At 37.7% G+C, this 576,716-nt stretch overlaps 1 long non-coding RNA gene across 2 annotated transcripts; it reads left to right on the forward strand.

Annotated features, from left to right (window-relative positions):
* Positions 1-129,128: 129,128 nt before the first annotated feature.
* On the forward strand, positions 129,129-438,651 carry LOC142599785 (uncharacterized). 2 transcript variants are annotated; one of them, XR_012833254.1, is made up of 3 exons: positions 129,129-129,244; positions 137,038-137,146; positions 438,594-438,651. It is a non-coding gene; the product is annotated as an uncharacterized LOC142599785 (long non-coding RNA). The 2 variants fall into 2 exon arrangements; XR_012833253.1 differs by lacking the exon at positions 438,594-438,651 and adding an exon at positions 139,629-139,732.
* Positions 438,652-576,716: the final 138,065 nt, after the last annotated feature.

Genomic DNA, 576,716 nt, shown 5'->3' on the forward strand with positions numbered 1-576,716 from the left:
TACACTGACATTACCTTTTTTCTAGCAGGGATGCAAGTTACATTGTTTGTTTTGTAGAACCCATTTCTGCGACAAAATTAACAGTTTAATTGCAGTCTGTACTTATGTATCACTGAAGTCCATAGAGTTTTATCAAGTATCAAAGGTTTCATTGGATAAGAATCTGCTCACTCACTTTATTAACAAGTTTTTCTCAAAATGTGGTACTATTTCATCATCTATTTTATACCAGCATGGTTTGGTTGACAAGTCTGAAATACTTTGAAAGTAAAGAGAGTTAAATCATTATTGATAATAAATATGGTAAATATATACAACTTTCTCAGCACAATCAGTGATATGCTGCCATGTCATAGTAGGATTAAGAATTATCCAGTCTTAATCCTACAATGTTTAATGTCTATCATCAAATGGTCCACTTAACGCTACAATTTGAAGCATTGAGTAAGAATACATTCAGAATATTCAGCAAAAGCTTAGGATTTTATTTGTACTTAATCCATTAAAATTGTCATAGAAATCTTTTATTTTTAAGTATCTCTGAAGAAAATGAGGGATTAGTTCTATTAGTTTATAATAAGTTACCACCATCAGCATTCTGTCTCTTTCCCCGTAACACAAGACCTATGGGAGCACTTAAATCCCATTAATATTTGAGCTTTCATGGTGGATAGGAATGGTACTCTTTATTTTGCCCCAAGGATAGTGTTTTATTATATATTACATCAGTTACTTTCGTAATTAAGCAACTTTCAGTTGTGTTAACACATGGAAGTTAACAACATAGAAATATGTATGATTAAATAATGGCATATTTCTTCTCTCAGGTGACTTGCTTTGATCTGAATTCCTTAAATACAAATAAATGTGGAAATTTACTGTCCAGGTCTCTTTATTCTCATTTTTATATCCTCTTTTTAAAAGAAAAACTCCTTAATAATTCCTACATATATGTGTATATATGCATATAAAGTAGAACGCATTTAGCATATACAAAGGCATTTCATTTCATGCTTCTTTCTGGATTGTGAGAGACAGTGCACTGATGATAAAGGCACATATAAAACTATGAGCTTTTAGTGGCACGGTCCACTGAAATTAATGCAAAGGCATCAGTGGCCACAACAAGCATCAGTCTAATAAACAGAAAAAAAAAAACAGAGACAAATTGAAAGTCCTTTAACCTTTAATTTATAAATTATTTGTCCCTTCAAACATCATAACTTGTAATTCAGATGCTTAGAATGTATCTATCAAGTAAAAGAATGAAGATGTGAGCTTGAGTTTAAGAAATTTGAAGGATTGCAATGACTTGATAAACACAATAGATTACAAATTTGAGACTCACCACTACTGGAGAGTTTGATATTTTTATATGGAATGGAGTAATAAATGCATAATATACTAAAATGAGTAATAAATAAATGCAAATTGATTGACTGTTCAGTCCTGTATTTTAAGCTCCTTAAAATCTTATATTCCCTGCATTTTAAATTCTTAACATCTTAAATTCATTGTATTTGTGTAGTCTTAAAATTTTGCGGGTTGTTCTCATTCCAAAAATGGATGTTGAATACAAAAGTAGATTTCTGTGTTCACGGATACTGATATAAATACAAAAATATTCTCCAAGGTAAATCCATTTACTAGAGTTTCATATGTCTCTGTTACTGCATTCCTTCCTGGCCACAAAAATGGGCCAGAAATTAATCTCATTGAAAAATTCTAGGGCAGAACAAATCTTTCATTTTATACAAGAGAAATATCACTGTCTCAGATGTAGACATTTACATTTACAGCATGTAAAGATAAGATGGATCCTTCAAAAGTATCTTCACTTTTTCCCCAGAAGTACTCTGGTCACTGAAGTTGACTCAGTTCTATAGGGGAAATACCCACAGTACAGATTCACAGCAATTATTCAATCCTAACATCATAATTCCTTCTTGTAAGTACTGCGAATAACCTGGTGCTTACCAGGTACATTCTATTTCGGTCCACTTTCCAAAACCAGTAAGTTACTCTGTGTTTTATAGATGACCATGGTTAAATTGAAGTTTCAAATAGCAATTATTTTTTCTCTTGTTTATCAGGGTTATTTCTCCATTTGAGGTATGTATTGTGATATTGTATAAGAATTCAGAGGTTATTACTAATACCCAGTGTAAGAATTAAAAAGCTCCTTTCATATCTGAACTTCTTAAAGAGCTCTTTTGGCATTCCCACATCCGAGTACAAAAGACACAGCAGAATCTGTTCAATATCCAGTTTCCAAAGGCTGATTATTCTTCATTTCACAAGGCATTTAAAAAAAATCTGTAAAGTCTCACAACATAGCAGTGTTTACTGAGGATGCATCATTAAAGTTAAACAACTTGAGAACTGGCGCCATGCTTCACTAAAATATTAGAGGTTTTTTGTTCTGTTTTTCAAGTAAACAGGGTAGTTCACGTATAGTTTAACAAATTCAGAGCCATCCTCTACTCCTACCGGCAAAATGTTAATTGATGCCATTAACTGCAGCCAGGACCATAATAATTCTTTCTTTATTCCATTGACTCAGTATCTTTTGTAAATGCAGATTTAGGAGCAGAGATTAGAAGTGTCATGAATTTGTGCTAAGTGAAACTGAAGGACAGTACATTGAATTCATTAGTGGCTTGTGTGGCCCACTCAGACATGGCTTCAAAAAATTACCTTCCTCATGGTGCAGAACAATGTTTTGTCAGTGTTATAAAATAAGAGTTTATTTGTGAAATTAAATAATTCCAAAGGAAAAAAAAAGAATTATGAAAAAATAGACACCTAAACACCCGTAGTCAAGAAGACAGATCTGTGAACTGTAAAACACTGGATTCTTTCTAGAGACCCACTGCCAGCAGATTGTTAACTTACCCTCTTTGGAAGCCAGAGCTGGAGCCATGGCTGAGACGCAGGGAAACCACAGGCTGGGTAAAAAGTCCTATTGCTCAACACACTCCACAGTCTTTGGGAATCCGGTAAGTCACCAAGCACAAAGTAAATCTCTTTAGTTGGAGTCCTACCTTAGACATAGTTTTTAGAAAAGTATATGAGATCCTGTGCTCCCCATCTACAACAGGGGTGTTCCCATCATGTTCTGAAGAAACTTGAACGTGACACTAATGACTCTAGGTGAAGCCTCAGTAATGACATAGAAATCTATGTATAAACTAACTAACTAACGTACCTCCCCTCCCCCATTAATGAGAAAAATAGGTGTCTCTCCCATATGATTTCAGATTAGATATCTATCTGAAACAAGTAAAAGACATGAAACCCCCAAAAGCCCATCTCTGAATTGACTAGAATGGTTGCTAAAATAGTTAAGTATTCTGCCTTAAAGGTATCTAAATTAGGTAAGACTTATCTTACCTGTTTGAAAGAACTTGATATCAGAAAAGTGTAATGAATATAGAGGAAGTTATTTTTATGCTTTCATGTCACTAATTATTCAGGCAATTCTAATCAAACCTAATACATAAATTATGCTCTTTGGGGTAACACAAATACAGTGGTATTGAGAACTACAAGCTGGACATGAAAATTAACAATCTTTTGAATTCTTCATTACGTTACAAATTGCATTTTATCTAGAAGTCTGCTTTGAATCTACAGTGGTTACAATGCAAAAAAAAAAAAAAACCAACAAAAAAACAGCAAAAGCAAAAAAATCCCCAACCAAACATAAAGGAGAGGTTTCACTAATACATCAATTACACATCATAGCTCTGAATCGTTGGAGCATGGGAACTGATAAAAAGTTCCCCTCTTCCTTTTGCCCCTCTACTGTGTTAGTATTTTTCCATGTTGCAAACAATACTTTTCCTGAAGTCTGGTGAGAAATAGTTGTTTATCAAGATAATTTCTAAACATATAAAAATGAAAGTCCTGTTTTGCAGATGTTCTTAGAAAGGTTAAACAAATTTTAATTGGTGACATTGCAAATGCTTTTTGTGAGCCTGATCATGACACTTATGTTGTGCAAAACCTAACTGTAAAAAATTTCAATGAAAATCACTATGGAAATCAGCACATAACATAAATCAGATTTTTTTTTTTTCAAATTTCATGATAACAAGAAAATCAGAAGAGAAATTCTCATGTACCTCTAAAACCCAGTATTTTTTGCTATTGAAAACAAGTGCATCTCCCATATGTTCTCTGCTGTTGAAGGTAACAGCTTTAAATAAATTTTAAATTTTCTAAAATAGCCTAATTTGTCAAGTAAAGTGGTTTATACTTATGAGTGATTGCAAAATAAAATCACAAAGGCATGAATCATAAATCATACAGAAAATCAGAAAAATTTATTTTCAAGAGATTGATTCAAATCTGCTAAGGTTACAGATGAAAGCAATTTGTTATTTTAATGTGGACACCAGTGGAAACAGCATACCATGGAAAAATCCTCAGGTTTTTAAGGACATTAGTCTGAAAACAGCAGTATTGAAGTACTGCAGTAGTGAGTAGCAATGGCAAGAGTCAGAAAGTAGTAGGAGCAGAAGGTAATTTATAGAAGGGTTCAGTTTGCTAAGCCCTTAGGGAAGGGCTCAGTAAGCCTTTCCACTTAGTCATTCACATTTTTTCCACTTCTTTTCTGTTAGTTAATGCAGTTTAGTACCAAAAAAAAAAAAAAAAAAAAAAAAAAAAATAGAAACAATAAGCTGGTCTCTGATACCATTATATCATCTACAATTCCACTATATATCATTTGAATGAAATGGGATTACTCATCAGGAAAAATATTCTTTAGCTTGAAGGGTGACGAAGTCCGACCCTAATTGAAACACTTTAAAAAGGCAAGAAAAAAAAATATGAAATAAGGAGAACAGACATGTCTACAAGGCTGAACGCAGACAGCATGTTAATGATCTAAGAGTGGCACAGAGCTTTTATCTTCAATATGTGAAGAACCAATTACAGAACTGTTTCTTTTTTTGTTTAAAAAATTCCCCACTCCAAACACTTTGTCCCTCCCTGGCTAGAATTCTCAAACATTTTAAAGAATTATAGAATTTTTTTTGTGGGTATTGAGACAAGCAGTCTATGTAAATGTTCTCCTCAAGATGGAATGAAGCATTCAAACACATAATATAAAAGTTTCGTGCCAATGTTTAGCCCAGACATTATTTTTTAGTATGAAAAGCGACCACTTGGACTGGTAGCAAAATGACACATACAACTGAGACATTAAATATATTTATTTTTATATATATTTTTAAATGTTATACATACTAGGAATTTAATTAGATAAGACCTTCTTTTAAAATAAATATTTACATTTCTCTGCAGAAGCTCTCTGCTGACTCCACAGTAGCAAACTTTTTCAGGAATTTGGCTAATTGAACATAAAAGCAAGTTTTTCAGAATCCCTTGTATAAGAACTAACATCCCAAATATCTTGGGAAGAAGCCAATTGAGAAATACTGAAGTTCAAAACAGCATGAAAATTAAATGTCCACTACAACCTATACTCAATGTACTGCAACTCTATTACAGCCAATAAAAGGTCAACACTATCATAGATGATTTTTCCAAATATCAACCTTTTAATTATACCAAGATAGAGATACTATCTACTCTTATTTTTACACCCACTCAGTTGATGAAGTATATAACAACACAAGTGCCCTGGCATGCAGCAATTTGTAATATTTACACCTACAGAGTCCCATATTTGCCTCCTTTGTGAAAAGAATCACAGTTTAACATGTAACATGAGAAAAATCTGTCTAATACAGCGAAGAGTGAACAACCGTAATGCTACTTAAATAATACCATACTGCATAACTGTACTGGAATAGCAAAGATTAGACATATTCTGACCTTTGAAAACAGAAGGGTGAGTGCTGGAATTTCATTTAACAGTGGCCTAGACGATTGGAAGTAGCTGCAGTGTCTCTCATTTTCAATAATAAATTTCTATTTGGAAAAAAAAAAAATAAAATTTCAGTGTTACAAGTGACAAATATTGTCACATTTTCCAGAGATGAGCAGTAGACTTTGACATCTCTGTTTTGGAATTGTATTATGCAATCATTTTCTACTTTGCCACTGGCAATCAGTTGCCACTTGGAAAATGCACACCGTGGCATTAGCCTAGACAGTTACACTTAAAGTTGACTTTAATGGGAACAGCAAGTTCTGTTCCCAAAGAATGCAGGAAATCCCAAATCTACCAAAATGAGAATCTGAGAATTTTCTACATTACACACTGCATGCAATCACAGAATTTTATTTCAGGTTGGTGTATACAGTATGCCTTAAAGTACTCAAAGATTTCTCCCAGTTCTCACTAGCAGCTCTGCCCCTTTCTCCCTTGCACTCATGTAATCCAGCTAATCACATAACGATGTTGCTATCAGGAGAGCGGAACTCTCCCTGTTTGTCTTTTCCACACTTCACTGCCAAGGGAATGCCTAATACATTGCATGTATCTATGGCATACTCTTTTCAGAGCTGAAAAATACAAAACACTTCAGATCGCAAAAAAACTTCTTTCTTTTTTTAATCCACAAATACTAATCACTTATCACTTAGACTTGTGAAACAGACCTTTCTGTTTCACAGACAAGGGTTTTCCCTCATTTAAAAAAAAAAAAAAAAAACATAAAATAACCTAAGAATCATTCTTGTAAATCAATTTGTACTTAATCTGAAGTTGGTCACTTCTATTTCTCATTGAAAGAAAAACTTGAGAGACTGAAATCTTGCCCATTTTTGTTCCTCTTCAGCCAATAAAGATATGTTCTCTTTATGAAGTTACCTTCACTTATAGAAATAGATAAAGTCTGCAGACAAGTTGAAACAGATTTCTAAGACTCAGACCCTCCTCTCAGTTTTTGTGAGTGTTTATGGTAAGAATACAGAAAAAAACCCAAATGCTCACAGATATAAAAATCAGTAATTGGTGTTAAGAATGGCTTCATAATTATACCTGCTCAGAGAAAACAAAGAAAGAAATGGATTTTCAGAAACAATTCAGAAATGTGAAGAAGATATTTTTGGAAAATGTGTAATAACTTATCTAAATAACCATCATTTTATCCTAATTTGTTCTTTATCATTTAAGCTTAGTTTGCCATCTCTGTAAGAAATGCCATTAGCAAACACACTAAGAGCAAGATGAAGATGCATTTCTTCTCTCTTTAGTTAGTAGACGCCTCTGTAAAAATAGATCAGAGAGAGAGAGACTCCTTACAATAAAGATGCCTACATCTCTACTAGATGACCTGAGCTCTCCTTGGCTATCCCTACTTTAGCAAGTAATCTGGCCCAAAAGGAGAGGATTTGTACAATGAAAATTCCCGCTGAAGATATGGAATTCCAATTTTCATCATCTGAAGGATTTTACTGTAGACTTCCTTTGATCTAGTATAGTGATCAGAATGCTTATGAGGAGTGCATTAGGTATATTGCTGGAGATTATCTTCTGGTTTAATTTCTTGCTAAAGGAATTAATGACATCACTCTGCAAATAATAACCAAAGATGGCAGAAGGAGATTTTTTATAAAATTATATAGACAAGAGAGTTTCTGACATTTATTAATTTTTCCATGTTTTACCAGCTGAACATGTAATAAAAAACCAACAAATCCTCTTGGTTTTATATCAATGTACTATGATTTCCTTGTTCTATTTTCAGAATCTCAGTAGAGATGTCAGAAGAATGACATGACCTCCTTACATCATTTCTATGCAGTATTAATTTCTAAGTCTAGTTTTGCTCATTGGCTTCAAAATCATAATATACAACATCTGTCATCACTAAGATCTATTTAGAAGACATTTCCACTGAGATTACTAGTTCACAATCTAATAACTTTTTAAGGCTTTTTTCATTTTTAATTTAAAAATCATTTATATTTCACATTTTTGCTAGCAAAGGAGTTTGTAAGTGGCTCAGGTATATGAGCATTTAAATAAGGCCAATTTTTAAAATTCCTCTTGTTCTCTGGAGGATTTTTTTCACTCGTGGACATAGGTGAAGCTGTAGTTAATCTAGAGAGATCCTGCATGGAAATCCAAAATTGTAAGTCTGCAAAAAATAAGAAATGATCTCACATGAATGATATTATGACTCGAGGAATGAAAGTGGTTCTTTATATTTGTTTTTCCCAAACAGATTTACTAATCATGATCTGACATATCTTCAGTTTGAGGATGTACTAAGAGAACCTATGCATCTATTAAACTCCAGTCAATCTAGACCATCATTACAGGAAAAGAAATAAAAAAATATTCAACTAGCATATAACTCTATAAGATATTTTTCTCGCTGGAATTCAAGAAACATAGCATATAGTAGGGATGACAATATATCCAGAACATCAGTATGTGTCCTCCTCTGTTGCTAACTGAATGTTTCTCTAAATGGTGCATAAACATGGTGAAACTGCAGCTTAGGGCAGAAGCACAGGAGTGGCTGTGCACCACTTGTAGCATCAATGCTTGGGGAGACAGCGTATGATATTTTTTTGTTGTTGTTAATTCTACTACCTTTGTCTTCTGTGCATTTTGCAGCCTGATCTCCTAGGTGAGATGATATAGCTAAATTTAAGATGCATCTGAGATGCATATTGATCAATATAGTTTAATCTTTGACATGGGAGATGAGATAATTTTACATTAAATCTCTTCTAATGCTTAAGGCTAACATTAAAGTTACACAGAATTTTTTACAGATTATTGCACCATCCTCCAAGTTCCTTTCTATAATTTTGTCACTACCTGGGCTATTGGTGGGATTATTTACAAAACCTTTTCAACAGGTGTCCACACTGGTAGCAAGTTTCATCAGAACCTTAGCAGATAAAATATAATGTCCAACATAGAAGGATAGCTCACATCATTTCAGTAAGGTAGTAATAAAACATCTGACTTTTAACAGAGGTTCCAGCAAGTGTTCAATGCATTATGCAACTATAATCCAACGTAAGAAAAGAAATGAGGGTATTTTGTGTGTGTGCAGCAAAAGAGGTTGGTTATGGAAGTAAGACTTTTCAATAGTGAATTCACTAGTGACAGAGTGACAATAGTAACTATTCCAGTAGTGACAATTTCAGCAGTGACAGAGGGTGACAGATGTAAATTTTTATTTAGCCTAAAATACTTACAGATTCCTCTGGTTTTGTGGAAAATCATGAGCTTTCTTTCACTGGGAGGAAAAACATCTGAAATGAAGACTCAAATTGTTGTGGGGTTTTTGTGTTGTTTTTTGTTTGTTTGTTTGTTTTTAATTTCAATCTTAAAACGCAAACTATCTGCATTCTGAATAAAGATAGGAATCTAAAGAGGAATTACCAAAATAGGTAAAAATATCAAACATGCTAGCTTAGATACTAAATAAGTTGTGAAGCCTCTATTAAAAAAAAGAAAGGCAAAAGTCTGCAGGAAACAACTACACAGGAAGTTGTTGCTACTACAAGTACTTGCTTGCAGAATTTCACAAATACTGAATATAGGAATGCTGTTCAGTCTGTGGGGTGCAGGGTAATCATCACTGGAGAAATCCTCAGGCCAGGAAAAAGAACATAAAAGCATAAACAATGACTAGCTGGGTGAAATACTATGTTTTCTCTTTCCTCTTCCCCTCCTTTTCCTCTTGCTTTCTGAATGTTCTTGAGGATAAATGCAGGTCTGCTACAGGATTATGCCTTTGACATAGTTATTGATCTTTTTTCTTTTAAAGGATTTCTCCTTACCAACTACATGTGCTTTTTTCATGTCACAATGGGAAGAAACTTTTGTCTAAAAAAATCCCATCAGCTGGAGAGCATGATGATGCCTGGAAAGATACAGATAATACAGACAATATCATCTCTGAACTGAAATATCCGACAAATATTTTCTATTGTGCAAGACATTGATTTGTTGGGGCTGTTTTTTAGTTGGTTTCACTTGGGTTGGGTTTTTTTTTTCTGGTTCAGACAACAGTCTTTTTTTCTGCTTTAAAAATTACCTTCTGCAGTCAAAGAGGTATACATAAACCTAGTAAATTATAATCAGGAGACTTTTTAATCTATCACAAGACATGACATGACTTAATAAAAGACAAAAGAACTTCCAAGCATATCCAAATTTTTACAAGAGAAACATGATCTTTTTTCCTGCAGTCAGTAAGCTTTCAGATTACGTGGCCGAAGGTAATTAAATAATACACACAGACACACACATCACAAGAAACTAAGCTATGGCAAATCTGTGACACAAGGCACGTATCATAGTCTGAGCCTTCCACTTGCTAACAGAATCCAGGCATTGAAACTATCTGATTCAGATGGAGTGTTTCCCCAACTCTTTCACTGACTTTCCTTGTTTTCAGTGGAATTTGAGAAACTGCCTGTGTTTGTTTCACAAACTTCATTTATATCAGTAAAGAGTTCCCCACACCACCGATGAAATAACATCATCTCAACACCAAGAAAAGTAGACAATTATCACACGCATCACCCCTTGTCCCTTCACCACATTACAATAACAAAAATTCCCCACAATTATTTGGCCATGGATATTTGAGAGACAGTAATTCCATAGGTTATTAAATCCCTCTCACCAGCCCTACAGCTCAATGAGCTGAGATAATCATTAAAGAAGAAGGGTTTCCCACCTTTATTGATTCAGATATTGTTTTACCAAGTATGTGGTTTCTCTGTGACTATGCTGAGGGAAGTATTGAAAAAGCTATCTATTGAGTCATTAATATAATGACGAGTTTTATGCACAAACAAGACAATTTTAATTTGGCCTTTCCTACAGTTTCAGTGCTTAAAAAGACAAATGGAATAACATTGCTCTAAAATTATTATTTAAAAAAAAAAAAAAAAAGATGATGTTTTCAGGATATGAAATCATTCTGTCTAATGCTTTAATGTTCTGTCCCTGAACAGTTTACTGAATAGTTCAGTGAATTTATCTGTAGGTGCCTTTGTTAATGAAGACTTAAGGTGAGAGAGGAATTCATGCTTTTCAGGAAAGTTCCTTAATTCAGTTCAGCAAGGATGAACCTAATTGCTGTACCTTTTGCGATTTATACAAGAGTATTTAATCCTTAAAAGTACTGTATCTCTTCTGCTTTAATAAAAATGAAGCTAATGTGACTTAGAACTAATTTCCATTAAAGGCTTTTATGTCTACAACGATAACTGGAAACCTCAGCTCATGATCTCAAATTACTCCCTTACTATTCCATTTAACGTAACTATAGATACAGAGGAATTTTTCATTTATGAAATCTAGTCAATGAAATATTATCTACAGTTATGCTGAAGGATATTTTTTTCCCCTCTTCTTTTTGAGCTAAATGAGAAGGCTAACTCTATAAATGAACTTGACCAGAAATTCAAAGAGAGCTCAAAATTACTGGGAAGTTTTCTTTTTTGTAAAGCAAGCGATGATAATTGCTTAATATCCAGTCTTTACAACAAGCTTTTCTTTAATATCATGCTCAACCCTGTTTTTGCCCCTTGATAATACACTCATTCTTTCCTGTGGCCATACCATGTTATTTATGTGTAGCACCAAAAAAGCTGTTACTTTCTAAGGTACTGGCATACAACAGTGTAACTGTGGCAATTTAAAATGTTATAGCAATTCGTAACGGTCATAAATTCAAATTCTGCAATTACATTATTAGTATTTGTTGTTTCAATATGCCAGGAAAAATATACTGTCATATCAATGCCTTTGAAAATCTGAGTAACTGTCTTTGCAATAATGGATTTTCAATCTCAAGCTAATTGATAAAAAATCTGTCGCAATCTGGAATGATGAGTTTTTAACAATTAATAGGAACATGCTTCTAGATATTGGTTGTCCTCTGTAATCTTGATGGTTGAAGTGTGAAACCAAGCTCCACTCACCACTCACAGTCTTTCTGCCAGTGGAAAGTCTGGCCACGCTGTTGATGATCGCAAGTTGTTATGATAACCTATTATTTGTAAAAGTACCTGGAGTACTGCCCTAAAAACAAGGTTCTACGTAATAGTCATCTGTCATGAGAAAGCTTTAAATATACAAACAAAGCAGTCAGCAAACCCAGAAACATTTCATTTTCTCCCTGTATGTCTGCATGGTCCTTCTATCTGCTTCTCACTGAAGGCTACCTGGGTCTGCTACAGTTGCAAAATTGTCGCCAGGACCTCTGTAGCTCCTGATTCTATAAAAAATTTTGAGGTTTTTTTCATACACAGTAATTAGGGAGAGATGAATGCAAACCATTGGCTGAATGTTATATGTAAAATATGTAAAAAAATTTGTACTGGGTATGGTAGCAGGGAGGCTACAAGGATGGCTTCTGTGAGAAGCTGCTAGAAACTTCCTCCGTGTCTGACAGAGCAAATGCCATCTGGCTCCAAAATGGACCCGCCGCTGGCCGAGGCCGAGCCCATCAGCAATGGTGGTAGTGCCTCTGGCATAACGTAGTTAAGAAGGGGGGGGTTGTGGGGGGGAAACCTGTGCAACACCAAGAGAAATTGTAGCTAGAGAGAGGAGTGAGAAGATGTGAGAGGAACAACCCTGCAGACACCAAGGTCAGTGCAGAAGGAGGGGCAGGAGGTGCTCCAGGCGCCAGAGCAGAGATCCCCCTGCAGCCTGTGGAGAAGACCATGGTGAGGCAGGCTGATCTCCTGCAGCCCACGGAGAATGATGGTGGAGCAGATATCCACCTGCAGCCTGTGGAGGACCCCACGCCGGAGCAGGTGGATGTACCTGAAGGAGGCTGTGACCCTGTGGGAAGCCCACGCTGGAGCAAGCTCCTGGCAGCACCTGTGGACCCGTGGAGAGAGGAGCCCACGCCAGAGCAGGTTTGCTGGCAGGACTTGTGACCCTGTGGGGGCCCCACGCTGGGGCAGTCTGTTCCTGAAGGACTACATCCTGTGGAAGGGACCCACGCTGGAGCAGTTCGTGAAGAACTGCAGCCTGTGGGAAGGACTCACGTTGGAGAAGTTAGTGGAGGACTGTCTCCTGTGGGAGCAACCCCACACTGGAGCAGGGGCAGAGTGTGAGGAGTCTGTCCTCTGAGGAGGAAGGAGCGGCACAGACAACGTGTGATGAACTGACCACAACCCCCACTTCCCCATCCCCCTGGGGGACGCTGCAGGGGAGGAGGTACAGAAATAGGAAGTGAAGTTGAGACTGGGAAGAAGGGAGGGGTGAGAGGAAGGTGGTTTAAGTTTTAAATTTTATTTCTCATTATCCTACTCTGATTTTGATTGGTAATAATTTAAATTATTTTTTTCCAAGTCAAGTCAATTACCTATCATCACGGTAATTGGTGAGTCATCTCTCCCTGTCCTTATTTTGACCCACGAGCTTTCCATTACATTTTTTCATTGTATTTTCTCTCCCCCATCCAGCTGAGGAGGGGAGGGACAGGGTGGCTTTGGTAGGCACCTGAGATCCATCTTGGGTCAACTCACCACAACATTACATGTGCCTCTCTCAAGAAATTAATATTTCAGTTCAAGACCCAATCTCAAGAACACACAGATAAATTGTTCACAACCAAACTAGAAATGCAATCTCATGGTAATACAGCCAGAAGGAGGATGCAACCGGAAGGGTATTAGTGCTTCTTATGGGCCAGCAAGCCCATACTTTATAACATTAAAATCTCAAGAATGACAGGGGGTTGCACATTGGCAAAACAGTCTAAATAATATATACTATGTATATGCAAGTAGTCTGTGTACACTGTTGATAATTACTAATTCTTGGTCAAAGACCACACTTTAGGAATGACTTGGTAATGGAAAAGCTTCAAAAGAAGACCAGGAAATTTTAAAGTCTGATCTGTAATAACTTTAATGAGCTTTATTTCTAACAAAAAATATTAGATCTGCTTATTGTGTTAAACAAGGGGCTTAGTACCTGACAATCCACTTTTTTGTATGCATGAAAATATCTGAATTCAGATCCAAATCCCTTGCAAACCATATCTTATGATCCACTTTGATTATAAGCACATGAAGAAGCTTTGAAAAGGAATATGGAGTGAAAGATGAGGAAGCATTAAGCCCTTAAAACATTTATTTTATTGGAGAGAATGAACTTAAAAATAGCAAGTGACAGCTCTAAGAACAGGAAATAGGTGAAATACGTTTGCAGAACTTGATAATGCATCTTCAGAAACCCAGGTAGGGGGAAATAAGGTGGTCCAAAGCTATGCTTCAACTGAATGTTAGATCAGAATATGGAAATCCCACAAAAAAATTGAGAAACTCAGAATAAATTTCCATCCAGCAGGATATTCATAGTTGTCATGAAGCCTTGAGTAGCAATACATTGGTATTCCTATACCATAAGAGGAAAATGAGTATTCAAAAAAAAAAAAATCACAGATAAGCAATGTAAAACACGTGTCTAGACTGAACCTTTCAATAGTGCATTGTAAAGCCATTTACAGCCATTACTGGAAAGCATAATTAAAGCCAGATTTTAGTGACTACCAAATATTGTCTGTCTGGCTGTAGCAATCACAGGTTTAGGCTCTCCAGAAATTTCTGTCTGCCCCATGCGTAGAAAGCCAGACAAAGTTTTCTGTTTCTCATGATCTGATCTTATTCTGGATAAATTTGATTAAAGTGCATTACATTTCTTTTTGTAGTAAAACATGCCTAGCGTTTCCCCTGAATTACCGTTTTGAGCTTTTATTTCCCTAGGTTTCTATAGAAAAATCTCGGACTGATCGTTTGATTTTCTTTAAAATGAACACAAATGTGTTAGTTATGATTTTTGTTCCTTTTGTCTGCCAGTGGGTAGGCATTTATGTGTGTTTCAGAGAACAAAAAAAGATACCTGCTGTGTCGCTCACAGTGGAAATGGTGAAGAAAATCTAAGAACTGTTATAGCAAGAAAAGTTGCTATTGCACCTGCAGACTTTGAAGTCAATTGTTCAATGATTATTTCTAGTAGGATTTTAAAAGTTAATGTCTGCTAACAGGAGGGAGCCTCCAAACAAATTGCATTTTTAGATATCTCACAATACCTCTTTTCTCTGCTATTCCCTAGTGCAAAATGCTGCATCTATAGCATAGGAAGTATCAGTTCAGGTGCTGGAATAAAGGGGGAGATCCACATATTTAGTCATGCTGCATGTCGTGATCTGTCATGTCATAATGCTGCATGTCATAACCCATAGCAGTTGTAGTATGGTTCTGAAAGTGGTAAACAGATTCAGGGGAAAAAAAAAAATAATAATTAATAATAATAATAATAATAAAAGCTACTCAATGAGAAATAAAAAAACCCCATCCAGTTAAGGAAAGCTCTGAGGAATTGGATAGTTCAATCTGTTCTTCTGTATCTAGTAACATCTGCTACTGGACACTGATAGAGGCAAGGTATCACATAGAACATTTTTACCAAAATAGTATGCTCAAAAATACCTGCTTAACTCTGCTCACATTGTCACTGCACTTGGGGGAAAAAAAAAAAAAAAAAAGTCTGCTATGACTTTTGTTTTATAACATATACTGAATGTACCAGTTAAAGATCAGAAGTATCAAAATTATACTCGCAGATAGAACCAGGAAAATTCCACTGAAGAAAAGGGCTATTTTCTCATCAGAAACAAACAAAAGATGAAAGATGAGGTAGGAAGGCTTCTCTGCATGGTGATAACGTGCACAGAAATCAGTAAATTTCTTCTAATAAGAAAGGGCTTAATGTGCTTAAAAAACAGGAAGGAAAACCAAAAGACATCAGCGTTGTTAGGAGAGCGTGTATTTTAAAAGTCTGTTAATTTGCTTCCTGTGGTGTTTGGAAAGGATTGGAAATGCTTTAGAATATTCACATATTAGTCAAAGACTCATTTTTTTTCTGTATTTATAGGAAAAATGTTTATGGGATTTTCTAGCAGAATCCTTGTGACAGATACACCTTAACTCTAATTCCATACATGAAAACCAGCTTATCTTTGATTTGAATTTTTAACAGGCAGTCTTTTCATAGAAGAAAGACTTTTTTTTTATTCTTGGACATTTCACTTTTGAAAGTATTTGGTAACATGTGAACTCTCAAAATGCTAGTTAGGACCCTGTGTATCTGTGACAAAAATAAACAAATTAGACACTTAAGAAAGGGGACCTAGCAGTCATGTCTGCCATACCTACGTATGCAAGAAACCTTCTGAACAAGGCAAAACTCGGTACCAAGATACTGAGTCACTGAAACACTAATTCAGCTAATCTTTCAATAAACTGATCTTTAACATATGTACACCTCACTAAAACTGCATACAAGATAAGCTTTAAGGGTAAACAAGAACTACAGTGCAACTTCACAATAAATACAACAATGTAAAATGTCATCTGATGTGCTTAGCTGACACATACACAGTTGAATACCTTTCTCTCCTCTCTTCAAATACCTTTCCCTTCCCTTCTGCAAAACTTTTCACAGTACAAATTAATATAAATATGCTACACTGGGCAGGACAATGGTTTTATACCTCAAACAAGTCTGAAAGTATATAGGTGAATCCATGTAAGAATTCCTCAGGCTAATTCCATTTTCTTGAGTCCTAGTTAAATTTTAAATTTAATTGAATTTATCAATATTAATAACTCTTCAGGATGTTCTCCCCATCTTGTATGCGATTGTGAAAATAAGTTAAAATATCTTAAGGTAAAATATGCAAAAAAACCCCCCACCAATTTGTCCCATTCTCTAGATTCAAATGACCTTTATTATTCAAAGTCTTAATTCCTTTTTGCATTTTTATGTAACTCATTTTTCACAGAAAATTAATCTGCATATTCCTGGGCATTGTTGCTTGTTCTCGACATACAGGGTGTGGTTAGGACAAGGTCAGATCTCACTCTTTGCAGTTGCACCAGTTGTTACCTGAAATTACAGTTAAAGAAAGAAAGAAGGAAAGAAGGAAAATTAAATGTACACATCATCCATACTGGCCTTTCTGTTTCCTCCCTCAAAATACTTTCTGGGTACTGATATTCCTGTTCTCTACATTAAAATTACATTTTCATGAGTATTTAACTGAATCAGGAGATTCCGGGGCTAGTTCTGAATTTTACTGACTGCAGAAAGTGTCAGCAATTTGCAGAAAGAATAGATGGTTCTTTAGTTTTCTGTTCAGTCTTGCTTAATTCTTTATCCTCTCTGACAGAAGTTGGAACCAAACTCAAGCAATTTGTATGTACACAGTGACAGAAAACACTTCAGTCTCAGATTTTTAAATCATTTATTCTTGCATTTTTCTAACTGATAACATAAGATGTGCTTCCAAGGTTAAGAAGTCAAACAGGCTGAAAATAGGAACTCCAGGTAAACTGACACTTTTAACTCTTATAAAAAAGGGATTTTTAGAGGTGTTTCTTTTGAAGTTAAAAAAAAATAAAATAACAAAAGCATGTAAAATAAAACATCACCCTGAAATGGAATGAGAAACTAAAAATGCATTGAGTTTTTTCCTCTTTGTAGATATATTATGTATTTTTGGGAGAGGGACATGTGTAGTCCACCAGAAGACACACCACCACTGACTAGAGGACTTGCAGGCTCGCTGCAAAAGCCTGTCAAGGCCTCTCCAGCAGCTGGATTTTGATGAAATTCCATTTCCTGAAGGAAAATAATTGAGGGAAGGTTTTTACTTGCTCTAACTAGAGTTGAAATCTGAGTGGACAATCAAGAAGGAATCAGGAAGAGGGGGATTGCTCTGAACCAGGAGCAAGTGCTGAGGCGGTGCCCTGATCAGAAGGACTGGCGGAAGAGCTGGTTTGAAAGGCAAGCCCAGGCTTGCCACATTGGTGAAGCATGGAGGTGCAATGCTGCAGATGGGACTCTGCCTGAGGAATGTGAGTTGGAGAACTTCCTCTCTTACTACACTCTTCTAGGAGCACAGAACTTAAATTGGTCCCTCTGGCATGAGGGTAATGCTTGTCAGAGCAACGCTTCTTCACAAAAAAAAAAAAAAAAAAAAAGCTGTTCCTTTCACACAGTGACCTAAGCTTGTGAACAGTGCTCTTATATAAACTAAATGCTACAACCTTCCCCTTTAAGTACACAGCACGTTTCTAAAGGCTTTGTAGCCTGCGATATAACTTCAAAGCAGTGTGAGTATTAAACACTCATGAACAAAGAAACTCCAAACAAGTATGAACAAAGACTTATACCAAAACAAAGAACTCTGCTCACCTGCTTCTCCTTCACTGCCAAGTATGAAAAGGTATCATGTGTGGCAGATGCCAATCACATTTCTGGGACGTACTTACATACTTCAGTGATAAGCATGTTGAAAGAATATGTATTAAAACTACAGCATCCAGCTGTCTACACTAAACAATGCGGCATAGAAAATGAGAGCCATCAGCTGTCTTTTCCCCATCTTCTTCATTTAATCTAGGATAGTCTGTTATAAGAAAATGTAATTATGAATAAATAAGCATTTCCTGCCTTTCACAGGGCTTCAGTGCTATACACGAGATGCAAGCAGTACCATTATTGTCACTGAAATTCGGGAATAAAAGAAAACTCCTTAAGACCAATTTAGCATTAAGAAGCAGGCATTTCCTTTTAGTGCAGCGCTGGGTGTCAGGAGGATAGTTCCTCTAATCAGGCACACCTAACGCTGGTTCTCTTGTCATATTTATACACAAATGTTACAAAGATTACAAAGTGGTACACTCCCCATTACAATAATTGGTTCATATTTCTTCCCCTAGTATGCAAACTAGAACGCATGCTCAGTTCCTTTCTCCGCCTCTATCTTTTGAGTAGGTGGTGTAATTTGGGTAGGGGCTTATGGGTCGGTGGTCGTGGGGACCCTGGCCCAAATTACCTTTCCCCTAGTTTCTCAATACTTTGGTGTTGGTGATTGTTTGCTATATGCTTCAGGAAGATAAGGATGCTCCTGGAGGCAATTAGTGTCCTCCCTTTCTGCAAAGTACGTACATAAGGACCTTGAAGTGTCTTGTAGCTCCTCCTTTTTATCATGATGTGTAGCAGGTGCTCATTCTAAGAATCATTAGACTTCTACCTAACGTAATAATGAATAGTTTCTTAACACATATAAGTAGGCCTTTGTTACAGGCCTATCTTTTTTGCTACATTATCATAGCAAGGCATGAATGACAGGAATGAAGTGAAGGATGGGGAAGGAGGGAGGAAGGGAGGGAGAGCCCTTGCTGCTGAGAGTCTCGTGACAGCATTGGTTATAGTGCACAAGCTGGAATCTCAGCATTGCTCTGGGGAACATATACCACCTCTGTATATAACCACAGGGTAAAGTCGTCCATACTGGATCTGCATTTACCACCAGAAGGAGAATACTTAAAAATGCAGAAAGGTTTTTTTATTCATATGATGAAAAAGGATATGTGGATTCATAACTACCAGACTACTTCCCTATTCACAGACCTATTGAAAGTCAATTTTGCTCTAGATAAAAAATGTATGAACAAGGGAGAAAATATATATATTAGGGCAAGATGGGTTTCAAAAGACTATATTCTGAGTATCTATATAGTTCTTTCATCTGTGAACCTAACAAATTAAAGCATATAATACAACAAAACAGTGCTGCTGACTGGGCTTTTCATTATATACTTCATCTAAGAACCCTGCTCACAGAAATACAAAGTACTGTGTCAAGACTTCTTTGCATAGATTTTTCATGTGCAAGGAAGTGATACCACCTAAAAAGTTTTTCACAGAAATCTTTGCCTGAGATTTCCAACATTACTTAGAAAAGTTGAAAGCCCTGAATCTATTAAGAAGTAGGCTTTCAAAAATATCTTAAGGCAATAGTATCTTAACCTTTCACATTTGAAAAGCAATAAACAATAGTTGTCCTTGCCCATAAGGACTATTTCCACAATTCAATGTTATATAAACCCAAAGCAGAAGTAGCGTACTCATAGATTTACACTCCAGTTGAAACTGTTGTGTACAAAGATGATGGGTTGCCTCAGTATCATCAACACTGAAATTTCAGTATACCAGCATTTGGTATCTATTAAGTGTGAGTCTGAAGACATCTGAGTACCAAAACCTGCAAGCATGTCCTTGCTATGCAGGGGTATTTCCTTTATGTGAAGAAAAATTTTCATCAAAATAATAACTTATTTATAGGAAACATTTTTATTTGTGTGTGTGCAAAAATGCAATAAATTTACTCTTAGTAATTACTTTTATTTTCATTGAAATTGCTTTTTAAGCAAGTTTTAGCAAGAACTGAAACATACTATTGTATTGTTAAATTGAACAAAAAAGATTTTTTTTTAAATTCATACCTATAAAGTTTGGATTTTTCCTCTGTAGTGGAAAGAAGTACTTTTTCTGGTGTATATATATGTGTCCTGCAAATTTAATATAAGTCACAATACACATTTTAGAAACCTTCTGAGAACTTTTTACCTAGTTATCTTCAGTGTCTTTGACTATAGAGTTAAATGTCATTAAGAATGAATAATTTATGGGATTGCATTGAAGCACAATACTTCAAATGTAATGAAATATAGTTTTGGTAGATCAACATCTTTATTCAGATTTGTCGGCCTGTAGCCACTGTGTTATAATTGTGTAAATCGGAAAGCAGATTACAGAAATGGATAAGCATATACACTGAACTATTTTTCCTAATACAAAGTGCAAGTCTTTTGTCTTTGTACATGCATAATTCTCTGATTTATTAATTCCTGGATCTATTATTCCAAATCTTCATTCTCCCATGCTATTTTGGCCTAATCATTTTAACCATTAGCTAATTAAAATGCTCAGATGTTTGGAAATGTTTATAGAGAATGATACCATCTCATTTCAACTACATAATTGACATACAGTAATTCAAAATGACCTACACTACTCTTAGAGCTTAATAACAATGAATATTTTTTGTTCTTTTTCTTCTTTAATTGCTTCTTGCATGTGAAAAGTGTATTAATTCTACTTAAGCATCAGCTAATCGGAAAACAACTGGCCATTCCTATACAGAATTGTGGGTGGGAATACAGGATTGGTTTCTGTTTCTGTGTAAAATCAGATCCAGGGAATGAACCCTTTCTTCTTACCACACCGTGTAAGAGTCTGATACCTTATCTTTTCTTTTCTTTTTTTTTTTTTCCCCAATAATGCATCACACTAATATTATCAGTGGGAATTCATCTCCCTTCATTTGCACATAAATGGGGTTATATCAGTTTAGAATCTCTGGGAGCTCTGGGCCTATTTTGGTGTGCAGATAGTTTTCAGACAGGTACTGCCTATTAATTCAACACTGCCTCAAAGCACAGTGATTTATCCCTTGATACAGAGCTATGACATGAGAACACAGTGGGTGATTTATCCCGTGCGATTTAGTTCAGTGAACATGTACTGTCAAATAGTAAAATGAAGTGTGTATATTGTATAATGGGGGAATTGAAACAGAATTTATAAACTGTCAGCTTATTGTAAAATCTTGTGCGATTTCAACTAAACTCTTCAAAAAAGCCCTATTGCAAGTTGTTTCAGCAGCAGCTGCAGCTGTTTAAGACATGCTGGGAAGAAGTGATAATGGCAGTGCTTAGCACTTCATTACATATCATTAATTCATGTCACCATTATGCTCCTCTATTTACACTGTGCTGGCACATAACTTATCTGCTTACTTTCCTATAAAATCTGTCCAAGGATTATTTCCATTAACTTTTAGTGCCAGATTTTTCTCAAGTGAGATTGGAAGCCCTGTTAGCCTCCTGTTTGGGGCATTTTAAGGCCTTTCTTTTCTGCTTCTGGGAATCCTGCAGCTATCCTTAGGAAGCTAATCAATGGTGAGTTAGCTTAAGGCATCTTCATTCAGGAGAAACCAGCATGCCCTTTGCAGCCCAGCCAGATTCCTTTCAAGATTTCTGATCTCCTATCAGGAACATAAGGTGGTACGAAATGGTATCTCATATGTCAGGCTGTTGTTGAGTTCATGCCATCATACTGATGTTAGGCATAAAAAGAGCCACATCTTCTTCACCTGGGAGGAGAAATAGAACTGCTTCATCTCTCTTGAGGCCAATGCTAATGCTGCTCCTTCACTAAATTGCTCAAGAATGATGCAAACTGCAAGAGACTGAAGAGGTCACCTTGCAATGCCTCCTGTTTATGTTAGCCCAGTGAGCAGTAAACCTGAGGCTAAGTACAGAGAAAATTCATGTTCCTAACAAACCGGCAAGTAACCCTATTGAAGAATCCACCAGGCAACTTTCTTAATTTTGTCATCTAAACATAATGTTATGACTGTTGTCATTATTGCTTGTGATTAATGCAGGTACATTTTTTTCTACTTGTTTCATACATTGTTACTACTTCAAAACAGTTGTGCTCTCTAATTTTAACCTGGTAAATCTCCAGCTATTTCATTGGGTAGGTATATATATTATAGGTTTTTTAAACTTTTAAGAATATTTCTATGAGCATTTTGAAGCAAGGAAAGGAGGCTAACATTACCATGTTGAATGTTTATCTTGTGACTTGAGATATTTGCCTCAAGCATAGGTACATCTCCAGTAGATTTCATTTGAATATGTAAATGTTCTGTTCAGCTTTAAATGACTCCCCAGTGACTCACATTGGAATAGGACTATGAGGAATCTACAGCAGCAGGGTAGGGCAGAATTGTCAAAATAAGTTCCATTTCAAGAACTGTGCTGAGACACTATGGCAGACACAGGCATAAAATAAGGTGTGGCTGATTTTATTTTTTTTTAATATATATAGATGTATATATAATTTATTTATTAAGAAAGTTAATTTTAAAAACATTTGCATATCTAGAGATATTTGCTCCTAAATCAAATGTTAAAACATTTGTGATGTTGGAAAGTTTGCTTTTTTTTTTTTTTTTCTTCCTAAGAATTTTAAAATAAACCATTTATTTTCCTGGAAGAAAACTCAGAGAAACTTAAATACATGACCCTTGGAATTTCCACTTTTTTATATCAAGAAGTCTGGGAATGAAGGGAAAAAAGAAGGAAAAAACCCCAGACTCCTGCATAAAACTCTGAAGCGTTGAGCTGAAAAATACTGGGGGCATATATGCAGAATTATGCTGGCATATGAACATTCCTCAGGGACCAAGCATGGTTTACAGAATCAAAATGTGTAAGGCTCTAGTACCAAGCATATAAAAATGTAATTTTGCAGAACATTTTCTTTGGAAGATGACCTCAGATGTTTTACTTCAAGGAAAAGAACAGCAACATGGAAAACCCTCTGTATTTGTACTGGTTTTATTTCTTTGTTTAAAAAGCAACCAAATCAAACCAAAATCCAAAAAAACCCCAACTTGCATTCTTGTAATAGATTGCAATCTTGCATTTTAAACATAGAAAAATAATTGACCCAAGGCAGACAATGGTATTGCTGTCATTAAGGAGAGAGACCATTTTAGGATTCCAAGTTTTCAGCCCGAGTTAACACTGAATTCAGCTGAGTGGATCGGTGGTGTGGTTTAACCCCAGCCAGCAGCTCAGCCCCACACAGCCGCTCACTTGCTCCCCCACAGTGGGATGAGGGAGAGAACAGAAAGTGTAAAAGTGAGAAAACGCGTGGGTTGAGATAAAGACAGTTTAATAAGTAAAGCAAAAGCAGTGCAAGCAAGCAAATTCAAATTCATTCATTCACCACTTCCCGTGGGCAGGCAGGTGTTCAGCCATCTCCAGGAAAGCAGGGCTCCACCACGTGTAATGGTGACTTGGGAAGACAAATGCCATCACTCCCAACATCCCTTCCTTCTTCTTCCCCCAGCTTTACATGCTGAACATGATGTCATACGGTATGGAATATCCCTTTGGTCAGTTGGGGTCAGCTGTCCCGGCTGTGTCCCCTCCCAACTCCCTGTGCACCCCCAGCCTACTGGCTGGTGGGGTGGGGTGAGAAGCAGAAAAGGCCTTGGCTCTGTGTAAGCACTGCTCAGCAATAGTGAAAACATGTCTACATTGTCGACACTGTTTTCAGCAGAAATCCAAAACATAGCCTCATACTAGCTACTATGGAGAAAATTAACTCCATCCGAGCCAAAACCAGAACATTTGGGCAGAAAATGTGTTCCACGTACATATCCCTTCTCTCAGTGATGCACAGAATGTACTATGGCGCTCTCATTATCAAGTTGCTATGTGTCTATGTTGACGCAATATCATCCTACCACCCCTGTCTATTGTGAAGAATTCCATCTGCTCTGCGAGATCTCATTTTGCCTCGCAATGCAGAAAAGGCATTGAGAGTTGGAGGCCAGAATTCTACCTAATTTTATGCATGTTTTATTCTTAGACAGTGTTATTTATTGGCTGTGTGGACTGTTATATAAATAATGATGAAGCAGTCAAGCTCATCCTAGTCCAGACACACCAGCTCCCACTTAGGCTAAAGTATTCTCATTAACTGACTGCTGTATAGAGCTTGTGATACATGGTTATGATCCTTGCACAAAGCTTTTAAGACTATAGTTACTGGCTCCTGTTCAAGGGAAAGAACGGACTGGCATAGAACCATTCTTTCTCTTCTAGAAAAATATATTCATCTCTACAGCCAAGCTGCTCCTGGAGGGAAGAACAGCCTGTTCTCTGCTAGTATGAGCACTTAATGTTTTAATCTACATTCTTTGCTGCACAGCTGGTGGGAGCAGCAACAGGCCTAGAACTGAAGGACAGAGGGAGGCTTTCAAGTGCTGTGTCAGGAGTCTAATCAGAGTATCTGAAAATACAGTATCTGAGTGCAAGAGAAGATGAAGAAACTCAATCCTGCTTGAGTAGGCAAACTGTTATTTCACATCAGTGGACTCTTTTAACAAAATAAATAATTTATTTTTTTTTCCTTTTCTCCAGTGTGTTATTTAGAATGATGTTAACAATTTCTTAGTACTGCATTTCATAGAATCTTTTCTCTTTCTGTTAACTGTAGACTGACCAAACCTCAGTTCTTGCTGAGTTTTCACAAATGTACGCATATTGCCATATTGGAGGTCCAGGTATATGTTTCTAAAGTCCAAGAAATGTCAAATTTCAGTTTAATGGTATGATTGTGCTATCAAAGACCGAGTCTCATATTCTCCAGGGAAGGAATTGAGATAAATTCTTGATCTTGTATTTAGAGTGCAATTCACGCAGCCTAACTTTTTGTATCTACAATCTAAACACCTAGAAGTGCAGTAATCTCTTTAGACTCCTGTTTTACTTAGCTCAGGAATATTTTTGGCTTCTACCTTTAAATGAATGAATCACACCATAGGAATCTCTTTGTTTCTCCACTGTAAAGGAAGTCTTGTTAATTAAATCCGAATTCCATTCTCCAGATTCACGAAAGAAAAATACTTGCGTTGAGTAAAGCACCGAAGCCAGGATCAGCAAAAGTTATGTTTGCTAGTGAAGACTAGTTAACAAATTCAGCGTATACATTCTGACCAGACTAATGAAAATGAAAGAAGAGGGAAAAAAATTGTCAGGGGAAGGATCACAGCCCAGAAAAAGACTATTTCAAGATTTATGATATAAACCAGTTCTTTTGAAAGTATGTGAAGGGTCTGCCTCCAGCGAGGGACACACCTTCAATAGACTCTCTAAGCGTTTCAAATGCCTGTAACATTGCTGTCTTAGAATGATGCATGAAAGTTTCCACCTAGTCAGATCTACAGATGTTAGGTATTAAAATCCATTTGCTTTTGCCCGGATAGTACCTCATATATGGAAATATAAAACACTGGAAATTCATATAAAAGCTGACTTGTGAGTTTAGGGAGGGTATTTCATTTCTATATGATACTTATGATAGTGGCTGTACTAAATTAATTGCATCTTTCAATTGCATGTATTTCAAAAGGATTTTGAAAGTTTATGTATAATAGCACTGAAGAAATTTCTGTAAACAACTGGAAAATACTTCAGAAGATACGTATTCATTTTTAGCAACTAAAATTTAACAAAAATTGCATCAGTATATGGTGGGGGGCTGACCAGCAAGTTTACCATGAGCCAACGATGTGCCCTTGTGGCAAAGAAGGTTCATGGTACCTGAGCTGCATTAGGAGGAATCTCACCAGCACATGAGGGAGGTGATCCTTCCCTGGAGTCCTGTCTCTCATTTTGGGCTGCTCCCTTTGAACATCAGGAAATCACTTTTTTACTGTGAGGGTGACTGAGCACTGCAACAAGTTGCCCAAGGAGGCTGTGGAGTCTCCATCCTTGGAGATATTCAAAAGCTATGGACAACTGGCTGTAGATGGCTCTGCTTTTGGACCAGATGACATCCAGAGGTCCCTTCCAACCTCAACCATTCTGTGATTCTGTGAATCAAAATCCAGTGGTCTCACATTCGTTCATACTACTGCACTCCTTCTGAAATCCTGATTTTTTTTATTAATCTATTTTACATATTGTCATGTCACATAATTCTGTACTGTTATATTTTCCTGAAGTAAAAGCTACTACTTAAAGAGGAATACAAAAATGTACATCTAGATAAAGTATATTTGGAAACTCTTGAGTTTTCTACCAAGAACTAAATGAGCACTTTTGGAAAGGACGTTAGCTGAAATAAGGTAAAGCTAGTGGAACAATGTCACCACTCCATCTGACCCAGCTTGTCATGCAGGGTATTACTGTGGCTAAACAGAGCAGCTGACAGGAGGAAATCTCAGGGACACAAAGGGAGGATGAATCATCACTCTGTATGTTTATCGTAGCAGCATGCTGGGAATGTGTTTGCAAATGCTAATAAATGTGCAGGGGTATAGGAATGTGTCATACCTGTAACAAAGCCTGTCCTTCCTGATGAAGAGCATGAAAAGGTCTAAAAGCTCCTTCATCTCCACTGTATTTAAGGAAATGTTAGAATCTGAATTCTGACTGACTGACTCTTATATGGTTGTTCTCCAGACACTAAAGTATGTACCTGTCACTGGTTGGCTCCAGTCAAAAACTCTGTATTTAAAATGTACATATCATGTAAGTATTAAGGAACCCACACAATTTCTGAGGCAAGATTACTTTTACATGGCAATTAACTTAGATGTCTTGGTCACATGTTGATGTCTTGGTCACATGTTGATGTAATTATAAATGAGTCAAATAAGTCTTCCTAGGTTACCTTGAGCAAATGTGCAGCCTCTGGCCTAGCAAGGCATCCTGGAAGATCCCGTCTCTCCACTGTTCACTGCGCGAGGCTTCTGACAGGTAGCTTGCTGCCGGCTATGCTGCAAATCACCCAAATTATGTATATATATATATGTAGCTATTTAGGCACATCTGCCACTGGCTGGAAAATGAGTCATTGTAGTATATGACTAAAAGGAATGTGGGAAAGAAACTTTATGTTATCATATAACTAAAGACAAAGATAATTAAGGGTATAATGCAACCTAATTAAGGTTACACAAGTTACTGTAAATCTGGAGTCCCCTAGCTTTTCATGGTTTCAGACTACTATTGGATAACTTTATTTTATGGAAATAAAAACAAAACATTGATATAAGCAATAAAGAGAAGAAAAAAAAATTAAATAGTATCTTACAAAGCTAAACCTCATTATACTCACAGGTGGCAAAGAAAAAGTACTTCTTTGCCCCAGGGGATACAAAGATTTAGAGGCTTGCCGTAAACACAACAGATGCTGCCTCTATCCCTCCCTCCTGCAAAAGCAAGCATACACACTTGCAAAAACCACCCCTAAAATAAAGACATAACATAAAAATAACAACCCTACTGGGTTAGAAGGAAAGTCCATCTAAACTATTATTCTACTGCTTATAGTGGCCAAGATAGATATCAAGGAAAGAATTTAATGAGTAAAAAATATAGCAGTACTTTGAATACTCTCTTGCCTTTCAACAATTTGCAGTTCACAGAGGTTGTGACTTCGTAACAAATACTCTTTCATGGATTTTCTTCTAATAAACTTCTCCCTTAAGCTTCTGTGTCTATGGTATTTGCTACTAAGTAACTTTAATGATGAAAAATATTAGGAAAGCCTAATTATAAGCATTGTTTTTACACTTCTGTTGACAGATAATTGTTATTAGTCAGAACATCATTAAAAAATAAGTATAATGCCAGAGAAATTATGCTTTCTCAGTGCAGACACAGCACAAAAAACATGTATGGAGGTAGGGGGAGTGACCTGTAGTTTAGGAATGACACCAACACAGATGCTTTTTACCTTGATAGTAAGTGTAAAAACTACTGAACTACTGATTAAGCAGCCTATTACCTTCATTGTCTAATTCTCATTTCACTTATTCCTATGCAATGTTATTTAAATGGCACTGACTATTTGCAAAATTCAACCTTTCTTCGCAAGTACTCCAAGCATTATAGAAATGAAACAGAACAAGCATAGCAAATTTTAATATATTCAAACAAGATTTAGTCATTTCCTTGTATCATAACACCATGATTTTTCATGCATGTCTAACAGAAAAGCTCAATATTACATGTCACAAAAGCATTTGCAAAAAATAGGAGAGTCAGAGTCACACAGGACAGCAAACTGCTCATTTTTCCTGTTCCCTGTGAGATACAGACTAACTATGCGACCAATATGTCTTGTCATAGCAGTAGAGCCCTTTCTCAGAGTTTTCTCTTCTTTTTCACTTTAAGGGAGATTTGAGGTCATATGGCGTGGCTTATTACGTCTCCTCCTTCTCTCCAAGCCTTAGCAAGAGACAGAAAGCTCTGCTCCCCATAGCTCTTTCTCCCAGCCTAGCCTTTACTGTAGCATCACGCTGTGTTCTTCCCCTTCCTCGCTGCGTGGCTGCAGAGGAGACTGTGCTGGGGCTACGGCAGAGGAAGCAGATGTAGTCGTTGAAGGCAGCTTATAGGCAAATGGGGCAAAATGAGCTCACGGGGAAATGAGATAGGAATTATGAGGGAAAGGGCTGTCTGTGACACAGATAGGGATCATCTGCCAAACAAGGAGGCATAATAGGAGAAAGAAGATAGTATCTGTGCCTCGTACCCCCACAAAGTAAGAAAGAATGTGAGACAGTAGAAAGAAGTGAAGACGACTAACGAAGGGGAATAAGAGAGATTTCTGCCATTAAGCTACAGCTCTCTGGAAGCCATGTTAATTTTCTCTAGCTCTCTAGTTTCACCTTCACTCCCTGGTAACTCTTCTAACCTTTTCAGACTCCCTTTGTCATTCATGACCTGCTAAAAAACAGTTCTAGACCTTGGCAAATCTCTTCCTGCTGTCATCAACCTTCCAAAATACTATCAGACCACAGTTTCTCCTTAAATTCATTTTGCTGTCACCTCAAAAGCAAATTTTGCCTGCACTACTAAGAAGCTTCGAGCTGTTTCTCCGTGTACCCTAGAGCAAATCAGTTGGACAGCCAAGCAAGCAATCAGATTTCCTTTCCTCACCAACAGCCTGCAATGAAAAGATGCAAAGGAGGCAAATCAGTTATACCCTTCCTGTCTAAACAGTTTCTGACAGCTCATTATAATTATTGAATGTCAATGTGAGTTCAGCCATATGCAAACATATGGACAGAAATGGTTCCTGCACAAGATTCAACTGGTTCAGAGACATCAGGAAGCCTCAATAAGATGGACATAGATTAAGCAATTTATACAAATACATATGCATGTGCAAACATACAAGACCATGGTCACTACTTTAAAATTTCAAAAAAAGTAAACCTCAGCAGTGGCTCTTTTGTATGACACACTACATTCTATCCCTTCTAAATACAGGTACAAAGTAGTATTATCACACATGTTGAAGTACAGCATCAGTTCGTCTATGACAATATATAAATGCTTCAGGAGCTTTGTCATTGTCAACAGTTCTCCAAACAACTGAGAAGATAGATATAGTAAAGAAAGGATGTTTAACACAGAAGTACCTGATGCAAAATAGAACAGCTTTCTTGCCTTATATATGTATATTCAGATCTGCCATAATGCAAGTCAAATTCTACACAATGAGAGTAATGGTTTAATTATGTACTTACACAGTAATCCATATTTTCCTGATACATGATGCTTTCCCCCAAATTTGCCAGTTTTATTTGGAACACATACAGCTACATCAGTGTTTACAATGGTATAAAATTCTTTTTTTGGGAAGAAATTGCAGTTCTTTTCTAGTTATTAGTCTAAGGTGCTTTGTACATTTTCAGTCCCCTTTACCCTCATTATTCAAGTAGTCTCTGTATCTATGCATAAAAATAGATGGTCTAAGCATTTCCTGAAAACTTCAGCTTCAACTGTGTTTCCTCACACAAAGAATGAATTGAGTGAGGTACCTAGAAATCTAAAAGGCCTAAGAGGGCTGCATATCTACCTGAAACTCTGTGCATATTCCAGACTTCAACCACATCCTTGAAACTGGGACTGAAAGTCTGAAACGTCTCCCAGGTTGACATAAACAGGTATTTCTCTTTTTACTCAGGACCAGTCCTTTTTTCACAAATTAACTATCTATTGTAGAGAAACAGTACTACAAAACAGACCACCTCCCTGCCCTTCAGTGTTCTGAATGTTCCCCTTAATACTGAATATGGGCTGTAAAAAATTTCCTTTGTTCCTCACTTTTTGGGACTGTTATTTTTTCATTGACATCTTGACAGTGATGTGGCTTCAGCAATGGGATGGGAGGCTGGCTTCACCATCTCTGTCCTGGTGGTGCTATGGTGATTAGGGAAGTCTGAGAGAATAGCATCAGAAGCATGATACTAAAGAAAAAGGCATTTACGTTTCTCATTTACTGGACAAATTTTCTTTTGCTAATAAGTCTTTTGCACTACTAGGCTTGTCAGGAAGTTTAAGTGCACAGATGCCTTTTTGTTGGCTTCTTTGTGCTTTTTGTAGTCGAAAGAGTAAAGAAGCCGTGTTTGACACAAGGAGTTATACACTTTTAGGCCCTTGGAGGGGATTTTTGCCTGTAATTTTAAACAGATGGGGCTTCTGATATGCTAAATAGATTAGACACACTCTCATAAATGAAGGCTGCTAAACTCTAGTTAAATGACAGTTCACAGCTTGGTTGGATTCACCTATAGGGCATGTACAAGACATGGACATGACATAAGAAATGTGTAGCAGTATCTTTTACGGCATTCATATTTTTTAACTCTATTCCTATACTATAATCACAAGGATCTCCTCCTAGTTAACTACAAGGAGAGGAAGGTTGCCACAGAACTTTTATGTCCCTTTCTTACAACAAGTGTAGGTAACCATACTGCTGCATTGTTGTTGCAACTATCCGTGTGATGTGGTACCTGAGCAGTTCTTGATAGTCCATGGTAGAACACAACTCAGTTTTATGTCAGTGAAACTTTTTGAGTTTTAAAGGTTCAAGCTATTTTTAGCTGTTCCGTTTAGTAAACAAACTCACAAATATATTTCATGATCAGGCAATTAGAGTTATCTGTTGTCATTTCTTTTCATGTAAGAACCTGATCTCATGGGAGACTGTGAAGACACAGGGTCAAGAAAGAGAGAGCAGTAATTGGAGATGGCAGATTTGATTCATTAAGGGTTTATTTATTCCCTATATGCTGGTGTTCAACAGCATCTTCACTATATGTGTTCCCTCTCTAATTTAATGTCCACTCCCATCAGTGCTTTTTCTATCCCTGCTGAAAGATAAATAGACTGACGGGGTGTGATGGTAATAGAGTTGATCCTGTAATTTAAAATAAATAGAAGGCAGTGAACATTTCTGTGGCTATTTTTAAATGTAGACTTCAGAAAAAATTATCTTTGCAAAAAGTTCATTCATTTTTTTTTCCTCCTGCCCTTATAATAATGGAAACTATGATTATATGGCATACATACTGTATTTTGGAATCAAACTATTCTTTTCTATTACTTTTGACTGAAGCTGACTAATTGCATCAAATTAAGACATAGAAACAAAGGGTCAGTCTACAGAACACATGTAAGAGAAATAATACCCCAAAATTATATACTAATACATTTTGGGCAACCTGGTCTAGTGGAGGGTGTCCCTGCTCATGGCAGGGGGGCTGGAACTAGATGATCTTTAAGGTCCCTTCCAACCCAAACCATTCTATGATTCTGTGATTCTATGATTCTATGGTTCTATGATTCTATGATATATAGGTAATCAGTTTGAACTTTAAGTGTTATTTCTTAGCCAAATGATGTTAAATACAATACAGATACTCTTAAACATCCATACATTTACATATTTAAGCTTATCACTAACCCATCTGATTTCACTGGCACCATTTCTACTACCTGCTGACATGTGAATATTAGCCTCTACATGTCTTGCTTGTCTAAATGAAAAGCTGTCTAGACAGATTCCATGTTCTTTTGAAAAAAAGTTCAAGGGAAAGTTGTGCAGTTGTTTAAAAGAATTCTAATGTATTTTAAATTCAACCAAATAACTTCATAGATAAAATGAACAACAATTATCTCACAATTAAAAATTAGTGCAAAGTTCTAAAATAAAGGGATATTAAATAAACAGTTTCTTAAAAAGATATGTAGTTGGAGTTGCATTTTGACTAATTATAGCTTAGCTATTGCTGCTACCATGAGCCATATGGAGTGAGGTCTTTCTGAATAAGTAGACAAAAATTTCTAGTACAAATACTGAGAAATGTGCTCATTGAGAATCGTTGTTCCTCTAAACAAAGTAACCGAAATATTAATGAAAGGAGAACAAAGATAAATTAATTGAAACTTAGGCCAAATATTTGTAGAATTTTCTCTCTAATTATTTCCTCTATTTTATCTAACTTTGCAAACATTACTGAAGACATAGGATGCTACAAATTTAAATACAGAGAAATTGCTAGGACTGAAACTTCAGTGTAGACAACTGTAAAAATAACTACTATTATTATTTTTACAGGACCTTGATAGTAAAGAACTATGCGTAAGTAAAGCCCTGTGTTGGAAGTCTTATACACAAAGTACACTTTTTGAGTCTCATCATTTTAGGTAGATTAAATATATACATAGCAAATTTCTAGTTCTATTCCCTTTGAAGGAGGAAATTTGAAGTGAAACAAAAAAAGATTTTTTTAAAAAAATATATATTTTAAGAGAAAGCTAATGTGTAATTCATCTTTAGACCCCATCTTGAAGTACCTTTTTGTTCAATTAAAAGCATTACTTCCTATGAAGATCTTGAGAAAATACTTGTTTTCCTCTAGTCACAGGCTCTCTCTTTACTTCCCTATAAATGTCAAATAAAAACTGGTGGAGAAGGTTTCTCATTTGTCCTGGGCCTTGATGCTATTAGCCTCTAAAGTTAATTTTGGCAGACTATAAAATTCTCTAACGGGCCTCAGAAATCCGGCACACAGATGTTTGTCTGCAACATTTGCTTTATTTGGATTAATTGCTTTTGAAGATGCAATGCACTCCAACTGTGAGCCACATCAAATTTCTCCTTCCCTTTAGAGAAATTTAGTCATTTCTTTCAGCTTTTGGCTGAGGTTTCTCAGGATTCTTTCCTTCTTGCTCGTTTTCTTCTTCTTCAGCTTAACATTACATGAACAGTTCTATACTCATTACTGTCTCAGAAGTACATGTCTTTAGATCGATTTACTTCTGTCCAAAATGAAATCTCAGCCTTTCTTTTAAGTTAAAAACCTAGTAGATTTGCATGGTGGGTTCACCTTGGCTGAACACCAGCTGCCCACCAAGGCGCTCTATCACTCCCTCTTCTCAACAAGACAGGGAGAGAAAATACAGTGGAAATGCTCCTGGGTTGAGGTAAAGGGCAGAGAGATCACTCACCAGTTACCATCGTGGGAAAAACAAACTCAGCTTGGGGAAATTAATTTAATTTATTGCCAATTAATAACAGATTAGGAGAGGAAGAAATAAAACCAAAACTAAAACCACTTTCATCCCACCTCCCTCTTCTTCACAGGCTCAACTTCATTCTGAGCTCTTCTATCTCTTCCCTCTCCTCGAAGCAGTGCAGTAGAATGGGGAAAGGGGGTTGTGGTCAGTTCATAACTCTCTGTCTCTGCCGCTCCTTCGTCCTCATACTCATCCCCAGCTCTAGCATGGAGTCCCTCCCATAGGATAGAGTCCTGCATGAACTGCTCCAATGTGGGTCCTTCCTACAGGATTTTGCTTGAAGAACTGCACCAGCAGAGGTCCTCTCAATGGACTCTAGTCCTTCAGGAGCAGACTGCGCCAACATGGGTCCCCCATAGGGTTCAGTTCCTGCCAGTAGCCTGCCCCAGCACGGGTTCTCCATGGACTACTGTTCCCTTAGGGCATATCCACTTGCTCCAGTGTGGGATCCTTCTTGGGCAGCAGGGTGCTCCACTGTGGTCCCTCATAGGCAGCATTGGGACAACCTGATTCACCATGGTCTTCTCTACAGGCTGCAAGGGAATCTCTGCTCCAGCACCTGAAGCACCTCCTCCTCCTTCACTAGCCTCAGTGTCTGCAGGGCTGTTTCTCACATTTTTCTCTCCTCTCTCTCACAGTTTGTACACAGCACTTTTTTTCCCTTTCTTAATCATGTTATTACAGAGGTGCCATCAACATCACTGGCTGGGTCAGCTTTGGTCAGCGGCAGGTCCATCTTGGAGCCAGCTGAAACTGGCTCTACCCAACATGAAGGCAGCTTCTGGTGTCTTCTCACAGAAGCCACCCCTGAAGCCCCCCTGCTACCAAACCCTTGCCATGTAAACCCAATACAGTTTGAAATAACCTTTACCCTTGATAAATTCATGAGCAGTATACTGCCTGTAACTCAGGTTAAACCCCTGCCAAGTTCAGCTTAGAAATTGTATAGTTTCACATATGGTACGGCATATTTCTTATGTCATGTTCATGTCTTGTACATGACACATAAGTGAGTCTGAGTGAGCTGTGAATTGCCACTTTCATGGAAGGTAGAAGCTGTGCATGAGAAGCCCTACCCACTGCAGGGGTTTGTTCAACCTGGAGGAGATAAGGCTCAGGGGGACCTTAGCAATACCTGACAGGAGGGTGTAGAGAAGACAGAGACAGGCAGTTCTCAGAGGTGTCCAGTAACAGGACAAGAGGCTATGGGTGCAAACTGAATTACAGGGAATTCTGTTTAAACATGTTCTCTTCCCTTAGAGACATAAAACTCAAATTGTAAAACTCAGATTGTAAAACTCAGATTTCTCTCAAAAACTACAAATAGATGGACCTGAAAATGCCTACACAAAAGGTCACTGCTGGTGAAACTGAACAGTGCAATTTCCCTATAATTGCCCTTTTTCTATCTTTATACAACCATTGTCTGCTGTGATGTATTTAGAAACAAAGCCTTTGGAGCAAGGGTGACCTCTTTCTTTTGACTTCATGCAACACTGGATACTAAGGACACCCATTTCCCAATGGTACATTTTCTGCAAAGCTTCAGAGGAACCATTGCTATTTAAAATATTTTATTTTACTGGATTTTTGAACAGCAGAGAAAGTAAGAATATAAACCCAGAAGTGGGTCAGAACTGAACACATATTAGAACAAACAGTGAGGAGGAGGAAAAAAAAAGACTGCACAGAGATTTTAATTAAAATTAAAGTTAATTTTGCATATATTTTAGATATGTAAAACATGTATATAGCAAATATAATTACAAACACTACTTGTCACTTTGAAAGAAGAAGTACTAATGTTTGAATCAAAAAAAAATTAATAATAAGGTAAAAGAAAGACGTAATTTACCCATGAGGGGCAATTTACCTGCCTGTGGAAGTTCCCATGTTATTTTCAGGTTGTTCTGTGCACAATTTGGAAGAAATAGTAAAAGTATGTTTTTCATATCTAATAAGTTAACCATATATTCATAGAAACATAAGATAATTTAGGTGGGAAGGACCTCAGGAAGGCTTTAGTCCAACTTCCTGCTCAAAACAGGGCCAAATCTGAGGCAGGACAAAGATGGCCAAGACTCTGTCCAGCTGAATCTTGAAAACCTCTGAGGACCAAACCAGCACATCCTACCTGGGCAATCTATCCCATTATTTGACTGCCCATACAGGTAAAAAGGTTCTTCTGTCTGATTTTCCTTTGTTTAGTTCATGTGTCTCTCCTCTTGTCCTCCAGCTACATACTGCCATGAAGATCCTGGCTCTGTATCCTTGCTGACCTCCCATAGCTATGGGGACTGCTGTTAGGACCCCCACAGTGACCTCTTCTCCAGGCTGAACAAGCTCTGGAACCTCAGTATCTCCTCAAAGCGCAAGTGCTCTAGCCCTGGACCACCCTGGTGGCTCTCCCCTGGATTCGCTCCAGTGTAACAATGTCTTAAACATCTGAAGTCCGTAATAAAAAGGTTAACGAGTTCTTCATATCAGTCAAAATAAAATACGCTATGCACTAAAAAACATTCTATAATATGAAAGCAAAGTTAAAGCTCAATTTTAGAACAGAATAAAAAAACCTGAAAACCAAGATTTCCTGAGTTATCCTTGTATAATTAAGATAATAAGTTGTGCCACATATTGTAGATCAAATATTTTAGATACTAGAATTAGTATTAGTGTTCTAAATTACATTAGTATATTGTACAATATTACTATATTGTTCATATTAATGGAATATCACTTAAGACAGTGCAACACAGCAGGAGAAGGGTGACTCTTGACACAAGAGATGTTTTTTGGTGGGCAAGCTTAAAAACACTGATTTTCCTTAGACTTCTGAAGATGAACCTACAATATTTTCCTGCTGATATTGGACAAAACAATGGCTAAAAAAGACGTGGCCATAGGAAAGTAGTACACAGGAAAATGATCACTGTGCTTCAGAACAGTTCTTCATTCTTAGCTCTGCTTGTTCCTTTTCTGTTTCTAGCCTGTTTCTAAGGAGTCAGGTATTTTTAGAACAGCAGTCCCTGTGCTATAAAGGTCCAGTTAAAATACCTGAAATATGATCACATATCTATACTGAATGGCTGTGAAAAGTCCTGGTTTCTGAAAGTTCAAACTATAAAGGAAGTCTAAATGAAAAACTTAGAGTGTGTATCGACTTTATGAACTATTTGGTGTCAATGCAAGTTCACAGCACCTGCCTCTGTCCCTTTGTGTGTCCTACACTCATTTGAATCCCTGAGTAGTTCATGAATTGGTTCAGCAAACTGTTTTGGTTGGAAACAAAAAATTCCTTTTTTTCCTTCTTTTTTCTTTTTTTTTTTTTTGTTGTTTTTTATTTTTTTTTTTTTTTGTTTTTTATTTTTTTGCCTTGCCGCCCCCCCCCCCCCCCCCCCCCATTTATCAGTTTAATTCACAACACAGCTAAATGTAGTTAAAAATCAAGTGAAAAAAGTGATTGGTGTTAAGGTGGAAACAATGACAAGAAACATAAATTTGTATTTCCAGTTGATATTTACATGTTGCAGTACCAAACAGAAACAACGGAAGATAACTTTTAGACTAAGTTTAGATAAGCAGAATCTAACCCCCGTTTGGGAAAAGGAATTAAAAAAAAAAAAAAAAGAAAAAAGAAAAAAGAAAAATGAACCATAAATATGTCAGAGAAAAAATTACTGAAATTATCTATTTTTAATTCCAATTGGTAAGAATTATATTACAGCTTTTCTTCCCTTTTCTTTGAGGAGTGAGAAGAAAGAATTTTAATATAACATTTTAGAACATTTCATACAATCTTGAATGTATATTTCAATGTGTTTGAAGTAGCTGGTTTCATTACTAGTATCATATTTTTATTTAATTTCCTTTTTTTTTTTTTTTAAAATAATAATCTGGAATTCCTGAGTTTATTATTTCTAGATCCCTCCAAAAAGTAGGGGGAAAATGTGTTTTATTGCTATTGTTCTGGTATTTTAAATCTAAAATTAGAAGGGACTTACCAAAAGTTACTTGCCACTGGCTTTATACTTCCTTTATTATTGTTTCTATTCCTCCAGGCAGAGAATAGCTTACTGTATACAATGCCTTTATTAGACTTTGTTATTACTTTTGCCACAAATGAAACAAAAGTTGAAACAAATATGCAAAATTTATTTTGTAGAATAGTTTAGATCATGGATTTATATCTCAGTAAACTCAGTGGTTCATTTCAAAGAAGTAAAGTTGCAGATTAGAAATGGTCAAGCATTTACAATAAACTTTATGACAAGCTCCAGATAAGGTCTTAGAGGCGTAGGTGGAATGGAAATATCTATGACATTGTTACCCAAAACCCTGATTCAGCTCCTGCCCATTCCCACAAGTTTTATTAATACAACACTTTCAGGCATTCCTATTACTCAGAAGTGATATTCTGAGTCTTGATGGAGCTAAGTGTATTGTCATTGGCATCTTGGAATAAACCTAAATGTGCTCTGCAATCTTTTTGTCCCATCTGAGAAATTCATTATGGCTGTAACAGTTGTCAAAGCATTCCTGATATTTGCCTCAACAATTGGGTTCCACCAAAATACGGTGTGGTTGGTTTCTTTCATACACAACTGCGCTTAGTCTCCCTTTTTATTACTGCTTAATGGATGAAATATTTGTCAGGCAAATTGTTGCTTTTCATGACCAAGGGGATTAAAATCTTCTAAGCTCTAATTTCAAAAAAAGTGCTTTGGTAACTAAATCAGAGTTAAACTTGAGAATCAGTGTAATGAAGGGGGGCTGCCTACTCTTCTGAAGTTGTGCAGTGAAAAGTTCTTTACTGTGCAGTAAAGAGTTCAAGGTTTTAGAGTAATGTGGTGGGTTGACCCTGGCTGAGGGCCAGGTGCCCACCAGAGCCGCTCTATCACTCCCCTCTTTCATTAGACAGGGGAGAAAAGGTACAATGAAAAAAAAACTTACGGGTCGAGATAAGGACAGGGAGAGATCATTCTCTAATTATCATCATGAGCAAAACAGACCGAACTTAGAGAGGGAATTCATCTTATTTATTACTAAGCAAAACAGAGTAGAGGAATGAGAAATAAAACCAAATCTTAAAAACACCTCCCCCCACCCCTCCCATCTTCCCGGGCTCAACTTCACTCCCGGCTTCAACCTCCGCCCCCCCCAGCGGCACAGGGGGACGGGGAGTGGGGGTTACGGTCAGTTCATCATGCGGTGTTTCTGCCGCTTCGTCTTCCTCAGGGGGAGGACTCCTCTCATCGTTCCCCCGCTCCAGCATGGAGTCCCTCTCACGGGAGACAGTCCTTCACGGCCTTCTCCAACGTGAGTCTCCTCCACGGGGTGCAGACCTTCAGGAGCAAACTGCTCCAGCGTGGGTCCCCCACGGGGTCACAAGTCCTGTCAGCAAACCTGCTCTGGCGTGGGCTCCTCTCTCCACGGGTCCACAGGTCCTGCCAGGAGCTTGCTCCAGCGTGGGCTTCCCACGGGGCCACAGCCTCCTTCAGGTGTCTCCACCTGCTCCGGCGTGGGGTCCTCCACGGGCTGCAGGTGGAATCTCTACACCCCCTCATCCTCCCTCCATGGGCTGCAGGGGAACAGCCTGCTTCACCATGGTCTTCACCACGGGCTGCAGGGGGATCTTGCTCCGGCGCCTGGAGCACCTCCTCCCCCTCCTTCTTCACTGACCTTGGTGTCTGCAGATGTTCTTACATCTTCTCACTCCTCTCTCTGGCTGCAAAAGCTCTCTCTAACTGTTTTTGTCTTTCTTAAATATGTTATCACAGAGGCGCTGATTGGCTTGGCCTTGGCCAGCGGCGGGTCCGTCTTGGAGCCGGCTGGCATTGGCTCTGTCAGACACAGGGGAAGCTTCTAGCAGCTTCTCACAGAAGCCACCCCTGTAGCCCCCCCCGCTACCAAAACCTTGCCACGCAAAACCAACACAAGTAATAAAAGCTATGTAAGAGGAACACAGTTCCAGTGACAACTAAACTATCTGGGAAAGACAATCTTTGGTTTTCAAGTATACCCACACCAGACTGGGGCAGGGGGAGGATGAGATTGTCCGGTTTTTTGCTTTCTAATTCTCTATTTTACCCCCCAAAATATTAAATTAATGCTAAATCAAAGACTGAGATTTCTCAAGCCCAGAAGTTAGTAATATTCTTCCTTGTTCTCTGTCTGAACTGGGGGACCTGAAACAATTTGCTAGATAGCATAAAAACTCCCAGAGAGGAACAACAAATAACTTTTCCTCTGCCTTGCATCCAGAATAGCCTCTCAGTTAAGATGGTGTCCTGAAAGAGAGAATTAAGTTTCTGTCCCCTTATGTTTTCATTGGGAGTTCAACTTCGGTCTCTAATTTGCTGGGTTGAGAGGAGCGATGCAAAACATTGACCTGTTGTACACAGGTAAGTAGGGAATGTTTTTTCCACAGTATTTTAACACTATTGTTGCTAAGGTTACAGGCAGATGCCTAAGCCCTGCCCTGAGTTGTACCTAACATAACAGATGATGAGAAATTGCTTGGTGTGACATGAGAAAAGACTGAACATGGCAAATAACAGTGCAAGAAGCTGGTAGAAGTTACAAACAGTGCCATGAGACATTGGCGGATCACAGATGGTTCAGGAGGAAGCAAGCAAGAGATGGCTGACCTTCAAGGGGAGCACTGGGGCCTTTTGGGGGAAGGAATCTCACAAGACCAGCAATGCCTTGGTAACACAATTGGTGATGTAAAGTTGAGATATCCTGGGAAACAGTAATGGTTTTCCCAAGACTAATGGGGAAAAAATAGAGGTGTTTGTTTGGCAAGGAATAAGGCCAGAGAAAGGAAGGGATCAAAATGGATCAAGGAAAAATAAGCATTGGAAAATGAAGAGAAGAGGTCCAGTTTGAATGTAAATTAGTTGCATGTAAGTGTTTGTACTCTGTGTCCATGTGTCTATCGGGAATAGGCACTCAGCTGTGCTACTGGCTGTACCTGGGGACAAAGAAAAGCAGTAGCATTGCTTCTAAGGAGCCAAGAGGGAAAAATCAGCTGGGTCTTTCACTCTACCAGATTCAGTCATCCTTAACAGTCTCCAGTGAGATTTGTACATTCCTTAGGTGAGTGAGCAAAACCAAGCTTTTCTGCTATGTTTTTCCAGTAGACATTCAGCAGTCATCAATCCTGGTATCTTATGTCAGCATCAAAGCATCAAAAGCATTCTGAACTGAAGGCCCCTTAATTCTAAGCTTTTTTGTTAAAAACTTATTTGACAGAGCCTAAATTTCTTTACAAATTCTATAATCAACCCAGAAGCCTAATTTAGAGATCTTTAGGGAATATGGGATTAAAAATATGTCTTTGTATCCTTTAGGTTTTCTGAGTTTGAACATAATCTCACACACCTGCATATTGAATTCCCAATGTGAGAAATATTCCTATGTGGTTTGTAGTGCTATGTTTTTCATAAATTGAGCAACAAATAGCTAACAGGTATTCTACTTTGTTAAATATGGATCAATATTTTTTAGTGGTTTTGTTAGTTGGGCTTTTTAATGCATCTCATACTCTTTTACTCTATTTTGCTTACAGTTGCAACATTTTTTCCTGAATGTTTTTGTCTTTCTCTTCTTTTTATTTTAGGTTTAGAATTTTTTGTCAGCTTTTTTTTACTGTTTATGAAAGTAAAAAAATAAACACTTGAGAAAAAACATCTGGTTTGTACTAGATAATTTAATTTTCTTGCCTGAAAACCTCAACAGTATGGCTTAGAAATGTTACATTGGCACATTCTTCACTCAGCTTGGACACAGTAGATCAAAGACAGAGAATAACTGCAAATTACAACTTCCTAATCTTCAAGTATTTCACCCCAGTGCAAAATAAGGACACTAGATGCAAGCTTTAAGTCATTCCTTTGGAGAAATTAAACACTGCAATTTTCTATTCCTCCTTCCTTCATGCTTTCCATTAAGATGATCATGTCTCATATGTAATGTTTCTCTGAAATTCACCCAACTGTCCTGTATTCCTTCACCATATGGGGCATGTTATGCAGGAGATGAGGGAGTGGATTCTGCCCATGTTTTTTTGTAAATATATTTCAGTAAATGCTTCCCATCAGGAAAAAAGGCTCTATTAGTAAATCACAGAAATTATTTTAAGTACATTTGATTTTGTCAGTGTGTATGACAGTTGTATGTAAGTCTAAACAGAGAAATACCAGATTGTAATTTTTTTTTAGAAAAAAATATATTTTTTTTTTCTGAGTTAAGATGGTCTGGCAGAAGAAATTATGACAAAAAAAATTAAAAAAATTGAAAGGCAGTATTTGATTTGAAACCAGATGACTAAATAAATAAGGTTGGTAAGAAAAGTAATTAATGCCACACAGGAGATCTGTTTTGTGCTCCTTTAAATTCTCTGTCATAAAAGAATTATTGTGTAAATTTAAAAACTTTTAGAGATAAAAGGAAAATAATGGCTATGAAGTGAAGTTAACCTATTGATAATATAACACAGGATATTACTTAACCAAATGGCTCTACATACTCTTTAAAAAAAAAAACAAAACAAAAAAATTGGGGTTGATATCAAGCAAGAAAGAAGGCTGCAGTTACATGAATTAAGACACAATGAAAGAAACATTATCCCACAACATGTCATTGACTAGTTAGGAATATGAAGGTGTTTTCACAGAGGCCAGTAGTAGAAAGAGAATACTAGACTAATGGATGTTTGTGTTACAGAGTGAAGGTATTCCAGAAATACCTGAGTGGTATGTCTGGATAGTCAATAAGGTATAACAATGTAGTGTAGTTAAAACATTTTGTAATTTCCAGGCATTTTCATAAGGCTAATCTTTACTATAATGCATATGTGTCTCTCTATAAACACAATGAAGAGGATTGGAGACAAAAAAGAAACCTACCCGACTCTTTCCCCTCATCCTTTTTCCCTGCCTTGAATATTCCTTAGTTACTTCAAATTTTTTAAATAGTTATATCTTTTTGTTAAGTCTCTGCATAATGGATGAGTTTTCTTTGTTGTCTTAGAAACAATCACCTCCTCCTCCTGCTTCAATGGGCTTTTAGAAGGGTTTTTAGTTGCCCTAGGCTTCTGTGGATTGAACCCAGATGTCTTTTCTCTTTGCAGTTGTTGAACATTTTGAACTAAATGCGTCCCTTGTGCAATAACTGAGTGGAAGAAAATGTTTTACTTCTATGTTGATACCTTTCAGGGCTCTTTACATGCTTGTTGCAAAGGCAGCTTTATTTAGGTACAAAAATGTTTTTCCATATTAAAAAGAAAAAGAAAAACAAAACAAAAAAAGACAAAATCAGAACCCTCCAAGCTATAAAAATATCAAGATAAGAACTTAAAATATTGTGTGGTTTGGGGCATTTCAATCTCAGAAGACCAAAACAGGCTTAACTTAAAAGAGGCTCTTCAATGCTGCCACACATGCTGCCAAATAACTAAAGCCTGGAAACAGCCACCTGGCTACACTCCGCTGTCCGGGATACAGGGGATTGCACTGCAAGACTGAATAACACTGTGCACTGTTACCTAATTATGAGGCAAATATATTTGTTGCTTTTGACAGGATGATGCCACCACATCTAGTCAACAACTTTTGTGTATTCTGCCCCCTCCTCCTGCCTACAGAACACTCGCATCCTTCAGACTGGCGTTTTTGCTCTCCCAACCTTGTTTTTGGCCATCGGCATAGGTGTCACCCTGTGGAAAGAACCCGATATGGAATTGGCTTAGGCTCTTGCATCCTGTCCCTAACCATAGTGGCAGACTTCCCAAGTCCATTTATCTGTCCCTGAAAAGGAAATTAATGCTTGGAAATTAATTCACAATCTCAGAAGGACCTTAAGTGCCAAAACTTTCATGCACTCACTTATTACTCATTCCATTTTAAAGTTCGCCTAACTTTTGCTGTCAGCAGTTCTTATTAATGCAGAGAAAGATAAAAAAATCCCTTACTTGAATTTGCAAATTCTTAATAATTCTTATATGAATTATTAGGCCCATTTCTATGATGCAGTCTAACAGATAAAACCTTTTTTTTATCGTGTGAGTTAACATCTTGATTTTTCCTTGCTTCCCTGTTACTCATTCCATTGTTTTAAAGAGAGGGTTATACTTCCGTATTTCAGTTAATTCTCCTCTTCAGGAAAAACAAAACAAAACAAAACAAACAGAGCAAAAAGCAATAGAGTCAGAACTATCAAAGGACCTCATTTTGCAGATGATTTTCTGGTAAGAAGCGGTGGCCATAATTACACACATAATGCATTTATATTAGCTCTGATTTCAGCTAACAGAATCTGACAACCTTTTGCATAGTCTCTTGTTCTTAATTGTGCTACAGCTATGACTCTACTTTTATTATATTAGACATGATACTGATACATTTTAAACGGCCTAGTAATTACAGTAATGTCCTTAGGCTACTGCTAATTTCAACTTCAGCTTTCATTTAACTTCATGCATGTGTGTGTGTGCTTGTGAAAAGGAAAACAAATGGACTCTTCAACAGTTTGTCAATTTAAAACTATTTCAAAATAATAATTCATAAAATAATCCCTAGAGTAATCTATTATGTCCAAGCTGCCAACAATCAAACACTATTTAATCATTACTGTTTGTTAATAGATAAGTCAAAACTATCATCTTGGCTACTCAATGTGCTCATATGCTTGCTTTTATTCAGGGCAAGAATAATAAATTATCAGCAGGGTAGAAACAATATAATAACTTAATTTTCTGGATAGCAAACTGGACTCTGGTAATGTACAAGCTACTTCTCCTGCTTGACAGCACATATGCTATAGGAAAAATAAAAAAAAAAAAAAAAATTGAATTTTTTATCTCAGTTTAAAAAACCTTAAGAGATTTTTTTTGAAGAGGAAAATATAAAAAAGGAAAAACAATTCCAAGTCAAGAACCCAAAATGAATTACTTGGGCCATGATAAATATATGAAGACAAAATCAACTTTTTCTTTTCCTCTCCTTAATATATTAAAGTATACAATAATTGTTTGTTAAAGCAATTACAAGTTTCCAAAGTCATCTTTATCTTTAGAACTTTATAAAAATAAAAACTTGAAAATCAGTTACAGTGTACTAATTTTTTATACTCAGCTGGTGTTTGCAAAATGCAGTGAGTAATCATCACAATGTGTATTTGTGCCAGTGGTGTTTGCTTTGTTTTCTGAAAAATAACTTGAAAGCTTTTTATGCTCATTGTCCTTTTCACTGTCATGTGAAATTATTCACAACAAAGTAACAGAGATGTGACGCAATAAGGGGAATGTACATGCAATTTCTTTGTTTTCCCTGTCTTTTTAAACTTATGGTGTGGTTTTAATTTGGGAGTCTGTCCTCCAACATTATTTTTTTCAGAATCGGGCTGTCAGAACTGTTTGTGGTTTCCCATACATATGACTTAGGTATGGGTCTCTTTGCTGACTTACAAAGTAAAGTACAGACTCCCTCCGACATTATTGGATCACTCCTGTCTCCATATGTGCGAAAAGTGTTACATCTTTATATATGTGTAACTAGATATGTAATGAGCATCTGGTAGAAAACATATATTTTTTAAAGCTCTGAACTTGCTGTATCCTGGAACATTTTAGTGTCTTTTATAGTAGCCTTACAATCATCAATGACCAGAGAATTAGTCTGAAGAAACCTAGGAGAGGAAAAAAAGGGCAGAAAGGAGAAAAAAGCAACACGTGTAACCTGTGGTGAGTTTGGGAAATATTTAGGCTTATTTTTCTGCGGCGTAGGCTCAACTTTGGCAACTTACTTAGGGACTTATTCCGTACTAGGAGGGGCATACTCATTTACTTTAACAGAGACTAGTAAGTCACTAACATAACTTCCTTCAGGTGGTAATTTAATAAAAGTAGAAGTTGGGAACCAAGAAACAGACATTATGCCTACCGGTTTTCTGCTCACATAAGCAGCTGACAATATTTGTACTGAGGTATAAATATTACAACTTAAGTACAGGCAGACCTCTTTAAAATCTTATCTGTTGTGTCACTGAAATAAAAAGAGACATTGTTACAAAGCTAATGCTAAAGGAAGTCAAATAGTATGGGTCTGCTATGATTTGTGGAGATGCAAAGGTAAACAGGTTATCATGTACTTATTGTGAACCTTAAAGAAAAAAAGAATCCTTCCCTCTTTGTCAAAGGTTAAATTAGGCCACAGTTTAAAAACTTGGTATGCCTTACATACAATTTTAGTTCTTTCTGTCACAGAAATGCTGCAGGTAGTGCGGACTCCTGTTCATGCCATCCCTGGTCTGTTACGTTGAACTGTGCTGCCGAACATGAATAATATATGTGTGTGCATGTACACACACCCAGAACTTCCTAAAGGTCATTCAAGGGAAAAATGTATTCTTAAACACATGACTTGATTTGCAGTTAGGAACATTACAGATGACACCAAGTTGTTCAGGAGTGTTGATCGGCTGGAGGGTAGGAAGGCTCTGCAGAGGGATCTGGACAGGCTGGATAGATGGGCCAAGGCCGACTGTGTGAGGTTCAACAAGGCTCAATGCCGGGTCCTGCACTTGGGTCACAACAACCCAATGCAACACTGCTACGGGGTTGGGGAAGAGTGGCTGGAAAGCTGCCCAGTGGAAAAGGACCTGGGGGTGTTGGTCGACAGCTGTCTGATTATGAACCAGCAGTGTGCCCAGGTGGCCAAGAAGGCCAACAGCATCCTGGCTTGTATCAGCAATAGTGTGGCCAGCAGGGCTAGAGAAGTGATTGTCCCCCTGTACTCGGCACTGGTGAGGCCACACCTCAAGTCCCATGTTCTGTTTTGGGCCCCTCACTGCAAGAAAGACATTGAGGTGCTGGAGCATGTCCAGAGAAGGGCAACAAAGCTAACCAAGGGACTGGAACACAAGTCTTATGAGAAGCGGGTGAGGGACCTGGGGCTGTTTAGCCTGGAGAAAAGGAGGCTGAGGGGAGACCTTATTGCTCTCTACAGCTACGTGAAAGGAGGATGTAGCCAGGTGGGTGTTGGTCTCTTCTCCCAAGTAACAAGTCATAGAACAAGAGGAAATGGCCTCAAGTTGTGCCAGGGGAGGTTTAGAGTCGATATCAGGAAAAATTTCTTCACAAAAAGTGTTATCAATCATTGGAATAACCTGCCCAGGGAAGTGGTTGAGTCACCATCCCTGGAGATATTTAAAATGCATGTAGATGTGGCACTTAGGGACATGATTTAGTGGTGGACTTTGCATTGCTAGGTTAATGGTTGGACTTGATGATTTTACAGGTCTTTTTCAGTATAAAAAAAGTCTGTGATTATATGATTCTATATTAGATGACTATTAACTAACATAAGCTTACAGAAAGATTATTTAGGATGTTAATTACCTTAAAACATGGTGCTGATTGACAAGTCTGTGCCATTTAAATAACCATTAAGAAAACATTGGTGGAAATGCAAAAGGTGACAAAGCATGTGATTTTATGATACTGCTTTTCAGATGCCATTTGAGGATCTCTATATCACATGTTTTTATGATTTTGCACCTTCATAACAACCGAAGTTATTTTGTTCACAAGTTATACTATTTCTGTTAGCAAAAAAAAAAAATCTCTCTAATTCACAGACAGAGGATATTAATGATCCACACTATTTTCCACTTAAAAAGAAAAAAAAAGTGCATAAATGCCAGATATGCACTTTTCTCCATAGGGAAAAAAAATATCTTTATAATTCCTCACATAATTCAGTTGTTTTGATATCCCTACTTTGTTCCATATGTACCTGATTGCAGATCAGCATTTAAAGCTAGGCCAGGCTGATCCTAAAAGACAGTTAAAATTTCCATCCCATTCAAGAAAATGACAACTATGTTTCTTTTAGATTTGGATAAGCAGAATTTCACAGGTATATTTTTGTTCTGCTATGAATTATAGAAATAAGCTAAATATTTAACATTCTTAAGTGGTACTTTTTTGCTGTGGATGAGCTGATATGACACTTGTGGGCCACCCCAAAGACAGAGATAAATAAAATTGATATTTGGAATTATCTGCTCCTTTCCTTATTTATGGAAATCCTCATGCAATTTGGAGTATTTTGCTTCAGTTTTTATTTTGGCAAAAATCCCAATTTTAAAATTTTCACCATGCTTGTAAATTTCTTACAATCAAGTGATAAGGATAAAATGTTTTCTGTGGGACAACTGAAGCAATAAATATAAATCATAAGCAATAATATGTGCATCAATGCAATTTATACGTATCTAGAGTCACCTGTAAGATGACTTTTTTTATAACACTTGTAAGATGATTTTTAGTGTACCTTCCTGTGTTTTGTTTATTATGATCTGTTATTTTCCAACACTAAGAAAAAGGATCTTGTTCCATCTTTATCCATTCAAAAGGATGCTGAATGCATCTTTTGTCATTATTTTTCTTCATCTAGGTAGTTGGACTAGGTGAAGGCAGTTGGACTAGATGATCGCTGTAGGTCACTTCTGACTGAACTATTCTGTTCTGTTCTGTTCTTTCTGTTCCGTTCTATTTTTCCAGGCTTATCACTTCAATCAAATTATTGCTGTATTAGCATCTTTCCATTGTACCCAGAATAAGATACTCACCCAGATGCCCATCATAGTCTATTTTGGCCTTAATTGTTATATCTCAGATGTTAACAATGTGTGAACACTGCAATTCTCATCTGTCTTCTTCGCAATCCATATAGGTAGCATTTCAAAGACTACCTTAGGGCTTTCTGTCATGATGTACTTCATGTATGGAATAAAATCTGAAACAGTAACATAGACAGCTTATTGGTCTTTCTAAAATATTATTTAACCAGACTACCTGGGGTACAGAAATGGCAATGACTATAAAACTAGAGATCTGTTATCTACAAGTTTTTAAAGAGTACATTTCCCTTTTCAAAATTTTAGTCCCCTTTTCACTCCTGGATTCTGATTCATTGACTGCCTCTATTGCACAAACGTGGCCTTCTCTAACTGTCTCTCTCTTTGATTGCAACATCTGGCCTCTTCTAAAACAAACCCTGTTTGAAGTTTAAGAGTGTGGAGATCACTCTGCGAAAGACAATGTAGACAAGACTGCACTAGCCTTGGCTTGTTCTTCTCTACAGTGTTTCAACAAGACTCGTCCCTCAGAGACCCCACCTGCCATGACAGCATCCAGAGCAAGCAATGTATTATTTTGCTTTTTCTCTATAAAAGCATTACTCTAGCAGGCTGTAATTCAGCTCTATGATTATAGCACACATGACATCATAAAGAGAGCACAGCAGTTCTCTCAGAGAGTGACAGAAGTCCCAATCTGGATACAAATGCTGTGCAAAGTGGAAATAGCTGATCTGTTTCAAGTTCACTGTCACGAATGTGGACATAAAACAATCTGCATCCATTGGCCTAAATGCCAGGGATAGGCTTTGTCGTGTATTTAACAACGATGCTGTAGCTTTTCTTCCCTCTTCCTTTGCCTTCTAGTGGATCCACCTGCCTAAAAAACCACAAGGACCTGAAAGTAGAGTCCTTAGCATCTGTGGTGGAAGAGCAGGAGGGACAGGAACAGATCGGTGCAAATGCTTTCTCTAGAAACAGGGAAAGGAAGTGAAGTTTGTGGATCTCCTAGAAACAAGATAAATAGCTCAGACTGTTTTCCACCTGTGAATTCACAGTTTAAACTCCTCATAATTAGGATTTCTAAGATAATACGTTAATACCTCCCCTCAATCCCATCTCAAAATCAAATTTAATGAAAGAAAACCCAGCTTGTTAAAAACTGGACTGTCACAAGCTTGATTCCTCTCTAGAATCAGGAGTTGGGGTTTTTTTGTTTGATTAACTTGGTTTATTTTAAAATCATGTTGGAATGCATCCATACAATTTCTATCAATTTGCAGTGGGATTTAGAGCTCTCTGTCCCCTAATAATTTTTAAAATCTTTCCCAAAGTCACTTGAAACCTTCCCCCCCCTCCCCCCCGATTGTTTGGATGAATGTTTAACTACATATAGGAAAAAAATGACTGTAATAATAAACAAAGAAGAGACATAAATCACAAGAACTGAAGGCAACAATTTGTTTTTACCATTAAACAAAAAAATTCCTCACCTTTCTCTGAGTATTACAAATGCAACCTTTGACTAATTTTTTTTTTTTTTTGTACTCTACATAGAGGAAGTTCAAATGTAGCTCGGGGCAGTGGAAACAAATGAGCTACAGGGAAAAGATGTTGTGGACTGCATCCCATGCATACATGTGGTTAAACTTATACAGCAGCTGGTTTTATGACATTTCCCTGAAAGGAACAGGGCAAAGTGAATTATTCAGACAGAAACCCAGCTGACCCAGTCAAAGCTTTCAGTCTTTGTTTTTGACAAAAACTTGTTAGATATTTTTGACCTGACTTAAAACATATCGCAGTGTGAGTACCACTGCACTGTCACCTAGACATCAGAAATGAGCCTCCACTGGGTAGCAAAATTACTTGATTCTGTCACTTTGTGCTGAAGAAGAGAACATTTCTTACCTGTTCACACCAACCTAAGTTATTCATAATAAAACTTTGTTACGAAGCATATGACTTGCTTTTTTTTAAAGTTTAGGCATCAGTAAAAGTCTGCTACTTAGAGTTGCACTTACGGTCATGCAGAAAAACTCAGTCTTTAAAAGTGCGAATGTTCAACCAGAATAAATCCAGTATGAAACCCTCTTTTCCAAAAAGACTTCCAACATGAGCCCTGTCGGTAAAGGTCTAATAAAAGGATATATACACTGAGCAGTGCTTATGCAGTAGGTACAATTCTTTGGGGGGCACATCCATTTTCTTAAACGTGTAGAGCTCATGCATGATGCATATGCACAGGGATGTCTGGTCACGTGGCAGGTGTAGGCTTAGAGGTGCGTGGTCTTTGCGCAAATGCACAGGCTGTTATCTAGGCCACTAAGAAAGAAGTTTGGATGCTGCTGTTGTATGGAGTTAATAATTTTCCCCCTGGTTAATCCACAATATAATATCTCAAAACTTTTCCAAGGCATATGATTTTTTTTATTATTATTTTTGTTTGTTATCCCCCATAATATTTTTTTCAAACCTTGATCCACCTGGAAATGTATAGTCCAAGCTTCATGGCATCTGAATCTAATTAAAAATCATCATTATTTATTGCCTAAATGTTAATGCTACTGGACAGATTTATCAAGGTAATACTTCAATTTCTCAGTTATCCATCACATTTATTGATACCAGGACAAAAATGTTGAAGAGCACAACTATATTCCACTTTTATTCATTGCCTCAGCTGAGATGAGACTGCACGAACAGAGGGAATGTTTGTGCTAGTATTAATATTAGGAGACATCAACCTTACACTAATATTCGTATTTCACACTAAGAATCAGTAACAGTAATGTCATTTCCAGATGTCTCTGCATTTTTCTGTGGCAGAGCCCCTTTTCTCTGCTGGAATAATTATATTCAGAAAGTCCGTAAATCATTGAAAGGAAAATTGGTGTCTAGAGTAATAGTTCATCAGAAGCAAACTGAAGGGTGAATTGAGGCACTTCAGTATATATATACTGATATACTTATTATACTTATATATATATATACTTATTATACTTATATATATATACTTCAGTATATAGACTTTAATTTATTTGAAAACAGACACTTTTGTCTGCTTGAGGGTCTGTGAATTAGGGAGTGTGTGCATTATGAGCACACAAGGCACCATTTTGCCTGTGTTACACAGCTATATGGTAGGAAAACATACAATTTCCTCCTTTCTTACCATATTTTGAAGATCGGTACATGTAGAAGTTGAAACATGGTGATTGTTAGATCCAAAGAAGTTTTATTTCGGTGGAAATTTTGACTGTGCCATGAGTGGATTTATTGCGTTTGCGTGGCAAGATTTTGGTAGCGGGGTGGCTACAGGGGTGGCTTCTGTGAGAAGCTGCTAGAAGCTTCCCCTGTGTCTGACAGAGCCAATGCCAGCTGGCTCCAAGACGGACCCGCTGCTGGCCAAGGCCAAGCCAATCAGCACCTCTGTGATAACATATTTAAGAAGGAAAAAAAACAACTTTGGGGAGCTTTTGCAGCCAGAGAGAGGAGTGAGAAGATGTAAGAAACTCTGCAGACACCCAGGTCAGTGCAGGAGGGGCAGGAGGTGCTCCAGGCACTGGAGCAGAGATCCCCCTGCAGCCTGTGGTGAAGACGATGGTGAGGCAGGCTGTCCCCCTGCAGCCCAGGGAGGATGATGGTGGAGCAGATATCCATCTGCAGCCCATGGAGGACCCCATGCTGGAGCAGGTGGAGGCACCTGAAGGAGGCTGTGACCCTGTGGAGATCCTGTGCTGGAGCAAGCTCCTGGCAGGACTTGTGGACCCATGGGAGAGACCCACTCTGAAGCAGTTCATGAAGAATTGCAGCCCATGAGCAGGACCCACGGTGGAGAAGTTGGTGGAGGACTGTGTCCCTGAGAGAGACCCCATGATGGAGTAAGGGAAGAGTGTGAGGAGTCCTCCCTCTGCGGAGGAAGGAGCAGCAGAGACAACGTGTGATGAACTGACCACAACCCCCATTTCCCCGTCCCCCTGTGCCGCTGTGGGGGAGGAGGTGGAGAAAATTAGGAGTAAAGCCAGGAGAGAAGGGAGGGGTGAGGGGAAAGTGGTTTAAGATTTAAATTTTGTTTCTCATTTTTCTGCTCTGATTTTGACTGGTAATAATTTAAATTAATTTTTCCCAAGTCAAGTCTGTTTTGCCCATGACATGGATCTCTCCTTGTCCTTATTTCGACCCACAAGATTTCCATTATATTTTTTCATTATATTTTCTCTCCCCTGTCCATCGGAGGAGGGGGAGTGATAGAGCAGCTTGGGTGAGCACTTGGCATCCAGCCTGGTTTAACACACCACTGTGGAGAAGTTGGCTAGCAATTTTATAATATTCTTCGACTTAGAAATCACTTGTTTAAAGAAAAATTTCTGCATCTCAGGATACTGTAATTTTTAGATTTATGGGAGTTTTTATGTTTTGGGTTTTGTTTTTTCCCCAGAAGTCTCAGCAAAACAGTTTATTGTGAAGTTTCAAACTTCCATATGAGTTTAAATGAATAGTGGATACACTGGCTGGATCCATCCCAACTGGAAGATCATTAGCAAGGCAGCAAATGCTACTGTTAACAAGAAATAACTTTAACAAGTCAGAGTTATGAATTTCAGCATATCAAACCTTCAAAGCCTTTCCTCTATTTTTATTTTTTCATGCTACAGCTACAGTTCTTGATCTGGAGTCAAAAGCAAGTGTGATACAATTTCCCTGGCCTCAAGCATAAAAACTTACTAATAGCATTGTGTCCCAATCATGGAATGCAGTATGTGCGTGTGTCTGTCTATGGATGTAAGCTGACCCAGAAAAAAAGAGATCAAACAAGAAAAGTGGTACTGCAGATGTATTTTTCCTATGGCTAAGAGTATCTGTCAAAATATGATCTTCTAGAGCTTTTAATTAAATATTAATATAAAGGGGAAGAAAAGTATCCCACTTACTTACTTGCTTTCCTCAAGCACCAAGTACACAGCATGAATGTGTATGCACAAATTATATTATTTTCAACAAATAGGGCTCCATAATATGAATATTTTTTTAAGTGTTCATCTTACATGTGAGCAAATAGGGACAGATGTAGTGGCAATTCTTCTACATCTCATTAGTCTGCATAGTGCCTTGAAGGTTACAGACAAAGTTAATTTCAGGCATCCAGTACTCTTATCCTCCTCAACACGCACATTCATTTAAAATCCCTTCCTTTCCAAGAGCAGCTTTCACAAAAAAACCAAAATGGATTCAACATGTTATCCTATGGGTGCCTCAATCAGAGCTGTAAGTGCTAAAACACATATGACATGCACTGGTGTTGCCATATGTAAGTCTGCCTCAGTGCCTTTCCAGCTCAGAGACGGTCTGCTAAGTACACATGAATTGCTGAAACTTTTAATTCATGGAAAGAAAACAGTTAAGCTGTAATTTTTATTTTAGCTTTGGCATAGAATTCTTAAAGCGTACATAAGTTAAATATTTAGGCATATTCAAAAATATAAACAAAAAAAGACAACAAAAATAAATTTTCAATATTGTGTGTCTTTGGTTAAATAAGTTGGTAAAATAAGAGCCTTACTGACACTTTTCAAAACAATCAGCTACAAACACTACCTCATGCCAAATATGAAGATGGAAAAAATATGCACAGATTGATTCCTATGTTACATAAATTTAGAATCAACCTTGACAAGCTTCCAGCTGAGCCTCACCGGCTGCAGAACTGTCTCAATGCTGCAAAATGTTATGTATACAAGATGTCTCACTGAAATCAGCAGGAGTCCTCATGTGAGTGCATGCTCTCATTTGCATCAAATATTTGTAGAAGGCAGTTCCTTGTTCAGATGTTACATGTGATAAAAACATGTTGGCCTGTCCTGGTTTTGTCTGGAATAGAGTTAATTTTTCTTCCTAATAGCGTGTATAGTGCTGTGGTTTGGATTTACGATGAGAATAATGTTGATAACACACTGATGTTTTGTTTGTTGCTAGGCAATCTTTACACTAAGTCAAGGACTTTGCTGCTGCTTATGCTGCCCTGCCAGCAAGGAGGCTAGGGGTGCACAAGAAGCTGGGAGGGGACACAGCCAGAACAGCCAAACTAGCCAAAGGGATATTCCATACTGTATGATGTCATGCTCAGTATATAACTTGGGGGAAGCTGGCCAGGGGTTTAGACTGCAGCTGAGCATCAGTGGTTTGCAATTGTGCTGTGCATTTCTTGTTTTGTGTATTCTATTATTTTGTATATTCTATTATTATTGTTATTATTAATAATAATAATTATTAATTATTATTATTGCCATCGTCATCATCTTTCTTTTCTGCCTTATTAAACTGTCTTTATCTCAACTCATGAGTTTTACTTTTTTTTTTTCCCCGATTCTCTCCCCCATGCCACTGGCTGGGGCAGTGTGAGTGAACAGCTGTGTGCTTGTTTTAGCTGCCTGCTAGGTTAAACCACAACATGGCCCCATCTAGAAAATCCATTCATATGGTGGCGCCTCCACAGGTTTGTTATGGTCTGTATAGTGTTTGACAAGCAGCTGAGTGACCTAGCAATATTTACCTCACGCTTGAAGCATTCCAAAATTTCAGTGAACTTCTGGGAAAATAAAAAAAAAATTATAAATAAATAAATAATCAAAAAAAAAGATCGGGGGGGAGAGGGGAGAGAGGTGGTATCCAGTAGCACAGGATCCAGGAGACCTAGATTTCAATTCTCACTTTCTCTCACCCCCTGTACTGGGAAAGCTGTTGAGGCAGCTGTTCAGTGTTGCCTGCCGTTTGGTTGCCGTTCAACAATGACCTCTACAGAAATCGGTGGTGGGGATGATGAGAACAAACTGCAAATCCCCTCTCAGTCCTCCACAGTGATAAGGATGGAAGGAGGCTCCCCGGCAGTCTGAGATGCTAGAAATTCTATCTCAAAGTCCAAACATTGTGTTTATGTCAGTACCACTAACAACTACTATTTAATTGTGAATCTTGGCCTGTGCATTTCCTCTGACATCACTATATTGGAATGATATGGTTACTTTTTAGCCTCAACTTTCAGTTACAAAGCTCTCCTTTGGTTGTACAGAAAAGGTAAAAGCAGATTCAAACCTGTGAAAATGTAACATCTTTAATGTCTCAACTTTTTTTACCTAATTTGTGTGAAAATAGCTACAGAAACAAGCAACTTTCCCCACTTGTTATTCAAAGCCGTCCCTTGCCCTTAAAATATGTACTTAAATATAATTTCTAATCTGATAATGAATTTGACAAAAATATTATTCTACTGTTGTCATTTTATGTAGAGAGCAAAAACAGAAATTCATGTCTTCCTGTCATTCCTTCTTTGTCTGCATTTCTTCATTTCAGGAGTAAAAGCTTCTTTTAAATGTAGAAATAGCTCCAAGTATTTTTATAGCTTGTGTCATTTTATGTTGCTCTGTGTAAGAGAGAGTCTCTTTATCAGTATTTCTCAGGAAGCGGGTTAATCACTCATCAAAAATATTAATCTCAAATTAGGTTCCAATAATCCAGTGTGAGTTCGCAGGCATTTAAAAATTTTTAAACAAGTTGTGATATCATGTTGGTTGCCAAGGGACATTACATTTGAAGACATTTTTCCTTTTTTTTTTTTTTTTTTGAGCAGTGCTTTAACAGTCCAATAAGATGTTATACCTCTCCTGATGTGCAGTGCTGTGGCAGTACCTATGCAAAATTTATGAACATGACCTGTTTTATTTGATTATATAGAACTACACAGAAGAAAAGCTTTCTTTTTGTGGCAATTGGATTAGCTGCAAGTGCTTGGAAGAATGGTAGAATATTGATTGAAAAAAAAATTCCTAAATTTTGAATAAAAGCAATTTGTAATGAAAAGTCCTTGCAATAAATCAAATAACTTCCTTTTTGGTTGGAGAAAGGAGGAGACCTTTTTGTTTGAGCTTCCTTCAAAAATAGGTACACTTCATTGTACTGTAAATTTGAGATAGTCAGAAAATAAAAAAAAAAAATCTAAAAGATTAGTTTTCTAAACCAACCACCTTTTGAGAGAGATAATGAGATTAGTTATGTTTAAAACATTTGGAAATAAGTACCATAAATAGAGTGTTGATCATTGATATTTATTAATGATTAATGTCTGCTGAGAATATATGCTGAATAAAAGGGTTGTGCACCTTACAGTCCTCTAATAGTTATAACAATATGTAATGTGCACAAACTAAAGTAGGAGTTCAAATAAAATAAAAAGGAAAGCCCTTGTGGTTTTCTCAAACTTTTTAACCTATCTTTAAATAATAATTCTGTTCTAAAAGGAACAATATAAGCAAAGATATTGCTATGTAGAATCATTCTGGTAAGTGTTCTATTAATGTATACACTGCTTTACTGAAATAACTCAGTAAAATTTCTAGAGGAAGTATTGAAAGGGAATAAGATGTTAATGCTGATCATTTATTTATACTCCAATTAAGTTTGTATTTGCTAGTAAGAATCACAAATGTACAAGGCAAAGTGCAGACAGGAAGACACATTCACAGAGACTTTCCAATCCCTGGAATTAAGGAGCTGTGCCTTTCTATTAAAGTAGTGATAACAGATTTTCCCTTGGTCCATTTTCTATAAAAACTGACTCAAAAAATAATGAAAAAAAATATAATATAATCCCTGAGGATTCTTATTATTATAGAGTTTCTGTACTATAAATAATCTCTTTTCCAAGTTGAAAATATAATAGCACAGTATATGAAACATTCTTGCTTTAATTTCCAAATTAAAATGGTTTAATAAATGTAAGTAAAATTATTTACTGCACTGTTCAGAATTCCTGAGCTGATATCTAAACCCAAAGGTTTCAGCTTCCAAAATTCTCCCTAAATGTTCCTCTTCGAAAATGCAGACATAAGCATCCTTGAAAAAAAAGTCAAAACCAAAAGCCAACAAAGCTGAACACAATTTGCATGCTTAAAATATAAACATATTTTATTTAAAAATAGTTGTTTATCTATGAGTTGAACTTCTGACAAATGCATGTCCTTGTATTCCAAAGACATCAACAAACACATGTTGTTACACTCATTCATCTCGTTTGCTAAATCTCTGTAATTCCTGCTGAAATGCACCTGTTGCATCCTAGGGTCCTTCTTCCCCTAATCATTCAGACACACAGAAGCAGTCCATGGCTTCCTGCCAGCCCAGATGGAGCGTATTTTTTTTTCCAACAGAAATTAGAGCTCAAGAGGAACTGCTGCATGCTTAAATCTCGCTCTGGTTGAAAGTCATTGAGCCATAGTGAATCTTGAGGCTAAGCTGGAGACTGCTTCAGGCTCCTCTGGTCTAGGCATGATCATTAACAAGGGGGAAAAGTGCATGCTTAAGGTGTTGCTTTTGCAAGGTATTTGCAGACAAGGATCGTTCTAGACATGCATCCTTAGAAATATGCAACATAAGTATTTTGAACTGAGGTCTTAATCTTTCATCAGTGCCAGGTGAAGAAATTACTGTCCCCTGCTTGGCTGTCACACCTGTGAAGAAAGCATGAGACAAGCTGACAGACAGAGGACTGCACCCAAAGCCTTCTCTACTTGAAAGACGAGCTCAAGCACTGAGCCATAGCCCTTGCTCCTGTTTCCACTGTCAGAGAAGAAGTAATAGACCTGTTTCTTACACAGCAGTTAAGAGAAAAAAATGATGACATTAATCTTAACGACAACTCTTCCAGTGATTTGAACAGGACCAGAATTTCACCAACCATGTGCTGAAGTTAAAATAAGAGACTGTTTAGTGTTAGTGAGATATAGTCTATGTTTACTTCCACATGTTGAATTAGAAATTTCTAAGGAGTGAGGTATTAATTATGACAGAAAAAAAAGCTGAGAGAAGTTAACGTTAATGTAACAAAGATAGTAATTTTTCATAAAATATATCTTCAAAATGAGAAATGTTACTGCAAATCCACTTAAATAGTGAGCAAAAATATTTTAAAATCATGGTATAAAGGTAATATGCCTCTCTCCTTGGTAATCAAACTTAGAACACACAATTACAGCAATGGAATTTCTTGCAAAATGTTCAATATATACCCCTGTCTCAAGTATATCTTAGTGTATAGAAATAAAACAATGTGCTTATACTAGTGAAAGTAGGAGATGTATTTGTTGACCTGAAGACTACACTTAGTTTGATGATTCCTTAAATCCCCTCAACTCATTTTGTTTTCATATTTTCCTTTCCATTTAAGAAACACATTTGAAGACTTTATGAAAATAAAGTTCTTATGTATACAAATGTTTGATTTTATTCCTGTTGTAGATATTTCAAATGAGACAATAAAATGACTTCTTGAACATTTCTGTGTGCACATGAGTAGGTACAGAATTAAAAGAAATATTCTTAAGTTTAGATAAAAGAACTTTTCTGACAATTAAGCAAACCATGTAGGTAGTTTACATGTTTGAAAGCCCTAAGAGGTAGCCAGTACATTAATGATTTATAAAATTACAGAAGAAGCTCAAAATGATGGGTTTTAGCTCAAGCAATCAACTTGGACTAACTGGGTTAAATTAGAACATAAATATATTAATGATGGAACTTTTGCACAGAAATCTACCGGTTAGGCTACTGCACAAGAAATGTTGAAAATTGCCTACAGAAGATGCTTGGCCCAATGAATGGGACAGAGTCTGATTCAGCTGTGCTCTCCTGCAGCCGGCTGGAAAGCCGCAATCCTTCTCTTAATTAATTTCGTAACAACTGTTCACTGAAAACAAATTTAAATGAGGGGAACAGGCATTCCAGTCTTTTGTTCCTGGCTGAGTGATTTCACCACTGGGCCATGATTAGGCTTTCAATATCCTCACATCAATCTAATAAAGGAGCAACATCCTGTTGTCTTACATTGCTGGCATGAAATGGAGTGGAATGGAGATAAAGCAACTTGCTTAATATCACAGAAGACATCTGTGGCAAAACCAAGTGCTTGAATCTGGCTCTCCTAAGTCACGTCATATTAACAGCACCATCCTTCCTCTTCCTAGGGTATCTGAAAATTCATAAAAGAGTGTTCATTACAACTGGAGACTTAGCTGGTAACATGCTTTAGAAACTAATGGTGGCCTTTTAAAAATAAAAGTGCCACTGTTTTCCAGAGTTCCACCTTTTCAGGGAAGACCCTCGAGCAGGTCATCATTTAACATCTGTACTAATGAGGATTCATGTGCTGAATTTCAAACCCGGTTTATTTCAAAAATCAAGAGATAATTTATCCAATTAACATTTATGATTCTGGAAGACATTATAAGAATATCAAATTTGATCCCTCTAGGAATTCAAAGATTATGTTCTCTGGGCAATGGTTATTAATGTGATGTTGTTATTCTGTTGGGGTGGTTACAAAGGAAGAACAAAGGATGTCAACACCTCTGCTTCTACTTTCAAAACAAGAGAAACATTAAAACAAGCAACATATTTCAAAACTGGTGACTGAAAAAGTAGTATTGTGAAGAGAAGTCAAGTCTGAGCATCTAAGGTGTTTTTAGCACCAAAGTAAAGCCTTTATTTAAGAAAAAGATGTTAAGGTTGACACTGTCCCTCTAAGCAAGAAGTGTCCTTAATCTAAAACATCTAATATCACCCATCAAAACATAGTATTTCAAAAAGTCTGTGTAGAGGAATTATTTGTCATTTTCTTCCAGACTGTCAGCCTGATGAAAGGATTTTGTTGTTTTTCAAACAATACTCAGACAGCATTGCCCAAGTTGTTCAAGATGCAAGTAGTGTTTGAAGCTTAACACACCGTGAAAAATAACTATTAAAAATAATTCTATCTCAATACATTCATCTTCTTTTGGCTATGGGCTTTCAGAAGTGGGAGAAAAAGCAGGCAAATATATGATCTTAAAGTAATCTTCAGTTCCTAAAGTAAGTTCTTTATTACTGGCTTTTTCAGTTCCCTTCTGAAGCTCAAATTAAGCCTATGCAGAATGTCAGGTCTTCAATTTATTTCCTAATGTTCTGTCAGTGAATATCACCATGGAGAACAATAATTACTTTCATGTATCTGCTTTTGCTTTTAAATAATTTTAGATATTTTGTTTATATGTTAATCACAGGAGAAAGAGAAAAAAAAGGAGGGGGAAAAAAGTAGATCTATGATGTGATTCATGATATCCTTCCAAGTAAAAACAGAAGAGTTACATTGCAATGATTTCTCCTGTTGGCTACAGCTTTTCACGATGATCTATAGGTCAAACCCAAAATCTAGTACTCTGTTCTGAAAAAGAAATTAAACTACATTGTTCTAGAAGAGATATGCTAGGGAATAGCTACACTCGACATTTTGTAATGTAATATAACATAACTCCAGAAACAAAAATAACAGATCCAATTTAAGAAATTAAGTTCTATTTTCTTTTTTTTTTTTTTTAATGCACTTCAATAAATACAAATACTGTTAGAATACATTAGATATTAGTCCATTTAATAATGTCATGGAATGTCTGTATAACATTTATCCTTTCTTGGAGCTCATCTGTGCTTTAATCCAAACAATTATTTATGTATGTGAATGAAGATGCCAGATCCCTTATCAGCACCATTTTCAACCTGAATGAGAATGGAAAACTTTGTCAAATGGTTGCGTGATGAAAGTAGGTCATTAATTCCTTAAAGTACAGTTTTTAACAGTTCTTACAGAGACAGGGAGAGCAAGATAGAAAGCAAGGGGGAGAGAAAGACACTTTGTTTTTTACAATACTTCAGCAGGCTTCTCAAGTTTATTTTCATCCCCAGTGTAATATGCTGCTGTTTTATATTATTATATTGAGGAACAGGTCACAGCACTGAGATGAAACTGCACCTCTACCTTGACTTTTTTTAAAGACAAGGCACTGGTAGGTAGCAGATCCCCTAGCAACAACACAACTTTTTGATCTCAGCCATGGTCATGCTGAAAATGCTGCTAATCATCTTATTATACGGGAGATATTAGAGAAACCAGAGAGATGAACTGCAAATTTAGCTATATGATAGCCTAAATCACAGAATCTCAGAATCACAGGTTGGAAGGGACCTCAGGAGGTCAGCTGGTTCAACTCCCCCACTCAAGCAGGGCAATCTACATCCAGTTGTCCACTGTGTCCAGATGGATTTGTAAAATCTTTAAGGAAGGAGACTCCACAACCAATCTGGGCAACCTGTGTGAGTGCTCAATCACCCTCACAGTAAAAAAGTGTTTCCTGATGCTTAGACAGAACCTTCTGTGTTTCTGTTTGTGCCCATTGCCTCTGATCCTGTCACGGGGCACCACTGACAAAAGCCTGGCTCCTTGTTCTTTACACCTTTCCTTCAGGTATTTATATACATTGATGAGATTCCCCCGAGCCTTCTCTTCTCCAGGCTAAACAGTCCCAGCTCTCTCAGCCTCTCCTCGTATGACAGGTGCTCCAGTACCTTAATCATCTTAATGGCCCTTTGTTGGTCTCTCTCCAGTATGTCCATCTCTCTCTTGTACTGAGGATCCCAGAACTGGACACAGGACTCCGGGTCTGGTCTTACGTGTGCTGAACAGAGAGGAAGGATCACCTCCCTTGATCTTCTATCAATACTTTGTCTATTGCAGCCCAGGATACCATTAGCCTTCTTTCCAACCAGGGCCCATTCCTGGTGTGCATCAGGACCCCCAAGTTCTTTTCTGCCAAGCTGCTTTCCAGCTGGACAGCCCCCAGCATATGTTAGTGCATGGGGGTGTTTCTTCCAAGGTGCAGACATTACATGTCTCCTTATTGAACCTCCTGAGGTTCCTGTCAGTCCATTTCTCCAGCCTATCAAGGTCCCTCTAGATGGCAGAATGACCCTCTGGCGTATCAGCCTCTCCCCCCAGTTTGGTGTCATCTGCAAAGTTTTTGAGGGTACACTCTGCCTCATCATACAGTTTTGTTAATGAAGATGATAAACAGCACTGAACCCAGTGCTGACCCTTGGGGTACACCACTAGTTACTGGCCTCCAACTAGACTTTTAGCCACTGATCACTCTGGTCTAGTTTTCAACCCACATTACTGTCTGCTCATCCATCCCATACATCAACAGCCTGAGTATTGCCTCCTCTAAGTTCAAGAGAAGTCCACCCTGTCCATTGGGACTGATCCCAATGAAGATCTCAAGGGAGATGGTGTCAAAGGCCTTACTGAAGTCCAGATACACAATACCCAGTGTTATCCTCTCATCTACCAGACCAGTCATTTCATCATAGAAGTTTCATCAAGTTGGTCAAGTACGACTTTCCCTTGGTGAAGCCATGCTGACTGCTCCTGATGATTTTCTTGTCATTCATGAGCCTGGAAGTAGTTTCCAGGATTAGCTGCTCTATCACCTTCCCAGGGATTGAGGTGAGACTGACCAGCCTGTGGTTCCCTTGGACCTCCTACTTGCTCTTCTTGAAGACAGGAGTGACATTTACCTTTCTATATGCTTTGAGCAGTTCTCCCAGTCTCCATGACTGATCAAAGATCATTGATAGTGGCCTTGCAATGACATCTTCCAGCTCCATAAACACTTGTGGGTGCATCTCATCAGGGTCCATGAACTTATGTATATCCAAATTGCTTAAGTATTCCCTGACTTGATCCTCTTCCACCAAGGGTAGATGTTCCTTTCTCCAACCTTTCTTCCTGATCTCTAGGACCTGGAATTCCTGAAGATCCATTTTGATAGGAAAAAATGAGCCAAAAAAGGCCTTTTCCATGTGCTGTGTAACCAGGTCCCCCGTCTCATTGAGCAATGGGCCCACGTATTCCCAAGTCTTCCTTTTGTCACCTATGTACTTGTTGAAGTCCTTCTCGTTGTCTTTGACATGCCTGGCCATTTGGACTTTGGCTTTCCTAACTTTATGCCTAGATTCTTAGGCAATGTTTCTGTATTTCTCCCAGGTTACCCATCCTTGCTTCCACCCTTTTTGTGTCTGAGTTTGGCCAGGAGCTCTTGTTCATCCGTACAGGCCTCCTGGAAGTTTTGTATAACTTCATATTTGTTGGGGTGCACCCCTCTAGAGACTTTATCCCCCCAGTGCAACAGTCCAGTCATGGCACCCATCCCACCAGTTTTCTGTGATCCCAAGAAGCTCATAGCCCTGCAACTGCAAAGAGACAGAAGTCAACCGAATGATTTTGCCTTATCTCAGTGAGATCAAAACATGATTAAAGTTTGTAGATGTCACTACAATGGAGACAAAATGTTAAATTATAAAATAAAACATGTTCCTACAAATTAGCGGTTGTAATCTGGTGCTATAGCTAACAAGACATTTTGGACAACAGCAATGTAAATCCTGAAAATAAATTTTATTCAACTTAAGGATGGATGTAAAACCTTCTTCTTCCTACCTCTGCATTTCTATATTCATTTCATAGTATCATTACTTTACATTATTACCTGCTGCCATTACATCCTGCCAAAACTGGAAGAGAGCTAGTATCTTTTATTATTCCCATTGATACACTTGGGAAAAAATGAAGCAGGCATGTTTTTTTTCAAATGTTCTCCAGGGCTGAAAAGGAAGAACTAAACTTGATACTATATAAACGCTAGGAACAGTTGCCATGAAATTCAGTTCATTATGTTAACTGATCAGTTTGACAGAAAAGGGTAGTTAGCATTTGGAGTCGACTGACAGGTTAGCAAGAAGAGAAGTAAAAGATAAAGCCAGTGGGTGAAAGATGTAATTTCATGACGCCGTTTTTTCAGGAAAGACAGTTCCCCATCTTGTCTCTGTTTGTGCCCCTCCACAGATGTAGCAAAGTGAAATTGCAGGGGTCAAAATGGTGTCTTATTCCCAGCGCAGGTAATTTCAGTGAGCCAGTTTACAGCTGCTGCTCAAGCTTTTGTGCAGGTGAGCTATGATCAAAGGGAGCAAATGGCATGGCTACTCCAAGCCGGCTTTGAAAGAAAAGCCATTGTCTTATGAAACTACACACTGCGGGGAAGAGAGAAAGAGAGAGACACGTAACTGATTCTTGGGGAATAATGAGGGTTAGCAGAAGGTGAGGGTGAAAAATTTGCAATGGATCATAAAACGATACTGCTTAGAAGTCCACTAACTGAGGAAGTCAGATTTTAAAGTGTTTTTTTCCCCCACAGAAGCTATCCCAATATTTTTCTTCCTAAGTGATTGCAGCTACAAGAGCACAATTGCCAAATGGTGGCACCTTACTTCCATATATTTTCTTCATTTGCTTTTATTAAAATGCAAATTTAAAAGGAAAGGAAATTAAAAAATAAAGGAAATGGAAAAAATGAAATGTTTTAAACTTTTTTTTCCTGAATAAGTATTACTCTGAATATGTAAAGAATGACATATGCAAATTTATCCATTTGAAAATTTGTTTAAAAATTTTGCAAGCTTATTCAAACCTTCCAGAAATTTATTGCACTACTTCAGTTACATTGTAGCAACTTTTTTGTTCTCTTTTGACAGGCATCTATCTTGGATTTTATAACACAAAAAAATGATATGAGGATAATCTTACACTGTAACTGAAAAATGGCATAATTCATCATTATCACTTACTTTTTTAGAGTTCTTTTCTCTCCAATATCTGTGTCTCTCAGGACCTGGCGTCAACCATTTGGGGGGGGGAAGTTTTCTTTTGGTGCAAGTTTCAGTTCAACTTATTAATAAATAGTCATCTAAATCAGTAAAAGTAATAAAAACATTAAATGTGAAGCTACATGTATGTCTGCTTTTAATAAAAGCATGCTGTTCATTAAGGAGAATGATTCTTCTGTTAATTCTGTTAACTTAGAGTTAGTATGCTTTGTGACCCAAGGGATGCTGGTGATATCAATGTGTTTGCAAAATGACAACTTGTGGTAGTATCGGCCTGGAAAAAGGACTGGGGTAATCATCAGCGTAGCCTATATGCATGTAAGGAACTGTTCAAACAATTTAACATAACATAAAATCCCATTCCAGTGCCCAAAAATGTTCCAAAGCACTATTTAGTATACAAGTATACATGTAGCCTCAGGGTCTTTGCCCAGTTTTGTGAATAAATGAGACTTCAGTTTGTATTCTGGGTGCAAAAAATACCCAGTTTTAACACATTCTTATGAGAAATGTTTGATGTTTTCACATTTTCCTTACTGTAGATTTTGAAAGAAATTAAATTAGTCATTATTCATACTGTTAGCCTGGACTGCTTGCCGCCATTACAATTATACAAATGGTTGCTTTTGTTTCATTATGGTACCTGTATTCTTTGATGAACTGACCTTTTTCGGTCTGAAAACTAAACAGTCTGCATGTAATGAAAAGACCATATGCAATGAATAAATATTTATTCATGGAGAATGTAATGTTTAAATTAGAATGAAAAGGTCTCCTAGAACTAAACATTATTCAATTATAAAAGGGCAAAATAAATATCCAAATTAGTCTCAGACTTAGCAGGCTTTCCATGTCAAACTGGAAGATTTCAACTTAAAACAGAGCAACAGTCAAGGGAGGCTAAAATGTTTTGTTTCTTGTTTGTTCCTGCAAGATTAGATTCTCCTTATGCTTTCCTCAGTTTACATCAGTTAGTGGGTTTATATCATTAATAGTAGAACAATTGTTTGTTTCCCACACCAATAACATCCTGTTGAAGGAATTTTCCAAACAGAGGACTGGTGCCTGGAAATGAAGGTCCCTTTCTGTCTCTCTCCTGCAGAGTTAGTTTGAAAGTAAGGGTACATGATAGAGAACAGTTGTACTGTCACATATTAAGACATCTACTGCAAAGCTGTAATTGACAGAAATTTTGAGTCAGCCTCAATTATAAAAGAAGTATATTTACCTAAGATATCCACATCAAGCAGCAGACTAAGCATGAACAATAAGATGTCAAGGCACAAAAACTTATTCTTTCTTAGCTGTATGCTAGTACCTCCATAAGTTCTGTCTTGCTGGGAAGGAAAGTAATGTTTGTCAACAGTAGCTGTTTGAACATGACTTTGGTTATGCAATTTTTATAATCAAACCAAAACAACGGGGTAATATTTTTGACATCAGGACCATCTATCTTTTCAGCTTTCTGTGTCAGATTTGCCCAGACTGGAAGTCCATAAAGTATTCCACTTTGCAGAGCTTCTGATCTAACCTGGCACAGAAGTGTAAAGCTAAATGATGATTTTTTTTTATTTTTTTTTAATTCTTATAAACTAATATTAGAAAAAATGGGGAAGTAAAATATCTGTAAGATATAAGCAAAGATATGCTTCCTGACCATGCGGGATTTCTTCATTTTACTTTACCAGCTGAACAGTCATTTTGTCAGACTAGACCATACGTTCATTCACCACAGAGGTCAGCTGTTGGTATTCTATGGCATTGTTCCCAGACAACGGAGGATACTAGCTTATTCAAACATGACACTTTAATTTGAGGGATGTATGTGTTCTTTTCCTCTGAACAAAATCATATGGCAAACATATTTTCATAAACCAATTCACAATCAAAGAGAATTCTATTCTGCCTGTTTCATCTGGAGTCTTATCACTTTACTCTGTAAACACAGAATTTCAAGCTTATCAGATAAGCCCAAATTCTAATTTGTTTTGAGGTTTTTTGGTTTTTGTTTTTAATTGCTGTTTTAGCATTGTTATCTGCCTACCAGCTCTATAGCAACTGAGAAAATTAGCCTTGTCTTCCCAGGATTATTTCTAAAAAACCAGACTTCCTCCAAATCAAGAAAACTACAGCCACAAAAGGAAAGATAAAGAGGAAATGAAGATACATAAATCCTTTTTCATCTCCAGTAGTATCTCATAGATTTAAAACACACAGCACTCTCTTACGGAAGAAAAGGAGCACTCCTTACAGTGCTATTACCTACTCCTTCCTTTCCTCCCCCAAAGGGCAAGATGGCATGCATATTTTGTATGAACTCCAAAATCCTGTTTAGATTGTGATATTTGCTGTAGGGTTTTTAATGCGGGATGCATTCTCTACAGCTGTTTCTAAGGAGCATGTTTTCAATCAGCCAGCAACCATTGTCCTTCCTAGTCTTCAAATCTGGCAGTATCAAAGGGCTGACCAGAGAATAAAAAATGTTGATTATTTCTCCATGAGCTAAAGCTTGACTTTGCCACATTCCCCTGTGAAAAACATACACTGTCATGCATAACATTACAAATTTGCTAATTAGTTACAAAATGCATTTGTGCATTTTATATATACACAGCAGTTGTTTTTATGCATGTCATACATTCTTGCCATGTTTGGAGATACTCTAGCTTTCTGTGGCCTTTCGATGTAGGTGTAATATGTATGGACGTCAGGCACACACTGGCTGAAAGTCCAGCTTGGTCCAGTTCAGTTGCAGGCCTTCAGTCCCAATTATGTCCATCAGCACTGCCCAAAATTATTCAACACAGTACAGAATTCCTGCCAGACACATCAGCAGTAATTTCTGATTTAACTGATCTATTAGACACCTAGTACCTTCCAAAAGGTAAACTTATAATGCATTTGAAAGAACCCAACAGAGAGAGGCAGCAGACTTAGAAGCACAGAAAGTTGTGGTGGTTTTATGATTTCAATTCTCCTACTCAGAAGGGACCATTGTTTACTTGTGGATGACAAGCCACAGCTATTGGCTTGCTAGTTTTGAAGTAATAGATATTGCATTTCCTAGCATTAATTATATGTGTATAAAACTATCGAACATTAATTGTTATTCCTCCAGCTTACACACAAATGCCATGCAAAAGTTTTAGCAACATGTCGTACTTTCTGTAAACATGTATTTGCCTTTGCACATACCATAATCTTTTGGAATTACACAGATTTGCATTTGGCTTTTTTTTTCTTTTTTTCTTTTTTTTTTTTTTTTCTTTTAACTAGGCAGCTGGACATTATGCAAACTTCATTTAGGAGAACAAACTAGAAAACAAGTAATTTCCTTCTCTGTCAGTAAACAAAGTAATATCCAGACTTTGTATAAACAGAGAACACAGAGAAACTGAAAAGATACTGAAAAAAGTGTCAACATGCAATGCTTTTTTATTTAAAATAACTGCATAGAGAAACAGCCCCGGATTCAGGGAAGGGTGAAATGCATATAATGTTGTAAATGTATGATCCTTCCCTTTAAAATCAGTAGAAGTTTCAATGAGTTAATTTTATATATAGGAATAATCCTAACTCATATTGTGCTGAATGCTATTTTAATGCGGCTTTTTTGGGGAAACTTCCAATTTTTTCAAATTCTATTCCAAATATTTCTGTGTATATATTAAATTAAGTACGAGTACAAAGCTTTCCTTTCACATCCAAAGTTTATTTCCAGTGGCTCTATTTCGTATTTTAACTTCTGGTTTTAAGGTTGTGTGTGGTTTTGTTGTTGTTGTTGTTTTGGGGGATTTTTTTAGATTTTGTTGAATTTCCTTAATTTTAGGGCTTTTTTTTTTTTTTAAATCAGATCAGCTGTTGAGTGATTGCTTATTTAATTAATTATTAATTATATTTGGCTTACAGGCAGCAAAGCACATGTTGGCACAATGCTAACCAATATATAGGACCTTATTTGACAACCTTAACTAAGGCTGAACAGTACTTACACATCAGGCTGACCATAAAATAACAGCCAACATAAGTAAAGATTGTAAAATAGAATCCCTAATATTGATTTACATGGAATAGTACTTGTTTCTGTGTAGTATTAACTTCTCTTCATTGCTTTGTTTTGATCAGCGGACATGAAGCCATCAAGGCAATTATAGGTTATCTTTACTGATCTAATTGCTTTTACACTGTCTCCAGAGAGTTTGTGCACTTGTGTAAACATGTAAGACATATCCAAAAAAGGAGTGAATGAGCGTTTGGAAAAAAATCTCATGAAAACACCGCAGGGGAAAATAAAGGTGAAGAAGAAGGAAACAGTCTATTTTTTAAATTTATCTCCCTTCTTCTCAAAATCATGTCAAGCTTCCTAAAGACTTGGACAATCCAATGTTTGAGATGATGGTTAAAAGAGGCTCTTAAAGTTTGGTCATAAATAGCATAACTCTTTCAGCTTCAGAAGTCTGGGGAATAGGATTTTTCTTTGTGGAGAGTTCTGGCTGCATTACTGGGCAAGTGTTAATCTGCCATAACTTCACTACTTCTAATGAGAAGTGAATGTCTTACATATCAGAAAATACTGAGGTCTTGAAATGAACTATTACTATTGTTATTTAGGCCACTAAAACCAGAAGAATATCCTTACTGAAACAGCTGGGGTCAGGGGTCCCTACTAAAGGGATTATTTTGCCATTTTGATTTAACATTCATTAAATTACATGTGTCACAGAACTGGAAAAAGGAATGTACAGAACAGTGCCCTCATTACTAATCAGAATCGGGCCCTGTACTGTTTTGTTTTGTTTTTTTTTTCCCTTCTGAATGCACTAGTTTAACACTACAAAGCATACAGTTAGTAGTTCTGAAGTCCCGTCTTCAGCTTTTCCATCGCAGATGTGGGTTCAAGTAAGCAGGCACAGAGCTGAGTCCTTCCGAGAGAGCTCTGCAGCCACACGGTCCACACTTCCCAACTCATTACACCCCATGTTCCCAATCTTTAAGCTTTAAATCAGTGTTTAAGGCTGACTATTTCCAGAAAATTCCACATAAACTTTCTAGCCCTGGAGGCAGGGACTTCTTTACAGCCAAGAGATAGATGCAGTAGTGACAGATGAAGGGAGAGAAAGCTCTATCTCCTGTCTCCAGGTGTGAAGATAGTGTCTCTAAGGAGATCTGATATGACAACTATCAACAGCAGAGCCCAAAGTTCACTGCCCTTTCTCCTTGTCAAATTGCTTCTGATGGAAGGGCACAATTAATATCATCCAGATTCTTTGACTGAGACATTTCAAATTAATATAGTCCTGGCTGAAGGTTGCACAATGCACCCAAAGCTGTTCCATTTATTTCTAATTCCTGGCCAAACAACCACTAGAGACTTGTGTGCAGATGATGAGCTGCTTCATAACAATGATTGCACAGAAAAAAGCTTTAACATGTTTCCCATGGTGTTCCACACTTGCATGCACATTTTTGGTCAATTCAGGTACAGCAGCAGCAGTTTAAATAGAAAACACTCTTAACAAAGTTTATTATTACAATCTTAAAATTTACAGAGTTAAAGTTGTAACTTTCAGCAGGTGAAAATAAGTTTACTTTCTTATATGCTCACCCTATTTTGATTAGAATTGGGCTTCTCTAGATCTTTGACACTGGATATATCTTTTTCATTAAAGCAACATATTTTTATTAGAGCAAATATTATGTGTAAGATTCCAAATGTCTAAATACGGAACTGAATTGAATATGAAAAACCCTGTCCCTTTACGTTGTCTCTATATTGTGATAAATGGGTGAGTATGCCTTACTCATTTCCAGGCATTCTGCTCTCTCAAGCATCTGTTAGAAGTTGGTGATTAAAGATGATCTCAAAGGTGGTGTAAAGCAGCAGCCACAACTGATCCAAGCCCTATGTTGTAAGTCAAGACAGCAGCAGAAGCAGCTCTGTTCAGGCCTGTGGTTTAGAGGTCATATTATGCGTAACAGTTTGGGAACCCTTGTCTTGTATGATTCATGTTTTGCTCAGAGTCATAGTACTTAACAACTATTATAATATTGAAAAAAAAATCAAAAGAAGTATTAAAGTACAATGTCCTTTTAGTCATTTTGTTCCAATAATTACTGTCCATCATTGAAAAGGTGTATGATTTGTAGTCTGAATCAGATTGGCTTCTTTTTTTAGTTGCTGATTCTTGGGATGATATGAGAATAAGATTCTCTATCTTTTGAAACATTCATTTCAAGATTACTTTTCCTTTCTGGAAGGCTTGCAGTAGTCAAACAAGTCCCTGAGTTCAAGAGTTATGAATGAAACACGGTGCACGTGGTCACATCAGATTAAGATTGTCTGACCTTTAAATATACAGGTACTCCACTCTTAAATACAAGGATTATAGTTATGCTCTGCTGCAGAAAAGAGGAAGAAAAAAATTATGAAAGGATTTGTTCTCTTATTTTCTTTGAGTACAATAAAACCTATCTACATCTGGGTTGATCCTTTTGACTCCCTTTACATTTCGTGGAGAGAAATGAAAACTCTTTATTCCACTGATGACAAAGGGAGGTTGGGGAATTGTCTCAGAGGCAGAGTCCATTTGGTCACACAAATGCCACCTTTTGCACCTGGCAACTTCTTTGTTCAGTCATTACTTATACAATTATAAAACACAAAAATGATTATTGAAATATCATGCAAGTGAGATATGCAGAGGTTGAATATCTAGAATCATAGAATCATAGAATGGTTAGGGTTGGAAGGCACCTTAAAGATCATCTAGTTCCAACACCCCTGCCATGGGCAGGGACACCCTCCACTAGACCACGTTGCCCAAAGCCTCATCCAACCTGGTCTTAAACACTTCCAGGGATGGGGCCTCCACAACCTCTCTGGGAAACCTGTTCCAGTGCCTCACCACCCTCACAGTAAAGAATTTCTTTCTAACATCTAATCTAAATCGACCCCCCTTCAGCTTAAACCCATTACCCCTTGTCCTGTCACTACACTCCCTGATAAAGAGTCCCTCACCATCTTTCCTGTAGGCCCCTTCAGGTACTGGTAATCCACAATTAGACCTCCCCAGAGCTGCCTTTTCTCCAGGCTGAACAATCCCAACTCCCAACCCATAGGAGAGGTGCTCCATCCCTCTGATCACCTCCATGTCCCTCCTCTGGACTCTCTCCAACAGCTCGATGTCTCTCCTGTACTGGGGCCCCCAGAGCTGGACACAGCACTCCAGGTGAGGTCTCATAAGAGCGGAGTAGAGGGGCAGGATCACCTCCCTCGACCTGCTGGTCACATCTGTTTTAAGCCTAGCTGTCATATATAAATTTACCAGCATGGATTCAATAGCCATGGCCATCACAGATCAGCTAGGAACTGTGCTTCTTACTGAGGAAACTCAGAGATCCTCCACAGTGACTGAAGAGTTTCCATTTGACTTGACTACAGAGAAGATCTTAATTTAGGAGCCTGTCACATTTAGCACTTCTATTATTATGCAGATAAATGCTGCAGATCAGGCCTTATGGGAGTTTCATAAATTCAGATTTTCTGAGAACAGAAATATAATATACCATGTACCCTTTTGAAGATAGGGATGGAGGTGATTTGCACCTTAAAATGCCATTCTTAAAAAAAAAAAAAATTGACAGAAGATCATTGAATTAGCATATTTTTGCTATTTTTCTTCAAAATACGCATATTTTTTACTTTTTCTTGAAAAATTTTACAACACAGAGATGTTTTCGGAAACTCAGAAATCTTATCTGTCTTCCAAGTCACATTGGAAGTGATTTTATTCCTGTCTAAAAAGGTGTAGATGGTTTAAAAGAATATGTGACATACTCCGTCATGAGATGTAAGTCACATTTCTTTTACATCTTTTCCCCTAACATTGTTACGTTTGAATCATAGAAATAAATATGTTCATTCTGAAGAGCAGTGCTTCATAGAAGTCTTATCAGAAAGACAGTAATAGAGTATCAAACTTTTAAGTTACTAATAAAATAATTTCTTTTAGCAACCAATATCAGTAGTTAAAGTGATAATTGTAATAGATGTTGCTAAATATAAGAATTGCTCAACATTGCCACAGGGGCTCCATATATTGCGTAGCCTTCCTTTTCTCCCAGGAATCTACTATGAGCCATAGAGGAGGAATCTGGATGTGTGAGGCAAACCTCAGTAAGCAGACCTGTGGTTTTAATTTAGTAAATCAGAGAAGTGTTAGCTCTTCTGGTAGATTTAGGTACAGAAACTACCTCTGCTGCCCTTGCTTGTTTGTTTGATGATATTGTAAATGACCAGGCAAAGGGTCAAATGTGTCCAATGGCTGTAATATGAGGACCATGTGTACGTTTTGTCCTCATTCAAGTAGGAAAAGCCAAAAAGCTTTTCTCTGATTTCCTGTAATTAACCTTGCCAGATGGACCATGAAGAAGAGTAAATAGGCAATCTATAGCCCAGTATGCAGTTACCCTTCTATAGGGTCATATGTTAAAATTATGAAAAGAACAATTACTTACTCCTCAGTAACTCTTGTTCAAGATTTTATAATCAGGAGGAAGACAGAAAAAGAAATACATATAATCAATGCATGCAGGCTTTGATTAAAGTGTCAGGAGTATGTATATGCTCTAATGTTTTTCGCATATTCCCAGGTGAGCATATGAAAAATAGATCTCTTAGCAGTATCCTTCAGTTGTATTCCCATCCAGAGACTATAAACTCTCAAAAGCAAGAAGGAAATTTAGGGGAAACATCATCATCTCAGGTGTTATATTAAAATGCATCTCAGGCCTTACTTAAAAGGGCAGTGGACATATACATTGGTTTAGAAGTCATCAACAACAATCTGCTTCGTGCACAAGAGGTGGGGACAGGCATATGCAGGGAAGCTATGTTGTACATATGAGCAACAGGATACTTCATGGCTATGTCTACATCAATGTATTTTGAGGACTAAAACAAATTGATCTGTAGCAAAGAATTGATGCTGAAAACTTTAGTTGTCATAATGTAAAAATTTCAAGTCTCACACTTCTTTTCCTTTTTTTTAAAAAAAACCCCATCACACAATTTAGTCTGATGCTGTAGACTGAATGTCCACTTGGAACTGGTGTTTATTAAACACACTCTTGGGAAAACCTTCCACCACTCTTTCACCCAAATGAAGTTCTGTTCTTGTGTTCCGAGACCCCTTCACATTATGCTCTGATCTGAACAAAAACTGTAATATGGAGGTGCACCATGATACCTGTGTGGACCTAAACTCTTACAGGCCCATAATCTAAAATCATGGTACAGCTTAATAACTGAAATAGGAGAGAGTTGCATGCCAACTCTGTTTCATCTGGCCTTAATTCCATCCGTAGTCTGGTGTTTAATGCTACATAGCATCTAGGTAAGACTATTTCTGGCAGCAATTATGATAGGAATCAGAGGAATGTAGGCTGGATGGGACCTTCAACTTTGCATTATGAGTCACGTTTTAATCCCCTAGACCAGTGTGGCAGCAGTAGTCATGGTGCAAAACACTTTATATGTGTGTTCAGTGCCTTATAGAACAAATAGCTTTAGGCATCCGGTTCTGATAAAAGAGGTTCTTCAAATTAGTCTTTAAGTAGAAGGAGAAGAATCAAGTTAAGCTTGAATTCCTTTTCACTGCCTTAGGTAGCAAGATGATACAGAGGGAGAACTGTTCCCACTCAAGCTCTTGTACCCTTTTATGGTGTTTAAGGATATAGACAGGGTCAGCTTAATTACAATATACTATGTACATGTAATTTAATTCTCATTTGATTATTCCAGGCTTACTTTATAATCAGAGCAGAAAATCAGAAATTCTTAAGATGTCATTCATTTAATCTGAAAACAGCCATGACAAAAAGTTCAGTCAAATTTTGGCATCCAAGGAAGTGACTAGTGGGACACAAGCAACTCTCCGCTTAGTTTTATTGAGAGTACTTGTCTGAAGTAGAGAACACAACTGTGCAAAAGTCAGCGGAAAACACTCAGCCACGCAGATACCCAGTAAAACTTATATTCCTCCTGGATGCTTGGCTGACCTAGAGAAAATATCCTTGGTAGAGCTTGCGCTCCTGATTCATGTGGCCCCTTGCAGCTTCAATTCGGTGTGTGCAGCAAAGCAAACCCCCCAGCAGTGCCTGGCCCCTGTTCTTCTCCAGCTGGCAGGCTGCCTGGATGAATCCCTAGGGTTGCTGGCTGAACCTCCAGCAGGCAGCTGCACCCGCACACCCCAGTCAAGCCCAGACAGACCATTTTGGTGCATTCAAGCCCCTCTTCTCTTCAGCCAACTCAATCCAACACTGATCAGAGCTCTCTCATACCTCCTAGTTCACACAGGCAGCCTCAGCCCACGTGGAAAACTTCTGATACGACCTGCAGTGTGTGATTTCCTCCTCATCACTGGGGAGGAGATAGCAGAGGTTGGTAATCCTTGTTCCAGCATCATCATACTTCCTAGCAAGCATGCATGCAGGGAGAGTAGCCCTTGCCTCATAAGGGACCATTTTTTCTGTTCATGTGGTGTTTGCTCTCACATGCTTACTAGACTGTAATTGCTATGTTCACCAAAGACTGCTTCTAGATCGATCAATTTATCCTGTAGCAACTCTGATGTGTCTGCCTGCTGCATATGCATTAATACAGAGGAACTGCTCAACAACAGAGAACAGAAGGAGAGCAAAAAATCACCATGCATTTAGAACTAAAGAAATCAAGGCACAAGAGCAAGCAAGGAAGAAAAGAAAAAAATTAGTTGCTTATACAGCACCATCCTTAGGTTTATGAAAATAAATACCCTAGCAGTATTATTCAAATTGTGTAGAAAGAATAATGTCACTCAAATATTAATGAAAAAAGATTATAAACTATTAGGAAGATGAAGTGAGCAAAGGAAAATTATAATATATGTGAAAAATACATTACCTTTTTCAGAGTCACTGATAACTGAAAAATGGTCTTGATTGTTTATGGATTAACAGCCAAAGAAAAAGTATGAAGTGTACATCACAGACATAAAATCATGCAGGAAAACAATAAGACTAGACCTTTTAATCCTTCATAATATGTAATAAAATTTTAATTTTGGAGAACTTCTACTCTTGTGCTACTAACACTTACAGAGATATGAAAGAATAGATACAGATGCAAAACAATGTTTTAAATTAAAAGAGCACATTCAGCACCAGAAAAATCTATATCTTGAGGACCATCTTGAGAAAAGAAGTATTGATCAAAGATGATAGGATAAACATGATAAAATACTCACAATTAAAAAGATGATGGGGGAGTGCCTCTGTTTAAGCACATCTTAGTGACCACCACAAACACTTTGAGGAACTAATAGGTAGGCTACTATTCCATTTATGACAACATTAAGTGTGCATATATAAAAATATGAATACATACACATGTTTAAAAAGGCACATATACACGTGCATGCACATACATGTACACTTACAAATGCACATAGTAAATTGAAAAACAGAAATTGATCATTTTGATTCACTGCTAGAAATAATTTTGGAAAATTAATAATGGAAGCGAAAATGTAGGGAAACAGCACAAAAAAGAACAACTGAGGTGTAACAAAAAGATTGGTAAAAATGTTGGTATGTACATTTAAATTTAAATATATACACTATATTTATATATCCACATATATATCCACATTATATATCCATATATATATAAAATATGAATATCCTATTAACTGCTTAGGGGGAAAAAGCCAGATGACCTTCATATCATGTGATAAAAATTTTCCCACTTCATCATAATTAAGAGGCCAATAAATGGCATCTATTAATGTTAGAATCTTAATGTTATCATATCTAGATAATGTGCTTTAGACAATTTTAAAAGAGCTAGCTGCTGGAAGCCTTGGAAGATAAAGGTCAATTTTCACTAAGTGTCTGGAACTGATGAAATTACAGTTGCCTGAGAGAAAACCAGTATGGTGCCAATATCTAAAAATCATGAATGGGGTGAGTTAGGTTGTTAAAAACTCATAAATGAGGTTAGTTAGGCCATTACAGTTCTGACACTGATTCCAAAATAATGGCAAAGCTGATACAAGAGTTAGTTTTCTCTGTCTTCAGTATTTCTTTTTACTGAGGCTTAACTTTGTTTGGTAGAAGCAATTGAATGATATATTTATTCAAATATTTAAAAGTAGAAGTTTAGATATAAGAGAATGATTTAGATTAGTGATTTGATACTAGATGTATGTTTATCACAGCACACATTATGCGGGATGCATTATGCATCAGCCTTTATTTAGATATAAATTGTTAACATACTATCTTCTTTCAGTAAGTGATGTCACACAATCTCCCATTCTTAGTCTGCCTCTGAAGTTTGACCTTTTTATCATTGATTCATAACAAAAACAATCACTGGTGAAATTTGCAGGTGACTGTTGTGAAAGTTGTGTTAAAGAAACAGGTTAGTCAGATTTAAAAGGCTGCTTTTAACAGCAAAATACGCACCAGCAGGAAAGATTAATTTTACTGTGGCCTAAGTCAAGTCATGCATCTCAGAGGGAAGAATGCTGATAATACAGGAAGGAAAAAACATATCTCAGAAAGTAATTTTAATGAAGATATAAAATATCAAATAACTTATGACACAAGGAATGTTATCTATCCTCTAGACTTAGACATGGAAAAAAATGTATAATTTTAAATTGATAAATGAATACACTAGTAAAAAATATGATTACAGTCACTTTCTCTTTTTTCTTATGAAAGAGAGAGCTATAGATTTGCTTTTGTCTTGAGTAACTAAGAAAACAACTGAAACTAGAAAACTAAGAAAGGACCATTGTTATCTGATACTCAGACAAGTCAGATAAGGCTTCCTTGCCACATATTTGATACAGTAACTTTCAAGACTGTGAAACAAGTAAAACTAAAAAAATGTGACAAGTGTAGACTCACATTCAGATTTATTTTAAGAATTAACTCAGAACAGATGTTGACAAGGGAGCTAATCCAGGTGACAAAAATTAAAGAGCTTGAATCATTATTGACTATGTTGAGTCTGCCACGGGCACATTGCCCAGACAGTAAGCCAGAGACAGAGAATAACATGGAGTGGTTAAGTATACGATGTGCTTCAAACATCTCTGGACTGGATTTAGATTTGGAAATACTGTTGAAAAGAAGCTGAAATGTTTCTGAAGAGGGAGTTTATAGTAAAGAAGCAGTGTGTAATTTTGGTTTATTGTACTGGACCAAAATTTTCAGCTGGGGGGGGGGGGGGGGGAAGTGTCAGAAAAGAAGAGTAGACATTATTTAAACCATAGGCTATGATATATTTTTTTCAAAATTTTGTTCCATATATTACCCAGATTCTTCAAATGCTTTTACCACACAGATGCAAAAACCAGGACAATTTAACTTTCAGCTACTGTTACATTTCTGCTGTGCTTGAAAAGACAGCTCAGTACCATTTGGGGTAATATTTTGGTTGCTCCAGGTTGTAGCTACTTTAATTATATTTTCAGGCAACTTATCAGAAGGGCAGTACATTGTCTTCCTGCAGCTTCACTTACAAATGTAGATTGCTCCTTATTCCATATTGTACCTCTCTTAATGGTATTAGGTCATATTATAGGTCAGAATCTTTCATACACCATTGAGGTGCTAATGTTTTCATTAAAATAGCATTCGTTTTCTGATTTACCGTTCAGTACCAGGGCTCTCAGCCAGCAGCTAAAACTTGGTTTTAAGAGTGTGCGAATAGAATACAATCAATAACTGGAGAAGCCTCTGACTTTGTGAAGTCAACCTTAATCAAGAATCAGTTATCTCAGATTTTTTGACATAACTCAAATAGATTCTGCTAAAGCAAAAAGTGGTACCTGAGAATTTATGACAAGGTCATAACCCAAAAGTGTCAGGGACTTTCCAGCCCTGCCTCGGGCACCGGCAGAACACTGACCTTTAAAGCTTCTCTCTGTTTAAACTCCTTACTGCCTGTGCTGTGAGAGGAAGCAGAGAAGGAAGAAAACGGAAGTGCGGGGCAAAGGCCATGGCTCTGGCGATCTCTAGTATATGGTTTTGTTATGCCAATTTGTAGGAGAAAGCAATGAAGTGGATAGAGCAGAAGTAGTCAAAGTGCATTGTAAAAGAGAAAAGAAGTTGCATATGTATGTTATATTGACCAAAAAGCTATAACGTAGCTAACTCAAGTACAAACACTACCTTATACAAATAATATATTTCTCAGGACCCATACTATTTCCAATGTAAACTATAAAACAGTTGTACCACTTTGAAATATTACTGAAAATAATAAGTAAAAAAAAAAAAATAAAAAAAATAATCTACTAAGTATGTTCCCTCTTACTTGTTTTCCCATTCAACTCTTCATTTGTTAAGTAGAGTGACAGAACGGTCTATGCAGCTAATTGAAGCATTTCTGGCTGTGATTACAGTGCTATTTCTTTCCTGCAGCCATGTTCTTTCATTAATAGACCCTCCTTAGAATGTCTTTTACAATGAAAGAGACATAAAATTTTAGTAGTATTTTTACAACAGGAAAACACAAAGAGTTTTTGGATTGTATCCACAACAGAAGTTTATTTTAATGCAGGAAAGATATAGCCTTCATTACAAATCTCTAGTATGATCACATTTGGAGTATTAAATTTTGTTACCTGATAATCAGAAAATTGTAACATCTGGATCTTAATTATAAAAAGATTTGGGAAGAGCTGGCAAAATATGGAGATGGAGAAACTGGTGAAAAATTATAGGGAAAGTTAAAATAAGTCAGATATATGTATAATTTAGCTAAAGGACCATGACAATAATGAAAGTGCAAGAATATATAACAACTCAGAAGTACTGTGAGATATTAAAACTTATGAGCAAAGATTATTTAGAGTACCTGAGGCACAGCCAAGTAGAACAAAGTTAGCTGAATAAGCATGAACTGATAAGGCACCTTGGCACCAATCCCTGTTAAACTGATAATTCATCTCCCATAGGAAGTGTCTTTAATAGACTTGTGGTAATACTTACAATTAAGAAATAATTGATCTTTGACAAAAGGATTCTCCTTCTCTGTTCTGTCCAGTCATTGAAAAGATCTATGGGCCTAAGCAGCTCTGACGATTTACACCATCTGAGAATCTAGTCTTACTACCTGCGTCGTGTAGCATAAGAAACAGATAGAGAAGCATAATACAGAGGATGGAAGACATTTGTGTGGTGCAAAGATCAGTTTTAACGTTCAAAGTCAGACAGGAGGAGATAAACAGTATTGCCACTCTAAAGAACTACTGTTCCATTTCATTTCTCTACATTATTTTAGAAAAGATCTTTGTTTTAATCTAGGTGTTAGGCCTTCTGTAAGTTCAGTTAGTATTTTTGCTATCATATCATGAGTCCCCTCCTTGCTCATAATGCAAATTTAAATCACATTTTTAGTCTGCTTGTCTAATTCACAAGCTGTATTAAGCTTTACTCTAGTTTAACAGTTACTTTATAGCTTCCAAACATAGAACATTAGTCTGGATAAGAGTTCCTGTTCTTAAATTGGAACAAACACCATCAGAAATTTCACATACAAATCTTTTTTGGTTTGCTATAAACAGATGATGTCCAGAACCTTGCCTGACATTAAAAGGCTACTACCTGAAAATCCCCATTAAAGATAATTAGGAGATTTATGAGTCTGTAGAATAATTATTTTTCTGTTTTACATGACTCTGCAACATTTTTTAAGCTGATGAGTGAGCATTTGCTATCCAGACTTCATACAGAGCATAGTTCGCTTCACAGAGAAATGCTGACAGCAGTTTTGATTGCAACATGCAGACATAACATTTTATTCAGTTATGGTCTTTTGAGACTGCAAAAAAAGATAATATTACTTAAACAAAGCAAATATACACAAATAAATAAATGAATACATAAACCCCAAACAATTCCATGTCTAGGAAAAGCATATTGAAAGAGAAGGAGAAACTGTGTATTCTGACAATTTTATGTCACTTCTGCATGGAAGAAATCAGTAACAAGTGATGTTAAAAATAAAACATGAGATCTCACAGAGCCATTCACATCCTTACCACTGTTGCATGACCATATTTTCAAAGAGAGGGCTGTAGTTAGTAATCCGTATGCAAGCAGGCACTCATTTGGGGAGAACGGCTTCCAGGAAAATCCAAAGTAAAAGGGGATCTTTCCCTTTTCAAATCTTCTTGGAGTAAAAACCAGAGATATTTTAATAAAAAAGACAAAAGATCACAATACTGTGCCTCTGCAAACTCCCTCCCTCTCCTCCCACAGTTCTTCCCTGGGTTTTGGCTCTCCCTCTTTGAGTTCTTTAATAATTTGTCAGTCAACTTCATGTCCTTACTGATATCAGTCACTGCCCTATAAACCCATACTACTATTTGCAAGCTGAGAATCCCTCCACTTCACACAACATGCCTGAAGTGACCATTGGAAGGTAAGTAGGATGATAAAGAGTACAGTAACACTTAATGTTAGCTTAAAAAAAACCCAACATTGTCTATACCTGCTGAGGACACAATAACAGCATTAGACCATGGCTCAGCACTCAGCAGGACTTGTCAGAGGCAGTGACAGGTGACAAGATGGAATCGATGAAGAGAGCAAGTAAGTGGCAACATGAAATTGCTGAGCAACATAAGCCTCTATATTTACTAGCACTTTTTTTCCCCTCATTTTTTAAGATTTTGACTGCTCTAATAGCAATTCTTATGCGCAAAATCTTCTCCCTCTGGCAAAATACACAGTTCAGTCTGACACAGAAACACCCTCTTTAACACTGGAACAGTAGACATACTCAGTTACTCTGCTACTGTGAAAAATCATTCTCACATATGAATTGCCTCTCTGAAACTAGCATCAGCAAATTTTTTATTGCTTGTTTTTCACTTTCAGTCTTTTGTTTGCTTTCATTGTAGAGCAGTACCAGAGCATGCAGGTACCAACTGTCAGCGTTTCCTTTTCTACGAGACCCATCATCAGCCCCCTCAGACCTTTCCAGCAAGTAACTAGAAGCGCAGCCTCCAAACACTCAGTGATATTCCACAAGCGTGACATAATGGCTCCCAATAACCAGTCACACATGCTAAACACACGAGTATGTAGCTTTAACTTTTTTAGCTAATATCAGGTTATCTATGAGTTCTTCACATAAATCTGCTTCTGAACAGAAATCCTGTGGTTCAACACCAACTGCCTCTGATATACACCTCTTCTAAATTGTACTAAACCAAATGGAGTGTTGTGCGGTAGAGGAGCAGGAAATGGATTAAGATTTGTTTTCTCTTGTGGTCTAAGGCAAGAATTGAGTTAAGCCACTGTATCTAACACACTAGAGGTTAGACTCAGAGAAAAGTTTTAGGCATCATAATGCAAAATATTGAGGTTAGTCTTAGAGAAAGCCTTTAGGCATTTTAACTGAAATCATCAGAATATCGGAAATCTAAGCCTCTAGTTTTAGGAATGAACACCAGCAGGCTTCAAAAATGAGGCAACTAAGAGGGATTTTAGAAGAGTTTCTTTATCACGCAAGGGGTGGCTGGGCCACTAGGAGACACGCTGTCTGAAATCTGTCTTGATTTGGGCTTTAGCATCAACTTCAAGCCCCGTGATAGAGAGTTGCAGTCTGAATGGCCCTAGTGATTAGAGCACTTATGGAGCTGGAGACTTTATGTAAGGTTTTCCTGACCCTCGGGGTATTACATCTTTCTGTTCCCACTTCCCAGAGCTTGCCCTCATTAACACGCTATAGAATGGGCTAGACTGGAGAAAAGAAGAGGGAGAAGAAACACACATTCATTATTCCCCTTGCTGAAACTGGACTGCCCTGCAAAGAATGCAAGACTGACAGCATCAGAGAGAATAAACAAGAGGGAGTCTGATGCTGCAGGCCAACAGGGACGCTGCCTGTTCTTCCCCAGTGTGGATAAAGGCAAAGGAGCCTCCACCAGATGCAGCAAACTGTCTGAGAAGGCACAGAAAAACTGACAAAGATTATATAGGCAGAAGATCAGCATCACTGACTCTTGTGTAAAAGGAATATCAACATTTAAGAGAGCCCTATCTATTTGGTAGAGGAAAATGTGCTACCTCATACTGAGAAAACACTCCACAAGAAACTGACCTTTCTGGGGACATTAGGTCTGCTGCCAGTAGGACAATTCTCTGCTTCTGCATGGTGAAAACAGGAGTGACATCATTTCAGCCTGTCAGTTTGTAACTGTGTCTTCCTTGCTCTGCAGATACATTGAGCAATATCAGCTCTCACAGAGGCTAGAAATAGTTCTTCAAAGGATCTAACTAAAGAGTTTCTTTCTAGAAGTGACTAATTATTTGCCCTCAATGGAGAACAGCTTGAAATAGTTTCAGCCAAGATCAATGCACTACCTAAGAATGACAGACAGGAAGAATAACTTGGATAGCTTGCAGGAAAGTGAGGTAAAGACAAAATAATTAAAGACTGTTCTGTAAAATGAAGCTTCATCAGAAAGCAGAATAGCTTTAAAGAATCAAATTATCATCAGTGAGAGTGCAGAGAGAGCTACTTACAAAGACTATGAAAACACCTGTAACTATGGCAGGTTGCTTTATTTAAACAAAAACAAACAAACACAAAACTGAAGGCTGTTAAGAATGAAGATTACATTTTCAGAGAAACTAGGTTTCAATTGTTATATTCTTGAAAAGTGGATAAACATGATCTTTTATCATTAAGTACCAGCCTTGCAAACTCACCATGGTATCTAGGAATCAAAGTCAGCTTTTTCAGTTTTGTGTATCATTACCAGTTTTGCAGCAACAATTTAGCTGGGAATTCTGTTTAAATCTAACCCAGAACTGACAATTATGTTCAGTCTCAGGTACATAATATTGGCCCAGTGAAAGCAACAAGGTTTGTGAGAAAAATGTATACAAAAGATCAAGGTCAGCTAAATGTCAGTCAGAGTTCTTTTTGGTTTTTTTTTTTCTTTTCTTTTTTCCCCCCCTACCTTTTTGGTCACAATTGAATTTAAGTATTTGAAGGTTAAAAGTATTTTTACCTGTAGTACATTAGATAAACAGACTTAGATATATACTACACATCTGGCGCATATCTGCAACTACAAACCAACAAGCAGGAATTAAAAAATAATATAAAGCAGATTTTTGCTGAATCTTCTCCTATTGCCAGAAGAATATATTGATAAATTGCCAAGAATTTCAGAACTGCATGGTTGTCACAAAATTCAAAGCTAAACATAATTCACGTTAACCAAGTTGCTGACTTAACACATGGTGTTAACTACTAGCAAAAAACCATATATATCTATATATCTATATATATTTGCTAAATTCCTCAGAGGTTAGAATAGGTTATTCATTTATATTTTACATATTATAAATTGAGAGACAGGAATAAGGGACTGAGAATCAAAATATTACATAGATGAGCAAGAATGAAAGTGATGAAAAATAAACACTAAACTGCTTGGACAACCGAGAGGACACCTGCTTTCTCTAGGATATATATTTTCAAGTCTGCAGTTTTGCTGTGCCATATGTCCAGAGGTACAGGCACCTTAGAAGGCAAATAAACATCTTATCTAAGTTCTGTTGTGGATTAGGATTCATTAGTGGTGTGTTCTTGCAGCTATGAAATGTAATGCCACGGCCTGTGAAATGATATTTAATATAAAGTCTTCTTAATATAAAGAAATTAATATAATGGAGGAATTCAGCACAAAACCCAAGCAGCACCTTACCCTTTTACCAGGCTGAAAAGCTGATGTGTCTCCTACCCTTGGCTGCTCCATGGATTCTCTGAGGTCTCTGCAGAGACGTTGCTTGATGTGGTTCAGACCGCAATAGTCTAATGATCAGAGAAGTTGGCAGAGAAAAAGGTGTTTGGGGGTTCTGGTTCTTCCACCTTAGACTGTATATAATCTTCTGCCAGACATGCAAAAAAACAAACAAAAATACTTCGGGAGGTAGAGAACAAACTCCCTATCTTGCTACATCCTGCTTAACAGATCTGTTCAGAACTCCCTTAATCATAACAATACTGGCTGTTAAGCATAAACATTAGTTTACATTTCATGAACTAAGGGTATTGCTAATATTTCTTATTTTTAAAAAAAAGTCCGTAAGACACTCCCTGCAGCACACTGTCAGTGAATACTGAACACGTAAGACTAGTACTACATAACAGCAAGTGAAGGCAGAGGTTATTCCCTTTTCTGACAGTAACTTGCTGGGTTTAAAATTCAACAACACTGGGGGCATGTCCTGCCTCACTTTTGGACAGTCTGTACCTCCTCAAGAACCAGTTTAATCAGGAAACTATTAAATAGAACAGGAAGGAGGATGGAAAGTTTTTAAACGTGCCTTGATAGTGCTGCTTTGTCAATGGAGTGGTAGACTTGACAATGTAGTCCAGTGGTCTGTGGAAAGAGAGGTCCTACTCAAATTAACATAGCCAAAGGAGGTGATACCAGGACTATTTTCCTCTTTGGTAGAAGATTGCCTGAATGGGAAAAAAAAGTGAAGTTCACTAACATTTGATCATTGAAACACACTTTCTTTTCCACTTGTCAAACTTCCACATCTCCTTGGTCGGCATGCTCATTCTTTCAATCCACTGTATCTGTCTATACCCAATTTTCTATCTAATTCAAGTCTGTGAATTATGTTAGTTTAAAGGATACTTAAAAGTTAGAGGTAGCAATGTTATGACATGTAGAGTCCATGTAGGACCTCACCCTACTTCTCTTTAAACTCTCTTAAATTTTTAATTTAATGTTTTAGTTGTGTGTTTATTTAGCTTTACTTTTTATATGGGGATAGTTTAGAAAAAAATAGCACCATAAAGTTTAGATCAAAACATAGATACACTTTTCACTGCCAGTTTACTCAAGAAACTGAACTGACCATGAATTAAAAATTGCAGTTGCTAAGGGGGACATTACAGTACCTACAAACTAGGACCAATGTTTAAATACAGATCTTTGATGCATGTAAGTATACGGAAAACTCCTTATGTAATCAACAGAAACTATATGTTGTTCATAAAGTTAGTAGTAGTAGCGGTAGGATATATGCCTGCAAAGATTTGAACATGAAATTCTGAGGTCACCTTTCCACACATTCACTCAAAACATTCTTAACATTAATTTAAAACTAATACAGTTACATGAGTTGTTTGTCATTTGCTTTTTCACACTTGGATTAATTTAGGAAATCTTATCTTTGACATCTAAGGAGGATCACACACTGCAATCCCAATTGCTTTTACCTAGTAATGTGAAAGCGTATCAGCATATAAGAAAGTTAGCTATACAACAGTTTAATGACTGTTAATGACTGTTTGCATTATTTCCAAATGTCCTCAGCAAAACCTACCCAGCCAGTGCATAAAATTTGATCTGAATAACTGTAATAGATTCTAAGATGAGGGCTATACACAGTCTAACAAATTTACACACAGAACTGAACAGGAAGACCAGAATAGGAAGTATTCTGTCCACAAAATGCTAAAGACTAGAATAATAAATGCAGAACTGTATTTGAAGGCACATAAACTGTAGGCCTACTACAAATTACTGTAGTCCTCCTGTGTGCGTGCAAAAAGTAGCATACCCCAAGATAAAATCAGGCTAGGGATGAATTTACACTCTGAAAATGGTCAGCTGAACTCTTATTGCTTGTGAATAGGAAACTGCTACTCCTCTCTACAATTAGTTTGACTAGCTATTAGGGTTTGGTTTTGGTTTTTGTTTTTTTTTTTGTTTTGGGTTTTTTGTTTTGTTTTGTTTTGTTTTGTTTTGTTTTGTTTTTTCTGAGCAAAACTAGCAATGCAGCAGAGCTTTCAGGTAGTTCTGGGACAACCTCTTTTATACTTCCTGCCCCACACACCTTTTCTAACCCTTACTGTGCACTTACTTTTTGTTTAAATCTGCATTACAGAAGTGCCAAAAGCTGAAACTCACCATGGGAGGCTGATTTTGCAGAAAGCAGCTAAAAGAGATACTTTGTCACACTGAAAAATATTTACATGTGGTTACATAGAAAATAAAGTCTACATGTGTGTTGGGTTTGCATGGGGAGGTTTTGGTAGCAGTGGGGGCTACAGGGGTGGCTTCTGTGAGAAGCTGCTAGAAGCTTCCCCTGTGTCTGATAGAGCCAATGCCAGCCGGCTCCAAGACGGACCCGCTGCTGGCCAAGGCCAAGTCAATCAGCGCCTCTGTGATAACATATTTAAGAAAGAGAAAAAAACAGTTAGAGAGAGCTTTTGCAGCCAGAGAGAGGAGTGAGAAGATGTAAGAACATCTGCAGACACCAAGGTCAGTGCAGAAGGAGGGGCAGGAGGTGCTCCAGGCACCGGAGCAGAGATCCCCCTGCAGCCCGTGGTGAAGACCATGGTGAAGCAGGCTGTCCCCCTGCAGCCCATGGAGGGAGGATGACGGGGTGTAGAGATTCCACCTGCAGCCCGTGGAGGACCCCACGCCGGAGCAGGTGGAGGCACCTGAAGGAGACTGTGACCCCGTGGGAAGCCCACGCTGGAGCAAGCTCCTGGCAGGACCTGTGGATCCATGGAGAGAGGAGCCCACGCCAGAGCAGGTTTGCTGGCAGGACTTGTGACCCCGTGGGGGACCCACGCTGGAGCAGTTTGCTCCTGAAGGTCTGCACCCCATGGAAGAGACTCACGCTGGAGCAGTTGGTGAAGAACTGTAGCCTGTGGGAGAGACTCACGTTGGAGAAGGTCGTGATGGACTGTCTCCCGTGAGAGGGACCCCACGCTGGAGCGGGGGAACAATGAGTCCTCCCCCTGAGGATGAAGAAGCGGCAGAAACACCGCATGATGAACTGACCGTAACCCCCACTCCCCGTCCCCCTGTGCCGCTGAGGGGGGCGGAGGTTGAAGCCGGGAGTGAAGTTGAGCCCGGGAAGATGGGAGGGGTGGGGGGAGGTGTTTTAAGATTTGATTTTATTTCTCATTCCTCTACTCTGTTTTGCTTGGTAATAAATTAGATGAATTCCCTCTCTAAGTTCAGTCTGGTTTGCTTGTGACGATAATTAGTGAGTGATCTCTCCCTGTCCTTATCTCGACCCACAAGCTTTTCGTTGTACTTTTTCTCCCCTGTCTAGAGAAGGAGGGGAGTGATAGAGCGGCTCTGGTGGGCACCTGGCCCTCAGCCACGGTCAACCCACCACAACATGTTAAGACATCTTTTCATGTAGAAAAACTGACATTAATTTCACTTGGGTTTGGGTAACTTATTGTTTGCATTCCAATATTCAGGTCCAATCAAAATCAGAATTCAGCAAAGTTAGATATTTCCCTTGTCCTACTGTGTTAATATCAGGGCTTGACAAAATTTATTTATTTCTCATCACCTCATCACCAGTCATAATCCCCTGTCTGACAGAAAAGAAGTTAAAACACAGAAAGACTGGATGTAACAAGGAACTTAACCTTATTTATACGCATCTTCTGCAGAGAAATATGAAATACTGAAAGAATTGTTTAGGCTCTTTCTATAGTATGTAGGAAGAGCATGTGGTTTTAAGTAACAACTACCATATTACAAACATTTAAACAGGGTATTGTTTAAATATAATTAGGTCTATGAAAAAGCCACTAATCATGAGAATTGGCCTGAAATTTGATTGTTTTGTAGGTTGCTTATTGCCTACAGCACTGACTTTGATGCCTTTGTCTGTCTGGAGTTTGGAGAATGCAAAATTCCTTAATAGCTTTGCTGTTCAGTTTGCTTTTGTTCATTATATAAGTATAAGGATAGAGAAATCCCCAAATCTTTCATGATATAGAAAATTAACAGTAAGGATTATTCTGCATTCCGATGTGAAGGCTTAAAGAAGGGGTTTGGAAGCTTTATTGCTGTGACCTCGGTGTTGCTTCATTAAAGTTCCATATTATTAGGCAAAAAATAAGTTATTTTATTCTGATTAAAGGTTTGGTCAAGTCATAACAAGAGACATGTGAATACTTTTTCCCTGTAATTAATCAGGCTCCATGGTGGCCTATGTATTTGTAATTCTGTGAAGAATACTTTGTGAGGAAAAAAAAATCCCTGGAGAGTTAGAAGAAACAGACCTATATTATTTTACAGTTTGAAGATAAAAAGAGAATTCCATATTTCTTTAAATCTTATAGTACAATAAACTTGTTTTAAAGAAGAGTTCAGTTTGGTAGGCACCTTTATCATTAATCTTTGTGCACTTGTAAAAAATCTGCCAAATGTTCTAATAAGCTTATGGAAAGGTTTGGCTTCGTGTAGTATCAATTTCCACTTGTAAAGAGGATGATTAATTTGTGGGGGAAGTAGTGTAGAAAATGTTCAGGATAGTTATTTGCTCCAAAGCAGAAGTAATGCCTTTTGTGACTGGTTGGATTCCTTTCTAGTGAAACATTGCATGTCCCCAGGGCAGGGTGCAGACATCGTCTTCTCTGAGGACACCTTAACAACCAACTAGCTCAGAAAGATCTGGGAGAAAACTCCCTAATTCTGTCTAATGGCCAAGGATTTCATAGAGCGGTTCATTCTGCTAATGTAAATGTGGGAGAAAAATTGTTTCTTAAACAAACAAGCAAACTAGCGTTAAACTGTCATAGCCCAATAACACAGAGAAGAGCATCCTCGTATTCTTAGGAATTCAGTTAAAAACACTGAGAAAGAATGTTTGGGAAAAACTGCTTACTTAAGAAAAAAAAAAAAATCTGAAACTACAAAAGGAAGTGATTTTCCTAATGGTTAACCTTATTGCAAGTCAGTCAACTGGACCACATAACAGAGCAATGCATTCATTCACAGTGTTGGGCACAGACGTTATAAGAATGTGTGAGTGTATCTTATAGAATTTTGTGTTGAGTTTGGTTGTTGGTTTTGTTTGTTTTTTTTTTTTTTTAAATATATCTGTTCTTCTAAATCTATTAATATGCAGCAATTTTGAAAAGAAACAGATTGTTTAATTAAGGATAAAATAGTGAAGTCCTGTATTTGCAACTGCAAAGGAAACTCAAAACATGTTGTAAGATAGAAATAGTAAACTCAACCAGGGAGGAAACATGCTTGGAATTTTTACTATTAAAACCTCACACTTCATTTGTTGAGATGAATATTTTAATGGGATTGTATGCAAGGCTGTTGCAAAAAATAAGATAATGAATGGATCATAAATTGAGTCATTTTGCATTGTTTATTAATTTATGTAAATGTCAGACTGGTGTAACCACTGTATTTTATTATAGAAGCTATATAACTGATATATCTAATAGTGCCCTCAGTTTTGTACTTGATAAAATAGATTCAGAATACAGGAATATGAAATACTTATTCAAAACCAGATTATGCTTGACATGCTCTGAGTTTATACCTACTTAATTTAATTTGACTATCAAATTATAAAAAAAATGGAAAAGATAAACTACCCACAGTGATACCTAAGTCATAAAAAAAAAGAGAAAAAACAAAGACTTATACATTTCTTTCCGTTCTTATATTGTTGTCATGCTAATGGATATTTCAGAATTTCATCCAGCTTTCATTTTTATAGTGAAACCAAATATCAAAAAGTAACACAAATGTAAAACCTGATGGCACAGTGTCCTCTGAAGGCAAAATGTGCATAGATTCATATTTTAAAAGTGTTGATGTGTGATGAAACATATAGTGCAATCAGTTTTGACTACTTTTCAAATGAATTTAAGTACATTCATGTTAAATTTAATTCTAATGATCTTTGGAACTGAAGGCACTGTTTGACAGATAACTCTTGAAGGTGAAGGTGTTGCTGAATTATTATTGCTTTCTTCCAAAATGGAATATTTCAAATCTTTTCAGTTAAATACTCACTGAATAAGACATAAACTCTTCTTCATAACAAGCTTTGTAGATGATCTTTTTGTCTTTCTAAATTTAGTAAGCATCTGTTTTATAACAGTTGATGATTAAAAATACAGTTATTCCAATACTACCATTCTTACATAGATATTTAGCTTTATTGTTCAATGATTTCCTTGTATTTGCGCAGAAAATGTTTTATTATTCAACTGAAAAGTAGCAGCAGAGGGTTATCACATGAAGATAGAAATATTTGCAAATTTTTTTAACGGGAATTCTCAGAACATTTGTAAAGTGTTACTTTTTTTCATCCATTTTGTATATTAAAATATTCCTTCAGCTTCACAAACGAGTAGAAATAAATGCCTAGGTATATATAAAATAATTTAGGATTTTCCCTATATAGGGAGACACAGGAGCACACATAACAAATATTTCCCAGCTACACATATTCTCCCTGAAGTTAATCCAGTTAAGACTTTAAAGAGCTTTACAAAAGGCATAGCTTTTACTTAACATACTGTAATATCATTTTATGGAGAATTAAATTAAGTGTTCATTTTCTGGGGAAGAGGTTGTCCTTGTTTCCAGATCTTCAGTGGGTTGCATTGCTTTTAAGAAATGTCTTTCTCTACACTGAGACTAAAGGAATTTCATTTCTTAAGTAAGTGAGGCAAGATGAATCTGGCCACATTGCTATACAGGTTTATGACATATTGTGGATGTATTTCTGCTGAATATTTCTGCTATGAGAAGCCCCCAATTTGGAGTGAGGTGGGACAACAGGGTGACTAGCAGCAAAGCCTCACACAGGACATCCTGGAGCCTACTGAGTATCAAAAAAGACAGACCCTACTACTACACACCAGATGTATGGCTTGGCTTGACAAAGCAAAATGTATAAGTAGCTCACTTACAAGAAACTGTAGAATTTTTCAAGTATGACCATGTTTGCCCAACAAAGAACTGTGAGAATGTTCTAAAGACAAGCTTAATTTAAGCCAAGTTACCAACCATGTATTCCAAGCCCTTCACAGCACTGGGCAACCAAAATTTAACAAAGTACGGATTTCTATGAAAATAAATCTCATTGGAAAAGATTCAGTTTAAAGAATTATGTAGAAGTACTCACTTTAACAAAGTTGTGCTCTCAAATGTTCAGCATAAATATTAAGTATATATAAGACACTGTAATCATCACCACAACCAATACTACTCTGTTATCCTGGCCAATGAGAAATTCATGGTGTGGATCATTCAAAAAATCTGAGTGAGACCATTTATTTAAAGAATAACTAGATTGATTGAAAGTGCATTTTATTCTGATATTAACCTCTCTCTGTTTTATACCTGAAGGTAGAACACGCATGCTAGAATGTTCGCTCTCTTTTCTTTGCAGGCAGAAGTTGTAACATTGCCAGATCTCATTACAAGTAGGTTTTTTTCTTAATGCCTCCTTACCCAAATCCATATAATTAATAAGGATTTCCCCCTTGAATAAAATTAAATTTCTAGCTTTTACTGTAGCAGAGAAAAGCTTGAGAGCATGTTTCACTGCATTTTCAATTTTTTTTTTTAAAATGTGTTTCCCACAGCTACAGTTATCTTTAAGCTGTTTCTTCATTCTGACAGGTCTACCATCATTTTCAAATAAGAAAAAATAGTATTACTTAGATGGAATGTGGTTTCACAAGGGTGATGATAGATTTTTCTGATTGCTGTGAGGATAGATTTAACTTTCTAGTTATATATACATACACACACAGACACACAAGCATGTAAGAGGGCATATGGTTTGTGTGTGCATAAATATATTTATTTTCTGGAGGGTTAGAGGAATTAATTACATACTACTACGTAGCACATTTTAAACACATGGAGAAATTTATGTAAATTCATATAACTTCATTTAACTCCATGCAGACCTATTCATTAAAATCAACAGAATCTGGCTCAGGAAAAGCATTTCAAACTATCATATTAATGAAGACCGGAAAAAAGCTAGTGAGACCCTGATTGATATCATAGAATACAATGAAAATTGGTCACGTTCCCTACTTTTTCATCTTACATAATATGATAGAATCATAGAATCATAGAATGATTTGGGTTGGAAGAGACCTCAAAGATCATCTAGCTCCAACCCCCCTGCCATGGGCAGGGACACCCTCCACTAGACCACGTTGCCCAAAGCCCCATCCAACCTGGTCTTGAACACTTCCAGGGAGGGGGCATCCACAACCTCTCTGGGCAACCTGTTCCAGAGTCTCACCATCCTCACAGTAAAGAACTTCTTTCTAACATCTCATCTAAACCTACCCTCTTTCAGTTTAAACCCATTACCCCTTGTCCTGTCATTACACTCCCTGATAAACAGTCCCTCTCCATCTTTCCTGTAGGTCCCTTCAGGTACTGGAAGGCTCATGGACAAGACGACTGGTTGAAACTCATTAGACTTTATTTACTATCAGAAATAGAGCATACAAGAACTGTCTGTGGGGTAGACAAGCATAGAAGTTCAGCAACATGCCAAATACTGTTAAATTAAAACAAATAAACAAAAAGACATCACCCTGCTGACCACTACCTATGAAATCCCAGGTAATAAAGCCTAGAAGGTATTATGCTTCAGCAAGTTTATCACTCTAGCTAGCCATGAAGGATTTCAATCCTACCCCTAGTAAGCTACATGTTATTGAATAAATAATATTTCACTTTTCTGTGAAAAAAAGGATAGCTGCATCTTATGCTCATCTGCTATTATAGTTATGGTAACTTTTAATATGCATCACAATGTGCTTCAGGGTCCTAGGTCCTTCATTATTAGTATTAACATCTGCACAGAGAGCCGTATGGATCCCAAGCACAGCACAAACACAAGGTTTGTTTTTGTGAGACCAGCAGGAGTGAGCAGGTAGTCCACATCAGTCACATCTGGGAAGACAGGAAAGGACCTCTAGGTCCCCTCACAGAGCGCCTTTGGGGCCACCACTAAACAGGGATAAGACTGAAGGAGCATGCACCGCTGTGCAGTTACAAGTCTTATGGAATCTGCTGGTCAAATCCTCATACACTTGAGCTGTTTTACCATGGACATATCAGATTCCAGTGGGTTGTTTGCCCTTGTCTAGACTACAGAATCCACACATGCTATATCTGTATGGAGATAGCAAAGAGAAGAAGTAACAAGCTATTCTGCAGCTGGCAGATGGTCAGAAGAAAAACTGTCCTATGATTTTCCATCATGAAAAAATTGTCTAAAACATATAAAATTATCTGTAACAAAGATTCCTGAGACCTATTGTTACAGAAACAGGGGCTCACCATAACAGTTCAGAATTCTGTGCCACCTAGTGAGATATTCTGATCCTGAGAGTGACCGCAGTCAGGTGCTTCAAGCAATGAGACAAAAAAGCTTTGTAGCAATTGAAACAGAAGCAAACACTGATTTCTTACAAAACACAGATACTTCAGACATAAATCTGTAACCTTGCATTGCTTTGCAAGAGTACCATTAAGATCACAGCCTGGTACATGAGTAGTGGTGAATACTAAGGTGAATAGATAGAAAATATAATTTTTAAATTTTTTTTGTTTGTTTTCTAGACACGCTGTTAGAAAATGGTCTTGGTTCAGTCCTTTAAAAACAATTACTTGAGTATTTAAATAATGACATTGCAAACTTTATACTTTTGCTGTATCCAAAATATATGGAAAAGTGCTCATCTTTTCACTTTGAAAATATCTATTGTTCTTCCACTTTGCACACAACCTTTTTCCAATAATACCAAAGTAAACAAAATTCCAGCATATGATTTTTTCTTTCTTCAATTTTTTTTTTCTTTCTTTCTTTAACAGCCCGTTATCTCTAAGTTACCTTATAGTTTTGGTGGATAATGAAACCAGTAATATTCTGTATTCCAAAAGACAAGCATTTGCATAACTGATTTCTTGAAACATGCTGAAACAATTGGCATTGTAAAATATTATGAGTGCTAAAAGTGCTTTTTTCATTAATCATTGTAAATGGTTCTGACATTTTTTAAGGGCCAATTTTATGTGGAAATTATCCAAACCCTTCGGGTAAAATGATTTGCTATTTAAAACCTCTTACCATGGCATGGTGATACTACCTCAATTTGTTTCAAGACGGAGTTATATAGCCTTTTGAGGCAGAACAATAACCATATCTAAAGAAAACATTTATTGAATTCAGACATTTTTAGTTATATTTGTTATCAGTAATTAAAATTATGGTTGTGATTTTCCTTGTAAAAGTACAATTTTTATGATAAAAATGAGCAAAGGATCAACCTTGCATTTCAAATATTTATTTTAACAACTTATTCATACATAATGGATTTTAACAACCCTGAGATGTTATATGGTTTTGTGAAAGGAAGATAGAGAAATTTTACTCACCTCCTTTACTATCACAACAATTCACTTTGAAAATTTCAGACTCAAACATTCAATTTTTTTCTGTACCTTAACTTTCTTCCCAGAAAAAAACCCTATACCTTTCAATGTTGTTAATTTACAAAAAAAAAAAAAAAAAAAAAAAAAAAAAAAAAATTTCATTAAAAAATTATTTAATATTAATTAAATTTCCTGTGGGAATTATGTTTTGCTTTCTTCATTAAGTAGATTTTTTCAGTTCTTTCAGAAAGGTAAGGGTAACTACACGTCATATCTGCAAAATGTCCTGAATATTCTTTCAATCGTTTCAACCCAGACAACTTCATGAATTTGTGCACTGAAAAAGTCTAAAATGTGCCTTCACTGTGATATTTCCCTCAGAGGCAGGTAAGCAGTAAAGGTCTGATCTTGTCTGATCATCCAGAAGCACCAACATAGGTGGCCTCATAGGACTAATAAGTACAGTATTTGAAAGGATTCGAGAGCATAAAGATAATAGTTTGTCTTCATCATGCTGTTTTCCTTACAGCACCGAGCAGTAAGCATTACCTGTGTACTGCATTTCTCACTTCTGAGTGGCTTTTCTCCCTCAGGCTTCTGAAGTGAGGGGCTGGGGGTAAAAAGTATATAACTTGAAGCAAGTGACAAAAAACCAGAAAACAGAGAGAGAACTTATCAGAATAAGTTCTTGATCCACCTTCTTACTGAAGGAGCAGTGATCCTTTCCTTGACAGTCTGACCTTTGTTTACTTTCTCAGTTTTCTGCCTACTCTTCAGACTCAGTTTTAGAAGACATTGAAGACCACACTAACTTGCTTCTGCAAGGCCCTATTCTCCTCTTCCTGCAGTCCTTGCTGTGATAGAATTCATTGTTTTGTTGCAGCCACGTGACTCCAGGCTATCTCTGTGTAAGTACAGTAAGTGAAAAAGGCAGACAATGTGAATTAATTATTTTGCATTAAAAAATACCTTTGGTAACAATTGATCAAGATTAGGCTTTCATGAAAACTGACAGTTGAGAAAACCTTTTTTTGTTTGTAAATTATTGGATGGTTTTCTTCTATTGTAGCTATTCTCTTGCACAGTTCAAGATTATTCATATTTCAGACTATTTCTGAGTATGTTGCTGTGCTTTTATTCATAGTAGCTAGTATGGGGCTATGTTTTGGATTTGTGCTGAAAACAATGTTGATAACACAGGAATGTTTTCGTTACTGCTGAGCAGTGCTCACACAGAGCCAAGACTTTTTCTGCTTCTCACACCACCCCACCAGCGAGTTGGCTGGGGGTGCACAAAAAGCTGGGAGGGGACACAGCTGGGACAGCTGACCCCAACTGTCCAAAGGGATATTCCATACCATACGACATCATGCTCAGCATATAAAGCTGGGAAGAGGGGCACGTTTGGATTCATTGCATTTGTCTTCCCAAGTAACTGTTAGACGTGATGGAGCCCTGCTTTCCTGGATATGGCTGAACACCTGCCTGCCCTTGAATTCCTTGCTTTGCTTTGCTTGCGTGAGTGGCTTTTGCTTTATCTTTTGAAATGTCTTTATCTCAACCTATGAATTTTCTCATTTCTACTCTTCCGATTCTCTCCCCTGTCCCACTGCAGGGGAGTGAGTGTCTTAAACCAGGACTGTTGCTTTCTCTGAAGACTTCTCTTTAGTACAAGAATAAGCTGAGGATGATTGCACTTCATTATTTGTCTGAATAGTAAAATTCTACGCTTCCCTATCTATTTAAGATTATTATATTTTAGATGAATGTGATGACTGTTTAGCTATATTTAGTAGCTTAGGCTGGAATCAAAAAAATCTGATTGTTTCTGAGGACACAATCACATAGTTATGAATACTCAGTAACACCAGGTTTACCGTAAAATCTCAAAAAAACCCATGGAGAGTGAATAATGCTGATAGCTCCTTCCAAGGTCTGCCTCTCTTGCTGGCTACTGCCTTCAGCTGACACACCAGCTGTTAATTTCAATAATCACCTACTCTCCAGCTGTTTGACTCAACCGTTTCTGATAGCTCAGGATGGAACATGTCACCAGCCACCATGGGCTGCGCCAGAATATCTCCAGAAGCCAGACTTCCCCAGACTTGCCTAGCAGGACACTTTTCCATGGATGTTTCTTTACTCATGGTAGTATGATAAATAGCAAGTGTATCATTCTGTACCAGTATCATGGTGGGTTAAACTGTTCAGGAACTTGAAGCCAGAGAATTCAGCTATGTCTAAAATTTATGCATATTTCAAACAACTCTTATTCAATTATGTTATGTATTCTATATGGTTACTATCTTTAATATGATTCTATTAGACGCTTTTGATTTCTAATTTGTACTTTGTCCTTAAAAGAAGTACGTAGAAAATTTTCAGTCACTGTTTCGTGTTTAGTTCATGCTACAGGCCTTTAAAAGACATACATAGACATTTAGGGGCCTTTAAAACCTCCTCTTCAAAACACCACTTGTCTTTCAATAAGCATACAGTTTTACTAGTACTTTGCTGAACATCAGAAATCTTACTTCAGTATCTACTTATCTGTCATATGATAAAGCTAATCTCATTTCAGCACAATTATAATATTTAGATTTCATGTTTTTGTGCTTACATATAAGTTACAATGGTGGAATATATGAATTCTGAACATCACTTTTTAGTCTTATTTCTTTTAGCCTAAGGAAATGAAGTTTATGTGATTTTACTGTTCCTGGCTGGATTCACAAAACACTCTGTCTGCCTTGCTTCATCTCAGTATCTTTTGAACTCTCTGGTCAATCTCAATCAGAATTGCTTGAAAAATCCAGACATCGTACAAATCAAGATGATCAAGATGTCACAGAGATCATAGACATCAAGGTGTGCTTCAAGCTTCTGAAAACAGCCAGCCAAATGAGAAGAAAATCTTACATACTGCCCTCATACACTAAGACTTCAGTGAATGTTTAAACCTAATTAGACTGTGGAGAAACAAGTTTTTAACTGGATTTGTACCAGATACCAATGAATCCACCCACATGACAAAAAACTATAGAAAAACAGACTTTGTCAGTTCCAGTGTGTTTGAAAGTTGCTTCTACAGAAATCCACCTGTAAGATGGTACCTTCAACATTCACCTACAGTTGGGATGGGCACTGCTGCAATAACATAACTAGTTTGTTTTGTCAGCTTTGCTGCATTACTTTGCCCAAAACTTTATCTCTAGAATCCTCAGCTCTAGTATTCTTTTTTGTGTGTGTCCTGCTATATGCTTGTATTTGTGAAAAACTACATACATACAAGGATTTGATCCAATAAACAGTTAAGACTTCAGATTCATGAATGCTAAAGGTTTTTTAAGTGAGGGTCCAGGATAACTTTGAAAGACCTTTGTAACCCTGGCAGAATATCAGATAAAAAAAAGCCCAAATCTGAAACTCTGTATTGGCTGTGACTTGCTGGAGACAGCTGAGTTAGTTAGTTAGAGAACGAAAGTGGCTGTCTTCAGTCAAAGCAAGTTCTTCTGAACATGCAAGTTGGGGCAGACCCTGGGAGGGATTTAGGAATATACAACTTTGGAAACAATGAGTTCAATCTAGTTGGCAATGAAGCTGACAGTTTCCATGACAGTTGAACAGAGGAGATGTTTTTCAGGTTTGTTATTCACTTATACATATTTTACTCTCTAAGATATCTAAGATTATTTTCTTCAGTTTGGCATAAGAAGCATAACCTGATGCATGATATGCCAACTGTTTCTAAAGTTTGAATGCCGTGCTTTGCCTGTTTTTGTTTCATGCAAGTACCTGAAAATGAGAGGAAAACATGCTATCCTAACAACAGGTATCTGAACACAAAGAAATTCACAAAGATATCACCCCTTTTCATGGTTCCTAGATAAAAGTGTCCTGTACTAATAAGGTGTGTTACTATTATGCTGGATCCACACAACTGGAAAAGCCACAAAATCAGGAGAGAAACCTGGTAAGGATCTTGATCATAAAGTGAAAAAAAAAAAAGAAAATAAAAAGAGTGAAAGATAAAAGAAACTATACTTGAAATATATATTCCCAGAAGGGTTAGGATTTTATGCAGATTTTATATAAAACTGCTATTTCTGTTTGGTGTATTAAATTGCTCCAGAAAGCCATCTGGAAAATAGGCTATTTGCAACTAAAAATCGAATTTAATTTTAACATTTTTCTCCTTCAGGAAAGATCATTAAAGAAAATATTCATTTTCATATTCAGCTGTTATCTTTGTGTACTTACATGTGTGGCCCTCCTAACTTTTATCCTCCTTAAAGTGGAATGTATCTTATACTTTTACAAACCCTGAGAAAACATCTTATGAAATGTAGTTGCTCAAAAGTGCTTGATTACTAAGTTACATTAAAAGCAGATGTTTCAATGCAATTGATTAGGAAATAGCAATTAGATCACCCTCAGTGGGGTTCAAGTTACGTAACATGTCAATAGTGTGGTTTACTTCTGAACCATGACAACTTCATGTCGATATAGGGAAAAAAAAATGCTAGGGAATTAATTATCTGGCTTATTTTAGCTATGTGCTTTAGGAAAGGCATAGCGCCTTAAAGACTCAACATCAACATCAAAGAAAAATTTGGCTAGCTACACCAGCTGTATATTGCAAAAGTTTACGTTTGATCAAACAAATACACTCTCTCACTAACGGCCCCTTTCTGAGCTGATACTGAACATATAAGTGGATTATTCTATGCAACTAAAAGAGAAAGGAAAAGACAAATGGGATCATGCCTAACTCTCTCAAATAATTTTAGGTGCAAGCATAGTGCTGCTGTAGTGATTTCAAGGTTATGATCTCTATTCACCTTAAAAAGTAGAAATATTGTATTGCAGCTCTGTGTCATGGATTGGTGTTTCCTACACTTGGTTTCTAATACTTTGCCATGTCTCAGAACACCTGCTGCAGAGTGCTACAATCACAGGTGATTTTCTTTCTCATGGAGGAGGTGTTAAAAGGAATGACATTATCCATGTCATGTCCTGGTATGGAGTCATGATATGACTGCAACATGCATCTTAAGCTGGCTGTCTAGATCCAGTTAAATGCATGCAGACTGTTACAATAAGTGATACCTTGCAAAGCAAAATATTCTGGTTTGACCTTATTGAAACATTTCCTATTTCCTTACATGAAATTATATATCATCAGATTCAAGACATTTCTGTTCAATGATTCAAGTTCTGTGAAACAAGATTTGTAAGAAAAAAAAGCCTGAAGAATTAAAATATTTTCTGCTTTTTTTTCCCTTTTGAATTTATACAACCTCCATCTTCTGTAATTTTGCAGCACAATTTTTTTCATAGAGCATATTACTAGGTTTAAAACAAAGAGAAAGAGAAACAGAGAGAGACAGAGAGAAAGAGGTGGAGAAATGTATTATTTATAGATCTGCTCAAAAAATATCTGGCTACTGAACAGCAGCTGGCAAATAAAAAGTCACATATTTTTTTGCCAAAATGCATATGCCATATGGTCGCCAAAGACAAACCATCTGCAGTAGATGTCCTTTGGGTTGCTAATATCTTGTTTCTTGAATGACCAGTTTTATTGTGTCCAGAATAAAGAAGTGTATAGAAAGCAAATAATATGTTAATATAAAGGAAGAGTGGCTTTCCACATTTGAAAACTGAAATTATGCACATAGAAAGAAAGATATTTACAAAAAAAAAAAAAAAAAAAAAGGACACCCTTTAATAATGTTTTCCTAAATACAGATTAAAATTCTAATGACATTTCTTTCTAGTAAAACTGTGAGCATGTTGACAGTAATCACCCACTTCAGTTATTTTAACTTGTCTACTGGAAAATGTTCTCAGTGTTTTTGCAGAGATTACACAGTAGCTAAATACTAGACCAGATTTTCATAGTATCATACAATCATAAAATGGTTTGCACTGGAAGTAACTTTTAAAGATCATCTAGTTCAAGTCCCCTGCCACGGGCAAGGACATTTTCCACTGCTGCTCAAAGCCCCATCCAACCTGACCTTGAACACTTCCAATGATGGGGCATCCACCACTTCTCTGGGCAACATGTTCCAGTGTCTCACCACCCTTATTGTAAAAAAATTCTTCCTTATGTCCTATCTAAAGCTAAATCTAACCTCTCTCAGTTTAAAACCAGTGACCCTTGTACTATCATTACAGGCCTTGTTAAAGAGACTCTCTCCATCTTTCTTATCAATCAACCCTCTGCATATATTGAAAGACCTCAGTGAGGTCTCTCTGAAGACATTGATTGATTCAGTATTTATGTGTTTTAATCTTAATTTTAATAAGACTGTTTTAATCATCTCCAAATTGATGGTATATCCTGCAAATGGATTAGAACATGCATATTGTAGAGCAATACCCAAGTTTTTATGAATGAATTGGAACTAATTTACATAGAAACATAGAGTCATAGAATGGTTTGGGTTGGAAGGGACCTTAAAGATCATCTAGTTCCAACCCCGCTGCTGTGGGCAGGGACACCCTCCACTGGACCATGTTGCCCAAAGCCTCATCCAACCTATTATGTGGAAATTTGTTAATTAAAAAATTCATTTAAATAATTCCTTTTGATCACTTATCTTTTAGATATCATTGCTGTGTTATCATACTGGATATCTATTTCACAGCTTTAATCCAAATATAATTAAATTCTATGTCCTTACCAATAGCACTTGTTCATTGCAGTTTCACACTAGCTTGCAAGATTAAAGAGAGTCTGATATAATGACTTCAGACCCAGCACACTTGCTTTCATTTATTACTGAAGCATGTAATTGTTCCAGATCACACAACTGGTTTACTTGTTTAAATTTATTCTGTATTTTAAGCATCTCTGTATTCTTATTGTTTGCATCTCCCTTCCTCTCTTCCAAGATTCATAGACAGTCATATTCAGCTTTTAAACACCTTCCTTACCCTTCTTTTCATATTAGTTTTCAAATCTCATCTACTTTCCCCCTCTAATTTACTCCATCAGCAGTGATTAATACTACATTTTTTTTCTGTATCGTTCTTGGATTTAAAAAAAAAAAAACAAAAAAAAAAACCCCAAACCAACAAAAAAAGCCAAACCAAACCCACAAACCCTCAAAACAGTCTCACAAACGGGTACATCAGAAAGTGGTGTCTATACTTTTTGCCTTTGTTGATTCATACTTGCATATCTATACACACCCCCACAAACATGTTCTTTTGTGTATATGTAATTTCAAAAATCTCTTGAAGGTCAGACACCCAAGATGATGGAAAACAATTTGAAAATGATGATTTTGTAAAACTATCTAGCTAAAAAGAGCACAATATCCACCTTGAAAGAAAAGAAAATAATCTTTCTTTTCTCTGTGCAATAACAGAATCAGTGTTTGCTATGTTTTTTCCCCAGTTCTTCACTATCTCAAATGCCTTTAAGGCTACCTATGAATATATGATTCCCATTTCCACCACACTCTCAATTTTGTCAAGTGATCTCACTCAAGTAACACCATTGAAAGAAGTGAGTTTGGGTACTAAGAGAGAAAAAAATTAATCGCATTTCCTGTTTGAATCTGTAAGAAAATATGGTAATTAATTACATATAATTTATATGATTACAATTATTTAATTATACATTTATAATGATATATTTCAGAACAAATTACTTGTGCATAGATAAAAACCAATGCTGTTGCACACATATCCTTTTTCATTCTACCCCTTCTATAAATAAAACTCACAACGTAAAACCAACATCTTTGAACTTCTTACTTTGATTCTTTTGTACATATTCTGTTCAATGTTTGTAGAAAGCTTTTGTACTCTCTAATGCCAGGTATTTGTATCAGGTGCTTCTTTGTTTGCAATCCCAAGTACAACTACAGGCTTGAAGGAGAACAGATTGAGAGCAGCCCCAAGGAGAAGGACTTGAGGGTATTGACTGATGAGAAGCTCAACATGAGCCGGCAGTGTGTGCTTGCAGCCCAGAAAGCCGACCGTGTCCTGGGCTGCATCAAAAGAGGTGTGACCAGCAGGTCGAGGGAGGTGATCCTGCCCCTCTACTCTGCTCTTGTGAGAGCCCACCTGGAGTACTGTGTCCAGCTCTGGGAGCCCCAGTACAGGAGGGACATGGAGCTGTCCAGAGGAGGGCCACAAAGACGATCCGAGGGCTGGAGCACCTTTCCTATGAGGACAGGCTGAGAGAGTTGGGGTTGTTCAGCCTGGAGAAGAGAAGGCTCTGGGAAGACCTTAGAGCAGCCTTCCAGTACCCGAAAGGGGCCTACAGGACATCTGGAGAGGGACTGTTTAGAAGGGCATGTAGTGACAGGACAAGGGGTAATGAGTTTAAACTGAAAGAGGGTAGGTTTAGATTAGATGTCAGGAAGAAATTCTTTACTGTGAGGGTGGTGATGCACTGGAACAGGTTGCCCAGAGAAGTTGTGGATGCCCCCTCCCTGGAAGTGTTCAAGGCCAGGTTGGATGAGGCTTTGGGTAACCTGGTCTAGTGGAGGGTGTCCCTGCCCATGGCAGGGGGATTGGAACTAGATAGTGTTTGAGGTCCCTTCCAACCCAAAACATGCTATGATTCTATGATATAAATCTTGCTTTTTTGACTATGACTTTAAATTATCTGAATAGTTACCAGAATTCAAGACCTGTAGTAGGTGGTGAAAACAGGCCACATTATGATTTCAATTATCACATTCTGTGGGGCTAGGAAGCAAACTTTTTATTTTCTGTTCCACATTTCTTAATCTTCTTTCTGTTGCTAGAAACCTTCTAAAAGGTTGATATATTTCCTCTAAAAAAATGTCCATTTGTTAATTTATTTATTTTAAAAGTGAACAAGGAAAACTTCAGCCTTATCATATTTTCTTACAAAAAAAAAAAAAAGAAAAGAACATTGTTGAGATAACATCAGCAGTGTAAATCAAACATCAAGGTACCTAGATTACAGTGCTTCTGTGTTTCAGACAGATAGGAGCAAAATCCTAGGTCACATAGCTGAAAAGTTGTTCTTTGAACCAGCACTTTGTGACAGGCAGGTAACACAAGGTTATGCGATATTTTTGAAATATATTGAGATCTTGGTAAAACCTGTTTTGTGTGAAGGTAGTCTAATTCAGTGAACACGATTACAGCTTCAAGGAGGGAAAAAAACACCCCATAAACAACTGTCAGAGATAATTCCACAAATATCTGAAGATAGCGCTAATAGAACTTGCTTGGTAGTCACAGCTGGCAGTCATTTTGCTGACCGTTTCTTCTGAGCTCATAGGTAATGCACATTGTTGTTGGTTTATATGCCATGCAAAAATGTTTTTGAACTAACCTCCCTTAAACAGTGATAGAGAGCCTGGCTAAATCCATACCACTTGGAATTATTTGACTGCCACAGATGTTAAATCTTTCCTAAAATAAACAGTCATTATTTGCACTCAGAGATACCTTAATAATCATCACTGATATTTTACTGGAAAACTGTGGTGGAAAATATTTGACTATGTCTATACCAGTAAATTAAATACGCCCAAGAGTGTTCATGACCACTGAAGCTGGCTAAGCAGAGTGGCCTCTGTCTGCTCCTTTTGCTTTTGGTATAAGGTTACTATATGAGAACTGTCTATGTTAAACAGTCCCTGGAAAATTCAACCTCCCAGGTCGTGCCCAGAAACTGTTAGGGACAATGCTATTAGCCATAAGATAAAACATGTTTGAGGCCGTTCTAACACAGTAATAGTATATGGAGTTGTATTTCAGTGCCCAGGAATGCTTCTGAGTGCTGTGTGTTGTATTATTAAAGGAACAGACTCTGGTGCTTCCCATAAGATCCCATTTAAATAAGTAATATGCTGTGAATAGTATCTTCTCTGGAAAAAAAACCCACTGTGTCCTTGTTTAAACACTGACTGTGTTTTGTTGGATTTAATTCTCTCTGATGGCTAAGAGTCTTTATCTTTGTATTTTGTTTTATTTTATTTGTTTCTCCTTCAGTATGACTCCCTGTTCTATAGCAAATAAATGAAGTTGAAAAGAAAAAAAAAAAAGTCTACATAAGGTTTTCATAGATGAGGTTTTTTAATTTGTTTTTCAACTCATTTTCTAGTAAATATCACAACATAATGGCACAGATTCTTCAGTGGTTAGTAAAATAAATTAACAGAATATATAACCCCCCAGACTTCAGAGATCAAATAACAACAAAAGGGCCGCATTTTTATTATTACCATAGAGTTTGCTTCCAGTGACACAGTACATTGGTTCTCACACATGTCACAGCTTTATTTTTGCTTAAAAATGGAAAAATAACCCCTTAGCAGTCATTATACAATTAAAAAGAAAAAGAAAAAGAAAAAAGAAAAAAAGGAATATCCACTCATTTCTAGATTCTGCTACTCTTTTATGCTCAGGAGATTACATCATTCTTATTGATCCTGATGTGAACATTTTAGATAAGTGAAGACAGAATCATAGAATCATAGAATGGTTTGGGTTGTAAAAGACCTTTAAGATCGTTAAGTCCAACCATTAACCCCTAGTGCCAAGATCAACCACTAAACCATGTCCCTACGTGCCACATCTATGTGTCTTTGAAATACCTCCAGGGATGGTGACTCAACCACTTCCCTGGACAGCCTGTTCCAATGATTGACAACCCTTTCAGTGAAGAATTTTTTCCTAGCATCGAATCTAAACCTCCCCTGGCACAACTTGAGGCCATTTCCTCTTGTCCTATTACTTGTTACTTGAGAGAAGAGATCAACACCCACCTGGCTACAACCTCCTTTCACGTAGTTGTAGAGACCAGTAAGGTCTCCCCTCAGCCTCCTTTTCTCCAGGCTAAACAACCCCAAGTCCCTCAGCTGCTCTTCATAAGACTTGTGCTCTAGACCCTTCACCAGCTTTGTTGCCCTTCTTTGGACACTCTCCAGCACCTCAATGTCCTTCTTGCAGTGAAGGGCCCAAAACTGAACACAGGACTTGAGGTGTGGCCTCACCAATGCCGAGTACAATCTGGCTGCTTGGAAAACCAAGAGAAGCAAATAGTACTGCGTATGAAGAATACAAGCACATCTACTGGCTTTGAAAAAATAGTAGGAGCAGAAGGAAAGTGAAGAGTGAGAAAGATATATATATATTTATATAAGATATAATTGTAACATAAGGTAGTGTTGTACAATTTGTAAACATGAAAAAACTATGCCACTTTCTAGAAGTATTCCGGGGAGATAAAAGTGAATAAACAAATTAGGATAAAAGATGTGTTTTTAAAGGTGAAGTGTAAAGATGTATCGGGGTAGTTTCAGTGTGAGATCTTTCATCACAGTAGGTGTAATCCACAGCTAATGGAAGAAAGGGAGGAAGAAGAGGAAGAGGAAGGAACAAAATATATATCTAATGTTCCTGAATTATTTACAAGGAACCTACTTTCTCAAGTCTCTCATCAGAAAGGAACAAACTACAGAAAAGAAATGTTAAAAAATAGGCACTCAGAATAATCACCTTACAGACACATGCACACTTATGTTCACTGCGTCATTTAGATAAAGTTGTAATTTTTTTTAACATTTAAATATCAAGTAACTTTAATAATTATTTAGATACATTAGTAAAATAGCAAGCATACACACTTTATTTAGAACAAATGTCAAATTACTAATTGTTCTTTTGAAACAGATAAAGCATTTCCTTGTTGAACTTTAAAGGTACATCTTTCCATTATCCAAATCAGTTCAAAGCAGAAGTATTGCTTACAGATGATTGAACAATCAGTACAAGAAAATGTACTTTAATATCTGTGTCAAAACACAGATGGTTTCCATGTACAATTAAAGCGTTTTAGAGATAAAATGAGTCTCTTTAGGTTTGACTTTAAAAAGTTATTTACTTTGGTGACATTTCAAGCATCATTCAAAGTTTTACTAAAATGCACTTTGAAGTAGATTAAAACCAAGGCATTTTAATTTCTAAGTTACACCAGACCGTTCATGTATGCTTGGTATGTAAAATTAAATGCATTTTAAAGGTAAGACTAATGACTCCTTAGTGCCACTATCTATATTCTGATTATTTTCTGATAAGAGCAGATCCTATTGTCATCAGAAAGGCAGGAAATCAGTTCACATGATGCACATGCAGACAGATTCAGATGGCAGAATCATAGAATTATAGAATAATAGAATCATAGAATCAGAGAATCAGAGAATGGTTTGGGTTGAAAGGGATCTTAAAGATAGAATCATAGAATCATAGAATCATTTTGGTTGTAAAAGACCTGTAAGATAATCAAGTCCAACCATTAACCTAGCACTGCCAAGTCTAACCACTAAACGTTGTCCCTAAGAACCACACCTACATGTCTTTGAAATACCTCCAGGCATGGTGATTCAACCACTTCCCTGGGAAGTCTGCTCCAATGCTTGAGAAGCCTTTCCATCAAGAAATTCTTTCATAATATTAAATCTAAGCCTCCCCTGGTGCAACTTGAGAGTATTTCCTCTTGTCCTATTGCTTGTTAATTGGGAGAAGAGACCGAAATCCACCTTGCTACAACGTGCTTTTAGGGATCCCCAGTACAAGAAAGACATCGAGCTGTTGGAACGAGTCCAGAGGAGGGCCACGAAGATGATCAGAGGGCTGGAACACCTCCCCCATGAGGACAGGCTAAGAACGTTGGGGTTGTTCAGCCTGGAGAAAAGAAGGCTCTGGGGAGACCTTATAGCAGCCTTCCAGTACCTGAAGGGGGCCTACAAGAAATCTGAAGAGGGACTGTTTAGAAGGGCATGTAGTTATAGGACCAGGGGTAATGGTTTTAAACTAAAAGAGGGTAGATTTAGATTAGATGTCAGGAAGAAATTCTTTACTGTGAGGGTGGTGAGGCACTGGAACAGGTTGCCCAGAGAAGTTGTGGATGCCCCATCCCTGGAAGTGTTCAAGGCCAGGTTGGATGGGGCTTTGGGTAACCTGGTCTAGTGGAGGGTGTCCCTGCCCATGGCAGCGGGATTGGAACTAGATGATCTTTGAGGTCCCTTCCAACCCAAACCATTCTATGATTCTACGATTCTGTGATACTTCACCAGCTTCATTGCCCTTCTTTGGATACGCTCCAGCACCTCAATATCTTTCTTGTAGCGAGGGGCCCAAAACTGAACACAGGACTTGAGGTGTGGCCTCACCAGTGCCGAGTACAGAGGGATGATCACTTCCCTGGTCCTGCTGACCACTCTATTTCTGATACAAGCCAGGATGCTGTTGGTCTTCTTGGCCACCTGGGAACATGGCTGGCTCATTCAGTCGTTTATCAACCAACACCTCCACGTCCTTTTCTGCTGGGCAGCTTTCCAGCCACTCTTCCCCAAGCCCGTAATGTTACATGGGATTGTTGTGACTCAAGTTCAGGACCCAGCACTGAGCCTTCCTGAACCTAATACAGTTGGCCTTGGCCCATCAATTCAACCTGTCCAGATCCCTCTGTAGAGCCTTCCTACTCTCTAGCAGATTAACACTTCCATCCGACTTGGTATCATCTGCAAATTTGCTGGGAATGCACTCAATCCCCTCGTCCACATCATTAACAAAGACATTAAAGAGAACTTGCCCTAGTACTGAGCCCTGGGGAACACCACTTCTGACCAGTCACCAACTGGATTTAACTCCATTTCCTCATCCTTTGTTACTATGTTTCCCCCCCCATCCAAAAAAGGATGGAGATTCTCCTTGGTCCTCCTTTTGTTGTTCATGTATTTATACAAACATTTTTTATTGTCTTTAATGGCAGTAACCAGGTTAAGTTCTAGTTGAGCTTTGGGTCTTCTGATTTTGTCCCTGAATAACCTCATGACATCCTTGTAGTCCTCCTGAGTTGCCTCTCCCTTCTTCCAAAGGTCAAAAACTCTCCTTTTTTTCCTGAGTTCCAGCCAAAGCTCTCTGTTCAGCCAGGCTGGTCTTCTTTCCCACTGGCTCGTCTTTTGGCACACATTGTGGCTGCCTGCTCCTGCATCTTTAAGATTTCCTTGAAGAATGTCCAGCCTTCCTGGACTCCCTTGCCCTTCAGGACTGCCTCCCAAGGGACTCTGCCAACCCATGTCCTAAACAGGTCAAAGTCTTCCCTCCAGAAGTCAAAGTTAGCACTTCTACTGACCCCCCTCCTTACTTCTCTGAGAATCTAAAACTCTATCATTTCATGATTGCTATGCCCAAGAGGGCCTCCAACTGTCACATCACCCACAAATCCTTCTCTGTTCACAAACAAGAGGTCTAGCAGGTCACCTTCCCTAGCTGGCTCACTCACCAGCTGTGTCAGAAAGTTCTTACACACACTCCAAGAATCTCCTGGACTGTTTCCTCTCTGCTGTACTGTATTTCCAGTAGACACCTGGTAAGCTGAAATGCCCCATAAGAACAAGGGCTAGCAATTGTGAGTCTTCTCCCAGTTGCTTATAGAGTATTTCTTCTGCCTCTTCATCCTGGTTGGGTGGTCTATAACAGACTCTCACCATGATATCTGCTTCATTGGCCTTCCCCCTGATCTTTACCCATAGGCACTCAACCCTGTCATCACCAATATTAAGCTCTAAACGATCAAAACCCTCCTTAACACACAGGGCTACCCCACTGCCTCTCCTTCATTGTCTATCCCTCCTGAAGAGTTTGTAGCCATCCACTGCAGCAGCCAACAGTGCGAGTCATCCCACTATGTTTCTGTGATGGCAACTATATGATAGTTTCCTGCTGCACAATGGCTTCCAGCTCCTCCTGTTTGTTGCCCAGGCTGCATGCATTGGTGTAGATGCACTTTAGCTGGGCTACTGATCCCATCACCTGTTTGAGGGGAGAAGCTTAATTCCTACCTGACCTTCCATGGTTTCTAAATTATCAATAACCATTGTGTCTTTGCTGTCACATGGATCTCCATCTCTTACCTTCACTGAGATGGCAGATCAAAGGATCTCACTAGCACATCATCCCACAAACATTGGCATGATGTTTCCACGCTTATCTCTAGTGAGCCTGCTTTTACCCCTTTCTCCCTTCAAATCTAGTTTAAAGCTCTTTCGATGAGCCCTGCTGACTCCTGTGCAAAAGTTCTTTTCCCTCTTTGAGACAGGTGCACCCCATCTGTCACCAACAAGCTTTGTGTCATGTAGACCAACCCATGATCAAAAATCCCCAAATTCTGCCGGTGACGCCAGGCTCAGAGACAGGTATTGATCTTCTGGCTCTTCCTGTTTCTCCCCTCATCATTCCTTGCAGCTGGAGGGATAGAGGAGAACACTATTTGTGCCCTGATCCCTTAACTAGTTGTTTCTTGATTGCCCTTGGACTTCTTGTTGCAACTTCATCACTGCTTACCTGAAAAATTAACAACGGATAACAATCTGAGGGCTGCACTAGGGCTGGAAGCTTTCTTTTCATGTGTCAAGCCCCAGGGAGGCAGCAGACTTCCCTAAGAAGTGGGTCCAGTCTGCATATTGGGCTCTCTGTTCCCTTCAGAAAGCTCTCTCTCTTATGACTTTTTTTTATGACTGTCTTTTTTTTTTTTTTTCTTTATGGAAGTGTTTTTGATGCAGGGTGTAGGCCAACTTAACCTCTGTGACATCTCCAAGCTAGATGACCTATCATCCTCGTTAATGTTCTAGCACTGTGCTAGAGTGCTCTGTGCTGCAGATCATGCCGGCCCTGAAGCTGCCCGCTTCGACAACATCTAGTTCCAACCCCTCTGCCATGCAGAGGGACACCTTCTACCAGGTTGCCCTCAGCCCCATCCAACCTGGTCTTAAACACTTCCAGGGATGGGGTATCCACAACTTCTCTAGGCAACCTGTTCCAGTGCCTCACCACCCTCACAGTGAAGAATTTCTTCCTGACATCTCATCTAAATCTACCCTCCTTCAGCTTAAACCCATTACCCCTTGTCCTGTCGCTACACTCCCTGATAAACAGTCCCTCACCATCTCTCCTGCAGGCCCCTTCAGGTACTGGAAGGCTGCTATAAGGTCTCCCTGGAGCCTTCTTTTCTCCAGGCTGAACAACCCCAACGTTCTTAGCCTGTCCTCATAGGAGAGGTGCTCCAGCCCTCTGATCATCTCCGTGTCCCTCCTCTGGACTCGCTCTAACAGCTCCATGTCCCTCCTGTACTGGGACCCCCAGAGCTGGATGCAGTACTCCAGGTGGGGTCTCACAAGAGCGAAGTAGCGGGGCAGGGTCACCTCCCTCGACCTACTGGTCACACCTCTTTTGACACAGCCCAGGACATGGTTGGCTTTCTGGGCTGCAAGCGCACACTGACGGCTCATGTTGAGCCTTTCGTCAACCAATACCCCCAAGTTCTTCTCCTCAGGGCTGCTCTCAATCTATTTTCTAACCAGCCTGTAGTTGTGCTTGGGATTGCGCCGACCCACGTGCAGGACCTCGCACTTGGCCTTGTTGAACTTCATGCGGTTCGCACGGGCTCACCTCTCAAGCCTGTCAAGGTCCCTCTGGATGGCATCCCTTCCCTCCAGTGTGTTGACCGCACCACACAGCTTGGTGTTGGCAAACTTACTGAGGATGCACTCGATCCCACTGTCCATGTCACTGACAAATTCCTTAACCATCAAATGGTCTATCCATCAAATCCATGTCTCTCCAATTTAGAGACAAGGATGTCATGTGGAACAGTGTGAAATGGTTTGCATAAGTCCAGGTAGATGATGTCAGTTGCTCTTCCCTTATCCACCAGCACTGTGACCCCATGACAGAAGGCCACCAAGTTTGTCAGGCATGATTTGCCCTTAGTGAAGCCATGTTGGCTTTCACCAATCACCCCCTTATTTTCCATGTGCCAGAGCATAGCCTCCAGCAGGATCTGCTCCATCATCTTGCTGGTCACAGAGGTGAGAGTGACTGTCCCCTAGTTCATCGGGTCTTCCTTTTTTCCTTTCTTAAAAAATGGAGGTTATGTTTCCCCCTTTCCAGTCAGTGGGAACTTCACCTGACTGCCACAACTTCTGAAATACGATGGATAGTGGCTTAGCAACATTATCCACCAGTTCCCTCAGGACCTGCAGATGCAACTCATCAGGTCTCATGGACTTGTGTACTTTCAGGTTCCTTAGATGGCTGTGAACCTCAACTTCTCCTACTGTGGGCAGTTATTCATTCTCCCAGTGAATGGTCAGAGTGCCTTCTTTGACTTGAATGGTGCAACTAGAGCACTTGTCAGTGAAGACTAAGGCAAAGAATTCATTGAGTATCTCAGCCTTCTCCATATCCCAGGTAAGCAGGTCTCCCGTTTCCTGGTGAAGAGGACCCACACTTTCCCTAGTCTTCCTTTTATTGCTGGTGTACCTACAGAAGCCTTTCTTATTGCTCATGATGTCTCTGGCCAGATTTAATTCTATCAGGCCTTTAGCTTTCCTAATTTGATCCTTGTTGCATTTTATAAACGATTTCCAGAAGTCTCTTATTTTTTCCAGTATTTATCATTCCTCTTTGTAGCACAGACACCATAATTCCCTGCTACTATATGCACGCTGTTTTAAGATTGTTTTCTTCAAACTCCCTCTTACCTTAAGGATCAATAGCAAATATTTATGTCATCTTTTCCTTTTTGTCATTACTAGAAATGACTAAGTAAATATTTCACAGCTACTTTTTGAATCTTCAGATGGGTTGTTTGAGAATGACTGCTATTACCATACCTGTTTTTCTATTAATTGAAAAAGTGTCTGGGATATTCACAAACTCTGGAAATCTTTTCATCTAACATCACATACACAAACTCATACTTACTGTCACTTAGAGTATGACTTCTGAATTGTTCCATTTATGTTTTGCTCCCTGAATCTTCACTGTTAACCCCTATAGTGGAGCTGGTCTTGCACAAATATAACCATGGGTTAATTTAGTTCTTTTGCAGTCAGTACCTACATAGATGTCAGTGTAGTAATACATTTGAACTGTTGTGGGAAGGATCAAGATACGATTACATGGTTGGCATAATCAAATGCTTTGTAATAAAAAAAATTGCATTGCAGACTGCTCCAACATGTGTTTTTTATTTTCTAATGAGGCACTCATTTGGATGGCAAACGCATGCTTATATCATGGAAATTTTTACTCTTATTAGCTAAGCCTCTCTGAAGTCATTTCAAGGCATATGTATTTGAACTGTTTTATTTCCTTCTCTTTGAACACTTTTCAGAACATCGGACTTTTAAAACTATATTTAGAATCAGCAAGACTGATTTAGAACAGAACTACTCTTTTAATGATTAAAATTTGAAATTTCATTACATATCACAGATGAAATTTCTCTTTATCTGGAAAGAAGATTTTTTATGAAAACACTCTTAAAGCAGCAAAATCACATTTGGGCATATTCTCAACACTAGAGTTAGACAGCAACTTTAACACTTTGTATTATTTAATCCAAAAACTTCAAATAATTAATGGAAAATCTAGTGAACTTAAGGTTCTATAGCACAGATTTTGGCTGGTTTGAGAGCAAAATTCTATTGTTCTCCCACTTGGCACAGTGTAGTATAACAAGCAGTACTTCTTTAAGTAAGAAAACTGTGTAATGAAAAAAATCTGCCTTCCCTTTCTGAGTCCACTTCTTTTATTTTTTTCCTGAAACTTGTGTCTGGTATTTCCTTACCAGCATTAAACTTGTGCTTGATATTTACTTATCCCTGTAGGAGAAGATGATAGGATCTGGTTTTAGGCTCTCCAAAAGTTTATCATTACAGGATCCAGGAAGCAACGCTATGAACTGCTTTGGTGACAAAACCTGTTATTAGGTCTCTCCAAGCTGGCTTCTGTTGAGAGTCCTGCTAATCTTCCCTCATGTGCCCTATGAGTGTTCACGTTTATTCACATTGAGATACCTGTAGGATCATGATGCTAGAAGTTTAAGTTATTCAAGAAAGATAACCTCCTTTACAGATTTAATTGATTGATTGCATAATATAATGAGCTACTTCACTCAGAACAAATTAAATTGATTCATACATGCATATATATTTACAGCATCATAGGACTAAATGTACTAATAAGGTATGCCATCAGAAAGAGGGCTTTTAAAGTTATAAAATAACATCGATATAAAAAAGGTATTATCTTTGCAACTGTTAGAATAACTGACTCTAGCAAAGTGAGTATAAGGTGAAGATGCTGTGAGAGGCCAACTCTTTTTGGAGTTCCACACACTGAAGCACACATCATCTATATACTTGTTTTGTACATTTACTCCTAAACTTTTGATCTGCTCTATGAGGTAAGACTGCATGTTAGACTACACATTTTATTTTACCATTCAGTATTTACAAAACCATTTCCACCAAAAATAATCTAGAAAAATTAAATATGATATATAATCAGAATGTAATACCATATGAACTGTCACATCTTATGTCACAGAAATTAATGATCTTATTCACACACCCGCATATACCTCCATAAGAAAGAAAATAAGAAAGAAAATCTTACCTGGCCTTTATATTGCCTATAGCTAAGGTGAACGTCAATATTTACTAGTCGGAAAAGTAAACTCACACTAGCGCTTTCAGTATTTGCCACAAAGGATCTTTAGTATCACCGAGTTATGAAACCATTAATGAAACTCTTTGAACTGCCTAGCTAACAATCAAATACAAAACAGTTGAGACTTGTTTTATTTTGGTGTCACTGTAGAACAAAAGCCTTACTTTCTCACACACCCCCCAAAATAATTTATGAGATATGTGTCATAGTTTTTATTTTAGTTTCAAAGATCAGCCTTTGAAGTCAATTGCATAGGAACAAACTCATATTCTTTTTCTTTATCACTATCAGTCTTTTTTTGGTTATCTTTAATAGTGACAGAAAGTACAGTTCATTGTGTCCCTGACCAGAACTTGTCTTCTGATGTGGTATTTAAACTATTTTTACTTCTTAAATTAAAAAGGAGGAAGATTTTAATTCTGACAATGGCATGGAAGTGGGAGAGACAGTTACTGTTTCAGGCCTGGAGGGACCTCTCTGAACTGTAGTCAAGAAAAGAATAGGCCTTTTCATGGTCTTCTTTTAAATTGTAAAACTGTTATTTTAAAATCTACAGTACAGCTTGTTTTCCAGGCAACACTTTGATGCCATGCACTACCATTTGCTAGTTGATAGCAAACGCTATCAACTGGCACATTTACCTTCAGTACTCTGAATAATGAACTGGAAATACAGCCAGTTATTCATTCAAAATATAAACAAGTGTATCCATTACTTGACTGACTTCTCACTCCACAGTTTGAGCCAGAATTTCAACTAATTTAATGGAAGACATCCATGAAAGAAAAAGAGATCCCTCTTATTTTCCTAACTGAAAGTCTAACTGATGGAATGAGTTTCTAAAGCGTCAGGAATACACAAGGAATGTATTGGCCTGTCCATGCCTGAACTAAAATCTGCTTGAAATAAGACTTTCTTGGGTGGACATTAAAGTATTTCATACCTTCAGTGAATTTGCTGAAGGAGATTACTAACACACATCTTCACTGGTAGTCTATAGACAGGAACAATGATGCTGCTTTTGCTCTTAATGGTTAGAAACTCAGTTTGCTTGGGCTTTGCTCAGGGATCAATTCTCTAACTTAAAATGCTGCTGAATATCACTAGCACAACATTTGAACAGGATATAGTCAATAGTAGTTTAACAATATAATCACCAAAAAAAGTTCTATGTGTGGTAAACAAGTGAAGTAGACTGAACTATATAGAACTTTTATAGATCACTGACTGCCAAAACCAACTAGATAAGCATGTTTTATGATACTTCACTTATGTCTCAAATTTTGATTATGAAGGTAAAAATGGCACATGTTACTACTAAGGTGTTAGTTAATATTTAGATATAAGGCAGAAATCCTTGACCATGAGAGTGGTGAGGTACTGGAACAGGTTGCCCAGAGAGGTTGTGGATGCCCCATCCCTGGAAGTGTTCAAGGCCAGGCTGGATGAGGCTTTGGGCAACCTGGTCTAGTGGAGGGTGTCCCTGCCCATGGCAGGGGGGTTGGAACTAGATGATCTTTGAGGTCCCTTCCAACCCAAACCATTCTAAGAGTCTATGATTAATAACCTCCCTATGTTATAGAAAAATATTATGTCTTTTAAAACCTTCCCTAATGTCTGGGAAATTCATAAGTGGAAAGAGAGCTTAAGAGCCTATGCAAAATAATCTGTGATTATTCCGTTGAAGTTGTCTCATTTAGCAGTTATATTCTCCATTGCCTTCCCTCTCACATAGTCAACTACATACATAAAAGCTGAATACGGTTAAGTGTCAACCTTTGTAACTTTAACTGAAGGATTTATTCAATATTTGCATAACAAAGAAAGAGGATACCATTACACTAGATTTGCACAGTCGAGGTATCATACGGTCAGAGCTAGGGATTCTCATGAAAAGAATCTTTCATACGCACTATGCATACCTGACCCAGAGATCTTTAATATGGATTCCTAGTTACAGTACTGTTCTGATGGGTAAGTTCAAAACAACAGGACGCTAAAACTTCTGCAGCAGGCAGACTAATGCAGACCTAAATTTCAGTTTATGAGCTCCTTTTCAGCGAGGAATCTTGAAAAAAACCCAAAAGTTTATTATTACTATATTGTAATTTAAATGCTTTTACACAAGAATTATGACCAAAATCAGCTATGAAACTAGCGTTCTTTTCTCAGCATAGCAGTTTATTAACCAGAGGTATGATTGTCACTTTATTAATAGAAATTACTCTAAAGTTATTATTGTGCTGACATTTCTTTAATGGTAACCTCTAAAATAGTAATAATAAAAAAAGATGAAAAAAATTGCAGAAATTTTTTTAAAGAAAACATTGAGTTCCTTTATTTGCTATATCTTTTTGCAAGAATACTTTTTGTGTTTTACCTATTTCCTCCCTCATTAGATCATACCTGCTTTCCTTAAGTTCATATCCTTCCACCTTGTGTAAGAATAAAATCATTGTCCTAAACCCACATGCTTTTCTGCATTATTCTGTGTGGTGTATGTTTTGAATTATAAATCACTAATCATTATTATAGGGTGCTCAAGTCTTGTAATAATAGTCACTAGAGCAGGATGATTCATAGAAAAGGTCAAAAGGCAATTATTTCTGTTTGATTGCAATCATTTGATATATTTGACAGTTAGTTTTCTTACATCTTCCTTCCCTCTTGCCTGATAGTATAAATATATTTCTTCTTCCCGAATAGAAAAGGCACTATGGTGAAATCTTCACACCTGGCAAAGAACTTTAAAGTAATCACTGTCCAAAGTCATAGCAACAAAGAGCAGCCCATCTGAGAACCTCTAGGCTCAGAATTAACTTCATCAAAAGGATCTCAATTACACTTGAGGTGTTCTTAATATTAGTAGAGAATTACCATTTTGGATTCAGATCCATAGACTTTGTGAAAATGCACAGAAATAATCAGACTTAAATCGTTTGCAAGGAAAGTACCATTTCTCTGAAAGGAATAAAGTCAGCAAGAAATTAAATATAATATATGCTGTATGTCTCTCATACAACTATAAAAAGGAAAATAAAGAGTGACTTATTTTTCAGAAGCAGAAAAAATATGCAGAAAAAGCAAATTCATTTTTATTTCAATGATTTTGTCTTTCCTTTGGCTTCCATTGTATCCCCTGAAGGGATTTAGCAGACGTTGAGAAACTACCTTCCAGGGCCTGTCACATCCCGAACATACTAAAAGAAGAAGCATTCACATTGACCCTGATTTCCATAGGAAATAAAATCAGACTCTCAATATTCAACCATAAAAAAAAAATATATGATTTGAGGAAAATAATTTTTCTGTAAGTGTTCTCCAGAGAACCTCTGCAGGCTTCAATGGCTGAGCTCTCATGAAGCCTAATTCTAATTCAGCTGCATAAAATCTCACCTCACTGGCCCTGTAGACACATAGCACAGGCTTGTTTTTAAAGACTGCTGATCCATAAAAAATGTCTTGAAAATCCTCTGCCTTGACCAAAGCACCCCAGAAACTTCTGTTCAGATTTGGGAAACAGAATGGGAGTGCTAACAAAAACCCAAAACACGTTACATTAACTGTATGAAGTACATCCTATAAAGCCAATAAAACAAATTAACAGAAATGTAAAACTCCTGATTAAATTCAGAGATAGGATCAAGTTGAATGATTTCATTGGTCCAGTTTCAGCTGAAAATTTGAAATTTCACTTCTGGCATTCATTTAAACTCTGAGACTAAGTTCTGGCAAAGAGAATCATAAGGCTCTTGTCTGAGGACTTAAAAACTTGAAAGTCAGGGTGTCACACTGAATTTTGAAGATGTCTTGTCTCTAAGGTGAAATTACTTGTTTCTTTCCACAATCAGTCAGGCTCAACAAGCAAGTGATAAATCTTTGTCTCAGGAACTCATGAAAGAAAACTCTTCCTGCCTTATTAATTCAATATCGCTCTTATTTAACACTCACATTGTTTCCAACTCAGCTTAGCAATACGCTTTTCACTAATATATTCTAGAAGTGACTTTCTTTCATAAGGTTTTTTAATTTCAGATTTTGGGGTGTTTTTTGTTCATTTGTTGTGGGGTTTTTTGTGGGGTTGAGTTTTGGTGTTTTTTGGTGGGTTTTTTTGTTTTGTTTGGGGGGGGGTGTTAGTGAAAAAAAGACCCCCAGTTGATTAACATGCTAATTTAAAACCTCAAAGGTAACATATACACCTACAAAAATGAAACTCTGAGCTTACAAAGCCCTCTGATGCAATTCAGATTCTTCCAGTGAAATAGTAAAAGGCAATTTTGGGAAAAGAAAAATAAATACTTCTCAGTACTATAACTGTGACTTATACAGAAAAACATTTTCCTTCTTTTATCTTTCATGTATTGCAGTATTTCCTCAGGGCTGAGTTTTGCTCATACTATATATCTAGATGACAACAAAGTTTAGCAACATGTTTTTCAATTAGGGTTTTTTAAATTAGCATTTTTAAAGAAAAATCATAGAATCATAGTATGGTTTGAGTTGGAAGGGACCTCAAAGATCATCTAGTTCCAACCCCCCTGCCATGGGCAGGGACACCCTCCACTAGACCACGTTGCCCAAAGCCCCATCCAGCCTGGCCTTGAACACTTCCAGGGATGGGGCATCCACAACCTCTCTGGGCAAGCTGTTCCAGTGTCTCACAATCCTCACAGTAAAGAATTTCTTCTTGACATCTAATCTAAATCTACCCTCTTTTAGTTTAAACTCATCCCTTGTCCTATCACTACATGCCCTTGTAAAATGTCCCTCTGCAGATTTCAATATTTAGAAATAATGCACATACTGGAGAAATCATTCTTGCAGTTTCCCCAAACAACATTTGCTACCCCAACACAATACCCTGAGCTGCTGACACTAAACTGGTCAGGTGCTTATTTAAAAGTTGCCATCCTTACAAACATGCTTAGGAATTACACCACTTGGCACCACTGAAGGGATTCCTAAATTAAGACCTAAAACTTTCTACAGGTTAGGTGCCTTCTAATGGCTAAGGATGATACAATTTACTTCAATCAAGTAAACAGGGATTTTGGCAACTCAGCAAAACTTCGTTGGATCTAATGAAAGCTTAGATAGTTAAGTCACATAATTTGGGGTACTTAAGACATCCATTTGATGTATAAAAAATAGGTTTTTCTTTTGTAGATTCCTGAGGTTTTTCAGTTTTGTTTTTTGGAATTTTTTTTCCTTCTCAGCACTGAAATAGAAGACTAACAAGCTGAGCATTTGTGATTATTTCTGGTGACATATGGTCCTGCATGGCTGATAATGTCCCAGAAAGCTAAGGAAACAGAGCCAAAATATGTTTTGTGCACTGGCATTTTATAAATGCAAATAGATTATTAACATTTTATCTTTGTCAATTATTCATTAGCGTTAAATGAACAAATCACATACATTTGTTTGTATCTAAGATAATTCATACAAGGCATTCAAAATTTTAAGCAGATGTCCATGTTGCAAAAATAATGTGTGTAATTAAACATGCGTAAATACTAAGTGTATACAGTTCCTTTTCTTTCCATATGTCTCACTGCTAGAATGAAGAACCAACTATTTTTCTCTGCTGCATGCCCGAATAGGTGACAGGCACAGTTGCCTGGGCTGTGAGTTTGCTTTGCAATCCATGTTCAGAGCATTTTTTCTCCGGTCTCCATGTTCTCACACGAACACCAAATAAACCTCAGCAAACAGTAAAACCCAAGCTTTCCAGATGACTTGATGTATTTACTCTGTTCAGTGAATAAGAAGCTATATTCTGTATGTTGGAAGTAAAGAAAAATAATAGACGAGTCTCTTTTCCCCTCAATATTTGCAGTTTGGGCCTATAAGACAAATAATTAATTGCACATTAGAATTTCAGCCTGTTTTTCTGGACCTTTGTACATCTGTGAAGTTCTGCTTAGCTGACAAGAAAGTAAGCTTTTTTGGTGAATAGTCCTAAATTGATTTTGTGGAGTCCCCAGTCTTCTATTGCAATCTTTTAGGGAAAATATGCATATTGGAAAAACACACAATTATGCAGCTAGTGATATTCATTCCTCTTTTATGATTTTTTAAAAGATCAAGGTAATTTTATTCCAGAATACTGAGCACTTTGAGTACATATTATCACACTTGACCCTCTCAGCCAAGATTCTGCTTGGTATAATTAACTGAAATCATTCAAGAGTACATTTTGTTCATTTTGATTAATCTCATAGGGCTCTGATAATTGTTTATAAATAGGTAGTAGCAGAATTAACTGACTGAAAAAACCCCTTGCAATAGAACTATATGCTTGCTTCAGACAAATGAAGATCACTTTGAAAATAGTTTCTAGTTGTCAGTGTCTGAGAAGACAGCTAAACATTTTTCAATACATTCAATAAGAATAACATAATTTAGCACTATTTGAGCAATCTTTGATTTTCCTTCTTCTAAGTTTTTCATCTGTAAATTAGCAATCTGAATGTCATCCTCATGCATATTGTATGTCAAACGTCAAAAACATGTCAATACCAGCTTTGAATAACTCCTTTCGTTTATAAATGAGCATTTGTTGCATATGTTGCATTTTCCCTAAACTAAGGATGTTAATTCTGAAGAAAAGATTCTGGGAATTTAGGACTGTTATTTATTTTATTAATTAATTTTAAATATGTCATTTTAAATGTCACCTCCATGCCTGGCAAGATTATGGAGCAGACCCTCCTGGAGACTATGCTCAGGCACATGGAAAACAAGGAGGTGATTGGTGACAGCCAACACGGCTTCACTAAGGGCACATCATGCCTGACAAACTTGGTGGCCTTCTGTGATGGGGTTACAGCGTTGGTGGACAAGGGAAGGGCAACTGACGTCATCTACCTGGACTTGTGCAAGGCATTTGACACTGTCCCGCACAACATCCTTGTCTCTAAATTGGAAAGACGCGGATTTGACGGATGGATCACTTGGTGGATAAGGAATTGGCTTTTAGGATTTTTAGGTTTAAATCATGACTAAGTTTTCTGGATTTGTCTTTTAAGGTAGAATTCTGTTAATTTTTTAAGCCCTACACTAATATTAACTGCTTTAAATCTTGAATCCACTTCGTCATAATTTTGCTTTGTTTTTGTTTTTCATTATCTGTGAGTACTCATTTATTTCTTTGTTTCTTCTTTATATATTTCAGTACTATTTGTATGTTTAACTGTTATATTTATTTATAAAGGCATATTTTGCATAACACGCATACATTTCTTCAGCAGTTATCCATGCAAGGTTGTCTGAAAATCAGAAGTGATGCTGGGTGGGGTGTGATTAAAAACACTGACTTCCAAACAAGGAATAATCAGAAGCCCAGAATTACTGTGTTCAGAGAGAAAATGCGTCACTGAGAGCTAAGCAGTGCCATCTTATCTCCATACGAGACAGTTGTCACTGATGGCAAGTTGCTGCAGAGCAAAGCTGCCTGCTTCAAAGGGTTTGTTAGACCATCATGGGATTTGCTGCTGAGCATGGACTCAAATACTAACTTTGTCATTAGCAAATCACAACTAGTTAGGATCACCAGGAAATCACAGTTTTCATTTGTTAATAAATGAAACACAAACATACTTGTGCTGGTCCCCACCTCAAGTGCACTGCTAGCTACTGTCTGCTTGGCCACCCCTGCTAGACTAGACATTCAAAGACTGCATTCTTTGCTATTGCTGGTGATTTTAAAAATTGCTAGCATCTTCAATAGCAGCTGAAACTGTCTCAGAAAAATCCCAGATCTGTAATGAAGTGAGCAATACTCTGTGCTCTCTAGAGAAACAAGAATATGTAAAGCTTTATAAAATAGAAGCAAAACAGACAGGATGGTGAAGTACTGTTATCCTAATTGGTCTTTGTTTACAATGGAACTTACCATAAGATCAAGTATTTCACACCATTTCACCAAACAGTATGTTGGGCTAGATGATAGGATGCTTAATGCAAGCTGAACAAACCTGTCTTTCTCACTTTGCAATTAGATACGCAAAACCAGAGCACTAAAGATCAGTGAATTTCCTCTGTTTATCTCATCTCTCACTTTTAATTCTTAAGGCCAGTTTTGTTATCTTTTGAGACGTACTGACAGGCTCAGGGAATGTAGCTGTCCAGAAAGCACAAGTTCCTTCAGTCACAGTACAATGTGAAATTTTAGTTGGGCATTTGATATACAAAGTGGAATAGAAATTAAGTTTGATGAGATTCCATTTGCAGTCCTCAGACGCTCTACTTGTGAGACTGACAAGTCAATTCACTCTGTCTGTCATGAATCCTACAACTTGACTCCATGTGGCTTATAATTCTGTTGTGTAGCTCCTCAGGGGCAGAAATGGAGGTGTAAACAGATCTTATGCACTTTATCAGCATGGTAAATTAATTTAAGTTTCTGAACAAAATTGCATAATACAATACTTGAAATGCCATTTCTGGTTCTCTATTTTGGTTAGGGGTTTTTTTGTTTTCTTCAATCTATCCTGGTGCTCCAGCAGTAGTCAGTAAGAATGACAGATGACAGCCTATGAAGACAATAGGCTTCAGTCTTCTTCATAGGTTATATGTGTGTGTGTGCGTGTGTATAATGAATATATAATGCACACATGTATTATCTTTTTCTTTTAACTGATACAGACAGGTAAGCATTGGATCTTCTGTGCAAATTCTGAGTTTTCTTTGAAAGAAATATTAAATGTCAAACTTTTTCAAAATAAATTTGGAAGAAAAGGTTTTTCAGATCAGTTAAAAGCTTTCTAGTTGTTACAACAGAAGATGTTTTAAAATTAAAAGTAATATATTTCAATGAAAACTCAAAGTATTAACAAAATATAAACATATCTGCAATTCTTTAAGTGTGATTCTAAAAAAAACCCCACAAAGAACACTTGCTAAAATATAGTTAATTCCTAGCTATTTAGATTTCAGTAAACCAACACTTCTAAACAGCAAAATGTTTTGTAGTCCATGGACTATCAGTGTTCTCTTCACCAAAGGGTTGTCACCAAAGGGCTATATACTAAATCAATCAAAATAAACTAGTAAAAAGACAAAGTATCATGGTTTAGGGCTTAGAGCAGACTATCAGTAATGCATTTTAGGAAGATAATTGCTTTGCTCTGGTTATTTTCTAAGTCCGTCTTTTATACACAGGCAATCTGTATGAGACAACAGACTTCAGGGGAAATAGTTGTTTTGCTGCTGCTTAATTTGACTATAGCAGAACCCTGGAAAGTAATGCCTCCTGCTGATGTCGCACCCTCCTGCAGGGGCCCTGATTGAACCAATATGCTATGGAGAGGATTAGTGATTATTATGCTACACTTGGGCAGAGGCACTTTCACAGAGGTGGCCTTAAAAACATGCACAGGGGAGCAGACCACCCATGTCTTCAGAGCTATCAGAATGTTGGCTCTTAGACCTATTTTTAACTGAGTCTCACTTGACAGACACGGAAATTTTTGCTAAATCCATCTCTTAGGTTTATCCTTATCTTAAAACTGAAAGCTACAGTCCTAAATCAGGCAACTTTCCAGATAGTTTCAGGACTGGGGAGTTCTGTGCCAGTTCTGTGTTTAATTTGACCTTTCAGTGAGCTGCAAGGAATACATTTAGCCTTATGTGATCCAGAGTAATGGGGTGAATTTTGCATTGAAGGGATAATTTTAAAATCTCTACCCTTTGATTTATATAAGAAACCATTATTTACCTGGTTTATATAACCTTGTTATGCAGTTTATTCTTGAGAAGTTATTTTCCCTCACTTTTTAAAACCAGCCAATGTGTGTAACTGAAGCAACAGAATTTTCAATTATTTGGCATGGAGAGAAAAGTAAGCCTTTCATTTTCCACTGATTTTTGCTTTTTAAAGACAAGTTCATAATTTCAGAATTTGTCCAAAATACTAGAAAACAATATTTTCACTCATTCTTCCATCTGCAATATTAAAAAATAGTTTGAACATAGTCCTTTGGAAAAATCAGAGAACTCATTTAATGATTTCACTGTACCTGTAACTACATCAGTCAGCTCTGCTTTGTATTATTATTCCATTTCTGTATAAAATACCTTTGGTTTTTTGAACAATGTCCAATTCTACTATAAATCTTGCAAAATAATTCTGTCTGACTGTCCCTTATTCCTTTAACATATGCTTGAATAACTGTATTTTTACAGCTCTTCACTGGTAAGGATTTCGATATAGGGCCTTTTGTCTCAGAATCAGCAACTGGTTCACAGGAAATGTGAACATGTTTTCAGCAGTTTCTGATGGTTTGAGCAGCTACTGACCTCTGGGTAAAAAGAATAAACAGCAGAGCTGAGAACAAAAGGAGTCCTCAGGCTACTATTAACTGAGAGTAATCAGGCAGACATGATGTATTGTGGTCAGTACAAGTCTCATTTGTAGATAAGCCATAAAGAAAAGGCATTCCATCACCAAAAAAAGGTCAAAGGTTAAAGTATGATATGATTGTTTTTAACTAATCTTCCAGTGACAAATTTCTGAAATATGAAGTTCTTAGATCTCCGAAATATATTTCAGGGTATTTTTATATGGCACTTGATATTTTAAAATGCACTTAGCAAAGAAATGACTTTTTTGTAGATTTTGGAGGAAAGGGAGGGCTGAAGGGAAGAGGATGTTAAGTTTCTTTCATAAAGTAGTCAAAATGGCATTTACATAAAATCTTTACACTTTTCTGGCATCTAATCTTTTATAAAAACAATTTCTTCTACCTAGCATAGCTTATTTCAGTAGGAGCATGAAATATAAGGATGAAAAAATATTTTTAATAAATTAATTTAACAACTGATACGAATATGTAGAATACCTCAAATAAAATTAAGTAAGATTAGGTTATGTATGTTTCCTTACTTGGACTTGATTCTTCAGTGGTATTCCTGTGCTTATGCAAATTTTCATTATTTCCACACAACTTCAGAGCCTGGAAAGTTATCCTTGAGAAATGGAAGAAAGAAATAAATAGCATATAAAATGCCCTCAATTTACTTCCAATCAGAAGCTGATAGTTGAATATTTGAAAAAAATATCACTGTTAGTTTAACTATAGTTATATTTTTCTGTTGCAGCCCCTATACAACACAAGCCTTCCTATCAAGCAGTAGTAGGAGCTCTCCCCACTTTTCAAAACCAGAATATGTTAATGAAGATCCTGTGGCTGGATCCCAGATCAGTGCTTTATTGCAAACCTCCATAAAAATGCTAGCCATCTTTGTGAGTACTCAAATATTTGTTAAAGAATAGAAATAGAAGGGCTGTGGCAAGAATGATCTCTTCTGATGTTTGATACTAGGGGGATCCTGAGAAATGAATGGAGGAGTGTCTTTCCATTACAGTTCTGAAAAACAGTGTAAGGCTTTATGAACATGATTCACCACACATTTTTACTGTAATTCCGAAATTAGTTTGAGATAGGTATTCAGCGTCCTTCAGTAGATAGTAAAGAAAACTCTTCCAGGAAATATACCATTCCATTCTAAAAAGAGTGTCCAAGAGAAGCAAAATGAACCACAGGAGTTACCGATTTGCAGCAACAACTCACAGAAGCATCAGTTTGTGACAGAAATCTGTTTACCACCACTTCTAAAGCAAATAGAAATGCTATCTTTTTTGAACTAGCAAAATAAAAGAAGACTTTAGGTAATTAGAAAGTCACGGCATTGAATTAGATAGTAAAGCTGGTTTATGAATTGTAAAATCCTAAATTCAGGGTTGTCATCATAAGAGAATTTGCCAAGCCATACTATTCCATCAATAATGTTTATTCTTTCTAAGAGGACAATAAACATATTTTCCTTTAATGTGCACAATTTCATTTTATTTTCTGCTTTTCTGCAGTATTCATTGGTGACCATGTCCCTCTTCTTTATCCTAAGTGTGGGACCTGATTGACCCCTCTATTCATTTATTGTCATTGTTCAATTCTGTCAGGAAACTTAGGAAGAGATATTGGAAAATTAACTGAAAGCTTCATATTGAAATATTTACCTTTTATGATCTCTCAACTCTATGGGTAGTGTTCTTACTGGTTAGACTATATAGAACATCATTTGCTTTTAATTCCGTACTAATCATTCTCTTACGATCAAATCTGTATGTTGCTATAGTTTGGCATGATGCTAATGTTAATTTTGAGCTTGCAAATTCTAGTTTGAAACGCTTCTAGTGTCTTTTACTCAAAATGTATATTAATAATTCTAGGGCTTGTACATCGAAGCTTTTGTCCTTTACAAAGCTACTCGCATCCCAGATGACCAAAAGAAACAAGCATGTTAAGCTACCAAGCCCTGGCCTTAAATTGACCCTTGTCTCTCTTCTCCAAAGTTATATATTAAAAATGTTAAAAGTTTGATGTTAATTAATTCAAATTCTTAATAATTCTGCCTGTTCAGAACATTCACTAATCCAAAAATTCTAAATAATTATGTTCTGAGGACATAATTACAACTCCAGTGGTAACTTCTACAAAATCAAGAAGGGTTTCATTTGACTTTTTCTTTTCCCCTCAGTAGTGTTTTTAATGGATAGTTTAAGAATTGCTAATGGTAAATTAAAAATCAGACCCTGAAAGCAGATTTTATGAGATGGCACTTATCTGATTTGGCTGAAGCCTCCAGATAAATTTGACATATTCTTCTCTTCTTTTAAAATCTATAAAGAGATCAGACTGCACAACAATAAGCATCATAGCTTTACTTTTTTGAACAAAGGGAAAAGAGTTATTTTTCCCAACTCACTCACTTCAGATAAATGAATTAAGGGAGAATCTAAGTTTGTTTTTGCCCTGTCAAGCAAGGAACTGTAGCACTAATAAGGACTAGAGGAAGGATGAACCTAAATCAGATGCCAGGAATTATTTAGCTTTTTCTCAAGCTATTCAACTTTTGAAGGATGAGTAAAAAATGTAAGATAATGAGCAAGACTGAAGAACTGCTTTCTTATGACATCCTTTCTCCTCTTCATTGTAAACGTAATAAACTTCTGAGTATTGCCTGAAACCGAGCTTTTAGCCTCAAGAATAATTTCAACATAGTAAGAAACATTTCTCAATCTCTGTGCTTCAGCAGTTGAGGATGATGCCTTGCATGAGAAAGTTGATTGATGGACTCAGTGTAGTCAGTCATATGGGTGGAACTGCTCAACAGGTTGCGTGAGCCTTGTTCCGTGTTTCTCACTGTGGCTGTGCGTGAAGGCTGACAAACCTGGCATGGCATAACTTAAGGAATTCAGAGCAGAGTTTTCTGATAGGCACTACTAACCTGAGCTTTATGGAGGAGCTGATCCATGCCTTTTTAAACCAAGCATAGGAGAAACAGTCCCTAATGGTCCTATGCATGGTAATCAAATTTCCTGGTTAAAATGTATTCACCCAAAGGTCAGGTCTTAAGCCCTCACATTTTGTCGCAGAGCTCTGCAGTATTGCTCAACTTCTCAGCAGAGGATTGCCGCTTTGGAGGATAAGGAAACATTTACATAATAATATTATACAACTCCACAGTGAAAAAAAAAATCAACAACTCATGATCGACAATGAGGAAGAAGATGTGAGATCAGAAGAAGCAAAGTTGCAGCACCACTGCAAACCTAATACTGGATTACTGGATTACAATGTGGGGGGGTTTTGTTTGTTTTCTCCCCCAAATACATATGTATGGGAGCAAAGGGGCTTCTGACAGCTTATTCCATGGTGTGGCTTACCTAAAAAGAAGTCACTTTTATGGTCTGGAAATTTTCATATAAAAATATGCTCATTAAAAAAGGAAAAAGTATATGCTAATTTCCCATTCTTACCTAAAGCATAGATAAATTTCTGGTTTTCTGTCAAATGACAGAACGGCATTTCTGTGTTTCTGTAGTCATTACTTAATGCTCATGCCACTCAGCCTGCATTAGAGTTTAACTTCGTGGGTTTGAGATTAATTACATTTTTAAGAAAAAAAAAAAAAAAAAAAAAAGACAGAACTTATCTAAGATATTTTATTCAAAAATTATTTCTCCTCTCTCCCAAAGTTGTTTCTCATGCATAAGTGTTCACTTTCAGACACACACAAAACAAAAATTTAAATTACAGTCACAGTGAGATCATCATATGATGATCTTTGCTCTAAATTCCCTTGTTGTCTCACTACTGACGAGAGGAATGCCTCAGCTCTCAGTGCCTCCTGTGCTAGCCGCAATGGCATGTGTAGTTCTAGCTAAACTGTGCAGTAATTTTTTCCTATTTCTGCTAGCACCAGCTCAACAACAGTAGGCAAAGAGCATTTACAGACACTTTGGCTAGCGTCTGACTGTAGTGAAACAAGCTTCAGCTATGGCTGTTTTGGTGGAGTTACACAAAGATACTGCACAAGAGGTAATTCAGTTCAGTGTGTAAACAGGGTGATGACAGTAAGAGCAACTGAATAAAGCTGTTGCTTCATGGCTTCTCATTTAGTCATTACTTGCACTCCAGCAGAAAGATTTTTTGAAATTCAATACACTATTTCCTGTCCTTTTGATCTAAAAGAGGAAAATGATGCCCTCTTTTCAAAGAGCCAATGTTTAAAAGAATATGGGAATGAATGTTTTACAACTGTAAACTGTAAGCATGTAAATTACTAGGAGTAGTTGCTGCCTTTGTTGGTGGAGGAAAAATGAGAACTTTGTTTAGCTGGAGGCACAGTGATTGATAAGCTATCCTGAAGGTTTTCTGGTTTGGTTTTTTGTTTGTTTGGGGGTTTTTAATTTGGGGTTTTTGGGGTTTTATTGTTGTTGGGTTTTAATCCAGATTAAGATTTAAATACAGAATCTAAATTCAGTGGATTTAATTAGTTTGTAACAAAGTTACACATCCGTTTACCTTAGAATTTGATCACACAGGCTTTTGATTCAGAATCGTAGGTGGTGATAGCTATAACAGCAGGAGCAACAGCTAAGAGGTCTGTTAAATTCATGCATTCTTGTAGGCATTTCTAATAGAGTGGGGTTAAGGATAGTAGAGAATAGGATGGAAAAAATAAGACTCAACCAGGGTTGATTATGGCAGAGTAGTGAAGGGACAATACAAACACCAAGAATTTGGGAGTCAGGACTCAGAATTATAGAGGTAAGTGTGAACAGAGACCTATCTGACAAATCATTTCTGTAAGACACTGGTTGATGTGTGTTATATTTTTCCTTCTCTTCCTGGTCATCTCATTTTAGACTCTGCTTTCAGTTTTGTTTGGCAAGTGTATTCTCACTTATTTTTATAGATCTAGAGGTCCCTGTTCAAATGATACTGAGTTTGCAATAAAGTAATATTTTTTCAGGGGATATGGATAAGACCACTAAAGGCCATAGATGCCTCCAAAACACAGATAATTTTCTCGTAAATTTTCTTCTCAAAATCAAAATTGTAATCCACTTTTATTCCTGCCCTCACCTGTCCAAAAGAAAGATGAAAACACTAACATACATCAGCCTTTGATGTTTCATAAACATACTAGCTCTTCCCCTGTTGATCTGGAAGTTCTCCAGTTCTTTCATACCTATCTAGATGAAGTTGTCTGGCTCTCAGCTGAACCATAAAATGATCCAGAAAGTAAATAAAATATTGCATACTTCTGTTGTGAAACCTGATTTGAGATATACTTTGTATATACCTCACATATACTGGATTGTGTAGTGACTCAAATGTCTCAAAAGTACTCAGATGCATCCTTTTCAAAATGAGGTAACTGGAAGAAAAATAAATTATGCCTGCTTTTTACATACAGTTTACAGCTGTGATATTTGACCAAGAATAAGGAACCTTAATTCTGTGCCTTCTCCAGTGTATATGGATTAAGTATAAAATTCTTCACTTTCACAAGACTCTGTAATATTTAAGCTATTGATTAGGCTTCAATAAGGATATGTGGGGAACTCTACACCTTATCTGTTAAATACTGTTGTGGAGAAAGAAGTGTGATTTCACAAAGTGACTGGGAGCTTGAGAGAGAGCACACTGTACGTGCTTGTGCTGTTTTCTGCAGAGAACAGAGTTCCGGTCCCTTCTTGCAGTATTATCTCTGGGTTTTGTTTGGTTGTTTGCTTTGTTTTTGTTTCTGTTTTGTTTTGTTTTAATTTATTATGTGCTGAATTTATAGAATTTACCTAAGTTTCCTGTTAGCTACTTCCTGTTGACTTCTTGTGCTGCATGTGCTTTAGCTGAAGATTCATGTATGTATCTTCAGCTGAAGCATCTATCTTTCCCTGTGTACTATAGTGTGCCTAGTGCGTGATTTTTCTCCTTCTTCTGTACTTCAGCTGTTGCAACAGATGACCCGGGAATCACAAATTTCTAGTTTGAATCAGACTGGGGGGAGGGAGGGGTGTTTGTTTTGCTGGTTGGAATGAATAATATTATTAAATAGTTCTTAAAATTAAGGAAGATGCTGCAAAATTGAATATCATAAAGTTCTTGTTTCTTGTACAATAAAAATACAGAAATGCAAATGTTCCTGCTTTTAGAATCTGTGCTAGTGACTTGGCTTCTCTTATGCAATAATTTAGGACCATTAGTCCTCAAAAAACATTTATTTGGTAACCACAATTCTAACTATCTGCTCATCCAGTATTGGTATATAGGTCCATTTTGTAGACAGTGGAATAGAGGTCTATCTCCTGACCTGGTCACTAAAGTCAGTTGTCATGTATATCAGGGACAAACCCAGCAGCTTGCGCACTGAAACAGCTTTTTGCAGAGTCAAAGCATTTGGCTTAGCTTAACTTCAGCGGTGCAGGAGGAAGAGGAAAAAGTAAAAGTTGATGAGCAACGAAACTAAAGCAGCTGCCCAATTTCCTGCAGATTGCTGACATACATTCTCCTCTTGCTAGTGTCTGGGGCTGCTGCCCACCCATGTTCCTCACTTGCTCAGCAAGGCAAGTTGCATCGTGCCCTGAGTTGGCTGACCCCAGCGCCAGAGTCTTCAGCTGCTGCTTCTCAGAACTGGGTTCTTGAAACTGCCTTTCATTTGATGGGACGTTGATTCGGATCTCCCAATTTTCCCAAACCTATTGGGAAACATCTTATCTGTAAGACTCTGTACTCTCTTGTCAATTTTGGTTAATGAGGCATCAGATTCAGAAGTTGCTGATGTGAGACAGATAAGACAGCTGAAAAAGCATAGTGTTTGCATAAGCCAAGCTTCTTTAGGAAAGCAGGCTAATGTACAGTAAAAAAAATAAGATGAAAATAAATAAAAAATAAAATCTAAAACCACCGAAATGAGAGGAACAGAAATATCACAAAGGTAGAAAAGGGCCTGAATACATATCACTGAAAGAGAGATATTAAAATAAAAAGTAACAAAGATTTTAAAGAAGGAAAAAGAAATAGAAATAAAAATAGACAACAAAAGAAGGGAAAAGACAATGTGAGCTACACTAAGAATTAAATATAGAAAAAGAACAAAAAGTGTTCAGAATTAAAGGAAAGCAAAAGTAAGACAAAGATGTGAGCTAAAACTGGAGACAGAAGGTTAATTTTACTTATCCAACACTTTATTTTACTCATGCCATGTTAAGGATTTCCAACAAAACTTCTGTTATTGTCACAGTGCTCAGCTTCCCTGGATATCTTTACTGTCTCAATCTACCCACAACATGAATATTTAAGTGTCTGAACTGTGCAGTCTTAAAGTCTTTCATTTTCTATTACTGCAGTAACTGCAGTTATATAAAATTCAAACTTTTATAAAATTGCATCAAATGTACAAACTTGTTTTAACCTATCTTAATTTGTATATAAATAATTTACTTTCAAATAAAATGTAATTTCATAAATTCAGTGGCTTTATTTCATAAATTTCTGTAGATCTTTGACGTTTCCCTCAGTAGTCCCAAAGTTCTGAAATAAACATATTTATTATTAAATAGGATGATTTATAGGATGATATTTATGATTAAGAGTGTTGAGAACTATAATCTTGCTATGCAAGTTTGCAAATTTTTATCAAAATGTACAAAAAAAGTAATCTGACATAGGGTCCCACCTGGAGCTCATTGATCTCCAATTTTAGAGGTTTGCTTGCTTTATTTACTTGTTTAGTTAGTTACTTTATAGACTATGCTTGGTAGAAGGCCTTTTTGATTAAAATTTTGAAGCAGAACCTGTAAGTCTGAGTCATCTGTAGAATCATCTTCCCAATTATAATGACACCTTCCAGTCCTAGAGGTCCTGAATTTTTGTAACAGTGCAACACAAAAGGAGAGAGAGAAAGAATTCATTTTCTCCTACTTTTGTTTCCTTACAACGTTTTAAAAGGAATATTCTTAGGAGATGAGTTTATAGATGAGGAGTGGTGATGATTAAGCCTGGTGCTAATTGCATTTTTGCAATTTTGTCACTATTAAATTATTAGTAGCATCAGAGCTGTTTTAATTTTTTTAAAAATTATTTTTTATTTTAATATATTTATTATTGTTGTTGTTGTTATTACAGTTATTTATTTATTAGTTAAGACTAAAGCATTCTGAATTGAGATCCTCAAAAACCTTAGGTAAAAGAACAGCCAGGCGAGCCATATGCTCACCTGCTTTGGCTGGGGAAGTTGCTAACATGAATTGGAGAAGGAGTCTTGGATGTGTGATGTCTCTGCACTAACTTTAGTCATCTCTGTTGCAAATACTTATATTGCAGATACCCAGCTTAGTCTCACTTTAGAGTTAATGAAGAGAAAAATGTCACTTCATGTAGTATGATTCATCCCATGCTAAGGGATGTCTAAAATAGGCCAGTCTTACCCTAAATATGTATAGTTCTTTCTTTTCTCTATACTGCAGCTGTCTAAAGCTAGGGCAAATATCACACCTTAAGAGCCTTCCGAACTTCCAAATCAAATAAACTCCTAACTTTCTTTAAAGAGCTCAGGTGCCTCAGGGGTTAAAGCTGCAGGGACATTTGGATCACAGTTTGGATGAAGACATCTAAGTTTCAACTAAATCCTACCTCAGGCTTCACAGGCTGGACCCAGTCTGTAATGATATAAGGAACAGTTGCACAACTTTTTTTTTTTTTTTTTTTTTTTTTTAAACCATTGCTAGTTTGCCCTTTGCTCTGCTCCCACTGAAATCAGGAAAATATTTTATAGGGTAAATGTCATGATTTAGCCCCAGCCAGCAGCTGAGCACCACTTGGCCACTGGTTCACTCTTCCCCCACTTCCCTCACGGTGGGATGAGGATGAGAATCTGAAGAAAAAGGTAAAACTCATAGGTTGGGATAAGGACAGTTTACTGGGACAGCAAAGGAAGAGGAGGATAACAACAATACCTAGAATATACAAAGCAGGTGATAGACAATGCAATTTGCTCTCCCAATCCAATTCCCAGCCCTTCCCCAAGCAGCAGCCCCTCCTCCCTGGCCAGACCATTTTATATACTGATCATGACGTCATATGGTATGGAATATCCCCTTGGCTAGTTTGGGTCACCTGTCCTGGCTGTGTCCCCTCCCAGCTTCTTGTGAAAATTAACTCTATCCCAGCCAAAAAACAGGACAGTAAATTATATCTAATTTTAAACCACATAGAGAATAGAGAATAAATAACTAAACCATTTCAGGTTGTAATGTTGACTGCATACATGATAGAAGGATATAAAGCATTCATTTGGAATGACCTGCACCACTCAAAAGATGTAGCCATTCCAACCTCATGTCAACAGAAACTTTAGACCACATCATTTATGTTTTCTGCCCTTTATAAGATGTAGAAAGGTGGTGCTAAAGCTCAAAGGAAAAAAAGGGTACATTTTCATAGTAACATTATTGAGAAGTTAATGTTGTAGCAAAAAGGGTACTGAAGAAGAAATTCCCAAAGCGACCCACTGAATCCAGTAATAGTAGTCATCTTCCTCCCCCAGCCCACAGTGCTTAAGCTTCAGATCTTCCCTCCCACCCACCACCCCCTTTAATGCTTAAGGTTCAAATCTCTCATAACGGAGCTAGGCCCAGTGAAATAGTCACTTTGAACAAGCACTGGTCTTATCTGTTCATTCTACAGATTGGATGAATCTGAGAACAAAGTCAATCCTCTCCCCTTTGTGCTGCTCTAAGGTAGCTCTAAGGTACTGCAGGCTGATCTGTATGGAGCTGGACAGAATCAGAAGTGTTAGCAATTCTCAAACTGGGCTTTACATTTTAATGACATTAAGTCAAGCATTAGGTTAGAATTTGCATTATAGCAGCTTTATCCTTAAAATTTAATTATTCAGGGGCATAATTACAAGCAAATATGTGAAAATAAGTCAATTTGGCTTTTTGTGATATGCTGGGGTAGTGTAAATTTTATACGTAATGCAGGACTATTTCTTTTAAAGCCGTCCTTCCCCTTGTCCCCGTGATAAAGCTGTTAAACAGGATAAAGTATGTCCATCCATTAAGCCAGGATATGTAATCTGTTTTCACTGACTTTATAAATCGTTCAGCAAGACGTGTGGAGATCAGTGTTGGCTGAGGAAAGCTCAGCTAGTATATTGCCCCTACAAAATGTCAAGGTTCTTTGGGCTGAAGGAACTTTACTGCGTAAGGTGATTGAAGGCAGTTCTTTGAAAGGGGGTTGACAGAGCGCTGCCTATGAGTGAAATGTGAAACATATTAAATATTTCTCTGAAAACTTCAGAGAACCTTCACTTCTCCTTAGTTCCACATGAACAATGGTAAAATATTTTTCTGTAAAGTTATTCTTTTTCAGTCTTCTTAATAAGGAGTCTCTACTTCAATATTCAGGTGTGGTCTTGTAATTTAAGGTATCTAGAACAAGGCTTTGTTTAAGACTTCTGCATTAAAAATGGTGGTACATATTCCTTTAGGTATAGTTATTATAGTTTAGCTTTATAAAGCTATATGTATGACTTCGCTTTGAAAGCTTTGTCAATAAGGCATTTGAGAAGGAAAAAAAAATTAAAAATCTTCTGCTGTTTTTATGATTCTAACATAGAGAAGATAATGTTGAAACTAAAGATTCACTGTGGTATAAATTTTACAAACACACAGAAAATTCCCTTTCTAAAAAAAAAGAAAATCTGAACATGAAATAAAAAGCATTATCGTCCCCTTCCTGTGTGAATAGGATGTCTATGTGGCATAATGACATAGGTCACAGCAAGATCTAAATAAGCTTCAGAGCGAGTTCAGTCAGAGTGTCATGCCAACATTACTATACTGTTTTAGGATTTTAACCTACAACACTGTAACATACCCACAGTGTTATCCCAGGCAACAAAGTCTGCAGCAGAGTGAGATTTAAACCTAGATATGCTGAAGTCTGGTTTAGGGTCAGACCAGAAAGCAAAGTCTTTTCCTTGAAGGAGTAAGATTCATCACACCTGAACTTAGAAATCTGCATTGTAGATGAGATGCAATCTACATCTAAACTAGCCATCCTATAACCTCCTTAAGTCACTAGAAATGGTACTTTTAGGATATTTATCATGTGATCTATTTCAAACATGTTTCCAGATACAATTAAATTACTTCAAGAGGTATTTCTTCTCCAATGTTTCTGCCAGTATAGATACCTGTCTACTTCAGGACACTTAGACATAAGGTTATACTGAAAGGTAGATGCCTAAATTTTCATTTTGGTCAGTGATAATCTAATCAGAACAGTCAATGATATCTGAATTAAGTAATTCAACTGACTAGATTAAGGTTTCTCTTTAAGGGTGAGATGAATAACTCTATCCTTCATTGAGAATAATGGGATTTTAAACAATAGCTGAGACACAGTCTCCTACATTTTAAACACTTGATTCTAGCAGTCTCACTTGAGAGCTGATTCCCTCCACCCTAAGATGTCTAATGTGCAAATTTTTGATTAAGTTCTATGTCTAATGCCATTAGAGACAGTCTAAAGTATATTGTTTGACCTTCAGCTGCCACTCCAGAAGATGAGGGGTTTTGTAGGTATTGTGCGATATCTGCCAGACTTGCATGCATGTTTCACATACTCCGCAGTGTCAGACACGCAAATTATCAATCCTAAAGTATATGTCAAAAACATATATGAAAAAAAGTGAAAAATGACAAAGGGAGCACCAAGGTCAGAGAGGGAGGAGGAGGAAAAGGTGCTCCATTGCACCAGAGCAGATATTCCCACAGCCTGTGCAGGATCCATGATGGAGCAATTTTTTTTTTTTTAAGACCTGCAGTCTGTGGAAGAGCCCACTACAGAGAAAAGTGTGAGAGGAAAGAAGCAGCACACCATAACCATAACCCCCCAAGCCCTGTTCACCTGTGATACTTGATGTGGGTAAGTGGAATCGGGAATGAAGGAATGAAGTTGGGCATGGGAAAAGGGAGATGGGGAGGAACAATGTTGGTTTAATATTTGTCTTTGTTTCTTACTGCCAGAATCTATTTTAATTGGGAATGTCGTGTCCGTGTCCCGTTCCCCCTCCCCCCCCCCAGTAACGTCTATTTTGCCCACAACAGTAACTGGTAAGCAATCTACCTGTCCTTAACTTGATCCACGAGCTTTGTCATCCTGTTTTCTCCCTGTCACTCTGAGGAGAGAGAGTGAATATGCATCTGGGCAGGTGGGTGGCAGTTAGCCCATGCTCACCCACCACAGGAACAATCTTCTCTTCCATGGAAAAAATAAACCCACTGTTAGATGTAAATATAACTGATAGGAAAGCTATATTCTGAGAGTATTTGTTGGTTATTTATTGTTAAACTAAAGTATTATTCTTTTGTCCTGGTTCTCATAATATTCAATATTAACAACTTGAATAAAAATATATATTTTATTGATTTTGGTGCTGACACAGTGGAAGATTTGAAAGCCATTTAGGTGATAAGTTTAAGTTAAACAGATATCGACAACTCAGATACTCAGAAAAGATTACATTTTATAAAGCAAAATGCAAAATTTTTATACTTTATAGCTGAAGAAATACAAGAAGCAGCTCTAGTGAATAAGCTGTAAAAATGAGCAAGGGAACTGCATGTTCCGGTGAATAATAAATTAAATGTTTTTCACACTGTTGTGAAAAAGGAAAATATACTGGAGTGTACAATAGATGTATTGTTTGAAACAAAATTAATTGATTTTTCCATCCTACATGGCAAGTGGTAAGTCATCAGCTCCAGTCATGTATTTAATTTTGGGATACACGCAATTTAAGAAGGATGTAGACCAGCTGGAAAGAACCCATGGAGAGAGAGAAAGAGATCTAGAAAACATGATGTAAACAGAATGGTTTAAGGAACTGGGGATATTTAGTTCAGAGAACTGAAAACTCTGGATGTAAAGGCCTGATGCACAGAAGATTACAATAATCTGTTAGCCAAACCTATGTTAGACAGCAAAAAGAAGAATACATTAAATTACTGTGAATGAGAGAGATAGATGGGTTGTTTTCCTGCAGGAAATATAAAGAAGCACTGGGTTAGGTTACTTGGGAAACTGAAATTTCTGTCATGGGAAGTCTTTAGAAACAGTCTAGACAAGCACATGTAATGAATGAACTTGCTGTATGTGATTTTTGCCTCCAGGCAGAAGAATGGGGTAAATGAACTCCTGAGGTCCTTTTCAGATTTTTAAATTTTTTTTTTGTGGTGTTCTTAAGACTACTCCTGTGAAATATTGGAAGTAGTTTGAAATGACTGTATAAAATTGAGGGTTTTTTCCTACTACCATAAAACTGTCAAATCATAAAAATTCTCCTCATAAAATTGTCTGATCTACTTGAAAGTACTAATTTCAGTGAAATAAACATAGCCTGTGTTTATTTTTAGACTCTTCAAATACTATTTCCCCTCTAGTGAATACTTTCATTCATTGCCAAAGTTTTCTAAATATCAGGGGGACTGAATAAGTGTTAGCAATTTTTGACATCAGCAAAAGCTGGATGTTTTCCAGTCTTTCACCTCTGTTGAAAGTGATATGTAAACTTTATGTCTTTTCTTCTTCTATTTTTTGGATCTATCTCCCTGTTTAGCAGAAGATAGGCAAGTTCTTCTGGCCAGCTATGAGTCCAGAACAGTAGGATGACATTTCTTTGAAAAATCATGTCTTGAGCTATCCTCAAAGCATGACAATATGAGTATAATTATTTATGAAATAACTAAAAGAGACATTTTGGTAATGAGCAGTAAAGCTCCTCATGCAGGCAACAGATATTATTTGAAATTATAAATGGAATCCTAGAGAGACTTGGAAACAATTACTAATATAATTTTATGGTGTAAATATGCTGGTGCTAGGAGAATGCTATATTTATTTTGTGGCCAAATAAAAACTGAATCAGTATGTTTACACCATCCACGCCAGCAGCAACTTAAACAAATAAGATTTAGTTTTGGTTTAATTTTTACATTAGATGTTTATGCTGACTTTTCCTGGCTTTACAAACTTCTCAAAGTAAAAGCTTTCTGTGTGAGATCTAAACATACTGTGCTTGTTTTGGCTGGGATAAAGTTAATTTTCTTCATAGTAGCTAGTATGGGGGTGTGTTTTGGATTTGTGCTGAAAACAGTGTTGATAACACAGGGATGTTTTAGTTACTGCTGAGCAGTGCTCACACAGAGCCAAGGCCTTTTCTGCTTCTCACACCACCCCACCAGCGAGGGTGGGGTGCACAAGGAGTTGGGAGGGAACAAAGCTGGGACAGCTGACCCCAACTGACCAAAGGGATATTCCATACCATATGACATCATGCAGCATACGAAGCTGGGGGAAGAAGAAGGAAGTGGCGGACATTCTAAGTGATGGCATTTGTGTCCCCAAGTCACCGTTATGCGTGAAGGACCCCTTCTTTCCTGGAGATGGCTGAACACCTGCCTGCCCATGGGAAGTGGGGAATGAATTCCTGGTTTTGTTTTTCTTGTGTGCATGGCTTTTGCTTTACTTATTAAACTGTCTTTATCTCAACCCACGAGTTTTCTCACTTTCACTCTTCTGATTTTCTCCCCCATCCCACTAGTGGGGGGAGTGAGTGAGTGGCTGCGTGGTGCTTAGCTGTCAGCTGGGGTTAAACCACATCACATACCAACATTGCTAACCTAAAACTTCTGTTTTCACTATGTGGCATTCTCCTATAATTTTTAAAGGGGAAAAAATGCAACAGAAGCTATATGTCCTTTTTTAACAGATTAGTATAGCTAGGAGTATTTAAGAAATATCTACATGAAATGAGCACTGTGTCACTTCTAGAAAAAAATGCTAAGGAATAATTTTTTTCTACTTATAAAAAACACCATGGGTTGTTTTTTTTTCCAAGAATTGGCTAGTAAATATTATTGGAGCACAAAAAATATAATAGCAAATTAAACAGTAATTCCAAAATACATTGTATCTCATTTATTGTGAAAACAAAACAAAAAACAAACAAAAAAACCAACCAACCAAACAAACAAAAAAACCCCACAAAAACCAAAAACCCCCACAGTGTCTGTCATTTATAAAAGACAAAACAAATGTGCATATACATATGATGGACTCCATACCACAGAACAAATATCTCTGTATCTCTACTAGATCCCATGTGGTGGTCCAGGAGTCCTGGAGAGTAACTGCAACTTTCTGTACAATTTTTCTGTGTAAAGTACTTGATGGAATGTGAGGATTGTGTAGCCGCTCTATAGAGCCGTGCCATACAGAATGAGTAAACAAACCTGTGTCCCCTTCCTCAGGAAGGTGAAGTGATAGCTTTTGGAGACATAATGTTGGAGATCTGGGAAGGAAGGCAAGGGAGAGGTCAATCCCGGCACTGCCTAACCTCAGGTGCCACGGGAGCAGACACTTGGGGCAATCATCTCCACACGGCAACTGGGAGTTGCCTAGGAGAAAGGAAATTGGAAGAGTGCAAAGCAAAGACAGTGAGCAGGCCAGCAAGCCAGTGTGCAGGTAGTCCTGGACCTCACCAGGGGTCTTCCCTCCCCAGTCATCTTCTTCTGCAGTACAATTATGTTCTGAGAACTAGTATAACCCTCAGAAATGTGGCACACTGCAAGGAGAGGAATCTGGACATTTCACAGATCTCTGAATATAACCCAGGTACATTTTCATATTTGTGAGAACATAAACTGTTCCTGAATATTCAACCTTTTTTGTTATATAGGTAGCTACTCCAAGGACCACATTTTAATTGTGTATGCTTATTAGCACTGTAAACTTATTATAGCTGTAATAGCTGAAGTTTAATAAAAAATACGTTAAGTCCAGAATACCAGAGATTTCAGAAAAAGTTTTTCTACGGAACTAGTCACACTGATACTGCGGAAGATCACAAATTAATATTATGCAAAACTGAAATCACAGGCCCTGTTTCCACTGTTTGTTAATGATCCGTATCAACAAGTCTCTGAGGAATTCAGTATTTGGACAACTCCTATTCTTTTATAACTTAATGAGTGCATTTTCCTCATCCAGAAAAAGCATAACACATTATTCAGAGATTGTTTCATTAATTAACTTTGGGAGACCTTCTACAAACTTTGAGATAAACATGTCGAACAAACTCGCTTTATTAAGAGTAAGATTAACCTGATAGTTTCAGTGTATAATGGAACAGATCTATTCTTTTCCTAGTGTACTTGGTCTTTATATCCCTTTTGAACTTTGTTAAACTCTTTAAATAAAATAACCTCTAATGATTCTGGGAATCACTTGACAAAATCTTAAAGGAAAATTTCTTATTTATGTGGTTTTGTTTGTTCGTTTTTCTCAATTCCTTGGTCATTGATATTTGTTTCTTTTAGTTAATTAATCATGTCAACCTATTACAAAATAGGTAAAATGAAAATGTTAGTTTGGAACCCGTTCAATAGTCTACCGAAATGTGTTTATTTACTATATGTTGCACTTTACTGTGACTGTTTTTTAACAGAATTCTTGTGAAATAAATGAATTATGGTTCTTCACCTGAACACAGAATCTGTAAGAGTTCAAAACTTAAAAAAAAAAAAAAAAAAGAAAAGCAAATGACCATAGGACTGTGAAGTAATTTACTAATTTTTAAAAAGTCAGTAATGAAATAACTGATGAAAGACAGTATTTCACTGACAGACTAGAATGGTGTTGAAATATACGTATAAAGGACCAAACACCGTAAAAAGCACCCTCATGAAGGACACACTACAGAAGATGAAGAAAGTTACAACATAGATGGAGGAATAATGTTGTGTGAAGGGAAAGAAAAAAGGAGTACAAAACAGCAAGACAGTTTTTGATACAAAGCACGCTGAAGACATCAGAATTAGTCTGTTGCTTTTACTACCTGGTGCTGGGACCTTGGAGAAAAAGGTGTAAATGACTGCAAAATGGACAAATATTGCAGAAACAGGCAATAACTAGAGTTTGGGCTATAGAACCTCTGCTACAGGCAATACTCCCCATGATCCAACTTGATTCCTAAAACTAGCCTGCATTTTAACAAGTTAATTTTTTTAGAAATATAACTTAACAAATTAAATAGAAAGTGGCCTGTAACATGAGCATTCCCAACTGTTAAATGGTAGAGCCCTTTCTCCATGGAACTTCATATGAAATTATTGTCCAAGTATTGTTGTTGGGGTTTGGTTTGGTTGGTTTTTTTTCCCCTAGAAACAGAATTATATTCCTATATATTTTTTTATATATATATATACACAATATATATACACAAATCTATATATGAATATATATATTTATATATATATAGATTTTTATATATACACAATATATACATAACATATGGAGAAATGCAAAGTTAGGCAAAAAATAAGTTGAAATGGAAATACAGGATTCATTCACTGTCTTTATTTGTAGGGCTTATCACATTAGGTCAAACTGTGCTAAAACTAATTTCTGTCTAGATTATCATGTTGTCTAATTACAAGCTTCTTTTAACCAGGTTTCTCCATAATGTGATCTTGTAAATAATTGAAGAGTATTAAACATGGTTTCACTAAATCCACCTTCAAAGCTGTACACTGATAGGAAAATTTTGTCCAAATAATGTATGAAGTCCATTGAGTATCTTTTCTTTAGTAATATGAAGCAGTGAAAAGAAGGAAAGTAATAGACTTTAGTAAATGGTAGAATACCTGTGTAGCACTACTTCAGTATTAATGAAATTCTAGAAATTTCCAGTTTAAGAGGGATTGGTTACATATCACAGAAGGGTGCACTGGGCAGAAATTACCTCAACCATTCTGTGATTCTGTGATGACTGTTGTGACCCTTCGCTAGACATACTTTAGTATCATAGGATCATAGAACAGCCCAGGTTGGAAGGGACCTCATAAGATCATGTGGTTCCACCTTTTGTGGAAAAGGAAACTTAGATGAGATTATCTATCTAGCACACTGTCCAGTCCCGTCTTGAAAACCTGCAGTGAGTGGGACTCTACCACACCCCTGAGGAGGTTGTTCCAGTGACTGATTGTTCTCACTATGAAAAATGTCTTTTTTATATTGAGATGAAACCTCTTCTAGTGCAACTTATATCCATTGCCCCTTGTCTTCTCCATGTGGTTCCTTGTGAAGAGAGAATCACCATCCCCTTTGTAGCCACTGGACAACAGTGCGGAGGTGCTCCCTAAGTCTTCTCTTCTCCAGGGAGAAAAGACCTAAATACTTCAGTCTTTCCTCATAGGGCAGGTTCTCCAGCACTTTGATCATCTTTGGACCCTCTCCACTCCACATTTTTTTAATTGTGGGAACCAGAACTGGACATAGTAGTCCGGGTGTGCCCTGACAAGTGCTGCATAGAGTGGGATGATCACGTCTCTCTTTGCTAGTAGTGCCCCTGAGGATGCAGCCCAGGATCCAATTTGCCTTCATTGCTGCAGCTGCACACTGCTGACTATTGTTCAACATGTTGTTCACCATACATCCATGAAATGAAATATCACATTAACATATATTTATAGCTTACACCTTCAGCTGGCTTATTTTGCCTGACTATGTGGGCCATGCATTTCCCGGTTCTTGCAGTTCAAAATTTGTCAAAGATGGAAACAGGTTAAGTCTGTTTGAGTATCCATTGTAGATACATTCATACAATTCAATATGCATTTCAAGAACATATGGCATTCTAGAAAATATTTTCAGCTATTTTGACATAGAGATGCTGCAAAATTATCAAAATGACCTCAATATTGTACAATCCTTTTCCTTCCTTCAGGGCTTCCCAACTGCCGTATTAGTTTGAAAATGTTACCTTTTGCCTATTCCTTTTCCTTGCTGTTGAATACAGGAACATAAATGTGAGTGAAACAGGTTTCTGTGATTCAATTTTATTTGTCCAATCAGAGTAGAAGACTATTTACTACTTGATGAGAGTAGTGTCAGGATTGAAGTCACACCGTTTGTGATTACTATGCTTAGCATCATGAATAATATTCTACACTCAGATACAGTGTGTGTCTCCTGGTTGTGCATGGCTGGACTAGAGGTGGTAAAATATTTATCTAGGAATACTGGAAATAATAGGACAGAATATTGAAAATGAAAACCTGCAAACACAATTACTTCATTTGCATGAAAAGCTTTAACAGGTTAAACCAAATCATGATAAGGCAAAATTTTGATTGGTCTGAGTATATAATAAATACCTATATTGGTGAGAAAAAAAAATCATCTAGTTCAGTACTCTAACACTGATAACAGAAGATGCTGTTTGGCAAGTGTATGAAAGGCTGGCTGTACAGCCAATTCCCTTCATACCCCATGGCATCCACAATGGGTGGCAACGGTCAGCCTTGTTCCACTTTCCCTGCGTCAGCACAGGATGGGTACACTGCACAACAGTAGGAGATGGACTTTCCACTGCCACAAACCCACCCCACCTCACAAAGCCACAAAGCATCCAGCTTGGCCTCCCAGATGAAACATGAAGGCCCCTCTACCAGTTTCCCACAGAAAGAAGTTAGACTCATCGGCTTTTAGCTCTCATGATCTCTTTTAGAGGGGGTTCTATAACAGTAAAACAGTTGCCTGCCTGCTCTGAGTATTTCAGGAACTTTTAGATTTTATTTGGATTCTATTTCTAATATTCCTGACCTGAACAGTTATCTAAACCTAATGTGCCTGCAAAATAAACTCTTAAAAAAATTTGAAAGTAATTATAAATTCTTACAAATGTAATATTCTGATAACTAAACTCTTGGGATTTAGTAGAACTTTCATTTGTTTTGATAGGAAACTTGCAAAAATATATATCATGTTTGTATTAATAAATAACAGACTTATTTTAAAAATGTGTTTCTAATGTATCCAATGCTGATATTACATGGGGTAGTACGGTCGTATAAGTCTTGCTTCAAAACACCAAGATACAATCTTAAACAATTAACTAAAATGTAAATATGAAATTGTACAAAATTTCCTAAAACATAATAGAGAACAATAATTGTATTATTGTGAAGTAAACAAGTCCAGAAGGTCATGAAAAATTTCTTTTTAGGCCTGATCTGAGCTCCTAAAAAGGAAGCGTGGGATTTTCATCTATAATTCCCAGTGGATAATTTTTCCTGCTGAATGCACATGGTACCATTTGTGCATCTATTGTATAACACCCTTGCTGTGACCATGGGCTGCAGTTGTGGGTTCCAGAGAGATAGAAATGTACTATATTTATGACACAGTATTTGGAAATGTCCAGAAAGTTTGCCAGCTTCCATGCAATAAATTTGTTCTAAAATTTGACAAATGTCAACATGATCGGTGTTGATGAGGTTGTGAAGTCAGAGTTATACATTCTGTGCTGATTCCTAGTGCAGGAAATGATCACACAGTGTTTAACTGCCCAAGGAATCTTTATTTGAGTACTTCGTCTCCCAGTTTGGTCGTTTCCCATCCAATTGGACAAAATTATCTTTTGCCCTAGACATTGACAATTTCCCTGCCTCTTAGGCCCCAGATTTCATTTTTCCTATTCTGTCACTGTCACAAATGTCTGTTAGTGTTTTCCTGCTCATGATTTACTAGTAATTTTTCCAGTACTTCAGTGCAGCCTTTTACCTTGGAGATCCAACTTTTCAACACTCTTGTTCTCTGCTTTCCTAGTAAGCTCATTCTAACTATTCTAAGTACCACCTTCTCTTACACTAAGTTGCCTGTCCTCACTTCCATCACATTATACATTATTTTTTGGCTGCTTAATTCTCAGAATTTATTCAGGACATATAGACATCTGAAGAATTTTTCTGAAATATCCATTATATATGCAGCTACAAAATGGTAAACCTTTTTAACATACATGTTTGAGATTCATCAGTGAGCTGGTAATTTTTGTTAAATTAACTTTCTTATGTATTTGACTAAATACTACTGTCCTTCAACTTCTCTGCTTCCTTCTTCCTTTTTTGGGGGTCAAGTTTTAAGCTATGTATTCCCTGAAACAGATCTTCAGACTTGGTATCCATTATGGCTAGTATTCAAGAACAGATTTCTTTTAATCAATGTCCTTGCCTCCCACAGATGAATGTGGTTTTACTCTAGGAAACTATGCCACATTTGTGATGATTCTTCTAGTACTGCTACTAGAACAACAAAATCCATACATTGATAATATGTACCCACAGTCTGCATCCCATTTTTTTCAGAACTCTTCTTTTTTCTTTTGCTTATCGTTACTTCTACTACACCGTACTATTAGAGGTACAGACTACTCTTCTGCAGTTTCAGGTAATGTATTTCTGGCTGAACTCAGTTGTTCAGAAATGACTCAAGAACAAGAAGTCTGTAAATACTCTGTTCTATTCAGCATCAAAATTCCTAGGAACGCAATATAGTTCTTACATTGACCAATGTCTCAATACTGTGAAATAATATAGAGAACTCAAATTCTACCGCATAATATAACACATTTCCCAAGATAACAACAAATTCCCTCACTGTAACATGAAGGCATATGACCAAAAACCTAACCCATCATTTGTTTGCATGCATTTAAATAATCAGTGCACCATATCCATTAAGGAAGAAAATGTACAACTGGGATACAAATTCTTGTGGTCAAATTCATCTTCTGTAATGTAGAAGAAAAAAAAAAAGTTTTTAAAAAAAAAAAAAGAAAGAAAACTTAGAGGAAAAAAAAAAAAAAGAAAGAAAACTTGCAACACTACAAAACTTACCAGTGTCATTAAATAAGCTATTGAAAATGGTAAAGGAAAAAGTTGAGAGTGATAATGTGCTGTTCCTTTAGAAATCAACGAAAAGGTCAGTTTGTGTTACAGAAAAAAAACCCCAAACCCAACAAGTTTTCATAGCTATTAAAAAAATAAAATGATATCCAAAAGGAATACAGCAAGAGATTCTAAAAATGACTCATGAAACTCACCTAAATATTCTACAGGGGAAAACATAATACATTGTGATTTTAACATAATACATTTTAACATAATAAATTGTGATTACTGCATTTACTCAGAAAATTATAGAATGAACTAACATATAACTCATGATACTTCTAACTCTGTTTTGAAAGCAATTGTTTATTGATCAACTTGCACAGAGCAGACTACTTATAGACAGTTTTATCATCACATACCCTTTTTTAAAATTTACCAGACAAACAGGTTAGTAATACATTGTGAGGATAAGAGTCTTTGAACTAGAGAGAAATACACTTAGAAAGACCCATCACAATACCTATCTGTTACCTATCTGTAATCTTTAACCTTGGCATTTTTGCAAATTGTTGCAGTTTTGTGTATGTGTGCTAGCATTCTTTATTACCCACAGCTCTATGGGCTAGCAAAATACACTTATAAATGTATATCAAAATGCTCACACTAATCAAAGTAACTATAGGCTACTATGTCTGTTGAGCAGACTGACAAAACATTACTTGAGAACTGATGGGCTTCGCTTCCAAGTACAATAACAAAGCTCAAAAAAGTAAAATATTGAAGGGTCATTGTTAAACCTCAAAGCTGCATATCATGATGTAGTAAAATAAAGCTCTCTGGACAGCTGAAAAGTCTTTAATCAGAATAAAAAAAAATAAAAAAAAAAAAATCTTACCATTTCAGTAAACTGTTTCATGTTGAATTACAGTAACACCTGGAAAATCTTGTGTCCTTTATGCAAGAGAGCAGCTGGACTACATGGAGCTCTGCCTGGAGATGGATGAGAAGCCAAGGAAGACTGTAAGGGCTAGGATTAAAGAGAGGACAGGCAAAGGTGACATTATAGTGAGGGCCTGCTTTAGTCCTTTTGACCAGAACAAGTTGATGAGGTGCTGTACAGACAGATAGGAGCAGCCTCTTGTTCACAAACCCTGGTTCTCATGGGGGATTTCAACCAACAAGATATCACCAGAGAGTCAACACAACAGGGCATAAGCAATCCAGGAGATTCCTGGTGTGCATTGGTGAAAACATCTTCCTTCAAGTGATAGAGGAGCCAAAGAGAGGAGATGTTCTGCTGGACTTCATAGTCACCAACAAGGAGGGGCTTGTTGGGGAAGTGAAGGTCAAAGGCAGTCTTGGCTGCAGTGCCTATGAGATGGTGGAGTCCAGGATCCCGAAGGCAAGAAGGAGGGTCAAAAGCAAGCTCATGACCCTGGATGTCAGGAGAGATGTCAGATTCTGGCCTCTTCAAAGATCTGCCCTAGAAAGCTGGTTAATATTCAAAGATCACATCCTCCAGTCTCAAGAAGGGTGCATCCCATCAAATATGATGTCAGGCAAAAACATCAGGAGGTTTGTGTGGATGAACAAATAGCTCCTGGCCAAACTCAAACACAAAAAGGGGTCTGAATACAGAGGGTTGAAGCAAGGGCAGGTAACCTGGGAGGAATACAGGAACATTATCTGACAATTCAGAGATTAAGTTAGGAAAGCCAAAACCCAAATGGAATTAAATATGGCCAGGGATGTCAAAGACAATAAAGACTTCAATAAGTGTATAGGCACCAAAAGGAAGACGAAGGAAAATGTGGTCCCATCACTCAACAAGACAGGGAACCTGGATACACAGGACATGGAAAAGGCCTTCTTTGCCCCATCTTTACTAGCAAAAGGGATCTTCAGGAATCCCAGGTCCCACAGACCAAGGGGAAAGGCTGGACAAAGAAGATGTACCCTTGATGGAAAAGGATCAGGTCAGGCAATACTTAAGCAACCTGGACATACATGAGTTCATGGACCCTGATGGGATGCACCCACAAGTGTTGAGGGAGCTGGAAGATATCATTGCAAAGCCACTCTCAAGAATCTCAAGATCAATCATGGCAACTGAGAGAACTGCTCGAAGACTGGAGAAAGGCAAATGTCACTCCTATCTTCAAGAAGGGCATGTCGGAGGACCGAGGGAACTACAGGCCAGTCAACCTCACCTGACTTTCTGGGAAGGTGATGGAGCAGCTCATCCTAGAAACCGTTTTGAGGCACATGAACAAGAAAATCATCAGGTGTAGTCAGCATGGCTTCAGCAAGGGAAAATAATTTTTGACCAACTTAATAAACTTCTATGACGAAGTGACCACAAAGATGATTAAGGGACTAGCGTATCCCTCCTACAAGAAAAGCTGAGACAACTGGGACTGTTTAGCCTAAAGAAGGCTCTTTTCAATGTATATAAGTACCTGAAGGAAAGGTGGAAACAAGACAGAGGCAGGCTCTTTTCAGTGGTGCCCAGTCACAGGGCCAGAGGCAGTGGGCACAAACTGAAACACAGGAGGTTCCCTCTGAACATAAGGATATCCTTTTTTTACTGTGAGGGTGACTGAGCACTGGAACAGGTTGCCCAGAGATACTGCGGAGTCTCCCTCCTTAGACATATTCAAAAGCTGTCTGGACACAGTCCCGAGCCAATAGTGTCTAGGTTGCCCTCTTTGAACAGGTTGGTTGGACCACATGATCACCAGAGGCCCCTTCCAACCTCAACCATATAGTTTGATTCAGTGTATCAAACAAGAGACACCTCTTCTATTGTTGCAGCAGTGCTACATAAAGGAGTCTTATACCTTTCTCCTCTCAAAACCACCTCCTTTCTTGGACACCATGCTACTGAAGTGTTCAATTTTCTGACAAATCACAGGACTTAGCAATAAACCCATAGTCTTTTCCCTTCCTGCTTCAGAAAACTGATAAAAAGATGAAATAGGTGAGAACACCCAAACAGTGGAAAAGTTTGGGAATATTTTACTTCTTGATACTTTCATGCATGCAACATTTTTAAAGCATCAACATAAAAATGTCTGTATTTCCTTTCATGTATATTTAGAATGCCATCAAAAGGTAATTTTAGTTCATACAAGATCAGTTGTTTCACTTATAATCACATTATAGAGAAAAAAAAATCACTAATTTGAGTTCCTTTTGAATCCTTTTTGTCTGTTCAAAGACATCTTTTACTTGGCCCTGGTCAGAAGGTCAATCATGATAAAAAGCACGAAAACAGTTATATTAATTCAAAGTATCAGATGGATGAACAACACTCATAATGGAAAAATCAATAATAACCATTAATGAGATATTGTCATATATGACCATTACGTGCTTTATATACTTGTGTAAGTAACAAGTAATAGGACAAGAGGAAAATGGCCTCAAGTTGCGCCATGGGCTGTTTAGATTGGGTATTAGGAAAAATTTCTGCACCAAAAACGGTTGTCGATCATTGGAACAGGCTGCCCAGGGAAGTGGTGGAGTCACCATCTCTGGAGGTATTTAAAAGACGCATAGATGTGGCACATAGGGACATGGCTTAGTGGTGGACTTCGCAGTGTTAGGTTTGCGGTTGGGCTTGATGAACTTAACTTAAACATATTTTCCAACCTAAAAGATTCTATGATTGTGTGATTCTATATGATTATTTCTCTTGGTGTCTGTCCCAGTGCTACATCTCATGTCTAATGATTTATAATTTTGTATTGCCTGAGACCATCTGATGAGTGTTACAAGGATGCACTGAAAGCATATTAGCAAACTTTAACAAGACAATCACAACATACTTGTTTTTTTCAGTTTTCTTCAGTAACTAAAAATGCATTCAGACATGAAAGAAAGAAAAAAAAATTATACTAAACTTGCTCAAATTGTAAAAAGCATTCTTTCACATCTGGGGACACTAAAAAAGACTGAAAACTGTGAACAAAAAGCATGTAGAAATGCTCCAGAGAAACATGCAAACATTAGACTAGCTGCTCACTTTAAATGGATCGTCTGAGCTCCACTTTCTTCTCCTGTTCACCAGTACTTTTAGGCACCCAGTTCTTCATGCTGTTTTCACTTGCTTCCCTGCTGCTACATTTTGATCTTTGCTTCCTGTCTCTCTCCCCTGCTGTTCTTTTCAACAGTGTTCTGCTTTTTGTTTGATGAGCAGTGAAAATTGCAAGATTCCTGACCTCTAAAGAACAGACAGAACTTCAAAATTCAGGAATCTTGTAAATTGTGCTTGGCTGCTGATACATGGAATACTATTAAACATCAAGGATGACTAATCTTAAAAAAAAAAAAAAAAAAGAAAGAAAGAAAGAAAAAAACCCAGAAGTGTATATAAAAGGTCTTATGCTGCATTATTGTGCATGGAATAACTTCTGACTCTGGCATTCATTAGTACATGCATTCCTGGCACAGCTTGTTTGTTTTTAATTCTGCAGAACAAAAGCAATTTCAAGTTAAAGGCTGTAGTAATTTTTTCTCCCAATTAAATACTTCTGCAAGTAAGGGGTTATAATTTACTGTATCCAAATTATTATTACTTTCCTTTTTCCTTTCCCCATTTGGACAATAAAAGTGGAACATTATGCACAACAGATGGTGGTGCTTTCATGAGTAACTTGCATAACCCCTTTGCCTTGAATAACATAAAGATTCCATTTTTCTGAAAGCTTGTCAGGCATGTCAGAACATACGACATCTAGTCTTTGGTATATTGGAATTCTGGTATATTTGGTATTCTGTGGTATGCAGTACTCAAATCAGACAGACATGTTAATTAGTTTAGCACGTGTGTGTGAAAAAATAATTCATGGAATGGTAGCTAAAAGGTAGCATGCACATGTGTACAGAAAATCAATAAGCTCTTTTGAGAACATCTTTACCTAATGTGTGGCCACTTAGTTCACTTTGTTCTTGGAATTTCAGTGAAAACTAAGCAAAATTTGTACTGATAAATATGAAGCAGAAAACTTTCATGTCAATAGTTTACTTGTTTTCAGGTACAGGACCATTATTAACAAGCTCAGAAATTAAGTACCTTATAGCAGCTCAAGCCTCCAATATACTTAAAACTCATTATTTTCATGCAGCAGTGAATCAGCAGCAAGTCGGATGAGTGCAGCTTTCACTTCTAGAAAAATCTTATCTGCATAAATAATTTTCTATTTTTAATACTGTACCTTTCATGGTTCTGAGAGCACTAACAGGCCTTAGCTGCCTCAACCAGCCTTCCTAGCATCCTCAGCACTCCATTTAAACTGAGGTCTGGTCACCCAGACCTTGCCTGAGCCATGCTGTAGATATGCCTGTACTCAACTGTCTGGTTTTCTTATTAGAAATTAAAATTAAGATGCTTATGGGTCTCAAATTGCTTGGCAGGGAAAAGAAAGAAGCACAGTTCAATGTTTAGCATATAATTCCAGTACAATTCTGGGAGAACTTCTGATGCAAGATATGAAGCTGTCCAGAAATGGAAGAGTTTGAGGCCACCTAAGCCATTCTAAGGCTGGGATATACAAGCTACCCATGTCAACTGAGCAACTAACAACTCTTTCTCATCAGCCCTAAAACTATAGAAATCTGTATTCCATGCCCGTAGATAACAGGCATTCTTCTTTTAGCAAGAAGGTTCTTTCAAAGACATCCTGTGAATAGCTACCTCTATCCAGCAGACAGCGACCAGATCAAACACTTAGCAAATATGATCTCTTCCACTTCTTTTTCCTTGCAAAACCATAAAAAATCGAAAAAATCTCCTAAATTATTACAAGAAGTCTCATCCCATCCAACTCCTTAGTTAAGGAGTATGATGAGAGTATGGTTGGTGGAGGTAGCGGGTTTTGACAAAGGAGTTACCTGTAGACATCCTAGCATGAAGACAGAGGTGTACAGAGAGTGGCTGTGAGGTGTTACATTGTACATAATAAGAACAAAAAGGAGAAAAGGAATAAATAAGTAAGGAAATATATTCTTTCTGCTGGACAAGGGAAAACAGCCACAAAAAGGAGGTGTTTCTTTTGTCCTTAGGAAAGGAGATACTGATTCAGGTCTTTTTGTCATATCTTAGAGTAATCCTCCAAGTCAGACAACAATGAATACTTAATGGGTTTAAAAATGTATGAAATTGTGCTAATGAAGATCATGGAATCATAGAATGGTTTGAGTTGGAAGGGATCTTAAAGATCTTCTAGTTCCAAACCCCCTGCAATAAGCAGGGACATCCTCCACTAGACTAGGTTGACCATAGCCCCATCCAACCTGACCTTGAGTGTTTTCACAGATGGGACATCTACCACCCCTCCGGGAAACCCATTCCAGTGTTTCACCACTCTCATTGTAAAAAAAAATATGTATAAATTTAGTCTGCATCTACCATCTTTAAGTTTTAAAACACTACCCCTTGTCCTATTGCTACAGACCCTACTAAAAAAGTCTGTTCCCATCTTTCTTATAAGCCCCCTTTGAGCATTGAAAGGCCACAATAAGGTCTCCCTGGAGCCTTCTCTTCTCCAGGCTGAACAACCCCAAATCTCTCAGCCTCTCCTCATAGGAGAGGTGTTCCATCCCTCTGATGATTTCTGTGGCCCTCCTCTGGACTCATTCTATCAGGTTCATGTCTTTCCTGTATTGAGGACTCCAGAGCTGAACACATTACTCCAGGTGAGGTCTCACCAGAGCAGAGTAGAGAGGCAGAATCACCTTCCTCAACCTGCTGGCCACACTTCTTTTTATGCAGTCAAGGATACAGTTGGCTTTCTGGGCTGCAAGCACGTATTGCCAGATCATGTTCAGCTTTTCATCCGCCAACACCCCCAAGTCCTTCTGGGCAGGGCTGCTCTCATTTGCTTCATTCCTCAGCCTGTATTGATATGGGGTTTGCCCTGACCCATGTGCAGGACCTTGCACATGGCCTTGTTGAACATCATGAGGTTCACATGGGCCTACTTCTTGAGCTTGTCCAGGTTCATCTGGATGGCATCCCATTCCTCAGGCATGTCAACCACACCACTCAACTTGTTATCATCTGCAAACTTGCTGAGGGTGAACTGTCTACATCATTGATGAAGTTGTTAAACAGTACTGGTCCCAATACAGACCCCTGGGGGATAAAGCTCATCTCTGATCTCGAGGTTGAGCCATTGACCACTACCCTCTGGCACCAATTCCTCATCCACTGAACAGTCCATCCATCAAATCCATCTTTCTCCAATTTAGAGAGAAGGATTTTGTGGAGCACTGTGTCAAAGGCCTCACAGAAGTCCAGATAGATGACATCTGTAGCTCTTCCCTTGTCCACTGCTGTAGTCACTCCATCATGGAAGGCCACTAGTTTGGTCAGGTAAGACTTGCCCTTGGTGAAGATGTTTCCACTTGCAAAAGTGGAAACCCATAATATTCATATTATATGATACTAGTATATAAGTATTAAATCTTTAGTTGTATGCATTCTTGCATATTTGAGAAAGAAGAAAATGCTATGAGGACCACCACAAGTTCCTGGATCACCACAGCTTAAACAAGAACATTAATTTCAGGTTGTCCATACACTATCTGTATTTCAAGGTACCGTGTTATTATAATGTATTATGAACAGTATTTATATAATCATTTCACACACATTTCCAAATAAACTTCCAGGTCAGGTAAGTTGTCTCATTTTTACATGTCAGAGTATTTATTTTCAGGATGTGGAAATCCACCATTACAGAACTTTAAGCTAGATCAAATCCACATTAGGTTGCATATTTTAAAGGCTTACTTGAAAACAAATAAAATAAATAGAAAATTACTTTGCATATAAAGTACAGAAAGTCATAGTTCATATCTGTATTTAATGTATAAAAGTGAGGATACAACAGGACAAAATGTATAACAAAATGCAAACAGTCTCTCAGCTAAAGTTTTCTGCTATTCCATCTAGAGTTCAGACAAATTGGCTTTTTATCAGGTATGTCTGCATCAGTAGATTTCTTTGGCTGAAAGAGCCACAAATCTATTAGCTTGAAGGAAGTCAGTAACCTTCTCCATTCTCTTAGATGTTGCATCTGAGTTTCTCTATCATCCTCAGAAATAATAAATAGTAGCTGCTAGATGTGAAGTCAAGCCTTTCAAAATGGAGAATGCTCTTCCAGCCGAGGTCAGAACAAGTATCCAATGTTAACTGTCACATCATTCATTGCTCATGGTCCTGCAGCAAAAGAAAATTGCTTAGCTGTTCACAGAGTAAAATTTGCACTAGGTTCCTGTTAGTAATTTATTTCTGCTCCTGTAACTGTGATCCCTTAACTGTAACCATCTCGTTCCTCTCCCTGGGTTTTTAATGTGAACAATAATTTAACTAATCAAGATTTAGATAGCAATAAAAACATCCTTGCTATCACCTACTGTTTGCAATACAAATACCATTCTTTTTTCAAGACAGTTTTCTGGAGGTTTTTAAATATCTAGTTCTAATTAGGACATTTGGAGTATTATGCAGTGTTTCTTTAATCTTCTGTTCATAGTCTGGGGCTCAAAACAGTTACTGACTGTCCTGGTTTCAGCTGAGAGGGTTAATTTTCTTCATAATGGCTAGTATGGGGGTGTGTTTTGGATTTGTGCTGGAAACAGTGTTGATAATACAGAAATGTTTTTGTTCTATGGATTTATTGTTGAGCAGTGTTTACATGGGGCCAAGGCCTTTTCTGCTTCTTGCACTGCCCTGCCAGCGGGATGGCTGGGGGTGGACAAGAAGTTGGGAGGAGACACAGACAGGACAGGTGACCCAAACTGACCAAAGGGGTATTCCATACTATATGACGTCATGCTCAGTTTATAAGGAGCTTGGAGGAAGAGGAGGGGGGGGGCGGCGGCGTTCGGAGCAATGGCGTTTGTCTTCCCAAGTAACCATTACGCGTGATGGAGCCCTGCTTTCCTGGGGATGGCTGAACACCTGCCTGCCCATGGGAAGTGGTGAATGAATTCTAGTGGAGGGTGTCCCTGCCTGCAGCAGGGGGATCAGAACTAGATGATCTTTGAGGTCCCTTCCAACCCAAACCATTCTATGATTTTATGATTCTGTGAATTCCTTGCTTTGCTTTGCTTGTGCGGGTGGCTTTTGCTTTACCTATTAAACTGTCTTTATCTCAACCCACAAGTTTTCTCACTTTAACTTTTCCAATTCTCTCCCCCATCCCATTGGGGGGGAGTGACTGAGCGGCTGCGTGGTGCTCAGCTGCCAGCTGGGGTGAAACCACGACACTGATACTAAAGGAAGTTCTGACAGTGATACAGCTATGATGTTAAGATTTTCTTTTCAGTAACATGTTTAGAGAAGTGCTTTAGTTTCACAGACCTCCATCTGTAGAAGTAGGAATGGTGTGCATTTTATTGGTAACCAAGTCAGCTCACCACTAGTTTTTTCTAGTCATTTTCTTCTGGAAGCCTCAGCACTGAGGCTCCCAGAATAGAAGTGTTGAACTAAGCATCAGCTCATTCTGCCTCAATGAAATTATTGCAGTTTGATATTAATGCAGTTGATTACCAATTGACTCTTTTCTTACATTTAAATGAGAGCAGATTCTAGGTTCCCAAATAGCTAATGTGGCTGAAGGCATATAAGCTATGCCTGCACTGTCTCTGCCCCTGCTGTTCTTGATTCCTTAATGCTTTTGATCTTGCACAGGACTTTTGAACAGTGAAAAGGAGATAGAAAATTATCCCACTCTAATTGGTAGCATAATACATCTACTTTAATATGGCTGTGATGTAAAGGGCATGAAGAAGGGGTGTCCCCTTGCACCAGTTCAGTGGATACACGGAGATCTGTTGAGTTCTGTCCCTTCTGTAATTGGTAAAACATTTGAAGGAGCACTCCAAACCCCCTGCCCCCCTCACGTCCTGGAAGCATTAATAGGTAAAGTATTTTGAAAACTGCCTGTATTTGGCCTGGTCTCTGTCTGACTACAAATCCCATCCACTCTTGCATCAAGCAACATCAGAACACTTATAGGAAAGACTGAAGGTTTTCAACTTGTAGCAACCTTGAAGGGTGCTATAAGCACAGGACATTTCCCAGGAATCTGCAACACAAGTGTCCTTGAAGGGTGCTATAAGCACAGGACATTTCCCAGGAATCTGCAACACAAGTGTCCCCACAGCCACCCTCAAGCATGCCAGCTGCCGAGTCATGGGGGAGTGTTACTGTTCTGGCCTGGAGGCTACCCTGGGCGTCACTCTACGTGTCTTGTACTATGTCCTCTCAGAAGCAGTGAATCCTTGCTGTCAGTTGTGAAGTGTTGGATCCAAGTTAGAACTGTCAGTAGCAAACCTGCCATTCTAAGGGATGCGCATTGAATAATTTTCCTTATGAGTTTACTTTAGTTACAGCTTTGAAATTGACAGCAATGCCATATTTTTGATGTTTATAAATTCTTCTCAGATTTCATTTTCTGAGAAAGTTCTTTATGATTCACTAAGGATTTTAACAGATTCACCTAATAAGAACAAGAACAGAAGGTGAGGGGAGAAGAGAGCTCCAAGTATACTAAATATGCATCTAGTGAATTATATTCTTTCAATGCACTTACCTGCAGCTGTGTGCAATTTACATAATGGAGACTATAGATTCAGAAGGGTAAGATCAGTGTGGGTATTGGAAAGAATAATAATTTTATTTGTAAATTGCTTAGCATATCCATTAATTGTGTATTTAGTAGGATGTTGAATTTGGCTTCCTAATGGTTTTAATTTCTTGCTCTTGTTTAATTTTCACACAGACAAATTTTTTGTGTAGACTTTTTGAGATTCTTACATGGAATATCTGTTTATATATTTATTTTAATTGCATATAGTGTGCCATGATGACTATTGCAATTCCCTTTCTGAAGTTGTATCAGACAAACAGCTGATCTGAATCCCTAATCACAGTCCCTGTGAAGGGACTGAAAAAGTCTACATTTTCAGGTCACCCAACAAGCTAGTTGCATACCTAATCCATCTCCCTAATACAGCACCTTGTCATTCATAGGGATCCATCATCTATTTTCTTCTGTCCCTTGTGATATTTTGCAAGTGTGTCTTTGTCCATATGAGGATTTTAGTATGATGATCACCTATGCTGTAGCATGAAGAATTTTGTACAATAAGAAATTACTATTTTCTTTAAACCTTTCTTACTGACATCTGAAACTCCTGGTTTGATGCATCCCCTTTCTGTAGGTCCTAAGCAGTAAAATGGATTCTAGGGACTAAGCTTCAGGAGATTATGATGAAGGAAGGAAACACATAATAAGTCAGGAACAAAAGATTCAGCAGAAAGCAAGAACAACATAGTAAAGCTGAAGCTGAGCAGAAAACAGGCTCCATCTGAAGCTAAAGTGGTATGTAGAGAAGAAAATATTGGTTAATGTGAGCAGCTGAAGGAGAGATTGTATAAAAGTGTACAAAAGATTTGGAAAAGAACTTTCTGGAGGTATCGCCTCAGTTCTCAAGAAGGAGGTTAATGAATGTCACTGCAATCAAAAATCAATCCCCTGTCCAGTATGAACAGTCTGAAACAGAGAAACAGTGGCAGAGCAGGGTGCTGTACCCTCATTATACTTGTAGCTTTAGCAACCTGATTCAAGCACTCAGAAAGAGCTGGTGCATCAGCATAGCAGCAATGAAGAGTCTCCAAAGAAGCATCACATTCAACACAACATATGCATTACTTACCTGCTTTTTTAAATATCCACACAGTCACAACTTCAAAAAAATGAAACTACTACATTAAGATGCTAAACTAAGAACAGTTCTATTCTATCTTGAGATAAAACTACTTAAATCTCTGCAACTTTCTCATATAAGCTACCCACATGCTCTGAGTGGTATATGATTTACTTTTCAACAGTCCCTTAGGGTTAAGGATCCTGAAGTAGACCTCCCCCATTCATAGAGGGATCGACCCTACTGAACGTCTGATGCCTGCACTATGGACACTTGCAACTGATCTATTTACCTGGGACCATTTTATATTTCATGGAGAACAGTAGACATTTTTATAGCCTGATTCCCTCAGCTTACTTTGGACAAGTACACAAAAGAAATTCTATCATAGTCAAAATTCTAGCATTCTCAAAATATCTCTATCTATTGCTGACAGAAGGAGCTAAGGATGACTAACTCATCTATAGACATTGATATTGGATGGATGAGTTCCACTTTCCATTTTGTTACATGGTGTTATAACTGGACCTGACATAAGTTAGGCATGCTTTGAGCAGAGGGTTACATCAGATGACCTCCGGAAGTTCCTTTGAACCTAAATTACTACATGATTTTATAATCCTATGACTTCTAGTGTCCAAATTTGACACTTTTTCATTATCATCACTTTAAGAAGCTACATAACTTTTCTGTCATTCATACCAACTATTTTAATAAAAAAAACCAAGTTACATCTCTATGCTTAGCAGACAGTCGAGGACTTAATAAGAAATATTGTGCATTAGCTAATGCTACTAGAATTTACTCTGAGATGTGTCAGTTTGGGAACATAAAAGTGTAAGCCTGTGATGTATATATGCTGCTTTATTTAAAACTGATTTGGGGGGGGGAGGGAGGGGGGGGGAAGAGAAAAGGAAAAAGAAAGTGCAGCACAAACTACAGTGGCTGATGGAAGGAACTGAAAGTGAAATTCGACATATCCAAAGATCAAACTTGTCAGTGGTTGTTTATGACTAGTGGTAGCCATAACCGTAGCCATTTGTTTTTCTTTTTAAAACTAGAAGCTCAAAGCCTGTTGTATTTTGTTAAATTAAACTAAAAAATATATGTCCTTTTTGGCCAGTTTAGTTTTCTAGCAAATTCTGTTTACTCCAATGGAAAAAATAACAGGGATATACTTTATCCATTTTTAAAAAGTATTTAATTCTTTTCAATTCCATAAGTAGACCAGTGGTAACAAAGGGCAGGTGTTAATAGTTTCATGAAATTACCTCCCTAATTAATACTTTTTATATTTTATTAATATAATATGTCTTGGTCAGTGGTTCTAAAATACTTGTTACAACCGAAAGGTTTGGTTTTCTGTTATTCACAGTAGTGAGATAAGTATCACTACACTGAGAGAGGGACCAGACTACAGAGCCGGGGAGGACATAGTGCCGCTGCTTGATGAACCGCAGGGAACACTGATCATTCTGACCATCTCTTTTTGACATCTAGCAGTCTCTATTGTATGTTTGCTGATGGAATACTTTTCCAGGCTGATCACTTGAAGCTGCTGAAAGTAAAGACATCTGCCATTTTTATGCTTATGTGGTCTTAGACAAAACTCCCTCTGTTGTTCACTTGACAGAGGAGAATACAGCTCATCTTACTGTAGAAAGCCTGGGACTAGACTTTCATCATCAAGTCTTTTTGCCAGACAATACCTTTTCCATGATCAAAGCATACAAGGGATGTGGTAGTCACATTCAAGTTTGTGTTCACTCTCCTTCACAGACAATGGAAAGGAAAAGGAAGAAACACATGTAGCCCAAAGAAACAATCTAATTCTTTTCTAGAAATCTGAATTTTACTGAAGACTACAGTTTCTGATCAAAGTAGTAGCATTTGTTTAAATTCCTCTCTTGCCACCCAATCCACTTTTTTTTTTTCTTTGAGACTTTCTTTAATATTTTATTCCCAATGTGACTTTTCAAACACTCCTTTTCAATAGATAATTTTCTTACTTTTTTTTCTAAAGCCCATTATTAAACTAAATAAATATATCATGTTTAGAAATGCAGTCACTGAAATGCAGTCACTGCAAGCACATTGATAAACACATGATTACTGATGATTAAGGAATATTTTAAACCTCTTATGTTTTCCCTTATTGACCAGTATGGTGTGCAGTACACTGATGTGTATTAAAAACAACTGCCAAATTAGAAAATTCTTTTTTGCTTGGAGAACCACATATTTGCAGCTACTGAAAATTAGTCTGTGAAAACCAAGCATGTAAAAGCTACTTCTGTGTAGACTAGTTAAACATGTATAGTTTAAAAACATTATCAACAGTGTATTTTGTATGTATCTATAATTGCATTTCTTCATTCTCACGTAATATCATATTATTAAATTGGTTTCATTAGCTTTTTATTGACTGTTAGAAACCTCTTTACTAAAACTATAACTTGCCTATGTGCTGAGTTCATTTGCTATGTACTGAAATTCATTTATGAATAGATATATTATTTCATAGTTTTCAGCACCCTTGAAACAAGGTAATGAAAAATTGTGATCATATAAAAAAATTCAGAGTCTAATATTTGAATCCTTTGTTGTTTTATTTGTACTTTAATATAATGTATACTTCCATTTCTGTTAGGATTATGAAAGACATTTTAATACTTTTAAGCAAATCTTATCTATGGTTGCTACTCTTCAGAATGTATCTGAGCAACTCACAGTTTTCTTAAGATGGGAACTTCTTTGTTGCTTTTATTGTCATCACTATTCCCCATTTAAAAAAAAAAATATATTTTTTTTATTTCATGAAATGAAAATAGTCAGAGAAGCTTAGATACTGACTTTAAAAATTCCACCAAAAAACATTATGCAGACTCAAATGCTCATGTTCCAGAGAGTGACTGTGACCTTTATAGTATTTTCCATAAACGTTCCATGGTATCCAAAAATATGTTGGGATCTCTATTTTTGGGGTCCCTGTATGCCGTCTATGTAGCAGCTCTTATTTGGAAAAGTAGCAAGAATCAGTGAAGAGGCATTTTGAAAAGAAATCAGGCAGAGTCTTTTGGAGACTTCAGAAGGGTCCAGTCAGCTAAGCATCTTGAAATCACTGAGATAACATCAGTTTTAGTTTCTAGTAAAAAAAAAAAAAAAAAAAAAATCCACTTTTGCATAAGTGTTGGCAGCTACCGTAGCAGTTAATTCAAAAAGTCAGAAGTCTAGACTGAAGTATGCCTCAGCCTGAGAAGGTCTACCCCAACAGTCTCCCTTGCAAAGACCTTACTCTAAGCATCTGGATAAGTTGAGTTAACAGTGACATTCCATTTCATTTGTGGATGCCTCAGCTAGGTTGGCAACTATGTAACAAATGTTGAAAGTCAAAGCCAGATGAAGGAAATTCCTTAGCAGAATTTTCAAATTCAATTGAAATCACACCACTGCTTTGAAAAAAACCCACTAGTTGGTAATATACTCTATGAAAATTCAATTTTCTCTATTATTAAAAGAACTCAATTTAAAATATTGCATGGCTTTGACTGTAAAATGTAAATATTCTCTGTTGATATTTGAAGCTGAAACCATAGGTAGTATTTTCTAAATTATATGTTCTTCCCTGGCTTTTATAACTTAAGCAAATATATTTTGGGAGCATTTCCGAAACTACCAAGTACTTGGATAATGTCCATCAGCTTCCATATGAAGAATGCAAGTTCTCCATTTATTATTTTTAAATAAGCCTAAGTATAATGATACATGCAATTCTTCTGAAATCTAGTCTTAAAGGAATCCTATGAAATGTCTCCTCTAAATTCATGTGTTCTCAAATTAGTCATTTCACAGAAATACTGGGTAATTCTGAAATTATTCTAGACATTCTGAAGAAGCCTATGTGTATCATGGACATGCCTTTCATGACAAATGAAAAATGAATAAAGAAGTAATTTTGTTGGTACATATTCACTGTTCTGCCTAACAAAAGAGAAATTTATACTATGCAGATTACATCATAACAATTTATTTACTGTGACTTTTTACCTTAAACACTCCAGTTTACTTCAGGACCTCAATATGCTCTTGCTTTTTTGAACGTGAATTAAACATTCTCAATTGAACTATAAGGTACACATTCACCTTTCCTTTAGTTACTGTCATTCTGATATGGTGTTTGTAAACAATCTATGAAATGTTTTGGGAGTATATGACAAAATATATTGTTAATACTAATATTAAGCAATGCATATTAATAAGTCTGCTTGATTGCAATCTGAATTATCTCCAGTCATATACTTTATTATTGAGTTCTTTTAACAGAAAAGTATTTTAAGATAAAGTTATTTACTAAGCATATATCATATAAAATTAAAAAAAAACAAAACTAACATGTTTGTCTACTAAAGAAAAAGCTACCACAGACTGGTATCCTAATTTGCATATACAATTCCTTTATAAATATTTAGAACTATTTTTTTATTTCATGCGGCTTACAATTATATAAGTATACGATGCTATACACCTATACATACATACAAGTATATATACATATATAATATGCGTGTATATATATATTTATTTATAACAAACCATAATGCAACAAGCTAGTCTCAGAGTCTTCCAAATCATTTAAAATGAGCATGACAGCTAATTTACATTATGACTTTAACTATTAAGCCCTCAGCAGAAAGCTAAGTATTACTAACTTCACATAAAATGTCATCAAACTGTCGACTAAAGCAAATTTTAACACTCAGCTTTGAATCTCAGCAAGATTTTTTCAGTTCCTTGGTTTCTCCCCTCATTATTACAAAGCATTCTTAAACCTGGCCTGAAATGACATTAATCTCTGTCATAGTTATTTGCAGTTTCATAATGGTTGGATTTCTGCCCATGTAGTTTTACACAGATGGATGGTATGGGCCTCACCTGCTGGGGATGGGATGGCACTATCAGGATGCAGTCACTCTGCATTTCTAATAGCAGAATAATACTTTCATAATAATAAATGTGTAGATCCAGAAGAAAATCATACAATTTATTGGAATTGAGAAAGCAGCTGGGACCTTTGGCAAATGTTGCTATTCTTGCCTGCCATTGAGTGTTTATTCTAAAAGCATCTGTAGTGCTGCGGGCAACGTTTTTTTCTGAGTGAAGAACCCTGTGTGTTAAGTGCTGAGTACCTCACATTTCCTTCAAAACCAGCATGAAAACTTTTTCCTTTATTGTATTGTGAATGAGGCAGAAGATAAAATCCAACAGATACAAGATTACAAATATGCTATATGTTTTTCCATTTAGAAATGCAAGCTGATTATTGCATCAACAACAGTTTGGGATTCCCATGCTGATGTTCAGCTATATAAATTAGTTTACAGCTAAAATTATTCTTTCTTTCTCAATAAAGCTTCTGTCCACTTTGTGTCCTCTTTCGTTTTCATCTTCATTGTGAATAGTTAAATGAAATATGAAATAGCTTAAAATATGGACCAAAATTTCTTCTCAGTTTGGCTGTGCATTGTTGACAAATTCCTTGACTATTTTTTCTTTCTAGATTCTTGCTAATCATTGAGGCATAAGCAGCTTATGATAAAGAAAGAGGAGAAAGTAATTTTGGGCAGCATTTTCAGTAGAAAATAGTGCAATATTTTCTCGACAAAGATGCTTCCTGACAGAAGGCTTTGAACAGTAGAATAAGGAAAAACGAAGAGCCTAAGATAAATTAAGGGCCAACTGTTGATGTTTTTCTCTGTCTTCTTAGATGGCTTTTTAGTGTTTCTGTGGAACCTTTCTGACTGGGCTTGTGGATTGGCTTGTATCCCTTTCGCTTGATGTTCCTGAGAACTTGAAACAAACACCTTGAACCAAAACTTCCAAAGATAACTTTTGACCAATGCTGACATTTTACTCCTGTTTCTGTTCTACTTTTTCATCTTTTACTACAGATCTTCTCGAATAGTAAATAGAATATTCTCATGTGTCCTCGTTGATTGCTAGATGTGTTAGAGGCTGCTAGATTTTCCAGTTTACTTAGGTTTTATTTAGGTTTTTCAGCACTTCTAATGTCTATGCTACACATCTGGGGAAAGTATATACCATGTTTTCTGATCTTTTAGCAGAAACATTCTGTTATAGCACAAACACAAGTTGCATGTTTGTTCACAGCCCCTCTCCCCCACACTGCTACTTTCCCAGAAAATGTCTTCAGAAAGACTTTTCATAATAGTTACTTAAGCAGTATGTCATCTGAGTTCTGTTTCTCTTCTGGAACAAATAAAATGTCTTCAGGAACACCTTGTGGGTAATACAGATTCGTCTTCCTCAAGATTTTTTTTAATTTTTTTTTTAATATGTAGTCAACATTTTTTCTAATTGTATGCTAATTCAGAAAAAAAAAATACATACAAATGGATAAGAAAGTTATAAGGATAGTACTTATTTCTCCTAGTGTTTTCCACACCCCTTCCTCTTTCCGGTCCAATACTTAAATAAGTACTGAAGAACAGGTATTGAAAGGGGCAACAATGTATCTTCAAAAACCTTAATCCTGGTGAAACAAAGAACATCTGAAAATAAACTGATGATTTATTTTGCATACTGTGTTATTCCTGCATTTAACAGTAACTGGATATTTGACTCAAGGTAATTTATAGTTTCACAAGGCTTTTAAGTTCCCCATAATTTGTAAAACTGATGCTCTTAGTAAGGTTTCTGTAAGGAAAAAAAAATACCCTAAAGAAAACTATAAATTCTTGCTAAATAAACATGATAATCTAACTTCCATTATTCCAAAATATTTCAAGTAATTCAAAATTCTGCCTCATCCCTTTGATTTCTGGCACTGATCTGACCCATTATTTAGATGATCTGAGTCAGTAACCTGGTAGGAAACTTCCTTTTTTTTTTTTTTTTTTCTCCCCCCCCGCTGGGCTAAATTATTGCTGCCGTAGGGAGCTTAACTGCCCATCTGAAGTCAGTAACATCAGTAAGATGTCACTTCGCTTGACATGGGATGTAATATTGCACAGTTCATGTCTATAAAACAAGCTAGACTGGAAATCCAAGGTGGTCTGTCATGGTGATTTGTTATAAGCATGAGAATATTACTCTTTTTGATATATGTTATTAGCCAACATTTGGAGTCCAGCAGATTGTATCAATTATGAGAAGAAGCTTCCTCTAAGGAACTGTTTAATTTGATTCAGTCCTGTTTATTTATAAACAAATTTCGTTTTAACCCTGATCACTGCACAAATCAGATAAAAAAAAGATTTGGAACTGTGACCACAGAAACCCTAAACTAAACCTCTCCAGAGAGGGCCATGCCCTTGGTATTTGCCAGGTAATAGCCTTTGGGTTTCATCCTTTCTCTGCACTTGCTTTTAAGAAGGGAATTTCTATTTCTCCCTCAAATGCCATATCCACTAAATAATATTTGTGAAATATTTCTACATATATAAATCACATTCTAATCTCATCTCAGTCTGGGGTGTTGTTCCTTTTGCTTTGGCACGGCAGACCTTATGAAAAGAACATTTCACAGCTTTCTTAATTTAGACATTAATAGAATGCCTATCCACAGACCACTTTTTGAAATTTTTGAACCATTCAGATTCTCTTTCATATCCATGAGAGTTTATATCTTCCAAAGCAAAAGGTTGGGGGGTGGGGGAGGAGGGGGTGTGTAAATAAATAATTTTCTTTTAAAGCTTTTTTAACATGTCCACTGCCAATATACACTTGCAAGGAGAGAGCTGGCATTTAATCTGGAGTAATAATAACAATGTCCAGTGAGTTGTATCCTTCATATAACAATAAAATGCAAATTTTGTCACAAAAAAGTAAGAATCATGTAGGAAAAAAGCATGCTTTCTGAGGCAATGAAGGAGTGTTGAAACACAATGAACAGAGGAAGATAGATATTTTGAGAAACACTGAGATACATAAGTAGCAAGCAGGAAGCACTAGGAATGGATTCACTTATGTGTTAATCTACCAATAGTTAGAGTTGGATCAGTTAAAAAAAATCTAGCAATATTATAGTCTATTAGGCCACAAAGATTTACAAGTCAGGAAAAATAATATCTACTTCACAACAGTCTTGTTTAATTAGTTACAAGATAAAGTTGCAATTCAGCTAAATGCATCTACCTCCCCTTTACTGTGATTGCTAACACTACTAAAATGTATTCATCCTCAGGACAATAGGTAAATTCTCTTAAATACTTCAAATTCTATTTCTTTATTTTAATGTTGACTCAGCACTTTACAATGTAAAATCACAGATCACTGGAACAAAGTCAGAATCGTTTTAAATCAGTTTTCAAAAACTATTGTCAGAAAGATAAGCAAAGTTGAGACCACTTTAAGTTCTGCTTACTATAAAAGTATAGTTATGTACACTTAGTGTGACTAGTGTTAGGTTTAAAAAAGCCTGTTAACGGTGCTCTAAATAGAAATGGACAAAAAATAAATAAAATAGAACAAACAAACAAAACCCCCCACGTTCCTTACATCAGCTTCCAGACTGATGGTATCTAAATATGGACAACTAAAACAACTAATTCAGCTTCATGGACTTCCTCAACAGTTAGTAGAGAGAGTTATTTTAGCAAGGCACTGATTTCACTTGCTGTTTGCTTCTTTTACAGAATTACAAATGTAGAATGCTGTAGATCTAATTCGTGAGTAGCCATATATAGGCAAATTTTGTTAGCACAGGACTCGTGTGTATTTATACAGAATTTTTATATTTCAATCAATTCATTTTTATCAATATATTTATGAAGTTATGTATCTACCATCAGTGTAACAGATAGAGAATGAGGTTGATGAAACTGTAACATAAGAAGAATAAACCAGATGTAGAGTCTTGAAAACTATCTACTTTTCCCCTATTTATTCATGTTTTACTGGAGACAGAACTGAAGTAAAAAATGTCCCGCATATAAGACTATTTTTGTATGAATAACTGATTTATCTATTTTTAAATTTTCAAATTCAAAACTCAATAGTTTCAATATGGGCTTCTTCATTTTACATAGCACTCCATCCAAGGAGCTTGGAGGAGAATGAGTCAGTTTTCGTTGCTTTATTTCCAGCTTATTAAGTGAAAGAATCAACATGCTACTGATACAAGAGCTGTACATTTCCTCCAGTTTGGAAGACTTAACATCATTTTTAGTGATAATGCCAGTTTGTGATCAGGCTTTGAGAAATGTTATGGCAGTTATGAAAATAGAAAGTACTAACAGCAGTTCCTGAAGGATATGGAGCTCTTTGCTTTAAATATGAACACTAATAAGCTGCAGAAGTACTCTCTCCTTACGGCTGACGTCTTCTCAGAGACAATACTATAGCCGTCAGCTCATATTTCTTCCTTCAAATCAGAAGATATGAAACAATATCGTTTAGAGTTTTATTTGCCTTAAGCATTTGCAATCAAAAAGATATTGTTATATGTTGAGAGAATGCTTCAGGCCTGATCAAATGTTTTCTGAATAGGTTTTACTCTTTCATCCATATAAATTATGCAGTATCTACCTGGAAAAGAAAAAGAAAAATTCTACTTTCTCTTGCACTGATGCATTAGTAGGGAGAACAGAGAAGAAAGTCTCTTCTCAGTAAAAAATTAACAGAACAGGTAGTTGTCTTATGCTTTTTTTTTCCCCCCACTAAATATAAGCCACAGCTTTATCACTTTACTTGCTATAGCTGCCAGTAAAATCTCGATATTTGTCCAAAGTTACCACATAGCCGTACCTGAGAAATTATCTGTTAGTTACCACACAGATATACATAGCTTATCAGGTAGCATTACATATTTGCCTACAGGTTTTTCCAGTCTCAAATAATGACTACTGCATTTGTAATATTAAAATAGAATTTGAATACAACATATAGAAATCAGTGTCAAAAGGCAATATAATGTGACATATGTTTTACATTTATGAACCCAAATAGAGAAAATGGTATATTAGGTATTTTCTCTAAAGTTTATTCCAAAACAAGACATTGATTGCTGCAGCAGCACAGTCATCTATCCTGGAAACCTATTCTGGAATTCTCCACTGAATTTTCAGCAGTCAGGATTAAATAAGCTGAAATTCAACAGTAGTAGTTGCAAAATGATTGAGGTTGTCAGTTTATTACAGTTTGTTTCATGTAAGAAAAACAAGAAGGGGGGGGGGGGGGGGAGGCTTGTGGTTTAGCTAAATGAAGGCATAAGCAGAGATAAATTTCCTTTAACAGATGGGCATAAACTGGCCAGCAATAAACTCAAGCTGTAAGTTACATAGTGTCTTACTTAGAGTACTGAGGTTCTGAAACAATTTTCAGATGGATTTATTGACCTATCATTGTTCATATAATAAAACTGAATATAGCAATGAATACATGTATGTACCTGCCATACTACTTGAAGACACCACAGACCCTTTCATTCCTTTGATAAAGAAATGTGATCAAATCAAATCCATTCATCCCTGGTATGTAACAAAGACTTCTCAGCGATGGGAATATTTTCTTATTTCAACCATCAGTACTCAAATTGTCGGTGTGCATCTGCTCAAATAAAGAACGTAAATAATTTTCATATTAAAGAGCATGTAGTCTCTATGTACCTTCTCCCATATGGCTGATAATTTTTTAAAATCCCCAAACAAAAAAATATTCACAACCAACAATTATCTTAAAGAGACTGGGAGTTAAATTTTCAGTAAGAAAGGAAAAGACTGGAGAAAATGCATGACTGAAAGTATTTTCCAATTAGATTTCTCAAAAATTGCTTTTGTTCCAATATAACTTGAGAGCACTTTAAGCTGTTTTTTTCCATGAATATAAATACCAGAAAACGTACTATTCTCTGCACATCACACAAACTCTAAGTGTATAAAATTTGGTATTACATTTTTCCTTGTTCTTTCAAAATGATTGTGTTTCTATTTTCCTTATGCATAATACACAGACTCACACAAATTTTCTAGTTGTCATCTATGCTCTAGATACTGCTCATGCTCATCTTCAGTTCAGGAGGATGTAGGGCTTTTTCTTCAGTAGGTTTAAGGAACATTACACTGTCCCTTGATGGTCTTTAATTTGCAGTTACTTCACATGAAATAATACTGTACAGACTCACGTTCTTTTAAATTTAATCAAACACCAAGCCATCTTTGGACCTTTGGAGAAGCTCTATTTCTCAAAATCACACTTCAAACAACAGGATGAAAAAGAATAAAAGTACAAAAGAATGAGATTCACAGTTTCCCTAAATATTATTTTATCATAACTTTTGGAGAAACTAAAAGGTCTGATGATAGCCTTTTAACTGAAATTTTATTATCATACTGCAACTAGATTATTAAAGTCCAAGATAAAGAAGTTTCTTATGAACACACATACTTGCACATAAATGTTTACTTCTTTCCTCCTGTTCCTCTTCTGAAATTTCCCAAAGGAAAATGAATACCCAAATAAACCAGTTTTGATCTAATATTTCAATTGTTTTAAATTTAAGCTTAGTATGTTCACTCACTTCCATAAACTGCCAACTTTCTAGTTCTTGTTAACATATCCTCTTAAAATTAATTTACATATGAACACTGAAATCTACAAATTTTAATTTTTACCACTTGGAAAACAAGATTTCTAAGTTAGTGTCTATATTACAGATATTGGCATTGAGAACTTTGGGACATTATCTTCAAAATTAAATTAATACTTCTTTTCTTAGAGACTCAAAGGCCACCTATGGAGCTGAAGTAGTCACAACAAGTAGTCATGGATAAACGTAGATAGAATTCACTTATTTTCTATTTACACATTTTGCAGTTTGCCTCTTTCTCATTTCCATGCCTGCAGCAAGAATAAAGCTACCATAAATGCTATAAACTTGGCTTGAGAAGATAACTGTAACTAGAGTTTGATGTCACCATAAAGAATGAAGAATTGGTCTATCAGCAGTTTAGTATAATATAGAATATATTTTTTGAGAACCTCACATGTCATTAATTTATTTTAAGGAGAACCAGTAATTGGATCTATGCTTGAATCAGTAACCATATCAACACATCCCCTCTACAGGAGGCTGAGTGCCATGTCAGGAAGCCAGATGAGGCACGCTTGAATCATGCTGTAACTTTTACCCTTTCAGCAGATACCAGGACTGCTGAGCCAAGAGGACAGAGAGCTCATACATCCCCAGTCTGACTCTTTGCAGAATCAGGATTCTTTGTGCCTGTACACCCAGACTTGATGCTTTAAAGTGTTCAAGTGTTTCAAAATTTAGTAATATAAATTGAACTGGCATGAGGAACTATAACTAATTTGGAATTACATACTGTTTCTTGTACCTTACCAAAAGTGTTTGTTTTTTTTCTTTTAAACATACTTCTGGTTAAATATTTTACTATTGTATATTAATGTCTTTTTAAAAAAAAATGCAGCCTCTTTAGTAACATTAATATGCTACACATGCAGTAAGAATCATGCTTGTGTTCAGCATGCTGAAAGTATATCTCAAGGCCATTTAAGAAAATATAATTTCATAAATGTACAGATGGGGAAATTGAGACTACTGAAGGATGAACTCTTCCTCTGACTTCACTCCTCTTTTGCAGTCCTGGTCTACATGCAGACGTGGACCGAGCTCAAAACCTAACAACAGAAATCCTCTAGGGACTACTACTCTACCATGAAGCTTTTGTACCTATTCTTTCAGCAAATACAACGTGGACATACATGTACTAGTTAGCCAGAGATCCTTCTGGCTCTCACTGTCCACAGAGGTGAGTGGCAACCCCTTTTTCTCTTTTTGTACACACATAGAAGACATGCAGTACACCCTCTTCAATACTTTTCACCAGGTGAATGAGCTAGAGAAATAATTTTCTGTTACTTGTTCTCTAGCAATTTTTTATAGTTTTGTTACCACTGAAGGGACTGGCTGGGTGAGCTGGTCTCCTCTGGAAGGTGGAAGTGAATAGCTTTTTCAACAGTGAATAATTGAGTATATTCAGAGAAACAATGTTTGAGGCATTGCATGATATGATGGGAGAAGGAATCTGATGGCCACAGTGATAACACAGGATGCTGCAGCTCACAGAGGGTTTGCTGAGAGGGGCAGAAAGCCAGGCCTCAGAGGCAAGGAAGGAACTCTAGGAGACATGAGAGGCAAGTGGCCAGACTCTCTATGGCTTCTTCTCCTTACATTTCTTTCACAAGAACAAATAGTGGGAAAAGACCACGGAAACTTTTTTTACTTTATGCATGTAAGCCGTTTTCTGGCCTAGCTTCTCTAGTGAATTTGCAGAGGGGTTTTTTTTTGGTGGCTTTTGTGGGGTCTTTTGTTGTTTTTTTCTTTTTCCCTCTGTTTAATAACAGATTGTATTAAAGAAAATGTAAAATGAGTTTAAAGACTGAGTCTTTTTGAAGAGCTGAGTATAGAAGAAAACCTAGTCATCTCTAGCCAGTTTAGGATCTTGTCATTTCCTTTTTACCTTGGAGCCTTGAGCTGTGCTTTTATTTCAGTAAACTGACCCAGGGATGACCTTTAGGTTTCCCATTATATCTGAGGTTGATTTTCTAAAATCTACATCTAGGTATGGCTTTTGCTTCCCTGATGATTATAGAATTGTATTTTTGTGTGTGGTGTTGACGTCTGTTCTTGTGATTATCACAGGTTTTGTCACTATAGCCTCAGGGATGAAGGTATTACAAGCAGATGTTCCATTTACCTGTCTTGAGTAAAAAGAAATAGAGAATGGCATCTCCAATGCCATCTTTCTACAAAATGAGAGAACTTTTGGTTGAACTGTCCAATATGGAAATGGGCAGTAAAGGTAAAGTCTGCCATTTCCAGATCCCTGAAGATATCTGCTTGTATATAACTAAGATCTGACAGAGAAATGTTCCTGGAACTATTTTTCATCTAAGACGTTAACTACCAGCCTTGCCTGTCCACCTCTACCATGCTTCACTTCAAGAGCTTCTAGTCCCTGCCCCAGTCTAGAATATGTTGCCAGAATATGAAAGCTACTGTTCAGTGGGAAGCACCAGCCAATGTTCTGGCACAGAGGCTCAGCACAATATTTTTACAGATTAACCATGCCCAAAATGTGGTTTCTTGTGATCATGCTTTGGCATCAAACATGAACAATGGATCTGGCACATAAAATATTCACAAGCTATTTTTTAGAGGCTTTAAAGGATTTAAAAGTGGCCATGTGTCTCTGCTAATCAAACGTTTGAAGGAGGAAAAGCTGTCATTTACCAACAGCTGTTCTTCCTCAAAATATGTATATACATTCCCAACATTCCTTCCTATCTTTTTGTCTTACAACAATTCTTAAATATGTGACTTTCAGCTGGCAGGAACTACAAGGGGTGGCCATGTGGACCACACACAAAGGAAATGGTGCCTCAAATGCAGACCTAAGAATAATTCTATAGTAGAAAAATTCTGACTAACAGTTTTTATGTATAAATAACCACAAGTGTAAGTTAGATTCTACTCACACCGTTTCAGTTCGTCACCTCTGATGACACTGCCAGCAAGACTGGCAACGGGCATGAAATATAATGACTGTTTAGGGGGTGTGCATAATTACCACTTGGGAAGTGTCCTGTGGTAATTAAATTCATTCTTACAAGCCCTCAATTAACAATAAATTTCTGTCACTACTGACCTGGGATTAACTAAAAAAAACACCAGTCTAACAATTCAGGTTAAATCAAATAAATACAGGAGAGCAAAGTAATCTTTGCTCCTTTAATACACTTTAAAACTTTCCTGCCTTTTTCTTGCATAGGAAGACCTTAACAGCAAGTTGCATCAAGAGTTAAAATAGTACCTCTGAAAATCAGAACGTTTAATCTTTTCCTCAAAAATGAAACTTAGAAGAAAATTTCCCCCCTTTATTTTGGAAAGGTCTGGTGGGTGGAGGGAATGTAGATGGGAAGTACTCTTTTTCCACATATGTAATTTCACAGCTATGAAATGCTGTGTACAAATTTCACTGGAAGTCATATAATCTAATCTCATGAGTCCAATGCTCTTTCCATGTCATATTGCTCAATTTTTTTTCCCTCTGTTTCTACAAGGTTAAAATATACATTTTTTTCGTACTCACTTTAGAAATGTTTATTATAAGAAACATATTAATTTCAGTAGTATTACTTTTCTTATTACAATTAAAATCCCTAGAAATTGAATAAATCAAATCAATATTTTATGTACTTTAGTCTCCATGTTCCTATTTATTTTGTCCCTGTTGTATGTATATTAGGCAAACTTTTCTAAAACTAAGTTTTTCTTAGCTTTTTGTTACTTAACTGGAGATATCTTAAAAAAAACCCTCAACTTTCAGAAATTTGTGAGGAAAATAACTATTTTAATAGCCTAAGATTGGATAACTAAAGACTGTAGAATCAAACATATTAGACTTCTTTCACTGTTACTTCACACCATTATTAATACCCCTGGCCTATTTTGATAATTTTGAAGTTGGATCTCACTTTATCATCTTGCAGAGTCTGTTACCATGAAGCAAACTGTGTTCTATTATACAAACTAACTAAAACAAAAATCTCAGTTAACAAATTCCCAAGAGAAAATGCAGCTATTCTAAAATGTGATTTTCTTTATTCAGCTAAAATGTCATATTTGCAAGAAACGAAGTGTAAAAAAACAATTTCCATATTTTTCAGTATGCTTACCTATCTTGAAGGAGTGAAGGTAAAATATAATTCAGACAAGTCTCACTCATTATTTTCAAAGAGTTTCATTTGCAATTGACCTTTTGCTGATTCATAATGAGGCATTTAGAAATGTTTTAAGTCTTGCAAAAAAGGAAATGAACCGGTGTGTAGACTAATGTTAATGTTCATGAGAAACATCAGCTACTGCTTGAAAACAAGAGGTCATTTACAGGGAATAATATACAAAAGAACTGGTGAACCCATGTAACTTTTATATTACTGTATCTGCACTGATTTTACTACAATTGCTACTGATAGGCATTTGGAAATGGGAAGAGTCATATGTCCCCTCCATATTTCTCTCAGATACCCATGAATTTTACATCTGTAGTATTTTGTGGGTTTGACTGGATGATGACAGGCACAGTTCAAAATAAATTTGTATGAAAATTTCATACAGAAATACATAATCATTTTCTATTATTAAACATGATTAATTTCAAACCTAAGTTATTCAGTACAAGCTCTTTAAATAGACAAATTAAAAAGTAGAAAGATTTTTTTTTTCCCTGATAAAATCAAAATATTTTCCACCTCTGTTACCAGAGAGGAGTGAGGGTGTAAAGTACATTATGCTTGGGGAAAATGTGTCACTCTTTTCAACATAAGTAAAACTGAATTTCAATAACTTTTTATGATTATTGTTATTATTATTTTACTTTCTAAACTGTCATCAGAGAAAATATGATCCAAAATCAAACAGACATTGACTGTATTTGCAGATACTAACATATTGTGACTTTCTTGAAAATTATTCACTAAAGCTAAAATTTTATCTACACAAAAGGATTCAGCTTTTACTAAGATATACTTTATTCTGACTGAAATGAACTACGCTTAAACATGCTAATTCTTACTATGAATTGGCTATTCACATAATGTGGATTTTATAAGTTTACTTCACAGAGAATTAAGTTAACAGTAAATGAAAATAGAGCAGGCTAATATTTGTATGTGAAAATCAGTACTTCACATGTTTCTTTAGCAGTCCTCCAGTTACCATCTATTCTGATTGCATTTTCCATAGATTAACTGATATGTTTATCTGCTTTCCCATCTGCTGAACTGACTGTTTGCAAGTTACCTGCTTAAATGCTGGCAAGGAGCATAAATTAACTCATTTGTCATTGTATGCTTGTAAAATGAAAAACATTTTGACATTAGAATAAGTGCATACAGAAAACTGCTGCAAAGGAACAGCCAAAGAGGTTGCATCCCTATATTTGGCAAGGTCAAATGAGGGAAAGGTTGGAAAAACTAAGAGCAAAAATCTAAAATCCCACCATGTTTAAACCATCCATCGAGATTTTGAGAACAGTGAAATTGGAAAGCATCCAGTTTATCCTGTTCTTTTTCTTATTTGTCTCCTGCCGGGGCAATCACAGCAGCAAATTACTTCCTCTCTCTGTGTACAGAAGGCAGTAAATTTTCCTTAACCCTTCCTTTCCAACACAATAAAATCATGAAGAAAGCCTTCTAATTTATTATATTTACTAAGTAGAGCACTTTCAAAACTAGGCACAATCTGAATGAGTTTCCCTCACAGTTTGATCTATATTCATCTAGAAATTGAAATTTTCAAAGAATTTTATGAAAGACATTATGTGGTACTCTAACATAAAGCTGAATGTTATGTATTTCAGAGCATCTACCTTTGCAATTTATGAGTTATGTATGATGGAAATTTACCTATCCATTTTATTAAACAAATTTTAGTTTAAAAAAAAATAAAAATGGGGGAACACTTCACAGCTGAAAAAGCATATGCATATGGAAATTTATGAAGACAGGCAGAGAGACCTGGGGTTGTTCAGCTTGGAGAATAGAAAGCTCCGGGGAGACCTTATTGCAGCCTTCTAGTACCTGAAGGGGCCTACAGGAAAGCTGGAGAGGCACTGTTTAGAAGTGACAGGACAAAGAGTAATGACTTTAAACTAAAAAAGGGTAGATTTAGACTAGATATAAGGAAGAAATTCTTGACTATGAGGGTGGTGAGGCACTGGCACAGGTTGCCCAGAGAAGCTGTGGATGCCCCCTCCCTGGAAGTGTTCAAGGCCAGGTTGGATGGGGCTTTGGGCAACGTGATCTAGTGGAGGGTGTCCCTGCCCATGGCAGGGGGGTTGGAACTAGGTGGTCTTTAAGGTCTCTTCTGTCCCAAACCATTCTATTATCCTATGATTTGTAATGGAAAAGCATTAGAGAATTTAAAAGTTGAAGACATTAAGCCGTAAGATTTTTTGTTGTCACTACAAATGGTTTTCAGTCATCTTCACAAATATTTTCAAGAAAATGTAAGATAGAATTTAGAATTCTGAAAGTCACTAGTTGTTTCTTCAATATCATGAGAAATGACATAAATATCTACTTGCATATTAATCTTTCTCTTTCAGTTCTATAGCATCTGAAAAAGATGCCTTCTGAGTAAATGAAACATTTTCCTTAGCCTTCCTAAACAATTATCTTCTCTGCTTCTTTTTCTTGTAGCTAAGCAATAGATTATTTAGTACTAGAGCATACAATTATTAGCTTGGACCTAGCAATTCCCCTAGCTTCCCCAGCACAGACATACTTACCCACCCCAAATCCTGCTTAGTAATCCACTGGTGTGACATAGAAACAACTGTATGCTGTTGTCCTTTTTAACCCATTTTTAACTCAAAGCTACACATTTATCATGTAAAGACATCAATAGTGAAAAATGGCCAGATTGCACCAGACTTCTACTTCAGGCCTCTAAAAAGAAAATGACTTCCCATCTTGTTCAACTCCCTACTAGGAAGAAGGAATCACAAAAATTGTGAAAAGAAAAAGGGAAGAATGAAAAGATAAGTGTAAGAACAAAGATTTTTCCTCAGATGAAACATTATAAAAGAACGATATTTACTTGGTTTTGAACAGCTTAACTGGCATTCCCCTTAAGATCACACTTATCATCCTCCCAATTTAGAAATCTGACAGAAAGAAGAAGAAATAAAGTAGTGCAGGCTTATAAGTTTCAGAGAATCATCAAGCATACACAACCAGAGAGATGAAGTATGTAAAAGACTTTTCTGAGCCCAGGAGCAAAAATACTAATTTAAGTTGGAAGAAACTTCTACGGGTCATGTAGTCCAACAACCAAAAAAAGAAATGGCTTATTAGCGCTTCACAATGATCTGAAGCTGAATGAAATGTGACTTCAATATTTTAAAAAGTGGTGAAAATGCACTAAAATAAGGAACAATGTGGGTTGTCTAACAGTAGCATCAATGATCATGGTGGAAGTATCATAAGATATGTAGAAATACACTCCCTTTGAAGAAACTAGCAAATTAAATCTTGCTAAGTAGGATCTACAAATGGATTTAAATGAACAATTACCTCAAGGAACATGAACAAAACGCAGAGCTTCACACCCCAAACCATTCTCAGTTTCTATAATTGTACTAGTATGTGTTTGGAATAATTGGGCAGCTGCTGCCTGAAGAAAAGGAAAAGAAAGGAAGATGGTGGAGGAAGATGTGTGCAGGGAAACATATCGCAAGAGAGGCCCTGGGCCAAGAGGGATGCACCCACCACAGGCACCCTACTCCTCCAGCCTGGAACTGCCAGTTGCTGACCTTCACTGCACCACCTACCACCCCAGGTTGAAGGAGACCAGTGCAGGCAGGCAGGGAGTCCCAGAGTCATGGGCAGGGACACAAAACACCAGAGAAGAGTGGTTGGTGTTAGTCACACCTCCTGTGTAACACTTGCAAAGGTATCATTAATGAAAGTTCTCTGTATTAGTTTGGAATATAGCTATTAACACCTTTTGTAACTTAAGTAATGATAATTGATGTATTTTGGTTTGGATGTTGAATATTTGACTACATATAAAAGTGTTGTGGAGGGTTTTGTCCATAACAGAACATAGTATTTAAAATGTGACAGTATTCTTATAATGAAATTCTATACATTGAATAAAAAAAACCCCATAAACAAATGTTAAGTACTTTATGTAGAACTTGATAGTCTTCTGTCTGTATTGTGTTCCAGAAGTTCTGCATAAGGACAGGATGAAAAAAAGAGAAAAAGAAAGAAAGGCTAATCTAACTGAACAGCTGCTTCTTTATTTGGGTAAAAAGGAGGGTAGAAGAAAGAAGCATGCAGAAAGTATTAAGGGTTTTGGATAAGACAGCTTGGCAAGCTTGCATTTCTGCTTATTAACTTGCCCTCCCATGAGCAAGATCCACAACCTTCTTAGGCTTTGAAGGTTGCATATACTTTTTTAACAGGACTGGTTATGGACAGCAGACCTTTATAGACTGTTTGCCTTATTTAATAAAATGGGATACAGAAAAAACCAAGGCATTCAGATGGAGACTGAATTATAATGAAAAGGGAAATAAAACAGTTTTGTAGAATTTTAAATTCTTGAAACTGTATGTAACTTTTGTTGATCAAGCAAAACAAAAATAAATGACTAGGGGGAAAAAAGCCTTCCCTAATGTTCCAAACACCCTTTTTTTTTTTTTTTTTTTTCTTCCCATCTTCGTGATAACATGAAAATTTAGATGGTCTGAACAAAAGTCTATATCCCCTATTTAACTTTGCTGTGTACAGTGCTCATATTGAAACCAGAAAGTGAAACATGGAGAAACCTTTAAAATAATGGATGTAATGATTTTGGCCACAAGAAATGCAAGCACTTGCCACTCATACCCTCAGCAGTATTTACATCATTCCTTCAAATCTTGTTATGAACATAAGAGAAGGACAAAACAGATTTATGCATTTTAATCTCTCTAACCAACTCCTTAGAAATATATTGACTCATTTAGATAGAACATTTTTTGAATAGCTGTACAGCATCAGTTGTTTGGAAGGGTTTGGCATGAATAATAGTCTTTCAAATGAAGGTGTTTATATCAAAACACAAATCAGTTATGTGCATCCTATTCTGCAATGTCAGTGTTCTTTTCAGAATTAGCGATGATTGCAGTGCTGCCTAGTAAAGACCTTAAAGTTACTTCCTTTCTTCCACAATCTCCATTAATCCTTTCCTCAGGGAGAATAACTTAAAAACCCAGTGGATGTGCAGTGTGAATATCTGCTCTGATGTGTTCCTTTCCACGGTCTGCAGGGAAATACCTGTTTTGCTGCCATCTCTTCCACAGGGTGCAGGAAAAATATCTGCTCCACTGTGGTCTCTTCCATGAGCTGCAGGGGCGTATCTGCTTCTGTGCCTGGAGCACCTCCTGTCCTGCCTTCTCTGATCTTGGTGTTAACACTGTTGCTTCTCACACTTTTTTCCTCACTCCTCACTGCTGAGTGGCATTGTTCCATTTCTTAAATATGTTTTCAAAGCAACACTCTTTCTGTGACCTCAGTGAAGCTATGCTAACATATACCTGCTAAAGCTGTGAGCCAATACAACCAATACTGTCGGTTGTACCCACAGACAGTACACCTACAAATAGTTAAACCAATTTATTTCCTGAGCTTTCAGAAGTTTTTTTTTTTTTTAACATTCTCATTTCCACATCTAAAAATAGTCCAAATCTCCTGGGGAAAACCAGAATAGACAGAATGAAGCAAAAATGTTTTGAACATGTTTTTTCAAAATACTGTGACATATGGATAATTAGCTAGCAAATGAGTAATAGGAAAGCTAGAAAGATGACATGAGCTAGCATCATTCATACCAAATGTACTTCTAAATAATTGTTCTTCTTTGTAATTGCTTCTCTGTGCCAACTAAGCACCATAAAGCAAATCAATCAGATCGGACATCTGATTAAAGAGACAACAAAAACAACAAAATCATACCAAACCCTAATGAATCAAAGGAGAAACTTTTGTTAAAAAAGAAGCATATTATATTTTAATCATGGTTCATCCAGCATTTAATTCAACTCAACTATGCTGACAAGTCTGCATATTTGAAAACTGTGTCCCTGTATTCGATTAATTTATGTTGTGATATTTACATTTTGGAGTAATATAAAGGCTATTTTTTTGGAAGAAATTATTTATCTGGTCAAACTAAGCAGTTTTCCATATTAGACTTTCACACCATATAATGAAAGATAAAAGTACTATTTTCAGATTGGCTTCTCATTTAGAAAAATTTAAACTCCAATTCAAATTCTAATCCCCCTGCCACCACCCCCTTGCACATCTGTAAAATTTGAAACTAACGAAACCAAAAAGGTATAAAGAAAAGTTTTTCTCAAGTCCATGTTCAACAAAACCTTTAAAGTCTTGCCTAACTTTTTGCCATTCTTATTTGGCAAAAAAAATTAAGTTAATCAGATTTAAGCAAATGTTTGATTTCTTGGGTCAATCAGAGCCTTTAATCAGTGTTTAGATTTCATTTCTAAGGCCCTAACGCTGAAGAAAATCCAAGGTCACCTGTATATAATTAACATACTTCTGTGGATTCTCAGCTCAGTGTTACAGTTGAATGGAGAGACTTGGCAGCCTCTTGGGATCTTAGAAGAGGATTTTGTAGAGTCCTATGAGAGAATCATTTAATTCTGTCAAACAGGGATTAAAAATGACCGTGTCTTCTGTGACTAAAAACATGAAAAATTATTCTTATTCTGAAACCTTGAATGCATTTGATCAAGCTATATCAGAAGGCACATGCTCATCACAAAGAGGTCCCTCTTCCAATGGTTTCTAGTGACTTCAGAAACCTAATTATTTTCAGAACATACTTTTGTCTGAGCAAGTTAATCTTTAAAAGCACCGGTTATCTCTAGGTTACAGATTCAGTAGAGGAACTCTCATACACAGAGCTGCCCAGCCAAGAGAAACCATGCTCATTTTCAAGGTTTCTCATCAAGGAACATTAGTGCCCTGTGTGGGAGGGATTAGTACTGAGCAAGGGTGGCCACCACTGTAAGTGTGGTGATGGGAATCACCACTGTTACTCGGGTAATGGGAACCCCCTGAGCAGAATTTATAGGATCCTTGCCCTGCTCCAGCTCCACCAAGACAGAGACCACCTGGAACCAGTCCCACCAACCTATAGCCACTATCCCACATATATGCCACCTTTGTCTAGGTAGCAGCAACCATCAAAGTCTGTTTTACCAGTATTCTGATGCTGACAAAATAGGTCTGTGGCATTATCATATTACCCTGGCATCTGGCTGAAGGCACCAACCTATTTTGTTTTGCCTAGGACCCCGGCCTGGGCATCCGCTAAAAAGTTTTGCCCTTGGCATTCCAGTGCTTCCCAATTCTGTATATCATCACAACAAGATCTGATTTACCTGGGACCTTAAAGCAGATTTACCAGTAGCTTTTTGTTAAAGTAAGCACTTCTCGGAAAAAAAGATAAATCCAAACACATTTGAATTTTGTAAGCTAGGCTTCAATAAAACATAAACTAGAAGTAAACAACTTCATAATAGATGTGTTTCAAAAGAAAACATGAACATAAAATTATTTTAAAAAAGTATTTGTCCTTTTTCTTTGCAACCTCATAGGATAGATGATTTCCTCTTTACTTGTTCTCTATCCAGCAGTTTCAAGCAGCTTTCTGTTTATCAGCAAGGTCTAAACAGTTCCCTCTGATTCATTGGAAGATAGTCTTTTTTTCCCCTACATCTGGATCTCAGTTTACGCCTTCTTCCTTCATGTACTTATGTCACTGTTTCCCCACTGGCAGTATTTCTCACCACCAGCCTCATCTGTGCTTCAGAAGCTTCTTCCCCACCAAGGACTCATTGCTGCTCTCAGTCTCTTCCCTGCTCCAGAGAGACACAACTCATTTAGATCACAGCACCCAAGATCAGGCAGCCTTCTCCTTACTACTTGCACGTACCCTTTAAGCAAGGTGCCCCATAAAATTACAGCAAATTATAAGCAAATTATTTACAGGCACCACTTTCTTCATTCGGTCCAGTTTCTAATTACTCCATTTAAGAAACTTGGATTGAAATATTAATCTTGTAAGTTTGATCATTAATATTTTATTTCATAACAGACAATGAAAATTTTCATTTGCACTGTTTCAGTCCTATTTGTCTAATGCAGCTTTGGAAAAACATAAGCAATTAAAACTTTTTTGCTTATTTAAGATCTCCTCATATTTGTAAAAAAATTATGCTATCCACTCCCAGCACCAGTATAGTATACATGTTAGAAACTACTTCTTTCCTAGTAAACAGTCAGTTCTCAATGTTAAATAATCTGCTTTAATTTTAAAAGTTAAATAATGTGGTTTACATTTTTTCTCTTTTCAGCTACACAGAACTTTCTGTAATGACATTCTTATTGCTGTATTAATTGATCAATTAATTGAAGTAAACAAATGATTGAGGCCAATCGGCTAAAATTGAATAAAGAAATATGATACGGGTTATCACTCAAATAATAACCTTTTTCCCATGTCTGCCAAAAAGCCTAAGGTTTGCATTTGTGATGTAAGGCAAAAAGACAAACATGTTATTGTTTTTGCTTTTATTTAAATAAAAACATTTACATGGTAGTAAAAGGGTCAGAATCTCAAATACCACTTTAATTTCAGTGAAATCCCAGTTTGAGGTGGCTCGTTGTGTGTTCTAATTTCAGGATCCTACCAAAAAATAGCAAAACTTTTCAAGTGTTTAAATTTTTAGAAATAGTAGTAAAATGCAAAGCATTAAGAAGTAGCTCTTTAAACAGAGAAAATTTAGATCTACTAGTGTGAGATGCACTAAATAAAAAGGGTCAATAACAAATACCCTTGGATGCACATTGCAAGATAAGTCTTTCTACTAGTATTTCTTTCCAGTCCATCATTTTTAATAGTTTAGAGTGAAGAGACTCCAGTCTGTTGAGTCCCTTCTACCACCTCCATCACTTGGCTTTTGTTCTCCTTCATACTGCAGATAAACTCCTGGTCTTCCACCTATCTTTGTTCTTCTGTGGACTTTCATTTTTTTTTCTGTCCTTAGCCCCTATCTACCTCAGCTGCAATAAGGATGAATCTCCTAACTGAATTTCATCAGTACTGATCTGCCTCTCCAGAACATAAATACAGGAGAAAGATGAAAAAAGCAGTCTATCTTTTTATATATATATATATGTATATATATGAATAAGATATAGTACAGATACAATGAATTGAAAACAACATAAAAAACTCTACTTCTATCAGAATTAGAGGTAACTTTGGGACAAAATGAATGTAAATGAAAGAATTAGAGAAGTGACTTTCAGCTGCTAAGCTGTTTATAATTATTCCAACCAGTTAAGGCATAGAAGGTTGTGTCTTGTCCAGACTTAGAAACGGTTCCTTATAAACGCCTGTATAGTTGGAAGAAAAGTTACTGAAAAGTAATAGGCATGATGATTGATCGAATTCTTCTTTAAAATATTTCTGTAATAATAGCAGAAAGACAATAATAGTGGGGGAAAAGCTCGAATTAAAAAAGGATTTTCATTTGAATTACAAACTGTATCAGCCATTAATACAAACAGGATTAGAAAGGGTGACATACATGAGAAAACTGAAAGGACAAAGTGAAAAAAGGATTTGCATTGTATCCACTTAGTTGTTACAGAATGTTTGCACTCATATGGAAAGAAAATGCTTGCTACAATAGAGATGTGGTCAAAACTTAAAAATTCCTGTGATGAGTCAAAAATTCAATAGAATATTAATAGCAAAAAACTATAGCAATGCAAAGTAGAATTTGAGCACCAAAAGAAGCAAGAAAAATATATTTAACCACAGTTATGAGGTATGTTTCAGGTCTGCAATTTAAGATATTAAAGATATCTTCTTTTCAAATATACTTTTTGATGGGAGGGTAAGAAAAGAATATTTCAATATTTTGATATGCCGTGTGTCTTCAGCACAAATATATTTATATCCTAGAGACAAAAAATAAATATTTAGTTTGCAATAATATATACATTTAAAACATTTTTCAAAGCAAGTTTTCAGAATGCATATGTTCAGCCAGCAATTGGAATATTTTGGAGCAGCCATGCCACACAAAGTTACTGGGAAGGGCCTTCTGTGACACTGTGAAGTATAATTATACTGACATTATTAAATTTACAATTCCTAAACATTACAAAGTGGGCAGGTTTGATGCCATGTTGGAAATAACTGTAGCAAAAGTAAACAGAACAAGTTGAGTAACTGAGCAGCTAATTTGACCTCTACTGAAGTTATGTACAAAATGACTACACCAATACTGACATTTCCAGTGCCTCTATGACCAAAATCTCTTATACATCAATAGCACAGCCCAGGTTTGCAAAGAAAACCTGAGGCATTTATTTCCAGGGTACAGTTCTGTTCTAACTGACATTACAGGCAAGACTTTCATTGCTTTAATGAGACCAAGATCAGTTTTCTGCTTTCTATCACGCAGTTCTTCACATCATAAATATTTTTTTTTCTTTCATAAATATTATAGTAGCTAATATAGTGGTATGTATATGGTTGCAATCTATTGTAACATGAATTTTACTAATTAGGTAATTTTTTTACTAGACTTTTTCCTCTGAATGAATTATACCTTAGGATATAGGTTTAAAGGTGTAAAAATGAATAAACACTTTTAAAACATGTTCTGAAAAATGTCAAGATTTTGTTAGTTTTCCAGAGGCAAAAATTATTTGCTATATGTGAGGCAATCTTTTAAAAACTTTTCATGGGAATATTTTCCTGAGAAACTCTGGAAGATTTGCATTTTAAATCTGTATGTTAGAAGTCTTCTTTAATTTTACCCATTTACAATTATATATCCAGTCTGAATTAGTTTATCAGGCTCTCTGCTGAAGCTGTCTTCGTCAGTGGAAGATTCACTCCCAGAAGCAATTCAGTCTGCCTAGTTAGACACATACATCACAACAGGAAGAATCTTGCTTTGCAGAAGCGCCAATCCTCTTTCCATTGACTAAGGATAGACTTAAATGACTGCTTCTGAATAACCATCTAATTTCTCAATGCCTTGAATTAGGTGAAATGAACCCATCCTTAAGGGCACAATGAAAACTAGTAATTGTTTTATTAGTCACTTCAGTTAGTCTAGTATCTAATCTTAGACTCCATTTTCAATCATTTGTTAACAAATATATTAAGTGTACTTAAGGAAAGTAACATAATATAAAAATAATATTAAAAAATCCAAAATCCTTCTATATGAACTATGAATGAACAAGCAGTAAACAATCAGTCATCATGAGTGAACATAATCAACCAACTCAGTGCTATCATACCACTGTGTATTATTTGAGGATCCAGGTCCAGAAATACATCCAGTTTTCTCTTTAACATAAAGTTTTACAGAGAGATCATAGTGATAATAGTGACAGAAATCAAGTGTGTGTCTCTTGCTGCATCATTGCATGTGATGTGCTCGCTGAAAGTCAGTTGTGTGTGATTCCAATCCTTTTAATGGACTGCATTTTTACAGAAGTATTGGCTATTTTTTCATAAAAAGGAGCACTTTTTGTACAAGATTTAGCAGAACCAGTTCTTTGGTATTAGCACATAAAGACAGAACAAAAGTTAACATTTAGTATTTCCTTGCTGTAGAGAAAGTAAACTGAATTACTATCTAATCAGATTAAATTTTATTTCCCTTTTGCTTGGTCTTTGTCAAGTAGAAACCCAACTGGAAATCTTTAATTCCACATAAAGCAGGTGGGATAAGAATCATTGCAGCAGCAAAGATTTCTTGGCAAAGACCCTTATGTGAGCTCTGTACATACAGCAAGAATTGAATACCCTGTTAACTGCCCCCGAAGGAATGAGCTGGTGGCAGAGAAGAAGCCAGGAGCCAGGTAGCCTGACTAACACGCAGTCAAGTCCCTCCTCAGCAGGCAACCTTTAATCGAGTTCATCAGAGTTACAAAAAATTATTCTGTTGCAATGCCTGCATCACAGCCCCACCTTGAAACGGACAGTTAAGTCTTTCACTGCCAAACGGCAAAAATAAAAAAAGAAGAAAGTTCTCAAGGTCTGGAAGGAGCGTTGATTTAGCAAACAACAGAAAGGGTCCTTAGAGTAGCTCTTGGACAGAAGAGGCATAAAAGCTCCCACAAAGAGAAATCAGGTCATAATTATTTATGGTAAAGCTGTTGAGTAAATGTTGAACAAGCCCTTTCTTTTGTCAATTTATTATGAAGTCAGGATTGGAAAGTGTCAGGATTTTTTCTTACACCACACTGGCTAATTTTCACTTATATAAAATGCAAGAATAAATCCATTGACACTAATGCAAAGATCCATACCTGTTCATGAGGCGTTACAGCTTATATAGCCCTATACCTTAGTCTGCTATTCACCGTCTGCTTGGATACATAACACTTGAAATTAACTGTAAAGAATATTGCTATAGTTTTTTCCACGAGGTAACTCTTCTTCTTTCACATAAATTAGGATAATCTCCTTTCATGTTCTTCCTAGAGAAGATGAGTGTGCAGTCCAAATATTGTAAAACTGAAAAACACACCCAATGAGGAATTTCAGTAGACTGCAAGACCAGTGTATGTTATTCCACCCCAAAGGCAATTTTTTGGAAAGTTTTTTTTCAGGTAGAATATGTTTACAGTTCCAAGTTTATTCAGTATCTGTAATTGTCTTTAGGCAAATGTATTTAAATTATGAATGTATTAATACATAATTTTTACATTCTGGCCTGTAATATGTACCCTTTCAAAAACTATTTATATTTAAGTTGCACATTCACATGATTTCATGTGAAGCTAAATATTTGAAAATTTGCAGTCATGAGAAAAAACAAAAAATCCACCAAAATTACACCCTCCCTGCATATTTAAAAACAAATAGTGACAGAATAATGTTAGTTTCCTGTAAAGATAAATTAAAATGTAACTTCCACCTAAATTCTTTCTTCTATGTATTAACACTACACTAGTAGATGTTAGAAGTGTAAGTTCTGTTAAGTTTTTATGATTTTAGAAAATTAACTGAGAAATAGCACCATTATATGCTAATGATCCTTTGCTAAAAATGAAACTGCAGACTAGTTATTATGAATGGAGTAGATTTTTGGCATCATCCTACTTTACTAATAAGATCCTGTGAGCTTTACAGTCCAATAATTCTAAGAGCAGCTAACATTATAATACTTTATAATATTTTATATTATACACTACTCTGAGACATAATAGATAATCTATGATGTTACAAAAATAAAAATCGGGGCTCATTGGATACTTCTGATGTCATACATGGATGCAATATTAATGGATAAATCTCAGAAGGTGAAGTCTTGTAACTCTTAACTGATCTGCAAACCAGTTTTGAAGCAGACTAATGATAATGCTGGCAGGATTGTATATTTTTGAGGCCAGAAATTAGGTCAAAATTTATTTTCTTCTGATATATTTGCTTTCTGTAGGTAATATGATTCCAGTACTTTGATTTCTAAAGTATTTGGAATTCTGCACAATTTTGTCAAAATTTCAAGTTGATGAATTTTTTGGTAATCTAAACCACTTTACTCATTCTTAATAATTTAGGAATGAGATGAATAATCAGCTATTCATCTTCAAAAAAGAAGAACAGATTGCCCACTGTTCTTTGGCATTGGGAACATTGCATGTCGTGCAAAGTCTTGCTAGCATCTGCTTAAAAATATGAGCATGGGTGTATAATGAATTGAACTATGCTTGAATCAGCCCCTTTCACTGAGTAAATGAAGACTTTGGAGAGTGTCTGGAAAGAGTCATAGTTTTCTTTTATGACCTATGCTTTGTCACGTCACTGCTAGTTGCAGTTTAGAAAGGAATCGTCAAACTAAGAAACTGAATGCATCCTAAAACTTTCTTTTTTGAAGTATGAAACATCTGATTCTTTTTATAAAAGCAAAAATATGCATATTGAAACACTGATTTTTTATAGATAATGAAATAAGACTTGTGATTATATTTTCTTATTTTCATGTCACTTTTAAATAATAATAATAGACGATAATTTAATAATATAATAAAGGGTAGATGGAAGAAGTTTGATGCGTTATGTTTATTATTTTGTCTGTTTATTTGTCTCCACAAAATTAATCTTTGTTTTGAAGTATGTCTTTGGACAGGTAATCCTTGTAGAGTAAATGTTGGTTTTATAAAGTAGAGTAATATATTATACTTTAAGACCTGATTCTGTTAGCATATCGTCATGGAAAGACTCCTCATCCCTTAAGGACCTCCTGGAAGAATTGAGAACTCAATATATGTATGAGTGCAAAAAGGATGATTTTGTTGTTATAAATTTATTCTAAATGGTACATGAATTTCTGACTTGATAATTTATCATTATTATTATTATTATTATTATTATTATTACCAAGGATGGATATGCAAAACTGTTTCTGTCTTAATTTCATGTTGAAGACTTTTAGTCACTTTTTTATATATAAAATTATATGAACCAAATTAATGTAGAAATAGTATTTTTAAATTAGATGTCAAACTCAAATGACTAGAACCACAGTGTAGAACCTTAATTTATGTGATTTAATTACAGAATTTAATTTCTATAATATGGATTTGATTTTGGTTTTCATAGAATGCTTCAAATTGTCTCTGACACTGCCATCTGGCCTTTATTATACTGTTCCTTGCTTATTACTCCTTTCAGAAACAGTACATATAACTTTTTCTTGAATAAAAAATAAATTAACTGTAGAGTAATATATAGTCTTATATAATACATATGTGTTTTCTGTTTATCTGTCTAGTGATGTATGTTGTTGCTAGCTTGTGAAGTAGAATTGAGAGACGGACTGATGGGTTGTTCGACTGATTATTGCAACGCATGAGTACCACTTTACTTGAGTTGCTTTTCTGTGGTCATATTGGTTTCCATTTCTTACATATGCTGTAGTTGATTAAGTCAAAATAAGATCTAAACTGAAACAAATCGTCCATGCAAATCATCATCAGTATGACAATATGCTTATTGATACCTTGTTTTTCTACAATTATATTAATTATTTTAAATTAAGTTAAAAACCTATATTCTGTTTACTTTTCACGTCAAATGCAACTGAATTACTTCACCAGAATATAGAAGAATACATTATGAGACCCGGAGACAGAGATGAAGTCCTTTTAGAAATTCTTGATTTCAGCAGACTTCAGGAGAAACTTTAGGCTGATTTTTCTGAAGCATGAATATCTGGGTTTGTTAAAGGTTTTAATCACAACCTTATTTAAAGAATGCAAGAGAGCACAGGAAAAGAATATATATCTTTTAAATGTTAATACTTTACCTACTCTGTTTTATCAGTGGAACCTCTAAAATAGGATCTAAAAGCTCAGAAATAATCATGCAGACCATCTGTACATACTGAGGTTTGGTGATAAGCAGAAGGAGCTGAACTTAAAACAGTACACAAAGTACATACTACTTTTCTTGTCTTTGTTCTTTAAGTTTTGGAAAAGTGAGTTTTTCTTGTTCTGTCTCTAGGCTTTTTTAAATTTTATTTTGTATTGGTTTGATAGATTCATTAAGCTGTTGTTTCTGCATGTCTTATTACTGGATTCTCCAAGGTAATAATCTACTGTGTGATTGAAATTATACCAGCATGGCACCAAGATCCTCAAGAAAAAAAAAAAAAAACACCACAAGAATGGAACTACTGCCAATATAACAGCAGAGAAGGACAAAGTAGAGGACTTAAGATTTGGGGACTGTATGTAATTGGCAGGTATTCCAAACAGGCTATATTCTTCTCACTCTGGCCCCAGTTTAATACAAATTCAAGCTAATTCTGTGTATTTACAGAATATTTACAGATATTCTGTACATCGAGTGCACGCTGAGCAAGTTTGCCGACGACACCAAGCTGTGTGGTGTGGTCGACATGCTGGAGGGAAGGGATGCCATCCAGAGGGACCTTGACAGGCTGGAGAGGTGGGCCCGTGCGAACCATATGAAGTTCAACAAGGCCAAGTGCAAGGTGCTGCATGTGGGTGGGGACAATCCCAAGCACACAGACAGGCTGGGCAGAGAATGGATTGAGAGCAGCCCTGAGGAGAAGAACTTGGGGGTATTGGTTGACGAAAGGCTCAACATGAGCCGTCAGTGTGCACTTGCAGCCCAGAAAGCCAACCGTGTCCTGGGCTGCATTAAAAGAGGTGTGACCAGCAGGTCGAGGGAGGTGATCCTGCCCCCCTACTTCGCTCTTGTGAGACCCCACCCGGAGTACTGCATCCAGCCCTGGGGGCCCCAGAGCAAGAGAGACATCGAACTGTTGGAGTAAGTCCAGAGGAGGGCCACAAAGACGATCGGAGGGCTGGAGCACCTCTCGTATGAGGACAGGCTGAGAGAGCTGGGATTGTTCAGCCTGGAGAAAAGAAGGCTCTGGGGAGATCTAATTGCAGCCTTCCAGTACCTGAAGGGGGCCTACAGGAAAGATGGTGAGGGACTGTTTATCAGGGAGTGTAGCGACAGGACAAGGGGTAATGGGTTTAAGCTAAAGGAGGGTCGATTTAGATTAGATATTAGGAAGAAATTCTTTACTGTGAGGGTGGTGAGGCACTGGAACAGGTTGCCCAGAGAGGTTGTGGATGCCTCATCCCTGGAAGTGTTCAAGGCCAGGTTGTATGAGGCTTTGAGCAGCCTGGTCTAGTGGAGGGTGTCCCTGTCGGTGGGAGGGAGGTTGGAACTAGATGATCTTTGAGGTCTCTTCCAACACAAACCATTCTATGATTCTATGATTTTGCAGTTGTTATAATTTCTGAAGTAGAACAACAGTTAGGAGAGGATTTCAGTTTTCCTTACAATTCAGTTGAACATGTGCGTTTCCATCCTCTTTTAACTCTAATTTACATCCTACCTTAAAGCAGGTTGTCCACTTTATACTCATGTCTACCAGAATAACATAATCATAAATATATGACTATAGTTATTCTATGGTTATGAAGCAGAAAAGGAGATACTAGCATTTTCTACTAAAAAAAAGGATTTTGACAGCATGCGAGAAGAGAAGAAAAAGAAAAAAAAATAATATTTTAAACATGATGTATTATTTAGTTTCCATTTTCTTCTGGTTTTGTTTCTCTGTTATTGCTTAATTATAAACATAATATAAATATTATTATTACATTTGCATGTGCTATATTTAATCTTTTGAAGATGTAATTTTCTTCATTCCAGAAATAAAATTTCATTAAAAGTGTAAATTATTTTTTATAACATTTTAGTTTTGCTTCTGAAGTCATAGTTGCAATTTTATTTTGTTTTAATGTTTGAAAAGATGGACTTTTCTCAGGAAAAATAAGTATTTTCTGATTATGCATAAACAAGCCATATTCTGATGGCTGTACATTGGTACACCATTTCTTAAAGTGGTTCAGAATATTGTAAGAACAAAAACAATTCTGAACTTAAAGCTGGACCAACAGGAAATGCAGAGCTGAGGAGGAAAAGAACAAGATGAAGTACCTCCATCTCTTATTTATTAAAAAATGAACCAATGGGATCAAAATCTGTTCAATACCAAAGGATTTACAATCTTTGAATAGGAACTGAGGTGACTTAACAAATAGGGACTACATACCAGCTTTATAGATAGAGCTTTTGGAGTCCTGTGATTGCACTTGAAGGTTGTTCTGGGGAAAAACATTTCTACCTGTTAAAGTTGCATTGAGAAGCTTAAAACCTTGAAAAAATAAAACCAAGGGTATGAAATTTCCTTGTGTGCTTGAACCAATTGTTTATGTAGGGATGAATTTCCCTCACCCTCTTTAAAGTGAGGGAAGGTTTTAACTCGAAGGCACACTGATGCAGAAAGTTCCACAGACCTTCCAAAACAAGACTTTATCTTTTGAAATGGGTGTTACACTCAATTGTGGATATAAATTCCAGCTGTTTTCTTGATGAATGGTGAAAGGAGTCAGACTGTTCCTGATAAGAGGATGGACTGCCAATGTTTAAGTTATCATTCTGTTTCTACTGGTAATGCTGCCAGTTTAGTTAAAGTTATCAATAATCGCAGTGTATCCAGTCCTCTGACAGGTCTTTTTAGACAGGGACTTTTAACAGCATTTCAGATGAAAATCCATGCATATAAAATGTTTTTATTCACACCTACATTAAATATTTCAGCCCTACAAATGTTATGAGTAGCTTATTTCTGAACATTTTCTTAATCACTTTCGGCCTGAACCCCAATATGAAAGTCTCCTCTCTGTTAGCCCCATCAAGCGATTGATTCTGGAAATGATGTTAGAACTTATTCCCATAAATTCTAAATGAAATTATAGCTATTAACATGAATTTTGTACATTTAAGCATTGTTTAAGCATTAGGGCTCTAAACAGATGGAGTCGTGTAATTTGAGGAGAACAGCAAGCCCTCAGGCCTAGTCCTCTTCATCTTTAAAAAGGAACAAAACTTCAAATAACATCTGAAGAAGGATGGGAAAAACATAGTCTACAGTATTACAGCACAAATAAATTACTAGCTTAATTGAAAAGTGACTTTTTCTCCCCCCATTTACTCCCAACTCAGCTGTGCTGCTTTCAGAAGGAAGCTGTCATACAGCAATGAAGCTGTTGTGCATACAGATGGCTGTGTCTCCTTGTAGGCACAGACAGCTGTACCTATGCTTGGCAATCATATCAGCACTTTCTACTAATTATCTTTTCAATGCACTCTGATTATCCTTAGTTCTTCCTGCTAGAAAGCCATGGAGATTTTTCCTTCGCTCCGTTATTTTCAGAATTTGAAATTCATGTTATTCATGTTATTTTCAGAGTTTGATTGCACATGCATGCCACACGTACACATACAGGAATTGTGAATGTGCACAATCACACCACAAGGTTACTATTGAACATAGGAAATTTGTAAAACCTATATAGCTGACAAATTTTGCCTAGAAAATGATGGCATTCTGAAAATTGTAATACTTTTATTGTTTTATTTTTTCTAATCATGGCAGTCCAAATGTTTGCATATTAAAAAAGAACCACAGAAAAAGAAAAAATATAATTATAGATAATGTGTCTACTCAAACCTACAAATCTTTCAAAAGACAATTACTTCAGTCTGAAAATGAAATGAAAGCATCCACCAGAATCTAAGTATTCTCTTATTTTCAGGACTGCATATATGGACTAGGTATTAGATTTTTTTAATAGCTTTTAGAAACTGGGTCCATCATTGACTGAATGTCTTTCCTTATTCACAGCAGCTTGGGGGAAAAAATATATAGACCTATCTGCCTCATCCTCTGGAGGGTCACATAGGCCACCGTTCTGCTATTCCACAGTCCTGACCTACACTAAGACTGAAGCTACCTGTTTATTGATATTTTAAATACATGTACCTCAGCTAATTATCATGTGCTTGAAAATTGTGGTATATTAGCTACAACAAATAGAGTCAACATTTTTACCTAGCCAACGTTCAGATGATATTCCTCACTGTTGTAAAAGCTTGTGTATTTAATCTATGAGGAGAAGAGGTTAATTTTAGATGCAAAGCTTCATGCTGCTTTGGTAAGTGGTGACAAGAACAATTTCGTATCAGAAGAATTAATAGAAGCGATTAAAGGAATTAATCTTATACAGCTATGGGAAAACAATTCATGTTACAAAGTTTATCTTCTTTATGCTTAAATTAACTCCTTTCTTCCTTACATCTGGATTGATATGCCATAATCATGCCACTAATGAAGCAATACAGACTACTGTGTTTATACTATACCTCTAATACCCAGAAAATATGGTTACCAAGACCCATATTGAGATTTCAGAATTTGGCAAGAGTACAGCTGATATTTCAACAAGTCTATTATGTACCCTATAAATGATATAGTGAATTAAGCATACAGTTTAGTACTATGATAAAGGAACCTTATTCTCTGAGAAAATGTGGACATGGAGTTCAAGTTCTATTGTCTCCTGATGGTGCAATAAGTAAATTATTATCTTTTTTTTTTTTTTTTTTTTTCAAATAAGTTAGAAGATTCTTTATGACTGGAATCTTCAAGAGGAATGTATATAGTTTCTTTTAATGCACCATCACCATTAAGAACTTTGATAGCTTTAACTTAATTAACACTTTTGTTAATGAAGTTACTGTAATGTTCCCCAGCTTGCAATGGTTTTATTGCTTATAATACTCATAGAAGCACTTGTATTTAAATTCAACTTATTACCTTACTTCTGAATAATTTTTAAATTCAGTAGTGTTCAAAGAGAACAGAAAGTTCTCCTGTGGTAGAATGTAGCAGCATTATTACTGGTTCGAAAACAGAGATTTTATGTACTGTAATACTTTCAGAAAAATATTTCTAATTTTTGTGCAATCTTTTCTGCAAAATAAATTAAAAAGTATTCCTTCAAATTTCTTTCCTATCCTCCAGCCAAAACTGGGATAATTCTGTTTCCCTGACCTCCTCTCCTGCCGAAGCTAGGGGCATAAAAAATGTTTAAAAAAAAAAAAAAAAGTAATCAAGACATTCTTTTCTCCAAGATTTTCATACATTGAAACTCTCCTCCCTCCTTGTTTCCACTGCTCAAAGCTATTATCAAACTTACAGCAAAAAAGCAGGAAACAAAAAGGCAGAGTCAGACCACCGAATTTGTTCTGGTGGCTCTGCAGGGGACATCTCTCTGGGATCATTTCTTATCATCTCACTTCATGGAACTAGACTCAGGTGGCATATCTCTTGGATGACATTTAGACAAATCATGACAATAGCTGCCACTATTCACACCTTCAAACATACAAAAGATGTCCAACAGCCAATAGGTTACAGTACTGAGCATTTGGACAGCCAATTTTTCTATACATTACCATCTGGACTATTCACAAATGTGAAATTTGTCATTCTCATAGAACTGATAAAGTAACAGGCATCTAAAGAGTAGGATATTGATTAAGGAATTGGATGGACAGTCACACCAAAGAGTTGTGGTCAACGGCTCGATGTCCAAGTGCAGATCAGTGATGAGTGGCATTCCTCAGGGGTCAGTACTAGAACTGGCACTAACATCTTTGTCGGTGACATGGACAGTGGGATCAAGTGCACCAAGCTGTGTGGTGCAGTTGACACACCAGAGGGAAGGGATGCCATCCAGAGGGACCTTGACAGGCTGGAGAGGTGAGCCCGTGTGAACCGCATGAAGTTCAACAAGGCCAAGTGCAAGGTGCTGCATGCGGGTCGGCGCAATCCCAAGCACAAGTACAGGCTGGTCAGAAAATAGATTGAGAGCAGCCCTGAGGAGAAGAACTTGGGGGAATTGGTTGACGAAAGGCTCAACATGAGCCAGCAATGTGCGCTTGCAGCCCAGAAAGCCAACTGTATCCTGGGCTGCATCAAAAGAAGCAGGACCACCAGGTCAAGGGAGGTGATTCTGCCCCTCTACTCTCGTGAGAGCCCACCCGGAGTGCTATGTTCAGCTTTTGGGTCCACAAGATAAGAAGGACATGGAGCTGTTGGAGCAAGTCCCGAGGAGGGCCATGAAGCTGATCAGAGGGCTGGAGCACCTCTCCTGTGAGGACAGGCTGAGAGAGTTGGGGTTGTTCAGCCTGGAGAAAAGAAGGCTCCAGGGAGACCTTATAGCAGTCCTCAGTACCTGAAGGGGACCTACAGGAAAGCTGGAGAGGGACTGTTTACAAGGGCATGCAGTGACAGGACAAGGGGTAATGGGTTTAAGCTGAAGGAGGGTAGGTTTAGATTAGATATAAGGATGAAATTCTTTACTGTGAGGGTGGTGAGGCACTGGCACAGGTTGCCCAGAGAGGTTGTGGATGCCCCCTCCCTGGAAGTGTTTAAGGCCAGGTTGGATGGGGCTTTGGGCAACGTGATCTAGTGGAGGGTGTCCCTGCCCACAGCAGGGGGGTTGGAACTAGACGATCTTTGAGGTCCCTTCCAACCCAAACCATTCTATGATTCTATGATTCTATGATTTGCATACTGTCAAAGTTTGCTGAATGTTGAGAAAAGAAAGGACTGTTAGCTTCACATTTTACTGAAAAGTTGGTGAATTGCTCAGTTCTGTCTTGAAAGGCATTCTCTCCTGTGCTGTTAGTGCTGGTTAAAACACATCCTTGAAGGAAGTGAATGCCAGCCCTGGAGGCATGACTAGACATGAGGGTGGGCACAGACACCACAGTAAGCATTGTCACCAGGTGCCTGGCTGAGCCAAAATGGAGTCCTGGCCTCTGGTCAGGTGAGTCCTAGGTGAGGCTCAGCAGTACTCTTGGGGCCTTGATACAGCAACCTGGGAAGGTGAATTTCACTCTCTCCTGAGTTTCAACATTTCCCTCTCACTATAGCCCAACCTACTTAAAACTCTTAAATGTGCTTTTGATTTGTGAGATGGCAGTTAATTTAACTATAATTTGGTGTTGAGTAGATTCATATTCTACTCAGTCATTAATAAATACAGAAATAACATATACATGTAAATACACATAAATGTATGGCCAGCTGACAGATGGGTTTTGTTTGACTACAGGAAATACACGGTAAATTGTCCAGATGTTTCTCAAAACAGCTATTACCACAGTCACCTTAGTTAAAAGACAAGGTAAAGTCCAATATAATGATGTTTGTATAGCAGATATTTAAGTTCCAGTGGTACAAATGTATAAATGTATAACACTGAAGTGATTCCTCAATAAAAGATCTATGTAGTTCTGTATTACTTGAATTTAAATTAAAATTCAATAAATTTTCATGGAGCTTTGATTTATTTAGGAAAAAAAAATACTGAAAATAACCTTTACTTTAATCTAGATTGCATATGAAAATTCTACAATTTCTGTCACAAGAATATAGCTTTTTTTCCCTAAACTGAACATAAATTTTAGTAGCAGCAACTTCTCAGATTCTTAACTCTGTCATGTTTCTTATTTGTTTGACAGAAGCCTACAATCTAATTCCAACTTAGAGCAACACATGTCAGTGGTGGGTTGTTTTTGTTTTTGTTTTTGTTTTCTTTTTTGAATATGTGATAAAGAGTTATTTTGAAGATAGTGTCAGAAGAGTGGAAGAAAAATAATGAAAGTCTAAACAAGAGAATGCAGAATTAGCACTGAGAATGTTTCTGGTTTCCTTCAGATGATCAGATGTTATTTACTTTTTCCTCCTCCCCCAGGCACAATGACAGCAAGACTGAGGTTTAAACAAGAGCACAGAAGGAGGCATTAATAGGTTTCATTCGGGCATATCCTTTACTGAGAATGAGAGCTTGTCTTTAGGATGATCCTGCAGCATGAAACCCAGTGTCTTCTATGATTAATTCCAAAAGTGGGAAAGAATAATTTTTAAAATCTGAAATAGTTTAACTTCTGAATGCTATTTTTCAAGGTATACCTTAACAAATATTAGCAAAAAGCAAACAACAACAACTTTGCATATGAACACTCCTATTTGCCTTTGTGGTGTCTAACAATGTGTATTATAAGAAGTTCTTTCAGTTTGCACTTATGGGCAAGGAAAAAAATATGCGTTCCAGGAATGACATTCCAAGCAGCAGTGTTCACAGGTGCATTAGAAGCCTGAACACAGGGATAGGTTTCTTTTTTGTTACAAAGTAGAGCTGATGGCTCCAAAGAAATATATACTATACCCTAAGACTGTCAGACATTTTCTGGTGTGTTTTAAACACAAATTATATATCAGTAATTATAAATGCTTTGCTCTCTTTCAACTCAATATTCACTATCCTTGCACAATTCATTATTATTAAACTGTACATGTTTCCTTGAAAATGGCTACTAAATGTGTTTCCTAGAAATCAAACTGCTCCAAAATTTAAGCAGAAAGTAGAAAAAAAAAAAAAAGGCAAAGCAAAAAGCAAATAAAATGCAGCAAGAGGGGAAAAAAAACCCCAACCAAACAAAAAACCCCCCACAAACTAACTATTTGGTTTAAATCCACAACTGAATTAGCAGGACAGATGGAGACACTTCAGACAGCCAGAAATGAAACACACATTTTTAGAGATTATGTATATCATAGATCAAATCAAGAGCAGAAAGGTTAAAAGTTGAAACATAAATTATGTTCCAAATGAATGTTTATAATTCAACAGATACAATTCAGAGTGCAAAAATTTCCTAAAATCTATGGAAGAGCTTTTCAGAACTGTATTATCAGATATTTTATTAAATATCTTTCAAAACCATCGTTATTTGATTTGTAGAAGCTGGCTTTACAATATATTCAGATTCTGTAGAGGAAATAGGGTGGCACTGATGATAATGAACATTTTTATTTTTCTGGCTTGGATCGCTTGGTCAAGTTTATTTGCTAAGGTAAATGAGAACTTAGGTCTTAATTTACCTTTTTTAGGTCTAATAAGTAAGTAATCTTATTAACACAGCTGCTGATAACTTTGGCTCAATCAGGCATGATGATTATCCATTTGCTCATGAACTGGTGGGTTTCAAGTACTACAGATGTAAAGGAGAAACGTACGTAGTATCTTATTCCTGCCACAATGAGCTTTTACTTCTCTTGCAGGAGGTCATCTGTGTGGTATTTAAATGTTATGTTCTGGATGCTGGAATATCTAGGGAAGTTTTTGCTTAGAAACGAAGAGAATATGTTAAGAACATTGATGTTGGAAGATTTGTCCTAAATAGATAAGCCTAAAGAGATTCAGTAGATCACAGTCATGAGGACTTATCCCTAAAGTGGTGATCTGTTGAACCATGCAAGTTAAAAGTGTCACTTAGTTTCCAGGAATGTTTATAGCTTTATTATTGGTAACCTAGAATCTGCAGATTTCCTTGTGGCAGACAACTTGCTCCAAATGTCATTGTACTAGAAGTAAAGCTGTAAGATATATTTTTAGATAGATACCTATAAATTAGGGTTGATATGTGGGGTTTTTTTCAGATGAAGTTTAAAATATTTTCTTTTTCTCTCAGGTTTTTGAAATACAGATAGTTCTCCATTTAATAAAAACAGTTGTTGGGTTTAAGCTGGAAAATACTGGAGGAAAACAAGCAGGCAAAAAGATTAAAAATGAGAAATGAGATAAAATGAACAAGACCAAGACAATTGACAGGAAAGTGTTTGTGCAGAAAAAAGCAAATGGTTATCTAAATGACTTAGGAGAACTGCTTGAAATTTAGATAATTTTTTAGAGGAAAGAAAATGGTAAAAGTAGCAACAGACAAAAAGACAGCGGATGACACAGAAGAACAAATTCACTGGAATATATTTTGCCCCTTGCTTTTATGTGTTGCTAATGAAAAACAAAAGGCATAAAAGCTTAAATGTTACTGAATGTGATGAATATACCACAACAAAAGCATATTGTCCTTTTTTATTCTGAAATAATCAAAATAAGAACTTTGGAGTAAGAAGAGGAGGGAAAGGAAAGGAAAAGAAAGAAAAAAATTTTAAAAATGTAAAATATTCTTATGGGCACAAAGTTGATTTAAATACATTGCTTGAATCCACCACATCACGCCACCCACCCACCCTCAATAAAAAAGAAGTGAAAAAAACCCACATGAAAATATGCATATGCTTTTGCTATGACTTTCAGAGGCTAAAAATCAGCTCTAAACACTGTCAAATTAAGCCCTAAATACTAGGAAATCAAGGACATGTACAGGAAGAAGCCTGATACGAGAGTGTAAATGATTTTAACTCATTTTTAGCAGTGCTGAAACAACCCTTTAAACATTATCAAGTCATTAGACTCTGTAGTGAACAACTTAATGCCCCAGAAAGTCTCCATTTCCTAGAAACCTCACAGTAATTGTTATTTTTATTATGGCAATATGCTATTTTGTTGTTGTCTATATTATAGTAGGAAAATCCAGAAGCTCGAAATACAGACATTTATTCTAAACTTCATAACAAAAGGCAATGCTCGCTCAGTAAGGGCTTCTGTTTTAATGTCCTGATCTTCCAGCTGGATCCAGAGGAGAACAACTTTAGATAATTTCATAATACAATTACAAATATTTCAAACAATAGACATCAGATTACAGCACTAGTGCCAGCAAAGGGATCAAGTTAAAAATTTGGTCCATTAGCACAAAGGGACAAATAGGCAGGTTAATATGAAGAGTAGGAATGTGTAGAGTTTTTCTATATTTCTCTCTATATATTTTAATCTTCTGCTAGTCTTACTAGCTATATCCACAGGTACATAAAGTGATGGTCTTTCCCCAGCTTAATGTGCACTGAATTTTTGCAATATTAAATATATTTTTTCCTTAATCTAACTTTGTATTGTTACATGTTAACATAAATCATAGAATCATAGAATGGTTTGGGTTGGAAGGGATCTGAAAGCTCACCTAGTTCCAACTCCCCTGTTGCGGGCAGGGACACCCTCCACTAGACCACGTTGCCCAAAGCCCCATCCAACCTGCCCTTGAACACTTCCAGGGATGGGGCATCCACAACTTCTCTGGGCAACCTGTTCCAGTGCCTCACCACCCTCACAGTAAAGAATTTCTTTCTAACATCTAAGCTAAATTGACCCCCCTTCAGCTTAAACCCTTTACCCCTTGTCCTGTCACTACACTCCCTCATAAACAGTCCCTCATCATCTTTCCTGTAGGCCCCCTTCAGGTACTGGTAAGCCACAATTAGATCTCCCCAGAGCCTTCTTTTCTCCAGGCTGAACAACCCCAACTCTCTCAGCCTGTCCTCATAGGAGAGGTGCTCCAGCCCTCTGATCAGCTTCGTGGCCCTCCTCTGGACTCGCTCCAACAGCTCCATGTCTCTCCTGTACTGGGGCCCCCAGAGCTGGATGCAGTACTCCAGGTGGGGTTTCATTTTTCTGTTTTCAGCATAAATACTGGAATACCAAGTACTAAATACTGAAACACTGGGAGCTGAAAATCAATGTGGCTGATATCTTGCCTTCATCTTCTCTCTCCCTCCTCTACAGTAAGGGGGCTGCTGGTGTACATTTGGGCTCCATCCAGATTTGGAGTCAGCAGGTATCTGAGGTGCCCCCAAGTTTCTCTAGGATATCATAGATGTCATAATAAGCGATGGTGATGAATAACTTTCATCTTTGATGTAGAACTTAAAGTATTCTAATAGAAGCAAATGATAAGCTCACAAATTAAAATATGCTATTATGTTCTCAAAAAGTACTCAGAACTGCACATCTGAAATACAAAACACTCTTAAAGCTTCTTGGGTTTTGGCTTTTTAGTTGCTTTTTTTTTTTTTCCTTGTGAAAGTATATTTTTATACTCTTTTTTCACTTATGTTTTAGATAAGAAAATGGCATATAAGAAGAAATTTTAAAAGGGTTCACTAATGAATATATCAACAGCATATGTCTGCCACATCTAGGAACTTTCTTGCAAAGGTTGAGTACTGTTTGCAAGTGAGGTTAAAGCTACATAGCAACAAGCGGGAGCTTCATAAAAGAATCTGAAAATTTCTAAGTAGAGACTATTTAAAGATCAGGCACTCTATCTTGAAGAATAAGCTGAGAAAGACTTCATCACATAAGGAGGATTTAACTTCCTGTGAGGCATTTGCAGAAGCAGTATTTCAGAAATGTATAGCAGAAATAGAAATAGACTATTTTTGGTCTTGTCTTCCTGACCTGTCAGCCCAAGGCCACAGAGGGAATTAAAAAAAAAAAAAAAAAAGAAAACCAAACCCCCCCCCCCACAACCAACAAAAAAACCCCAAAAACCAAACACATTTTCTATGTTGCAAAGCAACAGCTGAATTTGCATAGACAGCACAAACAGAAAATTAGAAATCGGGATTAATGAGAATCTTTTTAATAAGAGATTTTCTTTACCCCAGAACAAATTCTGCGTGAGGTCAAGATCTGTGTATTTAACCTTAAAGAACCATTCATTATCATTATCTATCATTTTCAGCATCTAAAGACTTTATGTTTCTCTACGACTTTTGCATAAATTATTTCAACCATCACAAATATGTAAAATGGTATATTTAAAATTTATTTTTAGGGAAGCTCTAGGGCCACATGAAAGAACTGCAGTTATGATCACCTTACACACCTACAAGTTTTGGTATTAAAGCATAGTTTGATCACATATGTTTATCACAAATATTTATATAGGATATAGTATGGGTTTTTTGTTGGTCTAATACAAACTGAGACAAAGCAGATAAAGCCATCATGATTCAAGGTCACATCTACATATTATTTGTATACTTATCATTGATTTAATCAGCATGGCAGTGACTGCCATTGTAGAATTTTTTTCAAAAAGCAAAGATATAGTGCCTATAAGGAAGAAATTTTATGTTTACAGGGCAAAGTAGAGATGTGACTTTGCATGATTCAGTAAATAGAGCAATAATTTCCAAAAGGCTAACTGTAATTTGAAAAGAAAAAAAAAATAATAAAAAAATAAACCTAGTTACCACTGATGGGATATTAAACGTATGATAACATGAAACTAGAGCTGATGATACAAGGAAATCCAAGCAATGTCTCTAAAACTAAAAAATACTTTATTTCTAAGAAATTAAAAAGATGCTTCAGAATCATTCAAAAGCAGTCATTCAAATAAATAACTTGTTGGAGACAGCAAAGTTAAATAACATTTTTTTCAAGATTCATCCATAAATAAAATGACACTTCCTGTCTGGATCAAAACTACAAAATTGTTGTTGTTCTTAAGTGATCAATAAACATGAGTTCATAATTAAAGTCTTGTCCTTAAGTAATGCAAATATCAAAATGCTGACAGGACTTTCTCTTCATCACTAAAAAAGAAGCAAACTGAGCTACCAGATAATGTACCAATATCAGTAAAGTCTTAATAGGCATACTTAAGCATTACAATCAAATGATTTGACCTTTGACAACCAAACTCCCTTTACAAGTGATAATATTCCTGTTAATTTTGACAGAACTAATATTTTTCAGACTATGATGTAATATATACTAAAAATTAGTTATGTTTTGGACTTGAAAACTCTTCTAAAAAGTTTTCAATTTCTTGGGTTTTATCTGCCAGAAACACATCAGAAATATAGACGTAGATCTGAAATACAGTCATAGGGAATACAATTTTGAGTCTGTGAGAATGCAGAGGCTTTTCTCTGTAAGATGAAGGAGATTCATTTAGGTGAATATGCATGCTGTGGGAGACTTTAATTAGTAAATGGTTCAATACTTACTTTTAGAACCTACTTTTAAATAATTTTGTTTTGAAGTACCCATTTCAACTATCTTCAAAAATGAACTACATTCACTCTTAACTCATGGAAAAGGAGTATTTTCCTATCATAAACAGACCTAGACAAGCTCTAAAAAGGTGCTCCATAGTCAGTAGGCAGTCATTATAATTCAGCTAGGGATTAAGTGCCTTAGAATAAGATCCACAAATAGTAATATACGGAGGGAGCTGTCTGATGTAGTTTAAGAATGAAATTACTGGGAGGGCACATAGTTCAGAGATTTTACATGTACACTGTTAGACGAGGCATGTGCTCCAAGGCATTTGCAGAGGAGCCTACTGCACCCTTTCATGTAGTCAGTTGGAAATGGAAATGCTAAGGATGAGTCTCAAATTGTTTTTTGCTCAGAGGAAGGGATAGCAGGAAGATATCTCCATCTGCACACAGATTTATGAACAGTTACATATAGCATGACACATAACATGGTCAATCACTGCAACTGAAGAGATACAGTTAGTTCCTCAGCTGTTCATAAAATAATCTAAAATATGTATAGACTTCAGAAGGATATGCAAAGAACAAAGCTAAAACTGAAATGCACCAACAATGAAAATATCTGTGTTACAAAATCCCAATATTTTTATGGTGATATGTGTATGACCTGAAAAGATACTCCTGTTAATAGAAAACTAGCTTTTAATTTATTTGAAAAGGTTTTCTACCATTCTTCCTTTAATTCACTTAATTTATAATCCAACACATGCTACTCTTATGGCATGTACCAAGTATCACTTATGGTCTGCTGCTCCTGAGGGTCTTGCTCTGCAAGCATTCCGTCCTGAAGAAATAATGTCATATTTTGATAAAGAAAAATAGCCTATCATATTCCCAAATACCTGACACATCCCTTTTCAGACTGTTAGCCATACCCAGTCACATGGAACTAAATGATCTTTGAGGTCCCTTCCAACCCAAACCATTCTATGATTCTATATGAGCATGGGAGCCTACAAGATTCCTCCTCCCATGTCACCTCCTCTAGGGCCCGGGTATCTCCCAGTCCTACTTGGCTGCCCAATCTGTCCATTAGTGAGGCTGAGTGTGTATTGATAGGCAGTTGATACTGTCTAGTACATATAGTCCATATACACACATACGCACATACGTGCACATATATATAGACATGGCCAGCACCGCAGATAACAGGCACACACTCACATGAACACAGACAGTACCAATGGCCTCATCCTGCTCCCCTCTCTGGCTGAGCAGGATAGAGGTCCACAACTGAGAATATTTATATCTACACATATGTACAAGGTCGATCACTCTAGTGCCTGGGCTCAGACATTCAGTCTGCCCAGTAGCTGTCACTCAATCCAGTCTCCCCACTTGCTGGTACCTGACCATATAATCCTCCAGGGCTGCAGCCCCTTGCTGGTGCAGGCTGTCTCACTCACACACACTCACACAGCTGGCCAGGACTCCTCTGGTCCCAGTGACCAGCCCCTCCTTGCTCTCCTCCTTAGAGGCTCACAGGTGCTCTAAGAGCTGGCCCTTGGAGATCCACACTCCTCCCCTGTTCCCAGGCTTTTTAACCAGCTAACCTGACTTGATCTTCCTCCACTAGCAGACTGGCACTCATCCCAGTTTCTGGCAGCACAAACCCCCATCCACACACATGCACAGTGAGTAAAAGAGCCCCTTACCAGAAAATAGTTGAAGGTGGTATTAATGAGGAGACATGACTGGCTGCAGTGATCAGGCACAGGGCATGGCCAGACAAACATGCCAATTAGCCCCTGCTTGCATGCAAATGGACCCTTTTATTCCTTCATCCCTCTATTTCCCATACTTAGTTTAACCCCAGCTGGCAACTAAGCACCACACAGCCACCTACTCACTGCTCCCCCTCCAGTGGGACGGGCAAGAGAATCAGAATGGTAAAAGTGAGAAAACTCATGGGTTGAGATAAGAACAATGTGATAATTGAACTAAAATAACAACAACAACAACAACAACAACAACAACAACAATAATAACAATGATGAAATAAAACCAAAGAAAAACAAGTGATGCAAATGAAAAACAATTGCTCACCACCAACCGACCCATGCTCAGCCTATCCCCCAGCAGCCATGATCCACCCCAGCCAGCTTCCCCCAGGTTTACATGCTGAGCATGACTTCATATGGTATGGAATATCCCTTTTGTCAGTTTGGGTCAGCTGTCCTGGCTGTGTCCCCTTATGGTTTCTTATGCAACCCCCACCTTCTCGTTGGCAGGCCAGTATGAGAATCTGAAAAGTCCTTGACTGCTTAACAACAACCAAAGCATCAGTGTGTTATCAACACTATTCTTATATCAAATCTAAAACACAACACCATACCAGCTACTAGGAAGAAAATTAACTCTATCCCAGCTGAACCGGGGCCATTGGGACATTGGTTCTCCCAAAATCACCTAAATCTCTCCCTTTTGCCACTTTTGGCATCTCCTTTAAGCATATCATAATAAATTCTGTGCACTCTCAAAATGTTTTTTCACTGCATCCCATAATGTGTCCCACACTCCTAGACAGTGACCCCCCCTTATCCCAAAAGGTGCTCTGGAGAGCTGCTTCCAATGACTCATCCCGATAGGTTTCATGTGTTGCCAACAGGGCCGATGGCTCTGCTGGGACAGCCTTGGGAGGGGCTCAAACAAGGCAGTCATTCCTTGGGAGTCTGCAGTTTAGATTCCTGCCTGCCACTGTGCCCCTGTGCTCCTCTGACTTTGAGGAGAGGGGCCTTGGAGGAAATGGTGTCTCTCCTGTGGTGGGCCTGGGAGCAGCAAGGGCAGGTTATTAATCAAGCTACTGCTCCTGCCATTGTTTTTCTGTGCTGCCTTCTGTGTGTGCAAATGAGCTTCTTATCGCTTAACCTAACACAAACTCACTTTAAAAGCTTCTGGTATTAGAACTATGCTAAAATACTTCCCTCAAATTTTCTGTATGGTTTGTTGACAATATATGTTTTGGGACCTGTCAGAGGACGATACACAATCTTGATATTGTATCGAAGATGCTTATCGATCAATCTTTTGCATAACTAAGTGCTTCTAATGAGCAGACTTGGACTCTTCCTAATGTAAAATTGTTGCTGACTTGCCAAAAAGAAGGAAAGGGTAAAAGTATAAAAATTGTTCAGAGAAATCAAAGTCTTCCGACTGTGGTACTGTAACAGTTGCAAATACTTATACAAGACTTAGGTCTGCAGCTCCACTAAGTAGTATTGTGTGATGAAGCAGTATAACTTGTTTGGGTTTAGATGAATAGAATAATACATCAAAATGTCAAAAATGAAAATTGTAAATACATCTTGTGAACAGACAACTGTAGACTTCCCCTCACATGCATTGCTGTATTGGCCATACTTAAAAAAATTAAACTGCCACAAGTGCAATTTTGTGAAAGATCTATGCATATAAGCATACTGCAAGACTACATCTAGTGTAATTATGTATAACATGCTAGGGACTGTTGTCTGGTCAGCTGATATAGCTTTGCTTGAATCTTCTACACTTGAATTTGGTCCTGGGCAAAATCACACCAGTGCCGGTGTTCAGGTTGTTGTGCTGGCTTTTTCAGTTTATTAGTAGTATGGTAGTATACTAAACAGTATTCTCCTTTATGGTACACCTTGAATGGCTCTGGAACCAGTATATTAAAGTGTATGTCTGTATAGTCATATATCTTTACTTCTCAGTTCACATCGGTGTCCTGATCCCTGACTACCCACACTCTTTGTTCTGAGGGTCTCTTTTAAAATTACCTTTGAGAATTATGAAGATGGTTGACTGCTAGGTCTCAGGGTATTTCTGAGAAGGCAAAGAATCAGAACCAGGTGCCAAAGCAGCTTTTGGATCAGACAGGAGGGCATAGGTCTAGTGACACACCTAGTGTGTGTCAAGGGGGTGTTCACACTGTTATGACCACAAATTTGGGGATATGGTAATTAGTTTTAGCACACTGTTACCTTGTTTTAAACAGTCTGGGTCAAGTCTTGACTGGTGAACAACAAATTGGTGATCTGTGCTTTCATACAATTCAGTACCGAATACTGTTGCAATATATGACACAGACAGAGCACGTGAGGAAATTTAAATAAATCAAATTTGATTACTCACATATATGCTAATTACAGTAGCCATACTTTAACAGGAAAGAAGTGAGCACAAGAGAGCAGGGAATATTGTCTGTAGTTGCTGCTTGGTAGAAACCTATGTTTTTTGAGGCCATGGATATTTTCTTTAACTTTTATTAAAAATTAATAATATACTACTATAATATCAATTAGGAATGCCTAGATCTGAATGATTTAAAATAACCTGAATTATATAACTTTGTAAAGGAACCAGTACCTCCATTAAATTTATTTGGTTTCTGATGGGATATCTGATTCCCAAACTACACCTAAGTATTTCCAATTTAATTCAGGTTGTTTTTTTTTTTTTTGTGTACTCTTTGTCCATCCTCTTCTTGCTTTTACTCTGCCAAGTCACACTTGTTCTCATTTAGAGAGTTTATGTTCTTATATATGACTATTTCTTAGCATCCATATTTATTGCACTTTCTTTCTTTTCACTTATCCTTTTTCAATAAAACATGAATTATTTTTTCCCAAGTTTATGTTCTACTTTGCATTCACAACCTTATAGTAGCAAAATGAACATCTAAAAATATCCGTCAGAATTCTACTCACTTAAAAATAAAATGAGGTTTCAGCCTCTCAAGACTTGTTAGTGTTTATAATCAGTCCCCACCAAGATATCTGCTCAAGAAAATAGACAGAGACTTTTCAGAGATATTCTCATGTGCCTATTCAGCTCATTCTCTCTTAATTGGGCACAAAAGGGTTCGAAGGAGTTAAGATATAATGCTATTTTGTGTGCTTTCTTTCCAAAATGAGTTTTTCACGATAAATACACTGACATACCATGAAAAGTTTCACAAAGCAAATTCTACCTTTTACTTCTTATATCTGTCTTTTAAAAGTATGTGCACATTTAGAGCCAACAAGTAGTGTAACTTAAAACACTTATGCATCTTATTGTGATTGTTGATGTAATATAAGAAAATTAACTATTGTTTTAATTAGCTTTATCATACACATCAAAAGAACCACAGGGCTACAACTACTTTGTCACAGAAACATCCAATAATTTGGCTCTGTCAAATGAAAAATTAGCATCTTGCCTTGCCCATGTATAAGTAGCTGAAATTATAATTTGGTTCTTTTTTGCTCTTATATGCAGAAAAAGTAGCAACTTGATATTAAAAAAAAAGTCATCATACAAATCAGAAATCCACTGGTTCACAATTAAAATCGTAATTAGCTTCATAGTGTTGACACTACTATTAATAACACTTATTGCATACAAACCAATTAAACTCCCTGCCAATAGAATAAAACACATTTCCTTCAGATTTTTTTTCAGCAGGATAGAGAAGGTAGGCACACACAAAAAGTTTTGTAAAGATCTTGATATATGAGCCAACAATTACTTGTCAGCTCTTGAAAAAACACAGAGAGGTAGGATCTTGGGTAGGATTCAGGTCCACACAAAGACACCAAAAATTATAAAAGTGTATGTGTAATGATGTCTACAAGGAATTTATCTGACTTCCTGTAATTGTCAGTAATTGGAGCTCAATTCAGTTGTACATAGATAGGTGTCTTTTGGCAATGAAATGAGCTTGAGGAAAAAGAAGACAAGCTTCATCAGCCAAGCCATTTTAGGTGAGGTGGAATATCCTATCAAACCTCTAGCTGCTGCCCAGAAGAATGTAAGACTCCTGCAAATCTTATTTTCTGTCTAGTAATGCTGTGTGGTCTTGAACATACATCACACCTCAACTAGCAGCAGTGCTTTAATCTATCATCAACTTCTGTCAACAAAATCTAGAAAGTTGCTGAAATGTCCTATAAGTAGTTCCTGCAATGAAACAGTGTAAGAAAGCCTTTTACTTTACTGCCTGCATTTACAATCGTAACATCATAGAATCATGGAAAGGTTTGGATTGGAAGGGACCTCAAAGATCATCTAGTTATCACCCCCGTGCCACAGACAGGGACACCCTCCACTAGACCAGGTTACCCAGAGCCCCATCCAACCTGGCTTTAAACACTTCCAGGGATGGGGCATCCACAACCTCTCTGGGCAACCTGTTCCAGTAGCTCACCACCCACATAGAGAAGGATATTTTCCTAATACCTAATTTAAATCTACCCTCCTTCAGCTTAAAGCCATTACCACTTGTCCTGTCACTACATGCCCTTGTAAAAAGTCCCTCTCCAGATTTCCTGTGGGCCTTCTCTTCTCCAGGCTGAACAACCCCAACTCTCTCAGCCTGTCTTCATAGGAGAGGTGCTCCAGCCCTCTGATCATGTTTGTGGCCATCCTCGGGACTTGCTCCAACAGCTCCATCTCTTTCTTCTACTGGGCACCCCAGAGCTGGACTCAGTACTCCAGGTGGGGTCTCACCAGAGTGGAGTAGGGGGGCAGAATCACCTCCCTCGACCTGCTGGTCACACTTCTTTTGATGTAGCCCAGGATACAGTCGGCTTTCTGGGCTGCAAGGGCACATTGCCTGCTCATGCTGAGCTGCTCATCAATCAATACCCCCAAGTCCTTCTCCTCAGGGCTGCTTTCAATCCATTCTCTTCCCAGCCTATAGTCGTGCTTGGGATTGCCCCAACCCACATGCAGGACCTTGCACTTGGCCTTGCTGAACTTCATGCGGTTCGCACAGGCCCACCTCTCCAGCCTGTCAAGGTCCCTCTGGATGGCATCCCTTCCCTCCAGTGTCACCTGTACCAAACAGCTTGGTGTCATCGGCAAACTTGCTGAGGGTGCAATTGATCCCACTGTCCATGTCATTGACAAAGATGTTAAACAGATGTTAATCATTTATCATGGGCTTAATTAATTTGACCACACATAGTCATCTCTGGCAATCTATGATGCTTTTGGGCATTCTGCCTGGAAGCCAGTTTTCACTCAAGATAAATCCTTCCCTCAGTATTCTAATAGATACCATGTCCTATTTGCTTGTCCTGAATATTGCCCAGCTCTCTTGGACCCCCCTCCCTTCTAGGGAGACAATGTTAATAGCCTTACTGAAGTCAAGGTAGACAACACCTACTGCACTCCACTCATCCACCCAGCCAATCACGCTATTATAGAAGGCTATCAGATTGGTCAGGCATGATTTCTCCTTGGGGAACCCATGTTGATCACCCCCAAAAACCTTCTTTTCTTCCACATGCTTGGAGCTGATCCCCAGAATGAACTATTCCATCATCTTTCCAGAGATGGAGGTGAGGATGGCTGGCCCATAGTTTCCTGGGTCCTCCTTCTTGCCCTTTTTGAAGACCAGAGTGACATAGGCTTTCCTCCAGTTCTCAGGCACCTCTCCTGTTCTCCATGACCTTTCAGTGATGATGGAGAGTGGCACAGCAATAACATCTGCCAGCTCCCTCAGCACTCACAGGTGCATCCCATCAGGGCCCATGGATTTCTGGATGTCAGGTTTGCCTAAATGTTCTCTAACCTGATCCTCCTCAACCAAGGGAAGGTCTTCCTTTCGCAAGACTTTCTCTCCTACCTCCAGGGTCTGGGATTCCTGAGGGCTAGCCTTAGCAGTAAAGACTGAAGCAAAGGCGGCATTCAGTAACTCTGCCTTCTCTCTATCCTCCGTCACCAGGGCACCCACCTCAGTCAACAGCGGGCCCACATTTTCCCTAGTCTTCCTTTTACTGCTGATGTACTTGAAAAAGCCCTTCTTGTTGTCCTTGCCATCTCTTGCCATATTTAATTCCAAGTGGGCTTTAGCCTTCCTCATTGCATCCCTACATAATCTGACTACATTCCTATATTCCTGACAAATGGCCAGTTCCTGTTTCCACATTCTGTGAACTTCCTTCTTCCCTTTGAGTTTTTCCAGGAGCTCCTTGCTCATCCATGCAGGTCTCCTGCCTCCTTTGCTTGATTTCCTACTCTTCGGGATGCACCAATCTTGAGCTTGGAGGAAGTGGTGCTTGGATATTGACCAGCTCTCTTGGACCCCCCTAACTTCTAGTGCCCCAACTCATGGGATTCTCCCAATCAGGTCTTTGAAGAGGCCAAAAGTAGCTCTTCTGAAGTCCAAGGTTGTAATCCTACTGCCCTGCTCCTTCCACGCAGGATCCTGAACTCCACTATCTCATGGTCACTACAGCCAAGGCTGCCCCCAACCTTCACATCCCCAATCAGTCCTACTTTGTTTGTTATTAAATTTCCAGCAGCACACATCTCCTCAGGGACTCCTCCATCACCTGTGTCAAAAAGTTATCATCAGTGCTCTGCCAGAACCTCCTGGAGTGTGTGTGCTTGGCTGTGTTGCCTTTCCAGCAAATATAAGGGTGGTTGAAGTCCCCTGTGAGAACCAGGGCATGTGATCATGAGGCTACTTCCAGCTGTCTGTAGCAGGTCTCATTGATTTCCTCTTCCTGATCAGATGGGCTGTAGTAAATACCCACAATGTCATCCATATTAGCCTGCCCCTTAATTCCTACCCATAAGCTCCTGAGTCGTTCTTCATCCACCCCTAGGCAGAGTTAGATACGTCCCAGTTGCTCTCTCACATAAAGAGCAACTCTACCACCTCACCTTGCTGGCCTATCTTTCCTAAAAAATACGTAGCCATCCATGACAGCATTCCAGTCATGCGAGCTATCCCACCATATCTCTGTAATTGCAATGAGATCATGGCCCTGCAACCTCACACGGACCTCTAGTTCTTCCTAATTATTCCCCATGCTGCATGCGTTGGTGTTCAGGCATTTCAGAGGCGTAATTGAGCATGTAGGTTTCCCTGGAGGGGTGCAAGAGGGTCCACTATAGCCATACAAACCCTTGAGGTGGTTGGCTTTCTGGTTCTCATCTTGGGAGGCTGCTAAGGAACATTTGTGACTGCTGTGGTTGGCCTGGCTTATTCCCCAGTTGCATGTGATAGCATGAGCATTGCCATCGGACTCCACCCTCCAAGTCCTTCAGTGTGAAGCCCACTTCACCAAGTTGGCCAGCCTGCTGCCAAAGATTCCCTTGCCTCTTCTGGACAGGCGGATTGCATCTCTCCCTAACAGGCTGTAGTCATCAAAGAATGTCCTATTATCATAAAAGCCAAAACCCTTGCGACGGCACCAGCCATGTAGCCAGGAATTGATATACATTATACGTCTATGTCTGGCTGCCCCCTTTCCTCCAACTCATAGAGGAAAAGATAATTTGAGCAACAATGTTTTCCACTTGCACCCCTGGGGCTTTATAGCCTTGCTTGATTTTGCCCAGATTCTGGCTTGCAGTGTCATTCATGCCCATGTGAAAGAGTAGCAATGGATAGTAGTCTGTGCTCTTGACAAGTTGTGGCACCCTCTTGGCAACATCTTGGACCTTGGCTCTCAGAAGACAGCATACTTCTCATGACTCCATGGGCAGATGGCAGATGGGTACCTCGGTGCCCCTTAACAGGGAATCACCCACTATAAGCACTCGTCGTTTCTTTTTACGATATCCACTATGTGCTGCTGGTACAGTTTGTCCTTGCAGACCTTGCTCGTGGGTGTCTATAGCTATTAAACTGGTTTTGGTTGTGAAGGTGGAGGGTGGAGACTGAAGCGGAGACCTGCTTTTGTGGGTCACCAGAGTCCAAGGTGCTTCATTCCCAGTGGCACCTGCTACAGGAACTTGGTTATGAAACCACCTACCTATCTCCGTCTTGGCCCCTCTAATACTGCGCAGCCTTTTAACTGTTTCCTGCAACTCTGCCACATGACGTAACAGATCATCAACCTGTGCACACCTTGTGCAGGTACTGACCTTTTCACCAGGAGAAGGGTCTGGGCACTTTACTGCAACCTACTGCCTCTATTGAAGTCTCCTTCCTTACCGGTTCCAGGTGGATGGATGCATCAGACATCTCAGGGGAGATGTTCTCTGTAGGAACACTGGTTTTAGCTCTGAGGTGAGTGCCCACCATTTTGGCAGAGGCCCAGAGTACTTCCCTGGGCTGTGGGACTACATGCAGGTTTGCAGGACCCTCCCTGCACACCCTCCCTCGCAAACTGCTATGCCATGCCCTGTTGGCAGCACTCCGGGTCGCTTTCACTCCCTCAGAACATTTAAATTTCCCACAGTTGCTCCTGGCAATGCCCAAGCCATGTCAGCCTCGCTGGCGAGACCTGCTGGCTCCTGGTGGTTCTTTCTGCTCTTCCTTGGGTTTCCCTGAGTCTAGGAACACCCCGTCCAATTCAGTCTAGTGTTCGACCACAGAACTTATGTTTGCTGTCGCTGCTTAGTCTAGAGAAAAGAAGGCTGGAGTGATTATTATCAAAGTATATAAATACCTGAAGGGACGGTATGAAGAAGACAGATCCAGGTTCTCTACATTGGTGCCCAGTGACAGGACCAGAGGCAATGGACACAAACTGAAACACAGGAGATTTTCTCTGAACATCAGGAAACACTCTTCCACTCTGAGGGTGTCTGAGCCCTGGCACAAGTTCCTCAGAAAGGTTCTGGAACCATCTGGACATGGTCACAATTAACTCTAGGTGGCCTTGTTTGAGCAGGGTGATTGGGCCAGGTGACCTCCAAAGGTGCCTTCCAACCTCAGCCATTGTGTGATTCTGTAATCATGCCCTCTCCAATGGACTTAAAAGGCACCCTAATGTAGTTAGCTTAGGTGTAACATCTACAGTAAATCAAGACAGGAGAAAACCATCTCTACTTCAATATAGATATGTTTGATTCTTCTAAAATCACAGTAGCCTGAATATCAAAGAAGCAGGACTTTAAATGGTGACTGTCAAAACAAGCCACTAGATAATTCAAAAACTTCCAAAAATAAGCAAAAACTTTTAAAGGTTTTACCTCCATCCTGTTTTAAATTCATTGCATAAATGGCCTTATTTTCTCTCTTTTTCCTTCTTCCTCATGACAGCACATTCCAAAAGCTAGTCTTTCATTCACTGCTTTCAGTTGGATAATTTTTTCAGGTAGCAATTAAGGTTGCAGTAAAGAACCACCTGCTTCTCAGATATACCAAAACACACAAGCTTCTTTAACACCACACCATAGCAGTTTGAAAGTTTTTAAGAAGCCTACAAACATGGCTTTGAAATATTGCTGATGCAGCTCTACCAAAATGAAGGGCAGTTATTTGGGATTCAAAACCTGTTGTGTTGTATAAAATAGAACATAATTTTTCAGTTTGGTGATAAAAGAATTCGTCCACATATAAGAGTTAACAGGAATTGGTTTTGTCAATAGAAAAAAAAAAAAAGGGTGGGGGGGGGGTTAAAGGGAGGAGAAGAGAGTGGAAGGGAGGGCAAAACCTCTGTTCAGTTTAAGCCAGCAAATACCGGTAACAGGAAGCAAAGTACAATAAGTAAATAAAGACTCTAGTTTAAATGTCAATCATAGTATCTAAGACATGTTAAACTATTATAACATGATAAAGATTTTGACAATATTATTCAAGAAATCTTTGCCCTTCTGAACAGTATAAATGAAATACATACAAGCAAACAAAAATCAAAAAAGCCCAAGTAAGCTAAATCCTTCATAGTACAAGAATATTAAAATTGTCTTGGAGATGGAAATGAAACCATCTTTAGATTCAAGTGCTATAATTATATTTTTATAACTTTTATGTATTCTTTATGACCTGCTATTGGCAGGATAGATCAGCAAATAAGGTGATCTGTATACTGATCTACTAACATAGATTTTCAATAAATTTGTCATTAAACACCCCTGCAAAACCCCATAAAACTTCTTACTTTAGAAAAGATTGCAAATTTCATGAAGACATGCAATGGAAGAAATATATTTTGATGGTGAGGTTCTCTTGTAAAAGAAATCTTGTTAGAAGTATTTTTAAGGAAAAAAAGAGTGTATTTTATAGGATTATATCAGAAACCTAGCATTATGCTTAATGTAATTAAATTTTTGTATTCAATTTTTTAGAAAGGCTATGACACTACTGATCCTATCCTCTTTAGACAGTGGTTTACCACATGGAGATTTGTACTACGTTGAACTAAAAAATCCACACTAACAAAATAATAGACGTATAATGCAAACTGCTGTAGGGGGCAATCATGTCTATTTATATACTGGAAAAGAAAACAAATACCTCACTTGAAGACATTTTATATGCTTCATAAAGCTTTGACAAAACAGCTTAATACCTCTATTTTATTGTGTTTGAGTTCTTTAACACAATAGCAACCAAATTCCTGAAAGAAATACTGTGTTTAAATTAAATTAATGATTTAAAGGAAAATAAATTTTAAAAGTTAAAATTTTGAGGAAATTAAAATCAATTTATTTTGCTATTCACATTTTTATCTTGACATTGTTTTGGAAGGTTTATATCCCTTAAAGAAAACAGTTTTCTGTTTCGCCTATGAAGCAAATGTCACTTTAAACTAAGATTATCTAACTCTTAGATAGGAACTGTGATTTAAGCAATTGCAATGTCCAACTTATTTAAATTTCTGTGACAAAAAGGTTGCATGACTTCTAACTTCAATAATCTATTTTTCTTAATGGTCTCAAGAGAATATAAACCAATTTTTGTTTCTTTCTATGGTCATTTTATTTTTCTTTAATTAAATGTGCTTCTGCAGAGACACCACATATTTTTTTTTACAGACTGAATAACCCTTTCACAATCATCTCATTCTGAGCCAAAGGCATAGCAAGCAAACTGAAAACAGTTCATTTTGATACTGCTTCCAGAAACATGACCTACAAACCACAGAATTTTCTACAATAGCAGCTTGGCACCAATCTAACAGCCTTTTTCTTTCCTTGGGCTTTGATATATCCTGAGAAAGTACACATACTTCTTGTCTCATATCAAAGAGGGTTAGAAATAAAGGCATTATCAGTTCAGTATTTAGCATATTTGTATCTGAAAATGTGTTTTTTATTCTATAGACAGATACAACTCACTGAAAAGATGATATTCTAATTTTTGAAAAGATGTTGGGACAATTGGAAGAAAAGTTGAGACAGAAAATACTTGCTATCAGCATGCAATTAGGTTGAAGGACATGATTTCATTAATCTGGGAACTATACACATATGTAAAACATAGTGATTAGTTAGCAGAAGATTTTTTTGAGTGGGAATATTTTTGTCTGTGTTATTTTAGGATTGTTCACTTTTCTCATTTTGTAAATTTATAAATATATCAGGTAACAGGAAGTCAGTGTCAAAAGTTTGCATCTTGTCAATATAACTACTATGTTGCAGACAAACTAATTGTCTTGCTGTCCTTTTGACTGCTTTTTCAAATATACCAGTTCCAAAACAAATGGTGGAGAGTATTGTTTCTTTTACTCTATATTTCCAGTTTTCCTTCCTTTCTGCCTTCAAATATGCTATAAATGGGCAGCTAGAGAAACCTTGTCCTTAGAACAGTTACCTCCTTTTAGACAGGAGATCTAATACCCATTTTAAGTTCAATACGTACTTTAAGTGTAGAGGATCTTACTTATTGAGATGTCCAGCTCATACATTTTGAGAGACATAGTATTGGCTACCAGTATCAAAACTTATATTGTATATCAACTAAATGTCTGGCACCCGATTATGCAAAAGTATCAGGCATTTTAATTTCATGGTACAATGAAGTAACTCGTACTGATTCGTATAAACTCTGCCTCGTGGTTAGATAGTGACATAGGATGTCTGAGTTCCTATATGAGTTCTTACACAATAATGTTCATGTCTTTTTCCCTCAGCTACAATACAGGAATTAGAACTGGAATTTAACATCTGTGTCACTGAATCCAGTTACAATCAGATCTTGGTAGACATACAAGAGGCATCCGGTTTGTCATTAAGAAGCATTCCTCTAACATAAATTAATACTTCAGAAATACTTTAATAAGTATTTGTGAGCTATTACATTGTATACAGTCAATGGAAGAGTTTTTAAAAGTGTAGAAATACTGTGCTCACTGAAAAAATGGAATATAGCAATGGATACGGTTTGGCTACATACAGCTAAAGTATGGTTGTTATAATTGTATTAAGAATAATAGGTAAATGCATTTGGTATTTTCATTTTTGCAGGAAAAATGTGCTTAAATATTCATGCAACATGCTTCAGAAATGCAGCATTTTTTTTTCCTAGATTTTTTCTTCCTATTTTTGTGTTCATTTTCCTTGTCCTAGATAAGAAGTTTTGCTATTAAATATTAAAATGAAAGTGCTATTACCTAATAATGTGCTGATTTTCAGGTTTAATGACTTTTATTTATCATGCAAGTTAAAAAATCGATATGTACCATATTAATAGATATTAATCAACGAAGACAGTCAGCATTTAAACCAAATTATGTTGTTAACTGATGCAATACACATCTTATCATGAGGCAGCATCAATACCTAATGTGTTGGGTTTGCGTGGCAAGGTTTTGGTAGCGGGGGGGCTACAGGGGTGGCTTCTGTGAGAAGCTGCTAGAAGCTTCCCCTGTGTCTGACAGAGCCAATGCCAGCCGGCTCCAAGACGGACCCGCCGTTGGCCAAGGCCAAGCCAATCAGCACCTCTGAGATAACGTATTTAAGAAGGGAAAAAACAGTTAGACGGAGCTTTTGCAGCCAGAGGGAGGAGTGAGAAGATGTAAGAACATCTGCAGACACCAAGGTCAGTGCAGAAGGAGGGGCAGGAGGTGCTCCAGGCGCCGGAGCAAGATTCCCCTGCAGCCCATGGTGAAGACCATGGTGAAGCAGGCTGTCCCCCTGCAGCCCATGGAGGAAGGATGAGGGGGTGTAGAGATTCCACCTGCAGCCTGTGGAGGACCCCACGCCGGAGCAGGTGGAGACACCTGAAGGAGGCTGTGGCCCGTGGGAAGCCCATGCTGGAGCAAGCTCCTGGCAGGACCTGTGGACCCGTGGAGAGAGGAGCCCACGCCAGAGCAGGTTTGCTGGCAGGACTTGTGACCCTGTGGGGGACCCCACATTGGAGCAGTTTGCTCCTGAAGGTCTGCACCCCGTGGAGGAGACTCACGTTGGAGAAGGTCGTGATGGACTGTCTCCCGTGAGAGGGACCCCACGCTGGAGCAGGGGAACGATGAGAGGAGTCCTCCCCCTGAGGATGAAGAAGCGGCAGAAACACCGCGTGATGAACTGACCGTAACCCCCACTCCCCGTCCCCCTGTGCCGCTGAGGGGGGTGGAGGTTGAATCCAGGAGTGAAGTTGAGCCTGGGAAGATGGGAGGGGTGGGGGGAGGTGTTTTAAGATTGGGTTTTATTTCTAATTCCTCTACTCTGTTTTGCTTAGTAATAAATTAGATGAATTTCCTCTGTAAGTTCAGTCTGTTTTGCTTGTGATGATAATTAGTGAGTGATCTCTCCCTGTCCTTATCTCAACCCATAAGCTTTTCGTTATACCTTTTCTCCCCTGTCTAATGAAGGAGGGGAGTGATAGAGCGGCTCTGGTGGGTACCTGGCCCCCAGCCAGGGTCAACCCACCACACCTGGCATTGAAAAAGACAGCTAGTATAACCATTTTCTAAGCATAGTTCTCCCCTGTGGAGTTGCAGTTACAACCATTACATGTATTGTTACTTTGCCAAATACTTGCTTTATCTACCAGATTTTTTTGTACTGCATCTAAACTATAGTGGCTTGCCTTCCAGCAGGTTAGACTTAAGAGCTCTTCAAGTTTGGTGGTTTCATTCCTACTGTTTTCTTTCTACCTGTGAACACAGCTACATGCAAAAAGTTTATCCTAGCAGGTACTTTAGGACTGGAAATGCCTGTGTCCTAGGTACCTTCCTACTGCAGACATTTGCAATTGATCCCTCAGGCATCTTTGTTCAAACTCATTCTATTTTTCCCTTCACTTGGCATTGAAAATAAATGAACTGGATATTAGACTAAAGTCTTTGGGGCATTAAGTCAAAGCCAAAAATTTTACATTTGGGCCTTCCTGGTACTTCCTCTGTGTGTCTTCATTTTTGAAAGTATTATGCATGAAGACATTCCCAATCACAGAAGAAAAACAAATAAATGATTGGTTAAGACAGTAGATCCCCTCAGGGTCTCTGTCAGACCTGGATGTGTTGATCTGAATTTCTGTCCTAGAATTTTAATCTGACATCAAAGAAAAAGCTTCACATTTTGTGTATTTTGGATTGCCTTATTCTCTGTAAATTTCATTTTACAGTGGTGGTCATCATGAAAATTTTTTCTAGAGAATAAACTTTTAATTCATTATTTACTTCTGTCAAATATTTTTCTTGTATATCTTATGATACTAGAAGCATGTAATAAATAACATTTATTAAACTGAAAAGAACAAGGTTAATCATGGTATCGAGCATATATGCTCAAACATTATTAGAAGACTTAGCCTCCAAACTTTTTCTGTTATTGTTTTTAATATAATTCTTTTTTTTTTCTTTTCTTTAATGTACTGAATACAAGTAGTTATAACAGAAAATTCAATACTACTTCTTTTTACAATTACTAATCCAATAATAGCAGTATGATAGTCCATCACAGCTAGGAAAAGGAAACTAACAAAGATCTGATTATACCTTATCTATTGGCACTTGACAACTACCTATCAATGTTTACTTCCAGATATGAAATCTGCTTAGAGTATCGATATAAGCAGACATTGAAGTGTTGGCATTTAGGATTTATAAATAAAAATCAGTTCAACAAAGCATGTAAATATGTAAACAATATCTACAAATTTAAGCGAGACTGGAATGCTTTGTTGAATTAGGATCATGTTCAGCTAGCTTTTAATCTAAAAAGTAATAGTTTTGTTTGCAGCATAACATAGACTCAATTTCATGGATGCAAAATTGAAAGTATAAATAAATTAATCATAGATGTGTTGTGAACAACATTAAATACTATTGTGGTATTGTATTATGCACACAAACAATAACACAAGCAGAAGAACAAACATATATGCACACACAGACCCACTTAAAATTTGCTTTCACCAGTTCATGCATATTCATCCACATTTGAATCACCAGTGTTGAACTGCTTAATACTTTAATCTATAGTCCTTTCCTATTTTCTTGTCAAGTATAACTGCTGATGTCTGAAATTATCATGGCTTCTCCTATAGTACATACTTTTGTCTGGTTTTAGCAACAACATTTCATGCACTGAAATTATCAGAGCATAGAAGATGCTTTCCAATATTAACAAATTCCAATTTTATGTAAAGACTTTTATATCTTAGATTTGGACTAAAGAGCCTTTATTTCAGAGAGGGTATAGGTCATAGTTTAGAAGCCACCTTTCTGCTTGCAGGAAAGCCTGAAATTCCACTGGCAGAATTGTAAACAGGAAAATATAATTTAAATATCTCTTCAGGAATAAAGATTAAAAAACTAGATATCTTAATGTAAAATGGATTATCTGTAATGATATGGTAATTAAGTATGATTTGCATGAAACTCTAAACTTTGTGAAATTGGTTTATGATACTAATATTCAAACAAAAATTATTAGCTTTCTCTATGGCTTCCGAGTTGAGTCTAAATGTGAGTTATTCATGTACTTTGTGTTAACAGAAGTGGACCCTACAAGATGAGCTAATGCCACACACAAATTTATAATGTTAGTGACATTGTTAATAAAGGAGTAAAACAGCTGATAAATTTTAAATACCATATTTCTAGAGAAAGATATATACTTTATGAGCAGTTTCATTATCATTTTTCTTGTTCTGTCTCTGTTCTATTTTGGTAGATTTAGCCACTGTCTGATCATTTAATCTCTTGCAAGTAAAACTTCATTTTCTACTTTAGTTCCATTATCTATTATTATTATATCCATTATTTCAAAAGCTGTCTGAACATGGTCCTGGGCTACTGGGTCTACGTGTCCTGCCTGAGCAGGGGGATTGGAACAGGTGGTCCAGAGGTCCCTTCCAAGGTCAACCATTCTGTGATTCTGTCTAAAAAACTAATTGAATTCTCTCCATTCCTGTGATTGTACAAAGTAAGATTATATACCCCTTCACCATCAGCAACCACGGCATCTCTGCACTGCCTTGCTTTTTATCTGAGACCAAGGAAGAGCATATTTCTAGTAGAATTCATTGATTTGGAAATGCATATGACAACCAATGCAAAATCCTTGAATAAATCCTTCAGATAAAGACTGGAGAGAAGAGGAGATACTCTAACCAAATGCTTTGTAGTCCCTTAGGACATAAAGCTTGAGCTTATGGTGTTCATACGGTTTCCCCACTTAGTTCTAACCAACCTGAAGCAGTATAGGTCCTTCTGACCAAAGGACTGTTTCTGAATCTTGTGAAGTAAGCATTCATGCTAGATGTTTAGCAAGGACAAATCTAGACAACATCTACTTCTAAAACTCAAATGGTTGTAGATATAATCAAACAAGATGAATAAAAAAATATGCTTACATAAGGTTTATAATATTCCATTCATTTTGTTGGAATTCCTGTTCATTTGCAATGGTGAAAATTAGTTTAGAAACAGGACAAAGTGGGGTTTTTTTTATAAATGAGTGTTGATGTTTTCTAATAAAGTTCTACAGATATGAGAAAGATATTTAAATATTTTTTCATTTTCTTTGTTTTTACGAATCTCAGTCCAGTAAGAACAATCAGTTATAATGAGTAAAAATCTAGCACTTTGATAGCTCTAGGCAGACAAATAATGAGGGAGAAACTGCTAAAGTAAGAAAATCCAAAGGTGAACTGTTTATAAAATGTCACCATATCATGCCAACAGAACTGCTTGCACAGTGGTGGTTTTATAGTTTTATTTACTGTTTTATTCCTTGTTCTATGCACAGTGATCATAGATGTCAACAAAAAGTCAGAGTCAGAGAAGAATTTTTTGAGTATGTTGTAGACATACAATGATACCAACAGAAAATAATTTGGAGGAGATGCCTATTAAAGGGCTTTTATCTTTTCTCTTAAGGCATATTAAGGTAAGAATGGCACTGAAAATAGGGAAAGGGAATGAGATTATTTCTGATGAAAAAAGACATATTCTTTAGTAATTAGTAATTAAGATTACTAACGTGGGCTATTACTCACAAAAAGGAAAAAGGAAAAATTAGTTGAAGACCTATAAACAAGATAGCTTTGACTGCAGTGACTCAAAGTCAAGGCTGATCTTTTGGAAAAATCTTCTCAAATTGCAAAGTACATTCTGAAGTGCAGAAAGTTGAGCATCTATGGCTGAAGGACAGCATGGATGGACAAGGAATTCCAGAATAAGTAATCAAAAAATGAGGTTCCCCGGAAGGTGGAAGCAGCAATGATCTAGCCAAGAGGAGTAAAGAGACACTGATTGAACACATAGAGGTGGAGTTAGAAAAGCCAAAGCTTAGAAATGTGAAAAGAAACAAGAAAGGTTTTCAGTAGTAAGGTCTGGCCTCTGGACTCCCAGGCCTCTGAACCTACTAAGAGGCTCTTTGGGAATGTGGAAGAAGCAAAGTTAGGGAATACTTAAACAAACTGGACATACATAAGTCCAGACAGGATGCATCCAACTGTGATGAAGGAGCCACCTGATGTGTGGTCAGTTACCTGCCAGTCTGAAATAATGGCTGAATCCTCATTCTCTTCACTTAAGTTCAGAGAGATTGCTGATTCTCAGAAATTAATTTATTAAAGAATAATGTTAGGTTAGTGTGATGATATCCACTTTTGATAAAATTCTTGGTGTAATTTACATTTCTCATACATGCCCCACTGATTGATCGCTTCCTGATTCAAAATATGTTCTAAGGCTGTGCTAGATATGAGGTCAAATTCATGGGATTGTAATTTTTCAGGGTACATATATATATGTATATATAAAAAAAAGTTTTTCTAGTAAGGTGGTATAAAATGGATAATTTCATTAAAAGTTCTCGCTATTGTTTTGTAAATCTGTGGGCCATTATTTTATAATAGTAAGCAATATTACTGTTATTTTCACCTGCAATTTGTAATTGCAATTATTCCAGTCCCTTCAGACAGGTTTTCTTTATACTTATGTAATTTAACATGTGGATACATATTATGTTATATATCTCTGAGGTAAAATATTAATTTTATAGATCTGGCATATTTGGCTTAACCTCGATCCCATGCTATGTACTGTGATCAGTCTTACCAGAAAACTTACAAAATTTCCCTTATTTGCTTTGCAGCATCCAGCTCAACAAAGTAATCGAACATTTTTACATTATTTTCTACTTTCAAAGCTTCAAGAAATTTCACAATTAAAATATTTTACATTACTTTTGTATCACTTTTCATACACTTTATACTTGTCTAAATTGTTTTTTCAGTACTGCCCTATTACATGCTTTCCTTGCAATTTGCATACAAGTGCTGGATGTTATTTGTATTTTTGATAATAAATAATACCATCTCTTATCAACATTCAAATTTCTGGCATTCTGTTCAAGATTATGGTATTCTTGCTTGTGACCTAAGATATTTTCTTTGATGATTTATTAACTTTTTTAAATTCATGAATGCTAGACTAAAATTGCAATGTGTATCATAATTACAGTATTAGTTCTGAATATTGAGGTATTTCATACAGGAATACATTTGTTTACTAATTGAAACCATTCCATGAAAGATTCTCTATGTTGTCCATTTAGTAAATACATATATTCATATATTGTCTTCCCTAACATTTGCAAAGATGATAATTTTAGAGATTCTTAGTATCTTGTGGAGTCATGTAATATGCTTGACTCTGCATATTTGAATAATCAAGATACTGTCCTTGGCACTGGGAATTTACAGTCAGCAGTGAACCTTGATTTTAATGAAACTGCTCACAGGAGTTATTACTTTGAGTTAACAGCAAAGTTGAATGTAAAAATCACTTAGGGATTTTACCACCTTAAAGCAATTGACTTAGAGCTTTTGAAGGATTTCCTAGTATACTGACATTAAAGTAGAAATTTTTCTCTTTGCAAATCTAAAATTTCAAGCAAAAGAGATGTAATTTTCCAAAATGAAATTGATTGAATATTATTACAATAATAATGGCATGTTGTGAGCATAAAACATAATTGCTGAGGTCTTTTATTTGTAGATATACAGATGGCTGTTGCCCTGACTTCTCGCAGATTAAGTGCCAGAGGCAGACAGCATGTGCAATAAGAATGAATGACTCAGCCCACTCCCAATGTCCTTCTCTTCCGACTTCAGCCATCCAGGTATGTTTCCCAAATTCTAACCTTCACAGGGCTAAGCATGATCACAACCTGTAAATTACTTCTAGCAGTCTCAGGTTTTTCTAACATCATCTTGAAAAGGGAGAAAAATGTTTTGTGTTTGCTCTTTAGTTTTAGAATTTTTATTGGGAAAAAAAAATCTATTTTCTCATTGGTCTTGCATCTCTAATGTAATCACACTGTAATATAATCACTCCCTGATGGCGAACACACTTCAGTGAATCAACTACCTTGAAGTTAAGTGCTTGACTGAAGCACTTAAAATAAAAAACACAGTTGTCCTTGGAACCTTCTGTTAATGAAGAAAAATAAGTTACATATAGAGAGAGAGTGAGACCTTAGATGGGCTGAACTGTTGTTTGATAGTATACAGCTACTTCCTGTTACTAGTAACCATAATCTCTTTCTTGAGCCTAAATATTCTAATTTATGCACTCACTAATAGCTTAAAAGTAAGTGGACTAATTCATGCCTCAGAGACTCAGATGAAAAATAATTTGATAGGAGAGATTTCAATAATAATCAATATTTAAACGTTACAGTGTGAAGTTGGAAGAAAATGGGAAAGAAAAGAATGACAGTAGGAGAGAAGGTCTTGCCTTTTTTAATCCAGCAACACTGTCTACTCCTTCTTTTAGGTCATTTATTTTTGTGGTATTTTAACTGCCAGACAATATTTAAAAATAGCATAAGATCCACATAAGAGTCAGCCAAGATGGCCGTAAATAGATGTCTTCATGGCAAGTGACAGAGTTTAAATATACCTCCCTGAAAATTAGCAAAACTTAATATTCTGTAATATTTAATGAAAAGTTTAATCTAGGTTATTTTCCTCATTTCAGTAGGGAAAAAAGCAAGCAATGATACTTGTTTTCTCTTGGACTCTTTAATCTATTAGGCTGACACTTTATATTTTTGTTGCTATCTATTATTAATGAAAATTTTTCTAAGTCCTGGGGTCTTTGTGAATTTAGCTGTAAAAACAACAAAGTACTAATAAATTATGTACCTGCTTAATAGCAACCAAACTTTGTGTAGGTTCATTTTATTATTTCATTTAGTGTCTGAATGGAGGAGGAGACTTTTTAAAACCATCAAAATTGTGAGTCTGTTGATAACAACCGCTATATTTCATATCATGGAAGATGTATTAATTATATTATGAAGAGAAACTCAACACAAATTTAAGAAAAAAAAAGAAAAAAAGAATCAAGCATGTCGGTATTGAAAACAGAAGTACTCAAGAAATATCTTGAGTAAGTGCACTCCTAATATAAAAGAGTTGGTGGAGGCACAAAGAGGGGATTATTTAATTTGAGTGAATGGCCCCTATTTTCTACTGTTTGCTATCAAGTTTCAGGAGTAGTTGATACATTGCTAGGCGAAGCAGAGCGGAAGTTTGTATGCTGTTGTGCTATTCAGGTGGTATTGCTTTGCAGATGACTATCCTTTTTTCATATTCTGTTGGCAACAAACTGGAACACTTTTCTGTCTGTGCTTTGCACCACTTCTGGTTCTGAAGTAGCTTTTGGTTATCCATCAGCTAGCAAACATTTCTATTGTGGATTTTGTGGGAAAAGAATTTTCTCCAGACAGATAGATTCAGTCAGTTAGGAATTGGGGAAAACAGTTAAAGTATTTTGTGATTTTTCACACACTGATTTTTTTTTATTATTGATTTCAAAATATTCAGCTGTTTTATTTTCCATCACTACACATTCCTATAATATTTCAGAGTCCCATTGTCCTGCAGGCACCACCAGGCCTGTCTGCCACTGCCCAGCCACCTCAGGGCTCCCCCAACCCTGCTTACGGCCCAGGACTCCATTTCAGCCTCCCAGGGCCATCAGCCCCAGCCCAGCCATGCCACAGCAGGGCCGGTCTCCAGCTCCCCACAGCCCTGCCCTGCCTGGCCGTGGGCCCCACCGAGACGGGCCCACCTGAGGACTCACATCCCTTCCCAGCCTTGGACTGTTCCTGTCCCCATGGAGGGCCTGAGGGGTGGGATGGGCCAGTGCTGGCAGGCTGTGCCCTGCCCAAGCCCTTGGGGAGGCCCAGACTGTCCTAGTCCCCAGCCCCAGGGAGCCACCAGCCTGTGCTGCACCCTGACACAGTGCCTGATGAGATTTGCCATTCCAGTGCCTCTTGTGTTGTCTGCACAGGCCATCTTCATCACTGGATTGCAAACCCAATGGAGCACATGACTCAATCAAAACAAGACTGTTATGCAACCCAGAGAGCTTATTGACATGAATAAGCAATATATAGCCTCTGAGGCTGTACTGCAGTTTAGGTAGCTACAATTCTAACTTTAACGAAGAAAAAGGAGAAATAGAAATCTTTGCACTTTGTTTCAGATCAACAAATCTAAATGATTACCAAATTCACTTACATTTTCTGAAACATGGTGAAACAAAAGGGAAACAGTGAGGTATCTGTTTGCTTGTTTGTTTACAATCATATTTGCATCCAGTTACCTGTATAACCTTCCTTTAAAAATCACATTTTCTTTAAACATGTTTTAATAGAAAATCTCAAAGCAGATCTATTCAGCATCCATTTGTTCCCTGGGAAAGCTGTCCAGTACATGTCACTTCTGTGTATTGGGTGGACACCCCTGAAAATCACCCCAGAATTTCAGTAGAAGTGTGATACAAAGAATAGAGGAAAGAAAGAAATGAATCACAGAATCATAGAATGGTTTGGGTTGGAAGGGACCTCAAAGGTCATCTTGTTCCAACCCTCCTGCTACGGGCAGGGACACCCTCCACTAGACCAGGTTAGCCAAAGCCCCATCCAACCTGGTCTTAAACACTTCCAGGGAGGGGACATCCACAACCTCTCTGGACAACCTGTTCCAGTGCCTCACCACTCTCACAGTAAAGAATTTCTTCCTAACATCTGATCTAAATGGACCCTCCTTCAGCTTAAACCCATTACCCCTTGTCCTGTTACTACACTCCCTGATAAACAGTCCCTCACCATCTTTCCTGTAGGCCCCCTTCAGGTACTGGAAGGCCACGATTAGATCTCCCTGGAGCCTTCTCTTCTCCAGGCTGAACAATCCCAACTCTCTCAGCCTGTCAAAAGTGATCTCAATATCAATGCCAGAGATTAGTGGATGTTTCCCTTAGAACTCCCCTTACTGGTGCAACAGGCAGCAGAGCTCACCAAAGAAACTCCATTCTTTCATATATACAGTTCTTCTGATGCCTCCTCACAACACTTCAGTAGCTGCTGTACCATAGTGTCAAGTGTGATATTTGGATAAGAGAAGATATACTTCAGAAATTCCTTTTTTTAGTAGATAAGGTCTACTTAAGAGTTGTTATTAAACAGAAATGTTATGGAGAGTACTTGTGATTGTCACTCTGTTGAATAAGATAGCAACTTCTCATACTAAGTTTATCATCTTTAGCATCTATGTAGCAATTCTGCATCTGTTACAGAGTTCTGCAGAAGGCAAATGGGAAAGTAATTGATGGTGTGTCATTCTGACCATCAAAGGATGGTTGCATCCAGCTTCTTACCTATTTTCCAATTAATTATGCTCTCAAAATCTGAGAATTTCTTTTAGGAATCTATGATCAAACCTATGAACCTATGACCCCAAAAGGCATGAATATAACAAGAAAGTTACAATTGCAAGGAAATGTAACTACATTTATATGAGTAAAATAATTCAATAATGACAACTTTCTCTTATGTCATAAGAAACTAAATGCCATTCATAAAATAACCATTCAACTGGAAAATACACACAGATGAGCATTTTCTGCAGTACTGTCATAATGTGTAACATGGCCATAATTCTTACTGTTTAGCACTTTAATGACTTCATCCTACATAGTTTCCCATACTCATACATAATAGCTAAGTAGCCTATGGTGCAAATATAAGCTGAATAGCCATGTGCCTGCAGTCTTCTTGCAAACTGAGCAGGTTTTTGATTGTCTCTAGCAGGTTTGGGGAAATGACCATTTCAGACAGGACACAGTCAAGCAGAAAATGGGCAGATGCTGTAAGTTGCATAATCGGTACAAAGAAAACTCATCTGCCATTTATAGTACATGAGATTAACTGATGGAATACCGACTGATTCAGGCTAATTTAATGACAATCTCTAACCATCTGGCTAGAAAGCTGTATTTTACAAAGGCCTAATGCTGACCCACATAAGCTAGTCTAAAAAACATTTGGTGAGTTTAATAATGGATTATACATCAAAGCAAGAACTCATTACTGTTACAAGTCATGAAATATTTATTTTTCATCTGACAGTTCTACTACTGCTAAACAATAAGAGATTACACTGTGAAGCAGTATATATAATAAATGACTGACTACTTTTCTGCTGTGCTAGTAAATGCAAAGCTTTCCAAGCCCGATGCTTTCACTCGCTGACAGTGTGAAACAGTGGGAAATAGAGCCTCCCAATTCTTCAATGGCTTCTCCAGCACCAGATCTTCCTTTGCTCTTTGGACTTAACTTATAATTTTTCAGTCATATTAACCATAACTGATGAATTCAAACAACTTCTTAGTTTCTTTGTATTTAGCTTTATTTCACAAAAAAATCAGCATCCTGGAACCCAATTTATACCTCTGATGATTTTGCCTGAAAAGTCTTTGTGTAATGTCATTGAAGAAGGAAACTGAAGAAAAAATGAAAAATCCAGAGCATAATTTGGCTGAAAGATCCAATTTACTGGTGATGGTTTGTGACGTGTAAAGGACCCAGCCTCATTCTCAAAGCTTAGAGCTGGTGGTTAGAAAATGTACATCAGCAAACTTGATTCAAAGGCAATGAAGCGATAACCATTCAACTTCCCCAATGCAATTTTTATGGAGTCATTATTATAAACAGAGCCATGTATTGAAATGTTATTGAAATATGGTAATGGCACACGTTTTTCAGACAGTCTGTATTATTTTCTGAAGACATGTTGCCCATCGTACAGATGCATAGTGAAGCATTCTTTTTTCTTTTTTCTTTTCTTAAAATCAAGTTTTAAGATACAATTATGTATAATAGTATATACAGGTTGAACATGCTACAGCATATTCTTTTTAGGTTATCAGAGATCTGGGAATGGAAGAAACTGCTGAGGAATCAGAAGGGTATGTTTCCACATAAACTTTGCACAGCTGTAGGAGGTACTGTTAAATTCTTTGAGGCATAAAGGTAAATTTTGCCATTTGCAACAAAATATTACGGGCAGTATGCCACACATATATTGATCCATATAATATTCCTTCACTAACATCTATGGACAAACATATAACTTCCTCGTGTAGCAGTTGCAAGTAGTAATACCTGGTCAGATTTCAGAAACCCACAGATTTCTGTTTTCTTGGAAGATTCCATTACCTGTCCTATCAGTCAAGATTATTTGGCATCTCTGACAGTCAGCAAATGGAAAAAAAATAAGATAGTTTTGCTGATATTTGAAAATAATCCTTATTAGTTTCATGTAGGTTTAAAAGCAAAAAGTTTCCTTTGAGACTGGGGAAAAAACAAACAAACAAACAAAACCAAATGAAAGGTAACACAGAAAACGTTTCTGAGAAAAACAACAAATTAAAGCAGATTCTTCTAGGATCATAAATTAACCTCAGTGCTGTGTAACAATTTTCAGATGTGGTGTCAAATATAGACAGTAAAATTTTAAAGAAATACTTCCCTCATGACATTCTATCAATTTGCTCATACTATCTATAGAATATCATAATAATATTTTCTGTTAAGTTGCATAAGAGAAGAAGTTATGTAAGATTTGAGATACAATATAAGGGTGCTAAGATGTACATAGCCATTACAGAGGTAAATTCATACAATCATTCTGCTCTGCAGATCTGTTTATCTACATGGGTTGATTCTTCTGACCTCCATGATCCTCCTTTGAAGATTGTAAACACGCAACAGAAAACAGAAAACAGAAAATTGTAAACACAGAAAAGCTTTCCTTCATCTGAAATGGATTGTTTAGAGAAATGAAAATGCAACGCACATCATTTGAGAATCTGCATTTTCCTTTTATGCAAAAGAATATTCTAAGGAACATCCAAACTACTGTTCCGGTTTCAGATCTATACAGCTTTTGTCTATTGAAAGAAACCTGACTCACTGGGGAACTCTGCTACTTTCAACTATTTGAAAGGGGCAACTCCTCTGCCGTCTTCAGAACATGAAGTAGTCTCAACAATAGTCAATAAACTGTTATTCAGCACTTAGTTGTACTACCAGTTTTCTTTACCAGTTCTTCTTTCTTTGCAAATATTTTGCATGCTTAAAGGCAAGTTTAAAGCCAAAAGGAAGAATGCAAATTACGTTAGGAAGGTAATGTTTCTCAACATTTTAGCTTCTTTCTTTAGGCAGCAAAAGATAAAATGCCTGCTGCACTCTAATCAGGGTATCCCTCTAAAGAAGCCTTTTTTTTTTCCCTCTGGACATTTTTTTTCCAAGTATTTATTTTATGGTTTTGGTACTACTCTTTCACACTATAGTTCGTTTATTTCAGCATTACAATTTCTATCTCACTTTTTTTCTCTCTCTTTCTCAGGGCAAACTTTATTTGCACGAGTGACATGAAAGCTAACAGTCAAATTATAGCTGGCACATATGAATGTAAACACCATATGTAAATGAGACTGTAAAATCTGAGGGGCTCTTTGCCCAAAATTGATCATGCCAGTTATAGATTCACAGAATCATAGAATCGTTTTGGTTGGAAAAGACCTCTAAGATCATCAAGTCCATCTGTTAACCTAGCAGTGCCAAGTCCACCACTAATCTATGTCCCTAAGCACCACATCTACACATCTTTTAAATATCTCCGGGGATGGTAACTCTACCACTTCCCTGGGTGGCCTGTTCCAATGATTGACAAGCCTTTCAGTGAAGAAATTTTTCCTAATATCCAATCTAAACCTCACCTGGCACAACTTGAGGCCATTTCCTCTTGTCCTATCGCTTGTTACTTGGGAGAAGAGGCCAACACCCACCTGGCTACATCCTCCTTTCAGGTAGTTGTAGAGAGCAATAAGGTCTCCCCTCAGCTTCCTTTTCTCCAAGCTAAACCACCCCAGTTTCCTCAGCCATTCATCATAAGACTTGTGCTCCAGTCCCTTGACCAGCTTAATTACCCTTCTCTGGACATGCTCCAGCACTTCAATGTCTTTCTTGTAGTGAGGGGCCCAAAACTGAACACAGGACTTGAGGTGCAGCCTCACCAGTGCTGAGTACAGAGGGATGATCACTTCCCTAGTCCTCCTGGCCACACTATTGCTGATACAAGCCAGGATGCTGTTGGCCTTCTTGGCCACCTGGACACACTCCTGGTTCATATTCAGTCAGCAGTCAACCAACACCCCCAGGTCCTTTTCTGCCAGGCAGCTTTCCAGCCACTCATCCCCAAGCCTGTAGCGTTGCATGGGGTTGTTATGACCCAAGTGCAGGACCCCGCATTGAGCCTTCTTGAGCCTCATACAGTTGGCCTAGGCCCATCTATCCAGCCTGTCCAGATCCCTCTGTAGAGCCTTCCTACCCTGCAGCAGATCAACACTCCTCCCCAACTTGGTGTCATCTGCAAACTTACTGCAGGTGCACTCGATCCCCTCTTCCAGATCATTGATAAAGATATTAAAGAGAACTGGTCCCAATACTGAGCCCTGGGAACACCACTTGTGACTGGCTGCCAACTGGATTTATCTCCACTCACCATAACTCTTTGGGCCCAGCCATCCAGCCAGTTTTTTACCCAGTGAAACATATGCCCATCCAAGCCATGAGCAGCCAGTTTCTCCAGGAGAATGCTATGGGAAACAGTGTCAAAGGTTTCACGGAGGTCTAGGTAGAAAACATCCACAGCCTTTCCCTCATCCACTAAGTGGGTCACCTTGTGATAGAAGGAGATCAGGTTAGTCAAGCAGGATCTGTCTTTCATAAACCCATGCTGACTGGGCCTGATCACCTGGTTATCCAGTATGCCCTGTATGATGGCACTCAAGATGATCTGCTCCATAACCTTCCCCTGCACTGAGGTGAGACTGACAGGCCTGTAGTTCTCCATATCCTCCTTCCGGTCCTTCTTCTGGATGGGCATCACATTGGCTAACCTCCAGTAGCTGGGACCTCCTCAGTTAGCCAGGACTGCTGATAAATGATGGCAAGTGGCTTGGTCAGTACATTCGCCAGCTTCCTCAATATCTTTGAGTGGATCCCATCCAGCCCCATAGACTTGTGTGTATCTAAGTGTTCTAGCAGGTCACTAACCATTTCCTTTTGAATTATGGGGGCTTCACTCTGCTCCCCATTCCTGTCTTCCAGCTGAGGGAGCTGGGTACCCAGAGAATAACTGGTCTTACTGCTAAAGACTGAGACAAAGCAGTTATTAAGTACCTCAGCCTTTTCCTCATCCTTTGTCACTATAATTATCAGCATATATGCCGTTCTTCACAGACAGTTTCATTAAAGGAAGGTACAGAATTCTTTGCTCAACCAGAAACACAAGAATAGAATGAACTCCTGCATATACCCATAATCTTATGCTGAAGGCAACTCACATATAAATGGAAAATAACGACCGCATTAGGGTGTTGTCTTCTGTATTTCTGTCTGCCCCTTGACATGGACTGTTTTATTTTATTTTATTTTAATTTTATTTTTAAGAACCGCACTGAAATACCACTGCCTGAGTGTAACCCTCATTAAAACCAAGTGTAAAACCTAATATTTCCCTCTGTCCTAGTGTTAGGTTTGTATGGCAAGGTTTTGGTAACGGGGGGGGCTACAGGGGTGGCTTCTGTGAGAAGCTGCTAGAAGCTTCCCCTGTGTCTGACAGAGCCAATGCCAGCCGGCTCCAAGACGGACCCGCTGCTGGCCAAGGCCAAGCCAATCAGCACCTCTGTGATAACATATTTAAGACGGGAAAAAACAGTTAGAGGGAGCTTTTGCAGCCAGAGAGAGGAGTGAGAAGATGTAAGAACATCTGCAGACACCAAGGTCAGTGCAGAAGGAGGGGCAGGAGGTGCTCCAGGCGCCGGAGCAAGATTCCCCTGCAGCCCGTGGTGAAGACCATGGTGAAGCAGGCTGTCCCCCTGCAGCCCATGGAGGGAGGATGAGGGGGTGTAGAGATTCCACCTGCAGCCCGTGGAGGACCCCACGCCGGAGCAGGTGGAGGCACCTGAAGGAGGCTGTGGCCCCGTGGGAAGCCCACGCTGGAGCAAGCTCCTGGCAGGACCTGTGGACCCGTGGAGAGAGGAGCCCACGCCAGAGCAGGTTTGCTGGCAGGACTTGTGACCCTGTGGGGGACCCACGCTGGAGCAGTTTGCTCCTGAAGGTCTGCACCCCATGGAAGAGACCACGCTGGAGCAGTTCGTGAAGGACTGTCTCACGTGAGAGGGACTCCATGCTGGAGCAGGGGAACGATGAGAGGAGTCCTCCCCCTGAGGATGAAGAAGTGGCAGAAACACCGCGTGATGAACTGACCACAACCCCCATTCCCCGTCCACCTGTGCCGCTGAGGGGGAAGGAGGTTGAAGCCGGGAGTGAAGTTGAACCCGGGAAGATGGGAGGGGTGGGGGGAGGTGTTTTAAGATTTGGTTTTATTTCTAATTCCTCTACTCTGTTTTGCTTAGTAATAAATTAGATGAATTTCCTCTCTAAGTTCAGTCTGGTTTGCTTGTGACGATAATTAGTGAGTGATCTCTCCCTGTCCTTATCTCGACCCACAAGCTTTTCATTACACCTTTTCTCCCCTGTCTAGTGAAGGAGGGGAGTGATAGAGCGGCTCTGGTGGGCACCTGGCCCCCAGCCAGGGTCAACCCACCACAGTCCTCAAATGCTTATGCAATTAGTTCACATTACATGACTGTCAGAATAAATTGCAATTCTCAGAAGTCCTTCATTTCACCTGGCACAGGGTCTGTTTGCCTACATTTCTGTGATATTATACATAAATCTAACAGAATCTTCTCTCTGTTTAATATAGCAACAGAATGTCTAGGCTGTCACTCTGGAAAAAGGACTGAAATTTTTTTTGTACCTGGAATCTGAAAGTTTCTGCTGACATAATGCCAAATCTAATTCCAAGAAATGGCTGCTTTAATTTGTGCTTACATTTCTTGTTGTTTTTCTCTTCCCCTATATACGCATGGATTGGATTGAGAGCAGCCCTGAGGAGAAGGACTGCTCATATCAGAGCACAGATATCTTCTCAGGAAGATAAAGTTCACACTTAGAAGAAAGATAGCTCTCTGCATCTTCTTTCCCACAAATCTCTTTACACAGATTACCTGATCATATAGATACAAATACTCTTGGAATGACCATTAAACAGATATAAATTGACTTGAAATTATTTAATCAATTTTAAAATTAAAATTAGTTTGGTTGATTTTCTGAGTCATGCAAGAAAAAGGGTTTGACCTTGACTGTGAAATCGGCAGAGAAAATATACATAGATGTTCACATTTTCACACATACATGTACACAAAGTACATAGTAATTGCAGAACAGAATGAAGTGAGAGTTTTGAACAAAAACAGGGGAATTTGCAAGTACCTATAGATTAAAGACATATTTCTCTGGTGTTTTAGGTTTATAATCCAATTAACCTTTTGAAAGAAAAACATTTTTTATCGTTAAAGGAATCAATGGCTTGACAACTCAGATTAGAACTGTAAGCATAATAAATAGCTTGAGAATTTTACCCATGAGCTTCATCCATGAGTTTCACCCAACAGCATTCTATATTTATTAACAAGTATCCACCTACATCTTTACATTAGTAGTTGATGTTAATAGCAAAATAATTTTTGTCACTGTTCAGTAGTCACAGTGTTACCTAATGGAGTCATTCAGGCTACCATAGCTATTATTGCCTAGTTCAGAGCAGTTCTTACAGTTCTTTTGGGATCTATTTGATATCAGAAGTAGTCTGAAGTCTGGACGTTGGTCATAAATTACAGCACATCCAAATGCAGTTGCTATCTATGCGCACTTCATGTGCTTTTCATTTCTTCATTACTTGAAAGTCTGTAATGACAGAAAAATGATTTATGTTGACACCCTGCCCCTTGACCAACACTGTTGGTGTAGACAGACTGCTGACACCCTGCCCCCTGACACCCTGTCCCTTGAACGACATTAGTAGTGTAGGCAGGATGCTGCCCACATTATCCATGTGGTATGGTTCTTTCAAATCACACTGCCACTGGCGGAGCCAAGGGATGGTGCGAGTCCTACCTGCATTCAAAAGATATTTGCACAGTTGGCTGTTGCTGTCAGATGACCCAGACATCAAACGGCCCTGGCAGTCTGACTGAGTCAGGACATCACTTATGAACCTGTGTTTGCTACTGGTGATTAGGTGACTTGCCACACAAGTGCATTGTTGCTCATCTTTCTTACTGCGCCAATGAAGTTTTGGTTTATAAAGTGTTGTCAGACTCTATTACTGTTCAGATCACACATGTTTACTCTCTTCCTGGACTGAAAGGAGAGGAGATTTGATATCCTTCCCTCTCTCTTGCCTATAATGGCCAATTGTGTAAGTTTGGCAGTCACGGACAGTCAAAAATCATCAAAAATTATAAGAAAACATGATACTTAAAATAAAAACACAAATAGTAAATGTAAGTTACTGAGTTTTTCTACTAGAAAGACACAATGGTTTTTGGAATACCCTATGCCTTGTATTCGTCTTACTTGACTGTAATGTATTTTCCCTGTTAATGGGATCTTGCCGGGGAAGGGGAAGGGGAAGGGGAAGGGGAGGGGGAGGGGGAGGGGGAGGGGAGGGGGAGGGGGAGGGGGAGGGGAGGGGGAGGGGAGGGGAAGGGAGGGGAGGGGAGGGGAGGGGAGGGGAGGGAAGGGAAGGGAAGGGAAGGGAAGGGAAGGGAAGGGAAGGGAAGGGAAGGGAAGGGAAGGGAAGGGAAGGGAAGGGAAGGGAAGGGAAGGGGAGGGGAGGGGAGGGGAGGGGAGGGAAGGGAAGGGAAGGGAAGGGAAGGGAAGGGAAGGGAAGGGAAGGGAAGGGAAGGGAAGGGAAGGGAAGGGAAGGGAAGGGAAGGGAAGGGAAGGGAAGGGAAGGGAAGGGAAGGGAAGGGAAGGGAAGGGAAGGGAAGGGAAGGGAAGGGAAGGGAAGGGAAGGGAAGGGAAGGGAAGGGAAGGGAAGGGAAGGGAGCAGTGGTCACGAAATGGCTTACTGGATGTGAGACAGACATTTTAAAAACTCTTGAGAATCAATATTAGTTTGGGTGTTCAGTAACTCTGGTGGATATAAAAAAAATCATATTTTCATTTCCAGTTTCTAATCTATTTTCTTATTCTGACTATCAATACACTAAGTCTGGCATATAAGAACAGTTGCTAAAACCTCCCTGAATTTAATTTTAAAGTAGAAAAAACCTGCAAATGTAAAAAAAAAAAAATAAAATTCTCATTAGAATTAGTTTTTAAGACTGAAGAAAAAAATATATATTCTAGTAAGGGATTTTAACAAGTATACTTTTCAAATTATGTGTTAAATTTTACCATTTATGGAGCAGACTATACAGTCACTTTATTTAGTTAACAAGAAAATTTGTGCTCTTCCATTTGTTTTAAAATTACATGCAGCAGCTCTGCTCATTCATGTAAAAGTGATGTTAAAAGAAAATACAGCATTGATAAAACACTTTTAGACACTGCAAAACACACAGAGATGATTTCAAATTAAGTATTTCTATTGCTGCTTGCCAAGTTAAACAATATTATTTTAATTTATTTCTACCCAATCAAACATGAAAATCAGATTCACTGTCATGGTTTAGCCCCATATGATGATGTCATCAATGTATTGCAGGTGCTCTGGGGCTTCACCCTTTTCCAGTGCAGTCTGGATCAGTCCATGGCAGATGGTGGGGCTGTGTTTCCACCCCTGGGGCAGTCGGTTCCAGGTGTACTGGACGCCCCTCCAAGTGAAGGCAAACCATGGCCTGGACTCTGCCACCAAAGGGACTGAGAAAAATGCATTAGCAATATGGATAGTGGCGTACCACTTGGCTGCCTTTGACTCCAGTTCATACTGAAGTTCTAGCATGTCTGGCACAGCGGCGCTCATCGTTGGCATGACTTCATTCACGTCTACTGTCAGCCTCCACTCTCCATTAAACTTTTGCACTGGTCATATGGGACTGTTAAAGGGTGAGTGGGTTCTGCTGATCACTCCTTGGCTCTCCAGTTGATGGATCAGCTTATGGATGGGAATCAGGGAGTCTTCGCTGACATGATATTGCCACCGATGCACCATTGTGGTAGCAATTGGCACCTATTGTTCTTTGACCCTCAGCAATCCCACAACAGAGGAATACACAAGATCTCTTTCTCTCTGAAAAATTGAGGAAGGAGCAAACATTTCATAAAACCTGATGAATGAGTGACAAGTATAGAATTATATTTTTAAATGTGAAAGGGATCTCCTAACTCTTCAGGTGAAGAGCCAATGTTCTGTGGCAAGAGATTTGACCTACTTTTGGGCAAAATTCTCCTTACTGGACCGTAAAATGGAATCACTTTCAGTGTGCAAACTCTGCAAACTGGGTTTCAATTGTGTCCAAGCATGTATTACAGTTAATGGAAAAGCAGGTCTTGATGCAGTTTCACGTAATACTGGTCTCTAGTGCTATCTGAGCTATACTCGGACACTTTGTGGCTTCCAGTTCCTGGTACAGAAAGGCACAAATCTCCCACAGGTCAAGTCATGTTTTGTAACTCTCAGGTCCAGATGATGATTATAGTCACCAGAGAGCAAGGTTTGATTTCAGTTGCCCACACACAGGCATGTAATACAATTCCATATGCTTCATTTTTTGACATTCAGATGACACTGGCAAATACAAACAGTGCTATGGGGGATATAAAATCTTCTAATCTTGCAGCTAAGGCAGAATATGTTAAGGTATGCTAGATGGCTATCTTTAGAGAACTGAATTCTGCCCTAGGGCTTCTCAGATTTCATTAATATTGTGCATTAAAGCAGCTGAATAAAAAACAATGGAGTCTAAAGGGATAGTCAGCTTACCAAAGGAAAAGCTGTTTTTCTGTTATTGTCTAGGCCAGAAACTTCTTCAGAAAAAAACTGTCTCTCACTGTCCATACAGCACTTTTAGTACAATGTGATTCACAACTCTGAACATTACAAGAATATGTAAAATAAAAATAAAAAAAAAATTAAAATTGCACAAAAATAAGATTTTGTCCCAAATTCAGAAATCAATAAAACACAGAACAAAGAAAAGATAATGAAAATTTGCTGAAGTAAACTGAATAAAGAGAATCTTGCAGTTCCACAAGGTATGCAACTTAGGGTTTTCAAGGTACAAGGTTAAAAAAGCGAGATGAACAAAAAGTCTTTCATAGTTCACAAGACCAGTTGAGATAGGAATTGAGAAGAAATACAGTTGAAGTGTAGAAAACAGACAAAAACAGAAGTGGTTTATGAACATTGGATAAAATAATTACAAACTTTGACAAATCCATGGGCAAACCAGATAGATAAACAGAAAATAAGCATAGTTTGTGAAATACTCTTTATCAGACCAACCACCTAATCATTTTTATATACATGGACATTTATCCTTTAGTAAACTCTATTTTTTATTATTATTGAATTTCAATCAGAAAAGTAGGATATAAATAAATAAAATCTGTGCACGTGTGTGTTCATTTAAACACACGTGCATAATTCACTTAATTGCTTTTATTCCAAAGAATGCATAAAGAACCCAATCTGAGACATTAGAAATGTCTATGTACTTTATAGTATACTATTCTAAAATATGTGTCCTGACTTTTAAAGATATTTTTGCAAAAAAGAACTGTCAATGAAAATTAAAAAGCTAAGAAACTGAGTCCCACATATGTCTACAAGATTTTTTAAAAACCTGAACTTATGATAAGTGATCATTTGAGTTTTTATATTCAATTTCATTGTTTCCATTACCATTTGGTCTACGATTATAATACATGCTTCATTTTTCTAAGAGACCATAATTTACTAATAACAAACAGAACAAAAAGGATAGTTTAGGCAGCACTACAGTCATACGGGTACAAAATATTCCTAAAGTATAAGCATTTAAACCCCTTCTTTCTTTCATTCTAGATTCAGATTTCTTATTGCATAATGTTTAATAGTTTTTCAGTATTTTGTATCATCCTTCCTCACTCCATTTGTTGTCAATGTTGAGGAATTAGGGGTTCTGAAAGAACATGCCTTGTCTTCTGCATATGTTGGTATAGCTTTTAAAATCGGAGGGGTTCTTGTTCTTGTTACTATTTCCCTCCTTTTCAATTGTCCAGGACAGGAACCAACACTTTCTCAGGAGACTTCATTTCCTCATGGATGTTCACAAAGTTAGATGACTAATTCTGAAAATAATATTTAATCTGAGTAAAAAGAACAAAAAGCCCAAAGAAAGGAAAACAAGGCAAAACAAACAAACAAACAGACAGACAGAGAGGCAAACAAACAAAAGGAATTAGCTTGTGAAAAATGTGCTTTAAGCAACTTGCCCAGTCTTAGCATTCCGAAACATGGACAAAAATGATCCTGGTAGAGATTTTCTTAGCCACCAAACTCTTCTATCTTCTTTCATATTAATAACACTAGAATTATGTAGAAGAAACCAAAGCTGAAAATTCTAACAATTAAATTTAATATCCCTCAATGACTTATTTTATTCATCAGCATTATTAAACCTAATGAAGTAGAGCATTGCTAGTAATTTCACTTTTTATTTGTAATAATGAATAATGATCGCTAAAATACTACTTCAATATCAATTATGTTTTTTCATTTCTGCAATATTTTCAGAATGTAGCAACTAGCATTATGACTAGAGGATTAAACTAGTTCCTAGCATAGCACATAGAAGGAATACAGAAATATTCATACAGAATGCATCTAGTGGGCAAAAGGCAAATGTAATATTCCATAAACTTCAATATTTTGACTCTGGAATGTTTTTCTTGTGTGTACTTAACATATGGATATGACTACAGTCTAATGAAGAATCTAATTAAAACTTTTAATAACATTTATGAGCTTATACGCTACTAAAGAAGTATAGATGTCAGCTAAATTTTAAAATCCATCAGGGAGATACATAATGAACAGGTAGAAAGGAAAATTTGTAATTGTAAATTGAGCCATGTATGAAGAACTGAGAGATTTAAAAGAACAAACCAAAATAAGCCCCAACTCGAACAACATCTGTTTCTCAGAAGCTACCTTTGAGACTAACTTCTGAGTCACTATCAAGGAAAGTATTTTACTTTCTGACAAGAACTAAGCACCTTCCTCAGGCTAGTCTTCAGTCAGAATAGGTACATGACTTCCTCCAAACATCTAACTCTCCACCCTGACTACTAGCTTGTGAGACAGCGAAAGAGAAGAAGATCAAATGAGGAACTTTGAGTTGGAAGTAGTCACAAGGTGGATGACAACTTTTACTCTTAAACAGATGCAGAAGACAGCTATGATATTTTATAGATGGAGAAGAAAATGCATTCCTACTCACAAAGTGGGGGGAAAGGAATAGTTGTGGAACCCAAAAGAGAAAAAAAATTGAAATAACCTACCTTGTGTTTGTCAGTGTTTCATTGCTCTTTTCTGCATACAGTTGACCTCAGTGTCCACATATTCCTGAATCTTGTAACCCAAAGAAGTGAAAGGTGAAAAACAGTTGCCTAATACAGATGCCTAACTTGGTCATTGACACATTGAATTATTGAGAATGTGATGTCATAAAAGGACTGCCTTAGTTTTTTATACAGGTAATGGAGACACATGGAAGTATCTGAACACCCACAGAAAGCTTATAAGTGTCTGATTTTACTTGTATTTATTCTGTAGAAAAATAATTTAAAATGTTAGACAAGTCCATCCCCAGGTATTCTGTTTACCTATTTACCTCTAAAGCACGAAAAATGGTGACAATAGCTTTATGTAGTTTTGATTGTTTTGTTCTCTTGATGAAAGCATTTACAAGGATGTGGAAGATGGAGGTGTTTCAAGGTTTATTAAAATCTAAGTGGAATCTTCTACATGACAGGTTTGACAGGTGGTCCTGAATACCAGGTAGTAGTTGTCTCTCTTCCTTTTGGAGGTAGACTACTATCAGGTAGGTGCATAAGAACACACAGACACACACACACACTCCCCCCCAAAAAAAACCCAAAACAAACCAAAACAAACCCCACGACCAAACAAAAAAACCCAAACCCAACAAAAAACCACGAAAAAAACCAACCCCACCCACCCACCCACCCCCAACCCAAACCCCAACAAAACCAAAAAAAAAAAAAAAAAAAAAAAAAACCACACAAAGGAAAAAAAGAAACCAACTTGTTTAGTATTCAGGGATTTCATTCATCACAGATCAGACTATTATGGATGAGAACCTCAAAAGAAGCTTTGGCACTCATGCCACCATCAGTGAACTTATTACTAGTTATGATTCCTTACAGCTTTTAGAAGTTTTGGGGACAACTCAAGTGGAGTATAAATGGCTACACACTTAAACTTGGATAGCAGTAACATGCTATCTACAAGGAGAAACAAGATTTCTCTTTAACATTTACAGAGCTATAGAGGAGTTTCAAGGTGAGATAGATTCATAGAGAGTTTACACCCCATAGAGTTGGACATTGCTATAAAGTACCCTAGAAGACATTCAAAGCTTATATACATAAATATTTGAAGTATTATCAAAGTACGGCTTAGGCTTTAGTGTCTTTGTGATTAAACCCCCTCCTGGCCCCATATTGTTCAATATTATGGTAAGAAATAAGTTTCTTTAAAAAAAAAAAAAAAAAAAAGGAAAAGGAAAAAAATCTTCAGTAACAACATGGTAAAAGATGGAGTTTGGGTAACTCAGATTTAGCAGGAATTAAGTACATATAGAGCAGTTTTCACATGCTCATAAAATTCTGAATGTTATTTCTTGCCATTCTTTTAAATGTGCTGGTGATTTTTATCATAAAGACTGAATATTTTAAAGAATATTAGAAGTAGTTAAGGCATTAAAGTTTGAAATCTATCTTAGAAAGAAACATAGATCCAATAGGATATACAGTAGTTTATTCCTTAAACAGACTTTGATCTTCAATTTTCTATTTCCTCTGTATTTCAGTCAAATCAGTTCTAGTGCTTTGGTTTTCCAATTACTTAGCAGTCTGTCTTATTTTGCTTTGACAAGATTATTCTCTAAGAGAAAAAATAGACAATCAACATTTGTCTGCATTTTGAAACATAGACAATTTCTACATAGAGAAGAAAATACTCTTAGGATGTCCTGAAATCTATTCAGCCTTCCCTTTTTTTTCTTTTTTTTTTTTTTTTAATGATATTTTATTTCACTTTGGTTTTACAAAAGGAGATGAGAAATTGAAGTACTGTCAACTCTTCTAACGTTTAGATTCTTGTAAACATTTCCCAGTACAAAAAAGGTGTTTGTTTCAACATGTTATTGTCTTGTTTATTTCTTAGCCATCAAAGAGTGTATTTATTTGCTTTATTTTAGTCTCTCTCTAAAAAAAAAAAAAAAAACCAAACAAACAAAACAAAACAAAACAAAACAAAAAACACAAAAACCAAACAAACCAACCAAACACACACACAAAAAAACCCCAAAATAACCAAACCCACAAAAAAATCAGCACGCATTGACAGTCGGTTACATCTGAGAACTAGTAGAGTACATAAGGGACAAGTTTTTCTTCTTGTCACTTCAGCTTTACTTTCATGCAGTAATGAAGTGGCAGTGATACATACACTTTCTTGAACAAGTAAGTATGTAAATTCTAGTTCTTCATTCCAACTGAAATTAAGAAGAGGAGTGTGATACAAAACACTTAATAGTTTGGAGGGGTTTTTTGGATGTTGGTCTTTTTTGCTTGGTCTGTTGTGTTGTTCCTGCCCACCCCCCCACTCCAAAGATTTCTTGTCTTCCCTCTGCATTTTGTAAAAGAATGATGTAGGGTTTGGAGGATTTTTAATGGTCTGTTGATCATGCAGTTCTAGACACCAGAATACTACAAATGCAGTCAGTCTGGAAACCCAAGCCAGTGCACAAATGTATATATCCATAGGTTAATAAAGCAGTTTTCACTACATAGATATGCCAAACAAGGCTGCAGCAATAGCCTATATGGAAATTATCCCAAATCCCTTCCACTAATTATGGCATGTATTTCAGTGATGTGGGCAAAAGTAATGCCACAGACAATTGATGTAATGATCTTCCTTTGTGAAGATTGCATACAATGGTAAAGATAGTATTAAAAGTTGTGTTTATAGGCTTTTGTTGTGTTTTTCTTTAGTTCAGGTTATAGAAACTACACTGGAATCATTACATGATTAAAGAATCTATAAGTTATGATGATTAGCCTCATGTTTCCAGACTGTTAATAAAGTTCAAATGCGTATGAGTTCTTACTTGGGCATCAGTGTTGTGGTTTATAATACCTATTACAATAAGCATGTTTAAAAAACAATCTTTAGGTGTTAACAAAAAGAAAATTAAAAATATTTAATATTACAGAAAAAATATATTTCAGCCATTTGAAAATTCTCTCATGTTATATTAGTGAAATGTTCTAAGACAATGAACTGAGTGAGACTGCATATGTATTAAATAGCCAAATGTATTTAACAGCAGAAAAAACTTTGGACCAAGTTTGAAGGAAAGATTCCAAAATTATTTATTGTATCATTATAAAGAAAAATGAAGCATTGTTTCCTCTTAATATTTTGGTCAGTATTGTTATTATTTTCCTGTGTGATGGTGGAAGTACTATGCAATATTTAGTCACACTTGCTATGAAAAGTATTTCAGCATATAATAAATAAATCAAACTCAAATTATCATATGATACTATGCAATGAGTGGTTACTTATACATTGGCAATATTTTGTGAGAATATTTTTGACACAAGTTGATTAGAAAAGCTTGTAAAAAATATAAATGTGTCCTCTTTCTAAACCAATTCACTTAGCATGATAATGTTCTATAAAAGAGAGTGAAAAATACATGTAACTGTGATGAAATATTCTAAAAATACCAAACAAAGCCAGATCACCTAATGTTGTCTTTTTAAAAAAAGTACTGCTCTTTTGCAACAGAAGTAGATACCTGGTTGTTCTGAATGTCATGGAAAGGAATGATGGGACACCTGTGTAAAACAGAACACTCTTCCCCTTATAATGGCACTTGTGGGTGAATTCTCAGAATGGGCAAGGGTGCGGAAAGTGTTTTTAACTCACTGAAGAGTCTAAACACCTACATTATCATTCTTACAGCTGCCTTTCTGTCAGATTATTGTCCTTGATGTGTAAAGACAGAAGTATTTAATGAATGTTTGCTACCTTAATTTTTAGTTCAGAGATGAGGGGAGACTTTTAGATGTGTTTTGCGTATTGAGGTAAGCTTTTTGGAGCCATGGCAGTCTTTTCAATATCCCAACATAGGCATGGACAAATGGTTTCCCAAAGAACTATGCTAAAAATGTGTAATAATTTCTACTGGTCAAGTCTTAAATGAATAATGTGGGAATTAGTGAGTTAATAAATATAAAAGGTGTTGTACTCAGAATCTTACTCTTTAAAGAAGATCTTTTATTGAAATATATAGTCCGTCATCCTTAGTTTTACTTTAGCAGTTTCAAGGGCTAACTGCAGTACTGGTGTACTTCAGTAGTGTTACGACAGTTTAGCTTGTTGGTTTTGGGTTGATGTTTTTGGGGGTTTTTTTGTTTTGTTTTGGGTTTTTTTGGTTTTTTCCTGGAAAAGTTTCATTTTTTCAGCATCTATCTATCCATCTGGAGCTACAGAAGTTGTATGAACTCACATGCATTAAGCAGTGTATTAGTATTGACGCAGGCCTTGTTAAGATGAGAAATTATAAAGTCTTTATCATACCTTACTGCCAGAAAATTTAGTGTGATTAGATTAGTATGAATGATACTGAAATCAAAAGACATTATTTTTCATGCTAATGTAGATTCCTTGTACCATTTTCAGATCAAACAGTGATGATGAGTGAGAAAGAGTGAATGGATGAGTCAGCCATAATCCTAAACAACTTTTATCTATAAAAAGTGGAAATCCATATTTCTCTCCAATTTAGCTTGTGCAACTGAATAATGTAAATATGTTTAAGAATATAAATATTAAATTTTCTTTCTGAATATCAGATACCAAGAAATGTAAACAATTACATAGATATTAACAAACATAGTTTATAACATGGACACATAGTACCTTACAATAAAAGCTAGATAAAGGGTAGCAGAGAGCAGTGAGAGAACTTAATAAGCAAGTACATATCATAGAATCATAGAATCATAGAATGGTTTGGGTTGGAAGGGACCTCAGATATCATCTAGTTCCAACCCCCCTGCTGCAGGCAGGGACACCCTCCATTAGACCATGTTGCTCAAAGCCGCAGTCAAACTGGCCTTAAGCATTTCCATGGAGGTTGCAGCCACAACTTCTCTGGGCAACCTGTTCCAGTGCCTCACCACCCTCACAGTAAAGAATTTCTTCCTTATATCTAAGCTAAATACACTCCCTTTCAGTTTAAACCCATTACCCCTTGTCCTATAAACAGTCCCTCACCATCTTTCCTGTAGGCCCCCTTCAGGTACTGGAAGGCCGCAATTATATCTCCCCAGAGCCTTCTCTTCTCCAGGCTGAACAACCCCGACTCTCTCAGCCTGTCCTTATAGGGCATACACTCCAGCCCCCTGATTGTCTTCATATATATATACACACATATATACACACTCTAATTTTTCAGAATGTTTTAAGTCCTATATTGAATTGAAGCTTAATGTAAATACAAATACTGGATAATAAGCAATAATCTGGCAATCTACCTTTATAGGTTAGCCAAACTATTAGTATAGATGTAAAGCTTCAATTCTCAAATGTGTATGAGTATACTCACCTAGAGAAAACTGAAATTATTTTTTCTTCCTGTTGCATTTAACAAAACACTTCCATCTAAAACTGTTGAATTTAGAAAACAAGAACAAAAAAAATCTAAATTTATCTCCATAAGTAGAGATGAACTCTTAAAAATATAAGGAAACAATATTTAAAAAAACCCAAAAAACTCATACTACTCAAGACCACTTCATTTTTTCTTGAATTTTTTGTTTGTTCTGTTGCTCGAAGCACCCATTTTATGCCTTATAACTCATTTATCATTGTCTCTTTAGCAAGCATTGTAATACAGGTTTAATGGTGTAAATTACCTTGAAATATTTCAATATACATTTAGTAACATTTGCATCACTGTTGTTTTAAACAGAAGTACCTGTAGTCTTGGTCCAAAGTACAAGGTGCTCAGCTGCTTGTATCTGTGATAGTTGCATACGGGACAGACACGAGGACAAGAAGATTCCCTGAATAACTTTAATAACCTTGCAAGAGCAAGCTAAGTCTCCTCAAAAGTAGACATGCATCATAAAAAATTTATACATTTCCACGCGGCAGATCTATCAGTACTCTTTGGCAAAATGCCCAGCCTCCTCTGGTAATTCACTGAGGAATACTTCTGTCTTACTCTGTAAATAAGCAGGTAAGATTAGATTTCACTGCTCAAAAGAGACAAAGAAGGTATCTTAATATAAACACATCTTTTCAACTGTTGGTTGATAAGCATGCACCAAACTGGATCAAAACCCAGCTACTTTTCATTTGCACTAACAATGAGATGTGAAATCCCACGCAAATGGATATGACACGAAGCCTCTTACATTCTTATTAGTACTATTGTCCTCCAACTTACCCTCAGAGCCAAAATTTTAAAGGATAGGATTTTCTCCCAAGACATTTTGAAATACATTAAGTGAAGCACTCAGCTCCTCACTGACTATGTCTCTTTAGTCTGTGAAAATAAAAGAATTCCAGGCCTATCTTTTTGTTGCACTCTGGGCAAGTAATCAAACATGGTCTGCTGGGAGATCAGCCTTTCAATTTGCTGTTTTGAGAATACGTATCATTTTCAAATAAGAAAATGATATCCTTCAGAAAGTCTTTTCACTTCTTTAGAGAATGCTTTCAAACCTCCCCAAACATTTCTATTTTCCAAATGCTCACAAAATGCTTTGGTTTTATTGCCAATATTGTCTCTGTTTTCCAAGTCGAAAGAAAAGATGTGAGGGATGTTGTTTGTTTAAGCTGTAAACTTACCAATTAATCTAGAAATTATTTAGTAATGCAGGCCTTCACTTGTTTCTTTACTTCTTCCATTTTTGAGAAAGATTACCTCAGACTGTACTTAGGACACATTAACCTTCTCATACAAGGAAAAGGAATCATAGAATCATAAAATTGTTTGGGTTGGAAGATCATCTAGTTCCAACTTCCCTGTTGCGGGCAGGGACACCCTACACCAGACCATGTTGCCCAAAGCCTCATCCAACCTGGCCTTGAACACTTCCAGGGATGGGGCATCCACAACCTCTCTGGGCAACCTGTTCCAGTGCCTCACCATCCTCACAGTAAAGAATTTCTTCCTAACATCTAAGCTAAATTGACCCTCCTTCAGCTTAAAGCCATTACCCCTTGTCCTGTCACTACATGCCCTTGTAAACAGTCCCTCACCATCTTTCCTGTAGGTACCCTTCAGGTACTGGTAAGCCGCAATTAGATCTCCCCAGAGCCTTCTTTTCTCCAGGCTGAACAACCCCAACTCTCTCAGCCTGTCCTCACAGGAGAGGTGCTCCAGCCCTCTGATCAGCTTCGTGGCCCTCCTCTGGACTCGCTCCCACAGCTCCATGCCTCTCCTGTACTGGGGCCCCCAGAGCTGGATGCAGTACTCCAGGTGGGGTCTCACGAGAGCAGAGTAGAGGAGGAGAATCACCTTCCTCAACCTGCTGGTCACACTGATTTTGATGCAGCCCAGGACATGGCTGGCATGCATGCATGAGTTGTTATACCGCTCTTTGCTGTTTCTGTGAGAGGCTATTATCTCAACCCTTTTCTGACTGCTATTAGGGAATTGTTCCACTGTGGAATTAGTACCTGATACCTGCTAAATTGTTCAGGTTGGATTTACCATACACTAAATCCAGAATTTTCCAAGAGAAGACAACTTCCTGTACCACTCAAAAAACAGTCTGAAACTCAGTGGAAAATTCCTCTCTAGTCTTAAGAAAAATAATTCAGGAATGTCCTAAAATATTAAATAAGCAAGAAATAAGCAAAATAAAATCCTACATTCTCACCTTAACCAGCAGGTAGGAGAATAAGAGTTATTCGTTCAGGGGTGACAAACAGGCAAACATTAGCCATAATACAGGGAGTTTAATGCAATCCCTCAGTCATTCTCCATCATTGGTGTTTTTCTTTCAGCCTTAAGGAGGAGCTCTTTTAGGAGTGAGGACCATTTCTTTGTGATAAGACCACTTTATCATTGTTCCTTGTTAATTTCCTTCCTCATCATGTGAAGTTGCAGAAATCCAATCTAGATAGGAAAACAACACAGAAGGTTTTAATGGATCTGCAACCACTTTTGTGGTTGATAGCAAATATAACAGACTCCGCAGTCTAAGCGATTCACCTGATACAAAGAATAGATAATAGAGATACTAAATATAGATTTTTCAGGGTCATCAGCCATTCCCTAGAAAAACAGATATAGCAAGAGTAATTGACAAATAAATGAAATCTGTTAGACTACACTAACTCTGAAGGCTTAATATATTCTGCAGCATTGTATCAATGCTGAAGTGTTTCAGAAAAAAATAAATTAACACTCCAGAGAGTTATAAATATGTAACTAATCCTGTTTTACACAGAGCAAAACTAATTTTCCTAAGCACTTTGACTTGAATGAAGGCACATGGCAAGATCCCCTGAAATTCGTTTTCCTTCATGATATGCTAATGTCCAGAATGTAATGTTTGTGGATAGCTTTATGACAAACCTGGATATTCCTATTATTTTTAATTTGCATGTGCCCTACTGGTGTCACATTTTTGGCTCTACAGGCATGACTTTGTTTTTGTGCCAGCAGTTGACATTGGAACTGCCCCAGAAGAATGTCTCTGAGCCATTAACAGTGTTGGGGGAAGCTTAGCCTATCTCAGTCACAGACTGCTGAGCACTTCTGCAAAATGAAACATGGAAAATGGGTGTCAACACTGAAAGTCAGGTCATGAATACATTAAAGGAAGATGCTAATATTTTATAATCCCTATGAACTAATTACTATTTTGTATAATGTCCAGTAAGTGGAAAAAAAAAAAAAAAAGACCTATCAATATTTATTAAAAGAGTCTGAAATTAACCTTGATATTTCTTCTTCATAGCTTCTGCTTATATTGCTGTCTTCACAGTCATTTAATAGTCAGTACATTTAACTTTGTTATTGAGGCATCACACAGACGATGTGTTATCTCATAGAGATATCACTATCGGTCTCCCTAGTTTATTGTTTTCCAGAATCAAGGTAATTTCAACTAAACATACAATTTATTCTTGGTTCAGAAATTCAGAAAGTAATTTTATCTTTCAACCAGCAAAGCAGAATTATATGTAGAAGATAGGCAAATACTTAGTTGTATAGATAATTAACACATTTTATTATTATTTTTCTTAACTCAGTGTAAGATACTGAAATCACTTCCAATGGGAGAGATAGGTTACACTAACAGTCTTGTTCTTGATAATGCATTATTCCTAAAGCTTGTCAAAATGCACTAAAAACAATAAAAATACTGTCTTCATTTCCAGATAATAATAGGTGAGCAAAAAGTTTGATAAGTATTCAGCATTCCATTTTCTAGGGTAGCTTACAAAGCACTTCTGATCCTCTGATCAGGGATAATTCATCTTGCTCTATGTCATTATTCCCATGAGCAAAATAGAAAGCAGAATACTATATTTAGCATTATATATCGGTTTTATACAGTCATGACAAAAAAGGCTGGAATGTAAAACTTCCCTTAGAAGCTGAGTGGTCTCGTGTTTAGCTTGCAAAATCACTTTTTTTTCTTTTTTTTTTCCCCCCTATTTTTTTCCTGTAGCAGTAGGAAACTTACAGTCTGATCTTTTCAACAACTCCTCTTGTACAAAGACTAGAGATAGCAAAGTGGTGTAAGTCAAATCTTTCAGAAGTGGATTTAAATATTCTCAGTAAGACAAGAAAGTCAAAGCAAAGCTCTTTTGTTAAAGATGGATAACTTTTTTGACAGCAGCATTTTAAAAAGGAGCCATACATGCTAGTTTTGAGGTTTTTTCGTGTTAATGTGTGGAAAAAAAACCCACACCCTTCTTTATTGCATCTTTAATACATGTTTTCAAATCTTGTAATAATATTTTTACTCCTAGGTTGAAATAATTGTATTTAGAATCCTGAACCCCTGAACCTTACATAAGTTTTACAGTGAGGAATTCACATTCTCACTTTTTGATTTGTGATTCCATTTGTTTTCTTGATGCTAACACAACATAGAATAAATGGCACTCATGTTTGACTGAACAAACAGGACTCATGTTTGAGAATCTAAGTCTATCCTGAGAGATTGATGTAAATGCTAAGCTATAATATCATTGTCTCTGTCTACATATAAACAAGGAGACAAAGGCACTCTTCACCGTGTCTTAGCCCCTATTGTCTAAAATCAGAACTAAAGGGAAATGGGTCCTCACTTTCAGATCAAGCATCAGCTGTGTTTTGTTTGTTTTCCTGCAGAAAATGAGCAGTTGGGGATGAAGTTGAGACGTGACTGGAAGTTGTGTCCAGACCCGTGAAATGGTCCCAGACCACTCCTTTCCAACTGGCATCTAAAAGCTTCTCTGTCCTAATGATATGTGCAATAGCTATTTCTTACTTATACCAGATATAATAGCTTTAAAGGAGATAGTGACTGTAAAATAGTGATTTAGAATAGTCACTAATTTTATGGATGACTTAAGTTTAAGTCTCCAGCAAAAGCAGCTTGAACTGGAATCAGATTACGTATATTGTAAATTATTTAAACAGTGTTTTTCACATTTCTTCACTTATTTCCCTTATTCTTCAGAAATATTTCATTGTATTCTGAAGTGTGACCCTGATTTTCAAAACTTGAATTCTTGATTAAACAAAATTCTATTTTTCCAGTCATACCTAATATTGGAACTGGTTAATGCAGATGAAAGCTACATTTTAAACACATTTTTATTGTACTCTGTATTTTTACTTTTCAAAATATGGCTTTATAACTTTATTATTCAGTAAATTACTGTGGTGAATACATTTTCTTTTATGCATAATTCATCTCTGTGTTTGAAGTAGCTTAATTTAATCTTGATAATGGAGTTCTAACCAGTTTTCAACAGTTTCAATCTACATTATTTAAAACAGTTAGCTTAGATTGCAGGCAGCTGCAGCATGGGAAACAGTAACAAGGTGGGGCTTTTCACTAGATACTCCTGGAGATGTAACTTTAGTCTTGTACTGGTGATTGTGATTTCCCCTGGTGTGCACCACAACAACCACTGTGGGGTTATACTCCACAGAAAAATAAGTAGCAGTGGCAAGAGAGAAGCACTTTGCATTCTTCTGTATCCTCTTGGCTGCTCTACTTCCTTGGTCTTCCTAATGTCATAGGAATGTCTTCCTAATGTCACTTCCTACCTAGTATTTAAAGCATGTTGTCAAGACAACCGATTGGAAGAGTACTTCATTAGAGAATATAATTTATTTTAACCATCTTTTGTTACTATAACTGATTCTGATTTGGGGGGGGAGGTGTTGGGGTTTGGGTTTTTTTGTGGTTGGGGGGGGTTGCTTGGGGGTTTTGGGTTTTTTTTTTGTTTGCTTGTCTGGGGTTTTTTATTGCCTCAGTTTAGTAGATTTACTATTTGGATTTCATAGTTTTATTTCATTTATTGGACAAACCCTACTTCTAAGATCTACCCTGTGTGGAATCCTTTGTGCTCCTTAGGTTTCTAAAATACAGTTTAAAAAAATATCAAATGACATCATTGATATTCTTGCAGAAAACCAGAATATTTATTCAAATTTAGTGAGTTTAATTGTGGTAGATAAGGAAAGAGTCTACAGGATTTAAATAATAACCATCTTTATAAGGAAACTCCTATAATTTTAAGCACACAAAGTTTATGCCCATGCAAGGTACCAGAGTTGTATATATTCTGTATACTTTGCGGGGGGGACGGGGACACACCTTGTTTAACACTTTCTATCTGAGCAGAGTATACAACAAACTCTGCTAGAAAGACACCCCAGGAGGGGGAATGAAAAACACCTAGTAATTTATGTGAAGAACACATCATGGGAGGCATACTTGCTATCAATTAACATAAATGTTTAGCTTGAGAAAAACAAAAATGTCAGGGCCATTCATTACAAGTGCTGTTTGTAGCAGAAAGGGATATTCATATGATTTGTGACATAGTTTGTGTGCAATATATCTAAAGAATGTCAGTTTCTTCCTTAATTATCACCCATGAAATAGTATTTTTTCAATTTCTCTGAATATGTATTCAATTAGTGTTCAACATCTTAAATAAACTTCTAAATTATATTTGTTTAGCATTTTATTTTGAAAGAAATACAACAGTATATGCCAATTTTGTGTAGCACAGCACATGACTAGAGTTCCAAGGTAAAGAAATAAAAAATGAATGTGTGTCCACAGTACACACAGAACGGTACAGAATTGTAGTCTATACATATTCCTCATTAATTTGTCCATGCTAGTAAATACAAGTGAAATACTGTATCTTTTTTTTTTTTTTATTCATCATTCCATTAAAAAATCATCATAACATTAAGCCATGGATTTCAAGGCAATTTTGTTATTTATTTCTTGATATCTATCTTGAATTTACTTGGAAAAAATATCCTAAAAGTCAAAATGAGGGTAAGTTGCAGAGCAGAATTGCTGGATCCTACATAAAGTCATTTTAATTAATTTCCCTATGTAAATTGAGGTATTAAGTAACTTATCTGGTGTTAAGGAGAGATTGTTTCACAGCTGAAGCTCCTTTCTAGTGTAAAGAAAAAGACAGGGTTTTAAAAGTGTGAACTAAACCACAAACCAGAAGTTCTTTGTTATGCTTCAGGGGACAGCTTAGTCTGTGGGTTAAAAACAATATGAGACAGTAGTCTCCTGACACTTGGATAGGATCTTTGCCTCAGGATTTTTTTCAAAAATCTGTTTATTATGTGTTCATAACAATGAAGAAAGTAAAATGACTTTTGGGTATTTCTGTAAATGGATTACGACACAGATTATCCCAACTCTAATCACTGACTTTTTCTCTTAGACAGTCATCCTTGAGGCTTTCAATTTTTCTTTTCTATTTGGTTTAAAAAAAAAAAAAAAGTTTTAATTCTATGGAGTTTCTATGGAGTGTATATTTGTGTATATAGAGAGTATATAAACAAGATCATATTGTTTTAGATGAATGGATGAAATGTATATATATATAGTGTATATAAATAAGACCATATTGTTTAATATTAATCCAAATAAATACAAGAAGAGAAAAAATGTTCCTGTTTCACACACATCAGATGTTTATATTGAGGCACATCTCCTTTAAAGATTTTTTTTTAAAGCAAACTGACTGCAGAAGGGAACTATACAATAGAAAATACTTCTTGCTAACAGCTAAAATGGTCTCAGTCAAGGATCAAATTTGCCAACTCTAGAACTAGTACTGGCTTGTTTTCAGTAAACATAGATAACTCTTGCACTTCTTTTATTTGATATTAAATGGAAAAGTTCAGAGTACTTATCAGTCCATGGTATTACATAGGCTATTCATTTAGAATTTTAAGTGAGTGGGTGTATTTTTAATGGATACTAATAATCTTGTTGCAGTTCACAGAGAATCCACATGTCTTACTCTTGCTTCCTTTCTATCTGGCTGACACATATGAAGCTGGTCATTTTCTGCATGCATTTTTGAACTGTTGCCATTTAAAGTAACAAAAAGGCAATCTTATTAGTGATCATAATTACCCAATAGAGAATTTGAAATTAAAAATGAGATGGATATCTACAAGGAGGTCCCTTACAGAATTTCTTGGCAATGCATTCATTTACACTTCAGTTTGTCTTCAATTACAGTGGTCTCTGGTTGCTGAGATGACACATGTACAGGAGGGTTTAATCTGAGAACTTGGATGACTCCTTTCATTCAGAACAGATGGAGACACGCTAAGATATTACAAAACAGTGAAGGTCCCAAGATGGGGTAAGAAGGTAAATGAAAATGTCAGAAAAAGTCAGGAAATAGTTGAATTAAATTCTTCAGCTTTGAATATGTCGTCTTCACCTCTATTTGCCTCTTCATTTCAACAAATGTTCAGATAAATTGCCAGTTTTGAATGCAGTGATCACCTAGCTGTTATAACAAACTTGGGAGAGAATGGCTTATCAAGTCACATAACTGAATAAAACAATGTATTACACAAAGTGTAAATTGAAAGATCTTGCACAGAGGAAATACAAGCAAATTATTCAAGGTAGTTTATTCAGTTTGTTGGCTGGGTAAGGACATTTAGTCTTTGATGAAGGTGCCTGAAATAAAGTTCTCTGACATCTCCCTAGTTTAGCTCAGATCATGTTGCTTATCTTTGTGGCAATGTAGGATATTGGGGTATTATTGTGACAATGTTGTGAGTAGGTTTATTCACACTACTGTTGGGTTTTGATTACCTCTCCTCCCTGTTATCCTCCTCCTCCCTGCCGTCACCCCACCAGCCTACCCCAATGATTTTCTGTACATGAAAACTATGTCCAAGAATGAATTTTCATAAAAAGTGAAAATCCTAAATGAAATCAGAGCTGCAAAAAAACCTTTCTGAACGCCATCAGAAACATCTGGAAGTCCAAGGCAAAAAAGTCTGAAGTACTTCTCACTTTGTACTTTTTTCTTCATCTCCTGATGAAGTAGGAAGCAAACATTTTTCACTTGTTTATATGTATTATTACTAATGTACATCTGGGGAAAAAAATGCTGTTCTTGGTCTCTGGATAATTAATTCTCATTTGTGCCTTGGTTGGTTCCCTTTTTTCCCCAGATTAATGCAATCAAGAGGTCTTCCTTCACTCTGTGGAGCATCAGTAACTTCCCAACTGAATCATTCACGTGAAGGAAACTTCACTTGGCACCTAGGTCAGCTCCATCATTTGTCTCATGCCAACAGATTTTTTTTTTTTTTTTTTTTTAATTCAGGCACCTTTGCAATAATAGCTATGACTCTGACTTCTTACATTTGTCTACAACTCAGTCAAACAGCATAGGTTCCTATTTTTCTCTCTCAGATGATTTAAAGAGGGACATGTATTTCCAGAGGAGGCTTTGTTATAGTCTTCCCGATCTTTCTAATTCAAATGTCTTGTGACTCAACATTCTCATGCAGTGCCTCCATATTTATTTGAATGAAATACAGAGAAGCCTTATCTTTAAGGCTCTCTTGGTTTGCTGGCTTGCTTGGGGGTTTTGTTGTTGTTTTGGTTTTGGTTTTCTTTTCTCCTATAATTCTTGTACCAAACCTTGTTCATTATGAATACCAAAACTTTGCATAGTATCAGTTCAAGTTAAGTTACCTAATAGGACTAATATTACATATATTACTTTCTAAAAACTACTACAAACTCTGAATTTTCCCTTGTTACCCTGTTTAGGTTTATTATTTTGTATTTCTACTTTCTCTGCAACTCAGCACCATGCTCATTTTCAAGGGTTAAAGACATCTGAAGTTGCTTATTTAGAAAGTAACATTTCTTATTTAGAAAGAACAGCCATCGCTATCTTTCTTGTATGAAATCAACCAAGGACGTCAGAAAATTCCCTAGGGGGATTCCCTAGTCACACAAATCCAATAAGCAAAAGCAAGTTGTTTTCTGGAGTAAAATTACAGGCTGTTATACAGTGGGTGCTGTTGCATTTACATTTCAGGAAATAATTCAACATCCCTTATAGAAGAGGGAGTAAAACAAAAGACATGATGTTGTAGATCAAGGACTAGGGTGGTTCCTCAGAGATAGCTTCTGTAGTCTACTCCATGGAAGTTTAATGTGAAATACACAGTCCTTGGAGCAGTGACTAGAATCCAGATCTTCTACAGTGAGTGTTGCTTGCTGGAATACAGTAACATTGCTTCTTGTTTTACCTGATTTTTTATTTTTTAAAAGGAATAGAAAGGACATTCAATAGGAGAGATATTCAGTGTTCTTGCCTCAACTCTAAATAATAAATGTGAGCTTGAGCCCTATAAAGGTCATAAAATAATTTAATTTAGGATTCCCTCTTTTCATATTTATTATATACTATCATACACAATACACAATGCTATAGTACAACAGATACAAGAAACAACCACTCTTTCAGTAATTGTAGTGGTTTTTTCCCATATTCAGTTTAATGAAGCAAAATTAACTGAGTGAAAAGTTACACTAGAATACAGGAACAGTGAAGTACACTTAAGTGTAGTTCTGAAAAGCCAAACAATTACTCATGTACTTTAGAACTAGAATTTGCTTAGGAAAATATATTTAATAAATTTGGGATTGCTTTAAAAGTTGTAAACTTGACACTAATCTCAAAGATTAGAAATGCTATTTCCTTCAGGGGATTCAGAACTGTGTTAGATGATGTTGTAGATCTATGTGTTCATTTAAATCAAATGTAGCATAGGAGGAGGGTAGAAGAGCAACAAGGGAATAATTCAAGAGAATTTGGAAACTTCTGATGCAAATGAAAACAGACTGCTCAAAGTGACTCATTAAAAGTTCTCGGTAGAGGCATCCCATGAGGCATGCCATGAGGCATGAGCTTGGGATCACAATTCTGTTGGTTTTCAATCTATACAGTCTTATAGTTGGCTTCAGACATACTACTGACAGCTCTCTCTTTAAGCGTTTTCATTTGTCTTTGTTAATACTTTTGATAAGTGAACAATTTCTACAATAATATTTTTAGAATTGCTTCTTACTTTGTCTCTTTTGACAAAGCCTGAAGCTACACACACAAACAATTAAAGACATGGTCCTAGATTAAATCACATTTTGTTTGTTCTTTCTGTAGGGCTTTTATAAGAAAAAAATCCATCAATCAAAACACTACATTCCCACTTTCTTCTTTAACACACACTATGTTTATTCTTACCCTTCTTTTATCATCCAAAGGAATACAACACATGTTGTTAATAATTATATTTGAATTTATAAGAAAAAAATAAAAAAGAAAGAAAAAGAAATGGTATCTGGTTATATACATAGGGGTTTTTTTGTTGAAACTCTTCAGTATAGTTAATATTAAAATTAATTTCTTTTTAGAAGTATAATCATGACAACATATCTTGAATGAATCAAGAATATGTCACGTAAAATAAAGAAGAGGAATGTATGTATAATATGTCTGAAAAGTTGTTTTCTCTATCTTTTTTCATTGTAGTCATCTGTTGCCTTTTTTTAACTAAGTATACCCTGAATTTTGAAAGGCAGATTCTACTGTTTATACTTCATATAAGTTGTAATGAGTTTCATGAATATATGGTCCTGATTCAAAGAGAATGTTATCCAATACCTGCATAGGTTGTCCATGAGTGTAGGTGGTCAAAGCGTTTGGTCTTAGGTGTAGGATAAAACTAATTCAGCAATAATAATATATATGCAACTATTGATGCTGTCAGGCCTGGAATTTACTAGAGTTAATACGATGTGACTTATAGGAAGAGATCCCACTTTTGCATCTCCTCTGCAAGGACATGTTGACTGTATGTTTCAAGGTTCTGCAGTTTAAGACTGAATGTTCATGCAAGATGAAGACCATGATTTACAGTAATTGAAGTGAGAATCCCAGCTTCCATGCAAAAGAAAAACAAAAACCAACCAACCAACCAAACAGTCAAACAAAACCAAACAAACGAGAAGTGGAATCCATATAAGGTGCTCACTTTAGTACATTACAAATCCTTTGATATGGACTGCACATAGTCTAACCTTCCAGAGAGTTTCCTGGGGTCACAGAATTTATGTTTAGTGCTCAAAATCACATCTGGGGAAATAATGATTTTATCTTGCAGACATAAAACTAGGGTCTGCTATTCACTTTAACACTGAGTAGCACCTTGTTCAAGTTTATTTTACTGATTTCAAAGGTCTGAATAATTACTTTCCAAACTAGATTCAATCTGCACAATAATGCTAGTCAACTAATATTTGCTTTATAATCAAGGTTAAGACACTTGTAAGGGTCAATTCTATAGTAAGAGGAAATGAACCATGTTTTAAATGTGCCTACTTTTATCCTTGAGGCTTTATAAAAATAGATATTTTTTTAATTGTATACAAGGGTCCAGACAAGTAGAGAGTATTTTTACATAAGAATCTCATCCTGACTGTCATGCAATTCTTAAAAGTAAAGTAAGGAGATGTTCTTACATAAGTCCATAAAAGGATAAATGGAATTAAAGGGACTGAAATGATCACTGACAAGGAATAGCTATCACTAGCTCACTGTCAAAATGCAAGAATGATTCCAGTGGCATTTCATAAAGGTTTTCTTCTATATTACATTCCTACATAATAAATAATAATAAACATGTGCTGTATGATATGGAATTCAAAGAGTATCTAGACAAACTAGAAAAATGATGGGAAAATATAAACATGTTCTAATAAGGTTTATTCTTGAGAAACATTAATTCAGAAACATGGATTAGAGACTATCTGAAGACATAGTAGCTAGAAAGAATGGAGTCTAGGAACTACAGTGAATCAAACATTGGAATGAGTCAATGTCTTACTGTTGAAAAAAAGTGAAATATCATATCAATGAATATAAAATGAACGGTTGTCTGTAAGACATATGATGTACATAATCATTTTATTCTCTATAAAACTGACAAGACCTTAGAAAAGTTTATTTTGGGAAACTATGTTCCAGAAAAATATGGCCAAATGAAAAGATTTGGTATATCAGTTTTGTAGTATATGTGTATTGTGTATATATGTATTGAGTACAGATGGAAAGATTTTGGGAGTAGGGGGCATGGGGAGATGTAGGGGAGGTCTATGTGAGAAAAGACCATGGGGTGCCCCATTCCAGGCACAGCCAGTTCCAGCTGCCTCCAAAATGGACCCACCACAGGTCACAGCTGAACCCATCAGCAAAGCTGGTGGCAGCCCCAGGAAAAGCTGTTTAAGAAAGGGCAAAAAGCTGCACAGGCAGTGAGGAGTGAAGAAAAGTGAGAAATGAACTTGAAGACACCAAAGTGAGAGAAGAAGGAGGGGCGGGAGTTGCTCCAGGTGTTTCCCTGCCACCCATGGAGAGGACCCCAAGCCAGAACAGTTTGGTATCTATCCCTTGTCCCCCTCAAAAAAGTAGAAATTGGGGTTATTCAATGTAAAAAGAGAACAGTGGGGAGATAGGAATAGGGAGAACAGTGGACCTTCAAATTAACCATTTTCTAAATTTATGGTGAATACAAGAAGCAATGGATTTAATTTGAACAAAAGTTGCAGAGTAAATGTTAAAAAAAAAAAAGAAAAAAAAAGAGACAACTTTCTAAGCAATTGCAGGATCCAAACTAGAATACTTTAAAAGCCATCTAGAAAATGTTAAGAATAGCAAAGGCATAACTGATCATGAGTTAGGCCTGGAGGATGGGCTAAATCAACTCTGATGTCTTTTATAGCATTATTGAACTAGATCTTAAGATTTGAGAATTTATTTATTCTGTTAAAGCCTACTGTTTATAAAATCTACCAGACTATTGCAGGAATGCCTGTGAGCATGAAAACACCTTAGCACAGAAATGTATGAAGTGCTAAAGAAGCTCAGTTATATTTTCAACCCTATCAAGTTACAATCCCTGAAAAGTTTCAGAGAACTTCAGAGGACGGGACGATTTTGCTTATTACTAAATGGACATTTTAGGGGGTGTAATTCAGAGTAAAAGATAAGCATATAGTATGGTAGATGCTATAAAATATTGATGGTTTCATTTTTACTAAAAGATGCACCTATGCTTAGAACCTTCTATTTCTACTTCAGAATATGAAATATTCTACAAACAAAGGAAAATGTTTTCATCTCAACACTTAGTTTAATATTAAAGATTTTTACTTTGTCCCAGTGTGGCTACATACTGGATGATTTTCCTTTTCTGTATGAGTGATGTAATTTAATTGATGGTCATCAACAGTGAACGTTAATGTGAGACATCATTGTGCCTTTCTGACTATTGTTTAGAGACCAATTCTCCAAAGACATACTTGTAATAAACATGCTTTCTAAATTTAATATAAGCAATTTCCTAAAGTTTGCATTAAGTGTATTTTCTAAGTACTTCATCTCATCACTGGAAAGGGTAACCAATGAGAAAGCAGGGCAATAATTAAAATTATGGCTAGAATAAAGTAACAGCAATACTCACACAAAAGAATTTCTTCAAGTTAAAATTTTCTCTAAATTCCTTAGTTATAGCAATGCATTTGTATATACTATTAATTTAGCAGGAAAATCCTTTCCCCCAAAATACCTCTAATTTGACCTTTAGTCCTTTAGTTCTGTGTTGGGTTTGCGTGGCAAGGTTTTGGTAGCGAGGGGGCTACAGGGGTGGCTTCTGTGAGAAGCTGCTAGAAGCTTCCCCTGTGTCTGACAGAGCCAATGCCAGCCGGCTCCAAGACGGACACGCCGTTGGCCAAGGCCAAGCCAATCAGCACCTCTGAGATAACATATTTAAGAAGGAAGAAGAACAGTTAAAGACAGCTTTTGCAGCTAGAGAGAGGAGTGAGAAGATGTAAGAACATCTGCAGACACCAAGGTCAGTGCAGAAGGAGGGGCAGGAGGCGCTCCAGGCACCGGAGCAGAGATCCCCCTGCAGCCCGTGGTGAAGACCATGGTGAAGCAGGCTGTCCCCCTGCAGCCCATGGAGGAAGGATGAGGGGGTGTAGAGATTCCACCTGCAGCCCGTGGAGGACCCCATGCCGGAGCAGGTGGAGGCACCTGAAGGAGGCTGTGACCCCGTGGGAAGCCCATGCTGGAGCAAGCTCCTGGCAGGACCTGTGGATCCATGGAGAGAGGAGCCCACGCCAGAGCAGGTTTGCTGGCAGGACTTGTGACCCCGTGGGAGACCCATGCTGGAGCAGTTTGCTCCTGAAGGTCTGCACCCCATGGGAGAGACTCACGTTGGAGCAGTTCGTGAAGCACTGTCTCCGGTGAGAAGGACCCCACGCTGGAGCAGGGGAACGATGAGAGGAGTCCTCCCCCTGAGGATGAAGAAGCGGCAGAAGCAACATGTGATGAACTGACCGTAACCCCCATTCCCCATCCCCCTGGGCCGCTGAGGGGGGAGGAGGTTGAAGCTGGGAGTGAAGTTGAACCCGGGAAGATGGGAGGGGTGGGGGGAGGTGTTTTAAGATTTGGTTTTATTTCTCTTTCCTCTACTCTGTTTTGCTTAGTAATAAATTAGATGAATTTCCTCTGTAAGTTCAGTCTGTTTTGCTTGTGATGATAATTAGTGAGTGATCTCTCCCTGTCCTTATCTGGACCCACAAGCTTTTCATTACACCTTTTCTCCCCTGTCTAGAGGAGGAGGGGAGTGATAGAGCAGCTCTGGTGGGCACCTGGCCCCCAGCCAGGGTCAACCCACCACAGTCTTTTTTGGCACCCAAGGTGGGGCGCCAAAAAAGACTGATGTGGTTTAGCCCCAGCTGGTAGCTAAGTGCCATGTGGCCGCTCACTTACCCCTCCCCTGGTGGGATGTGGAGGAGAATGGAAAAACAACGGCAAAGCCTGGAGGGTTGGGATAAGGGCAGTTTACTGGGACAGCAAGGGAGAGGGAAAACAATTGACAACACTGCTGATAACAGATATTCACAATGGGTGATAACAGAGAACAATTTACCGATCCAAGGACAGAGGGAGGAGACACTCAGCCTGTCCTGCAACTGAAACAGAAACCGAACCACCCCCTCCCTTGCCCGACTAGCCCCCTTTTATGGTGAGCATGATGTCACATGGTATGGAATAGCCCCCAGCCAGCTTGGCTCACCTCTCCTGGCTCCTTGGGAAATTAACTCTATCCTTGCCAGAACCAGGACAGTTCTAACTGCTTAAACCTTAAGAGTTTTTTGCTAATGCTGTCAGCAGGTTGAGGGAGGTGATCCTTCCTGTCTCTACAGCCCTTGTGAGGCCACACCTGGAATGCTGTGTCCAGGTCTGGGTACCCTAGTACCAGAGAGTCATGGACAAACTGGTGAGTGTTCAGTGGATGGCCAAAAAGGTGATTAAAGCATTGGAGCATCTGTCATATGAGGAGTTTCTGAGGAGTTTGCTTTGTTTAGCCTGGAGAAGAGAAGGCTTGAGGAGGATCTTATTTATGTATATAAACACATGGGGGGGGGGGGGGGGCAATGGGGGGGAGGGGGCAATGAGGAAAAGGCAGCCAGACTTTTTGCAATAGTGACCACTGAAAGGACAAGAGGTAATGGGCCCAGATGAAAACCAATGAAATTCTCTCCGAACACAAGAAAACACTTTTTTCTTGTGGAGATGGTTAAACACTGGAATAGCTTGCACAGAGAGGTTGCAGAATCTCCATGCTTGGAGATATTCAAAACTTGACTGGAAAGATCCCTGAGCAACCTGCTCAAGCTGATACCACTCTGAGCAGAGGGGCTGGACTAAATGATCTCCAGAGGTACTTTCCCTCCTCAACCATTCTGTGATTCTGTAATCATATTTCTCAGAAGAAAATTATACAAATGTTAGTGTAGTCTAGAAACTCGCTAGACCTAATTTTGCATGTAAAGAGTATTGCTAATAGAGACAAGCCACATTTTTTCAATAGAAATCACAACCATTTTAACACATGCCACAATATCAACTTTGCATCGCTCAATCCATGCTGCAGCATAAATTATTATTAAATCTTACAGGTTGGCACTATGAGAGTCAAAATGCTTTGCTACTCATTCCATTGTTTATCTATTGCTTTGAACAGGGTTTGAATGAACAGGATTTGACTTAGCCAATGGTTAATATTTGCTGACATTGAATGTAATGGGAAACTGTAAATTAATGTCATCACTCATCTTTTATTTATGCTGGTAATGAAAATAGTCTAATGTAAATTTAAAAAAAAATATTGTTGGGATATAGCACATAAAAAAGCATTTAGATTAATTAAAAGATCCTAAATTTCCATGGTCTATAATTAACTTGTAAGCCTAACTACTATTTTTTGTGAGAGGGGTTTGGGGAGGGCGGGAGGGGGGGTGTTCAGCTTAAGAAATTCAAAGGAGAGGGTGTAGTTAAGTTTTGCTCAAGCTCATTGCATCTAGGTCTGATCAACTGACTAAAACCTTTCTAGCCTACTGGATATGGAAAGTTAGTGCAGTAGCAATTGGACAAAGAAATGTTTCAGAAACATTATTGTGTTTAGTACTCCCTTTAGACAGAAGATCATGGCTCCCACTTCAACATTCAACTGTTTTTGGATTTTCTGTGAGATGGTTATCTCTCTTCATTAATTGTACAGGGAATTTAAGAGTGAAATGGATAGCCCTCCAGGGAATAGAGTGAGGCACTGTAATGTTTAGCAGAATTAAACTGATAGTTTAAATATAACTAGTTTAATAATTTATAGTATTTAGTCCTAAATCAGTGCTGTAGAAATCCTACATATTTAGAAAAGAAAAAGCATATATAATGAATATTGTTCTGCTTAAAACCATTATTTAAATCAATCATTTTGAACAACAGTACATGTTCCATGCTCATTCATTGATTAATGTTGGTTTGGTATGGTTACTGTGACAGTTTTTTTATTACAGTCAAGAAGACTGAAAGAGAACAGAAAGAGCAAAGGAAGGGATCGGTATATTATTGCAAACTCAGCTGTTATCTATCTCAATCATCATTGCGTATCGTATATCATAGAAACAACAACAGCCCTTTCAGAAAAATATAGTTTTTAGAATCATAGAATGAAAGCATGGTTTGTGTTGGAAGTGACTTTTAAAGATCATCTAGTCCAACCCCCCTTCTACAGGGAGGGGCATCTTTCCCTAGATCACGTGGAGCTCAAAGATCCATCCAACATGATCTTGAACACTTCCAATGATGGGGCAGCAACAACTTCTCTGAGCAACCTATTATCTGTTAAAGATATATTGACTTGTGGTGAAAGTCTGAAGATTTAATTTGTGCTGTTATTTTGTATTGATAATTCAGAGAGGAGAAATAACCATTTGTTTGTTCGTTTAGAGAACTTTAAAAAAAGGAAAAGTGACCCAGAAAGTCACAATAAAACACATTGTTCTTCATATTTAGTCTGTGCACTAAATCTAATTTTATTATTGGCTTGAAACTGGTTTGGGATTAAGTTCCAGAACAGATGCACTGTTAATCTTTGACGTGCTTTCCAGAAAATTCATTTAAGAGAATGAGTAAGCTGTGGGAACAAATTTGTAAGTTAGACTATATGAAGATTTTAAAGTACAGAACTGTTCATTAGAACTATATTGAAATTCATAGTTATTGTCATGGAAGACTAGTACAACCAACAAGAAAAAGAAAAAGAAAAAAAAAGAGAAAGAGAATGTAGTGATAATAGTTCTATCAGTGATATAAATCATAAGGTATTTCTGTCAGTTATCTAGGAATTTCCTGTACATATGAGTCAGAATAATGGACCAATGACAAACCTCTTCAATAATCCAGCCTATGGGGTAATTGCAGAGGAAGGGACAATCTTACCATACTACCTTAATTCCTGTAGAAATTTTAAGCTTCCCTGTGCCAGGGGAAATGCTCCTGGGACACGAGCCTCCAGGATGTGGCAGAAAGCAGGAAACCGATACCATTTCCATAACATGTACCTAGTTCAACCATGCAACTAAACCATGCAACTAAACAACTTTTTGCGAATGTGTCTCAGTCATAGTTCAAATAAATTTTAATTCATGTTTCAGTACAATAAAATGCATTCAAGTAGTAACTATTTTCATATGACTCCCTTAATTCTGCATTTCTTTTATTTTGTTTCTGCATGACTATTTTAACTGTGAAAAGAGTGCTACCAAAAGTCATATCTCCTCCTACCCTAAAACTTTGACTATAAAACTCATTGACTATACTATTATCAAAGAGTATATGTGTGTTTTCTTGGGCATTCAAACAACATTTTTTGGGGTTCTTTATATAACATGAAGAACAGGTATTAAAGACCATTTATCCCATTTGTTTTGTCTGATCATTTTATCTTACATTTTGAGACTCAACTAATAATTTCAGTCTCTGTTCCCAAAGTGACAAAATGTCTTGGTGCCAATTTATACATGACCTATACTTCTATTATGTTCCCACTAAAGTAAAGAGATTTAGGGCTTCACTTAGTGTCCAGGTTTCAGCTGAGATAGAGTTAATTTTCCTCCTAGTAGCTGGTATAGTGCTGTGTTTTGGATTTAGTATGAGAATAATGTTGAAAATACACTGACATTTTCAGTTGTTGGTAAGTAATGCTTATACTAAGTCAAGGACTTTTCAGCCTCCCATGCTCTGCCAGTGAAGAGGTGCATAAGAAGCCAGGAGGGAGCACAGCCAGGACAGCTGACCCAAACTTGCCAAAGGGGTATTCCCTGTCATATAACGTCATGCTCAGTATATAACTGGGGAAGTTGGCCTGGTGGTGGTAATCACTGCTTGGGAACAGGCTGGGCATATCGGTCAGTGGATGGTAAGGAATTGGATTGTGCATCACTTATTTTGTATATTCTTTTATCATCATTAGTATTATTATTTTCTCTTCCTTTGCTGTTCTATTAAACTGTTTTATCTCAACCCATGATATTTTTTTTTTTCCCCCCAATTGGCTCCCCCATCCCACTGAGGAGATAAGTGAGCGAGTGGCTGCATGGTGTTTGGCTGCCTGCTGGGTTAAACCATGACACTTAGTTGTATGCATATATACATCTAATGCTATCTGAGGTTCCCTATGCCATCCAGCCTGACATCCATCTTTGGTTCCAAAAGGCATTGGTCCTGTGTCTTGCTTGATAGACCTATTTCAGATATATGTAACTTGGGTATTCTTCAGAAAGTCAAGGAAGTGAATCAGAATCCTGCTTTTAGATCCATGAATCTAGATGTTTACAATCTATAGCTGAATGCCAAGCATTATGTTCAGGCTTTTCAGAATAATGTTTTTCTATTGATCTTCCAGCCTAGTTTTGAAGACACCATACATAGAAAGTTAAAAAGCATCTCTGGCTTTCAGTGTAGCTGATACCATATGTAGTGACCAGCTCTCAGATTAGGACTGGACTTTTTATTGTTCCATGAGTATATATGTCCTGTAACCTTCTAAATACTTGATGACCTCAGGGTGCAACAGAATTATGAAAATTCATATGTAAAACATGATCTGAAGTAAAACATATATGTGGTGTACTGTAATTTACAGTAGATGGTGATATACATTGTCTTTCTGAAGTCCCTTTATCTCAGGTATCATAATAATTTATTTGTTTAATGCCTATAGCTAGCATGTACTTAGAAGTAAAGGATGTTATGAGAAATGTATGTTGCTAAGGTTTTTTTTCATTTACCTCTATGCTCGGGGGGGAAAAAAAAAGCGAGAACTACAAAGTTCTCCAACAGTGCGAACAGCAGTGAAACCCCAAGTATCACATTTGCTCTAAATTCCAAATTGAAGACAGTGCAGTTGATAATATATGATTACATTCCCTTAATAAGCAAACTGATCACATTCTCCAAAAATTATTTATGAAATTAATTCTAAATATCAGTTGTTACCCTCAAATGCCACATAATGGCTTGCTCAGTAGGTACTAATGCAATAGCTTAATTGTGCACAGATGTTAGCTACTTAACAGAAGAAAGTAATTTTTATATGCATTAAAATCCTTTTGTGAAAGCATTATTGTAAGTGTACAATCAGTTGGCAACAAGAAGCCATACAGTTTCTTTGCTGAATGAGAGTTTTATTAGTGTAGAGCTTTAGTCAGTCAAAATAATCTACATTAACATATATCATGTAGATATAAAAAAAAAACCTGTATTATATGGCCTGAGAAAAAAGGCAGAACTACATCATTTTCACATGATTTATTTTCCAAAGCCACACAGACAATGCTTACTTGGAAATCCTACATTAAAGAGCTAGATTATCTTGTAAACTGCATGTACAATTACACATAAACCTAAATGGTTATTGATAGCTCTGTATCAAAAAATAGTCTTTGTCATATTTTAGGAAACAGTTGTATAGTTTTTTCCTAGTATCTAAACAGTAACAACTACACAACCTCCTGTCTTTTCTTCTTTACTTCCCCTTTGCTGTTCCTCTTCCTCTTCCTTTACTACTATTCTTACTAATAATAATGACAATAATTATCATTATTTCATTGTGTTAGTATATTTAATTTCACAACTGCATAAATTGTTCATATAAGCTTAAGGACATTCCATGTATAGATATACTGGCATCACTAATTAGTGCTGTCTAAGAGAAAATGCAAACTTTTAAGAATAGAGTGCAAAAGCTATAGAGATTCTTACTTCATTCTCTGCTGTAAAACTATGGCACTAATGACCCACTTGTTATATGTACCTAATTTGCTACTGCTTTTGTAACCTCAGGTCAGTCCATAACATCTGATACAGAAGAGTTACACAAAGCAGCCTATTCCATCCATATTGCTATTATGTATAATAACAGTAACTTCATGTTAAAAATTACTTAATCAGTGGTTCATAGGATGCCATGGTTTCTACAGGGAAGAGGAAGTTTACATCAAGATCTTTTAAAATCTTGATGTTCTGCAACAGGTGGCTACTACAACTATTTGATTTCATGTTTTGACAGATTCCTAGTGGAAAACAAAACAAAGCAAAGAAAATAAAACAAATATCAGTAAAATCCAAATAACCTTTCCAACCAAAACTCATTGCTAGTCAAAGTAATTCCTTGCTTAAGAGTCACTGTCTTACTTGTTTCCCTATGTATTTTTCCAGAAGTTTGACTAATTTAAAATGTTCTTTAATTTATTTGTCATAAGAAAATTATCATTTTCAAGCAAAATTAAGCAATGAAAATGTTGGCTATTTTTAATTTTTTATGTAAAATTCAACCTCATAAACTTGCCTTTTTGTAGAAAATCAAGATTGCTTGCCACCCTACAACTTCAGTGATTTGCATACTTGAAATAACAATTATAAAAGTGTCAACATATATATGACTTTTTCTAAAAAAAGTTACATTATACACACTGGGGTTTTTTATACATGTAGCTCAAGTAATGAAAATGAGTGCAAGAGGGGATGCTTCCAGAAAATTTTGGTACTTAATGTACAGATAATAAATCTTAACTAGCATTTGTTTTATTGTCAAGATCCAGTGCATTCTGTGTTTAAGTGGAGTTTGAACCATGGTGGCATGCCAGATCTTTGTGGCAGATATGGGAAATTTACAAGTCTTTCAAAAGAAATCTGAAAAATTTCAATTAATTTCAGTATCTTAAAAATAGAAGAGGACACCAGTCTTTAAGGAGCTTTGGTGTGGTATGCTGCTTGTGTGTTCAAATCAACTGAAGAGTTTGCAGGGAATCCTCAAAATCTTGAGTAGCATTGGAAAGAGAACACATTTCCTTTGAATTGTAGTAAAAAACAAGATGGGACACAGAGAAGAAACAGGAGAGTTAGTCTCACAAAATTGAGAAAAAAAAAAAAAAGAAAACTTGTGGAATCTCTCTTAAACTTTACACTCATTTTGCTGCTTAAAGGTGAAAGAATTTGACCAGCCAACAGTAGAAAATTGTGTGCAACCACAAGAAGCATTGTCATCCAAACCTCTAAATAGCTGAATCTGATTGAGATTTTTTTTTAAATTTTATTTTAATTTTCTATCTTTACCCCAATCCAATCACCTGTTTTAGATAAATCACTAATTATCTGACCTGAGAGAATATATTTTACATTTATGAGTTATCTTCAAGTCCCCCAAAATTATGAATTGTTTCAGAAAAGCTCTTACAGTAATGCCCGAAATCACCATTGGAATGCAAAAAGTTGTTAGAAATAGCTTTTTTTTCTTTTTAAACAGCTGAAGATAGGAACTCTTTTTCTACGCAAACTTCCATGAACCAAAAATTATATTTTATCTTATGCACATATTATGGTCTAAGCCCAAAACAGAGGCACAATATCTTTCTAAGAAATCAATTTCAAATTCAGTTGCCTAAATTTAGTTGTCTGCAGGAACTGAAGACTAGGCCAAATCAAATGCTACTGGATGCCAATTTATGAGTAAATACACAGAGCCCAATGTTGCTAAAAATTGTTTAAGTCATCAAATATTGTGATTCGATTCCACTGACTGTACTGCTTAGACCAACTATAATGTATATGAAGATATCTAACTAATATGCAGAAGCTGTAGACAACCCGAATGTCTTAATCTGGGTCTGAATTGCTCCCTGGACATTGCGGACTATTTACACCGGAGTACATAAATATAAAGCATAACATAGCATTATCCATGACTGTTTGTATAGATAAATTGTTTACAATAACACTTTTTAAAAGTACAACACCCAAAAATGCACATAAAATACTACTGTTGTTAAAGATTCACCTGCACTTAGAGTAATACATCTTGCTAATCTAAAATCTCCATGTATTGTCGAATGAACTATAAACTAACTCCTTTTTCCATTGAGAAAACTATTAAAGATGTTTTGGAAACCACATATTCTTCACAACATTTAAAAATGCCTCAAAGCATGAAAACATAAAAATTTATGGATAGTGAGTTTGTATTTCAATTCACCATTATTTCCTGATTATTTTCAAGTCATAAAAGAAACTGTACAAGTGATATTTGAAAATGGTTTTAAAAGAGCATAAAAATATAATTGGTTTGAACTTTCACAAGGTACCACTATTTGCATACTGTAATATGAACATAAGTTTGGAAGATACTCAGATGAAGTCTGCAAATTAATGTGATGACAACCAATATGTGTTTTCAGATAACATTCCATGTCACATACTACCTGTCGTTAGCAAAATATTTTTTAGATAACTGTCTGTTGAAACTTTCTACAGAACAATTCAAGTTTTCAGTCTTGCAATTTTTTACGTAGAAATATGTGAATTAACTGAGGCATGTTATTACAAGATGGTAATCTCTGTAGCCTTGTAAGTATTTTCTAAGTATTAAAAGTTGTTTCTGTATAGTAAGTAAATTTGTCTTCTGAGCTCCTGTTTGTTTTACAAAAAAACAAAGACAGTGAGTGTTAGAAACCTTTGATCACTGGCTACTGTTTCTACTTTTTGCTCAGTAGCTAAAATAGTTTATATTCTGTCTTAAAGCTAGGAAACTCTTATCTTCAGTATGTCAGGGATATAAAACATTAAATAAAAGGTACTTGAAAAAGTTAGTGATATTTTTATCATAATTTGTTTAAGGATATACTTTGGGAAAATAGAAGAAATGGAATTTATTTGGTTTGGTTTGGTTTGGTTTTCCCCTCTACATTATTTGTCAGATACATTATTTCAGTTTGTGGTTTCAGATAACAAAAATAAGCCCAAACAGCAATGTTTTATAAAAAGTATCAAAACAGTTTAAAATTACGTGGAAGCAAATGTTAGAATATTTTGCAAATTTCCCAGGAGACAGAAAAGTAGAAATTTGGGTCAGAATGTGCTACTTAAAATGTTCATGTTTTAAGTATGTTGATTTCATTCTAATTGCAGTTCAGGAGAGAGCAATATCATCACTCTAAACTTTTAAATGTTTTATCCTTTTCAGTTTTTGCATAGAATTTAAGTATATACTCTTGCCTATTTCATAAAAAAGTAGAGATTTAACAGCAAGTGAGCGTGCATCTGTAGCAAGCATGATGGATAGCCATTGTATTAAGTTTTACTCAACAATATTATTACTAGCGATGACTATAGTAAAGAAATCTTAATAGCACTAATTATATTTAATTCACCAAATGTAGACTCAGGTCCTTTGAGAGACAATCCAGGAATTAATAATCCCATTATTAACTGCTGTTTTCATGTGTGCCTTGGCCTCTATAGTTGGAAAAGCTTGGTTTTCCTTTTCTTTTCTTGATATGGCTTGGTGATAGCCAACATGGCTTCACTAAGGGCAAATTGTGCCTAACCAATTTCATGGCATTCTATGACAGGGTTACAGTATTGGTGGACAAGGGAAGAGCAACTGATGTTACCTAACTATACTTGTGGAAAGCATCTGACACTGTCACACATGACATCCTTGTCTCTACATTGGATTCTATGGATGGACCACTCAGTGGATAAGGAATTGGCTGGACAGTCACAACGAGTTGTGATCAATGGTTCGATGTCCAAGTGAAGAACAGGGATGAGTGGCATTCCTCAGGGGTCGATATTCGGACCAGCACCGTTTAACAGCTTCGTCAGTGACATAGACAGTGGGATAAAGTGCACTGCACCCTCAGCAAGTTTGCCAACGACACCAAGCTGTGTGGTGCGATCGACACGGTGGAGGGAAGGCATGCCATCCAGAGGGACTTGAGGGGTGGGCGCATAAAAATTGCATGAAGTTCAACAAGGCCAAGTGCAAGGTCCTGCACGTGGGTCGGCGCAATCCCAAGCACAACTACAGGCTGGTCAGAAAGTAGATTGAGAGCACCCCTGAGGAGAAGAACTTGGGGGTATTGGTTGACGAAAGGCTCAACATGACTCGGCAATGTGTGTGCAGTCCTGAAAGCCCACTGTATCCTGGGCTGCATCAAAAGAAGCGGGACCAACAGGTCAAGGGAGGTGATCCTGCCCCTCTACTCCACTCTTCTGAGGCCCCACCTGGAGTACTGTGTCCAGCTCTGGGGGCCCCAACATAAGAAGGACATGGAGCTGCTGGATTGAGTCCAGAGGAGGGCCACAAAGATGATCAAAGGGCTGGAGCACCTCTCCTATGAAGACAGGCTGAGAAAGTTGGGATTGTTCAGCATTCCAGTAGCTGAAGGGGGCCTATAAGAAATGTGGAGAGGGATTTTTTACAAGGGTATGTAGTGACAGGATGAGAGGTAATGGGTTTAGACTAAAAGAGGGTATATTTAGGTTAGATGATAGAAAGAAATTCTTTACTGTGAGGGTGGTGAGACAGCGGAACGGGTTGCCCAGAGAAGTTGTGGATGTCCGCTCCCTGTAAGTGTTGAACGCCAGGTTGGATGGGGCTTTGGGCAATGTAGTCTAATGGAGGGTGTCCCTGCCCATGGCAGGGGGGTGGGAACTAGATGATCTTTGAGGTCCCTTTCAACCCAAAACATTTTATGATTCTATATGGTTTTCTAGTCTTTGTGTGGTTTTCTACTCATTGTGCACACACACACCCAAACACCCACACCCACACAGACACTGGTGCAGTGTTCATTAATCACTTGAGACTGGGATGAAAAATATGTTGGCTCAGTACAGGGTAAAGACTAAGAAATTTAGATTTACCTATTTACATTAAACCTTTATAATCTGATGACTCTTTGAGATCTGTCTGCTAGTCATGTGATGTACTTACAATGGCAGGTAAAAGTTATATCATTCCTAGTATTTTGTCCATTTTTATAATTTTAAAGTCAGAAACAAAAAAAGATACGCAATTTTTTTACTACTGCATAGAGGATTTTAGCTCCATGTCTTAGTATCTTTTTTCCGGCATCCCATGTGACCAAGCTGATGTGACTATGGTTTGAAGTCAATGAGTCTATTTTACATTTGCATCACAAACTGAATAAGCAGGATACCTGTAATTTTTAAAAGATTTGTTAAAAAATTGAAATGTGCTAAGCCTTAAAAGTTTCCGCAAAGAATTTATTCTCCTGCTTTCTGTTTCAGATGAGTTAATCAAGTCACATACTCTGAATTTTATTTCTTGGAGTTGTATTTGTTTCAGGAATCTTAGACTTTCCTTTTCACTTTTGAAAGGTTATAAAAGACCTGAAACTACACACAGAAGTTCTTCTTGTATTTAATTCAATTAACCAGACAGAATAATGGCATGTCCCTCAAGTATTTTGATATGTATGAATGACTACATTTTCATAAAATGGACCTTTTTTTTTTTACAGTCATACCTCAAGCACAAATTACAGTGTACTAATACCTTTGTAACCAGAATGATCTAAGAATAAAAGAAAAAATATATTTAAAGGAAGACATGTTATATCTCAGGAGCAATGCATCCCAACAAAGAGGAAGTCAAGCAAAAAGACTAAGAGGCCCCTGTGGATGAACAAGGAGCTCCTGGGCAAAGTCAAACAAAAAAAAGGAAGCCTACAGAGGCTGGAAGCAAGGGCAGGTAGCCTGGGAAGAATACAGAGAAACTGTCCGAGCAGCCAGGGAGCAGGTTAGGAAAGCCAAAGCCCTGATAGAAATTAGTCTGGCCAGGGATGTCAAGGACAAGAAGTAAAGCTTCTATAGGTATGTTAGTGATAAAAGGAGGATGAGGGAAAATGTGGGTCCCCTCTGGAATGAAATGGGTGAACTGGTTACCCAGGATACAGAGAAGGCTGAGGTACTCAGTGACTTCTTTGTCTCAGTCTTCACTGGCAAATCCTTGAGCCACAGTGCCCAGGTCACAGAAGGCAGGGACTGGGAGAATGCAGAACCACCCACTGCAGGAGAAGATCAGGTTCGAGAATATCTAAGGAACCTGAAAGTCCGAAAGTCCACAAGTCCATGGGACCTGATGAGTTGCATCTGCAGGTCTTGAGGGAACTGGCGGATCAAGTGGCCAGGCCACTCACCATCATGTTTGAGAAGTCATGGCAGTTGGCGAGGTTCCCGCCGACTGGAAGAGGGGGAACATAACCCCCATTTTCAAGAAAGGAAAAAAGGAAGACCCAGGGAACCACAGGCCGGTCAGTCTCACCTCCGTGCCTGGCAAGATCATGGAGCAGACCCTCCTGGAGACTATGCTCAGGCACATGGAAAATAAAGAGGTGATTGGCGACAGCCAACACGGCTTCACTAGGGGCAAATCGTGCCTGATAAACTTGGTGGCCTTCTATGATGGGGTTACAGCGTCGGTGGATAAGGGAAGGGCAACTGACGTCATCTACCTGGACTTGTGCAAGGCATTTGACGCTGTCCCGCACAACATCCTTGTCTCTAAATTGGAGAGACATGGATTCGATGGATGGACCATTCGGTGGATAAGGAATTGGCTGGATGATTGCACTCAAAGGGTTGTGATCAATGGCTCAATGTCTAAGTGGAGAACGGTGACGAGTGGTGTTCCTCAGGGGTCGGTACTGGGACCGGCACTGTTCAACATCTTTGTCAGCGACATGGACAGTGGGATCGAGTGCACCCTCAGCAAGTTTACTGACGACACCAAGCTGTGTGGTGGGGTCGACACACTGGAGGGAAGGGATGCCATCCAGAGGGACCTTGACAGGCTGGAGAGGTGGGCCCGTGTGAACCACTTGAAGTTCAACAAGGCCAAGTGCAAGGTCCTGCACGTGGGTTGGCGCAATCCCAAGCACAACTACAGGCTGGGCGGGGAACGGATTGAAAGCAGCCCCGAGGGGAAGGACTTGGGGGTATTGATTGATGAGAAGCTCAACATGAGCCGGCAGTGTGCGCTTGCGGCCCAGAAAGCCAACCGTGTGTGAAAAGTCAACAAGTGTGACCAGCAGGTCGAGGGAGGTGATCCTGCCCCTCTACTCCACTCTTGTGAGACCCCACCTGGAGTACTGCATCCAGCTCTGGGGGCCCCAGTACAGGAGAGACATGGAGCTGTTGGAGAGAGTCCAGAGGAGGGCCACGAAGCTGATCGGAGGGCTGGAGCACCTCTCCTATGAGGACAGGCTGAGAGAGTTGGGGTTGTTCAGCCTGGAGAAAAGGTGGCTCTGGGGAGATCTAATTGTGGCTTTCCAGTACCTGAAGGGGCCTACAGGAAAGCTGGTGAGGGACTGTTTATCAGGGAGTGTAGCGACAGGACAAGGGGTAATGGGTTTAAGCTGAAGGAGGGTCTATTTAGATTAGATATTAGAAAGAAATTCTTTACTGTGAGGGTGGTGAGGCACTGGAACAGGTTGCCCAGAGAAGTTGTGGATGCTCCATCCCTGGAAGTGTTTAAGACCAGGTTGGATGAGGCTTTGGGCAACATGGTCTAGTGGAGGGTGTCCCTGCCCACAGCAGGGGGGTTGGATCTAGATGATCTTTGAGATCCCTTCCAACCCTAACCATTCTATGATTCTATGATTCTATGATTCTATGATCTTTTTTGCTCAGCTGAAGAAATCCCAAATATTTAAACAAACAAGCATTTAACTTTATATAAAGGAAATGAAATCTTCTCCAGCTACAGTTTTTCTCTCTGGTTGAGGTATATTTATAGAACAAATAAAATTACTAATATTTAAAGCCAATATTTGGCAATGATTTCTTATGGCATAGTTTTTCCCTGTGTTATTTGTTTTCATCCTCTATAATAGAGATAATTATTTTTTGCAAAGTAAAAGAGGCTCACATTAATCAGTAGTCTACTGGCTACAGACAGTCAAGAGGGCTGTTTTCTAAAAATATTCATTCTTTGGACGGAAACAGTACATATAATAACAGTACAGAGATAATGAAATAATGCAAAGTTTTAAACAAAATTAAAAGGTAAGAGCTTTCATATGATAGTTTTGAGAAATTAAATGCTCCTCTATGATCATTCTGAATATTAAAAATAAATTGGGGAAAAAAAAAAGAAAAAAAATAGCATGTGGAGTGAGTGTTCTAGATGAAAATGTACAAATATCATGTAATTACATATACTCTGTTTTTTTAAAGCGTCTAATCAGATCTCAATAATTATCAAAGAGTACAGAACAAGTTGTATCATTAAGACAGTCAGTCTATGTACCTTACAGTTCAATATGAAAAATGTTATGTATATTTATGGAAGGGTATAGCCTTGACATCCTTATAGGAATTAGACATCTGGCATTGTAGAAAAATTGGTATGGGCCTTTATGGATTGCACAAAAGTATTTGATGCTATATACGTGCAGATTTCATCTCCTCGCCTGTTCTGTTTGTGAATAGTTTGACCGTAACCCTCTATTTTGTCTACTATTCCTGATCTCGATTTTTCATCAAAGATCATTAACCCAAAAAGCAATGGGCCACAGAAGTTTCATCTGACATGTACACATTTATGCATACAATATACCTGTAATTAAAAATTAATTGGATAACTTGGAAGAAAAATGGATGTTAAAAAGAAAAATAAAGTACAGGTAGGGTAAAAAGGACTGAGCTCTCCTAGAGAACAAGAATATGGAGAATTAATTTAGAAGTAGAGACTTATGCATATGCTTAGTAAGAATGGGTTACCAGGCCATAAATATTTGAATGTATTTTTACAGAGAGAAAGAACATATTCACCCACACACAGAGTGAGGATGAGGACACGACAATAGATTGAAAAAAAAAAAGATTGGAAGAAGGAAGAAAAAGTCCTTGGGGGGGAGGGGAAGTTAGTTAAAATCTGATTAGTAAAGCAGCTAAATAAAGACAGGAAGGAGCAAGAAAATCCAAAATAAATCTGTGTAAATTTAAAAAATGAATTAATTGCTTTTGCAAGATAGCAAACATTATTCAGGCAGAATTTCTTCATGTAAGTTTGTGTATGGATGCAGTATGATACTCACTCTGTCAGGCATGTGAGATTGACACCTTACAGAAAACAGTTTTGTGAAGGGGTTTTGGAGGGTACTCACAATTTTTTTATTATTATTATTGTTATTGTTATTATTATTATTAATTATTATGTGTAAAAGAAAAAAGAATTTTAAAGGCAGAGTAATAAAACTTGACAAAAAGTCTGGAATCTAGTAACTAAATTTATTCTCCCACTTTTCTATTTCAGATTACTTAACCAAGTCGTATACTCTGAATTTTACCTTTTAGAATGAAGAAAAGATTTAAACACAAAAAGGCCACTGTGGTTAGTATCTTTCTAACCCTCCTAGGAGGGTTAGAATGCACCTTTAGTGCAATGATAGTCTTGCAAAGATAAAAGCCTAAAAATATTTATTGTTTGCATTTTATTTCTAATATTTTTAATCGATTTCAACTTACTCAACAAATTTAAATAACATTTCTAATAAACTTGTGAGATTGGCAGGCAAGTTGACAATTTTATTTTTTGTCCACAAATGTTTGGCATTGGTTTATGACTAAGGCTTGTGAATGCAAAGTATACACTGAACTTTCATGCTTCAATATTGTGATGCACAATTCCAGACCTTTAATACTGGAGATTCAAGAAAGTAGTTTACTCATAAATCCTTAGGAGAAAACTAAAACTGCCACTTTAGGAAGTAGGAAACGAACACTTCAAACCAGTAGTCTTAAAATACTGTTTATAAAGAATACAAAGGCATTGCAAGAGTTAAACTGAATGCATACCATACCCGTATACTGTGCGTGAACACAAACACCATGACAATATGATACATTATTAGGCATTTTTAAGTTACGTGAATCAAGTGTTTACTAGAATGTAGATACCTTCATTGTACTTCACAATCATTATATTGCAATCCGCATGGCTACTTTTTTCCTGAAACATAAACATAAATCCTTGCTTTTTATATATTTAATGGAAAACCATCGTCAAGGTATTAGGTTTTTCTTCCAAACACATTTTGAAACACAATGTGGAAATCAAATCAGTGTTGTAGGGGTGAAAACAGAAAACATTTCACTGGAATACTTTAATTGGCTTCCTGATTTTTTTTAGCAGACGCAAAAACATTGGCACCCTTTCAGCTATTGACCTATCAAGCTCCGTTATACACTACTGTGTTTCTTTGTTTCCTGGAATGAAATAAATATACTGCAGATATCAGATAAAATGTAGAGGTATTACTTTAATTTAGCAGGTAAAAGCTATGCTATCAGTTTTACCCTTTTTTCTTAGCCAATCTTCTCTATATACTGCTGGTGTATAATTTAAAACTATCACTGTAAAATACTTCCTCTGTGAGAAAATGTTTCCTCTGTGTTGACAGTGTTCCAAATTTACAAACTGAGTTTGTGTTCTGAGGCTTTTGGCCTGCAAAGCTGTTACTTGAGTTTTCTAATAGTTTGGGGGGAAAAAAAAGTCTCTCTTTTAAGTTTTTACACAGCTGTCTCTTTTTTCTTTTCTGCCTTCATACAGAACTTATGCCACCTTGATTTTTAATGGGAGTCATGACCTAAATATTAAAGCTGGTTTGTACAAAGAACTGCATATTTTTAATCTGGTTTGGGTTTTTACACCTTCTCCATGAGAAGAATTTTGCACTAGTTTTCAAGAAAGTTCTTGAGCTCCAGTACGCCATATAAACCTTTCTATAAACTTATTTACATCCATTTAAAATACAGCTAATGATTTTCTCTGATTCTTTGGTTTTGCCATCACTGTTCTGGAACTTGACAGTGAGAAACATTTTTGTAGTTTTGTACCTATAGTTATTAATAAACATTGTATTGGATTGCACTGTTCTTCAGTTTAAAATAAAAGTTTTATTTCAGTTTAAAAGAAAGTTTTCTTTCTTCTGTAAGGCGATAGAGATTACATTCATATCTCAGTCCCAGTTTTGGAAAGCTAAGAAAATAATATTTTTAATGTTGCCTCCAAATGCATGACCCTATATCTGTCCTATTTGTATTCTCTTGTCTTATCATATTCTTCAAGATCACATACTAATGGTGATTCTTGACCCTGTATCATCTATCTACATATAAGAACATTAAAAAAATTCTTTAAGACAATACGTTCCAGGTACAGATGCTTCCCAGTTTAAAGTCCTTTGACATGCAGACTTTTAAGGCCTGTTACATTCAAGCCTTTGGATTTAGTTGTTCTTTTTATTAGTATATCAATCTTTGCCCTTTTCTTGAATCGAAAGCTTTAATTACAGGCCTGCTTTTCTTCCATTTAAGTTAAATTGAATCAAACTTCAACACACAGTCCAAGATTGGTTTTGATGGTCCATCTATAAAGTCCTCATTAGAAAAATAAAACCCCAAATATGTCTAAAATAGTATCACCCTATAATGGTTCAATAAGTATTTGATGATTTTTTTTTTCTGTGACATTCATGTGTTGATTTTTCAGTTTGTATGAGTCACTCCAGCATAAATATAGAAAGCTATTTCTCTGTTCACTCATATGGGGTCTGTTATTCCAGATCATTTTTGATAGATATAGCCCAGTGATCAAATATTCAAAGTCTATAAATCTGTAACTTTATTACTATGTTTAGAGACTCTAACTTCCTTTATTGGGATTATGTGAAGTTCATCATGAGACAGGATATAAAGCCTTACAATAAAGAATTACTTGGCTGTTACAGTGCAGTCATAAGGTCAAGGAGAATCAGAGAAATATACCTTTCTGAGAACAGGAGGTTTCAAAAGATCCCTAAAACAAGATCCAGTATACCTAAACAGTTCCTGACAGTTGTGACTAACTTGATCTTGAAAACATCCATTGAAGGATAAATTTCAGTGTCCCTCTTGAACTACTTAAGAACTACTTTTCTGATCCCTTTTGAGCATAGGCAACAATCATAAGTTTTGTCATCTGGGAAGTAAAAAAAAAAAAAAAAAAAGAAAAAGAAAAAAGATATATAAATGTAAAGATTACTTCTTTAAATAAAAAATCCTCCCTTCCATAGATCATATATATATTTATTTCAATTTTTCTTTATGCTTTTTTGTCAGATATGCTCTTTGTATTATGCTTTCCAAATCTTCTACAATATTTTTGAAGTATGCTTTCCCAAACATACATCAGAACAGAACAACAGAACACAATAAAATAAATAATTTCCTCCTCTGACTTTTATATAAAATGGTAGGTAACATACCCTGAATGGTATTTCACCTTTTGTTTATTTATTATAACAATATCATGTGGTAAAGCCATATTCTATTTTTAGCCTATTTAAAGCCCAGCTCCTCTATTTTGAAATACATCTGCTTAGCCAGATCAATTTTACTTTGATATGCCTTGCCTTAGTACAGGAATTCACATATAGTTTTAATGAACTGAACAGTGTTTCTTGCCTTTTGACCATTTTTTACGATGCTTGCAGCTCCTCATTGATTGATATTATCTATAAATGTTTTCTCTCTAACAACAAGAAAGCTGTTTGTAAAAAATACTGACTAGAATGAGGTTGAAATCAAACTTTCTTCATATCCAACTTGAAAAACTTTAAAAGAATTATAATTAGATTTGCAGTACTGGTTTTGTTGGTTGGTTGTTGTTTGTTTTTTCTTCTTCATTAATTTCTTCAGCTATTTTAGAATTTCTTAAAGCCTCTGCTTCCCTACTTTATTATTATGAGGTTCCCTTGTAGAACATGTTGAAAATCTTATCAAACTCAAGTTGTATGAATTCTAGTGGTGAAATTAATTGCTTACTTTCTCCCTAAAAGAGGAAAATATATGGTTTCTTCTGAGATTTGTATTATATAATTGATTATTAATGGATTGTTTAATAACTTATTCTACTAATTTTCTACCAAAATTTGAAGAGTTAGTCCATAATTTCCTGGACCTTTTTCTTTCCTCCTTTTATCATGCTATAAAGGAGTTTCAGACAGATAGCAAGAAAGCTGAAGTAAAGATTCATTCATTAAAAAAGACTAAAATTCAGATGTATTGCCTCAAGCAGAATTATTTAAGTCAAGCAATTTTAAGGGAAAAGTTTAATTTGCTTGCAGAGATATATTTAATTTTACATATAATGGGGACAAGGACCCAAAATGAAAAAGCTTCTTAAGATTCAATACAAGAGAAGTAATGTGACCATTTGACTCATCAACAACTCAAGACAAATAAGCTTGCTCATAAGCTTTTACAGTTTGTGACCGAAGAACAGTGACAGTGAAAATCTTCACGAAGTACAGCAGACAAGCATAATCAGCTGTTGACTATTTTTTAAATTCACTAGAGACATTTCATTTAGGATCCACATGACATATCTTTATTACAAAAAATAGTGACAAAAAAATTCTGTGTCTTTACATTACCAAAATTCCTTAAGACTTACATTTTGAAAATTGAAATAAATTTTGTTTTGGAAAGTTCAGGTCCTTTAGGATCCCTTGCAGCTTCTAAAGTTACATTCCAGCACAGGAAACTGCAGAGGTAACTACAGTAGTCTATGCATTAAGATTTTGTAACTTATTCTATAGTCTACAGAAGAAAAACACTTGCAGAGTCATACATCTGAAATGTAAAACTTTTTAAAGAAATTAGTATTAATCACACTTTGCAAGAATTAAGTAAGTAACAGAAAGACATCAGAAGAGCACTGAAAATTATGTGTGCAGGACAACTAATTGGGAAGGATAGAATTAGGAACAAAATGAGATGTGTGCTATGCCACTCAAAACATTGAAGTAAGAAAATGAGTAAGGAAAGTTTCATCAGTGGGAAAGGCTCAAAGAAATAAACAATTTGGCTGGATTTCTACATGCATAAACCAATTTCACTGTGTCTGTGTTCTTAATTCCCTGGCAGCGGAACATAAGAGGAGAGGTTAAACAAGACTGTGCAGTAGGAGACTGTAGAAGCTCAGATATAAAAAGGATGTATAAAGGCCACAGATGCAGCCCTAGTATATCAGTTGTATAAAGATAAAAATGGAAGGAACTTGGCTCTGCTTGGAAGTGGAAGTATTTGAAATCACAGAAAGCTTAATGGGATTAAAAAACCAACCAACCAACCAACCAAAAAACAACAAAAAAAAAAAACCCCAAAAACACCCAACCAAAAAACCAAACCAGGTATCATATTATGTTTAAAAGGAACATAACAAGTTATTCTCAAAAGAATAGCAGTCCTTACTTAATGACAGTTCCATTGCTCTGAATTACAGAGTGTATTACTCACTTTCAAAGGACAGCGTAAGAGTACAGATTTTATGACAGTAATTTAATTTACCAAATGGTGCCAATTCCTTAAGTGGGATACATAAAGTATTCAGCTTATTGGCTCTATTTGCAGCATGAAGACATAAAAGAAGACTTGGTGCTCTGTTACCTCGCAGAGCTGTGTAACAAAACTACATTTACATATACCTGAACTTCTTAGGGAAGGTTTTTACATTTATTGTGATCCTACTTGCCATGTTCTAGAATGTATTCTCTTCTTTAATGGCAACTTTAAAACTGTAATTGTGTCAAACTAATTAATACAAAAATTATGTCAGAGTAGAAGAAATAATGTTTTCAAAGTAGAATCAAATTGCTTATACACTAACTCAACATTTTTGGCAGTTTCTCCTGGATACAGATACTTGACTATAAAAAAAGGAATAGCTTCCTCTGGAGAAAAATATTAGTACTTGCTGAATTTTCAGCAAATATCAGAATTTTTTTGTCACAGAATGGTTCATTCAGTATTGGTGATTAATGCATTTAATTTTTTTTAATAGATTATTTAGAAAGTATTGTATATTGAAGCATAGTTATGTTTGGAACTGTGACTACCCCTAAGCAGGGAACTCTTGCTGAATAGCTTCATTCTTATGCAGTCAGCCTCAGGTCAGGACATAAGGAGGAGACTGTAGCAAATATTATAATTGCTACTGCCAGTAGTATCTAGTCAAAAATCTGCCAGAAGCTGCTATGCTAGGTGCTGCGTGAGCACAGAACTAAATATATAGACCTTTTTAAATAGTACTTATTAAAATAAGTCAGAAAAGAAGAAATGAAAACAGACAATTGTTCCAGAATTTCATTTAGAAACAGTAATGTCAATCCTAATATATTATCTGAATATTTCAATAAAGGCCAAGATGCTCGGATCACAGGCCATTATTACATACTAATAGCTGAACCATTCTCTTTCTTAGAAATAACAGTAATAATAAACTAACCATATAAACAAACTTAGATAAAATCTTTCTGTTTTATTGCAGATGGTATGAAAAATCTCAGAAATAAGAAACAAAATAATTGTCTACACCCTTAAGAAAGAACCACAGCAAAAGGGCTGGTTTTAGGACCCATTCTGAATGCAAGTATGACTTCTATGGGCCAGACTTAGTCCTCATGCATGACTTATTCTCTGTTACATTCCTGGTCAGAAAAAATATTTCCAAGTACTGCAGAAAGAAAGAATTATGATGCAAAAATGGCACTCTATCTAGAGAAAAAGCCATTGTGTGCTCACAACCTTTTTCTTTAGGGGACAGGATAATATATGTAAACAATCTCCTGAATGTATTTGAGAAGAGTAACTGGCATAGCACTTAAGAATATATGTGAAGAGAGAAAGATCAGTAGTGCAGTGGTATTAACTAAAAGTGAATTTTAAGAGCTTTCAAATCTGCACAAAGGATTTAATTTTCACATTGTTTCCAGGAATTTATTCCACTACAAATTCAAGAATTCATTAACTTCTTTGTATGGATAAAAATTACATTGGAATACAGTAAAAAGATCCATATCCAGAATGCATAATTCTTTAGTCTGAAATAAAAAGAAAACAACTCTTTTTCTTCCCAGTTGTTATACTCAGATGTAAGGTTTATGCTAAAATGTTTTTTTTATTTTTTTCCATTTCCATTCCAAAATTTTCACCTGTCTCACATGGACTATATGTTGCCTTGCTGCTTTGGACTCACAATAACTCAATACTACTTCTCATTTAAATACTGGGATCAGATAGGAACAGCCACATATCATGCGGGTACCAGATAGGACATACATAATTATTTGTTCCCATGCTGTTCCTTATTGCCTTTTATATTTATTTAAAGGCGGAAAAAGAATTCAAGAGAATCCTGAAATGTGATATCTCAGTAGGTTTCCATCTAATGTCACATTAAAAAGGCAAAACTGAGACCTCTGATGGCAGTCAGATGGACACGGTGTTAGCACCAGTTCCTGACAGAAACCCTGACTTCAATTGAAATACTACCATGTACAAGAGGGTATAGAGGACTTGGAAAAAAGATGCCTTGCAAAAAGACAGGACTAACCAGTGAGCTGTCTTCAGTACACAGAACTCTGATTCAGAATAAATGTAAATCAATCTCAACAGTCAGCTTGTCTTCCATCCCCAGAAAAAGGAAAAACTTGACCTATTTGTTTTATGGTAGAGACCCTAACACTATCATTAAATTTGCGTTAACCATATGTTGTAAGACTTGAATTTCATGGATGAGTTTCTCTCACAAAACTATCTCTATTCACAGAGCTGGTTAATGCCAACTTGTTCAGATCTGAATCTCTCTCCAAGAATGGCAGGCAAATACAACCCTTAATAATTTCCTGGAGACAGGCAAATTCTTAAGTACAATTCTCTTGAATAATAGTACACAGTTCTACAACAGACTGATGGTTGACTTCTTACACTAGTTTGATTTGATACTAACTTTCTGAGCAGTGAGCTGCCAGATGGCAATGGACATGTGCATCAGAACAGAAGTGCAAGTTCTCCTTTGCTTTACTCTTTTTTTTTTTTTTTTCCTTCTGGTAACTGATTTACAATATGTCAAGAAACAGAGACCCTTCTAACACACATATTGTTCATCCATAGACATTCTTCATCCAGTCATGCTTGTTTTGAGATCCTAAAATGAAAGTATTCTAAGTGATGTCTCTCCTGAAAGAGTTGTGTAATCTTGCCGTATTGCTCTCTGTTCTTTCCTCCATTCTCTTCCTGAAGCTGCTGAAGATAGCAAGGGAGGCTTTAGCTGTGGCTTTTGCAGCTGCTGCCAAACTGCTCAGTAGTGCAGCAACTGAGTTACAAAACGGCAGATGTCTGGTGTCAGTGTATTCTATACATCAATGCAAGGTGCTGTATATTCCAGATATCTAGGTTGTAAGTGCAGAACATTGTTTTATCCAAAATTTCAAAATAAGAATTTTTAAATAGACTTAACAATCCATCATAGGGTCATGGTTTAGCCCCAGCTGGCAGGTAAGCACCATGCAGCCACTCGCTCACTCCTCCCGCCAAATCATGTAAAGGGGTATGAGTCTGACGTGTGGCTAAGGAAGGCGCTCCCATTGAGTCACGAGGTTCAGAAACGACCCCCTTGCTTTCTAAACTCCTTCTAAGAAAGGAGCCTAGGGGCAGCTAGGTCCAGTCTTAGTCCCAGACTTGGTCAATGGTAAATGTCTAAAGGATTATGTGTGTAGCCACATATCAGAGTCAACGTTTGCCTGTCAGAGCCCCCTAAAGGACTTTCATAGAGTCAGTTTCGCAAAGTAGATAAAGATAGGTAATTTAAGGTGAGAGACATAAAAAGTTTGGAATTGCCATTGATAAATACACTTACTGCAGTAGCACTAAAATATGACGATAGTGCTAGCAAAATGCTGTCCTGGGTATTCTTCACCAAAAGGTGAATTCACAATGCTTACCAAGAAGTTGTCCCTGTCTTGCGTGAAGGAGAAGGAGCACAGGCCATCGACTGCCTCTTCTGGGTCTTCAATCTCTTCTCTCTCCCTCAGGGGAATTTTTCTAAATATGCTTTATACCCTAACCTTAGCTGTTCCCCTCCCTGGGCAATCTTTTAGCTCACTATCATACTCAGAGGTGTCAGCTTTAATATTCATTTCACAGATAATGAAGCAAAAGGTCTCACTCCGGGCACCATGGTCTTCAAGATTCTGTGTAGAAACCATCTATCTGTTTACTTTGCATTCTTTAGCCAAAACAGGACCATCTTGCCTCCCTCCTTTGGCTGCTTCTCGTGCCAACCTTGTGGATCTCCATCCACAATGTTTGCACAAGAGATAAGCGGACACCAGCATTTTTAACCTCTTATGCTCAATTCTCACACACATACACACCCTCAGTGGGATGGGGAAGAGAATCAAAAGACAAAGGCAAAATTCATGGGTTGGGATAAGGACAGTTTAGTGGGACAGCAAAGGAAGAGGAAAATAACAACAGTACTTAGAATATACAAAAGAGGTGATATACAATGCAGTTTATCACCCAATGACAGGGCCTGACCTGATGACTGAACACTCAGATGGTCCCGGAGACGGTCCCGGAGCTGCTGCACCTCCTCAACTAGCCCCCTTTTATGCTAAGCATGACATCATATGGTATGGAATACCCTCCTTGGCTAGTTTGGGTCATCTGCCCTGGCTCTGTCCCGTCCGAGCTTCTTGTAAAAATTAACTCCTTCATAGCCAAACCCCAGTACAATTAATTTTGAAAGAATAAAAATATTAGGGTCTTACTGATCTCTTCTCACTGGTGTCTGGTGAGAGGATGTGAGGCAATAGCTTAAGGCTGTGTCAGAGACCACCACTGAGGGGGTGGTCAAGCACTGGAACAAGTTCCTCAGGGAAGCGGTCATGGTCTCAAGCCTGTTGGTGTTCAAGAAGCATTTGGACAACACTCTTAGATACATGGTTTAACTTTTAGGTTGCTCTCTGTGCAGTCAAGAGTTAATGATCCTTGTGTGTCCCTTCCAACTCTATGATTCTATTAAAAAAAAAAATTAATCTGAATTTTATTTTTTTTTCTGTAAAAGCACTGAGCATTGGATTCATCTGCACATACTGGGCACACAGAAGCCAGATCTGGACACCTTACGCTTTGTTTATAGGCAGTATATATACCTCTACAAATTATTCACTTCGTGTTGGTACAGCTCTCTACGACTGGTTACATAAACATTCCGCTAAAGCTGCTGGCTTCTATCCATTGACTATAAAGGATTCCCAGAGAAGGAAGTTCAGATTTAGACATCAGACTTTTAAAAAATCTGATTTAGATGATATGATACTGTACTCTCTTTTTTGCCCTAAGAATGATCCAAACACTGAAATGCCCACTGAAACTGATTTTGTAAGCAGGAATATTCTAATCTAATTCAGCTGTAGATATCTGCTCAGCACTCTGATTATGAGTATGACAAATAAAAGGAATTCAGGTCCTCAGGAAACTGAGGTAGATTTTACAAGTATGTTAAGTATCTCTAGGTGGTTGCAGATTAGAGTGACACATTTTATGTAGAAACATCAAACCAGAAATTAGTGACTACATATTTTTTGGTAATTCTGCTTACAGGTGCTTCTATATATTTCACCCCCCAAAAATGCTATGGCCCTCATTATCTTTGTCTTTTTGAACATTTGCTCTTGGTAATCTGGTGTTCATAACTGGGGATTAACATCTCTGCCATTCCTGACCCTGCTCCATCTTATGATTTCTCTAAAAAAGTTCATACATTGAGACAATAGTCTTCAGACAGTACATTTAGATTTTCTTTTGCTGCATGTTGAAAATGACTCCTCCTTTCTCTCTAAAAGGAATATATATATATTAAATAAGCATTTAGACAAGTTGTATCAGTTGGCAGATGTTGGGAACCAACACAAGTCTATTGTCATACAAAAGACCTGTCACAGTGAGACCACTTTAAGTTCTATTAGTGTCATTATCAAAAATACATCTGAAATGTTATTTCCTCATGAGATATGACATCTGAATTTTTATGAGCTGTAATGCATCCTATATACTGTTTGAAAATTGCTGCATTTTTTCAAGAAAGATCCATCATAGACACCAGTAATAAAGCACCTGTTTTTCTGGAGATTATGCTTAAAAAGACAGTGCCACATATGCAATGTTTGTAGTTCTGAAGACACAATAGGGATTGTTTTTCTTGGCACCTTTTTTGGAGTTTCGCAAAGGACTCCAAAGATTGTCTCAGCCCTGAAGATGTCATCTGCTCCGGCTCAGTAGGAAAGCATGTTCTTGCTGCATATTAAAAGTTGGAAGGCAGGTGATGCATCTACTTCTGAAGTCACTGAAATGCAAAATGTTAGATGTTGGTTCTTACACAGTGATTTTTTCAGTCAAATTATTTCAGTCCCAAATTGGACATTCTTTGAATGTTGGATTTGTAAGTGGTTTATTTATAAATGAGTATCAGACTTCTACATAACACCAACAAAGCACAAAACTTATAATATCCATGCATTTTAAAGAGCTAGTTAAGCCCTGCAAACAAAAGTATCTTTTAAATTTAGACATAGACTTCTGATATTTACTAATTTTAGTAAATTAACAAAAATTAACAGATCATTTCACATACCTTTTCAAATTGTCCATCTAAATGCAGACCTTTAAAAATTCTTATTTATATTTAGTCATATCCATATTTGGTCATCTTCCAAAATCAGGTCACATCTAATCTGAGATAAACAAATGAACAAATGGGAAAAAACCCAACTAACCAAAGCCCTACCAGAAAAAAGAAAAAGGGCGGGGGGGGAGGTAAGGCAAGTATCTAGTAAACAACCTTGTAAAGAAAAACAAATTATTTCTTGTATAGCCAAATATCATCAAGACTGTCATTTTTACCATTCTGACCACTGAAACTGTTCACATCATGAGTTATTTTTAGTTCCAATTTTTGTATTCCTTAGATGAAAATTGAAAGTCCTCAGTAAAAAGACTACAAAATTCCAAAATTTTGCTTGCCTTAAGGGCACAACTGTTCCCTTTCTGCTTGCAGTTTACACCTGTTATTTCAACTCTGGGTGTACTTTTAACTACTATGATGTTGATATGAGAACAGCTTCCATCATTTTTTGAAGGTAACAGATGCAATCCCCTCATAAAATGGCAGTTATTGCTTCTGCTTACCTTGTGTTTTATAAGCAAACTCTGTCTCTCTCTCTCTCTGCTACTTACAGGCCAACACAGTGCTGCAGCCACATCATCTAGGCAGCTTGCATGTCACTGCTCTATTACAGTTTAAATTCTTTTTCACTGTAAATATTAAAGGAAACAGATGTCAAGTGTTAAATTCTATTTTATGCCCGAAAGAATCCTCTCTTGAGTCATTCCTTTTAAAGGTTCTACAAATTCCTTTTAAAGGTTCTACAAATATTTATATCAAGTCTTTTAACCCTTTTTAGCACTTCATCATTTAGTAAGTCACAACCAGTAATTAAGTGGCAAGTGTAAACACATAGAAGTATTTTCTGTGAATCAGTTACTAAAATTTTCATCCTTCTTAATTTCCCTGAAGTAAGGAATTCCAATCTGAAGAAGAAACAGAATTCTGTCTAGTTTCCCTTTGCATCTGTCATGACCTACAGGGTTACCCAGTCTGCAGGTGTGTAGATATCACAACCATGGGTTCATAGGATTCTGTAATACACAAGAACATGGAGGCATCTATTCTCTAAATTTCTCTACTTTATTACAAATTAGCACAAATACCACAAAAATCACCACTGGCAAGTAAACAATCACAAAAAATAATGACTAGCAAGTATACCTATAATTTATAAAGAGAATAAATCTCAAGCTATTACAAATTACTATTAGCAATCAGTAATATAGTATGAATCAATAGTGTGGCAGCAGTTAATAATAGCAGCAACCAATCATATGGCAACAACCAATAATGGCAATAACTACGTAGGTATATACTATTACAGGTACTACAAACTTATCATTAGTGAAGCAACTTACAATATAGCAGCGGATATGCTTATTGTAGATCACTTATGTAGATATATATTACCAGTATCAAGCAAAGTAGATTTCAGAAGTGGCCAAACCATCCCAGAGGTCAGGACAAAGTGATTCCAGCAGGGGAACCAACCATTTCAGAGGTGGGAGGACAAACTGAACTGACCCCAGAAGGGGCCCAGAAAGGGACCAATAAAATAACAGACTTCAGTCTCACTTCAAATATGATTCACACCACACAGTGAGCCAGGCATTCCCAGTGAGAGTCCAAGATCGCATAGAAAGTTCATGTGGAATTCAAACTCTTTAGGAAAAAAAAAACCTACATGCAGGACAGGAAGTTCTTAGTGAGAGAAGCTTCATTTGGGATAAAAATTAATTATATCGCATAGACATAAGAGGGCATAGGACATCACCACTTTGACCAGCCAATAGATGCTGTTAACTTCAATTTTTCATGAGTAACAGCCAATAGATCACGATGTTTTTCATTGTTTCAGGCCAATTTTATTTTGCCAGACTGTTTCTCCTTTTTCAGATGATAAGTTGCCATTACAGTTTTTTTGGTTCTACGCTTATGGAAGGTATCTCAGGATGTCTCCTGTTTCTAGGTACCCACATGTACTTCAAAGATGTCAGCCGCAATTTTCAAGGATATCACTGTTTCCAAGGCCTAGTTCCCAGACTCACAGCTCCCAGGCTGGCAGGCAATTTCTCTGTCAGCACTTTTCAACAGTCATTTTCTTCTGTTCTTTTTCCCTTCCAACCTTTATGGCTGCTCACATCAGCATCCCCACCCATCAACACATATCCTCTGAATCTTTCAAGGTAGCTTTGTATTAAAACTGACCTTTTCAGCATTGCATGAAGACCAGAAGAGTAAGTGAAAGAGCTAATTAAGTAGCATATAATTAATAATGCTTTCTATCCTAATGAAGATTATGGCTCCGTAAAGCTCTGATTGTTTCTGTAATCTTCCAACTTGATATACATTTTAAATGTTACACCAGGGGGCCATAACAGAATCTTTCTTAAACTGTAGATGCTTTATATCATTAATAAATCATGCTCCAGTTTAGTCAACACATCTTGAATGAAAATTGTTATAAACAGTTTTTTATTTCAAAGGTAAAAAATTAATAACCTAAGTAGATGAACATCAGTTTAAATTGATGTTCAACAGTTTTCTGAAGGCTATCTGAATTGATTTTACATTTAAAAATTAAAAGGAATACAGATTGTCCCGATAACTGTCCACAATATAAAAATGTATGGATAAACAAACCAGAAATTGAATATTAGAGCAAATGTGTGTTGTGTTGTTATGTTGGAATATTTTCAGATTGTTAAGTAAATATGTTAAAATCTGAATTTGGATATGGTGGATGATTTATTTGAAAAGAAAACAGATACATTTTTTTTAAGTTGTAATAATCACAGATTCATAGAATGGTTAGGGTTGGAAGGGACCTCAAAGATCATCGAGTTCCAACTCCCTTGCCATGGGCAGGGACACCCTCCACTAGACCACGTTGCCCAAAGCCTCATCCAACCTGGCCTTGAACACTTCCAGGGATGGGGCATCCACAACTTCTCTGGGCAACCTGTTGCAGTGCCTCAGCACTCTACCAGGAAAGAATTTCTTCCTAACATCTAGTCTAAATCTACTCTCCTTTAGCTTAAACCCATTACCCCTTGTCCTATCACTACATTCCCTGATAAACAGTCCCTCACCAGCTTTCCTGTAGGCCCCTTCAGGTACTGGTAAGCCGCAATTAGATCTCCCCAGAGCCTTCTTTTCTCCAGGCTGAACAACCCCAACTCTCTCAGCCTGTCCTCACAGGAGAGGTGCTCCAGCCCTCTGATCAGCTTCGTGGCCCTCCTCTGGACTCTCTCCAACAGCTCCATGTCTTTCTTGTATCTTGTAATGATGTTGACTTGATCAAGAGTTTAACAGTGTTATATTAAAATTTAAAACAGATACATAGAGGTTTCTCTTTCTATAACATTTTCCAGTTCTAAACTCAACATCCAATGTTCTCCCCTTACTCACTACGTATGTTATCTCATCATGGAAAACTGTCAGGTTCATCAGGCACTGTATGACCTTGGTAAATCCTGTTGACTGCTCCCAAACTCCTTCTTTCCTTCATGTGCCTAGACATACTTCCTGGAAAAATTGCCCCAAAATCTTCCCAGGGCTGAGGTTACACTGACTGGCCTGTAGTTCCCTGGATCCTCTTTCTTGCTTTTTTTTTTTTTAAGATGAGGGTGACCTTTGCCGGACTATACCACTGGCTTGACTATTTCCCAAAAGATCTTACTCTATTTACTGAATGTACCTAGACAATTAAGGAAATAAATATAAAGCACATGTAGCCTAAAATCAGTACTGATCTGATTAAGGCCTTATTCACATAAGCAGAGATTTGAAACTATTTCAATCTGTTCTATAACTATGTGCTTAGAGACGTCTATTATGGTGATTAAAATCTTTAAAATATGAAAACAAAAATTACTGTGCTTGATCAGAAATAGTTTTGCACTCTGATATGGATTTCAGTCATATCAACTAACTACGTTGATAGTGGTAGCTCTATGTCAATTTTATTTAGGAATACACACTTGATGAGAAAAGTATTTAAACATATTCAACAGGAGAAACAATTCAGGGAAATTTACATTTTTAAAGATCATGGACAGACTGTAATAAAGTGTAAGATTTTAGCACAGGAGGACAGGAACGACAGAAACACTGTCATTATTTATTTGTATTACCATAATACTGTTGATTGCATTGTTCTCAGTTTTCCTTTCTGTCCCAGAAAATTCAGTAGCATATTAATTCAGTGTGAGGAAATGTCAGTCAAGAGCATTCAATACTTCATGACCAAATAAGAATTCTCTGATATCTTCCCTTTAATCACTCTTTCACTTACTTTTCTAGTGGTCATTAGTATGCATTGTTCCTCTGAGGCTCAAAAGAGAAAGGATCCACTGGGAGCATTTGCCAGTGAATTGGCTGGCAAGCTGAGTTAAAGACCCCATATTGCCATCCACGCCTGTATCAGAAGAACACAAAGTGTTCTACATCTCGTTGCATTATGAAACACAGACACAAGTTTGTGCCTTTATTACCACATATAAAAGGAAAAAACAAACCCGCAACAGATGGTCCTCTAATAACCAACCAAACAAAAACCCCAGAGGCATAGTTCTAAGTATATTTTTCACAATACATTTTTGATTTAGCATGTTTTCTATTTCACATCTGTTCAAACACTGGCATACAACTAAAATTTGCTTCTGTAACACACGCAGTACAATAAAGTATCTACTTGCAAATTCTCAAATTTCAGAGTGAGCATTTACATGCCACAAACCCTTGTTAAATAAGTGGCTTGGAAGACAATGGTTATTACACATTTATCACCTTTATAATTATATAGATCAGAGACAGATTTGACCCATATGAGGAAATATCTACTGGTTTAGGATACTCAGCTGGGAGGCAGATGTAGAACACTTATTTAAACAAATTTAGAAAAATTGCAGTGATATACATGGTATATTCCAGATTAGAATTAGGGTGTTTTCATGGAGTTTGCAACAATACAGCACAATTGAGGGGGTTTTTGTTTTTTTTTTTTTCCCCATATCAAAAGTCTCTCTCTTTATAATGTAAAGGTGATCATTTAAAGATTATTTTAGACTGCATTGTTTTACTTCACTTTTTCTGTATCAAAAAAGCAGGAATTCAGTGTGGAAAAGTTTTCTCCATCTTTTTCTGATGTTAAGTTCAAACTAATTATTTTCTTTTCTAGCAATTCTGTCATTTTCATGTGAGTTACTGCAAGTTTATATCTGTATAACAGACCATCATCTATCATACATGTATGTTTAATACTACAGAAGTCTGTAACAAGCTTCTATACTACTTATTCTGATCTATTTGGGGACTTAAAGAACTATCCTGGTGTTATTCCCTACACAACTTTGAAGCCAGTATACAAAGCCAAGAAATTAAAATAGCAATACATCCTATTTAGCTACCATGTAACACTGGATTTGAACAGGGGGGAAAAATTAGAAGGAAATGCTATGCCCACGTGATCAGTTGTAGTGTGTCAGTATTGGAGTCAAGCATTTGTCAAAGCACAATCAAAAAGTCTGAAAGAGTTGTTATCAGCTCTTATAAAATGTCCCAAAATTCTTGGTTATAATTTCCAAACTGTTGCCAAAGGTGACTGGCATAGAGTAGGTAATGAACTATTCCTACTGAATTTATAGATAGAAGCAGCCTTCCACCTTTCTTACACCAGTTCAGAGTTTGTTAGCTTACACATTCTTTGTTAGATGTCAAGTTTTCATGGGATGTCAGCCTGGATTTTCAAGCCTCACTACCTCTGAAATAGATTATAGCAGATGACCAATACCTTTGAGTGTAAGCATTAAATTCAACACTATCAATAAATGAACCAATTACTCATGTCAAAGTCCTACACTTCAATCTAGCATAGCATCTCTCTAGATTTCTGAGCCTCAAGTCCCAGAAAGTCACTGAGTAGATATTGCAGGTGTGACAGATCCATTTTTTTTCTCTGAGGAAATAGGAAATAATGGTGCACTGAAAGCAACTCACTATATATCTGCCTGATCCCTTTCCCCATCTGCCATGTACTCCCTTCCCCAGAAACTAAGTCACTTGAACTGAGTCAAAGAAGTACAGCCACTCAGAAAGCAAGAGAGAGTCTGAAAGACAAATCTCTTTCCTTCCCTGCTGCCCGATTCTCCTAAACTCATTAACCTTAACTGCTGGCCTGGGAACACAATATTGAACAAATTGCTCCAAGCAGCATTGTATTTCGCTTCCTCTGTCAATCTGGATTACAGTTCTGGCCACCCGAGTTTGTATTTCTAATTGAATTGATTAAAAACAATGCTGGTGCAGTCGTGGGAAACATATCGGTACAAGCTACGGATTGGGGAGGAACTGTCTATAAAATTTCCTTTTCTGTATATAATTCTGTTTTGCTGTAGAGCATATTTGCTGTATTGGGTTTCCATGGCAAGGTTTTGGTAGCGGGGGGGCTACAGGGGTGGCTTCTGTGAGAACCTGCTAGATGCTTCCCCCATGTTTGATAGAGCCAAGGCCAGCCAGCTCCAAGACGGACCTGCCTCTGGCCAAATCTGAGACAAACAATATTTAAGAAGGGGGAAAAAACTGCTGTGCAACAGCAGCCAGAGAAAGGAGTGAGAAGATGTGAGAGGAACAACTCTGCAGACACCAAGGTCAGTGAAGAAGGAGGGGGAGGAGGTAGTCCAGGCACTGGAGCAGATATTTCCCTGCAGCCTGTGGAGCACACCATGGTGAGGCAGGCTGTCCCCCTGCAGCCCATGGAGGTTAACAGTGGAGCAGATATCCACCTGCAGCCCATGGAGGACCCCACGCTGGAGCAGGTGGATGTGCCCGAAGGAGGCTGTGACCCCGTGGAGAGCTCGCGCTGGAGCAGGCTCTTGGTAGGACCTGTGACCCCATGGAAGGAGGAACCCAACAGCCAATGATTTAAATTGTATGATGTTAATTGCTACATAATATTGCACATCATCACTATTACAATTGTTATATGCTATAAGAATGGTATTACAGTAAGAATCACTCAGACTAATGAAGAATGTACTTTGATGAAACCAAGCAAGGTGCAGAGGTGATGAAACCAGAACTGGATTCAGCAACGAGTACCCAGTAACTTCCTTCAGACTGACATCTTCAACTCACAGACCATGAACATGGACTGCACCAGGTACATCAGCTACAAGCTCTGGATGCAACATGCAACAATTGAGCATCACACACTATCTCCCCTGCCCTGAGAGACTGTTATGACAGATGGACCCCAAAAGTCATGGACTAAATGAACTCTACGGACATTTTAGAAGACGTCCCGTAGACTAAGGGAATTGTTTCTATGTGTATATATCAAAGACAGGAAAAGTGATGGTGATTAATTGTAATGTATAGGGAAGTATAGGGCCTGGGCATGACGTAGATGGTATGGAATAAGGGATGGATAATGTCCTGGTTTTGGCTGAGATCATTTTCTTTCTGGTAGCCATTATAGTGCTGTGGTTTGGATTTAGTATGAGAATAATGTTCATAACACATTGATATTTTCAGCTGTTCCTAGGTAGTTGTAGATTTTATATGGCATGGGATATGCCTTTGATCATTTCAGGTCAACTGTTCAGATGTGTCTCCTCCCAGATTCTTGCCCGCCCATAGCGCACTCACTATGGGGGCAGAGTGAGAAACAGAGAAAGCCTTGTTGCTGTGAAAAACGTGCAATAGCTATTGGTGTGCTATCAACACTGTTTTAGTCACAATTCTATAACATAGCACCCTACTGGCTGCTATAAAGAAACTTAAGCCCATCCCAGCCAGACCCAGTACATATATTTAAAGAAAACTCACTGTAAAAAATAAAGAGTACTCTTCATTAGTTTATTTGCAATGTAGTGGAGATATGAATATGATTTAAAAATCATCTGAAGATTTCAACAATGCTTGAAGAACTACCTTCAAACTGATAATTTAACTCCAGTCTTCAGTTCAGAGTACATCATGAGGGAAAAGGGCCTAATTAAATTTCCCTCTACTGCTATGATTCTCTAGTCATCAGAATGACTCTGATGAGTTGTTAACAAATAGCACCGAGTTGAGGAACTCCAAGGTTATTCTATATATGTCAATAGCAAAGGCTTACAAGGTGAAACCCCAAGACCAGGCAGCCACCTTTAAAACTTAAAAGTCACCTTTACACCACCACTTCTCAGCTGCACCAAGCAGTACTTTTTTATACCTTCTCAGCAGTACTTCTTTCTACCTTCCTCAGCAAGTCAATCCACATTGTACAGTAAGTTATTTACAGATGTATGTTCATAATATTTAATATGATTAGATAGATAGATAGATAGATGATAGATAGATACATTTTGTCTGAAAGGAGATACTTTCTTCTTAAAGTAGAAGCTTTTCTTTAAGTAAAAAATATGATGTTTTAGTTTTGCTCTCTGGCTATATTAAAAAGTTTTTACCTGCTATGGACTGAGTACCTGCAGAATTTAATTTTTTTGTATGACAGGTAAGCACGTACATTTAAATGTGCGCTTGTGCACTGGTAGGTGTATATATACATTTGCATTAAATTCTGGAACACAAACCAAATACAAATACCTAATAACCATGGTTAATGCACTACATAGACCTTATAATTAAGTACAGAAACAATTTCAAGTTCACAAACAAAAAATCTAAAATGAAAATTATCTTGAGCTGGCATCTTGTACTCTAAATTTTACTCGGAAAGGAATGTTGTGGAATTCTTGAGAAGTAGCGCTCTTTATAACTGGAAACCAGAGACCATTACCTAATTGCTATAATTGATGAGGGGTAGCCCCACAACAGAGGATGATGTAATCTTTTTTGGGGGGTATTGGACATATTGTTTGAAGTTTAAGGCTATTCAATTAACAGAAGCAAACATTTTCTTGAATAATAAACAGAAATTTAAAAAAAAAAACCTGTAGTAAAATTTAGAGTTCAAATCAGATATTTTATTTTAAAATGTGTTGGTTATTGTTAACATACAATCCCATTTTTATCCTTTTACTTCCAAATTTTTCCTCAAGCATCTTGGAAATGCCAAACATTAGTTTTCTAAAAAAAAAAAAAAAAAAAAGGTTAAGAGATTTCATATTCTTTACATCCTCAGCTTCTTAGGAGTTAAGCTTTGTGTTTCGTTTTTGTGTGCCTACTCCATGAGCCAGATAACTCCATGGGTCAGTTCCTGGCTTCTGTTGGATTTCTAAGGTTCTTACCCACCTTATATGCAAAGATCCCCTTTGCTCTTCCCATATTTATTATAAGAACAACTAAGTTCTAATTTATTACTACTCTGACCCACAAGCACATAACTTTATACTAGATATAAAGTCTAAAATGCTCAGGATTAAGTTAAAAAAAAAAAAAAGTATCTGGAGTTAATTCTGCCACAGGATTTTTTTCTCCACAATATTAGCAAATAGTATTGGGAATAGATATTAGCCTTGGGCAGGATCCAAAAAACAAAAAGCGCTTACCTTTTGTGTAATGGTATTTTGTGTAATGGTATTACTTTTTGTGTAATGGTATCCAACCTGAGGACCAGAAGATGTGACATTAAGCTGATCATTAATGAGATTTCATTTCAGTCACTTGCTGCACAAGAGCTCTCAACTAATGTAAATTAATTGCAAATAAAAAAAAAAAAAAAAAAACAAACCAAAAAACCTCATAAATAATGATTGTGGTAATTTAACTTTTTTATAAGCTCATCAGCTGTTATATAATCACATGTCCAAAATGAAAATGTAGCATTTCTGAAACTGCAACACAACCGATACTATTATTTTCAGACCACTTAGCAACACCAAGTAAAATTTTATTGTCATTTATTAGTTCCAAACTGATGGGCCCAAAATGTACAGAAGAAAAACTATGTATAATACAGTTCTTAAAATCTGGAGTTATGTTCCATTTATCAAAGGAATCACACTAGGACTACTTGTCCAATATTTCATGACAGATATTTAGCAAGAGAGCTGTGTCCACTGCAGGCAGCTATTCCTGTAGCCAACCATCCAACAACTATCATCAAAAATAAGCTTTTGACTTACTACAAATGCATTTAGAATTAATATTCTAAATCAAATTGTATTTTTTATTTCCAATAATGATTCTTTGAATTCCCATACAATATTAAAATAGGCTGTTAGTACGGTTTCCAGGTTTTCATCTCAAAAGTTAGTTTATACACTCTATCAACTTTGCCAACATCTCATAGTTTTGTAGATCTGAATTACAGTATCTTACCTTTTACTGAAAAGCAGCAATTTCTTTTTCTTGTCAGAAATAATTGAACTAGAGGCTAAGAATAACTTTCTTTATCTGTAAAGTGAAATACCAACACTGAAAGAAATTATTTGCCCAAGCTCTTATACTAAGTTAATGGAATAACTAACCTGAAGTCAGCTAATGTCCTATCTAGAAAAAAAATCTAAGACAGCATCAGTCTGATGAGTTGATACAGTAATATAACTGTACTGTCAACAAGTCTAGTCATATTACATTTCAATGGTGCATTTCTACTTCTGTTTTGCATGGACACCCAGAGGGTTAAGAAGTGAAAACTGATTTTTTTTTTTTTTTTTTGAACTATTGGCATAGGGTAAGACTTGTGCAGGGAATTACTTCTCTCAAAGATGATGGCCAGTCACTGTTCAGTGGCAATGGGACACTCTGCTGCAAGAGTTCTTGCACTGGCATCTTCAGTTGGACTGGGAGAAACACTTCAAATCACTGTTCTACTCAGTGTTTAGAACCTATGTGGCCCTGAGTCCCACCTCAACACATAGAATCACAGAATCACAGAATCATAGAATGGTTTGAGTTGGAAGGGACCTCAAAGGTCATCTAGTTCCAAGCCCCCTGCCATGGGCAGGGACACCCTCCACTAGACCACATTGCCCAAAGCCTCATCCAACCTGGCCTTGAACACTTCCAGGGAGGGGGTATCCACAACCTCTCTGGGCTGGGGCATCCACAACCTGTTCCAGTGCATCACCACCCTCACAGTGAAGAATTTTTTCCTAATACCTAACCTGAATCTATCATCTTTCAGTTTAAAACCATTACCCCTTGCCCTATCACTACTTGCCCTTGTAAACAATCCCTCTCCAGATTTTCAGTAGGCCTCCTTCAGGTACTGGAAGGCTGCTCTAAGGTCTCTCTGGAGCCTTCTTTCCTCCAGGCTGAACAACCCCAACTCTCTCAGCCTGTCCTCATAGGAGAGGTGCTCCAGCTCTCTGATCAACTTTGTGGCACTTCTCTGGACTCTCTCCAACAGCTCCATGTCTCTCTTGTACTGGGGACTCCAGAGCTGGACACAGTACTCCACGTGGGGTCTCACGAGAGCAGAGTAGAGAAGCAGAATGACCTCCCTTGACCTGTTGGTCACGCCTCTCTTGATGCAGCCCAGGATACAGTTGGCTTTCTGAGCTGTAAGCACACATTGCCGGATCATCTTGAGCTTTTTATCAATCAACACCCCCAAGTCCTTCTCCTCAGGGCTGCTCCCAAGCCATTCCTCGCCCAGCCTATAGTCGTACTTGGGATTGTGCCAACCCACGTGCAGGACCTTGCACTTGTTGAGCTTCATGTGGTTCACATGGGCCCACCTCTCAAGCCTGTCAAAGTCCCTCTGGATGGCATCCCTTCCGTCCAGCGTGTCGATTGCACCACACAGCTTGGTGTCATTGGCAAACTTGCTGAGGGTGCACTCAATCCCATTGTCCATGTTGCTGACAAAGATGTTAAACAGTGACCCTTGAGGAATGCCAGTCATCACTGATCTCCACTGGGACATCGAGTCATTGACCACTACTCTTTGCGACCATCCAGCCAATTCCTTATCCACCAAGTGATCCATCTATCAAATCCATGTCTCCCCAATTTAGAGACAAGGATGTCATATGGGACCATGTCAAATACTTTGTACAAGTCCAGGTGGATGACATCACCTAATCACTTGATACATCTTAACTACATACAAGACATCTCTTAAATATCTTAGCTATATACAAAGGAATATCTGACATGGTCATTCCTAAAGAAATAGTTTCTACTAACTTTTTATCTGTGCACACCTTGATCACTTCTTTAGAAAGTCTTGGGACACTGCACCCAGGATGTTAATTAACACATTTAGGCATACAAATTGCACTAGTAATTGCAGTAGCAACCACCTGGGGAGTGAGGGGAAGATATAGAACTGTCCAAAATTCCTACCTGGAGCCTTCCTGTCAAATATTAATAGTGAAGGTTCACCTTGTTTCAAGCTGGTCTCTTGTCTCACACTAGTGCACTATCTATCTCATCTATTCAGATGACTAGGCAGTTTCTGAACCACACAAGGAACAAACAACTTAAGTGCTTGTCAATAAACGTACATGCGTAGTCCTGATAGTCATCTCTACCACAACTATAGCTGAAGAACAAACTTGATTTTCAGATTTATAATTATAATATATCTATATATTGTATAAAACTATATATATATATATCACTCTTGCTACATCTGCAATCACATCTCTAAGTGCAGTGCTCTTTAAAATTTACTACAAAGCATTTCACTGTCTCCGTTCTCTTTTCATCCCATCTCGTACTGTATCGCAGGACAAGTAAACACTACAGTATCTTGCCTTTTATATATTGGGCAATAAAGCTCTACTCCTCTAAGAATTTATTTGCAGAGTGCTTAATATAGCTTTAAGTCCATGAGCTATCTCAATGAAATAAAAATTATTTTATAGGGAGGTGAAATTAAGCACATTTGTAAAATGGTTTTAGGAGTATTGCATAATGGTTACCGTTCATGGGATGATTAATGGGTTTTTCCACATTCATAGATAGATTATACTACATTCTTTCTAAGAAAAGCGCAAGATTACAAGAAGAACTTTACTATTTTAGTTTGTAGATTAAAGAACTTTGTAGCATGGTAGAGGGGAAAAAAATATATTCCTAACAGTGATGACTGTTGCCTCATCCTTTCACAGCCTGATTTCCTCTATGCTCAGCCCAGAAGAGAACTAAAGACATGGTTCTCTTAGGAAAGCCAACAGTGAATACTAAACTAAGCTGAGAATCTTGGGTTCATGTCCTAAGGTGCATCCTGTTACCAGAGCACTTCATTTGGCCATTAGCCTCTTTTTAGAGGCATTACTACAACACAAATCTTAAATTGTATATATACATAGTGGAAATGTAGTTGTATGCAATAGCCAAAGGTAATTTTTCTTAGAAGGTAGGAGATACTTTTAGTGCTATAATTTGGTTTGGTTTTTTTGTCTTTTTTTTTTTTAACCAAAGTGGCAGCAACAGCTTTTCAAGAGTAACAAAGAAACAAGACTATCAGTGTCAGAGAATATTTTACCTTAAAGGCTGTCAAAGATTAACTACAGAAGTGCCACTGATAGTGACTAAAATCTTCAAATTTGGATGTTTATTGTTTGATTTTTAGTTTCATATTTAGGTATTAAGGGTAATTTGAGTCCTTAAGTATGAACTAGATCACTTACTTTTGAAAATGTTGCCTACTATAGCATTTGGGTTCACCACAGCTGAATGTCTAATATTCCTTCTGTTAAAGGTTTTTAAGAATGATCTATTACTCACTGAGACAAAGGTCTTTGCTGATGATGCAGCTAAAATTAATGAAGTGGTAAAGAAACTGTGTGACCTCTCAGAGCAGTGATCCACACTCACTGCAGCAACCATGCAGAACAGATGTTTTCTTTACTATAGCTAGAGATAGATTCGTTTTACTGAATTTAGAGACAACACAACCTCTCTGCTTTGCAGAAACACACCTTAAATATCTCTTTTTTGTTGTTTACTGAGTGATCATGCTTGTCTCTCTGCAATAGCTTCTGTTAAATAATACTCATCTTTATAACATTCTTTCATCTTTCCATACAATATCAGCATATTTGCAAAGCATGGCAATTGTTTCTCTTTTGTCCTTTGCACCTGTCCTGGTTTTGGCTAGGATAAAGTTAATTTTCTTCAGAGTAGTATGGCTACGTTTTGGATTTCTGCTAAAAACAGTGATGATAATACAGAGATTATTTTGATATTGCTCAGCAGTGCTGACACAGAGTCAAGGCCTTTTCTGCTTCTCACACCACCCCACCAGCAAGTAGGCTGGGGGTGCACAAGGAGTTGGGAGAGCACACAGCCAGGACAGCTGACTCCAGTTGCCCAAAGGGATATTCCATACCATATGACATCATGCTCAGCATATAAACCTGGGGGAGCAGGTGGAAGGGAGGGACAATTGGAGTGATGATGTTTGTCTTCCCAGGTAACCATTACATGTGATGGAGCCCTGCTTTCCTGGAGATGGCTGAACACCTGCCTGCCCATGGGAAGTGGTGAATGAATTCCTTGTCTTGCTTTGCTTGCATGAGTAGCTTTTGCTTTACTTATTAAACTGTCTTTATCTCAACCCACAAGTTTTCTCACTTTCACCCTTCTGATTCTCTCCCCTGTTCCACTGTGGGGGAGTAAGCAAGCAGCTGTGTGGTGCTTAGCTACTGGCTGGGGTTAAACCACAACAGCCCCTTATTTTCACTTACATGACTTGAAGATGAAGCACAGCATCTCCTTTCGTGATAAATGGCAGATAATAACTTTCTGTCACAATTAGCATTTAGACTGCAGGAGGCTGTATCTTCACTATATATATTAGGTGTTGTGAAATGTTACCTTACATGCAAAATAGGAATAGAAGCCCTTCAGGACATAAATAGGTTTGTTTTTCCTTATGCTTGCCTGGTTATAAATGACTATCCAAAGTGCAAGAATGTAGACAAACAAGCACCAATATTTTTCTTTTTACAGCTTTGCCTCCAGTACAAAAAGACAACTGATTTAAGGAAACAGATTCTAAGAAAATTGAAGATAATATGTACATAATTTTTACAGCACACCACTCATCAGATGATGTATATGTTGAAACTGATTTACCATAAACTGATAGCATCCCAGTGTGAGTAAACCTTTTTTATAATACAAAGAAGAACCATAATGACAGTAAGATAGGATGGCATTGGCAATATCTTTTGAAATGGTTTTTGACATTTATTTGTAATAGAAAAATTCTATAGGAGGAAATAGAGAACTGTAGATAACATAAATGAAACAAAAAATCCAGAAGTTATTACTGTGTTTTCAGCAATCCATGGATCAATTTTTTTCTCATCTGTGGTTCAAGAGAGGTATCAATTACATCTGTCTGTGTAACAGAAGACTCAGTTTATTCCAAATGAACCGCCAGCTTCTGATGCCCTTTCAACCTATGGGTCTTTGACCTCAACATTCCCCTACCCTTTATCTTCCCCTTCCTCTATATATTTCTGCAAAGCCAAGAAAAAAATACTTCTAACATCTATGGGTTATCTGATGATACAGTTTACAAATACAATAAATTTTTTTGCCTTTGCCCACAAAATCCTGCATCCCCATAGTACATTTTCACACCTAGTATTTAAGAATCATCATTTGCACCTTACAATGCAGAAATCATGGGTTACTTGTTCAAAGGCAAATAAATGGGAAGTACAATGTGCCTCAGGTGTATGGCATATGCAGTAGACCACGTTGCTGTCAAACAACAGGACGTCAAATACAGACTGCACTTGAAGTGTATTCAATCCATTTTAAATATTCTTTGCATGTATTGCAACTCTTAAATTGACCCTGCGTAAGACAATCTTTATTTGAGCATCAGATTTTCTTCTATGTTAATACCAAGATGAAGAATAAAATCAATATGCTCATTCATTGACTGCCAGTCCAAAACAGTAAATTAAAAAAGAATCTTTGCTCTTGAAACTACAGATGTTCTTCTTTACTTATCCTAAAAGAAAGGGAGCCAAATGACTATTGCTTTCTTATTTAAATAAATCTATATTACATTTAAATGTGTGACTTGAAAGTAGATTAGAGAGTTTTCTGCAGGAAATCTTTTTGCCCAGTTCAGTACATGTGGAAACCGAAAATATGCAGACAATCCCATCTTTTTTTATCCATCTTTGTATCTTAGATTATATTTTATATTTAAAAAAATATTTAGTAACATAACATCTTTCAAGGTGGGAGGGTAATATACACGGCATAAGGCAAGTGTTGCCTACATAGTATTAATCTAGTCCGAAGAAAATAATTTGAAATATGTATGTTAGAAGAGATTACAGCAAAGCCTCAAACTCTGGAAATAGTATCAGTTTATGGAAGAACAAAATACAGGAGAAACATAGTTAATTTTGGACTATTCTAACCTTTTTAATGAAATGTGTATGTTCTAAGATAAGCTCACATTAATTAATATTTATTGTAGGTAAGTGTTTAGGCTTTTTTTTCTGGTCCACCTGAAAATTACACTCTGTGTAAGACTTCAGATGTATGGCATTTGAAGTAAAAAAGGTTTTTATAACATTAAACAAGTCCTGCAAGAGCTGTAACAGACAAGGACATTTCACCAACAACTGTAGACTAGTCACTTTTGAATATAGCACTACGTATTAGCTAAGATATTTTCAGATTAAAAACAATGAAAAAAATAAAGCAAACAAAAAAGAGTTTATTTTTAGATTGCCCCCGTAAAAATTTCATGGCTACAGTCATTAGAAACATAGAAAATTGCCCATCCATTCCATGTGCAGTTCTTCTTTACTGACCTTTGGAATTTTTTATTACTATCCATCAATTCTGAGTGCCCTCCAATAAGAACAATCATTACTGCAAAATCTGTAGCAGGTTTCATACTCATCCATCTCCCATAACACAGTCTATTTCTGTTCACAGACCACATAAGACAGAACCTTAACTGATGGGGAACCTTAAATGATGGGGAAATATCTAATCTAAGACAAAACAACCCAGTCTATTCTACAGTGAGCGGTCTTGCATGATGGATTGTGTGTTATCTTAAATTTGAATTACATTAATAGTAAAGATCAAGAGTAAAGAAACAGTATGGAAACATGAAATTGGTGAGACAATACAAAGACTCCCTTGGTGTCCGTAACAATGTATAAGAAACAGTTCTTCCATTCTATTCAGAAAATGCATTAAGGAAACCAGTAATCTCACATATTTCTCCTCTGTGTAGTCAGAATGCAGCAGATCAAACTCAGTATCTGAAGAGTGTAGATGTGAAACAGAATACTCAGATAAAACATAGAAGCTCAAAACAAAGATTTTAAACTTGCTTGAGATTTTAAATTCAGCTTTGAGCTGTCAGGGTCCTGCAGGCACCACCAGGCCTGTCTGCCACTGCCCAGCCACCCCAGGGCTCCCCCCACCCTGCTTACGGCCCAGGACTCCATTTCAGCCTCCCAGGGCCATCAGCCCCAGCCCAGCCATGCCACAGCAGGGCCGGTCTCCAGCTCCCCACAGCGCTACCCTGCCTGGCCATGGGCCACACCGAGCCTACCTGTGGGCCCATGTCCCAGCCCAGCCTCTGCCTGTCCCCGTCCCTGGGGAGGTGCGTGATTCCTGGTCTTGAGTCAGCTCTGGTGCTCCCTGTCCGCCCTGCTGCGCTGGGGCAGTGGGACAGGCCGCAGCTGCCAGGCCCTGCCCTGACAGACCACCCAGGGACTCCCTGACACTCCTGGTCCCCAGCCCATAGGGAGCCATCAGCTGTGCTGAACCCAAACACTAACTCTGTACTTCCTAAGTTTAGTCCATACTAAAGTTCCTTCACTTGTACTTTTCATTTGCCATGCGGGATCTGCTTGATATGATGTGCAGGAAAATATCACAGTCAAAGAGAGAGATGGGGATATTTATTATAGTATTAAGAAACTCAGTATATAGTAAAACGAATTTTACTAGCCAAAATTACAGTCTATACATGGGTTAGTTTAGAAGTGTCACATTAAATTAGTCATTCCGAGTCTGATAACACTGACAATTGGCCAAGTACTACAGCTTCTCTTGGTGTGCTCAGTTCTGTATGTCCATAGGTGTGCCAACTGCAAGCATGAGAAAACTTAATGAGAAAACTACTTTGGCACTTGGATTATTTACTTATGCCATTTAAACAAATGCTTGTATCTTCCTTGTCTTATCAATTTTGAAACTTTCACTGACAATCTCAGACCTTATCTTGTCTGAATGTGCAGCTCCTTCAGCTTTAGAGCAGACTGTCAGAAACTCCCTGTGAAGGGAGTTGCTAAATGCGTTGGATTTTGGGCTGTGGGGATTCTACCTTCTCACACCCCTGGAGCTGAAACTGGTGCCGAAACCCATGAGGTTTCTCCCACCTCAGTGCAATGGATGTGGCTGCTGCTGTTCCTGTTGGCAGATCTGGGCAATAGCAAGGCTGAATGTGTATTCCAGAGATGCAGCTGGAGAGGCACGTGCATGCACGCACTCCCCACCAGTGTGTCTGGCTACAAAAATTAACACAGGCAGAAAGCAGTGTTGTCATGGCACCCACATAAACACCTACAGCTCCCACCTACATGAACAGAGCCAGTCAGTGCTATCATCCTCTTCGCTAATCAAGTTTGGAGGAAAATACACTCCAGCCTCTGCAGCTGCGGGCATCCCCAAAGTACAGACTGTGACCTGACTCCCCTCCTCCAGGTGCTAGCACCTAGGTACATACATACACGCAAATAATAGGCAGGGAAATTGCACAGAAAATAATGAAGAACATGATTTAATAAGAAGATAGGACAGACTGCAGTAATCAAGGGCAGGGCACAGTCAGACAAGTGTACTGTTCAGCAGCTTGTTTACAACAAGCCCCTTCTATTCCCTCTTGTCTCCATTTTTCTGTGCTTGTACTTCTGTGATCCACTTTGATCCTTCCCTTTCTCCAGCCTTGTCTCCTGCCAAGCCCATTCCTAATTATTTTTTTCCCATTGGTCCCAGTTTAGCTAAATCCATATTCATATTTGATATTTCTGATAGCTGTTCTGTGCTTAAGCTTTACAGGAAGCCCTCATTATATGATAGCAGGCAGGATTCCAGCCAGCTTTGACACAGTTTAGCACGTTGTAGCTACAAGAGAAAATAAAAGTACTTGGTGGACTTTGAACATATTCTTACCAGCTTCATTACTGCATCATTTTGCTTTTTACAATTAATTTTAGACGTGTTTTAGAACACCAGAGATGTTCATAGATGTTAGGGTAACTATAATACATGTACTGTCACAAGCTGTAGAGCCAATGGTTCTTAATAACATACCTGAGATTTCAGTTTTGAAGGCAAAAGGAAACCTAGACTTGTCCATGGGAAAATCCACTTGCCTGTAAAAAAATCTTTGCACTCCAGAAATGTCAGTAAGAGACAATGAGCTCAAAACAGAAGCAGAGGTTAACATCCATGTCAGGGTCTGAATTGCACCAAATAGACCTTAATGGCCCTGTCTGGCTTCAGCTGGGTCACCACACACCCTGTCTACCCATGGGCCCAGGATATCCATTTCAACCCAGACCTGGTGAGACCTATTGTAGGTGTGCCTGTCTCCAGCTGTGTCTCCTGGACAGGCCCCTCAGACCGACACTCCAATTAGCTTATCTCCAATCACTGATGCCTGGATGGACCTCTTGAATGGACATCTCAGACCGCCATTTGGTATCCCTATACTCCTGGTGGGAACCAATCCCAGCCTTGGCTTAATGATCATGCAAAGTGTCAGGGGCTGTTGGTAGGCCCCATTACTGGCTTTGGTACTGCCTGCCACGCTCAGACCCTGCATGACAGCTCCCATCAGGGGTGTGTAGACATCCCTGGGGTCCCCACTGTGCTTGGCTCAGCCCTGAGGGATCTGTCAACCCCAGCTGTGCCCTGGCAGTCAGTTCAGGTCTCTGAGCCAAACACTATGGGGACTGGCCCACAGCAGTGCAGGGCCTTACCCCCATGGCTTCCCCTAAGTGAACAGCCTGGCCCTGAGGTCTGATCTCCCCATAGACCCAAACCTCCAACCAGCCCCAGGCTCCTGAGCCCTCTCCAAAAACCAAACAAACAGAAAATCTGAGATTTTATGCAAAACTGTCATAAAATTTTGATACAACCATTTTTCCCCTTGTTGTACTCTGGTCAATTCTTTTAATAGTATTTTTGAAGTACTTTCTATCAACTTGCATTAAAAATCTCCAAACATTGTAACTATCCTTGAAGGCAGTGAGACCCATCCTCCCTATTCACCATCATCTCCTCCCAAAGGAAGTAAGGTACGCAGAGGGAAGATGTCACTCACAGCTTGTCCAAACACAAAGTCAGGATATTTCAGAAGCATTTTTACCAGATCTGTAACGTAATCATGGAATCCATGTGTTCCTTGTTATTGAGACAATTTACCAAGACTCACATTGAATTTAAAGGTCTTTGTAGTATAGGAATACTAGTTTCTATAAGTAATATTGACTTAGACCTTTTGCACTTCAAGTCTAAAAGTGTCAGTAAAAAAAAAAAAGCTCCCATATTATGTTGGCTCATTTAATATGCACAACAGTACATATTCTTTCATGATTTAATATCTAATTTACTTATTTATGCATATGTCCATATGTAGGTTGTTTAGAACTTTAAGGCATATGCTATAAGAAGCATTTACTATAACTGCAGTATGAAAACATACAAGTCTTTTCCTGTTCTTAATTGCACAGTGTTCATGCTCTAATGAGGTACTCACTCATCCTGCATAGACGAACTTTTCTGCCATTCTGGTTCTTTATCATAAGAAATATAATTGGCTATTCAGATTCCTGAAAGTAGGTGAAACAGCACAGACTTCAATCAGTTCATCCCACAGACTCAACTACAGATGGGTCTATAGGAAATGAAAGACAGAAGAGCAATGTTATCTATATTGCAACCTTTTTTGTTCAGTTTTCAGTCTGACCCCAGCTTACACTCTGCTGTCAATGGAAAGATTAGTTCTAAAGCACAGCAGCACTTATTGAAAGTTATGATGATACTCTTTATAAGAACCATCTAAAAAAATAAAAGGGAAGATTGCTTCTGAGTTTAATTTGAAGTTCTTTGACTGTATTTAGGGATACCCACCTACCGTCTAAATGAGCTCCTATAATAAAAGAGTTAAAGTTATTATAATATAAAATAGGACACACATTATTACTGCACAGAAGAGATTTGATTAAAATCATTGTGACCCCTGCAATTCCTACTCTAAATTACTGAAAGCCATTGTTATCTATGCAAATGGATTTGATTTCTAAAGCTCGTGCTACAGTTGCTACTTCAAGAAAGCCCAAGAATTTCATTATATTATTCTGTTTTTTCTTTTAAAACAAGAATAGCGTATTTCATTGAAAATTTAGACAATCTATAATGAAGACAGTACAGGAGATCATTACAAATTTTTTTTAAATTCAGTTTGACTGGAAAGGAGGGAATTGACTTGCATTTTATTTGGCACTGATGACTGAACAATTCATTTCTATGTTTTGAAGAAAATTTGGCATAGATAAAGTCTAGCTACATGAAGATCAGTCCTGAGAGAAACAAAATAATATTTGTATGCTGGCAAAGCTAATTAAAAAGTTCATCATTCAGATGCTCTCTCTGCAAAGAAACTGTAGCATCTGGACATCTGATAATTATTTAGATGACCAGTTGATGACTGCTACCTATTTCAATGACAAAGACACAAGGTACATGTTGTAAGGAGTACACAATGTTGAGTCAGATGCACCAATATATGATGAGAGATGGAAGGAAACAGCATTTAGAACTTTTTTTTAAACAAAATAATCAAAATACTTGAAAATAGGGTTTAGAATGGTTCTTGAGTGGTGTCTAGTGCAAATTCTTGTTCCAAGGCAAGATGAACTACTTGTCTTTATTTTTAAAGGACTCTGTCCAATATAAAATGTAATAAAACCTGCTAGAATATTAATCTGTTTTGTAAATTATCCCTTATTGTTTCTCTCCATACAAAAACAGTGATCTTGAATCAGATTAGCTATTATAACTTTTCCATCCCTGTACTCTGCTTTGCTACATAGCTCACGTTAGACACTGTGATGATGATCTAATGAAGCTGGTGACAAAAAAGTAACTGCCAAGTATATATCAATATACTAATCGCTGTTCTGAAAAGCAATGTAAAGCAAATTATAAGTTTCTGGATTAGTTACCTTTCTATAGAATGAAGAAGGATCCGATAGCAAGTTTTCCGTTTCCTGCCCTTCAAAGTTAGACTGTATAGCCTAGTGGTTCACCTCTGCACACAGAAATGTAATTACAACTTAATTTCTGTGTTAATTAATCACTTCTTTGCAAAATTTTCTTCTCTGTTTTAGCAAATGGACAGATATCTGTCTTCCAAAACACTAAAATACACAATATACAGTAATAATTAGTTTCATATTACCTAAACATACCAGAAATACTCTGTAAGACACAGATGACTGGGAAGAGGATGACAGATAAAGAAAAAAGATAGGAAGTCAGGAAGAGTTTGACTATCTTCAAAGTTTAGCCTGAGTCAAATCTAAACATCTGTTTTTGATATTTCATGGTATAAGGATTGCCACTTGCTACCTAACAGAGCAAAAAGGTAAAATGTTTACAACAGTAAAACATAATGATAATTTTTATTCCAGCACCGTGACACAAACGATTCTTTGCAGATAATCTTTCCCATAATGAATCAACAATTTCTTCAAATACCCTATTGAAATATTCATATAACCTAACATCATGCTTTTTACTGGAGTAACAAATTCTTTAGAGACAAAAGTGCAGCTCAGACTTTCATGATTTACATAGAAATAGTTAAAATTACGATCCATTGGCATGTTGTTATCCCTACTTTGAGCAGGCAGTTGACTAGGTGAGTCCAGATGCGTCTTTCAACCTAAGTTATTTTGATTTCATCTGTAGAAATCTAGGGTTATAGTGTAGGCACAATGAAGCAGCATGGAATTTATACAGCATTTCTGCAACACCATAGGTGATTCCTTGTAATCAGTTATAGCTGTGAAAGCAAGGTGAAGGGTTTTTCTTGCCTTGATTTTTATACAGGATGAATATTACTTAATATATCTCAAAAAGAAGTTACATATTTGCATCTTCCTATCAAAATTATGTATAACAAGAATTAAGGTGTAATGTAAAGTTTTACTGAAAAAGGTATCTTGGTCCTACATTGAGAAAACAACCTATAGCCATCATTTACTCTCTCTTCTAAACTATATATCTTTTTTTCTCCAATGAGTTTTACAAGAGTTATATTTATTATTCACTTCATTACTTCCCATATTAAAAGAATGTGTTAAATTTTCTCATACGCTTAGCAAGCTTTGTGAGTCGTGAGCTTGCCCAAGAACTGTGTTTTCAGATACCCAATCACATCATAAAGTAAATTCTCACTTCCAGGTATATCCACAGATTTCCAGATGCAAAATGAGTTTATTAAGCAGAATTTCAGACTAGATTTTTCTCATTTTACTGAGAATCTCCAATCACATAAGAGGAAAAAAAATGTATAAATAAGGTCAATATGATTTTCCTTCAGTGGATGATCTAAGACTTACCAGGAAGCATGATAATCTTATATATCTGTGAGGAAAAAAAAAAAATCTGAAAACTGAACTCTATTGTCAATATTTAAATTTTGGGTTTAATTTAAACATAATTTTTGTAATGTGGAAGAATTTAATGTCAACTACAACTTTATTAGCTAGATCAGTATCTGTTTATGTAAAAGTAGAATACCTTATTTCACCACATGCCGACTGTTCTGATAATTATTTCATTCTGTATCATGAATATGGTTAGTTTTTCTCCAAATGAGCTAGTTTCTGGTTAAAACCTGGTAAGTATGAGTTAGTGTCTATCACCAATTTAACTGATGTAATGCCACTGAAAGTAGTTTATTATTGTTCATTTCATAGATACATCTGTATCCTAAAGATCAGTTGAATAAAACCCTCAAATTGCCCAAAGAATTTTTTTTCTTTGATTTTGTTTGTTACTCTCAGTCTGTAAGAAGTATTCCATGTCCTCAGGACCAGTCGTTTTGCCTTTCATGTGACTCAGCTACTACTCCTTACTGCTGCACTAATAAATACATCATGTGTTCTTTAGAACCACTTGTGAAAATTCAGTTCCAACATTAGTTTCCTGCTCCAGCCAGAAGTAGTTCTCTATTGAAGAGAGAAAGACATCCCATAATTCAGAGCATTAATGCTATGTGCAATATAAAACTATTAGCATTTTTGCCCAGGTACATACTAGATAGTTACACAGCAATAAAGTGTGTTATATACATGTATAATAACAAGGTAAGGTATGCATTATATTAAGGTGTCATCTATGTTTTATTTTTTAACAGACTGTACTACTGTATAGCCTGGTATAATAGAATATGTAATCAGAATCCACCTTAATTCATATATTTATTCAAATAACATTCAATAAATATCTTTAAAATTGGTTTTCACATACAAGGCACAAATACAAAAACACTGTATTTTTAAAATTTTTTATTGGCTAAGTTTCATTCATACAGATAAATTTACTTCAGATAATTCTATTTTAACTTTTTGATTGATTAGATAGAGGTTAACTAGTTAGATTAGCTAATACCTCCTTAGCAGTTCTTTTATTTAGAATAGATTTATGTCCAGTGCAATTGGTGAGGTAATTCTCCCTTTACAGAGGTAAATATTTAACTGTTTATCAGATAAGTTTTGAGGCAAGTTATTCTGCTGAAAGAAATGTAAGAATGCTGAAAGAAATGTAAGAATGTAGTGGGCTGTAAGAGACTGGTTTGTATTCATACAAACATTCAATTAATTTCATTATTTTTTATTAAGGTACATTTGTAAGGGTCTCCTGTTTTTTTATGTCATTGTCATCATACTATTACTATGTTTTGCAACGACTAAAGTTAGTATACAACTATCTATATAACTTATTTTGATCTGACAGGAAAGAATTTAATAGCATCTTGATCTCTTCCAGATTTTTAGGCTTTGTTTTTTGAGGAAACTACCTACGCAAGCTGCATTCTTGAGGTGAACTGCTCCATTCTTCCGGTGGATGAGAGCTGTTATGGAGAGGTAGCACTTAGCCTTGTGCTTCCCCCTTCTGCCCCCATTACTTTTAATTAACTAGTTCTAATAATTCTTAAAGTGCTGAAAATTGAAGAAAATTACCTCTCATAGTAATTCACTCCCAGAGTCATGACACAGCAAAATTTCCTGAGAAACTGAAATTTTACAAGTTTTCAAGCCAAACAAATTCACACATATTTAAAGATATTCTGACAGTAATTCCTGGTTTTATTCAGAGCAAGTGCATACCTAAAGTTTTAGTTTAGTTTTAATAAAGCCGGAACACTTCATACATTGAGACTGTGCAGTGGCAGTGGTAAGCTTATAAGGGTTAATTTGTTTGTTTGTTTGTTTCCCCAAGAGACAGAATGTTTAATTTGAAAAGATTAATAATAAAATTTAATAAAAAGAAATACAGAAATTTGATCAGATTAATAAAAGCTTTATAACAGCTACAGCTGTGACCTATCTGTTTTTATTAATTTCCATCAGTTCTAAAAAACTGTGCAGTTTGCTTGAGTGTATTTTAATTAAGAGTATCAAATGTTAATGTTTCATATGAAGTATTTGTGGGAATCTTTCAGACAAATTCATGTGTACAACAACACACTGAAATGGAAGTATTTTATGTAGACTGTTCCTCGTTCAGGGAAGTGGCATCTCAAATCATTATCACTAATGCAGCAAGTGGACACAAAAGGATTTCCGATTATATAGTAGGTAATGTTAATCCTGTTGCCTTCAAAATTTAACATTTTCATAATCAACAAAAATATGTGAGTTCACTTGGGGCTAGTGTTTCAATCACAGCAGCATTCACATCTTTGAGCTATATTAGCTATTTGCAAACTAATAGATCTCTTCACAGCTGATCTTCTGTGACCAGAATTGCTCTTATTCAGTACATCTCTTTCTGCATTCTGTATAATTAGTTTTCTCAGATGTTATCACTATCTATGATTTTATACAGCTATTTTATGGGTCAGGAAAAAGCTAAAGTTTTCACAGCCTGTAGCATGATATAAAATAATGCATATCCACTTTGAACACAAAATGTAAAGCAAGATGCAGGAAGTATGTTTAACTGCTAAAACATTTGGAGTATAGTTCCACCAGAAGTCATCATCTGTAAGTCTTCTAGTCTGGGACTAATAAATCACCTAGACAGATTGATGGGAAGTATTTTAAAAGAAGTTACCAATGATCAAGTTTGGGTGCTAAGAAATATTCAGAATAAGCAGCATGGAAAATCCAAAGAGACTTTCATTTATGTAATTGGGCTGACACATGGCAAATTAAATCTAATGTTGACAAATACGCAGCAATACATTATGACAGGAAAAACACTGGTCTCAAATGTAAATTACACAGAACTATTTTTTTTTAAAATATTCTAATATAGATCTTAAACCGGGAGCAAAGATTTCAGAAAAAAAGATAAGAATGTATGGAGGGAGAATGAGTTATCTTACAGATCCTGTGTTAACAGCGGTTAACAAAATATTTCTTGATTGTATGGAAACTAGTTGTAATTATTTATTGAACAGCAAATAAATATATGTGTTTCTCAAAAGAGAACATGTTAATAATAAAAGCACATGTTAATACGCTATATAGATAAACCCAGAAAAAGATGTTAATTTGTGAGGTAGATTTCATATTATTTAGCCATATTACTAAGAAGACTTCTATTTTTGTAATCACTATTAAAATTTATTTATTGCATTCAGGTTGAACAGTTATTTTGACTAGTATCTATTTTTCAGTTCATTAATTAATAGAAATCACTGGGAGATATTAAAATATTTGATTCGTATTATTACAGTTCATAATGCATAATATCTATTCTAAAACAGTCTATACTCATCCCTTTTCAGTCCCAGTTTTACATGATGTAAGTTCTATTTTAGGAGATACTGAAAGAATTTTGCTTGGTAATTAGATGCATGTATCTGAGGTGTTACCTCTTTGCTTATGGTATGAATTTAGATAGAATATAGACTTTTCTTGGTTCATGTTTCCCTGGCTGTCCTCCAAATTTTGCCTTGCTCTTTAAATGTTAATTTTTTTCCCTTACTTGAGCAAGGAATATCAGTCAGTTTATGAGTACAAAAATCTCTCACTGAATATTTCCTAAGGATAACTTTTATTTTTGGATGAGAAAAAAATATAGAATGGCCAATATACTTAAGTGTTTGGAATTTTGATTTGTTTTGGTTTTGTTGTTTCAGAGATAGTAAAAGGCCTACAATCCTTCTGAAGCATTTAAAAATGTTTGATGTCATATACTTTTCATCAAGAAGAAATAACAACCTGCAACAAAATTTACAACAAAATTATAGGCTTCATTCCTGTGTGCTGGAAAGTTTCCTTTGCTGGACGTCTATAAAACCTCCAGCACTTTGAGTTTCTGCTACTACATTGCATAGTCATTATTTCTGTGAAACAATGGGTTGTTCAACATTTGATACACAGGTGCATTCTGAGTTAGCATCAGGCAGAATTACATCTGCACAAATATTGAAGATATTCAAAGCCTGACTGGACACAGTCCTGGGAAACCTGCTCTAGCTGACCCTGCTTGGCGGGCTGGAGTAAATGAGCTCAAGAGGTCCCTTCCAACCTAAATGATTCTGCTTCTGTGAAATGGATAAAAATTGCACAGCAGCAGTGGACAGTGACTTAAGTCACCATGTATTCCCAACAGAAAAGTTTCCTGAAAGTCAGACTGATTTGGTTGTGACAAAAGGATAAAGAACAGCAGCAGTAATAATACAGAAAAAAAAGTTAAAAAGAAAAGTGAAGTGAAAAGAAGAAACTTAAAGCAAATCAATTTTTCCTGCAGTTGTCTGTACCTATGCTATTGTTATCTTTCAGTGATTTATTGTCTTCCTTTGTCCTGAAAGTATATGAAAGCCACTTTGAATGTAAAATGTACACACATATACAGTGGAGGTACAGTTGTTTCAAAAAGAAGTAAATGTAACATATTTTTTAAATATACACAAAGTGTAGTCTTGAGATAGATAGTGCACTGCATGTAAGTGAATGGAATAATAAACATGTTATTAATTGAATTAATCCTATCTGGATAAATTAAGGCTTGAGTTCTAACACCTATTTACGCTCTTTTTTTTCCTCTTGTGTGTACACTTGCACTAAAAGAAAAGAAAGAAAATGACAGTATTTACCATCTGTTCTTCAATATTCTCATCACTGATTGTCTTTCAAAATGGATCTTTTCTATTTTTGTAGTCCAGCCATTTCAGAATTACTCTACTCCCAGTTTCCATGCTACTTTCCTATGATTGGTGATTTATCCCATACTGCATACCTAGTTTAAATTTTTTTGGTGTCAAATTCTACATTTTTTTCCCAGTTCTTTGACTAGTAGGCCCTTTCCAAACAAGCTTTTAAGCAATAATGTCTCTGATCAGGACTCAAATTGGGTTTTCCTAGAGTATCCTTTCTTTGATTGCTTCATGTGATTAAAAATAGACCTAATCCTTAATGTCTTTAAGTTTGACTGGAAATAAACAAAATGTCAGATATAATTTGAGATGCTGGAGTGATCTGAACCGTGACTGGGGGGGAGAAAAATACGTATTTTTCTACAAAGAAGCCAGATACCCTGAGTAAACCTGAGTCTCCATCCATGGGAAATCTGTGATACTTACAATGCACAACAAAATGAATCAAATGTCTAGTCAAATGGACAAATTCTTGAGCCATAAATTTTTGTCTATCCTTTAGCTATTGATTTGAAAAAGAGTACCTGTATTTCTTGAAGTGGTTTTAAATATTTCTAAGTATTTTTCAAATTGAAAAGTTTCAAGGAAATTAATTAGGACCCTATATGAAGCTAATGGTGCTTAGATATGCACTTTTCAAAAGGAATTCAAGTAATGTCAATTTGGAGAACAGATGGAATGAAAAATGGATGAATATAAGATTTCTGGCCAGTTTGTGATTTAGAGGAGAGATATGAGTCTTTTTTTCTTTTTTTTTTTTTTTTTTTTTAATCATCACACTTGTGGACAGAAAGAGTATGAAAGCTGCCAGAAAACTTAGGCTTTTGAACCATATTGTGCTGAATAATTTGTCTACAGAGATTACATAACAGGTATTGCATTTGCTGTTTTGGGAAGATAATTCAATTTTTTGCATCTTTAAATAAACTACCGTTATGATTCTTCTGTTGTTTTTTGTTTTAAGGCTAGACTTACTAATACAAAGCTTAGTTTTAATTAAAAAACCCCAAACAACAAAAAACAAAAACCACAAATCCAGTGAGTTAGCTTCCAATTACTTATTTTAGTATTGATTTTAAAAGTTGAAAATATATTGATTTTTTAATTATTCCTAACTAGTTGATATTCTGTTATTCCTTTATTAGAATATCATATGGCAAAGGTTTCTGTCCATTATAGGAAAGATTTATTATAGTATCCTATTTGGCTTTTAGCTACGATGTTTTAGGAAAGTTTTCCTGCATAGTCAAAGGCATTAAGTACCTTAGTGCTTATTAGTATGTATCTGTGGTCAGAACCTGGTTCTGTGTAATGCTGTGGTAAAGAAAAGGTATTTAAATGGAAAACTTCTGGTATGGTACATGCCCTGGGATGTAGAATGAGGGCATAATACCTAATTTCAGAATCCATTTGGCTTTTCTTATGACAGATGTAAAAATGCTGTTAGCTAAGAACGTGAGGAAAAAAGCCCAATGTCAAAGAAATAGCAGGCACTTATCAATGTCACCCATTTTCATGTCATGAAACTCAACAAATCAGTTGAGACAAAGTGCTTGACCATTCCCAAAGGGTAGCACTACATCAGTACTATACTTTTATCACGCATACAAAGCAAAAATATTACAGACAAAGTTATTTATAAATACATACCATTGTTTTTTTTATATTTTAGCTTGCCAAGCACACCTTTTAAATACCCACATACTGTTTGTGAATAGTAAACTTTGCAAGACATAGACACAAAACTTATGCATAATGAAATCATTCATGCTTCGTCCAATTTGCTACCTACCTTTTAATCACTTATGAAAATTATCTTGAAAAATCTGGCATCTTAGACAAAACTTCTCAGAAATCTTCAGGATCTGTTGGAGGACACCTTCAGTTATATTTTAATTCTAAGCTCAGTGCAATTTTACAGTATAATGAGGCAAGCAGTAGTAAATAATGGCAAGGTCATATAAATGTTAAGTGCTGTAAATATTTTAGATCGAGTAAAACCTGACAACAATTGTCCGGAAAGATTTTTTTCTTTTACATCCTTTCCACCTACTTTCATTGTTCAAATCAGCAAATACATTTCAACGATATACTTAATGATTAAAATAACATGACCAGCATATTAATTACAAGAGTTCCCTACCCTTACATATGTGACTATAATGTTGATGCTCCAGCAGCATGCTCAAAACTTTTCTTATTCAGTTTCTAATGCAGTTTCACAAATATGAATACATTGTTTTCATCAGAAGAATATCAATGCAGTTATTAAAATTCACCTCCTATCAAGCCTAGCATCTTTCAGACTTTCTGTGACTGACCCTGGGAAGTAGTGAAAGCGTGGTGAAAAAACATTGTTCTCTATAACATCAGTTGATACAGCTCTCTAAGTCTTAGAAGCATGGGTTCTCAATTTTTCTTTATGTATATATATGAATGTGTGGGTGTATACACATCTGATGAGTTCCTACATCTGTTCCTATATCTGTTTCACTAATTTCAAACAACATTGCACTCCTCAGGTACCAAATTCATTGAACCCAATCACCCCTGGAAATCTGGAACAGTGGAAATGTTTAATTAACAGTGTAACTTTCCTCTCTCTTTTTTTCAGTAGAATGTGTCAGGCCTGAGTCTCCATTGTCTCAGTGCAGTTATTGATTTCATTGATCAGTCGGTTGTCTTTCATTCCATTTCACAGTCACTAAGTAAAGAACATGGGATCATAGCCCTTGTACTGATTCTGTTTCTTAACATTGGTTAGCACAAGATCAGACAACTTGCCTCAAGTCTGAATTTGAAGCAAACCAAGAAAATACCTGATGGAACCTATGTTTTACTTTATCTCATAGAATTGAACAGAAATACACAAATAGAATTCAAATACTGTGCTGGCTGTTTAATAGATAGCATTCAATCATCAGTAGAAATTTCTAAATCAGTTGAAATTTATTTTATATGCATGTATCAGAAAAATAATGGCTCTTCTGCTAACCTTGAAATGCAATATATTTCATTTGCAGTTCACCATTTTTTTCTTTCCTCCTTTTTTTTTTTTTTTTTTACAGTGAAGCAGCCACTGATACATAACTTTACATACGGTCCTTGAAGTTCCTCTATTAGCATGTTTTATAACATACATAAGCAACTAGGGAACCTCTTTGATTTCACAGTGAAAGCTTTAGGACGTGTCAGTTGACTGTTTTTATCAGACTTTGAAAATGCTGCTGGCACTTCCTGACAATTTTAGTTTAGGTGCTGCTGCTCTGACTAACGGTGACTTTGTGATAACTTTAGCAGTGTGCAGCCAGATAACCCCCTAGCTGTTTTAGCCTTTTCATTACTAATTCTCCTTGGTCCTCCTCAACTTGCTGATGCTTCTCAGATCCAAGATTTATAAACCAGAAAATATCAATTCCCATACAGTTCTGTCATAGCTGAGGATCTGGTTTTCCTAGTCCTCAGACTAGTATGTGTTGTGACTTCAACAACATTTTCTTTCGCTGGGGCCCAAGATCATCACATTGATCATCTGAACTCTGTTTTCTTTTGGGGGACACACACACACACTCTTACTTTTTATCTCCTGAAATCCTTATTCTTCTCCTTCTCCTACTGTTCCAAATTTCTCAGTGACTGCTTCCATCACCCATAGTCTACTAGAGACAGAAGAGCCTTTCAACTGACCGGAAAGCCTTTTCATCAATTCCTGTAGCTCATGATGCAGTAGCTTTCAATAGACGGAAAAAACTAGACAGAAAGAACATCTCCAATGAAAATCCATTCTGGGCCCTTACAGCTATAGAAGAGAACTTTGTTACCCAGCAGAGTGATGTATTCACAGTCCACCCTGCCCACAGAAAATCTGAGAGGTTAGCTAGAGCTGCCTAATTAATAGCCAAACACATGTCAACAAAATCAAGATATCTTTCACAGGAGCTGTAAATGACAGCTCCTCACTAACAAATAATCTTGAAAAATTTCAAGTCATGCTGACAAGCTTTGTAAAATAAGAGCTTCTAAATAACCTGCATAAGTTTTCCACAATTCAATTTATACATTTGTATCAGAAAAATAATGGCTCTGGACCATTCCAGCTAAAACATTTTACAGAACACTTTACAGTAGGGGAGACAGCTAGGAAAATAAAATCCTATAATAAGAAACATTAGAAATCTTAAGAGTAGGCAGTACTAAAAATTCTCTCTAGCATCACTTAAATACTCATCAGAGATAGCTATGAACTATGATGGTGTCCTACAAATATCTTTGAAAACCTGGAGAAATCAATCACCAGTTTTAAAATGAAAAAAAAAAATATGGAAAGGTATACGAGAGATCACTTTGCCAGAAATCAGTACTTCTTATGGGTCACAGTCATTCACTAATTTTGTCCTTCCATTTTCTCTGTCATTACACAATGCAGAGAAACAACCCCCTGTGAGGCTCTGATAACAAGTGAATGTCGCAAACACCCGTCTTGACATGGACAGGGATGGGCTGATGATGGCCAGGGAGTGTTGAACAAGAACGGAGCCTGCGGAGGCAGGATAACGTCTTGTGGGACCACTCCTCTATTCCTGAAACACGTAAACAATGACCATCTGTGCCCTGTGTGCCATATGCCTGTGACAGATCACCACTCGCTTGGTCAGCCCTGAAGGGGGGGGGCAGTGAGTCCCCCAGACCCCCCCAACCCACCGACTCATTTCTAGAACATTTCTCAACATTCCAGAGCACATACTGCGCCTGCTCAGTGATGACAGACCCCTGCCTATGGGGCGGGCACATTGGGTTATAAAAAGTGGAAACATAAGTTTTTGGTGCGCGCCCACTACCTGAAGACTACAGCTATGAGCAGAGAACATCGCTGGATCCAAGGGTGGTGATATCTTTTCTTTCTCTCTCTCTCTCTCTCTCTTTTCTTTCTCTCTTTCTTTTCCTCTCTATCACTCTCTTTGTCTCTAACTTAATTTTCTGCACATTAGGGTAATATCGTCACATGTTTTACTAAACCCTTACCTTTCACAGTTCTGCTAAATTTTGAGCATTGTTATGACCTTTGCCAAACCTCTATCTTTTGTAGTTCCACTGAATTTTAAGTAAATTTATAGTTGGTTTGAACCTCTGAAGTAATTGTTGTTACTTCTCATTACTGCGTAGAGAATTAAAAAGTTAACCTCACCCTCACCCCCTGAGTGGGACGGGACACCCCCTTTTACTAAATTATTCCAATCTGTATATTGGATCCTTTTCAGCTGTGATTTTGCGATGTGCTTAGCATTAACAGATAAACAAATAAAAAAATGGGTACCTTCCTGTATCAATAGTTCTAGCATGTATTTATAAAGTGTTCTGTAATGTAGCATTTCTAATTAATAAGGCAGAAAGATAATGTGTAAGTAAAATAATCAAATTAGAGACTCATTACATTTACAGAACCATTTATCATGTCACTGAAATGTCAAAATATGTTGCATTTATTGCTTCAAGAACATCTTTCTAGCTAAAATGTGCCTGGATGGATTCTGAATGTGTCTAAGGAGGGAGACTCCAAATTTCATGTGAACTCAAGTACATTTAATACAAATTATCTCAGTTTGGGAAATCAATATTTTTCATGTCTGATTAGGTAAAATTTGAGCTAGATCATTTTATATATAGATCAGTGTTTGTGTGTGTATGTTTGCATACCATGTACATATATGTGTTCATTTGGGGGGATTTTGTTGAAATTGAGATAAAGTGATTCAGAGTTCTACAACAATAATTTATGTATCTATCATCTCATATAAAATTCAAATGAAAGCCTTCAGTTAAAGTGTATCAAAATAAAAAGTCCAGTAAAATTCCAAGTAATGTCACTTTTATACATATGGGCTGTCACTCTGTATCTACATGAATATTTTTTCATATATATGTACACTAAAAAAAAGCCTGTAGCTTGAATGTCACTGATGTTTCTCAGGGATTAGGAAGTCAGGATATTATCTAGTAATTCGAACCCTTCAAAGCTGAAGTTTAAAAGAGAAATATTAACCTCTAGTTCCTACAAAAAATATTTTAAATATCCTGCCAATCTGTCCGGTCTCATACGTGAAGAGTAACTTTTTGCTATTCTGCTTTTGGAAGGTAAATCTTCCACATTTGGATCAGCAGCAGAAGAGCTGCTGCTGTAAGGCCCACGTATGTTGATCATCTGATTCAGAGTAAACCTGCGTGAGCAACTGCCAAGAATATACTAGCTTCTAGCAAACAGGTACACAGAATGCAGCTGGATGGGTTTCTGCCACATTTTCATTTCAAATACTACTATATTTGCAGCTGAAGTTATTGTAGTTAAAATTACATATGGAGTTTGACTATTAACAATCATGTTTTGCCATGCATTTACTTCTCCTTTGGGGGATTTGATTTTGCTTATTTGCAGGTGTGTTTTCTATATATAGAGAGGAGTACTTTGGGAAAAAATCCTTCAGCTGTTTATTTTATGAGAAATTTAAGATATGAATCATGTAATTAACGTGAAGGATTATAAAGCATGTTTAATTACCAGAATGGAAATCCAATAGCAAAATCTAAAATCTCATTCATATGCCTAGTCCTTCATTTGAATGCTATATGATTCAGATTAAAATTCATAAACAAAAACTATGAATATATTAAGAAGGGCATATAGCCTTTAGAGTTTTCTCATTAGGTCTCAGCTAAGATTTAGACTAACAAAGAAGTGTTGTTTCCATGGAAATACACCTAGGTGAAGCATACATTTTATGTATGTCGTTAGTTTAAGAGGCCTAAGACCTTAGATCTAGGGCACACTGCAAGACGAGAGCAAAACACAAACACAAAAAGAGTAAAATCTGTCCTTTGTTCATCAGGGACAAGTAGAAAATGCTAGAGTGATAAATGATTGCAGATACCATTTTAAAATTGTGTAAACAACAATTTTCAATAAATTCCCTTTTGAGATAATATACTTTGAAGCCAGAATTTTTTCATAGCTGTATCTATGTGCCACAGTCAGTACTCACTCCAAGCTTGCAGTGAGTTCCTAAAACAACCCCTCCCAATTAAATCATTAATTTATCTCACTGTTTCAGACATGATAAGTTTTATTAATCAAATTATTTATGAAAATGTTGACACCATAATTTTATTTATTGGCACATTAAACATATATTCACTGTTACACTTCATGAGTTCTTTTTACTGTAAGTTTGGTTAAACTACTAGCAGTGGACACATGATATCTAGAGAATTTTGGAAGTGTATTTGCAGAATCAGCTTTAAAAATACTGAAATTATTTACGGACAATGCATTTTATTTGCACTTTTTTTCTTTGGTCCTCTCCTACACGAAGAATTTCCTCAAACTGTGATACATAGCAATCTCATACTGACTGAGAATGAAACTTCCAAATGGAGTCTTTATCTGTGTTTGGTTTTGCTTTTGGATATCTTCTCCTGAGTTTCCCTTTTATTTTAGTCAGCTGGTAAACTAATTATGTGTAAATGCCCAAATTCATTCTAAAATCAGTGTCAAGAAGTAGTCAATTTTCTGGAACTTCAGTGAGACTGGGACTTTTTGGGATTTCAATTGTCTTGAGTTAGATTCTTCAGCTCAATAATTAGATATTCAACACATTGTCTATAAAAGCAACTCAAGTTCTTATTTTACAAAATAAATCTGTCCCGGTACAAAATGTTTAAGTGAAAACTGGAAGCCTAATACAGACAGATCCTATGCCTCATACAAACTTTTAGACCCCTAATTTCAGGAATTCTGCTACTGACAGAAAAGAGTAAAAGTAAATAGATCTGGTCTTAAGGAAGAATACTTTCTTACATATGCAACCTGGTGAATCCAGAAAGAAAATCTACTTATTAAAAAAATCTACTTGTAATAACAACTTTTGGAGCTCAATCCTCCCTGGACCTAATTTACATCTGTGCAGAAAAAGCACCAATAGATTTACCTACTTTATCTTGAATACGACTTAGCAACCACTCGAACATTTTTATTTATTAAAGTTTAAACTGATGCACGGTTTCATGTTGCCAACATAGGACAAAGTTCCTGAGGCTGGGACTTGAAAAAATCTAGACATAGCATTGAGGTTCAGCTATGAATGATTTGTAAAATACTGACTTTTACATAAGCATAGAATTTACAACATGTCTTAAACTGCTGAAGTTTCTTGCCTGTCTTCATATCTGCTGTTCTTGAAAACCATAGAAGGACAAAGACCTTAATTTTTTAAGACAGTTTCAGATTTCTACATTGTATAAAATTATTCAAAAATATTGGACCATGTTAGCTTCTTCAACTAACTTCAGAGTCTCAGTAGGAAATTCAGTTTCAGACTAAATTGCAACTGGTTTGAAACTTGATAGGTTTTTAAGCTTAAAAGTGGTATGAAAGAATCTGTATTGTTTATGACACTATAGGAATTGAGCCTCTGAGAATTGCCCAGTGTAGTCTCTTGGCTGTCTGAAAGTGCAAGATATTAAATCTTTGATGGAAGAATGTCATGGCTAAGATATTTTCCCGTAACTGAAGGACACTTATGTAGGAGTGGGACAAATCTTTACAACACAAAAAACTAAAGCCCAGGTTCGTTCTTACACTCACATTGTTTTAAATAGTTTATACATGATCAGGATATTTTATTGAACACTGAAAGCAAATTTGAAGTACTTCCCATTTACCAGTATTTACCTAAAACTACTACTGGAGAGCATCTTTACCAGCTTGTCTTTCATTTTCCCCTTTTGTTAGTAGGGCCTTGAAATGAAGTAATCCATCATCCTTATATCTTTTGCAAAATACCATTTAACTATTTTAATATGAATGAAGATGTGCTCTTCCTAGGGATTTGAATGGTCTTTTTCTAAATTATTCTTGCCTCTGTTTACTGACTGTCAGATCTTAATGACTAAATGTGGTGATATCTCATACTAGAGTAGCTGTCCGTCCTGTCAACTAGATAATTTGTGCTGGGGAACTAATTTCTGACTTAAAAACCAACGAAACAAACAAACAAAAAAAAACCCTACTCTGAAATAAATCATAATGATAGTGGGAACTTTTAAGTCTGGCTTTGAGATGTTTGAAATATTTAGTATGAGATCTATGAAAATACTTTTTTTTTTTTCCAAAAAAGAAAAGTACTCCGGATTTTAGGTAAAACAGAAAAACAACCAAACTAAAAAAAGGCTGGGGGTGCACAAGACGTTGGGAGAGGACACAGCTGGGACAGCTGACCCCAGCTGACCAAAGGGATATTCCAAACCTATGATGTCATGCTCAACATATAAAGTTGGGGGAAGATGGAGGAAGTGCGGTGATGTTTGGGTTTATGGTGTTTGTCTTCCCAAGTAACTGTTATGCATGATGGATCCCTGCTTTCCTGGAGATGGCTGAACACCTGCCTGCCCAGGGGAAGTGGTGAATGAATTCCTTCTTTCGCTTTGCTTGCACATGTAGCTTCTGCTTTATCTCAATCCATGAGTTTTCTCATGTTCATCCTTCTGATTCTCTTGCCCATCCCATCTCAAGTGAGTTGTCATGTGTTACTAAAGACTTGTTAAATAGTATAAGTTGAGAGTTATATTGGTATCAAATTAATGAGAGCCCCCTTGTTTTATATAGTATTCATTACTAACTTTTAGTTTGCTCTGGACGTCTGTCTTACTGGCAGCCACGGACAGTGTAAGAGCAGATGCCTCGAAAAATACAGTAACATAATACTTGAGGACCCAGGGCTGTGCACATTAATGTTTAATTGGTGATAAAAGAATTGTGTAATAACAATTACATGAAGCTTCCCACAACTGATAGCATAGGCAAAGCTGTCTTTGAAGTAAGTCTTCGTAAGGCAAGGTAAGGCTACAACAAAAATAATTAGTTACACTGCTTCAGAATCCGCTATACAGAATCGACCACTCTGATATCCTGTACTGTATGGCTTCATATGCAAATATTAACTTATTGTCATTAAATAGAATTGTATTTTAGTACTTGATCTAAGATCTTGTTAATTGTATTCATTGGTTTCCCACATTTAAGGTCTTTCTGTTTGATCTGGACACCACAGCATAAAGTAAAATGCTGCCATCAGTTCCAGACAGTTGACTACATTTAGAAAAGTTTTTCTTTCTTACTGTATATGCAATATATTCTGCAAATTGCAATGACTTTTTTTAACATTAATACCATACAGTTTATGTCCAAGTTTTTTTTTATATATTTTTCTTGTTTTAAAATAATGCCATAACTTTAAATAAAGAAGAATAAAAATATATATGCTATAGATGTAAAAATTCCTGCTTTAAATTAAATATGAAATAACATTTTTCCTCAAGGTGGATATCCAATTATAGAACCATAACACTAGAGGCCTGTGCTACACTAAGTGATACATAAGAATTATCAGGTACTTTAGATTTCCAGGAGATAATGGCATAAGATCAGCTGGGAAACTTCTTTCTTAGTAAAATAATCTGAGATTACAGATGTGTTTTCATTTTGTGTTTAGTTTTTAATACCAGATAACTCATCTGAACAGATGATGTGGACATTTACTTAGAAGAGAGGAAGTTTAGATCAGTCTTGTGTTTTAGGGGAATTCAATTTCATTTCTGACATACTCCAAGTGTATGCCCCTAAATCCTTCTACAGCAGTGGAGTACGATTTGGTCTGTCTTTTGAAATTCCATTCTGAACCTGGGCAAGTTTCCAAATTAAGTTCAGAATTTGCCTAAAATTCTTTAAAGAAATAAATTTCAACAAAAGTGCATTTCCTGATTAAAAAAAAATATTTTAATGGAGATAAAAACCCCAGAATTGGTAATCACACTTCAGCAGCTGACAAAACTGACAAAGGATGTTAACTACATTAAAGCATAATATCCTCAATTTAGAACCTGCCTTTATTGTCCATATGAAACCAATTTTAAAAAAATTCAGATTGTGTGCTAATTCCTATTATTTTTTTTCAGGATCATTCATTTTACACTCTCTCTTTTCTCTTTCCTTCCTTCCTTCCTTCCTTCCTTCCTTCCTTCCTTCCTTCCTTCCGGGGGGAGTGCATGTGGAATGTATCCATCCCTGTAAAACACTGTTTTAAAATGCCCAATAAGAAATTGAATTCTTCTTGTTTCTAATAGATATCAGGTTATCTTCTTTTTAGTCAGAGAATAGGTGCAACATAAGTGTTTGCAATAACATATATTTGAAGCAAGATCTAATTTAAGTAACTGTGCAGAAACTTCTAACATTAAATATAGTAAGTCTGTTCTAACTTCTCTGTGGTTTGAGTCACAATGGAAGAAAGCAGAAAATTCATTAAATATACTGAAAAAACTCCGAGTAGTTTTTCGAATAAAGGAACATTGCCACTACTACATCATATATATTGTGGATTTCTTTTTCTTTTTATATATATATATATATGGGGAGAAGGAGGTAAGCTTTAAGTACAAAGAAGAACCTCTTCTTTGTGTCTACTTGGAGTCACTTCTGTGACATCAATATGAGGTGTCCTGACAATGATTGTGATGTCAGAGGACTATGACTTCAGATGAAGGAATAAACAGAAGCAGCAGATGAATTCTTATGAAATAAAACTCTGCTTCCATAAAAAAAAACATCTTTGTTAATAAGAAAAGAAAAAAGGATAACAAATGTGATATAGAATCACAGAATCATAGAATGGTTTGGGTTGGAAGGGACCTCAAAGATCGTCTAGTTCCAACCCCCCTGCTGTGGGCAGGGACACCCTCCACTAGACCACGTTGCCCAAAGCCCTATCCAACCTGGTCTTAAACACTTCCAGGGATGGGGCATCCACAATCTCTCTGGGCAACCTGTTCTAGTGTCTCACCACCCTCACAGTAAAGAATTTCTTACATAACATAACATAACATAACATAACATAACATAACATAACATAACATAACATAACATAACATAACATAACATAACATAACATATAGTATATTATAATATTAATATTATATATATAATTATCTATAATATATATGTAATATACATATATGTAGAAAATCAATTGTATAAAAAAACAGTTCATGGTGGTGGTGAGGAAACCAACCCAACCCAAACAAAAAAACCCCCCCGAAACAAAATAAACTAGAAGAAACCCACAAGAAACTTCACTGGTTCAGCAGTGTGGTACCTATACAGTCCCTCCCTCCTGTTAATACCATGATAAAATATGCATCATTTTCAATACAAGACTTACACAATCTCTAAGCTATTTTGGATGAAAATTAAATTCAAATAATGTGAGGCAGACACACAAATTTCCAAGTCAACAATCCCTTCTCTTCATGAAACTTGAAATCATGTCACTGACTTCAGCTGTAGCAGCAGAGTAGCCTAATTTCTCAGATAAGTAGGTTGGTAGCTAGGGTGGGTTTGATCTTGGTTGGCTGCCAGACCTCCACCCAGTTGCTTTCTCAGTCATCCTCCTTAACAGAACAGGGAGAGAAAAATAAAATGGAAAAGCTTGTGGATCGAGACAAGGACAGGAAGATCACTTACCAATTACCATCATGGGCAAAACAAACTCAACTTGGGAAAGAGCAATATTATTAATTAAAAATAGAGTAGGATGGTGAGAAACAAAGACAAAAATAAAAACACTTTTCCCTGTCCCTATCCCCTTTCTCCCAGGCTCAGTTTCACTCCCTCATTCCCAACTCCTCTACCTCCTCCCACCCCACCTCTCAAGTGGTGCAAGGGGGATGGGGAATGAAGGTTGTGGTCAAAACAGTATGTCTTTGCTGCTCCTTCCTCTTCATGCTCTTCCCTGCTCCAGGGAGACAGTCTTTCACAAAATTCTCCAACAGGCATCCTTCCCTGGGCTGCAGTTTTTTACGAACTGCTCCAGCGTGCGTCCTTATGACAAGGTACAGTCCTTTAGGAATAGACTGCTCTAGTGTGGGTCCCCTGTGTGGTCACAGGTCCTGCCAGCAAATGTGCTCCTGTGTGTGCTCGTCTCCATGGGCATGATCCCTGCCAGTAGCCTGCTCTGGCATGGGGTCTCCATGGGCTGCAGCTTCCTTCAGGGCATATCCATATGCTCTGGTGTGGGGTCCTCCACAGGTGGCAGTGTAAGTATCTGCCCCAACATAGTCCTCTCCACGGGCTGCATGAGAACAATCTGCTTCATCGTAGTCTTCTGCATGGGTTGCAAGGGAAACTCTGTTCCAGTGTCTGGAGGTCCTCCTCCTCATGTTTCTTTGACTAGTGTCTGCATGATTGTTTCAAATTTGTTTATCATTTCTCTTTCTCACAGCTGTTTTGTAGATTTTTTTGCCCTTTCTTAAATATGTTTTCCAGGAGGCACCACCATCTTGGCTGAGGTCTTGACATCTTGTCCCATGGTGGGTCTGCTGGAGCCATCTGGAACCGTGTCTAGCACAGGACAGTCCCTGTCCTCTCTTCACAGAGGCCACCTTTGTAGTACCCCGACTGACAAAACATTGATAGAAAAATCCAATAGAGTAGCCTGCCTACTGAGATAAGAAAACATAGTTTCTTGGCAGTATAAAAATAAATTTATAGTTTTTTGTTTAATATTTATTGCTGCGAAATATTTCTGGTTGGTTTTTCTGTTTGTTTTTGTTTGTTTGGTTTGGTTTGGTTTGTTTGTTTGTTTGTTTGTTTTTTTGCGGGGGTAGGTTTGTTTTGGGTTTTTTTTGGTAATGGCTGCTTTCTTGCTACAAATAAGATGAGAAAGATTCACCATTTCCCCTAGTGAGATGTGAACTCCTCAGTGTTACTTTGAAAAGTGTTTTTAATCTCCCTTCCTGATTTGAACACTGTTAATTATGGTAGCTTTAAATATGACAGTATCTTTTTTCTAAGACTGGCATCAGTGGGATGAAAGTAGTATGAAGTAAGCATTTCAGATGAGGAGATGATACAAAAACAACTAGGCTCATCAAGAGTTCCATGCGTGAAAATCATGAATAAAAGGAAAAGTTACACCCAACAAGCAGAGATAACATACTTAGGCAGTATCTGAGATATGAAAGGAAAGGAGAAGTAAAGGTGGCAATGATGTTAGAGGTAGTCTGAGAGTGATGCTATTTGAATAATTAAATATTTTTATTCACTTCCAAAGCTGAAAGATGAGACAAAAAATAATCTAGGTCCATGTCTTACACACTAGAATGTAAAATAGTAAAGACCATGGTAGAGGCCCTGTTCATTGCAGTATATCGACTGATTAAAGCACTTTGGGTTCAGTAACATTAAAAAGCAAGTTAAAAAATATTAGTTCCAAGTCAAATGAAACTTTCATTTCTGAATTCAGAATAAAAATGTCATGATTTAACCCCAGCCGGCAATTAAGCATCACACAGCCACTTGCTCACTCCCCATGATGGAATGGAGGGGAGAGAATCAGAAGAGCAGAAGTGAGAAAACTCATGGGTTGAGATAAAGACAGTTTAATACATAAAGCAAAAGCTGTGCACACAAGCAAAGAAAACAAGAAATTCATTCACAGCTTCCCATGGGCAGGCAGGTGTTCAGCCATCTCCAGGAAAGCAGGGCTCCATCATGCATAACGGTTACTCCTGAAGACAAACACCGTAAACCCGAACATCCCCCCACTTCCTCCTTCTTCCCCCAACTTCATATGCTGACATCATATGGTATGGAATATCCCTTTGATCAGTTGGGGTCAGCTGTCCCAGCTGTGTCTTGTGCACAACATCTTGTGCACCCCCAGCCTACTTGCTGGTGGGGTGGAATGAGAAGTGGAACAGGCCTTGGCTCTGTGTAAGCACTGCTCAGCAGTAACTAAAACATGTCTGCGTTATCAACACTGTTTTCAGCACAAATCCAAAACATGGCCCCATACTAGCTGCTATGAAGAAAATTAACTCTACCCCAGTCAAAACCAGGACAAAAAGGAAAGAAAAAACATGTGCAAAGAAGATGGAGCTTGACTCTTTTCCAAGGTGCCCAGTGACAGGACCAGAGGCAATAGACACAAACTGCAACACAGGAGGTTCCCACTGAATATTAGGAAACACTATTTTTACTGTCCGTGTGACTGAGCACTGGGACAGGTTGGAGATCCTGGAGATTTTCAAGTTGTCTGGCCATAGTACAGGGCAACCTGCCATATGTGAACCTGCTAGAGCAGGAGGTTGAACAAGATGACCTCCACGGGTCCTCTCCAACCTCAACCAGCCTGTGATTTTGTGACTGCTTGTCAAGACTCCCGCAGGACTCTCTCCACCCTGCCCACGACCCAGGACCCATTTCAGTTCCCCAGGTTCATCATTCTATGCTCCAGCAATGCCACAGCAGGGCCAATCTCCAGCTCCTCACCACCCTGCCCTGCCCTGCCCAGCCATGGGCTTGCCGAGCAGGGCTCACCTGCAGCTGTACGTCCCAGCCTGTCTGCACACCGTCCCCATCCCCGGGGAGATGTCCAGTACCCAGGGCTGAGGCTGCCTAGTGCCCTTTGGCTAACCCGCTGGGCCAGTGGGACGCATCTGGCTTCCAGGCCCCGCCGTGCTCAACCCTGCTGGTCCCTGGCCCCAGGGACAGACAAGCCTGTGCTGTGCCTGACAACTCGTGTCACTGAATTTTCTTTTCAAGGAATAGGAATACTTCAACTCTGCCCCTGAAGTTTGGTTTTAACCTTAATTTATGAAATTTTGTGATCTACAAGTTATCAGGAAAGCCATAGGCATCATCCTAGTTTTAATAAATCTCCTTTTCTGACTATGATTTTTCAGTATTTTTGTTACAGCTTTCATATGAAATTATCAGCAACTGAAAAAGTAAAAATTATTACTTGTGCATCATACTTAGCAAACCATACAGCTTTTGGTCAAATATTTTTATTCGTTTCACTGTGTAATTTAATGCATGCCCTGAAAACTCCAGCTTCACAGAGAAAAAAAATGAAATTATTCCCTTGTATACAATAGGAGCCAAATGAGTATGCTAGCAGTGCAAATCTAAGAGATAACTTTTCGTCAGTTAACTGCAAACAAATGGTTTCTTTCATTTCAAGTCAGATATAATCTCTGTTCCCACAGTGAAAATAAGGGTAATCAAGAAATATTTTCTAAGTTGATTTCATGCAAAAAACCAGTACTGTGATAAACATTTAATAAGGCAGAACACAGAACTCTTTGAATTTCATGAAGCTGCCAGTAATTTTTATTGTAAGATTCTAAAATGTGTGACCCGGACACAAACCCCCTTCATCTACCCAGGATCTCTGTGGGAATACCGAACTGAGCACAGGAGTGTTAAACAAAAAGTACTATTGTGGGGCCATCAAGCTTCTACAGAAAGGTTATTGTGTTCATAGTAGTCAAAGCACAGCATATCTCAAAGATGTTGAATTTAGTCCAAACCATCACTTATCCTATAATGACCTATGGAAAATTATCTCAGATCTTTTGTGATGGATCTTCCTGAGCCCAAATAAGTAATTCGTGGTATCCTCACTATTAAATGGGTAATTATAATGATGTTGCACAGTGACAAATCCTGACCCAATCTTTGATGCCCAAGAAGACAAGTGTCAACACAATCTAAACTGATGTGCACTTAGTTGTGTAATGTAAACTGGCCAAACTCGGAGTGGTGAGGTTCCTCCTACTGAGTTCATAGACCTAGCCTGGCAAATTTTCAGGACAGCACAAGAGGAAAAATTGTTTCTTGACTTGTTGCTTTGTCCTTATATGCAATTACCTCATCTGATTACCTCATACACTATCTTATCTTGCTTGCACATCCGTGAGACGGTAATGGTTTTTAAATGACAGAAACTTTTATTTCAGTCATGCTTTATTTAAAAGTCCATTTTTAGTGTTTTATGGTTTCCTCTGTTCTCTGTTATTTTTCATTTTCTCTCAGAAACTTAAATCAGTATTTCCTACAAATACCAATTCTTTTCATATAGAAATTATTGATCTCAGCCTTGCAAACCTCATTTAATCAATACGATTACTCTGGAGAACCCAGTAGTGCACAACAAAGTAGACTGAGTTTTGGGGGGAAAAATGTATAAAAGCAACCAACAGTTCCAGTTCTGTGCATGAAAATTTCCCTGTAATTGCAAGAAAAATGCCAAACCTTTATAAACTTTGTAAGTCTGCTACTTAAGTATTATTCATGTGGTCATTAGGTCTCTTTAGAATGTATTTTACTTTAGACTTAAATATCTTATTGTCTTAATTCATAGAACACTGACGAGAAATAGTGAAAATTATCATTTTCACTATTACCTATTTGCAACAGATTTGTCAGTTAGCTATGCACTTTTAACTCTGAAATTTTGATTAGCCTTTTTTTTGCCTTAGGTTGATTACAGCCTTCTTGTCCTCAGTGGCCACCGTGTCACTGTCAGGTAACTCCTCGGGATCATTTATGTCTTACCTGACTGCACACTGTGGATCCATGAATTGCAGATTAGATGGGATATCTATAGGGTCAAGCATTATCTCAGAGATCACAGAACACTATATAAAGATCCTTCTGGTAGCTCTCCAATGCCAAATGCAACTTCCATATCATGCAACTCAGCTGCATAGCCCCTGCCAGAGGCCCAGCTAGCTGTTGCCCTTCAGTACTTACACATATGCTACTGTAGCAATCATTCATGAGAAGCTGAAATCTCTAATTCTGGGAAAGGAAAAAGAGAATGACAACTCACCACACTGAAATAAATGGTCTTGAGGCTTTCCAGAGAATGGCCAGTGCCGTACCTTGTGGTGGGTTAGCCTAGGCACAAAGCCAAATGCTCACTCATTCCCCCTCCTCAGCAGGACAGGGGGAGAAAATAGAATGAAGGTCATAGGTAGAGATGAAGACAGGGAAATCACTTACCCATTACCATCACAGACAAAATAGACTTGAGTTGGAGAAAATTAATTTAATATATTGTCAATTAAAATGTATTTAGCTAGTGAGAACAAAGACTAAACAAGTGTAGTCAATATCTCAGACTTGTGCCTCCTTCTAGGATTCCCACTGCCCATAATCAAGTGACCCAGAACCAGCTTAACAGTCACTCTGTTCTTGTTTCCAAGGCAATGTCAAGGGCAAGTGGTGCTCCTTTAGAGAGGTCCTGATTCACTCCAAGGGCAGTTTACCAAGAAAGAGCAGCTCCTTTCTCTTCTGAAACAAATCATTTCCTGATAGCTATTTGTTACCTGCTCCCATGGGGAGGAGATAAGGAGATAACTAAAAGAAGTAGACTGTGGTTGGAGGAAGACCCTAACAGACACCTGATGCTAAGTTTGAATTAATGCACCAAGGTAACTCTGGATTAGCAGTCTCTGATAATTTACTACAGAAATTAAAAACTACTTTATCTGAAATAACTTTCCTTCTATTTATATGCATATGCATTATGCAATAGGTTTATACTGTGGAGTAAGGAGAAGGTAGACTCATAGAAAAGCCATATTAAAATGTTGATAGGAAAGTTCTTGCATTTTATCAAACTTAATGCACTTTGAGGTGCTTTAGTGACCTATTTTCCTTTCATATAAGCATATAAGCAGCACTCATTTACTGTTCTCAGAAGCACACCATGCTGTCTGAAATGATCAATATTTGATTTCAAGCTGAAGCGTAAAGATGGCTATTCTTAGTGGATTGAGATCTTCAATGCATGAAGATACATTACATTAGTGATAATAAAAGGGTTTAACACTTTATATTCTATAGCAAACAATCAGATTAAAACTGGAAAATAATTTAAAATTTAGTAAAAAAAAAATCAGGAAGGGTTTTTAATATCTCTCTTAAACAAATTAATTTGTCCTACAAACTTTCAAAGGCTTCAATGATTCTGCATCATCATGGAGCTTTTTGAAATTTGCAGCCTTAAAATAATGTCTGTCTTTTACATCTATACATATATACAGTAACACTAGTTCAAAAAGGGCTAATTTTATTGACTGTATGGAAAGTAATTAAAGGAAATAATTCATAAACATTGGTGATACTGTTTGGTGATAACACAAGTTCTGTACATATAAAGTGACACTTGATAGTTTGCCATTTATAACAGTTAAGTGTTAGCTGACCTAGAATCAGCATACACCTTGGTAATTCCATGATAACATGCTGTATCATGCAGGCATGTTTTCCTTGCAGTTGCTGACTGTTTCCAAAGAGGAAAACAGTTCTCAGATAAGCAATCCTTCGGTTATATTGAGATATATGTATCTTTTGGAACAACCATTGAGGAAAATTGAGCAGTCATATCACAGCTATTGGTAAGGACAGGTAGGTCAAGCAAAAATTCCACAGAAAACTAAGTCTTTTAAATTAAATTTTAAAGTTAAATTTTAAAATACTGCAGATTCTGTCACAGTCAACTTACTGGCTCCAAAAATGAGGATCCTGCAGTTCCATCATGGCTATGAACTATTTTCTATCACTGGAACAAACTCAGATGTAAATCACATCCTTGCATCTCTAATGGCTTTACAAATGCAATTATGAGAGATATTTAAAGACCTCTGCAGCATGGCCAAATTACAGCAAAATGAATGTTCCAAACCAATGTTGTCTAGGTACAAGATATGCCATACAACTCTGAGGTCTTCTCTCTGCAAGGGAAAACATAAAGTATTTTCAGAACACTAGTAGATTCACATATATTCACATGTATTCACAGAGCAACAAAACTAAGTCAGACAAAAGCTTAAGATCATGTGTATTTCCTAGCTCCTTGTTGCATTCTGGTAGACATAACTAATGGACTCAATCTGCTGAAACTTAGGTGTCTGAAATAGAGACATCTGACTCTGAAACTGTATCTTTAATGAGTAGTGAATATCTTCTCAATAAATAAATGAATAACCTCTAAAAGGTGATTCAACTCATTTTGGTTAGGCACCTAACTTAGGATGAGATTTATTTTTTTGGCACTTATCTTTTTCCACTGAATAGAAAGGAGGGGTAGATTGGGTAGCTTCCAGTTAGATATTAAACTCAGAAACATGTAAAATTAGGTAAAATGAATCGTTCACAGTTTGTCTGCATAGATAATTTCAGTTTAACTGTAAATTAGTGAGAAGGGTTTTCTTCTTCTCAACTCCATGTATTTTCTGAAAATCCAGAATTCCCTACTCTGAGCAGAATTAATCTTTTTATTTGTGTCATTATTTAGAAACAACTTCTTTTTAGAATATCATAAGGAAGAAAAAGCCAAATGAGTTACCTATAACCAAGAAAACAAAGCCGTTCTGAAAACTGTAGTGAGATCCCTCAGTCTTTAGAAAACCTCTGCAAATACTACAGCAATAAAGATATTACATCAATAATTTAAATAGTTGTGTATTTCCACATTTGCAAACATTGACAGATATTTAGCTGAAAATGGAAAATATTTTACTTTCTTTAAGGTATTTCTGGCAGTGTTAATTTATGTCTGAGGGTGAAGGAAATCTTCCCTGTCCTTCTTCCTCTCTGATTTCCTATATATAGTGTTCTCTCTAGCTAGGAATCTCAATAATAATAAATCTTTCTTAATTATGAAATTATGATATGAAGTGCATATAATGTGGAGGAATTATTTTACTCATTAGCAGCTGCAAATCTTGCAGTGGTTTGTAAGCACTGGCTTTACCAAAAAAAAAGGTCGGTCATGAGGTGAACTTCTGCTTTAAGAGGATTTTATTGTCTTTTACTTTTTTTTTTAAAGGAAATTGGACTTTTCCATCTCTGAAGTTTATTACAAAGCTTTCTCAGGTTTTGAACAAGTCATACCTCCTTTTTTTTTTCTGAAAAGAAATAAAAAGATTTACATGCTTTGAAGGTAAAATAGAGTCTCTAAGGATGAAAATGTAAATGCCTGAAGGATCCCATGCATATTAATAGCATTGTTTGACTAAAGAACAATTGTTTGATATTTTTAGGTAGATGTTTAGAGAACAAAAAAAAAAAAAAGAAAAAAAGAAATATTACCCCATGACCCTGGGGGGAGGGGGGGGGGCAGGAATGTCTTTTATCAGGTTTTTTTTTTCAAAGCATCAGTCTAAATAAGATTCAGAACAATGTCAAGATATTTTTGTTAGAAATTAAAAGCTGTAAACCTGAACAAAGAGTTTTACTATATTTAGATCCAAAGGAAAAGGAGTTTACTTATGCACATATCTATATTACTATTTCAGTCTTCTCCTATACTAAATATTTATTCAAGAGGTCTAAGAGGATGATCTGAGTGAGCTAAGAAGATGAAACAGGCAGTTTCATCACTGCTTTAATATATATATTAAAAAAAATCTTCTTGTAAATTAACCCCATGATTAATGCATTTTTGTTTGCTTTTTGCTTTAGCCTATTCCATATTTCTCTTCTGGAGCATGCAATAGTTCAGCAGTAGAATTACACTGATGAGAGAATATGAATTCACCATCAATGTGTCTTTATGTTGGAACATGCTCAGAATGTGCATCTATGACTTGAATACTCAACCTGCAGAGCATTATATATCTTTTAGTTCTGTGGTTTTTTTGTTTGTTTGACTGGATTTGTTTGGTTTTGTTTTCAATAGAAAAGCTTAGTAGACAATCTGATTTAAATGGCTCAGGGCACCATGACCCATATGTCATCCATTTTAATGTCACAACTACACTCCAACTGTAGAAGGTGTAGTGAATAAAAAAAAAGTGCAAGATCTTAGACACCTACCATAGAAATGCATGCCTGGTTTTATTTATATATGAATCACTATCCATTCAGCATTGTCCTAAGCCTAGATTTCTACAGCTGAATTATACTCAAAAACTTGGTTGTTACTTCAAATCAAAAATAGGAGCTAACTCATAGCAGTGCATATCCGCACTACTGCAGGCCAGTTGCTGGTGACGCACAGCCAAGCAGTGATTCACTTGGTCAACTATGTATTCAGGGTCATTTGAAGTATTCTTACGATTTCCTTCCAAGCCTGTTGATGCTCCATAATGACATGGGTGTCCTGTAGGCCCTATCTCATGTCTGTCAGCCACATGTGCATATCTTGAATCCTTTAGGGCATGTGATGTGATCAAATAGAACCAGATGATTATGTTTAGACAATTAATTCCCACGCTCATTTTCTCCATGTAGTCTTAACTTGAGATTGCTATCAATGTAATAATAATAGTACAAACAAAGTATTTAATGAATATGTATCACCTATTTTGTCACAAATTATCATGTCTGTATTGGTTATCACACAGAGCTTAAACAAGTTTCTTCTTCATTTTTGAAATTGTAAATAAACATCATCCTGAGAATTGAACAACAAATAAATATTCTCAAATTGCATTAAAAAAAAAAAAAGTGCAATACCCCAGTGAAAATGGCACCTAAATTAAAACAAACAAACCACTTACAGTTGTAATGCAAAATCTAATTGGAAAAATTCCTTCTAGATATAAATATTCTATATACATATATGTTTATATTATGCATATACATGTGTATAATATATATTTATATATATAAGCCAAGAAAAGTATATAGATGTAAACACAAGGCAAAAAGGGTGAAAGTCTAAAAGATAAACACCAAAGAAACTCTGGTCATCAGGAATTATGTATCCTTTATTAGAGATTCTTTATGGCCAAAATATCACTATTATGCCCTTTGCATGCCTACTAGTTCTTTAGAAAAATAATTTTTTTCTGTTTTATACATTCATGATTTCTCTTCACTGTAATACCCTCTGTTCTGTTATTTGGGTTTGTTGGGTTTTTTGGGGTTTTTTTTTAGATTTCTAATTCAAATGTTTGTTTCTCTAAGAAACACACGGGGGCAAGAAAAATAAAGCATTATTTTTCACCACATCTCCATAATGAGACATTTATTTAAACATATTATGTTTAAAACACTTAAAATCTTAGTGCTATACTTTGAAGTGGCTACCAGCATCATTTTTAAAGTAATTTTCTTCAATTAAAGCTTTCAGTACTTAGACAGACACTTCGAAATTATGCATACACCTATATAAGCTAATGTTTCAATTTACTTCAATTATTGCTTCTTATTAGATTCTTACACATACCTGTATCACTTTAAACTAGATTGTCTACTGTCTTTATACTTACAGAAATCATTCAACCACACTCATTCTTCCAATCAACCTCTCACTATGACTTCTTAATTCTCCTACGCATAAATCTCAAGTTTAATTACTTTAACTAGAGTTCCATGCTGAGGAGCAAAATCAGCGTACTTTGCAGCTGCAAGAACAACCCACTGGCCCTACAGCCTGCTGATATTTATTGTGTGTTGACAGTGATGGCACCTGATCTAATTTAAAATAAGTTATTTGTTTCTTTTAGCAAAAAATTGAAGTCCCTCATGCAGCATGAGTCTAGTGACTGTAATACAGCTGGGCTTTGGTAATAGGACTACATTTTTAAACATTACTTTAAAGAAGTGAGCATCTGATCACAAAATATTGAAGTGGAACGGTTTACTTTCATACAATAAAATCTCTTTGCAGAATTACAGATTGTGTTCAATGGTACCATATGCATCATTACCAGCAACTCATATATTTTTAGTAAGGTATTAACCACTAGGATGCCACTTATTTCAGTTGTGAAAATAATGTGCCCAGAATTCCAACTAATCTGAAGACTATATATGTACTCTTATAATCTTTTATATACATATGATTTCATGACAAGATAGATGTTAAAGAGCAGAAAAAATTATCTTCACCAATACTCATAATTTTAAATTTGAAAGTAAAATAATTGACATGCAGATAACTAGAATGAAGTAGTGATGCTGACAGTTTATTCTAAAGCAATCTTTGTAAACTGTGACAAGACACTGAATAACAATATTACAGTATCAAAGTATTTAAATTACTATTTGAACTCCCACCTACTATAATGCTGAACTTAAGAACCTGAAAACATTTACAAGAAAAAAATACTCAAACTCTTTTTATAATAAAGAAAAAGAAAAAATCATTTATGAAAAAAAGTTATCTCTGGGCTCAAATTAGGTGTGTGAATTACATGAGCCACAAGAATTTTTTCTTCATAATTTTTAGAAAAGTAAAGAAAAAGTGAACAATATTTTTTTCTGCAGTAAAGACATTACTGCATACCATTTTCCCTAGCTGGCTTGCAGATGTTGGAATTCAGCAGCCTCAAATCATCAGGGGAAGGCAATTTTATTGAGTTTGGATTGGTAACATGAGCTGTTCTATCTGTATCCCCACATTTTAGGATTCCAACCTAACATGTATTTTGAGATCTATATCCCACATTCAGCTTTCCCACAGAAGTTACTCAGATAACAGTAAGTAACTAACAGTACCAGAGCCATGTATGACTACATAGCTACGACTTTTTTCACTTAATAGTGTTGCAACACATCTCTCCTTTCAGTACCTGCTCAGAATCATTTGGAAAACAAGGAAGCTGCAGCACAGTTGCTAACTGCAAAGTGAACCTGAATATTTACAATGCATGGCATGCAGAATATATTCCTAAAAGGTAAACATGTCAAAGAAATACTGCTTCTGCTTTTCCTAAGATCCTGATATAATTGTGCTTCTGGCCTTAACAGTGCTATATCAGTGATGCGCCATGTCAAATAAAGAGGAAATACTGCTGAACGAAAAGAAACAAACGTGTTCTGAGCACGAATATGAACCTTCCCCATGGCATCATTGGATTTATTTTTTTCCTTAAATAATTTCTTGTTTTCTTGATAAGGAAGAAAGTGCTTTATAGGTAAAAGGAAACAAAACCTGACATTCAGTTATTAAGGAAAAAAAACCAAGGAGCTTTTATTTCTTTTGTTGTTGGTTTCTGATTTTGTTAATTAAACCATTTGCATACTTACCATTTTATAAAAATATCAAAAGGCAAATGTTCACATAGATGATATATCTACTCTTGCTCTCTTTTAATTCCTTTTGTTTGTCATGGACCCCATTTGCTATGCAATTTATTTTAAATATAAGAACAAAAACGAGACTTTTTTTTTTCCATTTGAACTCAGTTCCATCAGACATATTTTATGTCCACAGGCATAAATGAAAAGGCAGCAGCAAAATCATTTGTCTAAGAGACCCAGAACTGTTCTGCCTGCTTTGTTTGCAATTCTTTCTGCAGCTAAGAGGAACTCAAATCTGAGCTGTAGTATATGATGCAAATACCTTTTCAGCTAGAGAGATTTACTGTTGGTGAATAAACAGAGCAATACCTGTCCTCAGTCTACATCCTTTCAAGTACTGTAACTGGAAATCACCATTTTATGCTTGTGCCCTTGATGATCCTTTCATGTTTGTTCAGCTACTTTTCTATTCCTCCTTCATTTTTCTTCCAATTTAGCACACTTTCATCCTACAGTATATCTAGGAAATAACAGAGAATGTTATGGTGTGTATTAAAATTAACATAACAGAAATGCCTTTTTATTTTGGTGTTTATATAATATGTGTTTCTCTCTTTTGGTAGGTAGGATCTTAACACAGATGAGACAGTCTTCACTGCACCCGAGAACGTCTATGTTAAGCTGAATCTTTTGATTTCTCCTATAATGTGGTACTTAACATTTTCTGTATCTTAACCAGTAGACTTCCTCCTATGAGTGATAAACAACATCCTGGAGCACTGAAAGAATTTATTTTCTTGTAATAATATTAAGGAATTATTTTATAATGTCCAGTAGGATTTACAGGTGTAAATAAGGAATAAAGGTGATGTGATGGACTTAAACAGTTCTCCATTGACCACCTTCGCGTGCTCTGTACACCACACCTTGGAAACCTCTTGGCAGATATTTTCAGAACAATTACACCCATAATACTAATGTTAAATATTTTAGCAGTGAGCTAAGAATTCACTTCTGCTTCTCTAATTTCACCTCAGAAGGGAATAGATAGTGCCCACAATTTTAATTTCTCAGAATCAGAACCCTGCATTGCAAAGTGAAAATTGCCTTTTTATCTATAACATATGCTCCATGTACACCCTCATGGATATATACTGTGTATTTCACAGAACTGCTAATTCTGCTGAAAACAAAGTATAACATTTGAATGGGGCTATAATTTCAGTCAATTATAAATGAAATACACCTGCTTAAAATTTGTGCTGAGTAATAAAAGTAATTCAGAACTGACAAATCTAATTTACAGATGGTGGAGCATGCCTACATTTATATGCAACAGGCTCTGGATATTTGAAGTTTTTATAATAAGGTAGGAACACATGTTTTTAATTGAAATGCATAGAACATAATCGCCTGTTTTAAACATCAGCCAGCCCTTCATGTTAAATATTAAACAATTCTGAATCTGGTTCAAAACCATTCCCAACAGCAATTAACTCCCCCTTGCACACTTAAATATTTCTTATGTTATCTGCAAGCCACACACCTGGAAAAAAGGCCAAAGCAACATCTTTTCTTATAAAGTGTATTTTAAAATAAGAAATACCTTTAACAGTAAGATTTACTGAGATTTATTTTAAACATCTGATTGAAGTCTACTGACTGAAGTAAAATGACTTCTTCACTGTGTTTAACACAATAATATATACCAGTCAGAAAAAAAAAGCTGCACTAACTTCAGATCTTTTTGCCAAGAGAAGAATTAAACCCAGTAGTAAGTAGTACAGTATTTCTACTGAATGCATTTCAGGACAGGAATCTCAGCCCAAATGAAGTTAGAAGTGCTGTCAAAGAACCTGTGTCCACATAAATGAAGATGATGTAAAACAGAGAGGGTTACACCCTCCATGACCACTCTTACGCTGTGTGACTGAGAACATACATGCTGCACTGCATAGTACTGATAGTTTATTTAATTTTTGTCGGACATCCTGGCCTGTTGCAATTTTCAGGCATTAATCCAACCAGGAACGTGATGTTCTCTATACCTCCCCCAAAGATAAATTAATGCCATTTGGCCAGAATTTTAAAATACACAGTGACATACCCTCCCACTAAATATGTGGAGCAGGCAAGGCCCTTTACACTCTGGGGACTATGCTTAAAATTTGCGTGAAATTTTGGAACTTGCATGAGCTGTAAATCAAACAGACTTTGAAGTATAGTGTAAAGATGCTCTGTGTGTTTCATGCAAAGAGTAAGAATTACACAATCTATAATTTTTTCATCATTTTGCAACATGTAAATGGAAGTCATGTCTTGAACTCCACTTGTTCCAAAGTTTAAAAAAATAAAATTCTCTCACACAATATATAGTCTTCTTGAAATAATAATCAAAACCTAAAGAATGTGATTAATACGAGTAAATGTATGCAACATAAGCTTTTACTGATATAAAATAATTGTGTTTTATATTTTATATGAAAATATATTTAAATATATATTTTATATACATTTATTCTTCAGGTTTCAATTATTATATATAATATATGATATATAACATTATAGAAAAAACATATAATTATTTTACATTTAATTTGAAATTTAAGATTATAATGCTTTTGAAATCATAATCTAGCTTTCATTTTTTCCCATGAGTAATTATCTTTATAACAGCTATTCTATTTCTGTTCTCCATAAAATTTAGGACTACTTCCTCTTGCATATTTGGTCATGACATAATCTCGTAGCCCAGTCATGATGGTATTGTCATTGCTAGTAAGAGGCCATAAGCTCTGTTCTACACTTGCAAGGCCTCAGGGCTGAGGCTTACCAAGCCTGCACTGCCTGAATTTTTCTTTGCTTGCCTGCAGCTTTGTTTTACCTGGTTTAGCTGTGACAGCCATTTCCCTAAATGACCAGGAAGCAATGGCTAATTTTATCCTTGCGCAGTACAACCATAGTTTTATATAGATGGTAGTAATAAAAAAAAAAAATTCTACATAGAATGAGGTATTTACAGCTCTAATGAAGTGATGTGGTGCAGAGAAATACAGGTCTGGTACAGTAGCAAAAACTCTGAGAAGTGAACACAAAGGACATTGTGGCCAAGAAGGCCAATGGTATCCTGAGGTGAATTAAGGAGAGCGTGGTCAGCAGGCCGAGGGAGGTTATCCTCCCCCTCTACTCTGCCCCAGTGAGGCCACATGTGGAGTTCTGTGTCCAGTTCTGGACTCCCCAGTTCAAGAAAGACAGGGAACTACTGGAGAGAGTCCAGCGGAGAACTACCAAGATGATGAGGGGACTGGAGCATCTCTCATATGAGGAAAGGCTGAGAGAGCTGGGTCTGTTTAGCCTGCAGAAGAGAAGACTGAGAGGGGATCTCATCAATGCTTATAAATAACTAAAGGGCATGTGTTCAGAGGATGGGGCCAGACACTGTTCAATGGTGCCCAGTGATACGACAAAGGGCAATGGGCACAAACTGGAACACAGGAAGTTCCGTCTGAATATGAGGAAAAACTTCTTTACTGTGAGGGTGGCAGAGCACTGGAACCAGCTGCCCAGAGAGGTTGTGGAGTCTCCTTCTTTGGAGATACTCAAAATGCGCCTGGATGTGATCCTGTGCAACCTGCTCTAGGTGATCCTGCTTTAGCAGGGGGGTTGGACTAGATGATCTCCAGAGGTCCCTTCCAACCCCTGCCAGTCTGTGATTCTGTGATGCTGTGAGGCTGTGATTCTGTGATTCTGTGACATGGTGCAGAGGAGCTCAGGCAGAGGGTGGTAAGAGATGGGGCACAGGCTTGGCATTAAACAACTAACCCATGGTCAGTTAAAGAAATGCGGACCTGGAGGTGGACAAAACTGGTTTTCAGGGTAATGAACAGAACGAAAAACAATGTGTAACATATATATAAAGGGCATCATATATAATAAACTTGGATGTAACATGACACTGCAGACCAATGAGGAAAGAGAAAGGTGTAGAAGCTCATTAACAAACACATAAAAACAACCCCAAATGGATACTGGAGGAGAAAGAAAAAGCTATAAACGGCATATTCGTCCCATTAAAGGACTCCAGAGGCTGACAGCTTAGAGTTTTACCTGTAAGTGTATGTGAAAGCAGAGCGCTTCCTTTTAAGGGTATCTGGCCAAGGACTTTTTTCAATGTAACAAGGGATGATAAGAAAGGGAGGAAGCCATAAACAGGAACATACAGATACACAAACCTGACTGTTGCATTTTTAATTGTAAATCCCACTTGTAAATAAAATGGAAACTTTTTTTTCTTTAATAATTAGTGATTCTTGAACTAGACTGTTAAGATTTCTATTATGGTAACAATAACATCTTGGCTTTACTTTTACAGATATATGTATTTTGCTTCCTCTTTGCCCATAAACAACATTTTGAATATAACACTAACTTGTTTTTAATTATTCTTTACCATAAAGAGTTTGTTCCCACAGGGGAAGCCTGGTTTCAAGTTATGCCCAGAGTCGTCCCACTGAACATCAGGCATTTAGCTAATACATCTGAATATGGGTATACTCTGTCAAGTGCCTCTTACAGTATGTGGAGAGACACTGTCATGCTTAGAGGGTAAATATGCTCTTAGTGACAATGCACAAGCAAAGTTGTTCACTTTATGAAAATTACAGAGAAGAAACAGGACTGATTCCTAATTTAAACACCTTAAAGAAGTGCCAAATCAAGCAGAATGAATCTGACCTTGAATTGATAAGCTTTGTTTAAGGATGAACATAGGGTCTACCTACTACTATTTAAAACCGTTTCCCATTATCAATCAATAAGTCGCTTGGGTAATGGCACAACACATATGTGATATACACATATATAACATATATAAAAGGAAAATATTTTTACTACAAGGGGGAGGCAGAAGTATGAACGGTATAACAGACAGGATCCAAAACCCTTTTCCACTTTGTTTTAAGTGAAGATCATGTGCAGAAGGAATGAATGTAGAATGATATCAGAAATTAATTTCACTGTAAGAAAACAGCTCAATTGCCTAATGATCTGAGGTAGTGCAAATTGTATGAAGTGAAATTGGAGTTCTACAGCAGCAGGCTATGTTGATTTACCATTATTCTACTTAGCAGGAGACAAAGAGCACAGATACCAGAGTGAAAGAAAATACAAAGGACATACATACAAGAATTATCTGGGGAAAAAAAGTTTCTGAAAAGAAATAATAATCAATCGGTATTGAGTACTTGCTCCTGCATTTTATCTTGACAATTTTTTTCTGCTTCTCTGTCTAATCAAGATATTAAAGAGAATTTTAGAAATCTGTAGTCCATAATGAACTGGCCTGGGACCTGCAGGGAACAGATAATTCAGAAGCTAGTAAGTATCCAAAGGTCCTAAATTTTTTTCTGTGACACCTTTCTTTTAAATTTTCTTTCAAATGTAAAGAATAGTCTACAATATGAACCTACAACAATGGTTTAAAAAAAGGGCATCAGGGGAATAAGTCTGCTTATTGTTAAATAGCTGTTTCCTTTCAAAAGATGACTAATAAAAATGGTATTAAATATTCCTATGTGCATGTGTTTTTAGAACAGTGTTCTGTTTTTTTAAAAGTACAATTTAAACATCAAATGATGCAAGGAATGCCATAAGGATAAACTGTTGAGTTCTTTAGCCCATGCCGTTCTTAAAATTGCACACACAATGAAATAGTTCAATGTCAGTTATAGTGGTGCCTTAGAAAGTCTCATTTGTGCTGTTTGTATGCTTTTCTATTTATCTTTAAAAAAAAAGTTCATGTTTTTAAAATAATGCTGTTTATGTCCTTGAATCTTGGCACACTGAACAAAAAACAGCTCAACACTCTGAAATGTGGAATTTCTACCTGTAACACCAATTAGTTTTGCTAGAAATCTTGATTCTTATGAAAAGAACATTTGCACTTTTTTTTTCTTTTTTTTTTTTTTTTTTTTCAGGATAAGAGTGTTAGATATTAGAGGTAAAATGAAAGGCTATTCCATTGCTATAGGAAGAGTATTGGCTATGTTCATCCACCATGGTTTTATTACATGTTTTTAATGCTGCAAACAGATAATGTTTGCATGTTTGTGAAAGCATGAAAATTAGGCCTAAATTTGGGTGTTAGGTGAATCAGTCCTCCTGAAAAAACATCCTATTAAAGTAATTTCTTTTAAAGTAGGTGTTCCATATAGTAAGAAAAGGTTAATGTGTTCAAACACTTCTGGAGAGAGACGAATGTGGAGTAAAGTAAGAAAGACATGGGATAAAGAGTTATGTCCATGTATGATATTTTAAAGTTAGAAAAATTAGATTTTAATAACAAACCATATATGTGATGACAGGAAGCTATGTAAACATAGGAATAAGTATACATATTCATGAAACATGAACTCAGTTCATAAAGTCTAAGCCATTCTGCTATATTGTTTTTTCCATGCTAAAGTATACTGAAAGATAACTCAATATCTGTGGACTCTCATCACAATCTTTTTGATACTTCCTTAACTGACATTTGGAAGAGACACCTCCATGTAAGCCTAGATCATAGAATCGTAGAATCATAGAATGGTTTGGGTTGGAAGGGACCATCAAAGATCATCTAGTTCCAACTCCCCTGCCATGGGCAGGGACACCCTCCACTAGACCACGTTGCCCAAAGCCCCATCCAATCTGGTCTTAAACACTTCCAGGGAGGGGGCATCCACAACCTCTCTGGGCAACCTGTTCCAGTGCCTCACCACTCTCACAGTAAAGAATTTCTTTCTAACATCTCATCTAAATCGACCCTCCTTCAGCTTAAACCCATTACCCCTTGTCCTGTCACTACACTCCCTGATTAACAGACCCTCTCCATCTTTCCTGTAGGCTCCCTTCAGGTACTGGTAAGCCACAATTAGGTCTCCCATGAGATCAAACTAGAGAGAACACAAAAGCTGAACCTCAGAACTGTTTACTTGAAACTATAGACATTCTAACAGTGATGAGAACTGCAAGTCCAGTATTTCTTTCTAGATAGAATCTTTACATATGTTTTCTCTTTTGATTATTTTGCTGTTCTTGCTACGAGCACAGCCCATCTCAGCAACAGAGCATGGATTCTGCTCCTATCTTCTGTTTAATCACTGAAGAGCTACAATCAGATGTAAATATACATTTTGATTTTTGCTTTCCAGTTAAAGGACACTTAAAATGGTAACTATTTAAAAAATCCACAATAAAAAAACCCCTTCTGGACCTGATTCTTTTTTTACCATAAAGTATATATTACTAATAATTTCAATGTTTTGTTTTACTTCACAGTATCACCATGAATTCAGTACTTTTAAAGAAGACATTATTCCAGTCCTACGCTAAACAGTCGCAAGGGTCTACATACGAAAATACAACAATCTTTCCATATTTAATTTGACAGGGTTTCTGTCTGATTGATTGATTTTCTGTTTTGATTTTTGTGGTGGGTTGACCCTGGCTGGAGGCCAGGTGCCCACCAGAGCCGCTCTATCACTCCCCTCATTCACTAAACAGGGGAGAAAAGGTGTAACGAAAAGCTTGAGATAAGGAGAGGGAGAGATCACTCACTAATTATCGTCACGAGCAAAACAGACTGAACTTAGGGAATTCATCTAATTTATTACCAAGCAAAACAGAGTAGAGGAATGAGAAATAAAACCAAGTCTTAAAACCACCTCCCCCCACCCCTCCCATCTTCCCGGGCTCAACTTCACTCCCGGCTTCAACCTCCGCCCCCCACAGCGGCAGAGGGGGACAGGGAGTGGGGGTTACGGTCAGTTCATCATGCGGTGTTTCTGCCGCTTCTTCATCCTCAGGGGGAGGACTCATTGTTCCCCCGCTCCAGCGTGGGGTCCCTCTCACGGGAGACAGTCCATCACGACCTTCTCCAACGTGAGTCTCCTCCACGGGGTGCAGACCTTCAGGAGCAAACTGCTCCAGCGTGGGTCCCCCACGGGGTCACAAGTCCTGCCAGCAAACCTGCTCTGGCGTGGGCTCCTCTCTCCACGGATCCACAGGTCCTGCCAGGAGCTTGCTCCAGTGTGGGCTTCCCACGGGCCACAGCCTCCTTCAGGTGCCTCCACCTGCTCCGGCGTGGGGTCCTCCACGGGCTGCAGGTGGAATCTCTACACCCCCTCATCCTTCCTCCACAGGCTGCAGGGGGACAGCCTGCTTCCCCATGGTCTTCACCACGGGCTGCAGGGGAATCTTGCTCCGGCACCTGGAGCACCTCCTCCCCCTCCTTCTGCACTGACCTTGGTGTCTGCAGAGTTTCTTACATATTCTCCTCTCTGGCTGCAAAAGCTCCCTCTAACTTGTTTTTTTCCCTTCTTAACACTTTTCCCACCTTAACAGAGGTGCTACCATCATCGCTGATTGGCTTGGCCTTGGCCAGCGGTGGGTCCATCTTGGAGCCGGCTGGCATTGGCTCTGTCAGACACAGGGGAAGCTTCTAGCAGCTTCTCACAGAAGCCACCCCTGTAGCCATCCTGCTACCAAAACCTTGCCACATAAACCCAATACAATTTTTAACTATTTGTTTCCATAATCCAGAGTGGCAAGTTACCTAGAGGAAATTGTCACAAAAATGCAACTCCTGTAACACGGCGTTTCTCCTCATGAAAAATTAATAGCTTTCACTGTTAGTAATCATGACCAAATTATCTTCCATATTGATTTTGTCTACAGATTTTCATATGGCTATGCAGTCTAAATCTTGTGAACATTTTTTTTTTTTTTAAATTAACAACAGGTGTCAGATTTACCTAAAAGTTGTTCTATTCTAAACTTATTTTAGGCTTTCCTTTTTCTAACTTGTGCAGCTGAAAATCAGGCATCTTGCAAAAGTGACTGTGACAATATCCTGCCTTATTCAGAGCTTTAGGGTAAATTTATTTGCACCTTTTCCAGGAAGTAAAATATCAAGTTTAACAAAATTACTTTGAATCTTGAAATCTAGATTTCATTACCTGGCAGAAAACAATATTCAATGAACAATGAATCACAAAAAGAACAGATACTTTTCATTACAGTAGCCATTCTCTACAGCTTCCCTACTATTATTACAGTAGAATTTTTGTTTATTATTTCCTTTATGAGGATGACAGCAGGCATTTTACGTCACCAGTAAATTTATATATATATTCCTGAGATAGGTGGAAGAGACTCTGTGTCCTCCTATAATGACCCACTAAATGTTCCAGCTATCCCATACATATTTTAAACTCTTCCTTTATTTTCAGTTTATTTATCACAAATTCATGATTCATTGTTATTCAATCCTATAAACAGCTTTCAGTAAGAAACACTTTCTTAGGAAAGTATTTGATGATTTAGCAAGACATCATAGAAAAGGGTTTAGAAGTTCTTCATCTGATGTTATACTTGATCTCCACAGTGGGGACCAAGTGGATTGAAAGCAGCTTTGCAGATAAGTACTGGGCATGCTGGTGGGTAACAAGCTGAACATGAACCAGGAACATGTCCTTGTAGTGAAGGTCAACAGCATCCCAGCTGCATTATGAAGAGTGTTGACAGCAGGCTGAGGGAGGTGATCCTTCCCCTCTCCTCATCCCTGGTGAAGGTACAGCTGGAGTGCTGTTTCCAGGTTTGGAGTCCCCAGGACAAGAGAGAGATGGACTTACTGGAGTGAGTCCAACAAAGGGCTACAAATTAAGGGACTGGATCATGTTTCATATGAGGAGAGGCTGAGAGAGTGGAGTTTGTCCAGCCTGGAGTAAAGAAGGCTACAGGAGACCTAACAACTGGCCCCAAATACTTAAAGGATATTTTTTGAGAATCACAGAATCACACTTTGGTAGGGGTTGGAAGGGATATCTGAAGATCATCTAGTCCAACCCCCCTGCTAAAGCACGATCACCTAGAGCAGGTGAGAAGATGGAGCCAAACTCTTCACAAAGGTGTATGATGGGAGGATAAGAGAGACATGAGTGTTAATAGAAACAAGGGAGGTCCAAGCTGGGTATCAGGAGAAACATTTATACCATGAAGTCAGCCATGCAGTGGATCAGGTTGCCCGGAGAGACTGTGCAGACTCCATCCTCAGAGGTTTTGAAGACCTGGCTGGACAAAGCCCAGAACAACCTGATCTGACATCAGAGCTGGCTCTGCTTTTAATAGCAGGTTGGGCTAAACAACTCCTCAAGTCCCTTCCAGCCTGATTTATTCTATGGTCCTGTCCTACCTGGCCTCCATGTGTCTCTTCCAAAGACCATGAGTCTCCCTTAGATCCTGTGCATTATCTACTGACTCGAATCAGATGTCTAGAATACTGTAGGGCACCTCAAATGGCATTAAATCACTATGTATGAGTAACTGAAACAATGTCAAGACCTCATCGTTTAAAACAGATGTCTAAGCTCCCATTGCAATTGACTCATACCTAGCTGGAATTCAACTATCCCCAATTACGTGCTCAGTGAAATTTGCTAAGTTGGGTAACTGTAGGTTATCCAAGACATGCAGAACATGTTTTCAGTTATAACACAGGACATGTAGGAGAACCAGAGCCTCAGATGAAGGGTTGATGGCACAGTGTGATACATCACAGCACCAACTTTTCACCTTAGTCATGAATCCAATGGAGTGTGTGGTTCAGCTTAACTCAAACGAGACATCTAAGGCTTGCTCCAATTGTGTAAAGATGCCATCAAGTAGGCATCAAGTAGGCAAACGCTCAGAGGTATCTGATATAACAATGTGGTCTTGCAAATATAACAGGATTTATGGGAGAGCCATGGGCTTCTTGGAGTGGCAGCTGGACAACAGGACAAATACCCTAGGGCATCTGGAATGATAGCAGCAGTCTATATGTAGACAACTGATTAATCTGAATAACCTCTCTGTAGTCTGCCGATATGCTGAGCAGGGTCTCAATTCTGCTGCCATGTATATAGGTTTCTAATGCCATTTCAAACACCTGAGTTGTCATGGGTATCTGCTACAGCAATACTTATGTTTCTAATTTACCAGTGTATCCTAATGTTGCCTGTTACCAGGCAACTTCACACATGACAATTGCAGAAAGATTTAAATACCAGTAAGAAGGTTTCATACACACACGCACACACCCCCCTCCCATATTTAGCCAGCTATATTTGCATACCTAAGTTTAGAAATCGACCATCCGGAACTACATTTTACCCAAGGAAACATTAACTCTGTTGTATAATAACTAAGAGTCCTTTCCAAACTGCTGACTCCTCAGGCAAGGAATAGATTCAGAGAGTCAATGCTGATATGCTAATTTGGACAACATCACTTCCTTTGGTTATGGTTTTTCATTGATGATATAACAACATAAAGATAAGATTTGAACTGGAATTTCACTTTAGTTGAGGGGTAGCTAAAAACCGTATTATTCACTCCAGAGTTTCAAATTTCTAACTAAAACAGTTTTGTCATTTAGACAGTGTTTTTGGCCACATATCTGGACAGCTGCTCAAGACTCAACACTGAAATTACCTAAACACCAGATATTATTAATGAGAAAACAATCCAGCAGTAAACAAGAAAAAAAAAGTAAAATCTCTGAATATTTTTTTTTATTGATTAGTACCAGAGTTGTAATTCAAGCTTTGATACATATGCATACAAACCCCCCTACACACACATTGTTTTATTAAGCATTCATTCATTTCTCTAAAATGTCTATTCATAAAGGTTTATTTAAATTTGTTTAATCAAAGCTATTCTTACTCAAACGAATATAATTAAAAGTTTGCTGGCAGTTGCATTCAGACAGAAATCTGGAGACCATCTGTGACTAGAGACCACAGCACATACCCAGACAATCCCTGGTCTCAGCAAAACACTAGCCCACTTGACTCTTAAATAACTGCCTAGAAGGCATGTTTCCTTCCAGGACAAAGAATTTGGGAGGTCTGGCATGGTTTTTTTAGTACAGATGATGTTGCACCCTTATTTTAATTACCTATTGTAAGAAATTCACAGGAACACTATGGCACTTATTTTATGTCATTTTTTTCTAATTTACCTTTCAATGTAAATTTTTTTTACTTTTGGTCTGGAAAAGTTTTGGTTTGTTTTTCTTTTTTAACAATGCCCAAAACATCTGAAACATCTACAGGTTCATGAACTACCATAGCAAAAATTATTTTAAGTAACTGCAGAAGAATGCACCAGGAATCAGTATGCAATTTTGAAAAAGTAATTTACATAGATCTCTTTTTAGCTGGAAATGTAAAAAAAAAACCCCAACAACCCCCCCCCAACCTCCCGCAACAACCACCCCTCCCCCCAAAACCCCCAAAGCAAACCCAAAAACCAACAAAAACCCTCTAACTCCTAAAAAATAATGATTAAAATCCACAACAAAAAATTCCATACCTAACAAAAAAGGATAAAAGTTGCAACTTCAACAGCCAGGAAGAGTAGGAAAAAACCCTGTAACAATTAAAAGGTGTGGTCATCCACAGTGATGCAATGGATACAGTTTTGCTTCAAATCAAAACCATAGAGAAATACAAGAATCAAAATATGGAAAATATACCCTAAAAACTAATTAGATGCTGCTGTAATTCAAGGAACAATGAGAATTACATAAGACCTTTTTAGACAATGTACAATATAAAAATGACAACACTTGTGTACATAATCTGTTTTTTCTTTGATCATCTGATTGTTAACCTTATTTAAATGTCTTAGTAAATATATACAGTGTTTTTTCTGGCAACATAAATTTTTCTTAAGGAATATTTATTTGCTACTTTCAAAATCATCACCTTTTATCTACGTCTGAAAAGCATATACCCTTAATCTTTATAGTCTTCAGAGACATGGAATTTAAAGGCAATTAAATTGTCCTTATAATTTAAGTCATATTATGGCTTCTGAGTGGGATACAAATTGTTGGCATTAATTATGTATTAACTTTAAATAGGTCTTGCCTTTTAATATAAAACCAATTTCCTGCTGGCTGTGGATTTTTTAGTCTTCCTCTTTTGGCTTGTAAAACGGTTTGTTTACTCTATGCACATGTGTTAAAATAATGAATTCCTGCTGAAATCTGTTGCAAATGAACGTTCTGTTCTTTCACTTCAAAGCTGAGTGACTTTTGGACTTCTGACACAATTGGTTCGAGACACATATATTTATAGAAGACATTGTAATAGGTATATGTAGACCTACAATACAGCAGGTCCCAAACCTCCAATCATTATTAATCTTCTCATTAAATCACTGTTTCACTTTAAGATGTCCAAACAGATATTCTGCAGTGATAAAAAAACCCTTGCATTTTAAAATATATTTTTTCACATAGATCTGAGTCTTAGTACTGAAGTTTACTGGAAACAAGATGACGCCAACCAGTTCTGTACACAATGTATGCCAGGTTGGACGAGCCTTCACGCTTTTTCTGGGAGTTCTGCCAAGTAGGTGACTATGTTTTTATAAAGTTGTCGTTCTTGTGCTTTGGGTGCAAAACCCCACCCAGAGTCTGTAATGTGGTATTTAAGTTTACATTGCTGATATGCACAAAACTTAGAAGAGATCTTGGGATTTATGAAAAGCATGACATTCCTAAGACTGAAAGAGCTTTTATTATTGATTCTGTAATACATCAGAAACAACTATGTGTACAAGCAGTTGGCAGGTTTTTCCATGAAGTTGTAGCCCCATCTTATACTCCATTGGTTCCAACGCTCACAAAAAAAAATCAGTCAATGGCTCTGTTTACTCCTCTCTGTTTGATACAGTACTTTTATCACTGTGTCTAACTGATAACTCATTTGATACTGTTTGAATCAGAGAAATAGAATGACTGGGTTTTGACAATTTTTATTTGAAATTTGTATAACGGCCTGACGGGATGCCCAGCTGTTTCTGATCTGGTATGGCAGCTTTTTGCACAAGTAGTCCTATACTAATTTATATAGCTTTATGATACAAAGAAACATCATACCATTAAACAACATTTTCTTTGTGTTTCTGTTCCTTCAAGCTATTTTTCTTGTTTTCAGAGACATATGTAGTTTGCATTAATAGAAGCTTTGAAATCTTGATGGTGTAATCAAAACATTTGATAAAATATTCCAAGATAAATATTCTAACAGAGAGATTAAATTATAGAAACTTTCAGTATACTCTATTTATTTTTCCAAAGAAAAAATAGAATTGACAATGATATGTGGGAAATTGAGAAAAAGTGGCAAAAAAATGGAAACAGAGGGATTTAAAAGAGCATAAAAGTAACCTATTTTGAGAGATTTCTATTCCTAATTTTTTATTATTATTTTTTACAGAATAAAAGCATTAAGGCACTGCTCAGTTATCTTGTATTTGTATCAGTTAAGAAGTCCTAAGACTAACTTCAATTTGACAGAAAGTCAAAACACTGAATTAGATAAAAAACTAAAAAAAAAAAAAAAAAGAGAGAGAGAGAGGAGAAATATTAACACAGGGTGCTGAAACTGTCAGCTGAAAAGTATCTACAGATATTTACCTATCTAATGAAGCATGTAGCTCCAGACTGGCATTATTTGCAAACAGGAGGATCTTCTGGCAGACAAGCTGAAGTATATTTCAGGCTGTCCTATCTTTGGATAGGGCTAATGTCCTGTAAATAGTGGTCTTGTATCTTCTGAACAGGTAAAATACCATACTAACGATGGATATGAATATTACCATGAAAAAACCCCAAAACATTATGTACTGCATGTTTGAGTTTTACAGGCTCTAATCCAGAAATAATGTCATAGCAAGTTGTGGGCAGGTTTTTTTTAAAGTTTGTGCTATTATTACTCAATTTAAATAATTAAGCTTTGGAAAGAATAATCCCATAGGTAGAAGTCTAACTATTTCTGGGCCTGTAAATGAAGTTTACTGATTAAGAAATATCACAAGAAACAAACGTATATTACAAGGATTTTAAATCTCACGAGAGTTCAAAGACAACTGAAGTCAGTAGAAGTTATTCTGTTTTACTCAACAAAGCTTTTGGTGATGGCAAAAGTTAATGCTGAATAAATCAAATTTTCAGGATTAGCCATGCTTAATAATAAATAATAAGAGCATTAATATCCAGATATCATTTCTAAATGATTAAAAAGAAGACTTGATAATGAGAAGCTTCCTATTCTCGTGTTACTCCTGAAAAAAAGAGGAAGTAAATAAAATTTTAAAAGAGGGAAAATTACAATGAGGAAAGAATTAAACCATCTTTGAATGAACACTGCAGGATATTGTTACAACCAAAACCAAGATTCAAACACAGACAATGCATGCACATGTATAATATTCAGAGTAATACTGAATTGTGCATAACCAGTAGTTTTCAACATAATGTATTACTTACGTGAAACAGAATCTGAAAAGTTTAATACTGCAATATACACATATATATACACACACACACACAAAGAGAAAGAAAATAATGTGTATATATATATACACACACATATATATGGACAGCATATGGTTTCTATTGCTTTGTTAAACTAGGAAATTACGTTAATCTCAGAAACTGAAATTTTTCCATTATGCGTTCCTAATTTAGCTGATTACCATAAAATTCTAAAGCTCAAACACTGTGGGGGGAAAAAAAAAAAAAAAAAGTATGACTTTCCCACTAACACACATGAAGTTTTAAGAAAAAAAATAAGTGAAGTTGCTCATAAAAAAGTCTAATACTCATTCTTCAAATCTTTTTACAGCATGCATCTTTATTTTTTTTTTCAGAAAGAAATAAATAAAATAAGGCTATAGTATGGTTCAGATCGTGCAGGTCACACCACCATGAAACTAATGCGTAATGACATTATGCCACCTGAAATATTCGATCAACAAAGACCCTTGTCTCTCAGACTCAGTGTCATTTTTAACTATGATTTAGTTTTCTTTTTCTTGATGTTGGAACTCAAAAGATCTGAAAAGTTCCTACAATAACAACTGAAGCAGTGAAAAGCTTCTGGATTTAGTGGTCAAGAAAGATTATCTAAGGTCAAGAACCTGCTTTGGGTGAAGTTTTTAGGCAGTACAATGACAGTTCAACAAAATTTATTGGAGTAAGAAGGATGTGATGATCCAGTCTCATTATTTTATTTTTTGCCTATTTTTCTTTCTCAGATACTTGTGGTACAGAGTATTTCATCATGAATTAGCCTGCAAATCTTTGTATTTCTGATTGCATAAAGAGATTTGATTCTAAATGTCAGCATAGTGCATTTTAAAAAAGCATAATATATTTAGTGCAGGTAACTATTTCTGGATGTCAATTTTGTTCAGCAAAATAACTCACTGTCCATTATGACCTGCTATAAGGGAAGGATTTCCCTTCTCAGAGACCTTGCTCACAGCTAAAAGTGAGATGTGAGATACTGAAAAAAAGCAACTGCTAAAGGACTAGGTAGATACAATCTTTCCAAATTCTGCCCTAAATTACTCTGTTAACTAAGAACAGGAAGCTATTCCTAGAGTAAAATGCTGTTCCCTACAGCCTGAATTTCAGAAACAGTATGCACATACTTCATTATTACTCATACAGGGGAAAAGAGCATAAAATATTGCAATAAGGTACTTTTTTATCACTCTTCATTTCAGCTAATCAGAATATCACACCCATTTACTGTATAGCATGATAGGGAAGTTATGTGAGAGAGCTGGATAATGTGTGTCAGCACCCACATAAAGAATGATGTGAATTCAGTCTAGCAAGCAAAATGAAAAGGGAAGCAATTTCTACAAGGATGTAAAGTAAGAAAATGTAAAATCTACCCTAGTAAAACATTTGTTGTCCATAATTAAGAGTTTGTGCTCAAAAGCAACAGTGCTTCATAGTAGTATAGGACATGAAATTTATAAATATAGTTTGTGTAAAGATGCTCTAATTGCCTGCACAAAACCAAAACAAGGCCATAAGGCTTGCTTACATAATTTTATTTCAGTGAGAGTTTTTATACATACTCAGTTGGAGGCAGAGTGGGAATTTTGTTTTGTTTTGTTTTTAACTTCATTCATAAGAGAAAATAGCACTGGGAGACTGCATTGAGTACACAACGCAAAACATGCCATATTTATGTTCTACCAAGCCTTGTTTTTCTAATTAAATGTATTTTTCTCAGAGAGACTAGGATTCAAGCTAACTTTATAAGCACTATTATTTAATAACCAGATCATTCTTTTTTAATGCGCGTATTCATTTTTTCTCCACAGTTGGGAACTTAATAGTTTATTCCCATGGATGGCATCTGTGTTTGTTACTGCAAGGACCACTTTTATAATTTTATCTCTCTAAACAAACAGCACATTAATTCAATATCTTACTGACAGCTATGCAGGGAAGTTGGGTAGGCATAAAAGGTTGCTTTATGTTGTTTCCAGGAAATAGGTGAAATGGCAAGGAGAATTATGTTATGAAAATCATTGAACTTTACATATAATATGTTTTGGTACTGAAACAGAAAATTTTAAGGGGAAAAAAAAGGTGAATCAATAATATTGATTCTATAAAGTGAAATAATCTCATGATACACTGTAATAAATCAAGATTTTTTAAATATAAATTTGGTGTATTATTTATTCATAAATGTCTTTCAGGTGGATGCATTTTAAATAATTTTTTATGAAAACAGGTTTCCTGTAATGGTCTACAAATAATGGACTTTCTCAGTGATAGTAAAACAGTAACGTTAACATGGAAGGACTTCAGTATCCTATACTTCCATTTAAAGCAACTGTCCCTACAGAAGTCTTCTCTTACTCTGGCATTCTGAACAAAATATAAAAAGAAAATTTTAAAATTAGCTATCCACTACAAAGACAGCTCTTAAGCCTTAAATTATGGGCAGTCTTTCCCTACCAAGTTATTCACCAAGCTTTCTAGTTAGCATAAATCAAAGCAATTTTGGTGGTTACTAGATCTTTACTGTAGCCAAACACTGGCAAGACTTCCTTTAAGTTAAAGTAAATTGTCATTATCTGGTCATGATACTAAACAGGAGCTCCTTATCTTGTCCTCTTGGGCCTAAAGGATCTACACCTTTTCCTCTCTAGCACAGTTCAGCTACAGTGCTATTGCACAGAGTGACTGATGGGTTTCCCGCTGCCAAGAGCAGTTTCCTTCTTCCCCCCCTCTCCTTCTTGTCACTTATGGACTGTTGTCTTTTTTTGCTTCCTAACTTTCTATTTCAAATTCTCTGCCTTCGCTAGAACTCTTGATTTTTAACCCTTTAACCTCATTTCTGTTAGCAGTTATCAAAATCAGTTGTAGAGCCGAGGCAGCCACAGTTTCCTGTCCCTAGGTACAACCAGCAGCGAGGCTGAGCATGTATCCCCAGCAGGCAGGCAAACCCATGTACATACCATATGTACACATATATGCATGGGCACCCACATGGATCGGCACTGACAGAAAACACTCAGCAGCACTCACACGGACACGGCACTAACAGCCTTACCCTGTCCCCCTCTCTGACTGATCAGAATGATAGTTGAAGGCACCTGGACATACAGGCCCCCAAGGTCCCAGCCCCACAGCCCCTTTCGAGCCTCTGGTATTCACACCCCCTTCCACACACCAACATAAGTGCACACGCAGACACACTACCAATCTCTCTCGTAACTGCCCTCAGACACTCAGCCCACCCAGCAGCTGGATTCCCTCGTCTCTCCATTGCTTCACGCACAGACACACACACATGCAAATGGGTAACTCTGATAGCTGATCCAGACTTATGATCTGGCCTGTAGCCAACCCCTAGACCACATGGTAGTTGGCTTGGACCTCCTGGTCCCTCCAGCAGCCAACTCACAGTCCCTCTGTTCTCTCCAGTATCTGCCCCACGCTTATGGCCGCTTCAATATTTGGATCCCAAGCTGCTTATTGTACTCATCAGCTATTCTGGCTTGATATTCTTTAGTGTTCACATGTGAGCACAGGTAACCTCACAATATGTATGTACTATGGCATCTCCGGTTGCTGGCCCTCTGAGCCCTGGTCCAGTAGCTGGCAGTCAAACCCCCATATACACACACTCTCATGGAATAGAGAATCCCTTACCCACAAAAAGTGTACAGATTGGCAACTTGTTTGCACATGACCAGCCCTTTTTATGCCTTTCTCCCTCTATTCCCATACTTGTTCTTCCCCAAACTTATTTGATCTGTGTGTTTGCCTGTGTTCGGCTCCTCCACTAAACATCCAATAATACCTCTTGCACAATCCCCAAATGTTTTCTGTGGCATCCTATAATGAGTCTTGTACCTTCCCACAATCCACTTAGGTCACCCCATAATAAATTCTGTTCATTCCCAAATCCTCTCCACTTCACCCCGCAGTAAGGCCCATAGGCTGTCCTCCCTTGTTTGCAAGGCCCCCTGGTGTTAAGTTGCCCTGTTTCTTACTGTCGATTACCAATGCACTGATCAGTCTTTCTGGGTGAAGCTAAGGAGCAGCCAATTCTGAGTGCTCCCTGTTCACTGAATAGCTTACTATGTTCCTCCACCAGTCATTATTCGTACTATCTTTTCTGGGGTCCCGGTGTTCATGGTATTAGACTTTAAATAGATAGCCTAACACTTTCCTTATTTCCTTTTTTCCTACTTAAGTCCTCTTCTCTCACCACCTCTTATTTTCATATCTAGCTTTCCATCACTTATTTTTATACCTTTACTGTCCACCTCTACCACCTTTTCCCCCATTTTATAATTTAATGAGTACAGGAAAATGAAGTACTTCATCTGCCTTAGGATTTAATTAGAAATTCTACTTTAGAAAAATGGAAGAATCCGTGCTGAGCACTGGCACACAAGCAGTGCTTACTCTCTGTTTGGCTATCATATGAAATAGTTTCATACCTTCACCGTACCCTTTTAATTACAAAAGCCGATTACATGCCCATTTCTATTCAATAAGTCTTAGTTCCTTCTCATATCACTGGCCAGACACCTGAATCTTCTCCAAGTTCTGTTTGTAATCTGGCAATGCTTAATACACATATTGCTCATTCGCTACTGAAAACCCCCTCTCTTATCTGTTCCCTGTATGAGACAGGAGGATCACACAAGATGCAGCATAAGGAATACTCCCACACAGCCAGCCAACATCAGAGAAAGACCAGGTATCCAGCATGAAGCCACTGAAATTGAGAAAATGTCATAGAAACCAAGGAACAGACAATCTTTCCAAAAAAGCAGACAAAAAATTTCACTCATACCAAAATTGCTTCCAATGAAATATCATTCTAGCATAGCAGAATGCTTAGTACTTTTTCTTAATAATTTGTGTTCATTCCATAATTAAAATATGTAAATAATATACCTTTAATAATATAGCCTATGTTTTTGCAGCCGAGTTTCACTCACCTTCAGCCGGGTGCAGTCTGCACTCCCATGGAACACATACAGGCCAGATACTGTCAGAGGAATGATAATCTCACAAATTGCCTTTTGTTAGCAAGTCTGTTGAAAAAAAACAAACAAGAAAACTCTAGACTCAGCCTTCTGTAAATTCTGTATCTGTGGTACCAGTAGTGGTTAAGATACTGAAAAAGTTGAGTTTTTTTCTAAAGTGGCTACCGTGAATGAACTGACCAGACAGAAGATGTGATATATTCATGTTCTGGAATAAACTGAAAATAATTATTTGCACTGATTTACTTCAACTAAGGATGACTAAACATATTACATTTTCTGACAATTTTAATTGGTCAAACTGCACAGGAAGCTACTCCACATTAGCTTAACTTTTCAAAAAATTCAAGATAACAGATGACATATATTTTTATAAAAAATAAAATTATGTACCTTCTTACTTCTATTTGGAGTGAGTTGTTATACAGCTGTAGAAAACTGGTAATATCTTCAGTCATGTCTTAGAGATACCAAGGATATTTCAGTCCTTTTAGTTGAAGTGAGATTTTTTTAAAAAGAGATTCTGGTTTGTACTTATGATATGGCTCCTGGGAAATAAGTCCATTCCTGAACTGTGCAGATGACTCCATTTTTCTTCCAGGAGTCATTTCAGATTTTTATGTTTCTCTGTCTTTCACCAATACCTCAAGTGATTGATCATCATCCCTATTTCTTTGTTTTATTATTACATCAGCCAACCTCAGACCATACTTCTCTCTGTGTTAAGGAGGCTGAACTGACAGAACTGCAGTGGTTGATTCAAGCTTTTCATAAAGCTGGATTTAAAATGAAAAAAAAAAAGTAGTCTAAAACCTAAATTTTAGATGCATACACCTAAGCTAGCTTCATCTAAGAGTCCCTTTATAGCTAAAGGGCAGAAAGATTCATTTCATGGCCATGATTCAATTCATCTTAAAGCAAAAAACAAAAGCTGGTCAAATGCTCCTTTCCCAGAAAATATCAGTAGTTCACATCCAACATAATCTAAATAACCTATCAGACTACTGATTTGTTGAAATCATGGAAATAAGCCACATTTTAATATCTATGGCTTACTAGTAAGTTACTTCTGCTAATCATTATGGCTGTATGTTTCTTCTTCAGTATTAGCCGAAACATGGTCTTCTTCAGTGAGTTACGAACTGTGTTTTTTTCTTTTTTTTTTTTTTCCCAAATTGAGTGGGAATACTTATTTTTGTTACTTTAAAATGAAGTTAAATGACATTCTAAACCAAGATGACAAACACTAATTAGCTATTCTCCTGTAACTCATGAGCACATAGCAGATACACCATTTTGCCAACAGCTTTTCCACTGTTGTGGTCGGTAAGTAAACAGAAGGTCCAAATTCCTTCCGAAATAAAAAAAGATTTTGCATCTACTCTTTACTGACATACCTATTGGTGGTATTAACAATAATTTCATAACATTTATCTACTTCGGAAGGCACAATGAATAAATCAAATACAATGTCACTTCTATGACTTAATGAGAGAAAATAATTGTAAAGTCTGAGAATTGTCATGCAAGAAACTATATAAAGTACCAATATGTAAGAGTGAAAGATACAGCAGGGTGAAAGAATTACATAAATTTTAATTTTTACTAGATTAAAAGCGTGTAAACTTAGAATATACAAAATTGAAATTGCTTTTCAATTGTTTTAAGCTTCTAATATGATTATGCATAATGAAGTAAAGTCAAATACAGAAAAGTCAATCTTTCAAAGTCAAGGGACAGCATAGACCATGATATGAAAATGCATAGAAATTAAGAATAGAGGGTAGAGTTTAGAGCAAAGAGTTTGATTAAGCATTCTGAAATAAAGGAGGGCGGGAAATGGAAGAGGCAGATTGCAAATAATCGGACTGTCAATACTGTCCTTCCACAAAGCCAAAGGCCAGAAGCTCCAGAATAAAATACAACACTCAGGATCTAGTTTTCAATAATCCAATTTTGAGAACTGTATGGAAAATCTGAAGTATTGTTTCTATTTCCTGTTCTTTTATAGTCTCCAAAAATAATGTTTTCTTAAATCTGTGCAGTGTCCCTTGAAGTGGAACATACATGTTTATTTCCGTCCTTCAAAATAATACTGGCAGGAGTTCAGGCACATGTTTTTTTCCCCTAAAAAGCAATGTTTCTCTGTACATATAAGTAGATTCCATTTTTTTTCCTCCTTTTTACAATTGTTTGTATATTCCCATATGTACTATAAGCAAGAATTTATACTCAGGCTTAAGAGAAATGACAGTCTGTTATGATCCATGTGAATACAGAGCTCAGTATGACTTTTAGAATGTCCCAAGGGGGGAAAAAATCAAACCAAAACCAATGATTTTAATATTAAAAAAGAAAAATAATTTCAGAAACAGAATGTAACTTATACTTTATTATGTCATAAATAAAATAAAATAAAATAAAATAAAATAAAATAAAATAAAATAAAATAAAATAAATTTTGGGTTAGATTTTCTGATGCATAACTTTCTGTAGATATACTTGTCATTTAAACAGTAGAAGGCAAAATACCTCTTTTAAAGATCTAGCCACACCTACTGTAGAGGTTGGGTTGTACATATTTCTTCGCTTTATCTAACACACTCAAATTTTTACCTCAGCTATGTCTTTCAGAAAACTTTCAGAGCTATTTCAGGATCTATATATGTAGAATCATAGACTCATAGAATGGTTTGGGTTGGAAGGGACCTCAAAGATCATCTAGTTCCAACCTCCCTGCCACGGGCAGGGACACGCTCCACTAGACAAGGTTGCCCAAAGCCCCATCCAATCTGGTCTTAAACACTTCCAGGGAGGGGGCATCCACAACCTCTCTGGGCAACCTGTTCCAGTGCCTCACCACTATCACAGTAAAGAATTTCTTTCTAACATCTCATCGAAATCGACCCTCCTTCAGCTTAAACCCATTACCCCTTGTCCTGTCACTACACTCACTTTTAAACAGTCCCTCACCATCTTTCCTGTAGGTCCCCTTCAGGTACTGGTAAGCTGCAATTAGATCTCCCCGGAGCCTTCTCTTCTCCAGGCCAAACAATCCCAACTCTGTCAGCCTGTCCTCATAGGAGAGGTGCTCCAGCCCTCTGATCAGCTTCGTGGCCCTCCTCTGGACTCTCTCCAACAGCTCCATGTCTCTCCTGTACTGGGGCCCCCAGAGCTGGACGCAGTACTCCAGGTGGGGTCTCACAAGAGCAGAGTAGAGGGGCAGGATCACCTCCCTCAACCTGCTGGTCACGCCTCTTTTGAAGCAGCCCAGGACACGGTTGGCTTTCTGGGCTGCAAGCGCACACTGCTGGCTCATGTTGAGCTTCTCATCAATCAATACCCCCAAGTCCTTCTCCTCAGGGCTGCTCCCAATCCGTTCCCCGCCCAGCCTGTAGTTGTGCTTGGGATTGCGCCAACCCACATGCAGGACCTTGCACTTGGCCTTGTTGAACTTCACGCTGTTCACACAGACCTGTCAAGGTCCCTCTGGATGGCATCCCTTCCCTCTAGTGTGTCAGCCATCCAGCCAATTCCTTATCCACCGAGTGGTCCATCCATCAAATCCATGTCTCTCCAATTTAGAGACAAGGATGTCGTGCAGGACAGTTTCAAATGCTTTGCACAAGTCCAGGTAGATGATGTCTGTCGCTCTTCCCTTGTCCATCAATGCTGTAACCCCATCATAGAAGGCCACCAGATTTTTCAGGCACGATTTGCTCTTAGTGAAGCCATGCTGGCTGTCACCAATCACCTCCTTATTTTCCATGTGCCTGAGCATAATCTCCAGGAGGATCTGCTCCATGATCTTGTCAGGCACAGAGGTGAGACTGACCGGCCTGTAGTTCCCTGGGTCTTCCTTTTTTCCTTTCTTAAAAATGGGGGTTATGTTTCCCCTTTTCCAGTCAGTGGGAACTTCACTGGACTGCCATGACTTCTCAAATATGATGGAGAGTGGCCTGGCCACTTCATCTGCCAGTTTCCTCAAGACCTGTGGATGCATCTCATCAGGTCCCATGGACTTGTGCACCTTCAGGTTCCTTAGATGGTCTTGAACCTGATCTTCTCCTACAGTGGGCGGTTCTTCATTCTCCCAGTCTCCCATATGTAAATATATGCATGTGTGTATATGATTATATTATGTATACATCATGCACATTATACAATTATATATGTCATGAATGGTATAAAATATGTATTTTTCTTATTTTTTTCTAAATGAAACAATTTATTTATTACTTACAAGAACTATGGCCATAAGCACTCTTAAACTTTCTTAAAGAGTTTTATATGTTTCCGAATTGAAATTAACTTAATCTTATTCTTACTGTAGCATTCACGAGTTTCTTGGAAAAGCCAAGTGATTATTACCGCAGAAGTCTTGAATCAGTTAATGTTGGTGCTAGAAGAAAACTAAAGCCAAAAATTTCCTCTTTCAAGTTTTCAGGCCAGCTCTATTCTTTAAAATGAAATCTCCCATGAACAAGCACTGTCATCTGTCACACCATAAGCACATCTTCTTTGACATCCAAAGCTTATTTAAAAGGACTCTCTTTCAAATATCTCCGACCCATACTCCACACTTCTTTTGTTGCAGGCCATTAAAAAAACACTTAAATAGATGGAGGAGGAAGTGAAATGCAGTTACAACATATGAAGTGCAAGTAGTGCACACATGTGTAACCATCTGTAGGCCAAGCTTTGAAGTCCCTGTTTGGCAAAACTGAAGCTTCTTATCCTTATTTCCCCAAATACTCTGGAGAAAACCACTGCTTTCAAGCCAGTCCTGGCAACAAAAACATCTTGTCCAAACCAACCACACAGCAAGTGATTTAACATGTGCCAGGAAGAACTTGAAAAGAGGGAAGCATGGTTTTAACAGAAATTTTGTAGTGGGAAAGCACTTTTGAAGAGATTATCGATGTACTCTTTTTTAAATATACTTTTATCTTGGTAATCCCACTTTATCATGAAGGTACATATTTTTTTCAGTACAGGATCCTTTATCCAGTTCTGGCAGCACAAGTCCAGCGGAACAACATGAATTAAATTACCTCTTTAAATTTATACCTACTATTTGAAAATTAATCCCTCTTCTGCCTAGCAACATTTTGGTGCTGGTTTTTTGTGGAGTTTTTTTGGGAGGGAGGGGAGGGTCATTTTTTATTTTTATTTTCGAAAGCATTAACAGAGTAGTAACATTAGTAGATACTGAAAAATATGATCCATGAAACATTTAATAATTGGCATATAAAAAATGAAATCAGCTATCATATGCATATATGTAAGTAAAACTTTCCAGCTTGTTTTCTTCACTGAGAGAATGTTGCTGGCTTTTTTCCCTGCTGTGTTTCCCTAAATCAACATTGCACCAGGAAAAATCAAGCATGTCTACATTCTGAGTGACTGCCAGTGAGAGACTGACCAAAGGCCTTTCAGATCAGTGAGTATCTTTCATTGGGTTCAGCTGTCAGATAAGAAAGAGAAATATACTTGGAGCATCACTGCCTTCTCTGCATACCGAGCCATTTGCTGAAAATGAGTCAAAACTGCCAGTAAGTTATATCAGATATATATACAGATGCATTTAGAACTCATCCTATGTACAGTAAACAGCTTCTGCTATTCACACTTTCCTAGGCTGATGAAGTTACACCAAGAAGATATGCACTAGAAATCTTCAGTCAGGAACTATGTTATAAAATATTGCAGATAAAAGTGATTTTATTGTAAATTTCTATCAGGTTTAGTTACCAGAAACTTAGGAGGAAGGTAAACAAGGTAAACTTTGACAGTCCTTCATTCCATTTGTCCTTTTCACTCTTCATCTTTTCTGATGACTTCATTTCTGACCTATTATTTGAAAGTGACAGTCCATTTCTCAGGTTGAACCAATATTCCATAGATAAAAGTGCATGTCTGCCACTAACAGTTTCACGACATTGAAAATTATAATCCCTATCCCTGTAAGAAGGTTTGCAAAAGTATCAAAGAACTCTAATTAATTAATTAATGATGTTCTGAAGAAATCCTTGCTCTATAAGGAAATGAGACACTCCCTAGCTCTTGGTGCTGCAGACCACAGTTTATTAGTTCAGTACAAATATCTTTCCTCTGAACATCCAGAACTGTACATGACTGTTCTCTTTGATCTTCAGTGAATCATGCATTTACACCTCACATGAAGTTCGGGAAATGAGACTTTCTAAATTTTGCACGCTAAATGTTGTTCATTTATTATGCTCCTTTTTCCCCCAAGGTTGGTTTTATTCAGAACAAAGAATGAGCCTTAAGGGTTTGTCTTGATGAAAACCAACCAATATTAAAGGACAGCTGTTTGGAATCAACACAGTAGGGGAACAATTGTTTTATGAACATGCTTTTGTCTTACGTAAATACTGAAGCCTGTATTAAAATTAGATAAATAAAAAAGATGTAGGGCAAATGGAATACACCAAGGTGAGAAGTTGTCCTGGCTTCAGCTGAGATAATTTTTCTTTCTAGTAACTGATGTAGTGGTGTGTTTTGGACTCAGTATGAGAATAATGTTGATAACACACTAATGGTTTTAGTTGTTGCTAGGTAGGTGTAGTGCCTACACTAAGCCAAGGATTTTTCAGCTTCTCACGCCCTGCCAGGTGCACAAGAAGCTGGGAGAGCACAGCCAGGACAGCTGATCCAGACTGGCCAAAGGGATATTCCCTACCACAGAGCATCATGCTCCAGATATAACTGGGGAAGCCAGCCAGGAGATGGGATCCCTGCTTGGAAACAGACTGGGCATCGGGTTGTTTTTTTTTCCTTCTGTATGTGGTGAGCAATTGCATTTGTGCATCAACTATTATTGTTATTATTGTTGCTGTTGTTACTATTATTCTCCTCCTTTGCTATCCTATTAAACTGTATTTATCTCAACCCACACGTTTGCTTTTCCATTCTCCTCCCCATCCCCTTGTAGTGGGGAGGAGTGAGCGAGTGGCTGCTTTGCCGGCTGGGGCAAAACCACGACAGAAGTGCTGAAAAATGAATGTAGTGGAATGGAAATATGTCTAAAATATATGTATTTTAATGTCTTCTGGTTCAATACTGTAGCTCTGCCTCAAAAGAGCTGAGAAAAAAAAAAATCTGGTTTGTGTTGGATAAATTTTTAGCTTCAATAATAAAAATAGGCACAATGTAATTAATTGACAGTGGCGTAGCTTTGCACTGTTAATGGTCTGAAATTAAAAAGTCTCTAAAGACTTGTGTTGGTTTTGCGTGGCAAGGTTTTGGTAGCAGGGGGGGCTACAGGGGTGGCTTCTGTGAGAAGCTGCTAGAAGCTTCCCCTGTGTCTGACAGAGCCAATGCCAGCCGGCTCCAAGACAGACTCGCTGCGGGCCAAGGCCAAGCCAATCAGCGCCTCTGTGATAACATATTTAAGAAACAGAAAAAACAGTTAGGGAGAGAGCTTTTGCAGCCAGAGAGAGGAGTGAGAAGATGTAAGAAACTCTGCAGACACCAAGGTCAGTGAAGAAGGAGGGGCAGGAGGTGCTCCAGGCACCGGAGCAGAGATCCCCCTGCAGCCCGTGGTGAAGACCATGGTGAAGCAGGCTGTCCCCCTGCAGCCCATGGAAGGAGGATGAGGGGGTGTAGAGATTCCACCTGCAGCCCGTGGAGGACCCCACGCCGGAGCAGGTGGAGACACCTGAAGGAGGCTGTGACCCCGTGGGAAGCCCGCGCTGGAGCAAGCTCCTGGCAGGACCTGTGGACCCGTGGAGAGAGGAGCCCACGCCAGAGCAGGTTTGCTGGCAGGACTTGTGACCCTGTAGGGGACCCACGCTGGAGCAGTGTGTTCCTGAAGGTCTGCACCCTGCGGGAGAGACCCACGCTGGAGCAGTTTGTGAAGGACTGCAGCCTGTGGGAGAGACTCACGTTGGAGAAGGTCGTGATGGACTGTTTCCCATGAGAGGGACTCCATGTTGGAGCAGGGGAATGATGAGAGGAGTCCTCCCCCTGAGGATGAAGAAGTGGCAGAAACACCGCGTGATGAACTGACCGTAACCCCCATTCCCTGTCCCTCTGTGCCGCTGAGGGGGGGCGGAGGTTGAAGCCAGGAGTGAAGTTGAGCCCGGGAAGATGGGAGGGGTGGGGGGAGGTGTTTTAAGATTTGGTTTTATTTCTCATTCCTCTACTCCGTTTTTGCTTAGTAATAAATAAGATGAATTCCCTCTCTAAGTTCGGTCTGTTTTGCTCGTGATGATAATTAGAGAATGATCTCTCCCTGTCCTTATCTCAACCCGTAAGTTTTTTTTTTTTCATTGTACCTTTTCTCCCCTGCCTAATGAAAGAGGGGAGTGATAGAGCGGCTCTGGTGGGCACCTGGCCCTCAGCCACGATCAACCCATCACAGACTGTAAAGGCAATTTAATTCAAGTTGGCTAATTCATGAAAACTTGTCAGAAACCTAAATTATGGATGATAGCTCTGAATTATATTACCTTTCTGGAGCTTGCTTTGTCATTTCAGGCTGCTGAAGCATGTTTTGGTCTGAAAGTCTTGCCATTAGGAACAAGATGGGAAATGCGGCAGTAGAAAAGAGAAAGGGGATGGAGGAAAAACAAAAGAATAACTGAGTTATTTAGATATAAAATTAAAGAAAGAGGAGCAACATTTCCTAGGGAGATAATAGTAGGGATGGTGTATCTACCTACCAGTCCTATGAAAGTATCCGAGATTTCATTCCAAGATGGAATTCTCTGATTTCTTTTGTGACATTAAGGTGATGTGTACACTAGCATGTACTAAGGACTGGTAAGAGTAGATCTATAGAGCAGAACAGCTGGTGCTGAGGCCCTGATGTCCACATATACGTATTTCACTTATTTTGGTTTTTTCTTCAAACTAGTTCTGTTCTTGTGTCATGAACTGCATGCATGTATGGCATTTTGGTATAGTCCTGAGTGCCTTTTTTCAGCTTTATCTGAAGGGAATTCAGTTTAAGTGCTCAGATCCTACTCCAAGATGCAAACTAAAAGACAGTAGAAGGGATAACTGGAAGTTTCATTCGAAAAGCTCACTCCTGATCCAGACTGAAACAGTAGTGTAGATGAACGTTGTGAGGACTATGCTGACACATTATGGAAATAAAACATCCAGGGTGCTCTATCTGCTTCCTCATGCAGTCTTCATGACCCCTGATCTGGACCATTTTGATTCTGCGAAAGGCGAAAGTATTTCTCAAAAGGCCATCATAAAACTTCCTTTTCATTTCCACTTTAAAAAAAGTCCAGGCTCGTGGGCAGACAATATTAGCAGTCAGTATAGCAGTGTTTCTACCCTACAGTTCAAAAGTTCAGATGCATCCATAAAGAACCAGAAGAATCTTTTCCAATGGGTAGTGGAAAGTTTTTATATTAACAAGATAATGCCAAATTTTAATCTCTGCTATTAGTTCACTTTTTTATAGGTAGTATGGCAAAAGAATTTGAAGGAGAGATTTAGAAAAAGATAGAAACCAAATTAGGTCAGAATTTCCTAGATTCCCTTCCCCCTTCTTCCTGTATTCCACTCCTCAAAAACATGAGGAGGACACAGTCCCAGGCTTTGTTCACACTAAAAGCTGGGTTTCCTAAGAATAAAGTATAACATTATTGTTGTATACATTATATTCTAAAGATAACTATGGGAAGAGAAATAGGCAAAATGACCTAATTCATAGATTATATTCTTCTAAAGAACTTTGAATTCCATCTCAACATACCCCTACTTATTCAGGTGCTGCACCTAGAAGTAGATGCATTTCTATAATGGATGACATAATTTGTTTGTCTGTAAAACTTGTATAGATAAAGATGCAAAGTGTCTGGACTTACCGACATTGTAAGCTTGTTTTTCTACCTTGTCTTTTCTCCTGAAAGAAGAAACTGTGACAACAGCAATTTTGTATTCTTCCCCTTCTGAGCTGTTCTAAAGACCCATGTTGTCACCAGTACTTTGTCTTCTCCTGACTGGAACCACCTGTCACGGCAAATTAGTTTTAGGCAATATTAGTGTCAGGGTGTCACAAAGTGGTTTGTGAATTCTCCCTGTCTATCACAGGAAGGTGCAAAGTCCTTGCAAAGGAGGAGTGGCTGTGCTGACTTTGCAAGTAGCTTTGCCAGCTACCTGAACTGTTTCTGTCGGTGGGTGAGCAAAAAAGAGACAGTAATAGCAGTAAGCTAAGTCTATGAATCTCACCTGTTATTCAGCTGCTTTAGGCTAGCCAACAAGTTTGGGATAGATACTGTTACTTGCGTGTTCCAAAATCTCAGTGAGAAAACTGCATTCTGTCAAAGTAGCCTGTTAGAAACCTATTGCTAATAAAAGCATAGATTTAATAAACCTTTAAAAATATAAGAATCATCTTTATTTAACAAATAGGCTTATAAGGAAAAACAAAATTTCAGAAAAAAAGAAAGATATTTAGTACCCAAGGACATTTTATTAGTTGGGACAGTTTATTAATCATGTCACAACATCCTTGTCATTATACAGAAATTTCAGTTCCAGCCTTAGAGCACTATACAGAGACAATACCAAAATTATCCTGATTCTATGATGAATCGACACTTTAGGTAGACATTACACATGGTTAAGAAAAAATAAGTAAACCCCAATAAGACTGAAAAAGGAAATGAGTGATACTGCATATACATTCCCTTTTTCTTTTTCTTGTAGTCTATGAAAAGAAAGCATGGTCCTCCATGGAAGATAAAAGGTTTAGAGGTAAAGTATACATGTTGCTTTTATTCCGCTGTATTAATTTTTTGAGTAAGGTTTTAAACACAGACAAGGAAATGCTACTATTTAATGGGGGAAACAATCTGTAAAAAACTCTATATAGTGTCATTGTCATCTAACCACATGTACAAGTATATTGTAAATCAATCTATGTTCAGCTAAATATATAAAGCAAAGTATGACAAAAGTTTTTTTTCTGTGTATATTTACAAAACATGCAGTTTTCTGTAGTTGCAGACTTGCCTTCCTCCATTACTCGGAGGCAAAATCCACCTCAACTAACTTTAGTTCAATAGTCCTCTTCAAATTTAAATTTTATACACGTGTATATAATCATCGTTATCATAATCATGATCTCCTATTGTGCTTTCATGATGGATTCTTTAATGAAGGGACTAATCCTTCCTTCTAATACATTTTTAGTGCTTTTTCATGCAGGAGCCCGAATGCAACAACGACAAAAACATCTCTATATAACAAAAACATCTCTATATTATCAACAGTTTTCAGCACAAATCCAAAACATGGCCCCATACTAGCTACTATGAAGAAAATCAAATTAACTCTCTCTCAGCTGAAAGCAGGACACACAGAAAATAGAAAACTCATGTTCACAAGTTGTTAGCACAGTTCTAGTGCTAACAGCATTACTTCAGTGATGATCCTCTTTAGGGATCTTTTAGGGTCTCAGTCACAAGTGTACAATTAGGAGAATGATCTGCTTCCTGGAAACCCAGTACAAAGTGTATTATTTGTGTAGGACTAGAATTACTCCCTTCCTCAACACTGCTGCTAGAACGTAATGGAATTTTATCATATGTTCTTCTTCATTGTTCCACTGTTTTCTCTATGAACTGCTAGGTGTAAAAAAATATGTCCAATAGCAGCTGCTAGATTAATTTTATTGTTCATTTTGAATTCAGATGATTTACTAACAAAAGCAGGCTGAAAAAGATTCAGGAGGAGTTAGGTAGATTAAGAATTTTATCAGGGAACTTCTGCCCCCCACCGTGTGTCTATCCACCATGTGTGCTCTTCTAGTTCTGGCCTCATCTCAAGCCCTTTTCAACTGCTTTTGTATGAAATGGATATACATGTTTGTAGGGCAGTAGTCATCCAGAATATACTAATTTGCATACAACCAAATAAAATACTATTCTAGCAGCTGAAAAAAATATATATTCATGCTCCTTCCTGACATTTTTATTTTACTGTCTTCCCAAGTTAAAAATTTAGAGACACTGATATTATTTGTATTTTTTGAGTGTTTTGTCACATTATTGTAATGAGTTTTGCCTTCTAAACAAGGGATAAAAGCTATCAAAACAGACATGTATTTGATAAGAAAGAGCAAGGTCACTTCCATGCTTTGCCAATAATCCCCAAAGAAATATTCTGGGTGTAACTGTTTTATTATCAACTCTGTCAAATGGCCCTTAAGTTATCATAATTAAATATCAGCCTTATGACTGACTGTATATCTTCCACCAAAAAAATGGAAGGCTTTAACATGTTAAAATTCACACTTGGATTCCAGCAATTTCTCTAGTGTTTAAAAAAAAAAAAAAAAAAAGAAAAGAAAGCTTTTACCCACCAAAAAAAAAAAAAAAAATTACAGCAACTTCTTGAAGAAAAAATCTGGAACAAGTTATAAAAGTATGAACGTCAAATGGCTTCATGAATGTTTCACATATGTTCTCTATAATAATATACTCACTAATTCCCCTTGTTTTGCTGTCACTCTGAATTTACTTTCACATCTATTTTTGTCAAATGGAACAATGCTTTTATATTAGGGATATGAAACTAGAGTCACATTCAAGGAAAAAATTTAAGCGTAAAATAGGCTTTCCACATAGGTGATTGATTCAGTATTTACTAATTGGATACACTTAGAAATTTCAAAAACAGCTAAGACTGCATAGCAGGTAATTGTAAAATCAAACTTAGCCAGTTTAAACCTCCTCTTGAAGTGTTTTTTTGCTAAGTTATTTCTTCTCAAATACATTGCTCTATTGGGTTTGCGTGGCAAGGTTTTGATACTTGGGGGGGGGCGACAAGGGTGGCTTCTGTGAGAAGCTGCTAGAAGCTTCCCCTGTGTCTGACAGAGCCAATGCCAGCCGGCTCCAAGATGGACCCGCTACTGGCGAAGGCCAAGCCCATCAATGCCTCTGGGATAACATAGTTAAGAAGGGGAAAAAAACCCTGTGCAACAGCAGCCAAAGTAGAAGAGTGAGAAGATGTGAGAGAAACAACTTTGCAGACACCAAGGTCAGTGCAGAAGGAGGGGCAGGAGGTGCTCCAGGCACCAGAGCAGAGATCCCCCTGCAGCCCATGGAGAAGATCATGGTAACGCAGGTGGAGACACCTGTGACCCCGTGGGAAGCCTGTGCTGGAGCAGGCTCCTGGCAGGACCTGTGGCCCTGTGCAGAGAGGAGCCCACACTGAAGCAGGTTTGCTGGCAGGACTTGTGACCCCATGGGGGACCCACGCTGGAGCAGTTTGCTCCTGAAGGACTGCACCCTGTGGGAGAGAACCACACTGGAGCAGTTGGTGAAGAACTGCAGCCTGTGGGAAGGACTCACGTTGGAAAAGTTGGTGCAGGACTGTCTCCCATGGGAGGGACCCCACGCTGGAGCAGGGGAAGAGTGTGAGGAGTCCTCCCCAAGGAGGAAGGAGCAGCAGAGACAACATGTGATGAACTGACCACAACCCCCATTCCTCGTCTCCTTGTGCTGCTGGGGATGAGGGTAGTAGGTAGAGAAATTGGGAGTGAAGTTGAGCCTGGGAAGATGTTTTAAGATTTGGCTTTATTTCTCATTAGTAGACTCTGATTTGATTGGCAATAAATTAAATTAGTTTTCCTCAGCTGAGTCTCTTTTGCCTGTGATGGTAATTGGTGAGCGATCTTTCCCTGTCCTTACCTCGACCCACGAGCCTTTTGTTGTATTTTCTCTCCCCTGTCCAGCTGATGAGGGGAGTGATAGAGCAGCTTTTGTCGGCACGTGGTGTCCAGCCAGGGCCAATAGGTAAGGAGACAACCTTATCTAGATTGATCGATTTAAAGTTTTTAGTTACTTTTCAGTTTGATTTGATAAAATGTTTTGGATAAAGTGGGAAAACCATGCAGTTCCAAGAGTCAGTCATTAGAAACACTATAATGACTTCAATTAGTTCCACTAGGCATGAGATTGGCCTCTTTTTTATGCTTCTTTTGCTTTGGAAACTTTTGATTTGCCAAATCAATCTTTAAGTGAACCACATGTTAGATGTCTTTCTAGCTACAGTGGTTGAATTAGGAAAGTTGTATGCGTTGACCTTAAAGTTGTTTCTCAAGAGCAGCCCAATGCAGATGCTCCCTTATGAGAAGCAACTTTAAACAAAAGGTTACATTGAGGAGCTTACTTTTTTATGATGGCGAGATATGTCTCTGTGTGTAACATATCTTAAACCGTGTCTCAGAATTTTTCCATTCCTGGAAACATCAATCTACTCAAAATCTTCCTTCCACTGTAGAGTTCTCCAAAATCAGAAAAAAAAAAAAAAAAGCAAAATATATATAATACTGAAACAGCTACCCTAATGCAAAATACATTTCCCCATTTATTCTCTCAGAGTGCTCTAATCTTTTGATATACAAGACTGAGGTGTCATCACAGGCAAGTGGAAGCTCCGTGCATTTTTGGTTTTGTGACATTAAATTTAAACATGCAAATCCTTTTGGAGTTCTTGTACATTGATAGGTATTTCTCAGTGTTTCATCTACACTTAAATTCTCCCTCTGAGATTTTATGGAACAAACTAATTCAATACATTTCAAGCATTTCATAGATTTTATTAAAAAAACAAAATTCAGGCGAATGTACTCTAAGCAGGTATAATTCAGAGAAAATTTGGTAACAACTTTATAGAGTTAAATGAAACAACGCAAGAATCAAAGAATACATCAGTAGGCTCAAATGATGAAACACATCAATTAATGTGAGTGGTTAATTGATTTGAACAATGAGGATGCTCATTAATGTAAATTCCTTTTAGCTTATTTTGAAAGAAATTAAGAAGAAATATGTTTTGTTTTGTGTTTCTCTTTTAAGAACTCAGCTTGCATCCTAGATTACACAATCCTATATAAACTTCAGGTGCCAATTCTCACTCACCCTTTTAGAGGTATCCCTTCAGAAATACCGAGTGCTGAGCCATTTCCTAATGCAGGAGTGTAAGCAATACACAGCTCAGAACAACCACAGGCTTTGAGTTTTCCTTATTTAACAGTTAAGTTTCTAACTTGCAGTCAAATGAACTGAGGCTATTTAAATTTTAAAGCATTTTAACCATTCTGGATATCTCACCATAACAGAAGACACAGGCATATCAGAGATACAAAAAAGGGTCCTTATTTTTGTATATATATATATAAAAAATATATACGCATATATATAAATTTTATATATATATATTTAAATTGAGATAGATGAGGGGCAGGAAGAAAGAGGTATTGCATTAACCCCAATGCAAGTTAACTGGTCTTGAAAGAACACGTATTTTGTGCAAAGTCAAAAAACTTATTTTGGGTTCCATTAAAGTCTTAATAGTCTAGCTCAACAGTTATTAGTCCAGCCACAATGGCATCAACCCTTAGAGTCTAAATTATCTAGAAAACAAAACTTCACTTATAACAAGGTTTAAAAATTCTTACAGAGGTACATACACATTCATGCACAAATATTCTCTCTTAATATCCTCACCTTTTCTCCAATGTTATGTGCATCCTTCTGTGCCCCTCTGGGTCTTAGGTTCAAAGGCACCAATCTTCACTAAGAAGTAGGTGGGAAGCATGGGTTTCAGAAGGTCATCAGCACCCCAAATCCTCCACAGGGGAAAGTATGATTTTGACAGAGGTGTTTATTCCTACTCATTCTAGAGTCTAATTTGATGTAATTTCTAAATTTCGTTCTTTCTTCACTAGTCTTCATTTACATAGAAAAACCAAATTTATAACCACTAAAAAAGTTTTGCCCTACTCTCAGTGCTATATCCCTTTAAGGACTATTAATTGATTATTACACTTTCAAGGCCTCTGTTATCACGCCTTCTCTTCTGTACACTGGGTTTTATTCTAGGGCCACAGTTTATTCTACACAGACTCATCTGGGTTTAGCATTTACTAGTTACAGACATCGATCAAAATTATTACAAGAATAGGTGTTATGTCATACTGTTGTACAAAAGTAAGCTAAATCTAAAACAAATTAAGTAATAATCACCTGGATGTTTGACAACTGCTGTTAAAGCTAAGTTAGATAAATAAAGCTCCAGACAGGACAAGACAAGCGTAGATGGCAGTCACTGTCCTGAAGCCTTGGAGATTTTCAACAAAGCCTTTGGCTTTTCAGAAACAATGGCAATACCGTGTTTGCTCAGCTACAGGGCAACACTGTAAGAGGAATTAAGTCTATTAATGTCTAAAATTCATATTTCATACTTAGGGCACTGAGAATAGGCTGATAGGTTTTGTTCACCATTCTAAGAATTATTTGTATGTTTCAGCCAATAGATATTTAATGTTAATGTACAGAAATATTTTTCAGTGAATGCAAACTGCAGCTCCTAGCAAATGCAAACATCTTTTGCCTGTAGAATCATGCTATCAGTTGTTGATCTAGTCAAGCCTCACATTTTCTGTACACACGAAAAAAGAAGGAATAGACAACTGCAAAATAAGAATAGAAACTGGTATGACTGCCTATAGCTGTTTGATTTTTATTTTATTCTGGGCAGGTGTATCTTGCCGCTGAGAGGAAAATGAATTTAGGCAAGTGCTTTATCTCCTAATTACTGTTTAATAAGGAAGCAGAATCACACAGATGGAAGTATTTTTTTTTCTTTGTGAAAGAAAGGACAGCAGAGAATGTCTTCAGGATAAGTCTGAAATGCACAGCGGTGTTTCTAAGTATCTGCTAAAGGAGCTGATTATACTGTTTTTCCACTGTTCTCCTCAAATGCTTCCTATGTAGTTAAAACCAAGTAACTTCTCACACTGTGCATACCACTTGTTTGGGATCTATGTGTGCAAGAAGAGCAGGTGCATGGCCCAGGGGTCTGGAACCCAAGTTCCTAAATGTTAGTCATTGCAGCACTTAGTGTTATGCCACCTACATCCTCTTTGGCTCTTTTCCCAAATTCCTCACAGTTCATGGAAAACAAAGGCAGATAAAAGAATGTCTTAATAGTTTCACTCAGAAGTTCAGAGAGAGAAATGAGATCTTTAGCTCAGTTTTATCACCCCTGAGCTGGTCTTAATCTTTTAGTCTGCAAGACCTGCAGGCTGCTGTAGAACTATCTTTCCTTTTATCTAATTGGTGTTATCACTAGGTTTACTTCAGTGAATAAAAATATAATTGTGCTTATCCATTAGGCAGGACAGTCTAACTAGGTGTGTAGTGGGTGGCATCACTTAGGGCGGTATGACTAAGAATCCATGAGGGAATGACAAATTTAAATTCAGATTCTTATTTCAGATAATCTTTCTTCCATGATGTTTGTTGGTAAAAAAATGCCACTGGTCATCCCTGCTGTAATTTGAAAGAAATAGAAGAGTTGTATTAGGAAACAGCATATTATATATAATTAAAACATGGGAAAAATACTTATCAATCAGAAAACATTTTTCTTTGTGATTTATGAGTCCTTTTAATGCTACCTATTAGAATTAAATATTTGCTTATATGATCTGTGAAAAATTTTCATGAGGTTCTATAACATAATTCTTTGTACAACTGAAGACAAAACAACCATGTACCCCAAACTCAAATGTATATACAAACCTACAGATTCATTTCATTCACATTTTCATGTATGGCCTGATCCAAAGCCAAATGAAAGCTGCAATTGCTTTCCGTTGACTTCAGTGAGCTTCAAAGTATGGTTCTTAGTAAGTGACTTCACTGTATTTGGGTCCAAATGCATGAAATTACACATTGCTGAAGTGTTTGCAGACTGAAGTCAAAGGTTTTGTAACAACCACTCTACAGTCCATGGCGTGAAAACGTGAGAGTTGTAGTAATGTCAATTCAACTCAGAAAGTATATTTCCCATGGAAACATTTTGTTTCTCTCTGAAAGCCTTCAATTTTATGTGATCATCATACTACATACTTTGAGATACCTTGAACAATTTTTGCAATGTTAAATTTCAAAGAAATTATCACAAATAATATAAATGGACTGGAAGCTTGAACTTACACTAACAGATCACGTTAGAAGATATTCTGTCCTCTCCATCTTATTACACATTTTGTAAACTTGTCTTGGCTAAAGTTTGTTATTGGGAGGAGGGAAGGAAAATATCATCAGTAACTCTAAAAAAACCCAGTTCATTTGAAGATTCTTGTCTTCTATCCAAATATACATTCAGATTAAAGTATCTCTTCTATAAAAATAGCTTTATATTTATGATAATTAAAATATTCCCAGACAATTCTGTGCTATGTATTCTTACAGAAAAAATATGTTTGTGGTAGCAAAGAGATAAGAATCATCTGGATTTGGTTTATAATGGTGGGATAGTAAGTCATATTAACAATGAGAACATTTTAGCTTTAACTAAATCTAAACTGTTTATCCTTCCACTAGATACACTTGAATTACTGCATAATCATTTCAGTGTTTCAATTTTTTATAAATCAAAGTACAGTGGCAAAAGACTAACGGAATTGTTTCAGTGCTTTAAACAAAGGGAGTTTAAAAATATAAATTGCACCTTAAAATCAGGATTCTATTCAGAGAATCATAAAATCAATCATAGAATCATGGAATGGTTTGGGTTGGAAGGGACCTCAAAGATCATCTAGTTCCAACCCCCTGCCATAGGCAGGGACACCCTCCACTACACCAGGTTGCCCAAAGCCTCATCCAACCTGGTCTTGAACACTTCCAGGGATGGGGCCTCCACAACCTCTCTGGGCAACCTGTTCCTGTGCCTCACCACCCTCATCACAAAAATTTTCTTCAATATTTTACCATTTTTTGGTGAGAAAACTGATGAAACTTAAAGTTAACAAAGGGGAAGTAAAACGCTTAAGGTCACAAGATGCTTCTTGGCAAAGGTGATAATAAAGAATTCTAAGTCCCATTTCAATGTTTTACTGTTAAACCATGCTGCCTCATAGGAACAGAGAGGAAATGGAGAATCAACTATCAACTCTTTCCATGGAAAACTTATTTTCTAAAACATTCCTCTATGTAGCATTTCCAGAAATAGCAATGCATCCCATACTGAATATCTAGAGAGTGTCAGACTGAATCCCACCTCATTCCTTTCCAGTTTCCTTGATTCCCACAACGGTAAACCACTGGATGACAGGAGTATTATTAGAAAATAGTTATCCTTACTTTTTTCCCTAAACATATAGGCCACAGCTGGAGGTGATGATTGTGATGGGCATATAAGAAGTGCTGCCCATTCCACTACCTGTTCTGTATAGTCTTCAAAAACAGCAGTCAGTATGGTGGTGTGATGATAGGCATAGCAATGGTGGTCAATTGTGGCATCATGGTGGTGTCAGTCACTGCCACGTGGTCTCTACCTTCTCCTTTGATGGGAGAAGGCTCAGGAATGGCTTTAAGAGAATGAATAGCTGTATTTGCTACTGCTGAGGCTAGAAGTTCTTCCCAGTATGGCAGGTAATGGGTGGGTTGACCTCTTCTTTCCTCTGGCCATAATTCCTGTTGGTTTTCCCCTTAGAAATTAGTGTAAACCACCTCTACAGGAATCTGGAGAGAAACCAAGTTATTACGGGAGAAAACAGATGAAACAAATGGTGGAGGGAGGAGAAGGTGTTAAATGGTCAAAAATGTAAAAATGAGGAACAACAGGTGGACACTGAGCAGAGCACCCTTTACAGGCCTAATGGTGTTCTACCTAGAGACGAGACAAGGAAAAAGTTGTTTCACAGTTGGCAGCATCCCTTTCCTTTAATCTATTCTTCTCAATGGAATACGGTAGTTGTCTAGGACTAGAATAAAATTGGTGAGAAATTCATTGAAATTAGGTTGTTTGAAACTGCAGACTGGCTTTCCACCTCTATTCCTATCTTCCATCAGAATGCAAACTGAATTTTTATTTTTTTTTTAAATGGGAAACACTCAAATCAGCTGTGTCAGAAAGATTCAAAAGCAAATCTTTTGCTGCAGAAGTGAGGGTTCAACAATTATCAATGGATTTCTTGGTCATAACAAACACAATATGGTCTCCTTGTGGATCCTGCTTCTTCCCATCTCCACGTTTTGTTCCATAATTCTCCTTACCATAGAGTCTTCCTGTCTTTACCTATATTGCAGACTCCCTACTTTTTATGTCTTCTTGTGTACCTGCCTCACTTTGCACTCTATGATGTGCTACCAACAGAGTTATTGCTAGTTATTCCAAAACAGGAACAATCTTTTACTCGGCCTTACTTAGTCATAACTCAATTGTAAGCAAGACAAGCAGGTAACTTTCCTTTCTGCTTCCCAAACTTGTTAAAAAAAAAAAAAAAAAAAAAAGTAATATTCATTACACATATAACAAACAGTGCCAAAACAAATGGAAATCATACCATCTATTGCACTGGGCGAGTATGCAGTGAAAAAAGGTTTCAGTTATCTATAGATATAGAAGAACTACCCTGCAGCACGCTACAAAAAACACAGTCTACACTTTATATGAAATAGAAATAGATGAGATTGGTCTTCAGAGAACTTCTAAGGGAAACTGCAGTGTGATTCAGTGGGTTCTTGCATACAAAACCAAGAAGAGTTACTAAGTAGGACAAATCAAATATACACAATCTTGAACTTCTTATTGCAAGCCGAACTCTCTAGATAAGCATCTACTTTCCTCTCAGATAAAATAGATTTTGAACAGTTCAAAATAATATTAGACCGTACTGATTAGTTTGAAGGAAAGTAAAGAAGGAAGGACATCAACTGTGAATTCTTATTCTTAAAGTATGGCAGGAAGACTAATGAATTGATCTACTGCATAAAGCTATTATCTAGCCTTGTTAGTCTTGGTCATTCCTTATCAGTTAACAACAGTATAGTATTGTCCTCTCCATGAAACAAACATTGTTATTTAAAACCTCCTACTACAATACTTCCGAATTCCCATGCTAGGAAGAAACTACTTTTGCAAACAGAATAATCCCATTTAACCCAATCAAGCTGTTTATGTCCTTTAACAAGAAAAAAATCTCCACTGCTCTTCAGTATTAGGATTGTTCAATCTTGCTCTGATGAAGAAGCCAGTAAGATATACTACAAATAAAAACAAAAATATTTTATCTGAGTTGCAAAGTAGAAAAAAATCAATTTTTGATCTTTACAGACCACCAAGCCTCATCATTACTGTATATAAAATTTATAAAACTCTGGATTACAAGCTTCTGAATAATGTACAAATGTAAGTTTAGCTCCTGAGGGGACTCTTAGCAGAATACCTGTATGTGCCCAAGTGTAATACTGAAATATAATATGAATGTAGTTTAAGATAACAGCTGTGTGCATTAAACTTCTCTGAGCATGTGCTTGCAATGAATTCTAAAGTTGTGAGAAGGGGGAGACACATAAATAGCCTGACTCAAGAAGCTCAGAGAATAAACCAAATCAAATTTCACATAAATTAAGCGTAGCTTCTAAGTAGTGCCACTGCAGCCGGTAGGCAGGTATAAATTTGTAAATATATATAATATTCAAAATCTTTCACATATGTAAATTCCTGAATATGACAGTTCATTTTCCCATAATACTTAATTGTCCTTTCCAAAATATGTCCTCAAATTAAATGCAGAATTTTTTCACCAAACCGAATTATTTCTCAAAATATGATGCCTCCTATAATAAGTCACCCCAAAGTCAGAAACAGAATAAATATTATACCATGGATAATAAAGCTAATCTTACAGTTAGCAAATTGAAATTCTTGGTCAGTGTGAAACCTTGTGTAAAGTCTTGTTTGTTTAAGGGATAAGTTAAGACCTTCTGGAGTATCTGGGAAGTTTCACTTCATCCAACTTTGGAACAGATACTGACTTGTCAAAATTAAATACTTTCTGCCAAACTCGTCTGTCACACAAAATATTCTGGCTGTCCTTTATGACTTTCAGTGTTTTCTTGCATGTTCACAGTACATAAGACTAAAGAAACATTTTATTCTTGGGAATCTAATTAATCCTATCTTTATAAATAAATCTTCCTTCCTTTCTCAGCTCCGGATCTTTCTCTCCTGGGGTTTTCGTATCACTTTTGTTCCAAGATTTCAGTTTACAACTTCTCCAGTTCCTCTCTGATCCAGGAAACTTTTTCCAATCTCACAGAAGCTCATGAATTCTCCAACAACTTTTTTTCCCACAGCTTTCCTTCCCTTTTAGTCCCTTAAGCTTTGTCTATACTAGTAACTAAAATGAACCAGGGACCACTTACTGGTCCTGAAGCAAATAGCAGAGCACAGTTAGTTACTGCCAAGATTGCTACTCTTCTTTTCCCTCATCCTATACCTCTGAAACAAGGTATTCCAAACTGGAATTTCCTTGCCCATGCTGTCCTCTAACAATGGAAGAGCAGGTGGCACATGCCAAAGCCATGCCTGAGAACCTCCTGACAAGCCTGGCTGAATAATGGCAGTACCGTGCTTGTGCTCATAACTGAGCTGAGTTTTCACCTTGCTCTCTTGACTTTTCTAGTACACACCTACACAGGGATTTCAGACAGAATTTCCTAAATCACCAATCTGTCTTGTGGTTACTTTTCTCACAGATTGTCTCTTGCTCAGTGTTGCCAAAGTTACATTTCCTTCCTCTTTCAAGCTATGTCATATTCTAAAGAATTCTATCTATATCTGACTGGTACCTGCCCTTGGTTTCACAGCATGGGCTCTGCTCCCGTTTAGTGTTTCCCTCAAAGTTTAATGTCACAAAATAAAGGCTGACATTTGGCTTTGCTAGTTCTTCTGCAGGAAGATGTGCCCTAAACTGCATTGCAGCTCACCATTTTTGCAACAGTAAAACACTGAGCTCAGAGCAAGACTTTAAGAGATTATCTTTATTTTGGCAACAGACACTTTGAGATTGTAGTAAATCAAGTGATGTTGTATAGACGTGGGGAGTGTTCAGTGGAATGCTATCAAGATTACTAACTTGTGAGGCTCAAAAGAGTGGAAATATCCAGTACTCCTCAATAATTCAATTAAAAAATAAGGAGAAGAAACTGTATAGAATTAGATCCACTATCAAGCACTGCATGTGATTTAAGAAGCAAAATTAAAGAGCTCTTATTGAAATGAGTTATTGCACCTTTTGTCAGTGTGAACATAGAATGAACAGCTTGACCTGTAATTTGGCAAGATATTTGAAAACAAGTCTGAGTTTTTTTTAATCTGACTTTGAAAGATACATACATACCATTTAATATCATGCACTTTTAAGTATCAACAAGTTTCTGGTACTTAAAATGAGCTACAGCCATTAACTTCTACCTAAAAGTATACGTCAAGAAATACTGTGTAAATTAAATAATTGGAAATAAATTTGCAAATAATTTGTAAACAAAAGAACTGAAAGCAGTAGCTTTAATCAAAGAATATACAGCACATTTAGTTGGGGAAAACAAAAGTACCTCAAGTTACAAAGAAACAGTTAAGCTTCCCCAGTATGTCTACTGAGTCATCTTACCTATCAGAGTTGGTAGCACTTTAAAGAATTCTTTGAAACACTGTTCAAAATGTTAATCTGTACAACCAGGCAAGCATGAAATCGAACTAGTTTCCTTGTGGAGTTGAACTAGCACTGCATCATGACTTGAACTTCTTTCAACATCATTCCAGTGTTATATGAAAAGACTGAAAGGTCCAAAAGACCAACCTTTCTTTTGCCAAGTAACAGGCACACCTATATTAAGTGTAAGTGGAAAAGATGCTTGAAGAATATCATCTTCATAATGTTAGGGCTATATGTAGCTAGAGGGTTTTTTTTAAAAAAAATTACTTTTTATGAGTATTAGTTTTGATTGTTTCATTTATTTATTCAGCGAGGTCTCCTTGAAAGCAGAGACAATTCTTTTGAAGCTTAGCAACAGGGTTGATATGCTAAATCGATGTTATAATGTTGGCATGAGTTGAGCAATATGTCATTTCAATTACCTTTTCAAAATTGTTTCCCAGTTATTATTTAAGACCACAACAGCAGCTGTAACAGAATGTTTCTGAACCAATTTTCTACAGTGAGGTAAGAGCCCAGATAGCAAAAATCAAGTGCTGAATTAAAAGCAGTGAACCAGTAAAGAACAAATTAATAAGGTTTAACTGAGTAATAGTATACTGCAATTTACAAAGTGAAAAGAAATATTGATAGAGGAAAGCAAATGGGGGAAATGTTCCAATATTCCAGAGCAGAGCCAATGGTGTTTTGTTTTGCCATTTGCAGTACTTTGTGCACTGTAGCAATGTTGCTATTGTTTAATTAACAGTACTAGTAAAAAAATATTTGCAAGATTATAACCTAACAAATTTTTATCTTCAACCTACTTTATCCTCCAATAAAATTCATGTCATTAAGGCCTTTATCTGGAGCTAGAAGTCTGTCCTTGTCTAATTTCGAAGAAGAAAATAAGATTGCAAGAATAAGATTTCTTCAAAGAAAACAAGACTGAAATCCCAGCAATTTCAAGAATAAACCTGTTTTTTCTTTTAACTTAAAATCTGTGTTGCCTTTCTGTTTCAATTCTCTGTTTTTCCATCTATTTACAACAACAGAATACTAATACTTCCATCAAAATTGTTGGAATTACAACATCTCTGCTTGCCATTAAGAAGAAACAAAGTGCTCCTTTAAATAAAAGGAAGTCAAAGAAATTACAAGTCAGTCTGAAACAGACAAAAATAATGTATAAATATATCAAATGTAATAACAAAGATTTAAATTATACAGAATTTTGTATTACTTGCTCAGATTGCTGTTCAGACACTGAACTGATTGAATTAAGATGAACTGATTACAGTTTCTTCTGAACAATGAACAATATCTCTGCAATATATTCCCTGTAATAAGAAATTACATAACTTATTTAGATCTGACTCATTTGTTTTTTTCTGTCTGCACCCATGCCTCTCACCCTTTATTATATGATACTCCATCCAATTATTGATTAAAACCAACATTAATAACAATAAAATAAATTTTTAAAAAATCTTTTACTTGCAATTCCCATGCTATTGTTATTTTATCAAAATTACTTCCATTTCCAGTTTATCAGTTTTATGGATTTCATGCTGCAGGCCTCTCTCCATTTCTCATGACACTGTATTTCTTTCAATTCAATCTATTTGTTATTTGCTAGTAATAGTATACTCCTATTTAATTCATTTCTTCCAGCTCTAGACTTTTCATCTTCCATATGCAAAGCAACATCCTACCCTCATCATTACAGTCTATTTCAGTTTTTCTTTACACTGTTTTGACATGGAATACTATATACATACGCATATGTATACACTCACACACTCCACTGTTAAAACAAACAGAGCAAAATTAAGTAACTGTTTAGTACCACCACAATTGCAATGATGATCAATCTTCGTACTTTTTTTTGAGGGGATGGTAAACTTCTTAAGATATCAAGCTATTTATTTTTAATAACAATGCTGGAGGATGACGGGTCATCTAGATCAGAGGTGTTGCCAAGGTTAAGTCAGCTTATGCCCTGCATCAAAATTGTTTCCATAAACAAAAAAAGATGGGTCATTCTCATAGGAGACTCCCTTCTGAAGGGAACAGAGGGCCGAATATGCAGACTGGACCCACTTCTTAGGGAACTGCTGCCTCCCTGGGCCTTGAACTAAAGACATGAAGAAAAATCTTCCTACCCTAGTACGGACCTCAGATTATTATCCAGTGTTAATTTTTCAGGTAGGCAGTGATGAAGTTGCAACAAGAAGTCTGAGGGCAATGATCTTAAAGGTCTTTTCCAACCTAAATGATTCTATGATTCTAACTATTGCTGTGGAAATAGCTTAAGTAAGACATTTTATTTGTATCAGCATCGTAAGGATTGTCTGTCTCCTGAAGCCTTGTTTAAGGATTAGTATTACATGCCAGGTGTGATTTTTCTTTTTTTCTCTTTTCTTTTAAAAAGTTGCTATTTAAATGTGAAATTAAAAGCAGGCAGTAATTTCTTCCTGGTTAACTTTCAGTTTTGAAATAAGAACTTCATAAAATAAAAACCTAAAATGTCTTACTAGGCATTGATATACTATACAAAATTGCAGGATTGTATTGGATTAAGGAGTGGTTCTTTAAACAGCTTCTCAGTCTATAGAAACCTTCAGCATAGAAAACTGTGAGTTAAGAATGAGAAGTATCATCATTCACTAGAAAACGCAGATGTCCAGAAAATTTCATGAGCTATTTGAGTAAGGAAAATCATATTCTCACATAGGATATGAAGTTGATCTGAGTTACAACATTTTTTACGTGAACAGGTACTATAAGTTTCAGTGTAATCACCTAGCCAACAACTCTCACTATGGTTTCCTCTTATTAGCAAAGATCCAAGCAGAAACATTGCTGCTTTTGGACCTGTTTCTCATTTCTGAGGAGGAACAGGATAATACAGTAATACTACTTCATCTGACAAGCAATTTTGGTAAATTCACACGTACTTTTTTTCCTTCATTCTCACTTTCCTAGAATTAAAAATTAGTGATACAGTTTCAGAGATCCAGAAAGAGAAGTTTTCAGCACTTCTGAGAAGGGAGAAAAGTCAATAGCTGGTATTTCTAATATCTTGAAAAATAGTTCTTTGTTTCACTTATTCACATGCACACAATAATTAACAATATGAGCTTGTACAGACTAATTAAAGCCCTGAATTATATTTTTACTACATAATATGAGAACTTAAAATTATGGTTATGGAGTTACTTGATTTTGTTTTCTTTAACGAGTTCACATTTTGTGTCAGCTACACTTTGCAATATATGACTAAAATTATTATTATTGAGATTAAAACCGTATTACTAAACCCCCTCTGAAACGCATACTCAGCTTCCTGTTTTCTGCTTTCAGTGACTTACTCTGTTCAAACTAGATAAGCACCTTTCAAGCTTCTTTGAAAATTTATTTTTAGGAGTTCTTTTATGGAGAAAAATAAAGATATTTTATAGAAAAAGTAGAACAATCCAAAACAATATTAAATGTCTGTGTGCACATTTCAGTGTCATCATTTATATGTAAGCTTAATATATTTTATTCATGAGACCTCTGCTTTCTTCTCTGTTACATGTTAATTCTGCTTCACTCTGACAGCGGGGACAACCTGTTTTGGATTCAGGGTAATTTGTAATTCAGAGGGAAATCTAAGAAACAAACTTTGGAAAAAATATAGTTTCCACTTTTACAATTTTGTCAATGTCAGTTTAAATGGGCAAGACTTTGAGATGTTGACATGAATTAGCATTTTGCATACTTAGGGAAAGTTCCCCACTGAAGATGAGCTAGAGATTGAAATGCTCATCAGGTTATTATGTTCCACACCAACATCTTTTAGATAGAAAAAATGTCAAATGTTTTGAGCTACAGCACTGTTAAACTGATGAAGACATTTCATATAAAATCAAGCTTTGCATAGTGCTTCCTGTAACTTCCATCTAATAGACACTGTTGGGGCATTAAAAAGAATAGGGATATCCCAGCATCACAGCAAAAGAGAAGGAAATGGAGACACAAAGTCCCTTTACACTTTTCCTCATATTTGTGTATGACCTTATCTTGGCCTACCATGATCTAAAGAAAAAACAACCCGCAAAACAAAAGAGTAAATTAAGGGGGGGAGGGAGGGTGACACGATCCAAAACAAGAAGAAAAGGAGCATTTTTGAAAATGAAGGACAAAAAGTAAATAGAAAAAAAAAAAAAAAAAAACATTTAAAAGCTAACAGGTCTGAAAAACCCAGGGAAATATTTTACTATATTTCACTGTGAAGTAAATTGTGGAGAAACCCTTCCTTCTATGGTAAGAAAAAACCCCACATTTTCACTAATAAATCAGTATATGACAGTATAAATATATGAACTACTACTCTGAGGAGTTTTCACTTGATTCTGTAAAAGATGTACCACTAGTGCACAATTTTTATATAAACAAGGCTTTGAATATTATAACCTTTACCTTTCATTGGTTTCCTTCATGTCTTTCTTCTGGTCATGTGCTTTTTAGTTTTAAAGCCATGTTTATTCCAAGCTATTCTTATCTCTTCAAATCTCTGCTTCACATATGGTTTATCACATTTCTTAGGCTTTCTTGGTCATGGATCTATATGCCAGATGTTCTAGGTTACCTTTCCATTGTCTCTATTGATGTATTCTGTGCATTCATTTCAACAGACAGCTGATGTCTAGGAGTGTATATTATATGCAAGAATCATTAAACATATCTTCTTACTTACAGATTCAGAAGAACATTTGAGTATTTGATGCACTAATTAAGAAATGGAAGCAATAAACACACTTAGAATTTCCCATAGGTAAGTAATACTGTTTAACCAAACTTCACAAGAAATTCTTTTCCTTATGCTCATTCAATATAGTTTGCAACCTTTGTGCTTTACCTTGAGCTACAGGTTGAAATAAAAGATGCTTGCTGATATTGCTCAGTTTCACATGATTTAATATAACTACAGAACACTCAAGATATTTGAGTGTCATGGGAATATAGAGGGAATTTGGAAAATTATTTTTAATAGATAAATTAGGGAGATGTTCATCATACTTAATAGGTGATATCCACGCTGCAGCCTGTAGGGGACTCCATGATGCACTAGATGGATATGCCCTGAAGGAAGCTGCAGCCCATGGAAAGCCCATGGTGCAGCAGGCAGGAACTGTGACCCATGGAGATGAGCCCCCACAGGAGCAGGTCTGAATGTGTTTCAGGTCTTGTTCAGGGTTAAACAACTATTTAAAAACACCACCCAGAGATCTGCCCCAAGGCTGGTCAGTTATGAGCGGCAGGGTGTGTGGGATAGCGAGAGCAAATGCCTAGGTTGGTACGCACCTCCAGTGTTTAGGAACTTCACCTCTGAACAAGTGCAGAATCCTGAAAAACTAGTAGAATACTTGGAAAAAGTATGCTGTCAACTTGGCAGTTCCAGAGAGACACAAATCATGGCAATGTGCTGGGGCCTAACCCACGCGTATCCAGCCCTGTTCAACACTATTCAGCACCCTCAAAGGGAAGACTACCTCCAAAGAGGGTACTTCAAGGACCCAAACGGGTACTGGTGGGCTTTTGGCATAGCTGCCTTGGATTCAGAGGAAATTAAACAGCTGCCTACCTTGTCCGGTCTCTCGGAGGACCCTTCTGTGGTGGGGTTGCTGAGGGTCAAAGAACAACAGGTGCCAATCACTACCAGAACAGCGCACTGGCAGCAATACCGCACCAACCAAGACTCCCTGATTCCCATCCGTAAGCTCATTTGTCAAGTGTAGAGTCAGGGAGTGATCAGCAGAACTTGCTCACCGTTTAACAGTTCCATATGGCCAGTGTGAAAGTCTAACGGAGAGTGGAGGCTGACAGTAGACTATCATGGCCTGAATGAAGTCACACCGCTGATGAGTGCTGCCGTGCCAGACATGCTGGAACTTCAATACCAACGAGAGTCAAAGGCAGCCAAATGGTATGCCACAATTGATATCACAAATGCTTTTTTCTCAATCCCTCTGGCAGCAGAGTCCAGGCTACAGTTTGCCTTCACTTGGAGGGACGTCCAGTACACCTGGAACCAACTGCCCCAGGGGTGGAAACACAGCCTCACCATTTGCCATGGACTGATCCAGACTGCACTGGAACATACACTGATGACATTATCGTATAAGGGAACACAGCAGAAATGCTCTCTAAGAAAGGGAAGAAAATAACCCAAATTATTCTGAAAGCTGATTTTGCCATAAAACAAAGTAAGGTCAAGGGACCTGCACAGGAGATCCAGTTGTTAGGAATAAAACAGCGAGATGGGTGTCATCAGATTCCAAAGGATGTGATCAACAAAAGAGCAGATATGTCTTCACTGACTAACAAAAAGGAAACACAGGCTTTCCTAGGCGTTGTGGGTTTTGGAGGATGTATATACCAAATTACAGTAGCATTGTAAGCCCTATCAGGTGACTCAGAACAATGATTTCAAGTGGGGGCCTGAGCAACAACAAGCCTTTGAACAAATTAAACAGCATATAGTTCATGCAGTAGCTCTTCGGTCAGTCTGGGCAGGACCAGATGTAAAAAATGCGTTGTACATCACAGCCAGGGAGAATGGCCCTACTTGGAGTCTCTGCCAGGAAGCACCAGGGGAGACTCGAGCCACTGGGGTTTTGGAGTCAGGGACACAGAGGATCCGAGGCCTGCTACACTCCAACTAAAGAAAGAGATATTGGCAGCGTATGAACCACTTTGAGCTGCTTTGGAGGTGGTGCACAGCTCCTCCTGGCACCCTGACTGCCAGTGCTGGGCTGGATGTTCAAAGAGAGGGTCCCCTTTACACACCATGCAACTGATGCTACGTGGAGTAAGTGGGTTGCACTGATCACACAGTGGGCTCAAACAAGAAACTCTAGTTACCCCGAAATCTTAGAAGTGATCACAGACTGGCCAGAAAGCAAAGATTTCAGAATGTCACAAGAGGAGGCGGTCACGTGTTGAAGAGGCCCCACCATACAATAAACTGCCAGAAAATGAGAAGCAACATGCCCTGTTCACTGATGGGTCCTGTCGCATCGTGGGAATGCACTGAAGGTGGAAGGCTGCTGTATGGAGTCCTACAGGATGAGTCACAGAAGCTGCTGAAGGCGAAGGTGAATCGAGCCAGTTTGCAGGCTGAGCAAATGGCTGCATGGTGCTCAGCTGCCAGCTGGGGCTGAACCAGGGCAGCGTCCTTAGACCCCACCATTCTGGATGGCCCGTATAACTCCTCGATGCCATAGCAAAAGTGAACAGCTGCTGGGGGGTGCTCACAACCCAACCTGAATAACCCAGGGAGCAGCAGTGGTCTCATAATTCCCTCGGGCTAAATTAAGGTGCAACAACACCAAACAATTGATTACACGTTTTATTTATGGTAGAAGCAACCTGAACTTTGAAAGCATAACGGTAGACAGCGTGGCCTCTTGTTGAAACATTTATAGGAAAAAAAGGAAAGAGGAAAAAGAAACATAGAGAAAGGCATCACTGTTACCAGAAAGCAGCAAAATAATTCACTAAGACTGAATTTTGAAGTTTTAGAAAGCAGGCATTCTTTACTGCAGCACTGGGTGCACGGGGGATAGCTCCACCTAAGGTGCACACCCAGAAGACAAAAGTTCATTCTTAATATACCTTAAGACATGAATATTCACACATTTTCTAAGAAATCTCCACATCTCCACCTATCTATTACATTTCCATAATGCTGGCGTTGCAAAACTACACTACGCATGCATGGGGGCCTTGGGTGGTCATCGGTGGTCATTTAGGGAGTTAGCCCCCCACTCCTTTTTTCCCTTTTATGGTCACAAGTCTTTGAGGACAGTTTCCTCTCCTTGGATGTCTCCCAACTCTGTTGTCCGGCCAAGCTGTTCTTCTTTATCAACCCTGTTTAGGCAATCCTGCCAGGATGTTTCTATTCTCATGGTTAGGATATCTTCTCTGTACACATTCATTACTCATAGGCCTTGTTAAATTCAAAGCTAATCATTGTTTGGTAAAAGAATTTCTCAACATTTCAATATTCACAGGTATCATCACCACCCTTGGATCCCATGATGACAGACATGGCAATGATGGTGACTGGCACATGCAACAGGCTCCTTGGACTTGTGTCTTTTATGGTCCTCTCAATTACCCCAGTCACACCCCTTGAAGACTTTTATGGTTCTTATTCCAGAACATTCCTAGTCTTTCACCATTAGGGTGAGTGGTCTCAAGGGGGTCTTTCAGTTGTGCATGAGCCTCTTCCTTAAATGAACTCTGTATGACCTTTGGCCATATATGGTGATCAGAATACAGAGCTGCACATCCTCTGACACACCCTCCATGTCCTTCGCTAATCAGCTTTTCCTTTGTGGTTTATTATCCCAATACAGACTTTAACTGTTTCCCACCACAATGTCTGAGACATTAACACACATTAACCCTTTCAGTCTCTCACAGGAGGGAAATGGATGTCCCAGGCTCACCACATCTTGCCCTAAACTGCCCCTGCCCCCCCCAGGAAAAGGAAAAAAAGGATCCAGTAAAATCACTCCACTACCCAGGGCAACCTGTTCTGGTAGGCTTAGTAGCAATAGGGGAAGTACCCATGACCCTGAAAACTATTTAACCTCTATACCTGGAAAGCCCATGACACCCATGGAAGGGATCATCAAATCAATACTAGATGGATTGTGCCGCCTTTTTAAAGAATTTTTTCATTCTTGTTCTGTGTATTTGCAGGTCATCGCAGGAGCCTTCACAAACCCTATGTCTACATTGTTACCCTTAGTGATTATTTGCATAGTTTTCTTTATTGGTTTTACATTATAACAAAGCATAATGCTTTGGACAACCTTCTTTCTCACCTTCACCATCCTTAGTGAGGGAAAAGTGATTCTCCAAACCTTGCCTGGGGAACTGATTCGAGGGTTTATGCATATTTGGAACTGTACAGATCAAGGTGTTTGTGTAACACTACCTCATTCTGCAGGAGATGGAATCAGATCTGGCCTCATAAATTTGAGCTTTGGCACTATTGTAAAATCAAGCATTGTCTTGGGCAACATAACCTGTCTGGGCAATTGTCAGAGGATGCGCAGCTCCATGTTCTGATCATCATATATGGCCGGAGATACTGCTGAGTTCATTTGAAGAAGGAGCTCACAACCACCCCAGAAACCCCTGGAGACACCCCTTCCCCCTGGCACCAAGAACATTCTGGAACCAGAACCATGTAAGTCATCAAGGGGTGTGACTGGCACAATCGAGAGGCAGGGACTAGACCATAAAAGACACAAACCCAAGGACCCAGGCACATGGCCATCACTGGATGACTGCCATATCCATCATCACGGGATGCAAGGGAGGTGATCTCTCTCTCTTTCCCCCTTTTTTTTTTCCTATAAATGTTTCAACAAGAGCCCACACTGCCTACCATTACGCTTTCAAAGTTCAGGTTGCTTCTACCATAAATAAAACATGTAATAGATCTTTTGGTGTTGTTTCACCTTAATTTAGCCCAAGGGAATCACAAAACCACTGCTGCTCCATGGGTTATCCAGGTTGGGTTATGACAGAAGTCTCCAGGGAAACCTTACTGCAGCCTTCAAGTACCTAAAGGGGGCCTACAAGAAAGCTGGAGAGGGACTGTTTACAAGACTGCGTAGTGATAGGACAAGGGGTAATGGGTTTAAGCTGAAGGAGGGTTGATTTACATTAGATGTTAGAAAGAAATTCTTTACTGTGAGAGTGGTGAGGCACTGGAACAGGTTGCCCAAAGAGGTTGTGGAGGCCCCATCCCTGGAAGTGTTTAAGGATACGTTGGATGAGGCTTTGGGCAACGTGGTCTAGTGGAGGGCGTCCCTGCCTGCAGCAGGGGGGTTGGAACTAGATGACCAACCCAAACCATTGCATGATACCATAGGCTTAAAATTTTACAAACTACATCATTTTACAAACTACATTTCATTGCCCTGTGCAATTTGATTTCTTTTCTGCTAAAGAAAATTGTTGGTAGAACTTTAAGAACAGCAAAAGAAACTAACAGCTGTTAAGTATACATTTGCTACAGAGAAATACTAAAGAGTTACGAATTCATACAATATTTAATTACTTGTTGTGAGCAGCAATAAAAGGAAAATTTATTCTGGTATGAACAATACTCCCATGAATAAAACTTTGTATTATCTGTTTAGAGTAACAGCTTCACTACTGCTTGATTAATCAAATTAGCTTAAGTGAATTTCAGCTGCTTATTATAATCAGGTATTTCTCACATGTTGCAATTTTTAAAAAGCAGTTTTAGAAATCTGAGGGTGACAGTATCAGTGTAAGAGATCCTCCAATTAAAGGCACATTACTTGAGGCAGGAGGGCTACTACAGAAAGTTATGTGAAGCAACAGGGAAGAGGAAGCATATGAGGGAGAAGTGAAATTCACACCAACCTCTCAAAACCTATGTATATATTATATATAATCATCACTGTGCAAATTTCCCTAATGCATATATACTATTAAGACCATTGCCACTGTGTTTAAAAGCTATAAAAAATGAGGTTCACGAAGAAAATCAGTAACATTGCGTAATTTTCCCCTTTTTAACCACATAATCACAATACTGTGTTCTAAAATATAATCATAATTATGGATGTTATTTTCTATTTTTTCAGTTTTGTCTCTACAATTCTAAAGTAAAAAAATTCAGAAGGATTTATTTAGACACAGTTAGTTTCCTAAATCACCTTGCTTTCTTAGCAAAAATAGACCAAGCTTAGAGATACTATATGCATTAATATGCCAAATTAAATCACAGACCTATTAAAAAATGAGAAGCATAACAACTAAGAGATGCATTTGAAAAAATCCCAACAAAACATTATTTGAATTCAGAAGGGGTTTATTTGCCTGTTTGTTTTACAGTATGATCTCTATTGATTGCTGTGGCCTCTATTGTGAGGCCACATCTGGGGAACTGTGTCCATTTCTGGGTTCCCCAGTTCAATAAAGACACGGCAACTACCGGATAAAGTCCAGCGGAGAGCTACAAAGACGATTAAGGGACTGGAACATCTCTCTTATGAGGAAAAACAGAGAGCTAGGTCTGTTTAGTCAAGAGAGAAGAGAGGATCTCATCAATACTTATAAATAGAGCAGGTATCAAGAGGATGGGACCAGACTCTTCTCGGTGGTGCCCAGGACAAGGGGCAACAGGCACAAACTGGAACACAGGAAGCTGCATCTCAACATGAGGAAAAAAATTCTTTACTTTGAGGGTGACAGAGCTGCCCAGAAAGGTTGTGGAGTCTCCTTCTCTGGAGATATCCAAAACCCACCTGGACACAATCCTGTGCAACCTGCTCTAGGTGATGCTGCTTTAGCAGGGGGGCTGGACTAGATGATCTCCAGAGGTCCCTTTCAACTCCTACCATTCTGTGAAACGGTTTATAGGTTCAGACATAAAAATCCACAACTCATGAAGAAGTATTAACAGTTAAATAGAAGCATGAACTGCAAGGATGAAGTTTTTTCTTAAATCATTCATCATACTAACATGTTATAAAGAACTCGCCAACACTGCAAGAAACATTTTACAGTCAAGAACAAAATTTGTCCCTTATGATTTCATGTCCGAAATAACGTAAGTTATTCTGTGGATAGTTAAAACAGCTTTGGTTTATGAGATTTCAGTAATAAGTAATCATTTTTCTCAATTATTTTTCATTTTTTAACTTATATTCACTGTCAGCATTACCCATAACATTTCACTTGTGTTCATGCTTTATGTAGTGAAGTGTATTAATACCACAACATGTAGTCCAGTTTTATTTCACACACTTATTGTTTTCAATTTTGATAAATAAGAGGGGGACTGTTTATCAGGGAGTGTAGTGATAGGACAAGGGGTAATGGGTTTAAACTAACAGAGGCTAGATTTAGATGAGATGTTAGAAAGAAATTCTTTACTGTGAGGGTGGTGAGGCACTGGAACAGGTTGCCCAGAGAAGTTGTGGAGGCCCCATCCCTGGAAGTGTTTAAGACCAGCTTGGAGGCTTTGGGCAACATGGTCTAGTGGAGGGTGTCCCTGCCCATGGCAAGGGAGTTGGAACTAGAGGATCTTTAAGGTCCCTTCCAACCCAAATCATTCTACAATTCTATGACAATCAAGGATGCTTACTATTCCTCCTATACATGGCTAAAAGCAACTGAGGCTAATCCATACACTTCTCTAAAAGGTTTTAGTTACACTGCATACATAAAGACTGTATTTTTTTACCATCATTTTAATCTCTAGTACAAATCTTTGTCAGTTATGATAAGCCTGGACTCCTGTTAGTAACCTCCACTGCTTTTAAACTATGCTTGTTTTGTATTTTCTTATTCACATTAGTATTTCAGTGACTGCCATAAAATATTAGTGAATTGCTCCCTCGTCCCCAGAGACCAAGGAAGCCTAGACCATTAGCAAAAAAAATTACAGATTTTAAAAACATGGCTGCTCCAATCAATATGTGTCTCCAGATGTGCAAACTGCTATTAACTGGAATCATGCAGCGATACATGCAGCTGCGTGTGCCATCCCTGAGATAAAGGGACAACTCCTAGAACCATTACCACAGAATAAAACCACAGACCACAAAAGGTGAAACCAAATTAACTACAATTTATTGCAAGAAACAAACGTTCATACAGTTCTCAAACAAGTTCAGATACCACTAGAGCCAGCTACACTCTCACTTAACTATAAAAAAACAGCTAAACCAAGTATGGACAGCATTACTACAAGGGAGCCCTAAAAGCTTTTAGGGTGGGAGAGGATCTGTAGCACCCATTCACTCACCAGTTAGTGAAGGCACTCAACCTCAACTTAACCTCGAAGAGTATTTGTGGTAGATATCCCTTACTACAGAGCAGACCTCATTCCAAACATCTGCTACTCTAAGGAGAACATAACATTCCAAACATCTGCTACTCTAAGGAGAACATAACATAGCCTGCGACAAGACTCCATTTATACCCAAGTCCGATGGGGGCGCGTGGTCATATACGGTAACTCACTAGAAACTTCTTCGGACTGAGGCGTTTCATTGGCTGAGAGCCTTGTCCATCAATTGAAGGGGGTCTCACCGGTGGCCTGAGGTGTGCACATGATGGCGGTCACTAGGGAGTGCTGTGGCTCAGTTGTTGGTAAGTTTCTAGCTGTGTCGGGGCGGGTCTAACTGCAACAAGCATATAAATCTCAGGCAAGCAAACAAACAAATTTTCTGAGCTTTGCAACATTAGACCAGCAGTGTTATCAAGAAATGAAAAGAAAGTGCTTCAAAGAGAGTCTGTGGAGCCATTCTATAAAAATCTGATTACACTTGCAAAATGGGTTAAATTATGCTACATAATTTAATAAGTAAGTAAGAATAAGTAAGTACATAAATAAGCAAAACCTTTTTGTATGTGAAGATAGAGGCAAATTAATCCAAAATTACTTACAGTTATAAACAGTCCATGTTGTCACCCCCTGACATTGCAACTTTAAGGCACCTGGGTTAAGTGGACCTCTTTTCCTCAGGGATGGTTTACTTTGTGGATTCAAGAGGCACAAAATAAAGTCATTTCGTAAAGGGGGAAAAATGATGACAATGAAAAAAAACCTGGCAGATGGGCAGGAGTGGGCAAAAGCCACTAGTTTTACTACCGTCCCACCAACATACCAGCTTCAGGGTAACAGAAGTCCTACATGATGGTATGGTTTGCTGCTAGGTGTGAGAGAGTTAGAAAGTGCACCTTTATTTTCTTGAGAGTAATACACATGGAGAGCATCAAAGCACTCCAGAACTATCAATTACAACAGATTTTTGAGGCCGTGTTTTAATAAGGGAGCAGCTCCAGCTTGGGGAATCCTGCTTCCACATGAAAAACCCTTCAGTCAGATGAGAAAGCATTGGTCTCATGAAAAAACACCTTGACTGCTCAAACTAGGTTTATTACTTTTAGAAGACGAACTTTTTGCCAACTGGCTTTATAAAAAGTAATGCACCATCTGTCCTCTAGAGGCAGGATAAATCTGGTATAACTATATAGTCAGCAGGAGCAGTTTTATGTTGTTTGTCCTGGCTATCTTAACTGTAGCACATTTCTGTAAATGCAGAATCCGAATTGAATTTGTCCAGTTGAATAATCCTGTCACGGACACATGGCTTAAACATTGTGGTATTGTGGTCTGAGCTGCATTCTTGAGTTCAATGGAGTAAGCAGAGTGTGATTCTCTTTAGCATTGCTTCTGTTCCCTTTTGGACGTAAAGTTGCAAGAGAAGCGACAAGGAAGTATTGTTTCCTATCCATCTTCCCTTTTAAAGTGACAGAAAATTTTCTCTTGGAGGTCCCCTCTCATGTATTTTATGAGAGATTACAGGAGTTGCAAGAGAGCCTATGACATCAGAAGAGTGTCTTTTAATCTGTCTATTTGATGTCTTCATCACTGGAAGTACAGGTCAAATTTTTTTTCTCACAAAATAAGCAATTTTGGCAATTCTTCACCAGTACTGCTTTCTTCTATAAGACATTTATTCATGTGGGGTGCTAGCCTCTTCTGGTCTTTCTAGTCTTTCTCTACCTGCAAGTTAAGTATTACACTAACACATGAGATTTTAATTTGTGCTAGCAGAATATCAAATCACAATAGACAGACTTCTCAGTAATCTTCCCAGCCCTGAGCAGCCAGGAATCTGACAAAGTCATCAGTGCCAAAGCTTCTCTTGTTTCAACATTGTTCCATTGACTGGAACACAGGTACTTAAAATTAACACTTGTGTTATAGTAAAATGAGAATTAGAATTATTATCCCCAGAGCAGAACTAAATTATGTATTAAGAAAATGAATAATTATAGGTGATGGAGAAAATGCCATAGCTAGAATGGCATTGTACATATCACTTATATGACTTTGTCTAGAATATAGCAGATGTTTCTGGTAGTTCACTTCAAGAAAAATGAACTTATACTAGAATAAATGCATGCAAGGGTTACTAGAATAATGAGGTGAGAAGCTAATAGATCTTTGACTGTTTATGAGATATAACTGCAATCTATACATCTACAAATGATGGAAGATAGCTGTCCAAACTAAGAACAATCTTGACACAAGAGTAAATTGATATAAACTGTCCATGAATACATTCAAACTGGAAAGGACATTTTCCATCCATCATATAGTGATATTCTATAGCAGCTTCACTCTCAGTGAAATACAAGCAAAAAACCCAAAAAAACAAACAAAAAAACCCTAGCTACATTCAAGCAAACATTTGATACATCATGAAAAGAATTACATACTGTGATTGTCTTCAAGAGCATGGAACTCACTCAGTGATCCAAAAGTATTGTTTCTATACACCAATTTTAAGAGTTACCTGAGATTCCTGAAGCACAGAAGAAGCATTTTCGTGATGTTTGCAAAATGAGAAGAAAAAGGAGAAAGATCAGTTCCATTGAGAACAAAAGTGAGCATCTGTATAAAAACATTGGCAAAGTAGTTATAAAAGTAACCTCTCTCAAGCACTTGGCTGAAAACTGAACTCTGACAATATTCAGTGTACCATGGGAACATCTGTGAACTAAAAAAAATTTCCAGCTAGTCAGACAGACTGGAAGTTGTATTTGCATTTCCATATGTGTTTGTATTTATATTTACAGTTGTTCATGTATATGTATATAATTGCAAGCAATGCAATATGCTTGATATATCTTCATCAGAGAAGTATTTATCCACAGTAAAATGTTAAAATTTTGATTAGTTGTAATATGCTGGCCGTTGTTTCATGCTAATACTCAAGTAGGTTAACACGATGAGAAATTAATTTTCTCAAACAGAAATATTGTGTAAATAAATGAGACAATAATGGTACCCTTCAGGAATTCCAAACTTAAGAAAGATCTTATGAAGGAAGCTGTTAAATATGGATATAAATATTTATATGTACATGTGTTTATATATATATATATACTGTCAGTTTTCAGATTTGTAGGGTAAAAGTTCATATTTAAGAAAAAAATAGAGGTTAGCTATACAGACATTTATTTCTGTAGGTGTTACAGATTATTACTGCTGCTAAACACTTGTAAAATACATATGTATGTATATATATATCAGCTTTTTGCATCTTTCTGCAGTACATTTATTGATTCCACACATGAGATTGTATTGTGAGTATTGTGGAAGATACTGTATTTGAGGAATTAGTGATCTCAAGCAAGCCATGTCACCTGTATTAGGCCTAATAACCTCTATGTTAGCATGAGTGACCACTGTATAGCCTTACTTATGTAACAATGCCAGAGAACATGCTGGGATGACCAGAACATGTGCTGGTCCTGGATGTAGCTCCTGGATAAACCTCACAGAAAATGAAGCATGAACTGCAGAACAAAAATGTATTGTGAAGGAAATAATGCAAAGTTTCATGCCACCTAGTAGACCAAATTCATAGTTTGTTTCTTTGCTTGTTTTCTTTCAGATGCTTTTCCTTCTTGTTTTAAGATCATTGCTCATTCTATGCCTGTGCTTCTCCTGCATCCTTACATTTGTCCTTCCTTCAAACTAATCTTCCTCAATCTTCTCTTTTATCATCTCAGAAGGTTTTCTTTCTTGCTCCTACTCTGTTCAACCAGATAAAATCAGTATCAGCAATCAACTGATAAGCATGAATGCATGTGTTTGATAGCTCTATTTTACCACAAGAAGTCTGAGATTCCCCACTTGGCTATTTAAACAGTAATTTTCTCTTTTGCAATGTCAATGGAAGATGCTATTCTGATGGCCAAGTTTTGTATATATGCACCACCTTTTCCCCTGTTTATTACAAAAATACAAATAGTTATTCAAAATACAAGAAGATGAAAATCCAAGTAATTTCCTTTTCTTGTTACAGAAGTTTCATAAACAAGATTAATAATTCAGCTTCCTGTATCTTTACCTTATTTTGAAGACCAGTCTAGGAACTTCACTGGAAAAAATAAAATAAATAGGATTTCAGAAGAAAATTACTTCACAATGTAAAAAGTAATCTATTTTAGCCATAGATAATATTTTTTCTGTACTTACGGTACTTAAAAGCTCATCCATTGTTTTCAAGGATTGAAGGAGTTAATGGTGTCAGTAGGATTTAGAATCTCAAAAAGCACTTTTTCCCCACAGTAGATATAGGATGTTTTTGGAAGCGTAATTATGCTGTTAACAATACACAGTATATTGCTAAAAAAAAGTTAGAATAATATGAAGAGTTAAAGTACTCAAACCCTGTGCTTTAATGTGCAGATTCTCCATTGCTTACATAGTATTCAGGGGTGATTTACCATTTACTGTTGACATTTTCTTGTTCCTCATCATTTTTGGACATTTATGACAACAAATTAAAATTAGTCCCTTTTGTAATATATATGGAAGTGAAAAAAGTTCAAACAAGCATCTTGACCACATGTATCTGTATTTGCACTGCAGTTTAGATGCCGAATTTGCCTATGAAGAGAGTGTGATTGTCCCCACTTATCGTATTCTTGTTCACACCATTGAACAGTCTTAGAGAACTGTCAGAATTCTTTTAGGAAAACATTAAAATGGAAAATAAGCTCCAGGTGTCTGCCTAATGCACTCCTACTGTATGGGACCGGACCAGAGGTAGTCCAAACTAAAATGCCTTAAATACAAACAACATGATTGTTCTGTCTTTAGCTCTAACCATTTCACTGAAGAGATCTTCTACTGCCATAGTACTCCTGCATCATGATTTTTACATGGTCTTAACCTTAGCCAAGTATAAATTATTACTGACAATAAATAATTTCATTTTGTTCATCTGGATTTTACAAAAGGTCTATTCACTAAATGGAATACATGAAGAAAGTAGTACAGGAAGCATAATAACTTGGTATTCTTCTGCTATAGATTGATTCAAAATGGAAATTAGATTAAAAAATGTCTTCTTTAATCAGAGCAATCAAACAATCAACTCTCATATAATATGCAAAATGAATCTTAGATTCCATAACATATTCTGACACGCAACATGGCTTCACCAAAGGTAAATCGTGCCTGACTAATCAGGTGATCTTCTACAACGGAGTGACTATATCAGTGGACAGGGCAAGAGCTACAGATGTCCTCTATCTGGATGTCTGCAAGGCCTTTGATCTGGTCCGTAACAACATACTGCCTGGTAAATTGGAGAGATATAATTTTGACAGATGTAATATTAGGTCTATAATGAATTGGCTGCATAGTCGCATTCAAAATGTCAGTCAATGGCTCAATGTCCAAGTGGAAACCAGTAATGAGTGGTATCCCTTGAGGGTCCATACTGGGAACAATAAAATTTAATATCTTACTCAATGACATAGTGGGATTGAGTGCACCCTCAGCAGATTTGCAGATGATGCCAAGCCTAGTGGTGCAGTTGACTCACTAGAGAAAGGGACCTTGATAGGCTTTCGAAGTGTGTGCCCAAGTGAACCTCATGAAGTTCAACAAAGCCAAGTGTAAGGTCCTGCACCTGGATTGGGAAAATCCTCAGTATCAATACAGACTGGGGAATGGACTCATTGAGAACAGCCCTGCGGAGAAGGACTCAGGGATATTGGTGAAAGAAAAATTCAATATGAGCCATCAGTGTGTACTTGCAGCCCAGAAAGCCAATCATATCCTGGGTTGCATAAAAAGAAGAATGGCCATTCTCCCCCTTTACTCTACTCCGGTGAGACCTCACTTGGAGTACTGCATCCATCTCTGGAGCCCTCAGCACAAGAACATGGACCTGTTAGAGCGGGTCCAGGGGAGGGCCACAGAAACGATCAGAGATCTGCAATATCTGTCCTATGAAAGAAGACTGAGAGTGTTGGGGTTGTTCAGCCTGGAGAAGAGAAGGCTCTGGGGAGACCTGATTGTTGCTTTTCAATACACAAAAGAAGCTTACAAGAAAGATGGAGAAAGACTTTTTTACCAGGCCCTGTAGTGATAGGACAAAGGGAAATGATTTTAAACTGAAAGAGGGTAGGTTTAGATTGGATATAAAGAAATATTTTAGGATGAGGGTGGTGAGACACTGGAACAGGTTTTCCAGAGAAGTTGTGGATGCCCTTCTCCCTGGAAGTGTTCAAGGCCAGGTTGGATGGGGCTTTGGGCAACCTGGTCTAGTGGAGGGTGTCCCTGCCCATGGCATGGGGGTTGGAACTAGATGATCTTTGAGGTCCCTTCCAACCCAAACCATTCTATGATTCTATGATCTGGTGATTGATATATATATATATATGTATACACACCATATGTATCTTCATTCTATAAAATACATTTCATAAAGAAAAGCTTTTACCTAATTCAGTATTAGTTTTTTATTTCTTTTTTTGCCAACTAGTCTTTTTCTTGGAGTATAAAATTAAATGGGATAATTATCTCTCAGTGTTATAACACTGTAAAGACTCAACAACACAATGACACTGGAGTATAAATGCAAGAACTCTGTGATTTAAGTAATACATGAGCTGTAAGTATGAAAATCAAGTTTCTACTATAGCAATAGCTGAGTTGTAGCTGGGTATCAGGACTGTGGCTGTGCGCACATCTCAAATATTTCAGTCATTCATTCTCTGGGTGGTCCAGGACCTCCCCAACTAGTCACCTGCAGATATGATCTAGTGGGCTGGCTTGAGAGACTTCAAACTCAGTGACTGACTGGACCTACAGTATCAAATATTTCACTGACTATTGACGAAGCCCCCCAAGGGGGAATAAGGAACTGGATCCAGTGGGTGTGCTGCTCATGTTAAGCATAAAACTGGTTAAAAGTCCTTCCATAGGAAAATCAAAGGAAACTGTAGGTTTGAGGTTTATGCCAGACTATGGTCAAGCATGTGTCAAGAATTAGGATTTTTACATATATATCACATATAATAAGAAATAACTATGCTATATCCTTCCTTTAAGCAATCATCACAAAAGTATCAGATTTTAATAGCAAGATTTCCTTATAACCTCAATGACATGTAATTTTATTTTAAACAGTCAACATCATTTCTCTTTTCTAAAAACCTCATAATCTCTCCAGCAATTCTATTTTCTGTATGGCATTTAAATGCTTCTCATTTAAATCTAGGAAATCCCCCTCTATGCCAAGGGAAAAATAAAAAAAAAAAAGCTATCAAACTGATGATTCATGTGAATCATCTGTGTTCTGTACTCTTAGAGCAATGCAAAAGAATGAACTAATTAGTCCTGAAGCCTATTAGGAGCAGGACAGGTTAGGATCTGTGCTCTGAGGTATTGTTTTAGTGACAATCATCTCAAGTGTAATGCTCAGTTTTTCCTTGCTACCTGACTGAATAGGACACAAATGAGCTTCCAAACCCGTGAGACATCTCCTGCCATGCTTATTGTTTCCTATATATAAGCACAGTATTCAGAATTAGAACAGCATTTTTTGTCTAAATCTTCTCTATTCAAAAAAAGCCCAACAAACCTGTTTTCTTTAAAGCACTTGTTTAGCACAGTTCTTTGAATACAATAGTAAACGAGACTCAAATATGAATGTAGCTTCATCATAGTAGGTATATTGACTTGTGGCATGAAAATAGTCAATGTAGAAACATGTAGCCTCTATATGCGCCTTTCTATTCACACTGTATACTCTTCCTTAAGCAAGACCTTTGACACAGTGTCCAGTGGTCTCCTTATCATCAAATTGGTGAGGTAGGAGCTGGGTAAGTGGATGATGTGGAAAACTAGTGGACTGCTGGGCTAAAAGAGTTGTGACCTGGACAGGCTGGAAAAATGGACTCACAGCAACCTCATGAAATTTGGCAGAAATGAATGTAAAGTCCTGGACTTGGGGAAGGATAACCCTGTGCACCTGTAGTACAGACTGGAGCCAACTGACTGTAAAGCAGTTCTGCAGAGAAGAACCTGAGAGTCCTGGTGGGCACTAAGTTTATCATTAACCAATAGTGTGCCCTTGTGTCAAAGATGGCCAACAGCATCACAGCTGCATTACAAAGAGTGTCAACAAAAGATTGAGGGAGGTGATCCTTTCCCTCTCCTCAGTCCTTGAGAGGCCACGTCTGGAGTGTTGTGTCCTGGTCTGAGTTCCCCAGTATAATAGAGACATGGATGTAATGGAGGAGGTTCAGCAAAAGGCCGTGAAGATAATTAGGGTATTGCAGCATCTCTCATATTAGAGTCATAGAATCATTTTGGTTAGAAAAGACCTTTAAGATCATCCGGTCCAACCATTAGCCTAACACTGCCAAGTCCAACCACTAAACCATGTCCCTAAGCACCACATCTACATGTCTTTTAAATACCGCCAGGAATGATGACACAACCATTTTCCTGGGCAGCCTATTCCAATGACTGATAACCCTTTCGGTGAAGAAATGTTTCCTAATATCCTAAACCTCCCCTGGCACAACTTGAGGCCATTTCCTCTTGACCTATCACTTGTTACTTGGGAGAAGAGACCAACACCCACCTCGCTACAACCGCCTTTCAAATAGTTGTAGAGACCAATAAGGTCTCCCCTCAGCCTCCTTTTCTCCAGACTAAACAACTCCTGTTCCCTCAGCTGCTCCTCACCTGACCTGTTCTCTAGAGCCTTCACCACCTTCGTTGCCCTTCTTTGGGCACGTTCCAGCACCTCAATGTCCTTCTTGTAGTGAGGGGCCCAAAACTGAACACAGGACTTGAGGTGCGGCTCACCAGTGCTGAGTACAGAGGGATGATCACTTCCCTAGTCCTCCTGGCCACACTATTTCTGATACAAGCCAGGATGCTGTTGGCCGCCTTGACCACCTGGGCACACTGCTGGCTCATATTCATCCAGCTGTCAGCCAACACCCCCAGGTCCTTTTTTGCTGGGCAGCTTTCCAGCCACTCTTCCCCAAGCCTGTAGCAGCGTTGCATGGGGTTGTTGTGACCCAAGTGCAGGACCTGGCACTGAGCCTTGTTGAAGCTCATACAGGTGGCCTTGGCCCATTAATCCAGCTTGTCCAGATCCCTCTGTAGAGCCTTCCTACTCTCCAGCAAGGCAACACTCCTCCCCAACTTGATGTCATGTGCAAACTTACTGAGGGTGAACTTGATCCCCTCGTCCAGCTCACAGACAGACATACTAAAGAGAACTGGTCCCAGTACTGAGCTCTGGGGACCACCACTTGTGACCGGCCGCCAACTGGATTTAATTCCATTCACTCCAACTCTTTGGGCCTGGTCATCCAGCCAGCTTTTTACCCAGCGAAGCGTATGCCTGTCCAAGCCATGAGCAGCCAGTTTCTCCAGGAGAATGCTGTGGGAAACAGTGTCAAAGGCTTTACTAAAGTCCAGGTATACAGCATGTACAGTCTTTCCCTCATCCATTAAGCAGGTCACCTTGTCATAGAAGGAGATCAGGTTGGTCAAGCAGGACCTGCCATTCATGAATCCATGCTGACTGGGCCTGATCACCTGGTTATCCAGTATGCCCTATATGATGGCACTCCAGATGAGCTGCTCCATAACCTTCCCTGGCACCGACATCAGACTGACAGGCCCGTAGTTCCTCACATCCTCCTTTCGGCCCTTCTTGTGGATGGGCGTCACATTTGCTAACCTCCAATCAACTGGGACCTCCCCAGTTAGCCAGGTCTGCTGATAAATGAAATGGCTTGGTGACCACTTTTGCCAGCTCCCTCAGTACCCTTGGGTGGATCCCATCCAGCCCCATAGACTTGTGTGTATCTAAATGTTGTAGCAGGTCACTAACCACCTTGGATTATGGGGGCTTCATTCTGCTCCCTGTCCCTGTCTTCCAGCCCAAGGGGATGGGTACCCAGAGAACAAGTGGTGGTACTGCTACAGGCTGAGGCAAAGAAGGCATTAAGTACCTCAGCGTTTTCCTCATCCTTTGTCACTATGTTCTCCCCTCTTATCCAACAATGTATGGAGATTCCCCTTAGTCCGCCTTTTGTTGTTAACATATTTATACAAACATTTTTTATTGTCTTTAACAGAGTACCCAGATTAAGTTCTAGCTGGACTTTGGACCTTCTCGTTTTCTGCCTGCATATCCTAAAGACATTTTTGTAGTCTTCCTGAGTTGCCTGTCCTTTCTTCCAAAGGCCATAAACTCTCCTTTTTTTTTCCTGAGTTCCAGCCAAAGCTCTCTGTTCAGCCAGGCTCATCTTCTTCTATGCCTGCCTCTCTTTCCGCACATTGGGACAGCCTGCTCCTGTGCCTTTAAGACTTCCTTCTTGAAGAATGTCCAGCCTTCCCAGACTCCTTTACCCTTCAGGACTGCCTCCCAAGGGAGTCTTGCCAACCAGTTGCCTAAACGGGCCAAAGTTTGCCCTCTGGAAGTCCAAGGTAGCAGTTCTGCTGACCCCCCTCCTTAGTTCTCCGAGAAACTAAAACTCTAATTTCATGATCACTATGCCCAAGACGGCTTCCAACCGTCACATCACCCACGAGTCCTTCTCCGTTCACAAACAATAGGTCCAGCAGGGCACCTTCCCTTGTCGGCTCACTCACCAGCTGTGTCAGGAAGTTATCTTCCACACCTTCTGGACTGTTTCCTCTCTGCTGTATTGTATTTCCGGCAGACGTCTGGTAATTTGAAGTCCCCACAAAAACAAGGGCTAGCAATTGTGAGACTTCTCCGAGCTGCTTATAGAATATTTCATCTGTCTCTTCATCCTGACTAGGTGGTCTATAACAGACTCCCACCATGATATCTGCCTTATTGGCCTTCTCCTGATTCTTACCCGTAAACATTCAACCCTATCATCACCAACATTAAGCTCTAGACAATCAAAACACTCCTTAACATACAGGGCCACCCCACCGCCTCTCCCTCCTTCCTTGTCTCTTCTGAGGAGTTTGTAGCGATCCATTGCAGCAGCCCAATTGTGTAAGTCATCCCACTATGTTTCTGTGATTGCAACTATATCATAGTTCTCCAGCTGCACAATGGCTTCCAGCTCCTGCTGTTTGTTGCCCATGCTGCGTGCATTGGTGTAGATTCACTTCAGTCAGGCTATTGATCCCACCACCTTTTCTGAGGGGAAGCCCTACTTCCTATGTGACCATTCTCAGGTGCTTCCATGGTTTCTAACCCATCAATAAACTTTGTGTCTTTGGTGTCACATGGCTCTCCATCTCCTACCTTCACTGAGATGGCAGATCAAAGTACCTTGCTATCACATTGTCCCTCAAACACTGCTGTGCCAGCCCCAGGCTTATCTCTAGCAAGCCTGCTTTTATCCCTTTCTTCCTTCAAATCTAGCTTAAAGCTCTATGAGCCCTGCTAACTCCTGTGCAAAGGTTCTTTTCCCTCTTCAAGACAGGTGGACCTCATCTGTTGCCAACAGGCCTGGTCTCATACAGACTGACCCATGATCAAAAATCCCAAAATTCTGCTGGTAACAAGAGCCAGGTATTGATCTTCTGGCTCTTCCTGTTTCTCCCCTCATCATCCCCTGCAACTGGAGGGATCGATGAAAACACTACTTGTGCCTCTGATCCCTTAACCAGTTGTCTAAGGCCCTAAAGTCTCCCTTGATTGACCTTGGACTTCGTATTGCAACTGCATCGCTGCCTACCTGGAAAATCAACACTGGATAATAACCTGAGGTCCGTACTAGGGTAGGAAGATTTCTCTTCATTAACTCCAGCCTTAGGGAGGGTGCAGACTTCCCTAAGAAGTGGTTTCGGTCTGCATATTGGGCCCTCTGTTCCCTTCAGAATGGAGTCTCTTCCAGCAATGATCCATCTTTTTTCCTTTATGGAAGTCATTTTCATGCATGTCATAGGCTGACTTGATCTCAGTGTCACCTCCAAGTTAGATGAACCACCATCCTCCTTATTGTTCAGTTCCACTTGCAGAGCTTCGTACCTGTCATGCAAGGGTACTTGGGAGGGTGGGGAAGTCACATCACAGGCATGCCTGCTGCACCAGGCAGGAACTTGTTGCCATTGTCCTCTATCCCTTAAGTCCCTGTGTCATGCACCCTGCCTGCCTGTTGGGCCTGTCCCAGGGAAGGCAGGGTGCGATTCCAGCAGTCTGTCTCTCTCTCACACTCCCTGATACTCCTCAACCCACTCACCTCCTCCTGGAGCTCTGTCACTAAGCGAAGGAGTTCCTTTACCTGAGCACACCTCCCACAGGTGTGCTCACTGCTGCAGTCCTGTGCTGGTGTGAGAGCAGGGCACAGCCTGCAGCCTGGCACCTGGGTGGCAGCGTGTTCCCGGAGCTCTGTTTGGGAAGCTGTGTCAGTTGTAGTGGGTGCAGAGCTTAGAGAGGCTATGGCTTTCTTCTGGGTGGATACTGCAATGCCCTGGTCAAGCTGGCAGAGCTTCAGGATCCTCCCTGCATGCTCTTCCATGCAAACTGCCATGCCTCAGCGTTTTTTAATGTGCCGTGGCCTGTTTGCCCACCCCAGTCACTGGTGCTCCCTAAGGGCTTTCTTGTACATGGTAGGGGGGGGGGGGAGCTTGGCCACCATTACTCCTGGCCCTGCCCAAATCTTGTCAGCCACCGTCATGCAGGCTGCAGGCTCCTGGCATTTCTCTCGGCTCCCCCTGAGAATCCCTCGGTTTGGGAAACCCCCCTGTGCACCATGCTAGAACGCTCCGCTGCGTATCATGATGGCACTGGAGCTGCTCGCCTCAGCAAGCAGGGGAAGTTGCAAGACCAGGGACTGTTCAGCCTGAAGAAGAAAAGGCTACAGGAAGATGTTATTGCTGTCTACCAGTACCTGATCAGAAGATACAGAGAAGACAGAGCTAGACTCTTAACAGAAGGTCAATGAGAAGCGCTGGACACAGGTTGCAACATGGAAAATGCCAATTAAGTATGATGAAGTATATATTACTATAAGGGTAATCAAACACTGGAATATGTTGCTCAGAGAGTTTCTGGGATATCTGTCCTTGGAGGTGTTCAAGACTGTAGACAGTGTTTTGGTCAAGAGAAAAAAACACTTTGACAATCTTAAACAGTATAAAGATCTCCAAGCTTAATTTTGGTAGAATACTTTTAAGTGGTAGATTTATATCACAAGTATGCAATCAAAAAAAAAAAAAAAAGTGCAGTGGTAGAGAACAAGATGAATTGTATGACTATTGTTTTCTCTATGCAATTCGTACTCATGTATCATTGGCAGACAATTTTCACATATCCTCAGACTAAGTACTCACAAATATTTATGGCAACTCACTATGTGATATCTTGAAAATGCTGGATGAATTTAGATTGTTCTGTAAAATTTGTGCTATCCTGTTTGGCTACTCAGAAGGAAGCCAGAAACAAGCATAGCAGGATTTTTAGAGTTTATTCTGCTCATCTCTTAAAGATTTATTATTATCAGAATTTCTTATTCTTATCTTATATTTACCTTTGACTTATTTTATTGTTTGATTTTTTTCATCATTCAAATACATAATTTGTCCCAGTGCATAAGTAATGAGTATTATTCAGGACAGTTTCAGTGAGAAGAAAACATCACTTAATTGTGAAAATTCAGTTAAAAATTTTTCACTCTTTAAAAAATATTTTTAATGGTTTTCAGCTATTCGGACATAAATCAGCCTTTTATTAAAAAAAAAAAAAAAGAACAAAACAAACCCTAAACTGCATTGAATATTTGTTTTTTAAAGTTCTTTTTATTTCCTCTCACACACTCTTTTAAGAAGCTCTTCTTCATTAAAACCTCTGAGAGAGGGCCAGAAAAAGAAGTTTCTGAAGTGACCACACAAGCAATTATCCGTTTTCATAATTCCAGGAAGGCAAGCAATCTAGTAAACTCAGAGTTTTCAATATTAATCGCAATGTGGTAAAAATAGGGATATTGAATCAGTCATCTCATAACATATCATGTCTTCATATATGTTAAAAAAAATCTATATGTGCTGAGCCAGAAATTCCAGAAAGTCCTGTGGCTTTACACTAGTCACAGACTTTCTGAGAATTCTGTTAATAAGTGCCAATTTTTATTATTGCCCCCCAACAGACTAGATTTATAGACACTGTAATATGGAGCTTGATTTGTGAGCTGAGAGAGTACAGCATAAGCACATATTTGTAAAGTTGAACATTGTTATCTAAAATTATGATCTTTATAATGATAATGCATAAATTCTCCAGTTACTTAACATTTTTACAGTAAAGCCCATTGTAGACCTATTTGTTGCTAATTAGAATAATAACATAACTGTGATTGCATCATGTACTAGTCCTTGACTTTTCACTACCAAACTCATCTGTGGGATCTAATCCAGAAGAAAACTTGAAGATCACCTCCATTCACCAGAGGAATTCTATTTATGAAAATACGCTCTTGTCCTCTTTTTTTATCCTTACTGCCTTTATCTAGAAGAAAAATATTTGCTTGAGATACAGATGATGTGATTCAAGACTCTTGCTGCCTAACTGGATTTACTCCAAGGATTTTCTTGCATGTGTCCCTCCTTTTTGATGCTGCTGACTATAGGTTCTGGATTAAGTATTTACTAATTTATTTAAGTATTTACTAATTTATTTAAGTATTTATTTAAGATGTATATTTTGGCAACTAAAGTTGCTGGAGGGGGGGAACCTCAATCCATCGTACTCCTACCAGTTTGATGTCAGTGCCAGCAATAGATACCCAGAGCCTGGAGACGGATCACGGGTCAGCAGGAGAATGCCTGAGGTGCAGCACAAAGGAATTCCGGCCACTCCAGCCAGTCAGTCAGCTTCATCAGGGACCCAACTTAAACACCTCTATGCAAATGCAGGTAGCACGGGGAATAAACTAGAGGAGTTGGAGACGTGTGCACACCTGCAGGGCTATGATCTCATCAGCATAACAGAGACGTGGTGGGATGGTTCCTATGGCTGGAGTGTTGGAATGGAAGGATACAGGCTTTATGGAAGGACACGCAGAGGAGACAAGGAGAGGATGTCACCCTCTATGTCAGTAACCAGCTGGAGTGCATGAGCTCCACCTGGGGATAGATGAGGAGCCGACTGAGAGCTTATGAGTCAGGATTAAAAGGAGGGCAGGGACAGGTGACACCATAGTGGGGTTCTGCTACAGGCCACTTCACCAGGAAGACCAGGCAGATGAGGCCCTCTATAGACAGATAGGAGCAGCCTCATGTTCACAAGCTCTGGTCCTCATAGGGAACTTCACTCACCCCGATATCCTTTGGAGGGACAACACAGCAGGGCACAAGCAATCCAGGAGGTTCCTGGAATGTGTTGATGATAACTTCCTTCTCCAAGTGATAGAGGAGCCAATGAAGAGAGGTGCCTTGCTGGACCTTGTTCTCACCAACAAGGAGGACCTGGTGGGGGATGTGAAGCTCAATGGCAGCCTTGGCTGCAGTGACCATGAAATGGTGGAGTTCAAGGTCCTCGGGGCAGTGAGGAGGGTGCATAGCAAGCTTGCTGCCCTGGACTTCAGGAGAGTGGACTTTGGCCTCTTCAGGAACCTGCTAGGTAGAATACCATGGGACAAAGCCCTGGAGGGAAGAAGGGCCCAAGTCAGCTGGTTAGTATTCAAGGGTCACCTCCTCCAAGCTCAGGAGCAATGCATCCCAACAAAGAGGAAGTCAGGCAAAAACACCCAGAGGCCTGCATGGATGAACAAGGTGGGACTGAGAGAATGAAGAACCACCCACTGCAGGAGATCAGGTTTGAGACCATCTAAGGAACCTGAAGGTGCACAAGTCCATGGGACCTGATGAGATGCATCCGTAGGTCCTGAAGGAACTGGCAGATGAAATTGCTAAGCCACTATCCATCTTATTTAAGAAGTCATGGCAGTCCAGTGAAATTCCCACTGACTGGAAAAGGGTGAAACATAACCCTCATTTTTAAGAAAGGAGAAAAGGAAGACCTGGGGAACTACAGGCTGGTCAGTCTCACCTCTGTGCCTGACAAGATCATGGAGCAGATCTTCTTGGAAGCTATTCTAAGGCACATGGAAAATAAGGAGGTGATTGGTGACAGCCAACATGGCTTCCCTAAAGGCAAATTGTGCCTGACAAATTTGGTGGCCTTCTATGATGGGGTTTCAACTCTAGTTGGTGGATAAGGGAAGAGCAACTGACATCATCTACCTGGACTTGTGCAAAGCATTTGACACTGTCCCGCACAAAATCTTTGCCTCTTAAGTTGGAGAGAAATGGATTTGATGGATGGACCACTCAATGGATAAGGAATTGGCTGGATGGTCACACTCAAAGAGTTGGTCAATGTCCAAGTGGAGATCAGTGACAAGTGGTATTCCTCAGGGGTCAGTATTGCGACTGGCACTGTTTGACATCTTTGTTGGTGACAGGGACACTGGGTTCAAGTGCACCCTCAGCAAGTTTGCTGATGACACCAAGCTGTGTGATGCAGTTGACATGCTGGAGGGAAGGGATGCCATCCAGAGGGACCTTGACAGGCTGGAGAGATGGGCCTGTGCAAACCACATGACGTTCAACAAGGCCGAGTGCAAGGTCCTGCATGTGGGTCAGGGCAATCCCAAGCATGACTATAGGCTGGGCGAGGAACGGATTGGGAGCAGCCGTGAAGAGAAGGACTTGGGGATGTTGGTTGATGAAAGGCTCAACGTGAGCTGGCAATGTGCGCTTGCAGCCCAGAAAGCCAACCGTGTCCTGGGCTTCATCAAAAGAAGTGTGATCAGCATACTGAGGGAGCATATTCTGCCCCTTTACTCTTCTCTTGTGAGACGCCACCTGGAGTACTGCGTCCAGCTCTGGAGCCCTTATCACATGAAAGACAATGACCTGCTGGACTGAGTCCAGAGGAGGGCCACGAAGATGATCAGAGGGATGGAACACCTCTCTTGTGAAGACAGGCTGAGAGAGTTGGGGTTGTTCAGCCTGGAGAAGAGAAGCTTCCGGGGAGACTTTATCTCAGCCTTCCAGTACCTGAAGGGGCCTACAGGAAAGATGGAGAGGGACTGTTTACAAGGGTATGTAGTGATAGGACAAGGTGTAATGGCTTTAAGCTGAAGGAAGGTAGATTTAATTTAGATATAAGGAGAAAATTCTTCTCTATGACGGTGGTGAGGCACTGGTACAGGTTGCCCAGAGAAGCTGTGGATGCCCCTTCCCTGAAGTGTTCAAGGCCAGGTTGGATGGCGCTTTAGGCAACCTGGTCTAGTGGAGGGTGTCCCTGCCCATGGCAGGGGGATTGGAACTAGATGATCTTTAAGGTTGCTTCCAACCCACACCATTCTATGATACTATGATGATTCTGTATTTTAAGTCAATAACCTTCAGCTATCTTCATCTTTACTCCTCAGAAAACCATTCTTTTGGTTAGGCTATCCAAGAGAAGAAATGTTTATCTTTTTTTTTTTCTCCTTCCTTTTATTCAGAGTGAACGAACTCTACAGAAATTATAAATGGACAGTATACACTACTCTTGACCTGTTGGATTTATTTGTGTATTACTGTAATCAATGGCTTTTTCTGTGATGTTTCCAAGTAGCGTTTGCATATGCATATACTAGCGAAAACAGTGCTGATGCCTGATAAAATGCCTTGTTTACTAAGTTGTTGTTTTGATTTTGCTTAATGGGGAAGTAAGTGATGAAACTGTTTTCTAAACACAGGAATTGTGCTTTCCCCTAGTGTTTGTCTTTATATCTCCTTGAAAGCTTTGAATGATAAAGAACACTTGGAATAAGTATATTTACCTGAAATATGTACATATATGATGTTAAAAATTTAGAAATAATCAGATCCACTGGACATCGTATTTGGATGATAAAATGATGTATACTTTTTAAATTACGTGTTCATGTTTCTGACCATAAAGAGAAACATAATACTCTGTTATGAGGAAACACTTCTAACTCACTGAATGAAGAGAACTGGGAGAGACAGGAGGGAGTTTGTTTATTAAGACCATTTTGTCCTCTGGATGCACAGCAGTCATAAGTTGTTCTTTTAGCTGCTACCACCCCTACCTGCCTCTCACTCCCACCCCATGCCTGTCCCACTTCTGGATGATTTTTTCTGCTTTTCTTGCTTGACTTTTATTTTTAAAAATCAGTATCAGAAATTTCAGGCAGTTTCTCCTTTTTCTTGCTAGTATGCTGAAGTATTTTGTAGTGTATGAACAAGACCTCCAAGTAAAATTCATGGTGTTCGTCAGCCTGCTTCTTTGAAGGCTGATTTTATTACATTTGATGCCCATTTTGAAGATCAAGATACAGAATTCTCTATATATTATATGACCTTGAAAATGTCTTATACTCAGTTCCACTCTTTCTCAATATGACTGCATTTGGCAATCATAACAGCACCTCACTATAACATATATTGGCCTGCTGCCAGAACTGGGTGGAAGGTACAATGCCTGTCAGTTATGATTTCCTCTGAATTTTGTTGAAGGAACTCTCCAAACATTTTCTGAAAAAATCCACTGGGATTATTTTTTTTGAATTATCTCTTTATTCCTTAATTCATATCTCCCCTCTGTGTAAGTTTTCAATGTTATCCAGCTGGGCTGGCTTTTCTTCTTTCTACAATACTTTTCTGGTTTGTAGAACATTCCAGGTTTGGGCATCTCTTTTACTTTTCCCCCCATTTGCAAAGATGTGTGAAAAACGTGTGTTTCTTCTGCATGTGTTGCCAATACTTTAGAGATAAAACTAGCTCCTTTACCCTGCTACTACCCTAGTCTTTTACCTTGGCAATTATCCTTGATGTGGGGTGTTTTTTAGAAATTTAAGTTTTTCCTTTTTATCATTGTTGCAAGACTTAGGAAACAAGTTCTTTTCTCCATTCACAGTAGCTTTGACAGTTTAACAGTAGTGTTCAACTGCAAAAAGTCTCCCTTTTAAAAAGAATATATCTACAAAGATGGACAAATTTGTGTTCTGCCTCCTATTTTGGAATATATGTAAGTAGAGAGTAACAGAGATATAGTTCATCTTAAAACCACTTGGAGTAATTAAGTAAACAGTCATAACATTTTCAAATCTGGAAGAGGGTCGAGTTTAAAAAAAAAAAAATACAACAGAGAAGATAAAACTGATCATCAGTCGAACATAGTCTTCAGAGGCTCTTGACACATTGGTCTCATTCTTCAGGTTTGAAGTCATTCTTCAGGTTTGAAGAACAGATATTTAAGAAAAAAGTTTTTTACATTTGTTCCTTCAGAACTTCTAGTATCCAGGTATTTTTCTGAAATAGTGCTTATCTACTGGTGGGCTGATAAAATAATTGTTTTCAGTCAAATTCTGTCTTTTATGGCTGTTTTGATCTTATCAGTGACTCATCAAATCTACTTTTCTGCCTTGATACTAGACCCTAGCTTTTTATGACACTTCTTGATAAATACAATTCTGTTTTCTATGTGGTGCAGTTGCTATGATATCTGAATGGATATAGGTTGTAAATTCTAGCTTGCAATGCTAATATTCAGAAAAGAATGATTATGAAAATTCATTGGCTCTAGAGATGTTGGGCTTGACAGCAGAACTTATGCAGCTAAAACCTACTTGTTTTAATTTACATGAACAAGGAAAAATCCTTTCACTGAGCAGCAAGGATAAAACATTCCTTTCTGAGGAACTATTGATTTTTTCAGACATAAAGTGAATGAGTGATAGTTACTCTGAATCTACTAAGCTGCCTTAAGTAATTTTGAGAAAGAACTGTATGAAAATCATGCATATATATATACACATACGTGGACTTGGACTTAAATCATTAAAGAAGTGTTCAATACTGTTGGCATTTTGTATAAAAATATTGTTATGGGGTGAAAGGTACCCAAGGGCACTGCTCAGGTAAGTAAGTGAGACATTGACTACCCAGCTTCCCAGCTCAAAACTCTCCACTGGGAAAACAAACGAGGCACAGAAAGTTGTTATGGAGAGGCTTACAAAAAACCTTTGGTGTGCATCTATGTACAGGAAATAAAAATAGAAGTACAAATTAATTCTTAACATATTTACATTCTTATAACATGTTTAGGGTGGGAGACCAGAAGGCAGTAGTAAAACAGGCAACAACATCTAATTTATTTAACATTGTTCTGGGGTGATGTGAGCACTAAGGCCGCTCTCACTGTATGGTTACCATCTGAGTTGGAAAGCAAAAACTTATGAAAACAACAGCCCCTTGGTGGTAATAAATCTACAGATAGCCAACATCTTGAAGATGGCTGAGCCTGGGGCTGAGCTGCTGTGCATGATGGCCAGGCCACCAGCCGGATCAGACATGTCGACAGGTTGGAGATAGTGTCCTTTTTCCTCAAATTGTTGAGAAATTCTTTTATCAAACAATGATTAGCTTTGAATTTAACAAGGCCTATGAGTAAATGTGTACGGAGAAGATATCCTAACCTTGAGAATAGAAACATGCTGGCAGGATTGCCTAAACAGGTTTGATAAAGAAGAACAGCTTGGCCAGACAACAGAGTTGGGAGACATCCGAGGAGAAGAAATTGTCCTCAAGACCACAAAAGGGAAAAAGGAGTGGGGGGTTGACTCCCCAAATGACCACCGACGACCACCCGAGACCCCTGCACATGTGTAGTGTAGTTTTGCAATGCCAGTATTATGTAAATGTAGTAGATAGGCGGAGAGGCGGAGACTTCTTGGAAAATGTATGAATATTCATGTCTTTAAGGTATATAAAGGATGAACTTTTGGGTTAGGGTATGCATGATAGGCGGAGCTATCCCCCGTGCATCTGGCGCTGTAATAAAGAATGCCTGCTTTTTAATACTACATTAGTGTTAAGTTCTTTTCTGGTTTTTAGGTAACAAAATCTATGGTGCTTGCCTGTCACAGCTGGACCACAGTGTTTTGTGTGAGTTTGTATTCTGTGCAGAAAGTGTACGTGTTGTAGGATAGAGACCTTGGAATAGAATCATAATATACCCACTAGACCCATGTTCTGTCATAAACAAATTTTAAATCGTAGAGTCATAGAATCATTTAGGTTGGAAAGGATCTTTAAGATCATCAGGTTCAACTGTAAACCTGACACTACCAAGTCCACCCTAAACCATGTCCCTAAGCACCACATCTACGTGTTTTTAAATACCTCCAGGGATGGTGACTCAGCCACTTCCCTGTGTAGAACTGTTCCAATGCTTTCTGTGAATATTTTTTGCCTAATATCCAATCTAAAATTTTATGCAATTGACTACTGTGGTTCTGTCCTTGTGGTCACCTCAACCCTAAATTTCTCCACAGCACCTCTCCTTCATGACTTTCTAGTCATGTGAGCAGAACAGTTTACAGTGATGTAGCACTGTAATACAGGGTTCCCATGAGCTGACAGGCCATGAGCTTTGTGCTGAGTCTGCAAGGCCTCGGGGCTGAGGCTTATCAGGCCTGCTCTGTCTGAACTTTTGTTGACCTGCCTGAAGCTTTGTTTTGCTTGGTTTAACTGAGACAGCAATTTCCCTAATTGATCAGGTGCCTACAGCTGATTTGCTCTACTTTTAAAGCAGTGCAACCATAGCTGTAATAAGTAGTTATTCTGCGTAGAATGAGATACATAGGGCTCTAACGCAGTCACGTATTGTAGAAAAATACAGATATGGTAGGACAGCAGAGACCTGGAGAAGTGGGGACGCAGGGTGTGGTGCAGAGGAGCTCAGGCATAGAGGTGATAAGAGACAGGGCACAGACTTGGCACTGGAGACACCACAACTGTAAACAATTCACCCATGGTCAGTTAAAGAAGTGCAGACCTGGAGCTTGGTTTTAGGGAGAACAAATTAAAAAAAATTCTAACATATGTAAAGGTCATCATATATAGTGAATTTCGATGTAACATGGAGCTGCAGACCAAAGAAGAAAGAGCAAGGCTATAAAAATGTGTTAGTAAACATGTCAAAATGACCCCAGCTGGACCTTTAGAGAGATGAAGGGAGAGCCATCAATATGCACATCATAGTCCTCCCTGTAAAGGACTCCAGAAGCTCACAACTAACTGTCAATCCCCTTGCCCCCAAAACACGCGTACACACATACCAGAACTAAACCACCAACCTCAGAGCCCAGAGGAGCATCGGGAGACTGAGTATAACACTGCTGAATCTGCAAAGTGTGTGCACAATGATTTTATCTGCATTCTTTCTTTTTCAGTAACAATTAGATCTGGACTAATAATAATTAGATTCTTAATATTTCATTGTTACTAACAATGAATTACTGACTTTTCTTTTATATAAGGTGTTCTTACTTTTTGGCCTTCAGCAAGATTTTGAGTGCTGCAAGTTTAAGTATCCTGTAATGACTTCACATTACCTGATAACCATTGTGCTTTCAAATCATTTTAGCAGTAAAATGTGCATCTTACTGTCACCAATTTTAAAGAACTGGACTTGAGTTATTTTATGTGGTTTGGGGGAAAAAAAAAGAACATAAGCCTGTAAAAATAGTTTAATCAATAATCACCTTCAAGAAATAATCAGCAAGAAGTTTTCTTCTGAGATCTACATAGATACTACTTGAAATCAGATATTAAAAAAAAAAAAAGATTGTTCAGTAGAACCAGTAAAGTAAGCCAAGGTTAATGGAATTAGTTGATGTATTAAAATCATAAAGAACAAGATTGGTATTGACATTGAAATATGTAGAGCTTGGGGTTTTAAAAACTCTTCTGTACTCAGTGCAATTCAGATCAGTGTAGATATGAATATGATATTAGATGCCATAAGAGTCAAGGGAGCCACAGATATTTTTTAAGAGAAATTTTGAGGAAAATATATTTTGAAGAGAAAATGTTTGGATTAAATTAAATATGCTGAAGGAATTCGTCAATAGGACTCCCTGGGAAACTGCCCTCAGGTACAAGGGAGCAGAACAGAGCTGGCAGATCTTTAAGGACACTTTCCATAGAGTACAAGAGCTCTCTATGCCCAGGTGTAAGAAATCAGGAAAGGAAGGCAACAGAATGGCATGGATAAGTCAAGAGCTGCTGGTCAAACTAGAGGGCAAGAAGGAAATGCACAAGAAACAGAAGCAGGTGCTCTTCCTGGGAAGAGTATAGGGATGTTGCCCAGTTGTGTAGGGATGGGGTCAGGAAGGCCAAGGCATGGCTGGAGCTGAAAGCCAGCATGGCTTCACCAAGGGCAAGTCCTGCCTGTCCAACTTAGTAGCTTTCTGTGGAGTGACTACATCAGTGGACAAGGGAAGAGCTACAAATGTTGTCTATCTGGACTTCTGTAACGCCTTTGACATGGTCTCCCGCAACAACACAAGAAAAACATTAGACTGTTTATATTTCAATGACACCCCCCCCCCCAAAAAAAAAACAACCTTGACAACACTGTATAAATAAGGGTTACCAACATCTAAATTAATGGGGATTGTAGCAGAAATATAAAAACAATAAATATGTACAGTCCAAATAGTAATTTCTCTGATTTTCTTGTTTTCACACAGGTATGTTAATCTCCATGCCCAGGATGAATAGGAGAAGAAATAATGGGCTTAAGTGCAGCAATGGAAATTTCAATTGGGTATTAGGAAAATTTGAATAGATTGCCTAAAGAATAGTCTCCAAAACTGAAGGCTTTTGAGGGCAGCCTAAAAATATACTTGACTGGCATGAAATAGGTAAGTCTGATCATGCTATGAAGCAGAAGTGGACACTCTACAATTCTTTTCCAGCTGGACTGTGTAATGCTGTGTCATTTACCTTTGATCTGCTCTATGCTGGTCTGGGAATTTCAGTTTTCTAGGACAGCTGCAGATCAGTTCCTGAGAAATGCTGGGTTTCTTTGTTTGCTTGATATTTGACTTCAGCCTTTTTTTGGAATAAACCCAAATTTTAGAAAGCTTCCCATGAAGTTCAAAACCTATTATTGTGTCAGATTTAGTGCAGAGCTTGTGTCTGACACCTTCTAGGGCAGTGGCATTCCACAGTCTCATTACTTTTAGGCTTCAGAAACACTTCAGAAATCTTCCCAAGCCCACAGTTGCCTTGAAATTATTTTCTCAGCAACGACACAGCAAATAGAGCTCTTGTTTCTATTTAAGAACTTCAGGGACAATGTGACAGGAAATCAAGAAGTTTATGATTAACAAAGGGTCATCTTAACCACAAAAAAATAAAGCAAAACAAATCAACAATAGCAGCAATCGTTTGGTATTAGACAAACAGTCTGCAGAGTTTCAATTTTTTAAAAAACAACAAAATACAGGGCAATGGCACTCCAAGTATAAATTTACCCTACTTTTTGTTCTGTGAGTTGATAATGGCCTGAGGCCTAGAAGCCCATTCTACAGTCTTATATTCTGGTAATGATGCATGTGTCACTGAACTGCTATTTTGCTAAGAAAAGTATCTATTTTATTATTTATATTCAAGGACAGTCATTCTTGATTTCAGTCAGAAAAAATAAACATTTCAGGATTCTTTTTCTAAAATCCAGAAATAAAGATTCTACAGAATTGATCAAAGTAAACATCAATAGTACTGTAGAGAGACTTTTTTTTTTCCAGATGCAAGGTGCCAGTATAGTTTTTTCAGATGTAAGGGTCATTTTTGTTCTTTTGCTGTTGTTGTTTTTTTGTATGCATTTTGGTATTAATCTTTACTTTGACATTTGAACAGTTCTGACATACAAGATTTTGATGGATATGCTAAAATGGAGATCACAACGTGAAATCTCTGAGAATGCAATACAAAAGGAATTAGCTATGGCAAAGTCTTCACTTTGCTTCACTTCAGTTCAATAAAATAAATTGAAAGACCATGATATAGATTGTATATATAGTACTCACACTTCACAAGAGAGATGAAGAAGAGTACAGAGAGTAAATCTTGATGCATGGAGTTCATACAGTTTACAGGTATGCTACTATCTGATCCATATCTCTTTTCACAGAGGTAAGATTTGTAAACTGATTGTATTCTATTTCTGTATATATAGGTAAATGTAGACACAGAGTATGTAGTCACGTGCTTTTCTAAGAAAACAGTAATATAGCATCTTTTTAAGACTGATGGTGAATGTTAATATATCTAGTGATAGCAATTTGCAACCTGAATCAAGATGGCATTTGTATACTTGGCTTTTCAATTTATCTTATTAGTCTTGCATACTTATTTTTATCTTGGGGGCACTAATGCAAATGCGTAAAAAAATATAAGCAATGCTTAAATACAGACTCCTGTTCTAGTACAGAATACTGTTTGTGAATTCAAAATGTTTAGCACTACTAAATAAGATATAAGGCACATGCAGTGAATATTAGACACAGAATACCATTAAAAGCCTATATGAAAGAACGCAGTGGCAAAAATGTTTCCTCTGTTCTTTAGTTTTGGCTTCTGGTGGTGAAATAAGGGCAGATAGTGTTCTGACCTTGCACAGAATTAATTGAAAGGAATAGAGTGAAAAGCCTGGTGGGTTTTCCACCGTTATGGGATTTCCATGATTATAGCACTTCAGTCAACACGAGCAGGGTATTCAGAAGCCAGTAAGGAAATCTACTTCACTATAAGCAGTTATTGTGTTACAGGATGTTATGACATGAAGGATTATCCAGTCTGCAGGTGTGTAGAGCTTGCAACCATGGTGGATTCATAGGATTCTGTAATATACAAGGACATGGGGGCTTTATCCTCTAAAAGGGACCCAACCATCCCAAAAGTGGGAGGACAAAGCAAACTGACCCCAGAAATGGGTCTAGAGGGGGACCAGTAAAATAACAGACAGTCTCACTTCAAAGATGATCCATGTCAGGGAGTTTGGAGTCTGCCAGATGTGCCCTGCAAGGATCCAAGATCTTGTAGAAAGTTTGTGTGGATAATTCATTCTGTTTAGAAAAGGAAAAGTATGTGCAGTACAGGAATGTCTTGGGAGAGGGAGGCTATATTTTGGATAAAAATTAAGTCCTTTTTATATCATAGAGGATAAGAAGGGTAGGACATCACCACTTCAAGCAACCGATAGATGCTCTTAATATCTATTTTTCGCCTGGGGCAGCCAGTAGATGATGATTTCTGTTATTTCAGACCATTTTTTTTTTCCAGACTGTTTTCCTTTTCTTGCAGTTAGAACAGCCAATGCTTTCTCAAGATGTTTTACCCTTTTTTACAGAATATTTTTTCACTTTTTCAAATGATAAATTGTTGTTACTGTTACTTGATTTTGCAATTAGGATGTGACTGGTTTCTAGGTACCCAGCTGTACTTCAAAGATGCCAGCTGCACTTTTCAAGGATGCTTTTGGTTCCCAGGCTCACAGCTCAGAGCTCCCAGGCTGGAAGGCAATTTCTCTGTAACTATTTCAGAAGCATTTTCTTCTGTTCAGTAATTTTCCCCTTCTGACAAGGTTGCCTGTCTGGCTGCTCACCTCAGAGGGAAAGAGGGAAAGGAGGTGTAATTTCAAGATCCACATTATGTCTTATCTGTGTTATAGAACTATCGTGCTCCTTTCTGTAAGCATCTCAATCCAGACAGCATTTATGACTCATGACACTGAATGCATAAAAAATACTTGGCAAAATAAAAAAAGAACCTGGACTTTATGCATTATTATTTCATTGCATTTGAATGCCCTTACAGTTATGGAAAGGCTTAAAATTTCAGCCTAACTGTAATTCATTATTCAGTAGTTAACTATGTTAAAATTGTATTGGAATGGGAAGAGAAAAAAAGTTTCCTTTTTTTCTTTTTTTTGTTATCTCAGGCTTGCTCCTGAGGCAAGAAAAATAACAATAAGGAAAGAGGAGGGTTGGTTGCGCATGGCATAAAACAAGGCCTTGGGCATATAACTATACAGTAAAAAAATGTGAATGGGAAAGAGAGTGCAGCAGCACCCATGGTTTTGCATTACTGAAAGTAGTCCTGTAAAGTTGCCAATAACTTCCCGCCGAATAGGAAGAAAATTATATAGTTAAGCACACGGTTAGTATGCTAACAAGGACATTTAGATTCTCAATGATGAACTTATGCTCCATATATGTCTATATTCCATTTTCTTTAAACTCTGAGTCAAAGGGCTTTTCAGAACACTTTTGTTTAAGAATGTATGTATGTCTGAAATCTGCAATGTCTCAATGTTCCTCAGACAGAAATGCCAGGCTGTTAAATTATGCAAGTAAAGTTAAAAAGACTCTGAATGGACACTGCTTGTCTTCAGAAAAGGGAATACTACACAAGAAAATAACTAGTGATTAACAGTGTAAGTGTGATCTTTAAGAGAAAAAATATTTTCCTGTGTTTTTCTCTTTTGACACATATGTCATCACAAAGTCCAATGACTGGTAGCTGTAGTAGTATTTCTTTAAAAGACAAAATTATAACAACAAGAAACTCAATTGATTATCACTGGTGTGTGGAAGGCGTTAGGCCTTTTGCCCTCTGGAGAAAGGTAGATGGTACCACTAATGATATCTGCTCAAAAAGAAGTAATGATATTCTATCCAATCAAATTGTTGCAGTCAAATTACTGTTATTAGGGTTTTTTTCGGTCGATATTACATGTGAAGAATTGTTTCTAATTGCATGCAAATTAGCTAATTTGCAGACGACACCAATTTGTGTGGGAGTGTTGATCTGCTTGGGGGGTAGGAAGGCTCTACAGAGGGATCTGGACAGGCTGTATCGATGAGCCAAGGACAGCTGTGTGAGGTTCAACAAGGCTCAGTGCCAGGTCCTGCACTTGGGTCACAACAACCCCATGCAATGCTGCTACAGGCTTGGGGAAGAGTGGCTGGAAAGCTGCCCAGCAAAAAAGGACCTGGGGGTGTTGGCTGACAGCTGGATGAATATGAGCCAGCAGTGTGCCCAGGTGGTCAAGGCGGCCAACAGCATCCTGGCTTGTATCAGAAATAGTGTGGCCAGGAGGACTAGGGAAGTGATCATCCCTCTGTACTCAGCACTGGTGAGCCGCACCTCGAGTCCTGTGTTCAGTTTTGGGCCCCTCACTACAAGAAGGACATTGAGGTGCTGGAACGTGCCCAAAGAAGGGCAACGAAGGTGGTGAAGGCTCTAGAGAACAGGTCAGGTGAGGAGCAGCTGAGGGAACAGGAGTTGTTTAGTCTGGAGAAAAGGAGGCTGAGGGGAGACCTTATTGGTCTCTACAACTATTTGAAAGGCGGTTGTAGCGAGGTGGGTGTTGGTCTCTTCTCCCAAGTAACAAGTGATAGGTCAAGAGGAAATGGCCTCAAGTTGTGCCAGGGGAGGTTTAGGATATTAGGAAACATTTCTTCACCGAAAGGGTTATCAGTCATTGGAATAGGCTGCCCAGGAAAATGGTTGTGTCATCATTCCTGGCGGTATTTAAAAGACATGTAGATGTGGTGCTTAGGGACATGGTTTAGTGGTTGGACTTGGCAGTGCTAAGTTAATGGTTGGACCGGATGATCTTCAGCATCTTTTTCCAACCTAAATGATTCTATGATTCTAGTGGGTGGGACAAGAGGTGAATGTATTTGACAAATTACCAAATTGTCTGACAAGCTTTGTAACGCTTGAACTGCGATAAATGAACTAGTAAGTTGTGTGTTATTCTCCTATCATGCACCAGTGTTTGGAGGTTCACTAGAAGCTTATTTGTATCACTGATTCCCCAAGGATTAGAGGATATAATTTTGGCAGCAATATTATTTATATCAATGTTCTCTGAAGGTTAATTATTTCTGGAAATGGCAATGATATCATAATTCATTCTGGGCCTGGTTCCACCACTTTTCTTCCTACAGAGCTGAAGCCTGAGAGAAGCCCCAATAAATCAGTGAAGTCACTCATAAATAACATAGTATTCGCCTTAAATGAGAATGGAAAAATCAAGTCCTGTGCTGTCAAAACCCCTTATGAGGTTTTTGATTTCATCCTTACATTTTGTCTACTCATTTAATAGTTGCATTTTCTATTGAAGATTCTACCAAAAAATTCATAGTACAGTCATATGTGATTCTTCATGAATGGTACGAATCAGAAATACTAAAGCTACTTCTTGCCTTTCTTATCAGAAAGAGCAATTTCAGCAGTACAAAGAAAGGCATTGTGAATTATGGTTTTTTTCAGTTTCTTTGAAATGCTTGCATCTTATTCTGTCTCTCTTTAAGAAAATCACATGTCAAAAAAGCAAGGAAAAAGCAACAACTGGCTATTGTGTTTCTATTAACATAGCATCAGCCTTAAGTAGAAGTGAAAAGGGCACAAACAGTTCTGAATGAAACTAGAGAATATGAACAGCAGAAAATCTGCAAGAAGAAATTACTATAAGCCTTATGGGTTGTTGTTTTGGGGTTTTTTTAAAGCTAAATATTTCATATTTGTTTTCCCATTCCTTTAGATTCACCTGAAAGAATTAAGTTGCTGTCTTAATGGTATTATTAAATCCTGATAATCAAATCCATTATCAGGAAGCATTGGGCAACAAGTGCCATTTTTCTGTCTCAACACATCTACTGAAGCCTGTCAGCTGGAAGTCAGGTTAGAATTTTAGGCTTCACTAACTAGTTTTATAGTAATAGTTTCACATGTTGAAAAAGAGAATCTGTATAGAAGAGGAAATAATATATTAGGAAAGTGATTTGCAATGTGAATTCAAACACAGAAAATATCTATTATGTACATATTTTGAATAACATATATATGTGCATATAGGCATATATATCTATTCTTCAATATATACCTAAATAATAATAAAGTTATGACTTCTGTGCTTTGACAGTAGTCTCTGAATCTAACTGTTTATATGCTGATGTAAATTTCCAGCAGACATCTTTATTATATCATTGTTGTTATCCATATCTCTTAAACTTCATCAGAGTCTGGTACTAATGGTTAGTCTTAGTTTTCTCTGGTAAGTCTTCCTGTAAATCACTACACAGAGTCAACTGAGTGGTAAAGCTTCACCATCTCATGAAGCTTTAGTGATTTCAATTTCATTTAATTTTTAGTAGGGCAGATAGGCAGTGAACTTACTTATTTCATTTCCAGTCTTTACAGTTTAACACGACTCTTCCATGTGTGTTTCTACATGAACTAGAAGTTTCTTACCAAAGAGTCCTTTTCATAGCAAAAGAACTTTCATGCTCAGAAATAACAACCATGAGAGAAAGCATTACACCCTGTGATCCACTTACAAGCTCTTTCTCCCAATTTCTCAGGTGAGTTCAGCTACTTTTAACAAAATGCACAATGCTTAATGTCTGTACTGGTGTCAGAAAGTCAGCAGATAAATTGTGAGCTGAAAATTTAAGCAGAAGATCTCTGTGAAATTATATCCCCATAGTACTTCATCAACAGAAAAAAGCAGAAATATCCTTCCTTTTCTGGAAAGTCTACCTTTCTGGATCCTGGATAAACAATATCTGCATTTAAGAAATTCTGTTTCTATTCTCCCTCCAAACTTACATTGACATAGGAGAATGTAGAACTGCCTCTAACCCTCAGGACATAAGTTTTATAGGAACAATAAGTGCTAAGAATCCAAACTGAGTGAGAGGAACTCTTCTTAGGAGTGACATATTTTCATCAAATGGCACATGTGCTTCTGATACAACCATATCCATTGTGATAGCAACCAAAACAAACAGGTGAAAGTCCTATAGGTAGTACTAAAGGAAGAACAAGCATAACTTGCTCAGTAAGTTAAAGAGCTTTGAATGAAGTCCTCAGTCAACATCTCAGTTTAAGATTGCACAGTCCATTACTTGAAACTAAGAAAGCTTTTTGGCTATAGAGATCACCAGAACTTGAAAAAATCATGAACTTTAAATTTAAATGTCAAACTCAAATGCCTACCACGTAGACACTGAGGACTGGGAAATCATCCTATGTGCCCATCGCAGTCAATGGAAAGCGGCAGACATTTCTACGACAAACATAACTTCTGTTAGCAACTTAATTCTGTTATTTCAGCATTGATGTCAGGTACCATTTGATATTTTTTACATCCATAGAGTGCATTTAATGCCATTAGAAACCTCTGCAGAAGTAAATGTATTATCTTGAGGTATCTCTATGAGGATGAGATTAACTAAATCTTGCTATAGCATTTCTTCTTGGGGTCTGTAAAGGGAGTCTGTGGTGAGTAGCTCAAGTAAAGATGTTCACCAACAAGGTGTCTACATCTAATTGGTGAATTACATCCAGGTAGAAGATAGTGATTACTATTAAGTGAATGCATAAAATGAAAAGTAACTGAGAGAAGGACACATACAAATCTGGAGGTGGAATAAGTCTGAGTGTAAAAGAAAAATGTTTAGGTGTTGTGGTGGGTTGACCCTGTCTGAGGGCCAGGTGCCCATCAGAGCCGCTCTATCACTCCCCTCTTTCGTTAGACAGGGGAGAAAAAGTACAACGAAAAAAACTTATGGGTCGAGATAAGGACAGGGAGAGATCATTCTTTAATTATCGTCATGAGCAAACCAGACTGAACTTAGAGAGGGAATTAATCTAATTTATTACTAAGCAAAACAGAGTAGAGGAATGAGAAATAAAACCAAATCTTAAAACACCTCCCCCCACCCCTCCCATCTTCCCGGGCTGAACTTCACTCCCGGCTTCAACCTCCTCCCCCCTCAGCGGCACAGGGGGACAGGGAGTGGGGGTTACGGTCAGTTCATCACGTGGTGTTTCTGCCGCTTCTTCATCCTCAGGGGGAGGACTCCTCTCATCGTTCCTCTGCTCCAGCGTGGGGTCCCTCTCACGGGAGACAGTCCATCACGACCTTCTCCAACGTGAGTCCTTCCCACGGGCTACAGCCCTTCATGAACTGCTCCAGCGTGGGTCTCTCCCATGGGGTGCAGACCTTCAGGAGCAAACTGCTCCAGCGTGGGTCCCCCACGGGGTCACAAGTCCTGCCAGCAAACCTGCTCTGGCGTGGGCTCCTCTCTGCACGGGTCCACAGGTCCTACCTGGAGCTTACTCCACCGTGGGTTTCCCACGGGGTCACAGCCTCCTTCAGGTGTCTCCACCTGCTCCGGCGTGGGGTCCTCCACGGGCTGCAGGTGGAATCTCTACACCCCCTCATCCTCCCTCCATGGGCTGCAGGGGGACAGCCTGCTTCACCATGGTCTTCACCACAGGCTGCAGGGGGATCTCTGCTCTGGTGCCTGGAGCACCTCCTGCCCCTCCTTCTGCACTGACCTTGGTGTCTGCAGAGTTTCTTACATCTTCTCACTCCTCTCTCTGGCTGCAAAAGCGCTCTCCCTAACTGTTTTTTCTGTTTCTTAAATATGTTATCACAGAGGCGCTGATTGGCTTGGCCTTGGCCAGCGGCGGGTCCATCTTGGAGCTGGCTGGCATTGGCTCTGTCAGACACAGGGGAAGCTTCTAGCAGCTTCTCACAGAAGCCACCCCTGTAGCCCCCCCACTACCAAAACCTTGCCACACAAAACCAACACAGGTGTCTATAGGTTTGTTAGGTATCTAAGCTCCCTATATAGTTGATGAACATCTAGTTAATGAAGTAAGTGCAGTCCAGACAGTCAACTGAATTATTTCGTTCACTTCGAAGTACACACCTAAAACATTACTCAGTTCCCTAAATATCTGCACATCAAGATGTTTAAGTGTCATTCTAGACATCTTCATAGGTCTGAAAGATATAACGCAGGTCTTACAGGAGACTGTCATGCTTCTGGAGCTGGAGTTGAAGGTCAGAAAGTATATCCGTCCCATCTAAATTCTAACGCTAAATACTTACATTTACATAAGTGCATTCTGGCTATAGCTGACTATACTGGCAGGTATAGAATTCTGTTGGGGCGGACTGTTACTCCAAGATAGTTGTAATTCACCACATAATTCTTTGCAAATTTAACTCATATATGTCTATATGGCACTACAAGAATGTGATGAAACATTATGGAGCCCTGTAAAATACATTCACGAAGTGAATAGCATGCTAAATTGGGGTCTGTAATTGTAACTTTTATGTTGGTGTCTGTACATATACCAGAAATTATTAAAGAAGGTGTTGGCTGATAAATTTCAAAAATATACAACTTAATTCATCAATTAGTAAAGCCCAAAATATGTGTTCTAAAGACTCCACATATCTTGATTTTGTTCTTGGTATCAGCTGTTGGCAACAATTGGCATTAACATGACTGTTTGCGATAAAATACTATTTTTATTCTTCATATGTTCCCTCTTTATTACTTTCATCTTCTCAAGCATTTCCACAATGTATATGCAGCCTAGCTTCTAAATTTCATGTTTAATAGCTAAGGCTTTTAGAAATATGGTGACATCAGAAGATAAAACTAATGATGGTAAATACTTCAAAGTTTCATTAAAACTTGAATTACAAATTAAAGCAAGAAAACTTTATTATTTTTAACAACAACAACAAAACACCAACACCAACACCACAACAGTAGTAGTAGTAGTAGTAGTATATAATGATACCCTGAATCTGTTCTTGAGCTTGATGACATAATAAAGGCTGAAAAACATCCTTCTGATGTTCTTGAAGGCCAGGTCTTTGCACCTGTCTTTTTTGCTGTGAATTAATTGAACAAACTGCTGGTCCTTGACTAGCTTTATCATTCATTCTTGTTGCCTGTTTCATCTGGAAATTACTTTTAGCTGTGCATGCACTTAATGAATAATCAATATCCCTATCCCTTCAGTAATTTTATCCTTTTAGGCAAGGATATGAGCTTGTAGGGATCCATCCTCCCTGTTTTCCAGCCACTCACTTTTCATACTTAATAGCCTACATTAACATACATTAAATTATAAGCAACTAAATAAAACATTTACACTTTTTGCACAGACAGTAAAACAAAGTTTTAAAATAATCTTTTATTGCATTGTAATAGCACTACAAATAACATTAATATGAATATTCTTTTGATTTAAATGCAGTTTATATCTCTTGGTCTGATTACTTTGGTTGTAAACAAACTAAAACATGCAAAATGGTTTACTACCTTTTATCTACAGACTTATGAGTGACCCAGCAAGTGATGACAAGTAATTTTCATGCAAGAATTATAAATTGCATAGAGACATAGCATGATTCTAACATAATCAACTGGCTTTTGTTGGCACAGTAGGTACACCTTTTTGTTATTTTTATTTAGCATTATATTTTTTTATTTGTTTTTTTTTGTGTTGTGGGGGTTTTTATTTTGGTTTGGTTTTTAATGTATTTGTGATAAAACCAGCAGGTCTTTTTGCTGGGTTATAATTAAAATGCTCAAAGTCTGAAACTTAAGATCTTATAAACACTCGAACACAATTTCTGTTAATTTTAGTGGGTTTCTGCTTCTTGGAGAGTCTGTTGACAGCTATCAGTGAAGTAGATGAAGAGTGTTACTTATTTTCATTTGGTGATTATCTCAGCTGACACATCTTGTCTTCTCAGGCATGGCCAAGAGTCAAAGAAAACATAGGTCAAAATGCCCTTTTTCTTATTCGGCTAATCCTTGTCTGTGCTGGGTTGAGCTTCTTAAGTCATTGTATTAGAGACTTTGACATAGAATGGACATTTCAAGAAAAATACCCTACTGCAAGGGTTGGAAGGGAAAAAAATGTTGAGATGTTACTTGAAAGTGTATAGAGTTCAATCTTACAATGGCATGCTTGCAAATTATGTCAACCTCATATCAGCTATTATCATCTTGATTTCCCTGACTTTGTGAAAGACATTAGGCAGACGCAATAATGTGGTTAAAACCAAAAAGAGTCAGCTGTCCACATCCATCACCGTGCACTGTGTCTGACGAAATCTGTCAGTCTGCCTGCTGCGGGACCTTGGGAGTTCTGCCGACAAATAGTAACATAAAGACAAATAGTACAATAAAGAAAAAGAAATGCATGTTTGTGACTTCAGGAGCTGTAGCTGGTTTATGAAGTAAAGCAATCTTGTCTGATAGCACACATATTTGTTTAAAGAAAGGGAGTATAAAAAACCATATAAAATTGCCAACTGTTTTAAGATGGAGGGGAAAGGGAAGAACTGTCCAAAGCCCTGTTTACTAGAAGAAAATGTTTGTAAGGCTGATTCCAGCCTGTTGCAAGAGAGCTAATTTGTGTGACATTGCTTTTAACTTAGGTCAGTTGCATCCATAGTACAGCTTCTTTTCTTTCCTACTGAAAGAATTCAACTTCAGGTATCAAGTAACTGTAGACAGAGAACAAATTGTTATCCAGAGATGATGTTAGGTTTGTTAAATTGAAAAAATACTGTTTGTGATGCCATATATTCACAAAACTCTTCAGTGAGGATGGAATTAATTTCACTTCTTTTTACACGTCTAACCTTGCACTGGTTGTCCAAACTAGCCATAATAGATAAGGTAGGTCTAGCTATGAAGTCACTGAGGCTGAACAAATGTAGTCATCTACTATAGGAGGTGATGAATTGCACTGTGGCCTGAACTTTACTAGCTGTATTAACAGACTGTGCTCCCTATAGAGCAATTGTAGTGAATATTCAGGGATACCTCACCACATCATAGTGTAGGTCCTGTTTAGGTAGAATTTCTGATGTATCTCTTCTCTGTTAGTTGTTGCGTCTTGATGGTCCATACCTTTTAGAAAATAATTTTTCAGATTTACCATATGTCACTAAATTATGCATTTTTACTTTCAGAGAAAACTGGTCATGATGTCAAAAGCATGCAGATGCACTGAGGAGAAGTATTGTTATAAAAAGTACAAGGAAAATAGCTAGTTTCTAAGAAGTAATTATGTCAGAATTCCATGATAGTGCTAATTTCTCACCAATTTTCATACCAAAGTCAGAAAAGAACACTGCTAACCGATACTTTGCGTAATCAAGGACAGAAATAGACACGTGTATGCTTGTCCTCTTGAAACTTCCAGTTGGATGCATATGAGAGGTCTTTCCCTGTGTTCCGATCTTGAGTGTTATAGCCAGCATTTAAACATCTCTGTGTAACTGTCTGTGTCCTTTTAGACAGAGAAACCTTTTGTACTGGTGAAGTCTTTAGAGGATTGAATACTTTGGGCCATGAGTTTACATATGATTCTAACAACAGAATGATATAACCTGTAGTAAACTCGGAGGACATGGACAGTCAGATAAACCTGGTAATTTAATCTATAGTTATTGCTCTAGAAAAGGTTCAACTGAAATTGCTCTTCTGGGAACAGCAATTTTTTTTTTTTTCCTGATGTATACATAGAAGACATACTGTATAAACTCTTGTCATGGCCATTTAATTGAAAATAAAATAAGAAGTTCTTCAGAACCTACCCTCTCCATCAGACACAGACTTTTCTAAAAATTAAGAAAAAGGGAGAACCACTTCATTTTACCTCTTTATTTAACTGGGCAAGACAAGTCCTTGGACTTGCTCTCAGCTTTCAGCAGTCTCGGTCTCACAATGAATTATTCTAAATGTGTTCATGTATAAAAGCATAGTCATGCTTTTGATTCATAAATTCGAGTTCTCTAACTGCCCCACTTCAGTAGTACTGGGACACCTTCTACCAAGACAATTGACAGGTATCACACCTCCAACTTCCCACAGAAACATCCATATACATATGCATCCATAAATGCATAGCTATAGAATGAATAAAACATTTTTTAATAAGAGCTAATGGAATGAATAATTAAATTTTAACTGTTAATAGAAAATAATTAAACAAAAGTTAAAGTCTGGTTTAACATTTCCTACTCTACAAGGCTGTGGAACATGTACCAACACATTGGTGGATTACTTCAGGAGGGCAGAGGGGCATCAAAAGGGGAGGGGGATGGAATGAACAAGTTGGAACATGCCCAAGGGCCATAGACCCCTCTGGAGACATCCACCAAGGGGCCCGTGGTGCAAATCCTGTGTCGTGGTTTTGCCCCAGCCAACAGCTGAGCACCATGCAGTCACTTGCTCACCCCTTCCCCCTCAAGGGGATGGGGAAGAGAATGGAAAAAAACCTCGTGGGTTGAGATAAAGACAGTTTAATAGGATAACAAAGGAAGAGAAAAATAATCATAATAGTAACAACAACAACAACAACAACAACAATAATAATAATAATAATAATGTGATGCACAAATGCAATTGCTCACCACATGTAGAACCCCTACTCCCCCGATGTCCAGTCTCTTTCTGAGCAGCAATCCCACCTCCCGGCTGGCTTCCCCAGTTATATATCTGGAGTATGACGCTCTATGGTAGGGAATATCCCTTTGGCCAGTCTGGGTCAGCTGTCCTGGCTGTGCTCTCCCAGCTTCTTGTGCACCTGGCAGGGCTTGAGAAACTGAAAAGTGCTTGGCGTAGTGTAGGCACTACAACTGCCTAGCAACAACTAAAACCATCAGTGTGTTATCAACATTATTCTCATACTCAATCCAAAACACAGCACTATACCAGCTACCAGAATGAAAATTAACTCTGTCTCAGCTGAAACCAGGACAGGGACACAGACTGCAGTCCTGTGTTCTCAGAGATAACAGCTTTTGCAGAAAGAGCAACTGGATCAGTTAGAGCAATGGGGTGTTGCAAAGATAAAAGGCCATGATTATTGTCAGGCACAGAGAAGCTGCAGCAGGATGATGATGATAAAAAGGCCAGTGGAGCTTTTCATTCTGGGGTCTTGGTTTACAGGCTGGCAAAACAGAAAAAAAAAAGTGTTAGAACAAAGGCTGCTAATTAGGAAAATTAGACTAATCTGCATCACTTCAAGCATCTTGTTGGTAAAGGGTTATGGGGAACACAAGGGCCCTTAAATACAAACTGCTTTTCTGAACCTGGTGAACTAGTGAATATGTTTCCCATTAGGGTAGAAGATGACACCTTGGAAGGGACTTCCCTGTTACTGCAGCCTTCTGCAGAGCAAGAGACTGTTGAACACAATGAGAATGTTTCCCAGGAGGTGTCCACCTGCTGCACTTCTGAGTCCTGATGACTACTTTGAAAGCCCAGTTTCCCCCCCCACCCTTGAATGTAGCAGAGGTAGTGAAGGAGACCACCCCATGGCTTCCATTGAGCATATTCAGCAATAGCAATGGCCAGTCCAGAGGTCTGGGTCTAGGAGAAATATAGAAGAGACAGATCTGTTAGTCTGGGATCAGGTAGCATTGTATGAAGCTTATGAAACATTTGTTCAGGGTGTAGAGCAAATTTGTAATCATTTACACCAGCTGTTTAAACTTCGTGATTATGCTCAGCTCCATCTTGAAGCCGTCAGCATGTGACTTTGTATTCCTTCACTATTAATTGAAATAATATGAATGTTGCAAAATTTTTTTTGCTGCATCAGTACTCTTCTACAAAGTAAGAGCAAGCTGTGTTTCTGATTTACTATCAATATTGTAAAAGCCATTGGGGGTGCGTTACACAGATCCTGAGGTCTATCCCCCACTCCAAAATCATAGACAAAAAGTGATGTGATTCAACTGATGTAAATAACAGCAACAACCTCTGTTTTGCTGGCAGTCACAGAACTTGCAGCAGAGTGGGGTCTGACAAATGCAAAATTGTTAAGCAGAGCAAAAGAGCTACATGACGAACTGAGATGGTCTGTGCATGGGAAAGTCGCACTGAGTGGCAACCCTTTGTCTGAGTATCTTCTACATGTTAATATACACATCATCCTCCTATCTGAAGGGAAAAGGTTTTGGAGGGATTTTTAAGCCAACAACAGTTTTAGATATCCTGAGACTCTTTTCCTTCTTGTACTGATGAACATTATTGTGAAGTTAAGGATATCAGCAATGTTTTTAAGGTGAGAAACTTTTGTGAGCTTTGTTATATACTGTTTAAATATGGTCATAGCTTCATCAACAAAACAATATCCTCCTGGACGGCCCAAAGTTATTTCTGAGAGTTTTGCTACCCTGATGGCCTCTCCCTCTGGCAGATTCAAAGCAAAGGTATATCTGCCCCATGGGCCCTTTTTCCCTGTGCTTCCTGTGATAGTAAATGGCAAGCTATTGTTTCCCTTGTGCCGCTCTTGTGCTGAAACCTGCCAGGCCCTCTGCACCCACAGTGATGAAGAAAGACCCCTCATAGGTACCTGGAGGAGAGCAGCAGATTCTTTGATTTTAAACACTTCTCCATACAGAGTTTTCCAAATGCTTGTACAGTTTAAAAGGTTCATGTTCACAGGCTTGGCTCTGACAGTTCTGTGGAAATTGTGGTTGTAGCTCTTTATAAACTCCAACAACACATCAAAATTGTGTGGTGTTGTATTGGTTTTGGTTCGGATAGGGTTATTGTTCACAGTAGCTTGCATAGTGATATGTTTTGGATTTGTGACCAAAACGGTGTTGATAACACAGGGATATTTTCATTACTGCTGAGCAGTGCTGACACAGAGCCAAGGCCTTTTCTGCTTCTCACACCACCCCACCAGCCAGCAGGCTGGGGGTGCACAAGGAGCTGGGAGGGGACACAGCTGGGACAGCTGACCCCAACTGACCAAAGGGATATTCCATATCATATGATGTCATGCTCAGCATATAAGGGGGTGGGGGAAGGGGTAGACGTTTGGAGTGATGACATTTGTCTTCCCAAGTAACCGTTACGTGTGATGGAGCCCTGCTTTCCTGGAGATGGCTGAACACCTGCCTGCCATGGGAAGTGGTGAATTAATTCCTTGTTTTACTTTTCTTTCACACACAGCTTTTGCTTTACCTATTAAACTGTCTTTTACCTCAAGCCATGAGTTTTCTCACTTCTACTCTTCCAATTCTCTCCGCCATCGCACTGTGGGGGTGTGAGTGAACAGCTCTGCGGGGTTTAGCTGCCTACCTAGGCTAAACCACAACAGCTGTAAAGTATCTCCACAACTCAGTTCTAATTGTCCTGTTTAAATGCTCTGTGACAGAGGTTTTAACTTAATTATTAGCCACAAAATGGTGAACATTGTACTGCTTTAACAATTTCTGAGACTTCTGCCCCCTGGTAAAAGTTGCTTTAAAAGTAGAAGCTCTTTTAGAACATGTTTTACCTTTTAGACTAATGGCCCAGGAATGCTTGGATAATACGGCGATCACCGTTAAGATGTACTTAATATTGTCATTGTATTTGGAGTGCTGTTGCACATCAGCCAAGTCTGTCTGCCATTGTGCATCCATGTTTTCTACAATCACCTTGTTTCTTTTGAAGTATTTTCTTACAGCCTTGTGTAAAATCCTGGATTGCAAGCCAGGTTGACATTTGGCTTCAGTTCAGATCAGCAATTTGCCTTTTAGCAGCTTCAGAAGGGGATTTATGCCCCCCAAAGCTTCCCACCTTTATATTTTAGGGGTTTTTTTGTTTGTTTGTTTGTTTGTTTTTATCTGATGTGTAGTCACCATCCCCTTACTCCAATTATCTTTCAGTCTTATGTTCAATACCTATTTTCTAACATTTTAATTGGAAAAAAGTCTGCTCTTCCTTTTTGGCAGTCTTCCTTATTCACATGTTATGTCAACAGCCAACTATAAACTTCACAATAAAATCTGAATTTGTCCAAAGTTCAAGGCCAGTCAAATCCAAAATCTGGGGGTTGTATTAAAGTTCTAAGAAAATTTATGATATGAAAAATAAAATCTGAATATTGTTCCTGAAGAAATTCCAGAGAATTTTGTGACTGACAGCACCAAAGTTGTTTAGAGACAAATTCCGAAGTGATATAAATTTCTGTAGTCATGAATGTAATAATTATGTTCTCAGCAAAGATTATGGTCCTGTGGTTTTAGAAGAATATAATTCTTCAAACATATAAGGCTTTGCCTGCAAGAAAAAGTTAAATGAAAATTGGGAATGTCCAATTCATAGTAACAAAGGCTGATGTTCCTTTCAGTGGCTGGTCCTGGAATGTACAAAATGTATATTGCTGCTTTGTTTCACTTACTATACTTCTTTCCAACCATAATATTGAATTCAGAGCATTGTTTAAGTTTGTGTTTCAAGATGTTTAAGAAAAAATGGAGTAAAATCACATATCAATAAATAAAAAGAGAATTTATTTAGCTTAATGGTAATGAAAACTGTAATAATATAAATGTAATATACTTTTCTGCATCCTTCTTGTGTATGAGTGGGTATATGTGTGTGTGCATACTTGTATTAATACAACATACGCATATATAGATATGTGTATCTATGTTTTTATGCACACATTGTGAATGTGTATTTGTATGAATGTATATGTATGTCTACACACATAGTTGTATGATGTCTTCTGTCTTCTGTTTTTCATATGCAGGAACAGCTTATGAATATTGAATTATCTCTTTGAAAGTAAAAGAAGATTATTTAGCTATGAATTAATCTTTTGATGTGTTCATACTGCAAAATTACCAGGAAAAGCACTGGCAAATATTCAAGAACTGATAGTTTAACATTTGCATGTAATTCCCTTCATAAATTTACAGGAAATGCTTAAGACAAAACTCTGATGTGAATAATAAATAACTCTGTAAGATGCCTGGATAACTAAGTAGAAGGATCAAATATAATGATATCAGAAATACTTTCAGACAATTTGACTTATTTTTGTTAAAAAATGTTGAAAAAAAATTGCACTTCAGTTGGTTGGTGGTTGCAAGACCAGAAAATAGGGTATTTATGCCTACCACATTTAGCTTTCAATGACAATGCAAGTTCATAATCTGTATTCATGGAGCACTAAGTATACTTTCTCCCTTCCTCCTTCTTTGGCATGTTAATCAGTTTCCATAAAATAGAAACGTGGCCAGAAACTTAAATTTGAGGTCTCATACAGGTTCACTTCTTCAAAGGAAAACTCTGAATACACATGACAATTGTGTATGGTTAGAAATATAAAATAAATTCTGAGATTAGATATGGTATGTGCTTCCAGACAAATAAGAGAGATCTAAAGTCTTATAGAAAAGATAAAAAAGTGAATAAACCATACAGCCTGAAATCTAAGCAGTGAAGTGATTACAGTAGACCATAACATAATTTTAGTTTTTAGCTATGGGTGATGGCCAAGTATTTTCATTTTTCTAACTAACACATAACATATTTGCTGATGACATAGCAGAAATAGCCTCTGGAGAGGACTTGGAGAAAAGACAATGACTCTAAAGGGCATGCCACAAAAGCATGCTGCAGTGACTGTAGACAGTGTACTTGACTTGGCTGTCCTTATCCACCAGTCCTAAGAGCTTGGCAGGGATAAGTGGCCCTGAACTGGAGGGAATGGTGCATTAATCATAGTCCCAGTGGCTGAAAAAGGCACTGCTGTCTTGCTATCTTGCTTGTGACTATGCTGGAAAAATCTTCAGAAAAAGTATACCATAATATTAAAAAAAAAAAAAAAAAAGAAATATAGTGGGCTTAGGGAGTAATGTGGGAATTTTCATGAAATGTTTTTAAAAGAAAAGGGACATCAGACTGGAAAATTGCTATAATTTCATTTTTAGAACACCTATTTCTCTTACTACTTTTCATCAGTGTGCAGAAGGATTTTAGAAATGAACGGTTCAGTGATAATCTATTTAAGATCATTGAATGTTACTAGAGTGCTCTACTTCCAGAAGGCACGTTATTCGCTAATAAACTTAGGTGACTGATGTGGAAGAGGTTCTGAGAGCAATCATCTCATTAGTTCTACTGGCAATAACATGTAAGTTTATCATTTGCTCTTATTGACAGAAAACTTCAGAGCAGAAGGAAAATAATCCATGGAGAAACTTTACTTGGCTTCAACATTAATAGCCACAAGATTAATTAATTTTCATAATTTTGGGTGCTTTTCATAATAATTTGAAAGGTAATTTATAACAAATCAAAACCAGTTTCTGTGAGCCAATGTCCCTAACTTTAGGCGTCCTTCTTGTGTCTAAAAGATTAGATGCCTGCAGCAGTACTTTATTCTCTGTATAGCCAATAAAAACAGGCTGACATAGGGAAATTCTCTCAAACTAAGTTAGGTGTGACCCTTGACAGGTATCTGCTGCACTTCACAACTGAACAGGAACCACAAACTATGCAGTACTAAGTAAAATAGGGCAAGGATTAATTCCTTTTGAAGAGGCCAAGAGAAACAAGCTATCATTGCTTTTGCCTGTTTTCCCCTAGAGGAAGCTGTCTTTACCAGTGCTACGTCATTTGGCATCTTCTCTGGTCAGGTAGTGTTCCTGTTCCCCATTTATCATTTTGTGTGGGTTTTTTTCAGCTTGGAGAGTCTGAAATAACTTAGAATTTTAGTGCAATTTATTACTATGTTGGCCTTATGCCATGAGGTTCTTCAAATGAAATAATCCTAGGACATTCCCTGAATATTGTTCTGGAGAAAGCTGGTTGGAGCTGTTCAAAACAGAGTCAGACTTGAGCTAACAGCTAAGATCAGGCACTCAGGTGAATTTCTCTTCCTGGCCCTCTTTCATTAGGAGTACACCTAATAGTATGCACTTTCTTGCTACATTTTTTTCTCTGTACAAGTAAGTACACAGATAGAAATTCAGTGTTTAAATCAGCTGGAGTGGATCCGACCTCCTAAATTTAGAAGTGAAATCCCTGAACTGATCCCTGTTAGATACAATTAAAGATACAATTTTCTAAAATTTTCAAGTATTTGTGAATATAGATTTTAAACAGAGCTGTGCGATATATTTAAATTCCATTTTGTTGTCTTGTGCTGAGCTTTGCTTGTGGCAAACTGCAGAATTTAATTTAGTGGCAAAATAATCTAACAATCCATTTGGGGAATAAACATGGCTTAGGATAGACTATGACATTGATGTAAATGTCCCTTAGAAGGGATAGCGAACAGCTGCATAATCACAAAAGAAATAATTGGAGGAGTGCACTACACACATACTATTTGCTGGGATTGATTTAGAGCTTGTGGATCTACTCAAACACCCATCCATGCACACACACATCAAGTTTAATGTGCATGTGTGCATGAGCACGTTTTCTGCAGTGCATTTTATCAATACAGATTGCTTCACCAGTGAAGAACATCTGTGCTGCTGGAGGAGAAAAGGAAAGTAAGGAAGTATGCTATGTCCAGTATCTGCTCTTTTACTTTGAAGTTTTTAGTAATCTTTTTCCCCCAGAGAAAAGCTCAGTATTCAAGAGTCCCTGAATTCTCCAGAATAACCCAAGAATGACCAATTCACTTCCGCAGCTGGTAAAAAATTGTTGCGTTATGCCCTTTGTGTTTAGTAATCATAAAAAATCTATATCATTGCTCTGACACCTTAAAAAAGTAAATTCATTTTGCTCTGCATTGTCTATGAATAGTAAAAAACCCTAAATGCCACATAAAATCTTTATAGTTCAAATTTATTGTACATTACATGTTTTAAAAATCTTAGTGTTTTGTTTGGTGTGCCATCCTACAGAGGCAGGGAATGGAATGAATATACTGTCAACTTAGAGGTGAGCATATAATTATTCAGACAAATTTGAACTTCCCCTTCAGATATTATGTTGTTTAACATATCAGCAAAATAATGCCATGGGGAAACCCCCTCTTTTCAAAGCTATTTAAATGTTTGTTCATGCTTCAGTGACACAAGAAATTTATTTAAATGTAAATAATGAACTGCTAGAAGGCATGGCTATTGGCATTAAACCCACAACAAATAAAGGCACTAAAATTCTGAATGCCTGTCTTCCATCTAAGATAAGAATTGTGCTAAACCTCCATCTTATATTATATACTTACTTATACTGTCTGTTATATTGTTATATATACGTGGGTATGTGCATTTATTTATATGAACACAAAGCCACATGCATACATATATTTCATATATCTCTTCGATAGTGATGTTTTTTGGGTTTCGGATTTTTTCGTTTTTTTGGGTTTTTTAATAATTATTTCTACACACTCTCCATACAAAATTCCTCAAGAATTAATTTAATTGGTGTCAACATTAAACTGCACCAAAATCAATAAAATTTCTTTTTGCTAAGTGCTTGTATTTCATAGTGAACTTGAATCAGGAAATTAGAGCAGTTATGTTTCTAAGTAAGGTCAAAGACTTGTAAGGCCTTTAAACAACAATAAGAGAGTCGGGGTTAAACTCCAAGCACTCAGGAAGGACATTTTCTCATCTTGTCTTTCTTATAAATAAATAAATTCTCCTGTTGTCACATAATGAACTCTTACAAGCGTCAGATACTGGAGCATTAACTACATTAACTCTTGTAGGCATTCAAACTCAAAGCTTTATTCCCTTGTCTGACTCTCTCAGGAAGAATATTAGAGTCAGTTTGTTAAATGTTTCGTTTAGGCCTGTCTCTGCCATCTTCTCTCTATTCAGCCATTTCTGTTCTTGCCCAGTAATCTTTCTGAATTGGAGACAGGCCAGCAAAGACATTATTCATCACCATCTTTTAATGTACCAGTGGAAGTGCAGTGCAAGGACAGATCATTATTTTATATTTCATCAGTGAAGTGACCAAGATTTTTTTTCCTTATTGTCAATATGCAGGATCAAGCCTAAAAATAAGAGGGAATAGTTTGTGAGGGAAGAATACATAATAGTCTAGGAGAGATAGTAGATAAGGAGATAAGCAGGAGGAAAGAGATGATTAGACAGACCCAAGAGAAAGCTAGAGAAGTAGTTAGGAAAAGATGAAAGAAAGGCTGATAGACTTGATGTATGTAATGAGAAAGAAAACTCTGATGGCAGTGATGCAAAATAGGCAAGAGATAAAGGAAGGTTTAACAGGGAGAAATAAATATCTTGAAAAGGAATGTAAATGAAGATTTCATGAAACTAAAGAATTCAACTCAGTAAATGTGATCTGAAAGACTACGCTTTAGATGGCCAAGCACTGACTCCTTCTTTGAGATCAAGTGCCCCCAACTGGCTAATATGCATGCTGCTTAGGGCTGGTCCACTTTGTATCAGATTTCTCTCTGAGGGGGTTTTTGGACAGGTTCAAAATGGAGCCACTTAAGCAGCATGGGCAATTAAGTCTGCACTGTTCAGTCTCACTCTAATATTTAACAAGACAGACTTCTCCAAAAGATGTGGAAGGAAACTAAAACATGCCACAGAAGAAAAAAAAAAAAAAGAAGAAAAAAAGAAAACGGAAGCAGTAAAATGGAAAGCAAAATCAACAGCAATGAAGTTCAATGGAAGCAGACGAAGGTTTTCTGAAATACTTTAGAAGTACACTGGGAATTTTGCTGCCATATGGTGAAACACGTTGTACATTTGTCTCTGTTCTGACATTTGAATGTAAACTGGTAAAGGATGAAGCGGAGTTTCAGCCAACTCAGATTATGATACTGGCATCTCTCTACAATATCTGACTATCGGCTGACACAACTTTACTCTGTTGTCTGCCACCTCTTATCATGCAGGAGCTGAGGAAGAATGAGATATTCTGTTTTCTTCTGCATGTCTTGCTCCCTCTGATGCATTTTCTTCTGGAGATGCACTTAGCCCATGTAGCTCCATTTGTAGCTGTAATCTGTAATGGATAATTGAACAGATAAAAAGTAAGACACCTGAACATCAGCCCTTCTATGAACTAAGACCAGCAATACCCAAAAAGACTATGTGAAGCTGTAACATGCTAGCAAGGATGAGGCACAATATCCAGAAACAAAAGAGCAAGATATACTGACTTTGAACATAAAAACCCTGCGCTATCAAAACAAACAAACAAGCAAGCAAGCAAAAACCCTAATGATAACTTATGGACTTTCACTTGAACAGTTTGGAAGTATAAAAATGACTGAATAACAGCTTATTTTTATATTTACCAAAGCCTCTTGGTGGCCATTTATAGCGTTTCAGCACCTCACTCAAGGACTGGAAGGATCTCATACAGACACTGAACTCTGTATCATCAGGCAAGATTGTTGGAGAGGATCACCCGATTCTGAATAAATCTTCACTTTATGAGACTGCAGAACAAGAAGAGAACAAGAAAGTTGTATAAGAAGCAACTATAGTCTAGCTGACTGCTGTTGCTGTTTCAGATATAAAGGCTGTTTCTTCTCCTGAAGGCAAAACTACTGTCTCCTCTTCCTTGTCTGCTGCTGTAGACAGATACTCAAAAGAAGCAGATGGGTCAAAATAGTTCCATATGTTTTACTGTCATAAACTTAAAAAGATGTTCTGATTTTAGTATAAGACTTACGACATTGTCTCAAGAAGTAAGGAAAACTAGAAAAAATGTTTGTTTAAAAAATTGTATTTTACTTTTGCAATTCATCTTGTCTCTTTAAGAGGTTCTTTGTGCACCTTTGTGCATTTAGAATGTGTTGAGAAAGTTTTAATTAGATAACCAAAGTTGTGAGTTTATAGAAAACATATTATATAGTATTAATTGTACTTATTGCTGCTATTTTTTGAAGTTCAGCAGTGATATCATATGCTTTGTTCCTATAAAAAACACAAATATATTATGGCTTAAAATTAGGCCCAAACTAAAAAATTTGTGTAAATACTAGAAAAGAGTATAGTTAGTATAAAAGTTTAAAATTGAGAAAGGCAACAAGATGTATTTTTTTCTCCTCTAAAGAACTGGATAAGCAAAAAATAACTGATCATTTTACAGAGGTATTAAAAATTAAGTATCATATATTATTATGGCATTTTGGCACATTGTACTTCTCTGTGCTTTCCAAGCAACAGATTCCTACATGCTGAATCCTTAGTGAGGTCTCACTAAAGGACTTAGATTTAACTTCAAGCATTTTTCTGATTATGCAAAACATGGCCCTGAATTAGGTCTTCTCCTCACTCTTAGTTGTAGAGGAGGGAATTAAGCAGCTAAGTTGGCATTTACAAAAATGAATCCACAAAATCATCAGGTTGAACAGGAACTATTTTCATCAAAAATAAGTTTGAAGCTCATTCTCCCTCAAATACTTATGACATGCCTTCATGACAAGCGCTGAGACCTGAACAGACTGCCCCCACAATTTTAAAACAAGAGTACACAGACCTGTACTCAGTTTTTTCCACATGCAAACTAATATCACATACTTTACGCACACTTTGAAAATAAAGGAGCTCAAACTGATTCCATGAAAGCCAACTTTGGAAATAGAAGCCGAATGGAGCATAGCTTTAACACAGCCAGGTGACCTGTGCATGGACTGGAGACTGCAGGCTGGAACAAGAGAGCTAGTTTGGGTGCACATTTATACTCGGCCTCCACTTCCTTATGCACTTGCATCCGAGCCCTAGTCGTATCCTTGATAAAGATCAAGAACCCTAAAAACTTTGTCTTAAGCAGCCATAATTCCCTCCTCCTCACCCGCCAAAATAAATGAAACCTAAACACAGGGCAGTAGACTCAGGAGTCAGGCTGCACAAAATGAAAGGGAGTGTCAGAGACGTACAAATCCATGTCCTACTGGAGTCAAATAGAATTTCACAAACCATTTCAGTGACACTAAGGTTTCATCCAAGGATCACTCCCACAGTTGGGTACAAAGTTTCTCTGAACTCCCTAAGAATCTGATAAATAAATGCAGCTTACATTCTCTGAAGAAGCTATGCTTGCTTATAACGGCACACAGTTGGGTCTGGTAAGAAAACTGTGGTGTTTCTGCTGCAGTTACCTGTGAGAAAAGAAAGTTGCTGAGCTTCAACTACATAACAAGGATGCTGCTTTCTTTTATTCCAGAATATCTATTTTACAATTTGATTTTTTTCACTGTTTTCTACTTATGAAGTCTTCTTTCGATTAAGCACAGTCAGTTTAATTTCATGAAGGTATAGAACATAAAGATCCTTAGTAATTTCAATTTATTTTTTTTATTACTCTTATGACATCTTTTTAGACCTTTGTCTTTTAAAGGTATTTCAAGTAACATCTCAGCTAAATTGTACCAAAATGTCATGGAACAGCTGGCATCCTTATTTCGTACACTAAGGACACTAAGGAACTCCACAGATATAGGAAATGCTGTTCTCCCATTAAGAAAGCTATTGCTGTCACATCATTCAGGCTTTTATAATGTCAAACCCAGCATGTCATTACTTTTGAACAAGCAAAATTTAATTGCCCTACCATTTTACCTTATTTTTTCATGTGTTATATAGTTGTTCTTAAAAAAAGATAAGGAGCTTTCTGGTAGATATTGTAGATGACTTTTTTTAGAATCACAGAAATTAAATATATCCAGCACAATACTGCCAAAATATCTTTTTAATGGATAACTGAAATAATTGTATATTCAGAAGGGGCTGCACAGTTACCTTAAACTCCTCTACAAGTATGGATGTAATGGAACAGGGTCCACATTTTCTGAGCAGAATTGAGAGGGCATTCCCAGATCCCTGCTGTAGTAGTTCTCCAAAGAACATCCTGGTTTTGTGAGTGTGAGGTCAAAACTGAGAAAAGTGTTGATATTCAGCTAAGTAATACTGATGTTACTGCTAAGTAATCCAAGCAACAGAGACCTCACTCCACACACTACAGAGAAGTAGGAAATATAAACCTTTCAGGAATCAGACATAGCCAGGCAATAATTTTTAAATGTGTTTATACCAGGTCTTTCTTTAAGATGCAGTATTTTCACATGCTCACAGCTTTCTATAAGGCTTCCTTCCAGCCTAAATTTTCCATGCTTAGTATGATTTGATACTTAATATTACCTTCCTTCCTTCCTTCCTTCCTTCCTTCCTTCCTTCCTTCCTTCCTTCCTTCCTTCCTTCCTTCCTCCCTCCCTCCCTCCCTCCCTCCCTTCCTTCCTTCCTTCCTTCTATGGAATACTTGGATTAAAAAAAATAAAAAATAAAATTCTGCTTTAAAAAGCCTTTCAGTGTCACTACCACTAGTGAATACAACTACTGAACCCACAGCAGTAGAAATGCCTTCTTCAGATTCATGATTTTCTTTGTGTGATAAAATAAGTTTTCCATTTTCAGTTTGCATATAAATTTCTCAACTGTTTTGGATTTGTTTGGCATAATGTTTCATAGCCTCATACTTTGAAGATCAATACAATATATTAGTATTGGCATCAAGTATATTTCAGACTTTCAGGTTGGCATTTTGAAAGACATTTTTCTATACGTTTTTAGACAGGTAACAGTAGCTATATATGGTATGAAAAGAAAACTGAGTTATGGCAAAGGAAAAAAAAAAAGGAAGCAAATCTTTCTGATCTTCTGTCAACTCTTCAAAGTAAGTTTATAACTTCCTTGCAGACCATCACGTATAGAGCTGTCTCTATCAGTTTTTATAGATTCTTCTGATAGTCTGTGCAGTGGTTGACCCAAACCTTGTTCCCACTCAGTTTTTGTTAAAACTAAAATCACCTGTGAGGCAGGTTCTTTTTATAATCCTGAAAGATCTGGATCATAAATCATGTGGCAGTCAAAGGAAGTACAGCAATTCTATAGCCTACAGTATAAAGCAGAGCAACACAAAAAAAATTATTACCAGATATAAAGAAAAATAGTGCATTCCAGTCTGGTTTTGGCAGCTTTTTGATATCATCTTTATGTTCTTTTGTCAAATTATAAATATCATCATCTTGGAAAGTACTGACATGATGGCATTTCAAGATAGTTTGACACAATGAATGCTTGTAACATCATGATAAAAAAAATGTGCGCAAAGGTAATTCAAGCTGACAAAACATTGAAAAAAATGACATTACATTTGTTAAACTTAAAACTTACAGCTACTGTCTAGAAACCAAGCAGTAAAGACTAGATAATAGACCTAATTTTCCATGTAGAACAGCTTATGAAATATTTTTTCATCGTATTTCTAGTCTTCTTACTCTTCTGCTGTTGTATACTCATGTTGTGCTGAACTAGTGCAGTGCGTTACCCTGACTTTTGGGACTTACAGGAAAAGCAACGCTCAGGCATAGGCCTGCTACTGGATTAATAAGATCATGAAAGGTCCTTACTGACGACCTCAGCTTTATCCACACAGAGAACTTAAAAATGGCCTTAAACATGACTAGACTTAAGACTCATACACATTACGTTATGTTTCAGGCTGTTTGTGCTTCAGTAGCTGTGGTTCGAGACAGTTACATTGTGCTCAGTTTATGACTTCTGCTGGTATATGAAAGTGGTGCACTGGACTTTTTTGTGCTGATTGTTCCAAAAGGGGGAAAAAAGAAAAAAAAAACAACAAAAAAAACCCCAAAAACCAAAACCAAACAAACCACAAAACAATTAGAATATACACTAAAGAAATAACAGTGACTGAGTTTTCCACTGTGATAGTGTTCTGGAACAGTTCCAACTTAAAGTACATGAATAGTAGATAAGTCTGGATTTATATGTGGTCTTTGGCTCACAATTACTTGGCATAACTTTGCATTATCCACATGGAAACTTAGTGTAGTCTGCACAGTACAGTTCTAAAACACCTTACCCTCTTCATATAAGCTTGTGCCTTGTTAAACAAAGCTAGCTATCTTCTTTACAACCTTGACACTGTTGAGGAAGCTAAATGAAATACTATGTGAATGAAAGAGATTTTCATACAGGACGCTGATTTTAAAAAAAATAATAAAGAAATAAGATGGTAGGTTTGTAAAAGGCAAGTATTCCACCCTTGGAACTTAGGTAGTTTTTTTGCATTTCTCTACAATGGGAACAGAGTCCTAGCAGCATGAAACATTCCTAAGTTTGTTTTGATTTTTTTGTTGTTTTTTTTTTCTCCTTTGAAGGGTTTTTAATACTATACACCAATTGAAAGAAAGAGTTAAAAATCATATAATAATCAAGTCTCTGTAGTCTTGCAATTATACGTAATACAATCTATCCTGGAAAAAGATGCACAAGAAAATAAAATTAAAATATTACTACATATAAGAAATGTGCTTTGTCTTTCTGAACATTTTGAAATTCTATTTTTTAATAGCAAATTAATGTTAAAGCTTTGATTTTCAGCAATTATTTTTACAGTACGTATATTCCTATTTCAGATGAAGTATAATATTAAGTTTCTGTATTTTTGGTATAGTTGTAATAACAGAGCCTTCCAGTACTTCAGAGGACAAGTGTCTACCTACACATTACAATACAGATGAAATCTGCAGAATTGACAAAGTTCAGGATAAGCAGAAAAAACCCTGATTGTGCCTATTGTATTTTCCATGAGAAAAATTGATTTGTTGGTTAGTTGAGGTCACTAAGATTAATATTTTGATTCTGTCACTGATAAGTAGAAACTGCGAAGAGAATCTGATGGTCAGATTGCAACCCGGAGAGCTGCCAACAGGGCATGGTGTGGCAGTTTGCAAGGAAGGGTGTGCGGGGAGGGCCCTGCAACCTGCTTGTAGGTCCACAGCTCAGGGAAGCACTCTAGGTCTCTGCCAAAATGGTGGGCACTCACCTCAGAGCTAAAACCAGTGTTCCTACAGAGAACATCTCCCCTGAGATGTCTGATACATCCACCCACATGGAACTGGTAGGGAAGGAGACTTCAGTACAGGCGGTAGGTTGCAGCGAGTGCCCAGACCCTTCTCCTGGGCACCTTCTCCTGGTGAAAAGGTCAGTACCTGCACAAGGTGTGCACAGGTTGATGGTTCGTTACGTCACATGGCAGAGTTGCAGGAAACAATTAAAAGGCTGTACAGTATTAGAGGGGTTGAGATGGAGATAGGTGGTTTCATAACCAAGTTCCTGTAGTGGGCACCAGAGAATGAGGCATCTTGCACCCTGCTGTCAGAGCACTGGAACAGGCTGCCCAGAGAGGTTGTGGAGTCTCCTTCCCTGGAGGTATTCAAAACCCGCCTGGATGAAATCCTGTGCATTCTGTTCTAGGTGATCGTGCTTTAGCAGGGGGGTTGGACTAGATGACATCCCTTCCAACCTTTACCATTCTGTGTGATTCTGTGATATAAACTGTCAGTTTCTGTTGCAGTTTCCTAAATAATCACATAATATTCCATTGTGGTAGGACAGAACCATGCTGTCCACAGAATGAATAGGAGAACTGATAGTAAGTTGATCGCTCAGGATCTCCATATGCAATTTTTCATAGAATCATAGAATCATAGAATGGTTTGGATTGAAGGGACCCCAAAGATCATATAGTTCCAACCCCCCTGCCATGGGGGGGGGACACCCTCCACTAGACCAGGTTGCCCAAAGCCCCATCCAACCTGGCCTTGAACACTTCCAGGGAGGGGGCTGCCATGACTGTTCCAGTGCCTCACTACCCTCACAGTAAAGAATTTCTTCCTAAAGTCTAGTCTAAATGTGCCCTCTTTTAGTTTAAACCCATTACCCATTGTCCTGTCACTACACTCCCTGATAAACAGTCCCTCACCATCTTTCCTGTAGGCCCTTTCAGGTACTGGTAAACTGCAATTAGATCTCCCTGGAGCCGCCTTTTCTTCGGGCTGAACAATCCCAACTCTCTCAGCCTGTCCTCATAGGAGAGGTGCTCCAGCCCTCTGATCAGCTTCGTGGCCCTCCTCTGGACTCTCTCCAACAGCTCCATGTCTCTCCTGTACTGGGGCCCCCAGAGCTGGATGCAGTACTCCAGGTGGGGTCTCACAAGAGCAGAGTAGAGGGGCAAAATCCCCTCCCTTGGACCTGCTGTTCACACTTGTTTTGATGCAGCGCAGGACATGGTTGGCTTTCTGGGCTGCAAACGCACACTGCTGGCTCATGTTGAGGTTGTCATCAATCAATACCCCCAAGACCTTCTCCTCAGGGCTGCTCTCAATCCATTCTCCACGCAGCCTATAGTCGTGCTTGGGATTGCGCCAACCCACGTGCAGGACCTTGCACTTGGCCTTGTTGAACTTCATGCGGTTCTCACAGGCCCACCTCTCCAGCCTGTCAAGGTCCCTCTGGATGGCATCCCTTCCCTCCAGCGTGTCGACTGCACCACACAGCTTGGTGTCATTGGCAAATTTGCTGAGGGTGCACTCGATCCTGCTGTCCCTGTCACCAACAAAGATATTAAACAGTGCTGGTCCCAATACCACCCCCTTTCTATTATTTCTTAATAGAAATGGTGTTCATAAATTATTTACTTAATTTGAAAATTTCACTCTTACAGAATACTCTCACTGAAGAGCCTACCTTTAGATTTCCTTTTGTGACCTAATAAAGACACTTAATTGACTAACATGTTAAAGTATGTAATTTTGATCTGACGTTCCCATCTGTGATTAAGTCTTTGATTGTAAAATCTCAGGGATTATAGACCTAGCAGAAATATTATGCTTTACCTCTTCTTTTCTGTACCATGAACAGAAGTTATGCTCAAGCAAAAAACCCCAACATTGCCACAAAAGTCCTTCAGTCATGATTATTATGGCCGGATTATTATGATCAAACCTATAAACCAGCCCCTTTAAAAAAAAAAAAAATCTCAAAAATATTATTTGAAGACTGTCTCTGCTGACAGTCTCAGCAATGGTGAGAAGGTGGCTTAAAATCACTCTCTGCATTCCAATTTAGAACTTTTTTGAGTCAATAAATTATATTCAGAAAGTCCAAACACAGATTTTTGCATTCCTCAAGATATATTTTTAATTTCATCAATAATGAGTTATTCTTGATATAAAGTATGCATATGACTGTAATACATTTCACTCAAAACCATGGCATGTTAGTCTGTTTATTTAAGTTAGAGTATTACAAGAGCTGGAAAACTGGATTAGAGAATAGTTTTGTGTATTAGCAAACATTGTGTGAGGGGGATGGTGATGATTGTTCCAAAGACAAGCTACAGAGGACACAAACCCAGCCACAATGGAAATGTGTTTAGAGTATGATAGAAAATGTGGATCTGGAGTCTTTTTTTTTTTTTTTTTCAGAATGATGCCTCACATAGCAAGTTGGTATTAATATTTTTTGACTTGATGCTACTTCTACTTTCTGATTTTAAACATCTGATGCAAGTTTATTTTCATTTCATTTCATTGCCCCAAGGCAAACTGAAATCTTACTGCTGCTTGTAAAGAAAGAAAGAGAAGAGAACCTGTCCAACAGACTAATGCTAATATGCTATGAAATCCATAGAGACTCCTGCTCCCTGAGGAATAGGTGTGGTGTAAGTATTATGTTGCTGAAATCCTTTTTCTTGAATAAAATTGACAGATATGATTTGAGCATTAAAAGACATTGGGAATGAGTAGAGGCAATAAGGCTTGTTGGCGTAAAGAATAATGAAACACTAGAATGGCCTTTGTCTGGATAGATCTGAGCACTGCAGTAAAAATAAATGAATAAAGGACCAGCAGCTTCCTCAATTAAAACAGTATTTTTGTCTAGCATTTTTTTCCTACCTGCTATTCATCTTCTTGATTAAATTCCCACCAAACTCCTCTGGAACTGTTGTTTCTTTGTCTGTAATTAGTAGACATTTTGTTCTCTGTGTTGTTCAAGCCTTCACCTCAAGTCCTGAATAAAATCTGACCCTATAAATTCTTTCAACATTTTTTGAATCAGTATTCTACCTAGGATTTATTTTTCACTAACTGCCATTTAATTACTCTTCATATTTTTAGAGAAAATTGGATTCCAAGGTTCAGAAACTGGAGGCTTTGGTAGTTCCATATAATAGGTCAATTTTTTGTGGTTTTAATAAAGCTGCCATCACTTGCAGATCCATATATGTGTATGCCTTTAGACCTATTCTCCCTTCCTGTTAAAACAGAGCCATGTAAAACTTGTTCTTTGACCCTCATGGGGAGAAAGAGGAAAATATGTCCATGACACTAGATTTAGTATTAAGAATTTTTATTTTTCTCAATATTTGCCTTCAGTTTTATTTAAATCACATTTATTTCATTAAAAAAATTGCAGAATCTGTATAATAATACCAACACATCCACTAAGCAGTGCCACTTTAGTCAGACCACCATCAGTCAATGCCAGCAGTAAACACTACATACAGAAATCAAACGTCAGCCCATTATTGTGAAGTTCATCACACTGCATGGAGTTATAACCATCCAGTAGGTGTGTTCATATATCAGCCCAAAGTAAGCTATTTGAAAGAAAAGCTTCCTTCTCATTCTGGCACTGATGTACCTTTCCCTGCCAGTGGCACTCAGACAACAAAGAAGCCAGGTCTTCCTGTACACTGAGCAGCAGTCTGTCAACCCTCATTCAGTCCTTTGACTACACTATTTGATATCTGGACTTTCTTCATGTCTTCTTTTTCTGAAAGGCGAGATTCCCTTTTCATGCAAAAAGAATGACAATCTATTGTGAGGCACATCCACTTTATTGTGCCCTGAATTAAGGCAATAATAACACCTTCCTAGGTAATGCACTCAGTGTGCACTGTGGGGTTGCTTAGGGGATCGATCCTTTGCTAATCTTGGAGATGTGAAGGAACTGAGTGTTAGTTTGGAGGGAGGAATGGGACAGCAGGGTCCCTTAATTGAAAAGTGGAGAACTGAAGGTGAAGACCTCCTCTATAGACTGAAAGGCCCTGATCATTTTGTCATACCACTTTTGTCTCGGCCACCGTGTGGTATCCACCTAACACTGCCCCCAGACTTGATATTCACCTTAGTATGTATCATGCAGAACCATGGCATAGGCACAGGACATAAACATATGGGGTTTGATCTGGTCTGGTTTTGTTCTAACACAGTTCCCAGCACAGCTGGTCATGAAAGGATGCAGCAGCTGCATGTGATATAGGAGACAGTGCTAAAAGCATCTTTGTAAATGTGGAAGAAGATTTATGGTACCCCAGGATTCCCCCTACAGCTGTCAAAGGAGATATGACTGTAATATTCATATTGCCTGCAAAAGGCCTCCAGAATGGACACAAGTGAAGTTCTAGTGACCTCAGTGGAAACTCTTTAACTTCAGGGAGCAGTCAATCTTTTCTGAATCTGTATGGAATTTAGCAGTCAATCAGTCTTCTAAGCCTTTCTCTCATTTAGTGATACTTTATAGACAGCTGCAGCAGACTTGGTTTTGTGGTAAGACTTGCTGTTACAGAAGCTGTAATACACTTTGAGATAAACTTAATATAAAATATTTTCTAAAATGAGAAACAAAAAGACAAGGCTTTTGTGACCTGATAATGAATGTGCTTTCACCAAGAAAACTGCTGTTACAAACTGTTTTAAATTAGTTGTGTGACCCAAGCTAGACCAGGATTTCACATTGAAATATAAATAATATATACCTTTTAAAAAGGTAACTTCACTATTATTACTTTTTTACAGCAGCAGATCAGCATTTCCTAAATGTTTTTGCTAACATAAGTCCCTTTAAGGTTCTTCTATTTGTGAGGACAAATCCTCCAGATGAAACCTCTTCCTCCTTTCCCTATCAAAACATAGGGCTGCTGCTTAGGTGCTTCAAGAAGCTGCTCTAATTATTGTCTACAAGTGTATCATTAGCCTGGGAACAGCTAACTGCCTTTAATTGCTGGAAACAGCTGGGTAATTAATACTACCCAGATAGTATAAACACTTTGTAATCTTCTTTGAATCCTCCTGTGACCCTCTTGGGTATCATAACTCACAATTTGAAAATAGGACTGGAGGAGAAGTTGTGACATTTACTGTTAAAGGCAGAAAATTCAATTCCTTGTTGACAGAAATTTATACATCTTTCATCATAGTCACTCCCAGTGCTTATTACTATGTTTATTTATCTAGCTGTAGTTATCGTCCACTGTGTCATGTTTGTACATAGCTGAGAACAAGTAGTTTGTGTCCAGAAATGCTTAGAATATAAGGCTTCAGTGATTAGTCCATAAACCTGTTTGCTGGTCTGCAGCAAACCTCTGTGGAGAAATCTCTAGAAGAGATACAATAGTTCAGACTGCAGCAGGCAAGAGAACAGTATGAAGAAGGCATGGCATGGGGAAGATTTCAGGAAAACATGTTATGCTTTCTTTGGCATGAAGGAAAGGAAACAAAGACAATACAACAGTGCCCATAAAGTTAGGGTTTAGTTTGTAAACTAGATTTCTACCTATGCTCTCCTTACTTTTTCAGCTGATTCCTTCAGGGATGTCTGCACTGTATAGTACAGTAACAGAGTAAAGTTACCTAAGCCTTTTGTAAATAAGGTAAGATAGTGACTACTGTCCAGTTACAATAGGAGGTCAGGCTGTGATAACTTCAGAAAGTGCCCAAACTAATCTGCTGCTTTGCCAAGACTAGTTCATGCAAAGCTAACTCAGTTATAGCTGAAATACAGTGTAGTCTGAACTCCAGGCATAGTTAGACCACATGGTTATGTGTGCTTACGGCCAAAACACTGAACTAGAAATAAGAAAAATATAGTCTTTTCCTGTATATGTCATATGGTCCTTCAAAAACGTAAGGAAATCACTGAATCATTCAATGAACCTCAATTCAGCACTTGCTAGGGAAACAATGTACATATGTAAATATTTGAAAACAGTTACTATGGGACAGTCCAGTTAAATACTGATATGCTTCTTTGTATATGTCGAATAAGAGTGAGGTATACAGATGACACTGTGCTAGCAGGTGAAAATGAAAGTTATTAAAATTATTATTAAAGTAACATTATGCATTTTTGAATTCATATATTAGAATGAAAATAATTAAATTTGTGATAACTCATTAGAAATAAAATCAGGAAGCAAAACTAACTTTCATAATCAATAACTGATTACATGATTAGTGACTCATAGACTGATCTTTTCTTATTTGTTCACTGGGAAACTTTGTTCAAAGAGGAAGCTCTTAGAATGTGAGACAGGAATTTTCAGAGCCCTACAAACTTTATAAAGCTTAGAAAATTTGCAGTCAGGATGTTGCTGACTTTCAGTTTGTTTGATTGTTTTTTTAAAATAGATTCCTCTGAAATGTCAGTCATCTGCATATACTTGAGGATAAAATATCTTTGAAGTGTGTCCAGCTTATTTCTAAAACCTTCGTTACTTTTTGTATAGTGTGACAGTACTGCCCATTAGCTAACCTCTTTTGTCTTTCTTTAATCTGCTTTAACTTGTAAATCCAAGACTATATTAGGTGAAAGTCTTGAGAGTCTAAATACATAAAATGCTCATAGCCAACCGTGTAAAACACTGCATTAATTTGTCAAGAATGCTCTACCTCATAAATAATCTGCTCAATTTGGAAAAAAAAAAAAAATCATTATAATATGTAATTTAAGTATTGAAGCAAGAAGTAAAACTAAGAAAAAATAAACATTGCCACTCTAAGATTAAAAAAGCAGCTGAAGTGGCAGAAAGTGCTGAAATAGTGTAAATAAAGTCTACTCAGACAGATATAAAGTAGTTGTTTACAAATCTGTAAATTTTACTACATTGCCTTTTTCAGCAATGTGAACAGGTAAGATTTATGAGCAATCCTAATTTCTTAGACTAATGAAAAATTTTCTGTAATGATATCCTAAGATAACATGAAGAATAAAGTTATGAAAACCAACTAACTGTAAGACAACTTCTCAAGTGAATTTATCAATAAAAAGGAGAGTAAGCACCTCTTAAAATTTGCTAAATGTAATTATTGTGTCTAATATATTGAATATAGCGTAGAATGTTTTGGTTATTTAAAATAAGTTATTTATGATTGGGATAAATAAAACAACCAACATTAACTCTGAACTTAGTTGCTTTACTGGATATTGAAAAAGAAACAGTAAATGCCAAGAGGTACTACTCTTGGCTGAATTTGCTGAAAGTTACGTAACTCAGAATTTCATGACTACTTACCACCATGCAGGAACAAGTTTTGTGGTGAACAAGTCACATGTACTGAACCTATGCCAACCTAACCTTTAACAAAATATTGAATATTTCCAAAAAAACTGATGAGCTGTGTCTGGTTTGTAATGTCGTTATATGTTGTATGCTTATGCCCTACAAGAAACTTAACAATGACAAACTTCTATGTTGATTGATAAGCGGAAAACAAATTTATGCCATGCACTACAGCTGAAAAAGAAAAAGAAACAGACCGATATGTCCAATTAATGAATACCTAAATTTTCCCTACAAGTTGTGTTTTGATTTGTAATAACATTTTGACCACTGTAGTTTAGTCAACTGATGTCTTTTAACTCTAATGAACTGTGATTCTAGAACATGTGCAAAGATTCAGATGACAATAAAAACATTAGATTGCTTTTCATTCAGATTGCAATAATTTAAAACAATAAACTTGCTAATAGCTAAGAAACCAGTTTTCAGAGATATACACAGTCTAGGCAACAGAATCAACTTCCTGATACTTGCCTTAGTGTGAACTGAATTGTTCTCCTTACTGCCTTAACCATACTGAAATGAGCATGTTTCAGCTGCCTACAGGCCATTCAGTGCCTATGTTTATCCTACTGTATCCTTGTACAGGGTATCCTATGCTCGGCTATTTGAGATGTACAGGTAGGCTTAGATATGTCAGAAAATTGACAGGAGCTGATATCTGGACAGTGGACCAAAGTCTAGATTTCCACTAATAATGATGGGAGCTTTAACATAAAGATCATCGAATGAAGACATCTACATTTTAGTTGTCTCTCTATCCTAATCTGCACCTGGAATCCATTTTTTTCTTTTCTCCCCGCCCCCCCATTGTTTTGGTCCACTGAAGGAAATACATGCCACTTACTGCCTCATTCTTTCCCTTTATTTCCTTCCAAAGCACTAATATGCTAACAAGATATCTTGGCTAACAGAGGCAACTCATAGATGTAGCAATTTGCACTGAAAATGGAGCAGTGGGAGGTCAGTTCCTTGCCTCCAGAAGTTGAGTGCTGGTGGAGGATCTCACTAAGTGAAGGAGCTACTGCAGGAGATCAGCAGGCTGCACAGCATTAGAGATGACCAGAAAAAATATTGAGACCCTGCATCTACAAGAGGAATCTCAACCCCCTACCTCTGCTGAAGGAGGTATGGACAGAGTCTGGAGTTATTGGATTGGGAAATGGAGACTTCTGTGATAGTGAAGGCTGGAAGTGTGTGACTTCTGGCACCAGAAGGTGCTTCACCTGCAGATTTGCATCTACAGAAGAGGTTCAGGACCCTGGTAGCAGATGGGAGGCTGGGAGCTACGTCTAGAAAAGCACCTCAGCCCACTTGCAGCAGCAGCAGCGGATCATAATGTTAGTAGTTGTGACTCCCTGAGACCAGGGACAGAGGCCCACATCTGCCATCTTGACTTGTTATCTCATGAGATTGCTGCTTGCTAGGTTTTGGATCCAGAACATTGTGGAGAGGCTACAGAGGGCTGTCTGGTGCTTGGGCTATAACTTCCTGCTGCTCTTCCACATGGGCACCAAAGGTACAGCAAGGGGAGACCTGGAGCACATTAAGAGTGACTACATGGCTCTGCATGTGAAGACCAAGGATATGGGCTCCTTGCCAATGAGGGGGAAGGGCTTGCAGGGGAGCGAAAGGATCCTGAGGGTCAACAACTGGTTGCACAGATGGTGTCAAAAACAGGGATTTGACTTGTAGGATCATGGGACACTCTTTGAGGTCTGAGGATTGCTAGGAAGAGGGACACTCTTTGAGGTCTGAGGATTGCTAGGAAGAGATGATATACACCTCACCAAGTGGGGAAAAGCATTGACATGGTGAGGAGAACTTTAAACTAGGAAAGAGAGATACTGAGCCATGATCAGTGGAGGCAGTTGATCAGTTGAGGCATCTTGGAAAGTGGAGGGTGAAAGTTGCAAGGATGGGAGAGCCCCTGAAAACAACAAAATAAGTCTGAAGGGGGCCCACCTCAATGCATACAAATAAGGAAGTGCCTACAGGACAACATTTTGGGGAAAGTTCTAACACCTTTTCTGGGAAATCAGTGTGGTTGGGTGTTTCTGTGAAATGACCATATACTAAAGCCCACACCATGGGAAATAAACAGAGCAAATCAAAGTTGCCTGTGTGCAGTTGTAGGCATATGATCTCATTGGGATCACAGAGATGTGGTGGAATAGCTCACGTGACTGCAGTGCTGTAATCGATGGAAACAGGCTGGGAAGGCAAGGAGAGTGATTGTACTTTTTGTGGGACAGCAGTGGAAATGCATGGAGCTCTGCCTGGAGACAGGTGATAAGCCAGCTGAGACTTTATGGGTCAGGATTAACAAGCAGACCATTGTGAGTAATGTTGCAATGGGTGCCTGCTACAGACTGCTTGATCTGGAAGAAGGAGGAGAGGAGGACTTTTTCAGACAACTGAAACTTTAATCAACCTGATTAATCTGCTGGAAGGCAACACAGAAGATCATGAGCAATCCAGGAGGTTTCTGGAATGCATTGGTGATACATTCTTGGCACACATGATGAAGAAGCCAGCAAAGGGAGGGGATCTAATGGAACTGATTAATTCTTATCTACAAGGAAGAACTAGTTGATGAGTTGAAAGTAAGCAGCAGCCTTAGCAGTAGTCACCATGATATGGTGGACTTCAGGATTCTGAAGAGTAAAGACAAGGAAAATAGCAGGATCCCAGCCTTGGACTTGAGGAGAGGGTATGTTCCTATTCAGAGGGACCTCAATGGGCTGGTGAAATGGGTTGGCAAGCACCTCATGAAGTTCAGGAAAGGCAAATGTAAAGCCCTGCACCTGGGGAGGAATAATCCCATTATGTAGTACAGACTGGGGACTGACTGGCTGGAAAGCAGTTTTGTAGAAACGGACCTGGGTGTGCTAGTGGACAAGTTGAACAAAAGTCACTTTGCAGAAAAGAAGGCCAGCAGCCTCCTGGGCTGCATTAGGAAGAACATTGCCAGCCAGTCAAGGGAGGTAACCCTTCTCTATTCAGCACTGGTAAGACACATCCAGTTCTGGGCTCCCTTGTACAAGGCAGACATAGAGATACTGGAGCAACTCCAGCAAAAAGGCAATGTCATGAGGAGAGGCTGAGAGAGCTGGGACTGTTAAGGCTTGTACTGGGTTTGCATGGCAAGGTTTTGGTAGCAGGGGGGCCACAGGGGTGCCTTCTGCGAGAACCTGCTAGAAGCTTCCCCTGTGTCTGATAGAGCCAATGCCAGCCAGCTCCAAGATGGACCTGCCACTGGCCAAGGCCCAGCCAATCAGCAAGGGTGGTAGCGCCTCTGTGATAACATATTTAAAAATGAAAAAAAAAAAAAAAAAGCTAGGAGCAGCATTTGCAGCCAGAGAGAAGAGTGAGAAGATGTGAGAGAATCTACTCTGCAGACACCAAGGTCAGTGCAGAAGGAGGGGGAGGAGGTGCTCCAGGCGCCAGAGCAGAGATTCCCCTGCAGACTGTGGAGAAGACCATGGTGAGGCAGGCTGTCCCCCTGCAGCCCATGGAGGTTGATGGTGGAGCAGATATCCACCTGCAGCCCATGGAGGACACCACGCCGGAGCAGGTGGAGGCACCTGAAAGACACTCTGACCCTGCGGGAAGCCCATGCTGAAGCAGGCTCCTGGCAGGACCTGTGGCCCCATGGAGAGAGGAGCCCACGCCGGAGCAGGTTTGCTGACAGGACTTGTGACCCCATGGGGGACCCATGCTGGAGCAGTGTGTTCCTGAAGGACTGCACCCGTGGGAGAGACCCACGCTGGAGCAGGGGAAGAGTGTGAGGAGTCCTCCCCCTGAGGAGGAAGGAGCAGCAGAGACAATGTCTGATGAACTGGCCACAACACCCATTCTCTGTCCCTCTGTGCTGCTGGAGGGGAGGAGGTAGAGAAATCGGAGGTAAAGTTAAGCTGGGGAAGAAGAGAGTTGTGGGGGGAAGGTGTTTTAAGAATTGGGTTTATTTCTCATTATCCTATTCTGATTTGTTTGATAATAAATTAGATTAATTTTTCTAAGTTGAATCTGGTTTGCCTGTGACAATAACTGGTGAGTGATCTCTCCGTGTCCTTATCTCAACCCATGAGCCTTTTGTTATATTTTCTCTCCCTGTCCAGCTGAGGAGGGGAAGTTATAGAGCAGCTTTGGTGGGCACCTGGCCTCCACGCAGGGCCAATGCACATACAAGGCTGGACAAGAAAAGGCTCAGAGGAGATCTTACTGATGTGTAAAAATACCAGATAGGTGGAATAAAGAAGATTAAGCCAGACTCTTCTCAGTAGTATCCAGTGACAGGATGAGAGGCAATGGGCAGAAATATAAAGAAAAAAATTTCCACCTAAACAAAAGAAAAAAATTCTTTACTGTGAGAGTAATTGAAAACTGGAATAGGTTGTGCAGAGAGGTTATGGAGTTTCCATTCTTAGAAATATTCAAAATCCAACTGGACATGGCCTGGAGAAACCTCCTGTAAGTGACTTTGCTTTGAGCAGGGGGATTGGACTAGATGACCACCAGAGGTGCCTTTGGACTTCAGTATTCTATGATTGAAAATAGTACACTATTTTAGCAGAAATTAAATATGTAGTTTGCTAAACCTCATGTTGATTTTGAACTGTCCTTTAGGAAGGACAAATATCTTTGACCGCTACAAATCATAGAATGTCAACTAAATTACCACTTACAATTGCTTTGTGTTTTGTTTTGGGGTTTTGTGGCCTCTTGTTTTTGGTTGTTTGATTTCATTTGGTTCAAATATGTAATGTCAGACAATCCAAAGAAATGCTATATTGGTTAAGTATAGCTACTTATATACTAATGCAAATGGTCCTCTTGTGAAACACAGATGTTTTACAAAAAGGATGGGGGGGAAATCCACTACATAAACAATATTATAAAACCTGTCTTGTCTTAATATGAATACATCTTTACTTAGGCACTCAAATATTCAATGTGAACACTGAGAAATTATAAACAATCCTTAGACTGTTACTTCTTTGTGGTAGTTTCTGTGTTGGAAACCTAATATACAGATTTGAAAGGGTATTTGAATAAACAGGATAGTTTAAGATAAGCCTATATATAAGAAATTGTGAATAACTCTATTGCTTTATGATGTACTTAGTTCCTGACCTTTCGTATGTAGTAGAAAGTATTTACAGAATTAGAGGTTTAAAACAAATGCCCTCATACCCTCTTACTACAACATTTGCCATTCAGTTTAAAAACTGATTTGAAAACTTACATCCTCACATTTGAAACTGATTTTTCTTTCAATCTGCTTAATTTTGAAGTTGTTCATTTCATAGTTCATCCAAAAATCAGTATCTAAGTCACGAGCAAATAGCAATTCCCTCCTGTATCCAATTAATTGCTGTCATTGTCTTTTGGGTCAGACAAATGCTAGCAGAATACTAATCTATGTTTAGTAGCACAAGCCTTGGGGCGGTATGTCAACCTAGACTTCTAATTTTATACTTAGGCAACTGACCAATGGTCCATTAAAAAAATTATGATCATATTTTTTCCTCTATACCAAATATACATATATGCTATTAGTCATTATATGAAAGTTCAAATCTTCAGAATGAGTCAGAAAATTGTCTGTCTCTCTGTATATCATACAGATTTTCATTAATCCCGATATCATTCAGTCTATCTGTCTGGCCAGTGGTTAGAGGGAGCACATTAGGGAGAATTTCACCTTAGAACACACAGCTGGCGTTTCATCTGTGTTTTATTTTGCTTGAGAAGTACAGTGCTATTGGACATCTAGCTGCAAATTACTGCCCATGCAAAGTTCTATAACACTGGTAAAAATCAACCGCAGGAAAGAATTCCATTTTGGCTGCAAGGGTACATTTCAAACATACACCTTTCAAACATTTCTTCAAGCCATTAAAGTCAGCACAATAAAACTTCATCTGTGACAAATGTAAATCTACTGCTTACTGATGGTTTACAGTGTGTGCATGTTTTTTGCTGTTGTTGTTTCTCTGAAGTGTCTCTATCTTTACATTGCAGCCACTTATTGAATATTGTAGGTGGTGTCCCAGCTGGCTGGGATTCTACTATATGCTTAATTCATGTGGGTTTGTACCTGAGAAGACAAGTTGAATCCCAATCAGAGCTTTGTGATTTTTATTAGAGAGGTGCTCTTAAAGGAGAAAGAATTGTGTGTTGAGTACTCATTAATTTACAGGAGATGAGGTAAAAAAATCTCAGCTGCTAGATGTTTATATGTTTTTATCTATCACACATGTAGTTTTTCAAGCTATGCTTTCATTTCCTTCACCTACTCTCACTTCCTCTGGTGACTTAATTACTCAGGCCCTTGTTTGGTTTACAATGCCAAACAGCACTTGATTTCAGTTCAAAACAATATAAATTATTTTAGAAAATGGGTTTATTTCTTGCTCTGATTAATAGAAGAGAATTAAAAAATTTCTCTGTGTTCAATACTGTGATCACATGTAGTGTACAATCAAAAAATGAAGCTTAAATCAAAAATTTCAATACATTTTTAAACCTACACTCTTTGCATATTCTTTCCAACCTAAGTCTCAAACAAAAAGTGGTGAAAGAAAGATGAAAGATTTTTGGTGCCTAAGAACATTCAAATCCTCATCCTTTACCTTAGCACTGAACTGCCAGCTCATAGCACTCATGCTTGAGAGGGCTGCTTTCCACTTGTCCTGGTAAAGTCGTGATCCTGCATGGAAGAAGTCGAGATTCATCAGAGCAGAGGACAAGCATGCCTTTGTATCCTAGTGACTGAGACATTCACCTGACAATAAGGTCCCCTGTGTTCTTAAGTCTGTCCCCACTATGCTTTCTGCATTTACTGTGCATAGGTTTACTTTTCATTGGTTTATATTTGCTCTTATACTCTTAGTTTTGGGAAATAGTCAGTAGGAGATGAGGAAAACTTTCCATCCAGAACAGAACAGAGATAACTATTTAAGCCTTTTAGTAAGGTTTACTCTTTTTTTTGGCATTTTGCCATCCTGTGTAATTCTTTTGAGACTCGGAGTCATTGTGTTAACTGTTGTCCATACTGAACTGGGAGTTTCTGCCTAATTCCTTGTTGTGCCCATTTGTCCAGGCACTGCTAGGACCAGGTGGTCATTCTGCGCTCTGGAGTGCTCAGCTCTGAGGGTTAAAGAATTGCACTACACTACTCTTGACCTGCTTAAAACAAAACTGAACAACCTAATGAACCCTGTCCCCTCTGCTTTTTGTTGAGTTGTTTTTTCTTTTAGTTTTCTTTTTCCCTGTTTTTTGTTTTTGTTTTTGTTTTTTTAAAGAATGAAGTATAAAGGTATGAAGTACTTACAAACTTCAGCACTCATGGTTTATTCAGACCTTGCTCATGTTTCTCATCATGTTGTTCCTGGCATATGTCTCTCAATGCCAATCAGTACAGTTGAAATACTGTGCTGACGATCCTGTTGTTTTCTCCAGCAGCACTCAGCAGTGCCTTGTTTACATAGTTTCATCTCTAAGCATGCACGCTGCCATGCCTAGCTAGCAAATGAAATTTACTTGTTCTTTATGTTTCACTTGGTCCAGTGAAGTGCTAAGCACCTTTGTCATTGGTAAATGATTTTATTAGAATTTTTACTTATTGTGCCAGCACTAGCAAAGTTTTACTTCCTTAAAAATATCTCCACACATTAATCTTTAGAATAGATTTGAACACCTGCATGAACAAAGGAAGAATAAAGGTCAACTGATTATTTTTTTTTCTATTTTCCCCCCACGATTATATGGTAAAAGCCAAGAGGCATCACCACTGTGCCCGAAGTACTTGTTTAGGGATGTTCATGGTTTTCTGTAAACAAGGCTCCACAGGACAATAACGAAGAATGAGGCTGTTTGTAAAAAATGCAAACTTACTCCACCTTTGTTGTGAGCTGACCAGAAGTCAAATAACTACATTAACACATAGCTGAACTTGATCTAATATATCCAACCTCTCCTTAAAGCATGCAAGTGTAGTGCTGTGTTTGTGCTAACAAGTTGCGTGGCTTATGTCCATCTAGCTCAGAGTATGCAAAACAAACTCATATCTGTCTTCAAAATATCTGTAGGTATAACTTATTTTTTTTTATTACTTTTTCCCCTCTTCTGCCAACTATTACAATTGTGCACCAAAAATATCTGACTGAACAGGCAGATAATAGAAGCCATGGAGACTTGATTCTTTCGCCATTTTCCTCCTGTGCCCACCCACATATGGACATGTGTGTCCTTGAGTTCAATGCATTCTTGCATAGGAGAGCAAAGTTGGGAGGAGGTGTTAAATAGAACTAATTTCTGTATGGTAGAGTGATTCTTATTACTTTGCAAAGAGGTCATGTTCCAGGAATACAGTAATAAGTTGGGGTTTTTTTGGTTTTGGTTTTGTTTTTTTTCCTAAGGCTTCATGCGGCAGGAGCACACTATGTAACTGTTAGGCTAAGGACTCAGCAAGGACTCAATTTTACATAATAGTGTAATGATTATTTTATAAAGCAAAATTATTTTTGTTCTCTCTTGATTTCCCTCATCTTTCAGAGACAACAAAAGAAGCAAAGAGAAAAGATCCAGCAAGTGCATTTACCTAATAGCCTGACCCAAATAGTTAGAGAAGGACATTGTTTTAAGAAGCCAAATTTCAAGAACCAACTAATGAAAGGACAACTTTTATAGGAAAAAATGTGAACTAGTAGTTGTGGACATTTGCTGATATTCATGCACCATGGATAGTACAATACTGCCCTTCACTTTTTTCTCGTTCCCTTCTCTCCTGTGGAGCAGAGTGTTCTTTCGGAAGATTTTTGTTTCAATGGTAGCTGGTTATCCCTGATAATTATTTTCCCTTGCATTGTTGCTGCAGAAACTTTCCAATAATGTAATGTTTAATGGAATTCTGAATGAAGAACACGTTCATAGTTGTGTTAACCACTATAAAAAGAGAGACAGAATGATAACACAACTTTTTTATTTTTCATTTTTAGGCTCTAGGGGTTCTCCGTGAAACAAAAGAAAACCAAGCCCTCAAGAGTCAGTAGCATTCCTAAAACAGGGAGCTTTTAAAACTTTAATAGAAAGTTATTATTAAACCAAGAATTTATTTTGGGAGAGAAAAACAAACCAAGCAACTGACAAACAAACAGACACCATGAAAATGTATCTCTTGTTTCTAACTTGATATATGACTATTATTTTGGGGACTTATACATTTAAAAAGATGTTGATGTTCTTGGTCTTTCCTGAAAAAGAACTGTATGCCATGTTTTTGTATGCATAAAACTAAAAAAATCTAAACTAAAAAAATTCATTTGACATTTTGCATCTGTATTCTTTTTATAGTCTATCAGGTCATCTGTTATCTACAATTAAGGCAGATCAATAATTTGAATATGCCTTGAAGAACTGAATTTTTATGAACTTTGTGAATTATTATTTAATAAATCATCAGTGAAGAAGCATCACTGCACAGCTAAGAAAAATATGAACCACGACAAACCTGATATGTCTGCATATGCCGTTAAATTCCAGCAACAGTCCTGTTAGGTTGACAGCTTCTGCGATTTTCTATTTAAACCTCTCATAATTCATGACAATTATGCTTTTACATAAACAGTGAATATAAAGTGACAAAAAAAATAAAGGCAGTGCAGTTTCTGCACCTCATTTTGTAGCAACAGGTGTGGTGAACTGAGGATATTAAAACAAATCTCCAAAATTAGCTCGATGAAATAGTCAAGGTAACTGCAAGGATGTTTGACCTAGAGCTCCACCTAGTGAAACTTTCACGAAGAAATGAGAGAAACACGTTCACTTTCTTAAATTGCAGTCTTTAAAGTTAAGCTTTATGGGTTGCTGTCGGCCACAGGTAATCGCATTTAGGAGCTCAAGCTGCTATAAAATGACAGTTTATTTGCATTTTAGAGTGAATTTATTTTAATTAGCATAGAACATTCCTTCACTTCTTTCCCCTGATGATTTAGGAAGGTGAATAGCCATGTTTAGAAAGTTAGAATTTTGAGATTGTTAAAGAATATGTTAACTTTTTTTTTTTTCCCCAGAAATCCTGAATACCCTCCGAAAGAATATCTTTACTTCTTTGTCCTATCCTCATCTTTAACACTATTCAATGATATTTTAGATAGATTTCGCTTCCAGCCATGTAAGAGGCTCTTCTCCAATCAGTATTAGCTGTCAGTCTGAATCATAATGTCACGTTTGCTGGGTTCTGAGGATGACTAAGACATGAATTTAGAGCTGAGACCATATTTAATTACTGATACTGTGATGGTGAACATGTCAGAAGTTGTAGTGAATTTCTGTAACAGCACAAATATGTTGGGAAAGCAAGTGACAAAGAAGAGACTGAGTGAAAGAAAAAAGAAAATGCTTTCTGTATGTCACACCTCTACCCTTATGGGTGCTGTATGGAAAAGGAAAGGCAAATACTGCACAGCTGTGTGATGCTAACCACTCTGTGGAAGGCAATATTCTGTAGCAGTGGAAGAAAGTGCTTTATGTTAATTTGCAAGCCAAAAATGTTTACTCAGAGAAATATTGGGAGAACACTGCCTTCAAGATAAAGTCATGTTATAATTTTAATAGCATTTCACCATGTACTTTTTTTTTTTAAAATGGGCAGCAGACCACAAGTTAAAGAAATAAGTTATAATATAATAATGCTTATCATTAGCTCTTCCCTTTTCAGATCCAGAGGTCAGATACCTACAAACAAAATATTTAAACTCTAAAATAAGTTTCTAGAATATGGGGAATTTGCAGACTTCTGGTTGTTTGAGCACTGAATGAGAGACTGTCCTTGTGAGAGTGTAGGTTGGTGAGAATAATTTGTGAATATAAAATTAAGAGCTTTAACATGTATCTATACATGAGGAAAGTGCTAAAATTTCTCAAGCCAACATAAATTTGATTTTCTAGCTTTCTAGGATTTTGCAACTTTAAGAGCATGCGACTGGTTTTATTTTGTGAATAACTTCCTATATTTTTTGTATCTTTGCCTTTTTTTCTTAAAAAAAAAAATATCCAGCAATGTGTACCTTTCAGTAGTCCCATTTTCTGAATCATTATAGCTGCAACAGAGATTGATACAGCTTGAGAGAGCTAGTAGCTGAAGAAGCTGTGTCTTGTTCTGGGGTTTCAGGATGCAGAGCATTAAGTGCTGAAAAGGAATGTGGGGCTGGAACTTCCTCTTACTGAGAATTCCCAAGTGTTAGAGGGAAGATGATAGTGGGTGTGTTAATGGTCTGTTTTGTTTCTCCATATCTTTCTCATTGAATAAAAGATTTATTTGTGTGGGTACATATATTTGGGTTAGTAAGAATGTGACTGCAGCTAAAGGGCTTTCTGAAATTGGGAAGACTGTAGTGAAGGGACAAGCATCTCTGTAAATCATCTATATAATTGGCACCCAGTACTGTGAGCCATGGATTTTGTTTTCCAGGCTCTGTATTTGCCAAGAATACATTTTATTGGAGGGGGAGGGTAATAAATTGGAAAAAAAACCAGACAACATACAGTATATCTCCCATAGGTAAAGTCTGCTAATGCATGGAGCATTGTTGACCAGAGTGTGTGGAGGGAATCGCTACACCTATTTACACATTTTGATCCTTGTGCCTTGCTAATGCTATCATTCATAGTTAAAAGCAAATGGTCACTATAATGTCTAGCAGAAAATAGCTTGCAGCTTTAGGGAAGGAGCACATTCAGTAAAATTAAAAAATCACCAACTCTATTAAAAAAATAGCTTCCTTTGAGTTATAACTTTGGATGCTTGACATACCCTGCCACTTGCACCCATGTTTTTATGCTTTTCAATGGTGTTTGCAACTCAGAAGGCTTCCCTGAAGTGGTGGCTTGGTGAATGTGATTATGTTGCATGTCTTGCAGCTGACCTCTTTTTGCTGTGGGAGTCTGATGCATTTAATTAATGTGTCTTGAGGAAAGGCAAGCTGTTTCCTGAGGGGAGTGAGGTGAGGAGAGGCAATAAATAATGGAAAATAGATTTGGAAATGACCTTAGAGGTCATCTAGTTAATCCTTTTCATCACAGTAAAGTGCATAAGTGTATTGCTCCTAGTTCTCATTTGAGAAAGTCCTGTTGTTACCAGTGCACAAGAATTATAATCTTGCATGCCATCCCTAAATCCTTCTGAAAAACTGGGATTTTCACTATTAAGGCACAGGTAGTTGTCTGTAGTGTAGCAACACATTGGCATTATGCTGAAGTTTCTGGCATTACTGTTTCTGCAAAAAGAATATTGAGCCTACTGTCCAAGGGAGTTGGGGGAGCAAGGTGGAAGAGAAGGGAACAGCAATGTAAAGATGATGTAAAATGGGCTAGGCTGGTCAATAGCAATAAAAAGTACCACATAGAAGGGGCTGTGGAGCTGAATTCTCAGTTGAAATCACAAGGAATTCTAGTAGCCTTTTTTCCCTCTCCTCCCTGGATCAGCTTCTATCTATATAGGGAACTATAAGATCATGGTGAACTCAGGCATAACATTAGCTTTGATTTCTGAAGGTGGGGTATACACTTTGTGAAGCCACTTGGTATTCTGAATATAACTGAAAAGGAGTGTGAGAAAGAGGTGAGAAATCAATTTCTAGATATTACTGGTGGTCCCTATGCCTTGTGCTTTTTGAGTGAAGGACCATTTTGTAAGGACCTGGCTTTGCTAACATTAAAATTATTGCTTTTCCTCACCTCTTTCCTTTTTCTGAAGCAGTATATAGGTTGGATCTCTGCAATCACTTGGGAGACAACAGGGGAGCAGAGGGGAAGATGCTGTCCGAATGTTCTCTCATTATGATCATAGCTAAGAAAGCCCTTGTTGGACCTGTCCTAAATTGTACTGCTGTTATTACACATTTAGAGTCCCCAGATTCTCCAACACCTGGTCACACAGTGGGTACAGTCCCAGTTGTCTGGATCCTGAAATCAATAGCCCTTTGATTACTCCATGGGAATACAGCAAAATTACATCATGTCCATGCTTTGGATTCAGAAAACATCTAATAAATATAACTTTTCTAGAGGTGTGGTGAATAAATACAAATATTCATACATGGGTTGCCCTCATCAGAAACTTTCAAAGTAGGTCAGATATCTAGGCTGAAAAAACCCTACGTATGTTCATGAGACAGATCATTTCTAATGATCCAGATAGACTATTATTAGTTGCCATTTAATATTTTCTTCTTTAGAACTGCATATCCTAATAACTTTTATGAATACAGCAAGTGGAAAGCATTCATGCAGAATAAAATTATCCTTAGGAGAATAACCCGAAATATTCTTGATTCAAAAAATGCATAGCAAGAACCAATGTCTTTACTGGAAAGAAAAAAAATATCTACCCTGAAGTTAGACATGCAAAAAAATGCAATGAGATGCATGGAATTTCCCTTACAAAACTAGTTTCATATATGAGTTAACTCATCACAGGTACAATCATTATTAAAATTTCTACAGATAATCCTGGCCTAAATGGTACTTTCTATGAAATCTGCTAAGTATTGGTTTTATACTTTTCTGCATAAAATGTTATTTCCTTTTATTTCTGGACATGAGTATCTGAAATCATGTCATACAACATTCCTACATACAACATCAGCAAAATCATGTATAGATTAAGTTTTGACTGATCTTATACAAGATAAGGTGACCCACTTAGTGGATGAGGGAAAGGCTGTGGATGTTGTCTACCTGGACTTTAGTAAAGCCTTTGACACCATTTCCCACAGCATTCTCCTGGAGAAACTGGCTGCTTGTGGCTTGGATGGGCATATGGATGACTGGGCCCAAAGAGCTGTTGTCAGTGGAGTAAAATCCAGTTGGTAGCTGGTCACAAGTGGTGTTCCCCAGGGCTCAGTGCTGGGGCCAGTTCTCTTGAATATCTTTATCAGTGATCTGGACAAGGGGATTGAGTGCACCCTCAGGAAGTTTGCAGAAGACACCAACTTGTGTGGGAGTGTTGATCTGCTTGGGGGGTAGGAAGGCTCTACAGAGGGATCTGGACAGGCTGTATCGATGAGCCAAGGACAGCTGTGTGAGGTTCAACAAGGCTCAGTGCCAGGTCCTGCACTTGGGTCACAACAACCCCATGCAACGCTGCTACAGGCTTGGGGAAGAGTGGCTGGAAAGCTGCCTGGGGGGAAAAGAACCTGAGGGTGTTGGTTGGCAGCTGGCTGAACATGAGGCAGCAGTGTGCCCAGGTGGCCAAGGTGGCCAACAGCATCCTGGCTTGTATCAGCAATAGTGTGGCCAGCAGGACCAGGGAAGTGATTGTCCCCCTGTACTCGGCACTGGTGAGACCACATCTTGAGTCCTGTGTTCAGTTTTGGGCCCCTCACTACAAGAAGGACATTGAGGTACTGGATTGAGTCCAAAGAAGGGCAATGAAGCTGGTGAAGGGTCTAGAGAGCAAGTCTTATGAGGAGCGGCTGAGGGAAGTGGGGTTGTTTAGCCTGGAGAAAAGGAGGCTGAGGGTAGACCTTATGGCTCTCTACAACTACCTGAAAGGAGGTTGTAGTGAGGTGGGTGTTGGTCCTTCTCCCAAGTAACAAGCGATAGAAGAAGAGGAAGTTGTGCTAGGGGAGGTTTAGATTGGATATTAGGAAACATTTCTTCACCGAAAGTGTTATCAATCATTGGAACAGGCTGCCCAGGGAAATGGTTGTGTCATCGTTCCTGGAGGTATTTAAAAGACGCATAGATGTGGTGCGTAGGGACATGGTTTAGTGGTTGGACTTGTCAGTGCTAGGTTAACAGTTGGATTTGATGATCTTAAAGGTCTTTTTCAACCAAAACGATTCTATGATTCTATGATTTTGTGAACTTCCCAATGCTGATTCCAATACTATTCACGAGAAAAAAGTATTTGAAATTTCTGCAAATTTTTTTCTTTTTAAATACAGTGAAAATAATACTCTGGAATCCTTCATTAATTCTTACATAGTACTTTTTTTTTTTACATGACTGTTACACTAAATGTAATATCCAGACATCAATGTATCGTAAATATATCTGCTGCAAGAAAATAACACTGGGGAAAAGAATGCTTTGCAGCTAGAACCAAGTAAGAACACTGATGGGCTACTCAACAGACTGATTTGTTGGCTCTCACTTTCTTGTTCTTTTATGCTGAAGTCTTTGATCTTTCTATTCTGCTGCACCATTCCCTTCCTTGGACTTTTGGACATATAGTAAAATGGACATATGTTCTCTCATATTCTTCATAATGTTCATTCATAAAATACATTGAACCTATAAGTTGGAGGATTACTGATACGGGTTTGAATTTTCTCAGTCAGAAGGGAAAATTTAAAGCAAGACTCGCACATTTACACAAAAGTAGACTAAAATAATGTGCTACAATGGCTAGGTTGTGTAACATCCTGCCTAGCTTATTTAAAGCTAGCTAAACCATCACTACTTTATTTTTGCAGTTTACATGTATTCATGGCTGCCTAATACAGGGGTAATGTGGAATTTAGTTTCAAACAAGCCTACCAAGGCAGCACCTAATCTCTACACATCTTAATTTTTGCCTGAGTTCCACAATGAAAGGCTGTCTTCACACCTGCTGAGGAGCACTTCGATATTTACAGAATCTTGGCACTTACTCCCAAATATGTCTGAGAATGATCTAGAAAAATGATGCATTCCTCTGCCTAATTGTTCTGCACAGCTTGATCTAATAGGCATGTTCAGAGAACAATTAGAGATTCTAGATCTACACAGATAAAGCGGCAGCCAATATTACCTATAAAACAAATGACTAATTGAAAATGGAGATGTCACATCTTGCGTAAGAATAATTCAAACATCTGGATATTCTCAGAGGCTAAAATTGTACATTTAGAACAATTAAGTCCTCTAATCATTCAGCCAGCCACTGAGACATTTTCTTGGATATCAGGAGTTGTGGATTTAAATGAAAGAGGAAAAGGAAGGAGGAAAAAAATAAGCAAAGAAAGGAAAGCACCCACCCGCCTCAATTATAGTTTCTTAATAAATAGTAAAAGGTACTAATCAGCTGAATATATTTATTTACTTAATCTAATATAGGAAAGATGCATCTTCATTTTGAAGTTCTTTTAGAATTATTGTTCATTACATCTAATTCAGATCTACTGTCTTTGTGACATATGTAGACTGCAAGAGATCTTGAGTCCCCGTTGGGTTTTATTTTAAACTGTAAATACCCACCATTAGATACATGACATGAATGCAGCATGGTCAAATACTATGTCTCTGTTCTTTCTCAGCCCCTTGGCTTTTCACATTAGATTTTGGCTATTGAGAACATTACAGCTATTTAATAACTCTCTGACTGCTTTTGTCAGCTGCATATCAGCAAAAAAGGGATGAGACTAGGGCTGCGTATTTTATTTTCCTTTTTCCTTTTTTCTGAGTTAGGGAAAAACAGTTTCCAGCATACAGAAGAATGTCACACTGACTCACACTATCCAAATGGATGACTTATCCATTGCAAAATATTATTTCCTAAATGTTTGATTTGAAATTGGTCAATACAGAAAGTGGTTTGCATCTGTGCAACTCAGTTGCTTCTGACCTCTAATTTTTTTAAATTTCGTTTTATCTTGAAATGCCACCATGACGTAGAATCTGCATAAAAAGTACTGGGCTGCTGTTCCCAGTGTTGCCTGAAAGGTAACAGTGAACTTTTCAAGTTATTTTAGAACACATTATTTAAGGTCAGAGCAACAATACTGGGGGAAAGAAAACATTCTTATTGTGTCTTGTCCAACTGGGGTAAGTTCTCCCTTACATTGTATTTTACTCATATTATAACACTTTCCCATAAAACAAACAAACAAGCAAACAAACAAACAAACAACTCTAAGCTGTCTAAAGAGTAGAAATAATTAATAAAAAAAAAAATCCTTCCACTACAACTACTATCACTGTTTTCCAAAGCAGTGTTTTCTGTGTATGTTGCAAAGACTGAAACAATTACTAGCTATGGGAATGCCATAGCATAATGATTTGTTAAAATATGCTGCTCTAGTTTCATGACTGAAGTCATGAGTTTTGTCTGAATATTAGTTTTAAGCCTCTCCAGTGACTGAGATAAGCTACATTCTGTGAGAGTGTTTTCAAACTGTGGCAAGGTAACAAATATGAAGTTCTGGGCCTTTAGGAATTTTAGAATCTCCTATGCATAATCAAATATTTGAAATAAAAGATCACAAAAAAACTTTTGAGTCCTGAAAACTTCACAGGGAGACTATAAAGACTTTAAATTGTTTCTGGAGACTAGAGCACATGCAGCTGAAAAAGTCACTTTCACCCAAAAAGGTCATCTAGTCCAAGAAAGCTTCTTCATTCATGTAGATTATTATTACACATAATATATTTTTTCTGGAGAAAATAAGCCCCCTTTCTTCAAAATATCCTATGTTCATGGTTTTAAATATATGAGCAGTAGAATAAGACTTGAGGATTAAATTATTTAGTAATATTGTCTCTAATAATGATTCATCCAATAGTAAAAGTATTTGGAAACAAGACAACTGACAAGGAGGCCTGATAAATGTTTAAGTTTTTAAAAGACTGCTGTAAAGACATAAATGAATAAATGAGATATTATTCCCTGCCCCCAATGACTAACGAAGAAGTGATATATTTAATTTCTACTAAGGAAAATCTTCATTGAAATGTTGTCGTGGTTTAACCCCAGACGGCAACTAAGCCCCACACAGCTGCTTGGTCAGTCGTCCCCAGCAGGATGGGGGAGAGAATTGGAAGAGTGAAAGTTGCTATAAAGACAGTTGAACAGGTAAAGCAAAAGCCGTGCATGCAAAGCAAAACAAGGAATTCATTCACCACTTCCCATGGGCAGGCAGGTGTTCAGCCATCTCCAGGAAAGCAGGGCTCCATCACATGTTAAGAGTTACTCAGGAAGATAAATGCCTTAACCCCAAACGTCCCCTCCTTCCTCCTTCTTCCCTCAGATTTACATTGCTGAGCATGATGTCATATGGTACAGGATATTCCTGTGGTGAGTTGGGGTCAGCTGTCCCAGCTGTGTCCCCTCCCAACTCCTTGTGCACCCCCAGCCTACTCACTGGTGGGGTGGTGTGTGAAGCAGAGAAGGCCTTGGCTCTGTGTAATCACTGCTCAGCAATAATTAAAACATGTTGATATTGTCAATGCTGTTTTCAGCACAAATCCAAAACATGGCCCCATACCAGCTACTATGAAGAAAATTAACTTTATCCCAGCCAAAACTAGCACATATGTCAATAATAACTTTAAATATAGTAAAATACATGAGATTTTTGAGACAGGGCTGGACAAGAAAGGCAGGAAAGATATTCAGCTACTCTACTATCAGTATCTAAGTCTTCTTTAATGCTAACTCAGGTAAATGTACATATGTATAGGTTTGTGGGTTTTTTTAATAAGGAATACCATGTGTCTCAGGAAAGATGTCAGAAGGCATTATTTATGATGTTCTTGTCCTTGTCCTGAAAAAGCTTATGTAACTCGAAGTTATGCATTCCTATGGTAGTTTTCCAGACTGTCAAAATCATTGTGTTTAGTTTTGGGGTTTTTTTCAGAAATAAACTTCTACTACATTGTTACAGAATAGCTCATGTTGCAATAGCCGTCTGTGGGTCATCCAGGCTATTGCCATAGCATAATAAAATGCCTATTTCCTCAGTTACTCCTGAGGAGTAAAACTTACCTTGGAATATATTTTGTGTTGGAAAGGAAAAAGCTGAACTCATTTTTTGCTTTGTTTTTATACAAGCTCTATAATAGAATTAAATAATTGTTTATGATCTATGACATGGCATAATGTGGCTTTTACAGTTTTTATGTACTCTTCCTAACACTTAGACACAAATGTATAGAGTATTAAAACATAAACCACCAGAATATTTTAACTAAAACTAAGGCTTTTGCTAATATAAAATCCTTAAATTGTTTTAGTGCTTAATGATTGGGAGAAAAAAAAAAAAAAAGGAGGCTCAAGAGAGCCAAAAGACTAGTATTTCCTAACTCAGATATGTAAAAGGCGAAGGATCAATCATTCATATAGATTTTAAAAAAGAAACAAATTCATGCATTTATGAGACAATGTTCAATCAGAACACTTGAGAAATAAAGAAAAGAGCATGACAAGATGGAAAGAACAGTAGTTAATTCCAGAAATGTGGTGGTGTTCTTTTTGCAGTTATGAATAAAAGATTTGTCATATTTTGATAAGTTTAATATATTTTTCAATAATGTAAGTATTGCTTGAGTTCACTGAAGAAAACATTACAGTACCAAAGTTGATTCACAGTAGCTGCATAGGAGTTAAGAGCAAATTTGAGCACGTTGCAGCAGATTGTCTGTCAGGATTGTCTTATTATAAAATCAGAAGATACCTAAAACATTGAGGTTTCTTCTCAGTAAAAATCTTGCATATATTGCCACAAACAATATAGTAGAAGTGGACATGGTCCCACTCCATCCGCATGTAAAAGTATGTTTCATACTCATAAGTGTTAATGATGGAATTAAACTTGTCTATTTTAGTAACATTGGGCAGTGAAGGAATCTCAAGAAGGCTTAACTTTATTTGCAAACAAATAAAATGGTTTTATTTATTTCCTTTTGAAACTATTGCTTTTGTCAATCCTTTCTTTAATGTTTCAGTGGCAAATTGAATGTTTCCCCACAGAGTTTAAAAAAAAAACCCACCAAGAATAAACAACAGAAAACCAACTCTGATCTGTCAAAACCAGTAACACTTAAATTTTGCTGAGTCTGTGTTTCAATTTGCAGCACTGTCAAGACCTCATAGTGATAATGGACAAATAATAATGTCAATGGTAATGATAATAAAAGTAACAATAATAATAACAATAGTAAAGAAAAAGAGTCTCAGTGTCAGCACAGCACAGGTTAATGAACACACTGTTTAAAATCTCTGCCCTTTATATTTAGTCCACTGAGATGACACAGCTGCTTTCAAGTGTTGCTATTTTCCAGAAATGTCTCAAGTACCAAGAAATCATCTCTGCAGAAATCATCTCAGAGGGAAATTATGGAGATTTGCTTTAAGTCTGCAGTATACAGCCTCTCATAGAGAAAGAGGAAAAGGATAAAGAGGGAATTCACTTACTAACACAAGATAGTAAGTGGGGAAAAAAAAAAAAAAAGTGAATTTCAGAATATCTAAGAGTCCCAAGATTTCTGTTCCTTATGGAAAGTAGTTCTTGTCATCTGGATAACAAAAAAGCATTTTATTAGATACAAGCAATTGTTTGTATTGCCACGTAACTCCGGAGCTAAACAAAAAAGAAAACAAAAAGAATATAGAATACTTGTGCTTCTTATAATCAATGTACCTTAAAAATCCCACACTGATTAGTTATTACTGAGGGGATTAGTAGACTTCTGAGGCAGATATTTATTAAATCCATAACTATTACATCTATACTTTTATTAGACTTGTCAATAATGTTACTTAACTCTGTGAACACTGTAATTTGTACCATTAAAAAAGAGATGAGAGGCAGATAAACCCTTTCTCTTTATGTCTGAGTTCAGAATGAATACTTAAGAGTTTTCTGTGATTATGTCTCCCTACAGGTTTCTGCAGTTCTTTAAACCAGGAGTTTTGTAGGACAAAGTAATTAAATTGAAAGATACCAAAGATTAGCCTTTTTGTTTTTTAAATTTAAAATATCCTTACTGTAAAACAACTTTTTTTTTTAAATTCAGGAACAGAAATACTGTTGGGAATCCAGATACAATTCTTAAAGGAAAAGAAAGAATAATAATGCATTTAAAGTTGTTGTACACACACTTAGTTACTACCTCTGCTTTTGCTGTTATGCTCACCCTTCCCTGTTCCTCTGGACCCTAAGGCTGGTGGCTTTATTCTCATGCATGTGGGGAGGGAGGGGAGAGGGTAACATTGAGCATCTGCAGTCCTTCACCAGGGGAAATATGCTGGTCATGTTGATAGTTTCTTCTTTCTCAATCTGTGATTCACTTGGGGCCATTTTCCTGTTCTTTAACATGCTTCAGCACCTTTGTTTTTCCTCTTTGATCTACAGCTCCTTAATCCGAATTAACAATTTGTAGTCTCTTTTACATATGTCAGGTACTATGCCTTTGTTCTCTTTTTTTACTCCTGAAACCAATGTTGTCCAACTCCATATCTGCACTTCTTTAATTGACTATGGGTGAATTGTTTACAGTTGCAGTATTTCCGGTGCCAGGCCTGTGCCCCATCTCTTATTACCACCTCATGCCTGTGCTCCTCTGCACCATGTCCTTAAGGATATTGCAGCAAAATTATACATCTTTAAAAGTCAACTTAGACTCACGAGCGTGACTTCTTCATTAACCAGAAAGGAGGTTTTAAAAATACATGACTTAAACACTTCATGCTTTTTAAAAAAATATAGTTTCAGCTAAGTGTCCACAATTATCACAGTAAAATAAACATTTGGTCATTTTTTGAAAAGGATCAAGATTTTGAAATTTTCAGTGGATAAAGTAGTGAAAATAAAGCACACAGTTCCATTCTTAAACAATTTACACTAACACAGCAAATTCCAACCCTCTGCTGAAAACCCATTAAATCTTAGCTTATTATAAATACAGAAATGTGAATAAATACTCATTTTTAGTGGCTTTCGGAAGTAACTGTGAACCTTTTATAGAAAAGACCCCTGACCATGACTTTATAAAGATTTCATTTCCTTTATTTAACCTACAGATTATGGAAGTCAAGTAAAAACTTTCTTGGGTTCTACTTCACTTGATGTTCACTTATTTATGAGGTAAGATTATATGTTGAAATGTTTGATATATATACTGAAGGGCTTAAAACATGTAAACAGAACCTTATGTTGATAGCACATATTTTTGAAGAAAAATTATGATGTTGAAATTCTACCAAAAAGCCTCTCACTATTATTGCAGAGTAGGACATATGAATATTAGTTTTGTATTACTTATTATAACTTATTTATTCTATGCTTTTCAACTGACAAGCTTGTCATAAAGGAATGACATTTCTATTTTTAAATAGTGTGAATAATATTTCCCAGCCTTTGCATTCTTCAATAGCTTTGTGGACTTCTTTCTTCCATTTCAAATGGATTCAGTCCATGCATTATACCTTTTGTTTCTACTCTTCTTTTCAACATGAAGGTTTTGTGGTTTTTAGTTTGTTTGTTTTCTGTCAGCATCTTAATTTCGTGTGTTTGTATTCAATTAACTTTGATGTGTTTTTCGACTGTAGCATTTTCAAATCTCACCAATGCTTTTGAGATGTCTTTCAATTTTTTAAGAGTAAACAATAGTTAATATAAGTTCAATTGAGTTGGAAGCATCAGTTAGAAGATGGAACTGAAAAGGTGATCTTGTCTGCTTCAGAGAGAATAAATAACTGCAAGAGAAGCAGATGCAGATTTTAAGACAAGGATAGAAGTCCTAGCACCACTTTTAAACAATATTTAGTCAGAATATTTATAAAGGATTTTTGGATGCCAGTAGCAATTTGGTCTGATCAGATTACTTTAATTAGTCTTCTTGAGATCCATATGTTCTGCAAAGCATGGTCTTTGCGCTCAGTAACACCCACTGAATAGGAGGTCCAAGGCACCAGGAATACACTGATTTTCTACATATGTTCTACTATCAAAGTATTTTGTCTGGAGAAGGTCTAATGTGTCCTTCAAGCATCAGCTGCACTGGTTATGTCTACACTGCTATACAACAGAGGAGCAGCTAGAAGTTCGCCCTTGCCCCAGGGTCGACAGACACCACTGTGAGGGGTTTTTTTTCCCCTCTTTGTTTAGGGGTAGCTCCTTTTAGAACATATTTGTTTTGGAGGAAGCTAGTGGGAGCAGTTAAAAAATGAGTAATAGAGTGAACTTAAAATTAAGCAGCGTGGATCATCAGGGAACATTGCTTGAGTTCATTCCCTCACACTTTTGTATTAAGCTGTATAAACATGTATTCTACATGGGCACACTCACCTATGTTTGTGCAATTGAGACTGTGTAGTTATGGCAATATGTAAGTCTTCCGTTGTGAACACCCGATATATTGTTTGGTGTAACTGTGTATATCTGATTGCAGAGATCCTTTCTCCTTCCCCGTTATTCTGAGGCTTTGTCCATCTCTCGTATTATGTTAACCTTGAAATGTTCCCATACAGTGACGTCTAGAGGAAGGGGCCAGACTCTTCTCAGTGTTGCCCAGTGACAGGACAAGGGGCAACGGGCACAAACTGGAACACAGGAAGTTCCATCTGAATACGAGGAAAAAATTCTTCACTCTGAGGGTGACCGAGCACTGGAACAGGCTACCCAGAGAGTTTGTGGCATCTCCTTCTCTGGAGATATTCAAAACCCACCCGGTCACAATCCTGTGCAACCTGCTCTAGGTGATGCTGCTTTAGCAGGGGGGTTGGACTAGATGATCTCCAGAGGTTCCTTCCAACCCCTGCCATTCTGTGATTTATGATTAATAACTAATCAGCCAGAGGAATATGAACAAAGCCTTTCTTTAAGTACTACAAGACTGCACTTTTGATCTCAAAAATTTGATTGTAACTAGTCATTTGTAATGGATAGTATCTTAAAAAAATAATGTCTTAAAATTAATGGAGATGTTGATACATTTAGTTTTGAGATGTATAGGGCAAACTTTTAAGGGGATTTGAGTTAGATATATAATACCCTCTTTTTCTCCTGCATTGTATGGACACATCATTAGATTTACTTTCCTTCTGCTTCTGGTACAATTATAAATGCTTATATTAATGATCTGAGTTCAGTCCTTCATGATGAACCTGGGTTAAAGCAGAGATGTATAAAAAGTACACATCCTTTCCTCCAAATGAATTAGAAACTCAGAGGGGATCAAGTTTTGTAAGTAGGTAAATACATGTCATCCCTACTCAGAGACTATGTTACTGTTTCATTATTCTTCTGTATAGAATTTTAAGAAGCATCTTTCTGAGAAAAAAAAAAAAAAAGACAGACATTTCATCTTCCTTGTGTGCTTAAATTATAGTTTACCTGTCATCTCCTTCCCATGATTACAAAGTCTAGTTGTGCATAGATGTGTATAGGTGGCAACAACAGTACAAGAAACCTCAAAACTAGAATTACATTTTCCAAAAAAATTCAGTGCATCTGTAAACCTACTGCTTTGTGGCATTTCAGGAGGCATATAACATAGATTCATAAATGCTTATACAGTTACAAAAAGGCTTTTGACCGTCTGAATCCATCATCACTTTTACAAGTGATAACAGGCCACTAGAAAAAAACAAACAAACAAACAAAAGAAAACCCCAAACATTCCCAGAACAGTGCCATTTATTTTGATTCAGTACTCCCCTGGAAATTCCTGCGAGCCCATTTGTTCATGTGCCTCCTCACTGTACTCTAGGCCATACAACATATCCTCAGTTTCCTGCTATAAATGTACTTCTCTGATAGACTGAAACACTGCCTTCCACTATTCTGGATGTTTTGAATGAGGAAAACCTAACAAACTGCACATCAGCACCAGAAGGGCACTATGTGGACTTCAGAAGAAAAGAAAGGATAAATACCAAGTAGTGCTGACTTGACTGACCTGCTCTAAGGGAAATTATCCCTAATTAGTACAAAACCTGACCCATAAAATTTGCTTCAAGTTCATGGATGGATCAATCCCTGATCCTATTTTATTTAACAGTGGAGATTTACATCTCAGAATCTGGAATTTTGTGATCAAAAGGATTTAAATAATAATTAGACCATCTAATGGTCTCTACATATGAGTTAGGCATCTAACATAACTGCAGTTGTGTACCTTCAGATTGCAAATTGTCAGTGAAGTTGTCAGTGAAGTTCTCATTATCCACTTGCCATCATAATACAATATTTCTTTACAGTGAAAACAGAATCATTAAACATAATATATATATATAAAGAAAACTTTAAAATAATGTTTGGACAGGCAATATATAGGCAATATAAAGATAAGGTAATATATTTATATTTTTTTCCCAATTTAAAGTTTTAGTATCAGATATGCTCCTATATCACTGAAATCAAGTGAAATCAATTTAACTTTCATGTCACTATTAATTAGTGTACAAACCACAAAAATATAAATTATTTGCTACATATTTTAGTTTTTAGCTTATCTCAGTGAAAAAGGAATAAAATGTTTACTGTCATTACAATGCTTGTTTTCAAATCAGTGTAAATTCATTACAAAATAAATGTTTCCTAAAAAACCCCATGCTTAAAATGCAATCAATATAAACTTAAAGAGTAATTAAGAATATTAATTCTGAATTACATGTTTATAAACAGGCAAATTCAAGTTGCTCTAGTTGCTATATGAATGAAAATTTTAAAACTTCTTAGAGAAAATGTGGAACCAAAACATTAATCTGATTATACAAAATACTGTAGGAATGTTTGCTATTCCTCTTACTGTTAGACTCTATATTTCCAATGAATATGTTTCCCTTTACCCGTTTTTCTCTACACTTCTTGCATACTGGGAGAGCAGTGATTCATCAGGGAAGAAGGAAATAAGCAGACAGTAAAGGGAGGGCTTATGCAAGACCTGTACCCCCACTTTGGACACTGTTGAAGGAATCCCCTTAATGAGGCAGCTTTGTTAGCTTCTGGTAGAGGGAAAGCAGCTTTAATGGGCTGATGTGCAGGGAATGCACATGGCTACGCAAATTCCACCTATCAGCACTGCAGGAAAGCATGAAGTATCCCGTGGATCCAGGGCAAGAACTTACTTCTCCCATCACCGTTCCCTGCTTTATTACTATTTGCTGACGCAAAGGGAGAATCAAGGACAAATTGATAGGATTCGAAAATATTGTATCTGGTCTGGCCTGGTCTCAGGTTAAAGTTATACTTTTACAATTAATGTGTATTCTTACACTACAAATTCACATAGTTGAGGAATTTGTAAAGAGACATGACAGGAAAACCTATACGAAAACCTGAAACACATTGTGCTATGCCCACAGACTTTCTGTGCCAGGGCAGACAACCGTGGGAAGATTATTTGGTATAGTCTCTGTTTTTTTCTGGATAAAATGTTAAAATTAGGATCTCAGTAAACTGAAAAATTGAAAAGGAGTTTAGAACAGGTATAAATCTTCCTTAATATCTACTATAATGTACCATGTGCCTTACTATATACATATTATACTAAACTGAAGCAGTTAATGAAATCCCCAGATCAATAAATGTCAAAACAGAAATGGTTATAAGTGTAGCTATAGAAGCATTACTAGCATATATGAAATTGAATAAAGAAAAAAACCCACAACACATACATAAAAGAAGACAAAGAGGTTTGAACAGAATACGAGAAAGTTTGAGGTCTTTATCAAATAGGGTGGATGAAGTGTTGGAAATTTTACTGTTGAATACAATCAGTGATGGAAAGGGGAAAAAAAACCCCAATATTTATTCCACTTCTTTCTTTAATTCTATAAATTACTAAAATGACCCTGGGTTTTTTACAGTAAGATATCATAAGTAAGCAGCTTTCTGCTGGAAAACAAACAAATAAAACCTTTTACTCAGGGGGCCATGATAAGGGTTTGGTGTTTGGGTTTTTTTTTTGTGAAAAAGCTCTGTGATTATGTTTTACTGTGAGCAAAGTGAACCATCAATCCTTAACTTCTTCAGATTTTTGGCAGGTAATGCATTATACTGTTCTGCAATAGTGATTAGGCAATGAAAAAGTATTCATGGACCTTCATTATATTGCTACTTTTGCCAGTATGCTAAACATATGCTATTCTCTTATTTTACTGTAACACAAACATTTAAGTATGCTAGACAATTTTCATCACATCATATGCATATTCTTTGTATCACTGTAAGTTTTAGTATTTATTATCCATCACTATATTTTAAGAGGTTCAGGACACTGACATTGTGTTTATTTAATGCCAAACCCCTCCTGTAACATGAAATGCTATATAATAAAATCCACAGGAAAAGTCAGTATGAAACTTCTATGGTATGAGTAAATCTTATAAAGACTGGTCTGCATTGAAATAGTTTAAATACACAAACATGACAAAAAGTTCTCACATTCACACAGGAAGACTGAATGTCAACATTTTTGTTCCTCATATTCTAGAATCATTATGTTGACTCCATCACTGACAACAACCATCTAGGCGAAGCTCTTATAATAGATGAATTTTGTTTCATTTTCTAATACCTGTGCCTAGTCTTTGGATATATGTGCAGCACAAATAAAACCTAAACAAATTGAGAAGAAAATTCTCCAAGTGGAAAAAAAACCCCAAAGCTCAGGGAGACTTCTAGGCAAGTGAATTTAGGCATCTGCATTAATGATTTTTGTTATATTACTGAGAAAAAACAATTGCTGTAAGTAAAGTTCACTTGCTTCATACATTCCTGTTATAATTTAAAAGCTAAATTTTAAGGGCTGCTAACAGAGGTAATATTTTCTTTAAGGTATTGTTATTTGAGATATAATAAAGCACTGATTTAATGTATATAAGAACAAACTTTTAATGGTGCGAAGACTCATACAAATGCAGATAGTAAAAATTTGAAAACTGTGTATATTTTCTGTTTAATGTATTTATGTATACATTTATTATTGATTAAATTATTTCATTTATTGTATTACATAATACAATTTATTATTACATAATAAATATATTATGTATATGTTTATTACTGATTAAATTAAATTGATTTTAAATTTGACATCTGGAATGCTCTAACCTATTGTCTTTCAAAGAGCCTAATTACCCAATGGCCAGGTTAGTAAAAGATGTAGGATCTTTCAGTTTAGGCTGTGCATCCTTGTGCTGCTTTTGGCTGGGATAGAGTTAATTTTCTTCAGAGTATCTAGTACAAGGCTATGTTTTGGACTTGTGCTGAAAACAATGTTGATAATACAGGGATGTTTTAACTGTTGCTGAGCAGTGCTTACACAGAGTCAAGGCCTTTTCTGCTTCTCACACCACCCCACCAGCCAGTAGGCTGGGGGTGCACAAGGAGCTGGGAGGGGACACAGCCAGGACAGCTGACCCCAACTGACCAAAGGGATATCCTGTACCATATGACATCATGCTCAGCATATAAGGGGATGGGGAAAGAGAAAGGAAGGGGGAGAAATTTGGAGTGATGGTGTTTGTCTTCCCAAGTAACCATAATGCATGGTGGAGCCCTGCTTTCCTGGCGATGGCTGAACACCTGCCTGCCCATGGGAAGTGGTGAATGAATTCCTTGTTTTGCTTTGCTTGTGTGCGTGGCTTTTGCTTTACCTATTAAACAGACTTTACCTCAACCCACAACTTCTCTCACTTTCGCTCTTCCTATTCTCTCCTCCATTTTGCTGGGGGGAGAGTGAGCAAGTGGCTGTGTGGTGCTTCGTAGCTGGCTGAGGTTAAACCATGACAATCCTCAAATGTTCTGTTGTGGAAAAATGTAACGGCAAATAGCGCAAAACTTCAGCCTGAGCAAGATAAGCTCCTACAAGTGACAAAGACTCACACCTTGCATCATTCATATCAGGTAATTTATCATCCTGGCCAACTGACTTCTAGAGAAGTGTCTCCTTATAAACGACAGTATCATCAGTCAGAGGTTAGTCTCCAAAGGATCCCTTATGATATCTTCTTAATATGCATGTTTTCCCCTCACACACACATGTACTCCTCTTCAATAGCCCCATAATAATGATCTAAAACAAGTTGCTACATAAGATGTTTTATTGACAAGTGTAAATATTCCAGAAAGGAGTTCCCTGAAGACAGCCTCCCTCCCTATAACTAAAGTCAGCTCAGGGCATCTGAGCAGAGGAATACTTACTGCTGGATTCAGACTGGAATTAGCTGTGAAAAGTATCAAGATGCTCAACCTTGGGCAAATGAAAGCACGATCAGAGGGTGAAATGTCTTGACAACAAGGGAACTTTTAATTCAAAAGCGAAAGATGTAGGAAGTCTAGTATTTCCAAGATTAGCTGGCAGCCACTCAAGGGAATTTTTTTGTTTTCTTAGAATTGCAGTATTAGTATGCACAGCTGTTCAGGCAATGATGTTCTAATTGTCTGTACTCAGTTTCACTATGATGATTATAAGACAGTAATATTTGCCAGCCATTATTTTCCCCTAAGAATTTATTATAAATCAATTTTACAAAAAGCCCATTGGGAAACGTCACTATTTATTAATTAGATATACAGTATCACGCCAGACATAAAGAGTTTTAAAAAGAAAATTAAAAGTGAAATCAGAATGACTGCCACATGGGAATTAATCTTGTACGAACTTTTGACTGCTTACTACTGCAATAGAACCAGCAATATCAACTAAGGTTCAGCATATACAATACTCAAAGGAATGAGAAAACAGAAAAGATTACGTAGATTAATATCATATAATTTAGATCCATTTTTTCTGTGTTTTGGGATTATTTTAATTTATAGTAGGAACTCAAAAACTCTGGAATGAGTACATTAAAAAAACATCAGAGAAAGCTATAAAGACATTTAAGTTGAAGCGAATTTTTGTTTGTAACAACAAATAATAAGGAAAAAATGATTTTGAAAGGAATACATGCAATCTAAAGTCTTCAATTTTATCAGATTAAATAATCCAAGCTTTTACAGAAGAATGCTGGTACAAGAAAAGAGGAAAAGGTGAATGAGGTAAATATAAGATTTTAACAGTAATTTACACAAAGGCATTATTTCACTGTGAATTTTAGGCCACAATATACCAGAATAATTAATTACCTTGAATTTTAGTAAAACAGAACCCATTGTTTTAGCTGTTTTTCACCCACCAATGAGATTTTAAAATAATATTTCTTAATATAAACAAACTGATGATGGGAAGCTCTGAAAGTATCAAGTACCAGTCAAGAATTTGTGTGCTAGGGAAGATTTTTCCAACTCCAATTTTAATGTACATTCATTTGACATTTTTGTGACAGAATGGGATCAAAGATCTCAGTTATTGTGATATGGCAGATGTGTAAAAACACAAGAAAGAACTTAAAGCCCATAAGTGACCCACAAACTAAAAAAAACAAAAAAAAAAAAAAGGAAAAAGAAAAAGTTTCCACTTCCATATATTGATGTTCACAGAATCGTAGAACAAGCCAAAGTTGGAAGAGACTTTGAAAAATCAACAGGTCCAACCTTTCTTGGGAAAGGGAACCTTGATGAGATTATCCAGCACCCTGTCCAGTCATGTCTTGAAAACCTCAAGACTCTATGATGCTTCTGGGGAAGTTGTTCCAGTGACTGATTGTTTTCAGTTGATGTTCCTCAGTTGCCATTATAATTTATAAATTGTCTATAGTTACTGAAGCAGCATCAATCACCTTATCCATTAATTTCATTCTATTTCATAGCAACATTTATGTCAGCAGCTACACACACTTAGCATCAATGTGGTGAGCTGGCAGGTAGGACCATGGTATCATCTACCATGCTTTTTTTATGAAGAGAAAAATTCCTCCTATGTGTATGAAAAGCCAACATCTTCCTTATTTTTTTGCAACAGCCACAAAAATCTGAGGCTAATATTATACCTAGACTAAACATTTTCTTTCCAAAACACATTTGTGAAGCTCAGCTGCTCAGTCACAGCTGAAAAATTAGTGATAGAAGTTAACTCTATTAATTACCTGACAGATAAATACTAACTCTCATTGGAACTCTGTGTTCTTAGACTCTTCAGAATTTGCCTTAAAAATTATACCTACTTTTTGGAAGACATACTAAAAGCCAATCTCCACCCAAGGAAAAATCTTTAAGATAATAAGCTTCTCAACTGATTCATAAATATGAATGAGCCTGAATAGTAGGATCTTTTTGTTATTTTTACACCGTATGTGTTAGAATGGATTCATGACCAAGGGGGAATTTCTAACTATGGAAATAATACAAATGACAGAGATAAGTGTCCTGGTTTTGGCTGCGACAAAGTTAATTTTCTTTCTAGTAGCCGGTATAGTGCTGCATTTTGGATTTAGTATGAGAATAGCGTTGATAACACACTGATGGTTTTAGTCGTTGCTAGGTAGTTGTAGTGTCTACATTTGTTTATCACTTCTATTATTATTATTATTATTATCATCATCATCTTCCTTTGTTATTTTATTAAACTGTCTTTATCTCAACCCACAAGCTTTATTTTCCATTCTCCTCCCCATGCCACTGAGGGGGATGGTTGAGCAAGCATCTGTGTGGTGCTTAGTTACCGGCTTGGGTTAAACCACAACAATAAGAAACACTGGTACCTGTGGCACAAGAAATTGAATCAACTGATTAATAACTTCAATACTGTGTTTTCAGTTTTTCTCTTCCAGTAAAGCTCTACCTACTTTACTCCTACAAATCTACATAAATTTGCTCCTACATATGACATCCACTTATTTTACTCTGTTTTAATCATTATAGGAACACATATTAAATAATATAAGTGAATCCTTTTGGATGTGTATTTGAAACATTATTTAATATTATTATCATTTCCTTAATAATATATGACAGTTAAGTTGATCTTCCCAAAGTATGATGTAGTACATAAAGTTTAATGAATCTCCATGTAAGTTCTGCTGTCCAGTGAATATTTGCTGCCATCTGCAGACAAAATCTGATAAATGCTTTTCTAGAAACAAAATTTCAAACATCTAATATTTTTTTTTTCTCCAAGAAAACTTGCTTCTTATGACTAAATAATTCTTAACTAAATTATTCAAATGGTGTGTTGGTTTTGCGTGGCAAGGTTTTGGTAGCGGGGGGGGGGGGGCTACAGGGGTGGCTTCTGTGAGAAGCTGCTAGAAGCTTCCCCTGTGTCTGACAGAGCCAATGCCAGCCGGCTCCAAGACGGACCCGCCGCTGGCCAAGGCCGAGCCCATCAGCGCCTCTGTGATAACATATTTAAGAAAGAGAAAAACAGTTAGAGAGCGCTTTTGCAGCCGGAGAGAGGAGTGAGAAGATGTAAGAAACTCTGCAGACACCAAGGTCAGTGCAGAAGGAGGGGGAGGAGGTGCTCCAGGCGCCGGAGCAAGATTCCCCTGCAGCCCGTGGTGAAGACCATGGTGAAGCAGGCTGTCCCCCTGCAGCCCATGGAGGGAGGATGAGGGGGTGTAGAGATTCCACCTGCAGCCCGTGGAGGACCCCACGCCAGAGCAGGTGGAGGCACCTGAAGGAGGCTGTGACCCCGTGGGAAGCCCGCGCTGGAGCAAGCTCCTGGCAGGACCTGTGGACCTGTGGAGAGAGGAGCCCATACCAGAGCAGGTTTGCTGACAGGACTTGTGACCCCGTGGGGGACCCACACTGGAGCAGTGTGTTCCTGAAGGTCTGCACCCCATGGAGGAGACTCACGTTGGAGAAGCCCATGAAGGACTGTCTCCCGTGAGAAGGACCCCACGCTGGAGCGGGGGAACGATGAGTCCTCCCCCTGAGGATGAAGAAGCGGCAGAAACACCGCGTGATGAACTGACCGTAACCCCCACTCCCCGTCCCCCTGTGCCGCTGAGGGGGGTGGAGGTTGAAGCCGGGAGTGAAGTTGAGCCTGGGAAGATGGGAGGGGTGGGGGGAGGTGTTTTTAAGATTTGGCTTTATTTCTCATTCCTCTACTCCGTTTTTGCTTAGTAATAAATTAGATGAATTCCCTCTCTAAGTTCGGTCTGTTTTGCTTGTGATGATAATTAGAGAATGATCTCTCCCTGTCCTTATCTCGACCCATAAGTTTTTTTCATTGTACCTTTTCTCCCCTGTCTAATGAAAGAGGGGAGTGATAGAGCGGCTCTGGTGGGCACCTGGCCCTCAGCCAGGGTCAACCCACGACAAATGGCTAAAACTGTCAGCTAGAATGAACTCCAGGAAAATCAGTTAAGCATTAATATGTATTTGTTTTTTCTGTTGGAATTTTTTAAGCAAATATTTCAAAGATTCTTATAGCTCTTCACTTGATTGTTTTTAATAATTGCTTTAAATAAATGTTTTTTAACATAATAAAATTTTATTTTAAAAGTTTCTTTAACAGGAACTAGTGCCTTTTTAAGTGTGAACTTTGATTTTGGCTGGGCCAAAAGTTTTACACTCCAGCTATCAAATTTTAGTAATACAGCTTTGTCACAGTTTCCCACTGCAAAAGACCAGTCTCACTATCATTGTATAGTTTTCATGGGCAAGGGCTATTGATTTTTTTTTTCTTATTCTACAGCTCTAAACTTCAGAGAGCTGATCTCAGCTATCTATTCATATCCCATTTCCCATGCATCAAGAGGTGATTAGCTGTTGTGCCCTTTATCCCAAACTTTTCTTAATATGAAATTACTATTTTTAGAGTACTTACTTACACATTTTTTTTTTTCCTTGTCTAAAAAGAGGTGAAATTTTATACAATTCTATACATACTACTTCAAATAAGCAACAGAAGTTAATAAAAAGAGGTAATATCGTAAGGGGGCTGATTCGGAACAACACTGAGCACAGGATCTATAGACAAACATTGTGGAGGGACATAAATGTAGATTAATGATTGCAGTATCAATGTGGTTCCATTAAAACATGTTTGCATAATTACACTGTTGTGATTTAACCCCAGACACTAACTGAGCACCATAGAGCTGCTTGCTCACTCCTCCCCCACCAAGGGGGAGTACTGCGTCCAGCTCTAGGGGCCTCATTACAAGAAAGACATGGAGCTGTTGGAGAGAGTCCAGAGGAGGACCATGAAGATGGTCAAAGGGCTGAAGCACCTCTCCTATGAAGATAAACTGAGACAGTTGGGGTTGTTCAGCCTGGCGAAGAGAAGGCTCTGAGGAGACCTTATTGCAGCCTTCCAGTACCTGAAGGGGGCCCACAGAAAATCTGGAGAGGGACTGTTTACAATGGCATGTAGTGATAGGACAAAGGGTAATGATTTTAAACTGAAGGAAGGTAGATTTAGATTAGATATAAGGAAAAATATTCCTCACTGTGAGCATGGTGAGTGACTGGAACAGGTTGCCCAAATAAGTTGTGGATGCCCCCTCCCTGGAATTGTCAAGGCCAGGTTGGATGGGCCTTTGGGCAACGTGGTCTAATGGAGGGTGTCTCTGCCCATGGCAGCAGGGATGGAACTAGATGATCTTTACGGTCCCTTCCAACCCAAACCATTCTATGATTCTATGATAGTAACAATGATGCACAAATGCAATTGCTTACCACATGCAAAAGGAAAAAAAAAAAAAACAACAATCCAACCCCCAGTCTGTTTCCAAGCAGAGATCCCACCTCCCAGCTGGCTTCCCCAGTTATATCTGGAGCATGACACTCTGTGGTAGGGAATATCCTTTTGGCCAGTCTGGGTCAGCTGTCCTGGCTGTGCTCTCCCAGCTTCTTGTGCACCTGGCAGGGCGTGAGAAGCTGAAAAGTCCTTGACTTTGTGTAGACACTACAACTACCTAGCAACAACCAAAACATCAGTGTGTTATTCCCATGCTAAATCCAAAACACAGCACTATACCAGCTCCTAGAAAGAAAAATTAACACTATCTTGGCTGAAACCATGACATATACAAAGCAATTTTTTTTTTTTTTTCTGGGCTGTTCTGAAAAGGTCAGAATTTTGGAGAATTATGACACTGTAGATCATCCCAGCATGGATAAGATTAAAGAAAATAGCCTAATAGTTTTGGTCACTTTTTTGTTTGAAAATGACTGATGAGGAATTCATTTTGTCAAAAAAAGCCAAATAGCAGGAGGCAAGTATTTAATGAAAACATATATCAAACAAACTTCTACTTATTCATTGTCGTTATCACAGAACTTCATGGATTATTTTGTATTTTCTTCAATATAATTTTCACATAATATGCAGTCTACTTCACTTTAAGTAATAACCATTATTTGTGAAGACAAGCTTTTAGGTCATATTGATTGAATTTCTCCATTTTATATAGATTCTACTTTGTACTTTTCACAATAATAAAATAAATGTTTTCTAGCAATGCAATAAATCATGTAGGTCACATTTATCATACATGTTACTTCTTTTTTTTCTTCAATTCTCCAATGAGGGAATGAGAGCTAGTGTTTTATTTAAGTCACAGAATCTTAGAATGGTTTGGTTGGAAGGGGCCTTTTAAAGATCAAGTCCAACGCCCCTGCCATGGGCAGGGACATCTTCCACTAGATGAGGTTGCTCTAAGCCCCGTCCAACCCGGCCTTGAACACTTCCAGGGATGAGGCATCCACAAATTCTTTGAGTAACTTGTTTCAGTCTTTCACCACTCTTACTGTAAACAAATTTCCTCTTTATATCACCTTTATAGTCCTCTTTAATTATTGAAAGGCTCCAGTAGGGTCTCCAAAGCAAGGGTGGAGATGGAAGCAAGGATGTGTTTATTTTATTTCAGAGCACAGGGGTTTATGAATTTATGTTGAAGAACAGAGACAGAATTTTGAAGGAATAATGAGGTTTGATTTGATTGTGATATGTTTTTCATTCTCATAGTAATGAATAGCTTTTCCTTCTGGACAGGTAAGTGAAACTGTAATTAATGCCATACATAATATTATTTGTGGAGTCTTAATATAATCAACTGTGTTGGTTTTAGGCTTGCAAAATTACAAAGCTTATGCAGTAGCAATTGCAGTATTCACCAGGAGAATGACATTAAGATTCAAAACAGAATCAGACAGAATTAATCTTATGGGAATTTCTGATAGTTTATTTTACTGGAATTTAAGTGTAGGGTTTTGGCTCAAATACTTTATCTGGTATAATTGGGCTATTAGGGATGTTGTATTTGTATTGTTTTCAGCCTTTCTTGTTATTAATTTCTAAAATCTGATGAGGTAAGTTCTTTTTATGCTTTCATCAAACATTTTTGTCAGGTTTATTCATAATTGTCCTGGGTTTGGCTGGGATAGGGTTAATTTTCTTCTTTAGTAGCTGGTATAATGCTGTGTTTTGGATTTAGTACCAGAATAATATTGATAAAGCACAGGTTTTTAGTTGTTGCTAGGTAGTGCTTACGCTAAGTCAAGGACTTTTCAGTTTCTCCTGCCCTGAAAGTGAGGAGGCTGGGAGAGCACAAGAAGCTGGGAAGGGACACAGCCAGGACAGCCGACCCCAAGTGACCAAAGGGATATTCCATACCATATGATGTCATGCTTAGTATATAAACTAAGCAAGTTGGCTTGGGGTGGGGTGCTGCTACTTGGAAACTGGCTGGGCATCGGTCAGCAGGTGATGAGCAATTGAGCAATTGCATTGTGAATCACTTGTTTTGTAAATATTATTATTGTTATTATTGTTATTATTGTTATTATTATTATCCCCCCCCTTTCTATCCTATTATATTAACCTACAAGTTTTACCTTTTTTTCCCAATTCTCTCCCCCATCCCACTGGGTGAGTAGCGTGTGAGCAAACAGCTGTGTGGTGTTTAGCTGCTTGCCTGGTTAAACCACAACAATAATACATAATAATGTATTTCTGAAAATTTTTGGTTTGGCCTGACATGTTACAATATTCATATTATAATATTTTGACTTATTGTTACAAGCCTTCAGAGGAACTATAAATGTACTTCAACTAAGGAAAATTTGAAATATGAAAATACCTGTATTTTACCAGCTTAACAATGGAACAGAGCTTTTGTCTTGTCCTGAAGAGTTTACAGTCACATTTGAATCAAACATGGCAAACATGGCAAGTAATAGCAGTGAAAATCATTTTATTAGATAAAGTCAGCTGCTATATAGCCGAGGGTTCCAAGTAATTTCTATAAAATACGTAAAACATTTTCACAAAATTATTATAGAATAATTTATACTGAATGCTGCTAAATCACTATTTACCTATGATGGTATCAAGAAAATGGCGATGTCTGGGAAGGATTTGAAGTAGAAACTAGTGAATAGCCTCATATGGAAGTGTTATTCCATAAAGGATGGTATTTAGAAAAGAAATAAAAAAATAAATGTCTTTTGCCTTTTTTTTCCTTCTCCTTAAAGCTAAACCTTTATCTGAAAAGTCACTGTATGATGCCATTGATCACTCATTTATTCAACAGGGATTTATTTCTTGGTATTCTGAGGCTGAAGAAGTCTTAAGATCAAATTACATTTAGAGGTAGGTTTTTCCCTCTATGTAAAAACAGTAACTATAATGAGACTTTTTAAGTCTGAGATAGTATCTAGAACATTTCTAATGATAGAGACACTTGTACAGTGAAAAATTTGCTCTTAATTTTTATTAGCAATATTATCATATACATGACTGAAGAAATCCAGGTATATTGAGCACAAAAATGCCAGGAGGAGAAAAAATTGTATTTAAAATTTGAATTTTTGTTTTGTATTGAGGTGTGATTAAGAAACATTGTATAGATTCAATAGACCACCTATGCAGTAGCATAATTAATGTGATATCTAATTTGACACTGTGTTTCCCTCTGTAGTCTCCAAATGCCTTAAAGGAAAAAAAAAAAAAAGGCCTTCCTTAATCAGAATGAAAGGATATGCACTCAGCTAAGCACTTTTTTTCCTGTAAAACCTACTTGTTGCTCATTACCAGCTAGTGGTTGACACAGAAGGTCCCTGCAAAGGCTGTGAGTGCTGATGGGTTCTGCAGCCCACCATCCTGGTTTTCTGCTAGGATAGAGTTAGGAGCCAGAACAGGTGACCCAAAATAGCCAAAGGGGTATTCCGTACCATATGATGTCATGCTAAGCATAAAAGTGGGCTAGTCGAGGAGGGGCAGCATGGTTCCAGGACTGGCTCCAGGATGGTCTAAGTGTATGGTCATAGGGTGAGAAACCACATTGTGTATCACCAGTTTTGTTTATTCTAAGTACTGTTATTTCCCTCTCCCTTTGCTGTCCCAGTAAACTGTCCTTATCCCAACCCACGACTTTTACCTTTTTTTTTTTTTTTGATTGTCCTCCCCATCCCACCAGGGTGGGGGGGAGAGGTGAGCAAGTGGCCACATGGTGCTCAGCTGCCAGCTGGGGCTGAACCACAACACCCACCCACCCCAGGGTTCAGCTGCGGTGCTCCAAGGCCCACACTGGTACGGCAAGAATCAGTGACCTGGGGAAGAGCAGGGTGAGAGAGAGCTGAAAGAAGACTCACCAGGGCCTTCCCACTCTGCTTGGAAGTTGCATTTGAGCTCAAGTACTTCCACCCAGTCTTCGCCTGACCTGCATGCCATGTGTGCTGGGCCTGGTCATCTGCTTTGTTGATGCCAGCCTTGACTTGCCAGCTTGGCCTCAGGCCTGCCTGGTCACTGTGGACTTGTCTGGCCATCAGTGAGTTCCCAGCTGACCCCAGCTATCATCCCCATCCCAGTCCTGATCTCCTGGCCAGGTACCATGGGACTGTGTCTCTTGGTGAGCTGCTGCCCTGCCCTCACCCTCAGCATCTGTCCCCCTGTCCTTGAGAGCTGCTTGTTGTCACTGTTCCCTTACAGGGGCATGGGGGAAGGGTAAGAAGTAACAGACACAAGTTAGAAAAAACAGGAAGATTGAATTAAAATTACAACAACTACTTCCCTGTGAGGGAGGTCAAACACAGGAAGAGGTTGCTCAGAAAGCCTGTGGAGTCTTGATCCCTGGCGTCATCAGGGCTGAGCTTGATGTGGCCTAGAGCACCCTTCTCTATTTGGCCCTGCTTTGAACAGGAGGCTGTTCCAGATGACCTTCAGAGGTCCTTTCCAACCTATTCTGTGATTACTGAAACTCTGTTTGTGGCAAACTCCTGCTTCTCAAGTAACCAACTGAAAATCTCATTCTCTGTTTGTACACTATTATTTCTTCCCTCAGGAGGCAACATCCAACTATAACAACAGTATCTTGTAACCCCTTGGTTCTAACCAACTGTGGATGAACATCTGAAATTCAAATTCATGATTACAAATTTCAGATGCAGCACACTGGCTTTATTCCTTTCAGTTAATGTGGAAGACTTGTATTTTTTGCTTAATCCTTTTCAGTTAAAGACATATCATTGCATAGATTTCTTTATTGTAATTAATGCCTTCAATCTTTGTAATGCCATGACATACCATTTGATGGAAAAATATGAAGAATGTTTTTATAGTTTATGTCAGAAAATTCAAACTCCAAAAATTCTATTCAAAATGCAGGGAGTAGTTATGTTAAGTGTAACATTTTTCTTCTACATACATATTTCTGAACTACAGGCCTCTGTACTATATTCACTTTTGTATCAGTATATATGCCGAAATGAATCTTTGCAATCAATATACCTATGTGAGCTTCTGGTGTCTCTGTGGTCACTCAGGATTTTACTAATAGGGAAGCAACAGTGACAGAAATCCACTATGAGACATTATGTGCCTTACAGAAAAAGACAAATGGAATTTCATCATACTTGTTGCCAAAATGCACATACAGATTGTGCTGACTGTGTCTGGTAGTCATGTGTCCAAGATTAAGGGGATTCAGTGTTTCGAAGACAACAGAGCTAGCTCTATGGGAGTGGAACAGAGAGATACTCTCTCTATGCTTTTTCAATCAGCATTTTAATTTTCCTTTTCTTTAATAAACCTTTTTTACAATGAAATATTAGAGTATCCTGAGAAAATAGTCTAATCCTAAGATCTTGTTGATTAACTGGTTTTTTTAAAGCATTATTAAAATTTCAGGAATCAGAAGGATACATATCAAGAATATTATTAACTGTTGGATTGTATATTAGCAAGAGCAAAGGGCTGAAAAGAGGTCATTATTCAAAGCTCAGTCTTGTTATTATAGCATAATTTGGGGGCAATTTTGTTTTCTGTTAAGGTGATACAAATAAAGAATAATTACTCTGAAGTCAGTATACTTATTCTTCATAATTCTGGTGTGCAACTAAGAGTCTCAGGTCACGTCTTTAAGTAAGTGGATTGCACACCTAAATCCTTACAGTCCATTTACTTTGAGAAGATCTCTGGTCAGAGAGTGATGTTCGGAAATACAGTTGAGAAAGTGAAAAAGCCAGCAATACTTCCTTATTTAATCCTTCTACCACCCTCCTTCCTCTCCCCTCCCCCCTTTAAAAAAAAAAAAAAAAAAAGTTTGGCAAACTGGCTATTGCATAAAAATATTTCTGATTGTTATAAAATGCTGCACTTCTGTTCAGCACAGCTTAATTATTCAGTTGGGTGTTGATCCTTCAGAAGTAGGAGATGCTAATCATTATGCCAAGATTTATTTTTAAAGCTGAAATTCTGTTTGGATGTGCAGTTCATTTCGTTCAATTAATTCAGCTGCAGTGTGTGCCTTGCTTTCTGTCATCTGCATTACAATAGCAGTGACTTCCTAGCCTCTGTGGGCAACTAGCCAGAGAGACAGAGTAACCCCAGTGTCTCCCTGCGCTTTCACTGCCACTTCAATGGACTATTGCTGTCAGCAGTAAAAGTACAATAAATTGCAGCTCTTTCTTCAGTAGAAATCCTATGATAGAATTAAGGAGTACTTTAATATTTTACAAGAGACTGAGACCATATGTTAAGATCCAGCTGGATGGCTCTTGGTCTAATAGAGTGGAAATGCATCTTGTGACTATCTATTCGTGTGGTTTCTTCAGCTGTCTTTCCCATTGTTAATCTTTCAGTAATCACATTCTGTGTCACTGAGCGGTCAGAGCAATTTCCGCTCTCAGGTCAAACCTTAGGGGTTATGCTTTTGACTTAATTAATTAATTACTGACTTGCTCGGTTAAAGTCAAGTCCTGTTAAGCCTTACCCAAGGGGAAGGAAAAGAGGAGGAATATTGGAATGGAGAAGGCATTTCTGTTTAAAAAGGGTAAATATAGGACTCAAGATGCCATACAACTAAATAAAGACCAACAGAAAGGATGGGAGACATTGAAAGTTAATTTTCCCAGGATATTTCGTGATGCTGTGTATTCTGCCACCGCCGAAAGGTGGACTATCTACTTGCCAAGCTACAGAAGAAGTATTTGCAGTATCCATCAGTCCTGGATACAGGCTTCGTATGGTTCATCTCCCCATCCCATATTTTTATTTTACACATCAGAAGCATTGCCAAAGATAGTATGACATACCTGTCCATCTTCATGTAAATAGAGTTGCTACCCTGTTGGGCATTTATCTTCTCATAAGTTGACTCAGGAAATTAATTACTGAATGAAGCCCTGCTTTGTACTGACTTTATATATATGTATGATCATTATGGTCTCTTCCAACTTTACATCCTGTGACTTTTAGTCCTATTTTCACTTAAAAATACCTTAGCAACTGTTTTAGTATGCCTTTAGTGGGGTCTGTAAAACAAAACACATGCTTAAATCCTTTGATAGTTTTAGATTTAAAAAAATAAAAGAAAATCTCATATAAGTAAGAAAATCTGAACCAATATTCTTGGCTTTTTTTTGGTACAAAGTCAGTTCAAAGTATTTTGCAGTAACTTACTCATTAGTATTGTATCAGTCAGTAAGACATATCGTAGTCCAGTAAAATGGGTAGGCAACAGTATGTTTGTCCCACCCAAAAGCACAACCACTATTTACTGTAGAATATGGTAGACTTCAGGGGAACATTTAAGAAGATTAACTTAAAACATTCTTTCCAGCACTGAAACATGAGATTAGCAAAGACCAAGCTATTTCATTTCTAGAGACTCATTGTGCCAAAGGCTAAAATCCAACTGTAAAGATGCATGGTGGTCTAAGATGCATCAAAAGGGGTTTTAGTCCTGAACTAAATGTGCAATATTTAATTTCCCAACAACTGGAGGAGAATTACTTTGATTCTTTTATTGGTCTTTGTTCCTACATTCACTCATTCTGTGATTGACAGGGACTATGAAGATTCAGATTGCTTAGTAAGCAAGCTTTGCAACTGTATATACGATGGATGTACTTTATAGCCATATTCCAAGAAATGGACTAAATGTACTTTAAAGAATTCTGTAATTTCCAGAAACGAATGTGCTTCATATGAATTCTATAAGAGGCTTCTCATTACTCACCAATTTTCTGTCCTTGATCACATCATTATTGGGTCATAAATGTAGAAACGTATTAAGTCGAATAAATCCAATTTTGCTTATTTCTGTTAATGTATCTTCTCACTTCTTTTGTTTACGTAGAGGAAACAGTCTGAGACACAGAGTTAATAGCTTTGGTTGCCAAATTCTATTTTCTCTACAGCCTACAATATTATTATTATTTTGTAAAATATGAGCACTGCATACATTTGCAAGCATATTTTCCTATTATGCCAAATATTAAAAAGTAGATAAAGATTTAAGAAGGGGATGTATAACTACTGTGCCTGTAGTCTTATCGGTATATACTCTGGGACTGATCCTTGCTTCATGAGCCAGCTTGTTCAAAGCAGCTTGTACCCACCCTTCTCATGGCACACTTGGTTCAGAGTGGATTAGCTGCACCCATCCTGCAGAGAACTGGGAGGACTCCCTGCACCTGTGTGCTGGTTTTGTATGGACTGTTTGGTGAATGAGGAATTGGTTGGATGATCACATCCAAAGAGTTAGTCAATGGTTCAATGTCCAAACAGAAACCAGTAATGAGTGGTGTCCCTCAAGGGTCTGTACTGAGACCAGTATTGTTCAATATCTTTATTAATGACATAGTAGGACTGAGTGCACCCTCAGCAAGTTTGCAGATGACACCAGGCTGAGTGGTGCAGCTGATTTGCTGGAGGGAAGGCATGCCATTCAATAGAACGTTGACAGGCTTGAGGAGTGGGCTTGTGCAAACCGCATGAAGTCCAATAAGGCCAAATGCAAGGTCCTGAACCTAGGTCAGGGCAGCCCCCGGTATCAATACATACTGAGGGATGAGTGGATTGAAAGCAGCCCTGAGGAGATGGACTTGGGAGTGTTGGTGGATGAAAAATTGGACTTCAGCTGGCAATGTGCGCTTGCAGCCCAGAAGGCTAGTTGTATCCTGGGCTGCATCAAAAGCAGCGTAACCAGCAGATCAAGGAAGGTGATTCTCCCCCTCTACTCTGCTCTTGTGAGACCCCACTAGGAGTTCTGCATCCAGCTCTGGGGTCCCCAATACAAGAAAGACATGGACTTGTTAGAGAGGGTCCAGAGGATGGCCACAAAAATGATCAGAGGGCTGGAACACCTCTCCCTTGAAGAAAGGCTGAGAGAGTTGATGTTATTCAGCCTGGAGAAGACTCCGGGGAGACCCTACTGCAGCCTTTGAATTTATAAAAGAGGCTTATGAGGAAGATGTAGAGAGACTTTTTAGCAAGGCCTGTAGTGACAGAACAAGGCACAGTGGTTTTAAATTGAAGGAGGATAGGTTCGGATTGGACATAAAGAAGACATTTGTTCTGATGGGGGTGGTGAGACGCTGGAACAGGTTGTCAAGAGAAGTTGTGAATGACCCATCCCTGGAGGTTTTCAAGCTCAGGTTGGAAGGAACTCTGAGCAACCTGATCTAGTGGATGGTGTCCCTGCCTGTGGCAGAGGGGTTGGACTAGATGGTCTTTCAAGGTCCCTTCCAACCCAAACTATTCTATGATTCTATGGTACTACTATGTGAAATGCATTTAGATAAGAGTTCTACACAGAAGTAGAGCCAATCTTCTGATTTTTTTTTTAATTTAAAAAAACCCAACAAAACCCAAAATGTCTACACTTTAGGTAATGTTTCTTGCTTCTATACTTTTATCGAAACTTTTAAAAGATAAATTCATAGAATGTATTAGTAACTCATTTTTCACATTTGGAGGAAAAAGAGAAAATTGAGAACCAACCTTTCTTGAAGAAGAGCGGATATGAAAATGAACAGAATTGAAGTAATACATAGTATTATATCTAGGTATTGTACTCATTATATCATGAGACATCTTTATTTCAGGTGGCACAGAGGTGTAGGCTGTTCATTAGAGTTTTTATACATTGAATGTACAAGCTTTTTCCTTTTAGAAAATTTTCAGTGTAAAATGACAAATTGTTTGCAACTTCATCACATTTTCAAGTTCTAGTCATTTTTTTCATTTTCGGTAAATCATCCACTCAAAAGAAAAAAGGAAAAATTGCTTGCAATATCTTCTTCCTCTTTAACTGGAAAAGAATGAAATAGCTTTTGAAAAATCTACAGATTAATATACAGTCTCAAAGAGGCAAGTCATTTTGTGCAAGTCAAACTAGATATAAAAGACAATGATAAAAGCTAGTTAATCTCAATGAGCTTTTAGGAGGATGGGTATGTAATGCATCACTCAGTCATTCTGTGTCCTAAGAAAGGTAATGATATTTTTTTTTGTGCTCTCACACACACTCACATTACATAGACTCTGTATATGATTTCAGGATTAGGGGATTTGTTTTGATTTGGGGTTTGGGGGGGGGGGGGTGGTGTTATTTTTTTTTTCTGTTTATGTCCTGTTTATTTAATAAACACAATATACCAAATGCACACATTTTTTTTGCACAGAGGATTTCCCTAGATTTCTTCAGTAGCTGAACACATGCATCTAAACAAGTGCTTTGTCTCAATTCCATATGTGTCCAGTGCAGTTCTGGTTTAATCATCGAATCATTTAGGTTGAAAAGGACGTTTCAGATTATTGAGTCCAACCTTAACCTAACACTCCTGAGTCTACCACTAAACCATGTCCCTAAGCACTACATCTACGCATCTTTTATATTTCTCCAGGGATAGTGACTCAGTCACTTCCCTGGGCAGGTTATTCCAATGATTGACAACCCTTTCAGTGAAGAAATTTTTTCTATTATCCAAACTAAACCTCCCCTGGCACAACTTGAGGCCATTTCCTCTTGGCCTATCACTTGTTACTTGGGAGAAGAGACCAACACCCACCTCGCTACAATCTTCTTTCAGGTAGCTGTAGAGAACAGTAAGGTCTCCCCTCAGCCTCCTTTCCTCTAGACTCAACAACCTCAGTTCCCTCAGCTGGTCCTCATCAGACTTGCTCTCTAGACCCTTCACCAGCTTCATTGCCCTTTGGACATGCCTCAGCACCTCAATATCTTTCTTGTAGTGAGGGGCCCAAAACCACACACAGTACGCAAGGTGCGGCCTCACCAATGCTGAGTACAGGGGAACAATCACTTCCCTCGTCCTGCTGGCCACACTATTGCTGATACAAGCCAGGATGCTGTTGGCCACCTTGGTCATCTGGGCACATAGCTGGCTGTCGACCAATACCCCCAGGTCCTTTTCCACCAGGCAGCTTTCCAGCCACTCTTCCCCAAGCCTGTAGCAGCGTTGCATGGGGTTGTTGTGACCCAAGTTGAACCTCATACAGCTGGCTTTGGCCCATCATTTCAGCCTGTCCGAATCCCTCTGTAGAGCCTTCCTACCCTCCAGTAGATCAACACTCCTGCACAGGTTGGTGTCATCTGCAAATTTACTGAGGGTGCACTCAATCCCCTCATCCAGATCATTAATAAAGACACTAAAGAGAACTGGTCCCAGTACTGAGCCCTGGGGAACACAATTTGTGACTGGTCTAGCTGGATTTAACTCCATTCACCACAACTCTTTGGGTTCGACCATGCAGCCAGTTTTTTACCCAGCAAACAGTACATCTGTCCAAGCTATAAGCAGCCAGTTTCTCCAGGAGAATGCTGTGGGAAACAGTGTCAAAGGCTTTACTAAGGTCCAGATAGACAACACCCACAGCCTTTCCCTCCTCCACTAAGTGGGTCACGTTGTCATAGAAGGAGATCAGGTTAGTGAAGCAGGACTTGTCTTTCATAAACCCATGCTGACTGGGCCTGATCATTTGCTTGTCCTGTACGTGCTGTGTGATGACATTCAAGATGTTCTGCTCCATAACGTTCCCCGGCACCAAGGTCAGACTGACAGGCCTGTAATTCCCAGAGTCCTCCTTACGGCCCTTCTTGTAGATGGGCATCGCATTGGCTAACCTCCAATCAACTGGGACCTCCCCAGTTTGCCAGGACAGCTGATAAATGATGGAAAGTGGCTTGGTGAGCACTTCTGCCAGCTCCCTCAGGACCCTTGGTTGGATCCCATCCAGCCCCATAGAATTGTGTGTGTCTCAGTGGCGCAGCAGGTCGCTAACCATTTCCCCTTGCATTATGGGGGCTTCATTCTGCTCCCTGTCCCTGTTTTCCAGCTCAGGAAGCTGGGTACCCAGAGAACAACTGGTCTTACCATTAAAGACTGAGGCAAAGGTGGCATTAAGTACCTCAGTCTTTTCCTTATCCTTTGTCACTATTTCCACCCCCCCTACATCCAATAAAGGATGGAGATTCTCCTTAGCCTTCCTTTTGTTGCTAAGGTATTTATAGAAAAATTTTTATTTGTCTTTTAGAGCAGTAGCCAGATTAAGTTCTAGTCAGTCTTTGGCCTCCCTAAGTTTCATAACCTCATAACATCCTTGTAGTCCTCCTGAGTGGCCTGCCCCTTCTTCCAAAGGTCATAAACCCTTACTTTACCTGAGATCCAGCCAAAGGGTCCCAACTGATCAATGTGACATACATACTTATTGACCTAGCTGTGGTGATGTAACTCTAATTAAAATCTGAAGACTAGGTCTACTCATTTTAGTTAAATAGACAGGCTGTATTCTATGGCAGCTAAAAAAGCAGAATTAACCTCCTAAATGTCCAGAATTTCATAATCACATGAAATCCAGTAAATCTGTGACTGTTTAAATCTGACTTTGAAATTTACTGGAGGAAATAATTTAACAGAACCATCAGACATCTTATTTTAAAAATCCCTGGTTTATTAGTGTTATTCAGGTACTTAATGATTAGGTGCATGTGTTAGAAACACATATTAAAGGATTATAAGAAATCTGTAGACAATGCTGTAAGCCCTAAAATCACTCATAGTAAGGGACAGTACCTGGCAAAGAAAGTTTAATAATCAAAAGAAATTATACAGCTAGTGAGAAGAACTACAAAACCCAAGTGATTTGCAGACAGTCAGGTGACAGGTGAAAAGTTGATTTGAATGTTTTGACTTCTGGGCCACTGTCCTAACCTTGTCTCTTTTGCCTTAGAGGTATTTCGGGGTCGCTTAACTAGTGTCCAGTACATCCCAGGGACAATTTTGAAAGTTAATGCCAAAACCGCTTCATAAATGGAAGTTGGATTAAATTTAATACTTTTCAAATTACTGTTGTGAAGTTGAATTCCCCATTATCTCTATTATGCAACACATATTCATTAAAACTAGTGGAAGTAGGCAAATTTACATAGGCTGAGGATCTGTCCCTAAATATTTAATCTAGTTTCCCAAATGATTCTTCTAATTGCTCCCTATGTTCAGCTTTACAGCTATCTGGCAGTTACAGTGGGAGGGTTATCAAATATTTAATTAAATTGTAAAGTCACAGCCATATTTTATTTCAAAACAGTCCCAAATGGTTCAAATAAATTTGTTCAATATTAAAATTTTAAACACTTAAAAGCCCAACTTCTTGACCTCTATTAGTTAGCATCATTCTGTGCAAGTAAGTAAATTATAACACTTCCAAGTCTAGTCCTGCTTTGAATAAAGAGACAAAAGCAAATATTTCCTGTCCTAATTACTTTTATTTCTTCCCACAGTCACTGTTTTTTATATTTTTGTTGTTTCCAGATGAATTCACAGTCAAAACACATCCTTTGTGTTTGTTGCAACAAACATCCAGTTTTCAAAATCACTTTTGTTGTTGTTTTATTTTTGTTGTTTGTTTTTTGTTGGTTTGTTTTTGTTGTTTGTTTTTTTCCTTAGGGAGAAAAGTTATTGAGTGTGCATGGCAAGGTTTTGGTAGCGGGGGGGCTACAGGGGTGGCTTCTGTGAGAAGCTGCTAGAAGCTTCCCCTGTGTCTGACAGAGCCAATGCCAGCCGGCTCCAAGACGGACCTGCCACTGGCCAAAGCTGAGACCATCAGTGATGGTGGTAGCACCTTTGTGACAATATAGAATCACAGAATCATAGAACCATAAATCATAGAATAGTTTGGGTTAGAAGAGACCATTAAAGATCATCTAGTCCAACCCCTCTGCATGGGCAGGGACATCTTCCACTAGATCAGGTTGCTCAAAGCCCCATCCATCCTGAGATTGAATCTTTCCAGAGATGGGGCATCTACAACCTCTCTGGGAAACCTGTTCCAGTGTTTCACTACCCTTATTGTCAAAATTTTCTTCCTTATATGTAGTTTGAATCTACCTTCTTTTAGTTTAAAACCATTACTCCTTCTCCTATCGCAACAGGTCCTAGTAAAATGTTTGTCCCCATCTTTCTTATAAGCCTCCTTTAAGTATTGAAAGGCCACAATAACATCTCCCAGGAGCCTTTTCTTCTCCAGGCTGAACAACCCCAACTGTCTCAGTTTTTGCTCACAGGAGAGGTGCTCCAGCCCTCTCATCATCTTTGTGGCCCTCCTCTGGACTTGCTCCAACAGCTCCATGTCCTTCTTATGTTAGGGACCCCAGAGCTGGACACAGTACCCCAGGTGGGGTCTTATGAGAGTGGAGTAGAGGGGTCATGTTTCTTTTGATCCAGCTGAGGATATGGTTGGCTTTGTGGTCTGCAAGCGCGCATTGCTGGCCCATGTATTTCAGAAAGCGTAAAAAATGCTGTATAGCAGCTGGGAGAGAGGAGGTAGAAGATGTGAGAGGAACAACCCTGCAGACACCAAGGTCAGTGCAGAAGGAGGGGGAGGAGGTGCTCCAGGCGCCAGAGCAGAGATTCCCCTGCAGACTGTGGAGAAGACCATGGTGAGGCAGGCTGTCCCCTTGAAGCCCATGGACAATGATGGTGGAGCAATATCCACCTGCAGCCCATGGAGGACCCTACACTGGAGCAGGTGGATGCACCTGAAGGCAGCTGTGACCCTGTGGGAAGCCTGTACTGGAGCAGGCTCCTGGCAGGACCTGTGGATCTGTGGAGAGAGGAGCCCATGCTGGAGCAGGTTTGCTGGCAGGACTTGTGACCCCATGGGGGACCCACGCTGGAATAGTCTGTTCCTGAAGGTCTGCACCCTGTGGGAGAGACCCATGCTGGAGCAGTTCATGAAGAACTGCAGCACATGGGAAGGAAAATAACAACAGTACTTAGAATATACAAAACAGGTGATACACAATGCAATCTGCTCACCTAACCCAATGCCCAGCCTGTCCCTGAGCAGCAACCCCTCCTTCCCGCCCAGCCCCCTATATATAGGGAGCATGCCCTCACACTATTGACTATCCCTTGGGCTAGTTTAGGTCAGCTGTCCTGGCTGTGTCCTCTCCCTGCTTCTTGTGAAAACTGACTCCATCCTAGCTGAAATCTAGGATATTTGTCCAGTTGAGGAGTGGAGTGGTGGAGTGGCTTGGTGGGCACCTGGCATCCATCCAAGGTCAACCCTCCACAGTTTAATTGGACTTGAGAATAGAATTAGAGAGTCCATATCCTTTGAGCACAATTCTGGAGGCAGAGCTATTCTGATACTTAAAAAAAACCCAAAACCAACAAAACAAAAACCAACAAAAAACCCCAGATTAACCAAGATTTCCTTTAACAACTTACTTCATAATCAGAAATATTAGTGTATTCAGGTACAAAACTGGTCAAAGGATTCAACATGCTGCTTCAGTGTTTCCACAGACCTTCCTTGTGCACATTGATTACTTTTGTGTATGTAGTGGGCTCTCCTTTACCTATAATGATATAAAAGTATGTTTTTTCCAAAGAAGGATATTTAAAAGAAATATATACATACATATAGATTTTTTTTTTCTTCATAGAAAGAAAAGCTCTGATGAAAAGCTCTTGGAGAACAAGGTGGGGCAAAGATATTATCTTAATTTTGCTTTTTTGATTACTAAATTGGCTCTGTGATACATATCCTTTTATTTAAATTGTCTTGAATTCAGAGGACTTAAAGTTGATTAACACAAAAGTATTTTTTAGTAAAAAACCTGGAGAATCCCAAAGAAGACTGCAGGCTACTAAGCATAGCATCTAAAGGTGCAAAATTAATAGAAATTGTAATAAAAGTGTGGACGTAGAGCAGTTACAGGAAGAATCAACACAACAAGCAAACTATGTTTCTATCTTTGAAAGAGTGAGCAGGCATGTGAAGAACATGAACACTGTAGCTGTTACAGGCTACTTACACTTGCAAAGTGTATTCAGAAATGTTCTTCCACAGTGAATGTTAATGAAGTTTTGGTATATCTGAGAAAAAAAAAAAAAAAGAAAAAAAAAAAGACTGGCAACAAATCTGATGACCTGCATGTGCTCCTTATTGACACTGCTCCTTAATTCTTCACTTTAGTTTGGTTTGTCCCAAGCAGTTCTTTTCCTCACAAGTGAATTCCAGTGAGGACAAGCCCCAGACAGTGATGACTTGAGCCGGTGTATGTCTTATAACCTCATGGAAAAAGTTTGGTATCTGACTCTGTTGTATGGATTAGTGTAGATAGACACTAAGCAGATGTAATATAACAGGAAAAGTCCTTGCAGGGAAAAAGTATTCCTTAGATAGTGAGAGACAGAGAGATTGATATGGAAATCTGGAGTAAGTAGTCAACTTCAGATTAAAAAGAGAAATCAATATTGGGCTTTCAGAGATCTGTGTTGTTCTAGTGCTATTCAAAATGCCCATAAAAGAACTGAAATATGGGATAAATATGAAGATTACAAAAGCCAATGAAATAACAGACTGAAGTCAATGGACATAAAGAAAGTGATGCACTGCTGTGGGTTAACCCAGGCAGGCAGCACAGCCCCACACACCTGCTCACTTAATCCCACACAGCAGGATAGGGGAGACAATCAGAAGGGTATAACTGAGGAAACTTTTAGGTTGAGATAAAGACAATTTAATATGTAAAAGAGAAAATAAATACGCAAAAGCAATAGCTCACCGGCCAACTGATGCCCAGTCAGTCCCTGAGCAATGGTAACCCATGGCAACCTCTCCCACAGCTTTTATTTCTGAGGGTAACATCATGTGGTATGGAATATCCCTTTGGTCAGTTGGGGTCAGCTGTCCCAGCTGTGTCCCCTCCCAGCTTCTTGTGCACCCCCAGTCTACTGTCCTTGTGGAGGAGGGGAGAATGGAGTGAAAAACAGAAAAAGTCTTAATGTTATATAACCACTGTTCCTCAAGATCTAAAACATTGGTTTGTTATTAACATTGTTTTGGTCACAAATCCAAAACATAGCACCATGCAGGCTGCTTATGAAGAAAAATAACCCTGTCCAGAAGGGGAAAGTTCAGAGAGGTGAAGCAAGATATCTGCATGCAGAATTGTGAGACTCTTCAGATTAGACAGGTTACTGAGGAGACATATAATAGAATTATATCAAATCATGAAATGCATAATGATGATGAAGAGTGAACAATTTTCACTTTCTCTTTAAATAGAAGACAGAGTTCAAAAGAAACTAGCAGCTGACGGTTTGAAACAGGTGGCACTTTAAAGCAAGCATTAAGCAGTAGACCATTTTACTTCAGAATGTTGTGGATACTAAGTTTAGAAAAATTCAAGTCATTAGGAGAAAGAAAAAAAAAAAAAAGAGAAAAATCCATGGAAGGCAAACAAATACAGAACTATGACTTTTTCTTTAGGTATTTTCTAGCCATGAAATTTTTGGATGCTGGGAGAATATTCAGGAGGAGCATGATTCCCTGACTGCTTTGTTCTTAGATACGTTCTTAGGCATTTGCCTTTGGTCCCTGATGGAGACAGGATGAAGGGTAAGATGGATGTTTTTTGCTGTCCTAATGCAAACACTTTTATGTTCCTACATTTGTTCTTTTCTTGTATAACTGATTATGCTGGAGTTCATTCATGCTTGTCTTCTTCAATTCCTTTGTATATTAAATAAATGAAAGCATCCTTTAGAGTGAGTGTTTTCATCCAAGCAAGAATAATATATTTAGTTTTTACATTGGTGCTTGCATGTGCTCCACAGGTAAGTTTGCTTTTTGTTGGCTGTAAAGAATGCAGCTTTTTATGAAAAAACAGACTGCACCATTTTCCCAGTACAAATTTGTCCCTGCAGAAGATGGACAAGATAAGAAATTAGAGTTTGGCAGCAAGATCCAGATTTGAAGCAGCGATAAGTATATGATGAATGTTACAGTTAAAAAAAAAAAAAAAAAAAAGACTTTATTTTATCTTGTTGATAGATTTTGATACTGCAAAATACAGCCCTAGGTAGTTATAAGAAAAGGCTAAAGTTTAATTTTCACACTGCTACATAACTCTCAAAGCTAAATGGCAATAGATACATTAGCACATGATTAGTATGTACTTTTAATTATTTACTAGCATTGTTTGAGGGATATGAAATCCAAGGGCCTTCTAATGATAGAACACTGATTTTTTTTGTTTTTAGCATATTACTCATTCTTTTATATCATATAAGCAGCATGAGTTTTCACACTTGCTGTGGAACTATTGAATAAAATTACTCTTGATTTCATAAAGAACTGTGGTAGCATTTTACTTTGGGGGCAGCACTATCTTCTGTAAGACACGCTTGTATCATACGCAAGAAAAATTAATTTAAGTGAAGATGAAATTATTTGCTACAGCTTGATATGATCTAGTGGTTTACTGCTAAAAGGGTGGTTTCACACTGTCTTCTTTCTTTTTTACTTCCACCATGCCCTCACTCTGATGCTCACTGTACTCTTCACAGAGATGATTAAACTCATTAAAGTGCCAATATATGGTTGTGTATAAAACTTATTTGAAAAAAAGAGTAACTAATTTTCTGATTAATTAGTGAGTTCCATTAGGTCATAAAGTCCCATAAAAGCTACACTAAGTACAAGAGAAGCAGTGATCAGAAATGTGAGCAGAAAGAAGAGAAAGACTTTCCTTATTTGGGGCACAGTGGGCTGTTCACTAAGCTATAAAAGAAGAAAATAATCCAGGAAAAGCCTCTAAATCTTACCCTTGATGGGATAAAACTTCCTGCAATATCATTGTTCTCAACTTCAGATGCAAGGGTAGAAAGTGTGTTGTATTCTGAAATAGAAACCCATTTTACTGCTTAGATTTTCCTCCTAACTCATTCTGTCAGTTTGTTTTTCTCATGTCTCTACTTCTCCCTCTACCACCACTCATCTAACTGCTTTTTTTAGGCTACAAAATCCTGTCTCAAATATTCTCTTTTACAGTGAGACTTTTTTTTTTTCCTTTTTATTTCCTAAAACACACTTTGAAAAGAGATTTGTTCAGTCCCTTTTATCCATGGTTCTTCTGGTCTGTGTCCAGAGTAAGGACATCAATCAATCTGAGATCTCCTAGTTTCCAGGTGGGTATATTAATCTTTGGGTGACAGTTTATTTTTGGTCTAGCAAATACTTGATGGTTTATACAAATTAAAACACCATTAGCAGGATATTAGGGAGGGTTTCTTTGACCATGAAGCATTCTGGGTGATGAAGTCACCTGAGTTGTGGAACACATAGCTTTAAGTCCTTAATTTGACTTGGGGATTAACAGAGAGCTATATCAGACATGCATTTTCACTGATACTTGAAGCATATATCTTTTCTTCCTGAGTAAATTTCATTAGCACTGTGCTATAGGATTCAACAACCATTGGAATTAAGGATAATTATTTTTGCAAAATGAAAAAGAACTGATAAAGAAATTGTGAGAGAGTGCTCCTGGAACAGTTATTCTGAAATATTGAAAGCACTCCCTTGTACATCTGAGATATTAGGTTGACTTTTTTATTTGATTTAATTGCTAATTGTTTTAAGTTTAATTCTTAATTTTTTTGTAATGGACCTGCATTGAGTAAAGCAGAATACCAAGGCATAGATTGTTGTAATGAGATGGTTGCATCCAGACCAAGGAGGCTCTACTCCATGTAATTTTTACTAAGAGACTGTTGTGATTTAACCTGGCAGGTAGCTCAAACAACAACGCAGCCGTTTGCTCCCCCCCCCCCCCCCCCCCCCCAGGGGGATAGGGGAGAGAATCAAAAAGAAAAAGGTAAAACTCATGGGTTGAGATAGAGAGTTTAATATGACAGAAAAGGAAGATTTCACCTAACATTCATATTTCAGGTTCTTTTGTTTCAAAGGAAAGAAAAAAGAACAACAGAACAAAAAGAAAAAGTCTTTATGTTCTATACTATTCTACCAGGATATTTGCTTATGTATTTGCTAGCTTTTCCTGCCATATCTGTATACTCAGCCTGGTAGATAGCATGAAATCGGAATCTCCAATGCTATTCATAGATTCTTTGTAGACATTGCTTAGCGAGTTTTGAGTATCCTCACCATAACTCTCACCATAACTCACACAGTAAGATATTTGTGTAATAATTTGACTGAATATTTAAAAGGGATATTACAAACAACAAAATACTATCATCTTCAGAAAAAAACATCTTGGAAAAAATATGACATGAAACAAGCATGCTATTTCTTTTATAATGTCATGGTTTAACCCAGCAGGCAGCTAAAACGACCACACAGCCATTCACTCACACCCCCCTCCCAGTGGGAAGGGGGAGAGAACTGAAAATGGAAAAGGAAAAAAACAAGTTTGAGATAAAGACAATTTAATAGGACAAAAAAAGGAAGATAATAATAATCACAACAGAATATACAAAACAAATGAACAGCACAATTTCTCACCACCTGAAGTTAATGCTCCGCAAGACCTCAAGCTGACCCGCCACCCAACCCACACCCTAGTTATATATGGAACATGATGTCATATGGTATGGAATATCCCTTTCACCAGTTTGGGTCAACTGTCCTGGCTGTGTCCCCTCCCAACTTTTTGTGCACCCCCTGCCTTATCGTTGGCAGGGCAGTATGAAAAGCTGAAAAGCCCCTGACTGCTTGGCAACAGCTAAAATATTAATGTGTTATCAACATTATTCTCAACTTAAATCCAAAACACAGCACTATACCAGCTGCTAGTAAGAAAATTAACTCTAACCCTGCCTAAATGAGGACATATATGCTTGATACTAAAGAAATGTCCTTTTTACACTAAAAAGCAAAAACAATTAATTATTAATTATTTTTCTAATCTATGAAATGTTAGAAAGAATAAAGATTCTAAATCTGACTGGTTTTTACCCACATAATGAACTGAAAAGAACCTGTTACCATAATTTCTTGTCACTGACAATTATATAAAGAAAAAAAAATCAAATAAATATTCTTTCATTTTCTTTCTTTTTTTTTTTTTTTTTTGAGAGGGGATACAACAATTTATTGCTCCTGTTTGATTTCCTACATTTGATCTTTCTAGCTTAACAATGTGACTTAATAAACTTGATAAAAATAATAAAAATTCATTCAGTTATATAGTTTGCAAGAGATCTAGTATTAAGTTAAAGTAAAATATAACTAAATTGGTTGAGTGGGACATTGTACACATTTGTACAGTTGTTTTGGCCAATTTCTGTCCTTCAGAGGGAACTGATTGTTTAAGTCCTGTTTGGCAGGGGTCAGTGAATTTGCAGTACTTTTGAAAATCTGTTTATGAAACAGATGTTCACTACTCTCTGCTGATAAAAAAGTAATGTTTGAAGGGCTGAATCCAGTGGTATATCCTAGACTCTACCGACTGAAACTAGACTTTTGATTTCTCCCCCTATCCTTTTTATTGAGGTGAAAGGAATACTGGAAAAAGGAGGAAGCTCACTCACAGCATATGCTTCCTTTCTGCTTGCTAACGTATTTACAAACTTCTAATCTCACTGTAGTGCCAATCTTCAAAAGCAACTAGTGGCTATTGAAGCTGTAGCTTTTAAACTTATAGTCTGTATTTTTTACATCATTGTCACTTCCTTAAGTGAAAGCAGATACTGTGGACTTCTTGGAAAAGTTGGTGATTTTAAGAACAGCATCCTTTGAAACGCTGTGTTTATGAACCTACCTAGTCAGACATCATACCTGATGTAATATTATTCCTTCACCAAGAAGCAGTTCCACATGTCTCTGGATAACTTTAGAAGTTTGGCTCTCCTGTTTTACATCTAAGTAAACACCGTACTTCAGTTCTTGTAGTTGTGTGCACACACGGAAAGTTTATCTGTCCTTCTGAAGGAAAGTAGCCATGTGAAAAAATGGTTGTTTAAATTTTTTTCTAGAAAACAAAACAATATTTAGTTATCTTTGCTGTAAGTTGTATATGATATAAATAACTGTTCTCATACAAATATTTTGCAAGCAAACCACAAAAAAAGGAAAGAAGGAAGGAGAAAAAAGTCTATAATTCAGGGGTGTTTTGATCAATTTCTATCTTATTGTCATTATTTTGGCATCTTTCATGAACGCTACATGTTATTTGGAGATAATATGAATCATGTGAAAAAAGGTGATCAGGAGTGAAAAGCTCTGAAGAATATTGCAAGATCCCTTTTTTTTATTTTTTTTTGGCCCAAATTAAAGCATGAGCTCACTCTGCACCACTCAGCTTTTTTAGTATTTTAAAGCAGGACTTGCTGGTTGGTCTTACTGTTTTAAAGGATGAAAATGAAAACAGGGCTTTCAGTTGCTAAGGGGTTGTTGGGGTTTTTTTGTTATTTCTTTAAGTTTTAATATAAACATGAAAGCAATAGTCACTAATTACCCAGGACAAAAGAGAGACAGATTTTTTAGTGGTTGTTTTATTATTTAAGAGAAAGCTGGCAGAATAATAACAGTAGCTCATTGTATGCCTTTCATTATTAGGTTTCGCTTTTCTTCAATTTAATATCCAGTTTCAAAATCTCTGTTTATACCTATGTGCGTGATATCTATTTTAAAGAAAGATACTGTCTTTCTATATAACTTACTGCTACATCCCTTAAAAAGCTTCTGTATATTTCAAGTCCATTTCTGGCACTTTTGAGTGCTTTAGAAGAGATTATTGTTCATATAATGGATCTGACATTATTTACACAGTCTGGTACTTCACACTACACTTCAAAACAAAGAAATATTACATTCAATGGCTAGAAGAATAACTATTGGTAAATAAGGCACATCTCCCATAATTTGTAGAGTTTATAACATCTTTCCATACAAATATGATTTGTTGGTAATAGCTCAGTTCCCTGATTCAGTCCTGGATTCTGCATCCCCACACTTTCACAATACATGAAGTACATAAAAGCCAACTCAGTACAAAGTTGCATTTTGGAGTCAACCAACAGGTTACCTCTGAAACAAAACGTGGGAGAAGACTTGGGGACAGTCCCTTCCAGGGACAACTCCCAAAAGACAATAGAAGAGAATGCCGCCATCTGGGCTCATACTGCTGTACTGTCCTGGTTTTACCCCAGTTGGCAACTAAGCACCACGCAGCCACTCGCTCAGTCCCCCATGGCGGGATGGGGGAGAGAGTCGGGAAAGTTAAAGTGAGAAATCTCGTGGGTTGAGATAAAGACAGTTTAATAAGTAAAGCAAAAGCCACACACACAAGCAAAGCAAAACAAGGAATTCATTCCCCACTTCCCATGGGCAGGCAGGTGTTCAGCCATCTCCAGGAAAGCGGGGCTCCATCACGTGTAATGGTTACTTGGGAAGACAAACATCATCACTATGAATGCCGCTGTGTCTCCCTCCTTCCTCTTCTCCAAGCCTCTTATAATCTGAGCATGATGTCATATGGTGTGGAATATCTCTTCAGTCATTTGGGGTCACCTGTCCCAGCTGTGTCCCCTCCCAACTCCTTGTGCACCCCCAGCCTACTCACTGGTGGGGTGGTGTGAGAAGCAGAAAGGGCCTTGGCTCTGTGTAAGCACTGCTCAGCAGTAACTAAAACATCTCTGTTATCAGCACTGTTTTCAGCACAAATCCAAAACATAGCTCCATACTAGCTACTATGAAGAAAATTAACTCTATCCCAGCCAAAACCCTAGCACTTACACAGTTCAACATTACCTCAGACATCCTTGTGCTTGAATGCACTCACAGGCCACAGTCCTAGGTATCCATCACATTGTTTCAGTTTCATGCTATAAAATCACCTCTGCAACAGTCCTGATTTTATTTCATACACTTTAGATTTAAAACATCCAAAAAATATAATGGAAACTCTAAGGTCTATGGCAATATAACATGGAATCCAGAACGAAATGGTGCATAGTCTGAACAGTTTGCTCTAGAAAGGGCTACCCTGAATAGTGTGGGAACTAATTATTCTGCCTTACTGGGGAGATGATTTATGCATTGTAGACTCTGAAAAGCAACTAGTAATTGCCAGGTTGTTACAGGATTCATGTCCCTTAAGAGGTAATTGAGGAGGTTGTGAAATGGTATTCTTGTGAGGAACTATTTTTGCTCTCTGTTATTGGCATAACAGTAGTAGGGAGAAGGGACAGTAATCTACTGAAAAATGTTGCCTGAAAATATGATTATATTGCCTAATCAAAAGAAGTGTGAGGTTCTTAAAAAAACCTTTTAGTAAGAGGATCAGGGACATGAAGTTTACATAATGCAGTTGATGAATGGATTATCCTGTGTTCTTTTTGTTCACAGATGAAGATTTGGCTTCCTGCCATGGAAATCTCTCTCATTCTTCCATGTCCACATCCATTTGCCTTTCATAGAAAAATTAAGTAACTTGTCCAGCCTCCATCAAAGTATTTAAAATAAAGAGGGCAGCATTAAGAAAAGAAATATTGGTGTTACTCTGTTCTATATTCTATTCCGTTTTTAACATGAATGATGAAACGTGTCTTTTGTTCATAGCCTTATTCTATTCACTAATGCTAACTACCAGTTCCTAATTAGAATTTTCAAAAACTCCTCCTCACATGTTAAGTCATTCTGCTACACCCTCTTTTCATCCATGCTCAGAGGATAGTGGAGGGGGGAGATCTGACTTTAAACAGTAAAAGTATTACTGCTGTTGCTGTGAGAAATAGCTCCGTCTTCATGTCTTTGATGTACCTGTAATCATCTCACAGTAATACTACCTACTAGTAGTAATGACACTAGCAGGCTGCAAAGTAGTAAGTTACTTCCCTATGTGCAACTAGAAGGCTGTAGAATGCTACAAAGAATGTCAAAGGAACTGCAGTCTGCTTGAAAAATACTTCAACATGTGCAAACCATTTCATGGTTATGAATAAATTGAAACTGCTCTATAAATCAAGTTCTAGGAACTGCAAATCACTTGTAAATTTAGTCTTTTATCTCCATGGTCTCACTTCAGGACACCACATCAGAATACATTAGACACAGCCCTTCTTCTCCTCATTCAAGTCTCATTCAAACACTTATTCAAATCTCATAAACAATCAATGAAGGGGAAGATTATTTTTAGCTGAACATTTATGTTTAGTTTCCTTGCTGATTGTGATAGCACAAACAAACAAAATAAAAAAGGACCAATCAATCACACACCCATTTGTCCTCTGAAAAATTTTTTCCAAGTGACTGTAGCCTCTAACCTAAGATGGTGTCTTTAGAAATTCAGCTTGAGCTTAGTCTAACTTTGTGCAAAGGGGAATTCCATCAATGATCAAATAAAATAATAGAATGTATATAATTAATGTTCATTTCCCTTAAAAAAATTAAAAGTTTGATTCATTAAAATACAATTCTGGTTTAATGTATGCTGAAGTAAAACCAGTTAGCTTTTTCAGATTTGACTAGCAGTATTTAGATGTCAGGGATTCAAAGAAGCAAAAGTCAGCTCTGGACTCTGTAAGTAATAGTAGTTCTAAAATAGAATGCCCAGAGGCATAAGAGTAAGTTTTCTTTTGTGTCATTCCTGCCTTTTGCTGGTGCGACAACAGCTTGGTGCTGTTCAGTGCACTTCAGACATGTGCCTTAGCTAGTCAAAGACAACTCTGATCAGGGGGATCAAATAAAGAAACACCACAAAGGACCGAGAAGCACATCAGCTAACACGTCAGCAGAAATCACTACGCCTTTGTGACCTCAAACAAAATGGTCTCTGTACTAAAAGATTATTTGAATCATGAAACTGGTTTAAATATCCAAAGTGGAAATGTGAGCCATCTAAGAAGTCTGTAGGAAAACTGGAAAAGACAAGGTAAATGGAAAAAAGCATTAACCATTGAGTGTTAATTTTTTTTCCTTTTTTTTTTCCTCCTTTTTTTCTTCCTTTTTTCCTTTCCAATTATTACTAGCTTTTCAGTTTTTCAATGAAATCTTTCTTTCTTTCTCTCTGTCTTTCTCTCTTTCTTTCTCTCTCTTCTTTTCTCTCTTTCTCTCTCTCTCTTTTTCTTTCTCTCTTTCTTGGAAATAGCTGTTAAACAACCTTTTAACATGTAAACTATGGAGATATGTCATTGGATCAGCTCAATCTTTCATTTGCTCAAACTTTTACACTGTAGTCAGAGTGTTGTATTCTTGTTAAATGAGAACTTAGGTGTGTATTATTATTAGAACCATCAAAACCTTTAATGAGTAGAATTTTTTTGAAAATAGTGATGAAATTCATCTACTTCTGAGATAATTTTTTTGAGGAAAGGAAAGAAAAAGTTGTTTAACTTACTCCAGATAGATAAATGACCTGTGAACATCTGGCAAGATTTCCTTTTCTTTTTTTCCAGCGTGCATAGTTTTGAATAATTCTGCTACCCAAGGGTTTTCTGAAGGTAGTTTCACAGCTGCTTTTCTAGTACTATGAAAGATAGTTTTAATCTATAAACTCTTATCTATTATTTTTAAGTACCAAAGAAAATATGAGTCACTTTATTGTTTCCTGAATACAAAAAAATTTCTGGTAGTCATAACATCTAGTAGCCTAAATTATCTATTATCCATAAAAATGAGAGAATAAAAGCATTGCTTCAAAGCTTTATAAAGTAAATGGAAAAGTTCCTTTTAATTTTCTAGGTGTACTGCAGCTAGTAAATACCTAAATGAAACATTAAGTGAGCAAATAAGCACTTTCTAGGCACTCCTTATTTTGAGACATAGTAGGAAGTACTGCGATAACCCATCATTCAGAACCTAAAGAATTTATGCTAACCAAGAAGTTGATTATATTTCTAATAAGTACTGATTTTAAACCAGTATGTTTACATTCTGAAGTACTTTTTTGATAATGCATTTTGTTTTGCTTTACCTCTATATTTGTAATCGGTATGGCAAATACCTATTTTTTCATTGCATCTCAATGTTAAAACAAGTACATACTGCAAAAGCAGGAACAAGATAAATTGGTTTTGTACCCCAATATAGATTATATACACAGAGATCTGGTTGCAGGTACTTCTTCATGCATATGGAAAACCAGTGAAATAAATAGCATTCATCACCACTGAGAAAGCTTGGGCAAGCAGTAAGCACCCATATGAAGTTAACTCAAGTTCAGGTATAAATATGGGGTATGTAATAACAAGTTACTCTATTCTCTGGAAGAACTCTGTCTCTAGAAATAGAGAGGCCATATGAGTATGCCTTCTGCAGGCACTTCTGTGCTTGCCAGAGAAAGTAAATTAACAGAGGATGATGATGAGAAAGAGAGTAGAGGCGGCAGAGAAAAGCATTGACACTAACACAAGACTTTGCAAAGTGCAAGGAGGAAGAAGATAAAATTATTGTGTCAATACTATATTCATAATAACCCATGGTCTTGTGAGCAGCCTGTGGGCAGCCTACCAGGACATGCCTGCAAGCATATTAAGGTGGACACGGTTTGTGAATGTCGTAAAAACTCTAAGGCATACAGAATCCCACATATTTTAGGAATGACCTTCATCTGTACCTGCAGGCTTGCTGACTGGACAAACAGTGAATCTGCTCTCAAGGGCAGCCAAAGCCAGTAAGTCAGATAAAATGTCTCTCATTGTATTTCTACAGTTGAGTGACTTTATAAAGCATGTCCTTGCTCAGAGCATATCTACTACAATAGTTAGGAATAATTACAGTATCTAAAAGTATAGTTTAAGTGATTACACAAGCTGGTCTCTAATGAAAAAAATAACATGCCACATTTTACTGTAGTTAATATTGGAGTATTTTTACATAGCTTCCCCTAAAATAAATTGAAATTCTGCTTGAAACTTTTCCAGGAAAAGAAAGACTGAAGATTTGATTGAGAACTGAGACAATAAGTCAGGATGTGAATGTTGCATGACTTCTGAAATCTGAATAACATACAATTTTCACTGTTAGTGAAACTTTAAAATAAGATTTTCCACTTTCTATTCTCTTATGTAGTTATCAGAGCTGTTGCAGCCCTTAACTTATTCAGGAAAGCCTTGAACAAATCTTGTGGTTTCAAGTGGAAATCGGATGAGTAGAGGAATCAGTGGTGCTAGTTCACAGATTGACAGAAACAAGCTAAAAGACACAAAGGGGAAAACTTGTCAGGAAAAAAGGTATAAAGAAAATAACACTGTTTTTAAGTTTGGGTAATGAAAAAGGATTCATAATGGGACATAGAGTGCAAAGAAACCAAGTTAACTCCAAGGTTATTTTCTCTGTGTTCCAATATCATCAATTATTTGAGAATTGTCTGTGCTTAAAAGTAACTGGGTTTGTGGGGGGTTTTTTTAATTTTTTTTTGGCAGGGGGGTTGGTTGTGTTGCTTTTTTTTTTTTTTTAAATAGGACTTAATGTTTGATTTGAAAAAAATGCTTTTTTTTATCAGTCTTTTTTTCTCTAGTTTAATTTGCAATGTGTAATCATTTATTCTAAATCAGCAACAAACAAATTCTATTGGAAAGGGCTCTTGGGAGGTCATGGGAGTGATATTCTGCAGAAGGAGACCTAACAGCCATGGAATCATTAAGCTGCTGCACCTCTGGAGGATACGAATTTGAAAATCACTTTGAAACTCAATATCATTGGAAGGATGCAAGTGTGTGAGAGTCTGTGTCATACAGAACTTCTGCCTGTTCTTTTACAGCCCACAGAGTACTATTTCATGAATGTTGATGGCAATACGCAGCAACACCATTTTCACACCATCACAGAATAGAATGACTTTAGTATTTGTACTGAACCACTTAGAATTTGTGGTGATAGTCTTATTTAAACTGAAAAACGCATAATTACACAATAATTTATTTAAAGGCAAAGACATTAGGGAGTATTACTTGATATGATGATGCACGGCAAAATCTGGCCTGTAGTATTACAGTACAAACTGATATTTCCAGCGTCTCCTAGATATAAGCTGATTCAGAGGGCCCTTCAAATGTTTCCTCCTTTTCTTGAAAACTGTTTGAAGTGTCATCTCCTCCCTTTACATCTACCTGTAACAGAGCTTCAAAACTACCATGCTCAGTCATTGTCTCATTCAGAGTAAAGACAATAGAAAAGTACTAGGATATGGTACCATTTAAATTGTCTCTGTTGGTAATGGCATCAATTAATTTAAACAGCCTTTAGCTATATGCATATGAGTGCATATGAGTCCACTCATGACTAAAAAAGCTAACCAAGAGATTTAAAATAAAATCTGATTGGGATCTATACACCGAAAAGTGATTGGAAATAATACCCTGATGGAGAACAGAGAGAATATGGAGACCTGCCAACTACAGCTACTTGGGGAAAAATGATGAAAGAGAATTTTAATAACAAACATTGCTTCACTAAGACTACAGTATTTTGCTTGAAGCATTTTCCCAGAAATCATTAGGAAATGGAAAATTGTGTTTATAAAATCTCTGAGTGGCTGCAGCGTGCTGCTGTGCATCCTGATGCTTCTGCAATACACAGATTCAAGGCAGCAAACAATGCCAGGTCCTGGGCTGCCTACCACAGTAAACTACAAGCTGCACAGCTGGTGGGTCTTGGGATTTCTTCATAGTGAGACCTCAGGAACCAGGTTCTTACTATGATTTTAGGTTACCTGATACAGAGTCATGACTGTCAGTCTGGAAGCATAAGGGCCTAGGGAAGGTTGTTATGAAGTACTAATCCAAGACAATATACAATTAAGTAAAGGTTCTCACCATAATCATCAAAATGCTTTAGAAGATATTCTCTTCCTAGAATAAGGTGAAGTCTGAGGTAAAATTTTCATTATTAAAACTGCTTCTGTTAATCTTGTGTCTCTATCTCACACCAACTATCTACTGTCAGCTTTCAAAGCTGTGAAGTAATGTATGCAGTCATACTTGGTTGTTCAGGGGTTTTCTCCACCTCAGAGTGAGTGGAAGTGGAAGTTTAGCTATTCAGTTGCCAGTTCTATATGTTCAATTTAGATAGAAGTTTTAAAGAAAATCACACCTAAGTATTACTTTTAAAATCAATGCTAAAATGTAATTTCTCTGTTCAATTGGTATTAAAATATGCAGATCTTGCTCAATCTGATATTCAGACTATAGAGAGGGAGGTGTCTTAGTTATGTGTCTTCTTAGATGATTCCTAATGCAACAGTTTGTTGTTATTGAATTTATTCAACAGATCTGTCAGGGTCAATATTAATTACTTGCATTGACTTGGGAGGAATATGTTACAATACGTATATAAGCTAAGATTAATGGATCAAATGTATGAAGCCACTGAAATCAGTGAGTTAAACTAGGAACAGCTTTGTTCCTATTTATTGTAAGCATAATTGGTTCATAATATAAAAAGAATTGCACAATAAGTATGCTTTTCTGTATCCACTAACTGGTCCTGGATGTTTGGTTTCCCTCTTTTGAGGGCATCTGGGACATGAGCATTTGAGGACCACAGCCCCACTCCTGCTGCAGGTGTTCAGACCCCCTTGCACATATGAACACACACAAACACATGCACATGTGTGCATGCACATACACATTCTGGATCCCTCCAACAACTGCCCTTACACACTACTCAGCAGTCAGCCCTTGGGTCCTCTCGGTTCCAGCTGCCTCACACATAGAGAGCACATGCAGATGAGTCTCTCAGTTGACTTCCAAGCCCCACGATGCTTGACTTGGACCTTCTGGTCCTTTCAGTAGCCAGTTTGCCAACACTCCAGTCTCCCTGCTATCTGGCACAGACTTACAACATCTTTGATGCCTGCCTCCCACACTGCTTCCCCTGTTTGCAGATTAATCCAGATTGATCATCACTAATAATCACGCACGTGTATGTCCATATGTACCTATGCAACTTGCACACACCCTGCAGAGTATGTTTGTTCTGTTCAATGTCCTCAGTCGTAGTCTCCCACCTTACCACATTGGGACACCTATTGCACCATGGCTTCTTGAGAGGCATGACCTCAGGACTGCCTTCAGAGCGTGAGTAAGTATCTTAGCAGAAGGGAAGAGGAAGACATGGGAGTGAATGTACACATGTCAGAAGTTGAATGAGGTGCACAAATTGACCTGGGAAGATGGAAGTTCTCCCAAGTCCTATCCTCACATGTGTATAAAATAAGTGCAACAGAATATAGTTTGCCCATGGAAGAAGCTAAAAGAAATCAGGTATGTAAGCAGAACCTTTCTGGAAAAACTAAACAAAACAAACAAACAAACAAAACCAAAAAAACCAACAGCAATTCAAATGCAATGCAGTGTATTACATACATTAAGTCAGTAATTCAGTTACAAATATGATTTTAAATAATCACAAGAATATATTATAAAGACAATCAGCCAACTAATAAACCCATGACAATTTTTTAAATGAATGTCAATCATTAGAATTTGGCCCAGTTTATTTTAACATTAGATGGTCCTCTAAAATAGGTCATTCAACTTTCAAATGTAAGTAGAAGTCTCTCTCAATCTAATCAGGGCAATTAAATGTGTATTATTAAGGATTTACTAGGTTCTTTTAATCATTGTACAATTTATAAGTCAGTTTCTTTTATCTGTAACTTGAATCCATGAACACAGAGCACTTGAGGGACTGAGCATCATTTTCATTAACTCTAATTGCTTTGAAGTAAAATCTTCAGTCTATTGCAGTATAATTCCAAGTTAATTTAAATCACTGCTTTGCTTTGCCTGCAAAGAGTTTTATTTTTACAGCACTTGACTGTAACTGTGAGTTACAGACAAAACAGATTCTGAAGACGTAAAGCAGGTGTAATTGGCACAGGGTACAGCTGGCTTTTTTTTTTTTTCTTTAACTTGCTTTTTGAAAAACTGCTGTTGGCATCTGCACTGGTTATAAAATGATTAATTCTTTTCCTAGGTTAGAGCTCCACTTGGTGGTTAATTGAACAACATGTAACACTGTCATTAACTTTTCACTATTAAAAAAGAATTACAAATATGCTCATGATTATTTTTATAATATAAAGAAATATGTTTTTTTAAAATATAGGAAAATGTGTTCTCTACCTGTACTTTATGCTAATAACAGTATTTTTAAAGAGGAGAATACAGTTTCTTAAAGCAGATGCTGATAGAATTTTAATTAATTCTCTCTAATTTCTCAGATTATATAACAAAACATTCTTATTTGTGCTTGGCAGATCTAGATCAGATGAGACTATGATGTGGTTCAGCCCCAGCCGGCAGCTGAGCACCACGCGCTGCTTGCTTACCCCTCCCCCGGTGGGATGTGGAGGAGAACGGAAAAACAATGGCAAAGCCTCGAGGGTTGGGATAAGGGCAGTTTACTGGGACAGCAAGGGAGAGGGAAACAATCAACAACAGTGCTGATAACAGATAGTAACAATGGGTGATAACAGAGAACAATTTACGGATCCCACCACCGACCCAATGCTCAGCCCCTCCTGGAGCCACACCCCTCCTGCCCCTGCCCGACTGGCCCCCTTTTATGGTGAGCATGATGTCACATGGTATGGAATAGCCCCCGGCCAGCTTGGCTCACCTGTCCTGGCTCCTTGGGAAATTAACTCTATCCTTGCCAGAACCAGGACATTATCCACCCCTTATTCCATACCATCCACGTCATGCCCAGATAATTTCACAGATCTCATTCCCCTACTCCATGGGCTATCCCTCTAAAATGTCTGTCAAGTTCATTTAGGCCATGGCTTTGGGTTCCATCTGCTATTACAGTCTCTCAGAGCAGGAGCAATGGTGTGTGCTGCTGGACTGTTGTACACTGCATTCGGAGTTTTCACAGCTGGTGTATCTGGTATGGTCCATGCTCGCAGTCTGGACATCAAAGATACGATTTTTGATGAAGTTTCTGGGCACCAGTTGAAGTCAGTTCTAGTTCCATCATCTGGCACTCTGTTCAGTTTCAAAAAGTCCATCCTTCATTAGTTTTGGGTGATTCTCATGGTCATACCATTGATATGATATAGCTATTAACATCATACAATTTAAATCATTGGCTATTTTCACCCAAAATCAAATCCCCTTGGATTTGCCCCCACCGGACTTGCCCATCCTTTCTCATCACCCACCAAGTGCACCCTAGCCCCTGAGCAAAAGTAATCCCGCAGATGGACTTGCCTTTGCCTGAAGCAGGGATAACCCAAACTGTTTTACCCAACATATTCTTCATGCACACTACAGGAACTTTATCTCCTTCTACTGGGCGTGGGAATTTTGACTGGGCAGGGCCAGCTCGATTGGCAGATCCCCGAGTGTTAACTAACCAGGTGGCCTTTGCTAAATGTGTGTCCCAGTGTTTGAGGGTCCCACCATCCATTGCTCTCAGGGTAGTTTTTAGCAGTCCATTGTACCTTTCAACTTTCCCAGAGGCTGGTGCATTATAGGGGATGTGATACACCCACTCAATACCATGCTCTTTGGCCCAGGTGTCTATGAGGTTGTTCCGAAAATGAGTCCCATTGTCTGATTCGATTCTCTCTGGGGTGCCATGTCACCACAGGACTTGCTTTTCAAGACCCAGAATAGTGTTCTGGGCAGTGGCATGGGGCACAGGATATGTTTCCAGCCATCCAGTGGTTGCTTCCACCATTGTAAGAACATAACGCTTGCCTTGGCAGCTTTGTGGGAGCGTGATGTAGTTGATTCGCCATGCTTCCCCATATTTATATTTCAACCATCATCCTCAATACCACAGAGGTTTTACCTGCTTGGCTTGCTTCATTGCAGCGCACGTTTCACATTGATGGATGACCTGTGAGATGGCGTCCATGCTCAAGTCCACCCCTCGATCACGGGCCCATTTATATGTCACATCTCTCCCTTGATGGCCTGAGGTGTCATGGGCCCACTGAGCTAGAAATAATTCACCCTTACGCTGCCAGTCCAAATCCACCTGAGCCACTTCAATCCTGGCAACCTGATCCACCTGCTGGTTGTTCTGATGTTCCTCAGTGGCCTGACTCTTGGGTACGTGGGCATCTACATGACGTACCTTTACAACCAGCTTCTCTAGCCGGGCAGCAATATCTTGCCACAGTGGGGCAGCCCAGATGGGTTTGCCTCTGCGTTGCCAGTTGCTCCGCTTCCACTGCTGTAACCACCCCCACAGGGCATTGGCCACCATCCATGAGTCAGTATAGAGGTATAGTGTTGGCCACTTTTCTCTTTCAGCAATATCTAAGGCCAGCTGGATGGCTTTCACCTCTGCAAACTGGCTCGATTCACCTTCTCCTTCAGCAGCTTCTGCAACTCGCCGTGTAGGACTCCATACAGCGGCCTTCCACCTTCGATGCTTTCCCACAATGCGACAGGACCCATCAGTGAAGAGGGCATGTGGCTTCTCATCTTCTGTTAGTTTATTATACGATGGGGCTTCTTCAGCACGTGTCACCTCCTCCTCTGGCGACATTCCGAAATCTTTCCCTTCTGGCCAGTCTGTGATCACTTCCAGAATTCCTGGACGATTGGGGTTTCCTACTCCAGCCCGCTGTGTAATCAGTGCAACCCACTTACTCCATGTAGCATCGGTTGCATGATGTGTAGAAGGAGCCCTCTCTTTGAACATCCTGCCCAGCACTGGCAGTCGGGGTGCCAACAGGAGCTGTGCTTCAGTGCCAATCATTTCTGAAGCAGCTCGAACCCAATATCTCCTGCTGCCAATATCTCCTTTTCTGTTGGAGTGTAGCAGGCCTTGGATCCTCTGTACCCCCGACTCCAAAACCCCAGGGGTCGACCTCGAGTCTCCCCTGGGGAGCTTTCTGCCTGGGGTGCTTTCTGCCAGAGACTCCAGGTAGGGCCATTCTCCCCGGCTGCGGTGTACAGCACATTTTTTACATCTGGTCCTGCCCGGACTGGCCCAAGAGCTACGGCATGAACTATTTCTTGTTTAATTTGTTCAAAAGCTTGTTGTTGCTCAGGGCCCCATTTGAAATCATTTTTATTCCGGGTTACGTGGTAGAGAGGGCTACTATCAAACTGTAATTCGGAATGTGCATTCACCAGAAACCCACAACACCTAAGAAGGCCTGTGTCTCCTTTTTGTTGGTTGGTGGGGACATGGCTGCTATTTTGTTGATAATATCCACAGGGATCTGACGCCGCCCATCATGCCACCTTATTCCTAAAAATTGGATTTCCTGCGCAGGCCCCTTCACCTTACTTCATTTTATGGCAAAGCCAGCCTGCAGCAGGATTTGGATTATTTTCTTCCCTTTCTCAGAAACTTCCTCTGCTGAGTTGCCCCATACAATGATGTCATCAATGTATTGCAGGTGCTCTGGGGCTTCACCCTTTTCCAGTGCACTCTGGATCAGTCCATGGCAGATGGTGGGGCTGTGTTTCCACCCCTGGGGCAGTCAATTCCAGGTGTACTGGACGTCCCTCCAAGTGAAGGCAAACTGTGGCCTGCACTCTGCTGCCAAAGGGATCGAGAAAAATGCATTAGCGATATCAATTGTGGCATACCATTTGGCTGCCTTTGACTCCAGTTCATACTGAAGTTCCAGCATATCCGGCACGGCAGGACTCATGGGCAGCGTGACTTCATTCAGGCCACGATAGTCTACCGTCAGCCTCCACTCTCCATTGGACTTCCGCACTGGCCATATGGGACTGTTAAAGGGTGAGTGGGTTCTGCTGATCACTCCCTGACCCTCCAGTTGATGAATTAGTTTGTGGATGGGAACCAGGGAGTCTCTGTTGGTGCGGTATTGCCGCCAGTGCACAGTTGTAGTAGCAATTGGCACCTGTTGCTCTTCAACCCTCAGCAACCCTACAACAGAAGGGTCCTCCGAGAGACCAGGCAAACTAGACAATGGTTCAATTTCCTCCGCTTCCAAGGCAGCTATTCCAAAAGCCCACCGGTAACCTTTTGGGTCTTTGAAATACCCTTTCCGGAGGTGGTCTATGCCCAGGATGCATGGAGCCTCTGGCCCAGTCACAATGGGGTGCTTTTGCCACTCATTCCCAGTTAGACTTACTTCAGCCTCCAACAGAGTCAACTGTTGGGATCCCCCCGTCACACCAGAAATAGATATCGGTCCCACCCCTTCATAGTTCGATGGCATTAGGGTACACTGTGCACCCGTGTCCACTAAGGCCTTGTACTCTTGCGGGTTCGATGTGCCAGGCCATCGGATCACACAGTCCAATAAACCCTATTGTCCCTTTCCTCCACCTGGCTGGAGGCAGGGCCCCTCTAATCCTGCCTATCATATTCGCTACTCATGTCTTGCAAAAAAGACTTAGAAGTCCCTTCAAGAGGATCATAAATGCGATCAGGCCTTTCATTTGATCTGGGGGGCTGCCCAGTGGAAACTCGAGCAGCATTCTTTCTGGAAGAGTCCCTTCTTACAGCTGTCTTGCCTTGTAGCTCATGTATGTGTGCCCGCAGGGTTGAGGTAGGCTTCCCATCCCATTTCCTCATGTCTTCTCCGTGGTCACGCAGGTAAAACCACAGGATACCTCATGGTGTGTATGCTCCATATCCCCTCTCCGGAGCAGAAAAACTCCGAACAGCTGAAATACAGGTCTGTACAGGTGGGGAGTACGATACATCCTCTTTGAGTTGCCGGACGTCCTGGGACAGTTTCTCCACAGCTGAGACTATGGAGGAAGAAAGGCTCTCTTCATATTGCCGGAGTTGGCCAGCCACTTCATCCACTGTGGGTGCCTCTTCACTCTTCCAGTCAATTACTGCCAGTGAGTTGGCGTACGATGATGGTGCACTTCGCACAAATTTTCGCCACATGGGTCAGATACAGTGGACTTCATCGGGGTCTGTGGGCAACTGTGCATTGTCCGGATCATAATAAACCATCTCCCGCACAGCTAATTCCCTCAGATATTGAATACCTCTCTCCATGGTGGTCCACTTGCCCGCCCGACATACGACATCTTCGCTGAAAGGATACCTTTTCCTCACACTTGACAGGAGTCACCTCCAGAGGCTGAGGGCCTGTGCCTTCTTCTCAATTGCCTTATCGACGCCCCCTTCCCTAGACAAGGATCCTAGCTGCTTGGCCTCTCTGCCCTCCAGTTCCAGGCTACTGGCCCTGTTATCCCAGCAGTGGAGCAGCCAGGTAATAAATGTGCTACCCTGGAAGGCGGCTGAAGTCTTTCCGCATATCTCACAGCTCACTCAGGGACAGGGATCAGGTGATCACTTCTGGTTCTGGCTCTTCTTCTTGTTCTCGTGATGGCCCCGGTTCATCATCATCTTTCACTAAGCGAACTGATTTCCTTGTGTATTTCTTTTTGTGTATAGGGGCAACTGATACTGGTATGGGTTGATCTTTTGGCTTGGCTATGGTGCCTGTTGTGGGGGCTTGGGCAGCTGCAGTGCCTGTTGAGGGGGCCTGGGCAGCTGCAGTGCCTGTTGCAGGGGCTTAGGTAGCTGCAGTGCCTGTGGGTCCGTTCTCTCTCTCTCTGGATGGTGCTGTCTACTATCAAGCAGTGTTTGACAGATTTTGGCCAGGGCCCAGCACAGCGCAATAAGTTGTGTCTCCTTAGAATCCCCACAGCATTTTCCTTTCAAATATTCTACCATTTTATCAGGGTCTTGCAATTGTTCAGGAGTGAAGCTCCAAACCATTGGGAGTGAAAAGGTCTCTAGATACCCGCCCATACTCTCCCACATGCCATGCCAGCCCTGACCATTCAGCCTTGGGGAAGATCCCTGGGTGGTATTCTTGAAACAATTTTTGTTAACCCTGAACAGGACTTGGAAAACATTCAGGAGACCTAGCAAGAGGAATATACTGGCCTGAACATTCCAAGGGTATTCAAAATTCTCAAAAATTGTTGTAACCAACCAAAAGGGAAAAGGGGAGGTGAAAGAGTGGAAGAAAGTATCCCCCTCTGTCTTCCCCATAGATCGGGTGCAATTATTAATCAATTCTGAAAGATACTGACTGAGGTATGGTCAATATTACAATAGTGTAATATTTGCTTATCCGTGTAACAAACAAAATGGCGCTCACTGGAAAACCGTCATTTGGAACATCTTTTTCTTTTAATTCACTGGTTTTGGTATCAATTAACTCCCTTCATTTCATTGTAAACTTTCATGACAGCAACTTGGAATTGACAAAAGACACATGAGCAATATAACACCCAACAGAGACACTGAACAAGAAACATCAGTCGGATTCCCAATCTTGCTGCCACACCCATTCTTAAGCTATTGGAAGAAATGTAGAATTAATAATAGACAGCTGGTGGTCCAGCTACCATTTGCTGTCAGCTCTTTGACCAACTTCCAGTTTACAGAAATCCTGCCCTAATTCAGTGACTTTGTAAAAAAAATCTCAACCAAAGGCTCAGATTATATCTAGTTTAATTTCAGAGTTTCTGGGAAAGACAGTATAATCACATTCTTAACAGCATGCCTCCTGTCACTCTCCAGTGATGTCCATGTCTGAATACCTTCTAAACGAAGAGGACACATCATAGACAAATCATGTCCATAGTGCTTTATTCCCTATTTATAAATAGGCAATGGGCACAAACTGAAACACAGGAGGAAACACTTCCAATGTGAGGATGACAGACCACTGGCACGAGTTGCCCAGAGAGGTTGTGGAATGTCTGTCTTTGAAGATCTTCAAAAGCTGTCTGGACACGGTCTTGGGCAAGCCAGCTCTAAGCAACCCTGCTTGTGCAGGGGGGTTGGACCAGATGATCTCCAGAGGTCCCTCCCAACTTCAACCATTCAGCGATTTTGCTTAAAGGAGAATCTCTGAAAACTTGCCTTTCTGAGGAAGAAACATAACATAAATTGTAAAAATCCCTATGATTTCTTGTTACTTCTACTGAGGTTTTTACTTTTTCTTCATAATATTTTTCATGATCAGGCAACATTTCACTGTTATGATAGCTGATTAACTCTCTTTTGGAAACTTATTGCTTATTCTATGAGCTGTTCAGTGCTGCTCTTAGAAAACTAGTTTGGAAAAGTCAGATGAAAATCTTTTTCTATAAATTCTCTCAAGCATTTCTATTCTAGATAAGATTAAAAACAACAAAAAAAAATTTCTGACCCAAGGGTGTAAAGAGTTTTTATATGAGCTTATAGAGGATTTCAAAATTAATAACTCAGAAAACAAACAAACAAACAAACAAAAAAACCCTTTTCAATTGCATTCCTGTAGGATAACTATGACATTTTGGAATAATTTACTGATAATCATACAGCCTCTCTGTACACTATTTATTAGTCTGCGGTAAGATCTGTGATAAGACGTATTGCTATTTAGAAGAAGAAAACATACCTGAGTTATTCAATGCAGGCATAAAGAACTATATTTTTTCTAAGGGTTTTTTTTTAATATTGATTTCACTTAGTAATGCATATGAATTTATTCTGTATGTAGCTGCCTCTTAAGCCTAACCTTTGAAGAAGAAATGCATCAACATAAGTAAAGAAACCCACAAGTTCTGCCTGTACAAAAGTGGTAGAAAAACATTCGCACCTTTGGTGTTTAATTTGGTTCTAAAAAAACCATCCAAACCCTTATACCTCTTTAACATTTATTTAACACATTATAAATTCTGTATTATTTTATTAATCTTCACAACACAACACTTTAGTATGATGATTAAAAAACTTAAAAACTAGGCCAAAAATTCTGAATAATAAACTCTTCATGAAGTGGTTTACAAAGTTAGAATGTTTTGCATTAAATACAAAGGTAATTTACAAAAATAGGGAGTTAACCCTATATTTGATTTTTTCCCCTCAGAGTTCAAAAAAGGCAACAAAGAGTCTGAACCAGTTGTAGATGCTGTTAAAAATCAGATTTGTGAAAGTGCATGTTTTATACAAATCTGAAGAATCAGAGATCTGATAAGATTGCTTACACCTAGCTTTAGTCACCTAAAAGTTAGGTAAGTCTGACCTAGACTTCCTATAATTTCCTTATCGTCAATGGGGAAAAACAGACGGCTTTTGAAACAGGTTGAATAAAGCAGTCCTGCGCATCCACCTAAGCAAAAGATGAATTGTCTTAGGAAGGCATCTATTTATCTCTGAATGAGAGCCTGCATCTCCATTTAATCTACTCAGTGCAGTGTGCTTATGACTGTTCTCTGTCCCGGAGGCTGAATAACAGAAAGAGAGTAGCCACCTCCAAAAAGACTTTTGGGAACAGTGTTTTGCCCATACTTACTCCTGAATTGTGCTCAGATAGTCTTTGGGAAAGGGTGAGTTACCTTAGAATGAAACCACGCCAGGAACCGTGAAATAATTTAACAGTAGAGATGATTAAGTGTTTGGGCCCAGGAAAGTATTGTGGCACTATTTAATTTACTGAAGTAGATGCAGTTATTAGTTCCTACTTTCAACTCAGATACCTTTCATGCAGCTCCACCAACTTATGCCCAAGCCTGCTACTTCTGATACCACACCACAGCATTCTGAGGGCCAAATTTCCTTCAGTAAATGAGGCTTAGTCATGTATGAACCAGCCTGACGAACTCAACTTTTATGAAAATCCAAAAGTTCAACACAAATCTGAAGATACTGGGGTTTACTTGAGAATTTTTATGTAACTTTGTGGCCCAGAATTATAATGGAGCTTAAAAGTCTCAAAGTGGCCTCCATCTGAAATACCATTTTCATAATTCATGTCTGAGCACCATGTAATTCTGAAAACTTTTGAAGTGAGATATTAGTAAAGATTTACCCTCTTCTCTGAACACAGTTATTACACTAGAGAATTAAAAGGCAAAACAATCAAAGGTTACATCTTAGATATCAACTGAGGAATAAGAAATCACCAGGGTTTATGTGTGAATTAGAAAATGGCTGAAATTACAAACTAGTAAAACAGCAGGATTATCTTCACATATGCACCAATAGTATTTCAAAAGGAGATTTTGGGTTGCTAATATTTGAGAATTTTTGAATGTGTCTTTCATATTCACTTCACAATAAAGCAGTAGATAAAAGAGACATGAATGGCATAAGACTTTCAAAAGAATATTGATAGAGTAACTCAGGAAAAAGATCCCTTAAAGCTAAATCATACAGTGAAAGGCAAATAATAGAGATTAGAACCTCGAGGAAAAATGATTAATTTTCTGCAGAGCAAAATGCTAATCCATAATGTCACTGTTTTCACTGAAGAATACTGTGATTATTCTTACAATTATTAACAATATTAAAAAAAAAAAGAAGTTGTTATCACTGTAGCCATTTTCATAAGTATTTCTGCCAACTGTGTGGTTTAAACAGGAAATCAAGCTTATGGTTGTTTAAAGAATAGCCATTATACCTTTTCATTAGTATTTTCATATTGGCTGTTCACCATCATCTCTTAGTTTCTAGTTAATACCAGTTGTTCCATGTCAGAATAAGCAAAATACCAGACTTACAGGGAGTTCAAAAAGAATACTAATAATTAGAATGTGAATAAATTTCACAAGAGAATTAAATTATATTATAATTAATTCCCTTTATCTGAAAATAAATGAGAGGAAAGATATGTACAAAATTATAAATTATATGTAGAATACATATATCTGTTTTACTTCATGGCACAGAAAAATTATAAAGCAATACTTACTGAAATGATGAAGGAAATTAATTCAGTACTGGTAAAAGGAGTATTATTCATATACACAGGCACTAGAACATAGAAATCAGAAATATAAATTAGTAAGTATAGAGGTTAATATGGAATAGCTGATATTTCATACCTGTTTATTTACTGTTTTTCTGTTTCTAAGTCATGATAATGCAGCTTGGCTTACAATTTTTATTTCTGAACCAAATAAAGATAACCTCTCTTTTTCCAGAGGTAAACAAAACATATGGATGCATATTTTATCTCAGCTGTCACATGAGAGATTTTGAACAAATTTTTAATGGTTACAAGGAAATAATGCTTTTGATGGTATATCTGAAGATGCCCCATAGAATGTTCGTCTTTTTGGGGGGGCGTGGGGGGGGGAATGGATTACTACGTCTCACATGTTGTTAGACACACCTGTTCTAATCCATTTGGTATTTTATTTACAAAAAACTGGTATCTATTAAATTGAAAAATGGTATATTTTTCCTATGAATGAGGCCAAAAGGAATGTTACAAACCAAATCCACCCACAGGAGCCTGCTCTTTGCTTCACAATCTTGGCCGCCGTGCCATGGCCTTGGGCCAGATCTGAAGCAGAATAGACATAACCAGCAATCTGAAAGCCCTGCAGTGGTCATCTAGTTCAGTCTGTGAGTGTGTGCATGTACATGCCTCAGAATGGACCACCAGACACATAGAGTTCTGAAGTACCAGATAAATAAGTTTTACTAAAAATTAACAATAAACATTTTTTTTTTCCTTTGTGTGTAGAGAAAGCTTAATGGTATTATTTACGATTAAGTTAAGGAACTAACAATCAACTCTCCCTCTGTCCTCTACGACCTCTTGATTTCCAGTTTGGGTTTCTGTCAACATGGACTTTTGGGTTTTGCTTTTTTGGTTTTGTTTCGTGGTTTTTGGTTTTGTTTCTTTTGTAGTTGCAGCAATGTGAGCTTGGTTGCCTTCAGTATCTGGGATGATCCTCCTAACACTCTTCATGGCCAGGCAATTTGCTGTCTCCTCTCTCTTCCCCAGTGATCCCACAGTCTCTTCTTGAGGTGCAGACTCTATCCTCTCACAGTAACTCTAGTTTTCTTCTTTTTATACCTTGAAGTTTATCTTCTCCACTGGAGCATCCTCACTTGCTTTCCAAGGCAAGGCATAATCCTTCTCCAGATTGTAGAATCCTTGAATCACAGAACAGCCCAGGTTGGAAGGGACCTTGAAAGAACATCTGGTGCAATCTTTTGTGGGAAAAGGAGCCTAGATGAGATTATCTAGCACACTGTCTGGTCACATTTTGAAAACCTCAAGTGATAGAGACTGTACCACAGCCCCAGAAAAGTTGTTCCAGAGACTGATTTTTCTCACTGTGAATTTTTTTTTCTTATATGAAGATGAAACCTCTCCCAGTGTAACTTGCACCCATTGCCTCTTATCCTCGTCATGTGGTTCTTTGGGAAGAAAAAACCTCCATCCTCTCTGTAGCCACCCTTTAAGTACTGAAAATTTGTGATGAGGTCCCCCTGAGTCTTCTCTTCTACAGGGTTAAAAGATCTAATTCCTTCAGTCTTTCCTCACAGGGCAGGTTCTCCAGCCCTTTGATCATCTTTGTGGCCCTACTTTGGAGCATGTCCAGGCTGTCCATGTCTTTTCTGAACTGTGGGGACCAGTACTGGACACAGTACTCCAGGTGTGGCCTGACAAGTGCTGAGTGGGATGATCATTTCTCTCTCTGCTAGTAGTGGCCCCATGGGTGTAGCCCAGGATCTAATTTGGCTTTGCTGATGCAGAGGCACACTGCTGACTCATGTTCAGTTTTTTGTCCATCAGGAACCCCAGTTCCCTTTCAGCAAGTCTGCTCCCCAGCCTCACAGATCCTAGTCCATACTGGACTGTCTGATTGTCATCCCAGGAGTCTGCAGTTGTCTTCATTAAACTTCATAGTGTTCTTGATAGCCCATTTGTCCAGCCTGCCCAGGTCTCTAAGATCGTTCTCCCTTCTGACGTGTTCACCTAACTACCCAGTTTATTTTCATCAGCAGACTTGGTGAGGTTGCTTTCAATCCCATCCTCCAGATGTTGAAGAAGTTGAACAGTCTCAGCCCCAGTATAAACCCCTGGGGGACCTCACCTGTGACAGGCTATCACCTTGAATAAAAACCATTGATCACCACCCTCTGAGTGCAGCCTACTAGCCAGTATCCTACCCATCATGCAGGCCACCCATCCACTCTTGCCAGTTTGTCTTGGAGAAAGCTAATGGAAACAGTGTCCAATGCTTTGCTTAACTCCAGGTAAACAATCTCCACTGGTTTCCCCACATCCACAGAAAATGCTACTTTGTTGTAGAAGGTGTTTAGGTTGGTCAGGCTGTCAGATGTTGCCATATGACACATTCATTCTTAACAGGAAGTCACTGGGCACATGCCCAGATGCAGTTGTTGAAACTCTTGAACTTCTTGTTGAGAGGGCGTACGTTGGCAATGTCCTAGACACACTGAGGTATGAAAAGTCCAGTCCAGGAACCATTTCCATCAAAGAGACTAGGAAAATGGGGAAAGGAAAAGTAGAGCAGAGACAAGAGCCAGGCCATGCTGTGAGTGAGCCCAAGAACAGAAGCTAGACCACTTGCTTTCCAATATAGACAACAATGTATTTCCCTTCACAATATGCTTGTGCAAATTCAGGTCCTTAGTAGCATGAATAGGGACTGAGTTTATAAGCAAGAAATAGGCTACCATCATATATTTCTGGGGAAAGAGTTGTGGAAGTGTACCAAATCTGATCACGAACCGACTGCACTTAAAAGTTTGGTTAATTAATTCTGAGGGAAAGAAAAAGTGCTGAATAGGCTTGTATGTTTGAAAATATTTTTTTTTTTAAATTCGCTTTTTGTTTTTTCCCCAGCTACCCCTAACAAAGAATTTTATCTGTACGCATATTTTGGCTATTTTGAACAAAGGCTTTGAGGACTGAAAAAGAGAGGCAGTTATGTCAGAAACATTTAAATGAAATGAGAAAAGGTAGTAAGGTAAGTGCACCTTAAGGTTTTCAAAGGTTTCTGAGTAACAGTTAAGGATGGGATCCTAAGTATGAATTTTCATTCTTAAAAAATAAAAAAAAAACAAACCCAAAACAACACAAAGTAAGCCCTTGAGATGAAATCATTCTCCAAAAATATTAATCCTGCTACAGTTTAGAAAAAAAGCATTGTGACAGACAAACATAATTTCAACACCATTTACCCAAGTAATACTTTTTATCTGAAGTTTATTACACTTGTCTTTCTCAGCAGGTACAGCTGTATTTTTAGGCAGCTCCCAAACTATTCAAAGGGGCTGTCACACAGTCATTCCCCTGCCACCTCTGGTGAGAGGAATGTTCGTTCCACTGCCAGGCTTTGCCTGTGGTTGAACAGAAGCACACGTTGACCGATGCTCGGCTCCTCCTTTCCCCTGGGTGGCAGTGCTATATAGTACTTTCCCAACAGATACACAGAACAGAGCAGTGCAGACTGACATTGCTGTGCTGGGGAGTGACACCAGTGACAGTAATACTTGCTTTTTTACTTTTACGTAGCAGGTATCAAGGAGTTACACTATTGTATGAAATATGAAGTGAGACCTTGTCCTCTCTGTTGAAGGTGGCTTCTCAATCAACTGGCCTAAGTGGATGGAACTGGGCACTTCACCCTCTCTTTCCCCTGGGCTACTGGAGACAGCAGGAATCTCTTCCCAGCACACTCATGAGTAGCCACTGAGGCTAGTTTTACACTAGTCATTCAAGATCAGAGATGCCATCTCATCCGTCTGTGTTGCTTAATAACAAAGATTTATGGAAATGTATTGTGGCAATGAGGCCAAAAGGCAACATCTGATTCATACATTACAGACAGACTGGTCTTGGAGAAAGCTAGCTGGAGTGGTCTCAGATAAATCTGGGGACCAAGCTAGCTGGTAGTGTTGAGGATCAGGGATCCGATTCCTCAGATTTGCTTATTTCCCCCCCCCCCCTTTTTTTTTTTTTTTTGATCAGTATATTTGTACTCCATATCTTTCCTGCTGTTGAGAGTGAAATTAAGACTGTTTTCATGATTCAGTTTATGACCTTGCCTGTAAAGCTCATATTCTGTGGCTAGACTTCAAAAACAGTATTTAGGTATTGTGACACACAGAGCTGCAGTATTTAAAGTTAGGGACTGAGCTTCAGGAGTAGTATTCATAATGCAGGGTTTCTAATGTCTGAGACAAAGATATGTTGTGGAAGAAGAGCACGTATGAACGTCATTCAGAAAATCCAGCACGTTCAGAGATGCCATGCTATAGTCAACAGAAAATGTCACAGAGGAAGTGTAACTGGCACCCTTTCAGAGCTGTGGATTTTCCCTTGTCAGAGGCAGAAACAGTTATGAGGCCAGCAAAGCATTTAGAGTGTACAAGGCTTTCGGTGTTGACTTTCAAAAATGCTGAGCATTGGCTGCTTCTAATGGCTTTAATGAAACTTGCTGTTTCTGCAGCCTGAATCACTGACTGAAGATGGGATGTATCAGTGTGTGTGTGTCTGTGTGTGTCTGTATGTGAGGGAGGAAAGGGTTAAGTCATTATTTGTCATGCTGTTTGATGAGTATTATCAGACTGTATCTAGAAAAATAGCAATTTCTAGTCAACAGGAGTGAAAATTTGCAGGGGGGAAAAAAAAAAAAAAAGTAAATTGTACACTTAGAAGGAAGAAACTTATATTAAAACTTCCTGACAAGAAACAAGTCAAATGATAGGCCTTAAAGGTCATTTCAAAAATGAAGTTTATCGAAGTTCAGTCTTCCACCATATTCAGCTTCTTAGCCTCAATGTAAACATATTGTTGTGAAACATCTAACACACGGTTTTAAAATAGTTTATTTACACATTTACACAAATATTTTTTGTGAGGAAAGTATTTTTATCAGTCCACAAATGCTATATAATAAAGAGTAGGAAATAGAGCAGATGTCAGCTATAAGGCAGAACAGGACTGAGGTGTAAAGCCATTGACTAGGTTTGCATCTCTTATACTCTTCTGCTGGGAAGATTTAACCTTTAGTTTCTGATGAGACATAATCCAAAGTAGAATATTATAAGGAGACAAATTAGAATGAAACGTATTCAGAAACAAACCAACCCTCTTATGAGAAATTACTTTTGGTTCTATATTATATCATGCCTCTCTGAGTCTGGAAATTTCTGCATTTTATTTTATATGATCATATTAATTATTGGTTCTGAAACCTACTCCGGTATTCAAAACAAAAATCAAATCCACCAGTCTAGCCACTGTATTTCCTAAACTAACAGTCCAAGGAAACATCAAAAAAGACACAAGATCCTGATCATTCTGCAAGTAAAAAATATGGTTTTCTTTTCCCTTGTCTCTAAAATATAATTTTTAATAAATAGGTTTTGTTGCCTTATAATAACATTATAACAATTACTCTGATTTTCCCTTTTAGCAATTATGAAATCCTGAAAAAGGATGTTTGAAAGTCTAAAAACTTTCAAACTTTTACTAAAATTTTCCCCATAAGTTCTATGAAACATTTTCATACACTGTTGACCCAAAAGGGTCAAGAGATATAGTAAGTTAACAGGTAATTCAGATTAAAAAAACAGCCAAACAAACAACAAAAAACCCCACCCTACACTGTATGGTTCTGCTTGGGATAATCATGAATAATCTATTTGCTTTGGTTAGGAACAATCAATATAGCATTTCAGATCTGATATGAGAACAGATGTCACCATTAAATGTATTTTCCTCCAAAGTAATCATAACATTTTGTGCAGCAGCTGATCCTCTTTTGTACATTATTCTCTTGAAATGCAATTCCACAGTATAGCAAAACTGTGAAAGAGGAGTGATCTGTGAACTAAAACACACTTTAAAAAAAAGGCATGTCATTGTGGCCAAAAGATCAGGTGCTAAAATACATGCCAGTCTCAGCTCATTAAGAAATACTCCAGGCTGGCAGCTGTGTCGTGCCCTTCTGTTTCAAACTCCCATGTCCTCTGGCAACATGTTGCATATCTGTTACATATTTTGCAAAAGCTGTTTTTCAAATTATGTCTTCAATTTTAAATCATAGCATCATGCAATGGTTTGGGTTGGAAGGGACCTCAAAGATCATCTAGTTCCACCCCCCCCGCTGTGGGCAGGGACACCCTCCACTAGACCACGTTGCCCAAAGCCCCATCCAACCTGGCCTTGAACACTTCCAGGGAGGGGACATCCGCAACCTCTCTGGGCATCCTGTTCCAGTGCCTCACCACCCTCACAGGAAAGAATTTCTTCCTTATATCTTATCTAAATCGACCCTCCTTCAGCTTGAAGCCATTACCCCTTGTGCTGTCACTACATGCCCTTGTAAGCAGTCCCTCACAGTTAATTCCAAATATCAGAGTTTGAGTTCATTATATCTAATAATTGACACAAAAAGATCTAGATTAAAAAGAAAAGAAAAAGGGGGAGGGAGAAGAGTATTAATGTTCTCAGTACTTAAACTTATGCTCCCACCAGTTATTTATTAGGTGACACCTAGCCTACTGAAAATTTGTTAGAGTATGAGGACTACTCAGATCAGGATCATTGTAATTCAGGCCATAAAATGTATAATCCTACCACATCCAGTAAGATTTGCATCATTTGCAATGATTTCTCTTGCAGTTGTAAACGACAAGTTGTGATTTAAATAGAACTGTTGTTCAAATTTATTTATTTTTTTATTTTTAAAGGGATTTAAATTTATTTTAGGCACATAGAAAAAGTACTAATTAATAAAATATAAATACAGAAGAATGTCTATATTTTATTTGTAAGAAGAGTACTTTCAGCTTACCCAAGGTCTGTCTCAACCTGTATTATCTAGGGGAAAAAACCATGCTGCTGCTTCTAATATTGCTTTACATTGACTCTTGTGTCATAAGTGACCTTGATACTCTCTCCTGCTTCACAACTATAAAATAACGTATTTCTTCTTCAACAGAACTATCTGCATCTGCTTCTGTAAGAAACAGTACCTTGGCAACAATAGGCTTCATTAAGTAAGGAGGGACTGACAATATAGTCTTAAAAAAACCACATATTAGGGAAAAATAATAGCCTTATTTTTAAAACTGCCTTATTTCCTTAGGAAGAAAAAAGTATGAGTGGCACATTAAGGATTTAAAAGAAAGGCTGTGAAGGGAGTAAGGAAAAATGTTTTTATCAGGAGCTTAGAACCTCATAATGAGTGACAGCTGATGCCACAAACAAATTCTAATTAATGATGCTCTGATGAGAGTAAATGCCCCCTGGAGATGAAACAAACTAGAGCAGTGACAGAATTTGAGAAAGAGAAAAAGCTAAGGATAAGGTGAAGAAAATGTTTTGATATAAATAAAACCTCTGTATTTAAGTAGAAACAAAACTCAAGTTCATTAAACAGCAATACTCATGCATCTTGTAATAACTTCTACTGTTTCCATGGTACTTGTCACATTTTGGGGAGACAGAATGTACCTTTGGGGAACTTCAATTTCCATGCTCCTGTGTGGCAATAATTACTGAATTTTGGCTTAGTTTGTAAAAAGCTTGTTGGCCACAGGAGGAAAAATACTGTGAGATTTTTTTGTCCAAGTTACGTTACTGTTCATGGGAAAGCAAACTCAGCTACAACACATAAAGATGTTTGCAGAGATATTTCCTTCTGCTATGATTACTTGAATTGAGCAGATTTTAGAACCATTGTGCATGTTTATGGAGCATTTACTTACATGAATAGTCCCACAGGTCACTTTGAGCTGCTGCAGGGGAGTGCCTCAGGTTTTCTACCTCTCCATCCGCATCCCCAGACACGAGCCTTGGCAGCAGATTCCTGCGTTTCCTGCCTTGTGCTCACCCTGCATTTACTGTAGACATTTTGCAATCCTGCCCCATCATTTTATAAGATATAGAAGCCCCCTTGAAATGTGGCATTTCTCTCTGGCATGCCCTATCTACATTGGCAGCATGGGGAAAGTTGATAAATACAAAGTCATTGACTGAGCTCAGATTCAGACCTTTCATATGTTGGTCTTTCCCTCTAAGGTTTAACTGTGCCTTCAGAACTTTGTTAGAAGGAAGGAGATGGTTAGGGAAGAAAGCTGCCTGGTTGCCTTTCCTTCACTGCCTTTCACTGAGTCACAGTTGGGAGAAATTACACTTCCCTAAGATCAAAACAACATGCTCAAGTGGGAGAAGCTTTGCATTAAATGGTAGAAAAGGTTATTTGTTAAAGAATTGCAGGCTTCTGGGAGGAAAAAAGAATATCTTAGTACTGGGGAGAGGATCCTGACTCACCTTCAGAAGTAATGAAGAGAAGACTTTCCCAGGGTGAAAAAGGAGCCTATCTGGAATTTATTACAGTATGTGAAGCCATTAAAATTGCTGAACAGAAAAGATGAGCAGGCACAAGGATGCAGCAGTCAGACACCTTTCAATATCAAGCCTGTGTCATCCTGCAGGCCTGAGATTTTGTTTTTAAGAGTTACTATGGTATAGTCTCATAAATTACATAAATTAAGGGGATTAAGGCTCTGGCTAATTCATCAGCCTGTTTCTGACAACTGGTATTTAGTGAAGCGTTCTGTCATGTTGACTACACTGATGAATGTAAAAACCAGGGAAAACTATCATAATGATCCACCTTTTTTTTTTTTTTTTTTAAATATCTATACAATCAGATAAAGGTATTTTTGCATGTTTCAGTTAAAAATTAAAAACATTCTGGTGCATACACCTGGTGCAAATTCATCTAGTTTGTCTGTGGGTTCCTTAACATACTATCGCTCCCACTTAGAAATTGTTATTTTCCTGACCCTCTTCTAAGCCCAGCTTTCACATCTCATTCAAATGCTTACCATTCCTGTTTTCTCAGGACTGCAGTGAGAAAACATTTAGTACCTAAAACTTCTTCAGAAAAAACAACCAGCAATCTTCTTTTTTCCCCTGCCATTCTAATTGCTCTTTTTCTTTGTTTAAAGGCACAGGAAGGCCAAGTGAGTTACTGTTCCTAAATATTTTATTAGTTCAGAGCTGACAAACATGTCCAGGCAGATAACTACATACTTTCTCAATCCCTTATGTAATAATATTTCCCATTTTCATTTTTCCAGCTGTATTTATCTCTTCTGCTATTCAACTGCAAAATAAATAAATCTTTGTAGAATGATAATCCACAAGGAGTTTGCTATGTGAAAATGTGACAAAAGTGTCACTAAAGTTTAAGAAAAAGCATCTGCAAATGTCAGTGATATGTAAAGATTTAGATTAAGTCTGTAGAGGTTCATGTCCTTTCTCTGACCTTTGTAACAAATGCTAGTTTCTGGTTTTGAACATCGAATACATTTAAGATAATCTTCAAAATTTTTATGATTACATTCACTAATTTTCCCTTCTTTAAATCTTCCTTCAAAAAGAAAAAAGCAAATAAAATAGAAATGAACTCTTAATTATATTTTTTTTGTTTTAATTTTTTTTAATTTAAGTGGAAATTGATGATAGGTTTCCGAAGTTTCTGCATGTCAGAGTTGGGAATAATACTATATAATCTTGCAACCACTTATACCAAGCTTGTTTTCCCCATGTTACGTCAGCATAATACCTCAGTTGTGAAACAGGAAAGTTAAATATAGAGCAGAAAGGGAGAGGGATTACTATTTATTATTATTATTATTATTGTCTCTGAAACAGACAGAAGAAATGTCAGTGAGAATGGCTATTCTTTGATGGAAATACAAATTTAATTATGAATTTAATTATTTTACTTGTTCCATAAGAATAAAAGTAAGAGCAAAAGCTCATTTAACAAAAGCCAGTCAGTCTTTTAATAGTAAAGGTCCAGAAATATTTTGAACCACTTCTCCAATTTCGAGAACCATTTGAGGTGTGCATAACAGCTAAATATTTTCTTTTTTTTTTTTTTCTCTGCCCCCCAAAAGTAGAGATTTAGAAGGATACTTAAAACACTGTGCTTTTTTTTTCAACTTTGATCAAAATAGTTATTTCTCTAAGCTGTTTTTCTGGCATGATGAATGGAGTGATACAGAATTTGGTTGTGGGGGAAGAGGAAGTGTGAAAGGCACTTTATCAGTCTATTTCCCCATCCTAAGTAACATTTAACTTAAAGCATTAAGGGCTCTTTCTGCTCTTTAATTCAGTGGGAGTTTGCCCATTGATTTCACAGAAGAGAAATAAGTCACTAAAGTAGGTGCTTTCGGTGTGTTTCAGTAATGCGTTTTGTCAGTTTTATTATCTCCTGAATCTTGCATTGTCACTTTAAATCTGAGTAATCTGTATCATAAGTGACATAAAACTTTGCTATATGAAGTCTGCCATTTTGAATTTATCATCTAAGCTGGTAATTCAGCTGGAACTGCTGCAGGGGTTGAAAGCACATTTTGTGACCCTTGCTTCTCACCTTGGCCACTGCCCTGTATGCAAGCCGCACATCCCAATACCCTGCCCTGCTAAAGCAGTTTCCTTTCCTTTGGAAGACACTACAGTGCCACAAGGAGCCATCCTCTGCGCATCTGCAGGAGTATTACTGTATCTCCATTTTGTTCAAACAGAGATGGAATGGCCATAGTCATCTTGCTTTGCCTTTGTATGGACCTTTTTTACATTTTTTCATTAATAGAAAGCTACCCCATCAGAAAATATCCTGTAAAGAGCATCATATAGACATTGAAACTAGATAGAATAAGTGAATTTTAATTTTGAATATGAATCTGTAATAATAGCTTACAAAACTTTGACAGGTACTGAAGGAAAAGATAACCTGAAATCAAATATCCCAGTTTGTACACATTAAAAGGTCTTTGCTTATTTCTATCTATTCTGTGTTAAAGAAAAAGAGAAAAATATTGTCTGTTTTTGCAGTTATAGACTGGCAGGATTTGATGATGCAATAGGATAATCTGGCACCATTTACAAGCACAGTCAAGTCAAGCGAATACTTCAAAGCTCAAACAAATATTGGTACATACATACTTGCAAATAGCCCTAAATCCTAGTGCTTACATTTTTCAAACTTACAATAGCAGGTAGTTAATGTCTACATATTAAACATGTAAAAGCCCCTCAACATAAAATGAAAGCTTATCAATATAATTTTCAGAATTAAGGAACTTAATTCCCTTGAAAAGATATCTCTTTCTTGTGGTTTTATTATTACTGTCTTGCTGAGAGTCTAAGTAAGGGTTAATCCAATCTCAGTTGGCTTTAGCCTGAAGGTTTCAGAATCAGGGCAGTAGACTGTACTCAAAATGACAATGGAGATTTTAATTTCTTTGAAGTATTTCTTCAGTGATCAAGTGTCAGGAAACATAGTCTATTATGGAATATGAAGGGAAAGACTGAGGTGGGGAGGTAAAGATTAAATCTTTAGGTTAGGAAGCAAAGGACTGGGAAGTAGATGAAAGCAGAGTCTCTGGAGGGGGGACACTAAAGCTCAATTTCACTCCCTCCTGTTCCCACCTCAAATTTATGCACTTAGCTGCGCTGTGAAGTTAAGAGTCAGTTCCACAGTGGATCGAGAGATGTTCCCATCTGCACTGGTTCTTTATCTGAATATAGTATTTTTAGTTTGTTATTTGAAATGAATGGAGGCTGTTTCATTAATCTTCAGTTACGGATTAAATACAAAATTGATACATCCCCACTGGTTAGCAATATTCACTCTGCGTTTAAGATGATGTTGTACATGAGAGGAATTTAGTCTTGATGAGAAAGAAATGAAAATATTCCATTAAAGGACTGAAGGCTGACGCATACGCTGCAGAAATAGAACAGGAACTGTAAAGTAAAATAACACATTTGAAACCAGCAGTAATATCAGGAGTAGTATGCTTTTTGAATAGTCAATGGGTCTTGCCTCTTAGGTCCACATTGTGTTCTCTTCTTTCTTCCAGTATAATTTTATTTGTATTTAGATATTATTCTTTATGTTGTCCAAAGCTAACAGACAACCACATTTCACTGGTAGCACACAGCGAGGAAGCGAGTCCCTGCTGTAATGTCTGGAAAGAGAAAATGCAAAGGGGAATTAGAAAAGTCCACTCCAAAGTAAAGTTAAAAAAATAAAGACTTGACTTTCTCATTATTCCACCTCCTTATCTCTCCCCTCCTCCTCTCCCTTAAGCTTTTTATGCTGTTTGGAATTTTTTTTTTTGTGAATAAAGAGAAAGTCTAGAGCGAACAAAACGTACCATTTCAAAGCATTTGTTGACCTAAGTACTTAAAAGTTACCAAGGCTTCTGTGGCACAAACAATTCCTCATTGCTGAGGCACTGCTTAGGGAAAGATGCGTTTTATTCAGAAGGCTGACAGTCAGAGAATTAATAATGGAGGGAGCTTGCTCTTCTGAGAATGTATACACTAGGGGCAAATGCAACTGCAAAAGAAAACTATGTACTATAAACTAAACATGCTGATATAATCTTAACAGAATTGACAAGAATTATCTGCTGCTTTACAGTTAGCTTTCCTTTTCTTTTCCCTTAAAAAAATAAATCCTTCTTCAAGAAAAAGCAGAAGAAAAAAAAGAAATACAAACCCTTAGTACATTTTGCAAAGAAATTTAAGAACATAGCTGGTAAAAATACATTAGCAGTTACTGGTTTCTAACAACCTGAAGTCAGCTCCGCAATCCATAAACACATTACACTACCATTTTGAGGTCTTTGCTGTTCTTCACTGAGACGGATGCTCATGGGAATTTTACTTACCACATTCATATTGTTCAATGAGAATGACATGAAGGTCTAGGCATTTGATTGTAACCTGACAGAGATTTCTGATTCCCCATATAAGGGACTGGTATGATCCAATGGCCCTTTACTGAGCCCATAGTAAATGGCAATGAGAATTACATTTCTGAGAGAGTATTTATTAGATTGGGAAGGTCTGTTGGGTTTTATGTGGTACTGATATTTTTGTTTATTTTTATTTGTGTTTGATATCTGTGATGACTGAACATCAGCAATATTATGAGATAGATTCTGTAGTATATGACACAGAATAGAAAGCTCATCTCAGGATTACTGATGAGGTAGGGAAAATATGCCACCCTTGAACTTTTTGAATTGTGCAGTAGACTTTCCCTCCGCAGTTGGATAGAGTTTTTCTTTCTCTTCCTAAGCCCAGATCTTCTGCCTGTGATCTCTCGTGACAGCTGCTTTCCCTCCTGCTCCTTTTTGCAGTCATCAGACATCTGTCTATCGGTTATGAGCACTCCTGCAATGGCACGGGGAGGGGACTCTTGTCTGTCCTCACTCCACTTTTACAGCTTCCCCCGGGATCAAAATTGGCACCGCTACAATAGTAATGAAAGGAGGTGAATAGTTTATTATTGTTTATCACTGTAAGAGAAAGGCTCAGATTTATATTAATCACTTAGTCCTAGGACATGGAGCATGATGGGAAGGACTGGTGATTTGTGTGGCTCTGAATTGCTCTGTTTGTCTCTCTGACCTTTTTGAATTGAAGTTTTATGGACCTCAGCTGTTTGCCCTGTAAAGTCTTATAGAGATTTATCAGCTTTATGTATTTTCCTCTGTCTTTTGGGATAATTATAATTGTGTGACCCAGTCACAGCAAATGCTATTGCAAAAACAAAGGCTTTAATAATCTTGGTGTTATGTAGTTTTTGAAAGGTAGGAACAACCATTCCAAATCTAAAGTCTTGAATATTTTGCTTTCATTTCATTTTAACATCTATATCGCCAATTTAGTACGGATTGGCTTGAAAACAAGAATTCTATTTAAAAAAAAAAGAAAGATTATATTAAAAGTTTTAGTTTCATGCTACATCAAAATGACAAAGGCACTCTGAAAAACAATATCATGAGCAATTAAGAGTACAAGGGCTAGAGTGCTCAGCTGACTTATGGAAGACACTGACTGACCTATGTCTTTGTTTTGCATGATTTGGAAGAGAGAGTAGAGACCAGATGAGGGCTTAACAGGTATTTAAAGAGCCTTTCTACTTCTTTACCCTCAACCCCAACATTTATCGACTGAATGTATGCAGCTACTTTAATCCCAGTTTTGCAGCTTCTCTACTTTCTCAAGGTGCTTCTATCCCAGATAGTTCTGGCCAGCCTGCCAAGAAAGTAAATCTGGTAGATGGGCTCCTAAAGCAAGAGACACACTGAGACAGCACACAGCAGCTGCAGCGCCTGTACCTAGCTGCAGATGCAAACTCCTGCGTTGGCTTTGTTCTTCTTATGTGATATAAGTCAAAGCAGGAGAGCAAAACCATAGGGATGGCAGCTGTGCCTGATTCAGCACCACTCTTGCAAAGTCTGGGTTACAGCCCACACAAAATTTACCCAACTGGTGTGAAACTAGCCTTGTCTCTGAATCAGAAAGATTTACGTTGACTTTAGAATTCCCTCCTATCCTAGGTAAGTATATTGATCAATAAACCACTCTCCATTTCATGTACTAGTTCTATCTGGGACACTTCTACAAAAATGCAAAAGGGAAATGACAGTTCATGCTGAAATCCTGTAAACATTTGGCTTCTGTTACTGAACATTGAGCTATATAAAAAAAATTAAGGTTTGAGGCTGTATTTTTTGATGGCACAGTTTAAAATTTGCTTAAAGTCTGGAAAATAAGGCGGCCGTACCTATACTAACATTATTTTTGACAAATATCTTTTGGAAAGAGGCTTTTATATTATGTGCAATAATTGTAAAATGACTTCTTTTTTCTTGATTTGTATTTCTTTGGTTTGGGGTCAAAAAGAAATAGTTTATGTACAAACGAAATATAAAAACTAAAAAGTATAACTTCACTAGAGGGCAGAAAATACCTGAGGCTTGTCATCTACAGAATCACATTTGAGTTTATTTGACATAAAGGTTCTAAAACAGCCATACTCTGAGCTGTCTAACCTCTGAATCATCATACTCCAAGCAAATCAATAATACTCTATGGTAGTCACTGTTCAAGGAAAGAACACTGTGATGGAAAGCCCTTCACTTAGATAGTCATGTACTGTAGGTGTACATCAGTGAGTAATAATGCTTTCCAAGGAAGTCACCATGAAAAAAGAAATAATTTCTCTCCTCAATTCTACTGAGAGTGAGACCAAAGAGGAGGAGAGGGAAGGAGAAAGAAAGATGAAAAATCAAACTTTCACCTTCAAAAAGTGAAGGTTCACTTCAAAAGTGATTTTAAATTATTCTTGTTTGCATTTTAATATCTGTGATCAAATCTCCAAAGTTATTTTCATTTATATATAAATATTTTTGGAAGAATTCAACACCTAATGAACATTATTGGCAAAATTGACATATAAGTTTATTATATCTGAAAGAATTTTTTTCCATTAAAAATATTCAACAATTTTATATTAACTAGTGTATATTTAAAAACCTATCACTCACAGAAAGTACTATTACTACTAACATATTAATTTCACTGCATAATAAAATAAAGATTCTGTATGTGAATATAACATAATAATATTATACTACAATAAAATAAAATACACAAAACCAAGATACTGCATACTGAAATTACCTTCTAGCTTATCGGGTCTTTTACAATTTTAATGAAGCCCTTCCTTGTACAGCTTTAATTTTTAAGGCTGCAAAAGACAGAAAAATAAATTGCACAATGTTTTAATACATGTTTACTAACTCAATTTCCAACTTAAATGGTAAGTAAGTCAGTTAAGAACTTGTAAAACCAGCAACCCTTTGTAAGTATGCCTGTCTCTTGTAGAATCAGAACACTCAGATGCAGCATTATCTTCACTTTTAGAACCATTGTGGTTATTCTGTGACATTTTGTTGAAGCAAAGCACATTGAACTGCTTGAGAAATTCATATGGCACAGAAATTCATTTCTTGGTCCTGAACTTTAAAACACATTTGAAAAGAACCTAAATTCTTGTGAATGTATTGGTACAGATAATGCACACAATGCCAGGCTATTGAGCTGAAGGAAAAACTACTCTTTTTTTACAAGAGTACTCTTCATTTTTTTAAGGTCAACAATTTTTTGGTGTTTTCGCTTAATCATTTTTTATGTTTAAGCTGAAACTTTAAAAGTAAAGAAATAAAAAAAGATTTTTGTAGTTAATACAAATTGCTGACTAGAACCTGGAAAATTATTCCTTATAATTGTTCTTATGGAAACAGGAAAACCTTATCTATTAACACTATTCCCCACACAAACTTTAAAAAAGACATTTATTTGGTCTTGCAGTGAACTTCATATAGTAAGGAAGTAAATGATAATACTGCTCAGCTTAGGATGACTGTCAGGTCTTCAATCACAAATTAACTGCTACATAAATAAGCTAAAAAATACACGGAATATGCAGCAATGGAGAATACACTTGAATTCAATTTTTTTAGGTTATTCTTTTATGTGAGTCACAGTTTCCTGAAAATAAGTTGTGTAGTAGTCATAATAGCTGTTCAGTGAAGTCCTCAAATGACAAAAACCACATTAATCCTTCTGATTTTAAAAGCATGGGATACAAATAATTTTAGATAACTTTGTATATCCCAGATTTAGATGTCTATATCTAATTTAGTCAACCTAGCTCCCTTTAGAGGCAACAGAGCTATGCTGATTTCAAAATGGTAAGTATATGATCTAATTATTCTTGATTAATTTTGGTATTCAGGATTGACCTATGAATTTATATATGAAGTAGGATGGGCTACAACTTGTGTAAACATGAAACACATGACAGTTTGGAGTCTTAGTGTGAGTCACTCCACCTAAGGAAGAAGAGAGCAAAGAACAGCTAGTGTGTGTGCCTCCAGTGAACAGTTCATTTGGTGTGTCCTGAAGTATGCAACTAAGATGGGATGAGTTGCCCTCGGGAAGTGTCCATTTCTCTCTGTAAAAGGACTATAAAGTAATTAAGTTGGATTTTGATATCTAACTATAAAGCTATGTTAAATCAATATCACCTACTGATTCTATAGTTACTTGTGTAAGAACAAGTGGTGCAAGGACAGTAACAGCTTCCAGGTCCTTTTAAATGTAACTTTGTCAACAATTAATGCGATACACAGATACATACCTATTTAGGAAAACAAATGGATGGCTTAAGAAGTGTAATTAAGTAGAAACTTTTCATAAGATTCAGTCTGAACTAAACTGTGCAGGAACTCAGCTACTGTAGTTGCTTCTTGACACACAGGAGCTAAGCATTGTGGCTTAATTTTTTTCTGTTTTTCTATGGTGTGTTGGGTTTGCGTGGCAAGGTTTTGGTAGCAGGGGGGCTACAGGAGTGGCTTCTGTGAGAAGCTGCTAGAAGCTTCCCCTGTGTCTGACAGAGCCAATGCCAGCTGGCTCCAAGACGGACCCGCCGCTGGCCAAGGCCAAGCCAATCAGCACCTCTGCGATAACATATCTAAGAAGGAAAAATAGTTAGAGAGAGCTTTTGCAGCCAGAGAGAGGAGTGAGAAGATGTAAGAAACTCTGCAGACACCAAGGTCAGTGCAGAAGGAGGGGGAGGAGGTGCTCCAGGCTCCGGAGCAAGATTCCCCTGCAGCCCGTGGTGAAGACCATGGTGAAGCAGGCTGTCCCCCTGCAGCCCATGGAGGGAGGATGACGGGGTGTAGAGATTCCACCTGCAGCCCGTGGAGGACCCCACGCCGGAGCAGGTGGAGACACCTGAAGGAGGCTGTGGCCTGTGGGAAGCCCACGCTGGAGCAAGCTCCTGCCAGGACCTGTGGACCCATGGAAAGGGGAGCCCACGCCAGAGCAGGTTTGCTGACAGGACTTGTGACCCTGTGGAGGACCCACACTGGAGCAGTTTGCTCCTGAAGGTCTGCACCCCGTGGGAGAGACTCACGTTGGAGAAGTTCGTGAAGGACTGTCTCCTGTGAGAAGGACTCCATGCTGGAGCAGGGGAACGATGAGAGGAGTCCTCCCCCTGCGGATGAAGAAGCGACAGAAACACCGCGTGATGAACTGACCGTAACCCCCATTCCCCGTCCCCCTGTGCCGCTGAGGGGGGGCGGAGGTTGAAGCCAGGAGTGAAGTTGAGCCTGGGAAGATGGGAGGGGTGGGGGGAGGTGTTTTAAGATTTGGTTTTCTTTCTCATTCCTCTACTCTGTTTTGCTTGGTAATAAATTAGATGAATTCCCTCTCTCAGTTCAGTCTGTTTCACTTGTGACGATAATTAGTGAGTGATCTCTCCCTGTCCTTATCTCGACCCATAAGCTTTTTATTATATTTTTTCTCCCCTGTCTAGAGAAGGAGGGGAGTGATAGAGCGGCTCTGGTGGGCACCTGGCCCCCAGCCAGGGTCAACCCACCAGATATGTGCACATTGCCTGATGAGACTAGCAGACGTTACTATATTTCCCGTGCTATGAATAAACATAATACTATTACTTTCATTAATCAATTAAATTCTATGATATTTACAACTTTAAAAATCCTCTGTACAATATTTTTTCCTTCAAAGTTTTACCTCATTTTTTTTTAAATTCTGTAACACACCTTTTATTAACTGCCCTTTATCAACCAATCTCACCAGTATTCCTCCATTTTATTCCATTAATATGTGATGTCATGCTGCTCCCACTGAACCATGACCATTTAGACTGGGCCCAGCTGAGACAGAGTCAATTTTCTTCATAAGCAGCCCACATAGGTCTGTGTTCTGAATTTGTGACTAAACCAGCATTGTTATCATGCTGATGTTTTAGCTACTGCTGAACACTGCACAACACCAAGGCCTTCTCCATTTCTCACTCTATCCCCAGCCTTGCTGATAGGGGTGTAGTAGGTTTGTGTGGCTAGGTTTTGGTAGTGGGAGGGCTACAGGGGTGGCTTCTGTGAGAAGCTGCTAGAAGCTTCCCCTGTGTCTGATAGAGCCAATGCCAGATGGCTCCAAGACGGACCTGCCACTGGCCAAGCCCAAGCACATCAGAGATGGTGGTAGCGCCTCTGTGATAACATATTTAAGAATGGAAAAAAAAAAAATCTAGGAGCATTTGCAGCTAGAGAGACAAGTGAGATGTGAGAGAAACTACTCTGCAGACACCAAGGTCAGTGCAGAAGGAGGAGGAGGAGGTGCTTCTGGCACTGGAGCAGACATTCCCATGCAGCCTGTGGTGAAGACCATGGTGAGGCAGGCTGTGCTCCTGCAGCCCATGGAGGTTAACAGTGCAGCAGATATCCACCTGCAGCCCATGGAGGACCCCATGCCAAAGCAGGTGGAGGCACCTGAAGAAGGCTGTGAGCATGTGGGAAGCCCATGCTGGAGCAGGTTTGCTGGCAGGACTTGTGACCCCATGGGGGACCCACACTGGAGCAGTTCATGAAGAACTGCAGCCCGTGGAAACGACTCACGTTGGAGAAGTTCATGGAGGACTGTCTCCCGTGGGAGGGACCCCAGTCTGGATCAGTGGAAGAGTGTGAGGAGTCCTCCTCCTGAGGAGGAAGGAGCGGCAGAGACAATGTGTGATGAACTGACCGCAACCCCCATTCCCTGTCCCCCTGTGCCACTCAGGGAGAATAGGTAGAGAAATTTGGAATAAAGTTGAGCCTGGGAATAAGGGAGGGGTGGGGGGAGGTGTGTTAAGATTTGGTTTTATTTCTCATTGCTCTACTCTGTTTTGCTTGGTAATAAATTAGATTTTTTTTTTCTAAGCTGAGTCTGTTTTGCCCATGATGATAATGGTGAATTAATTACTCTCCCTGCCCTTATCTCGACCCACGAGCCTTTTATTTTCTCTCCCCTGTCCAGTTGAGGAGGGGAGTGATAGAGTGGCTTTGGTGGACACCTGGCCTCCAGGCAAGGTTAAACCACCACAAGGGGACACAGCCAGGACAGCTGACCCAAACTGGCCAAAGGGATATTCCATACCGTAAAAAATAATGCTCAGCAACAAAAACTTGTGGTGGGGAGCAGAAGCCTTTCCAATTTAGCCTTTACTCAGAGACTGATCAGGCATTGGTCTGCTCATGGGAAGTGGTGACTGACTGTTTTTGCATTACTTGTTTTTTAATTTTCCCTTTTTTCCTCCCCTTCACTTAATAAACTGAATTTATCTTATGATTTTTTGCTTACTCTTGTTCTTCCAATTCTCTCCAGCATCCTCCTGAGTGGGGAGGATGACTGAGCAAGCAGCTGGTGGGGGCTTAATTGCTGGCTAGGGTCAACACACAACAGCATTTCTAAATATTAAAAACAAAACGTCAGGAAACTTAAATACCCACTGAAAGAAAATTGCATCTCTCTCTCTCTGTATATATACACACACAGTTTTCCACTATTAATAACTGTCCTAAAGGAAGGTATTCAAAAGTTTATCGACTTTTATCAACCACAAATAAACAATGTACCAAATCTTCATGCAAAGTTTATGTATAGGAACAGTTGCCTTGTTAATTCTAGTGTCCTAGATTCAGCATTGCATAAAAGTCTACTTCAAAAAATTCAGCTTCAGAGCTTGTATCTTTCACTCTATTCAACAGCAATTTAAAAATTTAGAGATAATAGCAATAAGAAAATAGAATTCTGCCTTTTTACTGGTTGCTATCAACTCCTCAAAAGTCATACTAGAAAAAAGTTTAACTGGCTCCTCAAAGTGAAACTCATTATTTCACTGTTTCAAGGCAGTATCTTCTTCTTTTAATAATTACATTAACTATACATTACAAGAAGCTGTCCTACATAATTTTTTACTAAAATGTGATGCGATAGTATGTGATACTCAGTAATATTATGATTATTAGAAATTAACATGGGCCGTTGACTGTAAACTCAATTCATAAAATTGATCTCTACTGTCCATTTTTTGTGTGTGCATTTGTATAAAAGTATAGCTGAATCATATCTGATAATATGTATACACTTGTGGCAGGAATCCTAAGTCCGTCTCAGGTTTGAGGTGAATCTGCCTAGATTTTGTGCTGTAATGAACAACTTCACAAATTCTGAAAGGCTTTAAACTAAAAATGTTATGGAGGGGGGTGAATAAAAACTATGAAGTCTTTGCCTCTTTAAAAAGAGAAAACTGAATGTAACCAGGAAACACAAAATAGAAGAAACAACCACCACCACAACCACCACCACCACAACGATATGGAATTTAACAACTAAAATTTTTAATTTAGTTACAGTTTTGAATTTAATACTATAATTACAACTGAATGATTTAACATTAAAATTTCTTTTTTTTATTTATTTAATACAATTTAATAGTCAAATAACTTCATTTTGGTTTTGTTTTAGTTTTTGATGACTCATATGTTTAAATATCATTAGAGCTGTAAAGGGGAAGGTTTTGTTGATTTATAATTAAATTAGAGTGAGTTTTTTACTATAGGAATATGTTCAAGCATGCTTTAACTGAAAAGTCTCAAGCACCTCTCGTTCTTGTTTTCAGGTGGAATGAGCTGAGATGTATTGAAGATGAGCACTCTCTGGCTTGGCTTTTATAATTTTTCTTCTTTTGAAGTTACCACTATTCAGTGAAGTCAGATTCCTTGTGCTACTCTTTAGCTTGTTATCATTATTAGTGGAGATGTCTGCCATTTGATCTTAGCAATTATCTAAGGTCTGGTTTATCTGGTTTCTCTAATTGCTAAGGCCTCTTTAAGTCCCTTCTATGCATTAACCCAGACCGGTTTAGAACTATGCAAATCCATATGCCCTGGGGTAAAACCTTTAGAGATGGCGACTTTCATGCTCTTATATCAGCTGCTGTTTCATTCTAAATTTGAGGTGAAAAAGTGGACTTTCACAGACAGTTGAGAATACTGTGCAGTTCAGGAAGAGATGACAAAATCCTTTGTGATTTGCTTCTCTCCAGCAACACCCACAGAAATTCCTGAAAATAAAGATGCAAATGGTCAGAAATTTATACTTTTAGATTGAGGGACAACCAGTACCTAAAAAGCCACTTATAAAGCAGGCTAAAAGAAGACTAGTTCAGGAAGTGAGATGGAAAATTCAACAGAAGTTATCTAATTATCAACTAAAATTCTCTGCCCACTGAATAGATAGAAAGCCCTGAGAAAACTCAGTATTTGTGCTAGTAAAACTCTAATGTCTTCAATTTTAGCAGAAGCAACTCTAAACTCAGGTAATGAGCTAAATAAATCTCAAAATTTTAACAACTACAGCAGAGAAATAATAGGATTAGCATTAAAGCCTTTATAGCCAATGTACTGAGCAATTTTATACTTCATTTCACTTATTACTTTACCTCCTACTATTTTCTTTACTCATTTGCCCTGAAAAGTTCCACAGCTGTGGCACAGAAAAGACTTGGTATGTGTATCAGAAAACATCATATTCTCTCTCTCACAGAGTACCCCCATATATATTCTTTACTGTCACCAGTCTTCTGAGAAGATTCAAGACATCAATGTCTTTGTTTTGGTTGTATGTATATTTGGTTCCATGTATATTTGTTTCCTGCAGTATGAATGAAATCCATTAACTGTTTGAGAATTAAGTCATCAGGTCTTTGCAACCCTTGCAATGCACTTCTCAGCAGTGGAGGGTCCTGCAAATACATCAAATATAATACTCTATCTTCAATTAATAGATCAAACACTACCTAAAATAGCAACCTAAGCCTCTCAAGAGACAATCAGAGCAGTCAGAATTGCTCCTTGAGTCAACAGAAATTTTATCCAGAAGGGTAATGGTTCCCTGTGCAGATGATGATGGTAAGAGCCCCTGCAGGGAGTGAAAAAGATGCCAGAAATATGCAGAACACACTTTTGGCATCCTTTCATGAAGATAACCATTTTACACAGACAAAAAAAAAATTGTACATATTGAAAAAATTAAATTGCGGACCTGCACAATTTCTTTTACAGAAGAACTACATGTCATAGTTTTTTATATATATGCTACTTAACGCACAACTTGGAAAGTGTTCAGACAACACAATGATGAGACAGATTATGAGAACTTTCTGTTTCTAGGAAAAGAAAATATCTTGAATATGTTCTTGAACAATTCTAAATTATTAGACAATACCTTATTCTCTGTGCATATACAATAAAATTTTGACTATCAGTTTTGTACCAGGAGGTGCTGGGGCTTTATAATATCAGGAAGAAAGGCACTCAGGCTTTATAAAGTATCATTTAAAATGCTGTTTATTAGAGCTAACACTACAAAGAAAGAGAATATTATAGACAATCCTGCATCTCTTTAGATGGTGGGAACTCTGAGGTGTGCAGCATTGAACAGGTCTCCAATTCACAGGTATCGTACCACATCTGTGGAAAGGGTTGCCCCATTTTGGTTATTTGAGCTATTACAGGTTCTTCTTCCAAGAAAACAACTCTAATCATCTTTTCTACTGTCAAACAGAAAGGAAGTTCTCATGAGAACTTCTTGCTGCACTTTTACGTAAAGGCAAGGACACACAGGTGGCATAATTGCCAGTACAAAGTGGGAGCTGCCTACAGCTCCTCTGTTACAATGAGCTAATTTTATCCTGCAGACAAGGGATATGCTCAGCACAGCAAAGTCCTGAAGGCCAAGCTGTACATCCAGCACAGCACAGCAAAGGACAAAGGATGACACAGGCCTGGGACATCTAGTTGTTACGTGGATCACTAACTCTTTGATGTACGATGGTCTTCCAGTGAGGATCACTGCAACATCTCCCTTGGACACAAGGTTTATCTGCATCTACTGAAAGAAATTCTAGGTGATTTTTTTTACTTTACCTTGGAGAAAATGACATTTTTGAGAAGAGTGTTTTCTACTCAGCCTATAATGTCTCCAAATCTCATGATTTGATAGCGTGTGTTAAAATTAAAGGCACAGGATTTATCTCATCTAGCTCTACTAATCAAAAAGTTAAAAGCTTCTGTCCTTTACCTTTTCCCTATGGACAACAGGAAGGGATAAGCATCCCTACAGTATCCTTAGATATCTCATGTACAGTAACCTTTGGAATATTCTTTATTCTCACTGATTTATAAGAGACACTAAAATAATTTAGATTATGCATTTAGTTACAGCTGCATGAGATGAATGTCACCTCAGTTCTATATGACAATGATTACATTCAGATTTCTGCATTTCATTTCTTTAAAAATGTAAGGAGTCTTTCTATCCTGACTGTGTGAAAATTTCTCATAAATCAAGTTGAGACTAAAACCAAAAAGCAAATGAATAGACCCTTGAAGAATTGAAAGATCATGGGATTTTATTCGTTGAATTGAAGAATATAATGTGGCTGGTGAGGAGTTTTTATACTCCATCACCTTTGTATAATTCTGAATGCTGAAGTTAGCTGGGGAAAGGAGTTCTTTATCCTGAGTTTTTATTGTCCATTGAATGAAAAAATTCTACTTTTTCCAGAAGGAGACTGGAGCAATGTTGAATACACAGCACAATGGGCAGGGAACCAGAAGCATAATAACTGCATTACCATGTGTACCCAATAAGGATATATACATTTATGGCACACAAACTGGTACATTACTTGACAGTATAAGCAAGCTCATATTACTCATAAACCCATAGAATTAAAATGACTGAGATTATGGAAATGAATTTGTTCTTATTTAAACATTGTGACAGTATAGTAAAATAAACAGCCCTTAAAGCCTTTATTTGGAGAACACTAAATAAACAAAAGCTTTATTTAAAAATTTGTTTTAGTTTACCCAATCATAGAAAGAAGTCACTAACAACTGTTTGATGAACTGGACTGTCTGTTTAACATATGTTTAAACCACGTAATTCTGTAGTTGTTTATTAAATTTCAAAATTCCTCAGATATAGTTTTAAAAAGTTTCTGTTACTTTAAAGATATTCAGCTTTTCAAAATTATAGGAGAGGTAGATTACAGGCTGGTGATATAGCTCGTTGACTCTGTAACTAACTATATGTACAGCAGCTAAGAATATGACTGTATAGAAACCTTCTCACTCTGTGACATTAATACTAAGATGTGTTTATCTTTATTTTATCAGTCAGTAAAAAAAGGACACATTAATCTCTTCTCTTCCATACAGAAAGAGTCACTATTGGACTGTAATCATACCAGATAAAAAGCAAGATATACTTTACTAAACCGATTTTTAAGCAAAGTGTATCTTGTCTATAACTAGAGTGCATTTCCTGAAGAAAAAACTAAACTGCATTGCTCTTATTTAATCATTCGACTAAAAGTCTTTAATTAACTTTTAATTTGGGTTACATATCCTTTCCAAATGGACTATTTTACAAAATCAAAGCTGGCCTCCTGTGCAAAGTAGTAATAACTTCCTTATGCCTATTTGGCTATTGCCAGACTTAATACAGTTCTTTTTAATAGCAGCTGTTACACAGCAATTTAAGTCAACGAGATTAAGGTGGCCAACCTTCAGCAATATACAAAAATCTGCATCTGAGCGCCATAAGAATCACAGCACAGTCCTAGGAAGCAGACGTCCAAAAGATATTCACAGGATAGAGATGAGAAACACACGTTAAAATCTTGTTCAGGACAAAAGGTAATACATGTTAAATATGGGGTTAAGAATTTATGTGTAATTAATGTTTCAGCAATCTAATCGAATACAAGAAATAGTTAGAAACAGTTACAATCCCAATGACAGTAAAACTCATGCCGTAAAAGTAAAAATTGAGAGTGGACACTAACTCAATAAAACCAGATAACACATATTAACTTCCCACCATGTATCCCCTCTGATGTTATGCTCATCCTTCCACTGTCCCACTGGGTACTAAGGTCAAGAGCATCAGTCTGTCTTAGTAAGAAGTGGGGGGTTATTACAGCCCATCAGTGTCTTTGCCAGAAGTACGTTACGGTGGTGGTGGGTTCTTCTGCCTTGGTCTTTGATTTTTCTCTTCTCTGCTTTTTCTCTGAAGTTGGTTTCACCTGGCTCACACAAGTGCATTCATGCATTGATCAGTTTTTGACCAATGTGATTTGTTTTGACAAACTGGAACCTCTGGTGTCATCCTGTAGTGTCACCAGCAGTTCCCTCATGCAGAATGGCTATCTGTTACTACTAGATAAATTTGAAACAAATTTAGGCAATACCTACCTGATTGTTAGACAGTTGCTGTCACAGGGAAAACAAGCTAACATCAGCTCAGGACAAAGCAAGTGCAAGTGAGTCCTGAGAGACAGCACTACCAGGTCAAATCAAAGCCTGAGGCTGTTTACAAGTAATGACAAAACATCATATTTCCTGGGCTACTGAAAGGCTACCCTTCAGCAATCCTGCTCTGCTGTGTACTGATCTGTGCATGAAATTGGATTCCAGGGCAACCAGAAAATTTGGCCTCACTGACCTTTGTTGCCCTCACCTGCTTCTACAGCCAAGAGAGTTACCAGTCTTTGGGGTAGCACAACCCAATTACACGATCTAACTCTTCACAGAAATTTATCAGCAACTGTAAAATCTTTTGTAATACTTTAAAATAAATAGGATATATAACATAAAAATAATAGTTATTCAAATACTACATGTGCAGATATGCTCAAGTAACAGGGTGACATTTGTCACTTACAGTCCCTAGAACTATGAACCCAAAGCATGTCAAAATGAATAATTTTTTTTCAGTTAATCATCAGTCAGATAAAACAGGAAAAAATATTTTCAGCATTTGGTTGTCAACTGCAAAAGAAGACATTTCAGACTTTCTGAAGTAATATATGATTAATTGGAAAAACAGAATAAATATAAAACTATTTGGGAGCCTGCTTTTCTGCTTTGTCAGAAGACAATTTACTGAATAAAGGCGATTACGTGTTTTGAAGATATATGCAGATTTAATGAAATTCTAATGGAAATATTAGATTTTCATTTTGATATCATTTTGATACCCATATAAAATATTTTATTGAGCAAAACTTGGTTATCATCGAATCACTGAATGATTTATCTACTTACTCTAATTCCCAGTTTTCGGAAACTAAAATTTACAAATATCTATTCACAGGTTATATAATTTTCTGGTTGGAGCTAGATATAAATACTTTTTATATCTCTAGCCACAGCCTTACAAACTAACCTTTCACACATGGAAAATACCAAACATTTAACTGACCAAGGATGTTCACTTTATTTTTTCCTTTTAAACCGACTTTCTGTATGAAAAGGTTAATTCTTTTGTAGTCGCTTTCAGAAGAACTGAACTTTCTATGACCAGATATTCCAGACAGCTCCTGACAATACACAAATTAGTATTTCTCAATTTTTTTTTTCAGCCATTTAGAGCTACTGTTTCTGAGAGTAATTGCCAAGTCAGCAATTACCAGCTACCTTGTACTTTATTTCAGTCATGGTACTATACTGACTAAGAGCTTTATTGCTTCAGAAAGACAATAAATTTGTTCTCAGTTTTCGCTGTATAGTATCACTGTAAAACCAAAAACTCAGATTAAGAAATAATGACTAAAGTTCAGAGAATCTGGATAAACATATAATCCATTACAAACATATTTGAGATTGTTTTCCTTAAGAATTCACAATTAATCAACTGGCTTCTTTCTGACCTACTCTTTTTTACAGACTTCTCCAAGGATTTGACTATTAACATTTGCAAAGCAATTTCATTGGCATTAACGTATATTATCCTAAAGTAAATTATTTGAGAAAGAATACTCATTTAGAAACAGTTCTGTTAAGGATTAGAATAGCTCTCAAGACCAGAAAAAAAGACAGGGAACAAAAAAAAGATTGAAACAGAAGGTTTTGAAAAGTTGGTTCAGAAATGTCATTGTTTCAGTATGATACTTATAGCTAAAATAAATTTTTTCATTCCGTATTTCAAAAAACCTGAATAATTCTTTTTTAAAAATCTTTGTAAAATACCTTATTTTGAGTGTTTACTGTTTTGAATAGTATCACATACTTACCTTCTGAGTTAACAAGGGAAGTATAAGAATCAGTCTATTTATCATTTTTATATTAGTCAAAACCAGCAAAAATAGTCATAGGTGAACCAGGCACATAAAATATATATCCTCCAAATATCCTGTGAATATATTTCATTTAAGTCTTATACTTTTTCTAGATCTTGTTCTGTTAGCTGTAGTAACAGCCTTCTTTTGTGCATTTTAAAATATTTGGTATAGAAATTATATTGTATTATACTTAAACAACTGTACAGGTGAAGAGGTATTAAAACTATAGCAATCCTGTAGTACAAATAATAGCAATTACCTTTTCATCCAGCCTCCATAGTTTTTAAGTTGAGTTATTTCTGTGTTTGAACATTTTAGCTCTTCTCACCCACCTTGCCATCCCACGTACCCCTGTGCAACAGGTACCAGGCTCTGGCTGTGGAAGGCCACTCGAGCGAGGATATGGATGACAGTCAAGCTACTCCAGAGGTAGCACCTAGGCCCAAAAGGCCCATGCCTCGGGTTGTGACCATCCCAACAAAGAAGAAAAGGAGAGGTATAGTCGTAGGGGACTCCCTTCTGAAGGGTACAGAGGGCCCGATATGCAGTCCAGACCCTCCTCTCAGAGAAGTCTGCTGCCTCCCCAGGACCCGTGTTAAGGACATCGCTAGGAAACTCCCCAGCCTGGTACAGCCCTCTGACTATTACCCACTGCTGCTCCTCCATGTGGGTGGGGATGAAGCAGAGACACATAGCACAAAAGTGATCAAAAGGGACTTCAGGCTCTTAGGACAGTCACTGAAGGATTCGGGGGTGCAGGTAATATTCTCCTCCCTCCTTCCAGTTAAGGGCAGCAATGTTGGGTGGAACAGGCAGACACAGTCCATAAATGCATGGCTCCGTGGCTGGTGCGAACACTACAACTTTGGGTTCTTTGACAATGGGGTGTCCTACACGGCACCAGGCCTGATGAACCCTGATAGGATTCATCTCTCTCAAAGGGGGAAGAGGATCTTTGCCCAGGAACTAGCGGGGCTCATCGACAGAGCTTTAAACTAGGCTTGAAGGGGGAGGGGGATAACATCAGGCTTGCCAGCAACATGTTGTGGGATGATGTGCCCAGGTTGGAGGGATAGGGTGCTGGCAAGGGCCCTCAGCCTACTGCTCAGAGATGTGCTGGATGCACTACAGCACACTCGAAGCCTAGAGGAGACGAGCTGGGGGCTCCGGATGCAACAGGAACCAACAGGGTAACACTGGGAAGATACATCAAAAGAACCTCAGCCACCCCAGCCAATAAGTCAGCCTCATCGGGGGCACAACTGAAATGCCTCTACAAGAACACATGGAGCATGGGGAACAAACAAGAGGAGCTCGCAATGTGTGTGTGCCTGCAAGGCTATGACCTTATCGGCATTACAGAGACATGGTGGGATAGCTCCCACGACTGGAGTGTTGGGATGGAAGGGTACAGGCTCTTTAGGAAGGACAGGCAGGGCAGATGAGGAGGGGGCATCGCCCTCTGTGTCAATGACCAGCTGGAGTGCATGGAGCTCTGCCTGGGGATGGATGAGGAGCCAACTGAGAGCCTATGGGTCAGGATTAAAGGGAGGGCAGGGACAGGGGACATGACAGCGGGGGTCTGCTACAGGCCACCTGACCAGGTAGACTAAGCAGATGAAGCCCTCTATAGGCAGATGGGAGCAGCCTCACCCTCACAAGCCCTGGTCCTTATGAGGGACTTCAAGCACCCTGACATCTGCTGGAGGGACAATGCAGCTGAGCACAAGCAATCCAGGAATTTCCTGGAGTGTGTCAATGACAACTTTCTCCTCCGAGTGACAGAGGAGCCCACGAGGAGAGGTGCCATGCTGGACCTTATTCTCACCAATAAGGAGGGCCTTGTAGGGGATGTCAAGCTCAAGGGCAGCCTTGGCTGCAGTGACGATGAAATGGTGGAATTCAGGATCCTCAGGGCAGTGAGGAAGGTGCACAGCAAGCTCACTACCCTGGACTTCAGGAGAACAGCCTTTGGCCTCTTCAGAGATCTGCTTGGTAGAATACCATGGGACAAAGTCCTGGAAGGAAGAGGAGCCCAAGACAGCTGGCTAATATTTAAGGGTCACCTCCTCCAAGCTCAGGAGCAATGCATCCCAGCAAAGAGGAAGTCAGGAAAAAATGCCAGGAGGCGTGCATGGATGAACAAGGAGTTCCTGGGCAAATTCAAACAAAAAAAGGAAGCCTACAGAGGCTGGAAGCAAGGGCAGGTAGCCTGGGAAGAATATGGAGAAACTGTCCGAGCAGCCACGGATCAGGTTAGGAAAGCCAAAGCCCTGATAGAAATTAGTCTGGCCAGGGATGTCAAGGACAAAAAAAAAAGCTGCTATATGTATGTCAGTGAGAAAAGGAGAACAAGGGAAAATGTGGGTCCCCTCCGGAATGAAACAGGAGACCTGGTTACCCAGGATATGGAGAAGGCTGAGCTACTCAATGACTTCTTTGCCTCAGTCTTCACTGGCAAATCCTTGAGCCACACTGCCCAGGTCACAGAAGGCAGGGACTGGGAGAATGCAGAACTGCCCACTGTAGGAGAAGATCAGGTTCGAGAATATCTGAGGAACCTGCAGGTGCACAAGTCCGTGGGACCTGATGAGTTGCATCTGCGGGTCTTGAGGGAACTGGCGGATCAAGTGGCCAGGCCACTCTCCATCATATTTGAGAAGTCCTGGCAGTCCAGAGAAGTTCCCGCTGACTAGAAGAGGGGGAAAATAACCCCCATTTTTAAGAAAGGAAAAAAGGAAGACCCAGGGAACTACAGGCTGGTCAATCTCACCTCCGTGCCTGGCAAGATTATGGAGCAGACCCTCCTGGAGACTATGCTCAGGGACATGGAAAACAAGGAGGTGATTGGTGACAGCCAAAACAGCTCCACTAAAGGCAAATCATGCCTGACAAACTTGGTGGCTTTCTATGATGGGGTTACAGCGTTGGTGGATAAGGGAAGAGCAACTGATGTCATCTACCTGGACTTGTGCAAGGCATTTGACACTGTCCCGCACGACATCCTTGTCTCTAAATTGGAGAGACGTGGATTCGATGGATGGACCACTCGGTGGATAAGGAATTGGCTGTATGGTCGCACTCAAAGAGTTGTGATCAGTGGCTCAATGTCTAAGTGGAGAACGGCGATGAGTGGTGTTCCTCAGGGGTCGGTACTGAGACCAGCACTGTTCAACACCTTTGTTGGCAACATGGACAGCGGGATCGGTGCACCCTCAGCAAGTTTGCCAATGACACCAAGCTGTGTGGTGTGGTTGACACACTGGAGGGAAGGGATGCCATCCAGAGAGACCTTGACAGGCTGGAGAGGTGGGCCCGTGCGAACCGCATGAAGTTCAACAAGGCAAGGTCCTGCACGTGGGTCGGCGCAATCCCAAGCATGACTATAGGCTGGGTGAGGAATGGATTGAAAACAGCCCTGAAGAGAAGGACTTGGGGGTATTGATTGATGAGAAGCTCAACATGAGCTGGCAGTGTGCGCTTGCAGCACAGAAGCCAACCGTGTCCTGGGCTCCATCAAGAGAGGCGTGACCAGCAGGTCGAGGGAGGTGATCCTGCCCCTCTACTCGGCTCTGTGAGACCCCACCTGGAGTACTGCGTCCAGCTCTGGGGGCCCCAGTACAAGAAAAACATGGAGCTGTTGGAGAGAGTCCAGAGGAGGGCCACGAAGCTGATCAGAGGGCTGGAGCACCTCTCCTATGAGGACAGGCTGAGAGAGTTGGGGTTGTTCAGCCTGGAGAAGAGAAGGCTCTTGAGAGACCTTATTGCAGCTTTCCAGTACCTGAAGGGGCCTACAGGAAAGATGGTGAGGGACTGTTTATCAGGGAGTGTAGTGACAGGACAAGGGGTAATGGGTTTAAGCTGAAGGGGGGTTGATTTAGATGAGATGTTAGGAAGAAATTCTTTACTGTGAGGGTGGTGAGGCACTGGAACAGGTTGCCCAGAGGGGTTGTGGATGCCCCATCCCTGGAAGTGTTTAAGGATAGGTTGGATGGGGTTTTGGGCAATGTGGTCTAGTGGAGGGTGTCCCTGCCCGCAGCAGGGGGGTTGGAACTAGATGATCTTTAAGGTCCCCTCCAAACCAAACCATGCTATGATTCTATGATTCTATAACTCCAATATTCAACTGAATTTTATAATAGCTTTCGAAACCACTGTCAGCATCAATATAACTGTGATCATTTGCTATGGAAATCAACAGATTATTGAACAAAAACTTTGAATTCATCTTAATTTTAAAACATATATGCAGAATTCTTCTAGAAATAAAATTATGTGTTGTGTTTTGTAAAGTAGGCATTATATAAAAAATAATTAACAAGCAGCCTTCATTCCAACTGAGGAAATACTTGTGTCTGCGTTCATGCCATGTGCACACGTGTATCATCTTCTAATACATAAACCACTTTTCTAGAAAATGAATAGAGAAATGGTTTGAAACCAGATGTGAGGACTGACAATATGTGTGCATTCTGATGCCATATTCCTCTTAGAACTAGAGGTGGAATTATTCAAAGCAGTCTTATCAGTTTCGCAAAGTTGTTTTTACAAAGATATTTCTACAAAGCATCTGTTTAAGCAGATTAGCTATTTGGAATCCATTTTCCAATGGAGAGAATTTTCATGTTCAGCATTTAAACTACAACTTTACTTAAAGGATTATTGATGAGTATTAAGGGTTCATGTCTTTAAATTAGAAACTGGACAGACTGGTTTAAAATCTTTGAAGACTTTCATACGCATTTTTCAGTATTTAAAAATATATTTAATTAATAGGGATGACCTCAAAATGCAGTTGACATACTTTGTGTCATACTTCTGTTTCTAGAAATGTCTTATAACAATTTGAATATCAAAGAAGTCGGTTGTATTTCTTTGCCAATATAATGATGAAACCATTTCTGTGACATCTACCAAATGACATTTGACGGATACAGGATAAATTCTCTATCTTTAAGCCAGTCCTGAGAATACTGTGAAGGAAGATGCTACCTCTATCCTTTCCCTCCCCTTTAAGGGTAACTTTGTCTGTCATATCACTGATGCCTTCCCTTGTACCTTTGCATAGTGCTGGAAATATAATCCCTGCCATGTGGATCACAAGTGAAATCTCCATGGATTTCATAAGGTAATTTTACTGCAAGATTGGGCCTTATATGTGAAAGACTTCCAAATCTCAATTTCTTTCTAAAATGTAGCTGTCACATTGTCATAAATATTAGTTTAGTAAATGAATAAAATGAATAAATGTCATAAAGCAAGTCCAGAAGAGATGAACATAAATGAGGTAAGTTCTGTAAGCACTATCATCACTATGCAACATTCACAATAGGAATAAAAATCAATGTATTAATTTTCAGAACACAGAAATAAGTAGAGTTGTTTCAAGGGGTTTTTTATTATTGGATGGTGTGTGTAAAGGGCCTTACCGTTTGTTTACTTTTCTCAAGAAATATGTATCTCAGAGTAGGAGCGTCAAATATGTTTTCATGTTACCGCAAGTCTTCACACAGTTCCTCATTATTGTCCTCTCGGTATTATCTTCCTAATTTGTATGTTTCTTAGAGAGCATTTTAATTGACTGTTTTCAAGGGTGTGTGTTATCATTTGCATTTAGAACAAAACTTTAGATTCTTTGAGATAAATAATAATTGTCAATTACACTGTAACAAAATTTTGAAAACCAACTAACTCTCCAATGCATATATTATCTCATTAGTCTACAATTTTCAGCAACTTTTACTATTTTGTCTGATATATCATCTCTAGAAAAAGCTAGTGTTTACCTAACATTGAATTGAATGATTTTTTGACATGAATTAAATTTCAGGATTTCATATTTAACAGTGGGATACTGTCTGTTTATAAAGTTTAGACAGTAAAGGAAGCCTCACAGCTGAAGGCCTTGATATTCATGGGGAAAAGTAGCCACTTCAAAACATCCTGCAAAGGCAGCATGTCTGTGTGCAAGCAACCCAAGCCATTTCTGAAGAATGTAAAAGGCAATTTGTTGACTTACATGATTAACAAACCAATGGGACAATGTATACTGCTACACCTATTGCTCCCAAAACTGTCCAGAGTTGTGTAGGTTACTGGTAGACTTGACTGTGGTGGATGCTGGAGAATTGGTGATGGTGGAGTTTAAGATCCTGAGAGGACTGAGCAATAGAAGAGTGGCAGAATTAGAACAATATGCTTCAGGAGAGTAGACTTTGGCTTGTTAAGAGATCTGCTTGACAAGATTCCATGGGAAACTGCCCTGAAGGGGAAAGGGGCCCAGGAGAGTTGGTTGATCTTCAGGATCAACCTCCTCTGAGTCCAAGAGCAATCCGTTCCTTGCAGAAAGTCAAGCAAGTATGGCAGAAAGCCAGTGGGATCTGGACAGTGATCTCCTGACTGAGCTTGAACGCAAAAATGAAGCACACAGAAGGTGGAAGCAGGGATGGTAGGAATAGAGAGGCATTGCCCGAGTGTGCAGGTGTAGAGTTAGGAAAGCCAAAACTCAGCTGGAGCTGAAATTAGCAAGGAATGTGAAGGGCAACAACTAGGGTTTCTCCAAGTACATCACCAATGAAAAAAATAAATCAAGAAAATCCTGAACCTGCTGCTCAGTGGGGTAGGAGAAAGTAACAAAGGACATGGGGAAGAATATTATACTTACAGCTTTTTTTTGCCCTGGTTTCAATGGGGTTCATGAGGCGAGAGGGAATGCGCATGAAAGTGCTGAGTGTTAGGACCCTGCGACACCACTAGCCCTGACTGCCCCTGCCCAACTCCCCTGAGTCTCCCCCCACCCTGCCCATGGCCCAGGATCCCATTTCAGCCCCCCTTGGGTCATCAGTCCCTGCCCCAGCAACACTGCAGCAGGGTCTCTGTTCCCACCTTCCCCACAACCCTGCCCTGCCTGTCCCCCACATCCCAGTCTGGCCTCAGCTGTCCCTGGTCCCAGGGAGGTGTCTGATGCCTGGACCCACATTCTACCTCACCACCAACTCTTTAAAGATATGTCTTATTTGTTAGTGGTGGTTTAAACATTACACTGTTTTATTCTATATGCCCATTTCTCCTGTATATTCAAAGTCATGTCTAATCATTACAGTGATGCAACCAAAACTTCGATCATTCAAACATTTATACATGTACTTAACGATGATTAGTTCCATTGACTTCACAGGCTGACTTCAAAGTGGGGCTATCCTTTGGTAAGATTAATCATGCATATCTCCGTGATGCCTTGAATTCTACAGTCTTGTTATATATTTTTTTTTAAATATTTGAACCATATTTGAATCTACTAAAATAAATAGGATTTAAGTTATTTATATATTTTAAATACATATATATTTGAAAGCAATTGCAAAATAGCACTCCATTGCCTCTTCATGATTCCCCTAAAAACAACAAAGTTGCGCAGCAGTAAATGGTATACCTTTTCTGGAAATGCTAAAAGAAGAAAAATAAATAACGATTTTTCAGGTATGTGGTTGAGTTTGCTGGTCCTGTATTTTTATGTGTAAACAAATTACAAGAGGCACAGAAATGGCTAAAGATATCCACCACAAAATCTTTCCGATTAAGGTCAAGCAGTACCATTAAATCATCAGTCCCGGCCTTGTTTCAATTACAAAACTCTAAACTTTGCCCAGTTAGACCTCTTCTGAGTTCAATAACTTTTATTTGAGTAGACAATAACTTGTGTTTGGCTGAAGTGTATCTCCCACAAAGGCAACCATTCTTTATGTAAAGGTTTCCACAGACAGAGAAATTGACTTCATCCCTTGGTAGCTTGTTTCAGTGATTAATTTCCCTTGCTGTTAAAAGATGTGCCTAAATTCTAATTGGAATTTATCTGGCTTCAGCTTCCAGACACAGGTCCTTGATAGGCCTTTTCCTGCCAGATAGAAGCCCTTTAGCAACGGGCATTTTGCCCCTGTATAAGTACTTATGACTGTAATCAAACCACTTAATTTTTTTGATCAACCAAACAGACTGTGCTCTAAATCTTTCACCATGAGCAATTTTGTTAAGCTCTTGAATATGTCTCTGTACCTTCTACTATTTTTCATCTTTTAAAAATATGGGCATTAAAGTTGGATATTGGTCTCACTGTGGTCCCATTGTGCTGAGTAGAGGTAATATCACCACTTTTTTCCCTTACTACTCTCCCGTTTACATCTTTCAGTAGTCTTTCCTGCAAACTTTGCAACAGGTACTCATGGTAAATTGCAGTCATCTTTAAATCTTTTTCAGAATCATTGGTTTCCAAATTTGTCTTGCATTTATTCCTATTGAACATATTTCTTTGAATTCGAACACTTTATTTTATTGTGATCCTTTACTTTAAATTACCAAGTGATCCAGATTATTTTTTCTGACTCAACTGTATCAGTCCAGAAATTTACTGAAGTATTTCATATTCATCATTTAAAAACAACAGACACAAATTTAAATCAGAGTATGTAGGTAACTGAAGTGGAGAATTTTTACATGCTCTTTATACCCACAAGAAACAGCAGTTTTCTCTCTTTGTTCTATGGGTTCTTGTTGTTGCTTCTTGTTGTTTTTGGTTTTGTTCTGCTCAGAATAAATAACTAAAAAGAACAAAGTAAGGAAGAGAAGAAAGGCACATAAAATTCAAACTGAGAAGTATCCTTTGTGTTGAAAAGTGCAGAACAGGGTCTATTGTTTAGTGCTAGTATAAAGAGAGAATTTTCATCATTATTAAGTGTTTTGCTATATGATAGGAAAAATGACTTAACTATTTTTTTTACCAGTTTCTCAAAATTCAAATGCAAAGTGTTATACTGTTTTCTAATTGTTCTTTATTGATGTTGTCAATAATTATTCCACATAAATGTGTTTCTATGACAAAGATTATTCTTAGTTCAAATTGTCATTTGATACTTTCAGAATAGAAATGCAGTTTATTTTATTTACAATATGGTGAATTTCTTGGATGTTTCACTGCAGATTCACTTTGAATCTCACTCAAAAAATAATCATTCTTCTATCTATCTCTGAAAACCTTTTGTTACTTTTTGATCACATAAGTGTCAGTACCTTGGCAATATATATATCATGACATCACATTTCACTTTCACAAGAGTGAAATGCACAAGAGAAGTGTGTGCAGAGGGTTCCAAAACTGATTCTAGAAGCACATGACCACTTCCAAATTTAATGGAAGTTAAAAACTGTAGATAAACAATATATGGAGATAATGTTAGGACAAGCATTAGTGAACAAATGTCTTCACATTCACAACTTCTTGAAATCGACAGATTTGGCTTAGCCCCAATGTACATCTACAAAATTCTCAGACTCATCCAAAATTTGAAATTTGACCATTAAAGTTTATTCTCAGCTGCAAGGGAAAAAATCACTTTAAAAATGGATGTATTTTAAAGAAGCTAAACAATTGGCATACAAGACAGCTTCTCATCGATCTGTGTGCTTAATAAAGCTAAATGTTAGGAAGACTAATGTACCATAGTGATGTTTTAGGAATTTCATTAACGTATTTGAAAGACTGTCATAACTCACTCACCTCTGCTGAGTTTATGAGCCATGGGTTTTCTCCAGCTCATAAAATCAACTTGCTTAACACAATACAGTGACTGATAGCATCAGAGATGACACTTCATGAAGCAAGGTGACTCTTTTTTTTCTTTCTTTTTTTTTATAAGTTTTGTAGGACAATGCAGAGATACTGAAAAGAAAACTGGATAACAGTCTGACAAAATATAATTCCACCTTAGTTTCAAGTTAATTAGAAATACCCTATCTCTGTTGTCCTTTGTAAATTTTGAATTTGGGATTACGTAACTGGGACAAAATGCTAAATTTTGAAATGTCAAGAAATTAATTTTTGTTTTCCACTTTTTAAAATGTAGTACACCTGGCATGAAAAATTACCACTGTATATAGAAATGTGCCTTTCTGTTAGCAGTGTTTATGTCTATACTGAACCTTCATCTAAACATTTGGAAATGGGAAACTTTTACAGTTTTTCCTTACATGGAGCAAAAACGAAGAGCAGATCTACACATTCATACAGATTTTATCACTATGAGCATCAAACTCATTAATTTTTAAACATTCTTCTCACTTCTTTCTAGTTATCTACAATGCAAATATCACCTGAGGTAGTCACCCAAGTCTCCCTTTATCCATGGAACAAAATAGGCATCTACATTGTGTGGTTTTTGAAGAAATATTTAGTCTTTCCATTACTACAAAAGAAACCTAAAGGGAATGGCCAAGATGTGGAAGTTTAATGCTATAATTACATAAAGGTAGATCTGGTTAATCCCATTCCTGGTCCCAGAGTGGAATTTACATCTTTAGCCATCACCTACAAGATACAGTAAAAGATATCTCAGATCTGGTTCAAAACAGTCAACTCCCTGAACAAAACAGTCAACTCCCTGAAAAGAAAGCAATCTACTCAAGTAAAAGTAACTTTGAGTTTTGGTTGCTCTTTGGAATTAGACGTTGACATTTTTTTTTCTAAATTCCACTTCAGACAATTCCCTTATGGATGTCAGCCTAATATAAAGTTTTTTTGGGGGATGGAGGATTTCTCTCTCCACCTCAAAGAGACACCTATGCACAATCATAATTCACAGAGAAGAGCAAGACTCTACAGCCATACCTGTTTTCTCTTTGGTAAATGAACCATATCCCTTTCTTTTAAAACACATTGCAGAGCCACTCATACTTCTGTGTGTGCAATTATTAGTGTAGCTATTGGAGCACTTGCTCAGGACATGATACACTCAGCTTTAAAATAGTTCAAAAACCATATCATCCATCTTGAAAACAGCACACAACAAAGCAGACTACAAGCAATTTTTTGTATGCACTAATGAAGAAATAACTAGCGGATACTGACTGACCATGAAATTCTATTTGAATAACAACCCAAACTTCTTATTGTGATGGTGGTCAAGTACTTGGATAGGTTGGCTAGAGAGGCCAACTCCCTCTCTCAAGAGGTCCCTTCCAGTCTAAACAATTTCCTTCTGTGAAAACATCTCACAGAATAGCAGATTCATTGATGTAGGAAGTGATCTTTGGAGATATCTAGTCCAGCTCCCCTGCTCAGAGCAGGTTGCTACAGCAGGTTGCTCAAGGCCGTGTCCAGTCAAGTTTTGAATTTCTTCAAGGATGGAGACCACAAAACCTCTCTGACCAACCTGTCCACATACTCAACCACCCTCACAGAAAAACTTTTTTTGGTGTTTTTAAATAGGTTTTTCTGTATTTAAATTGTACTCATTGCCTCTTGTCCTGTCACTGGATGCCACTGAGAAAAGTCTAACTCTGTCTTCTTTATCCCTCTAGTCAGGTATTTATACATATTGTCCCAGCTTGTACAGGTTCCTCTACATGTCCGTACATCCATGTTATTATCCACTCCTCCTAGTTTGCAAGAATATTTTATTTTGTTGAGAGCTACATTTCTACAAAGAAAATGTGATTAAACTGTATCAGTTGTGGACTGAGTTCATACTGCATTCTTTTTTTGCTTGGGTTTAGTTATAAATCTCAACCAAGCATGATTCTGTAGTTTCCATCCTATTTTCCAAGTTATTAATCCTGAATTATTCTGCTAATAGATGTCTGAATCTATAAAATACTTGCATGTCACAAAAAAATGTATATTATACTTAAGGAAATCTGGTTCTATGATAATACTAGGATACACAGCAGGTGAATGAGGTTTTCATTTTTATTATTTTGCAAATTTTGGGGTTGAAAAAACTCCTGCATATTATAGTTTTTCATCTTAGATATTTCTTACTATTAATGTTATTTTTACTTTTTGAAAGTGTCTCTATCAGTCTAAAATGAACTTCATTACTGAAACTTACAGAAAATCTCATTCTCTTGGAGGGGTAATTGCATCTTCATGTAAGGATTTATCTAGTTACAACTATAAAGAAGAATGAAGCCTTCATGAAAATCTATAGTCTTGGATATATTTTGTGTTACTTTTGGTAGAGCTGAATTTGGCCCATTGAATAGTGTTACATATTAACATGGTAACAGCTGAGCTTTCCTGTGTTTTCTGCATCTGTCACAGATGTAGAAGAATCTGATGGGTATTAAGATTTCCCTTCTGCACAAAGAGCTGCTGGTATAAGGAATGTCTGGAATTGACAGCACTGCAAGGAGGACTTGGCGGCATCTTTGGTATAGAGGCTAGTGCTTCAAGTAACCCAATTGCCTAGAGAAAACTCAGACAAATTACCCAAGGAATGGTGAAGCCAAAGATCAGCAATTTTAAGCTATCACCTTAACTAAGGCTTTTATGCAATGCAGAGAAAATTTGGAAGCACTTTAAATAGAGAATTTTTCAATATCTGTATTACTAAATGAGTAGCAACTGAAAGAGAAAGAGAGCACCAGCTAGACACACAATGCATATCACTATGGTAACAGACGCCCTAAAAACAGTATAATAGCAATAGATTTAGAGGCACTGGAGAATAAGTGCAAAGAAAAAGGAGAGCAAAATACAGTGAACAATATATGATTAATACTATTGTGTATAGTGGCCACAGAAAATTCTCCATTCTGGTTGGAAACAGCATGTAGCTTCATCATGTAACTTGAGGTTTGCAGCTGCTGAATTACTACTTTTGCACCAAAGATTTTGGAAATATTTGAAATTATTTGGAAAATTCAGAAATTAAGGGATAATATTGATTAAAATTTAAGAATTGTTATTGTAGTATTGGCTTCCATAACAGCTACCTGAAATGCACTAGCAAAAAAAAGATAAAATACTGACAAAAGTATAGTCAAATTTTATACAAGTTCATGGACAATTTGATTGATAAAGTAAAAAAAGAAAAAAATTAAAGATGAAAAATGTATATAGTTTTGGGCTTACATTACTGAATACAAATATTGGAAAATATCTGTGATGTTTTGGGCCCATATTGTTATTTCATAATTTTGTGGGTCACACAAAATAGTCTGAATTTTAAAAAGAGCTTATGTATAGTAGCATTTTAAACAAGAGCCATGATAAAAAATGTCCAGAGCATGTATCAAGATCTTTCTGAAACAAGGGATACAAAGGAAAATATGGCCTTTAATCTTAGTGTAATACCAAGACAGAAACTGAATGGAATTGTCAGACTGTTGTGAAGCTGATGAAACTTATAATGTGAATATAATAATTTTATTAATGTTATATAAAAAAAAACCCCCACAAACACTTTTAATTTTTTTCATATTTCCTTCCCTCCTCTGTCTCTCTTGTGTTCAACATCCCAACAAAGTTAAGCCAAAAGAATCATATTTACATCTAAATTCATAACTTTATGAGTAGTTTGCTCTGTGAAGGTATTCTAATTTTCAAATTATTACATTTTTGTTCTAAAATTACATTCTCATATACACACAGACACACATAATTTCCCAGGTATGCAATAAAAACAGGAAAAGGAAAGCTGATGTGTAATGGGAGTTTGGAAAGATTGTGTTATTTTAATGAGAATAATCAATAACTAATATAAAACATAAATTATTTCTAATATCTTAAATTTTCTGCTCCTCAGATGGGTGAGGTTTTGAAACAATCTTCTATTAGGAGCAATTAGAACATTTCATCTCTTGATAGCTTAAAAATAGATCTTTTATCTTTATACACAAGTTTAAATGAAATGGAGTTAATGACCTAAGAGACTTTCTCTTCTACTACAGTTTAAAAATTCATATTGTTTTTCTTTGCTCTCTGGAAAATATATCATTCTGGAAATATTGTTTTCAGTATTCTTTCACTTTCATCTTCATTTAAAACCAAAACAATACTTACATAAGCAGATGGTTATCTATTTGCTAAAAGTAGTGTATAGGTGATATGTTGTCTGCATGAAAAACTACACTGCACTACATCTTCTAATATGGGGTTGTCCAAGCATTAAGATTAAAAGGCATCGGGGTTTTCTAATGCAAGCTGCCTAGACACTTTCTATGTTGTGTCAGATAGCAATATAATGCACTCACAGGACACATTCAACTGTCTGGGTGCAGAATTTTTTTTATTTTTTTATTTTTTTTTAAATCACAGATTTAAGGTGAACTTAATCTCATCTAATTTTAGATTTCTATAATATAAATGTTTGCATTTAAGGTAGCTAACCTGGTCAGTGAGTTAGTCCATGAAAAGCTATAGGAAACCTCTGGTGATTCCTTTTATTGTAAAGAAGACATTTAAAATATGTTAGAGGCTCATTCTTACTACGCTGACCGCTTCCCTGGAATGACTATAAAGG

Source organism: Balearica regulorum, chromosome 1, assembly GCF_011004875.1.
Source record: "Balearica regulorum gibbericeps isolate bBalReg1 chromosome 1, bBalReg1.pri, whole genome shotgun sequence".
NCBI classification, from domain to species: Eukaryota; Metazoa; Chordata; class Aves; order Gruiformes; family Gruidae; genus Balearica; species Balearica regulorum.